This window comes from Mustela lutreola, chromosome 4 (assembly GCF_030435805.1).
Source record: "Mustela lutreola isolate mMusLut2 chromosome 4, mMusLut2.pri, whole genome shotgun sequence".
Taxonomy (NCBI): Eukaryota; Metazoa; Chordata; class Mammalia; order Carnivora; family Mustelidae; genus Mustela; species Mustela lutreola.
This window is the reverse complement of record NC_081293.1, coordinates 74,770,422-75,347,137: the sequence shown is the minus strand read 5'-3', so window position 1 is coordinate 75,347,137 and position 576,716 is coordinate 74,770,422. Positions and strand designations below refer to the sequence as shown.

The window sequence follows — 576,716 nt, the reverse complement described above, 5'->3', positions numbered from 1 at the left end:
AAAAAATGCAGGACCTGAAATGAAAAATTTAGAGTGATTCAAGAGCAGATCTGGGATGGCAGGAGAAAGAATCTGAGAATTTGAGACTGATAAATAAGAATTATCCAATCTGAAGCACACATAAAAGGTACTGAAGAAAAAGTAAGTGTGCATTACAGATTTATAGGGCAACAGCAAAAATACAAACATACATGTAATGGGAGTCCCAAAAGGAGAAGAAAGAGAGAAAACAGCAGAGCAAAAAGTTTGTTAAAATAATGGTTCAAGGGCGCCTGGGTGGCTCAGTGGGTTAAGCCGCTGCCTTCGGCTCAGGTCATGATCTCAGGATCCTGGGATCGAGTCCCGCATCGGGCTCTCTGCTCAGCAGGGAGTCTGCTTCCTCCTCTCTCTCTCTCTCTCTCTCTCTCTCTCTCTGCCTGCCTCTCTGCCTACTTGTGATCTCTGTCTGTGAAATAAATAAATAAAATCTTAAAAAAAAAATAATGGTTCAAAACTTCCCAAATTTGAAAACTACCTTTACAGATCCAAGAAACTTAACAAATCCTATGAAATATAAACACAAAATTACCCACTCCTAGCCACATCATGGTCAAACTCTGGAAAGCCAAAGAAAGAAAATCTGGAAAGCAGCAAGAGAGAAACAGATCATTACCTGAAGATCTGGTGCACTTAATGATTGGCTTCTCATCTGAAAGAATAGAGTCCAAAAAACAGCTGAAGGATACACTCAAAGTGCTGACAGATAAAAATATATATACCAAGAATTATATATCTGCAAAACTTACCTTCAGAAATGAAGAAGAAATAAAATCATCCTCAGATTTAAAGAAGAAAATAAAAATACTGGGAGAACACATCGGTAGTAGACCTGCCTTTGGAGAATACAACAGGAAATCATTTGGGCTGAAAGGAAGTGATACCAGAAGAGAACTCAAATTCACAGAAAGAAATGGAATGCACTAGAAATACGAAATATGTAGGTTAATATAAAAGGCTCTGTAAGTATATTTTATCATTTCTTCTAATGACTTCTTAAAAAGGCATAATCTGTAATTTAAATATCATAATATTATATTACTATATTTGCATATATAGGTACACATTCATATATAGGTAATATTTATAACAATAATAGCACAAAATGGTTAGGAAACGGAGCTATAAAGGATCCAGTTTTCTATATTTTACTGCAATTAATTGACTGTTAGTCTGCCGTCGGAATGTATATTGTAACTCTAGAGCATCCTTAAAGACAATAATTCGAGTAAAATCACAGAAAAATCAACAAGAGAGTTAGAATACCACACTAAAAATACACTTAACCAAAAATAAATGAGGAATAGAACAAAAAAAAGACAGGATATATATAAAAAACAAATAGCAAAATGAGAAAAATATAAATCCAACCATGTACATTAAATATGAATGGCTTAAACATCTTGGCAGACTAGATTTAAAAAGCAGGATCCAACTATATGCTGTCTACTAAGACCACAAATTAGATTCAAAGATATAAATTTATTTACATAAATGATGGAAAAAGATATATTATACAAACAGTAGCCATAAGAAAGATATAGTTATTATAATGATATCACCCAAAATAGGCTTTAAAACAAAAAAATATTGCTGGAGAGAAAGAGGAGTATTTCACAATGACAAAAGGGTCAGTAGACCAGGCAGATACAAAATTATAAGTATATATACACACACCTAACAATAAAGTGCCAGAATACGTGTAGCAAAAGCTGACAGAATTGAAAGGAGGAATAGAACAAATCATGGAAATGAATTGGTTATTTTAAACCAACTAAAAACATACCAATATCTGGATATGACCAGCCATCTCTTTGTTAAAATAATGTTATACTAAACCAGTATAAGTTCTATTTGCAATATATGTAATACATACACACACACACACACACACACACACACAAGTACTGGAATGAACAATATAGATTTCAGTCTCATAAGAATCCTAAAAAAGCATGGACTTGATTAAAGGTTTCTCCTAAGTCTTACAGAGGTAGGAATTTGACTAAAGTCTCATAATAATATTAGAGAAGTATGAATGTTACAAAAGGTTTCTCCTAAATGATTATTACCCATGGTTAGGCATCAACTTTGAAGAACCTATCAAATTCAGCCCACAGCCATGTCAAAGAACTTGTACTTAATTGATGACCCAGGAAATAGCACTCAGAATATGCTTACCAGATTTAAAGGTCCCATATGAAATGACATTTCTTTTTTTTTTTTTAAAGATTTTATTTATTTGACAGAGAGAGAGATCACAAGTAGGCAGAGAGGCAGGCAGAGAGAGAGAGGGAAGCAGGCTCCCCGCTGAGCAGAGAGCCCAATGCGGGGCTCGATCCCAGGACCCTGAGATCATGACCTGAGCCAAAGGCAGCGGCTTAATCCACTGAGCCACCCAGGCACCCCTGAAATGACATTTCTAATGCTCTCAAAGGGTGAATTAAAATTCAAAATATGTTATTAATAGGAAAATAAGCCCACACAAATTAAATGAAGTCCTGGCAAAGCAAGTAGAGTACAAAAAATGCAGTAATGTAAGAATATGCTGGATTAAGACTGACTCGTCATAAATTTAAAAGAAAAAGAGCTTAAATAATGGGTGAACACTTGATGAATGTAAAAAGCTGATACAATGCAAGACTCTGTTTTTTTAAATGCAACATACAAGTTTTTTTTAAAAAAGGAATGTTTTTATTAAGATGGGTTGGTGAATTTTTCATCATAGGTTGTATCCATTTATTTCTATTATACCTTTAAAAAAGGAGAAACAAAAAGAAAATACAGAGAAGAATGGCTGATATGAAAAGATAATGAATGGAAAATAGGTCCTTTGAAAGGGTAGAAAAAAAAGATATCTGGGTTCCTCTTCCCCTAATGGGAAAGAGTAAGAGACGGCAGCATAATTTTCAAGTTCTCGAGTTTTAATATTTGTAGGTTTTTACAAAGCAACTAGGTAAAAATCTAACCAGGGAAACATCAGTCTGAGGCGGGTGGTGTACCGCGTGACCTCCTCTGATTCCATGCATGTATTCAACAGAACTGCATTAGGTATTCAACAGACCTGCATTAGGTGTCCCCGTGACCCTAAAATCCCCCAGCTGTGAGGCAGAGACAGGGGCAGTGCCCATCTCACCAGAAGGTCGTGGGAATTAAGTGGGTGTGGGGGGGGGGTGTATAGAGAGCCTTTAGTCCAGTGCCAGGCATGGATGGTGACTGAGTCAGATGCCACTGATGGCTGCCTCTGAGTCCCCATCATCACTGTCACCCCATCAGCATCACCGTCCTGTTTAGCATCTTCCTCTCCTTCATAACCATCACCATCATCCCCACTGCTCTCTTCGGCCCCATCATTTCTGGCCTCCAGGTTAGGAATTCTGCAAGGTGATAAGCACCTATTTTGTTGCTCTGTGAGTCGGTTTTTTCTGTGAACAAGTCCTGAATGCTACCGTTTAAGGGGCAAATCTAGATGTGGAACAGGTCCAGATTTGTTGTTAGTTTAGGTCACACCGTGTCATTCTCCTCTTCATGCTGTAATAATAGATAGTTAGCCATCATTTAATGACATTGATGCAAAAATGTAATTTGCTGGAATTATTCTCACTGGGGCTACTCTAAGAACTTCAGTTCCATTTATATTATAGCAAATTAATTGCTTGGAAAAAAAAAGTCACACTAGTGTGGCATTCTTACCTTTTGTGGCGAAGGAACACAGCAGAAAGCACTTAGACATATCCCTGTTCAAAAATGATTGAATTCAATTGGAATTCATCTAGCATTGCTACTCGCCTTTGCTGTTTTACCGGGCTTTGCGCTTTGCATGTTTGATGAACGCTGGTCTGCTGGTAAACAAGGAATGGAGATCTGGCCCCTCTTCTCTGCCTCTAAACTCCATTTGTGCAGGTTTAAAAAAAAATGATGGAAAGAATTTGGCCATCTTTTTATTATTGCTAAGTACTTAACATCTGTGGAGAAGAGATTTGTGTTGCAGAAATGTTCTTAGCAATTTAGGGAGATGGCTTCTATTTTTGTCCAGACTTTGGCTTTGAAATGTTATTGCATTGTTGATTTAGGAAGTGGCTTTGACCAGCATTCCTCAAGAGAAAGGAATAGTGTGTTTCCATATGCCACAGATTCATGTTGGTGGGCGTGGAAGCTCGTTTTAGATTCACCATTGTCCTCTTCCTAGCGCGATGCATTCCACTAAGGTTAAGGGTAGTGCCCAGTGAATGATGGAGTCATTCCTCGGCGCGTCTGTGGACCGGGGCCTTCCTGCAAACTGCCTGCCACCCATCAATGACAAGATAAATCAGGTACTCAGAGTATGTGCTTAGAACCTTTCATAGTAATGGCATATAGGCATGACATTCAAACATATGCTTTTCTATCTAGCGGAAATCTTATTTACTAATTGATTGAAAGTAAAAAAAAGAAAAAAAGAAAAAAAGAAAAGCAGTCACAATAACCAAAGCACAAACAAACAAAATTCTTGTTCTTTATCTTAATGACCTACAGAACACCAGTTCTGTGGGATATGAATAAGGGAATAAGGTTAGGACAAAAGGGCATACCATCCTCAAGAGGTTTGGGAGAAACTGATCGAGTAAGTCGGGTAAATTCATGTCTTCAGGGCTCCTCTGAGACTGCATTGTTAACCTCCAGGAGAGGAGTAGGATAAGCCTCTGATCTCATAAAACCCTGCATTTGTACATTACTTGCAACTGGGACTGTCCTAGGAAGACCTTTATGAAGAGTTAGTAGTCCATAGCTGTCCTTTTTTTTTTTTTTAAGATTTATTTATTTACTTATTTGAGAGAGAGAGTGAGGTAGAGGGAGAGAGAACCTCAAGCAGCCCTCATGCTGAGGGAGGAGCCTGAGGTGGGGCTTGGTCCCATGATCCTGAGATCATGACCTGAGTGGAAATCAAGAGTCAGCATCTCGACCAAGGGAGGCACCCAGGCGCTCCTATTCCGAGGCTGTCTTAAACTTTGCACTCTCTTCTTACACAGCATTAGGGCAGCCCCATAGTTCTTCAAACTTAATTTTTCCCTTATTTAAAAATTTTTGAAACCCCTGTAATCATGTTACCATTTTTCTGGTATCATGGGTTACTTTTCATTTAGTTAAAACAAACAAACAAACAAACAAACAAACAAAACTGACCAGTTGATCAAAAAGAGACAAAGTCCCAGCTCCTAGAAGCCAGGGACTGCATTTCTCCTATGATTTCTGAATCATCCCAGAGAACGTGGGAAGGGCCTCAGCAGATTATGTGAGGGATGACTTGGCAATAATTGTGTTGGAAAATACTTCTTGGCAAAGGAAAGTGAGATTAGGAACTGAACGGATCCTGGAATGAATCAGATACAAAAGGTTTTTTTCGTGCCACTCAAAGAAGGTAGAGGGAAAAAGATAGGGCAACTGAGGGTTAAAAAAAAAAAGTCATCGAAAATGTGCTTTAAAAAAACAAACATAAAACTGGTCCTTGAACCCTGTTGGAGATCAGCGTTCTGAGGCCAAGGTCTAACGGGAGCAGAAGGTTGTAGGGAGGAGATAACTTCTCTCCCCGGTAGATCCAGCCTCTCCTTTAGCTAGCACATTATCCGTTCCAGTTTCCTTTTTCTTGAGCTTCATCTCGTTTAAGCAGCTCTGATGAGTGCTGGCCGTCTCTCTTGTTGCCGGGTGTTAATAGAGTGCAGAGCAGGTGAAAATCTCGGGGACATTGGGCATGGTCCGCGAACACGTAAGCGCAGCCTGGAGTTTGGAAAAGCCGCATAGAATGCTGGTGAGCTCTCGTCCCTGTGTGCCCAGCTGGCATCCTCATCCTCTCACGCCACCTCGCGGCCCTTTACATCCTCCTGAAACTCAGCCTTATTTTCCCCACCATCCAGCCCGAGGCCTTCAAGAGAGCGCGTCAAGTACACACAGTGTTTTCAGGGAGGGGAGGGGCGTGGGAGAGAAACTGACAACTCGACACTGTCTAATAACTCTTTACTTCCCACTTCCCTGTTTTTGCAAAACGTCTTAAACAAGGTAACTGATTTCCTGGCCACCTCCGCTGTCCTTCGTCTCCGGCATCTGGCTTTCCCATCTGGACAGCACCCACGCGACTGACGACTGCACCAGCCTGGCTGCCGGGTGCTTAGCGCGTGATGCTTCATTGCATTCTTAGGACAACCCTCAGGTCTTACTCCTACTGCAGTGTAAGCGGTGGGATGTTTAGATGAAGCAGCTTGCTCTGCACAGCAGCCCCTATGGACCGGGCTGGGATTAAGCTACCTCTTTGTTTACCCCAAAGTGCCAGGAAAAATTTTCCAACTTGGAGAGGCATTATTATTATTCATTTAATGCACCTGCTTTTAGCTGGGAGCATCATCACCTTCCGGGGGGGGGGGGGGCGTTTGCAGGTTTGTAACGGTATTCGGGTATCTCAAGGTGAGAGCTGAGAATGCTCCTGGGATCTAGTAGCTAGAAAAAGGAGGAGGACCACGGTGAGAAATGCTGAGGACCACCTCATGGGACAAAAGATTATCCTGCCTCAAATGCCGATAATGCCCGGCTCGGAAACAATGGTAATGGATGAGAATCTAATAATGGATTCGGAAAACCTAAATAACTTCCCCGAATCTAGAGCCATAAATCAAACTGATCTCTGTCTGGCCCTAAAGCTTATGCCCTGTTCACTCTCTTCAACAGAACATTAAAATATTATGTATAATTTGATTTACTCTCTGAATTATCATATTTTATATGTAGCATCTCAAATATAATTTATTTAGAGAATAGTTAACTAATTTCCTGATTGAATGTTCTTTTAATACATTTAACGGAGATAGCATGTATCATAGTATTTGCCAGATTTTCAGAAGGATGCTGAAACTTAATGAAAGAAACCATCAACGCTGTATTAGATTAAGAGAGCTGCGTATTCTGGAACATGCTGCTTCTCCACTGTCGGCCAGGAGGGGAAAGGACTCCTATAGGGAAGGAGAAGGATGCGGGAGGGGGAGGTGAAAGCCAGGTGAAGAGGTTAGGAGAGAAAACCAAAAACAAAAAATCCTTGGATTTTTTATTTCATTCGGCTTATGTCCTGAGCTCTGGGCTGTCACTAGCAACGTTTGCTTCCTCTGGAACTTTGCTTTTAAAAACGTTCATGAACGTTCTAAAGGGCTGCCCAAACTGAAATAAAATTCTCTGCTTTCTCCATATATAAAGGCATCTTTTAATGTGCTCATTTCCAAAATATATGTCATGTATTTTTTGTAGCAGTCTTGGGTTGTGCTGGGCAAAGACCTTGTCATTCTTGGTTAAAAGAGCTTCAGCCTCATCAGATCGCACACAGGGCCATGCACTTGGACATCCTCGTCGTCTGCAGATTTTAGCCATCCTTTCCTAACAGAAAGCCCCCCCCCCCCCACACACACACATGTAGCCACCCAGAAAAATGTCGTAGTTTTAGCCTCCATGCCTACCATGGAGACTCCCATCCTGAATTGGAAAAAAGGAGGAAGAAAAAAAAAAACCACAAAAAAAACCCTGTATCTATTGGTTTCTATAGTTTTTTCCTCCCTCTTTTCACAACTTGAGATATATTTAAATTCCCAGTGTATTCCCAGTGTAAATGACTTTCTGGGCACCAGAGAGAACAGAGAATCTCAAACTTTAGTGGTGAGAATATCTGGGGAGCTTGTAAAAAATGCCGATTTCCAAGCCCTGCACTAGAGACTTGAATTTGGTAGCTCTTGGGGGGTGTAATAGGCTTTGTCGACAAGCTCCTCAGGGGACGGAGTGCGGGGGGCTCATGAACCAAACTTGGATGATGGTTCATTCGGCACTTGGTAGGCCCTTGATAAACAGTTGGTGAATGGATCCGCAGGCTCTCCTGGCACGTCTGTTGGTATCGGGAGGCTGTTACTTTTGACCACATGGGCTTACGATCCTAGAGGGCTCTAGGATTCTAGCCCCTCAGCTTTGTCCCCATTTTCAGTGACTTTGAAGGTTGGCTGCTTTTCACAGTCTCCTGCACAGGCCCTCTCCATTCCCACTGCTTCAGGCCATCTTGTCCCACGGGGTGTTGGCAGGGTCCCCAGGCTCCAGAATCTTCCCTCCAGCTTATCTTTAAAACCACTCCCACGTGCGTCATCCTCATCCCCGTGCTTCTGTGCGTTGAACCTCTCCATGGTTCCTCTTCATGGTTTGGGCGAAGCTACTTTTCCACTTGACCTCTCGCTCCTCTCCTTCCCTTTAATGCTACTGGTTTGCACTCTTGTCCCTAAGTGTGGGTTGTGCATTTCCACCTCTCTGTCTTGGCTCATGCATCTCCCCGGGGGCAGAAAAGGGTTAACTCAGCAGGCCTGTGTCGTTCAGACCCCACACTTGCCAAAGAAATGTGTCTTTAGGACTAGCCCTTGGCCAGCTCCCAGGAGATAACCTCTGAGCCCCTGAAATATTCTTCTTCATAAGAGTGTCTTTGTGTACCGAAGTCCTGGGGTCATGCTGTGTATATGCTGTGTATATGCTGTGTATACGTGTGTGTATGCTGTCACGTTTCTCTTTGTATGCGTGTGGTATATACTGTGCCCAGCAGTCTCGCTTTTCGGAGTTTAGTCTTTAAAAATCACACAAGGGTAAACTGTGTGTTGCGGTCTTGTTTGTTGAGTCGGAAATCGGAAATAACTCAGCTATCCACTGATGACAATATTAATGGAGTAAGAATTCCATAGGAGAAATAGTGATAGAACTCCCAATTACTGAGCCCATTCTGTTTCAGCCCTGTGCTAAGGGTTTTACTTACAGTATTTCACTTTCATTTACAGCAAATCCTCTGTCAGTTAACCCCACTTAGACAAACACTGAGACACCTAGCGGTGAAATGAGGTCACGTGGCCAAGATAGGTATGACTGTACCCGTCAGTTCACAGGAGGGTAGTAAAGAGTGATTATGACAGAGTCATAGAGCCCTGTGTGCTGGCACGGAAGGATGCTTATGGCACATTATTAAGCCTAAAGAGGAAAAATCATGAAATCATTTGCATGTTACCATCTTGTAAGCCATACATATATGTCTATGCATATTGTGTAAAAGCTATGTTCAACATATATATTAAGAGTAATTTTTAGCTGTAAAAATATCTAGTAAATGAAACAAAGCACAAAGAAGTAAGTCATGGTCCATGGCCTGATCCATTATTTCCTTAGAGCAGCATTTCTTTTCTGGGTCCTAAGACCAGATCATACCAGCAGACCTCAGAGACCTTGGTGCTAGCAGGCTTTTTCAAAGAAGAGAAGAAAAAGAAAAGTACTGTTGTTGAACTAAATTTAACAAACACGTGTCGCATCCTCTCCTTGTTCTGGATTTCTGTGATATTGTGATTGTCTAACTCTTACACAAGTTGACCGTCCCTCCCTGGGCAGCCCGCGGGATGGAAGGTGACTGTTGTTCCCCACCTCATGGCAGGAACCTGGGTGCTAGCCACAACTGTTTTCTCATCTCTTCATCCAAAAACAAATCAAGAGTTCCAGTTTATTGTCCCAGTATTTGTACCTTTGAGTACCACCTGAGCCCACATGCCCAGGCAGTGACTATGGAGAGGGGCATAAGAAACCCTGATCGGTTGACCTTGGTCATAAGTTGGACACTGTGGCCAGGGTACTGAGCTCTGTGATGGCCCAGAAGGCATGAATCACCAATATCTGAGTTGGGAAAATTAGTTGCACCTTGGAAAAGAGAGGAGGGAAAAGATGGCAAAATGGAAGATGTCTTTATATGTGGCCTTATTCTCTTCCTGTACTCTGGTTGGAGCTCCTTCCTGTTTCATACAAACATGTGTTACGTGTTCACACCATATATTCCTTCTCATATTATACTTTTTAAGTTAGTATATATTATGACCATTTATTTCCCATTGATACTATTCTTCAGAAACATGAACTTTTAGAGCTGCTTCATGTTCCATTTTATGAATGAAGTAGATCTATTTGTTTTTCAAATTTTATTTTAAAGTCTAGTATAGTTAACGTACAGTGTAGTGTTAGTTCCGAGGGTACAATATAAGGATTCAGTGCTTCCATATGTCAGCTGGGGCCCATCACAAGTGCACTCCTTAATCCCCATATCCTATTTCCCCCATCCCCCACCCACCTCCCCTCTGGTGACCATCAGTGTGTTCTCTGTAGTTAAGAGCCTATTTCTTGGTTTACCTTTCTCTCTCTCTCTCTCTCTCTCTCTTTTTACTTTGCTCATTTGTTTTGTTTCTTAAATTCCACAAAGAAATGAAATTATGTGGTCTTTGTCTTTCTCTGACCGACTTACTTCACCTAGCATTATACCCTCTGGATCCATCCATGTTGTTGCAAATGGCAAGATTTAGCTCTTTTTTATGACTGAGTAATATTCCATTCCATATACCACATCTTCTTTATGTCTTCATCTAGTGATGGACACGGGGATCATTTCCAAAATTTGGCTATTGTAAACAATGTTGCAATAAACTTAAGAGTGCATATACCCTTTTGAATTAGTGATTTTTTATTTTTTAGGTAAATACCCAGTAGTGCAATTACTGGATCATGAGGTAGTTTTTTTTTTTTTTTTAACTTTTTTAAAAAATATTTTATTTATTTGAGAGAGAGAGAGTATGTGTGTGCATAAGCAGGGGCAGGGGCCGAGGGAGAGGGAGAAGCAGACTCCCTGCTGAGCAGTGAGCTCTACTCGGGGTTCCATCCCAGGACCTCAAGATCATGACCTGAGTCAAAGGCAGATGCTTAACTGACTCAGCCGCCTAGGCATCCCTATTTTTAACGTTTTGAGGAGCCTCCATACTGTTTTCCACAGTGGGTGCCCAGTTTACATTCCCACCAACAGTGCACAATGGTTCCCCTTTCTCTACATTCTCGCCAACACTCATGTCTTGGGTTTTTTGTTTCAGCCGTTCTGACAGGGGTGAGGTGCTATCTCATGGTAGTTTTGATTTGCATTTCCCTGATGATCAGTGATGTTGAGCATCCTTTCATGTGTCTTTTGGCCATCTGGATGTTTGGAGAAGTGGCTGTTTATGTATTTTATCATTTTTTAACTGGATTATTTTTGAGAGTGTTGAGTTGTATAAGTTCTTTATATATTTTGGATAATAACCCTTTATCCGATAGGTGATTTGCAAATATCTTCTTCCATTCGGTAGGTTGCCTTTTCATTTCATTGATCATTTCCTTTGCTGTGCAGCTTTTTATTTTGAAGTAATGCCAATAGTTTATTCTTGCTTATTTGAATGAACTATACTCTATGAGTAGAGTATATTCCTCTATTGTTAGGCATTTAGCTTGTCCCTAATTTTGATCTTTTTTCTTTTTTAAGATTTTATTTATTTATTTGACTGAGAGAGATCACAAGTAGGCAGAGAGGCAGGCAGAGAGAGGGAGAGAGAGAGAGAGGAAAGCAGGCTCTCTGCTGAGCAGAGAGCCCGATGTGGGACTCGATCCCAGGATGCTGAGATCATGACCTGAGCCGAAGACAGTGGCTTAACCCACTGAGCCACCCAGGCACCCCCAAATTTTGAACTTATAAAGCTCTGGTTTGGGGCGCCTGGGTGGCTCAATGGGTTAAAGCCTCTGCCTTCGGCTCAGGTCATGATCCCAGGGTCCTGGGATCGAGCCCCGCCTTGGGCTCTCTGCTTAGCAAGGAGACTGCTTCCTCCTCTCTCTCTCTCTCTCTGCCTGCCTGCCTGCCTGCTTGTGATCTCTCTGTCAAATAAATAAATAAAATCTTAAAAAAAAAAACAAAAACAGAACTCTGGTTTATACATTTAGCATCAAGAATTCTTCTTGGTTCTCAACATTCAGCATCACAAAGAACACACATGACACATTCTACTCAAAGTTGTGTAGAAAGGGAACAGAACTTGCTGGAAGGGCAAAAATGGGTACTCCTTGCAGTGGTCCACAGAAGTTCATGTGCAAAGAGATGAAATGCACATCGAGTTAAGCACAGGAACTGTCCTGGTTTAGAAGCTTTATGCCTCCCCAGGGAACCATAACTCTGACAACAGTTTCACTGGGACAAGTTTCAGGGTCCTTATAAAGGACATGTCCAGTTATAAGAGCACATGCTCAGAGAAGCTCAGAGCTATGGTTCCTATCTGTTATTTATAGTTCCCATAGCCTAGATGTCACTCAGCACAGCCCACGGTCAGGTTTACTATAAGTCATGTTGACTAGTTGTCAACATACTTGATGCGCCCTTTCATCAGGTTACCAGGTAAATGAAGGTCAAATTCTCATGCGGAAATAGGGAAAAGCTTTATAAACCCTTTACCCACAAACATCTTAAACATAAATCACTCTCCAGATATATGCTTATCTTCTTTAAAAAACAAAACAAAACAAAACTTAAAAATGGGAATATTGAGTCCAAGAGAATTAACAATTTAAAAATCCCTAATGCATACAGAGAAATTATTGGCCAGAAAGGTAGACCAGATTAAAATGCTGCTGGTGGTACACCTATCAGGGTTGTACCTCCACCTGACTTTCCGGCATCACTTCTTTCACTTTCTACCTGAATGCCACTTTCCCTCTGGCCCCATGAGCCTCTTGACCATTTCACTCATTTCATCTTCTTTCACATCTCTTGCTTAGCCTTGTCCTCTAACTGGAATGTTCTATCATTTCTCTGCCTGGTCCTACCTGATTTCCCTTTAAGGGTATTCTAGAAATGTCATCTCTCAAAATGATCTCCAGACACTGCTTCCCCTCGACTTTTTCCTAAGTAGCATTCTTGACTCACCTCTGTCCTTCCCAAAGCTTTTTGTTCTGAAGGCTACTTTAATGCTTCTCGGGTTATCTTATTGCCTTATTGTTCATACTAGAATATGAACTCCTTATAGTTAGAATCTACATTTGTAATCCTCTAGCTCAGAGCACTTTGAATAGCCTATAATGGTCTTTTAAAAATGTTTGTTGAAGAGCATGGATTAGTTTAACAATCAAGATTTATTGAACAGTTCTTCTAGGGCGGGCACTCTTAAAAGTACTCCATCCCCAGCATCTAGAACTGTCCCTGCACATAACAGATGGCCCGTGAACAAGCAGCACTGGTTGAATGAGTGACTGAATGCAGACAGAGCACTGAATTAAGACAAGTTCCCCATTCTCATGAAGAATGCATTTTAAAGAGGGGAGAGAGAGAATAAACCAACAAATAAGAAAACCAAGAAACAGGATGGAATTAAAAGGAAGATGATGTTATAAAATTCTGGGTGGCTACGCTAGCTTGTAGCCAAGGAGGGTTTTGCTGCCCAAGTGACAAGCTGGGTTATTTATGCCAAGAAGTCGCTGGCCGTGCAAAGATGTGGAGAAGAGGGTCCAGGGGGAAGTAGAGCCTAGGGCTAGGACCTTTGATGGAAAGAGCCTAGCATGCTTCAGGTGATGACAAGAAACACACTGGGGTGTGCCAAAACAGAAAAACAGAGATGATTTTCAAAATATTTAATGGCTGCTCCATTATGAACATGGATGAATCATCACTCATTTCAACCGCTGTCTCCCTCCCCCTCCCGTCATCCCACTTTCCAACTCTGCATGTGTCCTGGATCCAGAGCCCAGAAGGCTTTAGGGACACCCATCTCATCAGTACCATCCTTTTGTTCTCCTCCAACTCTGATCAGGTGAAGGAATACTCCCTATCTGTATTTATTGCATGGAACATCGGGCAGATCATATTTTCAGTGGGTATACTGGAACTCCTCTAAGACTGAGTCTGAGACTATCAGCAGGTTGTTTGCAATAGCTGTAGTGTAGGGCCCTGATTCCCAAACTTTAATGCCCTGGGGAAATCCCCCAATTGTCCTGCTAAAATACCGGTTCTAATAGGGCATGGCCTGAGATTCTGCCTTTCCAGATGATATGGGCACTGCTGGTCCATGGTCCCCACTTTTTGTAGAAGGGACAGAGCTCTGATTCTGAGTCTTGGCCCCCTGTTAAAATCCACAAGGGAACTTTTCAATCTCTTGGCCACCCCCAGGCTGTTGGATCTAAATCTCTAGCATTAGAACTCAGGCAGATCTATTTTTTTAAATCCCCCCCTGGTAATTCTGCTCTTTGGTCCTGGTGTCACCGAGTCCCCTTGGTCACAGGCTAATCCTTTAGTCATCAATGAGGCAGCAGGTGCACTTTCAGAAAACAGACCTCCTAGGAATGAAAACCTTACCCTGTCAAAGTCCAAAGAGAAGTCTAAAGATAATTAAGGTTTCAGGTTTTTAAACTTTGTTTTTAGTAAGAGTGTGTTTGTGTTTCTTCCCTTAAGAACAGGCAGGACTTCGTTCTTGGTCTTCGGCTGTCCTAATTTAAAACCTCTGTTATTGATACTGGCCTCTCTTAAAAGAACTTTTCTTTTTCTGAAACCTTTTAGACAAACTAGGGCTATAAAGTGGATAAAAAAAAAAAAAAAAGAGGGACCTGGACACTGGCTTTTGCTGTATAGCCCAGTGGAATGAATTAATGGAGTCTGAGGTTTGGGGTAAATATGGTCACACACACCAGGTTGGCATTCTCTCCGAACTGATGAAAAAAATTACACCCTTCTGGAGCCCACTGTAATTAACTCTCGGATAGCATTTCCATTATAAATCCCTGTTTTAAGAGGTTTGTTACTCAGCTGTAAAATTTTGCTCTAGTCTACAGCTTGGACATAGACAGTTTCAGCTTGAAAGAAGCTTTAAAAATAAAAGGTTTTTTTTTTTTTCTTTTTCATTGAGCAAGTGAAGTGTGGTTTTTAAAAGGAATGAAATACCCACAATTCTCAGACATTCTTTGCATCTTTCTCTATTTTTTCTCCAAGTGGTCTTGGTTCCCAACAAATGAAGCCTAGTTATTCACATATTTTAAACCAATTGTTTAAACGACCAAATGTTAGAGGGGACTCTTTGAATTAAGGAAATGCATTTTGAGGGTCACGACTCAATAAAAAGGACGGAAAATGTTCTTTCCCGTTTTTCAGATGTGCAGAGCTAGGGTGGAGCAGAACTCTGTTCTTTGAAGATCCTCAAGTCTGTTGTTCATTTTTCAAAGGGGGTTCCACAAGAAGACAGCTGCATTGAACAACAGGAAGCGCATTCCCTATGTGAACGCTTTCACCGACAGTTTCTCCAGGGCTTTCGAAAACGTCTCTCTGTCCTACTGCATGTTAAAATCAACAGTGGTCAATTTCAGGATTAGAAAAAAAATCTTGGTTTCTGTGTCTTGGTGTCCAGGACTTCTTCTGAGGTTAGGGACTGGCACCTTTCTCTGGTTTATGTCGCTCGCCCAATGGCATACTGAGCAGGGCAGTCTTGGATTTCTCACAGGACCTCATCTGTAGCCTCATTGGCCTTCTATATGCTCACAGTGAGTTCCTTTTCCCCACCTCTTTCCTCTCCCTCTGACAAAGGATGCCACAGCCATCGCGTCTACCTCCTGCCCGGCTGTGGTGTAACAGAAACGCAGTTGCACACACCGGGGCCCGGAGTAGCTCTGCCCTAAGACCTGGAGTCTGTACAACCTTAGTAGGGGTCAGTCTTGGTCAGCCCAAGGCCCCACAGGACTTCATGCATCGAGACGGACCTTACATAGTGTGATGGTGGCAAGTTACCCTTTATAAATGTATGCTGTTAGCGTGAAAAGTACTGTTTCCTCTATGGGGTGCTCAGTCAGTTAAGCGTCCAACTCTTTTAAAGACTTTTTTTTTTTTTTTTAATTTGACAGACAGTTTAAAAGTAGACGGAGAAGGAGGCAGAGAGAGGGGAAGCAGGCTCCCTACTGAGCAGAGAGCCCGATGCAGGGCTCGATCCCAGGACCCTGGGATCATAACCCGAGCCGAAGGCAGATGCTTTAACCCACTGAGCCACCCAGGCGCCCTAAGCGTCCAATTCTAGATTTTGGCTCAAGGTGGTGAGATCGTGAGATCGAGAGCCAGGTCAGGCTCTGTGCTGAGCCCGCTTAAGATTCTCTCTCTCTTCCTCTCCCTGTTCCCTCCTCCCCCACCTGCCCCACTTGCAAGCTCACTCTCCCTCTCTCTCAAAAAATAATAAATAATAAATAAAAGTAGCATTTCCTTTGCAAGAGGAGATAATATAAAATCATGGCCCATAAAGATTCCATTCTATTAATTGGAAGAAAGAACAAAGGTAGGCATTGACTTCAAAAGCACACTTTGAGTTCTTTGTCAATGGTGGTAGGGAATTCAAGGTGTTCTGGCTGTTACCCTCAATCTGATTGGCGGTCTCCATTCTAACCGAAACAGTGACACCTCACATTTTTGTCCAGACATCACCTCTAGGGAATGCCGCCTGACCATGGCCCATCCCCACTCTCCTCCCCTACCCCAGACAGTCTGGATCAAGGCTTCCTCCCTCCGGCTTCCTTCTTCTCTGTCCTCCCGCTGTACCCTCCCTTACCTGAAATGTAACTCCTCAGAATGTCTGCTCTGTCTGCTCTCCACCAGCCAGGTTGTGAGCTCTTCGGGGTCAGAGACTATATCTTATTCATTGTCAGAATCCTAGGCCATGGAGCCTTGCCCCAGTACAGGGCTCGATGAATATTTGTCGTATAAATCAGTACTAAAACGAATAAACCAACAATGTGGGAACATAGAGACTTGTGCCTAACCAACTCTTGAAGTCGTTTGCCAGTATCTGATACTACTTTCTGGTTTTATCCATGTTTTGGGGGGAAAAAAAGAGTCTGGTTTGGATTGACGAGGCTCATTCCTAGCAGTGGCAGTAGAAATGAGAGTAGTAACAGCGAACATTTCCAGAGTGTTCAGTCACGAGGCACTCTTCAAAGTGCTTTTTTTTTTTTTTTAAGATTTTATTTATTTATTTGACAGAGATCACAAGTAGGCAGAGAGGCAGGCAGAGAGAGAGGGGGAAGGAGGCTCCCCATGGAGCAGAGAGCCCAAAGTGGGGCTTGATCCCAGGACCCTGAGATCGTGACCTGAGCCAAAGGCAGAGGCCTTAACTCACGGAGCCACCCAGGTGCCCCCAAATGCTTTCTTTACAGAAGCCATTGGCCATAGTTGACGGATGAGGAGACCGAACTATAGCCCCCATCACTACTGCTGGTGGTTTAAACCCAGCGATTTCCACCTGAACCACCTTTAGTCACTGAGGCCTGTGCATGAGATAAGCCCACTCGGCCACCTTCCCTGTGTCGTGGTTGACTCTTTTCGCATCAGCGGAACCGTGGCTCTTCTGCATTTAGCTTGGCAACCACCACACCCCCATGCAAAGTCCGTTTCTCTGATCTTCATTTCCTTGTAACGTGCACATGTTTTCCTTTCAGCCCCTAGCTGTTAGTGTTTTATGACTCGGGGAGCTCGAGGAGGCAGCTGTATTGTTAATGTAAGTCATTACCAAGACGTTTCTGCTCTTTTCCACAACCTCATAATTTGTTAAAAGTTCTGGTTTGGGTTTTCCTCACGTCTTATTGCTGACAGTTTTAGCAGTGTATGCCAGCATTATCGGCTGTCTCCAGGGTACCAACTGAGACAGGAAGGTTTCTGTAATTGTCTGAGATCACTTGCCACTTTATATAGTACAACTTGCTCATGTAGGTACACTCTGCTTCCCAGCGAATCTTCTGGCCCCAGTGGGCTATAAAATCATCTGATGTCGCTATAACTTTAAAGACAACAAAATATTAGCTCGGGGACGCCTGGGTGGCTCAGTGGGTTAAGCTGCTGCCTTCAGCTCAGGTCATGATCTCAGGGTCCTGGGATCGAGTCCCGCATCGGGTTCTCTGCTTGGCAGGGAGTCTGCTTCCTCCTCTCTCTCTCTCTGCCTGCCTCTCTGCCTACTTGTGATCTCTCTCTGTCAAATAAATAAATAAAATCTTAAAAAAAATATTAGCTCGGAATCGTTTGCTTTGGTTAACTCACGTTTTAAGGCTGCCTCTGTATGCTGAGAAGGGGGAAAACGATAAGCCGGGATTCTTTTGTGAAATAAAAAAAAAAAATGGATATTTTTCTCATCCTCACTTCTTTTCCTTGCTGATGATAGCAGTTTTCAGTGCTATTCTTATAAGCTTTCTACTAGTTCTTTCCCATTTGAAGCATGGATATTAAAAAATTTTTTTGCAAACAGTGGATCATGGCCAGTTTCAAAAGCTGCTCTGACCCAGGTTTTGCTTGAGCTGATAGCAGTTTAAAAATGAGCACCAGTCCAAGGCCACACAGTTTGTTGGGGCCCAAACCGAGGCTGGACTCTGGCCCCCAGACACACAATTCAGTGTCTTTTTTCCCCCATTGTTCCACACCCTCACAGTTTATTGGATTGACCTAATGGTCCATACTGTGTCTTTGCAAGAAAAGTTAAAGAAAGAATTCACTTGCTAAAAGCAAATTATTTTGAGAGCTCCAAGTCCTCCTAGATTTAAGTTCCCAAAGAGTAACACACGCACAACCACAAGTGGCTTGCTAGGAGCCTAGCAGAAAAGCGACGGAAAACCCATCTTTCATTTTCTAGCCAAACACTAGCCTGACCTAAAGCTAAGCTAAAACAAAACAAAAGTGCATGTGACATATCTGAGCGCCCTGTGGGAGTTACTATAGACAGAACTGAAGAAGGGATAGTCATCATTCAACTCCCGGCAGGAGGCTTTCTGCAGCCTAGCGCAGAGGGAGGTAAAACTCCTATAAATATCAGCTGATACAGACTGTCTTTAAAGTGAAATTTGAGCAATCACATTTTCAGAGACTGAGAATATTCTGGAAATAGTAATAAAGACCCCGAAACAAGGAAGTAATGGATTCCCAAGCAGGCAGAATAGGTTAAGGACCTATGTCAGACTCAGAAGGAGGTCAGCAGAGGCTGGGAGAAGAGAAATCTAGATCAAGCCAGAACAGAAACAGCTCCCCAAGCCACACTGGGCAACAGCTCTGTGTAGCCCCTCAGGGAGGAAGGGATGGTGGCTGTCATCAAAATTCTACCCCTGGTTATATAATGATTGTGTTAATATAGAATAAAATATGTGTGGTTCTTTTCTCAATGGCATCTCTGTCACCCTTGTTGGATTCCTTTATTATTTCCACGAGGTCCTCAGTTAGGAGGCCCCTCTAGGAATAGAGATACCCACCCACCTGCCGTTTGGAGTCATTTCTGGGGAGGAAAGTGGCTTATCCTTGTCAAAAGGGGCTTCAACCAGCTTCCTTTCTAGCTGGGTCTGCGACATGTTCTCCTGGCCTAGGAGACTTTTCCCAGCCAAGCTTCTCTTTCCTTTGTTGACTCACTCATTCATTTGTTCATTCCTTCAAGAAACATTTATTGAGCACTTACTATGTTGCAGGCACCGTGTTAGCTTCTGGATATAGAGCAACAGCAAAATGAACACAGCCCCCGCCTTATTGTTCGTACAGCTCAGCTCTGCACGGGAAGACAGACAAGAAACAGGTAAGCCGATAAATGTACAATTCCATCTGTAGAAAAGGGTCCTGAATGTGGGGGGAGAAAAGAGGAAAATCATGATGTTCTCCAATGGGGAAGAACAAGAGACATTCCACCGAGGAAGATCATCTAGGAGCCTCTGCCTGGGGAGATGGTAATTAAATCATTTTGGTCTGTATGCACCTTGTCTCGTCAATATATCATAAACACCCCGGAGACAGGGATTTCTGCATTTGGCAAAGTTAACACACACAAATAGGTGCTCATTAAATTCACTGATAAGGTGGCTGCCTCTTTGTCTTCCAGAAAGGGTCGGTCTAACTCTGGGTTTTGACCTCGTCTTCTGCTCATCTATTAGGTCCCCGGGCCTTATGGATGGTGTGTGTCTTTGCGGTTCCCAGCAGGCTAGAGGACGTTGAGGAATGATCTTGGGAAAGGCTACCTTCCACATGCTGGCCTTGGCTGTTGACGCAGGCATCCTGGGAGGGTTTGCGGGATTACCTCCTGTCTGGACAGTTGTCTGTACCTTTAGTGTTGCTCTGTCCACTCTCTTAAAAAAAAAAAAAGGCACCACAGTCAGAGTCATTATTAAAAGGGAAAAATCAAACAGTAGTAACACTCCAGAGACACCAGAAGTATTATGAAAAGGAAGTGTTTAAGTGGAAAATACTGAGCTTTGGAAACAAAACGGCAGGCATCTGAACTTACTTACGTAGGAAGCCCTGGGAAGGGATTCGAGGGACGGTGGGGAGGTCTTTTGCCACTGAGTCAAGTCCCCAGCATTTGCTCTGGGATTTGAAACTTTCCATGGTCTTACATTTCATCAGCTGCTTTGAGTTACGTTTAAAGAAACACATTTTTTAGTGAGAAATTTTTGACAGAGAACGGGCAGCAGATGTAATGCTTTGGAATAATTACTTCCTTTGTTGACAGCTTTTTTTTTTTTTTTCCACAGCACCCACTTGCAATTAAATACAACAGTAATTAAAATCTCTAAATTCACTCAGAATGACTGTCCCATCGGTCACCTCCAGAAAGCCTTCAAATGTCATTGTGAAAAGAATGTCTTCTCAGAGATGCCAGGTGCTAAGACAGAGGGTTTGCATTTTTCTAATTTGTAGTCAGAAATTGATAATATGCAGGAAATGTTTCACTGATTTGAAAATCATTGCCGTGAATTAAAAATCCAAGGCTAGAGACCATAGGATAGCTTAAACTCTCTTAGGAAAAAAAAAAAGGGAGACCGGGTTGTTTTTGTTGTTTTTTGGTTTTGGAAGGCGGGGTGTTTGGGTTTTTTTTGTTTTTGTTTTTGTTTAACATTTTCATATAAATTACAAGCACATCCAAGGATTTAGTGACATACATGTTAGTGACATAGACCATTCCCCCAGTGCAGACATGAAACATTCGGTCTAATTTAGCCATGATCTCGGTGTGTCTTTCTGAGCCTACCCCTAACTGAGACAGAGTATGTTTACATCTGTTGGTAAACCTGTCAGTCGAGTCTCTGCAGATTTTTAAAGTGATTCAAGAAGGGCCTCTCCTCCCCCATCATCTTCATTCCAGTCCTGACAAAGCCGAGCCCTTCCCCAGGGCCTCTGATACATCCCTCTCCTATTCCTGTAACTCTGATGCCCACTTTGCCCGCCCACAGAGCACGGCAGGATTGAGCCTCAGTTTACCTTCTTGTCCTTAGTTCTCCGTCTAGATAGCATGCTGACCCTCCCCGCACCCTCTGCCGTGCTGCTTTCTCCACAGGGAATGCCTTTCTTCTTGGGCATACCCCTCTAATTTCTCTCCACCCTTGAGCCCCAATCTGAGAAGAGCTGCTCCGTGAAATGGGTCCTAAGGTCAGCAAGCGGGGTGCGGGGGGAGCCTCTGTGGGAATCCTAGGGCATACGGAAAGTTCTCCATGCTGACTCAAATCACATTCAGGCCCTCTTTTCTCCTCGGAGCCACAATTGGAAATCTTCTCCTGATATGCCCACCCCCTACAATTAATTCTCACCTTTTTAAAAAATTAATTTATTTATTTTCAGCATAACAGTATTCATTATTTTTGCACCACACCCAGTGCTCCATGCAATCCGTGCCCTCTATAATACCCACCACTTGATACCCCAACCTCCCACCCCCCGCCCCTTCAAAACCCCCAGATTGTTTTTCAGAGTCCATAGTCTCTCAGTGTTCACCTCCCCTTCCAATTTACCCCAACTCCCTTCTCTTGTCTATCTCCCCATGTTCTCCATGCTATTTGTTATGCTCCACAAATAAGTGAAATTGACTCTCTTTGTCAATTGTCAATCTCTCAAGTGATAATTGACTCTCTCTGCTTGACTTATTTCACTCAGCATAATCTCTTTGAGCCCTTCAACAGATGAATGGATAAGGAAAATGTGGTCCATATACACTGTGGAGTATTATGCCTCCATCAGCAAGGATGAATACCCAACTTTTGTAGCAACATGGACAAGACTCAAAGAGATTATGCTGAGTGAAATAATTCTCACCTTTTGTTCTTTTGCTCTTTTGTTTCCAAGGAATGGGACTGAGAATCGAGGGACTGTCCTGGCCAGTTTGGGGGGTACAAGTAGGATGGAAGGAGACTGGCTCCCCAGCACTGTTGGTAGATAATCATTCGCAACTTGAGAACATTCAATGAGCCCTCCTTGCGGGGATAGAAGATCTCCAGCCTCGTGGACATGAGTGTGAAGAGCGAGCTCTCAGTCCTGCTGGTGACCTTCAAATCCTCAAGCTCCAGACATTCCCAGCCATGCTTTGTCCCTGTGGGATTCCCATGAGGTGGGAGAATTAGGAAAAACAGATGAGGGGAAAGGCAGAGTTTCGCGGTTCCACTGCCTACAAAAGGAGGTTCTCTTGTGCTCAGGGTCTAGGGCTGGGTCTTCTGGTTGCGAGAACACACAAGCTAACATACACAGGTCAGTCATTTGAGAATCCATAGGACTGTCACAGAAATCCAAGAACAAGAAGGAAAAGCACACCTGGGTGCCTCCCGAGAACCACAGCCTGGAAACTTCTAGAACCTAGGCCATTATTTCCTGAGACTCACCCACATTACTCAGCACACCTGTTCCTTCCTTCTTGTCCTCCGCTGTCTGTCCTGTTCCCTCATAGTCTTTCCTCCCTCATGATGTTCACCTGCCCTTGGCTTTTTTAAGTCCTCTCTTGCTTCTCACCTGATCCCCTTGCCCTCCTCTCTTGGTCTCACTTGACCTGGGATCTTCATGTCCATTTCCTGACTGGCTGGACCTCTCAGCCCCCATTCTACCTTGCTTAAAGAGCAGTGTGATCTACCTGAAAACCCTGTGCACGGTCCCTGAGCAGCCTAATCAAGGCTCCCACCTGGCCTGTTCTGTGTTAGTGCGAGGGGGCGGTCTTCGTAGCAATCAGACACGTGGTAGGTGTGACCACTCACAAGGAGAAGTTTTTCCTTCTAGCAGGGCAGGGATTAGAGCCCACCAGGAGCCCTCCAGGGTCCAATGCGAAAGATGCTGGAGGGGGTGAGGGTGGAAGAGCTCCCAGTTCTCCCCTCACCACGTCTGTTTGGGGTAGCAAGCACATTGGGAAGCCTCTTCCACAGTTTGATAACCTAGCCTACTGGGCTCCTCACTAGGACCTTAAAATGTTTTAAGCTATTGCCTTACTTTACAGTTAAATATTAAGACAGGATTTAGGATCACACACTCATGGAAAGATGGCTCAACTTCCATGACTGCTGAATTCTTTCTTTAAAAAAAAGGAGAGTCTCCCTCCCATATAACTCATTAGGATCTGCTCTGTGGGAAAGGTCCAGGAAATAATTGTGAACACCTGAGATAATTGGCCACCTTTGCCAACTACCGCTCATAAGAGAAGGATTTGCCCATCGCTGTTGGAACTCCTGAGGCTTAGTCCTAAGGTTTAGGATTAAGGGCAGTTGTCAGATATGAACTAGTGCAGAATCAAAGCCCCTACTCAGAAAAGGGGGAGAAGGCGAGAAGCAACAGTAGAAGGTCCTCGTTACCTCGGCCCCTGCCTCCCTTCCGGGCATGTTGAGCTGATGAGGAGAAAACATGCCATGTCTACACCTGGTTATGTGGTTGGTGAAGAGCCAGAGAGATAGCTTCTATCCTGTTCCCCAGGTGGCTCTGTCTTGTTCCATGGCTGCAACAGGGCCCTGAGGTCCTGGCCTGGAAGCAGCCTGATCAGACTCCTGTTCTCTGTGGGGCGGGCTTCTGCTCTCAGAGGGTAATGAAAACTTGTTGTGACTGGGAAAAAAACACAACAACGACAACTAGAAAATCAGACCGCAGTCTATCCATCTTGCCCTCCTCATGGGGGGGGGGGATGTCTTGTCACTTGTCACTCAGGGTCTTGTTTTCATCCTACTCTGCGGTGACAGTTGGACACAAAACAAGAAGACCAGGGTAACAGATGACCTCTCTCCATTAGGAAATGTATTTATTTAAGTTAAATGGGGAGAAATTCACTTCTGCATGAAGGTCAAAAGGAATTGGATAAAAATACGACATCAACACTTTTTTTTTTAATTGTTCAGTTACCTAGAAAGAGAGGGAACAAAGAGATAGAACCCAAACAAGATAAAGAATGCCTACGTACAGCCAGCAGCTAATATGATATACATGTTGAAAAAAAGGAGTCCCACTAACACCAAAAATAAGATAAATATGTCCTCTTTTACCATGTCTAATGCAATCTGGAATTTCTAGTCAATGAAAAAAGACAACGAAAAGAAAAGCGAGAGGGAGCTTTGGGGAAGGAGCTAAAATTGTGGTCTGTATCTAATATCGCTATTGACCTAAAAAAAAACCAAAGCAATTAATAAAAATTATCAGTCCAAAAAAGAGACTGGAATAGGACAGAAAGATCTAAAATAGACATAAATTTTTTTTTCGTTAAGTACAGCAGGAGTGGTATTGGAATTGGATCAAGGTGATAGACCAAACGCAGATGACTGCCAGATTTTTAGGACAACAGGGATAAACCCACCAAGCACAAGAAACTAGGAGAAAGAAACATACACCAGAGAAAAACTCTATGAAGAGTAAAAGAGAACCCAAGACCCTCCACACAGATTGGAAAAATACGAAGACTGGGAGGGGGACCTTGGCTCCATCAATACGTGATTATATGTGATTAATAGTTCACAAGCAGTGTTAACATTTCCTTGGCCGTTTTGTATATTCCTGTGTAAATGTACATACATATACATGAATATTTATGTATTCTATTATTGAGTTATTGGAGTCACACTCCTACTAAGGTTTAGAGTTTGCAGTCAGGGAAGCTGAGGGGAGACCTTCCAAGGTCACCAGGGATAAGGACTGGGTAATATCCATGGGGTTTGGCAAAGAAAGAGTTAAGCTGGTAGGCTTGTGTGGAACAGCTCTGGAGGACTCGCTGGAGAAGAGTTCTGGCTCCCCACACGGGAGATGAGGGAGAAAAGAGCACGCTGTAGCTAGAGGAGGGGCTGCGTGGCACGAGCGACTTGACTTGTAAGCTGGGAAAGGCTTGACTGTGTTATGTATATGGTGCCCATGCGTGTCAACATCTGGAAGAACGAGGAGAGTCACTAAGAGCTCAGTGGTCGGGGACAAGTCGAGGCAGAGCCAGAAAGTTCTTTGAACGTGCCGAAGTGAATGGGGAAGGAGTCCTGGAAGGAATTGCCTTAGACACCACCAAAATGACTTCAGCAACACGTTCTCCTGCCTTCTTGCTAACAAGAAACAGTGGCACACACAGCACTTAGTAACTTCCACGAGCGATGGCAGGAGATGGCTTCCAGCTCTTGGATCCATCTTAGGATCCCTCCTGCTTAAGCCTGGGGCTTCCTTCCAAACCACAGAAAAGACAACCAGAAGTGGTGGGACCATCCTCAAATCTGAAAACCATCATGGCCCTAGCTGAAACCTCCATTTTCTTCATACCAACTGTGTACACTTAGGATAGCTAAGCTATGGGAATAGATCCAAACACACAATGACTCAACATAATAAATGTTTATTTCTGACTCGCATAACAGTCCAGGGTGTGATTCCGGAGAGTAGGGAGGCCTGTGTTCATGGCAGCACCAGGATCTTCCAGACTTGGTTTCCAAGGTCTCAACTCAGTTGGCAGGTAGGAGGAAAAGCATAAAGCCTAGCACAGGAGAGGTCTCAAAGGCCCTCGCCAGGATGCAGCACAACTCCCTTCTGCACACATGGCATAGACTGGCATAAGGACACATGGCCACACCTAGCAGCAAGAAATAAAGAGAACTGTCATCTAGCTATGTATCCCGGCAGAAGACGTACATTTGGGAAAACAGCTGGTGTTCTCTGCTAAACATCTTTTCTTTGCCCCCCCCCCTTCACTCTGCTGCCAGAGTGGTCCAACATGGAACTTGGGTGACATCTGATGAGTGCATGAGTGGGCGAGAGAATGGCATCTGTAATTCTCCTCAAAGCTCCTCAACTTCTCCCCATCAGCTACAAGGCAAAGACTGTAACTTCCTGTCATTGCCTCAAGGCCCTTCCGGCTCTGCCCCTGATTTCCTTCTTAGCTTCATTTCACACTTTCCCTCTGCTCACACGAGCCTTCGGCCAGACTGCGCCATTTGCCATCGCCCAACTTTGCCATGTTCTCTCATATGCGATGTCTTTACCCACTTCTCATCTCACTTTTCCACCCACAGAACGCCCACGTGTCCCTCAAGCCTCAGTTCAAGAGTCGCTTCCTCTTGGAAGCCCTCACAAATGCCCAACTTCCACGTCCACCCAGGCAGAGGTAGAGGTGGGCTCCCCCTTCAGCCCCTTGGCATCTGGACTGACCTCCAGTCCACTGCTTCCAGGTGATCTCGTGATTCCGTGCTGGGATACGTGTCTCTCCCCCAGAAACAAAGATGGCTCACAGGGAAAGCAGTGGCTGTTCTATCTACTGTCTTCCTGTCAGCAATGGGGCAGCAACCAGTCAGCCATCCTTAGCTTTCTCCATTTCATATTCCACTAGCAGCCAAAAATAAGCATCAGCGTACAGAGAAAATATCAGAGAAGTAAATAAGAAGTTCCCTGCTCCTGTTGGGTAAAGAGCACCACCGGCATCCAATGGGGCTTGCCTCATCTTCCTTCATCATTTGCACTGAAATCACCAAATCCTATCCATTCCACGTTCTTGATGTCGCTGGGTCCCCCTCCTCTCTGTGTGCTCCACCCTGGCAAGTCCTGCCCTTCCCCCTCACTCCCTCCTTCTCCTAACTGACCTCCCTCTCCTCAGGCTCCCCCTTCCACCATATTTGCACCGGTACGGATCCAGGAGGGGACTTCTAGGGGCACTCTCTCCATCCTAGCTGGGGCCAGCTCCTCTCCCTAAGCGCTAGGAGGTCCCAAACTCTTCCCAGCTTCATCCCCTGCACACCTGCCCTCCACCGATGCTCGAACCCCAAATTGCTGTTTATCATTCTTTGACTCTAATAGAAACGTTGAGCCCTCCAAGTCTGGCCCTCTCTTTGGAAGCACCCTTCTGCCCCAGTCCCCACCCTGCCCTTTCCTACCACAGAACTCTTCATTAGGAACTGACGCAGAAAAGATCTTCAGAAGCCATCGCAGCACACAGAGGTCCACACAGAGCTATTGAGCTCTACCCTCAGTTAAGCCATGTAGAGAAAAAGGGGAGCCTTGCCCCTAGAGGTATGGGTGGCTCCCACATGCGGGTGATCCCAGGAAACTTTTCAAGACGGCCAAGAAAGAAGCATCTTGTGGAGACGCCTTGACAGAAACAGGCAGGAAATTCTCCCAGACGGACCCTGACCCCTGGCCTTCTTCACTCAAAATCAACCAGTATTCCATTAAAAAGTTGCAGCCATAGAATAGGGCATTCTTTCCTTGTGATTCACATTACCCAGAAGTCTCTGGTTTCCCGGAATTTGTGTTAAGTAGTAGCTTTCAAAGATGATAATATTTGCCAACAATCCCTGGGGCACCACTTTACATTTTCCTAAAACAAAAAGGGGATTATTTTGTCCGTATTCATCCTTTCTACAGGCTTTGGCCCTATAGTCGCTCTTGCCCCCTCTGGCATTAAGTAGCAATGCTGTCCCATTAAATTATGAGAATCACGCTTTGTCCTGAAACATCGGTTGTCAATTAAGGTTGACAAACAAGCTTCCTGACATTCTCAGGAACATCTTGCCCAGCATGTGGTTACTCATTTCTCACTCCTTTTGTGAAACACTGGTCCCAGACAAGCAGGCAGAAATAAACCCAGGAACGTTTGGGGTCTTTACCAGCTTCCCAGCCCCACCTTCTCGATTCTCCGCGCCTGCATTGCCCTCCCCAGTAATGGGCTTGGACGATCGGGAGAAGAAAAATGAGGCTGTGATCATTGTTGATCGAATAAAATCGAATAATTCTCTGTGGACGGTTTGTTATTTTTCTCCTCTGGCTTTTCCCAGCCTCCCTCGTAATGCAGGAGGGAGGGGTTTGTTAGCTGTCTCCCTCCCGCCTGCGGATCCATGATCCAGATTTTGGCTTCCCTGTAAGGTGCCGTGTGTCAGTTCTGTGAAGGTAGACACAAGTACTCTGTGCCCCTCTGCCTGTTGTGGTTCGTGCTCCACATGTACAGACTGAATTAATTCCTCAAGATCCAGCCCCATTTCTTTCCTAACCAACCCCAGGTTCACTTGTGCCTGATACTATGTACATACGTATATATATATATATGTACTCATACACGCATACAGATATGTTTATCCACATGTGTTCACAGACTTTCTTTGGATAATTCAATATACCAAGCATCCAAAGTAAGTAACCTTATCCCTATTTTATAGATGAGAAAACTGAGCATCAGAGACGTCTCAGTAATCAGGTTACTAGTCTGAGGTAACCTAGTAACCTAGTAACCTCAGTAATCATCTTTTTACTATGCCGCCCTGTCTCTTACCACTCCCAGAGGACGGAAGTCTTCTTCACTTCCCCAAACCAGCAGCAGCATCACATAGTCCTTCCAAGGTTATATTCATTTTAATATCCATATTCCTTTGAGATTATTTCTGTTTCTGTTCTTTACCTCGTGGGATGCTGTGCTTGGGAAAACCTTCTGCCTGCGATGGGCGCCAGCACCCTTGGCAGCCTTTTCCATATAGAACGTTTTGGCTTGGATTTCTCTCAATTCTTACACTTTAGTAAAGCTTCCCAAGCCCCACCGAAGGTTTTGTTGTCTGTACGCACGTCTCCTCTGTCTTCCTGGCTTCCCCTCTCTTAGGACGGACCATCTCTTTACTAATAATATTTCATGTAAGTATCAGCTGGCTAGCTTCCCCCCTTTGCTTTTTTAATTATCCAAGTAATACAACTTCACTGTAGAAAGGATAGAAATTTCATATAAGTAAAAGGAAAATGTTTAATAATTAGAAATATCACCCCCCAGATGGGTCTGAGGGAGGACACGAGTTGTGATGAGCACTGGGTGCGGTAGGTAAGTGATGAACCACTGAATTCTACTCCTGAAACCAGCACTGCACTGTATGTTAACTAACTAGAATTTAAATAAAAATAATTTTAAAAACTGGAATGCCCCCCAAAAAAGAAATCCCACCACCCAGAGAAAATACTTTTCCTACTGCTGTCTCCATCTTGCATTATTTTTACCCAGAAAAATATATTTGTATACATGCATGCAGAATTTTAAAAATAAAATTATATTATGCACATGAGATATTTTTAACTAAAGATTTGTCATTTAGTGTTCCAGGAACTTTAAAAAAAGAAGACTTTTTTTTATAAAGAATAAAATTTGTTACATATTTTTAAGTATTATTTATATTACTCAATTTATCTATAATCACAGATACTTTTGTCTCTCTGATTAGGTAAAAACTCAAAGGAATTATGCTAAGGTTTCTTTCCACTGTTGTTTTGATTCTTCTGTTCACAGATTACAAGTAGAGTTTGTAGTATATATTTTGTTGTCCAGTGCATATAATTTTATTATAGTAATTTTACTGAAGCTTGTGTATGTCAGCAAAAAGACTGCAATCCTTCCTCCCATTGCTGATTTTTACATGAGTATATAACTTTTTATGTTAAAACTGGCATATATGTATTGAGTACCTACTGTGCACAGACCCCTGCCCACCCAAAGCTCATGTTCCCATCACAGGTAGGACTCTGCTCGGCAAAGTGTAAGTAAGTAATTCCGTAAGCCTGAATTCAAGAAAGTCACCGAGCTGTTTCCAGGTGCTGTCAATTTTGTCATGAATTCATGCACGGGTGTATCTGGACCTTTCTTGAGTTCAGAAGCAGCCTTGCTCCCTTTCCTCTCTCCCTGTCAGGACCGCCATTGATCCACGTTGCACCTTTCTTTTTTGCAGGTCCGGGATGTTCCTTCCAGTTCTCTGTTCTCCTTGTCCTTTTCCTCTGTGTTCTCAGAGCGCCTTACACTCGCCTTTCACTGAACTGACCTTATTCTCTGCAGCGGCGACATTGCTCCTTGTTGCTTCCAATGCTGTTGCAGTTTCTGCCACGGTCCTACCATCCCCTTGCATTTCCCTTTCTCTCCCATTTTGTTGTCTTACCATAACATCTTTTAGCTCTTCTGTAAGAATTCATGATTTCTCCCAGTGCCCTGAGAGCATTAAGCGAATGCTCCCTGGGATTTCCCTCTTTCCTGAAATGCTTTCATCCCCTGGTTTCAAAAGCTATGGCGATCCTCTAATTCTCTCTGCAGCAGAATTTTTTAATCTATCTCATTTCTGTCTTGTTCTATTGATGTTTGCTTATTTTTTAAGTCATTCACTTAATTGAAAAATATATTAGTAGAAGATCTCCACATGTCAGGCACCAGAAGGAAAATGGTGAAAGGGGAAAAAAAAAATCCTAGGAGTGGCTTCCAGTCCCATTCCCTGCTGTGAATGAGACTATAAACAAGCAAGAAACCAAATATCCAGTATGAACTGGGGCAAGCTATTAAAGAAAAAGAAGGGAGTCCTTCAAGAGAGAATACCAAAAGGGAGGAGTCTGCCTTTCACTGGGTGATGCGCTAGACCTCCTGGGAAGTGACAGTTAAGATGAGACTTGGAAGATGAAAATGAGCAATCCAGATAAAGAAAGGATAGGTGTGAAATAGGCAGGTATGAAGCACAGCAGGTGCAAATGCCCTGAGGCTGGGAACGCTCTTGCTCTTCTCTGTCCTAATCACTCTACAGAATCTAAAGTGAAAGAGATGGACAAAACCAGGTCACTCCCAGGCTTGGATGTTCTTGGAGATGCTATAAGAAGTTACTAAGATGTTCAAGGAAAGGAGTGCATGGTCTGACTGAGACTTTAGACCTACCGTGGCTGCTCCTGGGAAGCACAAGGTGGAAAACAAGTCTGTTAGGATGCAAAGTCAGTGATCCGAATGAGAAGTCACAGTAGTTCAGATATTGGCAAAAGGATTCAAGATGTATTTTTGGAATTGGAATTTTGGATTAAGTGAACTGGATCAAATGTGGCATAGAGGGTTTCATTAAATAAGAGGAAGAAATTGCTAGGCTTTAGGTTCAAGCAATGGAGTGGATAATGCCACGCTCTCAGCAGAGAAACAGGTTTAAGGGTGAGAATCAGGAGTCGGGTTTGGGACACAATTGTGATGCCATTTGAAAAATAGACAAGCTTGGGACTTTGAAGGGAAATCTTGGATAGAAATATCAATTTGGGAGTCCTCGGGTTACGGAAGGTGTCCCACATCACGTGAATGGATGAGGGCACCATGGGTAAAAGCACAGAAAGAGAGATGAGTAGATCCAGCTGGAGAGCTGACTTGTGTTCTCAAAACCATTCCAAAAGAAGTCTACAGAAGACTGGAAAGAACTGAGGCCAGAGTCTGCCCCCGGGTCCCACTGCACTGGGCTAATTTGTCTTTGTTGGTTGACTTCCATATTTCATTCTCTGTTGTAGGAAGGCAATTCTCCACATCAGTTTGCTGTTGGCTTGGTAACCACTCTTGATACATCCGCTCACATGAAACAGCCCTCCATCCTCTAGAGAAGAAAGTAGACGTTAATACCACTCTGTTTGGGAAAGTCCTTATCTGCCTCCATGTGAAACCCTGAGTTACTGAGAAGATGGATCAGAGAAAATCCCCAATTTGCTTTTCATTACCGTAAGCCATGTGTCATGTTCTTATTTTAGCCACATATCCCATCCTCATTCTCAACTTTGATCACTTTAACTTAGGGGGTGCTGGTAGGGCTTTAGGATTTCCTTCTCTCTCTGTCACTTCCGTCTGCCCCACTGCTCTGTACTTAATAGAAATTCTTTGAATTTTGAAATTCTTTGAAATGTGGTTGGCATCATTCCCTGGTTTCAAAACAAATTAGTTGGGGGTATTTTGTTTTTATTTCTTTAATGTCTCTTGGTCGTTTCCAATTCTGAGAAGAGCTTCAGAAATGTATACATAAGTTACCATCTTTGCCAAAATTTCTGTGGCAGCTGGCATGATTTCTTGATTCCCCTACATGTCCTTAATTCATATCTAAATATTCTCAGAAAACGTGTTAAAAATAGACCTTTTCAAATTCACAACACAACAAGGACTTGTGTTGTAATGTATACTAGATCACACCACCTGGTCCCCTGTTCATTCAATAACATATTGTTAACAAGAGAGTTTAAGATTCTAATGCAAACGAAAAGTGGTATATCCAAACAATGGAATAGTATTCAGCCACAGAAAGGGGTGAGATGTCACATGGATGAAACTTGCAAACGTCACACTAAGTGAAAGAAGCCAGTCACACACACACACACAAAAACGTATTACATGGTTTCGTTAATACGAAATGTCCGCTGTACACATCTATTGAGACCCAGAGTAGATCAGCAGTTACCAGGAGATTTGTGTTGCATTTGCTTGAATTTCAGTGTACCTCTAATACTCTTACATGCTTTTTCCAAGATTCTCCAGCATCTGTGTCACCTACCTCCTGATAACTTTTTGCCTGCACTCCAAAAACACTGGTTCCACTCCTCCTGGAGACCTGAGGCCTCCCTGAGGACTCGACATTTCTGTTTCAGTCTGGACTGGTTTTCCTCTAGGCCTGCTCTGTCGTTCTATTTTTAGGACTTCCTTTTGCTGTTCTCCCTCCCCTTGCCCAGATCCCATGTCTTCCTCTTTCGTGGTTTACTTCCGCATTTTCCCAGGACACGTTCTCCCATACCTTGCCAGGAAAGGTTGCATAGGTGATAAAAATTCGGAATCCCTAAATATCTGAACATCTGTCTATTCTTACCTTTGACTTGATTGATGATTGAGTGAGGTCCGGAGTAGTTCTAAATCGGTGTATTATTCTACAGGTGATTCTTGAACGTGCCTTTGTAACTCAATTAATATGGTAAGTACTAGAAATAGAAATGTGAGTGAGTGAGATATGAGGAAGTCAAAACAAGGGTAGATTCTTCTTTTTTAACTTGATTTTTAAAAAGAGAGAAAAGGGGGATGGGGAATGGGCAAAATGGGTGAAGGGAGGTGGGAGACACAGCTTCTAGTCATGGAATGAGTAAGTCATGGGAATATGAGGCAGAGCGTAGGGAATATAGCCACTGATATTGTAATAGCATTCTGTGGTGACAGATGGTAGTGACACGTGTGGTGAGCATAGCATCAGTATAGAGACGTCAAATCACTATGTTGTGTATTTGAAAGTAACGTCATAGTGTGTCAACTCTACGTCAACAAAAATAGATTTAAAGAAATAAAAAAATTAATACAAAATAAAGAGAGTGCTATGTAAGTAGAATGCAAGATAAAGGTTTTCTTTTTCTCCTTTTACTAAAAAAAAAAAAAAAAAGAGGGGGAAGAAAAGGATATCTAATAGGCTCTAAGAAATGACCCAAAGGAGATTAAAATGTCAAAAATGAGATGAAAAAGAGATAATTCAAGAAGACATGGCCTAGGTCCCAAGAAAGGGAGGACAAGGAGCACAGTAAAAAAGCTGGCCTTACACAAGAGGAAGAGAGTTTTTCCTTTTGCATCACAGGGAAGCAGATTGAAAGAGGGAGAGTGTGGGTTGATGATAGAAGGGCAGGAAGTTGAGAGTCTTTATTTATTTAGGAAAAGGCCGGGGTAGGGCTGAGGGAGAACGGGGGAAGTGGGAGGGACAGAAAGCGCAGGCAGAGAAGGTTTGTGGAGCAGGAGAGAGCCGGACACAGGAGGAGGCCAGGTTTGCCAGGGAGCTCTGGATGAGGAGAAGCCCCTCTGCTCATGGCCCAGCCCTCAGTGGCAGACTCCTGCGGGTCAGGACGGACACACACTTCCCCCTACTCACACTGCGAGGACTCAGATCGCCGGGAGGCCTGGACCGAGGGTGACCCGGAAGCTTCTTCAAAACATGGTGGCCCACGCAGCTCTCCTGCTTCAGACTGAAGAGCCAGAGGCTCTGCGAGGGGGAGGCAGGTCACAGGGCTGGTGAACGGTGACACCAAGAATCAGCCCGGTGGCCTGAGCCGGTCCAAAGCCTGAACCTTAAGCAAAAACGCACACAAATTTCGTATGCTCATTACTTCATTCAGTCAGTGCACGCTGAACAGTCTGCTGCTTGAATTAAGAAGGGGAGAGAAAGTCCCCTGTGTCCCATAGCAGCCGTCCCTTTGGGGCCTGACCCTCGCCTACTGCGGACAAATCATGGGAGGAGAGCTCGTGGGGCCCTAGAATTCCTCAAAGTGCAGACTGAGAACACAACAGAGACCAGACGGAGTCTTCCGGGAGGCCCTCTGGTCAAAACTGGGACCCACGCTCTGTCTGCAAACCTCAGAAAGAACTGTTAAAAGTAAAGTTAGGTTCTTCTTCAAGTTACTATTCTTTGGTTGGAAACTGTTAGCTCGGACAGCACTGTCCACTTTCTAATCTAAGACATATCTGTAATTTTAAGTTCTCTAGGAACCATATATTTTTTTAAAATATAGATGAAATTAATAATATTTTCATATAAACCCATGTATCTAAAACTTATCTTTTTAACCAGTAATTCCTATTAAAAAAAACTACCGATGAGATATTTTACATTCTATTTTTCATACTAAGTCTTCAAAATCTGGTGTGTCACTTACACTTAGAGCACATCTCAGTTTGGACTTGTCCTAGTTCACGTGCTCAATAGCCACAATGTGACTAGTGGCTTTAGTAAAGGGCAGCACAGAGCTAGGACAGCAAATTGTCTTCTCCAAAGTCCCTCTTGGTGATGCTCTGTAAACTGAGAGACCACAACTCCATTCCTTCCAGGGACCTTAACCTCTCATGTTATAGACACGGAACACCAGTCAAGACTTGACATCACTTGCCCAAGGGCGTCCACTGAGTTGGCAGAAACCAGGATGAGCACATTTTCAAATATTCTAACTCCTCATGCTATGATGTTCCCGTAAGGCCATGCTACTTCCTCTCATTAGGTGGCGTTCACAGATTTTATACTGGAAAATACCCTCGGTATTTTCCTTTCTCAAGGCCAATTCTTTTCTCTGTGCCCCTCCCGTGTGCCATTTCCCTACCACAGCATTTTGCTTATGGCGGGTACTCTATAAACGGTGTCTAATCAAATGAACTTGGTTCAGTTTGTACAAGCAGTAGCCATACAAATTATCCTTCAACTATCTCTTCGTAGTTATTCAAATACTGCAGGGTATACGTATGCCACGTGAAGCACTTGTCAGGTGATTGTGCAGGAAAACAAAACTTAAGATGACCTCCCATGAGTTATTCTGTAGGGTTCTGAAGCTACCTGCTATGGGATATCATATAGTCTTTTTCTGGGAATCAGAGTTGGCCAGAATACATCCCCTGGGAGAGTGAAGGCAATCTTTTCTCATTCCTGCATGTCTGAACTCTCTCCCACTTCTAATTTATCACAGATTACGGCTAGTGATTTTGAGACCATTTTCATGTTTCTTCAGCACCCTGGAAATTAATTTGTTAGGACCTTTAGATGAATGTTCTCCTCTTTACTTCTCTCCAATCAAAGATCTTCACCAGTGACCCTCAAAGCGTGGCCGATGGCCCCAGTGGGATATCGAGACCCTTTAAGGAGAATGACGAACGGTATTTGCCGTCAGGGATAAAATTCAAGCTTTTAAGTAAACATTAGTATTTTAAGAAACTTATATCTGCCACTTTGAACTTGACAGCTTCCCAGTATTTAAAGACTTTTCTAATGAGCTCAGGGTGGTGTTAGCAAATGTGATTTTTTTTTTTTTTATGTTTACAGTGAAGTGTGTCAATATTTGGAATACTACACAAATCAGTGAGCCAATATTTTCTAAATAATCCATTCATAATGTTACAGAATTATACATGAGTAAAAGACCATTCAGAGAATAAGATAGGAGTGCCTGGGTCTCTCAGGCAGTTAGGCATCTGCCTTCAGCTCAGGTCATGACCTCAGGGTCCTGGGATCAAGTCCCACATAAAGTCCTGCTTGGGCTCCCTGCTCTGCAGAGAGCCTGCTTCTCCTTCCCTCTCTGCCTACCTCTCCCTTCGCTTGTGCTCACTCATGCTTACTCTGTGTCTCTGTCAAAAAAATAAATAAAATCTTAAAAAAAAAAAAGAAGAAGAAGAACAAGATATACTAACAGGTTCAAATCAAACAAAACGTTCAGTACAAAAGGTTCACTGAGGGGTCCCAATCCCACACTGCAGTGAACTTTTCAAAAAGTACAACTTGAGTTTGATAGTATCAAGAATACCTACAATCATCTAAAAAGGCTCTTAAGAAACTTCTCCCTTTCTAACCAAGTATCTGGTACAGAGGCCATTATTTTCTTCATGTGTTACAACCAAAACAACATCTCACAACTGATGAAATGCAGAAGCATATATAAAAATCCAGCTGTTTTCTATTAAGCCAAGTATTAATAGATATAGAATTTTTTTAAAAGCCACCCTTAATTGCTAAAGTTTTGTTTTGGAAAGCATAATTATCTTCACTAAAAACATTATTTATGTTAACATGTAATAAGTTTGTTGTTATTTTTAATTAGTAAATATTTCTCAGGTAATAATGTCTCAGATTTAATTTCCAATAGGGTAAAATATCTGTAGGTAAAAATAACCTACACACGCAAAGCTTTTCAAGGTCCTCAATAAATTTTAAAAGTCTGAAAGAATCCTGAGACCAAAACATGTGAAAACCACTGCTTACCCAGCTGTCCTACTCATTTCAACTGTGCCCTTTAAAGAAAAAAAATAATAAAGATTCTCATTTGGTTGTTATAGGAAGTAACTATGTAACACAGTAGCTAGTGGTCTAGGCTCAGGAACCAGATAGAGGGGAACTCAAATCCTGGTTCCACTACTTACCAGTTTTTCTGTGCTGACCAGTTATCGAATGTCAGCCTCCCTTGATTCCTCACACATAAGATGGATATAATTGTGCTTCCTATCTTTTTTTATTTTAAGATTTTATTTATTTATTTGACAGACAGAGATCACAAGTAGGCAGAGAGGCAGGCAGAGAGAGAGGGGGAAGCAGGCTCCCTGCTGAGCAGAGTCTGATGTGGGACTTGATCCTAGGACCCTGGAATCATGACCTGAGCTGAAGGCAGAGTTTAACCCACTGAGCCACCCAGGCGCCCCTGTGCTTCCTATCTTACAGGAATTAAATGGTAGCACTTGTTAAACTCTTAAATCCAGAATTATCACTATTACAAGAATTCACACTGCTTTTTAAAAATAATATGGCACTAATGTAACGATGAGAGATATTCGAAAGCCTTGAAATTGTCTTCCTTCATCAGGAAGTTATTTTTCCAAACATAATACCAGTCCCATTTCCTCCAGACTCGCCTTAATGATGTCGTGTAACAGATTTCTAAGTATTAGCAGCATTAAACATTGCAATTTTTTTTTTTTCTGTTATGAGATTGGAAAGCATGTATTGGGCCTATGAGACAGGTCGATTTTCATGTGACATCTTTGTAATCACATCCACAATTGGGAAAAGGCCCTATTACAAATGCTGATTCAAAGAGTTGACATGAGGGGGCCTGGGTGGCTCAGTTGGTTAAGCAACTGTCTTCAACTTGGGTCATGATCCTAGAGTCCTGGGGTCGAATCCCCACATTGGGCTCCCAGATCCATGGGGACTCTGCTTCTCCCTCTGACCTTTTACCCTCTCATGCTCTCGCTCACTGTCTCTCTCTCAAATAAATAAATAAAATCTTTTCAAAAATTAAAAATAAATTAAAAATTTTTTAAAAAAGCAAAGAGTAAACATGAGCAGGCGAGCAAAGCAATTTATCAGGCACTGACTCTGATGATGAGCTTGGCAATTATCTAGTGATGACTCTCTTAGGTTTCGAAATTGCTTTTGCTGCAGGTACACAACTTAATGGACCCAATTAGGGAACATTCTTCGTCAACGCATGCTTGAGCTCAGACATTGTAAGTTGCAGAACATATGTGACATGTTTTTTTTGTTTTTGTTTTTTTTAATTTTTTAATTTATTATAAACATATATTTTTATCCCCAGGGGTACAGGTCTGTGAATCGCCAGGTTTACACACTTCACAGCACTCACCAAAGCACATACCCTCCCCAATGCATATGTGACATGTTTTTACGTATTAAGCCTGAAAAAAAACACTGTCACAGAAAATTTGCATGATCATCACAGTTGGACCTATGATAATGCTAATTCCTTATTCAACGTAATTGACAAACAGCAGGAACTTCTTCATATGTAACTCAAGGAGCCACATGAATGTACTTAGGTTAATATTTTATCAAGGATCCCTGTAGCTAATTACAGTCCGATACAGTTTACTTTTCAAAGCCTCATCCACCTTAAAGAACTTAGGGTCATCATTAAAATTGGACACTTATTAATTTACTTTCAAGTGTGCTGATTCTTTCCCGTCATTTCCATTTTTCTATTGTCCATCTAGTGGTTTTTATTTCTAATTTCGGATATTGTATCTTTGGCCATAAAATTTCCATGTGGTTCTTTTTATAATTTGGTTCTCTGCTGAGAACTTCTATCTTTCTGTTCAAGTGTGTTTATCTTCACCTCATGGAGCATAATTGTAATAGTTGCTTTTATGTCTGATAATTCCAACATCTGGGTTACCTCGTGGCTGGCATCTCTTGATGGACTTTTCCCTTGGAAATGGGTTACATTATCCTGGTTCTTCCTTCTTAAGCAATTTTGGATACTGGGTTGTATCCTTTGGGTACATTTTTCTGAAAAACATTTTATTTACCAGTTTGTTTGTTTAAGCAAGTAACCAACACAGTCAGGCTCAGACCACAAATTCTCTATCACCTTCTGTTAGTGGTGGTTCCCATCTCATTTTTATTTTTTTTTGTAGACTGTGCTATGGTTCTTTAGGTCTGTCTTGAGCACGCCCGCTCCGGACTGAGCTCAGGACTTGGAGAAGTTCGTATACACAATGAGAGGGTCCCCCATCCCAGCTCTCCCCGTTCGGGATTTTCCTCCTTCCCTTAACCCACACTCTCTGGCCAACAGGAGACACTTTTCCTGGTTTCCTCTGGCTAACAGGTGGATTTCTCCTAGAGTTTCAGCCGCCCGTGTCTCCATGGCTGCACAGCCCTCAAGTGGGATGGACCCCTGCCACAAAGCTGTAAGACAAAAGAAAGAAAAAAATAAAAGCAAATCATCCTCATATAGGGTGCTTCTCCGAATCTTAAGCCTCCTTCCCGGTCTGTCTGCTTGTGTTTCCTTCTCAGAGTTCTTAGGTATTTGCTTCTTTGCATTTGGTCCAGTTTTTGACAACCACAGCAGAAATGGCCTCGAGTGGTTCTACTCCACCTTGGTTGGAATCAGAAGTTCCCGCATCTACTTCTCCAAATTTTACCTTCCCCTGCTTTCCACGCCACTCACTGTGCTCTAGCCTTTCTCTTCTTAGAGTTTCCAAAACGGCTAAGTTTGTTCCCTCAACAAGCTGTTGTACTCTCTCTTCCTTCTGCTCAACTCTGTTCCCTGCTCTAAAAGGTCAGCGACCTTTTCTGAGCTCTACAGCACCATCATTCCAAGTGGACATGCTAAGCACGCGGCATACACCTGACAGGCCGCTGGTCGACCAGCTTAATGGAGAACGAATTATTTTAAACCACAGCACATCTCTAAGTTCAACCACAAGTAAGGTACAAGTTTATTCAACAAATTTAAGGCCAAACTGGCCCATCTTGCTCTCGTTCTGGGTCTTGCCGTAAAAACATGTGTCAACCCCTCACCATCGTACCTATTAAGAACCTTGCAAGGATGCGGAGTTCTCTTTCATGGTACGAACACCTGTTAGACATTTCTCTTCTTCATTCATTTTGCAGGACTCAAGGCTTGTAATAAAATGGGCTTTTCTTCTGCCCGCGATAAAGGATATTGGCAGGATTCCATTACTGATTGTTTATGCATTCGTTGTTTGTGTTGTAAACTTGATTATGTGTACGAGGGGGCCTAGTGTCGTAGTGTGGTCAAGAAGCATAGTTCCAGTGGGCTCCAGTTCCATTCCCTCCATCTAGTTGTGAGGCCTGGGCAATTTGAATACTCTTTCAGGTTTTGTGCATAAACTGAAGGGTAGGTAAAGCCCGGCAAGCATCTGCCGCCGCGGGGCTGGCACAGCGTTTCCCTCGCTGCCCTCCAGTACTAAGGGATAGCGGGAGCTCCCCGAGCCCTCTTGTCTTCCCTTTCCTTCTCTTCCCACTTCAACTTCCTGCCTTTCTGATCTGTGTTTTGGTCTCCAGGTAGCTGACTTATCACAGGACTCCTACGAGTTTCAAATCTGTATCTTCAGGTTTTCTGAGGTAGAACTGTGTAGAAACTTCCTTGGGAAAGATTCGAGCAGCCTAAGGTTTTCAAGTACTTGTATAAAAAAAATTCAAAACCAAATACTCAAAATAACTTTCTTTTTAAAGAAAAAAATACTCTCCATAGGAAAGCATTTCTGTTTTTATGTCCATCGGTAGCCAAATGGAACATGATATAGACATTTCCAGTGCCCCAACTTTGGTTAAATGCACAGGCCTGAAAGTAATTCATTAATGCACACATCAAGATGCTACTAACAAATTCATTAATATCCAAGAGTCATTCCTCTATGTCAAAGTCATCCAAGGCTGACATTACTTTCATTACAGTGAACTGTGAGATTTCATGGAGAACTATTTGCCTGAATCAAACTATTTGAAACCCTGAAGTTGGACTCCAGCACTCCAAAATTTAAGGCATCCACCCACCCACCCAACGCACATTTATAAAACTTCCCAGTAGGGCAGTTTAGTGAGAGATGAAAGTAAAAACTGAAAGGCATTTGTCAACATAAGATATCATGTGGACAGCTGTATAGAGTGGGGAGAAAAATCCCGAAGGTGCACGTCAACTGATGCCAGTGAATTACAGGCTAATATAGGAAGCCACACAGGAACATTTTCAGAATTTCGCTGCGGTGAACAGTTGACAATCTGCAACACTAGAGCCTTGTTCCATTCCAAACAAAACCTCTGACTCAAGAACAGATGAGAAACCACATGCAACAAGAGACATAAATTATATTTAAATAAAAGAATGAAAAAAATATATAAACCCTTGTTAAACACTTTGTTTAAAACTACACAGCTTTATTTTATAACCTGGTAATGCTCAAAGATGGCAGCCGACTTCACTCATTCATGTAAAAATATTCTTTAAATGTCAATCAATAAATTTCTAAGTTATGTGTTGCCCTGCCGCCGAATTTTTTTCACCAAAATCCTCAAATAACTACCAAAGAAGAGCTGCATGTTTTGTTAGAAGCCCACCATTATATTAAACATGGTAAATTCCAGAGCTGAAGGTGAACCACGCATGAAATACTGTCTCTTAGAGATGTTGGAAGTCACACAAGCACAGATTTCAAAACAATTGACTGATAAATAAGCAGTAGCTTTCCCTTTTGGGCAGGTGTCAAATCAATTCAGACCAAATTGAACACCTGTTTGGGAACTATAAAAACGGAAAAGCTCATCCTTCTCCAACCTCACAGGATGTGGAAAGGCAATAGTAAAATGAACTATTGCATGGTGTCTCATAGGTTCTGTTTAACCACTTAACACGCAATCCCAAAATGCACGTTTAAAATGGTTTTTGAGGAGACAGATCTACAATATTCAGCTTGTCTATGCTAAATAAACATTAACTATCTTACTTACTCACTTATCACCCTGATGCTAACAGGATCTACACATCATGAGGAATCCGGGGTCTTGGACAGGGCTCTGCACACGATCTGCACCTACAGCACTAAAGTCACTGATCATTGTCTGATGTGACTCAACGCTTTACAAATACGTGTCGCATATACTAAACTTAAAGGCTATGAGTATGCATAGTACAAACTTCACTTCTTAAAGAATACACATGAATATGCAGAAAAAAAAAATGATTGCAGAGTCACAGAAAGTATCCACAATGGCCATGTCTCCACATGGTCGAATTATGAGTATTTTATTATTGTTGTTATGGGAAAGGATTCTCAAAAGAGCTAACTGAAGAACCAAAGGGTATTACCACCAATGAAATTATTCGTCCTTTCCTGTTTTCACATTATCTATTTTTAAAGTCACTGGCCAATAGGAATTTGCCAAGAGTGGATAGCAACATTCTAATACACTTGTAAGAAGGAAGCTCCTTGAAGGATGGAGAAAAGAGCAAGATCATGGTTACAAGAGAATAGACTTGCTCCAAAACCAAAACCAAAAAACGAAACAAAAAAACCGATAAGCAACTTAGTCGTTAGGTTTCCTATGGCTCTACAATTTTACAGAAAAACCGGTCTCTAACATTCCACCTTTAAAAGTTTTAAAATACTGTCCTTATACCCATTTGGACTGATGCTATCCATCTCCATTCAGAAACTTTTCTCTCTGTGCTTGTTAACAGCACGGCCCATCAAAACCTAGACTTCAGTCATCAAGATGCGTGGCTTGTTATCTGGAAGGAATTAAACAAAAGGAGTTGGACATCAGCAACAAATTCCGGAGATTTAAGGGCTTGATGTTTCATCTGCCTCTGGGAGCCTGCAGGTAAACACGGGTGGTTTTTACTTCTCAGTAGAAATGGTGGTGGCATTCACTGAATCCCACGAATGCAAGAGACAGTGTGGACAACACGCAAGAACAATGTTCCTACGTCTCAGACATTACCAAGATCCTCTTATGAAACCCAGTACTTAAAACTCCAGGATGGTAACCCTCATAATACCAAATGGAAGTGCATACACAACCACACACTGCATACTTTTTTAGATGATTATACATTATTCACACTTACTGTTTTTTAAAAGCCACACAACAAAATGTAAACCTGAAAGGACATGAAGTCTCACTGTTCCATACACGGTCTGCTTTACTTCTCCCAACATCCCTACAAGCTACACCGTCACCTACTAGATCTTACTGTGCTCCGACGAAAGGAAGATACGCCTTAGTCTTTAAACTTTGACTAAGATTAGAAATCACAAGATTAATTCAAGCACACGGAGTCTTTCAGACTACTCAGGACTATCAATATTCAAATGGCACAAGTCATGATGAGTAGATGAGGCTTCCTGTATGTTGATGGCAGTATACAAAGGATGGAAAAGTCACCATGTTTAAATCCGAAGTATCAAATCTATGTGGGGAGATTTTCCTTCAGACATCTGGCTAAGTGGGGGGGAAAAGACAATTTTTCAAGACTCTTAAACTTTTTCAGGACTAGAATGTTATTTCATGTGCCTGAAACAACTTACTAAGTGTTGGCTGCGGCCCTAAAAAAAGGCACATCTCTTATTAAACATGAGTAGTTGGGACACTCTACCCTCAAGCTGACAAAGGCCCATGTTTTCATAACCGCAGGCTTTGAAGAACACGGGGCGGAGGGGTGGGTGGTGGTGTTACAGAGAACCACATCTGGCTGCCTTTTATTTTAAACCTCAATTCAAATGATTTAAACAATTCAAACGACCAGTACTCTCATTTAATAAAACACCCAACACAGTGACAAGAATGAGACTTTAATCAGTTTTAAGTGGAGTTTATAACACTAAGAGATAAAGGGTTGTTAACAAACACAGTAACAAACGGACATCTGATTGGTATGAGGCGTTATCCTGCACACGTCATTATGTTTGTGTATCCTCAGTGCATAGCATTTACACACAGAACCACGGCTGCACAGCACGAGAGTATCTGAAGAGGCTGAATCGCAGTAAGGCTGTTTAACAGACTGAAATGTTGAGTATATATATGCTCTAGGAAAACAGACTGAACTGCTGAGCTGACAGGGTGGAAGGCAGCTCTGCCAGACACTGCGGTTAGAGCCCCCACTTCCGTGCACAGCCCCACCCGTTCCGTCTGCATGCATGACACATGAACAGTATGTAAAGGTACACGAGTCACTTTGTGGCGACCACGGCCATCGTTATGAACATATTGCACACATTTTCTAGAACTAAACATGGAACTTGTACCCTACTTTTTTTTTTTTTTAAACTGAAACATTTGATGCTGCCGGTAAACTCTACTTAAGTTTATAACCTGTGCCACAGCAAAGAACGGGGATGCTAGGTATCCAACTGCACTGTAATAATTATGGCAATAAAAAAAAAAAAAGTTTGCGAGGAGCTACAGAGGACTTGGGATGGCACAGGGCCCAACTGTATAAGCTTTCTTAAAAATGATGCCTTCAAGTAACTTCAGACATGTAAGCGGCTGCACATCCAAAAAGTCTAAGTAAGAAAACATTCCAGAAACTCAAAGAGATTACCTACAGAATGCATTTCAGGCTAATTATGAATACTGTCATAAATAAAGTTTTAATTAGGACTCAAAAACCTTTCAGTCATAACAATTCTTGTCAAATTCTATGGGGATGGTAACTGAAATAAAGGAGAGTAGTATGTATTATATATATATATATATATATATATATATATATATATATATATAATGCCATTTTTCCATTTCCAATGACTACATCATAAAATGTAAGCAAGGCTTCTCAAAAACATTGAAATATTCAAAATCAAAACCCTCATTCAGACCTTCACATTCCAAAGGAAAAATAATAACAGTGCAAAAGCCCATTATAATGTCATTATTGATGACCTGGCCCTCCATGTTACATATTGGAACAACACAAGTTATGTTTTAATATACTGTCGCCCAAAACTGTAACAAATAACAGTATTAATAACTATCATCAAAACATGAAGAGTGGATTTTCATTTTAGTCAATTTTCAGATTTTATAAAAGATAAGGTGGCATATAAATTTCAATGCTGAGATCTTAGGAATAGCTGTCTTCTAACTTCACCAATTTAACTTGAGCAGTCGGTCAATTCTCTCTATATATCAATGATTAAATACAAATGTGTAAATCCTAAGAGCTTTGTTAAAAATGTAAAAATTTTATTTGTTGAATGAAACTGATGAGGTATGGAAAACATGTCAACATTATTTACTAAGAATATTTTAGATGAAGTTCTGCCTCATCTATTTAACCATCAAACTCTATAAATGCTGCTCTATCTAGTAGGTCCTATGCAATCTGTATTTTAAATTAACTAGGTCAGACCACAGCTAGTGAACAATTTCAGCACCAATAAGTTATTGAAAATGAGATTTTACACCATTAAGAAATAAATTGGCTGGATATTTAAATGTTTCAAGGTTAAGGTACAATTTGAAAGACAAAAAAACTTCTTTTTAAATAGTATCTTCACATTAGCTTTACAATAGTAGTTGTACTCTGCTTAGAATCATATGCAGTCTGGGCATATCAAATATATGATATTTAAGAAGTGAAATTGAAGCCCTAGTCCTAAGTCTAGCACTATGAAGAAATGATTCAACACTGCACATTTAAAAACAAACAAACAACAACAAAAAAAAAAAAACCAAGAACTATTCTTTCAATAAAAAGTCGATAAAAGCGTTATGTGGGACAATTTTTACTGAAAAAGTAAATGCCTTATTATTTGTGCAGTGTTGAAAATTTACTGCAACTCTAATTTCCTTTTTAACACAAATAATGTTCTTTTAAATATAAACATTATATGTATTCAGTATTCAAGTAAAATTCCCTAACAGTTAATGACATTTAAAAAATGTGCAAAACTGCAAAACTCATTGTAATAGAATGTGTAAGGTCAAAAGGGCGGAACGGCTGACAGCTATTGGATTGAATAAGTGCATCATAAATCTTTAAAGAAAAAAACGCTTACTGTAGAATCTCAAATTGAAATTTCCTGTGCAGCATTACAAAATATTTTATATTCAATGAGAAAAAAGAAGCTTGCAGGCAGCACATGAAGCATCCACAGCAGGTATATGATTGAAAACTAATAAAGTAAGTGTACGTGGTTGACTGATGTAGGGACTAATAGCATCTGACTTTTCACACTGGCCTTGATTACACAGGAGATGGAGCAGTCGTTACAATTCAGAAAATGTATTTTAATAGATCATTGTCGATTTTTATAATGTTTCAAGCCCATTCTTTGTTGATAGCCTCCACATTTATATGGCTAAGTCATTGTTGCCGTGTTTCTTATCTATGACCACATTATTTTTATATCCCTTCATTTGTGGATTCTTAACAAGTTGTGGAAGGTTCATTCCTGTACCCCAATACAGAGTCACTCTCTCTAGCTGCCTTTTCTAGCACCAATATGCTTTAAAAAAAAAATTAAAATGCACAAAACAACAAGCAGTGACAGCGGCCAGTTCCTTAAACATCCAGATTAATAACTGTAGCATGCTAAAGAAAGGTGCGTGAAGTAGCTGGAGATGGTATATGGTCCAGAGTCCAGCTAACAGATATCCCTTTCTGAGCACTCCCTCCATTCCCCTAACCCGAATACATGCATTAGAATGTAGCAAAACCCTGGAGAAACTCCTCTTAGCCAACTGCAAACTTATCTGTTGCCACAAGTGCAAAGGGGTAGGATGTGAACCTGTGTTATCACAACTCTTGAGCCACTTCAGTTGGTGACAGAACACAAAATAAGAAATTCCTACGTATACACATCAGTCTGTCTCCACTTTTTATAAAACTGGAATAAAATGGGAAAGTGCCATCTTTATTTATCCTAATTGAATTTTAAATGTCCTTTTGACACAAAAAGGTATATACATGACACAGCTACACAACCTTTTTTCAACTGGACAACAAGTGTCAAAACCCTGTGGATGTATAGGGTAAAACAAGATTGGTCAGGAAAAGAGAATTGTTCCTATAACTGGTAATCTGACACAATGTCCTATTGCCATTAAAAAAAAGGACCAATTTCAGTTTATTCAAGTTTGTTTTCATGGTGTTTTATCCCTCTTGATTAAAAAAAAAAAATTCAGATTTTTCTAATTTGTGTATGCTGATCTTCATCAAAAGGTTCATTCTCTGGATCAGAGTCAGTGGTGTCAGAATATCTATAATGATCAGGTTCATTGTCACTAACATCTGGTGTTACAGAAGTTGAACTGTTAGCCTCGGGATTCGACGGCTCCTCTACTGTTTTCGTGAAGTACAGTTTCACCTAGAGAAAAAAGACAGAGTTTAAGTGGAAAATCCATAAATCTGACTAATCTTAAATGACTTAGTAGAGATACATATTTTAACAGATTTGTTTTTTAAAAATGCAATGACAAACAGGATCTTGAAAAGGCAGCTATCTTTTAAATGACCGTCTGCTTCAGATTTCCAATGTTTTCTTGTTATACACTGAAAAGATACACTGGGATGTACTAACATAATAAGCATAAGCTGTAAGCATTAACTAAATAATTCTACTGAAAAAAAAAAGCACTGAGACTGAAGTTCGTTGGTCATTTAAAAAGTGTCTTTTCAATAAACTTCAATGTACAAATAGCTGAGATCCAAAAGAATGTTGCACTTACTACCACTCTGAGCCTCAGTGTATTTTCTGACACAAATAACACTAAACAAGTACTACATTATAAAAACACTGACTAGCAGCGATGTTTGGGATCCCGTCAGCCCTGAAGGTTAAGAACATCAGACAGTGATCTGACAGTGGACAAAGGGCCATCACAGCAGTGCTGGAGAGCCGTCCAACAACTCAGCGAGGCAGGGATTTCCGTCTCCCCGGAGAGGAAGCAGAGGCGCAGAAGGCAGTGGATCTGCTCTATCTGCTCTATCTACAACCTACCCCTGATCCACTACCTAAAAGTCATCCTCACTTCTCCTCCTCTTACATCCAACATCCGCTCCATCAGCAAACCCTTTTGGGTCCACCCACACGATGCCATCTCTACCTCCTCTGACAGCTTCTCAGTGTGCCCACTGCTACCACGCTAGTCCCTGCAGCCACCAACTCTCAGCTACATTAAACCACGGTGGCAGCTTCTCACTTCATCTCCCAGCTCTGTCCTTGCCTCCTCTCCAGTCTACATTTTAAAGACAATTCAGATGACATCCTTCCTGTGCTGGAAACACACCAATGTCTTCACAGTCAGACCGATGTGCTTTAGTCAAAATGGCTGCTTGTCTACTGCTCCTCAAACATGGGAGAATCATTCTGTCTCAGGGCTGTTGTATCTGCCCTTCCCTCCCATCCCACATGTTTGTACTGCTCACTCATTCCATGTGGGCCTCTGATAAAAGGTCACCTGCTAGAGAGGTCTTCTCTTAACTACTGGGCTAAAAAACACACCAAGATCGTGCTTTATGCCACCTCTGCTCATTTGTTCATAAACACTTACAGCATTATATCTGTTTACTGATAACTGAAAGAGTTTTAATTTGTAATCACAAATATATATTCTTGTAATATTAAAAAATATTTAATATTAAAACAATAAAACCAGAGGAAGTCACACCATAAAAGCTAATAATTAAGGAAAACGCAGACATAGTCGATGGAAACCTGTGAATTCTCAAAGACCCTTCTAATCACTTAAAAGAAGTCTAAGATTTAAAGGCACTTAATATTGGATTTATTTTCACTTAAAATATGTAGCCTCCCATTTATTTTTAGGATTGCTCACAATATTCTTATACTTATCAACTATGGGTAGGCTTGCTGCATATTATAAAAATGGAATGAGGCAAAATAAGTAAGAAAATATTTTTGAAAGAGAAAGAAGGGTATGGTGAAAGGAAGGAGGAAAATCAGGTAGAAGGAGAAACAGGAAAGGGGAAGGAAAAAAGTGCAAACTACCATTTGGAAATATTGACAAATCAGATTTTTTAACCTGGAAAATTCTTATCAACACACAGGACTAAAAATATGCACACACATCACATATAGATATAAGTAAGGACCCAAATAATTCCACAATATGAGGAAGTAGAGCTTTATAAAGGGAGTAACACAAGAGCTTGACAAGAGGCCTTTCAGACCAACAAGACTAAAGCAAAGGCTACCACACGGAAGGGTAGCCAAATGTGGGAACAGCAGGGGAAAGATGGAAGGTGGGGAGGTCCTCAGGGAGAGAAAAAGAACTGAAAAGACTGGAGGCAGAAGGAGCTTAGCATTTGGAAGAACTGAAGAGAGACCAGATTGGGTGAATCTTGGAGCAGGAGCAGAATGTGGCTAGAGCTCATGTGGGAGGTAAGCCTGGGCTGAATTATGTAGGTCCTTGTAGGTCATATCAAAAAACCACAAGGTCTTTAAAAAGTATAAACACGAGTGATAACAACATATCAATTATAACAATCTATCTATTTCAAGATCACTCTGAGGAGTTGAGAATAAACTGGAAGGGGACAAAAGTAGGAACAGTTAAGAACATTCCATACGAAATACTATGCAGCCATCAAAGGAAATGAAATCGTGCCATTTGCGACAACATGGATGGAACTAGAGCGTATCATGCTTAGCGAACTAAGTCAAGCAGAGAAAGACAACTATCATATCTCATCATATCACAACCTCATATCATATGAGGAAGTGGTGATGCAACATGGGGGCTTAAGTGGGTAGGAAAAGAATCAATGAAACAAGATGGGATTGGGAGGGAGACAAACCATAAGTTGACTCTTAATCTCACAAAACAAACTGAGGGTTGCTGGGGGCAGGGGGGTTGGGAGAAGGGGAGGTGGGGTTATGGACATTGGGGAGGGTATGTGCTTTGGTGAGTGCTGATTCAGACCTGTACCCCTGGGGATAAAAATACATGTTTATAAAAAATAAAAAATAATAAAAAAATAAAGAACATTCCATACGAATCATTCCCAAATGACTGAATTCCCTTTAACTTCTTTCTTCCCTCATTCCTATTTCATGTCCCATAAACTGAATTCCCCTTCCCAACCCCTGCCCCAGATTTCACCAAACAACAACGAAGAAGGGCCGGGGTGGTGGGGGAGGCAGCTTTTTAAAATTTTGTGTGCATCCATGTTAGAAACTCACATTACTGATACCTAAATATTGCTTCTAATTAATACTTAATTTGATTTAAACCTCAGTCACACAAGTCCTTTACCAGCTATATACTACACACAGACACACACACACAGAGTAACCCACTAATTCCTCGAAATGTTTTTAACTTACCTTAAAATTTGGAGAAAAGTATCGGTTGGCCTTGTCTTTGTTTGCTTTGTCAAGATCATTTTTTGTTAGAGTGAGTACTAGATATTCCTTGTCATTATCTGCACGTTCTATACTGCAAATACTATCAATTTCTTGATCACAGAGACTTCCATTTTCTACTTTTTCTGAGGTTTCCTCTGGTCCTGGTATGAAGAATGTGTTTACCCAAAAGTGAAACATTTTGTCCTTTAAAAAAAAAAAAGACATTAAATTTTTTTAAAGAAAATATATCACCTATATTTAATACTCATCCCAAGAAGTCAATAAAATAGGTGACACGTCATTTGGTAGTCTGAATAAAGACAAACGTACAGACTAATATTTGGCAAGCTACTGGTTATCTGTTGCTCTAATTCATGTATGTTTATTCTTTTTTCAAATTTTAGACAGAAATGTAACTCCACAGGTTCTAAGATAACTTACTTTTGTTTTAAAAGCTTAGGTAAAGTATTTCCTTTCTTGTCTAATGTTAGCCTTAAAAAATGTTTGAGTTTGTATATATGTGTGTATTAAATAATCAGAAATGGGTTTTATGGTCTATTTCAACAAGCTATCCATTACAGGGTCACCTGGGTGGTTCAGTCAGTTAAGTGTCTGCCTTCGGCTCAGGTCATGATCCTAGGGTCCTGGGCTCAAGTCCCGCATTAGGCTCCCTGCTCAGTGGGGTCTGGTTCTCCCTCTACAACTCCCGCCCCAAATCCTTCTTTCTCTCCCAAATAAATACATAAAATCTTAAAAAAAAAGTTATCCATTAGAAAATTTACTTTAACAAAAGTTCTTGAAATGTCCGTACAACTTCCCAAAGAAGCAAGGCAGACACATTTCTACTTCAGAAGCAATGAAAACACTAAGTGGCTCCAGTTTCTTACACTACAATGTGTATGCCTGAAAAACCTCAGAATATGAGGGAAGGAAGACAAGTCATTCTGACTTTTTTAGGTTATAAAATGCCTATTTTAAAAAAATTACTTCTTAAAAATAATACAAGGTCCTGTTAATCAAAAAAACATCAATCAGAAGTTCATCACGTCAGCCCTTTCATGACCAACACAGAAAATGTTCTCTCTCTCTTCATGACTGGAATTTGGCTGACATGGCCCATGTGCAGCTTTATGACATCTTATCTGGTGCCTTGAACTGCTATCAAATCTTTTATTCTAATTTACCTATTAGAACTATTATTCTAATAGTTTTGCTATTTTCCCACAAAGATGTAAGACCTTCAAGTATATTTCATTTAACATTCTTTTTATCTTTTAACAGTACCTAGCAATGTCATATGTAAGTCCTTGTTTTAAATATTTTATTTATTTATTCGACAGAGATCATAAGTAGGCAGAGAAGTAGGCAGGGGTGGGGGGGGCGGGGAAGAGCAGGCACCCTGCTGAGCAGAGAGCCTGATGTGGGACTTGATCCCAGGATCCTGAGATCATGACCTGAGCCGAAGGCAGAGGCTTTAACCCTCTGAGGCACCCAGGTGTCCCTCATATGTTAAATCTTTAAAAAAAAATTTTGTTAATTTCAATTATTTTAGCAAAGTCACTAAGTTAGTAACAGTACATATATTTAACTTAGAGTCAGAAAAACACAAGCTAGTAATATTTAAATCTTAAAAAATGTGGATTCTGTATAGGTAATGATTATATTAAATCTATTTTTGTTTAAATCACAGCAACATTTATAATAGGTAAGCAAAATCACATAAAATGCAAATAAATATATGTAAAGTAATCCCAGATTTACTACAAATATTAATCTAATCTTCAAATTTGTATGTATTAAAGTAACATACAGACAACTGAAAATAAGTACTTACACATTCCTAAAGGTATAGGGACAGAGTGATGCAGGTGCCTATTTTTACAAGTAAAATATAAAATTTTACGGGCACCTGGCTGTCACATTTGGTAGAGCTTGTGACTCTTGATCTCAGGGTCATGAGTTCAAGCTCCATATTGGGTGTGAAGCCCACTTTAAATAAATAATTAAAATAAATAAATAAATAAAATTTTGTGTGTGCCAGTCTTACAATGAGCAGAAGGGAAAAGATAATTTTAAACACCTGCTAATGCTTCCTGGACTACAGAAACATTATTTCCCAAAGTTATCAAGATATATTTAACTTTCACTTATACAGAATAGGTAGGAAATGGGTTTCTAGTGAAAAAAAAAAAAAAAAAAACAACAGTTTAACATTTTGTCATTTCCCAGCTATATGGCTTCTGGGTATAGGAAATTGTATTTCTTTAAATAAATCAAGGTAGAGTTTAAAGTTTTAATAATAAATGAAACTTCCTTTTTTTTTTTAAGCTAAATATCAGGAAAACTAAATCAGTTCTATTACTAAGAATGTCTAAAGAATGGCAATACACTATGTGGTATGTTTAATGAGGCAGTAACAACATACAAAGCTAGAATCTTTTATCATTATACCCCAAAATGTTGCACCTTAGGCACACTCATCTCAAATGTTCACACTTCACATCTTAAACCAAGACGGTTTTAAGAATGAGCTCTTGAATTCCCTAACTATGGCTCAGTAAGAAGCAAACCCCACTAACTTTCTGAATCTGTATACTTAATATCACACTTTTTCACTCGTTATTACTTCTTTTGTATACTTACCACTCTAACTAAAATTCGAAATATTCAATAAATTTGAGAAAGCCAAATATAAAATGACATAGTGTCACAAAAAATAAACCAAAATGGGGGGAAAGTGTTTTGTGTCATTACACAAGACCATGGAACAGATCTTATTTATACATATAGAGAATTTTTTTCTTTATAAACCCATGGCCCCTGGCCCCTTGCTAACTTTTTCTTGGTAATTGATCATCCTGTCTAAAAAGATGGTAACTGATTTAATGGGGTATGCAATCTTTAATATTTTTATAAAATTTCTCTGCATAACCCAACTTAAAGAAAATTCATTTCAAATTACAATGACATAAGGACTTTTCCTCTAGTAAGATTTCTTTTTTTTTTTTTACCAATATAATGGCTCATCAGTGCTATAGTAAGCAAACCATGCGTAGATCTAACAGAAAACCAATTATAATTAATTCAATGAATGGTCAGTCACAAAATATTATCCCGTAATCTCTCCTTACAGAATGATTTCTGCCTAACCAAATATTTTAAGCAAAAGATCTGAGGTTACTCTTCAAAGTATGATTTTGGATATTCTTCCCAATAAAAGTAAAGGGCAAACCTTTTTTAGCATCTTGTTCTGCTTGTGGAAGAACTCTACTTTGATGTCACCACACACAGGCAAAGGCTGAGGGAACTCAAAGTACATGAACTTGTCTTCCCGTCGTGTGGGTCCTGAATTGGAGGAATAGATCTTCACCTTTAGCTGGCAGACCACAAACTGAGGATCTGCATGGTTAAATACATGTTAGCATCATTCCACAGGAAATGCCTTCAAATGTCAAACTGTCAAACACCATTTTAATGGTTAATATTAGCAATACACACAGAATAGTAATTCGGCATCTGTAGCCCAGATCTAAAACACATCAATATTTTTTTAAAAAGGTCAGAAAATAGGGCGCCTGGGTGGCTCAGTGGGTTAAGCCGCTGCCTTCGGCTCAGGTCATGATCTCAGGGTCCTGGGATCGAGCCCCGCATCGGGCTCTCTGCTCCGCAGGGAGCCTGCTTCCCTCTCTCTCTCTCTCTGCCTGCCTCTCCATCTACTTGTGATTTCTCTCTGTCAAATACATAAATAAAATCTTTAAAAAAATAAAATAAAAAAAAAAGGTCAGAAAATATAGCCAGTACAAAAGTTTCCCTAATTTTAACCTTCAGCATAAAGTTCTACTTACTGGTTCTAGTTCACAAATACTAAATCCCAACAGTAGACTTCTGGAACTACAATAACAGCAAAACTTTAACATTAAAATGTTAAAAATTTAATATAAATTCGATTTATAATTAAGATGCAAAAATAATCTTCTGGCACATCTATGAACTGCATGAAAAGTAACTTTAAAAACAGATATTTGCTGCAGTATTTTAATGTCTCTACCATGTAATAAAACCCACAAAACACAAATCATTACATGTTCATAAGACGCATGAGAATACAATCTGTAACAAAGTTATAAATTCCATAAACACAAGACTCTATTTATAAAAATATTAACTCTCATTTATTTTACCTATAGCTCACATTTAATTGAGATATAAAGCCATCATCATGAGAAACAGGAAGACAGAGATTGGAAATGTCGGCAAAGAAATACAAGACTCCAGCGGGAACTGTAGCAAAATCCCCCTCCCTCCAAAACACACTCCACTTTCATTAACAAGTATTTTGGCTTTGGTCCCTATCTGTTTTAAAATAAAGGAAAAGATTATATGTTTTAGTGATTAACCTTACGAGTAAGTGGGTCTTGAAGGAAATATGCCAAGACCATCAAGAAATAAAATCATAAGCTAGCAAAAAGTACATGAAAAATTTCATGTGTATTTCATATATATTTATATATAAAATATGCACATATATAAAAACTGGCATAAAATCCTTAACGCTAAAAGCATCATCGTTAGAGATGCAGAAAGAAGTATCACGTTGTTTATCAATGTGACCAACAAGTGAGAAAAAGGCAAAAGGCGTATCCAAGCTAGATGCACGTTCCCATCAGTAAACACGTATGGGCTTATCCGTGTATATCTAGAGCAGCACCAGCACTCACATAATAAACAGAAGGTCTGATAACAGCCTGTTGGGTTTTTCTAATATGAATGTGAGCCATTTATCACAAGAAAAAGGGCACTCCAAAAAGGGAAACATTACCAACAATCTGTCCATAATTTTCACTTCCTTGACTAAAGGTTCAAAGTACAGCAAGCCATTTTACAAGATTATGTGATTCTGAAAATTTCACTAGAAACTCTAGCTTGAAAAAGCAAACAAAAAGCTATGATTCCAAAGCTATGATAAAAATCAGCCAGGATGAAATGCCTTGTAATCTTAAGACTCCACTAGTTCAGAATGTGATAAACCTCTTTTTAGGACTTTAAAAAGTGTATTAACAGTAGAAGCCAGATTTCAATTAAACTACATCTAAAATGTGCATCTTCAGGAATTCTGAAACTGTGTAATCCATTCATAAACTAATTACAAATCAGCGTCACTTAGAATCTACCCCAAAACCTAAGTTTAAAAGTTTTCCTTAAATCACTACAGAAAATCAGTTCATTTACAATACGAATTCCCCATCTTAGATCTTCAAGAGCTAACTTATCAGAAGTCCAACATCAGTGCAGTTCTGCTGACTTCTAAGACACAAGTCAAGTATTTTCTCTTTGATACAACTGACTGTGTTCTAAAGAAATGACAAGTCAATACCTGGTCAACAAAAATCAGGATTAAACTGTTTTGACATATGCCTACTGACAGAAAATCACACTGCTCATCTTTTACTAATGTTTTAACCCTTTCAGATGTGAAGAGTATAGTAACTTTTCCTTTATTTAGGAATATTAGGACAATAATTCAGTAAGAAAACAGCTGCTGACCCCTGACAGCTTTGCAGAAACTACTTCGTTTTCCTCAAGGGTCCCAACCTTTCCCCTGAACCCAAACTCCCAACTCACCAGGTCTCACACTCCTCCCACTCTGTTTCCCTAAGCCTTCCCAACCTCTAGCCCAATACCATATTTACACAGAAGGCTAATTAATTACTATGCCTGCTGCCTGATGCTCCCAAAATACCAGATCTAGCTCTCACCTAAGATTCAAACCCACTTTCAAGAACCCACTGAGGATCTTCATATAAACAGCTGACCTTAACCTGACCAAAACATGTTTAAAAACAAAAAACATTCACGTCTCCCAAGTCTCAGTGAGATTCGTTTTCCCTTCTCCCCTCTTTTGGGAATTATTCATATGGCCAGAATCAAAACTGACAAAATGTTTAAATATAAAAAGGAAAGGAGATTTGACTGCCTTAGCAAAGCACATCTGGCTCACAACAAGTCCCGTAACTGGATTCCTTTCCACCACTGGTTCCCCATCGTGCAATCACCACTTCCTACCCAGCCAGACTTAAAACAGAGCCTAAGCCTCTTGACCTGTCACTGATGCAACAGCACCTATCAAATCCAGTCTAACATCCCCATTTAGGCTCCTCTGACAGCGGGCCACACATGACACCCTCCATGCCTCTGGGTCCAGCTCATGTCCTGCTATTGTACTTCAAGTCACACCTGCAGTACTTCCTTCAGTTTTAATGCCAATATAAAAGGTACACTTTCTCTACCATTCAAGGAAGAGCTGGACTTCCTCTGTGAAACCATATGACAACCCCTAAAACTTTTATTTTTCTGAATACACCATTTATAATTTATACGTATAACCTCCCATTCAATTATGTTTACTTTTAATACAGCTTTATTACATAGTATGAAACCACAGGGCATAAATGGAGAAAATTAGTAAAGATGAAAAGTTTTCAGCAGTCAGTAATTTGAAAGTTTAAATGTAATAGTGGAAAAAGACAAGAACAAAACAAAAATCCATCAGAACGTTGCAGGCAGAGCAGAACTGTCAGGTTTTTGCTAGAGAAGCCAATGAAAAAAATTACACTAGATAGGTGGATTATTGAACTGAATGTTCTCTTTCTCTTATTCTCTCCCTAAAATTAAACCCTCCTTTTGGCCCTTACACCTGATATTTATCCTACAGGAAGAGCAAGAATGTTTTCTTCCTTTTTCCTTCTCCTCTATGAACGTGTTACGTTCCTGTGTCAGTCACCTCTGACAGTCTAATGCCTTGCATTTAGAACTTTTTTTTAATCACAGACTCTATTATTTGTGTTGACGCAGAGTTGACACTCAATGTGCCATTAGTTTCAGGTGTACAACACAGAGATTCCACAGGTTTACACACCATGCTGCGCTCCCCACCAGCGGAACCACCGCCTGTCTCCACGGAGCACTGCTGTGGTGCTTGGCCTTTGCTGTACAGAGATGACGACAGCCATCAGTTAGGGCTCCCATTGTGCTTTGCTAAGGCAATCAAATCAGTGAGCCTATATCAAACTTTATTAATAAATCTGTGGCCTATGATAAAGGTGTCCAGCTCTAAGAACACAGGAAAGATATGAAGGTGGTAATACCTGAGAAAGACAAACACTATCAAGAAATTAATTTCCTCAGTACAGGATAATTTAGAGATAGAAATTTTTTAACTACATAAGTATTTTCAAGAAGCAAAACTTAAAACTAAAAACTAAAACCACTAACAAATTACAAAACCTCACTGAAATATTATTAGAGGTATTCAAAGAAATACTGTAGTAGTTGCTTATCTACAAACTACAGAACTGCTCTCTAAATAAATGAAACATATTTCTTAAACATGAAAACATGACTGATCACTGCCAAGGCAGTTACAGAAAAAAAGCAGCAACAGTCTGATCTTTTACTGGGCTGGATAATACTTCCACCCACACATTCTCTCTTGACTAACTGCTTGGGTCTGGCTATTCAGTATTAAGGCTCCTTTCAGTCTAAGAACTCCAGCCAAGACTAGCAGAGAAGCAGACCAGGATCAGGATCACTGAGGGAGGCTCACAGAGGCTAGGGTAAGAGAAATCAATGGGAGGCAGATATCACCGACATGAACTCTGTTTAGTACATACTTAGAAATTTTCAGATTTCGAAATGTCTTCATTTTATTGACAAGCAAACATAAAGACAAGTAGAGTGTGCCTGAGGTTATACAATCTAGCAATGAGAGAACTAACAAAACTGTCACTGGATCTTGGATTTAATCCCAGGTTGTCTCTAATGCTCCACACACTCTGACTCAACCCTATTCACTCAACATATTTCAGCAGGTCGCCACGTCTTTTAATTTTTTCCTTTCCTTTCTATTGTCCCTGTCACCATTACTACCAATATCTAATCTTCCTAAGATAGGAAGGAACTGGCCCCTGCCCCCACACAGGGAACTAATGAATCCCACTGCTACTCGGATGCTGGATCTCTACTGGGATAGGTTTTTTAGTCATCTGGTTACATTTAAGCTGCATTTGGTAGATGCAGCAAAGAATGTTTCTTTCATAAATACAATTTGGCTTCTAAGACATTAAAACCCATGGCTGCTGGCCTCCTTAGCCCAATAAGCTGAACAACGGAGCTACTTAGTTTGGATACTTCAGAAATATATACTCCTACGTACATTTTAAGTGTGGTAAATTTCTTTCTAGATTTCTATGTAAACGTCTAGATATGTCCAGAAAAATTTTCCAGTACATGGAGGGATGAGAATTTAGAGCACTTACTGCAAGTTCCGCCACTGAACATTGGAATAGTTTCAAACATCATCTTGTGAAACAACAGTGCCACTGGTCTATAATCCAGATGATTCTTTAACAGGTAGCTATAATAATACACATAGCGCCTCTGACTGGGAATAGTTACTCCCTGGTGGACAGGAAAAAAAAAAAAAAAAAGAAAAGAAAAAGAAAAGCCAAATTCAAAAGAAAAATTCCATTACAGTTATTTTACTAAATTGCTACGATAACTGGGTTGTAACTGGGTTGTATCCACTGAAGACCATATATACATTAGATATTTGACCTTAAATGATTAATATTTAAATCTAGTTCTACAAGAGTAAATCAGAGCAACATCAGTACAAAGGAAATATCAGAATAACCTTTTCCCTTAAAATTATCATAATCCCCTCATTTATTCAATGGTCACCACAATGCTCCAACCCATGAACCCAGTAAGATAAGGCCTCAGCAGTTCCAAAATACGTGTCAAAGGCACCTGCAATACAGCTGTGCTCCCGAAACGTAGGAAATTTATGGACTTTTATTGAACACACAACTCCTCAAAAGCTTGGTTACTTATTTTTTAGGCAAAAACATATCAGAATCAGCAGAACACATGAAGGCATAGTGCCTTTAAGAGACAGAAATAACAGCAGAAAAAAATGATGCCCTGAGACCCCCAGTAAGAACAGGAATATGTGGCTGGGATAAATGTATGCAAGAATTCTCTAACAAAGGGACTTAGGAAATGTCCTTGAGCCACATGCATCTCTCTGTAGAAGAAACCATGGATATACATAATGTTTGAGAAAATTTAAGTATTACAAATGCTAATAATATATAATTCATGTTCTATTTTTTAAAAAAGTTATCTAAAGAAAAAAATCTAGTGTGTACACCCATGTAATTCATTAATGCTGCTGAATAAATGAGGGCTGAGGTCTCCTTTCCTAGGATGTATATAACTTCAGGAAAATTCAGGCATTTAACTTAGAAACGGAAGGCAAATAGTAACAGGAAGACGTCTGACAGTTACAAGTGACTTGCAGAAAACTTAGAAGTATATTCAAGAGAAGAAAGAATTTGTAATATTTTCAGGTTATTACTGGCATCTGAATCTCCCCATCTGTTAAACACTCGGGACATAAATGCTTTTCTTCCCTCTAAATAAACTATAAAGTACGTTCATATGAATTTAAAGACAGATACACAGAATGGCAGGTAAACAGGTATTCACTCTAGTATTTTCAGGTTTGTTTAAAAAAATTAGCATGATTTCATTACAATTAAAAAATATATAGAATGTCAAAAAAATGGATAAAAGCCATTTCAAAGAAGGACAAATGACTTAAGATTCTGGCTGCAGTGCAAAGACTAGAATTTAAAAGCTAATGGTCAAAATATCAATTCTGATGTTTCCTCAGGAAAATGAAGACAATTAATACCTACCCTATCTTCACGGGATTCTCATGAGGAGTAAATACTAAGTGTAGTTACACAAAAGCATGCTAAACCTACAAATGTTACACAAATCCTAATTAGCAGTTTTAGAAATCCTATCTACATTTGAAGTATAATTTTGGAAGAACAAGAATTTTGGTTTTCTGTATTAAAGAAACAGTAGTAAAACACTATTACTGTGAAAAGCTCCTATAAAAAACTAATGTTAAAAATCATTATTAATAAAAAGTGTTTAAACTTACAATGGTTTATTGTATTACATTACTTAAATGTTACTTCAGTAAACAACTTATTCATATTTATCAAGATAAGACACAGAATTGCAAAGCAAGGTGGGGAGAATATAGCAGATGGACGATGGCTGGGTAGGAAGGAAGCTTTTTAGAACCATGTGAATTTATGATTTAGTCTAAAAACTAAATAAAATTAAATTCAAAAAATCAAATCAATGGGAGTGTAGAAGAAGACCAAGCTGTCAAGTTATTTGTTGGGATTCAATGCAATGATAGATGATTTCTTCCTCTTTAACTTCTTGGTATAAGTTTGTATGAATAATTAAAATGTTTTCAGAGATTTAATTTTTTTCAAGTAGCAAGTGATTAGCAGCACATGTATAATGCAGCTTTTTATATAGTGAGTTAATAACTCTTACCAAAGGGCAAGGCAAAAGGATAGAGGAAGAACATATGAATCTACTAGATGTCAAACATGGATGAATAATTTGTGTGTTAAATATGAGCTAAACAAAATTACTGACAATTCAAAGAAAAACACTGAAAGGCACAATTTAACTTAATTACTATTAAGTTACTATCAAATTATGCATAATTCAGCTTCTGTAACTTAACTTTGCAATTCCTACCTAGCAGCATGCTCAAATTCAATGCAGTCAGGTTAGCAGAAATAATTGAGTTGTAAGGCTCAAATATGTACTAACCATGGGCATTAGTGTATCCTTCTATCTAGTCACATCTCTCATGGCCACAATGCACACTTACTCAAATTTAATTAATGGTACAATGAACCATATTGTAATGTAGATGTTGAAATAAAATGAATACAACGTCCATAGTAAATTGACAATGCAATTTATAACACCTCAAATATATTAGTTCCTGAATGCATACGCTGAAAACAATGGTTTACGTGCATGTTTTACCTATAGCATTTTGACTATAAAGATAAATCTCTTAGATTCTTTTAAAATCTAAGAAATGAACATTTTAAAGATCTTCAAAAATTTATTTTACATATATGAAAAGAGGGCTGAACTTCGAAGCTCTTAGAGATTAAAAAATAACTATATGTTTTTAATATTTCCATTTTCATTTAAATTAACCAAGAACATTTAAGTTAACTGGTTTGTAACTATATCCCCAAAGTATCCACCCTCAACCACCAACGATTCTTCTTTTCTACTCTAAATGTGAAGAAAATTACTTGTATTCTTGACCTTTTTTTCCCAAAGGTAACTTTTAAACATTCTAATCTCAGCTAAACTTGGCATTCTTCAGGGTTGCCTTTACACCACATTCCTGGCCATCATCACAAAAGACCACCATTGCTTCTTCGATTCCCTGATGTTCACAGACCTAGAGGAGTGCCTGCAAAGATGTGTCGTGTTCGTCCCAAGATCTACTGCCTTTACTCAGTCTCACCTATGACTCTGAATCTCTATCATTCTATACGTCATTCTTCTAAAACACACTTCTTAAACTGAGTGATGATTTCAGCACTCTGTTCAACCCACCTTTCTATCCTGTCCTAGACATCATCCTCAATGAATGTAGCTCCTACTCTACTGGGAACCTTGGGGTCACCCAGTGTGGCACTCTCAGAATTCCCTTGTCCCATCTTAAAATTTTCTCATATTCTCTGATATTTTATAAAACTGACTGCATGTTTCCCTAGGTTCCATTTTGGTAAGTGCTCTATTAATTATTCCCTCTCTGGCATTTGTCTTTGTTTCACCTGTCTCCTCCTAATAAACAGCTCGGGTAACCCTTGTCCTTTTATTCAAAGCCATTCATGGGCTAAAAATGCACACTCTCCCCAAATCTTTTATCTTTCTCAAATTGTCACCCTTCTTCTCTATATAACTCTCAAAGGTAAGCCTCTGCCCCTTACCCCATAGGAAACTGTTTTCATAAGGCTGATTTCTTAATGGTCAGTAGTTCTTAAGTGTCACTAACGGTCATTTCCTACTATTTTCTCAGTCCCATCCTATATCATTTTTCATTGCCATTTTGAAAATTCTCTGCCTCTATCCTAGAACACACTCTTGAAAGTTTTCTCCTAACCTTACTGGGTAAGAGAAAACTACCTAACCTCTTTCCCTAAGAGTAAGCCTACCTTGAAAATCTGATCTGAGCGAGCCCCTCTTTGTCAATCCTCTCTGTCTTAGTAGTTCAATTAACATTAACTCCAAAACCTGTGCCTCTCCATAACTGATTCCCAACTCCCAGTCCAGAACTTCTAATACTTAGCTGGGCATTTCTACCTGGAAATTTCAGAAGCACTTTAAACACAACATATCCAAAAACTGAAGCTTTCCTATTTTTGCAGGACCAACCTCTGTTATTTTTATTAATGATATTTACTATTTTCCCCAGTGCTCAAAGCTCAAAACCTCTTCTAATACCACCACTGCTACTATTTATTGAACTGTTACAATGTTCTTTGTATTTTTCTAAGTACTTTCATTAAGTATAATTTAGTACTCATGAAGTGGGTATTATCAGTAACACCATTTTATAGACGAGGTAAGGTCCCAACTCTTGTAAGTAATGGAACTAAGTTTCACCCTAGTACTCCAGCTCCAGAGTTTACAGCCAATTGCTGATGCTGCCATCTTCTTCCTGCTAGAGTCAAGGAAACAATCTGAGAGGGAGTAGTGATCTACACAGGGCTATAAAAGAGGAATGAGGAAATCCCAGAACTGTAGGCAAAGGCCCAGGCCAACTACCCAGCATCTACACACAGTACACACAGACAGACAGACAGACACACACACAGACATACTGTCCACACAACACGGAAAGCACACCAGTGGTTCAGTTCCTTTAGGATACTCTTAGTAGACTTCTACACATCTATTCAGAGTCAAAATCCAGACTTTGTGACATACCTCTCAAAATACCAGTTCTAGCTTTCTGTGGCCATTCTAGTTCAATCACCTCCTGCAATTCTGTAATAGTCAAATGAATACCAGCCTCTGATTGATCTATTCTTCTATTTTTACACCTACTCTTTAATTAACTTTATGAAAGTGTCAGATGAATCACACTAACAATTTAAAATGCTAAATGGTTTCCCAGTGACTATCCAAATAAGAAAACTTATCACAGATTATATAAATCCATTAACAACATAAAAATACAGCCCAACCTCTTTTCCGCTCTTACCTCACACAACTCCCCTGAATGTGCTTTTATTTTTGGTCAAACCAAAGAACTTAATTTCTCCCATGCTATACTTGCTGCTTTTTAAAGTATGCTATCTTTACCAGATTAAGGACACTGAACTGCAAGCAGTCATCCGGGAAGTTTTAACTATCTTCTAACACCTAGACCAACTCAAGTAACAGAATTATTCAGTATTTCCAGTTTGATAGCACCACCTGAAACAGAATTCAGATTAGGTACATGTTGAGGGCTTCTACACATTTTCATTTTGGGATGGTCTGTTCAAATTTTGGATTTCACCTTGAAGCAATGATGTTCACTGAAAATTGCTTATTTCCCATTGAAATAGTCAAATTCATTAGCGGGGACCTAAATAATTCTTAGTTACCTCCACAGTGTAGTTCTTCACCTTTCTCAAACTTAACGTATAATTTGTGTTTCCCCTTTCTTTTTCCTCAAAAAGAACTTTAAAAGAGATGTATTGCTTTTATTGGCAATTTCATACAATGTTTGAAATGATTAGTTCAAAAGGTTTACTGTTTGCTAATTCACAACTTATATTTTCATCTTTATTAATTCCTCTCTATTAGTTATTATCTTAGTAATCTCTAAAATATATTTGTATTTCCCAAATATAATTGACCCCGAATTATTTAAGTAACTAGTTTTAAATTTCCAAATAGTTGATTTTACTTGATTAAACGTTTTTTAAAAATCTCTAGCTGGAGGTGCCTATGTGGCTCAGTCAGTCAGTTAAAGCACCCAACTCTGGTTTTGACTCAGGTCATATCTCACGGTCATGAGATCCAGCCCTGCGTGGGGCTCCAGGCTCAGTGCAGAGTCTGCTTGAGATTCCTTCTGCTCCTCCCCCTCTTGCACACACTCTCTCTCACACACAAATAAATAAAATCTTTAAAAACAGGGAAAAAAATCAAAATTATACATTTAAGAAAATCTCTCACTGTACTGAATTATAATCAAGGAATGGGGTTTATATATTTCTACCTGGAGATGAGATTTTCTTTGTAGTTGGCCTAATGAATTATCAATCTTGGTTAACTATTGTGTGGATGACAAAAAAAGAAAAAAGATCTTATGGGCCATTTTTTATTATACTATTCAATCCATCTACACATCTTCTTATTTTGTACTTTCTTGATCTTTAAGTATATTAAAGATTCCTATTATTGCTGTTTTGCCATCAGTTTTTTCTTCATTTCTTTCAGCATTTCTTACTGTATTTGATGTTATGTTTGGCATGTAAGAGTTCATACCTGCTAACTCTTCACTGTGGAGTGCACCCTGTGTTAATATAAAATGACATTCCTGATCTAGTTTTACACATTCTGTTGTAAAGCCCTCTGATAATGATATCCTGTCATCTGCTCTTGAAATTTACATTTGCCTGATGTATCTTTAATGAACCGCTTATTTTTCTAACCTGAGCTGTTTTACATCTCTTGTATATAATTAATCTCTTAAAGAACAGAAACTTAGAAGTAGAGATTAAACACATCTTTCAAACCTAGGATATTATCATGGTACTTCCAGGCCAGAATTCCACCTGGATACCACAACACAAGCTACGTAATGTTTTGCTCATATTCTGTGCATCAGTACCTTCAGATCATCTTCTCTAAGATGAAGTCACAATCTAGATTCCTCAGTCAAAAAAGTAATTTTCTACTTCAGTAAACTTTCCACTGGCACTTTTCAACTCAGAAATAATGTCGTGTTTTAAAATAACAGTGTTTTCTGGAAGCTTGAAAAAGTATGTTTCAGAATCCTCACAAGGTCGTCACAGGAAAGTAACTCAACAAAGGAAGGAATATAACTCTTTAGGAATGGTTACTATTGTGATGACGCCATGTGGCAGGAGTTTTGTTATGAAGCTAAGTGCTGGGCATTGTACATATGACCCTAATACCACCACACTTTGTAAGACAAACACTATCACCTCTATTTCAAGGGTGAGAAAACAGTTCTGGGGCACATGATTATCCTGTTCAAAAAACCTGGACCTGAACCTAAATGTGACTCTGAGCCTAGAACTTCATCTTCCGATGTCCTGGGTTTCACTAAGAGCACACAAAGAAGTCGTGACCTGTTTGAGCACTATTTTTCCCAACTATGAAGAGCCTCCACAAAGTTTAGAGTATCACAGAGCTCCAACTCCATGGAACTACTTTTGAGTAACCTATCAACATCAGTGCTGCATGAATCACAGATCTCTGTGAATAGTATGAAGCAGACAAGGGGCACAGGTCTCTCTGCACAGCACCCCTTCCCCTTTGGGAAAGCTATCAGTCCCCCTGCAGTCCGATGGAGATGGGATGGGATCTATTCTTCAGCATCAGATACATGTCCCAAGCCTCTTGCCAGAATGTTCAGTTCAGGGATGGGTACATGCCCTAATCCAGGTAAATCAGAACCTAATCTAGGAATATTCACTCAAACTGTAGCTCTCTTCCTCCTGTAGTTGCTAAAATAGCCAGGATGTAACACCAGAGTCGCCAGGAGTCATACCTTGCTATTATTTGCAAGGAGAATGCCTGAAAAGAAAGCACATACAGAGCAAAGGAGAGAGCTGAGAGAAAGATTACCAACACCTATTAAGCATCTAAGTCCAGGCCAGAGCTTTTAAGGTTATGTAAGTCAATATAAAGGTCTCCTTGGGTTTACACTCTTTGAGTTGGGCTTCTGTGAGTAGATATTGAGAGAATTCTAATATGTTATAATATAGCTACTTCTTTTTTTCTTTTTTAAGTTTCTATTTCTACTTTGGGGATCAAAATAATACAGAAGTATAATTTGGACAGAAGAACACAGTACTGTAGAAAAAATACTAGATTTGAGGTTAGGAGACAGTTTTGAATAACATTACACAGACAGATGAAATGACCTAGGAGAGACTGATCTTTACAGATTTATTTGATCATTTATATTAGAACAGGCCTTAACTAAATCATTGCTAAAATCCTTCAAGGTATAAAAACCTTATAATTTTATGAATGTATAGATTGTATGACAGGCTTAAATACCATGTATTAGAGGAACACAGTTTAGCCCAAAAGAATTAATATGTTAAAAAAATAAGAATATTGTATTAGGAGTTCTTTTTGTTTTGTTTTTACTGAAAATGAGAACAATTAGAGTTTAAGTGAAGGGGAAAACTAGAAAATTTTTTTATGTTATCATATGGAGAAATTTAGTAGCTAGAAAAAAGTAAGCTGACTATACAATCAGGACATGAAAATTCACTCCTCAGAGAAACCAGAAAATTTCCTCTTCATGGGATCACTTAGAATAAAGTTAATACTTATTATTTCTAGAAAGTTTAAGTCTTCATTACAGATAAGCTAATGAACTCATGTACAGAGATCATAATATATATGAATTTTGTCTCTAATAATTGCTTTGAAAGCAAAACAAAAAAAGAAATCAAAAGCTCAAATATTTTTTCCTAAAAATTAATCAAAGAAAATAAAGATTAACGTGTACTTTGCCTGCCACCATTCTAGAAGGGGGAAAGCAACAGAAAGAGAGAGGAGTAGCAGAAATTCTGGATGGGTTTGTTATGTAACTAAAGTTTGCTTCTGAATTCAGAAATTTGGGGACTCTTTCCAAAATACATACTTACCAGTATTAGTAGGATGCTTTAAAACTTATTCATAGCTTACAATAAATGCTGTGAGTTTATTCTCATTCCGATACATAAGTGTTAAGTGCAGACAGTGTGAAGCACAGGACTAGACAGGCACTTGCCCTGGGATTTAACCTGCACCAAGCTCTCCTGGGGGGGCAGGAGAGGGAGTTGCTGAGAGCCTGTTTCACTCATGAAGAAAAAGGACCAAATCTGCAAAGGAATTACTCTTAGGGAAGTGTAATACAAGTTTCTTCTCAATTATTGAATAAAAGAAGGACTCTTGTTTCCATCAAGCAGTTATCCTGCTCTGGGAAATACGTTTCTTTAGAGGAGGTATCAGTTGCACTTTGAATTCTCGGCAACACTCAAAGCCTCAAGCACCATTTGGGCATCACTAACACAACCGCACACTGTAGGGTCAGCAGGCACCCACTGCTTTGCCATTTAATTTGCACCAAGTCCACTGAGGGAAGCTGAGGGAATGACAACACTGCACCAGATTAGTTTGAGGAGAGTCCCTGCCAAGTCCACAAATTCTTCACTAAAACATGCCAACTGGGTCTTCTTTCTCCATAACAAAGAGGGGTGGGGGGGGAGAAAAGGGGGAGGGGGGAGGAAGGAGGGAAGAGAAGAAACCATATCCTCCCATATAAACGTCACCAGAACACAACTTCCTTCTTAATGTTTCCCTACAACTGAAATTAAGGATACAGGCAAAGTCACATTAAAGACAGTTTTAGTAAAATTAATGCTATATAAGCTGAAAAACTGACAAAATATATGTATCTCCCGTAATAATGGTTCACAGTTACAAAAATACGAATCTATACATTCAACCTAAAAGGAAATACTGGCAAGAAGATAAATTTTTAGCAGGTGTTTCAAGAATAAAACTACTCTGGATAATCAGTTATATTTACTATAAGATACTTACTTCCCTGGAAGAATTCCACAGTTGAATGACAACAGCTTTACCATGTTCAGCTTAGCTCATTTCTCATGATGAAACTATACTTATTAAAGGCTAAAAACAGATTATTTCCCTAGCACCCTAACCATTAGTTAAACGTCTGATCTGTCTGAAAATTGTTAGACAATTAAATTTCAAAGATTTAAAGGAAACCTTCAGCATTATATTTATAAGACTAACAACTTCAAGCTGCCTTTATCTGTACTTAGGTCAGGGGCCACCAAATTCCTAGGCATCAGTAAAAAAGGGTATAAACTGAGGAGCCTTGTCAAAATAGGCCCATTTAGGGACAGCTTGTCCCCATAGAGATTAATTCTAAACAGCCACAAAATTCTTTTGCAGTTCCAGGATTCAACAACGTTCAGGGTACTCAAATTTTACTCTAAATGCTATCATTAACTGTTCGAGAATCATCTTAATCAAAGCATTTCACCTTTCTGGGCCTCCGTTTTATCATTTTTAAAGTAAGAAAAATTCCTGCCAAAAAAGGCTCATAATCTTATGCCCATAATCTTTATCTATTTAATCGAACTTTCTAACACTGTTTCAACATAAAATGCAAATGAAACCGTGCAAATGGAACAGAGCTTCATTAACAGCATCTGCTCCTAAATTTCTTTTTGCCTTTTTAAATATATACAGAAGTAAAGGTAGGAGCACATTTAGGATACTGCTTTAGATGACAGCTGTGACTAATTCATCCAAAAATGGTCTGGGTATATTGATTAATCATGAACTAAAGCACGACAGATCTCAATGATTTATTTTGACTCCAAGATGCTAAAAGTGATCAATTTTGGCCAAATTACTTAACTCTGAATCTCGATATAATGTATTAGCTAAGCATAACAATTTTACTGAGGATACCCTTAACTCAATTTTCCTTAACAGAACTCCATTCTGTTAGCCTGTTAACTTCCACCTGGGGGAGATTCAAACCCGTAAGAGAAGAGTGCTGTGTGCCTGAAGCATTTATGCTGATAATGGAGGGATGTTCACATTCTACAGTATACTGTATTTTATTTTTATAAACACTTCTCTTGCTATCTTTTCACTCTGACCCCTATTTCACAACACTATCCCTTGGGCCTTGCCAGTTTACTAAGTCTCTCTTCACCTTTACAGAGCAAGAGAACTGACAATATTTTCAGATGGTAAGGAATACAGTATTTTCCCAATGATAAATTAAAATATGTCTTCATTTTTTCATTAGGAAGACTTCTCCTGGATCTAACTTAAACTGTTTAAGCATCCTTGGGTTTCACTTGTATCCCTGAGTATGGTGTGAAAGACTATCCCAAGTGCTCCTTACATGGCTGGTTCTCATGATTATAAGCATTTAGCCAACTCTCACACAGGGGAGGTATGTGTGTGGGTTTGTGCGGAAGAGGGGAAAAGAGAGCACATGTAAAAGCACAGCTTGGTCAGAAAAAGGTAGACTACTACAATAACCTTTGATTACCCTCTAACTCAAAATCCCGAGTAAAGCACTCTACAAGTCTGCTGGTTATAATGCCAAACAAACAAAAAAGGTATAGTTCAATGTGGTGAAGACAAATACTTTAGAAATGGTCAAACATGTTTGTAGCTTGCAAAAGAAAAGTTAAGACTGTTGCAGTTATCTCTAGCAAACAAATCTGTCCACTCCCAGAAAAACTGACCTCTTTTCCTAAGACTATGAAGCAAGTCATGAGAGGACTGGAAATACCACTTCCCTTCAGTATATGATGACGACTTCTCGGGTTAGCCAGCTACCGGTTTTCATCAAGTACACACACATGGTAACACAATCAAAGAATAATACTTATTTTAGAGTACTCTTTGGAAATTTCGGGGGAACATTAACATTTTCAAAATGCCCCCAAAAAACCTTCCCCTCAAGAAATCTCAATATTTTCTAGGCAGACAGTACACCTTAACACCTGGCAAAAGTTCTGGCTTTGTTGCTTGGGGAAAGACAGCGCTCTGCACATCACTGTGGCACTCACTGCTGTGTTCCTCACTGTGCATGGGGTACAAGATTCTAGCTCCATCCTGGGAGAAATTCTAGCCATTGATGGGGAAGTAGCCTGCTCTAGCAGTGCCAAGCCTCGAACCACAGTCTGTACAAGAGGGCGTTTCATGAAAAATCTACTGCTATGAAAATTGCCAAATTCAGGAGAGCCAAGACATTCAATCAAGGGCTTCTCAAGAGGTTTTGTCAAGAAATGGGAGCAATTATGAAATGCTTTTCTACCCATAAGTTCACTAGTTTCAGAAGGCAAAATTCTACAACCATGATTTTAAATGCAGTCAACTGGATAAAATACAAACTTGTTTGCACAATTTAATTCTTTAACCTTAAAACTAAAAATATGAAGTCATAATCCTTCCCTTCCTAACATAGCGTTATGCCAGAATCTTGCCAAAAATGATCTCATTAACCAAGGCAAAGAAAATGATGCAACATGAATTTTTCTGGAGAATTTTAGAGAATTTTTAATTTTTTGATACAAGCTTACTTTCATCTGACAAAAGAATCTACAGATTTCATTTGCTCTTTCATTCTTTCATGAAATAGCATTTTAAGCACTTGTTTTCACCAAAAACATAGTCAAAATTGATTGGATATAAAAGATGACAAAGAAGTTGTCAAGTCAAAGATAATGGCATAATTTTAATGTATTATTTATGATATAAATACTAGCAGCCCTTTCATAAAACTTCCTATTGGCAAAACCAAAGTTTAATTCTGATTAATCTGTAACCATTGAGATTTCATCATTAACCTCAAAGAGCCACTGCTTTTTCCATTTAAAAAGGGGACACTGGGGCACCTGGGTGGCTCAGTAAGTTAAGCTTCTGCCTCCGGCTCAGGTCATGATCTCAGGGTCCTGGGATCGAGCTCCACATTAGGCTCTCTGCTCAGGAGGAAGCCTGCTTCCTGCTCTCTGCCTACTGTGATCTCTCTGTCAAATAAATAAAATCTTAAAAATAAATGAATAAAAAATAAAAGGGGACATAATTCTTATAAAGACTCCTTTTATTTTCCATATTTAAAAAATCTGTGTAATTAAAAACTATAAGCAAAATTTTATGTTCATGTATACCATGTACATTTTTAGTGAGAGACTATAGCTTTCATCATATTTCTAGAACATATGTCACATAAATCCTTTAAGAGCCATGAGCTTTGGGTGCCTGGGTGGCTCAGCGGGTTAAAGCCTCTGCCTTCGGCCCAGGTCATGATCCCAGGTTCCTGGGATTGAGCCCTGCATCGGGCTCTCTGCTCAGTGCAGAGCCTGCTTCTCTCTCTCTCTATCTCTGCCTGCCTCTCTGCCTACTTGTGTTCTCTGTCAAATAAATAAAATCTTAAAAAAAAAAAAAAAAAGAGCCATGAGCTTAAATCTAGTGTTCTGGCTCCATAATACACAGCTCCTCTACTTTTATTTGAAATTCTTTTGATTTGATTTCTTTCCCACAAATACATACAGTGTCTACTGCTCATCAACCCTGCTTGCTCTAAACTTCTACCACTACTTTAGCTACTGTACTTTGATTCTACCTGTTTCTCTATTGTTTTCTTTCCATTCAGTCTCTTTCCCCTGTGCTGCCCTGGACTTACTCACTTAAGTGTAGAACAATTTACCTTTTATATTTTTAATCAGTAACAGCAACTATTTCCCTCTAGATGATGAAAAAAATGAACCAAAGTAAACATCTCAGGCCTTCCACTCAAGAATTCACTCCACTACTATCATCTCAGGACATACACAACTTCTAAAGAAATGTAAGGCAATCTACTATAATGAATATTTACTAAAATCAAGCACTAACATGAGATTCAGTTTTATAAACTATCACCAATACACAACACTCTAGCATCTCTAGAAGTAATTTTTAAAAATCACAAAGATAAATAAAATAAGAAATGAGGAAGGAGAAAAGGAGGCAGGAATCAATGCAATCACCAGCTAAAATAATAGAAGTGATCATGTTTCTGTTTTGAAGTTGAATTAAAAAGAAATCAGCTTAGGGGTGCCTGGATGGCTCAGTCAGTTAAACGTCCGACTCCTGACCTCAGTTCAGATCTTGATCTCAGGGTCACGAGCTCAAAGCCCACACTAAAAATTAAAGGAAGGCAGGCAGGTAGGCAGGCAGGCAAGCAACTTAAACTGGAAGAGAACCTTCCTGATTGTAAATGTTATTAAAACTAGAATAAATTTCTTAATAAAGTTGTAATGTCTCCATCAAGAGAGTTCTTTATCTAGGTGAGTTTCTCCCTCTATCTGGAGCGGTTTGGGTTTTTCCTTCTCAGAGACAGAGAAATGTACAAAATCTCTCTGTAAAAAACATAAACATATTTTGTCACATTTACCATCCAAAGAAATGAATCTCTTAGAAATTATTATGAAACTTCTCCTGACTTTATGTTCTCCCCTCAAACATATTACATAGATTAAGTTTGTCAGTGATTTCCAACATCGTCTTTATTAGCCTTCTGAATAACAGAAGAACCTTTGACTAATCTTAATTATAACTATATTCGTGAATATTCATATCAAAGAATAATTTTCATGTACTTATAAAGGACCATACTTTAGTAGGAAATGGCATCCAAGTTATTACCCAAAGACATCTTACTCTCAAGCAAGGTTCAGAAATATCAAGCTTACTTTTTTTCAACGTACTGCTTCTTTAAATGCTCTGCCAGGATTTTATAAGACCAAATATGCCATACAGTTAATGCATAAGATTTACTAGCATGATATGAAAATGCCAGCATGAAGAGAAAAATTGAGAGATTCAGTCATTTGCTTATACAACAGTTACCAACTGTAACTGTTACCAACCATCTTTTTAAAAAGCTGTTTTCTAATAAATGCTCAGATCAAGGAAGAAGAAAGAAAAAAACATCAAATATAACTTACCTTTTTGTCTCTGGTCCTTACTTCCCCATAGAAATCTAGGGCCTCTTGTGCCTTTAAAAATTTGCCCCGATGTAATAAATATGCACAAATCATTACACCGGTTCGTCCCTTTCCAGCTTTACAGTGAATTGCTGCAACATGATTGTCATCTTCACTTAGCCATTGGTCAAGATCTTCACAAAAGGGTTTGATAAGTTCTAGCTGTGGTGGATTATGGTCTTCAAAAGGATACTGTGCAACTGTGGTAAAAGGATAACCTCAGAATTAGGGAAAAAAAAGTCTTTCCTGAATTGTTTATTAAAGTAGATTAACTTTAGAAATGTTGCATATAAGCTTAATAGATGTTTAAAAGAAAAAGTGAACTCCAGAGAAAAATAATTTGCTGCCTGATAATTTACCAATATTTGAATAGAAACTAGTGTCTCAATTCTTAAACCTACCCACTAGACAGAGGCTGAGCATTATTTTCCCCACTTTATGAAAGAGGAAACTTTGTAATGGAGAGGTAGCAGAAGGCAACATGTCAGAGAGGGAGGCAAACTCAAAATGAAATGTCATGTAGGCAGGTTTCCTGTCAGGGCTCTCAATGCGTTTTCTGACAAAAGGAGTCATAATATTTATAATATTACATCACCACAAAACATATATTCCAGAGAAGATATAAATTACCAATCAATCAACAATGTAAAGGACTGATTTTTATATTTCATATAATAAAAATGCTAAGCGTGTTATTTAAAGATGGTCTTGCAAATGTTAGTGTTGTATACTACACGTGATTTTAAAGACATTTACAAAAGAAGCTGAAAAAAACTACTTACAAAAACGTATACAGTTGTAGTAAAGTGTATCTAATGAAGCTTCAGGTCTTTTCACATGAGTTATAAAAACCCAAAGTTTCTCTTTGCTTATAGTCAGAGGGGTTTTGTTGTTGTGTTTTTTAAGTTGCTCAGAAACAGGAGTTCAACTATATCACTATTAAATTTTTTCTTACTGGTCCCTGCCTCAGCAGTTCCATTCTACTAAAACCCTTACAAATCCTGACTGACATCTAATGTACATAATTGTCCTCTGTGTCATCTAAATATGTGAGAAGTATGCCTTCTATCTTCAGTCACATCATCACTAATATGGAACCGGATTCAGTGTGTCAGGTGAGTGGTCCTGGGAGACGACAATGACCATTACAGAGAGTCGCTGGGATGCTTTCACCTGGGCCTCAGCATTCCATCTTCATCTCTCCACTGGCACACAAAACAGCCAGGAAACTGTTAAATGTCTATTTAAAGCTAGGTAAACGTTGACTAAAACACGCTTTGCCTAGTAAGCAGTAGCTTAAATTCACGAAAAAGGAAAAATTCTTAGTGGATCTGTACTGGCTTTCACCACTAGCACCTCTGAATTCTCAAACCAGCTGTTTGAACATCCGATCTAGATTGTCAGAAGGGATCCACCGCAAACACAACATGGAGCGCATGGACTCCACCCTCTCTTTCTATCATAGTAGCATCTGCCAAGCTTCTTCACTCTCCAGGTCTCTCATGGCTCAAGGGGTTCCACAAACAATGAGGGAAGGTTTTTATGGGACCTCAGAAAAATTCACTACACATGGAGAAGAACTCATTTAAAGCAGCTCCTGCTCCCACTTGTCAGGCTCCTCTTATCCACATTTGTCATAAGCTTTTGCCCCTTTTAGGCCACGGCTCCACGGAGTTACTCCGTTGTCTGCTTTGCTCTTCCTATAATCCTTTACTATTAGACCAAATGCCTCCAACAGTAGATATAACCCTTTCTTTATTTTAAGGTTTGTCTAGAAACTTTTCCTAATTCTTACAGTCAACTCTGCATTTTAGTATTCCTACCAGTACTGGCAGGTTTATATGGTAACTGTTCCCTAAAACACAAAAGTAAAATTAAATTTTTCCAAATTGTCTAAGACCATCTTTAAGGTAAATATTTACATCACTTAATAATTGAGCTTATTCACTACTGCTATGACAAGAAGATTTGGTCTATTGGTTTTAAGTTATATAACAGAAATACATTACGTGGCAGTTAATACCTACCTCTGCAGTTAAATTTGGCGGTATCATAATGTCTTTCAGCACACCTAAAAGAAAAGTTTAAATGTGATCTAAAGTTATCTTTTGCACTGGCAAAAAAAAAAAAAAAAAGTATAGTAACACACATTTCCTGAACTTTTATACTGTACCAGGCATCATGTTGTTTTGTATTAACTACTTCTTTCAATCCTAACAATTCTATGAAGTAGGTAGTGTCATTATCCCCATTTTACCATTAAGAAAACTGATCTTAGGTGTTATGCACTTAGGGCTTCCATTACTTGCTCACAAAACCTGTGATGCCGCTCAGCTGCACATGTCCCCTGAAACTTCCTGCATGCTAAGGGAGTATATGTTTGACTTCACCAAGTATGTACAAACACCTAATGAGCCACAGTACAGTCTTTACCCCAGAGTTGAGTATACAACGTTTTCTTGAAGTACTATTTAAAAAGATAAATTTTTTAAATAGTAAAATTATAAGGGCAAAGAAAAATTTTTTTAAAAAAAGTGAATGACACTAATCTACTCAAAAACTACACTTACTAAAAAATTGTTAAAAGGCAGACTTTTCTAACAAAGGTAATCTTTGTCAAAAATCTCTCAGTTACGAGTTTTAATTAAAGTCTCAGAGTAATGAAGGAATAAGAAGTAAAATAAATACAGAGTAGTAAAATGTTAACTCTATATTACTTAGAGCATACTAAAATTGGTCTCTTTAATAGTAGTAACATGTTTGTCATCATGCACTGGTTTACTCATGGTTAGTAGGTGTGTTAACAAACATGAAGAAGGCTCTGAAAGGGATCCCACACTTGAATTTGTGGTCAGCAAAATCATGGTAACTACAGCTACTAACCAAATGAGATTTTTAAAAATTATTTAAAATAAAAACTTAGCGTTTTAAAACAAGTCAAGGTCATTGTACAATCCCTTCCTCTCCAATTCTGAAATCCCCAAAGTCTGAAATATCTTAACATTTTCTGTTAAACTTATGACAGGCTCAATTGTGGCAGCATCCGATCTGAGTTTATGACAGTGTGCACTCTTTAACTAATACAGTTAAGAGTAAAGAGTGAAAATGGTAGGAAGACCATTTTGCCCTAGACCCCAGAGGAGTGTTATGTAATATTAGTAAGTTTATGCTTCCATGTTATCTTTCTGCAAAGGGAAAAATTCTGAATGCAGAGACACACTGGCCCTAAGAGTTTCAATATGTGATTGTGGACATGTATTTCACATTTAAGAAATCCTAAAGATATCTGTATGGTTCCTCTACTTTAAAAGGTTTTAAATCCTAATCCACATGAAAGCTGAACTAATTATAAGCAAATCAGAATCCACTATTTTCTAAATGGTCAGACCTGAAATAAATCAACTTTAATACTACTACTTAAAACAAAGCTTTCCCCCCTTTTCACTTATAATATATTGAGTTTTCCTCAAAAAAATCATTTAGTAATGCCATATGCATATTTATGTACCCTTGCTAAATAATTTCATACTCACTCCTATGCAAAACATGACAGGTAAGAGGAAGACTGACCAAGAAAATAGTCACATTTTACACTATCTTTAATACAGATTAAAGAAGAGGTCTGGTAAATAGTTCAGAATATTTTATAAAGACTCATGTAAAGATAGGACTTAAAAGGTGAGGGACAAGGAACAGGCTAGGAAACAAAGCTCAAAGATGCTGGTCTCATGGCAGCATAACAGAAAAATCAACACACAGCTTTAGTCTTCTAAAATTCTCCTGCTTTTTCAGGAGCTCACACATTTGGTTTGACAAGTACTGCTTAAGACTACATCATAAACTGATTCTCAAATATTACTATTGAGAGGCAGAAATGGTGGAAAAATGGAACTAATGAGCTTCTACATGTTTACCACATGTACACAACCTTACAAAGGAGTTTCCATGTTTTTTAATTCATAGTCACACCAATATAATAATAGAAAATATAATCTCCATCTTATATATGAGAAAGCTAAGATTTAGAAGAGCCAGGACTCAAGCCCAGGTCCTCTGGTGACAAAAGTCAAAACTTTTCCCAATACAGCTCCATACTTTTTCCACTTACAATACAAAATAGAGAACAGCTTCAAAAACAAAAGCAAAAACAAATTCTACTCAAAATCAGCCTTCCTACTAGAGCAGTATTTGGCATAAAAGATAGAACCAACAAAAAGTGACCATGAAAACATGAAAAGGTTATGAAAATCTCTACAGGTATCGATGAAGTGGATGAAGAGTATGTGAGAACATATACCGGGGCCTGTAGTAATGGAAGTGATCTGGAGGAGGGGTTGCTAGAATAAGAATGATGACTCTCTTCTTTAATTAAGACCTTCTCCAATAACCGTGCATATGTGCACACACACGTGCATGTGCACATACCCAATTCCTTATAACGTTTGTGTGCTATGTTAGTTGATAAGTCCTTCAACAAACTAAAACTGAAGATACATAAATGGAAAATGGGATTTGACTGAGACAAGTAGTAGGTAAATCTGACCATTTACACTTCCTTAAAATTAAAATTCAGGGTAAAAGATACCTTTTTTAAAATCCTCACCTTATATTGGCTTATATGAGACAAGAGAGATGAAGAAGCATTGCAAGAGTTTCTAATGAAGGGGTTGACAGAAAGTGAAGGAAGAGTAAGACTAACAGGAAAAGCTTCCAGATAAGTGAGACTTCCCAAAGCATTAGCGAAGTATACAGGTCTCTAACTCTCTTCAACATCACTATCTTAAAAAGAAACCTTAACAGATAAAAATTAACAACAGGTAGAGGTTCATCACCAAATGATGGAGAGTTGTGTGTCAAATAGAATACACAATGAAATAGAGTAACCCTCTTAAAAACAAGTATCCAGTGAACAGTTAAGGTCCTCAAAGGCAAGAAGTGTGTTATGCCTCTATCCCCATCATCCTCCCTTCTCCTCTTACCCTCACCAGCCTACAGGTATACAGAGGAACATAGAAACATGAAATACACACACCTGCCCAAAACAAATTCACTAAGCATCATCATACCCAAATTTGATTAATGATATGAAGCTAATTTTGTCCTTTCTTAAGATAATTTATTGAACGCTTGATAATATAGAGACATAAACAGATTCAGTCAATTATTAAAAAGTCCATATTAAGTACTGTTCTTCATCCGCACATCACAATTGCCATAAAAAGTTTAATATACCATTAAATACATGTATGTCTAGTGTCAATATTGTAAGACTTTCAGTGTATATATTTGCAAAGATATACATCACATAGAATTAACATCCCAAAAATAAAAGAAAGAAAAGAGAAACAGCTGCTGCTTGCCAGACTCACTTACCCAGAGCCAGAAATACAAATAGGGGTAATGAGAATAAAAAGTGACATCAGAAATCAAAACATGCTACAACCTGGTAGTTCTAGAAACTTCTGAAGTAAAATTTGGGGAGGTTAAAACAAATGACAACAAAACCAGAAAGGAAGACTGGTGTCAACGGTGGGTGGTCTGCTACCATATGTACCCATGTGACCTTGTTCAACTCACTTAACTTCTCCAGGCCTCAGATTCCCCATGTGTAAAATGAGAAGGTTGGACTAAATGATCTCTTTCAGATACTTTCCAGTTCTGAAAGTCTATGACTCCATCAAATGAACTGGGGAAGGGGAGCTGAAATATATATACCAAAAGCTACACTCAATTAACAAAGAGACGGTTCATTAACTCTGGGATCCTGTGTTTAGAAACACAAAAGTAAAAGGGCAGCCATGTTCCCAGACTAGCTCCCCATGCCACCTATAGCCATAATAATGTTAAGTGAGCCACAGTACTGACAGTGCAAGCCTAGGTCCTAAATTCTGGAAGTAGGAAGCCACTGAATACAGGATTGAAAAGAATTTCCTTCCTTTTCTTTGGATATAATGTTAAACTCGAATAAAATTTTGAAAAAGGCAGAATCTGTTTTTGGTATCTTTCTACCTTCCTTCTGGGACTCTAAATGCCTAATCTTAAGAGTCTAATCCTGCACTGACTCACTTAATAGACTGCAGCTTGACACTTCTTGTTCTGTGCTTTCTTTTCTTTTTTCTTTTTTTTTTTTTTTTAACTCAGCTTCTGAATCTAGTTATTCAAAAGTATAAAGCTTTGTGGTTTTTATTTTCCTCCACTGAAGCATTCTGGCATCTGCAACAAGGCTTGTTGTTACAGGAGGTTAATCAGGACAAGAGGAAGATCTATGCACAGATCATGTGTAAGCCGGGGCCCACCTACACGCCAAGTCTCTGCAGCACCTTTCTTTCACCTTGTTACCTGTCACCCCACACCCTCCATACCCTACCCCCGAATCTGACCATAATGGATTATCTGCCATACTCTAAACCCCACCATGCCAACCACCTTCTTCCATGCCAACCGCCTTCTTCCATGCCAACCTCTGCCCGCAATGCCATATGCCCCACCTGGAGGTCTCCAGGAGAGTCTCAGCGGATTCCTTCACCCCAGCTCAAAAATGCCCTTCTTTATGAAAACTTGCCTAGAGGATACAAGTCCTATTTCCACTGTTCTCCACACAGCTCTGTTGTATACAAGTTACCTCTTCTGCAATACTATGTCTACTTATCACTTTAGACTATAAAAACTACCAAAGACTGAAATGGTATCTTATTCACCTCTGTACCGCCAGCAAGTTTTACAAGGTCTAATATGTGGCAAAATCAGCATAAATGTTTGCTTCTTTGTGAATCTGAGGAAATTAATGAAAACTCACTAGAAGAAACAATAATGGTGTCTACTTTACTCGTAAGTCTTCTGAGGTCTTATTGCTCAATTAAAGATAGATCACTAAATTAAAGATAGAAAAGCAACATCCTATAAGCCAACAAAGCACACAGAATCTCTCATCCTTTCTGGTGACGATTTAAATGCCCACCAAAGGCAGAAAAGAATCTTGCTCTTACATTTGAGAAATAAATTCTACAGAAACTGTGACAATCAGGAAATGTAACTACAGATTAAAATTTTTTCTGCTGCATAATTTACAGACATCACAGAGGAAAAATAAAAACCAAGGAGAAAAATAACACATTTCATATACCATTTTTTAAAAGGTAGAAAATGGATCAGTATTTTGGGAAGGAATAATAGTCTTCAAGGGCAAAAATGACAAAATATTTTCTTCCCATTTTTCTTTTGTTCTTTTTTCCTTTTCACATTCCTACTGACAAAGTCAAAAAGAAAAACAAAAGGTTAAAGATAAGATAAACCAGCTGTACCGAGCGGGCAAGCCTTACATCCCTGCCCCAAACAACAGAAACCACCCAACTCAACAATTTTAGGTAACTTATTTATGTTATATACAGTTGGAGAATACCCGAAATGCTGTTTCAATTGAATGACCTAAAGACCAGAATAAACAGAACCACACCAACTCTGAAGCACACCTCCATGGAAGAGGTTATTAAAGCTTTAACAGAAAAGCTCTGCTGTGAATTACAATTCAAGTCACCACAAGGCTACTGGCTCAAAGATGGGCTAGATGCCAAGTCATTTAAACCAGATCAAGTAAAGTGAATGTGTGCCAACATCGTTTTGACCTCATCACTATGCTTTCTGAATGACCTAACAATGCTCTTAATCAAACGTCATGGACTAATTGTTTTAGGAACACAATTCTGTTAAAATATATCATTAACTCTACCTGATTCTAACAAGGAAATAACTTTCACTTAATAGTTATTTTAGAAGATATTTGTAAGCATACAAATAAAAAACATACTTACAGATTGTATATCTTGTAATGGTTTTTATGCTTTGAATCCAAAAACCTTAAAACAAAACAAACAAACAAAAAGCCACCATTAACAAAAATGAGCTAACATTTGAAATTACATTTATACTATTGATAAAACCTAAAAGATTCCATTTTTCCTAATCTCAAGTACCATTTAAGAAAAATAAACAAACAAATTCCAATAAATATTCCCTTCTTGGGTTTAAATTAATAATCACGTCATTCTTAAATAATTATTACATTACACAGATTTATACAATCTGAAGTAAAGCCAGAGCTTTTCACAGAATAAATATTTTCATCTCTCTTCAGCCTAACATTATGAGGTTGAGTATTAAGTAAGTTATTTAAAAGGCAGCATTAGCACTTAGCTTAAGTTCATCTAGCTCATTTAGATGTGAGAAAAATAGACATATGTAATCAAGTAATCTTAAAAATAACATGAAAATTCAGCCATCATTTTCTTTCAAAGAAACTTTCCATATCTGAAAGATGCAAGTAGTAACTATTAACTCCATACAAAGTTTATTAAGTATTTTCATATATATATTCTCAGTTGATGCTCACAAACATCTGAGAGATAGAACTTACTCACATTTTACAAACAAGGAAAATAGGAGTCAAAAAAATTATAAAACTCGCCCAAAGTCATACAGCTAATAAGCCAAAGAATCAAAACCAAAGACCTCTCCCTCCAAACAATTACAAAACTAAACAAGAGCAAAAAACAAACAAACAAACCTAAACAAGAGCAACAATTACAGCCAATAAAAGCACTTGCCATGTGTTTTTACCACATGTATGTACTTCATGTATACACATTTGTTTACCGTTAGGAGGTAAATAATAGGCGAGAGAGTTTAGAAAAGTATAAGCTGAGGAAACAGCAGGATAAACAGAATAAAAATAAAAACAAATGGAAAACAAATGAGAAGATTTAAAGTCGAGGAGTTTCAACTTATGAGTTCTAGAGAAAAGAACAGAAAACACAAGGAGAAGAAATCCAATATAATAATTCGAGAATAATACCCCAAACTGAAGGACAGGAGTTTCCTAAGTCAAAGGACACAATGAGTATTCAGCAAAAGTGATGAAAATAGACCCAAATACAGCATATATAGCTCAGTGAAATTTCTGAATACTGAAAAGATGAACGTAGGATCCTATAAGCTGCCCAAGAGGAAAGAGGTTTCATAAAAATATCTGGAATCAGAATTACACCACCCTTTTTAATGGCAACACTAGCAGCTAGAAAACAACTTCCAGGAAAAAACCTTCTGACTATATCCAGCCTAGAATACCATACCAAAAGAGACATTAAATCAAGTGTGAATATATAGTAAAGGCATTTTTTAAACAAGAGAAATCTCAAATAATTTTGCTGTCCACATTTTCTCTCTCAGGAAGTTACTAGAAGATGTGTTCCACCAAAACAAGGAGGGATACCAAGAAAGAGGACAATTCCAGGACAATTCTCCAACTCAAGAGAAGGGGAAAAGGGAATCCTCAGAATGATGGTGAAGAAACATCTGAAGTAGACAGGTATAAGGCAAACCTAGGGAACAACTGACCCAACTCACGGTAGATCAGAAGGCTCCTAAAGAAGATAAAATCGATTTAATGTCCAATGGGCTTGAACATGTTAAGAGATTTATATAGTTTAGGGATAAACTGAAGTTAAAAACATAAAGACTAAAGAAGTTGAGAGAGACAGAGAGAATTTTACCTCCAGGGAAAATAAAATGCTCAGGAAAAAACAGTTATAGTACTTAACTGTAAACTGCATTAATCTAGTCATAATCACATAAAACCCAAAATTTATATAACCAAAATTACAAATTTAGCTACTACAAAGAGGGCTGAAAATGTGTGTGGTTGGGTAGAGAGGAAAGAGAGTTCATACATTTGGATGTGAAATATCATGCCACATAATAATTACTCATAACTTTGTCACTAATTGAAATGATATATTTGTATTTGTATGTCATACTAAAACAGTTGCAAATGGCAAAATACTACTTATAATCAACACTTAAGAATTAGGTTATTAGACTATAAATTTTATATAATGTGTTATCTATAATATTCTAGCACATATTTGGTTTCTTAGTATTTCCTGAACTATTATAATCAAAACGAACATAACAATGACTTTCTCCTATACCAGCAAAACCTTCTCTACTGGACTTAGTATGACAAGATGGGTTCCTCTTAATTTCTGCAGAGTCAGGCCCTCATTCCATAAACTACTCAGCAGTTTCCAGACTGGGCTCTTTCCTTGCATGACCATGTTTCATTAAGGGTTCTGGGTCCCTACTATTTTTTTTTAATGGTATGCTTTCATGTTTTCATTCCTTGATACCCACTCCTATCAAGATTATCTTTTATTTAAATGTATTGAGAAAACGTGAATTAAGTACCTGAAATTGTGCTTATTTCCCTGGGATAAAATTATTTATGAATTATTATCCCTGCCATCAAAAGTAATACTAGAGTAACTGTATCAGTGAGAATAAGGTTTAGCTGTGAGAAATAGAAGAAGGTGGAGGGAGGAGGGGCTCATAAACAAATATGCTACTAATTACACTGAATACACTACTCTCCCACATAAATTCCCGGATCAGTAGTGTACAACTGGTTGGGTAGATTTGTTTCATACAGGACTGGACCCAGGACCCTTCCATCATATGCTCAGCCAGCACGATGGGCAGTGCAAGGTCTACGATGGTGCACCATCATATTTGTATAAGCAGACTGGAGAAGGGAAAGAAGGATAGGCCCCTCCTTTAAGAACTCATCATTTCTACTTAAGAACAACAGATCATAAGTTATCACATTATCAAATCTAGCCACAAGGGAAGCTAGAATTACCATCGGCATTCTGGGAAAACATGTACACAGCAAACAAGTGGTATTCTATTAATGAAGGAAAAGTAAAGAGGATCATTGATTTTCTCTACTGTTGTTCTAGTCTCTGGTTGCAATTATCTCTAACCTTTTTTCTTCTGCAAAACAAAAACAAGAACAAATGACTAATATTAATGTAACAGGTATATTTGTAATCCTAATTTAAAATCACTCTAAGAAGGGCTAAGAAGGGGTCCATAAGCTCCACCAGACTGCCAAAAAGGTACATGGCATAAAAAAAGACTAAGAACTCTTGCCAAGGGGCAAAGGGAAACAAAGGAAATTACTACTTTGTGGTTCTGGTGGTGGTTGTTAATAAACCACAGAGAACAATTTCATCCTAATGTTTCAGGTGTACTTTTCTTTAAATATTTAAGGTATGGGTCACTTTTTAGGATTCTTCAGTTTAGCCTACTTCTTCAACTAACCAAGGAAGCAGTGATTCTGCTAAGATGACTTCTACTCAAAAATATGATTATACTACAGAAAAAAGTGGTGCTACACACCCTTCTATTCTTGTCTCTCGTACCCTCTTTATCTTCCCAATTCCTAAACATTTCTCAATTTGTACTTTTGGATTTTCAGTTCAAAGTGAGATAAAATTTACATACAGTGAAAGAGATCATAGGTGTACAACCAACTCAATCAAAATACAGAATATTCCACCATTCCAGAAAATTCCTTATGCCTATTTGCAGTCAAACCCCACTAAGCTCCCAGGCAGCTAATATTACCACAGATTTGTCCTTATTCTTGAACTTCATATAAATATGACCATATAAGATGCAGTCTTTTGTAAATGGCTTCTTTCATTTAATGTAATGTTTTACAGATTTATCCATGTTACATGCATCAATAGTTGATTCCTTTTATTCGTAAAATGATTTCACTGCATGACTACACCATCATCTGTCTAAACATCCTCCTTTGATGGATATTTAGGATGTTTACAGTTTGGGTTTATTATGAATAAGTACATATTCTTGTGCAAGAATTTTGGAGACACATACTTTTATTTCCCTTGAGTAAATAAGTAATAACTAAGAAGTAGAGTTGCTGGGTCATAAGGTAGATAGGGCAGGTGTATGTTTAACTTTATAAGAAACTACTAAACAGTTTTCCAAAAACAGTTATACAATTTTACAATCTTATCTGCATTTTAAGAGTTCCATTTGCTCCACAGTCCCATCAACATTTGGTGCTGTCAATTTTAATCACAGCTTTCCCAACAGGTACAAAGTGGTACCTTACTGTGGTTTTTCAACTTCCTTTTCCTGATGACTAATGATATTAAGCATATTTCCATTTATTTATTAGCTATTTTTATACTTTCTTCTTTGAAAATGTCTGTTCAACTCATTGGCTCATTCCCCAGCCACCACCACCCCCCTCCCGCCCCATTGAATTAACAGGCTTTTTATTATTGATTTATAGATGTTTTATATATTCTGGGTAAAAGTCTTTTATCACATATATGTATTGACATAAATATTTACTCCTTATCTAGGACTTGCCTTTTCCTTTCCTTAATAATGTGTTTTGATAATCAACAATTTAAAATTCCGATAAAAGGCACCTGGGTGGCTCAGTTGGCTAAGTCTCTGCCTTCATCTCATGACATGATATGATCTCCAGGTCCTGGGAGCAAGTCTCATGTTGGGCTCCCTGCTAAGGTCTGCTTTTCTTTCTGCACCCCCATTCCACTTTTCTTTCAGTCTCTCTCTCAAACAATAAATACATAGAATCTTAAAAAAGGAAAATAAAATTCTGATAAAAATCCAATATATCAAATATTTCTTTTGTTTACAACTTTGTATCCTTTCTGAGAACTCTTTCCCTACCCCTAGAGTTCACAAAGATATTCTCTATGCTTTCTTCCAGAAGCTTTATACTTCTACAGCTTTTTCTCAGTTTGCATTTTAATATGGTCAGAAATTTAGAAATTTAGATAAATGCTAAGGATAACTGGGATAACCCAAACAAAAACAAATTATTTGAAGGACAGTGACTATAAAATTCAGAAAACATTGCTATCTGCCGTATCTTTTCCTCCAAGGGTTTTTTGTTTGTTTGTTTTTGTTTTTGAGAGAAAATGAGTAAGCAAGAATGATCTGCAAAATACAATTTTCTCCAAGAAAGCTAAAATGAGCAGTGAAAAAGGTATTTTCGGGGACTAAAAATTCACTTTTAGTACATTTTGGGTCTGGGACTGTTAAGTTTTGAATCCAAATATATAAACCAATATTGTATAAATAAGGAAACACTCATCTTATAGCCCAAATCCAAGGAACATGATTCACATGTGGCTGCCCTGCACACACTTAAGTGGGGCTGAAATACCAAAACAGTCATAGCAGTTATCACAAGTTTTCAGGGAGAGATGGAGGTTTTCACTATTCACTTTTAACACTTCCGCAACTGTTAAAACATAAGCATATACTACTTTCCAATGGGAAAAAAAAAAGTGTCCCACTGTATTTTCAAAAAGAGTATAAATTGACGAAGTTATATATTAATTATTTTATCTCCAGAAAGTCAGTCTGATGAGCTTAGAAATCCAACTGTTTTTGAACAGTATATTTTAGTTTACATGAAATAAATATTTTCATATACTATTTTTGAATTAGAAAAAAAATGGAAACCTGGGTTTTTTTTTTAACATGACAACAGTCCTCCTTGAGAAACAGTTTGGGTTTTTTGGGATATTTTAAATTTTTATTTATTTATTTGACAGCACAAGCAGAAGAGGAGGAGAGGGAAAAGGAGGGCTCTCCTCTGAGCAGGAAGTCCAATGCAGGGCTCAATCCCAGAAGTCAAAGGCAGATGCTTAACTGACTGAGCCACCCATGTGCCCCCAGATATGGTTTTAATGAGATTCATGCAATTCCTGTTTATAAAGATTCATGATTGGGTGCCTGGGTGGCTCAGTGGGTTAAAGCCTTTGCCTTGAGCTCGGGTCATGATCCCAGAATTCTGGGACTGAGCCCCACATAGGGCTCTCTGCTCTGCGGGAACCTTGCTTCCTCCTCTCTCTCTCTCTCTGCCTGCCTCTCTGCCTACTTGTGATCTCTGTCAAATAAATAAATAAAATCTTGAAAAAAAAAAAAAGACTCATGAGGCTTTTTAAAGTGGTATCTTCATTCATACAAAGCCTGTCTCGAGGACATTTTTAAAAAAATTATTAGCAGGGGCACCTGGGTGGCTCAGTGGGTTAATAAGCCTCTGCCTTCAGCCCAGGTCATGATCTCAGGGTCCTGGGCATCAGGCTCTCTGCTCAGTGGGAAGCCTGCTTCCCCCCCTCTCTCTGCCTGCCTCTCTGCCTACTTGTGGTCTCTCTCTCTCTCTCCAATAAAAATAATTAAAATCTTAAAAAAAAATTATTAGCATACACTACCATAAAATTGCAAATCTGATATCAGTGAAAAACAATGATTAACAAAACACAATTTGTCAAAATGCTGGTCACTGACCTTTAAATCCCTCCTAGAGGCACAGCCATAGAAAGCTCAACCTTTAATTTCATCAAGACACTTCCTGTGTTATTTTAGCTGGTGTCTATAACTTATATTCAAAACCAGCTTTTTATTCTCTTTTAAATTTCAAGTATTATTTATCAGAGACACAAGTGCTAAGAATGTCTGCTTCACAAGCTTATATTTTCTTACATTTCACTCAGGAAGTACTGAGAACTTAGTAAATAGCCTGAATGATTCCTTTTAACATGATTTTTTAAAAAAAATCACTTCAGTTCTTCAGTTCTAGAGAAGTAAACAATTTACTAGGGAAATCTTTCATAAAAACTATATATCCCACAAAATAATACTGATTGGGCTAGTAAAATGGAAATAAACACTAAAATGGTAAATAAGCATCAAGCTGCTGGTGGCTTGCTTACCAGTGTGCAATATTAAGGCTATTAAAACAACATCCAGGTTGGAGACTGGGGAAGAATATCATTAATGATTAGCAATGTCTAACATCAGTCGGGAAGAGAGAATAATATTAAAATTTTCACTGCATTTGCTATTTCTGGAAAAAAATCAATACAAATTTATGGGTAAAATTCAATAAAAAGCAAAATTTGAACATTATAAATTATTTTATAGTAGTAAGGTTATTGTAAAAATTTCAGGACTTAAATAAGTTTGTTCTTAAAATCGTTTTATATTGGTTTTCAATACAAAGGAGTCATCTATTGCAAGTTTTCTTACAGTAGCATGTATATACTTTCAACCATTATAGAGTATCTGGTACAGGAATTATCCTCTGACTAGAAGCAAATCTAAAACTGGGCAACCATTTTGGGCACTAAACAAAAGGCAGCACAGGCTTACAATCCTTCAGAAAAAAGGAACATGCCTACCTCACTTTCAGTGTGAAGGCTCTCTTCTGACACAGGGGGGAAACAGAACAAATGCAACAAAGGTCTCACCGAGGTAAAAGGCAGAGATTGAGTTTGGGGGTGCTAAGACAGCTGAAGTTTGTAGAACAAAAAGGCAGAGAAAAGGGATTGAATAGGAGAACCTCAGAAGTCTGTGTGGAAATTCACCTTTGGTCCTTGGCCAAGAGTTGGGCTGCATATGTGCAGGATCTGAAAGCATAATGGAGATGACACCAGAGATAGCACAGCCAGGAGGAGGAGTTCTGGCCCAGCCAGAATGGAGAGACTTCATTGAAGCATACGAGGTATTCAGCTGAGCCCCCAGAAAGGCCACATCTTAGAATTGAGGAACATGCCCTAAGACAAAGGACAAACCTGAAAGAAGCCTGCCTTAACAAAGAAAACCAAGCCTAACCATACCAGAAGAAACGCCTGCCAAAATGAAACTCAACACCCTTAAAGAAAGTAACAATCCAGATTCCCTACAACATTACCTTTCACAACATACAACATATCAATCACGACATTAAACAATTAAAATTTATTAGACATGCAAAGCAGAAAAATAAGACCCATGACCAAGAGAAAAAAGCAGTCAATAGAAACTAATTCCAAGATGAACCAGGTGTTGGAATTAGCAGATATGGACTTCAAACAGCTAATACATACATGAATACAAAGGAAGATAACTACAATAAGTGAAAGAATGAAAACTCTCAACAAAGAAACAGAAACTATAAAAGACAGAAATTCTAGGCCTCAAAAGTTCAGTATCTGGAAAGAAAAGTCTACTCTTAAAAGAAGACTGGAGACTGCAGAAGAAAGCTGTGGCAGACTGCATTTTTCAAGAAGGACTGCATCATCCATCTCACATAGCTCTCCTTTCAACCTAACTTTAACACTTCTTCCATCAACTGGTAAAGTCTATTGTTCCTCCCCCTAAAACTTGGGCACACCTTTGTAACAACCTGAATCAAGAGAATATAGCAGAAGTGGTATTATGTGATTCCTAAGACTAGATAATAAAAATGTCAAGCACTTCCACCTTGGACTCTGGATTTTCACTCTTGGCACGAAGTTAACACTATATGATGAAGCATGAACTAACCCACGTGGAGAGACCACTTGGAAAGGCCAAGTAGAGGGGTGCTGGCCAATAGTCAGGCTGAAGATCCAGATAACAGCCAGTATTTACCAGACATGTGAGTGAAAACACCTGATTTGGCCACAATTTGCCAACTCATTTCTAGTTAGGGAGTCCCAGACTCCAGATATTTTGGAGCTAAAACAAGCCATTCCACCATGCCTATTCTGAATTCCTAACTCACTGAATTTGCACTTGCAGATAAAGTAAGTAAATGCTTTAAAGCTGTAGAGGCAGGTTGATATGCAAAAATATTAGCTGGAACACAAAAATATGAATCTGACAGCAAATTAGTAGTAATTATCTAATCTGAAGAACAGAAACAAGAAATTGAAAAAATGAACAGCTCGTCAGTGACCTGTATAACAATACAAAGTAGTTTATCACCTGTATTACTGGAGTCCCAGAAGGACAGGTGAAAGACAATGGGACTTGAGTGGCTCAATGGGTTAAGCATCCAACTCTTGGTTTCAGCTCAGGTCATGATCTCAGGGTCCTGAGATAAGGCCCCACTTCGGGCTCTGCACTCAATGCAGAGTCTGTCTGAAGATTCTCTCTCCTTCTCCCTTTGCCTCTCCCCCCATGCTCTCTCTCAAATAAATAAATAAATCTTTAAAAAAAGATAAAAAAAACTAGAGAAAATTTGTTGCCATCAGACCTGCCCCTCAGGCTGAAGGGAATAATGGGAATAAATGTAAAAGAACATTTTTTCCTTCCCTTTCTCTGAAACACAAGTGTATAAAGCAAATAAAGTAACACTGTATTCTGGGATGTAATACATAGGTAGACATAAATTCTTCTTTTATAAGGTTCTTACATTTAATGCTCACAATATCAACTCTAAGAGGACTAAAATAAACTAAAAAGTGTGTTTTCTAATCCTTATTGCACAACCTCTAAAATTAATTATATATATATATATATATATATATATATATATATATATATATATATATAGCTATAAAGTCAACAGAATTAAAATGGAATACCTACAATTATTCCATTAATCCCAAAGAGTACAGGAAAAGAGGAATGAAAGAGAATAAGAATGAATGAATGAACAAAGGAGTATTGAACAACTAAACACAAACAGAAAAATGGTAAACAAAACATTTCAATAATTATACTAAATGTAAATGGACTAAATACACCAATTAAGAAAGTCAGTGATTATAAAGCAACTTTAAATTTGATCTTACAGTATTTTTTTATGAAATATAGTCTATGTAGGTTTACATATACTTGCTTTATAAACTGGAGCACTCTACAGGCAAAATAAAACACAATGTTCAATTGTGAGGAATGCAAGATTACATTAAACAAATGCAAAACTCAATCTAGCTGCTCTACACACTTATACCAAATTAATAAACTTGTTCCAATAAAGGTAGGGGGGAGGAATCTGGGTTGCAAGATAAACTTTCTTTATAGGCCTCAGAAATTCTGTTACTACTCTGGTGAAGTTACTATGACAGTCCAGGGTCTGATCCTCTACCTTCCGTGTAAGATGTAATCCTATCAGTATAGTGAATGGTACTTTGGTTCAGAAACAAATTCAAACTCATGTCATATGACTGATACATAAATATCATAAAGACCATAACAGCAATATATTAATTTCCTTGAAAAGTCGAACTGACACAGGAATTATCCACATCTTTATGACAAGTTCAATATATTTCCATAAGGAGACCGACCAAAAATTGAAAGTATAGTGCTACTGAATAAATGTGGAATCAAAGAAAAGAAGCTAGTTAAAGCAACTTCTAACAAAGACATTTTGATGTCTCCATCTTTACAACAGGAATTGTCTTGCCAAAAATATCTGAGGTTCATTGGCTAAAGCCTGACCATGCTTTTTCCATGTTTCAACAGCTAACTGATCAATCCATCCACCGGAAGGGCTTCATGTAGACTAAATCTATTCTAGACAATTAAATTCAAGCTTTATTGGAAAGCCTGAGTCATTCTCTTTCTTGAAAGTGAACTGGTATATCTGCTTGTCAATATACACTGCTAATAAAGTTTATATTATTAGAGCATTTGATCACTTTTAAATGCTTGGAGAATTGATAAAAATTCATCTTACAAATATTTATTGAGTACCTCCTCTGTGACAACTACTACTGTATTTACAGGGTATTACTGACAACCACAATCATAATAACAAATGCTCCTAGAAGTCTGGGAGAAACCCAGAAGCAAATCCTTTTTAAAGATATCCCATTCAGAAAAGACTACTACTCCAAAAATAGGTAAAAAAGAAAAATTCATATCTGAAAAGAAAAAAAATTAACTACTTATTTGCTACATTTTTCTGTAGCTAACTCATTATTTGGCACCCTATTTAGTTCTGCTGCATTCATGTTAAATTAAAATTTGCTCATACGGTGCCTGGGTGGCTCTGCAGGTTAAGCTAAGCCTCTGCCTTCAGACCAGGTCATGATCTCAGGGTCCTGGGATCGAGCCCTGCATCGGGCTCTCTGCTCAGTGGGGACCCTGCTTCCCCCTCTCTCTGACTGCTGCTCTGCCTGCTTGTGATATCTCTCTCTCTCTCTCTCTCTCAAATAAATAAATAAATAAAATCTTTTTTAAAAATTAAAATTTGCTCTTAGAACTCTAATAGACCTGCAGCTGCCATTGCTACTACTAAAACATGAAATTGGGTTGTTGTTTTTCTTTTTAATATGTAAGTCATCTCTGCCTTAATCCCATTAACACAGGCAAGCCCCAAACACTCTTTTCTCCTACTCATTTTTAGGTTGTCAAACTTAAGATCAGTTATACATCCAATACAAGTAAAGTATCCTGTTAACAATGCAATCTTAACACTTGCCTGCACTGTACTGCCTTCTCCTCTATTACTTCAAGTTAAACACAAAAGGAAAACTAAGAGTTTTATATTAAAGTCTGATCAAAGACAAGGATCCCCAGTAGGAAAGAAAATCTATTCTCTCAAAAGAGGAATAGAACTAGAGGAAAAAGAAACAGCAAAGGAAGTGAGCTATCAGTGAAAAAATTCAGAAAGCTATTACTATGAACTAAAAGCTGCCAAGCACTTCTCCAAAGAAGTTGTAACATTTTGCACTTTTACCAACATGGATTAGAGTTCCAATTGCTATATATCCTTGCCAACACATTATTACCCCTTGAAGTTTTAGCTATCCCAGTAAAATTTGAAACAGGGCTTCGTTATCTTTTAATTTCCATTTCTCCAATGATTTATTTTGAATATATTTTAATATATTTACTTATCATTTAAGTATTTTCTTTTGTAAAGTTTCTGTTCAAAAATTTTTTTTGTCTTTTCTTTATGGGGTTGTCCTCTTACGAATTTTTTAAAATCATCTTTATATTGCATTGAGTTTAAGTCCTTTGGATATATGCATTGTGAGTACTTCTTCCAAATTTGCTGTTTTTGTTTTTGTTTTTTAATTTTACTAATGGTGTCTTTCAAACAACAGAAGTTTTTAATGCTGATCAAGTCCAGCTTGTGAATTTTTCTTACCCAGTTAACTTCTTATGTACTAAGAAATCTCTGACTCGGGACGCCTAGGTGGCTCAGTTGGTTAAGCAGCTGCCTTCGGCTCAGGTCATGATCCCAGCGTCCTGGGATCGAGTCCCACATCAGGCTCCTTGCTCGGCGGGGAGCCTGCTTCTCCCTCTGCCTCTGCCTGCCATTCTGTCTGCCTGTGCTCGCTCTCTCCCCTCTCTCTGATAAATAAATAAAATCTTAAAAAAAAAAAAGAAATCTCTGACTAAACCAAAGGTCACAAAGATTTTCTTCTCTGTTTTTATCTATTCGTTTTATACTTTTACATGTTACTTTTATACTTCTATCTACAATATCCATTTGTACGTAATATGAGATTTTTTTGTATTATCAGAAGTAATTGTCTTCATACTGATATTCAGTTGTTCCAACACCATTTGTTAATATGAGTATCCTGTCCCCAGTGAATTCTCTATCATCTTTTCTAACAACCTATGTCTGAGTTTTCCTGTAATCTCTCTTCTGTTCCATTAACCTAAATATATATACCTTTTTTCTTTCAGTAATTATATCATATGACCCAGCAATTCTTTTCATGGACATTTAACCAAAAGACATAAAAATATATGTCCACAAAAGTCTTGGCCATGAATGCTCACAGCAGCTTTGTTCATAATAGACCTAAATTTACAATAACCCAAATGCCAATCACAGGTGAGTGGATAAATAAATTATATCATAACCATATGGTGGAATACTATTCAGCAATAAAAAGAAAAAAGTCATTACTGATATAAGCAACAACCAAGGTAATTATGCAAAGACTAAGAAACCCAACCAAAAAAAGTACATACTCTATAACTGCATTTATATAAAATATTAACACAGTCAAAACTTAACTACAGTGAAGAATTAGAAACTTCCCAGAATCAAGGCGGGGGGACTGACTATAGGGAGACATGAAGAAAACTTTTATGGCACTATAAATGGTCTAAATAGTGAGTGTGGCAATGTTTACATGGATGTATATACATGTCAAAACTCCCTGAACTGTACACTTAAAGTGAATATACTTTACTGCAAATAAATTATACCTCAATAAAGTTGATTTTGAAAGTAAGATGATTATAACTACCGACATGTAAAATGCAACCCACGTCAAAATATCTCAAATGTATTTTGCTTAATACCAGAGATAGAAATACAACAAGTATATCACCTTCAGGAATGAGAACTTTTTAAAATGAAAAGCAAAATGACATTCAGAAAAGCACTGTCCAGGGTGCCTGGGTGGCTCAGTCATTAAGCATCTGCCTTGGGCTCAGGTCATGATCCCAGGGTCCTGGAACTGAGAGCCCTGCATCAAGGCTTCCTGCTCAGCAGCACTGCCCTATATGACTTTCCTCAGTGATGAAAATGTTCTGTATCTATGCTGTCCACCACAGAAGCCACTAACCACATGTAGCTATTGAAAACTAAGGCAAATGAACATTAATGAGTAAATTTATCTTAACTAATTTAAACATAAATAGCTACATGTGGCCAATAGCTAACATATTGGACAGCACAGGTCTAAAACACAGAGATCATTGAAAAAACACAACAGACCACAATACATATGCTTAGGAAGGTAGTGGAAATGGGTACATTCTTGGAATAGAGCATAAAATTAAAAGAGGAAAGTTACAGTAATTACTGGGACTTTACAACTGTCAAAATACCTATTGACAAAGTATTATTTTCTTTTTAATATTTTATTTATTTATTTGACAGACAGAGATCACAAGTAGGCAGAGAGGCAGACAGAGAGAGAGGAGGAAGCAGGCTCCCCGCTGACCAGAGAGCCCAATGCGGGACTCGATCACAAAACCCTGAGATCATGATCTGAGCTGAAGGCAGAGGCCTAACCCACTGAGCCACCCAGGTGCCCATGAAAAAGTATTTTCAACCATACGCAGTTTTCTAACAAATTCCTGGTATGTTTGATTAATTTTATTAGTAGATTAATACAATAAAGAAGAAAACTAAAATTCTGGACGTATTTCTAACCTAGAATGAGGAACAAGTTTCAGTGGAAATGCCAGGAAACAGGGAGAAAGTGTTTATATAATTTTAGAGTTCACGTCAGACAAGGAAGGAAATACTGGCATAGTTAGATATGATACAGATCAGTAAAACAGATTTCAAAAGCTTCATTTAAATAACAGGCTATGAATTCATAACTCAAAATCCAAAAGGAAAGATTACAGAGAGACTAATTTAAAAACTAAAATTCTATATAAACAATCAATAGCGATATTAGTTTAAAAAAGGCAAATGAACAGGAATTATCTTAGAAAACCAATCAATACAGTTGCAGAGAATTCACTCACAATGTTCATATTTAAAAGGTTACAACCGGGGGGGGGGGAAGAATAACCCTAGTGGAAAAAAGGGAAATAATCCTAGATGAATACAAAAGAGCATATATAAAGGAACATAAGAATAGTAAAGACAAAAGAAAAGGCTTGAAATGAGGAAAATGTCTGGATCCAAAAAGAACATTAAATAAGGTAGAACTGCACAGGTTAGGGAGTTGTATGACACTAGAGCCAGAGATAAGCAGAACTCGAAAGAAAGAAAGAAAGAAAGAAAGAAAGAAAGAAAGAAAGAAAGAAAGAAAGAAAGAAAGAAAAAAGAAAAGAAAAGAAAAAGAAAAGGCAAAGCTAGGCTTAGGAGCCACTACATTCCCTTTCACTTCTATTGTCTCTGTCCAAGAGAAGGTTTGCTCTGATTCAATAACTCAAGAGTGGTGGATGCATGACATTTTTCTGGATTAAAATTGTTTCAATTTGCTATTTAAGCAAGGTTATTTCTTAAAGAATATTCTTGAACAAACAACTGTTAACAAAATCTTTGACATTCCATGATTAGACATATTAGTAAAGCATACAGTTAGCAATCAATAATTTGAAAGAGAGATAATCCATCAAGCTCTCTGTAACAGCTTCACCTGAATCTCGCAGTCATAAAATTCAAAAGACCAGCAAGGCAGGGCATTATAAAATTGTCTTAAGAAAGAATACCACTAACTTCCTTAATTTTTGAAGCATTCATAAAAATCATTAAGAAAAAAAAACTTTAAATATGTTGAAGATAGGGTCAGTCAGTATACATGTACAAACCAAAAGGAAAAAAATATGACCAATAAAGATCACAAAGTCGCTTAATCTCACAATTAAAGAAATGCAATAAAAGTCAAATGACCCAACAAATTACAAAAAGTTTAAGTTTGATAATATTGTTTGCCAAGACTGAAGGGGGAAAGATGCTGTCATACATGTTGGTGAGAATAAATTCCACTGTGGAGAAGAGAAAAACTCCACTGCTCCACTGCTAAGGATCTACCTTCAGTAAATACCTGTTAAAGGACACCAAGGTATGTGTGTGAAAATGTTTATTAGAGTGCTGTTTTCAATAGTGACAAACAAGAAATAACCTAATATGGATTGGAGGGACTGTTTATTATGGAATGATCATAAAATGGAATAAAAGCCAATAACAAAATCAGTTCCATCTCCATGTCGAAATGGAAAATTCCTAAGTATGGTAAATGGAAAAAAAAAAAAAAAAAAAAAAGCAAGATGCAGAAGAGTAGGCACTATGTTCTCAACTATTTCTCTTAAAAAGTGGATGTAAGAAGAAAACAGTTTCTTAAAGAATACCTGAAAGTTTTAACTGTAGGTATCTTTGGGAAGAGAGTCTGAGGATAGGACGTGTGAAATAAGAGAAATTTATAGGAGGTATTAGTACTCTTTAGGCTGTTCAGCATCCACAATCATTCTAATTTGGAGAGAATTTCAAGAAGTGAGAAGCAAATATTCCCTTCCTTATCTTCCTCATCATGGGTGCAAGTCTAACACCAATTAGGTCCTCCTACTCTGGACACTGAATCCTAGGTTGTGACAGCAAGGGGCAAAGGAGTCAGATCACTGAAAGAAAGCTCCAGAAGTGCTGAAAGCTTATAAGCACAGTCATCAACATGTAGTCAAGGCAGCATTACCTGGGATAGCAAGTTTTCAAGCAGCCATGTCCTAAGCAGAGACTGCCTTATTGTAACCTATTGACCATGCCTTGCTTCCCTCAAAGCAAGGCATGGTCTTTTGCTTCTGCAAAATTTCTAAGCCTGATTCTCTACCTATGAGCTATCTAATATTTTTCAAATAATTCTTTTCTGCTTAATTAGAGCTACTTTCTGTCATGTGCAACCCAGAACTCTGACTCCGTTCTTTTATTATCCTATAGCTGTTCTGTTTTTTTGGCTTTTGTTTGTTTTTTTGTTTTTTGGGTTTTTTTTTTTTGACTAAGGGCTGGTAAAATACTTTTTATACTCCCTTTAATAATGTGAACTATACAATTTCTTATCTAGCATTTTGCGCAACAGTGAGACTGGCAGGAGGATAAACAATCTATTTAAGAGAAAATATCACAGCATTTTTAAAAAGGGGGGAGGGTAAGTTCTCTCAAAGAGCTTGAATATTACTTAGGAAAACATTCACCATGGCTGCCCCTCCCACTTCCTCCTCTCTCCTCCCAAGGATTTCATGCCCACAATTGGCTCACTGCCTTATAAATTTGATACAATGGAAAAGCGGAAAAAAGCAAGAAAACAGCACTTTCCAAAGGGAAATGGGAAAATTTAACTACAGATAACTTGGAAAGTAGACTAAAAACTTAAGAGCAGAGAGGTAATACCCTCAACATGTGGAATAGAGTACAATCAAAGACACACTATACCTTACTTCAAATAATATCAATATATAATAATCTGAATTCATTAAAGACAGCTGTGAGAATACAGTCTTTAGTTTTTAGAAGTCTTTTCTTTTCCTCAATTCCTATGAACTCCTATGAGCTGCCAAAGTGCATTTTAAAATTATTTTTGTCAAAGGAATACATAAACACGTATTCCAAAAGATATAAAAAAAACTTGTAATAAGAAATTGTTGAGGGAGCCTGCTTCCTCCTCTCTCTCTCTCTGCCTGCCTCTATGCCTACTTGTGATCTCTGTCAAATAAATAAATAAAATCTTTAAAAAAAAAAAAAAAAGAACATATGCTCCAAGAGCCAAGCTGCCTGGATTTGAACTCTAGCTTCACTTACTAAGTCATCTTTTGCAAGTTACCCATCTTCAGTTTCCTGCGTAAAATGGGACTGGTAGGAGGTAACATTTTCTTTTCTTCTCTGCTTAATTTTTATTCAAGCTTTTATTTAAATTCCAGTTAGTTAACATACAGTATAATATTAATTTCAGGTATAGAAATTAACCAGGTGTAGAAATTAACTGCATGTAGTTAACTGTATACTAACTAACTGGAATTTAAATAAAAGTTTGAATTAAAAATTAAACAGAAAAGAAAGTGCTACCTTCATTAAAAAAAAAAGTACTTATCACATAGGGTTGTGATAAGGATTAAATGCATTAACCTATGGAAAACAACTAGAACATAGTGATAGCTGTCTATCAGTTAAACAAATGGGACAGACCTATACCATTAGGGCTTACTGTAACGATTTGGGTATTTTTTTTTTCCAATGACACTCTTTACTGAATAACCTAATCCTTCTAAAGAGCATCAAAGTCTAATAGAAACCTTAACTCTTTGAAATCTTGACTATAGCAATTTGCCTTTTAAGTATTTAACATCAGAACAAATGTAAAATATTCCCAAATTTCCCAAAGGGAACAAAACAAAAGACTGCTTTCCCCTTGTTATCAGTGGCTACATGAAGTAAGCAGAGAGGTAGAAGGAATTTCGGTCGGCCCTCAGAGGGACAGCTACCATTGCTATGGCAGATCTGCAGACACAGACATATGATGTTCAGTACATGACCTTTCACCCCACCTCTAAGCAAACATGCTCAGTTTGTTTTGTTTTAATTCAGGTATAATATACATACAATAAAATACAAGATCTTAAGTGATTCATTGATGAGTTTTGATAATCATATATATCATGTTGGAGATTCTTGATTCAAGTGCTGCAATAATCCCCTCTCAAACATAGAATGCTGACTGCAAGAAAGAAAATAATAAATGATAATTAAGTTCTAAAGCCTGTCCACAGAAGTCAATTTCACCAATAACAGAACTGACACACTAGAAAATGATGCAGCTAGTATATGAGGTAACTCAATTTTTACTGGTTGTTCTTAACATCCAATCCTGACTTAAAACACTAAAAGGATATTCTAAGTTACACCAAATTAACAAAATGCCTTTAGAAAAAAACATGTGAGCTGAGATTTCATATTGACCTTGTCTCAAAATTTTACTTGTACCCAAATTAATGTCATTTGCACTACAATTTTAACTAGAATTTTCAAATAGAGAACAACCAAAAATAGCTCCTTAAACCTTATTTTATGTGTCCCTGAATATAGACAGTCTTATTTTAAGTACAATTATTAAAAATAAAGCACTTCTGAAGTTTCTTTGTAGTACTACTCAACATAATATATAGATATACTTATCCCCAAACAAGTTATAAACTAAAATACCAGTATGCAGTACTAGTATTCAAACCAGTAACACCTTTTTTCTGCCACAATTATTTTAAGAAAAATTACTTCCACAGATCACATATAAGTTATTTTAAAAATTCTAGTTAACTGGAAGCGGTAACATACATGGAACGCAGATGGCAAATAGTAAGTGACATGTAGATTACAGAGGTAGTGATCAAAAAGCAGTAAGAGCAAACCTGAAGTTGCCTACCTCACAAGAGGAACTGACATTGAGCTGAATCGGCAGCAGGAATGAAGGAATAAAGTCAGACTAACAAGAGGAGACAAGAAGAATCAAAAGCTAGTTAGTAAATACCAAGACTGCACCATTTAATTCTATTTTCCAGGAATTTCTGGAGCTTTTCCCCTGCTTTCTGTCAGGGCTATCAACCAACAGATGCTTAAGGATCAGGTGAGGAGAAAAAAAATTCAGCCACTGATTCATAAGCTACATCAGGTCTACATTTTTTTTCCAACAAATTTTAACAAGTTTAAAATTAACAAAGAGTTTCCATGTATGTCACAGTTATATCCATATTCGCATCTTCACTAATCAAATTATGCTTTAAACAACTGCCACTCATAGACTTATACGGGAGTCTCATTTAATGCAAGATTTTTTATTTCTGACTAGGTATTCTTTTTCTCTATTAAATGTGTAAAATGTTTGTATCTGGTTTCTAAATTGAAGATTCATATTGGTAGGAAAGCAGAAAAAGGAGATGCTGATTTTTCCAGTTGATAAAGTGCTAATTGCATTATTTGAAAACAATTTGTCCTAACATATAAAGCATATAAGTATTCCTGTACAGAGCAAATTAATGCTGCCTAAAATCTGATTTTATAAAGTGAAAAGGGTGCGTAAGCACCAAAGCCTAAACTACAGAAATATTAAAAATATTTCTCAAAAAAATACAGAAAACTACAAAAATATTAAAAATATTGCTCCAAAAAAATTTGGGAATTTTAAGAATAAAGCATAGTGGTCAGAAACAGCACAGGACACAGGAACATTTGTTTAAATATTCCCAAGGTGCCAGGCCTGCATTAAAATACTTCATGCATAATGTCATTTGTTTGTTTATTTATTTTTATTATGTTATGTTAGTCACCATACAGTAAACCATTAGTTTTTGATGTAGTGTTCCATGATTCATTGTGCATAGTGTCATTTAATAAATAGAAGACCAAAGTTCCATTCTCAGCTTTGCAACTTAAAAGCCTATGACTGCAGGTAAGTTACTAAGTCTCTGGGCCTCAAATATTTTTGTTTCTTTTTTCTGCAAAATGATGATCCTAACACCTGATGTAATTTCTTTATTGGTTGTTTCAAGGATCAAATGCGGTATCTGGAAATATCTTTAAAACTATAAACTGTAAAGGGCTATTAGAATTGTAATAAGAAGCTGTTATGATTTGAGGTTGCATGGACTAGAAATATCCTGTTATTTAATCTTAGTTTCAATGTCTCATTACAAGGCAACTCAATATGATGTTTTTATAAACAAATTATAAAAGAAAAGAATTCCAATATATTCACTTAAATCCACTTTAACATAAATTTTAGGTTCCTTTTAACACTTCTAAATTAGCTGCCCACAATGGCAAACCAAAAAGGAAAACTGACTGCCAAGTAATTTATGAGCTCTACTGGAGCTTTCTAGTCCTCCAAACAATTAGGACCTCACAACTTCCTCTAAAATTGTTACATTATACCAACTTGCCTTGACTGAAGAGTTTATACACATTTTTGCTTTGAAAAGAAGTTTAGATGTCACTATGTGGAGTTCTTTTTGTTGCTGTTGTAGTTTCGTTTGTTTTAAGCAGGCTCCATGCCCAGCACAGGGCTTGAACTCACAAACCGGAGTTTAAGGGTCCCATGCTCTACCAACTGAGCCAGGCTTAGATCTTACTTTCTGAAGGAAAATACCACATTCTTCAAAGGTAACATCAAGAATTGCTAGTAATTCTTCTACTTAGTAACAATACCATAAATTGGTTCATTTGGCACAAAATCTGCAATCTGTAACAAAGAACTATGAAACTGTTTTACCTTTTATTCCAGAAACCCCACTCTAACAATGTGCACTAAGAAAACAATGTAAACTATGCAAAGATAGTCACAATATACTGTTTTTAAAGGGAAAAAATGGAAATAATCCTAACACAGCACAGTAAGCAATGCCTGATATTTAGCCCAATGAAATGCTACCTATATAGCTTTAAAAATGACAAATACCCACTGACAGATAAAAATTAAGCTGTGAATACCTAAGAAGGTAATTGTGAGCATAAACACATTAACAAAGAGGGAATGATAATTTCCAGTGACAAATACCTGACACAGAATCAACTTCTTCTATTGTTTAAATTGAATATTACAGTTTTAAACAAATACTTTTTAAAGGAACAATCAAGGCCCTCTGAACTTTATTTAAATGTAAGCAAACCAGGACCACAGAAAAATATCTAATCAAGTCACTGATAATGCTAGCAATGCTCTAAAACCCAAAGTACAATTTTTATGTGTATTAGCTAAGGGATTATTCCTCTCAACAAATTTAATCAATTTTTCTTCAGAGCTGTTATGAAATAATGTATCTACAACTGTTCAAACGTACATCTGTGAATCTCTAAAATTTAAGTTGCCCAACTAACTGGTTTTAACGAGCGTAAGAAACAATTACCTCCTTCCTAGCTCTCTGGATGAATACGATAAGGCAGATTTCCTGTTTCAGAACTCTGCTGCTGTTAAAATACACACATGTAAACCCCGCCCCCTCCCTGCCATGGTTCTGCTCCCACTAACAAACATCCAAGATTGACTACCAATGACAAATCAAATAAAATATGGTTATAACTTACAGAACAACTTTCAGAAAGATCATCAGTCCAATATGCATTAGATATACTTGTCAGCATTATATACCTGAACTATAAGCCAAACGCTAACCTAATTTTCTACAGCAAAATCATAATAAAGTATATGAAAAATTAAAAAACTTAAAATTATGACATCAATCCAGCATTATTGTAAAGTACATAAGAGTGTATCTTTTACACTCTAATCTTTATATTCAGTGTTAGGTTTATAGTACTTCTGTAGTTCATTTCATTATAAAAGCCATGCTTTTTATCATTTAATTTACCAGAGATAACTATCTAAAACACTAGATTTGGGCTGCTCTTTAAGGTCACTAACTTTCACAAAAAGAAAGACATTCCAACAGGTAAGACAAAAAAGATGATAAGGGATGTATCAATAGTTTGAGAACAAAGGCCTAATAATATTTAGTGCAAATTTACTCAATACTAGTAAACTACTTTAAAAAAAAAACACAACAGATTCCAACTTTTCCAACTCTATTGATCTTTTAGATGCAGCCATGCACAAATTTCCTAATGTTCGAAACTACTACACATACATAATACGAAGGAAAAAAGCTCAATACAAAACGTATCGCCAGCAAGTGGGTTTTCATTTTCCTTCTAATTAAGCTAAAACTGTAAAACTTCTAAATTTACTTCTATCAAATTTACCTTTCAATAAAACCACTGCTAATTTGAACCATTTTAATGGAAGAAAGCTCCAAACAAGTGTGTGCTAGGCTGCTTCATTTTATATTTGGCTTTAATATAACAGACCCAAATCTCTTTATTTTATATCTAAGCCAGGACATCATCTAGAAATGACTTGCTTTTTTTTTTTTTTTTCCAAGTGGCAAAAAGAGTTTTGCCTAACTGCTGTATTTTAATCCTGGAAGGGTTTATACTAATATAAACTAGAAATACAGGTCTACTTTAAAATATTAAGGCACAGATATTGGCATTTATTACTACATTAATAAGAATCATATTACTGATTTTATGAAAACTGCCTTGGTTCTAATACTGAAAAACATGATTTATATTCTCATTGAGGATATTTTTATCATTATATCAACTTTATAATCACTTGAATAAGTGGATCATCAAAAAAACATCTGAAATTACATACACTAAAATACTAGCCAAAATTCATATTTTAAATTTTAGTAATATGCAGATTTAAATATACTAAAAATTATGAGAGCAAGTCTACATTGCTTGGTTTGAAAAGGCAGTACTTTTACTTTTAGTCAGCTACCCATAAATGCTTGTTCCTAAAGCAAGTATCATTTTAGTATAAATCCAATTATCACAATTGGGGGAAAAAAGCACAATTACTAATCAATTAGCGGTGGAATCTTCATATGCAAAGGAGAATACACAAAAAAACTTCGAAAATTATTAAGCTGAAACATGAAAGATAAAAAGGGAGACAACTCTGTCAACCAAAAAACTGTTTAAAAACATAAAAAGGTCAACATACAGAAAAACAGAAATACCAACAGTTAGATGGGAGGGACAGAAATGAAAACAAGGGAAAGGAGCTCATAACACCTCACACCCTTTAAATACTATTAGGCAAACAAAACAGGTAAAGACTGAATATTTGGATAAAAATCTCACCTACATACATGCTCCCTCACTTAATATAAGAGACAGAATTTACACACATATTATCTGTTTATCCAAAAGGGCACCATTCTATTCATGACCTACCACTCAGACCCGAACAAATTCTATAAAGTGATGCTTGTCAAACAATCTACTTTCATCAGACATGAGTTTTAAATTGGCAAGATGATTCTTACACAAAAAATAGGGGCCCTAAACACAAAGTTAGATCCTATCTACACTGAAATAGTATGCCTGATCATATTAATCATTTGGCATAACAAACTTCTCAGTAAAAATATCAATAAATAAAGTAGATTAAAACTAATCAGACCCTATTAAGCCCAATATGCAATTTTAAAGACATCTATCCAACCTGGCAACACCAGTTCTTGGGGTGGGGGAGGGAGGGTGTGAAAAGGAATTGTGTTACAGAAACAACTTATATATTGTAGCTTGAAAAAGCAAAATTTTAAGTGGGAAAAATCACTTCACAGCAGAAAGACAAGAACTGAGTTGTGCAAGAAAGCAGAGGACCTGAAAAATATTTAAAGCAAATATTTAAGGAATACATATTAAATCAGTTCCCTGATGAAGTTCCATAATAATGAATTTCTATATATCAAGTTTTAGGAAAATTACAGCTTAAAACTATCAAAATCTCATATAACTTAATATCTCAAGATAAAACATGGTGTTCCCACTTAAATATCCAAATAATCTTGTAAAACTAAAATGACTAAAAGCCAGACTTCCATTACATAAGCTTTAGTTCTCAACCAATATCTTCACATTTTATAAGAAAAATATAAACACTGGCATAACCTCTAAGCTTTATTTTTGCAAAAGCTTAAAATTTGGTATTAGTCTTTAAAGACTATAATTAATAGATGATTCCAAAAAAACAGAAATGTCAAAACCACTCATATCACTAGATTATCTTAACTTTTTCCTGTATTTGAGTAAGAGATCGCAAACCTTAGTTCTTGGACACTACACAGTAATCACAATCTGTGTGACCTTTTCAGTATTAAAAAGAATCCAAATAGCCTTAATAACCAGCACGTGAGTGTATTTTACAGTATTATCTATAATCCTAATCATAGTGAACAGAAACTAGATATGCGAAAATGCATCAGACTTTTTGGTGTGCTGATTCTTATTTTCCATAAATTTCCTACAACTAGCCCACGAAAACTAGCCAGATGTCAGACTGCTTCTTCAGTTTTCAAAAAACATAGATGCACACATTTACAAAGTATTTTTATCATTACTTCATTTTCATTAGTACCAAAAAGGTATATAGCATACCTAGATCAAAATTTCCTTATGCTTATTGAAAGAATTTTATCTCATTTAAAAAATGTTACTCTAACAAGTAATTTTGTTTAAAAAAGAGAAGAGTTTGTTTCTTCCTCAATACTTTTGTTCTAAGTACATGAATTAATACATTTGCTCAAGACATCCTTTAGCTAATAAGGTTAAAATTATCTCCCTGTTTTAATACTCTTAAAAATAAACTTAAATAAACTTAAATACTCTTAAAAATAAACTCTGTAATAAATAAACAAATAAATAAAATGGAACAGTAATCGGCAACTAAAAGGAACGAACCATTGATACAATAACTTAGATGAATATTCAAGGTGTTATGTCAAGGGAAAGAAACTAATCCCAAAGTGACATACATACAAATCTATGTAACATTTGAACTGACAGTGGCAGAGCGCACAGGAGTGAAGAGGCTGTGGTTATAAAAGGGCCAACAGTAGAGGTCCTTATGATAATGGAACTATAGAGTATTTTGACTATAGGGCAGATACGCAAAACCTACACAAGTGACAAAGTTGTACTATACTAAATGTATGCAAACAAATGAAGAGAAGAAAAACTGGAGAGATCTTTCTTAGGCCCCCAAATTTTATCAGTGTCAATATCCTGGATATGATATATATATTTTTTCTGGGTATGATATTTATACAACAGTTTTGCAAAATGTTACCATTAGTGAAAACTGGGTGAACTGTTCCCAGGACTTGCATATATCGTTTCTTAAAAGTGCACTGGAATCTGTAGTCACCTCATAAAAAGAAGTATTTCAATTTAAAAAATTAGCAAGATGGTAGTTCACCTAAGAACTTGCTCCAAATAAGAGCATTAAAATAGAAGCTAGAGATGATCATCCCAGGACCCTGGTATCATGATCTGAGCCGAAGGCAGACACTTAATGACTGAGCCACCCGGGCGGGCCCTGAACAGATTTTTGCCAGTATGTATTCATCCTTGGGGTTCTTCCAATTTGCTTTCTTTACTGTAATTATATTTTCTGTTCTCCTTTCTCAGTTTGACACCTTGCCATGTGTTTGCTATTCCCTTATTAATATCCTTCTTAAATACCTGTATCACAGAGATAATTAATTCAATTAGTACACCCTTTGGAAACTCATGACTTAATATTTGGTCACATAATTTACCTACTTTATGACTACTTTGATCAGATGACAATTCTATCACCAACTAGCTTTCTTCCCAATACTTTTCACCCCTTTTTTCTTATAATCGTTTTGCATGCATTTGTGCTGGTTCCTTTTCCATTACTTGGGCTAAAAGGATGAGAGCTATTCAAGGAAGACCACACGGCAAAAGGTTTACTTGAGAGACGGAACAGAGTCATCCCTTAGGCTAGAGGGGTAACTCATTATGAACAAGGTTTCAGCACATGTTGGTCTCAGTTTACAGATCAACCAGGATGTGCCTTCCTTCCTCGTTGGAGTAGCCTCCACAACAGCTTGCTCTCTTGCTCATCACAGAGCCAGCTCACTGGGGCTGGCATTGCAGCAGCTCCAAATTGAGAAAAAACAAGTGTTGGGCTCCTTTCACAGAAACAAGCCCAGAGGCCGAACTGGGCCCATGGAGGCTCCGACTTCCCCAGCATCTGCCTAGGCCAACTGTCTGATGCAATCCAGGAAAGAAAGGTAGTTAAAGCTCTACAGAACAGTTTCATCTGAGAGAGAGGAACAAGACAAAAGAGAACATCCTTTCCCCTTCCACCTTTCTGACCAGCTGCTCTGGCACACAGCGGTTCACACTGAGACTCGGAACATATCCTGCTAGTCTGAGCAATCAGATGTGCTAATTACAAAGCTACAGTCAACGAGGTAATCACCCCCCTGAGCATTCCCCTCCTCCTAACCAGCCTTACCGTCCCCCTTGCTTCCCTCACTTTTGTAGAAGGTCTGCAAATCCCGATCAACCGTTGTCAAGTAAGTTTTTGCATCAAATTCTATGTCAGAGGAGTACCTGCTAAGATGGCATGTAAGATTATTTCTGCACATTTAGTGTCTATGAGGTGGTTTTCCCTCATGTACAGTCTCTCTTGCACCATCATGGAAACAGGGCTACTGAAAAGTGTGGTTTGTGCTTCTACACTTCAGTACGTCTCCTTTGCAGAACGAAACGGTCTCCAAGGGAGCTCAGCTATCTAGTTCATGGCACCGTTGTTCATGGAAGTTTTAGGTGTGGATGTGCTCTGTTCATGAAAAGCGCACTGCCAGACCCTGTGCGCATCAGAAATGCTTTTGTTTTCTACCCACCTGCTAACATACACACGTTCCTTGATCCATCATAAGCTCTGCTGCAGGTACACTTGCACTGATTTGGGATTTCAGATATCCACTAGTGTCATAGAATGAAGCTTGTCTTGCTCACTTCCCTTAGTGCTTCTGGATGATTTGCAGACAAAGGCAGAAAACGCTGACTTTATACATTTTTCTTCAAGAAGTTCATTTTGTCTATGAAAACCATCTTAACTCAGCTACAGGACACCACATTCTCTGTTTCCACCTTATCTCCAGACTGTTCCTTCTCGCTTCTTCACTGAGTCCTCTCATTTTCATGACTTCTAAACATTAGTGTCCCAGGGGACAGCTTTCATTCAGACCTCTCAAATTTGTTCCTTCTTACTTCTGAGGAGAGGTGGTTACCTGATCCCTTAGCTTCAAATACTAATTTTATAAGAACTTTAAATACTACCATAAGTTGATAATTTCCAAGTAAGTATCTCCAACCTGGGGTCTTCCCTATATCACCTCTGCTGATACAACCAAATGCTTATTCCCATGTAAACCTGTGCATTTTATAATCATTTCATTCAAGTTGATATCATCCAAATGCCTTCATGAATGCCTTCCTTTTCTCAAGTATTACATTTCATTATTTCAATTTATAACCTCCTTGCTATTTTGTTGACATACTATGTATATAGTATGTATATGTGTGTACGTATTATGTATATTATGACATATTATGTGTATAGTATGTGTATGTGTGTTTATTTCTTTTCTTTCCCTATCAGAATGTAAGCTCCATGAGGTCAGGAACAAATTCAGTTTGATCATGTGTTTCAGCACCTAAAACTTGAGTGAGGCACAGCAGGTACTCAGTATTTGTTAAATGTGAAAACGAACATATAAGCAAGTACCTGAGAATAAAAACAATTCATACCATGTCACCTAGTGTCCATCTGTTTAATACATACTAACTCACCTGGGTAGCTCTGACTTGGGGACTCTTCCTCTAGCATCCATGGCTGCTCTCCTTGCTCCAACTTCAGGATCACTTCTGGTTTAGGGATGCAACACGCTGTAATTGGGAAATGACATGGGAATTCAGCGAGGCTCATGGGCTTCAGGGCCCTTGAAGAAGACAGAAGACGAAGCTTCAGGGGCCAATTACAACACTTCATTCTTTACAGTGATTCAACAATCCTTCTGCTTAATACTTGAAATCTCAAACTTAAATATCATTAAACTCAACAAAGCTTCTACAGGTGTCAAACCAAGAATGAAAGTGCATACTAGGAGTCTACACGAGAAACAATCCTTACCCACTGAGACAAGGTGGCTATAGTTCTCTAGCATCACCTCCCTGTACAGGGTCCTCTGAGCAGGGTCCAGATGCTGCCACTCCTCCTGGGTAAAGCCCACAGTCACATCCGCAAATGATAAGGATCCCTGAAAAAGCACATTTGTATTCAAATTTAAGTAATCACAATGGGAAGACATGGAAAAGCTGTCGAAGAACTGTTACGGAGTTCACTATTCACAATCAGAAGATGTGTTCTGGCATGCCTACCTTTGTACTTGGTTGGAGGAGAAAGCATGGCAGACATTCCTCAACAGTGTGATAAATTACCGGCATCCCATCATGTGCCTACATGCCATAAAGAACTCTCTTACCTTGAGAATCTGAAAACCAATAAAACCATATCACTGTTCTCAAGGAGCATATAATCTGACAGACACAAGCATGATGCATCCAACTACCATGTAGCATGAAATCCTACTACAGTAAAACAGGTGCAAAGTAGAGTGAGATTACAGAGGGGAGAAAAGTTCTATTCCTGCTATTAGGGCAGGTTTCACTGATAACACAGTATCATTCATGAGCCTGGGCCAAGAGCATAACCATCCACACTTCTAAAATATGGAGTTAAGGGGCACCAGTTGGTTAAGTGTTTGCCTTTGGCTCCGGTCATGATTTCAGGGTCCTGGGATCGAGCCCCATGTCAGGCTCCCTGCTCAGTGGGGAGTCTGCTTTTCGCTCTCCCCCTGTGTGTATGTGTTCTCTCTCTCTGTCAAAGGAATAAAAATCTTTTTAAAATGTAGTTAAAGGAGTCGGTGAACACACAGGAAAGGACTGCTGGGACTATGTTCACATAAAGAGCTACAGTCGTCTTCAGGGAAAATGCTGTTTAATAATTCTGAACATAACTCCTGTAGGACGGGGTGTCCAAAATGTTTGGTTACTGTTCCATGTAAAAAACCTTTTTCTTTCTTTCTTTCTTTTTTTTTTTTTTAGGAAACCCTTTTTTATAAACAGTAAACTTACAATGTCAATTTATATATTAAATTCCATTATTGTTATTTTTCCTAAGTCACTATTATTTTTTCAGATGAATATATTTGGCATGTAACATTGTATAACTCTGATAGGCTTATATACTGTAACGATTGCCAATGTAGCTGTATTTATTGTATTACATAATTACAGCACATTAGTGTGTATATCCATTTCACTGTATACTAGATTTCTTCATTCTTCTCTTTATGGATTACAATAAATCTAGGGAGATACCCAAGTATTTTCTTCCCATAACTGAACTGACTGTCTTATACAGTTCATAGGTTTTATACCACCCATTTATAAAATGACCACTGTGGAAAATACAGCAAGAAGAAACAGAGACATATCATTCCCAGGTTATCAAAACAAACAGCTAATCAATGTTCATGTCATACACTAAAAATTGGTTACTAGGAAAAACAAGACTATTTTCCAGAAATGTATAAGGTATTATTGAGAAAACAAAAAACAAAGAATACCTAAGTAAATGAACACACTATATTCATGGCTTAGACAACTTAATATTACAAAAATAACTCATTTCTCCACAAATTGGCCTATAGATTCAAGACAATCAGAATTAAAATCTTAGCAGATATTTTTGTGGAAACTGATAACTTTACTCTCAGACTTACATAGAAACTTGAATGGCCAAGAATAACCAAAACTACCTTGGAAAACAGAATGGATAAACTCACACTAATTATATAAACAGAATCTAAGATGACGACCTCCAATGGATCCAACAACGTGACATAAACTCCTCTTAAATGGAAGAGACTTAAGTCCCTGTGATTGTGATATATTCTACGGCAAAACAGATTTTGCAAGTATAAATGAGATCCTTTAATCAGTTGACTTTGGTCTAAAAGGAAGATTTACTTGGGTGGGACTGACCTAATCATGTGAGTCTTTTATTAATTTATCTTAAATATTTTATTTATTTATTTGAGAGTGAGAGAGAGAGAGAGAGAGAGCGCATGAGCACACGAGCAGGGTGAGGGGCAAGGAGCCCAACATGGGACTTGATCTCAGGACCCTGGGATTATGACCTGAGCCAAAGGCAGACACTTAACCAACTGAGCCACCCAGGCGTCCCACATGTGAGTCTTTTAAGGAACGTAAGATATCAGAGACCCTTCTTCTGACCTCAAAGAAGAAACAAGCTACTGTGACTCCTACGGCTGTCCAGAAATAAATTCTGCCACATATGTACAGATGGGAACCCAACCAAGCCTTAGATAAGGAGTCCCAAGCAACACCTTGATTGCAGCATTAATGCCTAAGAAACTTAGTTAACCTACTCCTAACTCATTCTCGTCTATACATATGAGCCATATGAGCAGGGAGCCTGATGCTAGGATTGATCACGGACTCCAAGAGCAGGACCTGAGCCGATGGCCAATACTTAACCCACTAAGCCACCCAAGAACTCCTGGAGAGACTTTGTGAAACAATCTCGTATAAATAGGAGTTTTCCAGAGTAGCAGATAGGATAATGAACATTTCAGTCTCCTAGGTGCCCTCAGGAGTATCCTTTTTTTAATGTCCAAAAATGCAGGTAGTTAACGTACAGCGCAGTATTGCATTCTGCAGCACAACTCAGGGACTCATCACTTCTCTCCACCACTCAGAGCTGACCACAACAAGTGCCTTAATTGCCCATCATCCATCGACCCCTCCCCCACACCTTCCCTCCATGACACCCTCAGAGTTCTGTCATGAGCCATCGCCACGGTGACCTGATGACACGCATCCAACGTTCCATTTCAACTGTCACTCTGTGAGCCGAGCCCCTGGCGGTTGGGTGAACAGGACTAACAGTCCCCACGATGGGGAACCTTAACTGCTGTTGTATAGGTATGTGCCTATCGATTTTCTCAATTCTCTTCTCTGGAGCTGGCTGCCTCCCTTTCACAGAGATTGGCTTCTTCTCTTTGGCTTTTCCTTTCCACCCTCTGATTCCCCCTCCCGGTTGGATGCCTGTGTTTTTTCCTTTGTCTGGGTGATTTCATTGGGATTTCGTGGGGAAGCTGCCTTTCTTAAAGCGCTTCGATGTGCAGAAAACCGTACTCTTTCTGAATGCCCATTTCGGACACAGTCCTACAGGGACAACACACAGGTCACACGCCACACTGCTGTCCCTGCATCAAGAGAATCTTGGTGCGACCCAGGCACCACATTTGAGGGGAACGAATTGCCGGTCTCCCCTTCCCGATGGACATGACAAAATCGGAGAGGAAAGGTCAGAGGTCGAAATGTAGCTGTTCTTAGAAGGAGAGACACTGGAGGATAGCGGGGTGGTCTCTTGGGTTGAGGTGCAGGGTTTCCCGGGCTGTCTGCTTGATGCCTGGGAGTGCACGGGAACGGGCTGTGCCACCGGGTGGGTGGACAGAACACACGGCAGCTGCACAGAGGACTGTCTGCTGCTCTCAAAGGTACTGCTGGGCTGGGTTCTCCAGGCCCGGCCTAGGGAGGGAGACAGGAGACTGTCTGCTAAACCTACAGTCTCCAGAGGGGATCAAGAGACCTGAGAGTAGACAGGGGATGCTGGCGAAGAATGAGAGAGCAGGGAGGGACTCACGCCAGCTAGGGTAGCCTCACTTCCATCCAGCCTCCTCAGAGCAGTCCGCACGGCAAGAGCGGGCCACTCAGCATCATCCGTCTCCTTCCTGAAACCAACCCCTCCCAGCCCACATGGCCACCTACATGTCCGTTTGTACCATCGACTGCTCCTCGGGACTGGCGAGCTCAAGGCAAGCGAGTTCTTGGCCAGGTCCTATGCGACTGTTGGGAGTTTGAATCAGCTTGGGAGCCAAGCAGAACCCCAGGAGCCTGGGCGTCAACTGGCCTTCAGGACGGCCTTGGGCGACTGGGCTGACCTTGCAGAGAGGTGAGGGACCGTGGCTCAAGCTACCCGTTCCTGGTCCTTCACTAGGGCCCCACTGGGCAGAAACCACCACTTAGTTGATGTCAGGGCACCAAACACAGAGGTGAGTGAGGACTGAGGCTGGTCTCGTGGCCCTCGCTCTCCCCTACAGAAACCCTGGCATAGAGGGATTTGAGACTGTGAGGGCAGCTCTTGGTTCAGGGCTTCAGGACCTTTTAGCAGGGGCCGTGGGTTGGTGTCAGGGGCTCAGGGATCTCCAGCCACAGGGAAACGACGACTTTCCTGTCCCAGATCCATCCTTCATCAGGGTGGCAACTCTGGACGGTCCCTTCGGCACCCTATATTTCAGGGCCCTCCACTGTCCTCCACTGTGGCTTCACCCACAGCCAGCTGTCTAGCTGAGTCCCTAGGTGGTCCCTTCCTCAACACCTGCCGAGCGGCTGGGAAGCATCCAGTCCTCCCCTAGGTCCCAGGCACTCCCTGGACTCAATCACTTGGGACACCGTGGTGGCACACTAACGTCTAGGCCGGAGGGCAGGGAAACAGAGCACAGAGGGTTCTGGGGAACACTCTCGGGTAGGTGTGGCTGCTCAGTGGATGTGACCGAGGCTATCACGCGTGCTCACAGCGCTCTGTTGCGTGCTTTTCTGTCCTGTCTCTGCTCCATACAAGCCGTTGCCCACGGAACCTGTGGGTGTGGGAGGGGGCGGAATTCAGAGCACAGCACATGGTGACCCGTTCCTAAGTCCCACCTGGAGGGAGGAATGCCTGCTGGGCAGCTGGCGAGTAGGGGCAGGAGACGGATGGACTTGAAGGAATGGACTTCCAATAACCCTATGGGCTCCTGACAACAAGGTGCCGACACTGTTCTCTATTTCTGTGTGTCTCCCAGAAATCTGTGGGGAGTGTCTCCTGGAGGATGTGGAGACGCCCCCACCCACGCCACCCCCTCCACAATGCCACAGCAAGAAGAGAGTCCGGTTCTCCCTCCACAATGAGATCTTCACAATTGAGGACCCCGAGGAAGGTACCTTGGGGACTGACTCATTACGTTGATTAGAGACGCATTCTGTCATTCAGTAGCACAGACATAACCGAAGCTTTTAAAACTGCTGAGACACATTGTCCTCTGATTTCACTGGTAGCCATTTCCCTCTATGCCGTCCGTCCGTCCCCTTTTAAGTCCACAAGTCACGATGAGATCCTCATTCAAACTGGATCCAAGGGGCACAGGAAAAAAGTGTCTACTAGCTGAAGGGATGGATCTTAGATCTTTCTGGAACACACAGGTCCCTATAGGTCTCCTCAGGAAACATGGTTCTTAGATGTGTAGGAAGGAAGAGACTATGTTTTTTGCCAGGAACGCTGAACAGAACAATGGAACAGAATATGACAGGAGGTTTCATGATGTCCCCCCTTCACTTCCGCCCATTAGCCACATCTTACATGGGTGTGCTACGTATCTTCAAAGGAACAGAACGACCTCACCACATTTGGGGAACTCAAGTACCCAGTACATTCCACGTGGTTACCGTTCTACAAATGGGGCCAATGCATTCGGTGATGTCTTCTCATTCTGGAAACAGACAGAAATCTGCCCACTAATGTCTCACACAGTTGGGTTCCCAATAGCCCCAGAGAGGCACTGCCCCCAAATCCATCACGGGAGGAAAGAACACATTCAGTGGCATCCATACACATCATAGAGTGCAATTCAGGCGTAAGAAGAAACTAAGGTTTCCAATATTTTACGAAACAGATGGAACCTGGAAACTTAACACGCATTTTGAAAGCAAGCACACAAGGAAAGAGGTACATTACACGATCCCAGGCTTTGAGGACACTCCAGTAGGGACATTCGTAGACCCAGAAAATGGAAGGGACAGTGGAGGGAGGAAACGGGGAGGGCCGGTCATGTCGTCATGGGTACAGAGGTGCCATGAGATAGGATGGCAACGTTTTCCCCGTAGATGGCAGTGCAGTCTACAAAGCATCATGGATGTCACCAGTGTCACTGAACGGACACGCACTAACAAATATAACCCATCCCCAGTACTTAGATTCCATCACCGAAAAACCCACTACTCCAAGGCACGATAGAGGAGCGATAGGGTCACACAGCAGAGGTGCAGGGGAGACAGCTGAACAGGCCCCATGACCAGCTGAAGAAGTGGCAAGCTGGCTTGGCTTCACAGTGGGCAGGAGGGCTCAGGGGACTGTGCCCTGAAACCCAGGGTGCCTTGAGTGTTTCCCAGACAGACGCTGAGAGTTCCCACTGATGACATCCCCTCCGTTAGAAAGCCAAGGCTCCATTTCGCTTTTCCATCCTGCTCCCCTCCTCTGTGTTTCTGTGTACACCACTGTGTTCTGCGTACACCACTGTGCACTGCGTCCACCACTTTGTCCACCACTGTTGGCCCACTGGCAAGTCAGGCCTTGCTTGGTCACCCTTCACGAGCATTCCCTCTGGCCCCGCATCCACATCCAGCAGACTTAACTCCCCAAGTCATTCCTGAGTAGCGCAGCCAATGTCCTGACAGCTCCTCTCTGTTCTCCTAGACCCTGTGGAGGGCCAGTCCAAGGACCTTCCTAGGAGCTGGACAAAAGAAGGTCCCCCAACTCTCCCTGAGGTAAGCTCGCCTCTCTAATTTCTCAGAGACACAAATGGTGCTTCCTTGATTTCTTCCATCAGTGGAGTTTGATGAACATCTGGCACTTTAACTCCCAGGGGAAGGGGGCAGCAGTCTCCCCTCGTGGAGGAATGCTGGGTCTGACCTCTTAACACACAGTGGACCCAAAAAGGGTGAGGACACAGGACAGCCTCAGTTACAAACTCCATGGGATCAAACACCTTCTTCAGCAGAAAAGGTTTCTCCTTGAAAGAGAACGTTCTGTCTATTGATCAGAATGGATTCGGAGATTGAATGATGCTCCAGCATCATTCAAATGGTCCTCTTGAACTCAGGTGGGAGGACATGGACTCAACCACGGGACCTCATCCAATTAACTGCCTGAAGTCCTCCCCAAACCAAAGAGCTGGCCCAACAAGACAGGATGCTGGGATCCTCACTGTATTTCCTTTTCCCCAATCGCAGGTAGACGCTGGGAGCAAGGACAGCTGTACGTATTTAAGACCATCGGGCTCTGGGACGAAATCTAGAGTACAAAGAAGCCTGCCCCCTGATTCTGGGTTGCAACAAGGAACGGGGGTTGGGGGATACTGACCGAGACTGTCCGGTGAGGCACGGTCACCACGTCAAACAGGGCCTGGAAGAACTCGTACTCGTGCACGTGGGATGAAGGCCCTGTGTGCGTGGGGGTGTGCGTGGGGGTGTGCAGGTGTGTGTATGTGTCCCCATGTGTTATGCTTGGGAACATGATTGTGTGCCTTTCCCAGGAGATCTTTCTCACACTTCCACCACAATCACAGTGTCCCCCTTCCAAAACACTCTCATCACCCTGGCACACTTTACATACTCCTTCCCCTACTCCCCACAGCTGTACCTGGAGGTTGTTTCCCTCTGATTTCCTGGGATGGGCATGGTGCGGAGATGAAGGGTCCAAACCCTTGACCTCCTACTTGGAAAGCCAAGATTGGAGCTCAGGTTCCAATCTGAAAGTTGCTCTGGCCTACCCACCTGTATTAGTCCCTCAGCCAGGGGGACATGATGTACCATGGGTGCTAGCTAGCAAAGGGCCATCAGGATCTGTGCACACAGCCAAATACCTAGATTCTATGATGGTCCCCGAAAGGACCCAACATGACACAGTGGCTTTCATGGACACAGAAGCCAGGGAAAGCTTAGAAGCCCACCTTAAAGATTACAGGCTGGTCCCTGGAGTCAAGTGCACAGAGAAAAGCCACATCCTTGTGCTCAAGCCCACATGGCTGGAAAGCGTGTGGACCCGTGGAGGACAGAACAGGGCAACATCGGTCATAGCCGGTCTCAGTGTGTACACGCGACCGACCAATGGCAGAAAAGCTTCACGGAGGGAACTGACTGTACTTGATAAGATTTCCCTAAGCCTCAGGAAGGTTCAAATTCTCTAAGCACACACTCAAACACCACTGGCCAATAGGAAATCAAGGTCAAAATTGGGTGGAAACTTTGGACCCAAAAATCCCAGAGCAAATCTCCTGCAAAGCAGGCCTACAGCCGATCAGCACACACTCCAACACTCCTCTGTGTAAGCAACTTCCCACTGGTCAGAACACCTGGGAGGGTTCGGACAGCCACTGTCTTCAGGGGAAACACACACACACACACACACACACGGGACAGTTCAAGAACAGTGGAAGGAATCTATCACACTCATCGACGGTGCCGGCTGTTTACGGAAGCTACGATGTCCGTGCTCTCCAGTGTTGCACATGGCATTTTCTGAAGACAAAGGATGAGTGAAGCAAACTACTAGGCTCCTTTCCTGAGGGTTGAATGCAGCCCAGCAAGCAAGGCTGCTTTTTATGCTGTGCAAGATCTTACACAGACGTGATGCATATAGTCGCAGCAGGTGGGGATCTTGGGCCCAGAGCTGATGTCCAAAGCAGCAGCGTGGGACACCTTAGTGGCACGTCAGTCAGGAGAGGTTATGGGACTCGGTCTTCACACAGAAGCCAGGTTAGGCTTCCCATGTCCTGGACTGGCTATTTGGCTTTGATCGGGCTCGCTTTAGCTAGAAAGACAAGAACCCTCTTCGCGGGGCGCCTGGGTGGCTCAGTGGGTTAAGCCGCTGCCTTCGGCTCAGGTGATGATCTCAGGGTCCTGGAATTGAGTCCCGCATCGGGCTCTCTGCTCAGCAAGGAGCCTGCTTCCCCCTCTATCTCTGCCTGCCTCTCCGTCTACTTGTGATTTCTGTCAAATAAATAAATAAAATCTTTAAAAAAAAAAAAAAAAAAAAAAACCCTCTTCGCGTTTCCTCCCTGCTCCTCCCCCGTCCCTTCCCCTCTGCACCAGGACAAGGCCCGACAGCAGTGCAACCCGTACCTCCTACGCGCCCGCACGTGCACTCCCCTCCTGTCCTCATCCATCCAAACTCCCCGCCTACTTCCTGAGCAGCCTCACCAGTGTCCTCATGGTGCCTCTATATCCTCCTAGCTCTCCACGATGACCTGATGGAAGAGCTACTACCCACTTTGAGGGCCGAGGAGGAAACTCTGACTCTCCCTCAGGTAAACTCATTGTTCCTCAAGATTTTGTTTATTTGAAAGACAGAAAGACAGAGAAGGGGAGAGAGAGACAGATAGACAGAGAGTGCACAAGAGCGCAAGCAGGGGGAGTAGCAGAGGGAGAGGAAGAAGCGGGCTCCCCTTTCGAGCAGGGTGCCCAATGTGGGCCTCCATCCCAGGACCCTAGGATCAGGTCCTGAGCTGAAGGCAGAAGCTTCAATGTCTGAGCCACTCAGTCACCTCGCTAAAGTCATTTTGTGCTTCTGAGGGACAGCCAGTGTTTGATTTCTCTTTCCATGAAAGTGTCTGAGCATGGACATGCCAGAGGGGAGAGACCATGTCCTTGGTGCTGAGAGCCTGCCGTGAGTTTATACCATTAACGGACAGCAGATTGAGACGGGCACCACCATTGCTTAGGCAGTGGATGGTCGTGAGCATTTTCCACCAGGTCATTCTGTCTATGGGAAATGGCTTTGGAATGAGTTGCTGACGAAAATGGATGAGGGAATTTTGACATAACATGCCGGAGCCAAGGACAAGGGGGTCATTTTCGGGAGGTCATTTCCTCCTCCTCTGGAAAATAGACTCAATGACCGCATCCCATCTAGCTTGCTTACGACACACACCAAGGGCACAGAGATGTGTGCACACGGTGTGCACAGGGTGCGGGGATCCTCACTGGGTTTCCCTTTCTCCAACTGCAGGAGGCGGCGACTGGATACACCCCATATGCTTATACCCCCATCACTCCCCTTAGGGGGACAGATCTAACTCAACAAGGTAGGGTTTTCTCTCCTCCTTTGGTCTGGAGAGCGTCCCCCCTTCTGAGTTCCTCCCGGGAACAGAGGCTGGGGCGGACTGAACAAACGGAGTGTCCTGCAGAAACCCAGGACCCTGTGCTACAGTCCCTGCAAACCAGTAGGTCATTCGGGCAGTGTGCTTGGTGCGTCGGAGGGTTGGGGCTCGCTTTCGCGTGGGTCGATGCGACGGGACCGGGCATGTGGGTGTGTGGACTGCGTGCGTTTCACCAGAAGACATCTCCCACTAAATGGACTTGAGGGCACGGGTCAAAGTTTCAAAGCCAAACCTCCTTCATCCCCGCTGCACACACCCCGCTAGGACACCACATTCCTCACTGACCACAGCTCCACCTGGAGGGTTGCTCAGGATTCCCTTTCCTCAGACAGGGATGGGGAGAAAAGGGGCCCACATCTGTCCTAGCTCGGGACGTTTCTCAGACAGGGTCAAAACACAAAGGAATCAGAAGCTACTTTAGTCGACCCAAACATCACCACCAGCCTTACAAAAACGCTCCCATCTTGAATGCACATAGAGGGAAGGCTCACTAGAAAATGGCAATGGCCAGGAAAGCTTCATCATTAGCTTGGGGCCCAATCCGACTTCCTGACAATATGCTACATGGCCAGGTTAGAGAGTGCCCTTCTCTCGCCTGGCCTCCGCTCTCTCGTGAACTTGCCGGATCCTGACTGGGGGAGCTGGGTCCTGGGAAACTGGGTCCCGCGGACTCCAAGGACACACCCACAGGCCACAGGAAAGGAAAGACTGGGAAGAATCAGCACTTTGCGGATGGGGACTCTGTTGGAATGGTCAGATGTCAGTACGTAGAAATCCTGGGTCTTTGGTTTTCCTGACCCTGCATGACTCAGGGACAAATAGAAACCTATAGGGTACTTGTGCTTGCATTGCATGCAACCCTGCCACACAGTGTTCTTCTGCAGAAATACAATCTCCTAGAAGAGGCGAGAGGTAGGTGGGAACAGCCAAGAAACGGTCTTGACCATGACCATGACACAGGCGCTGGTTGGAGGAACTTGCCTGTCAGTACGGAATGTGTCTCTTAGTGTTTACCCTTTCTGCTTGATGAGGTCACCCTGATTCCACTCCCTGTAGCTCAAGTTTAGAGTCAATATTTCTCCCTCCATTCCTGCTCCTTGCCCTGACCTCTCTCGATGCAGCAGCAGCTTGCTCAGTCCATACCCACGCCATACACTCCCGGGCACGCCCACCCCAAGCGAAACTCCCTGAGCTCTTCCTGCAGAGCCCCACCAGTGGACTGACCATTCTGTGGATCTCTCCCTAGCTTGGCTGGATGGACAGGCGGGTGAGCGTTCAACAGGAAAGAATGAGGAAGACGCCCCGTTTTACACCAGAGTGGTACGCTGGCCTTTCTTTGGGGGAGACACAAAACTCTTCTGGCTTTTTAAATCAAGGTCACATAAAAAAAATATCAGCATGCACCATTGACAGGGTAGGGAGAAGTTTGAGAGAGAATCTGTTACCAAATGCTACCTAACCCCGAAGGCATTGCAGGGGGGCTGGGACAACCACAGCAGGATCACCTACCATCTGGAGGGCAGGGAGCTTTGGTATGGGTAGCAGCTATTCCTCCTTACCACCTATTTTGTCCAGTGGGACCTGGAACGTGGGACCTCTAGGAAGACTGGGCGCATCTGCGGAGGACTCATTTTGCTCTCGTCACACTTTGTGGCTCAGGGGCCTCTAGCACACTTCCGCATCGGGCTTCCTCCCATCCCCCAGGGAACAAAAGAGCCATGCAAACAGGACAAAGCCTGATTTGATGTTCATACTCTTTTCTTTTCTGAAATCACAGGTGTCCCTGCTGGAAGAGGTTGGCGGTAAGTATTCTGTACTCTAGAGTCACTCACTTGTTTGCAACAACCTGGAAAAGGGCAAAGGTCGGGGCTTCCTCACAGGCTCCACCATGAGAACCACCTTGATTCCAGGTCCGGCGGGACTGAGAAGAAGGGTCGGAGTAACAGAAAGGGATTTTCTGGGGAAAGATCCGTGGCCTCATGGCCCTGTCCCCAGAAACTACTGCGCTGCTCTTAGGTGGTGCAGGTTTGGGGGCAGGCAGTAGGTGTGCCTTGGAGATGGACTATTTCACAGCCAACCTAGGCCCTGTAGCTCCAACAGGAGCCAGAGTTTCTATTCACATCCCTGCTCCTCTCCAGGACCTTTCATCCTCCATCCAGGAAGGGCCCACTGCAGCTCAGTCCATACTGATGAGCTCCCCACTTCCACACACTTGTCCACACGTGCACGCCTAGCAAAGCTCCCCGAGCAATTCCCAAAGAGTCCCATCGGGGTCCCGACACTCTCTGTGTGTATCCACCTAGATCCCCTCGATAGTCTGTTTGATGACCTTGACGTGGACAGCACAGAAGGAGAGGTCCCATTTTTCACCAAGGTGGTAAGTTAGCCTTCCTTCAGGTGAGGTACAGATTCCCTTGTTTCTCTGATACTCGCAATCAGATCCGAACACCTCAGCACGTACAATGTCCTTGGTGGGGAGATTCTTGAGGGAGCGACTCTTAGCCAGGGACACCCCATTTCAAAGACCCTGAAGGAAACAGCAGGCTCGGTTACAGTCCACAGGGTCCTTAGCTTTTTCACGGGTGCTACTAACACCGCCGTGCCACCTAATGGACCCAGGGCATGCGACCTCTAGGTGGATTCCATATCACTGCCCATGACCCTGCCCATCACCAGGAGACCAAAAGAACTGTGCACACAGGACGAGGCAGGACTTGATGTTCATCATGTGTTCTTTTCTGAAATCACAGGTGGCCCTGCTGGAAAGGGAGCATGGTAAGTATGCTGTCCTCTAGAGTCACTCATTGCTTTGGAGCAACCTGGACAATGGGCAAGGTGGGGCCTCCTTGCAGGCTCCATCTTGAGAGCTACCCAGAATCCAGATCCTGTTGCAACGAGACTAAGGGTCATGTTCCGGACCGAGACCCGAGGCCTCGTGACCCTGGCCCTGGAAGCTACCGTGCTGCTCTTAGGTGCTGTAGGATCGGGTGCTGGGCACAAGGTCTGTTTCCATGGGAATCCATGTGCTGTGATTCGCAGGGTTGGTGTGTGTGTGTCAGGTGGATGAATGCTGCGCTCTCGAACGTGTCTGGTCCCCTCAAAATGGCGATTAATGGTGACCGCGTTCTCAGGGATGTTTCCCATCACTGTCACGTCAGGAACGTCCATTCATGGGAAAACTCTACAACACCTACAATTGAAAGAGGTGTTCTTTCCTTGCAAACACACATCAATTCCCCCAGAAAACAAATCCCGTCACTAACTAGGAAGGGCTAGACTGTGCCCCAAAGACACAAGTGTGTCTTTTCCAATCCCTGTTACTGAGTCAGTGTCCATGGTGCTCTCCCGCCAAGCTAGGTCTTGGGCAAGAATGGTCACAGCACCCCCCTCTTGACACTGCACTCACACACACACATCTCTGCATCAGAGGCCCCATGATGCGTCTTCCCAACCTCATCGGAAACACTGAGTGCGGGGACACACTTCCTCCCTTCTGCAGGTGGCTTCCGGGGCAGCCGCGTACAACAGCCCGTACGGGGATGACCCGCACAAAGGGGTAGTGGCCAGGGAACAGATGGGGCCAATTCACTCCGTGTTTCTCCATGGAGATCTACCATTTCCCTGCAGATACTGTGTCTAAGAATGCAACTGGCCTTCTCCCAGGGAAATCCCACACCCACCACTGGTCCTTGCTGGGGATCTTGGAGGTGGGTCCAAAAGGTGTCCTATCCAAGGGGGAATGAGGTGGTCTTCAGGGACTGAGCATCACTGGGGGCACCTGGGCCCCCTCCATGCAGGAACGAAGGGTGCTCTGTGCATCGCAAGGTGGCCAAAGAGAACCTCAAACCTCAACAGGGGTGACAGGACAATCATCACCCATTTCGCTGGCCGTCTGTCCATGCAAGAGGGCCTTGTTAGATTCGGAAGGTTTGGGCCAAGAGACAACTCAAAGGGTGTTCAGTGCCTGGGAATGGAAACAGAGCCAAATCAGGGTTTCAGGGTTCTTTGGCAGACAACAAGACTTTCTCTCATGAGAAACATGTTTTGGAACAGAATCTGATTTTCCAACATCTCTTTTTCTCACTCGCATGCGCGGAATCCACGGGAGTACCTTTCGCTGCTCTCCGAGGACACTCAACGGGCTTTTCCAGGGTAGTTGCACCAGTCTGCATTCCATGAATTGCATACAAAGTCTCTAATTTTCTGCCTCCTTCCAACATGGGTCCTGGGTTTGAATTCCTGGTTTGGGTCCTCGCCACCCTAACTGACAATGCCACAGCTCAGCATCCTTTGGATTCGCATTGCCCTCACGATGCCTTACGTTGAGCATCTTTTCGTACGATGTCTGTCTGACTGGCCGAGTCATTCGTTCCCTTTGCAGCAGGGACTATTCCAGTCTTTTTCTCGATTCTTTCATTTGGTGAAATCCCGGTCTTCTTTTGTTTGGTTGGTTTTCTTTGTTGTTCTTCCTTTTTGTCAGTGAACACACCTTTTCTGAAATAAGGATTGCCAAGGGTGTCTCCAATCTGTGGGCTGCCTTTTCACTCTGTTCACTGTTTCAGAAGAGGATGCTTTTCCTGGGCGGTCCTCTTGGGAAGCATCGTGATGCCAAAATGAGCGCATATCCGGGGGCATTTCTCTTCCGCTCCCAGGTGCCCCTGCCTATTTGTATGCCAGCACCCTCCTGTTGGCTCGGGGAAGTCATCCAAGGTATTGGAAGGTCAGCTTCTAGAGACCCACCACCGACTTCTTCATCTTCAGAAACGTCGTGGTTCGCTGTGTTCCTTTATGGTTCCCTTATCTATTCTAGCAGCTCCTCTGTCCTGAGAGCATCACATTGTATGCTTTAGATCAGTGCTGCACGGAATCCGCTCCCCATTTATTCTAGGAACTGGAGCTTCACCTTCATCTCTTCGGGTCCAAAGACCTCCAGCAGCGCCTGGTGGGTGTGTGTGAGCCCGGGAACGTCTTCCCTTGATCAACATCCCTGTCAGGCCAGCCACTGATGCCCGAGCAATACACGGGAGAGCAGGCCTCCTCTCTCGCTCCTGGTTGGTGTCTAGTGCTGAGTGATCCAGGAAAGAGTCTGTCTAGGATCCATCATAAACAGTCATTTATTATCTCAGCGCAGTACACGGAAATCATCAAGGGAACGAAAATGTCCAGTTGCTCACTCCCACTAGCCACACGTCAAGAGTCCCATAACGACTGGAGTTTCTGATGGTTGCGCTGGGAGGGGACAGCGGTCATGGGCATGCAGAACTGACACTGAGGTGGCTGCTGCAGCGTCCTGGTCTCATTAGAAGGCATGAAACTCCAATCCCTGTCTCCTCCAAGGGCTCCGGCTCCGCCAGCCCCGTGAACCTCTGAGAGCACTGCACAAGGGTCAGGCAGATGCTGCACGGCCCAGAGACATCTCAACACACCTGGGATGAAGGGGTGAGGCGGTTTCTCTCCTAACGGCATTGCTCCTCTTTCAGTTCTTGCAGATCTACTGATAGAGAGCATCGAGGACTACTGCTTCAGTGAGGACGAAATCTCTTCAGGTAGGGAATGGCACCGAGGAGGGGAACACTGGGACAGGGCTCCCGGGAACATGGGGTTGCCCCTGCCACTCCGGAGAATGAAGAAGGTGGGTCAAAAACCAACAAGGAAAGGAATGCTCTGGCACAAGCATGATTTGCTCATGTCACGGTCTCGGGATGAAAAGAACAGACGAGGTGTCCACGGGCCTTTAGGGTAGGCTGGGTTTGTCATCACCACTCGACTCCTTGCACGGCTCCTTGAAGGATCTTTCCCATCAAAGCTGCTCGTGCCTCCCTTGGCCACTGCCACACGTCAAAGCTTGGCCTCTTTGCTCATGGCCTCTCAGGAATGGTGCACAAGAGATTCTGCATCATTCTTGACACGGGCCCAGACCTGGTCATGCTCAGGACTTGGCGGCCCCAACCGCACTCTCCTGGGCAAGAGACACTACGCGACACTCCGTTCTGGTCTGAGCCAGGAGGTGTAAGACAGGTCTAAATTCTCTCCCTCATAACCTCCATTACCAAACCATCCTGGTTCTCTCCACGCTGCTGTACTTCAAGGGGACGCCCAGAGCTGCAGAAGGGAAAGCGTACTTCCCCTGGGTTCACTACACAGGCTCCCGTAAATCGGAGCTTCTGCCAGCCTTCACACCCCAGCCGAGTCTGACCTGTGGACGTGTTCCCAAGGGTGGGATGCCCCCATGCAGCTGCCCTGGAGAACCACTGTCATGGGCCACGGTCCCCCGGGCCTGTGTGAAGGGGCTGCTGGACCTGTTTCACACACTTGCTGCCCCGGGTCCACTCTACCTCTCACTAGCTGGTGTCGAAGCATAGCACAGAGCCTCTTGGAAGCAGGGCCAGGGAGTCATGGTTCTTCTCACAAACCCACCTCGCTGGCCCACAGGCCTGGCCATGCTCCCCACTCCCTAGGCATGCCCAAACAGCAAACATTCCTCAGGCCTGCCCAAGGCCCTACACACACCCCGATCCCGTCCATTCCTGGCAAGCCTCAGCAGGAGCACCGGCAGGAATCCCGTGTTTCAGTAACCACACCGCTGGACGTTTTCCAGGGCTGCCCTGAACAGCTGAGGGCGCCTGCACAATTTCCCATGCTCCTGTCTCCATTCAACCTCTGTAACACTTAGGGAAACAGAGGGCGTTGCGTTCCCTGAAACACGTCCCTGGGAAGGTCATCCCAGTCCCTGGGCAGACATGGGCTGTGGGGACGTGGTGGGCCATCTCTCCCGGCACTTCCCCAGCAATCCCAGACCCATGACAGCTGCTCCCAGCACAGACAGATCGGGGGATTGATTCCGGGGGACCCAGGGTATCTCCTCTCTTTCCTTGGTGGCCCCCTCCTGGACAACAATAGGACTGGTGGAGCTTGGCAGGGGGAAGGACATGGAGCATCTCTAGGGGAGGAGATGGAGGAGGAGGAGGAGGACGACGAAGGAGAGCAGGGAAGGACAGGAACAAGGACAGAGGAAGACAAAGTCCCACAGAGGCAGTCTTAGGGACAGTGACAGCCTCCAGGGGGGAAAGGATCACACAGCCAGGCTTCCGGGTCTTGGAGAGAATCGGAGGTGGGAAGAGCAGGTGGGCAACTGGAGACCCCCACGTACCCTGCGGAGATCAAACGACCAAGGCCAGGGAGGACTCGGAGCTAGGGACGCACCCCACTGAGGGCAGAGCCCAGCATCCCCAGAGCAGTGGGTCGCCAGCTGCACTAACTCCCCTTTGTTCTCTCTCAGGGCCAACCCCAGCACCCTCGCTGCTCCCTAACCCGAAGAAGGATTCCACAGAAGACGATTCCAATGGAAGGAGCCACCCTGCGCCTGTAATTCACTTCCACCTCCATCTCTTGGGCTTCTTCTCTCCTCTGTCCCTAAGTGCCTCCGCCCAGCTCTTCCCCTTTCCCTGCTTTGACGACGCCAACCCTGGAGGCCCTCGTCTCTGGCAGGCACTCGGGCTCTGCATGGAAACTGCTGCATGAAATCCCTGGGAAGCCCTCCTCACCCCTTTTCTACCATCACCCTGACCCCTCACCGCGGACTCTGGGAAGCAGCTCCGGACAGCAGAGCAGGGAGGAGGGCTAGGAATCGGCAGGGCACGGCTCACCTGGCTGGAGGGGCCTCGGGAAGGGAGGCTGGGCCTGGGTGTCCCCACTTGGTTCTCTGATGCCGGGGAGTCTGTGCTCATGCCCACTTCTGCTCTTGCTCTCAGCTCTCAAGAAACTTTCCTTCAGTGGACTTGGCGCAAACGACAAGGGAAGCAGAAGAAGAGGAGGACTCAGGAACAGGGTGAGTCGGGCAGGAAAAGGGGCCGGTGAACATGGACACACCTTTTCTCTCGTTGCCCCGTCCCTGTTGTGGGTACCTCAGCAAACCGCACAAAACCCGGGGTGCTGCCCTAGCCTCTGACCACAAAGAGGAGAGGAGAGGAAGATCCCAGTCCCTGCGGCACTAGGAAGCCCTGAAATCATCCCACGGGGAACCTCCACCTGATCCCTGTAACTCCCTGTGGTGGTTGGGCGCTGTCGTCCAGGAGCTGCTGATCTTGGAGGGAGGGCCCTGGCTGCCTGGAGGGACTGGACCCCAGGCAGCCTAGGCACGGTGACCTTCTGGCAAAGGGCTCCACGCCCCCCATTGAGCCCCTCCCTCTGCACGAACCAAGCCTTGCCCTCCCACCCTGCAAAAGCCAGCAGAGGGCTTGCTCCCGGATGACACTAGTCGCGAAGAGACAGTGGTGGGGTGGCCTCATCTCCCACTTCAGGCACGTGAGAAATGAGCAAACAAGACAGGCCCCCGGGCTCACAGGAGCAGGACAGCTCACACCTCCCAGCGCTGCATCCCTGTGGGCAGGGAGTCGGGGCCAGTCTCCAGCTGAGTCATTTCCGCTAGCCACTCCCATACAATCTAACCAACACCTCCAGTCCCCCAAGCCTCCAAGATGCCTCGTGGGAGGTAGTGGGTCCCCTCATGGCACATTTTGCTTTGTGAGTTTCATACTCTAGAGACTCACCTCGATCCCTCAGTCGGCAGGGGAGACCCACCAGGGAAAGGCCACCCTGCTTGCTCCCACCTCACCCAACACCTGCCCACAGCTCGTAGACTGTGCGAACTCACTTCCCATGGGGGTCGGGAGCACGTCGTCTCTGCCACGCCACCTGCAACACTCATGTGGGCAAAGGCTCCCCCCACAGAGAAGGGCACGTCCAGGGCTCTCAGAGAGGCTGGGGAAGGGACAGCCCAGCAGGAGGAGGACCCCGCCGTCATGGAGGAGGACGCTCAGGGAAGGGCCTGAGGGACCCTGGCAGTGTAGCCTTCATTCAGCCCCAGGGGGCGCACAGGAAATTCCCCTTTCTTCAGGTCACGCATGGGTTCTGCAGGAAAACCTCCACCTCAACACCTCAGAAGACACGTCCTGCAAAACCCCACAGGCCTCTGGTAAGGCCCAGGCCACACGCCACTCGCTATCTCACACCACTCTACCTGTTGTCTCCACAGCTGTGCCACAGGACAGTGTGCCCACCACCCCGAGGCACCAGAGGCTCCCAGGGTGCTCCAACAAAGGGAGCCACGACGGCCCTGGGGCCCCACTTGCTCCGATTTGGGCCCGGAGGAGGATTCGGCATGAACGTACAGGATAACACGCCTGCAGGAACGGCTCTCTTACGCCTGACCTCTGTAGGCCAAAGAGAAGACTTCTGGGCAGCCCACCAGAGGACGGCACTGGAGCCCCGAGGACGAGACGAGAGGACCCTCTGAGTCGGCCACCACACCCATCGCCCGGGCCCTGCCGATGACGGACACTTGGCGCACGAGGCAACCACCTGGGCCCACAACAGTCCGTTGTGTGGGGAGACTGGGCCCACCTGGGACTGGGCAGGACAGCAGCCTTCCCGTCATCTCCCCTGTCTGCTCCAGGGGCTGCTCCTCCTCCCGCTGTCCCCTGCAGTCCCCGACAACCCTGCAGAGCATGACACATGCAGGACGAAACGGCACTGCCAGGGCCCCTTGACCACCCTGGGATCGACTCGAGGGGCAGCAGCCCTACCCCTGCTGGATTCCCCGAGGGTGCCGCACCAGAACCGCCCGCGTCGCTTCGACGCACAGGACCGTGACCAATGCTGGGCTCAACACTGGCAGCAGCCCCACAAAACGGGCCCCGCTCAGCCTGTGTGTTTGGCAGCAGCAAGAGGTTTAGGGAGGAGAGGCTCTCCCCTGCACTCAGCGGCCTCTTCCTTTTACAACTCAGACAGCAGAGGCCTCCCCCAGCTGGGCCTCCGCCACCTGACCAGGAACGACCCACGCGGAGGGACAGCTCTACGCCCCTATTCAGCAGGAAGAAGCTACAGAAGATGAGACCGTCCTCCTTCAACAACCTTAACCACGCAAGGCTCCGCACTGGTCAGGGGCACACGAGGAGGGAGGGGAAGGCTAGCTGAGCGCCAAGCAGGAGCTGGCACGCCACACCGCCCCCCAACCTGTGATACGGGGAACATCCCTCAGGCGCTCTGACTGCCCTCAAGCTGAGGAAAGGAAAAAACAGATTCTCCACAGATGGAGATCAAAACCCGGCAAGACCGGAGTCTCCCTCGGTTTGTAAAAGTCCTCGTGATACTGTAGGAAGAGGCCTGCTTAACAAGAGCCTAGCGACCTGCCAGAGGCCCGGATCTCCGTTTCCTGAAGCCCTGACATCTCCCTCCCCTCCACGACACAGAGGGAGGCTGAGGCCGAAGAAAATGTCCGTAGGACAGAGTTTCTTTTCAAACGTGCAGTCCCTGGGATGGACCTGTGAGAGGAGGAAGGTAACATTCCTCCAGGAAGCTCCACACCATCTTTCAATTCATGCCTTCCTAGCAGGAAAAACCACCTTCCCTTCACAAGAGCAAAGTCAACTGTAGCCTCGGTGTCCTCTGTCCTCCTGCCACGTTCTTGCAAAACCTCCCTTTTGCCTGACCTCCTCCAATGCCATCCCAGAAAGTCAGCCTCCTGTCACGACCCCAGCAAGCAGCCCTTTCTACCCAAGGGTCGTATCCCTGTGCCTTAATAAAAAGCACCTCCTGCCAGCAGAGCCGTCTCAAGACTTCTTTCTTGACCATCGGCCTTGAATGCTAACCTCTTTCCTACATCAGTCCTGTCTCCTGTAGGGCTCCTGTGGAAACAACCCTGCAACACGGGCCCATTTCTGTCAACCCTTCCGACTCCATCCACCTCACCCACTGCACATTCTGTGTCCTCCGAGGACTGGACCCTTCTGTGATTCTTGCACTCAAACCCTCACATGGCCCCTCTCTCGGTCCTCGACGTGGTTGACGTTGCCCTTCTGAAACTCCCCAGCCTCCCATCCTCACTTTCTTTGTCTCGCAGGTTTATCTGGTCCATAGGTTCTCATCACCAACACGCTACAACCGGTTTCTGCTCCTGAGTAGAGGACTCCATTCCTTTCCTTTGTCCTCAAGCTCAAATCTTAACTCTCAGATGTTTGTCTCACAACTTTCAAAATTCTTCTTTCCCCTAATGCCTCTCTACCAGTTTCTCTTCTTCCTTTTTCAAGCCGCCCACCCTCCCTCCCTCCCTTCCTTCCTTCCCTACATGATCTTTTCGTTCTTTGTATTCTTTCCTCCCTCCCCCTCTTTCCTTTTCTCCTTCTGTTCTGTTAGTCCCCACACAGTACTTCAGTACTTTTTCACCTAGTGTTCCGGGACTCATTCTGTGTGTACAAGACCCAGGAGCTCAGGGCAATTCGTTCCCTATTATAAAGGATGAAGGGAGAGCCACACAGGGGCATCTCTAAGGTCTGCTTCTCTGCAAGTCAACGGGGAGCTTCAGGGTCATGAACCCTGGCCTTCCACACCACAGCTGGACACGAGCTACGCTAAGCATTCCCCACAATCCCCTGTTATCCAAGACCCTGAGCATACGGGCTGTCCCACCAGAGACCCGAAGAGTTTCATTTCTCGGCTGAAATGGGCCTCGAGTCAAGCCGCCGCCCGAGTGTCTGGAAAAGTCACTGGCTTCAGCACGACTCACGGGTATATAGTCTTTGAAACGGAAACATCAAAAATTTAATCAGCAGTTGACATGATATGAGGCTACCATGTAGAAAGATCTATCTGAATTCCGGAAAGGAACAAGGCACGCGACTACAAGTGGCTTGCAGGGGTAGATGCAGCGACCCTTCCTGAAGGGAGGGGCTGGAACGCGTTCGTTGAGTCAGGAAGGGAGGAACGAGAGGGAGCGATCCTGCCACAGCCCCTCGTGCTCTGGCCATTAGCACAGGGTTCACACTGCACAGGAACCCGGGCAATGCTGGAGCACAGCACAGAGAGGTCTCACGTGCCTCACCTCACTCCGGGTGTGCTGTGTCCTGGGAAGACAAGCCTTGTATTTGCTGATAATGTGGAAAGGCCTTCAGCCATGTGTCCCTGGTGCCAGGGACATCAAAGTTTGTTCATCCTGGATTGCAGCACACCCATCTCCCCAGTGTGGGAGAGCCCTTAGTCGGGGCACTAACCTCGGGAGACACGAGAGAACTCACCCTTCCGAGGAACGGAGACATGACACACATAGAGGGAACAACCCCAGGGCAGTGCTCACCTCTGTACACAGTAAGACCACCGGAGACGCACCTCGGGGATGGAAAGAAGGTGGGGGACCCTTGTTTCAGAGAGCTCTGCTCTTCTTCATGTCCAGGACCTCACACGGGTTAGAAGCCATGTGCTGGGATGGCCACACAAGAGCTTGCAGCAACAGGCATCCCTTCGAGGCCATGGGCACGTTCCCACAGATAGAAACCGGTTGAATGCCATCTTCAGGGGAAAGCATTTAGGCCAGCCACACCCTTAGCCAGCATCTGAGGATCCACACCGGCGGCAACCCCGACAAATGCGGTCAACGTGGAAGAGCCGTTCGATACAGGTCTCACATTTGGGGACACCAGACAACTCAGAGCAGCGAAATCTGTGTCTGTCATTACTGGGGCCCCGCCTGTACCCAGAGCGCCCACCTTGCTCACCGCCACAGAAATCACACAGTACAAACCCCTGGTCTCCCGTCACTGAGGCAGAGCCTTCAGCCAGAAGTGGGCCCTTTCCCAACACCAGAGAACTCACACAGGGAGAGCCACTGGCGCGGTATCCTGGTGGGAGAAGCTTCAGGTGGGGCTCAGGCCTGAGGCTCCCGCTACCATCTCAGACTGTACTTCATCCCTCACACGGGAGCGAAGGTGCAGGCACCCCTGGGACCCCTGCATCATCACTGTGGCTGAATGCCGAGGACATCCCATATGGGAATCCCATTCCTCACGGAGCCAACCCAGGAAGGACCTGGGAGGATTCGCACACAGGAAAATCCTCCCGGTCTGATGAGCAAAGGAACGGGCTCAGCTATCCCTTCTTCCCTAGCCAGCAATGACACCCTCACACCGAGGAATCACTGATCCCAACGCAACGAGGGGAAATTCTTCCCCGGACACTCCCATCAGAGAATCACTGGGCAACTACCTCCCAAGGAATTCCTCGGGGTGACACTGAGATACAAACTCAGACACTGCAAACACATACAGCAGGGCCCCGTTCTGAGGGATGCGGAATGTGCTATTCCAGTAACCAATAGCCAGAAATCAAGCACATCTGCTCCGATCCAGCAGTACTTGCATAAAGGCCAGTCTCACCGAACAGGCGGGTCTCAGAACACTGCACACTGTACCAAGTAAGAATGGGGGACGTTTCCTTTACGACCTCTCACAACTGACACAGGTACTGTCTCTTGCTAGCAAGTGGGGTCACAGGAAGTAACGCTGCCCGGGATCCATGAGAACATCAAGTCGAGGGTGAGCTCGGAATCTCAGAACACAAGGCGATCAATGGATGTTCACGAAAACATGAACCTAACCATGTAGGTAGATCGCAAGGATGAATGGCCACAAGATTCAACAAACATGTGGTTTGTGATCTACCTCTCACGTCCTTCATTCTACTAATATTGTCCTCACAAAGTGCAAAGGATTTACAAATTAATTACACGCTTAGAAATATCTCTATTTCCTTCACTTATCGGAGAGTGACAGAGCTAGCAGGGAGCAAGAACAGTCGGGGTCGGGCAGCAAGGAAGACGGAGAAGGGTGCCCAATACAGGGCTTGATCCCCCAGGATCCAGGGATCCTGACCTCAGCCAAGGGCAGATGCTTACCCAACTGCAGCACCTGGGGGCTGGCAAATTAATTTCATCTCATACAAAGGTGTTCTTTGGAAGACCTGTGTGGACCAGGGCACAAAAACCTCGACAGTTCAGCATCAGGCAGTGAGGGCTTCCTCCCCGTCTATGAGAACGTGGGAGCCAAGGGCTTTTCTCCACCACCAAGTCAGCTACGTATCTCTGGGCCTGAGAGGGTGTACGACCACTACCGACATGGAAATACTCCCCGATTCGGAAGATTTTAGAACAGGAGGGGTTTCTTACACTCCCTTCCATAAAGACAAAGCCTGTCCAGGAATGCCTGCGAGGTTCCTTCAGTTTAGGGACCAATGTTTGGCTTTGGTTCAGGTTATGATGTCAGGGTTATGGGACTGAGCCCGGAGTCAGGCTATGGAAGGCATGGGGAGCCTGCTGAAGGGTCCCTCTCATCCTCTGCAACTCCCACACCCCCACCAAAAAGAAATAGGAGAGAGAGAGAGAGAACGTGTGCCGAAGTCCACTCAGACATCCATTTGTAAAGATGCCCGGGATTCGTGGCTCTAGATGAATGGCCCAATAAAGCAAGTGTGGGCAGAACGTCGATGGTCGAGAGAATGTTTATTTATTAAGTTTTATTTGATATAAAAGAATTTATTTTTTATTAAGTCAGTCGTGTGTCTTACTAAGTCAGGCTGCAATAACTCGGGACTCTGCTACCAGGGGCAACATGGAGTTCAGAGGTTTTGTGTGGGGCAGGGACTTGCAGAGCCTTCTCCATATGTGCCCAGAAGTAAATTTCCCCCACAGCCAACTCTAGACATTCTGGTTAAGGGTACATCTCCAAGTTAATCAACAAGAAGAGGCTATCATTTCCTCCGGAAGAGAGATGAAGCCGGCAAGAAAGACACCCAGGTCAAGGCCTGAACCTCAACCCAGGAGGGAGATTCAGAACCAAGACAACTTACCACTGCGATGCACGTGCACCAGGGAGATGGCAGCGGTCACACTCCTGGACGTGCTGCACTTCATCTGCACTGAAGAGACAGAGGCCAGACGCTTTGGATGCTGCCCAGGAGGCCACGTTCCCTGAGCCTCGAAGCACACCTGTAAAAATAAGGAGAGCATTCAGTCGAGGTCTCAGGACCCACACATGGGGAGACACAGAGTCACCCATAACGGAAAGCAGGCCCCTCCCTCCCAGCAAGGAGTGCAGGCTCAAAAAGGCCAAAATCACAGGGCCCTGCCATCTGTCAAAGTCTTAGCATGGCTGATGGAAGACCTTCCCCTAATACATGCTTAGAGATTTGGCTGCCAGAACTCAACACAGGAAAAGAAAAAAACCAAAAACCAAAACAAAACAAAACAAAAAATCCAACAACAACAACTACCTTCCCCTTCTCCAACACCCTTCCACTATAGGGTCGTGGCTAAGGCAGACTTCACACTGTGCGCATTTTGCCCTGATAAACGTCAACCCTCCAATAAAGCACAGAGCGTAGAGCTAGGCTTGGGCACCCCAGCGACCTGGCTGGCTGCTGTGGCTGCCTGGGCCTGCCTGCCTCCCTCCCTCCCTGGCTCCAGTCCTTTCCTATGAGCATCTGCCTGGGCCCTGGTACTCTGGCTCTGCCCCAGGTACCCTGGGCTCTGGGTGCAGGCCGTCAGAAGGCAGTTGAAGTGTCGCAGACTCCAGCCGGCTGGCCCTGTGCTCCCCTCAACCCAACCACTGTGGTAACCAACGTGGGCCCAGGTGCCAGATCGAACTGCAGCCCCCACCCTCCTGCTCAAACACAGGTTCGCCTCAGAAGCAAGGCACATCGGCCCCAAATAACCTGCCCCTTAGCCCCCATCCCACGGGCCTGAATATCCCCTCAGAACGGAAGCCCCAGAAGCCAACACAACCACCATTCCAGGCAGCGCATTTCACTCATCCTCACGTCTTGCACAGGTTGTCTGAAGGGTCCAGAAAAACCCGCCTAGGTGCTGCTGTGATGTGAGGAACCCTTCACCTCCCCAGAGTTTGAAAGGTCACCTGACCCATTTTGGAGGGCTGCCCCAGCGACCACGCCCACTCCTCCTGCCAGCCTGGGACTCTGCCTGCAGAAAAAGAACAAGAAAGAACAAGAGTTGGTGATAATGTGAAGAAAAAGGAACCTTGTATACTGATGGTGGGGATGAAAACTGGTGCAGCCATTATGGAAAACAATGGGAGGTACCTCAAAAAATTAAAAATAGGGGCGCCTGGGTCGCTCAGTGGGTTAAGCCGCTGCCTTCGGCTCAGGTCATGATCTCAGGGTCCTGGGATCGAGTCCCGCATCGGGCTCTCTGCTCAGCAGGGAGCCTGCTTCCTTCTCTCTCTCTCTGCCTGCCTCTCAGTGTACTTGTAATTTCTCTCTGTCAAATAAATAAATAAAATCTTTAAAAAAAAAATTAAAAATAGAACTGTCATATGTCATATGTTCATATGTCATATGTTCCAGTAATTCCATTACAGGGTATTTGCTCAAAGAAAAGGAAAACATTTGAAAAGATACGTTTACAGTGCAGCACTATTTACAGTAAGCAAGATATGGAAGAGCCCGTCAATAGATGAATGGATAAAAAAGAAGTGACATATATATAGATATAGATAGATAGATAGATAGACAGACAGACAGATCTCTAATAGAATAGTAATTGGCCAGAGAAAAGAATGAATTCGTAACATTTGCAACAACATGGATAAATCTAGAGGGTATAAAACTAAATGAAATAAGTCAAAGAAAGACAAATATCCTATGATTTCAATCATATGTGAAATTTAAGAAACAAAACAAAGCATAAAAGAGACAAAATAAGAGACTCACGAATATAGAGAACAAACTGGTGATTGCTAGAGAGAAGGTGGGTGGAAAGAGGGCATGAGACAACGAGGGTGTATCACTGAAAAGGAAAAACAAAACTCGATCTGAAGTCATTATTATTGTCTATGTAGAAAATCTCAAGTAACTTATAAAAAGAAAAAAAAACTATTGGAAGTAATGAGGAAATACCAAAACATCATAGGATACAAGATCAATATAAAAAAGTCAACTATTTTCCTATATCTGAATAAAGAATTGAATTCCATATTTTCAAATGAAAAAAATACCATTTACAATACACCCCTAGAAAGGGGTACTCAAGTATAAAATCTGACACAATACATATATACAGGAAGACAAACCTGATGGAAGAAATCAAAGATCTAAATAAATGGAGAGAGAGTTCGTATTCATCGGTAGCAAGAATCAATATGGCAAAAACGTCAATTCTTTCCAACTTAATCTATAAATTCAATGAAATCCAAATAAAACCTCCCAGTTATCTTGCAGATATTGACAAGAAGATTCTGAAGTTTACACAGAAACGCAAAAGATCTAGAATAGCCAACACACTGGACACCTGGGTGGCTCAGGTGGTTGCGCATTTGCCTTCAGCTCAGGTCACGATCCCAGAGTCCTGGGATGAAATCCCAAGTCAGGCTCCTTGCTCAGAGGGGAGCCTGCTTCTCCCTCTGCTCTCTCTGCCTCTGACATCCCCTGTTTGTTCTCTCTCTCTGACAAATAAATAACATCTTTAAAAAAAGTTTAAAAAAAACAGAACAGCCCACACAATGTGGAAGAAAAATGAGAATTCACCTCACCTGGTCTTGAGACTTACTATAAAGCTGCTAGTAACCAAGACAGTGTGTTAGTGCTGAGAGAGACACACAGATCAACAGAACAGATTACAAGGACCAGGAATAGATCTACCAAAATAAAGCCAAACATTTTTTGACAAAGGCACAAAGGGAATAAAAGGAGAAAAGACAATCTTTCAACAAATGGTGCTCAAACAACTGAACACTCATGCAAAAGAAATGAAACTAGACACAGACCTTACACAAGTATTAACTAAAAATGAATCAGAGATCTAAATGTAAAAATGCAAGAATAAAGAATACAGGAGAAAAATCTCTCAGACACTGGATTTGATGATGAGTTTTTAGATACAACAGAAAAAGCGTATTCCATGGGGAAAAACATGCATTGGATATATTAAAAAGAAAGTCTTCTGCTCTGTGAAAGACATTTTTAAGAAAATGAAAGGATAAGGCCCAGACAGGGAGAAAATATTTGGAACACAGGTATCTAATCAAGGCTTTGTGTCCAACATCACAAAACAGCTCTTAAAGCTTCAATAGTAAGAAAACAAATGACCAAATGAAAAATATGCAAAAGATTTGAACAAACACTCCACCAAAGATATAAGGTGATGCTCCACATCACCTCAGTGGGGATATGCAGACAACATGACAGTTATTGGAATGGTTACATCAAAAATAATGACAGTACCAATTTCAGGTCCAGAATCAGAACAACAAGATTCAGATTCATAGTTGGTAGGAACAAAAACTGATACAGCCACTCTGTAAAAATAGTTTGGCAATTTCTTGCAAAGCTAAATATACATACATACATTCATACATAACCAACACAGCAATTTCACACCCTATGTTTTTGAAAACTTATGTTTTAAAACCTACATGCGAATATTTCTAGCACCTTACTTCAAATGGTCCCAAACTGGGAGAATCAAGCATCCATGGGTTAACAACTCTGAAATCACGTATGTAATTCTGAAATCATGTGTGTGTATTCTGGAATTGAACTATCAAATAAATGAAATTCAGATATTAGCTGGATTCTCACTGTTAGTGCAGGAGAATACAGAGAAGCAAGGAGAGAAGGTTAGAATGTTCCATTTGGTAATGATTACAACAGGAGACAACAGTGGGAATACTTAGCTTACTATAGATACAGATGGTTACATACTAAACTATTTATAGACACATGTATATACATGAGAGAGTATATACATATTCCCTTGAGTTAACTGAGAGGGTCTTTGAGCAATGACTTCACAGTCACAACAGGCACACCTAGTCCCCCAATCTTGGTTTCTCATACTATGCTCCAATGAAAAGAACCAGAACTACTGAGGGGGGGGGGGGAGTGGCTAATTCTAGGGCAGGAAAGACAAAAGATGAACCTGGAAAACCTACTGCCACAGAGTAAGGAAGAAATATTCAAACAATAACAGGGTATGTCAATAGACACAGGAACCAACAGAAGGTGCTTTTTAAAAAATTTATTTACTTGTTTTTGAGAAAGTAGGAAAAGGAGAGAAAGCATAAGCAGCAGGGAGAAGCACAGGGAGATAGAATTTCTATTTATTTATTTATTTACTTACTCATTTATTTATTTGACAGACAGAGATCACAAGTAGGCAGAAAGGCAGGCGGGGGGGGGGGGCGGGTGGAAGCAGTTTCCCTGGTGAGCAGAGAGGCCGATGTGGGGCTCGATCCAAGGACCCCGGGATCACGACCTGAGCTGAAGGCAGAAGTTTTAACCCACTGAGCCACCCAGGCACCCCGAGAGAGAAAATTTCAAGCAGGCCCCACACTCAGCAAAGAGCCCAACGTGGGGCTGGATCCCAAGACCCTGAGATCATAACCTGAGCAGAAATCAAGAGTCGGACACTAAACCAACTCAGCCACCCAGGCACTCCTAGAAGATGCTTTTACTAACCAACCTGGAACAACTTGAGCAACAAAAGGAACAAGGTATCATTGTACTATAACCAAAATATAAAATAACTAGCCATGAATTCATGCTGATATAAATGGATTAGTAAATAGGAGAGAACAGAAAAATCTCCTACGCAGAATTCCTGATAATTTATGTGCATAATTATGTAGATACTCCAACAGGAAGGAGGTATAGTGTAAGTGGTATAGTGTAATTGCCCACTTCCTTCCAAGGAGTCCAGTATGAGGACAGAGAAAACAAAGTAATAAGTCATGTCCAGAGCACTAACCCTTGATATGATAAGACCAAATCATATTTTATCTCTGTGGTCTTCCTCCACGAAACCCCAAACCTCAGTCTAATCATGAAAACAACAGCAGACAATTCCCAATTGAGGAACATTCTCCAAAACACCTAACTGTACTCCTCAAAACTGCCCAGGTTATCAAAAACAAGGGAAGTCTGAGAAATTGTCACAGCCAAGGGGAGCCTAAAGAAACGACTAAGTGAAATGGGGCATTCTGAAACAGAATGCCTGCATGGGGAGAAAACACCAGGGTCAACTATCAAAAGACAAATCACATCCCATAAAATAAGAGTTTGCAACCCAGAAAATGGGCAAGCACTAGTATCCCTAATATATAAAGAGCTAGACACTGAAGAAGAAGAAAAACAAAAAAAGCCACAAACCTAAGAGGAAAATGGGCAAAAGATATGAACAGAGGGTTCACAGAAACGTAAATACCTCTTTCAGATACATGATAAAATACTTAACCTCACTCATAGTTAAGAAACTTGCAGATATAAACATCATAAAATACCATGTTTATCTTTCCACTGCCAAAATTCCAGAAGTTGAACCACATGTTTTATGGGAGAAGCTGTGGACAAACAAGCACTCAGGTGGTGTCGATGGGAGTGACACAAAATGATACCATAATCCCGAATGATCGAGTTCTCAATTCTATGCACCCGTTGACCTGGTAGCGCACTCCTAGGAATTTATCGGATAGAAAAAACCTATATGTACAAGGTCATTCATTAGAACATGGTTTGTAATAGCAAAAGGTTTGAAATAATGCATAACTGACAATAACCAGTCAACGAACTATGGAACGTCCATGCTTGAATTACTATGCAGTTATAACAAAGAAACAATCCATGCTCTGTTTAGATACAGATGTCTGGGACAGGCTTTTAAGAAGTGACAAAAAAGCAAAGGAAGAACAGAAAATCACGTATAGACTCATTACTCAACGTGTGGCTCTCTGAGCAGCAGAGTCAGCTTCACCTGGGAGCTTTTTAGAAATGCAAAACCCAGGGCCCCCACCAGATCCACTAAATGAACATCTGCATTTTAACAGGATGCCAGTGGTGTACAGCTGCATCTAAGTTTGGAAAGCCCTAAAGATGATGGATTCCCTTCTAAATTAAAGTAGGGGGCATACAAGAGTATCTTTTAACTGAAAAGGACAAACAAGACAGACAGATATCTACAGCAGGAAGACCATAACTCCAGTTTGTCTGGGACTGTCCCAATATAGCCAGATGTCCCATCATAACTTTATGGAACCTCTTTCATTCTCAGTGGAAGTGTCTCAGTTGAGATGAAAAATGTCATCCTTCCTAGAGGGAACATCACTTAACCTTTTAACCGTGTTATTACTAATTCAAAAGTATTTTATTAAAAAGAGAGAGAGAGAGAAGACCAGTCAGAAAAAAGCACAGACTGAAAAAAAGCAGTGAGCCAAGGATGGTTGAGCAACAAACCCAAGGAGAGGCAACGTCTGGGGCTAAAGGGAAAGACAACTTTGTGAGGAACAGTAAGGGGATGTATCAGAGTTAAGAAAGGAAAGCTAGCAGGCAGGTGTCAGAGACAACAGAGACTGAGGGTTATGCTGCAGGATGGTCAAGTAACACAAAGCCAAAAACCGGATTTGACTACAATTTGGTAGCCTTTTCCAGAGCTGACTCAGGTGAATGTCAAAGAAGCAAGAATGCATTCATGAAGTTGAAATATGAATGAGAAATGCAGAAACCAAAGCCGGAACAGTCGGCTATTCAAGCTAGAGATGTGAACAAGCGGATACAAACCCTTAGGGAGAGTCATCTGGAGGACGCGTGGTCCCTCCATTCCACCAGATCTTCAAAGTCCTATTCCTGGATCAAGCAGGACCATGAGAGAGCTATCTACTCAGACCTCATAGTTTGGTCCCCTGAAAATCATCCGAATACTTCTAGCACAATGCTGTGTCTATCAGAAATTATAGGCAATTTCAGTGTTGTTATTAGAAAAATCAAAGGAAGTTTTACAACTTGCACAACTCTGTGAAATTAAGAGTCCTGCTTCTCACTCTACTAACTGTTCTTTGAATTTGCTTGATATTCTTGATATACTTCCCTTCAAGTAATTCTTGCCTATTTCTATCTTTTCGGTTTTATGTTTAAAATTTCATTTATTCATTTGACAGTCAGAGATCACAAGTAGGCAGAGAGGCAGGCACAGAGAGAGAGGGAAGCAGGCTCCCTGCTGAGCAGAGAGCCCGATGTGGAGCTCGATCCCAGGGCCCTGGGATCATGACCTGAGCCAAAGGAAGGGGATTTAACTCACTGAGCCACCCAGGAGCCCCTCTATTTTTTGGATTTAAAAATATGAATCCTTTCAAATTTTAGAAAACTCATTTTCAAACAAACTGGAAATAAACAAACAAAAAGCTCACCTGGGATGTGTTCATTTTCTGCTCTTAGTGGAGGAGGGAGAGCTGAGGAAGAAGGAAGGAAGAAGGAAGTTAGAAGAGACTTGGCCTGCCTTGCAGTTCTTGGTACCTGCCCACATAGCTCCACATACAAGATACTTACGTGTCCATGTGTGGCTCCGATAGATGTTGAGCTTAGACATGATACTTTTCACTGAGTGAATGTAAACATCTGTTTCTTATTGATTTATTACCAATTTAGGTTCTGTGACAGAGAAAAATGAAAAACACAAGAAGATGAGTTTAACATTTAACAGTAGCCTAAAGGAGGAAACACTATGGTTTTTTCAGAACTGATGTGGGAAAAGTTAAAAATTAAAAATCTCAAGCCACACTGTTCATCTGTTTTCCTGTGAACACTATTAATCCCCTGAGGTCAGAAAATTCAAGATACCTCTGGAAAAAAAAGATGGGAGTGTTTAAGGCAAGATAAAAAATAAATGTTTAATGTTTGTTTCTTACAACTTTCAAAAGGTCTTTTAATGAGAAACTATCTTTGACGTAATTAACGGTGACAAAATGAGCCCTGGCCTGGGAATTTGCAGACCTGACTTTTAACCATGGTTCTGCCACCAACAAACTGCATGATCTTGGTCAGTCACCTTCTCAGGCTCAAGTTTTTTTTTTTTTTCATTTTTCATTTAAGGCCAAAACAGATAATCTTGTGCCTGCACTACCATCTTGTATGTCTATAAGGCCAGGAGAGCAGGAACCTCTGCATCTTTCTAGATGCCATCAACAATGGCAAATGGGGAATGGAAATTGAGGGGAGGAGCGGGTGTTCAGGGAGGGGTGATGACAGAATTTCCTTCGCTATGGCTGCTGAGCCTTTCATCCTGACCATGCCCTCACAGACTCTCCAAAGGGGTGACATTTCCTGTGTAGCCTGTGTGCCCACCCTCTCAGCTCCAGCTCACCTCGCTCTTCTTAAATTTGTCCCAGACCTTCCACCGTCACACAGCCTTCGATGGCTTCATGATACTGTCATGCTTTTACATAACAAATAACAAATGAATACATAATAAATAATAACTGGGGGCCTAGGGAATGTTAGAGCGGGGAAAGGACCTTGGTGGCTAGCTAGTACAGCCTCTCCCCTCCTCCATTGCACAAATGAGTTAACCTAGCAATGAAAGCCCTAGAGAATTGTCAAAGCTCCAGCCTCAGGTTATTACATATACAACAAATACAAGAGCAGCTAACAAAATTTGAGTGCTCAGGGGACGCCTGGGTGGCTCAGTTGGTTAAGCTGCTGCCTTTGGCTCAGGTCATGATCCCAGGGTCCTGGGATCGAGTCCCGCATTGGGCTCCTTATGCAGTATGGACCCTGCTTCTCTCTCTGCCACAGCCTGCCACTCTGCCTGCTTATGTTTTCTCTATCTCTGACAAATAAATAAATAAAATCTTAAAAAAATAATAATAATGTGAGTGCTCAGAATAATCACGTGGACTATCCTCCAGAGCAACTCATTCACATCAGACACCCTGCCTGGTTCTCCTACAACCACGCCCCTCCTAGGAAGCCCGGCGCACTTAAGACGCGCAGGCGCGCGCGCGCGCACACACACACACACACACAGGTCACAACGCCAAGAGTGCATGCACGTTGCAAAAGCACACTCAACCCTACCCGCAGCCCCACCCCCTCCCCGTGTGTCCGGCGCACACGTCACGCATGCAAACTCCCACCCGCCACCGCAGGATGGCGCAGCCAGCTTAGTGCTGCAGCGGGACACCTGAGGGCCTTGGGAACCAGAGAGCCAAGGTTCCCAATCCGGATCCTGGTCCCTCACGTAGAGACGCCCCCGCTTGTTTTCCTTCAACTCTGCAGGCTGATCAGAGGCCAGGGTGCCCGGGGCCTCTGACCCACAACCGGGCACCCCCGCCCCCGCCGGACCTCCGTTCCGCACAGGGCCCTTTAGGCACTCGCCCCCATCCCCCAGGACTCACCCCTAACTCCCTCACTTCGTGAACCCTGAAGCCAGAGAAGGTTTCTCACGAGGGGCTGGAAGCCTGGGAAGAACAAGCCAGGAGGTGGCGGGGATACACATGCGCAGAGGGAGGGAGCAGCGCGGCGGCGGCGAGGAGCTGGAGGCCCTGAACGGAGGAGCTGGGATGAGAAGGCGGGGAAGCACCTGTACAGAGGGAGGAAGCAGCGCGGCGCGGGGCGGCGAGGAACTGGCGGCCCGGAACGGAGCAGCTTGGAGGAGAAGGCGGGGACTCACCTGTGCAGAGGAAGGGAGCGGCGCGGCGGCGGCGAGGAGCTAGAGGCCGGTGAAAGACCAGCCGGGAGGAAAAGGCGCGGATGCACCTCGGCAGAGGGAGGGAGCGGCGCGAGGCGGCGAGGAGCTGGAGGCCAGGAACGGACGAGCTTGGAGGAGAAGGCGGGGACGCACATGCGCAGAAGGAGGAAGCGGCGCGGCGGCCGCGAGGAGCTGGAGGCGGGTGAAAGACCCGCTGAGAGGAGAAGGCGTGGACGCACCTCTGCAGAGGGAGGGAGCGGCGCGCGGCGGCGAGGAGCTGGAGGCCCGAACGGACGAGCGGGGAGTAGAAGGCGAGGACGCACCTGTGCAGAGGGAGGAAGCGGCGCAGCGCGGGGCGACGAGGAGCTGGAGGCCAGGAACGGACAAGCTGGGAGGAGAAGGCGGGGACGCACATGCGCAGAAGGAGGGAGCGGCGCGGCGGCGGCGAGGAGCTGGAGGCGCGTGAAAGATCGGCCGGGAGGAGAAGGCGCGGACGCACCTGTGCAGAGGGAGGGAGCGGCGATGCGCGGGGCGGCGAGGAGCTGGAGGCCGGGAACGGAGGAGCGGGGAGAAGAAGGCGGAGACGCACATGCGCAGAGGGAGGGAGCAGCGGGGCCGCGGCGAGGAGCTGGAGGCCCCGAACGGAGGAGCTGGGAGGAGAAGGCGGGGACGCACCTGTGTTTATGTCAGTACGGGCTCATGGATAATCTAATTCATTCCCTGTGGTCATTACTCAACCCCGCCTTTTTCACCCAACCCTTTGATCTGTTTTATGTTTTACAATGTCAACTGCATTTTATAATATGTATCTCCTGAGTTTGGCTTATTTCACTTAGCAAAATTCATTTAAGACTCATTTGTGTTAAAAAAAAAAAAAAAGATTCATTCATGTTCTTGGTCCTTTTCTCAGATCAGCTCCTTTCTCTCCACTCTTTTCATTTCACCCATGCTATTATTATGTTGCTCAAATTGTCCCAGCTTAGGCATTGAGAGCTATCATAGGTTAGCTTTTAGGTCCTTTTAACAAATCCTTATCATAGTTTCTAAAGGACTTCCTTACTTTTGACACACAAGGTGCTCCAGGCTCCTTGTATTTTCTGTGTGTAAGCCCTGGAATCAGACATTTTTCCAAGGAGCCCTAGTTCCTTCTATTGGAGAAACCAAGATCTGAGCTCTAGGTATGCTGATTGGTATTGGGTGAAACTTTCTAGATGCTGCCTGCCTACATATCTAAGAAATAGATGTATGTGTACCAATCCATGCTAGTCATCTGCCTCACAGTATCCATATTTCTGTATCGATCTATATACATATAAATCTGTATACAGATGTGTTACATACACATGACTACATATTTGAAAATGAATGAGCTAACATTGATATCTTTCCCACCCACCCACCCCTTCCTTATTTTTAACTTCATCCATACACTGAAATACCTGGTTATCATTATCTACGACATGTGTATTCTTTTTGACCTTGTGTACATGGAAAGTAGTTTCAGAATTGCTGAATTTACCAGCAAGAGTGAGAATTTACCAGCCAGAGTGTTTATGTACAGTTCTTTTTGTTTTCAGTCTTAATGTATCCAGTCAAAATGTAGTTTTATGGAATTATTTAGGTCAGCTCCTTTTCCCCCATTTTTAAAATTCAGGCTACGTGATACATACATTTGTAAAAACAGAGTCACTTGTCACAGTCTGCTTTATATCTGTAACCTATTTGATTTTTTTTCTTTATTTAAATTGAGTTACATTCTGTCTTGGTGGTGTACAGCTCTGAGATTCCACAAATGCATCACCCTGTACCGTGCACAACAATCCTATTACTATAAAAATTTGCCTTGGGTGACCTGTTCTTACTCAACCCCTCCTTCCTCCCTTAGCCCCATCCACTAATTTGGTCTCTATCCTATAATTGAATATTTTCAAGAATGTCAAAATAGATTGGGGCGCCTGGGTGGCTCAGTGGTTTAAGCCGCTGCCTTCGGCTCAGGTCATGATCTCAGGGTGCTGGGATCGAGTCCCACATCGGGCTCTCTGCTCAGTGGGGAGCCTGCTTCCCTCTGTCTCTCTGTCTGCCTCTCCATCTACTTGTGATTTCTCTCTGTCAAATAAATAAATAAATAAATAAAATCTTAAAAAAAAAAAGAATGTCAAAATAGATTGATGCAAAATGCACTTTTTAGGTTTGGTTTCTTTCACATAAAAGTCACTTGAGATTTTTCCTATGGTAGGGGCGCCTGGGTGGCTCAGTGGTTTAAAGCCTCTGCATTTGGCTTGGTCATGATCCCAGCATCCTGGGATCAAGCCCCACATCCGGCTTTCTGCTTCGCGGGGAGCCTGCTTCCTCCTCTCTCTCTCTCTCTCTCTCTGCCTGCCTCCCTCTCTGCCTACTTGTGATCTCTGTCAAATAAATAAATAAAATCTTTGAAAGTAAATATAAATAAACATTTTTTAAAAAAAGATTTTTCCTATGGTAGTGTGAGACATTAATTCATTCTTTTTTAAAAATTACTGAATAGTGGGGCGCCTGGGTGGCTCAATGTGTTAAGCAGCTGCCTTCAGCTCAGGTCATGATCTCAGGGCCTGGGATCCAGTACCCTGGTGGGCTTTCTGCTCAGCAGGGGGCCTGCTTCCCTTCCTCTCTCTCTGCCTGCTGTGATCTCTCTGTCAAATAAATAAAATCTTTAAAAATATATAAAAATAAAATAAAATTACTGAATAGTATTCCACTTATAGATGTCCCACAGTTTATTCACCCATTAAAGGATATTTGAGTTTTTACCTGTTCTGGTGATTATTAATAGGTACTAAACGTTTCTGTTGGGCGCCTGGGTGGCTCAGTCAGTTAAGTGTTTACTTTCGGCTCAGGTCATGATCCCAGGGTCCTGGAATGGAGTCCTACATGGAGCCTGCTCCTCCCTCTAACTTTGCCCGGACTTCTGTTTGTCTGGAGCCCTGTTTGCTCTCGCTCACTAACTCTCTCTCAAATAAGTAAATAAACCTTTAAAAAAAGAAAAAAAAAAAACAATTTGTGTTAAGGCTTTTGTGTTGACTTAGTTTTCGATTTACTTAGGTAAATACATAGGAGTAGGATCACTAGGTTGCGTGGTAAGTACATGTTTACATTTATAAGAAATTGTAAAACTGTTTTCCAAAATGTTTGTATTATTTTGCATTCACACCAGTAATGAATAAGAGTGGTTTGTTTGTTTGTTTAGATTATTTGAGAGAGAGAGCGTGTACATCAGCCCGAGTAGTGGGGAGGCAGAGGGAGAAGCAGACTCCCTGTTAACAGGGAGCCTGACATGGGGTTCGATCCCAGGACTCTCAGGTGTTTGACCAATTGAGCCACCCAGGTGTCCCGATGAATGAGAGTTCTTGTTTCTCGAATCCACAGTGGTATTTTGTATTTCTAGTATGTAAGCGAGCCTTTCTACCTAGATTTTACATTTTTGCCTCCTTTGGTCGCTTGGCGTTCAGAAAGCAAAGTGTCTGTGAGACTATTTCTTTGAGGCACTGAAAAAAACCGGTGCTGCATACAGAAGCAACAACCCCCCTGCCACTGTCTCCGAATTGCTGAAGAGAGAACGTTTCCGAAATTCTCCAGTCCCGGGCAAGCAGTTACGGGAATGAAGTCTGGAAGTTTGTGAGCCCGCAGCCCGCGGTTATGGGAGTTAGTAGCCTGCGGCTCTTTCTGCGCATGCACAATACCTCGCAGGTGCTTCCCAATGTTCCGGCTTTCTGTGGGAGACGATCCGGGACCTCCAGGCTTCTGGCGGTCTGCTTGCCGTTCTCGGAGCTCGTGCAGCCGGAGCGGGAGGGTGTGGGAGGCGAGAAGGATGGGGAGATCCGAGGGGGTCGCTGCGTGGCGCCAAGACGCTGTTGTGGGCGACGGTGCCCGGCTGTAGGGAAGAGGCCCGCGGACCCCGCCGGGACCCTTGGCTGTTCTTCCGGAGAGCTGGGTACGAGGAGGCCTCGGTCGGACGGAGGGATCACGAGACGGGAGACTCTTTACTACGGGAAAGGTCGGCTTGGAAGGCAGGGAGGTGGGGATTGGGTGCCCGCCGGAAGTTGCAGACTCTGCGCGGATCTACCCGCGTGGTCTGTGCGGCAGCGGGGGCCCTGGAGTGGGGTGAGGAGGGAGGCAGGGGGAGGGTGCTGGGGAGTGACCGGTGCACATGCGCGGTGGGTGCGCTCGGTGGTACAGCGGCGGGATGGCTTTGATTCGTGTGGGGCTGAACTATCAAAGTATCATCTGAGAATGGCAAACCTGCGTGAGACTTCACGTCTGTAATACTGAAGATATTAATAACATCTCTGTGGTGGGGTTGTTCAGAGGATTAAATAACATAGCTCAGTGCCTCGCAGTAAATATTAGCTGCTGTTGTTAATACAATTATTCTTATCACTCGTTGCATTATGCTTTCAACCTCTCACTTAGATAGATAGAGCTCTCTCTGCCATAACATTATAAAACTGAGGTGGAGAGGAATGTTATATACCCTATGTCACAACACTAGCAGATAAACTAGAAGGCAATTTTACTATTTTATTTTTTAAAGATTTTATTTGAGAGAGGAGAAAGGGGTCATGATCAGGGTGAGGGACAGAGGAAGAAGGAGAATCAGACTCCCTGCGGAGCAGGGACACCCCCCCCCCCCGCCCCCGCCCGCAACCAGAGGACTCAATCCCAGGACCCCAAGATCGTGATCTGAGCTGAAGGCAGTTCTTAGCCGACTGAGCCAGCCATGCGCTCCACTAGAAGACGTTTTTTAAAAAATTCATTCGTGCATTCATTCAAGATTTTATTTGATAGAGTGATACAGCCAGAGAGCACAAGCTGAGGGAGGAGCAGAAGGAGAAGGAGGCTCTCCACCCAGTGGGGAGCCGGATGCAGGGGCTGGATTCCAGGCCTCTGTGATTAGGACTTGAGCAGAACACAGATGCTTAACCCTCTGAGCCACCCAGCCGCCCCAGAAGACAATTTTAGGTGTTTCTCCAAATGTCATGGTCTTTGCATCTTCCCTCTTGGTTATAAAAGCCAGCATGTCATCCTGCAGGGCACTTAGCAGAAATAATTAGGCGTGTGAAGAAATGATCTGAACGATTGAATCATATCTGAACGATTGAATCTTAACCGTGTAGTAGCTCTGTGTATGGGATTTCTAGATGTCTTCAAAGCCTCTAATAGAGACGGTATAATTGTATCCAAGTTAGGTTTGTAACAGTTCTCAGCAGCCTTGATTTAAATTTATGGAAGGTCTGACCTGAGAGTCTATGGAATAACAAATACATTGGCACTGTGAGCCTGGGTGACAATTCCAGGTAAAATGAATTTGCCCCTCAGGTGTCTTTCTCATCTACATTAGACAAGCACATCTTGTGAAGTAAGAAGGAGGAGTCTCTAAGTATATGTTAGTTGGAGAGAACCCTACAACTATTTGACGTTCTTTCTTTTTTCTTTTTCTTTCTCTTTTCTTTTCTTTTTTCTTTTTTTCTTTTTTTAAGTAGGCTCACTGCAGGGCTGAGCTCATGACCCTGAGATCAAGACCTGAGCTGAGATGGAGTCATTTGCTTAACCGACCAAACCACCCAGGCACCTCTTGAGTGAGTTTTGAGCAGAGTGTAGTTCCCAGAGATGAGCAGATACTAGGTTTTCACAGGCGTGTTCAGAACAAGTGAGATTTGAGAATATTACCCTATTCAGAAGCTCCCAGGCTGCCTAATGGAGAGAAGCCTGGACCAGGGCAGCTGGGCTGGAAGGAGTGAAGGATGGTTAGACGACCTGGGAAATAGAACTGCGCTGGAGGCATTTCAGGGATATGCGGGAAAGGGCTTTAAAACTAGATGTGAGTCAGTTTTGTCTCACCAAACCCAGTTCAACCCCTACTCTTTGTTTTGTGCTCCCTCTTCCCAGATTCTGAGCTCTGCTCACACAATGAATCTGGCATTTAAAGATGTGCTGTTGAGTTCTTTACAAGACAGCAGTACAAGGAGAGTTACCTATTTTTCTTCTTGAAGGTTGAGAAGAAATTGGTGCTACCCCAGTCCTGTACTGACCACATCACCACTGGTTTAAAAAAAGATAGCCATTTGAGAAACTGCAATGCTTTAGAAAAACAAAAGGTACACTCACTTGAAAGTGCCTCCATCCTTTTTTTCTTAGCTTTGGTTGCCTTCTCTAACTTGAGTAAACAAGGAAATACAGATGTAACAACTTTTGTTGTACAACCTTTGCTGAAGGTTTCGTGTTCCTTCATTTAGCGTATTATAATTTGCTTAACCAATTTTTCTCATTTTTAAAATTTCTTTGAAACAGAACAGAGGGGTACAGACATTGTTTAAAAATGTCCTAGACAATAGTTCTATTCAAGCTTGAGCTTGAATAGAACTCAAGCTCTTCATAGCCAAATCACAGTCAGACGTAGTTGTGTGGGTGGTTTATCATATGTCCTTTCCTGCCCCTTCTGCAAGGTGAAAAGGATATTCTCCCACAGAGGGGCATTTCACCCAGGTGATGTTTGCAACTTTTTAAGCAGGCCGGTCCGGGAACTGCAAGGCAGTCTGTACCTTTAATGACTTCATTCCTCTTTCTCTATCCCAGCTCTGCCTTCAGAGATTTCTGCATTTTTCCAAGGGAAACCAGCAAAATATGAAGAAGTCCTGTGTGAGTTATTGAAGTCATTTTCTGCTTTGTTTTATAATGTAACTTATGTGGATAATGACTCGTGTTTAAAATAGAAAAGTAGAAATAGATAAAATGAACTGAGGGAACCAGCCTGACACAGTGGTTCTCAGACTTTAGTGTGCATCAGATCAAAACTGGGAAGTGTTTTAAACCATAGAATGGGGCCCGAGAATTTTCGTTTTGAACAAGGTTGCAGGTGATCTTGAGGTCTGTAGACCAGTAGCATCGGATCAGCAGTTCAATAGGGCAAAGTTGGCGTGCGCGCACACACACACATCATATAAAGTTAGATAGTTATCAAACTTGCAAATATTTCGGACTTTTAACCATGACTCCCCCCACACTTCCTCCCCACCCCCTACCCCCACCCCCAAAAAGCATGCATAGAGCATCCCTATTCCTTCCGGAGCCTAAAGACTTTCTGGCATCAAGAGCCGAATAAAAAACTTCTGTTTCTCTTTATATAAATGATGAACAACCTTCATGTGTCAAACCATAAACTAAATGCCTATAATTATTCTTCAGTGGGAGCAAAAGACAGATTACCAAGCAGAACCCAGTTAATGAGGTTTTTTAGGAGAAGGTATTACTAAAGCCCATGTAGAGAGCTTTCCCCTGGTCTTGGTTTGTTTTTGTTATCCCTTTACAAAACCTCGAATTTTTATAGAATAAATTGACCGCACGTCCTTAAAATAACTCCAAAATTGTCAGACCCTGGCAACCACTAATCTACATTCTGTCAGTATGGACTTGGATCTTCTGAGTATAGTCATACAAAATGTATATTTTATTTGTGTGTTTCCTTCACCTAGTGTAATGTTTTTAAACTTCATCATATTGGAGCATGTTACAGACTTCATTGTTTTTCTTTTCTGGCTTTATTAAGGTATATTTGACAAAACTATAAGGTATGTAGTGAACATTGTGATGATTTTGATATTCATATACATTGTGAGAGGATTCCTCCCATCTAATCTAACACATCCATCACCTCACATATTTCTTTCTTTCTTTGTTTTTGGGTTTGGTTTTCTTTTTTTTGGTGAGAGTATTTAAGCTCTGCAGTCAACAGATTTTAATTGTGATATCAGCTGTAGTCACCGTGTTATACATGAGATTCTCAGACCTTCGTTTTATAGCTAAGTGTACCTTTTTACCAAGCCTTCATTTCTTTTTATCATTGAAGAATATTCCACTGTGTAGATGGACCAGAGTTCTGTTCATCCACTTACTGGTTAAGGTACATCTGGCTTGTTTCTGCTTTACCACTGTTGTGAATAATGAGCTCTGAACATTCATCTGCAAATTTTGGTAGAATACATGTCTTTGGTTCTTCTGGGTATTTACTGAGAAGTGAAAATGCTGGATCATGCATTAGTTGTAGTTTTAAATTACCGCAGGACCGCCTGTTTTTCACAATGTGCACAATTTTATATTTCCACCAGCAATGCATGAGAGTTCGTTTCCTCTCTTTATTGACAGCACTTGTCTTATTATAGCCATCATAGTGGATATGAAGTAGCATGTCATTGTTGTTTTGATTTGCTTTTCCTTAATGTCTAATGAGTACCTTTTCGTGTGCTTGTTGGATATTTGTATATCTGCTTCGCAGGCATGTCCATTCAAATCCTTGGCCTGTTTTTTAATTGGATTTATTGAAGAGTATTTTGGGGAATAGATTTTTTATCACATATGTGATTTTCAAATATTTTTTCCTGTTCTGTGAGTTGTCTCTTCATTCTCTTGAAAGTATATCCTTTGATTCACAAAAGGTTTTAATTTGGTAAAGTCTTTTTTATCTCTTTTCCTTTGTTGTGTTTGCCTTTGAGGTCCTATCTAAGAATCTGTTGTCATTCTAAGATCATGAAGATTCACTCCTGTATTTTTCCTAAGAGTGTTATTGTTTCTAGCTCTCACATTTAGGTCTTTGATCTATTTTGAGTTAATTTTTGTATATGATATGAGGAAGGGGTCCATTTTCATTCATTTGCATGTGGATATTCAGTTCCAATACCATTTGTTGAAGAGACTCATTTTTTCTCCCATTGAATGATCTCAGCACTCTTGTTGAGCGTCAGTTGACCATAGGTGTATGGGTTTGTTTCTGGGCTCCCACTTCTGTTCATTTGTGGATATGATAATATCCTTATGTGGATATTATCATGCTTTTCCTTGTGTTTGATACTGTAGCTTTATAGCAAGTTTGAAGTCAGGAATGTAAGTTCTCCAGTTTGTGCTACTGAACAAATTTTCTTGACAAACTTGTCAGGATTGTTTTGGCTGCCTTTTTTTTTTTTTAAGATTTATTTATTTATTTGAGAAAGAGCGAGAGCGAGAGAGAGCACACACAAGCAGGAGGGGCAGGGAAAAGAAGAATTTCTAGCAGATCTCTTGCTGACCCCGACATGGGGCTTGATCTGATGACCCCGAAATCGCGACCTGAGCTGAAATCGAGTGCTGGATGCTTAACCAACTGAGCCACGCAGGTGGCCCTGTGTTTAGAATTTAATATTGTGTTTAAGATCTATCCAAATTGGTTACTTCATTCCTTTTAATATTCTGTTATGACAACATACATTTTATTTGTCTGTTTCTTATGTCATTTCTGTTTATCATTATTATGAATTATTGTGCAGTGACCATCTTTTACTTTTTCTCTCCCTGTAGAAGCGCAAGCATTTCAAGTATTCTGTAGTGTACACACATGATACATATTGTTGGGTCAGAGAGACTAAGCATTTCCAGTGTCACTTTATGCTGCCAAATTGGTCTAAGTGACCATACGACTCCCACCAGCTGTTAAGTGACAGGACAGCTTTCTTTGTTTCCTTGTTCACAGTTGATACCGTTATTTCAAAATTATGGCCAGTCTGGTGAAAGATGAAAACCTTATTGTTTTGATTTGTATTTCTCTGATTTTGGATAGGATTGGGCCTTTCACTTTTCTTCTGTGAAATGTTGATTTACATGTTTTGTATAGTTTTACATACTTTTCCGTTAATTTTGCTCTGTATTTCTTACTGATTGATAAATATCCTTTATGAGTGTTGTATAGTAATCTTTGTTCTATTCATTATAAATATTTTCTCCAGAGTTTGTCTTATTTTTTCATTTTGTGGTATTATTGGTAATATGAAAGTTTTACATGTTGATGTGGTCAGATTTGTGAATCTTTTTTCCACAGTTTTGTTTTGTTTTTTTGGTGGTTTTTTGTTTCATTTTGTTTTGTTTGTTTCAGTTCTCTTATCCTTCAGTGTATTCCCATTGTGGCACATAGTCACATTCCTGTGTCTTAAGCTTAGCAGGTATTTCCTCTCTGAGGTATACCATTAAATTGAGACACAATTTGATTGATTTATTTCATTTGCTCTTTGTTTTTAGGGTTTTGTTTTCATTTTGATTATTGTTTTTGTATAAGCATTAAAAATATTTAAATTTTTCTAAAGATGGATTGTGAATATAAATTTAGCAAAGCATATTCAGAGATCAGTCTGGCTTCTCTCTGTCCCCTTATGGTACTCCTGCCCTTACCCAATGTGGGTAGCCATTTTTTTAAGTTTTTTTTATTTTACTCATTTATTCTTTTTAAATATTTTTATTTATTTATTTGACAGACAGAGATCAAAAGTAGGCAGAGAGGCAGACAGAGGGGGATGGGGGATGCATGCCCCCTGCTGAGTAGAGAGCCTGATGTGGGGCTCCATCTCGTGACCCCGAGATCATGACCTGAGCTGAAGGCCCAGGCTCAACCCACTGAACCACCAGGCGCCCCCAAGTTTTAATTTTAATTCCAGTGAAATCAACATACAACTTCATATTAATTTTAGATATGCAATATAGTGATTCTCATTTTGTTATTTTCAATATAAGAAGGCCCATATGTAGATCTTTGTCATATTGTACTTGATTTTCACTTAAACTTTGTAGGTTTTCTTTTTTTAAAGAGTCTATTTATTTGACAGACAGTGAGAGAGGGAACACAAGTAGGGAGAGTGCAGGAGGGAGAAGCAGGTTTCCTGCAGAGCAGGGAGGGATGCTGGTATGATCCAGGACCACCGACCCAAGCTGAAGGCAGACACTTAATGACTGAGCCATCTAGGCACCCAGATCTTTTTGTTGTTGTTTTTGTGGGTTTTTTTTTTTCTGTTTTTGTTTTTTAAGATTTTATTTATTCATTTGAGACAGAGAATACAGAGAGAGAGAGCCTGAGCTGTTGGGGAGGCACAGGGATAGGAAGAAGCAGGTGTGCTGGCAGCCAGATGCTGACTCTGGCTGGATCCCAAGACCTGAAGGCAGACGCTTAAGCATTTGAGGCACTAAGGTGCCCCTAACTTAAACTTTGCTTTGTCACTTAATAATGTACTATGGAATTCACTCCGTAGTGCCACAAAGAGATATTTCTCAGTTCCTTTTCCAGTTGCTTAGCACTTCATGGTGTGAGTATAACATAACATATTCCACGAGTTCATTAGTAATCAATATCGGGGGTGTTTTTAGTCTTTTGCAAATATAAATAGTGATATAACCTCTTCTTTGATCAGTGTGCCCTTGTGGTTGGTCCCCAGAAGTGGGATTTCTGGGTTAAATGGTAAATTCATGTATAATTTAGTTAACTATTGCCTTATTTCACTTAATGGTCGTTAATCTTTTTTGTATTTTGAACAGGATATGAGGATGCTTTTATGCATATAACAAATTAAGTATGTGTGGTTATTCTTTTGGATTTCTGCCAGTCTGATAGGAGGGAAATAGTTCAGTATACTTTTTTTATATTTTTCTTTTTAAAGGGTAAGCTTGATCTTCTAAGTTTAGTACCATTTGCATTTCTCTTCCTGTGAGTTTTCTCTTCACAGTTCTTGCCCATATTTAGAGGGTTATTGTTTTTTTCGTTTTTAGAAATTCTTTATATAGGAACCCTAACCCTTTCTTTGTCATGTAAGTTGCAGACACTTAATTCTGGGTTGTCGTTTTTCTTTTGATTTTGGTTTTTCTTTTATTTTGTAGAGGACTCTATTGGTTGGTTGTTTATAATTTTATGTGGTCAGGTCTGTCAGTATTTTATTTTATTGCATCTGGATTTTTACAAGTCTGATGCTCTAGTGACTGAACTATGTGAGCTCTGCATCTGAATTTTTAGTCATAGTTAGGGAAGTTTTATTCTTTCTTAAGTTATGGGGGAACTCACCCATGTTTTCTTCTAGTACTTACATAGCTCTTACTTTTTATTATTATTATTATTTTACATTTAAGCTTGACCAGTCCATTTGCAGGACATGGAAAAAGGAGTAACCCAACAAGACCAGGAAGAAAAACTTCCCATCACATACTAATTATTCTTGAAGGCATACCTTGATATTTTGATAGGAGGGTGGAAATTCAGGGAATGGCAACACTTTCTTGAATTTTACCTATCATAATGAAAAAGACCTTTTCAAAAGAAATTCAGAACTAAACCTGATTCTGATTTAGGAAGTAAGCCCTCTGTTGGGTTAAGTCAACTGCTAGAAGGTGTGAGTGGCTCCTTGTGCAGCATCTGGTCAGGAGAGATGGGGATCACAAAAAAGGAGCCTTAGGTATTCCAGCCCAGGTGTGAGGTTGAGGATGGGAGCTTTGTGGTGTGGATGTGGTGTGGGAGGAGATGATTGCTGGGAGGGACTGAGGGGTGGAACTGGATTAGGGGTATAGTGCTTGGATAGACTGAGTTTAACATGGCCATTTGGGGAAAGAAGATAATCATTGAAAGGTAAAATGGGGATACAAATTGGATATACTCACTGTCTTAGAGGAAACAGATTGCACTCTACAGAAAAGGAATCAATAGAGAGTATTCTCAAGGATAAATTACATTATTGGGATTGGGGGATGCCATCAGTAAACATACAGGCATAAAGAAATAAGAAAACAAGAAGGAAGCTGGTGTAGATAAGAGTCTTTTTGTTTGTTTGTTTTTAAAGTAATGTCTACACCCAGCATGGGACTCAAACACATGACCTTGAGATCAGCAATCCCATGCTATACCAAGTGATCCACCCAGGTGTCCCACGTGGAGTCTTAAGATGCCTATAAAACAAATGCAGTATATGGAAATGTTTATTCTGATTTGGACAAACTATAAAAAATACATTTATGAGACAATCACAGAAGTGTGAACATTGCATGGATATTTGATATTATTAAGGAATTCATTATTTGCTTGGTTTTTAGAGGTGTTACTGACATTGGGGTTATGTTCTAAAAAAATTCTTTATGCTTTAGATCTACATCATAAAACATTTCCAGATGAAATGATATGATGTCTGGAAGTTTGCTTTAAAACAATCTGTTGCTCATTATGTTGGGAGTAGAGATGAAATAAAATTGGCCATGGGATTTAAGATGAAATATGGATAGGTTGGCTGAGAGATCTTTGGGGGCTCCACTACTTTCTCAGTTTGGGGGCTTGAAAACTTTTTAAAAAGTCATTTTTAAAAATCTTTCATTCATTTATTTAAGGGAGTTTGAGAGAGAGCATGAGCCTGGGGGAGGGGCAGAGGGAGAAGCTGTGATAAAAACTGTTACACATCCCTGAGGTCCAACACAAAGAGGGAAGCATGGTAACAAAGGCAAAAATGTACTTTGTAGCAGAGCATCATGAGAAGGATTTACGTGTATTAGGACTTGGTGTTTGGTATGAGATACTGACAAACTAGGGTCAAGCCTACCTGAGTTCAAATCCCGCTTCCACTGTTTGCAGGGAGAGGGAGAATATGCACACACAATTTATTCTCTGCATCCTTGATATATTGTCGATTTTGTAGTATTTTTGCGGGAATTGTGATGTCATATATAAAGTGAGAGTTTGCCCTACTTTTTGTTTGTGAACTGCTCTAATACTTATTGCCAACTTTTTTTTTTAAGAGAAAACTTTTTCACAATTTTTACTACAATGCTAAGTAATATGGGCACAAGCGCCATCTATAGGTGAAATAATGTCAATCCTTGGGTTAAGAGGAACTGAAAGCAAATCTTCAAATCTACATTCTAGTGTTAAATTTGGGTAATGCGATAATTCCTACAAAATTTCTTTGTTAAAATAGATGGTGAATGTGAAAATATTTTAAATAGGAGTGAGTGATTTTCTCATAAGAATAAACTGCATGTCTGTGCGCTTTATGGAATTAATTTCATACAACGGTTAGATTTTCGAGCTATAACAACAAAACACTGCAGTGGTTGAGACCATTTTGACATAGCCGTAAGGCATATTTATGTGTTAATGGTATAGCTTTATGGACATGTTCGTAATCTCAAATATCTAATATTATTAGGTCATTTAAATATCAATTTTGACCTAAAAGAATTTTTAGAGCTGCAGTAACCAAGTGTAGGTGCAGATCAGTGCTCTTTAGACAATGCAGACATCTGCGTTTCCATCAAGGCATCTTGTAGCTAAAAACTGGAATGTCCTTAATATCAACTCTAGGCACAAGGTTACTATTCAGATTATAAGAGTACTGAGGTAATTTTGTAAACAGAGGATTCTTTTTTTCTCTATTATTGCAACTGTCTCCTTTGTTTCATGTCTGGAATAGAGTATAAAAGTCAGTGAGCTGAGCCACATTATAAGATATGAGAATCATTTCTAATAAGCAAAACTACTTACCAGATTTAATGGAATGAAAGATCCCAAGATGCAGATGCAATTTAGAATCGTGATTTTCTGATTATAAAGCAGAGCGAAATGGAAGCGAATCAGGGACAACACAACAAAACACAGTCCGTTTAACAGACTTAAAGCAGTGATTTTCAAAGTGTGGATTCCTGATCAGCAATATCACTATCTCCCGGGAACTTTAGGGAATGCAAGCACTGAGACTTGCCTCAGACAGACTGAATCAGGAGCGCTGGGGGTCAATCCTAGCAATATGTGTTGGAACAAGCTTCCCGGTGATTCTGGTGTTTGTTGAAAGCTGACATGAGGAGACTATTCTCCCGGACATGTCTGCACATCTCAGATCAGTTTTTGTTTCGGATTCTTTTCAAGGATGCTTGCATAGCCTTAGAAAACAGAGGTAGTAAAAAAAAAAAAGAAAAAAAAAAAAGAAAACAGAGGTAGTATCTTTGGTAGGATATGGGGCAGGTTTGTTGCGGACCAGTAAAATAAAGACAGGGTCCCTCTCTGGAGCAGGGACTGGATAGGTTGTCTAGCAGCCCCCTTCATAAGATTGGGAGTTCCCTATGCTTGGGGTTCCTCTTTATGTCATAGACCCATTCAATGGCAATGGGCAACATTGACCTGGGTCAGCTTTCACATCTTCCCAGGGCTGGAGACCAAGGGCAAGGTGGAGGTCGTGAGGTCTGCTGTGCTATGAGTAACACAGTCCTTTGTCTCTGACTTGGGAATTTCTTATCTTTTCCCAGCATTGATGACCTTGTGGCAGGCTAACTTGCTACCTTTAAGACCCTCTCCATCCTTGATGGTGTAGAGCTTGTGAACCAGATGCTCAAATAAATGGCATCTCTCTCATTTTGGTCCATTCTCTGCTCTGGTGTCACTTCCCACAGGGGACTCTCTTGGTTGCTCTGTTTAACATAGTACCTTGTGTCCTTCCTACTCCCACACCTGCTATATCTTTATTATCAGTGATTACTATGACCTGATACCATAATATACATCTGTTTATAATTCATTACCAAGTTTTACCATGAAAATGTAAGTTTTATTGTTCCTTATTTTTTGTTCCTTCCCCTAGAACAGTGTTGAGCTCTGTAATTTTTTATTGAACATAAATATTTGTTAAGTGAATACGAATATTACATATTGTATGTAACGTAGGCTTATTGAATGAATATAAATATTTTTCACAAGCAGTACAGGTTTCATAGACCAAGAAGCTTTTAAAAAAATTAACCTAATAGATCCATTTTGGCCTGTTTGATAAATTCAGCCACATTTTGTGATGAGATGCTTCAAAATGAACGTTTGAAACACGGAATCTTAAGGTCACTAGAAAGGGTATATTAATGCTTAGATAATTAAAATTGTTTGGCAGAATATTTATTCAAGGGAAAGTAATTATTTCTGACTGTGTGCCTGTGTCTTTGTGCACATATTCTAAGGAGTATAGGTGTGTATAAATATATGCATTATAAGTACATGTATATTATACAAAGTTTATTATGTAAAAACAGATATACACATATACAATATATAACATGCATTTGTAAATATACTCATATATATTTTTAGACATACATAGAATGTGCATATATTCTTCCGTGTTCCATAAGCTGATCTAATGTGAAGGTAAGGAGATAAGGATTCACAAACAGAGCCACTCAGTTCTCCTTCAGTTCTCCTCTGTACTTAGTGGGGACTGACCTCGCTACAGTGACACAAATCGCACAACACAGTGATGGTAAGCGAGGTGGTCTGGTGCTCTTGAATCTACTGGAATCCACAAATTGTATTCACTTCGATAAAAAGTAGTGGATTGCTGGGGAGACCTTAAATTGAGGAACTTCAAAAAAGTGTTAATGCTTCTCTTAAAAGCTGAGCTCACAGATATGGCAAGATAAGGAGCCTTGGTTTGGAGAGCCAACTGGGTGATATGATAGAGGAGAAGCTGGGAAGAATGAGCAGGCAAACCAAATGAAAGCAGGAAAAAGAAAGAAGTTTCCAAATGTTTTTCAGTCTTGGAAATACACCTTGAAATAATTACATAAGAATGTCTGAATTCAGAGAGAGATAATTCATTAAGAAATGTAAAATGTGAGTAACTATTAAAACAAAATAATCAGATGGAGGCCAGCTGGTTCCTAAGACTGAGTCTAACTTGGCTCCATAATTGTGCAGAAACTTCAGTTTTCTGTTTGTTTATATATTTTTTTAAGATTTTATTTATTTGACAGACAGAGATCACAAGTAGGCAGAGAGGCAGGCAGAGAGAGAGGAGGAAGCAGGTTCCCTGTGGAGAAGACAGCCTGATGGGTGGCTGGGTCTCAGGACTCTGGGATCATGACCTGAGCCAAAGGTAGAGGCTTTAACCCACTGAGCCACCCAGGCGCCCCGAGTTTTCTGTTTTTATTATTATGACTTCATCAGTTTACTTAAAGATTATCAGGTTTTGAAGAAAGGATTTATGCTAACCAAAATCACAGAAAAGACCCGATATGCCAGAATATCAATGCTTTATGTGTACAGAGAACTTACCTGTTATGTAATAGATCCAGCACTTACCGTGGCTGCTCTATGGGCTTCTCACTTAGTAGTGAGTCTGTCTTGCAGGAGCTTTTTTTGTTGCTGCTGTTGTTTGTTTTTTTCAAATTAACATATACTATAATATTTGTTTCAGGGATACAGGTCTGTGAATCATCAGTCTTACACAGTTAACAGCACTCACCATAGCATATGCCCTCCCCAGTGTCCGCCCCCAGCCACCCCATCCCTCCCACCCACCTCCATTCCAGTAACCCTCAGTTTGTTTCCTGAGATTAAGAGTCTCTTATGGATTGTCTCCCTCTCTGGTTTCATCTTGTTTCATTTTTCCCTCCCTTCCCCTATAATCCTCTGTCTTGTTTCTCAAATTCCTCTTATCAGTGAAATCATGTGATAATTGTCTTTCTCTGATTGACCAGTTTCGCTTAGCATAACACCCTCTAGTTCCATCCACATCTTTGTAAATGGCAAGATTTTGGGGTTTTGATGGCTGCACGGTATTCCATTGTATATATATATATATATACACCGTGTCTTCTTTATCCATTCATCTGTTTATGGACATCTGGGCTCTTTCCATAGTTTGGCTATTGTGGACTTTGCTGCTATAAACGTTCAGGTGCCTGTGCCCCTTTGGATCACTACGTTTGTGTCTTTAGGGTAAATATCCAGTAGTGCATTTGCTGAGTCATAGGGTAGCTCTATTTTTAACTTTTTGAGGAGACTCCGTATCATTTTCCAGAGTGGCTGTACCAGCTTGCACCGACAGTGTAGGAGGGTTCCCCTTTCTCTGCTTCCTTATCAACATCTCTCATTTCCTCACTTGTTAATTCTACCCATTCCGACTGGTGCAAGGTGGTATCTCACTGTGATTTTGATTTGCATTTCCCTTTCAGGAGCTTTAAAAAAATATATTATTATTATTTTATGTAGGCCGTGTGCCTAGTGTGGAGCCGAATGCCAGGCTTGGACTCAAACCTGAGATCAAGAGTTGGACACCCAACCAACTGAGCAACCCAGGTGCCCCAGTAGTTGTTCTACATTGAAGGTAAATTACTGTAAGAAGTTTGTCTGGGACATAAGAGCCAAGGAAAATGATCTTAATAGTGCCTTGGAGCTATCAAAATATTAATAAGTAATATTGATTGGGTGGTACCAGGGATCATACCCTAGCTATATTAGAATGTCTGGCATAGAGAGGCTGTGCAATAGATATTTGTTCAATAAATGAATACAGATATCATCACAACTCCATGAATTATGTACTTTCATTATTTCCACTGGAGGAAACTGAGTCTTGGGAAGAGAACACCTTTTCCCATAAAATACATCATTGATCTATACTTGAACTCCAGTCAAGCTGATGTCTTAGTTCATATTTACAATTTTATTACCCTGCTTGAAAATGCATATATCCTTCTCTACCTGGAAAGGGACTAGAATATACTCATATTTATATATATATACTCATATATATCCCTACTTACTGTAGGGACCTTATCACAACATCAGCGTGTTAAGATGCCTTAAATTGTTTTATAGTTCATTTGAGCTTTTGATTTAATATTCTTGATGAGGTTTTGGACTTACTGTTATTATCGGCAGCCTATTTGAAAACTACTTTGTAGGGTGGGTTATTTGAGCGGATAGCTCATCTCATTTGTATTTATGTGTGTCTGTGTGTTGCTTTCAAAAGAAAATTCTAGAATGGCATCTTACTTGTAGCCCTTAAATGCTTTTCCCTTTTGATTTGGGTCTTATGGCTTTTACAGTCTCTGAGTTGGCCATGTTGAAATAGGGCAAAGCAGGTGAGGTTTGTATCTGGAGGTTCAAATCCCTTTCCGTACCTTCAATGTCTTGCTCTCTTGACTATTTCCTGGCTCCACTTATTTCTCATCTTTTAAAAAAATATTTTTTTATTTAATTGAGAGAGAGTGAGAAAGAGTGAGCATGAGCGAGGAGAGGGGCAGAAGGGGAGGGAGAGAATCCCAAGCGGACTCCCGGCTGAGTGCGGAGCCTGACACACGGGGCTTGATCTCACAACCCTGAGATCATGACCCAGAGATCATGACCTGAGCCAAAACTAAGAGTCAGACCCTCAACCGACTGAGCCACCCAGGCTCCACTCTTCTTTCTCATCCTAATGTGTACCCAGCTACTGCTAGTTTACTTCACACTTTCAGAGAAAGATGACATTCAGCTGGCATTTTTCTCTCACCAGATATGTGTGTCAAGCTTAGGAGCTCAGATACCCAGTGTGACCCTGAATGAGGCTTCACAAAATCCTCAGCAGTTCCCTCATTCCTTTCCTCAGATAACTCTATCCCTCAGGTAACTCTAGCAGCATAACAGAGCTGTTTATGTCAGCTTTGTGCGGCAAAAAGAGAAGAATCCTTGGAGTAGGGTATGTGGCTTTCAGCCCTGATGGTGCCTATTGAATGATGTTTATTAAAGGACTCATCCCTGTGAACTCCAGTAGCCTCACTGGGAGAATGTTGGGATTAAAGTGGGTAGTTGCTTAGATCTTTAAATTTTAAAATACCATGATGTATAAAAACAGGAATCACATTATTTCTCGTAAGTTGTCAATGACAACACGCTTATCTGTTTCTTAAAATTGGTCTTCATGCGAGTTATGCACAGAACATAGACACCTACTTGCAACCCCCAAATAGGAAGAATTTTGGAGGGGAATGTGAGGAACAATATGAAGGTGCAAGTTGGGAGGTGTATTGGAGGCATAAGGAAGAGATGATTTGACTAGAAGGAAGGCTACTGGTTAAAGTAGATGGGGAAGAGAGAGTATTGATAAGTAACTCTCGACTTAGAAGGACTTGGTATGCAGGTTGTAGAATTTGAATTTAAGAAATTGAAGAATGGAGAGGATCTTAGGAATCAATTTGGAATATTAAGCAGAGAGACTAGAGAAAGGAAGACCATTTCAGTTGCTACTGCAACAGTTCAAGCATTATGTGTTCATAGATACGCTGGAGAAGGAGATGAAGAGCTAATATTTGTTTAAAAATTGACAGAAAAATGAATATGAACACCTGATATATTTTTATCTTAAAGATTTTATCTATCTATCTATCTGTCTATCTATCTATTTAGAGAGTGTGGAAGGGGGAAGGGGCAGAGGGAGAAGGAGAGAATCTCTGGGAGATTTCTACAAGGAGTGCAGAGCCAGATGCAGAACTCAACATCATGATCCTGAGATCATCACCTGAGCTGAAACCAAGAGTTGGACACTTAACTGACCGAGCCACCCAGGCACTACATGATGCAGTTTAAAAAAAAAAAAAATGCCTAGCTCTCTTCATTGAAACAAAACTCAAAACAATGACCAACCCAGTAACAATGATCACCATCACTAGTACTATATGGTTCCTTCCTAAAAGGAGCAGGACTTCTTGGAAAAATAATTGATTCTAGAGCAGGGAAGGCAAATGCACAAGAGGACAGTTAGGACACAAAGACACTGGAGCCATTCACAGAGGCTCTCACAAGCAATAGAAGGGAATCATTTATTGCCTTGCATTGAAACACATCAAATATGCAAAGGATCACAAATGGATTATGATACTAAAAGAAGGAAAATTAATTTTGGAAATTGAAAGAAGGAAAGAGTCATATATTTTCAGCAGCCAAATAGTACATGAAGAAACTTTTCTCCTGTGGAAATATCCCAGCTAAGAAAACCCTAAACCCTAAACCTAAACCCTAATGAACACCTGAATCCGGATGCTGCAAAGACATGGCTACCGACATCGTCAGTGATGAGCTGTTCTGCGTTATGATTCTCGTTCTAAAGAAACACAATATCATCTATGAAGTAGCTTTTCCAAAAAAGATCTCGATGTGCTCAAGGTTATATATAATTAATAAAAATGGTTCTCGGTAGGGAGGAGGTTCAGTTTTTCCCTTACGGTGATATTTGGCAATATCTGGAGACATTCTTTTTTTTTTTTTTTTAAAGATTTTATTTATTTATTTGACAGAGAGAGATCATAAGTAGGCAGAGAGGCAGGCAGAGAGAGAGAGGAGGAAGCAGGCTCCCCGCTGAGCAGAGAGCCTGATGCGGGACTCGATCCCAGGATCCTGAGATCATGACCTGAGCCGAAGGCAGCGGCTTAACCCACTGAGCCACCCAGGCGCCCCAATATCTGGAGACATTCTTAGTTGTCACTCATTCGGGTGCATACGCCACTGACACCTGGTGGGCGAGGCTAGAGATGCTACTAAATCCTGGGATGCCCAGGATCCTCTGGGCATAATTATCTGGCAAATAGAATGTCCATAGTGCTGCAGTTAGAAATCCTGACTTATGGGAATTGTGAAGTGGAGAGGAACATGTTAAATAATACAACTGGTCTGTAATGAGCAAAATCTCAGTGGTAAGAAATTACAAGCCAAAGACACAGTGTCATTAACAACAATAACCAAAAAATTCAAGAACTAAAAAGAAGGGGGGCAGATGACCTATAGACCTAAAGAGATAAAAGGCAGATCAACCAATACAAGGTGAAGAGCTGGGCAGCCTGGGGTGGCTCAGTCATTAGGCGTCTGCCTTCAGCTCAGGTCATGATCCCAGGGTCCTGGGATCGAGCCCCACATCAGGATCCCTCCTCCGCGGAGAGCCTGCTTCTCCCTCTCCCACTTCCCCTACTTGCGTTCCCTCTCTTTCTCTCTCTCTGTCAAATAAATAAATAAAATCTTTTAAAAATAACCAACAGCAACAAAAACAAGGCAAAGAGCTTATTTGGATTCCGATTTAAACAAACTGTGTAAAACTTTGACACTTGATGACACATTTGGAAATTTGAACCCTGACTGGAAGTTTAATGATATTAAGAATATTTTGGATGTGATAATGGTTTTGTTAGGTTACAAAAAAGTGACTTGATCTTCTAGAAATACAATCTGAAATACTCATGGGTGAAAAAGGTAACATCTTAAATTTGCTTCAAGTCAATATGGGAGCAAGGTAATAGCTAGAGAAATGAGTCCTTGAAGATCAGCTGAGAGGCTGACAGTTTGAATTTAGGAATGAGGAACATGAGCAGAGCTTCTGTTGGAACAAATATATTTACTTGTGGCTTTGGTTTTTTTTTTAATTTTTAAATTTTTTATTTTTTATTAACATATAATGTATTATTAGCCCCAGGGGTACAGGTCTGTGAATTGTCAGGCTTACACACTTCATAGCACTCACCATAGCACGTACCCTCCCCAATGTCCATATCCCCACCACCCTCTCCTTCCCACCCACCCCCAGCAACCCTCAGTTTGTTTTGTGAGATTAAGAGTCACTTATGGTTTGTCTCCCTCCTGATCCAACAACTAAAACCAAAGTTGCCCATGTTTTCTAAATGCAGACTAGAAGAAAGGTAGTTAGCTACAAAAGTGCAGGAGACTATACAAGTAGAATGATTGTTGTTTTCTTTTTTTTTTTAAATTTTTTATTTTTTATAAACATATATTTTTATCCCCAGGGGTGATTGTTGTTTTCTTGAGAAGGATGCCTCCTTAACCTTCTCCACCACCATGAAAATTGGTCCTTACTCCCTGAGATTCTCATGTCAGTTTCTTAAAGCCCGCCGTCAAAGTTCATTGAAATAGACTTTCAAACGATCTTTTTAAAGCAATTTCTTATTGCCACTTTTGAAATAAAGGGGGGTAAAACAAACAAGAAGGCTTCAGGCTTTCTAGCAAAGGTTAAGGGATGTGGCAGTGTAATAAAAATCGTTAACAGATTTTTGTGAATACTCACTATGCTTCACCATGAGATGTGGGTAGTACAAGATAGTCTTGATCTCATTTGTATTTTATAGCATGAAACATGTGACCCAAAAAGCTTAATTTATAAAATATGAGGTCACACTATTACAGGGTTGATGGAATTTCTCAGGGGAGGCTGTGCTTACTGGAGAGTCTAGAAATTTGGAGGAGCCATTCTGGGGGGCGAGTGCACCAACTGGCGGCAGTTGTATCTTCTGACTGAAATTTACCAGTGGCAGAGTTTCTGGATCCTGTGGGTGCCAGAATGGTGGCAGTGACGTAAAAATCTTTTGGCTCGCTGTCCCATGTTCTGTGGTCAAGGTCTAGGGATGGGGGTAGAACAGCAGGAGGGATGAAGGACACACTTTGTACCCCAACTTCCAGAACGATGGCTCCCTATTGCTTGTTGCCTCTTCCCTCTAGGAAGTGAAAGTGAGCTTTCATTCAGCTGATAGCTTAATTTGTCTTTTCATGGGATTAAATATGCAAAACGGCAAGGAATATCAGCAGCGAACAGAGGGAGAAAATGAGCTTCAGCAAGTAGAAAGCAGTGTACTCGATCTCAAGCATACACCAGAGGGTTCAGTATTCAATCCAACAACGGCCTTTTGGCAACACTCATGACTCATGTCTAACAATCTATGTTGAGTTTAGATCATCACTGGAATGGGAAGACTGGAAGAGACATTTCACCTCCCCAGGAATGTGTCCTTTCAAGTGTTTCCAGACCCATCTTAAGTGAAAAACAAAACATATAAAACTTATTTGAGATCAAAAATGACAACTGGATAGATTGTTGATGCTGATTTATTTCTGAAGTGAAAATTACAGAAAGAGTCACTGAATCCCAAACACAGTAGAAAACCATGTGTGAGAGAAGAACTTATTTTGGAACAATAAGTGGTTAAGTCTTTAAATGGGGAAGTACTAGTTATTTTCTCCCATCATAGAAACGATTTCATTGTAAAGTACTTGAGGGGCATCCATGGCCCAGATAAAATCCAAGTGATTGTAAGGAGGGATCTTTCTGTGATAAATGAGGTTGGGGAGTTTGGAAAGCAGAAGGTCAATGTCTCGAGGGTCAGCCAGCAAGTCATTGCCTCCGTTCCACACTGCAATTGGTATGTGCATGTCCATCAAGTTGTAGTAGGGAGGTGTGGGCTAAAACATAAGAGAGAAAGAACCCTAGTGTTTATAAGTAACTGCACTTTAAACCCCAATACTTATTTCTTGGCTAGAGGATATTGCACTGGTTGATGATTTTTTCTGTTGAGGTGTACTGACACATAACATTGTATTAATTTCAGGTGTATAACATAATGCTTTAATAGATGCATATATTATGAAATAATCACCCCCATTAAGTCTAGTTATTGTCCATCACACACATGGTTACAGTTTTTTTTTCTTATAATGAGAACTTTCAAGATCTACTTGAAAGTTTTTTTTTTCTCTCTCTTTTTTTAAAAGATTTTATTTATTTATTTGAAGAGAGAATGAGAGAAAGAGCATGAGGGGGGAGGGTCAAGAGGAAAAACAGACTCCCTGCAGAGCGCGGAACCTGATGGAGGACTCCATCCTGGGACTCCAGGATCAGGATTGGAACCAAAAGCAGTTGCACAACCAACTGACCCACCCAGGTGTTCCTTTAAGGTCTACTTTCTTGGCAACTTCCAAATATACAATACAGCATTGTTCATTGTAGTCACCATGTTGTACATGACATCCTCAAGGCTTTATTGTATAAACTGGAAATGTGTGCCTCTTCACCCATATCACCCACCCTCTACCCCATGCCGCTGGCAGCCACTCATCTGTCCTCTGTATCTGTGTATTCAGCTGTTGGTTTTGTTTTCAGATTCCACATACAGAATGTGACTTTCTCTGTCTGACTTATTTCACTTAGTATAATGCCTTCAAGTTTGATCCATGTTGTTGCACATGGCATGGTTGGGTTATAGAAGTAGATTCTTAGCAGGGATTGCTCAGAGAAAGTCCCCTTCATTCACAGCAAAGTGGTTGCAGTGTTTTAGGTCAGTGATTCTCAAACTTGAAAGGGCCTGTGAAACACCTGGGAATCATGGTAACATGAAGATTCTGATTTGGTACATCTAGGGGAAGAGCCAGGATTCTGCATTCCCGGGTGAATGCTGATACGGTTGGTCCTGGACCATGCATTGAATAGCAAATCTTTAGATCACGTTTCTTACAAATTAAAAATTTAAATTTCTACCCCAAATCAAGAAAGTGGATTTAACTGGATTCTAACTATAATAGTCTACCCAGACACTCTAAAATATGATCTCAAAATGTCTTGAGTCATTTATTTTGGCTTTGTACTGACTTACCAGTATGGTCAGTTAGCAGGTCAGTCAGTTCATTGAAGGGGTTGTTTTGTTGAATACTTGGCTGATTTGACTAAATATTGGATACAATTCTGAGAAAAGCTATCGTCAGTCCCATTTGCTATTTCTAGAAAATCAACATTTACACATAGGTTTTAAAGAGGCTTATAAAGCAGGACAAGGGAATAAGAAAATCATCACCAATTTTACCACTATCCACAGAGAATTTTTTTGGTTTTTTAGATCCTACTCTGCAGAATACTAATCCAATAAATGAAATTTTTCCATATCTCACCTTATATAATAGTCAACTTGTCATAGGAAAATATTTCATCATCTATAATTTTCCATAATATTTTAATACTTTATTTTAGTGGAGAGAAGGGTAAAATGTGGAGAATATTCATAATAATAATTATAAACCTACCTTCTTTTATTCATGCTCCGTTGTTCAAAGAGTTTTCTAGATGTTACCTTCTGGCTCTTAATTTAGTGTCAGGGCTCAGTTAGTTGAAGACCATCTGTGTTGTTCTATGGCTTGGCGGAGGGAGGGTGGGCTTGGGATTTGTTATTTCAGGTCCCCTAATATGAATGCCACTGATTACTGGTAGTACAGCCCAGGAGAAATGTAGATGCAAAGAATGACTGTGTTTTGGGGGTTTGAGGAGGTGATGATTGGAGAAAATGTGTTTTCAATGGTGTTTGATCTGATTGTGCCTCTTTGAAGACATCAAAAATTGTTGCAAAAGGGGGACATCTCTACACATGAGATATTGTCGTGAAGAGATAGAAATCCCTTCTAAACATCGAGTTGTGGAAGCAGATGAAAATCAGTAGGGCTGTTTGGCCAGTACGTGGGTGGAAACTCCGGGGTGGGAGGAGAAGGAAGGGGAGAAGATTATGAAAGCTGCAGAGTAGCTCTCCCATTCAAATGTAGCCAGTGATGGTCTGCAGGTGTACCCTAACCTGAGGGCTTGCAGATGTGTTCTCATTACATATTTGGGTGGGGCAATGAAGAAATTGCTGTCTGAATGCCTATGGGGCCCCAGATGGGATGGACCCAAAGCCTGGTTTCTTCATGCAGCAACAAGGGCAGGGGGTGGCCAGTATGTCTGCCTCTCCAACAAGACCCCTGTCTGCCAAGGAGTATCTACAGCCTTGATCTGCGAGCACGCCATCCTCACATCTTATCTCTGGGAATATGATGGCATCACTTCTCTGGCTGTTGACCCCGGAAGGGCTATTGTTTAAGAAGACCAGAGATTCCAGCTTTTTCTCCTAAATAGTTTAAATTGTCAGCTTGTTGTATCTGTGAACTGCGCTTCTGAAAGGAGAGGGCCGTGTGTGGGCAGCTGATATCCAGGGCAGGGTTGTATAAGGAGGTGCAGGGGGATGAGTTCTAGGAGGTTCTCCCAGGTGGAGGTGCGGTACCCTGAATGCAGCCACTGGAGGTGAGTGCACAGAGAGAGTATGGAGACAGGGTGATGTCTGGCATAATGCATGGATTCCAAGGAAATTACCATCTACTTTCTGATTTCCTTAAGGATGAGTCTGGACACCAACATTCCTTTGGAATACACATGCCTGATGATTATAATTTCACCTTTAAAGTTTTATATCTTTGTCTTTCAAAATGTGAACAATTCCAACTTTAAGAAGCTTACCTGGTGAAAGTGCAGCATGTTCAGAGCTGGGCTTCCCCAGTCAAAAGCTTGGAACTCCCCAGATTTTACAGCCTAATGGAGAGAAATGAATAATACAAGGAAATAAAAGCTCTCCCTGCTATGTGAAAAACAAAATTCAAACCCTTCCAGGTAGTTTACTTTCAATTTAGACAATTTTTGAAAAACATTTTTCTCCTTCCCAAAAGTTAAGACTGTTGTTCATCCAGGACCAGATATTTATGCTAGTTTAAGTGTGGCTTTGCTTGAAATAATTTTTTTCTCACATGCCAAGTCATAAAAAAAAAAAAAATCATTCACTTCTTTGCTACCCAAAGTGATTGTTTTCATAGGATTTTATTTTTATTTTTTTTAGAGAGAGAGAATGCACCCATGCGAGAGGGGTGGGGAGGGGCAGAGGGAGAGGAAGAGAGAGAGAATCTTAAGCAGGTTCCATGTTCAGTGCGGAGCCTGATGCAGGGCTTGAGCTCATGACCCCAAGATCATGATTTGAGCCAAAGACAAGAGTCAGAAGCTTAACCAACTCAGCCACCCAGGAGCCCCTCATAGGATTTCTTTTACATGGACACAATAGCTATTTTCAGCTGGCAGCCACATGCCAGGAAAATTCCCTGCTAGGAGCATTTGACAGAGTATTTCAAGATTGTGCTTTACGAAAGGGCCAGGGGTTCAGGCACACAAAAGAAGTTTTAAGAGCATTTGAGAAATGATGCCTGAGACCAGTGGAGGACATCCTGAACTGAAGTTCCTGCTGGATTATGTGATAGATACACATCCAAGCAACTCTATAAAGCAAAGGCACACACATATGTATATTGGGTTTCTTAAAATAGCTAAGATTTCAATTTTTGTGATCCAGGTCAAGTGCCTAAATTCAGCGTTCACCAAAGGAGCCAAGCAACATAGTTGTATGCTGCTGGAGAGTTAGCAAAGCGTAATTGCATGAGACAGTTGTTTGATTTGTCACCACTCAATGAGGACAGCTCATCATCCCTTTGATCAAAATGGAAATCGGGGCTCAGAGAAGTTTGGAGAAATGTCTAATGACATGCAGCTCATATCAAGGTGGAGCCAGAGATTTTACTCTAGATCTCTAGCTTCTCAGCTTTCGCTTCTCTCTACCCAGTGTCGGAGTACAGTAGATGTAATGTATGCACATATAGCGAGATGTGTATGTGTACTCATATATGATAGTCATATGTATATGTATATATATGACATATATATATACAGATATATAGTCAGAATACACATACAAGATATTTACAATCACTGTGCTATCCTGCTATCCTATCACTGCTCTAATCCACCGTGACCAGACCCCAGACAACAAACTGAAATCATGTCTCAGCTTGTATAGACTGGTTCATAGTGGGTCTTAGTACCACTGTAAAGAGGACCATGGCTAGGGTCAAACAAATTGACCATCATCATAGAAGAACGAAATACCTTTGCACATAATGTTCATGTGGAAGGATGAAATCTCGAATTCCCTTTGCTCCTTGTCTCTATTTCACTACGAATTTTCTCAGAAGGTTCTCACAGATGGAATGCAGTAATCTGTTCTGCCTTTTCTTAGTGTGACAAGGGTAGACGGTTCCATCATACTGCACATACAAAATGGCAGCCATTCCCAGAGCCAAGGAGAGGGACTTGCTTGCAAGACAGAGGGATGAGTCTTCTACTTACCATCCAAAACAGAAATGGAGGAAATTTCCCTTTTTCACATATATTCTAAAATATCCACAGATTCTGACCAACACTAAGAAAGAGGACTGGGTGTCCTTGATTTCCATGACTGCAGGAAGGTATCTGTGATTTCACCATTGTGTCTCCAATAGCTACAAGACTTAGTAGTGTCCTAGTAAATACTGTTTAATAAGTAGATACCTGGAGGTAGAATTATATCTTCTTGTCAATGAACTTGGTTAACCAACAATTCGGAGTAAGGATAATTGTCAAAATATAATAGTATTAGTAGCAAAACATATGCAATTCCTATGAGCCATATGCTTTGAACTATGTTCTCTAAACTTTACACAAATTAGTTCATTTAATCTCCACACTAATACACTTGGTGGACAAGGAAACCAAGACAGATGATTGTAACTCAGCTCCAAAGAAAGGATTGGAGTTTAGGCTCTTCACTGGAATTTATATTCTTAACTCCTTTCGATAACTGTACTTTTTCATATATGTTTTTAAAACCCAAACCCAATTCAAAACAATGGAAATAGCTAGATAAAGAGTATGGACCAAAGCTAACATAAATAGTTGCTCTGAAATAAATTTTATAAAATTTATGGGAGTGACTATCAGCATTAAGAACATTCAGTCAATGCTTAGACATCAGCAGAGAAGCCTGCTAAAATATATGGTTCAGTGCCTTCCCTCACAGAATTTAAGTATTATACCAATTACTTAGGAGGTCAGAAGTGAGTAGAGCTCACTACCTACTATTTTTTCTATATGCTGTTTACTTTAGGGAGCACTTGCATGACCGCAGGGAGCTGGAGGGAACAAAACTGGGAGCAATGATGTGACTTCCCTTGGGCTTATCTACAAAGCACGGACACAATTCTGAAGCTACTCCTAGTTTTTTTGTTTATTTGTTTTTGAGTAGACTCCATACCCAGCATGGAGCCCCACGTGGAGCTTGAACTCACGACCCTCAGATCAAGCCCTGAGCTGAGATCAAGAGTTGGATGCTTAAACAACTGAGCCACCCAGGCCCCCACTCCTCCTAGTTTTTCAAAGTACCATGTCTAAGTCATGGTAGAACAAGTCCTCAAAATATTGCTCAAAATATTCAGAATCAAAATGTCAATGCATACAAACCATGTTCAAGTTCTTAGTATCAAATCCACAAATGATGAATAAGGCATTGCTGCAGAGGAGATCCACCGTCTCCCAGGAGCACACCTCAGTAGCAAGAAACTGATCAAAAAAGTGGTGTGGGTAGAATATTTTGTCACCAAATACAAGCTGAAAAATAAAAGCATTGGGACAGCTTTGTAAACATGAAGTGGCAAAGAAGACTCATTAATTTGTCTAGTTGCAAATTGGCTGGTGAGATTTTCATATTTCTTTATGTTGTTTCAGGAATTTCAAACTCTTTTTCTCATTTAATTCCCACTATAAAGTTGGGGAATGGACAGGGCAGATGACCAACATTGAATATTTATTGTTCCATTGAGAAACATAGTGGCTGCCGAGGAGATGTGTAAGACACGAAGAGTTACAGTCCAGGTGGGCTAATAAGTGCCATGAAATAAAAATCATAAAACAACGTGGCAGGATGTCATAAGTGATGCAACAAAACATCAAAAGATCAGAAGCCGAAATGGTGACCCCATTGTATTTTCAGGAAAACCTTTGGAAAGACAATGAGGCTCGGGAGCTTGATTATTTGCCTTAAATCTTCTTGAGGAAAATATACCTGGGTTATCCCCATATTATATGAGAGGAAACAGGAGGCTAAGAAATAGTTGAGATCTTGTGCTTACCTAGAAGTGACTAAAAAGTTCACAGATTCTATAAAGCTCCCATCTTGATCCGAGCCTCAAACCCCTGACTTAAGGTCTAATGCTTTTTAATTATTATTTTTAAACCAACTATCTACGTTGCCTATCAGAAAACCTGAGCCCAAGTAGGAAAGAAACACCTGCAGTAGCGCAGCCGGTAATGATACTCAAAGTCATCGCACATTTTTCACGTTTTGAGCAAAAGCTTTACATATGTAATTTGACTGTAGATAGAGTCTCTTGGGCTTTCAACACACAAGTTAGTTCAAAGTGAAAAGAAATGAATAGTGCAAAACCATGGAAGGAAATAGCATCATTACGTTTTACAGACTGCAGTAAAAGTGTTCTCCTGAAGGAAGCGCATCGGTGTCTGTATGCGTCAGTTTAGGTAGGTGGGAGAAGTAGGTGATTAAGTGTTGGGAAAACAAGGATCATTAGTTCCCTCCAGTGTGTGCCTACTATACAAGACACTTAATATTTCCTGTTTATTACAACCCACACTCCTGCCCTCTGGGACCCCTTTTAAAGTTCTGAAAGTCAAGGGCATTTGATGAAGGGTCTCAAGGTCCTTGTCTCCACGAGTCTTCCCCTCTTTCTCCTTTTCCCTCTCCTTCCCTTTCTTTTCTACCCTTCCCCTTTCTGGTTTTCTTCCTTTTGTTCTTATTTATCCCTCCCTGAATCGTGGTTTTCATACATACAAAGGAAACGAAATATCTACGATGGGGACCGACACTCCCGGTATCGCTAACCCACGTAAAGCTACCAAGGATGTGGATAGAAAGGGGGATCTCAGTGGCTGTCATGGGGATTCAGCCATTGCTAGGCAGGAACTGAAACATGCTTCCACCCATTTCCATTCTTCGCCAGAAGCATGGTTGTCCGTACCGTGTTTCCCTTCTCTTTCCGTCCCACTGAGACCCACGGACAACTCAACATCTTAGATTCAGTTGAAGAGAATCACATACCTTGAACATGAATGAAGGAAGAAGCATGAGTTTGTTCAGAAGGGTTTTGGTGTATTTCATGGTGGCAACGGGAGCTAAAGCATAGAAGGTTTTTATTTTTTTAGCCAGCTTGGGGTTGGTAGAAAAGGCGATGAAACCTGAAACAGAACGACAAGGAACCAGTAAAGTAGATGTGTGAGTGTGTGTGTGTGTGTGTGTGTGTGTGTGTGTGTGTGTGTGTTTTACAAGTGGGACATTATTTGGATTTACACAGAGTGCTGTTTACTAAGAGAGAGAAACTGACCACCTCTGCTTGTTCAGAGCGACCAAATTTTAGTATATTTGTTTTATTTTTGTAGATTCTCTCTAGGAACCTGAGGCTAGAACTTGTAAAACGTTAAGTTCTTTCATCTGACTTTAGAAAACAGGCCAATTTTAAGATTCATGTGGGGTGAGGAAGAATTACTTATACTGCAAACAGATTTTGATGAGTTCAGATTCATGTCATCACAGTGAGATAATTAATTAGCACTTCATATGAGGAGGGTATGCAAAGGGAAAGATTGAAAAAGTTTTAAATCTGACCAAACAAGATTTGAATCCCAGCTATGGGGTTTATTGGATTTGTTACCTTGGACAGGTCACCTAAGCACTGAAAGCCTCATTTTCCTCATCTGAAATATGGGACTAAAAATGAGTGCTTTAATAGGGTTTTTTAAGGAACCAAGTGAGGTGAATTATAGAAGGTATTTACCAGGACACTAAGCACATTGTAAATGCTGGACAAGAGACCAGCCACAATAATTCAAACATCTATGCTCCATAAATATACTCAGCTCTTGTCTGTAATGAATTGCTGTTTTGAATGGTAGCATATTAGTAGACTGGGATGTGATCAAAGAGTCATTAAGCTAAACTCTATACAATCAAACTACATAGGATAATCTCTCCCCATGGTTAATAATAGCATATTGATTAGACAAAAGAGTTCTGAACAACAACAACAAAAAAAAAGACTTTCAAATGTGAACACTTACCTCATCTACCTCTGCCTAATTCTACTTAAGGAAGAATGGCATTTGCTAAGGGATTCTTTACCTGATTGCCTAATTCTGTAGATTAAAGCCAGTCTATCACCCAGAGAAAGCAAGAATCACACAGGAAGAGATTGCGTGGGTATCTACAGGTCCCAGCACAGGTAGGACAGGTGACTTCTCAGAATACACTTCCTTGGGGCGCCTGGGTGGCTCAGTGGGTTGAGCCGCTGCCTTCGGCTCAGGTCATGATCTCAGGGTCCTGGGATCGAGTGCCGCATTGGGCTCTCTGCTCGGCGGGGAGTCTGCTTCCTCCTCTCTCTCTCTCTCTGCCTGCCTCTCTGCCTACTTGTGATCTCTCTCTGTCAAATAAATAAATAGAATCTTTAAAAAAAAAATACACTTCCTTGCTTAGAATAAACAACACTACTTGTGACACAATCCTAAAAGGGACACTTATCTGACTTCCCAGTACACAGAAGATTAGAAGATGCAAATGCAAAGCAGAAACACCTTCCAGAAATCTATGTGTGTGGTGACAGTGATGACATGTTATCCATTAGTGACAAAGAAGAATGGAATGTTCAAAATTCAAATGACTCCAAAGAGTGGTAGTTTGGAGTCACTTAGTGTCAGTTTTACTCATCTCCATAAATCCTAGGAAATCATTGCATTGCATCTTGAGGAAATAATTTTATAACCCTAGATCAATGAGGAAAAGTTAAACTCTGTTCAGTGTGTGCTATTTAAAAAACAAACAAACAAAAAAAAACCACAGCAGTCTGTCATAAGTTAAGGCAGATTTCCCTCCAAAATGATGCAACTTTTGTATGGTTTCGGAAATCGAAGGAGTGAATTTTGGTAATCTAGAACATCTCCCCTTTTTAAACAAAGGATCCTCAAAGGTTTTTAAGGAGCACCTGGGCTCAGTCGGTTGAGCACCTGACTCTTGGTTTTAGCTCAGATCATGATCTCAGGGTCATGAGATCGAGCCCCTGTGGGACTCCATGCCCAGTGGGACGTCTGCTTGAGATTCTCTCTCTCTCCTTCTCCCTCTGCCCCTGTCCCTGCGTATGCATGTGCATGTTTTCTCTCTTTAAAATAAGTAAATCTTTAAAAAAAAAGAAAAAGAAAAAGGATATTGACTCGATTGTTGACCATGTGGGATACATGCTGTGCTGTACCTGCCCAGATTCCTCCTCATGTCTGAGGCATTTATTTAACCCCAGCAGCAGAGAATTTGTGACTCCTGTCTGATTTTGCTTTTGCTCCAGAGAATCCATGGTTCTCAAAGAATTCTAAAGAATTCCTTCCCCGGGTAGTCTTCATTGAATGGGGGGGTCAACTAGTGGCCAAAAAGGCCCAGCCACCTGGTTCCACTCCAAGAGACTCTCAAGAGCCTTCTCATACAGAATTGACTGAGAGCTTTTTGGAACTGTGTCACGTCCCCGCTGCTCCCTCTGCCCAGTCTTGCCTTCTGCCCTTTACCCTAGCAGTGTTTATTTATAAAACAACCTGAATACTAGTCCTCATCTCCTTGGGGACATGACCTATGACGTTTTTCTCTAAAATTTTATAGGTGAGTTAGCTCAGTTGGTTAAGTATCTTCCTTCTCCTCAGGTCATGATCCCAGGGTCCTGGGATTGAGTCCGGCATCAGACTCCTTGCTCAGCAAGGATTCTGCTTCTCCTTCTCTCTCTCAAATAAATAAACTTTTAAAAATTCTATAGATGAGACCCACGTGTCCACCACCAACTTCACCCACTTCCCTGCATCAATGTTTATATATGGACCTACCGATTACTTAGATTCCCAGCATGGAATCAAGTCATTGGTGAGAACAGAGACTAGCATAAAATACGTCATTATTCCTCCTCTGTGACCCCTCCTTCCCCTTCTGCTTCCACCTTTCCCTTCCCCTTAAAGCTATCTCTCTCACGCTCGGGAGCTCACCCGATTATGCTTTATCTCAACCATTCCTCTGACGTTGCTGTTCGGAAGGTCCCTCCACCTGTCCGGCTGCCAAATCCAAAGGTCCCTTCTTAGACTTCAGTTCCCATGACTCATCAGTAGCCTCTTCCACAGCTGACCACCTTCTCCTTCTTGAAACACTTTCTGCCCTTGACTTCCAGAACATGAGGTACTCCTGGCTCCCCATAGCACTGTCACCATGATGTCCAGCTCCTTCATCTGATTCCTCCTCATCTTCTAGACTAAGAGCAGCCCGGGCTTCGTCCTTGGGCTCCTCCCCTTTCCTGTCTGAACTCACTCTACTGGTTATTGCACCCGGTTTCTCGTACATTTTGTACATTCAGATCTCCAGCAGGTTTCCGGCACCCAATAGCGAGAAAACAGAGCCCCTGTCCCCCTGGACCATATATGTTGTTCTCACAGCCATCCCCCTCGTGGACTGGGCATCTCCATCACTCCAGGTGCTCAGACCACAAATCTCACATCATTCTTGACCCCTTTCTTTCCCTTATGCCCCATATCCAATGTGGAGGCAAGTCCTATAGGTTCCTCTTTCAGAACACATCGAGAACCTAACCATACACCACAGCTACCCACCTGCATCCAGGTCACGATCATGCCTCTCATGGGTCACTCTAAGAATCCCTTAACCAGTTCCTCTACCCCTACCCTTGTTCCTTATCAGCAGCTGGGGTGATTCTGTTAATGGGACTGTGTAACTTCTTTTTTTTTTTTTTTTTGTATTACAAAAAGTTTAGTTCTTTTATTAATGAAATTGGTAATTTCTTCAAGTTTCTGGTGGGGTTGGTGGGGTAATCAACTGAAAGGTTTCTAAAAACTCTGCCCTTTTAATAAATATGAAGGAGAGAGAAAGTGTGTGTGTGTGAGTGTGTGTGTAGGACTTGTGAATTTCAGGTTTACCAAGTTTGTGGAAAGGTTGACAAAATCTGCATAATCCTTGTTGATGAGCTCGACCATGGCTATTTTAAGAAGTTTATACTAGAGTTCCAGATCTCCTCTTATTTCCTCCAGCTGGACACGCTTCCTACAGTCAGACACAAAGTGATCGACGTCGAAATCTTCCGGTTGAGTCCTGATTTAGGACCGAGGATGTGATCTATTCTGGAGAATGTTCCATGTGCACTAGAGAAGAATGTGTATTCTGTTGCTTTGGGATGAAATATTCTGAATATATCTGTGATGTCCATCTGGTCCAGTGTGTCGTTTAAGGCCTTTATTTCCTTGCTGATCTTTTGCTTGGATGACCTGTCCATTTCAGTGAGGGGAGTGTTAAAGTCCCCTACTATTATTGTATTATTGTTGATGTGTTTCTTTGATTTTGTTATTAATTGGTTTATATAGTTGGCTGCTCCCACATTGGGGGCATAGATATTTAAAATTGTTAAATCTTCTTGTTGGACAGACCCTTTGAGTATGATATAGTGTCCTTCCTCATCTCTTATTATAGTCTTTGGCTTAAAATCTAATTGATCTGATATAAGGATTGCCACTCCTGCTTTCTTCTGATGTCCATTAGCTTGGTAAATTCTTTTCCACCCCCTCACTTTAAGTCTGGAGGTGTCTTCAGGCTTAAAATGTGTTTCTTGGAGGCAACATATAGATGGGTTTTGTTTTTTTATCCATTCTGATATCCTGTGTCTTTTGACAGGGGCATTTAGCCCATTCACATTCAGGGTAACTATTGAGAGATATGAATTTAGTGCCATTGTATTGCCTGTAAGGTGACTGTTACTGTATATGGTCTCTGTTCCTTTCTGATCTACCACTTGTAGGCTCTCTCTTTGCTTAGAGGACCCCTTTCAATATTTCCTGTAGAGCTGCTTTGGTATTAGCAAATTCTTTCAGTTGTTGTTTGTCCTGGAAGCTTTTAATCTCTCCTTCTATTTTCAATGATAGCCTAGCTGGATATAGTATTCTTGGCTGCATGTTTTTCTCGTTTAGTGCTCTGAAAATATCATGCCAGCTCTTTCTGGCCTGCCAGGTCTCTGTGGATAAGTCAGCTGCCAATCTAATATTTTTACCATTGTATGTTACAGACTTCTTTTCCCGGGCTGCTTTCAGGATTTTCTCTTTGTCATTGAGACTTGTAAATTTTACTATTAGGTGACGGGGTGTGGGCCTATTCTTATTGATTTTGAGGGGCGTTCTCTGAACCTCCTGAATTTTGATGCTCGTTCCCTTTGCCATATTGGGGAAATTCTCCCCAATAATTCTCTCCAGTATACCTTCTGCTCCCCTCTCACTTTCTTCTTCTTCTGGAATCCCAATTATTCTAATGTTGTTTCGTCTTATGGTGTCACTTATCTCTCGAATTCTCCCCTCGTGGTCCAGTAGCTGTTTGTCCCTCTTTTGCTCAGCTTCTTTATTCTCTGTCATTTGGTCTTCTATATCACTAATTCTTTCTTCTGCCTCATTTATCCTAGCAGTTAGAGCCTCCATTTTTGATTGCACCTCATTAATAGCTTTTTTGATTTCACCTTGGTTAGATTTTAGTTCTTTTATTTCTCCAGAAAGGGCTTTTATATCTCTCGAGAGGGTTTCTCTAATATCTTCCATGCCTTTTTCGAGCCCGGCTAGAACCTTGAGAATTGTCATTCTGAACTCTAGATCTGACATATTACCGATGTCTGTATTGATTAGGTCCCTAGCCTTCGGTACTGCCTCTTGTTCTTTTTTTTGTGTTGAATTTTTACGTCTTGTCATTTTGTCCAGATAAGAGTAAATGAAGGGGCAAGTAAAATACTAAAAGGGTGGCAACAACCCCAGGAAAATATGCTTTAACCAAATTAGAAGAGATCCAAAATCGTGAGTGGGGAGAAAGGGGATAAAAAGAGGTTCAAAAAGGAAGAAAGAAAAAAAAAAAAAAAGAAAAGAAAAGAAAAGAATTTTTAAAACAAGAATACACCTAAGAAAAATGTAAAAAAGAAAAAATATATATATTAGATAAACTAGTATAAAATCGTTAAAAAAGAAAAAGGTAACAGTTAAAAAAAAAATTTTACCCGAAGGCGAGAAAAAAAAATAAAAATGAAAAAGAAAAAATTAAATTAACTGCAAGACTAAAAAAAATCACAGGAAAAAAGCCATGAGTTCCGTGCTTGGCTTTCTCCTCCTCTGGAATTCTGCTGCTCTCCTTGGTATTGAAACCGCACTCCTTGGTAGGTGAACTTGGTCTTGGCTGGATTTCTTGTTGATCTTCTGGGGGAGGGGCCTGTTGTAGTGATTCTCAAGTGTCTTTGCCCCAGGCGGAATTACACCGCCCTTACCCGGGGCTGGGGTGAGTAATCCGCTCGGGTTTGCTTTCAGGAACTTTTGTTCCCTGAGCGCTTTCTGTAGAGTTCCAGAGGACGGGAATACAAATGGCGGCCTCCTGGTCTCCGGCCCGGAGGAGCCAAGAGCCCAGGGCCGCACTCCTCAGTGCGTGCTCAGAGAACCGCGCCCAGTCACTCCCGTCTGCCCGACCTCCGGCCGCGCTCCGAGCTCACCGAGCCTGTGACTGGTTCAAGGTAACACCGAGCTGTGAGCTTACTGTCGGCTCTGTCTCTGTAGCCGGCTTTCCCGTTCCAATACCCGCAAGCTCTGCGACACTCAGACACCCCCGATCCTTCTGTGACCCTGCGGGACCTGAGGCCACGCTGACCCCGCGTGGGCTTCGCCCCGGTTTAGCCTCTGGAGCAATGTCCCTCAGCGGAACAGACTTTTAAAAGTCCTGATTTTGTGCACGGTTGCTCCGCTGCTTGCCGGGAGCCGGCCCCTCCCCCCGGGGTCTATCTTCCCGTCGCTTTGGATTCACTTCTCCGCCGGTCCTACCTTTCAGAAAGTGGTTGTTTTTCTGTTTCCAGAATTGCTGTTCTTCTTCTCTTCGATCTGCCGATGGATTTTCAGGTGTTTGCAATCTTTAGATAAGCTATCTAGCTGATCTCCGGCTAGCTGAAGCAGTCTCAGCTTGCTACTTCTCCGCCATCTTGACTCCTCCCCCGGGACTGTGTAACTTCTAATGCTGTTGAGGGCCTTGAGGTCAGATCCTGGTACTCCCATCTTCAAAACTCTGCTCTGGTTTCCCTTTACTTAGAGTAAAACCTGAAATCCCTATAACATCTCAAAAGCTCTGAACAGTCTGCCCTCCTTAGACTGTGCCCACATCTCGTCCTTGCTTTGTGTCTGATTCAGCTACACAGTGAATCACCTCATCACCATTCCTTGAAAGTCTGCAACCTCAGGCCCTTTGCACTTGCTTTTCCCTCTTTCCAGAGCATCAGTCTTTCAGGCATACACATGACTCACCAGTCCCCAGTCCCCCATCTCCTTCACAGAGTGCTGGGGATATCCTCTATCTGAACTCGCCGTGTCCCCTCTAATGCTCCCTTATAGCCTTTCCTGATTATTTGCTTCCCATAACACTACCATTATTTAACTTACTCTGTATTTTACTTTATAACCCTTGTTACTTTCTCTGCCTCCCCGCTAGAGTATCTGTAGCACAAGGACGGAAATTTTCATCTCCTTTATTTATTGCTATATTCTTAGGACACATTGCAGATGTTCCACTCATGTGGTTGAGTGGATGGGATGTCCAGTCCAGAGGCCAGGAGGTGCAGTGTCTAAGATTATGGGCTTGGGAGTAGGATGGACTGAGCTGGGATCTGAGGTACCCTATTCGTCCTACCTGTGTTACCTTGCACAAGTTATTTCCCCTCCTGTCTTATTTCCCCATATATACAACAGATTTGATCATTGTCCCTATATCATTGGATTGTCGTAGCCATTCCTTTATATGATGGATGGAAAGCAGTTAGCACAATGACCGACATGCCTGCATAACCACTGGGAAGGGGTCTGTACAAACAAAAGCCCCCTGCTTCAGCTGCTTTAACCTACCAATGGTGGTGCCTTGGGAGTGGCCAACGTAGTGGAGCTTATCCTGTCCAGTTTTCTTTAAAATGAAGTCAATCGTGGCTGGGAGGTCATATTTAGCCATCTCATCAAAGCTGTGAGAAAAACAAAGGCATAAATAAAACTGAATACATTTCCTTGCTATAATTTCTAAAAGTCAAGCCTATTTATAGCTAAGCCTCTCTCTGGGAAAATAGAAAACTGGCTTCTCTAAGCATTGCTGCTTATAGACCAGGAGAGAGTGTCAGGTGCTTTTGGGGGGCTGGCTTCTTATCAAGAGCTGACATCATTTCTGAAATGGAGCATTACAACTGCAGCTTAATTCAAACAAGATAGCCTCTGTTGGTGGGGAATCTTGCTATCCCTAAAAATGAATGTCAGATTTAATCATCATTTGTACACAGATTGTACTCAATCTGGGGTCAATTGAGATGAGTCAGAGCGCCCTTTCTTTTACTCCCCAAAGATCAGCCAGAATGGTCTTTGGAAAATGAAAATGGGATTCTGCCACTGCCTTTTTGGAAACTGCTCGGTGACATCTCATTGTGCGCAGGGTGAGCTCTGAAGGCCTCAGCGTGGCCCACGGAGCCCGCCTGACCTCTCTCTCTTTCTCACCCCCCCAGAGACACGAGCTTCCTTGCAGGCCCTAGAACACTCAGAGCACTTTTCTATGCTTTAGCAGCACCACCGAAATCTCTTCTGCTTCCCCCTCCATCAGCACTTTTTAGGAATGGGGCATGAGAGGGCTGGAGAAAGGAAACCTTTGAAAAGCTGGCCATGGTGTCCATAGTAACTCCCTCCCACCCTCTTCACTGTTGATGGTGACTTGGGTTCTTGAAACCCCAACTGAGCTTGGATATCCTCCCAAATCTCGATAGATCTTCCTTTTGGAATCTGCTAAGGCACCAAATTTCCTTGCTTTGGTCATTTCGCTCATTCCATTTGAAAAGGGAATTTGCTCATCACACGTACTGAGATCATGGAGGAAAAGCTACCCTTGGACTCAGAATCCAAGAAGGGATTAGAATAAAAAGACTTGCTTCTTCCCTCCTGAGAGTGTAATGTATTAAAATGGGACTGGATTGGAACAGGCAAACATGAATACTCACGCTTTTTAAACTCGATTTTATTTTTCATTGTCCATTTTTCTTTGTCCCTTTTCTTTACCTGAAAGCCCAGAATTCCACGGAGTCTGGGGAGAAGTATAGGTTTCTCCTGGCCCAGGTGTTCCCCCTGCTGTTTCCCAGCCACACGTCATAGCCGGCGTCTGCCAGAATGAAGGCCGGGCTGTTGTTGGGCAAATTGGAGATCCAGTTTGTGGCTGACGTGAGCAAACCGTGTTGCAGAAATGCAACAGGTCTCTGGCCTGAGGGAGAAAATTGTATCCAAGATTTATATCCTCATTCCTCATTCTCAGATAAACATGGAGACAGGATATAGACTTTCGGACGACTAGAATGAAATAGTTTTGCTTGATTGAGTTGAATATTTGAATATATCATTTTAATTATGGTGGTGGTTTCTCAAGTGACACAACGCATCAGATTGTGCAGTTTAACCTTGGAAGGCTATTGAGAAACTTATATTCTGAGGAAATTCAGTGTGATGTTAATTTAAGTGGCTTGTGAGTGGTAAAGTGATAGGTGATCATGCTTAATTTTATTCTCCTTGTACTTCACAATTTTCCTGCAATGAGAAAAAGATAAAATGTTTGTGTAAGTGAGGAAATGAGCCTCAGATCCCCTCCCTTTCCTCCCCATGGTCACACACATCCTGGCTAACTCTTCCTGATCCTCCAGGACTCAGCTAAGTCATTATTTCTAGAGCAAGTTTTCCTTGATCTCCACCAGCCGAGTTAGGCCTCTGTATCAGAACTTCTGGTTTAATGTCCTCTGCAGAGTTCTAGCATTGCACTTATCACGTATCATTATAACTATCTGTTCATGATTCCACTAACTTCATGGTGATCTCTCTGAAGATGAGAGATAAAGTTTCATCATGGTTTCATTTCTAGAATGAGCAAGACTCACTAAATCCTTAGGGAGAAATGAAAGGAGGAAGGGAAGAAGGAAAGAAACAAGGATGGAATGAAGGGAAGAAAAGAGAAGGGAGAAAAAGGAAGGGAGGGAGGATTATACCTATATTCTCTGAATTTTTCTTCCCATAAGGAATTCTATTGATCCCAAGGATATAACCATTTTCCGTTATGACATCATACTCTTCACTTGGGTAACCCCAGTAGGAGATCATCTGACTCTGATGAAGAAAAACAAAGCTTCTAGTTTCAGTTGAGTTTTTAAAAGCATCTAGTAAGTAGATAAGTTATTCTTGACTGGTCACGTAAAAGCTTCAGCTTGCCATGATTCTAAATCATGGTAGTAGCTCTTGGTTCTATGGGTTCCCTGCCCCACAACTCTGATAACTTACAATATTCATGGTCACTTCAGGGCTTATAGGATGTAATTTTCCAAAGTAAGCATGTGTGGTTCCAAGTGCAGATATCAAACTTGCCACAGTTAATAGCAACCACACTTTGCTCTTGTCTGAAACAGAAGAAACCATGGCAGTGGTTAGCCTATGACGTTCATAATACTTGTATTCTGTGCTAGTTTTACCTTCATGCAAGTTTGATTATATTCTGTTTTGGGCAGTAAACTGGGACATGTGATGGTCAGCATGTGTATTTTAATGCTTCACATGTTTCACTCTCCTTGAAGCCTTTAAGAACATTTCCTACTTGGTTTTCAAGTCATATTGAGCTCAACTTAATTGATCAAAATGTCTTCTAATGTCTGGCATAATATTATGTTCTTATTATGCCTTATGTTTAAGGCTTTTGTCAACTCTTTTTGAGAGCCCCAAGTCATGTGTGTGTGTTGGGGTTGGGTGGCATTGTGTCAACATTTGATTCTTTTAGATTCAATATCAATACAACATGGTTCAAACCCATCATGATGTCTTTAACATTGTTTATGATAGCCACTCCATAAATGCTTATTAATCTGAGGTAATTATATGGACTTAATGGCCACCACCAGTTGTTCAAAATATCTAACAACAAAGAGGAAAACCCATATCATGATATTAAAAGAATTTTAGTGATTTTCTAATTCAACCCCCTCATAGTCTACAGGTAAGAAACAACAACCTACTTCTCAGAGAAGTTAAAGATAATTTCAAGTGGATCACATTACTGCTATTATATATGTGATCAGTCTTTCACATAATGTCCTCTCAAATTTGGTAGGCTTTTATATGCTATTTTATAAAGTGAAAAAACAGGGGCTCCTGGGTGGTGCAGTTGGTTAAGTGTCTGACTTTTGGTTTGGGCGCAGGTCCTGATCTCAGGGTGGTGAGATCAAGCCCCATGTCAGGCTCTATGGGCAGCAGGGAGTCTGCTGGACATTCTCTCTACCTCTAACTCTGCCCCTCCTGCTTTTTGTTTCTCTCTTACTCTTCCTAAAATAAATAAGTCTTTTTACAAAAGTAAAAAAATATTAACTTACATAAGATATCTGTAGCTTCTATGACAAAGGATTACTTTCTTTAATATCTATTAGCTTTTAATAATCAGTGAGAAAAAAGACCAACAAATCAATAAATACTGGTTGAGCACATGAAAAAGCTTTCCTAGAGAGAAAATTGGCCTAAAACCTTACAACTTAAAAACATTTGTAAATATTGTTACATTTATAATCGATGAAATGTAAATTAAAACTATAATGTTTTAATACCTATCAAATCAAGTTTGATAATTCATAGTGATGGCAAAATTGGGTGGGAGACCTAAGTGTTTGTGGGAGTGTAAGTTTTTGCTAGGTCTTTCAAGAAAATTATGAAAATTTAAAATGCATAACTCTTCTATTCCACATTTAGATTTTAATCTCAGCTATAAACACAAATGTGTCTAAAACCATCTATATGTACGAGGATGTTCACTACAGCATTGTATATAACAGGAAAGATTGGGAATGACTTAAGTAAGTGCCTATCAGTAGAGAACATAATCTTATAAATTATCCTGCAAACCATACAACAGAATGTGATACTTCTTGTTTTAAAACAGTGAGATGCAAATCAAAACTGCAATGAAATACCTCACACCTGTTAGCATGGCCATTATCAAAAAGACAAGAAATGACAAGTGTTGACCTGGGTATGGAGAAAAGGGAGACATCGTGCACTGTTGGTGGGAATGTAAATTGGTCCTCAAACAGTATGGAGGTTCTTCAAAAGAATTATAAATAGAACTGTCATATAATTCAACAATTCCACTTCTGAGTATTTATCCAAAGGGGAAAAAACACACTAACTCAAAATATATTGGCACCCCCATGTTCACTGATGTTCACTGCAGAATTATTTATGGTAGTTAAGACATGGAAGCACTGTAAGTGTCCACTGGTGGAAAAATGGATAAAGAAAATGTCACACACACACACACACACACACACACAGGAATACTATTCAGTCGTTAAAAAGAAGGAAATCTTGCCCTTTGTGACAACATGGATAGACCTCAAGGGCATCGTGCTAAGTGAAATAAGTCAGACAGAGAAAGACGAATACTGTATGATCTCATTTAGGTGTGGTATCTCAAACAAACAAACAAAAACCCCAAACAAAACCTAAACAACTGAACTCATGGATACAGAGAACACAGGGGTGTTTACCAGAGGTAGGGAGGTAGAGGGGGAATGAAATGAGAGAGGTGAATTAAATAGTACAAACTTCCAGCTATAAGATAAATAAGTCAGGGGGATATAACGTACAATATGGGGACTATAGTTGATAACAATAATGTATGGTATTTTTTAAAGTTGCTAAGAGTAGATCTTAAAGGCTTTCATCACAAGAACAAATAATTCTGTAACTGTGTGGTGACGGATGTTAACTAGAGTTAGTTTCGTGATCATTTTGCAATATATAGAAATATTGACTCATTAATGGTGTACATTGAAACTGATATAATGTTATATAGCAATTGTGTTTAAATTACAAAATAAGAAGAAGAAATACTATAATACTCCCCAAAGAGAAAAAAGTGAGAAAGTATTTATATGTATTTATATGAAAATTTATCTGAGCTGGTTATAAAAAAAAGGCACAGAATACATTTCATTTGGTTTATCTAATACAGTCTGTGTAGTACCATTTATAAAATTTAAAAGGTCTCATTTGAAAAGTAAAACTAGAACACCAAAATTGTTGGGCATCTTGGTTATGAAGCCATACTACCCAGTGACAAAATCTGCTGGTTATAAAAGGAATGATTTTTTTTTTTTATTCTGAGTTACTGGGGTTACCCAATTTAAAATTTATCAGTCTTGCTTGTCAACATGTGGTAGTTGGGACAGCTGGTCAGCATTTTCTCTAGGAAAATAAGGAATCCTGCTTATACTCAAACTTATTAGAACTAAACTGATGTTCTTTACCATTTTTGCATTTTTATAGAAATTGCAATTTACAAACCTTTTCCAAAGGAGCACTTTCATAGCCCTTTACTTTTCTGATCTTGTGATGGCAATTATCACTTATTTCTCAGCATAGACAGACTATTTGACATTAGACCCAGAACATCTGAAGTCCCTTCTATGTTGTAATCACCAACTACAGATCTTCAGATCTTCAGATATTACACTGGTGAAAAAGCCTCAAGGGAGAAGTAATGTTTGTCCCCAAATATTTGAAGAGACGTCATGTGAAGGACAGTTTCAAATCAATTCATTTGTAGTGCGTCTGAAATAAGTCATTCAATAAATATTCGTTAAGGAGCTACTAAGTGCCGGGGCACCTGGGAAACTCAGTGGGTTAAGCATCTGCCTTCGGCTCAGGTCATGATCTTAGAATCCTGTGGTCAAGACCCGACATTAGGCTCTGTTGCTCAGTGGGGAGTCTGCAACTTCCTTTCCCTCTGCCCCTCCCACCCACTCATGTTCTCTCTCGCAAGTAAAGAAATAAATAATCTTAAAAAAAAAGAAAGAAAGAAACTAGTGAGTACTAGGAGCAGTATTCGGAGGTCACACATGGAAAGATTTTCATTCTGTATAGAGAAGAGCTTTGTAAGATTCGTGTCATTGGACTCAAGTGGGGTTCTTTGGAAAGAGGTGATTTCTCAGTTGCTGATGTTTTAACAAAGGCAGTATAACCATTTGTCATCATACACGTAGAACGCTTAGTATAGTTGGAGAGCCAGACTGAAGGTCTCAAGACCTCAACCTGACCCTCTGGTCTAAGTTTGACCACTTCTTTACTGAGGGTTAGATATAGTAGTGTCTCTTACAAATGTCTTTACATGTCTTTACAAAGATATTTTAGAAAGGGACAAACTCATACATAAAGAACAACCAACAGTGTTTTCACATTCAAACCAGAAAGATCTGATCAAATATGTCTAGGAGCCATAATCTTCACCTTCTATTGCCTCATTAAGTGATTTGGCATTGTAAAGTGAGGACACTTTACCTATGGTTTAACTTATAGGATGTCCCAACAACCCAGTCATAAACATGACCTCAGAGGCATTCAGGGGCAGGTTAAGTGTGCTCAAAATGCCCATGGGCCAGTTGTAGGATGGTATCAGTAACTAACATCTGCAGAGGGTTCACTGTGTCCTGGGTGGGATGTCGCACATGTTGAGTTACCATCTCTGAGATTGTTCCCTTTTTGAGAAAATACAGCCAGTAATGGTGCATGTCCCCAAGTTATTATCCAAACCCACGAAGATAATGAAAGTTCTTAATAACATGGCAGGCATATCATAAACTCTGAATAAATAGCTACTATTACAGTCATCCCATTTGATTCTCATGATAGCCCTATGCAGTAGATAGCATTTCCATCCCCATTTTATGGATAAGTGAGGTGAGGCTAAAAAAGGGGCTTTGCCAACAGGTAGCTTGAAAGAAATTGACCCCATGTTTGAGACTAGGTAGTCTGTCTCCAATGATTATGTTCTCCACTATAATGCCTCTTTAGGATGGCCTAAGGCCAACGTCTATAAGATGCTGCTTGGGACATTGACCAGAGGTTTATATAATTTGGTCTAAAGTTATTTGGAGAGGTGTATAATTTGAAGAAATGCATTAGTAGCCTCTGAATTTTAGCAATGGTATTAATAAAGGTTGATTCAATAGCACTTGGATAAAATTAAATTATTCAATATAGTATATTACTACAGCTAACTCATGATGCTAGAGGACTGATTTTTGCTTCTCAGAAGGAAGAATATGAGAGATAAATGTTCACATTAGGCGTTCACTATAAAAATGCTGAAGTAATAAGCAAATCTGTCATCTAGTAATTAATAAGTTCACATATAAATTAAAAATCCAAGAGAAAAATAAGTAGGATTTTAAAGAATGAGCCTTAACTTAAATAGACACATTTATATAGATGAATATATATACATTATATATATACATTTATATAGATGAATATGCAACAAATATTAAAGCTCTTTAAAAATTCAAGGGTTTATAGGAAAAAAATGAGTTCAATAATTCAAATACAAATTTTGCCCAGCAGAAGTTATACTCACGATCTCCTCAGAAACAAGCTCGTATTTCTCTTGATGTTTAGTATCTTGGTGAACGTTGCATTTCCTTCTTATATACAAAACTTCCAATAATGGCCAGAACTACTCAGCCACTGATTGGATTCCATAAATCTTAATATCTGAACATCACCTAATTATCAGAGGACAAACCTAAAAATCAAATACTGCATTGATTTTCACATAGTATCGAGATCACTCCTTTAATTTCTAACAACCGCAAATATTGGCCAAAGGGGTCATGCCCAAAAGGGATTTAGGAAACATTAAAAATGATTCTTGATAGCTTAAACATATAAAGAATGTTGAACCAAAGGTGTAAGACAAATGATTATGTAGTGTAGCTCAGATAAAGGGACCTAAGATAATAAAAGGTCTCCTCTTGTTCTTTAAAAATATGGCGCATAAACTCTTCTGACTGGATACTTACATAACCTCCTGCAAATGAATGTAATCGGCAAGGATTAGCCTTTTATTATGGTCTTTGATCAGGGTCTCTAACTCAGCAGATAATGATCTAAGTCACAGAAAACCCCAGCTGCTGCCCTTTAAAAACATGTGGGTGGTGCCATTTTCTTATATAAAATCATTACTTGGAGTTTGAACAATGTCACTGTGTTAATAAATGACTTGTGTAGTTAAAAACTTAATATTTAAAAACATAGCTTATCCTTTATAACCACCATGAGCACCCATACCTTATAGTGAGAGAAAAAGAGAATTGTGTTTTGACTTCTTAAGATAATTTGCAAATTTATTTTTAGGAATCATCATTTTTTCAGTAGCACTTATGTTACCTGCAGAAATTGTGAAGAAATAATCATTGCCAGAAGGAACACAACGGTGGGCTATGACAGCAACTTTTCACCAAGTACCATCATAAAACTGAGCAGAAGTGCTTGATTTGAACAAACTAGGAGAAAGGGCATAGCCAGTACCACAAGTATTTGCATATACTTATGTTTCTAATATCTCAGCTTCACTCAGCTCTGGTTGATTGTCATTGACAATAGGAGATTTTTGAAAAGAGAGTCGCACAATCTCCTAGGGTCAATGTGGAATGGGAAGGTGTTGCTCGCTATCCTAATGCGGTCTGAATTTACGTTCCCAGCAGGTGGGAAAGAGCTTGACCACGTTTTTCATGTCATCATGTGTACCCATGCAAAAAGAGAATGCAGGACGTGTTCCCTTGGCCTTTTATTGTAGCTGAAAAGCGTTTGGAGTCAGAGTGTGGTATATCTAAACACTAAGGATCTTGTAAAGAGACCCATAATTCTTGCCATAACAATGTAGCCAATCATCCAATTGTTTCTTTATAAGTACTTTAAATTCTGATTCATTAGGAGTAATTGTCATAGTCCTAGAAACTAGAAAAGAGGAGTTAGGGTCCAGTGTGCAGCATATGCTAAGGGCCATGAGGAAACATATTGCCTTCTGTACTATATCAGCCCCTCTAACCTCCCTCACCCTGCTCACTGTCCTTTTCCCCTTGCAACTGTCCTTCATGTATACACAGGTCTCAGCTCAGTCTGTATTTTCCTGACAGTGCTTATCATTTCTCTGTATTGGGCTTCGTCCTTTTATATGCACTGCAATGGAACCCTATGGTCATCCCCATCATAGGACTTACTGATCAATGGGTTTTGTCAGATCTCTTCCCTGGCACACAACACACACACGTAAACTCCGTAACTGTAAGGGCTTCACCTTGTTCAATCGCTATTCTATCCCCAGTGCCTACCCCTTGTCTGGAACAAAGTACACAATTCATAGGTATCTGATGAAAAAAATCATTAGGGAAAGAAAAAGAATTGCCAAGTCATCTATACACATGCATAAGCATACCAAATACATTTTGTAATATTAAACTACCTGGTGGATATTTTAAAAATCTGATTAATGGAATGTAAATCAAATGAAAACAGGATATCAAAATATACACTAGAAAAATATATGTATTAAATTATTATGATCTCTTATTTTTATACTCATAAGAGATTTTACTAACGATAACAGAAAGCCATTTATAAGCTGCTGAAAGAAAAGTCATAATTTAGGAGTTGTACCAATTGTTCCACAGAAACCACCTTGACCACACAGTCTTTGGGTTAGACGTTATCAGAATCCACTGATGCAATTAATGTGTGTGTCTTTAATTAGGACACATGAAAACATGACTCTGGTGTGGAAAGTGTCTTTGAATGAGACTGTACTGTTGAGAGAAGAGGTCAAGGGCAGGAGGAATGGTTGTACCTATATAACCTTATGTTAGGTGACTCAAGGCAAAACACTTATTCACTGGGCCTTAGTTTGTTTAATAAACTCTATAACAGGAACAACACCCACCCAACTACCTGGTGGGCTTCTCACAGAAATATCCTGATTTTCTTTTGTTGCTTCCTCCAAGATTCGGGGTTCACTCCAAATGTCACCTCCGTGGTCACATCTGAATCTCCCTGTCGAGTCAGTGGTTCCGTCTCCTCATTGTTCTAGGTCCTTATTGGTCCTTGTGCACTGACACTTTCCATATTTTAAATCTAAGCTGTTTTCTGGTCCAGATGGTGTCTGCTGAGAGACATAACAGATAGGTAGTTGAATGAACCCATGAACAGAGATCAAAGGAAATAAAACAAAAGCAAATGGTTTGGGAAACTTAAAGAGCTAGAGAAGTAAATAGAAGATAGTGTTTTCAGTAGTGTCCATAAGACCCCTAAGGTGACACCAGCCTGCGGGTGCTGTCCTATATATAGTGGGGGAATTTCTCATGCTTATTTCTGGACAGAGGGAAGAAGAGTACAGGTCTAGGGCGCCTGGGTGGCTCGGTGGGTTAAGCCGCTGCCTTCGGCTCAGGTCATGATCTCAGGGTCCTGGGATCGAGTCCTGCATCGGGCTCTCTGCTCAGTGGGGAGTCTGCTTCCTCCTCTCTCTCTCTGCCTGCCTCTCTGCCTACTTTTGATCTCTCTCTGTCAAATAAATAAATAAAATCTTAAAAAAAAAAAGAGTACAGGTCTAAATGGATGGCTTTAGGGTCAAACCCACTAAGTCCAACAGTCACCTGTTGTCTCAACGGATTTACATCAGTTTGTAAGGCAAGATAATAGTGCCTACCTCTCAGATGGCTTTTATGAAAAATAAGTAGGTTCTACACTCTCCATTGCATCAAGCGTGGCATAAGTTCTTAGTAAATTATCCTTTAAATTTTTTATAATGAGAAATTTGACCAATTGATGAAGGCCTTATTCCCCAGTTTTTCTTTTGAGTGCTTATTATATGCTTGAAGCTCTCAGAAGCCAGAAAGAAGATCTTACAAAGGGCAAGCCAGGTTCGTGCTCTCTAGAAGCTTTGGTTTGGAGGCACAGGAAGGTGTTAAAGAAATGAATATAAGTCTTGGTGGATTGTACAAAGGGCTTGAGGAAGTCAAGGGCTCTTTGAAATAGAAGAGACACACTATTTAGGAAGTACAGGTTGGGAATGTTCCTCCGAGGACAGAGCCAGGGCCAGGTGACAAGAAGGAGCCAGCCTTATGAAGAGTCCGTGAAAAAGGGCAGGGGTAAGAGCAAGTTCAAAGACCATGAAGTACAAAAGGCCTTGTCACGTTGGAAGGACATCAAAGAGGCTGGTGTGGCAGGGATCTGATGGGCAAGGGTGAGAGACAGGAGCCACCCCTAGGGCTCATTTAATCTGTGATAAGCAATTCTGACTTCATTTGAAGAGTTGAAAGGCTTTGAGCAGCGGAAGGCCTTAACTTGTTATATATGCATTAACAACCAACCTAGAAGCTGTGTTAAAAAAAAAATGGGGGGGGGGGGTAAGAACAAGAGCAGAAGCACCAGTTGGAAACTTCTGCAATGTCCCACTGAGAGATAATACAGGTTTTGATCAGAGTGGTAGTAGAGAAGGTAAGAAGAACTGATTCAAGATATACTCTGTTCTTACAGAATTTGCTAACCCACTTGATTCAGCAGGGATCGGGATGGAGGTAAGAGAGGAAACAAGGGTGATCAAAGGTTCTTGCACTGATGGTCTGGGGGAAAGTCATGATGACTGCATAGACAAGAACTGTAGGGTAGGAACAGATGAGGGGTGAAGGTAGGAAGCCAATGCATTCATTTTTTCATATATTTGAGACATTGATTATAATTATAAGTAGGCAGTTTTCATATGGAGACTGGAGTTCAAGAAGTACTGTATTGGAGACACAAATGTGGCCATGATTAGTATACAGATGGCATCTACAGATGGGGTCACCTAGAAGAGCAGCTCTCAATTTTGGTTACACATGGAATCATCTAGAAAACTTTTAAGTACTGATGGCCAGTCTCCAGTCCCCATCCACTTAATCAGCCCTAGAGTGCTAACCAAACCTTGGCATTCAACAACAATAACAACAAAACCACTTTATGTTAATTCTGATGCATTTCTGAGACCTGAAAACCACCAACCCAGGGAGAAATTGCAGAGAGAGAAGGGAAGATGGTCCCAGACTGAGCTGTAAGGCATGGCAGTGTCTGGAGACCAAAAGGTCCCTAGCAAAGGGAACTCACAAAGAGCTGCCAGGTAGGCCTAGCAACAGATGTGAGCCCCTCAAGAGACTGTTAGGAAAAAGTGTGACTAACTGGCTTCAGGGTCACTAAAGGGTCAGGTATGGTGAGGACAGATACGGTGTTCTTATACTGATTTCTTATTGAACTGTATATACAAATGATAAAGGATACACATATCGGGTCTACGTTTGATTACTTTGTGTACATGTCCATATTCGAGTAACCATGGTCCAGGTGGAGATATGGAACATTTCCAAAATTCCATAAGGATCTCTTAGGCTCCTTGGTTCTTATCTCCCTCTCCTTTGGGAAGTAACTGCTTTCTGACTTGGACAGTATGGATGGGTTCGTTTTGCACATTTTAAAACTCCTTATCAGTGGAATTCTCTAGGCTGTATTCTTTGTATCTTGCTTCTTTTGTCCAACATTATTTCTGTGAGCTGTACCCGTCATTCCTTCCCATACAAGTGACTTGTTCTTTTTCTAATTTTACAGTCTGTGATTGTACGAATTTGCCACAATTCATCCACTCTCCTGCTGAGACGTAGTTCTCAGTACTCACGAATGAAGTTGCTATCCTTGTCTTTTAATGGACATACATTTCTCCTTTACTGGGTCCATTCTTAGGGATGGGATTACTGTGTATTAGGATATGTGCCCTCTAAGTTCATTAGATTTTGACACACAGTTTTCCAAAGAGTTGTGCTAACTTACACCTCCTCCAGCAAGAAATGAGAGTTCCAGTTTTTCTACATACTCTATAACACATAGTTTGGTCATTCCTTTCCCTTTTAAACATTCTGGTAGCTATGAAATGATATTTCATTGTGGTTTTAATTTTCTTTTCCCTGATTAATAATAAAAGACATTTCGTAGACATACTGAACATTTTGATCTTCTTTTGAAGTTTCTGTTTCCATCATTCTGTTGATTTAACTGAACTATCTCTTTTTATTATTGATTTGTGGGAATTGTCCCTATATTTTGGATATTGGTCATTTGTCAGATGCATGTTTGTTTTCTCCTAGTTTCCTAGGGGTTTACTTTCACTGTCTCTGAATGGTATCTTTTTCTGAAAAGAGCATTCATTTACATGAAATCTAATTTTTCTCAATTCTTTTATGGTGTTTCTCTGTAACATGTAAAAAATATTTGCCTGCACCAAGGTCATGGAATTCTGTTTTCCTCTAAAAAATCTTATTGGTTTACCTTTTCACATTTAGGTTTGCAATCCATGTCAATTTGATTTTTATATTTGTAGAGAGGAAGGGTCGATATTAATTTTGTTCCGTGCAATGCCTAATTGGCCTAGCGGCCTTCCCACTCAGTCACAGTGTCCCTTGGATTGTTAATCAAATGTGGGCCTGCCTCAGGGCTGTATTTGATTCCACTGACTACTCACTTTCTAAGAAGTGGCCATAATCTTCCCTCATATTCTGAGGTATTTCCTTTATTTGTTGCCCCAAATTGGGAGAAGTGAGTGAAGCATGTGGTTCAAGACTCCTTCACACTTTCCCAGCTTCTTGGTTGGATCAAATAGTCTAAGAGCTTCCACTCCACTCTGACATTTACACGCAATGCAATAGAACATGAAATTATTCGCTCCAAGACATCTGTCCTCTTGTAGGTATTCCAAATTCTCACACCCCGCAGAGCATGATTTATGGCCTCCTCCCACATTCACTGCCAATGTTCACTGCTCTTAATCCTGGTCTTTCCAGCTCAGAAGGGCTTTCCATGTAGTAACTGAAGACTCACACCCATGTTGTAGCTCAGCATGGAATCTAGCTTTAAAGTAGAGGTGACCGCTCTGCTTTGAGTCAGTTGGCATGTATGAAACCAGTTGGATGAGCCCAGGTTGAGTCCAAAGTGCAAGCTAAATTGTATCACCTTTTGGCTTGAAAATTTGCAATGGCTCCCACCATCTGTTTGAATGGAATTCAAACAGAAAAGAATGTATTTCATCAACAGAATAGGGATTTTTTTTGAGAACTCTCATGTTTCAGGAGTGGAGTGTTCATAAAGTTCCCATTGCCAACTGATCTCTCATTTTCTTGTGATTTTCTATTGTACTTTGGTGAAAATAAGGTTCATTTGGCTCATGTGTCTCTGCTGTTCTGTATTGCTTCTTAATGACTTCAGAAAATGCTCTATTAACTCAACAAGATGAACTCCATTAGAGCACATATTTATATCACTATAGAACATGGCAAAGGGCTTTTCACTCAGCAGGTGCTTAGTATTTTAGATATTAATGAATTAGCTTATTTCCTGCATCATTTCACAAATACAGGAGACAACTTTTGGTGCTTAGGAAATGAGTTTATTTGACTGTCCCCATAAAATTCCAGTTTCTTTATCACTTGGCAGAGATAACATTGTCTTTACAGTTCCTCTTAGAAACCTAGAAACTTTCTCTTAGAAACCTCGTTACTCTGAATACTTGACACTAACATTGTAAGGGACAAATGTTCATGACCTGGGGCCCATGTAAATATGTAGATTTCTAAGGTGAATAGTTGCATGATTTCGATTAAATTCTCAAATTTTCCTTCATTTATAGAAAGGTTAAGAATCTTTGAGACTATGACTTTGGCTCAGGTCATGATCCCAGGGTCCTGGGATCAAGTCCCACATCAGGTTCCTTGCCCAGCAGAGAGCCTGCTTCTCCCTCTGCCTGACACCTCCCTTGCTTGTGCTCACTCACTCTCTCTCTATAACAAATAAATAAATAAGATATTTTTTTAAAAAAGGTATCATTGAGACTAGGGTCATGTCTAACAATCCTTCATACAACAATTAAGAAAATGGTCAATAAGTACATGTCCAATAAGACTGAATGGCAATGAAAAGCAGAATATTTTCAAGGATAGAAGAGTCCATCTACATTAAAAAAAGAAAGAAAAAAAAGATGATGAAAAAGGTTATTTTATGCGTACTATGAATTCAATGTCAGCACTGAAAGAATAGTATTGGAGATAGATGTAGTAATGATTATTTATGTAACTTTTTGTAAAACCAAAATAGTACAGTCCAACTTAGGAAATAACTGTGAAAGAACATGAAAAATAAACAATAGCATTAAGGAAAAACAATTCCATTGTCAATTAAGAAAATTCCAGAACTTTGCATCTAGTAGAGTTTTCTTTATTGGGTCAGTAATTTGGTAAATTTCATAGTTAATATCCTGAAGTGCTTCATGTCTACACTACACGACAACCCAATCCAATTGGTTGTAGAAGGTATAGACGGAAGGTGAATGAGGTTTGGGATCTGACACAGTATGTTGCTGACATCTTTAGTTTCAGACACAGGACTTTCTTCCACCAACAGTGCAGCCCTCAGTCACACAGTACTGTGGAGGAACAAGCTAAATGAACATAAAGAATTTTCATGAATAATCGTACTTGGAAGCAACATTGGGTTTCTGTAAAACCATTTCATTAGAAGAGAAGGTGTATTTTATTTACGTTATTTTTATTATTAGTGAAAGTGAGTTGGTGTTAAAATATATAGCTAATATATATATATATACATATATATATATACACATGTATATATACACACACACACACATACATACATATGCACACACACACACATATAGCTTCTGGAAAAAAGGTCCTTTGTGCATTGGCCAGTGTAAAGTGTAAAGTTCCATATCGGAGCAGGCCCACTATACCTGGCAAGCTTTGGTGCCCTTCTACACACAGGTGGAGGTTAAGGGAGAGACAATATTTTTATTCCTAATCCTTAAAGCAACAGTAAAATAGATGATTAAAAATCAAACCGGATCTGCTTTGTTGGCACTCTCAAAAAAACAAAGAGAGGTGTGTTTTGGAATTTCTAGATAAAGACCACTTTGGGTTGATAGCTATTTTCCTATTCTGGTCAATTGGTCTTGAATTGATCCTTTAGGTCCAGAGATAAGGGTGTTGCTCTACTCTTAGATTCAAGGAGTCCTGCCCTAACCCTGCTGAGACTTGTCCCTGCCCTCTTCCAGTGCTGCCCCCACTTGGGTAAGGGAAGTTTAGAAAGGACCTTAACAAAACAATGGAGGCAAGTGAGGACAGTGGAGGAAGGAAATTGAGGGGGCATTGGCTGAGAGTGAGGTATTGGGATAGTGTTATGGAAAACTACTTTGGTGAGAGAAAACTCTTGGATATGTTGACTAAGAATTTAGAAGCAGAATCTGCCACTCAGTGTCAAATATATGACAAAAGCGTGAGAACAAAGTTGTCTTTGGTTGTGTCATTCAAGGCTTAGAGTAGGTTGAAGAGATTAAAAAAATATTAAGACTCTGTTAGCCTCAGAAGACACGTTGTATATTTTATGTGATTTCACTCATATTAAGATATACAATCTCTAGAGCCAACCTGTGAGACAGTCAGTAGGGATCACCTGTAACTGACACCTCTAATTGAACCAGCTCAGCGACCTTACTGGAGAAGCTAGGAGAAGAGCTTCAGGTTTTATATACAGTTCACCTTCTGGGTGACCCTGAGGGTTCTCTGCAGCTTTCAACAAAAGTCACTGCATTCGCTTACTAGGGCTGCCATGACCAATACCACAGTCTGGGTGTCTTGAACCATAGCAGTAGAAGTCGGAGATCAAGGTATTGGCAATGTTGGTTTCATCTGAGCCCTCTCTCCTTGGCTTGCCGATGACCGCCTTCTCCCTGTGTCTTTATATATTGTTCCCTCTGTACCTGTCTGTGTCCAAACTTCCTCTTCTTACAAGCATACCTGTCGCACTGGATTGGGCCCCTATAAAGCCAGCAGGTGTAGGTTCACTTGCCAGCCAACTACTTTTGAGAAAATTTTCAGGGCAAAGCAAATGAGAGGCCAATCTCCAAACTCAGCTTATAAACTTTATTCTTTTTATGACTTAATGAGTCTTCCTAGGATCAGAAGTGTAGGCTCAGATTTCCAAAATCATGGAAGTCACACAGGATGTTTGGCATTGGAAGGAGTTAGGGTTCAAGAGTCTATAGATCTTGAATTAGTAAGCTAACAACTTGACTGGAAATTTTGTGCCTCAGAGGCAATAAGAAGATTGGAAACTTCAAATATCTAGAGATACATGGGCGGAAATCAAGGATTGTCATATGCACTGGAACATTCAGAGCATTAACTGACAGAATTCTAAAGACTTGGAAAATTTATTTTCTGAAACATTCTGCTGGGAACAATGAAATGCTAAATAAGCAACTTCAAAGCCCACATTTAGTGAGATTATTAGTTCCTTCATTGTCAAACAATCCTAGTTTTATTTCTTGAAAAGACCCAACTATAGATTTTGATATTTAACATAGAAGTCTTTTAGCTATGTTTTCTGACATTTTGTCATCACCAGAAATTGCCCAATATTTTTAAATAGTAAAATAAAACCATTATTCTTTTTAAAATTCAAGAATTACATTTTTTCTTAAGGAAGTATCACAAAGAAATGACACTAAAGGAGTCAAATGGAAAACCGAGAAATTATTGTCCACATAGAATCTCAACTTTCTTTTCTCTAATTACTAAAAAGAATACAACTGCACTAAAATTTAGGTGTCCTTTGGGGACATTATAAAAATACACACTTTGGGTGCCTCAGTGGCTAAGTCAGTTAAGCATCTGCTTTTGGCTCAGGTCATGATCCCAGGGTCCCGCATGGGACTCCCTTTCATTGATAAGTCTGCTTCTCCCTCTGTCCCTGCCCCTGTTCGCGCTTGTGCTCTGTCTCTCTCTCTCTTTCTGAAATAAATAAATAAAATCTTAAAAATAAAAGTCCATACTTACCTCTCATGTAGACCAATGTACTTAAGAATAGGGAAGGCAAGAGTTCTGGCAGAGAGCGAGGTGAGAAACTCAGCGCAGCCGTCGATCCCAGGGCCCTCCAGGCCCTCCGGCCTGAGGCTGGCGGGTGACCTGGGGGGCCCGGGGACAGGTCGCGGGCTCCGACCTGCAGAGACCCAGCGCCCTCACCGCCGCTGCCCATCGGCCAGGCCCAGAGTGAAGCAGCTGCAAGCTTCTCCGCACCCCCCACCCCCACCTTGGCGCCGATGGCGGCGGCCTCTCAGAGGCCAGACCTCGCCTGCTGCCCACTCCCCGGGCGCAACTCTGGGGGGCCTCCGCCAAGCCCCTGCCGGAGCCAGCGGGCTCCCGGCGCCTTTGGACGTCGGGTGTGGCGGAGCGAGAAGAATGGCGGCCACGCGAATGCCGCGGAGGGCCATTGGGGCCACCGAGGGCCTGAGAAGGCGGGTCTGCGTGGACGCAAGCTCGGCAGCCTTTGGGCCTTGGAGCCCCACAAGGCCCGGCCCTGGAATGACCGCTCCGCCCCCACTGGACGAAACTTCACTTTCTATGGAGAACGGTGGACAGAGGCACTAACGGGCGGGGAAGAAATGTCTTTTGAAAATGACTTTGAAATGGAATTGCTAGACCACCTCTAGGAGGGACATCAGGAGCGACTCGCGTCCACCTTTGTTCAGTGGGTAAGAGGACATGAAGTAGACGACCTTGAGGAGGAAGAAAAGAAGGTTCGGTGCCAGACTGGTCATATTTAGAAGACATTTTCATATGACAACCATTGTTTTGTGTGTGCATTTTATCCCTCAACTACTATATATATAGTTGACAATGCTAAGTACATTTTTGAAACATCTAGTCTTTCTAGATGTTCTGAAGTGCCTGATAACATGTTAAAAATAGAGGTAGTAAAAAGACATTCTTGTAAATACCTTTCTGTTAACATTCATATGGAATGCCGTCTAATTTAGGGGGAATGGCCGAACCACCTCTTTCAATAGTACACATTGTGTTTGTGCACTGGTGCAGAGGAGGTGGGAGAAGGAAGTGCAGAGAGCTCTGCCAGTGTGTTCATAGTGAGGGAAGATGAACCATTGTCCTTTATGTTCCTGCATTTTGGTTTACTTAGCTATGTATATAGTGTACATACTGGACAAATGAGTCCTAATTTTCAACATCTAGTCTTTCTAGATGTTAAAGAGGTTGCCAGTGTATGACAAAAATAGAGTTAGTTAGTAAACTAATACATGGTGTACATTTTGTGTTAAAATTCCTAGAAAGATCATCTTCTGAAAATTTGAGCATTATAGCCCACTGGGTTGGTGGAGAAAGGAGAGATGAGAATGGATAGTCTTAGGCTAGAATGTTCACATTTTGAAGACACTTTCAGATTATAACTGTTACATGTGTGCAGTTTATTCAAGACTGCTGTGTATATAGTGGACAAATTATGTCCTTATTTAAAACATCTAGTTTGTCTAGATGTTTAGAAGTGCCCAACGTATGTTAAATGTAGAGGTAGTCAAATACCGCTTTGTAAATATCTTTTTGCTTAAAATTCATAGGAAATAAACCGTCTTGGTGATGGAATTGTTTAACCACCTCTGAGCAGTATTCTATCATGTATCTTTGTTCTGTTGCTTGAAGGAGGTGGAAGGGAAAGAATTGCAAAAGGTAATATGTTAGTGTGTTTGTGCTTGGACATTTTCAGACAAAACCATTTTTTGTATGTTTTGTGCATTTTGTATATAGTGTATATAATGGACAAATGAGTCCTAGTTTTGCAACATCTAGTCTATAGATGTTGAAGAGGTTGCCAATGTATGACAAATTAGTAAAATTAGCACATTCTATACACATTGTGTTGAAATTCAAAGGAAAGCTTTTCTTCTGAAAATGACTTTTGGATATGAATTTGTTCAACCACCTTTAAACATTACACTTGCCTGTACTTGTCTACTGGATTGGTGGTGGAGAGAAGGAAGTGAGGGAGGGAATAGTTTAGTCCAAAATGATGGTCATATTTAGAATATACCTCAGATTGTACCCATTGTTAGGTGTGTGCGGTTTTATTTAACAGTGCTGTTGTGTACTCAGTGGACAAGTACGTGTATGAAATATCTAGTCTTTCTAGATATTTAGAAATGTTTGATGTATGTAAAAGTAGAGTAATGCTTCTTATAAATAGCTTTTAAAAACTGATGGGAAATATTTTGGAAATGGAATTGCTAAACCACCTCTCTGAACAGTATACTTGTTCCTTGGTTTGAGGGAAGTGGGAGGGAAGAAATTGCAAAAGATGCTTTGCTAGTGTGTAGTAGGAAATTTCAGCTTATTCATTGCCCTATATGTTATGTGTATTTAACTTGACTATATATTGTATATATACTGGACAAATAGGTCCTAATTTTATAATATCTAGTCTCTAGATATTAAAGAGGTTGCCAATGTATGACAAAAGTAGAGTTAGTAAACTAACACATTTTGTACACTTTGTGTTAAAATTCATCAAAAGGCTGTCTTCTGAAAAGGACTTGAAGAGATAACAGTCACATCTAAGTGACACGTGCCTATTTGCACTCACCCACTGGGTTGGCGGTAAAGAGGAGTTGTGAGAAATGAAGGGTTCTAGACTGGAATGTTGCCATGCAGAAGACACTTTCAGATATAACCCATTGTTACATGTGTGTAGTTTATTCAACACTACTGTGTATATAGTGGACAAACTCAAGTCCTTATTTGAAACATCTAGCCTTTCTAGATGTTTAGAAGAACACAAAGTACGTTAAAAGTAGAGGTAGTAAAATAACACATTTTGTAGATAATCCTTTTGTTAAAATTCATGTGAAATACTGTCTTTTGAAAATGGAATGATCAAAATGATAAAACCACCTCTTGGAGCAGTACACATTATATGATATTTGTACTGGTTCAGGGAGGAGGGAGAAGAAAGAGCAAAGGGCTTTATACCAGTATGTTTACAATTAGGGAGGATTAACCATTGTCCTGTATGTCTGCATTTTGTTTTATTTAGCTGTGTATATAGTGTATATAAAGGACAAATGAGTCCTAATTTATATCTAGTCTTTCTAGATGTTTAAGAGGTTGCCAGTGTATGACAAAAGTAGTTAGTAAACAAATACATTGTGTACACTTTGTGTTTAAAACCAGGAAAGACTATTCTGAAAACTAGAGGAAGTGAAATTGTTAAAATCCCCTCTAAGCATTACAGATGCTTCTACTTTCCACTCTGTTGATAGAAATGAGAAGAGGAAGGATTCTAAGCCAGAATATTCTTTCAGTGCTACTATGTATGTAGTGGGCAAATTTTAAATAAATCCTTACTTGAAACATCTAGTCGTCTGGATGTTTGAAAGTGAACAACATGTTAGGAGTAGAGTAGCACCACCCTTTATTGTTAATTTACAGGAATGTTTGTATTTTGGGAATGGAGTTGTTAAACTTCATGTCTTGGAGAGTATGCTGACTGTTCACTGGGTTCACTAGGGGATGGGGATGGGGGCAGGGAAGGAAGTGAGGAGCAAAGGCTTCTGTGTTCATGAGTCTTTAAAGTTCTGTATGTGCGTTTTAGTTAATGTTGCTGTGTGTCAAAGGATAAACAAGTCCTAATACCCAAAATATATTAAAAGTAGAGGTAGTAAAATACTCCCTTTATGAATGCCCTTTTGTTACGTTTTAGGAAGGACTGTTCTGGGAGTGTCTGTCAGTCACCTCTTAGAGCTAGATGTAGTCCTATGCTTGGTCATTAAAATGGTGGAGGGAGCAGAGGAGGGGTGAAGGGAAGGGCTTTTTGCTAGTTATCTCCACAAATAGAAGACCATTTTCGGTTATAACCATAGGTCTGGATGTGCATTTTGATGAAGTACCTGTGTTTGTTGTGGACAAGTGTCATTATTTTGTAACATCTAAGCTTTTTGGAGTCCTGAGGTGACAATGTATGATAAAATGTACAGCAAGTGAATCAACCAATTTATAAGTTTTTGTTATCATTGGTAGGAAAGAAGCATCTTGGACATGGAATTGTTACGCTGTCTCAGAAATGTGAGGACTTACTAGGTTGGCCGCAGAGGGGCAGGAGGAAGTATAGAAGGAGAGCTGTATGCGGATGCGTTCATACTTACATTGTATTAACTGTTAATGTGTGTGCGTCTCTTTGGCTGTACTATAGGAATACATTAAGTGATTCAATGGAAACATACCCCGTTGCTAATATTTGAATAGTATAGATTGGATAATGAATTCTTTTAGAAGCATTATACATTGCGTACTCTTACTTATGTCTGTTTTAATTGAACATTAAGGGAATGCAGTATTTTAATGATAACCCTGCCAGTATCTTTAGAGGCCTGTTGCCATTTTTGTCCTCTCTGAAATCTTTGTCGCCGAGAAAGGCGGGATTACACTTTTTCTTTCAGATGGAGTTGGTGTATTGTATTCTTGGTTATCAAAATACTCAGTTTGGGGACTTTGAAATGGTAAATATTCATGGTGTGTAAAAAAGCATGATACTCGGGACGCCTGGGTGGCTCAGTTGGTTGGACGACTGCCTTCGGCTCACGTCATGATCCCGGAGTCCCAGGATCGAGTCCCACATCGGGCTCCCAGCTCATGGGGAGTCTGCTTCGCTCTCTGACCTTCTCCTCGCTCATGCTCTCTCTCACTGTCTCTCTCTCAAGTAAATAAATAAAATCTTTAAAAAAAAAAGCATGATACATAACTACGATCTTAATTACATTAAAATGCTTACTTTTGTAGATACACACATGGGACCTAGAAGTCAAACTGTAAACTGCTTGTGATTATGGATGACTTTGTTCTTTGCTGCTTGTGTTTTTCAGTTTCCTTTTATGCACATGTTAACTTTTAAAAAATAAGTTTTTTAAAACCTAAAAAAAAAAAAAGGCAAAAAAAAAAAAAAAGAAGAGGGAAGGCCAGTCACATCAGATTCAATCATAAAAATAATTACACTCACAGGAATGGAATGCTATTTAAATAAATAAAAATCAAACTAATAAAATGTATTTACTATAAACATTTTATTTTATAAAATATATATTATTAAAAAAATAAAATCAGTGGTCAGCTAAAGCCAAATGGATTACTTTATCAAATCTTACTGTTCAGCAGTCTAATTTTATCTCTGTATCTCTTATACTCCTGGCTCGGTATCCTGGCATACTAATATCTTGAAATCTCTGCGAGATATTATATTTACAAAGCTTTTTAAGTTAATAGTTAATTCTTGGTTTGCTTTATTTGTCTAAAAGTTAAGAACTTAAAAAAATTTATCAGTGTGTCTGACTTCTAGAAATAAGTGTGAATATTTAATAGGCATAGGTGTGAATACTTAATTGCGAAAAAACTGAGTGTTTTCCTTCCAAGATATGGAACAAAGCAAGGATGTCTCCTTTCACCACCTGTATCAGCATCACCACCTGCATAGCACCACCTGTATGTTAGTGCAATATAGAAAGACAAAAAAAAAAAAAAAAAAAAAAAAAGAGGCCTAAGATTGAAAAGGAATCCTCCTTTCAATTTCCACTGTTAAAAATCCCAAAGAATCTACCCCAAAAAGCTATTCGAAATAATGTAAGTTTAATAAGGTTGTAGGATGCAAAAATATCCAATGTATTTTTATATGTTAGCTAAAAAAAATGGAAATATTTTAAAAATACCTTTACATGCTTTGTCTCCCCCTCTGCTTGGTTGTGGGTATTAAGGAGGGAACATATTGCATGGAGCACTGGGTGTGATGCTTAAACAATGAATTTTGGAACACTGAAAAAATAAAATAAAAAAATACACTTAAAATAACACTAGAAAACAGGAAATATTTAATGATAAGTTTTAAAAAAAAATAGGTATGAGATCTATACAAAAAGAAAGAAATGGAAAATACCCAAATCAACGGAGAAATAAATCATATTCAAAAGAAATATTTTGTGTTACTGTACTGGGTGTAATTATCTTTAAATTAATCTATAGAATTCTACACAATCTCAATCAAAGTCTCTGGAGGGTCCTATTGTAGTTCTTGACAAGCTAACTCTAAAATTTATAGGAAAAAGCAAATGAACCAAGAGAAATAATTTTGAAATAGAACAAGTTCAAGACTCACATGACTTGATTTCAAAATATATTTTAAAGTTAAAGTACAGTATTGATATAATGATACACAAGTTGATCAGTAGAAAAGGATGAAGAGTTCAGAACTAATTTCACATCTTTATGAGGAATTGACTTTTCCAAGGTTGCAGAGACACTTCAGAGAAAAAAAGATAGTTGTTTCAACAAATGTCACCAAAATAAAGTTATTCATATATGAAACAGCAAACTTTAATGAATAGGTTACATGATACACAAATATTAGCTCAAAATGGATCATAGATTTAAATGTAGAACACAAACTATAAAAATATTAAAAGAAAATATGGTTAAAAATGTGATTTTGGATTAGACAAAGATTTTTTAAATACAAATATCAAAAGAATGATCCATAAAAGGAGAAATTGATGAATTGACTTCATCAAAACTTAAAACTGCTCTTCAAAAGACACTTAAGAAGAGACAAGTCATAGTCTGGGAAAAAATATTTGCAAATTATGTCTGATTAAGGACTTGAATGGAAAACAAACAGCACCATTTTTTGAAGCGACTGTCCTTTTTTCCACTGGATATTTTTTCCTGCATTGTCGAAGATTAGTTGACCATCGAGTTGTGGGTCCATATCTGGACTCTCTACTCCATTCCATTGGTTTGTGTGTCTGTTTTCATGCCAGGACCATACTATCTTGACGATCACAGCTTTGTAATAGAGCTTCAAGTCAGACATTGTGATGCCACCAGCTTTGGTTTTCATTTCAACATTCCCTTGGCGATTCGAGGTCTTTTCTGGTTCATACAAATTTTAGGTTTGTTTGTTCCAGCTCTGAAAAATGTTGATGGTATTTTGATAGGGATTGCATTGAATGTGCAGATTTCTCTGGGCAGCATGGACATTTTAATGATGTTTTTGCTTCCAGTCCATGAGCATGGAATGTTTTTCCATCTCTTTGTGCCTTTCTCCATTTCTTCCATAAATGTTCGGTAGTTTTGGAGTACAGATCCTTTACCCCTTTGGTTAGGTTTATTCCTAGGTATCTTATGGTTTCTGGGTACAATGATAATGTGGGATCAATTTCCTAATTTCTCTTTCTTTAGTCACATCATTGGTGTATAGAAATGCAACTGATTTCTGTGCATTGATTTTGTATCCTGCCATGTTGCTGAATTGCTGAATGAGTTCTAGAAATTTTGGGGTGGAGTCTTTGGGTTTTCCACATAAAGTATCATGTCATCTGCAAAGAGGTAGAGTGACTTCCTTACCAATTTAGATGCTTTTTATTTCTTTTGTTAACTGATTGCTGAGGCTAGGACTTCTAGTACTGGATTGAACAAAAGCGGTGAGAGTGGACATCCCTGTCATGTTCCTAACCTTAAGGGAAAAGCTCTCAGTTTCTCCATTGAGAATGATATTCACTGTGGGCTTTTCATAGATGGCTTTGATGATATGAAGGTATGTACCCTCTATCCCTATACTTTGAAGAGTTTTAATCAAGAAAGGATGCCATATTTTGTCCAATGCTTTTTCTGTACCTGTTGAGAAGATCATATGGTTCTTGTCTTTTCTTTTATTGATGTGCTGTATCATGTTGATTGATTTGTAAATGTGGAAACACCCTTGCATCCCAGGGATAAATCCCACCTTGTTGTGAATAATCCTTTTAAAGTACTATTGGTTGGTATTTTGGTGAGTATTTTGGCATCCATGTTCATCAGGGATATTGGTCTGTAATTATTTTTGATACGGTTTTTGTTCTCACTCTTCTTTTTTTAGGATTTTATTTATTTATTTAGAGAGCACCTAAGGGGGAGGGGTAAAGGGAGAAGGGAAAGAGAGTCCCAAGCAGACTCTGTGCTGAGCGTGGACCCTGATATCATGACCTGAGATGAAATCAGCAGTTGGACACTTGACAGACTGAGCCTTGCAGGCACCCTGAGATCTCACTCTTAAATGAGAAATCCTCCCTACTCACCCATTTTAAGGGGAAAAGCCACTGTGTGTAGGGGGGAACATGGAGATACTTCTGAGATAGCAGACCTCTGATCTGAAGTTACAGAGCCCAGAAACTGTCTGATCCAAGAATCCCTAAATGCCAGTAGAGAGGAGCACATAGTTTACCAAATCTCCAAAACAACATTTGCATTTCTGATTGCACGAGAAACTGGTGGGTGGACAGAGGAAGACAGAAAAGGCTCATGAGAAATGTGTTAACCAGACCCTGCATAGTTTTTTGAGTCTGGCTTGGAACTCCTGCTTTCCTGAAAACCTGTCTCACAGTGACAAGGTTAGCCAAAGTGTAAAAGGTAATATTTGTCCTTTGGCTTTCTCCCTGTGTCACTCTCACCCCGCTAAGCCCCTTATCATGGGGTACTCCTGCTGACCCTCACTTGTCCTGCCCTCTAATGGAGCGTTTTGCTGAGTGTCAGAGAGAGCAAACACTCCTTCCCTTTCCCTCCACACCCAAGTATATGACCTTGTAGTCTCTGCTATCAGCTGCAGCCCCTACCTAAGAGGTGAAAATGGGAACTCTGAGTTTGTGCATTGGACCATTCTGAACGTTCAAGGTGTTCTCCACTACTAGATCTAATTTACGCTTATGATAAAACTGTCATTCAGACATTTCCTTCAAGTCTTGAGTGTGATGCCACTGCCTCAATGAAACTTTAACCAGAACATCTTTACAAAAATTTTAACACTAGTCTGATACCACCCACTCCTCACTGTATTTTTCCCCATTGCACATATCCCTTTCCAACCCCATCTATGATTTCCCTGTTTCTTTTACTTATGGTCTGTCTCAAACTATTAGAATATAGCATCCCTTAGAACAGACTGTGTTTCCTTAAAGCTGTCACCCTGAAACTAGCAGACCACCTAGCACATAGCGAGTGCTCAGGAAGGAACTGTTGGATGAATTCATTAATTGGGGATAAAAGGAGCTCTTATTGTGAACAGTCTCCCACTTTGCTACCTTTCCTCCATCCAGTCTTTTCTCTCTCTCATCTGGATTATTACATTCTTACCAAGTCATCTTTGTTCAGTTTGGTCTCAGAGACAGACTTTCCTTCCTGTTGCTCAAGAAGAGAAATTTCTAAATTATAACATGAGACCCAATCCATAGTGCTAGAACACACTCTCTGTCTCTCTGTTGTTGGCAGGATAAAGTTCAGCAGAGAGGACTACTCTCCATGATCTTCCTTAACTTCTAGCCTCTTCCCGATTCCCATGCAGTGCTGGGACCTGTTCCTATAGTCTGGAGGAGAACCGAGGGTGTGCTCCCTTCACCAGTTCTGCGTGGAGCCCCTCCAAGGTGGTAGCTTGAAAGCAGTTCTGTCAAGAATTATTTTCACCAGGAAGATCGGCAAACTCTACAAATCAGGGTGTTTTCCCCCCTTGAGAGACAGATACAAAATATCCTCCTGCATACCACAGTTCCCTCTCCCACCAAATAAATACCCAACTCTCACTAGTGCTCTCCAACTTTAGACACATGGGAGAATGGTTTCCTCATCCTGCCACACTCTGATGGGATTCCTCAAGTGAGAAGTTGCAAGTTCTCAGTTGACATTCAACACTTGTATGACTTTTGTGTTCTAGTCCATACACGGGCACAATACAATGAAAACTGAGATAATTTACTATTTGAGTAAAATGGATGTACCAGAAAGAATTGCAAGCTGCTGCAGACTTTTGTGTATAAATATCAAGGAGTGAAATTGTGGGGTTGTATGGTAAGGATATGTTTACTTTTGTGAGAAACTGTCAAAATGTCCTCCAGGCGGCTGTGCATTTCATGTGTCCACTAGCAATGAAGGAGAATTCCTCCTTGTCCATGTTCTCACTAGTATTTGATGCTGACAGAGCTGCAGATTTTGGTTCTTCTCATAGGTGTGCAGTGCTATCTCGTTGTTTTAGATTGTGTTTCCCTGTTGTGGAACATCTTTTCATATGCTTATTTGCCACTTGTATATCACCTTTGGTAAGGTGTCTGTTCAGATCTTTGGCCCGTTTTTAAAATCAGGTTTTAAAACCTGATTTTTCTTATTGTTCAATTTGAAAAGTTCTTTGTAAATTTCGGATAACAGTCCTCTATCAGGTGTGCTTTTACAAGTATTTTCTCCAAGTCTGTTCTTCTCATTTTCTTTCTTTTTTTTTTTTAAAGATTTTATTTATTTATTTGACAGAGATCACAAGTAGGCAGAGAGGCAGGCAGAGAGAGAGAGAGGAGGAAACAGGCTCCCTTCTGAGCAGAGAGCCCGATGCGGGACTTGATCCCAGGACCCTGAGATCATGACCTGAGCCGAAGGCAGCGGCTTAACCCACTGAGCCACCCAGGTACCCCTCTTCTCATTTTCTTGACATGGTCTTTCACAGAGCAGAATTTCTAATTTTATGGGGCTTGAGCTCCATTGTTTCTTTTATGGATCATGTCTTTGGTGTTGTATATAAGCACTCATCTACATATCCAAGGTCATCTACATTCTCAGGTCATCTACATATTCAAGGTCATCTATGCTTCCTCTGTGTTATTTTTTAGGAGTTTTACAGTTTTCCATTTCATATTCAGTTAGGATCTACTTTGATTTAATCTTTGTGTCTAGATTTATTTGTGTGTGTGGACGTGTGTGCCTACACCATCTGTTGAAATGAGTCTTTGCTCCATTGCATTGCCTTTGATCCCTTGTCCAAGATCAGTTGATTATATTTACAGAAGTCTGTTTCTGGGCTCTTTATTTTGTTCCATTGATCTGTTTATCTATTCTTTCACCAATACTACACTGTCTTGATCATTATAGCTTTATAAGTAAGTACAGTGAGTCTTGAGGTTAGGTAATGTTGACCCTCCAACATCGTTCTTCTCCTTCAGTATTGTGTTGGCTTTTCTAGCTCTGTTGCCTCTCCATATAGCACAACTTTAAAATAAGTCTTTCAATATCTGCAAAATATGTTGCTGTGATTTTGACTGGCATTGCATGAAAGCTATAGATCAAGTTGGGAAGAACTGACATTTTGACAACATTGTGTCCTCCTATGCATGAACATGTGATATCTCTGCATTTATTCAGTTTTTTAATTTCATTCATCAGAGTTTTGTAGTCTTTCTAATATAGATCTTTTACTGCTTTTGTGGTATTTATATCTAAGTATTTTATTTTGCAGTGTTATTTAAATGATGTTATGCTTTTAATTTCCAATTCCAGTGGTTAATTACTGGCATATAAGGAATTGATTGGCTTTTGTGTATTAGTATTGTATCCTACAATCTTGCTGTAATTGTTTATTACTTCTAGGTATTTTTTTAATTCTTTCATATTTTCTGCATAGACAATCATGTAATCTGCATACAAAGATAGTTTATTTCTTCCTTCCCAATATGTATACCTTTTATTTTTTTTCTTTGTATTGTCTTGTTGAATTAGCTAGCACAATAATTTACATTTTACACCTGCACCGGTTCCACTCAGCAAGCCATCACTTTTCCCTGAAGATTACTGCCATGTCTTTTTCACTGGTCTCTCAGCTCTCACTCGAGTCTCCTTGAGTCCATTCTAATGAAAGAGCCAGAATGACCCTTTTGAAGACATGTTTAGCCAGACCATGTCCCTCCCAACTATAACCACAGCAATGGCTCCTCATTCCACTCTAAGGAAGACTTACATTCTAACAATGGCTTCTAAGATGCTGCACCACGTGACTTACCTCCTGCTATCACCTTGATGTCCACATTCTATTATCTTCCCCTTGTTCACACTATACCAGACATTCTAGGATACTTCCAGCCTTAGTCCTTTCCAAGACAGTCCTGTGTTATCTCTCTGGGAGGTTCAGGAGTGGAGCATAAGAGAAGAGTAGTTTTATAAGTAAAGATAGGCTAAAGGTCAGCATTATACTAGGAAAATTTAGCATTTTTTTAAATAGGTAATTCTTTTTTTAAAAGATTTTATTTATTTATTTGACAGACAGAGATCACAAGTAGACAGAGAGGCAGGCAGAGAGAGAGAGACAAACAGGAGGAAGCAGACCCCCTGGTGAGCAGAGAGCCTGATTCAGGGCTTGATCCCAGGACCCTGAGATTGTGACCTGATCCAAAGGCTGAGGCTTGACTCACTGAGCCACCCAGGTGCACCAAAATAGGTGATTCTTAAGTAAGTCTTTGGAAGGTGTAAATGAGATGGTTGACATGTATAAATATATCTATTTCAGGTTGATTTAGTGACAACTATACTCACTGAGTGATCATACTTTGCTACAACACATTCCTATTAAACTGAATAACTATTTTCATGGTTAATTAATTTCTAAGTTTTCCCATCCTCCCTTCTTACTGCATTATCAAGAAGATGTGATCTCTTTTCAGGAGATGGTACCTTGCATTACCATCCTGGAAACAAGGACTAAAGCAGAAGAGCAGTTACAGAGGGCAATGCAGTTGAATAGATTTTCATTTAAGTCAATGAAGACACAGCAATGGTATCAGGAAGGTGGGACCTGCAAGTGACACAGGGTCCCACATTAAAAAGAACCCATCCTTGGTTTAATGCATTACCATCACTTTGACCTTGAAAAACAGTAATTTTAGAAGGGGCCCTGGGTATGCTTTTGTACTGGACTCTGTAAGTTATGTAGTCAGTTCTGTGAAGACCTAAGCAAATCATTTGATGGAAGAAAATGACATTGTAAACAAAAAAATTATTGAAGATGCAAAAGGGAGATGATAAATAGAACGATATCCTAGAAGAGAAAGAAAGGGGGAAGGAAAGAATATGGGTACAGGTAATAGAATCAACAGTATCATGGACTATAGTTTTTAAAAAGTAGGGAAGTGTGGAAAGAAAAGATGAAGAAATGAAGTGATCCTATGCTTTAGAGGGAGAAGATACAGAGGTTTCCAGCTCTTAATGTTCTCTCTGTTCTCAGTAAGGCAGCCCAGCACGAAGAGCATGTGCTTAAACAATAGGGATCTTAAATAAATATTTGAATGTGGGAGAAAATAATTATCTATGAGAAAGATAGTGGAGGACTAAATGCATGAGAAAAAGTAAAGCAAATATAAACCAAACCCTATCAGAGTAGAATGTAAACATAAAGTCCTAATGGAGAAAGTTATAACAACAAATGTAGAAGAAGAAAACAGTGTGTGTTTGTCATGCCTCACATGTGTCGATATATCTTCTTAAGACATGAACAAATATTCAATATTCCATAAGATAATAATGTGATTTCCTGGAGTTCCTGGATGGCTCAGTCTGTAGAGCGTGTGATTCTTGATCTTGGGTTTATGAGTTCGAGCCCCATGTTGGGTGTGGAGGTTATTTAAAAATAAGGGAGTTGGGGGAAATTGGAAGGGGAGGTGAACCATGAGAGACTATGGACTCTGAAAAACAGTCTGAGGGTTTTGAAGGGGTGGCAGGGTGGGAGGTCGGGGTACCGGGTGGTGGGTATTATAGAGGGCACGGATTGCATGGAGCACTGGGTGTGGTGCAAAAATAATGAATACTGTTATGCTGAAAATAAAAAATAAATTAAAAAAATAAATAAATATAAAATAAAATGTTTAAAAAAATAGTGTCATTTCCTTAGTTATTATTGACTATACTTTATTCATAGGGAGACTGAATAAGACTGTCATGTTTAAGTTCCCGAAAATTCTTTTGACTACCATTTTATCATAACAAGTGTTAAGGGTTCTTTATCTCTAATATTTCCTGTATCAACCCGCCAATGAATTAGCTACATTCACATTATAATCAGTCATCCCCTAAGAATCACTTAACTGAAATTTTTCCCACAATTATAACTAAGCTCTTTATTTTTCTTTTATTTCTTAACTTCTTGGTTGATGTATAACAAAAACAGCAAAATCTACATACCACAAGGGCATGAATCAATGAGTTATCACAAATGAATGCAACCATGTAGCCACCATCCAGATCAATAAACCCAACCCTACTGACACCCAAGAAATAGGCCCCAAGCCTTGTCCCATTTACTCCCAGCTTTCTTTCCAGAACCTTCTCTTTCTAACTATCTCCACTTCTAACATTACAGATTCTTTTTTTTTTTTTTTTAGATTTTATTTATTTATTTGACAGACAGAGATCTCAAGTAGGCAGAGAGGCAGAGAGAGAGAGAGGGAGAAGCAGGCTCCCTGTTGAGCAGAGAACCCAATGTGGGACTCAGTCCCAGGACCCTGAGATCATGACCTGAGCTGAAGGCAGAGGCTTAATTCACAAAGGCACCCAGGTGCCCTACTGTTTCATTTTTGAAGACTATATTAATTAAACCAGGCATTCTCATGGTCTTACCGAAGATTAGGCTTTTGAGACTCGTATGTGTTCCTGTGTATAGGAATGCTTCGTTCATGTTCATTACCACACAACGTGTTGGATGGATACAACATTTCATTTATACTTTCTGCTGGTGTTGATGGCTATTTGTTGTGTATCCAGTCTTTGCTAGTAAGGATAATGCTGTCATGAACATTCTTTTACATTTTTGGTCCACATCTGCCTTCAGTTTTGTTGGATATATGGAATTACAGTCTGTAGTTATTACCCAACGTCAGCAGTCAATGCCAAGGTTTTGCAAAATAACTTTGTCAATTTATATTCTTGCCAACAGCACATGACATTTCCATTTGTTCCATATCCTTGACCAACACTTGGCTTTCCAGGCTTTTTAATTTCAGTTATTCTCTCATCTTGTTATAGTTTTATTCTGCATCTTTTCAAAGCTTTCAAATATGAAGGCTGTTTTGAAAGGTTTCATGGAATTTGGGATTTTCTCTTTTATGAAAGTCTGTTCAAGTATCTGGTCTCTTTTATTATTGGGTTATCTGTCATTTCCTCTTTGGTTTGCATTGAAAGTCCCCAAGGCCAGTGTTTCACTAGAAGGACTTCCAGGCTACAGATAACTAGTTATGCTCATACAGAGAATGGATCCAGGCTAATATCAGCAAAGGTAAAGGCCCCAGGGTGAAGTTGAGGACAGACCAGGTGCAAGTTTCCAGCTTCCTTTTCCCAGTGGAGTTACATGGGACTCTGTTTCCTTTCCCCAGTAATAATGTCTGAAACTCTGTAAACATGCAGTGTTTGCATGACTGGCTTTGGCCACTCAGACTCCAGCCCCAAGAGAAAAACAGGCATCACTGTTAAGTCACACTCTTTGCACAAACTGCCTGATCCAACCCGTACCACGCGGCCCAGGCCTCAGATCTACAAAAATAGTCTCATCAGGTAGAATTTTCCAAAGGTCAGAGTCTGGCCAGTCCTGAAGACAAGCTTTTCTTGGGACTGTGCAGAGTTTGCGCAACACTGGCCTGCTAAACTAACCCTTGACCGTACAGACTTGTAGAAATTATTCATGTATTGAGGCACCGGGGTGGCTCAGTGGGTTAAAGTCTCTGCCTTCAGCTCAGGTCATGATCCCAGGGCCCTGGGATTGAGCCCCACATTGGGCTCTCTGCTCAGCAGGGAGCCTGCTTTCCTTCCTCTCTCTCTGCCTGCCTCTCTGCCTACTTGTGATCTCTGTCTGTCAAATAAATAAATAAAATCTAAAAAAAAAAAGAAATTATTCATGTATTATACATTGGAGCCCATTTCCCTTGCATGTGTTATAATTTTTATCTCCTACTATGTGACTGGTTTTTTATTATCTTAACTGCTCTGATAAGCCGAAGTTCTTACTTCTATTTCATTGACTAATCCCTGCATTAATTACTGTGGCTTTATAATAAGAGAATTGATTACACTGTTACTCTCCCCAATCCTTGCACATGGTAGATCTATCCATTAACTCATGCATTCCATAATTCATCTTTAAACAGTGAGAAACCTATTAGGAAAGTAGTTTCCTCTGTGTAGAGGTCTCAGACAACTTTTATTATATTTTTTCCAAGATACTTGATATTTTTGATGTTATTGTACATAGCATACTTCTGAAAAATTTACTTTATGTTTATTCTGGTTAGAAAAAATGAGCTAGAGGAAAAAGCATTTTTTAAGAGAAGTTTACTTACAATTAATTTAAGAAGTCAGAAATTAGAAGTACCAGCTCACCAAACTGAAAAAAACAATTCAGTAGGTGTTTAAAAAAAAAAAATAGCAAGATCATCATCAGACTGTTTATAGTAGAAAAATAGCTACTTCTTTCCATAATCATCACATCCCCAGAAATCATATTTTTCAGACATCAGCATTGCAAAAAAATTACTGGGAAAGACATTTTTCATTAGAATATATTTTGTCCTGCATAAATGGTTCTTCACCCAGTGTTGAGTTAGGCAGTCTCCCTCCAGAAAGTAATCAGCTTCTGCATGGAAAATATGCTGGCATTCCTAATTATAGCCCTTGGGGCCATCTGACAAGTGTCCATTTGTAATGATCATGTCAACTGGCTGACCAAAGATAAGAACTCTTCATCTAGTTGCTGCAGAATCAATATTTAGGAAGTTATCCATGCAGCCCTTTACCAATAAGGTGATTTTCTACATTTCTTCCAAAAACAGTGATCGCCAGATGATCAGATCCTTAAGCCAAATATCTTCATCCCAGCATCGAGAGAGACATATTTGGCCACACACACAAATCAGTCCCCCGACCAGAACCAGGCTGGACCGAGAACTGCACATAGTCTGGAACCGAATTAGAATAAGAGGTAGAAAACAAAGAGTGGGAGGAAAAGAGAGAATTCTATGACTACATAAGGTCATAAACATAAATAAACATAAATTAAATTTTTCAGAAGTATGCTATGTACAATAACATCAAAAATATCAAAAGCCTCAAAAGCCAAGTAAAGGCTTGCCTCGAAGTGAGGGGTCAATGGAAGCTTCACTTGGCACGCTGTCAGTTTCAACTCTTGGTAGGCAAGTCTCTCTGGACATAGAAAGATAACTCAGAGAGAAATTATATTGGAAAAGAAAATTAGGGGTTTTCTTTCATAAAGTACAAGGAGAGACTTTAGAAGGCCTGGCTTATCAAATAAGAAATATAGGGAGTATTTGAAAGGAGAAAAACCAAGATTACAAAGGTTGTATTGTTTATATTAGTTCATTCATGTTGGGAAAACAGCAGTGTTTTCGTGTAATTATCATATCCACAAAGATTGTGAAATTTATTCAGACAACAGTACTATACAGGGCAGTAATAAAGATTTTTTTTTTTAATCAAGAGTCAACAATTTATGAGAGAAGCTCCAGGTTACATTTATTTTGAGACCTACACTGAGGTAGGGTGACCCAATTCTTTTTTATCCCAGGGTAAAAAGCCATCCCCCCCCCCCCCGCCTTTTTGGCCACAAATGTACTGTGTACGCTTATTGACAACAGTGTTGGGGCAACGTGTCAGTTCTGCTTCCATATAAATGGTCCATATAAATATAATATTTTTAAGACTGACCTTAAGTCAAAGTAACTTTGCTAAACTCACTGATTAATTCTAATGATTTATATGTAAATCCATTTCAATTTTCTATGTATTCAATCATATTAACTGAGAATAATGAGCTTTGCTTTTCATTTTACTAACCTTCACACCTTTGTTTCCTACTCTTGTGCTGTTGCACTGGCTAGGATCTATACTGCAAAGTTGACATGAGTATGTGATGAGGCGTATTGTTCATCCCAGCTCCAGCAGGAAAGCTTTCGATTCTCCATCAGTCACTATGAGGTTTGATGTAGATTATGTTCTAAATACTCTTTGTCAGATTAAGAAAACTTTATTCTTACTCAAAGAGTTATCATAAGTAGATTTTAAATTTTGTTGAATACTTCTCATTTATTAAAAGGATCATATGGCTCTCTACTTCCCCCTTATACTCTTAACATGGTGATTTTCAGTACTGGTTGTCAATATTCAGGCATTCCTGTTTTTTTTTGTTTTTGTTTTTTAATTTCTTTAAAATAAAATATACACATCTGTGTGTAGAAGAAATAGAAGTACACAGAAATGTGCATAGTGGTTTCAGAGTTGTGCTTGCTCTTTTTTCTTATCTGTCTTCTGTTATTTATTTATTTATATGAACATATAATGTATTATTGGCCCCAGGGGTACAGGTCTGTTAATCGCCAGGTTTACATTTCACAGCACTCACTCCTGTTTTCTTTTCTCTTGAGTAAATACCCAAGAATGGAACTGCTGGGTTACATGTTAAGTATATTTTACTTTTATAAGAAATCACCGGGTTGTTTTGCAATGTATAAGGATTCTAATTATTCCACAATCTTCCCAATACTTAACAATAACCTCTTTTTTATTTTGCCATTCTGGTGACTATGAAATACTTTGTACTCTTTTAATTTGTGGTTCTTTGATGACTCATAATGCTGAAAATCTTTTCAGAGGCTGATTGGTCATTCCTTTTTTTCCCCCACAGCTATATTGAGGTATGATTGACAAAAATTTTATATATTTAAGGTGTAAATTTTGATATTTTGTTATATGTGTATGTTCTACGATGACCACAATCAAGGTACATAACATAACTATCACTTCAGGTCATTATCTTTTGTGCATGTGGTGAGAATGCTTACTATCCACCTCCTTTGTAACTTTCTAGAATACAGTATATTATTATTTATTTTTTTAGAATAACAAGATATTATTAACTATAGTCACCATATATACATCTCTTATATAGGTCTCTTACTCATTTATAGGTCTCTTACTCATCTTTTTTTTGAACTTATCTTTTTTCTTAAAGATTTTATTTATTTATTTGACACACAGAAATCACAAGTAGGCAGAGAGGCAGACAGAGGGAAGCAGGTTCCCCACCAAGCAGAGAGCCTGATGTAGGGCTCGATCCCAGGGCCCTGAGATCATGACCCGAGCCGAAGGCAGAGGATTAACCCACTGAGCCACCTAGGTGCCCCGAACTTACTCATCTTATTTCTGACAGTTTGTATCCTTTAACCAACATCTCCCTATTTCTCCTACGCCCTGGTAGCCACCATTCTACTCCCTGTTACTATGAGTTTGACTTTCTTAGATTCTACACTTAAATGTGATAATACAGCATTTGTCTTTCTCTGACTTATTTCATTTAGCGTAAAGTCCTCCAGGCTCACCTAGGTTTCCACATCTTTGTAAATGGAAGGATTTCCTTCTTTTTTAAGGCTGAATTTTATATGCATATATATAATTAGTGTATATTGATAATGATGATAAACCTGATGCTAGTACATAAACATCTACCTCTATGTACACCTAGATAGATAAATGATCTTCATCCTTGCATCCATCAACAGTCATGGGCTGTTTTCGTATCTCAACCACTGAGAATAATGATACAATGAACATAGGAGTGCAGATATCTCTTTGAGATAGTGACTTTATTTCCTTTGGATATATTACCAGTTGTGAGGTTATTGGATTCTATGGTAACTCTATTTTTAATTTTTCAGAAACCTCCAGAATACTTCCTGTAGTGACCCTAACGATTTACATCAACAATGGATATAAGTTTCTCTTTTCGGTCCATTCTTGCCAATACTTACTATTGTTTGAGTTTTTGATTCTAGCCATCCCCACAGATGTGAGGTGATATCTCATTGTGGTTTTGATTTTTATTTCCATGTTGATTAATGATGTTGAACACATTTCCCTATACCTGTTTTGCTAGTCATTCTTACATCTTCTACAAAGAACCTGTTTAAGTCTTTCACTTAAATTTTCTTAGGCTCCTTTTCTTCTGAGTTTGAGAATGATTTTTATGTATTTCAGATAAATAGATTTTGTCATATTTATTTGTTGTATGTATTTTTTTCCTCCAGTGGTGGTTTGTCTGTCATTCTCTTAAAGTGTCATTTGACAGGTAGATTTTAATTATAATTATCAAAATTTTTTTTATGACTGCTCATGTTCTGTTTCAGCTGGGATATTTTAGCCTACCCCCAAGTTGCAGAGAATTTCTCCTCTGTTTCTTCCAGAAGTTCTAGAGTTTGGGTTTTGGATTGAGGTCTATGTTCATTTCAAATTAAATTTTATGTGTGATGTAATATAGAGGTCAAAGTTCATATCCACCTTGGAAGACAATAATCTTTTACCCACTGAAGACCAACTGACTACCTATATGTTAGTCTATCTCTGAACTCTGAATTGTCCCATGGATCTAGAAGTTTTTTTTTATATTAACTCCACACAGTCTTAATTAAGGAAGCTTTGTGATTTAAATCTTGCAATTTGGTAGTACAAATCCTCCAATATTTAAAAAAATTACTTTGACAATTCTAGATTAATTGTAATTCTACAAAAAGTTTAGAATCAGTATAACCATTTCCAGAAAAAAAGAAAACCCTGTGGAATTTTGATTGCAATTCCTTTGAATACATGGATACATTTGGAAGAGTGGAGATCTTAATAACATTGCCTTTCAACCTGAGCACATTTGTTTATCTGTGTTCGTAAGTATTATAATTGTCTGTAATATTGTAAATGGCATGTTTAAAATATCATTTTGCAATTATTTGACATTAGTATATAAAGACACAACTTATTTTTGTAACCCAACCTATCCTGAAACATTGCAAGATTTTAGCATTATTTCTAGTATTTAGATGATTTGATCTTCCTTCAGAGAAGACTTACTTTTGTTTCTGACGGATGGCTATGGCATCGGTATTCCCAGATCATCTTTGTACATTAAGAATTCTTAAGATTCAAAGGTGGTCTGCAGTTTCTGAAAGGGTGATCAATTTCTAGTTTGACTTTATTCTAAAGGTATAGTACTTTGAGGTTTCAGTCTAAAGCCTGAGGATCAAGGTTTATCAGAGAAACTTCCCTTCGGTAAGCTGAATTACAATTTTTGTTCTCAACTAATTATTTTCAGGATTTTAATTATACACCTGGAGTAAGCAGATGTTGCTGGGATATAAACAGTTAAAATGCCAGGCTTACTTTCCTCGGCTTCTTTTCCTTGACCCCGTAATTTCCCCCCGCATTTTTAATTCTCCTTTTTTTCAAATAAATGTTTTTCACATTGTCCCAGTCCACCATCACCAGATACCCCCAACTTAGTTTTTAAATCTCAGCCTAAGTAATTCTGCATAATTGTCATCTCCCATTTGTCTTATTTGAAGGGTCATTTGAAAACTTTGAAGCAACACTTAACACTATATTCACATTCTTAAATTCTTTAAAAAGACCTCTCTAAATGTGTATCTAGTCTCAGTGCTCTGAGAATTGATACCATAAAAAGGGAAGGACTGACCTGTAGCCTGAACTGTGTCCTTTAAAGTTATGTGTCTTCTCTTAGTTGCATTCCAATAATCTTATATGCATGTATTTTATTTTTTTCTCACTATCTATGCATATTCCATTATTTTTGGTAGAAGACTTTTTAAGGCCCGTAAGCATGTGTGGAACACAGAGTTAGCAACCGCAGAGTGAACTGGACTTGGCTTGGCTTCCAACCTCCATTTTGCCTGGGGCAGGAAACTTAATATTCTAATCCAGGAAATTACAGATTTTTTTTTCTGTCTTTATGGGGTAAATTTACACTCAATTCTAGAACTCTCCCTTTTCATCTTGCTGTCCCCAGGGACTAAGAAAAGCCTGTGAAGTTATGCATTATAGAGGAGTTGGAAGGACTGGGGTCTAAGTCCTTGTATGTGATGTCCCCTGTACCGCCCTCTGATGCCCACTGATCCCAGGGCTCCAGAATCATTGCCTGAGCCAAAGGCAGATGCATAAGGACTGAGCCACCCAGCCGCCCCAACCACTATTGCGACTCTTTGCACACACTTTCTGGAAAGGTCAGCTATACACCCGGGAAGTGAGGTGATGCAAACCCTCTATGGCTTTTATGATCTCCCTACTTCTGAAGCTTGGCCAGAAGTGGGGCAGATGCAGCCCTATCACACTGGTATCCAGGCTCTTTCTTCCCTTTTTTTCTCCCCCGAACTCCTTTACATAGCTCAAAAGTGTTTCTACTCTTCATTCATTCAGAGAAAAATTAGCTTTCATATCTGCAAGCATTCTCCCAAACTCTTTTTATATCATATATGCTCATCTTTGAAGAAAAGAAAGCACCTTTCTCAAAAAAATTATCCCTTTAAAATCATGCTTTTAGTTACTTAAAACACAAAAGACTGCTTCGGGCCGTTGGAATCTGCCATTTCCCCTCATATGACAAATGTCACTGATTTAATGAATGGAAGGCCTGGGGCAATGAAGAAAAACAGGGAAAAATTCCAGATTTTATTTAAATAACAGGAAAAACATACATAGCAAGAAAATAATGATTGGCTTTTAAGAGAAATGAAATGGATCCTTCAACACAGACTACTATAATTCTTTATAGACTGCCTTGGGTAATGTCAATGATTTCACGGTAAACTTGCTGATATACATCTAAACCGAACAAAAAGTCTATATGATTGTAGCAAGAAATAGTTTTATGGTAAATAGGGTTTGTAATTTCAGAAAGTAGATTTTTCACATCTTGAGGATCGGCCAACAAGTCATTGCCCCCGTTCCAAGTCGCTGTCGATACGTTCATGTTCCTCACGTCGATATGGAGAAGTGGACTAAATGTAGAAGGTTTTCGCAGAAAATGATACATAGAAGGTGTTCTTTACTATTCTTTAAATGATTAATTAATACAATTTTAAAGTACGTTGAATCTAAAATAATTACTATGATGGAAGCAAGGAATATTGAAAGAATCGTTATTATGATTTTTACTTGGAAATAGATCAGATACAAATCAAAACTAGACCATTTGCTCTAATTCAGGGTGTTCAAACATGCCGCAGAAGGAATTTCAGTTTTATTTATAAGGCATGAAAGTATTTTAATCAAAATTTTCTGTAGCTGGGGCGCCTGGGTGTCTGAGTTGTTGGGCATCTGCCTTCAGCTCAGGTCATGATCCTGGGGTCCTGGGATGGAGCCCCGCATCAGGCTCCCAGCTCAGCGGAAAGCCTGCTTCTCTCTCTTCCACTCCCCCTGCTTATGTTCCCTCTCTCACTGTGTCTCTCTCTCTAATAAATAAATAAAATCTTTTAAAAAATTTTCTGTAGCTGTATAGCTGTCAATATATTCATCAATAAATGGTAAATATTGGAGGGGGAGCAAGTCTGATTTTATTGATTTTAATCTTTCCAGTTTACTTTGGAGTTTTACACAAGCAAACCACACCAGGCATGAAGTTTAGCTAAGGCAGAAGAGGATAATGGGAAAGAATAATTTTGAAGATGGCAGATTTGGGTTCTAATACCTCAAGATTTCTGTCATGTTCTTCATACAATATTACTATCTTCTCATTAACTTTTGTCTTTTCCTCATAATTACAGGTTTGTCTTATCTTCCCAAATACAATCAAGAGCTTTTAGGGTCAAGAACCATATTATGCCTTTTATTTCTTATTTAACCACAGAGCTATGCATATTATACACACAATATTTTTTCTCCTGAGGGAGGATGAATTACTCTATAGCCTGTCAAACTTCTCCAGGCTTACCTGAGGTATTTGTTGTTAAAATACATAGAAAATCTGGAAAAGCCCCCATTGGATGTGAGACTATGGAGCCAAATCATGGCAGTCTTTGCCTGCTGGTCCTTCTCACTGTTATTATCCTCTTGGGCCCTTCTCTGTAGCCACCTCCTCTGAACTGACCCAGGAGATAGTTTTTAGCTTATGCATAATTATGTACCTGATTAAAATGAACCAAGTTCAGAACAGGACTGCCCCAATCAAAAGCTCTCAAGTGACTAGAATGAAAAACCTGAAAGAAAAAAAAATTTTTAAAGCAAGATTATACTCATCTGTTTCCTACAGTGCAGCTGGTAAAGTGAGGTGTGAGTTTCATATACTGTCCCTCTGTATGGGACCTGTTGGAATATATATGCACAGGGACACGTCTTCACTTCTCCCTTCCTTTGAAAAGGGCAAGAAATGGAATGGGGGAGGTGGTGAGGGACAGGGGCATCTACGGAACGTGATTCTATCAGTTTCATATAAATGCACGTTCCTCCAAGGCCTTTTACCTTGTTAATGGGAGCCTGTGTGCTCATCAGCCCTCCCCGGAAAGCCTCAGCTCCATCCACAGAGGACAAAAGTGAGTGTCTATGGGCACCTACATGGCTCAGTCTGTTACGTGTCCAACTCTTGGCTTCAGCTCAGATCATGTTCTCAGGGTTGTGGGAGTGAGCCCCGCGTTGGGCTCTGCACACAGTAGGGAGTCTGCTTGAAGATTCTCCCTCTCCCTCTTCCTCTGCCCCTCCCTGTGCTCACACTCTCTCTCTAAAATGAATAAATATCTCTTTAAAATATACATAAATATATCTTTTTTAAAAATCTTAAAAGAAAAAAAAGTGTCTAGTGCTAGGTGCACTAGCACTGAAATAACATGTCCCTAAACATCCTTGCTTCAAACAACAGCTCTCAAGAGCATGTTCCAGAAGCCACCCCTTGCTTGCTTCACCTTTCATAACTGTAGCCTCACCACCACCACCTGCTGTGAGCCTCTTAGGTCTAATCTGATCATATCCCTTTCTCCCCCTGATAATGTTTTCATTGCAGGAAGTTTCAGACTCTCAGCTTCCAGATCTTCTCTGGGACTCTAACCCTGACAGGTCTCCGTGCACCCACCATTTTATCTTCTCCTAACTCCTCCCAACTTCTAAAACTCTCTCTGCCATCTGGACTTCCATTGTTAGCGTATATCTTAAAATCCATCTCTGATGGGTTCCTTTACCTTCCTGCTCTCTGGACAACCTGATTTTCTCCCAACAACACTTCTTACCCTGCAGTTCTTTCCTTCCACAAAACCAGCTGAGGTTATTCATGATCTTCGCATTTGTAAAACTTGTCGATTCTGAGGAATTTCCTCACATTACCCATGATGCCATTGCACCCAGCTGTTCATTTCTATCCTAGAGCTTTTCTCCACTTAGCTTCTGGAATACCGTCATTTCTTTTTTTTTTTTTTAATAATTAAAAAAAATTTTATAAACATATAACATATTATTAGCCTCAGGGGTACAGGTCTGTGAATGGCTAGGTTTACACACTTCACAGCACTCACTATATCACATACCCTCCCCAATGTCCGTAACCCCACCATCCTCTCCCTACCCCACTCCCCCCGGCCATGCTCAGTTTGTTTTGGGGCATTAAGAGTCTCTTATGGTTTGTCTAATACCATCATTTCTTGATCTTCATATTTCACTCCCGGCCCCTTTTTGGTTTCTTTGCTGTAGCCATCCAACCGCCACTGCCTGACCTTTGAATCCTTCCATGTCTCAGCCTTCTACCCATGCTCCTCTTCTCCCCATCTGTATTTGCTCTGTGTGTATTCTCATCCAGTTTCTTGGTTTTCAGTAGTGTCCATACTTAAAATGTTTATCCTCTTCTGTAAGTCTCTTCTAAATACTAGACTCCTATACACAACTGCTTATTCAAGTTAAACACTGGGATGCCTCACACTTAACATCTCCAAATGTGAACATCTTCTCTGTCCCTCAAACATGCACTGCCACCAAATGTCCCTATCTCCTTTAATGGCAATTGCATATTTTCCTTGCTTAGGCCAGAAAGTCTGGAATCATCCAAGACTTTTCCCTCTCTCCTTTCACAGAATCCATATTAAATGTCTTCGGCTGCATGTTTACAATACACACGTACACTCAGAACCCAACCCTCTTTAGCACCCTTCCTGGAAACACATCTGTGCAGGCCATCATCAATCTGGATTGTGGTGGTCTCCAAAATTTCTCATTGTTTCCACTTCAATCTACCCAACATGGCACCCAAAGCATTCTTTTTTTTCCCCCAAGTAAACTCTGCCCCTAAAGTGGTGCTTGAACTCATGACCCTAAGATCAAGCATCACATGCTCTGTTGACTGAGCCTTTGAGGTGTCCCCTAAGCATTCCTTTAAAACTATAAGTCATATTGTGTCTGCTCCCTGCTCAAAAACCTGCAGTGGTTGCTCACTTAGCTAGAAAGCCAAAGTCCTCCCAATGGAGTACTTGTTCCTTTCTGGCTCTAGTACATTTCTGCCCCCTTTTCCCTACTTCATTCTTTCTTAATTGCTGAAATCAGCCACAGTGACCTTTTAGCCATCCCTCTCAGAAATGCTCCTAAGTAAAGGGCTTTGCTTTGGTCAATCTTTCTGTCTCGAATGTTCTTCCTCCAGGTTGTTCACATTGCTAACTTTCTTGGCTTCTCTAAATCTTTTCTCAAATGTCACCATCTCATTGAGGTTGGCCTAACTTTTTAACCTCTCTGTTCAAAAACACAACCCACTACCCACTGTGTCTAATCTCTTTATCTTGCTTTTTCCCCTTTATTTTTCCATAGTTTCTACTCCCTTCTAAAGTTTTAATAATTTACTTCTTTGCTATGCTTAATGTTTATTGTCTGTATATCTAACTGCTAGAATGTCAGCTTAAGGAGGACAGGAATATTTACTTTGTTCATTGATGTCTACCCCGAGCATAGAACAGTACAGGGCACATAGTAGGTACTCAGTAAATATTGTTTCAATAGATGAATAGATGCAAAGGTTGCTTAGACTTTCCTGGTCTATTTATCACCAGGAATGAACTAAATCTAAATATAAGTTAAAGATTTTTAATAATTTACCTCAAAACAATCACTTAGTAGATTTAGACATGTTAAATGAGAATGTCCTTCCCAATATCTCAATGATACTTGAATTCATTAGTGTTCATTAAATTTAAACAATACTCTTGATCATCGCCGTTGAACTGTCATAATATTTTTGTTAGTTAAGTCAGAGCATTATTATTAACTCCATTTTTAAAATTAAGGAAACTGACTTCATAAGGAGTAAGTGAGCTTGCTGAGTGTCTCACTAGCAGTAAGTTTCAGAGAAAAGATTCAGTGCCTGATATTTTTATCTCAAGTATACTGTTCCTTCTAAGATTTTATCCTGGCTATCAACTTTAAGATGATATTCACACTGGATTTTTTCTTCATTAATATTCATGCAACATATATTCTTGAGTGTCTGTTGTTTGCCCAGAACTCTTGGCCTTGCACATATAGAAGTGAATAAAACTTGCTCAAGGGCCTTATGAAGTTCACAATTGAACAGACAAGAGAATGAAGTCTAGTGAGAGACTAGGCATTGGGATACCTGTGTTTTAGTCTTAGGTTTTTAAAATTTTATTATTGTTGTTATTATTATTATTATTAGTCTTGGGTGTTTTTGAAGGAATAACTCTGAATCTTTGGGTAAGTCAAATGATAAACATGGCCTCAATGATTCCTAGTCTATTATTCCAAATTAACTTTTTCTCATTTGTAAAACAGAAAATAGGTATATTGCTCTGATTATTGCTTAGGGTTAGAAGATCTAATAGATTATGATATTAACATATTAGAAACCATGAAGAATTACATAAATATGTAATAGTTACATTTTATCCTTCTAAATTTATCATCCTAATGACAATGGCATGATTCTTAGAATGATGGGATAAACCACGAGTAGTATAAATAAAATTGTACTAAAAAGCACTTGAAAAGTTATACCTGACTCCAGTGTAGCATATTTTGAACAGATGTCCCTGCTGGGTTATGTGACAAATACACATCCAGACGACTCTGAGGGGTTAAAAAATTATTTTTATATTTAGGCCACCCAGAGAAAGCATAACTTTATGTATTTGCTACACTAAATAATTTCAATAAAATTTAAAGTAATTTTAAGCAAATAATATAAATAAAATATAAAATTATATTTTAATTAAGTACATAAATGTACTTACTAAATATTTAATTTTACATTAACCTAGAAGCTATTATTGGATTTCCGAGTTATGTAGTTTGTCATCCCATACTGAAAACAATCTAAACTCTTAGGACTCACACACAGACCCTTTGGAGAGCACAAATGACTGAAAAGATAGAAATTATCAGGAGAAATGGAAAAGGAAAATTTAAAAACCCTCAAAAAAGCAAAGTACTAAAGCCAGTTTTTTCTTCAAGTTATTTGTCAATCCCAGGGAATCTGAAGTTTAATTGTGAGAACTAAGCTAGTTGAGGAAAACAAACAAACAAAATGGGCCCACAGCCTGCCAAGGGTGATTAGGAGATTTAAAAAGAAACCCTTTCCATGATGAACCGGGCTCCTGAAATGCTACACAACTCACAGTGAAACAATCAGAAATGCAGCAGCTTTCATGTCAACCTGTCATCAAGGTTTGAATTACCTACAATGTCCCTGGAAACCTTAGTCAGTGAGCAAGACTTACAATGTCAATGTAGTCCTATCAAAATCTCAGCAAGTTCTCTTAAGGATATCAACAAACTGTTTTTCAGATGGAGAAGCGGAAGACCCAGGACAGCCAATACAATATTGTAAGGGAGGAACAAAGTTGGAGGATGGACGTACACAACTTCAAGATGTACTATCAACCTACAGTAATCAAGAAGTGGGGTACTGGTGGAAGAATAGACCATCAGATCCATAGAATGGAAAAAGGGCCCCAAAATAGACCCCTATATAGTCAACAGATCTTTGAAAAAGAGAAAAGGCAATACAATCAAGAAACAATGGTGTCTTCAACAAATGGTCCTGGAACAACTAGACGACATGGAAAAGAAAAAGAAAAAAAAAAGAATTGAGGCACAGACTCACACCCTTCGCAAGAGTTAACTCAAAATAGAACACAGATCTAAATGTCAAACTCAAAACTATGAAACTCCTATAAGATGACCTAGTAGAGAAAATCTAGTTGACTTTGGGTCTAGTGATGGATTTGTAGATAAAACACCAAAGGCACAACCTATGAAAGAAATAACTGAAAAGCTGAACTTCTTCCGTCAAAAACGTCCACTTTGCAAAAGACAAAGAGAATTAGAAGACAGGCCACAGACTGGAAGAAAATATTTGCAAAAGACATATCTATGAAGGTGTTACCCAAAATGTACAAAGAACTCTTCAAACTCAACAATGAGAAAATAACCTGATTTAAAAATGGGCCAAAGACCTTAACAGACAGCTCACCAAATAGATATACAGATAGCAAATGACCATGAAAAGATGCTCTGCATCATATACCATCAGGGAAATGCTATTTAAAAGAACAATGAAATACCACTACACGCCTATGAAAATGACAAAAGTCTGAAATGTGGACAGCGCCAAGTGCTGGTGAGGAAAAAGTCACAGGAACTCTCCTTCACTGCTGGTGGGAATGCACAATAGTACAACCCCTTTGGAAAAAAACAGTTTAGTGGTCTCTTATAAAACAAAAGGTATCCTTGTCACACCATCCAGCAATTGCACTCCTTGGTATTTATCCAAAGGGGGTAAAGACTCGTGTTCACGCAAAATCTGCACATTGATATTGATAACATCTTTATTCATAATTGTCAAAACTTGAACGATAATGTCATTTAGTAGGTGGATAGATACACAGTGATACATCCCGACAATAAAATATTTTTTTAGCACTAAAAATAAATGAGATACCAAGCCAAGAAAAGACATGGAAGAACCTTGAATCTATGCTACTAAATGGACGAAGGCAATCTGAGAGGGCTACAAACGAAGGCAATCTGAGAGGGCTTCCAACTACATGACATTCTGGAAAAGGCAAAACTGTAGCAGGCAGTGAAAAAATCAGTGGTATCAGTGGTTGCCAGGATTTAAGAGGGGAGGGATGAGTAGACAAATCACAGAGGATTTGTAGGGCAGTGAAAATATCCTACATGATACTGTAATGGTAGGTCTATGTCATTATACATTTGTTAGAACTCACACAATGTAGAACACCAGAGTGAACCACACTGTCAACTATGGATATGGGGTACTTATGATGTGTCTATGTAGGTTCATCAATTATAACAAAAAGTACAACCTGGTGGTCCTTGCCACATCCAAGATCATCTAGGTTTTTCCCTATTTGATCTTCTAGGAGTTTGAGAGTCTTACATTTCACATTTAGGTCTATGATCCAAATCTGAGTTAACTTTGTGAAGGGTATTTCATTTTTTTGTATGTAGACATCCAGTTGTCCCAACACTATTTGTTGAAGAGACTATGGTTTTTCTAGTGCACTGCCTTTCTCCTTTGTCAAAGATCTGTTGATGGTATTCATGAGATTCTGTGTCTGCACTCTCTATTCTGCTACACTGATCTTCTTGATTCTTTCATTAATTGCACACTGTCTAGATTACTGTAGTTGAAGACTAAGTCTTAATGTTCAACAGTACCAGTCCTCCAACTTTCTCTTTCCCTTCAATTCTGTGTTGGTTACTCCAGGTTTTGCTTCCCTCCATAAACGTTAGAAGTCATTTGTCAATATCCTAAAATTAGCTTGCAGGGGTTTTGGTTGGGATTGCCTTGAATCCATAGACTAAGTTGGTAAGAATGGACATCTTGACAACTTCTAATAAATTGATTCTTGCTGGGAAATTATTAAATGGTACAGGTGCAGGAACCAACCAGTAGTTTGAATGCCACAACTGCTTCTGCTAAAGCCTGTTTTTTAATTTAATGTGCTTAAAAAGTCTTAGAATGAATGCGTACATCTGTAATAGCATCTATACACAATCAAACTGTATGGCTTTGGGAATAGTAGCTTGAGCCTCTAAACAGTGTCCCACTCCAGGAATTTTGATGAATGCCCAAAGCCAGTAAGGTTATTAGCAGGCACAAATGCCAATTACAAAAGAGTCAATAAGAAAGCAAGGGAGTGTTAGGAACCAAGATATAAGAGCAGGAGTTGTTAAAAAAAATAAGAGATAGGAGATGGGGTGCCTGGGTGGGTCAGTGGGTTAAGCCTCTGTCTTCAGCTCAGGTCATGATCTCAGGGTCCTGGGGTCGAGTCCCTCATCAGGCTCACTGCTCGGCAGGGAGCCTGCTTCCTCCTCTCTTTCTCTCTGCTTGCCTCTCTGCCTACTTGTGATCTCTCTGTCAAATAAATAAATAAAATATTTTTAAAAAATAAGTGATAGGAGAGAACTTAAATACAAGAAACTTCAGGAAACTAACACCCAATAGTAAAGGCCAATTAAAAGACCCAGCACAGCACCTGCTCTCTGTTCTCTACAGAGAGCAAGACAAATCGGAATGCAAACTAATCCCAGCATGCTCACGCTGATTAGTTTCAGAATGTTGATGTAGTCCCCAAACCAGGAAGGCTAAGAATCTATCAGTACATGTGGATAAATCACACAATGACATGCAAGGCATAAAGTACTAAGAGCTGCTTTCTAAAAATGGACAAAGTACATTTCAAATTCAATTTGTTCTCACCATATTTAAGTTCTCCTGGTCATATCCATATATCATAAACAAGATATCACGGCAAATCTTACCAATAATCTTCAGTGGACCCAGCTTGGAACCAACAAATCTTTTGAATGAGGTATTAGGTAGGAAGTCTTTGTTGCCAAGAAAAGCCTGTAAGACAAGTTTACTTTATTCATATTTAGAAGACCAAAATAAATGGTGCAATGAGCTCATTATATTTATAATGAAATGCACTGTCTCACATTAGTTCAAAATATTTAAATGAGAGAGCCTGGGTGGCTCAGTCGAATTAAATAAAACCTTTAAAAGAAATACATTTATTTATTTTTTCAAGATTTTATTTATTCATTTGACAGATAGAGATCACAAGTAGGCAGAGAGGCAGGCAGAGAGAGAGGAAGGGAAGCAGGCTCTCTGCTGAGCAGAGAGCCCAATGTGAGGCTCGATCCCAGGACCCTGGGACCTGAGCCGAAAGCAGAGACTTTAACCCACTGAGCCACCCAGGCACCCTAAAAGAAATACATTCAAATTAAGGACAAAACTTGGAAGCAGGAGATAGAGATAAGCTGACTACTGGATTTTCCTTCAAAATGAGATGTCCAAAGCTATTATAAATAAAATCTTATTCCTTTGTAAATACAAAAGAAAGAATCCAGTGTCGCTGAAACCAAAAAATTAAGTTCATGCAAACATAGTCAAGACCTTTTATTTTGAAAGGACAGAATCATTGTCATTTTGATTTATAAGCTATGTAAAGGAAAGGAATAACATACCTTTAACACTGACCTCCATTTGTATGCCAATTTAATTAAAGGGCTCTTTGAGTATTTGATAGAAAAAACTGGAGCTAAGGCAAAAAGTATTTTGATTCTTTCAGCTATCTGTGGTATTGTGGAAAATGTTATGAAAGCTGAAAGAAAACAAGATAGAAACTAACTATTCTTACACCATTTCTAGCATGTAAGAAATGATATCATGGCAAGTGAGAGTAAATTCAATATGGTATGACCACTTAATTGACTCGTTCATTTCTCAATTCCCTTATCAAACATTTCTCAATCACCCAGTATGAAACATACATATCGATCAAACATCAGACTGATGATTAATATTTAAAACTATGTCTAGACCATAAACAATGATAAATCAACAATAAAAGAGTCTTGTAACATGATAGTTGAGAAATCAGAAACAGTATTGAAGATTTCTATAACTGGCAATGCTGAAAATAGGCTAGTGAGCTTTTTGGATATTTGAATCTTACACTTTAGATGACAGATCCAATACATGTCAAATTGTTTTTATATTTACTTTTAATATATTTTAAAACATCCTTGCCTTATTGTGCAGAAGATACTAGTTTATATTTTATTGTTAGAGTCATTAATATGACAAATAGTTTTCCCTTTTATGACATCTTATCAAGCTACATTCTGGCACATCTTTTTTATTTTTATTTTTTTTTCCAGTTTTACTAATAACTTTATTTAAATAAGACACAGGAACTTCTATACCGAAAAAACACAAAACAAAAGCCACACATTTCCTTGTGTAAAGCCATATTGTATGGTAACTCCAATACTGTTCAGCGCAGTGGCTAGAATTAAACAGTACAACTATATACAAAATTTAAACAATTTCTGACAAATTTCTACAGCTGGATGTAGGATACATTTGAGCTCAACAATTTCTGGGAAGTTTACGTGGCAAAGCAGACGCTTTAACACATTTGGTTCAAAACTTTAATATATGCTAAGAACAAATATACAACACAATTAGTATTTAGTTTCTCATGAGAAAATAAAAGCACATGTCACTATAAATATCGTACATCAGATTTCATCACCAAAAAACCATTCAGTCCATCTTTCAGAAATTGATATTGATACACTATTGCATCATATTTGGACAAAAGCAGAGCGTAAGATCAACACATTATGGTAATGCTAAACCAGATATCAGAAGTTAATGGAGCTCATATTTATCTTACAGAACTAATAATTTTCTCCCTTTAACCATAATCTACAAAATATAGTATTTTCATCAAGGCCTGAGATTATTAGGGTTAAAGGTGTCTGCTGCTGAAGAGATTGTTTTAAAAGGTTCCCCTGTGAAAATGGCAAAAGTAAACTGAGTCCTTTTCCATGACAGTCTCCTACAATATAACACTGACTAATTTTAAAGGAGCCAGAATGCACCTTTAGGAGAGAATATTACTGCAAACTTTGGTAGAAAGAAGATAATTGGGATCATGACAAAATAATACACAGAATACATACACACGCAAACATATACATATATATATATATATATATATATATATATATATAATTTCTTTAAAAAAAATCAATGGTGTTGCTTTCTTCTCTATCACCTCTTCCTTCTTCAACCTCCTTAGAAAATAAAACAAAGAAACCCCAAGGAATGACTGAAGGGAACTGAAACGTTCCTGTGACTGTAAGCACCTTATTCCCCTAATTCTTAAGAAAACAGTGCCATATACTGTAGGTACAGATGAAACAACTCTATGCTTTACTGAACTAAAAGCAATGGAATAAAAATACAAAAACTTCCCTTTGCTTTTGGAGACTCTCTTTGTGCTGCAGAAAACAAAGTCTGAGAGTTGGGCTCTTCCACTGACCAACTGGGATTATCTAGGGCTCTCATCACACAACTTCGTTGAGAATTCGGGTCGAGTCTGCAAGTGCAAGGCGATTTACTTGGGTTTTTGCTTTACTTTGCACATCTGAAATACTAACAGAACCATCCATGATACTGTGAGGAGAGGCTTGAAGAGACAGCTGCAAACTACTGCTTTTCTAAGTCACCAAACAACCAGTTTTCTGGGCTGCACTGCTTCTGAGACCCACACATTCTCTCTCCACATGAATGCAACTCATGCACCTCAACTGCTGGAGGAAAATAAGAACCAAAAAGTGTGACATTTGTAAACCCTCAAGTTAAAGAACTTCCGAGAGAGAAACTGAACATTAATAATGCCTTTAGCTAAAACAGCACTTTGTGACTTTGCTGGCCAATATAAACAAAAAAATCTCACCCATCCCTTGTGAGAGTTCACTTTTTTTTGCAATTAAACCTAGACTTTCTTGTTAAATTCCAACATGCACAATTGGAATGTTTATGTACAGCCTGGTACTGGAGACACTTCATTTGCAACATTGTAACAGTCAGGAACTGAGCAACACCTGAATTTGTTTAAAAAAAAAAAAAAAGCCACATGTACACATGTTGAAACAGTGAATTCAACAGTTGTGTTTTACTTGTAACCGCAGGACAAAAGTGATGTCAGTTACCACAGATTTGCTGGTTCTCCTCATGTTCACCCATGTCCAGGATTATTGTTCTCCTAGGGTTGAATGCACTTCTTATTCGAAGAATGTGGAATGTAATGAGGAAAGGGAAATGCATAAAATAAGGAAAGGCAAAAGAGTGATGTTCCCTCTAGCTTTTTAGCTGTGAAATATTTAATATCCCAATATGATATACATTCCAAGTTACCTGAGTTTAGACTTCAACTGAAGTACCTGAAGCTAGGCCATAGGGTGGGCACTGTGCAACTGTTGTGGCCATTTACTTCTTTATTTTTTTGCATTGTATGCATTATAGAAGTTAGAAACAAACACCTGGATCAATTGTAAACATAATCCTGAAGTACAGTATTTTCCATAGGACAAAGCACAGCAAGACATTTTCTATTTAGACAGGCAACTTTTTGATATAGAGCTTATTTATACTGAAGAATTTGGAACAAAACACAGGACACAGTACTAATCTGTCAAACATACTATGAAATGCATAGTCTCCACTTAAAATGCTGAATGACACACACATTTTGCAAGCAGTCCTGCTTTCCACAAAAACTGCTGAATAGGAGTTCCGTCCCTGCCAAGATCAGTGTTAAGAGATACTTTCTGATGCTGATAAGTATTCTGTTGGTGGTGGTGGTGTTCTGAAAGTTTGTCACTCCATGCAGAAAAGCTGTCTGAGGTCTAGTTCCTAATCCGTGAAGGTAGGGTAGAGGCCAGCTCCCCCTCGGTTTTAGATGATCACATAGTTCTGAGCAGAGATGTGCTCCTCACCCTGCAGGTCCTGCAGGAGCTGCTGCTGCTGGGATGGCTGTTGGACCGAGGCCTCCATGGTGCCCACCGAGATGGTGTCATTGGAAAGAGACATAAAGGAAACCCGGGAGGAGAGCTGCTCCACGGTCAGAGTGGCCAAGGCTGAGCTCTGGCCTGAATTAGGAGAGTTCTTGAGCATCAGGTCGGAGGCAGGTAAGAGAGGGCCTAGAAGTTTTACAGGACAGAAAGCTGATCCGGTGGGGATGAAATTAACCTTGTTTTTGTCAGGACAGGAAAAGAGAGGGGCTGAGATAGGCTGACGAGACCTTTATCACGATCATAGAGTAAATCTTCTGTTGAGCAAGGGCTCCCATCCTGGGACTCGGGGGGGACAAAAGGGGGAGACACAGGGTGAATGGCTGCTACAGCTACTGCTGCGCTCCTACACAGAGGGGGTCTGAGTGTCGATGCTGCGAGTGCTGCTGCTCCGGTAGTGAGCAGGGAGTGGGGCTCTTCGACCGTCCGGGATCTCCAAGGGCTTCGACACTTCCTCCTTCCCATTATTTTCTTTAATGTATACCTTTTCTAATTCAGGACTTATCCCTTCTACATTGCAGGGCACACGTGAAACGGAAGATTTTGGCACTGCTATATTTGACAGCAGCATAGGGACTGATCTTGATCCAGCAGCCTGAGTGTGATTGATTGTTATATGGTTGCCATGAAGAGGTGACTGAGGATCTTTCTCCTTACTGTGCCGACTACTCTGTTTACTACGTTGTAGTTGCTGCCTCAGTTTGGCAATCTCTTTTAGTTGATCAGCACTCCCCCATGATGCAGAACGCTGATGTGACCTTTTTTCTGCTCCCTCTTCTGCCCAACAGCTAGGTGTCTGAGTAGCTTTATCTTTCATGCATGAAGGGTAATGAACATGAGGATCCCGTGGCCACTGTCCTGTGAGATAAGGTCCTGTTATCGTATCCAAAGAAGAGGTTCGCCTTATTGTACTAGAGGTTCGAACTTGCTGAGATTTTGGCCTGTCCACTCTGCACACGGGCGAGCCGGGGCTCCGTCTCTCAGGTGAGTTGCTCCTCCGGTGGTTCTCGGGGCACCGTCTAGGGCGGCCCTTGGCCCGCGGCGCCTGCTCGGTCGGGGCCGCGGCCGGCGGCAGCGTCGGGCTGGGTGGGCTGGGGCCGCGGGCCGCGCCGGCCCCGGGAGATTGCCCAGCGAGGCGGCGGCGGCGGCGGCGGCGGCGGGTGGGCGCGTGGGACTGTGCTGGCTGCCCCGCAGGAGCTGGTAGGGCACGGTGGCGCGGATGGGCTGCAGCAGCCGGCCGGCTCCCGCAGCCGGGGCGCAACCCACGCCGCCGCCGCCCGCGCCGTTCCCGCTGCCGGCGGAGGGGGCGGCGGGCGGGGAGCCCGCGGCGCTGCGCCGCATCCTCTGCGGCGGGGGATGAGGGGTCTGAGAGGAACTGGAGGAGGAGGCAGTGGACATGGTGGCTCCGAGGGCCCGGGACGACGCCGGCCGACACGGAGGCTCAGAGAGGGAGGCCACATCTTTTTTATTTTTATAGCTTTTCTGTTTTCTGAGTTCTAAGAAGGAACACAACCAGAGAATCATATAACATATTAGAAGTCAGTAAATTTTAGCACATAGCCACTTTTTCTTATTTAATAATTTTCCAAGATTCCTGGTTCCAGATAACTGTTACAGCTGGAAAATCCAGAGTACAACTCACACACATGATTAATAAATGTCAGAGAAAATATCTGTGGAAAATTGGATTAGACTGTTCTTCAACATACTCTTTTAAAGCAGGATGTGGCTTATTCCTATAAGAAAATGATCATTTTTCAGCCTAGAAAAGACTCAGTGAATACTGGTTGCTACTATCAAGTAGGCTTTGTAACTTTCCCAGTAGAAAGAGTGGGAGTAAGAAGGTTTACCATATCATGTAAGAGAATTATGTTGGGTTTTAGAGAATTATTTTCTGAAAGTGAAACTATTACACATTAGGTGGAAGCATTGTTGCTGTGAGCTGAAAGAAGTTCTTTTTTAGTCTTTTTAAACATATGAAGGCTTAGGCTCATCTTTGTGCATGTCTAAAGTTTAATCTGTCCTAAATGCGTAAGCATGAATGGCCTTCTCACATCCCCTCCTCATGAGGTCCTTTGCCACACTTCAATAACAATTATAAGTATGAAATTTCTATTTGTGGAACAAGGGGTAGTTATGATCTTATGATCTCACTTTGATCCCAAGATGGATATCCAACTTCTGAACGCTTGGGAACAAAGACAACCTGTTATTACAATGAATTCTTTGTGACTGGAGTAGACAAGGTAGAAGGAGGAAGGGGGTAAGTGTCCAGGGCCCGGCTGTGGGTCTTCTTCTCAGCGCTCTGTTTTGTGTCACTTGTAGCTCTGGGAGCTTGCCCACTTCCTTAGGAGGTGTGTCTGCAAACCCTACAAAAGACATTGCATACTACGAGCCACAATCCTTCTGGCCATACCAATAGTGGTACCCTGGGAATGGCCTATATAAAATATTTCCTCTTGTCCCCTGTGTTTCATGATGAAGTCGATGGAGGCTGGGAGGTCGTATTTTGCCATCTCGTCAAAACTACAAAAGGAAAAGTGAAGTTGAAATCCCCTTGCTTCTAGAATGTGATGCTAACCCTTGAAGATAATGAACAGGTAAGTGAAGGCAAACAATTTTCAACTCTCTTTGGGTATTATCAAGAAGTTATGGGGTGGGGCACCTGGGTGGCTCAGTGGGTTAAAGCCTCTGCCTTCGGCTCAGGTCATGGTCCCAGAGTCCTGGGATCAAGTCCCACATCGGGCTCTCTGCTCAGCAGGGAGCCTGCTTCCCCCTCTCTCTCTGCCTGCTTCTCTGCCTACTTGTGATCTTTGTCTGTCAAATAAATATATCAAATCTTAAAAAAAAGATGTTAAAAAAAATTTATGGGGCCCTTGGGTGGCTCAATTGGTTGAGCATCTGACTCTTGATTTCAGCTCAGGTCGTGGTCTCAGGGTGGTGAGGTCGAGCCCTGTGTCTGGCTCTGCACTCAATGTGGAGTCTGTTTGAGCTTCTCTCTCCTTCTCCTCTGCTCCTCCCCCCACTCATGCATGTGCATGCACTTTCTCTCCAGCTCTCTCTCAAATAAATAAATATTTCTTAAAAAAGAATTTATATGGTGTAATATATCTACTTAATAAAGACTTCCGTGAGAACACAAAGTCAGGGAATAAAGTAGCCCCAAGATAGTCTTATAAAGAGGCTGTTTATTTTGCATACAGGGGGATAAAGGAAATATATAGGTTAAGGAGCAAAACAATAGGAAGGGTGGGGTTAGCCAATAAAGGTTACTACTGACAAACGAGAAACACACTTAAGGTCAAGCAAGCATTCTTTCATTTTCAAGCAAAAATTGACATAAATTGTCATGGTCTGTTACAAGACCTGATTGAGAAAAGACACTTCTGTTCTACTTTATTTCATTCAAACATAAGACAAAATATTTGACACACTTATAAAATAAAATGAAACATTACTTGATGTTATTTGTACCTGAAAGCCCAGAATTCTTTGGAATTTGTCTTCAGGTACTTGTGTTTCCTGGACCAGGTGGTCCCCCTGCTGTTCCCCATCCACACATCATAACCATCTGCCAGAATGAAGCCCAGGCTATTGTTGGGCAGATTGGAGATCCAGCTGCTGGCAGATGTAAACAAACCATGTTGCAAGTAGACAACAAGCCTCTGAGCTAGAAAAAAAAATGCAGAGAATTTCTTCTTAAATGTTGTAGTATCTGTATAGATATCTTATCTGAAATTAAATCCTTTAACATGACAGTTTGTAGTTTTCAAAATATATTTTTAAATTTTATATTGTATAAATATGGTAAATTTTTCATGTTTAATCCCATTGTCATTGTTTAGGAAAGTTTACAAAGTTGCACACTTAGCAAAGTTTACAAAGAATTTTTTTTCAAATGACCAAGTATACCATTAGGTCATGTCTCACTTAAATATATAAACTTTAAAGATTAGAACATTCACATAGCTAATAGTCATGAGAGCACTCATATACATTTTATTTTATTTTATTTTTATTTTAGAGAGAGAGAGAGTGAGAAGGGGGAGGGGCAGAGGGGGAGGGAGAAAGAGAATCTCAAGTAGACTCCACATTGAGCGCAGAGCCCAACATAGACCTTGAGCTCACCACCCGGAGATTATGACCTGAGCCAAAAACAAGAGTCGGACATTTAACTGAGCCACTCACGCTTCCATCATATACATTTTAAATAACATATTACAGTAGATGTCAGCCAGACACTGGTCTTAGCCACCCCAGTGCTGTGCAGTGGGCTTATGAAAGAAGTAGCCATGATGAGAGAGATGTAGGTTAACTTGGGCCCCCCAGCATGGGTGCCTTACCACGGCTACTGCTAGGAAAGTATGTCTAACCTGCCTGCAACAGATATCTCACAGGGTACCATCCCCTCAAGGAGACCAAACCAGCCACTTGGAGACTAGTTGGGGGCATCAGACCTTTTCTCTTCTGGAAAGGTCAACAACCCACTATGACTGGCATTGATATATATTTTGGCTATGATTTGCCTTTCTTTCCACATAGGACCACAGCAGAGTTCCAAGAGTTCATGGAGTGTCTGATCTACAAATATGGAACCCCTCATGACATACCTCAAATAATGGGAATCATTGCAGGTCAAAGAAGGTGCATTCCTCAGTATTATGGCATTGGAAGGCCACTGGTCTGAGAGCATAACCACCATCAAGAGGCTGCCAGCCCAACCAAGCAATGAAATCAGCGCCCAGTAGAGATGCCAGCTGGGAGATGACATCCTGTAACTGTGGGTCCTGTCCTTAAGGACTCATTTAATACCTTAAACAAATGACTGAATATATTGCTCTAATCAGTAGAACACGGAGTCTAAGAAAAAAGGGGTAGGATGAAGAATGGTCTTACTCACTATCATCCAGTAACTCACTTGGGAGTTTGTACTTTTTGTCCTCACAATTTAAGGCTCTTATAGATCCAGAGGCCCTGGTCCCCAGACAGAAGACATGTCCACTAGTTCACACAGTAAACATCCTAATAATAAAGCCATGACTGCTGGGAGGCTATGACTTTGGACTCCTCATGATAGAAGACTAGAGGGCAGCAGTGGCAAAGAAAGGAAAAACTATATTAGCAGGAGTCATTGGCCTTGATCATCATGACGAGGTAGGGCTTCTGATACAGAATGAGGATGGAAAAACATACTTGTTCACGAGATTCAGTGGGACATCTTTTGCTACTCCGTTGCCTTGCTTTCCCTATAAAATGTACAAGTACTGCAACTGCGACCTGTTACAGACACAGTAACCCTTCAGGATAAGGGCCTGGCTTGCCACATCAAGGGACACAGCTGAGAGGGAGGGGAATCTACAGTGGGCAGTACAGGTGGGAATTAACAAGTGACAGCCATGGCATTAGGATCAGTGGCAATGGCAGATGTCACACTTTGTTCCACTCAGCTTCCTCTTATAAGTTTCCCCAGAAATTCTGACCTACCCATACCCTGGAAAACCTGCACCTGGATGAAATAAGCTTAATGTGAAAAACAAAAGGATCTGTGTCATGTAAGAGGTGCACTCTCTGTTATTTTGGTGCTCACCCAGACTTCCTTTCCAAAGTAGGTGGAGCTCCCAGATGTTGTGGGTGTTGCTTTCTAAGTGCTCACTATTGCCCCTCTATCCCCCAGGGTGAATGGCAGTTGCCTTACCTAGGAGATTACACCAATAAAAGTAGCCTTAGGCAATAACTAACTGCTGTGGCAATGCAAAAGGCTAACTCCTTAACTTCAAGGCAGGACAGCTTCCAAGATGCAGTTCCTGGATCCATAAGCTCCCCTGAGATCAGACTCCAGCGGGACTTAGCTGAGACACACCCTTTCTAGCTCCTTTCCTAACCCTCTTGGATTTCCACATGACCTTCTCCTGATGGTAGACCAGCAATAAATCACATGCTTCTGACTCCCTGTCTCTGGCACTGCTTCTAGACAACTCAAAAGCACTTACTGTATTTTGAAATTACCTTTCAATATTTTATTACAGTATTCACAAAATTAGGTCAGACCCTGAAAAATGATTACTATAATTATGTTAAATCTATGTTAACATTTTCTGTCTGGTAGTTCTGACCTTTATAAGAATCCAAAATTACATTGATTGAGGTTGTTTCAAATTAGTATCTTTCCTGAAATATATTTTACTGCTTAAAACTTGAGAGGGCATTTTATAATATGAGAAACATCCTTTTCAAGGAGAAATACCTAAAGAGAAAACTAAAAAAAAAAAAAAGTTGGCTTTTGTTTGAACAATTAGATGAATAAGCAAAAGTAATCTATTGCATATTCTTCTAGTAAGTGACAGATATAGGATTATAACCCTAGCGACAAATTCGAGTGCTTTATCTTTTTCACCACACTTGTGGATAGTGATGTACCTACTGTTGGGATAAAGAACCAGGACCAAACTCATCTCTTTGCTATTATTAGAGGAGACAGGAAGGACATGTTTACCAGTCATTTTCCAAACTTATGTTACCATGTTACCATTTCTAACCCTTCATGAAACAAAGAGATTGGAAAGAACCAACAGAAATTAGTAAAGGGACCCACAAAGCACATTTGGAACAGCTTAGTTTCCATCACACTCTAAAACCATCTTGTGAACAAGAAGCCAGGGGAGAATCGGGCTCTCATCTGGGGGCATGTAGAGACATGGGTGAGAAGTTAATTGTGCACTTCATCTTTAAGTCTTTTCCTTGTCTGACACTCACTGAGGGCCCAGACAGTCACCAAGTTGTTCTGAATTGAATATTACCTGAACTTTTACTGTTTGTCTTCCCATAAGGAATTCTATAAAGGCCAAGGATGTAACCATCTTCAGTTATAATATCATACACTTCATCTGGGTAGCCCCAATAAGAAATAATTTGGCTCTAGATAAAGAAAAAGGAAGGCTTTTAGGATACAATCTCTGGTCAGTTAATGGAACCTGATAATAACCTAAGCTGTTAATGTAATAATGGACCTTGTATAGTCAGTCTCTCAACCTCAGGACTATTTTTTTTTCACTAGTTCACTGATTCATTCAGTAATAGATATTTTAGTACATCTATAAACATCATTCTTATACATTACTTTTTGCCTAACTACTAATCACTCAAACTTTTACCTGCTCAGCCATATAAATTTTAAAATATATGTTTATCCACAAATGTTTGCATGTCTATGATTATATCTGGAATTTGCATGTATGTGTGTGTATACAAAAAAGAATTTATAAGTCTTTATAAGTCTTCCACAAAGGCATTTAAATGTCGGTATATATATTTTCACCCAGGGACAAAGTAAAGGTGAAGGGGAAACTGTGAGCTACAGAACGGTAAATGGGGACTATTCATTGACCCATATCAAAATATATGAATACAGGGATATTTTTTTGACTGCAGCTCTATTAAAATAAAAGCCCGCCCTCCCCAATTAAAGAGTAGCATCCACTGTGTTATTTCAGCAGCTTAGCATTTATTTCCTAGCAACTTACAATGTTCATGTTCACTTCAGGGTTCTGAGCTCTTCGATATAGAAAGGCACCTTGCATAGTCCCAAGAATTAAAATAAGAGAGGTCACTCTGAAAAGATAGGACATTTGGGATCTGCATATAAAAGGAGATGTTAATACTACTAAAATTGCAGCAAGTGATACCATTTGACTGTTTAAATAATTCTGTGAGTTAGGGAATATTACTGTTTTCAGGTCAGAAAACCAAAGCCTGGAAAAATTAAGTAACTTGTCTAAGGACACACAATGTATAGTTGGCAGTCAAGAGTTCAATTCATTCTGGCTTCATTCCCACATCAGTGCTTTTCCAGCTGTCTTCTTTTGCAGCACAAAACCCTCTTTGAGGTCTCCATTATAGAATTGTTTAGCCCAATTCCAAAAACTTTATCATATACTACAAGTTAATTGATACCTGAATTAATGATGTAATGATATTCTTACCAGACTAACACTTGTTTATTTCCTTTAAAGATTTTATTGATTTATTTGAGAAAGTGTGTGTGTGAGTGTGTTGGTGTGTATGTGTGAGAAACAGAGTCAGAGATAGAGCACAGAGAGAGAGGCAGACACCCCACAGAATAGGGAGCCAGATGCAGGACTCTGGGATCATGACCAGACCCAAAGGTAGACAATTAACTGATGGAGCCACCTAGGCGTCCCTAGACTAACACTCGTTCAAAGTATGTTTAACAGTTGTTGAGTTTTGGGGAGGGAAGGGGGATGGCGAGAATCTTAAAACAGTAAGAAAAATAACTTGTTATCTATAATGGAACCCTCATAAGACTATCAGCAAACTTTTTTAGCAGAGACTTTGCAAAATATAGATTGCAAAATATACATATATGCAAAAATATATATTTTATATATATATATATGTATTTAGGATTTTGTTTTATTTACTTGACAGACAGAGATCAGAAGTAGGCAGAGAGGCAGGCAGAGAGAGAGAGGGGGAAGAAGGCTACCCCCTGAGCAGAGGGCCTGATGTGGGGCTCGATCCCAGGACCCTGGGATCATGACCTGAGCCAAAGGCAGATGCTTTAACCCACTGAGCCACCCAGACCCCCTATTCAATATATATTGAATATATATTCAAAGTGCAGAAGGAAGGGAAGAAAGGAGGGAAGGAAAAAAAAAACCAAAAAACAACCTGCCAACCATGAACATTCAACAACCCAACAAAGCTGCCTTTCAAATTGGAAGGGCAGATAGTTTTTCAGACAGGTAAAAGCTGAAGGACTTTATCACCGGTACTAATTGGGCCTTACAGTACACATTAAAGGGACTTCCTCAAGCTGAAATGAAAATAAGTAACGGGAAATCATGTGAAACTATAAAACTGTTCAGGTAAATATATAGTTGAATTCAGAAAACTCTAGTGTTTCATGGTGGTGGTAAATCTTGAGATTTCTTACAAAGCTGGTAAAGAGCAACTGTGAAAGGGAAGGTAGGAAAGGCAAATCTGCTTGACCACAAAGGCTTTTCTAGACGTATTAGTGAAAAGTACTTTCAGCAGTTCAGAAGGTGGAAATTGACTTCCTTAAAATTCTGTCTACCATTTAGAAAATCTTCATTTACTTATACGTATCCTGTTTGAGGACCACTGTCCCAGGACCACTGTCCTATCCAGTACTTCAGTTTCTTTGGCAATATCCCCCATTGTGCCCATCCACATTCCGAAGGTGTCCCCGTTGGAGAGCTACTTCATGAGAAAATGTGTTCCATTTTTAGATGCACCTACTTAAAATTTTTCCTTTAAATTTCTTCTTTGAGAATATCTATATTCTCAATAAATAACATAGATATTTAATATATAATACAAATAATAAATATCTATATTATTCCATAAATATCTTTAAGCCAGAATCTAGTTTCTGATAATTTTCATAAACTGATTTTAGTATGCTGATGTATCCAATTATTTTTCTTTCTTAAGATCTTTTACATGTTTGAAAATGGTTTTCGTGTTTTTGTGACATTTTCTTGAGGCTAGCAACCTAGCAATCTTTATCCCTCTTAACCTATTCAAGCAAGATAATTTCAAGTCCACTTAGCATCCTGGACATTTTTCCTTGAATGGCCCCATTTATCAATGACCCTTTTGAAATCTGGGGCCCAGCACTGAACCTGGTATTCTAAATGTGTTCTGAGCAGTGTAAATAGTGTGGGACTGTCGCCTTCCTTGTTCTGCACACTCTAATCCATTTGTCGTAGCTTAGGTTTATATTTAGCTTTTTGTCTTAACAGCTCTATTATACTGTTAACTCAGAGTGAACTTAAGGCCAAGTATAATTTTTTTTTCTTAAGTAGGCTGCACACGGGGCTTGAACTCACAGCCCTGAGTTCAAGACCTGAGCTAAGATCAAGAAAACATTTAACCATCTGAGGCACCCAGGCACCTAAGCCCAGTAAAATTCTAAGCTCTCTTTCCTTGATTCTGTAAAATTGTTTTCTAGATACAAAGGTAAGACTTCAAATAACCTCCTCCAGTTTTTTTTGTTGTTGTTGTTAAATTTCAGTGACTTCTATTGAAATCTCTTAAATTCCTGATCTTAAAGTAACCCTATGAGGCTATTCACCTTGATTTTATGCCATCAAAAACTGATTTGCCATTAATGATTATCGAAGTTATCAATAACACGGTTAGTGAGAACAGACAGAGCTGTGCCTCACACAAGCAGGCAACCTTTGCTGACTGGCATGATATTTTTATAGTATTACAGTCATATTATACCATACAAAAATACTCTCTGAGAAAGTATTTTCAATACTGAAACTGACCCACTGAATTAACATTTGGCCTATCTTAGTTTAAGCATAATTCTTGAACGGCTTGCATACCTTCTAGGCAAAGAGTTACTGAGCTCTGTGTCTGAGAATTCTGACTTTGATTCTAGTTGCCAGAGATACCGTATTGACTATGACAATGTTTCTGTCCTCTTAAATTCTATTAAGTAAACAACAAATAAGTAGGCAAGAAAGCAAGATAACTTCTAAAAGTGATTAGGTAACATGAAGAAAATGAAACGGGTTGGGGGAATAGAGTCACAGGGTGGTTCTTTTAAGTCAAATAGTTAGAGAAGTCTTCCTTTAGGTGACTTCTAAGCGGGACTTAAATGAACAGAAAGAGCCAGCCTTGCAAAGATCAGGAATAGGAAAGACGAGAAAAGGTCAAGGGGGCTAGGAAGAGTAAATACAGAAGCCTGTCCTAGCTATTTTGCAATCCTACTTTCTTTAGTTGTCTAGTCATTCTCAAATATCCCAGAAAGATGCACTAGTACCCGTAGCCAACCGTGGACCTACAGCCCTACAGTTATAGCTCTGGGCTGATGGAACCCATTCTGGAGATTGGGGATGGGGGTAAGGTGGGTGGTTATACTAGTCCTTAAAGACTAATGAGAAATCACAAGCCATGATAGCCACCTCCATTCAGTGCTCATAACCATCTCCAATTCTACATACTTTTTAAAGAACATATTAGTGATCACACCAGAAAAGGAAAAGAGTGAAGAATTCATGCAAATGAACAATACTAGAAATACAAGTCAAAGAAAGTATGCTCTGTACTCAAGAACTACATAAACAAAGGCTTACCGCTTTCACAGATATGTGGAAAATCTATTGGGGAACATAAAATAATTCCATTTAGCTATAGCACAGGACATACAAAGATTACCAAGGTTAAGATATAAAGATAGGGTGGGGAAATATCACTGAACAGTTTTTATGCCAAGCAGTTGAACTTGGTTCTGTATGAAACTGAGTGCTACTGCAAGTTTTCTGAGAATGGTAGTGACTGACCCAGAAGCTCAGTGGAAAACATAGATTAGGAAAGGGGAGAAAGTCATTATAATAATAATAATGAAATAATATTCATTATAATAATAAAAAGTCATTATAATAATCCAGTTAAGAAGTAATGACTGCTTGGGGGCACCTCTGCAGCTCAGTCTGTTAAGCGCCCCACTCTTGATTTCAGCTCAGGACACAATCTCAGGGTCGTGAAACTGAGCCCGGAGTAAACAAAAACAAAAACAAAAACAAAAACAACAAAAAAAAAAAAAAGAAGAAGAAGAAGAAGAAAGAAAGAAAGAAAGAAAAAGAGAAAGAAAGAAAAAGAAAAAAAGTAAAGCTTGAGTTTTCTGGTGTAGAATTGCATGGGATTGAATATAAGAGACAGAGGAGAAAAGGTCCAAAGGACCGGAGGACCAATAGTTAATAAGAGTGACAAAAGAGAAACGACTGCAGATGACCATGAGGTTTTAGGCCTGATTGTACAAGAAACGAGGAAGCAGGAGCTGTTTGAGAACAGACTCAAAACAATCCAGGAGACCTGCCCTGGTCTCATCCTTGAAATACTACATAAATTTGGGCAAATTCACTTTAACTTAGTGTCTATATTTACATTATGTAAAATGCTGGTGGCAGAGCGCGGTTGAACTAGATTACCTCAAATCTCCTTTCCAGACAGTTCTGAGATCTTTAGCATATGGTTGTGAAATCTCTTTAAAGCAGGGATTAACTTCTTCTGCCTAGAATATCAGCTTTATTTTGTTTATAACAAATAAATTAATAGATTCATATGACTTTTATAAAGCCTTGAAATTAATAGAAAAATGTAGATACATCTGTTTCCTCTCGAATTTCTCTAATACTGCAGTCATACTTGTCTCTGTGTATGTTTGTAAAACTCTGGGATTTTACTAGTTTTGCAGCCAGTTTTTCAACATTATAGAATGACTAATTTTCTGTACATCCTTAAATATATAAAGCCATATTTTCTTAATAGGTTCATTGGTTATAGCCGTCAATGCTTCTTCTTTTTTTTTTTTTCTTTCAAGATTTTATTTATTTATTTGAGAGAGAGCATGCGAGGAGAGAGGTCGTGGAAGAAACAGACTCCCTGCTGAGCAGGGAGCCTGATGCAGGACTCCATTCCCGGACTCCGGGATCGTGACCTGCGTCGAAGGCAGTCGCTTAAACAACTGAGCCACCCAGGTGCCCCTAGACATCAATGTTTCTAATAACATTGAGGTAAACACATTTTTATGTAAATTTTAATGTATAACTATATATTATTCCCCCCAGATAATGTCTAGACCTGGTATGTTTCATTCAAAGAACAGAGTTTTAGGATTTTCGATAAATTATCAAACTCTACTCCGGTTTGCTATTTATATTTTGTCCTGTGCATTTTGCAACACACAAGTTGTAAATAACTATGTATTTAATGTTTTTCTGTTCAGCTCTATCTTTTATTCTTATGTCTTTTTACAGGCTGTAATTCTATATTTCATCTATATTTTCTTTTCTTTTATCAGATATATGTATTGTTGGTCCACCCTTCTTCATAAGGGGGCATAAAGTAAAACTTTTAATTTTTAATTTTTTTCATTATCTGGCTACCACTGTCAACTTTCGTAGCACTTCTCATAGCTATCCAGTTTCTCTAGTTTTGCAGGTAGTAATTTATCCACAATCTAGGGTAACTGAATTCTTTATTTTTTAACAGTTCACAGTTCTCATTGCTTTTTGTTGTTTCACTGAGAATGTCCAGGACAATATTGAAGAGAAACGAACCGGTCATGTGTCCTTGACTTGCTCATCTTTATATACCTCAGAGCACGTGAAATGTGTTCTAAAATATGTACCGAAGAGGCGAGTGAGCTCAAGTTTTCTGGTGAACGGTCACCAATCTGACACGCAGACGTTACGGTCCCCCTTTGACAGATGGAGAAACTGAGGCTCAGGGTTACAGGGCAGCCACAGAGCCGGAGCCAACCTGAAAAGGACAGCACCTGCACTCACGTGCTTCCGGAGGAGGTGAGCAGCGGCCTTCCGGGTCCCTCCCTCCGCCCTGCGGGACTGCGCGGTCACTCCCGCTGCGGCTCCGGCCTGGGGCGGCGCTGTCGCGCTCCATGCTGCATCCCTGCCCCCTCCGCGAGGCTCGGGAGCACCCGGGCGTGGCCCGCCCCGCGGCCCGTTCGCCTCCCGTCTGCCCCCTGGAGGCCGGCGGGCGGCACTGCGCGCGGGCGGGGCGGGGCGGGCCTGGAGCGGGGAATCCGACAGCCGCGTGCGGCCTCACCCCGAGACCCCGGGCCATGGCGCGGGTGCTCATCGTGGGCGCCGGGCTGACGGGAAGCCTGTGCGCAGCGCTGCTCAGGAAGGAGGCGCCCCCTCCAGTGCACCTCACGGTGTGGGAGGAGGCTGGGGACTCAGGTAGGTCGTGGGGTGGTCGAAACCGGGGAAAGGAAGTCGGCGCCTGCTGGTGGCCTACAGCGGGAGGTCTGTGGGACGATCCGGTCACCGCGGCCGCCACCTCCCGGCGGCAGCGTGCGCGGTACATGCCCGGTCACGTGACCGGAGCCTCCAGCTCCCCAGAGACGCCCGAGGGGGGCGGAGTAGGCGGTGACCCCCGCGCCGGGCGGGGAGCGAGGAAGTGGGAGGAGCCCCGCGGGGCGGGGAGGGAGGAGCGGGAGGAGCCCCGCGGGGCGGGGAGGGAGGAGCGGGAGGAGCCCTGCGTAGGAGGAGGGGGGCCACTGGGGGAGTAGGAAGATCCCCGCGCGGGGTCAGGAGCGTGAGGAAGGAGGACACCCGGGATGAGGAGTGGGGGTTTGGGGCGGGAGGCGGGAGGAGCCCCGCACGGGTGAGGGAGGAGGAAGGAGCCTAGGGTAGGAGGAGAGGGGGGATAGGGAGAGAGGGAGCCTCGGTCAGGGTCTAGGGTCCGGAAGAGCAGGAGGAGCCCAGGGCTGGGGAAGTGGGCGTGGCGGGAGGGAGGGGAGCCTTGGTAAGGGTCCAGGAAGAGCGGGAGGAGCCACGGTGGGAGGAGCACAGGTCCGGGGACCAAGAGCGGGAGGAGTCCCGCGCGGGGTCAGGGAGGAGGAGCGGGAGGTGTGCCACCCCGAGGGCAGCCCAGGAGTTCTGGCGGATTGCACAGCTTGGGCCTACCCCCTTGGCCAGTGCGCGGGTTTTTTTGTTTTTGTTGTTGTTTTGGTTTTCATCTCGGCCTGGCCGTGCTTTCCAGGCCATCTGCACATGTCGAGGATCCCAAAGTGCCCTTGGACCAGGACTACCAGGATCTAGTTGACAGACTCCCTTTTTTTTCTCACGAAACCCGTTTGCGGGAGTGAAAACATGCTCCCAGTGATTATTCTGACATGTCATGCGTTTTTTCGTTGGACGTTCTCCACGCACCCATTCCTGTTGTTTAAATGTGTGAATCCAGGGCCCAGGCACAGCGCTGAACACCGCTGTGTCCTCTTTAAAAATACTTCGCAGTGACCAAGTTGTCCTAAGGATGGTAGAGGACAAAGCCCAAAACTAAAACAGAAAAGCACAACAAAGTCCTCTTTTAATACAGCCCTAATCTCTTTGGCCCCCCCGGGGGTGCATAATTGAGGTGTTCATTGCAGAAGGGTCATTCTGATGCACTAAGATGTTTCTTGTGAATGAATCCAAGGGGGAAGAATGACGACAGCCAGGAGCCCTTATAATCCACAGAGTACGGTTGACTTGGGTGCTCAGTACATCACCTGCACGCCTCACTATGCCAAGCAACACCAAAGGTGAGTTAGTTGGCAGAAATCAATCTTCATGCCCATAGGATGTAAAAAGATAGAAATCATTAACAGAGCGACACCTTGCCCCGTGATATAGTGAAGATATTACAATAACGTCATTGATGGCATTAGCCTGAGTTAAGTGGGAAAGCCAGAGTCCCTTCCTCCCAAGGGTGGTCCTGGATACTGGAAGAGAGGCTACATCCAGGGTTCAATTTAAATATGAGTTACTGTGCTGTGTTGGCAAAGAGGACAGCTAGTCCTGGGGGAACTGCATACCTTTCTATGTTCACTGTCTGTAATTTTGAGATATACAAGAAAATAGGCCTTCAGCTAATGTCAGCAAGATTTATAGATTCGCAAAACGTTTCTGTTCTTCACCTGGATGATGGTTTACTGATTTTTTAAGGAAACTCTGTGCCCCACGTGGGACTTGAACTCACCACCTCAAGACCAAGAGTCCCCTGCTCTATTGACTGAGCCATCCAGGTGCCCCTTGAATTGTTTTCTTAACGTAAAACATGCACTGAGTCAATCTTATGAAGATTTCTAGTTATTATGTAGAGTGATACTCTCTAAGAATTCTTGGAAGAGAATACAGTATTTTTAAGCTAACTGATAGTGGTATTTAATTATATCATATATATTGATTTATTTCAGTTTTTATGATGACCTGTTAGCTCTTGGCATTTTGAAGCCTCTGACCTCTCCTATTGAAGGGATGGTGATGAAAGAAGGAGACTGTAACTTTGTGGCACCTCAAGGAGTTTCTTCAATTATTAAGCACTACTTGAAAGAATCAGGTGGGGATAGGAGTTTCTCTGCTTTCTTTTACTATTGGCATTTAAAGATAAAAGTTGTAAACATAATTAAATATTAATACTATAAAGAAAGTTATAAAATAGATGTTCTTCTCTTTACCAATAGCTGATTTTCTTTTATCCCTAATAATAGTTTTCAGTGTATGCATCTAGAAAAAACTTTATGCATCTGTGTATTGATTTACATGGCTGCCTCTATTTATTTATTCATGTGTGTTTATATTTATTCTTTTTAAGTATACCAATGGGATTATTTTTCATAAACCAACACCTTGTTTGGTCTATTTGTAATAAATCAGCCCCCCCCCCCCCCATTATCTATCTGTCTACCTCCTGTTGGTTCTGTTTCTCTGGAAAATCCTAATACATCATCATAAACTAAATCATATCTTAGGTCTATTTTCATAACAACAAATTCAGTATGCTTCATTTTTCTCAATGCCTGTTCAGTGTTATATGATTTCTTTATGAATAAATAAATTCATTGCTTATGTCAGGATTAGCTTTCTGGAAAATATTTAGGTTGTTGGTGGGGTGAGGGGTTGTTTTGGTTTTTGCTAATACCGATATTGCTGCATTGTTTAAGTGTAACACACTTCTTTAGGCCTATCTGTAGGACCAGTTTCTAACAGGACAGTTGCTGTATCAAATGGTATTGTGAATTTTTAATTAAACTAGGTGGTTCCATCTGTTCCTCTTAAAGAATATCTCGTCAGCAGTGAATGAGGAGGTGCCTGGGTGGCTCAGTCAGCATCCGACTCTTGGTTTTGTCTCAGGTCACAATCTCAGGGTGGTGGGATGGAGCCCCACTCTGAGCTCAGTGGGGAATCTGCTTGAGATTCTCTCCCTGTCCCTCTGCCCCTCCCACTCATGTTCTCTCTCTAAAACAAGTAAATAAATCTTTAAAAAAAATTTTAAAAAGCAGTGAATGAAAATTTCTCTCTCTGTGCGTCTTGATATTATGGAGATTTTTAATTTTTGCTAGTGGGGCAGGTTAAAGCTGATGTCTTTTTGTGTTCTGATTTGTATTTCCATAGTTATGACTGAGTTTATGCATCTTCGTGTTTTTAGCGAGCTCTTTCCACCTTCTTTCTGTGAATTTCTTATTTATCTTTGTCCATTTTCTTATGGATTTTTTATGGAGTACCTATTGTCCATTTCTTATAACCTTTGTCCATTTTCTATTAGGATTTTCATTTATTCTTTATGTATTTTATGCATGTTATGAAATGATCTTTTTTTAAAAAGTTGATAAGTGATCTTGGATGATAAACAATTTGGGTTTTTTTAATTTTTTAAAGATTTTATTTTTGTGGGGGAGAGCAAGCGCATGTGCATGAGGCAGCAGGCAGAAGGAGAAACAGATTCCTCGGGTGAGCAGGGCGCCCGACCCAGAACTTGATCCCAGGGCCCCGGGGAACATGACCTGAGCAGATGCTTCACTGACTGAGCCCCCCAGGCACCCAACAATTTGTTTTTTTAATTTTTTTTTTTTTAAGATTTTATTTATTTATTTATTTGACAGAGAGCACAAGCAGGCAGAGAGAGAGAGAGAGAGAGGAAGCAGGCTCCCCGCTGAGCCGAGAGCCCAATGTGGGCCATGACCCACCCAGGCGCCCCAATTTGTTTTTTTTTAACAGAAGTAAGTTTCTTGATGAATCATAAGTAAGTAAGGTGCCCAATTCAAGATCACTGATGAAAGGTGCTGAGACGTTTTCTTCTATAAACTGCTTCTAGAATAATTATTATTATTTTTTTTTCTAGAATAATTATTGTTTTGATTTTCTTCATCAAATTTTACTTGTTGGGAACCCCAAGAATCCCTGATAGCAGGCAAGGGAGGGGTCGGTTAGATTCAATATCATACAACATGGGGACATAGTAGATGTCATTCTGGTTAGACAGCTTCTTATAATATATAATATATAATGTAAAATATATAATATATAATTATATAGTATTATATTATATTAATTATATATTTAATATATTTTATAGATATAATTATATATAAATATCTAATATATTTTATATATGATTGGTTATTAACATATAACTATATATAATATATAATATATTTATATGTATTATATACACAAATATATATAATAGGATATTATTATATATAATAGGATATATTTGTATATATATGATTTATTATAAAGAATTGGCTCGTGATTAGGGAGATTGGCAGGTGTCAAGATCTGCAGGATGAACTGGCAAATCCCACTACAAGGGGTAGAAAAACTCCCAATAACCCCTTCTCCCAGTCTGAAGGCTCTCCGTCAGGAAGATTCTTTCATTTTGGGGAGGGTCAGTCTTGTTTCACACGTGCCAATGACTGGATGAGAGCCATGGGCATTAAGTAGGGAGGGTAATCTGCCTTACTCATTCTACCAATTTAAACGTTAATCTCATCCAAAATCATTGTCAAAGACAGAGCCAGAATAATATTTGACCAAATATCTTGGGGGGGACTCCATGACGCAGTCAAGCTAGTGCATAAAATTAACCCTTACAGAATGTGATAGCATTGGATTTTTGTAGAATGTCACCGTCAGCTTCATCTCTTGCCATCATATAACTTTTTAAAAAATCTCATTTCCATCATGATTTGACCCAATTTGGATGTTCCTATTTACTGAAATCCTCAAGTACTTACCAGCTGTATTATATGTCCTATCCATCCGTCCACGCACGTACACATCCCTTCAGTAAACACTTACTGAGTACTTCCTATATGCCAGATGCTGTGTTAGGTGCTAAGGATACAAAAACCAAAGTCCTTGCCCTCTTACATCTGTTGTTCTTCCTTGAATACACAGTACCTACATCCTTCTCTTGGTAGGTGTTTGGGAGAATATATATTTTATCTTCCAATTTTGCTTTGGAAGCTCTTGGGAAAAAAGGTCATATTTAATTATCTGTGGCTCACCTAGAGTTTAACCTATCCTGTACATGGCTTAGGTCTCAGAACGTACCCTTGTACCAGGATCCAAGGTGCCGCCGGTGCTGCCGGCCTGGGGTCCACAATTAAGAGAACCACAGACATACACCTTGCAGAATACTTTGGGACCCTTGGGATGCATATCCAGGGCATCCGGCTGGGTATGGAGAATTTCTAGGTCCGTGGACTTCAATTCCCTGAAGCACACATGCCTGCTTACCACTGCCCGTAACCGTGCACCGCTCTTTCCCACGGCACCCTAAATAAATAGAACCGAGTGAAGGGGAACGGTTCAGGCCGGCCTGGAGCTGGCGGGTGGGAGTTGAAGGGGCCTCGGGGCAAGCAGGCAGGTTGGAGGCTGTTTACTAGCCCTTGCTCCAGTGTATGAACAGAACGAAGCTAATTGCCTCAAAGAGACGGACCCCTGGGCCTAGTTAGCACCTTGTTCCTTCTAATATATTTGCATTTGATTTAAAAACTGAATGTTCACAGTGTTGCCGTGGGATTCCAGGGACAGTGAAAGCATCTGAGGTCTAGAGACGTGACATCGAGGAAATGAGTGGTTTTGGATGGATAAGACATGCCTGACACAGGCAGATATTCTGAATCAATGTCAGAACGACTGTGGAGGGACCTTCTAGGGGAGGAGGATGGAGTCGCCTCAGGAAGGAAGCTGCAGGGCCAGGCGGACATAAGCCGGATGTTGCGTGGCTGGGATGCTGGGGTGTCCCCTGGAAATGATGAACGAGATCTTCCAACGTGCTTTTGTGTCTTGTTCTTTCTTCATTTCTTGCTTTTCTGTTCCTGAGACTGCATACAAGTAGATTTGTAAAAACAAATCCAAGTTTTCTGGTAATTGAGATGTGAGTAAGTGCTTGGTCTCACGGAGACTTAGCGATCCAGGGATATTTTCTTATCTTTTGGTTTATGGTTCCTGATTCATTCTCTTCAACTGGTACTTAGGAAATTGCAGTATGTGGCGAGTACTCTACTGTGTATGAGATACGGTCTTCACAGACACAGACACAGAGCAGACATGGTTCCTTCCCTGGGGGCTCACAGGTTAATAGGGAAGAAAATATTAGTCAAATAACTACTCAGGTAATTATCAAAATACCTTGGTGATAAAGAAGAAAAATGCGATGAGAGGACATTCTCAACCATATTTCTCTTCATTCTAAATTTTTTTAAAGATTTTATTTATTTGACAGAAATCACAAGTAGGCAGAGAGGCAGGCAGAGAGAGGGGGAGGAAGGCTCCCCGCCGAGCAGAGAGCCCGATGTGGTGCTCGATCCCAGGACCCTGGGATCATGACCTGAGCCAAAGGAAGAGGCTTTAACCCACTGAGCCACCCAGGTGCCCCCTCATTCCAATTCTTAATAAAGGTAAATTGATCCACTAACGAGAGCTTGGATCTCGTTCACAGACACCTTTTTAAGGTTTAAGAGGGAAAGAGAGGAATTCCGACTTAATGGGGAAGTGAGCCCCGAGAAGGGCACCTTCACTGTTCAGTTCCCCTGAATGGATCCAGTCTGTAACTCCTCTCTCTCTGCCTGTTCATACTGGAAACCCTGAGGATGTGAACATGACCTTGCTTTTGGACAGGTGCTGATGTCTGCTTCAGACACCGTGTGACTCAGGTCAACCTGCGGAATGACAAGTGGGAAGTCTCCAAGGAAACAGGTCCCCCCGAGCAGTTTGATATCGTTGTCCTCACGATGCCGGTTCCACGGATTCTGCAGCTCCAAGGCGACATCGCAAACTGTGAGTCCCGGCCTGGCTGTCCACCTCACGGAGTGGGGTTCCTCTCACAAGGCGTGAGCTTAGTGTAACTCTCTCAGCAAACGGCACATTGTGGATTCTATTGATTTGCGTGTTTTAGAAACCGATGCTATGGCCTTGTCTGTGATGTTAGTCAAGGTTAAACTTAAACCCACAGAATTTTTTTTTTTAAAGATTTTATTTATTTACTTGAGAGAGAGACAGTGAGAGAGAGCATGAACGAGGAGAAGGTCAGAGAGAGAAGCAGACTCCCCATGGAGCTGGGAGCCCAATGCGGGACTCGATCCCTGGACTCCAGGATCATGACCTGAGCCGAAGGCAGTCGTCCAACCAACTGAGCCACCCAGGCGTCCCCAGAATTTTTTTTTAACCAGTTAAAACTTGAACATTTTTCTTACCACCCTTGCTTTTAAGAGGTAAATGTTTTTGATGAACCTGCAGTTGTTTGGCCTAAAGGAAGACCAGTCTCTTTGTGTCTATCCTGGAGATAAGAAGGTTTTTATGATACAAGAATTGATCGCATTGGGCACCTGGGTGGCTCAGCTGGTTAAGCATCTGCCTTTGGCTCCGGTCATGATCCCAGGGGCCTGGGATCAAGCCCCTCATTGGGCTTCCTGCCCAGCGGGAAGTCTGCTTCTCCCTCTGCCTGCTGCTCCCCCTGCTCGAGCGCGCTCGAGCGCGTGCTCTCTCTCTCTCAAATAAATACATGAAATCTTAAAATAGAATAAGAAAAAGAAAATGTTTACAAATGATTGACTTGGTATACTTGACGGAGGGTAAGTTTCTTTGGGTTTTATCAGCTCAAATCAGAATTGGACCCCATGCAAATAAGGCTGTGTTTAGTTCATTGTAAAGAAGCCACCCTAGCTATAAAGGGCTAAAACAGAACACCCCACCATAATCCTTTCCACCTGTGGGTTTAAAACAAAGGGATTGGTTATTTGAGAAGGAGGGAGGGAGAGGGAGTGCGAGGGGAGGGGCAGAGGGAGAGGATCTCAAGCTGACTCCCCACTAAAGGGGGAGCCAGAGCAGGGCTCCCTCTCCTGACCCTAAGATCCTGACCTGAGCTGAAATCAAGAGTCCAGTGCTCAAAAGACTGAGCCACCCAGGTGCCCCTAAAACGCAGGGATCAAAAACATGTGGTTTTCCTTTAAATTCTAAATCTCAACGCGGAGCTCAGTATGAGGACTGTTCAGGTCTTCTCTCTGTTTTCCCCCGAGAGCCTTAAATAGTGCTTGTGTGATTGTTACCCGGTTGGGTCCTAGTTCCCCTGTGGAAGACATCCATCTACGAAGCCACGTGCTGCCACCTCGTGGACTCTTTGTGTAGTGCATGTCCCCTCAGAATTTTTAAACCAGAGGGGACTCGGAAGAAGAGTGCAAAACAGAAAACACGGAAAACCGCGACTGTAATTCACGAAACCCCACAGTGTCACAGGGAAATCACCTTAGACCCACAATAACTGAGTAACATGCTCAGAAGTGCTAGTGACAGGCCTCGCCTTCCTACCAACTGTGAGCAGCCCTGAGCCTTTACTTTCTTTGCATTTCCTTCTCACACTGTCCCCCTTTTAAATCATGTCTGCCCTTTTGGATCAATGCAAATACCATCACTCCCGTGAGACACTTCCCTGTTGATTACACATGGTCTGGGTTTTCCCGTATGCACTGCTCTCTCCTTACTTTGCTTTTTACAGAAGACATGGAGCTACTATTTTTTTTTTTGGTCAATTACTTGTTACATTTATTACATTATTTCAGGTGGGAGAACAGGGAATCCTTATGGCTCACGTAGACAACCTCTTAGAATTTGTGGTTTGCCTTTTGGTACTATAACTGTGCTGCTCTCTATGTATTAATATCACAGGGTTATCTTTCGTGATCTTAAGACATTATTATTATGATTATTTCCATTCTTGGTGCTGAAGGAATAAGCATCTGTTTTATTCCTCCACTTGATTATAAGCTCCTTGTGGTCAGATGACCTTGGAGTCCACTGGTTCTGGCTTGGTTCCCCATTTGGGTGCTGGGATAAAAGGGTGAACCTTGAGGGTTTCAGGACCGGAAGGGACCTCGGGGCTCATTGCTTCTGCCACCCTGACTTTAGAGATGGGGAGTTTCAGATGTGATCTGCCTTCTACAAGATCACACGATTTAGTGGGAACCATGCAGGAGAAAGTGTGGCTGAGGAAAAGGAGGCACCTCTTGAATATCATTATGGTCTTGATTTTGTGTTTCCTACACATTTATTTACTTATTTATTTAAAAGGATTTATTTATTTTAGAGAGGGGGGCAGAGGGAGAAGGAGAGAGAGAATCCGCAACAGACTCCCCGCTGAGCAGGGAGCCCAACATGGGGCTCTGTTCCAGGACCCCGAGATCGTGACGTGGGCCGAAAGCAGGAGTCGGACGGTTAACCAATTAATCCACCCAGGCGCCCCCATGTTTCTGACACATTTAATACAACTCTTCATTGAGCTGTCATAAGGCATTGGGTCTGAATCCACATACCAGACTTCCTGCTGGAGTTCTCACCTCCTCCTGCTAGGAACGTAGCAGAGGCAGTGGAGAGATTGTGGGGTGTACAGTGTAGAATAAAGCAGGTGGGAGGTGGTGAGTGACTGTGACATGAAAAGCCTGGAAGGTTCCTCTCCCTGTGCCATGCTGCCTCCCACATGCCTAGATGGAAGGGACACGTGCATTAAAGTCTCCTGATGTATTTGTGTCCTCATTGGTTTGGTACGCTCTCTCACATCCTTAACACCAGGAGGGTAATTTGTTTTCTTGAGACAGGAAGGAATGAACACACGAACCAGGTCAGGTACCGGCATGTCAGGGAGCGCCCCACTCCCCCCTGTAACTCACTCTGGCTCCCACCACATGACTGCACTGTGTTCATCTGAGCAGAATCATGGTCAGATAGCCCCGGGGGGAAAACATGCGAGTCCTCCCCGCCTTGACCCCACAAAACACTGCTAGTTTTAGACCAGAGGCCTCAAGCTGCCGAACATTACTTCAAGAGGCAAATGAATGAAAGCAAAAGGTTCACATGCAGCCCATCGGAAGGGTCACTAGGAGGAAGCTGAGGGGGAGGCAGGGACAGCCGTAGAGTGAGTCTCCTCCCTTCAGGAATCCCAGTCTGCTCCGGGCTCCTGGAATGAACCATACGTTCTTCGTGCATTTCTTCCTAAAGCTCCCTTTGCCTGCCATACTCAGACACGGGCTCTGTCTCCCTCCTTCAGGACCCAGCCCCCCCACCAAAGAGTTCCCTGGGCTTCTCTGACAGCTCTGCTCTTCAGGGGAAGCACCTTGGAGACTTCTCCAGCACCACGTCCTTACACTCATGTAGCTCCTGGCATTGGCTCCTCCGCAGAGGACAGTTCAGGGCACTGACAGAGGGAGCCAGAGCTTGTAACCAACCATGCCACTCACAGTATGGGTGATCTGGGGCAAGCTACTCAGCCTCTCTGAGTTTGCGTACAGAATGAGGACAAATCACATGATTGACACATGGGATCATAGCAAAGACTCCGTGAGATACTCTGAGTACAAACCTTGTCAGGGCATTGGACACATAGTAAGCACATTGCTTTTATTAATACTCTTGGTGACTTTTTAATGTTTGTGACTTCTTTACCACTAGGGAAATGGCCTGGGCATCTATTTAAGGGGTGGAATGCTTGGTGTTGGGCATTAAGGCAGCCAGAAAAACCCCTGTATCAGTAAGGATACTGGAAACACAGCAGGGAACATCACTTTGCTCTTGTGCATAACAGTGGCATATTTGGATCCAGAACACTGTGTGGTCCCTTCACCTTAGAGTCTACAACGCTGAGGTGCAAGGAATGTCTGTTTCTTCGTCGCTCTAAGTTTACAAATTACTCTCTCCACCTACCTGGTAGAAAAGCCTCCCTTGTCCTCATGAGGATATCTTCCTTTCCCTTTGGGGTCACATGGGAATTCCAGGCTTCCATAGTGCCAGGGAACTGGGGGGAGTGGGGGCATGGCTCCCAAGTGCACAAGGTTGCCAGCATTATTGGTGCTCCTCTGCTCTGTCGGCTTGGGCCCAGCTCAGTCCTCGGACATCGCTCAGCATGGCAGGACTCACGGACATCTCAGGGGACAGCCATGCACTGACCCAGAAGCCTTTCCGCGGCCCTGCAGGCCTAGACACATGCTCCTCGTGAATTCTGCTGCAAGTTGCCTCCCAGGCAGAGCACACGAGTGGGAGCCAGGTCTCAACCCTGACAGGAACCCCCCGAAACTCCTCCCTTTTAGACATTTCACGTCCAGCCCCTGCCTTTCCATTTTCAGGGATTCACCCCCTTGACCCACTTCATAATCCTGCAACAGAAAGACACTTTACTTCCTTCTGACTGCATGCGGGGGGGAGGGTGGGGTCGTCCCCACTTTTAGAAACACACCATTGAGCATCTCTTTCCTAAACTGGATGGTGGGGACAAGAGAGTTGGTTTTCCCTGAATTACTCATCTTGGTAAATTCTCAAATTTCTGGTTGCTGTGTGATAGAAAAGCTGGAACGAAGCTGCAGGAGCTCTCAAGAAGGCACACTGTAATGACGGAAGGGTCACGCGTGTACCTGACTAGAGGCTAACAGAAGGAAATAGGGAGAACATGGAGTTGCTCTTAAAATTCTAGAATACAACCACCAAAGGAGCAGCAGCAACTGGAAGCCTTAAAGTCGATAATTTCAGATGAAGGACATGCACTCTAATTCGTCATAGAGAAGTTTGCCCTCTGACAAAATATTATCTGTTTGGGGATGCCTGGGTGGCTCAGTCGGTTAAGCAGCTGCCTTCGGCTCAGGTCATGATCCCAGCGTCCTGGGATCGAGTCCTGCATCGAGCTCCTTGCTTGGCGGGGAGCCTGCTTCTCCCTCTGCCTCTGCCTGCAATTCTGTCTGCCTGTGCTCGCTCTCTCTCCCCCCCTTCAGATAAATAAATAAAATCTTTAAAAAAAATTATCTGTTTGACTGAGTCTAAAGGCAATGCTTACTTTGCTTCTATTTTAAAAATTATAACTTGTTTGCCTAAAATGTAAGAGTTTAAGATTTTCAGTAGACTCACAGGTGGGAGGTTTTTGATGAACTGTTAAAGGTTTTGGAGCACTGCATCAAAAACTAGTGATATATTGTGTGGTGACTAACATCACACAATTAAAAAAAAATTTTGAATATACAAAATAAAAAATTTAAAAAATTGTCGAGTTATTGTAAAAAAAAAATTACAATCTTGGGGGTCCATTTCTAAATTTGTAAAGATGTCCCAGAGAATATCCGCTTTTTTAGTAGTTATCTGTGTGCATCCCTTTTCTCCACATCGGGGCCCTAACAAGCAAGCAGGCAGAACTCCTCATGCTGTCTCACTCTCTCTTCTCCTGTCCAGCTCCTGGCTACACAGTCTGCCTTCAGATACCCTGACTGGTGCACTTCAGGCTTATGGAATTGCTCAGGATCTAGTTTTGATATATCTATTAATATCGCTAACATTTCTGTTCTTTGGATTCACCTTGATGTGTTAAACCAGTTTGATCGACATGGAGGTTTCCAGTTTCATAAAGTGTTGCTCCCAGAATGCTAACCGTGTTGTTAACTGCAAATATGAAACAGAGGTTTTCTCCACTAAATTCCTTTCCTCATGGAAACAGTTAATTTTAACATAGGGTAGAGTTAGGGCCTCTTGATGGTTTTTGTTTTAAGTTTTCTTGGCTAATCTATGTTTTATTTCTCTATGCTTTAGAATCAGGTTTCATTGAAAACTCCAGTTAGGGGCGCCTGGGTGGCTCAGTGGGTTAAGCCGCTGACTTTGGCTCGGGTCATGACCTCAGGGTCCTGGGATCGAGTCCCATATCGGGCTCTCTGTTCAGCAGGGAGCCTGCTTCCCTCTCTCTCTGCCTGCCTCTCTACCTACTTGTGATCTCTCTCTGTCAAATAAATAAATAAAATCTCTTAAAAAAAAAAAAAAAAACTCCAGTTAGCATACTGACTCGAATTACATTGAACGAAAGCATTAATTTAGGGAGAAAGGACACTGTTACAATAGTGCATCTTTCTACCCAAAAGAACACAAAAAAACCCAAAAACAACAACACCAAAAACAAAACCGTTCTCTAGGAATTTTTATGCCCTTTGGTATAATTTGGTTGCTTTTATTTTAAGATCTTATACATTTCTTATTAGTATTATTATGAAATCTCTTATGATGTCTTGGAGATTGTGAAGAATGTCACTTTTGTTTAGGTTTACTTAGGCATTTTCAGAGAAAACCACCTAGTTGTTTTTAAATCCATCATGAGAGGTCTGTTTCTTTTGATAGTGGAGTTAAACCCTTTTCCGTTTCTGGGGGTAAATAGCCTGTTACTTTTATCTTTTCCATTGATGTCTGTTATTTATTTTATTGTAGTTTTTTCCTCTCTTTTTCTTCTTTTCACCAACTTTATCAAGTCTCTCTTTTTCCTTTTCTCATGACATTTATTTATAGCATCGACAGTGCTTTGTCATGAATGCTTATCCTTTTATCGTTTACAAACATGTTTAAACCTATTTCATCTCCCTCCTATTCCTTTCCACTTTATTCCACAAAAAAATTCTGAATGCCTTTGTATTCGATGTTGTTGGGTAACGTAAAAAAATAAAAATAAGGTAAAAAATTAAGTAATCCTTCCCTTCTTCCAGAATATTTTTTATCACTTTATATGAAAAAGCTGATGAGTAATCTGAAAACAAAAGAAACAATCAGAGGTTGAACTAATAATTAATTCCCTGCACTGTCCTCTCTTCCCATTTCCCAGACATAATTGATGTTAGGGGTGCGGTGAGTGCCCTTCCACACCTTGCTCTGGCATAGAGTGCTTTCTAAATGTATTGTTTTGAAATTGGCTCTTTAAATTGACTTTTCTTCAGAGTCATCTGACTCTTGATTTCAGCTCAGGCCGTGATTTTAGGGTCCTGAGACTGAGCCCCACGTTGGGCTCTGCACTCAGCAGGAAGACTGCTTGAGAGTGTCTCTTTCCCTCTTCCTCTGCTGCTCCCGACCTACTTGTGTGCATACTCTCATGCTCTCTCTCTCTCAGAATAAACAAATAAAATCTTTTTAAAAATCTGACATTTCTTCAGATAAATACATCTTATCTATTTCTATTTAATGGCTGCATAATCTTCTATACTTTGGAAGTCCTAGAATTTAGTTTTCATCCCTTGTATATTGACGGACATTCATGTGCTTTCTAGTTTTTTTCTATTTATTCCTGTTTACTGCTATATGGAGTGATAAAGTGCCAACATTGGAATTTTGGGCTCAAGAGATCTGTATGTTTTAACAGATATTGCCATATCACTTTCTAAAAGTTATATACTTTCTAAAAATTTTATAATGATGTGCATTCTTAATGTTTGAGAATATCTGCTTTTCTTAGCAGTGGATATTTTTAAATTTATCTTTTAAAATTTCTGCCACAGTGATAAGTGAAAACAGGTACATTTTTCTTGTTTTAACTTGAATTTCCCTTGACTGAAAATGAAATTGAGCCTCTTTTCATGTGTGTTGCTCATTGGATTCCCTTCATGTGAATATCCAGGTCCTCTCTTTTGCTTACTTTTCTAGTGGGCTCTTTGTCTCTTAGGAGCATTTCATATATAAAAGATATTAATGTTTTTCATATAATATCACAAATATTTTCCAGACTACCATTTATTTGTCTCTTGCTTCTTTTAAAATGTCATTTGCCATAGTAATTTCTTAAGATTTTTATTCAGTTAAGCATGTTTATCTTGCATGGCTGTTGGATTTCCCAACTCGCTTCTCATTTCCCTCACTCCGAAGTCTTGTAAATATCTTTTTTTTAAATTGTCTTGTAAATATCTTAAATAGTATTTTGATACATTTAATTCTCATGCTTTACATTTAAATCTTTATCCGTAATATGTGTTTTATAGAGTATGAGATAGTGATCTGGCTTTGTGGGGTTCCCTCCCCCCCATAGGAATACTGATTTTATCAACATCGTAATATTTATTTTTCCCACTAAATTGAAATTCCTTATTTGCCATATGTTAAGTTCCACATATACTTACATTTGTTTTTGGATATCTGTTTTGTTCTGTTTATTGATTCCTGTGCCAATGCCATTGCTATTTGACTTATAGTCACTTTGTAGTTATAAATTGTTTTTAGGGAGTCTGAGCTGAATGTGTGGGGTGTAAGCATAAGAAAGCTTGACTGTTCTCTGGAATGGCCTTCAGACTCTCTGGTGTGAACTCCAGGTCTTTCCACAGAGTTAGGGCCTGAATGGAGTCTTGGTCACTGGCAACAACTTTCTAGCCATCTTTGGCTTTGGAAGAGTCTAATGTTGGCTTTTAGGGCTCGGTTGTGGTTATTTTAGTCTTGACTCTGAGCTCATTTGCTCCATCCCTAATGCCAAGCAGGCCGGTCTGGTACCAAGGGATGCTGGCAGAGTGGCTTTAGGGTCTGATTTTGAATATCCGCCCACTCTTCTCTTCAGACTGTCCCGTGACTGGCTGCTTGGTGCTGGGAGGGAGTCAGCCTTGGCTTCCCTGGAGTTCATCCTATAGTCTGACCCTTAGGGGATGGGTCTACGTGTAGACAAGGTGGGGTGTGTTTTCTTGGCCCAGAAGGTGGTTTCTGCTTCATACCGAATGTTTCCAGGGCTGTTTCCCTGTGTCTAGAGGCAGTGATGTCTTCCCCAGGCAGCCCCACCTGCCGAGCTTGACCTCAGTCCCTGTGGGGTCTGCCCTTCAGCGTGTACCTGGTTAGAAAACAAGGCCTCTCCTTTTTGGAACTCCCTCTCCAGGAGTGTTTCTGGATTATTCTCTGGGGGGCTTCCAGGATTTGGAGGTCGAGCTTCTCTCTGGGAATACTGGCATTTCCATAAAGCTGAGCTTTGGCATTTCACATCCTATTGGAATTTTCTCTTTATATTGACCGGACAGTGGGGCTCAGAGGAGCAAGGCCAAGTCTTACTGGCGAGTTCTCAGAATTTGCTGAGAGCGGTTGGCTCAGTCCTTTTCTTGGTGATCCCTGGAACTTCAAATGTAGGATCATGAGTGCTTTTTGTCCCAGCTTCACAGAGAGCAGGGGAGAACTGCTGTTGCAGTTTTCACACTTGGAAGGCAGGAGTTTCCTTCCCACACTTTTATGACTAGAGATCCCAATTTCATCATAACCATGCACCTGTTGGGAAAGTTGACTTGTTGGCCTCCTCTGCCCTATGTTAGCCTCCTGTTCATCCTCCCAACTTGCAGCAAAACTGCTTCCTCAGGAGTGTCTTCCTGACCTCCAGGCCATTTCTCTTACCATAAGTAATCCCAGTTTTCTGTGCCTCATATGCTTAGCACCCCCTACAGCTGCACTTAATTAATGGCTCAATCCACTGTGTGATGCGGGTCTTCCCTGGAAGAATGGAAAGGTCAAGAAGACAAAAACTGGTTCCAACTCACCTTGTCCTACTTTCCCAGGATCCCGTCACCTGTGGCTGGCCCTCAGGCTCTGTTTACTGAATGAATGACTGGCACGATCTATAGTAAGTCTTGCAGAACAGGCAGGGGACAGGAAGGGAATGCTTTGGAGAAGAAAAAAGGTCTTAGCAAAAAGCTGGAAGTAGAGGTACTTATCTTATATTTTGGGGACTGAAAATGGACTGGCTTGGTGGGAGAGAAGGCTTTGGGATGGGAAAGTTAGGGAGATAAAGCTGGAAATGTGGTTTTGGGGCAGATTTGGTGAGCCTTGGATGTGGGCATCCATTGAACAGAAGCCCTAGTTCATCAGAAATACAGATTCTACCTTTAATACCTGACTGGGCACATTGAGTTGGTAAATAAATTTACCCAACTGGACTGAGAGGAAGGAAATCCTTGCGGGACTCCGGGGAATATTGTCCAAAAGGCTTTTCATCTGAACAGACTGTCTGTCCTTAAATAGACACTTAGCACTTCAGTAAACCGAACTGGAAAAATACGTAATCTCAGAACCTATCGTGTACTATAGAATAAAAGGATGAATATTGGTTACTACAAACATATTCAATCTCCTTCCCACGACTGCTAGAATCTCCCATTATCTTTGATGGAAAAATGAGAACCAATTCTTTTCTGCTAAAAGAAGTTTAAATTCCTCATTTTCCTTTGACATTTTGGTGAAGAGATTTTGCTTAAAAGTGCAGGAAACAAAGGTCCTCTCTTCATCAGGTAACATGCTTCATTGCTTTTTCTGGCAGACCGTCTCCATAGCAGGGGAGATAATTCAGTTTCAAAACATCTTGGATATTAACTGCTCTGTTGGGCTGCCTGCAAGCTTATGAACTGAGATCTCCATTTTTAGAAAAACCAATTATTACTATTAAATTCCCTTTATTTGTCATGTCTCGATCTTCACCTTTTATATCTCCCTCATCTACTTGTCTTTCTTTATTATTATTTGCATAGTATTGGAGAGTGAGCATTGGTTCTGGTTGATGTCTCCTTCTTTTAGTAGCCAAGAGGCAGCCCAAGCTGATTTTTGCCTTCCTGCAGAAGCCCAGCAGTCAGTGGAAATGTCAGAGTCCTGTACCCATTGTGGGGTCTAGAGCAATTTGGTACCACTCTTTGTGCTGATTGCCTACTCAGGTCCTGGCGGGACAGAGCAAGCATCTCTCCTTCCATACCTGCCGCTCTGGGGACTGACTGCTGGAGTTGGAGAGAAGAGTAAGAGGGCATCTGGAAGGATCTGGAAGGTGAAGAGAACTGGTATCACAAGCAGTTTGTACTTACTGTATCAACCACTTCACCCTCACTGTTCTTCCCTCATTCTTCACAATTGCCTCCTGAGTGTTTTACTCCCATTTTACAGCAGAGGAAAGTGAGACTCTAAGAGGTTATATTAACCTGTCTGAGGTCCCAGAGGTCACAGAGCTGTTGGGTGGCCATCTGGAATCCAGTCTTCTCCAGGCTCTGGTGATGGAGGCCGTGTACCTTTTGACCGCTGTCCCCAGCACCATTGTGTGTCATCTCCCCATGCTTGATATAAATGCATCAGTGATGTTAATATTTGGGCCCTTTGTTCCTGGACACGTGCTGTTGAGAGCTGTGTGATATCTGAAAGGTGCTCACCAGGTTGCTAGTTGAGCTTAAGAAAAGATCGCTTCCTAAATCTGCCTTCCTGACTGGGCACTTCCTTTAGGACTGGGAACTCTCCTTTCCATTCGGGAGTTCTTCGAAAACAGAAAGGCTTTAAAAAGAAAAGCCACAGCTAGATATGCGGTGAGATGAAGGAGCTGAGAGCTATAACTTAGTAATCGCGTCATTATCACCGACTTGGCCACCAAGTGACTTGAATGAGACTCTTTCCCTTCTGGGATGACACAGGCCTTTGGAGGAGACAAGAAACTTGAGAACTGAGATTTTTAGCTTTCTAGCAGAAATCTCTGAAGATTCAGACAAAATGTGCTACACACAAAAAAGAAAGCATTATGGCCATCAACTCCTAATTTGGAAGTAAGGAGCTGTAAACATTAACATTGAAAGAGAGGAAGAGAAAGATGGCGTAGTACCAACCTTCTGCATGGATCCATACTCTCCCGAACCTGTTTTCTTTTTCACAAACGGATCCCATTTAAGAAGTTTCTTATTCGTTGGACCAGATTTACAAGACAGGGCTCTGCGCTGACTGGATGTTTGGATCCTCTCTCATTCTTCCGAAGCATGAGTTCCAGAGTCTGACATTTTCTCATTTTGACATGAATGTTTGCTGCTAGAAAACAGTGAAAGAGATCCTCTAAACGAGCATTTCATGTTTACCAGTGTAGAAGTCTCTTGGTTTGAGGAAACTGTCTGATTGTTGGTTTCTGCTAACACTTCCTCTATGACGTAATAGTCAAGGAAAACCACTCTAACCAAAGCGGAGTTTGCTTTTCATTCCTCTGAGTTGTTAGATTTTTTTTTTTTTTTTTTTTTTTTTTTTGCCTCTTATACTTCTATCTGCCACAGGCCAATGAGATGATATTTTATTTCAAGAAGGAAAATTAAAATCCAGTTTTACTTGTTAAAAAATGAGAGTTGTAGTCTTTTATTTAGATGTTGAAATCAGGGTTATCATTATACAGATATTTGCTTGAACTCTCACTATGTGCTAGAAACTGGGTGCTTCAAATACAGTGGTGAACCAAACAATAAAAGCTGCCAGGAGCTCTTGCTCCAGTGGAAGGAGACAGAATATCTTATAATATTCTATTCCAGGGGAGGAGGAGAAATAAAGAAATATCTAGGAGAGGTAATAGTAAGTGCTGGGGAAAGATAATGAAGCAGGATAGGGAGAACAAAACACAATAAGGAATACTACTGTATGCAGGGTGAAAAGCTTTGTGACAATGGGAGTTTCAAGCAGCCGAGAACTGAAGGTGGTGACAGTGGGAGCCACAGCGGTATCTGGAGGGATATCCAAGCAGAAACGGCTGCGTATGGTAAAGGATGAAGAATGAGCAGTCTCTCAAGGAGGCCCGTGCGGCTGGTGAATAGTCACATGGAGGGTCGGTGGCAGAAGACGAGGGCAGACAGGAAGCAAGGCCTAGCTGTGGAGGGCTTTGTCCTCCGATGAAGATATTGGCTTTTCCTCCACAAGAGCTGGAAGGCATTTCGTGATCTGACTTAGATTAAGGAGGCATTCCTTGTTGTGTGGAAGTAAGACTGTAAGAAGACTGGCCTGACCAGACGGACTGATACTATAAAAATATAGGCCAGAAATGCAGGCGGCTTGGGCTATAGTATGTTGGGGGTGTGTCCCAGAGTGGTGTAATCAATCCACTTGTACAAGAATCTCTAGTTTTTGCATTAGGTCTCCGTGAAACGGGATCTCAAGGTTCCAGAGAGTTAGAAAAATCACACACTGATCGACGGTGCCAAGAAAGTGTTCGAAGAAAGAAAAAGTAGCTATGAGAAATGCTGCCTCCAGTTTCATTTAAGAATTGGCCATTGGATTTAGGAATATGACAGGGCAGGAGTGACGCTCCTCTCTGGGTACTAGGAATGAAAAACAGATTGAAGAAGGCTTGAGAAAAAACAGGAAGAGAATATACTGAGATTGTAGGTTTAGACTGTGTTTGTCAATCTTATTTTAATAATTACCTCCCTAAGGAGCTTTTTTAGACATTTTTTTCCTAATTGTTCTCTCTCCCTGATGAAATTCAGATATCGCTGATAGGCTTTATGTTTGTAATATATTGTATGTATATGTACTTTATGCATAGAAAGAGTAAGAATTTCTCACCCTGCAAGAGTCAGTTTTTGTCCATTGAGGGCAGTATCACCCCTATTGGGAATGGAATGATTTAGAAAATTCTTTAGAGGAGTTTTCCTGTTGTGGGAGGGTGAAGTGGGGTGGGGGGGGGTGAGGAATTGGGCTGGAGGCTAGAGAAGGAGGTTGGGTCATATCTTTATTTTGTATTTTTAAGATGGGATATATTGTAATATATTGTAATATATATATATATATATATATATATATATATATATATATATATATTTTGTGTGAAGATGGGAAGAATCTAGTAGAATGGGGGAAACCTGATGAAGAACGAGGTTGGACAGTTCTGTAACCCAGAGTCTTGAGTAGGAGCTAGCGCATAGGGGCCTTCGCTAACGGCCTGACGGATCTCCTGATAGAGCAGGTGTAGATGCGAAGCTGCAGAATACAGGGGCTGCTGGGATGCGGTCCCTGGGGGTGAGCCTGTGGATGTCCTCCTCTGGTTGTTGTGTTTTCTCAGTGAAACAAGAAGCCAAGTCATCAGCTGAGATGGGGGAGGGGCAGGAGATTCAAAGGTTTAAAGGGAGAGCAGAGGAGTAATAGTGTCTTTGGGGAGTGAACCAAGTAGAACATAGTAGTAGGCTAGCTAAGTAGTGCTAAGAGCCACTCGAAGTCCATGGTTATCAGTTGAAGATGAGACCAGTCAATATGTTTTTCATGTTCTCCCCTAACTGCATTCGAGATTTTAAATATTTGAGACAATGAATACATAAATGAAGTGAGTTAATTTTAACTTTATGCTGCATGCTATGTAAGGTTTTTTGTTTTTTGGTGTTTTTTTGTTTGGTTTTGTTTTTAGTTTAGCACATGTATATTTTTTAAAGATTTTATTTCTTTATTTTTTTTTATTTAGGGAGAGAGTGAGTGTGAGTGGGGGCAGGGCAGTACAGGAAAGGGCAGAGGGAGAGAGAATCTTGACCAGGCTCATGCATAGTGTGGAGCCCTACGTGGGGCTCCATCTCACAGTCCTGAGATCATCACCTGAGCTGAAATCAGAGAGTTGGAGGCTTCACCCACTGAGCCACCCAGGTGTCACATACCACATAGATGTTTTCAATTGCGATATTTTATGCTTGCTTTTGTTAAAAATAAGGACTTCAGATAAGAACACAGAATCGCACACCTTAGTTCAGCTCTTCTGATCCAAGTAACTGAAATGAACGGGGATTTTTAGTGCTTTTTTGTGGTTCATGCTGCTGTTGAATATGGGAAGAGGAGGTAAAAATGATCATTTTGAATCTTTCTCTCTATATTTTTGTTGAAAAGGAAACTAGAAGTGCGTGGTAGTTCATTTGAGGACCTGATTGTCATTCCCTAGAAATATCTCTAATTCTGAACTGTGCCTCTTCATTCATCCGTTAGTTCGTTCCCCACGGATTTCTCTCAGCCTCTCCTTTCTTATCAGGCCCAGAAGGACTGATAAGAAAACTGAATCTAACACGACGCCTACCCGGAGGTACCCTACAGGCATCTCACGTTGCCCTCCCCTAAGAAGGGTCTGCCCTTTGCTTCAGGGTATCTAAAGTTAGGCTCCAGGTAACACGCGTCAGGAGCATGGTTCCTACGCAGCACCACACCGATGTGCACCGATGAAGAGAAGACGCTGTGAAATTTGTAAAATAAGAAATTCAAACACCTTCGTCAAGTCCATCCATTTATATAAAATCTTGCCGGTAGATGCTCTGCTCTTCCAACAGGAAGCAGTGTGCTCACGGAGACTGCATTATCATGCATACAACGGTGTGTTTCACAGAATCTTAGTCAGATGATTAATTCTTCAGGAATTACTAATTTCTTAAAGTTGATACACGTCCCTTGTTCAGGACCGGTTGGTGCCTGGAAGAGCTCGCAGCCTGCAATCCGTCCTTCCGCCCGGGCCACGCGTGGCGCTCCCGGGCTGCAGGACACACCGAGGAACAGCAGGGGGCAGTGTTTAAATGCTGTTCGGAAAGCCGGTGCCCCAGGCCTCCGAGGATTCAGAACACTTCCCCTACCATGATTGCAAATGCATCCCGGGATTATATTTTTCTTTTATATTGCTGTGTGTCATGCTTTGTTTGCCAAACAGAATATAGAAAATGAATAGGCAGTTTTCTGGCACAGTTCTCAGTAGATAAATTGTCAGAACGAGCTCCATTGCTTAAGAAAAGCATAAACACAGTTCAGTCACTGGATGTGGCCGTGGGGACGTCGGCTGTTGCTGTGGGGAATTTGGGTTTGGCCAAAGTGGTATTTTCTTTGAAAATTCTGTGAGATCCCGGTTCTGTTTTCATAGTATTTCTACTCCACCCCCCAAAAGAGCAAGCTCTCAGGTTACTGAGGCTTCACTTGTATACCTTTGGCCGCCCGTACCTGACAGGACTGTGAATTTATTTTACCGTGACTTGTAAGTTATAGGTAGCATTTGAGTGAAAGGAAACTAAGCTGGGGTGCCTGGCTGGCTCATTCTGTGGAGTGAGTGACTCCGAACTCGGGGTCGTCGGTTCGAGCCCCATGTTGGGCATAGAGATTACAAGAGAAAACTAAGCTTTTGATTCACTTTCATGGAGAATCTTTTCCATACAGCATATATAAGAGTGTATTTAAGCCATCCCCCAAATACAGATGTGTGTGTGTGTGTGTTTGTGTGTGTGCACGCGTACGTGTGTGGTTCCTCTCCATTGTCCCTTACGTTTTAGGGTAACGCCACTCTTGGTGATTGGAATCCTTACATGATAATACGCTGGTGGGAAAGCTCTGTGAGCATAGTCGTCATTATGGGGCAGTAGATACATGAAGATATCGTTAGTCCCTAACTGCTGTCTTTCGTGGACATGTTCACTCTCCTCCATCTTTTATATTTACTCCTCATCACAAAGACTTCGCTTTGAGAGACGTGATTCCTTGTTGCCCACATTGCCCATTGCATTCCAGTTGGTTATAATCCTCGTACATCGACTGAGCACTCCGCATGTTGCAGAAACTGTCCCGGACCCCGAGTTCACATAGGCTGCAGAGCCCTAACCCTGGGAATTTCGGCCGGAGTGGGAAGATGGGTCTCTGTTGGACTTTTCTCCCAGTTCTTCTGAAATGTGTCACCTTGTGTGCAGTTGGGTGGAGGGCAATGTTGGGTCGTTTCTTCTGCCCTTCCTTGTCTTGGCTCTGCTGCTTGTCAGCTGGGTGACCTCGGGCGCATGACTCCCCGATTTCTCTTCTGTACAGTTGACAGTTCCTACCATGTTGGGGCATTCATTTGGGAAGAGTAAATGAGATCACGGATGACAGCACCGTGTCCGGCGCTGGCGCAGGGTCAGGTGTCAGGGGAAGCCACTCTGCTGTGGCCTCTTCCCTTGTGTTGGGTACACAGCTGGCACTGACTGCCATGGAGGTTTTGTCCACTTTCATTCCCTCGCTGCTGATCCATTCTTCAAGCACATGGCTCTTGGGAACTTAGAAGCCAAGTGCCTTGAAGGAGGTCCACCTTATGGGCTGGATATTTTACACAGCTTTAATCCTTGAAACCGCCCAGCGTTGTTATTACCCTCACAGTTGAGGGAAGACTCAGGAGGGAAGAGTCACTGTCTACGGCTATGGCACCACCTACTGGAAGAACTGAAGTACTGACCTGAAAGCCTGTCACCTCTTTAGGGCCACACATTGCGTCCAAGCTCCCTTCTCATTCTGAATGCCCTAATTGTTGTTGTTGTTGTTGTTGTTTTGAAAAATGAGTGTGTTATGATCACAAGGCAGTAGAATCTCATTCGGGCACAGGCTCAAACGCTCAAAATCCGGATGCCTGATGATGTCATTAACAAGCTAAGATGTGGAGATCTGCATTTTTATAAATAGGTGTGACTCTTAGTCCACGGACAGACCAGAGTTCCCCAAATAGTTCTCGGTTCTCGCCATCTGTATCAGTAGATTTTTCTGTATCCACTGAAAGTCAAATTATTTTTAAAGGGGGTGGAGGGAATGCTTTTTTTCTTTAGACTTCTGGAAATATTTTAAAATTTTTGATGAAAGTTCATCACTTTGATTTTTTTTTAAGAGTTATTCATTTATTTAAGAGGGAGTGGGAGAGATTGCAGAAGAAAAAGTAGAAGCATATTCCCTGCTGAGCATGGAGCCCGATAAAGGACTCAATCCCAGGGTCCTGGGATCATGACCTTAGCTGAAGGCACACACTTAACTGACTGAGCCACCCAGCAAACCTGTGTTTGCTTTGGTGGAATATTTCTCTGTCTTTACCTTGTGTGTCTTGGTCCCTGGTAGCCTGAGGACATCAGCCATAGAAAGATGGGAAACAATTAAGGAGATGGACAGCTGACCCAGTGGCTCAATTTCTCAGTGTTTGCCCTTTGAGTTCAGTGTAGCAAGGGTCTCTGGCTTGAAAAAGAGGAGCTAGTTGGTGTGTATTTTCTGCAGAGAAACTGAACAAACTATTAAATTAGAATGATTAGAATTCTAGGTAGATTCTCTGTATCAACTTCTAAATGGTTACCTTGGGCAAACGCCAGTCTATCTGGACTTCATGTTCCTCTAGTGTAAAATGAGACCATTGACTTCTAGGTCTCCAAAGATCCTTCCACATCTAAAATTTAGTGTGCAATCTAATCAGAAATGATTCTGCAAAAAGGCAGTTGTGTGCGTGCAACCGCTGCTTAAAAAGGGAGTTCCTTGAAAGTGACTTCATAAGACAAAGATGTCGGAAAGTGTGTTTATAAAATGTTAAGGTGGGTGAGTGAGAGAGAAATATTTCATCCTTGTTTACAAACACCTTGGTTAGCAAGCTTGCACCTTCCTTGAATACATTAGATTTGGGCAGAGGAAAGAACAAGGCTGCTCATTTTCAGACCAAGAGTCACATTAAAAACAACAACAACAAAAAAAAATGGGGCACCCTGGTGGCTCTGTTGATTAAGTGTCCAACTCTTGATTTTGCCCACATCATGATCTCAGGCGTGAGACTGAGCCCCACACTGAGATGTGCACTGGGCATGGAGCCTGTACTCTCTCTCTCTCTCAAAAAAAAAAAAAAAAAAAAAAAACCACATTAAATTCTTCCTTACATCTACTACGCTTAAGTTCCTTGAGTCTTACTCTAGCTCTGCCACCTACCACTGTAATATTTCTGGAATGAGCGGATTATGAATTGAATGATGAGAGCCCCAGTGTACTTGATTACACATTGTGGGATGACGACAAGAAAGTAAGACTTTTTTCAATCTGTACTCTTTTTAGCACATGCCAGCTACGTATGGTATGCCAAAGGAAGAAAAATCAGCAACCAGAAGAAATGGTTAGCCTGTTCCCTCACTGAACTCTCATGAAGGAAAAGCAAATGACTCTGTTTTTGATGGCTAGCTGAATGATTTTTTGAAGTTTTCCAAATATAAACAAGTAATCTTTATTTCTACAGAGCAGTTCTACTTGTATGATAGAAGCACTGAATGGAATATAGCAGGAATTTGGGTAGATCTTTTTCTCCATTTGCCAAAAGGTATGTCTAAAGCAACAATAAAAGATAGCAACAAACAAAAGAAAAGGAAGTTTGGGGATTATGTGGGTGGATGAGTGGATAGGTGGTTAGGTGTGGGTGTGAGTGTGGATATTGTATTGAAAAAGAAATGGAATTAAAGACATAATTATTTGTATATATTCTGAAGTTACTCATGGGTTGAATACTGAGTCCTACAGTAGTAAGTTTCAATATTAGTTGTTTTAAATCTAATAATGTTTTATGCATGGAGAAGTTTAAAAACTGTATTTCAATTTCTGAATGCAGGGGAAAGAAAAGATCAAAGCACTTCCTTTTCTGGATCTCGTCTCCTTAACTGTGACATAAGAGGGTTGGGGTACACGATGTCTAAGGTTCTTTTTTTTTTTTTTTTAATTTATTTGACAGAACACAAGTAGGCAGAGAGGCAGGCAGAGAGAGAGGAGGAAGCAGGCTCCCTGCTGAGCAGAGAGCCCGATGCGGGACTCGATCCCAGGACCCTGAGATCACGACCCGAGCCGAAGGCAGCGGCTTAACCCACTGAGCCACCCAGGCGCCCGATGTCTAAGGTTCTTGATGCAGCAATCATTCACTGATTTTATATATCAGCCTGTCAGTCTGATACCAACACTAGCTTTCCAGCTTGACCCCGAGTGGTATTTCTCCTTTGCTGCTTTTCCCTTGCTCTTTTCGCTTCCTCCTTTTTATCTCTTCAAAACAAAAATATATAATTTTTTAGTTTCCCCTTTCATAGCTTGTCTCATGAAACAAATGTAAAATCAGAAGCAAAAAGATTTTTTTTTAGATATAACAAGGCCTTATCCCTGTGTTTACAGGCACCGGCACTGTTCTTTATTTTGACATACATGAGACCAACTCTTAGAAGCTGGGGTAGTGGAGGCCAGCAGATGTACAAGGAGACCCACATTCTCCATGGCCCCGTGTGTATGCAGCTCTCCCCAGGATTTGTCACACTGGACACAGTCTGTGAGCGTCTGCTGTCAGCACTCCTGGCATCACTCCCCTAAGTGTGAAATGAGACCTCGCCGGGCTGTTGAGGTTGTTCAGGTGCAACAGTTCACTCCTCTTATGAATGGTTCTGAAGGAGCATCTCTGGGTCTTGTTGTTGAAGCTGTTGTCATGTGACCCAGTGGGGGGCGAGCCTTCCTTCCCATGCACAGGGCTTCCTGGAAGGCTCCACGGAGTATGTGTGTTAAATGAACTCCCTTATCATTTGTTGGTATTTGAATGTGTGGATTTTTAAAAAAATACACGTTTCTTCAGCAATAGGTAGGGACATATTTGTAATCATGTAAATATGTGGTATGATTACCTCATGAGGCACCCCTAAATGAATTGTTTAAATGTTCTCTGTGTCTGTCTGAAATTAGTTGATGTGGGGGTCGTTATGGTGACACTGCCTTCTCAGTATTTTGCTCTGGAATATGTCTGTCCCAGCTATCATTCCGCCGGCTCTTAGTGCTGCTCGATGAGGTCGTGGGTCATGGCCCTTCGGAATGTGGAGATGGGCACCCGGAGTCTTGGCCGGTGACTCAATCAAGCAGACGACCCAGCAGGGGAAACTGGTCTGGAAACTAATAAGAACAAACAAAACATGACTGGAAGGTAATGAGAACAATTTTCTCAGCTGTCTCGACCACTGAAATGCAGCTGTACCAAGAAACCCCGGAGATGCTGTGAGGATGCTGGGATCAGGGAACATAGCTGATAAATACACTTTGGCTTTGGAGACATTTCTCAGGATGCTGTGGTTCCCGTTTCCACTATGTGGTCCCTAGTAGCTTGCTCAGAGAGAGTTTTTAAAACTCCTAATGAAATGCACTGCATAAATTATTTGGGGGGAAGAAAACTGAGGTGATACTTAGTGCCCATCAAATGTTTCTATCTTGAGTGGCCCATATTATGTGTCATAGGGTGAAATATGGTCTATGCCCTTAAATGCAGCTCAGTGGAAAGGAGTCCTGGTATGGCCAAGCCAGGTGCTCCGTGAAACAGATGTCTACACCCATGTTCCTTTATCCAGACTCAGGAGCATCCCTCCCTCACCAGCCCCTCTTCTGTGTTCATCAGAACGAGGTAGTGAACCGAAGGGATCTGTTTGAAGAGATCTGGGGACACATTGAGATAAAGGTATTTAAGAAAGGGAACCTCATCGTCGGATTCAGCTTTTCTGTTAAATTTTCACGATCATATTCAGTATTGCAATGCCTAGCTCTCAGGCCACTGCCACAGAGGATGATGATCACTTGAAAATTGGACTAAAATCTCAAGTCAGTGCTGGCAAAACTGGTGTCCTACATAGGCAACTCTCAGAAGATTTCATAGTTTCAACACGAGCATAATTCTAAACCATCATAACTGTTCTCTGATCTGCAACCCTGAGAAAAAGATTTAAGTATATATATACATATATATTTTTTTCAGATTTTATTTATTTATTTGAGAGAGAGAGCACAAGCAGGAAGAACACCAGCAGAGGCAGAGGGAGAAGCAGACTCCCCACTGAGCAGGGAGCCCAATGTGGGACTCCATCCCAGGACCCTAAGATCATGACCTGAGCTGAAGGCAGACACTTAACTGGCTGAGCCACCCAGGTGCCCCAGATCTAAGTGTGTTTATTATTCCCACTTCAAAGATGAGAAAATTGTGCAATGGTGACACAGTTAATGAATGACCCAGTTAGGATGAGTCCAGGGGCTGGGCCTTCCCCATTCCATCACACTTCTCACTATTTATGTGCTTCTCATACCCAACACATGAGCCATGGGTTTGCAGATAGAAGAACCATCCTGGAAGGGCAGGATGCACAGTTGTTCACTTCCTGTGTTTTCATGTTCAGTGTGGAAAGCAGAAGAACGGCCCTGCAAAGATGTCCCTGTCCTGATCCCTGGAACTGGGGAGTATGTTGTGTTACATGGTGAAAAGGACTTTGGAGATGCAGCTAAGGGTCTGAAAACGGGGAGACGATCTCCGTTATCCAGGGACCTGGTGTAATCTCAGAGGTCCTTGTAAGTGAGAGCGGGCGGGGAGAATCAGAGGCAGATGAGCCGTGCTGTGAGAACAAAGCTCAGAAAGATGTTCTTGGTGGCTTTGAAGGTGAAAGGGGCTACAGACCCAGGACCGTGGGCGGCCTTCAGCATGAAATAGATTCGCCCAGCGAGCCTCCAGAGGTGCGAACACAGCCTCATGGGCACCATGTTGTTAGCTCTGGAAAACCTATTTTGGATTTCTGTGAGGCAGTGTATGTGTGGCATTCGAAGCCACTCTGTGTGTCATAATTTGTTACAGCGGCATGAGAAACTACAATTCCCAGGAATTGTTTTCATTAGTAGTAACGTTTTTTCATGAAACTAGCTCATTCTTACCTGAGAATGATCATCGAATTGAACATTATGGTCATTACTGACTGAATATGTAGGAACTGTGAGGAATTTGCCTCTCTTCTCTCTTACAAATGATCCCAATTGACTCCTTTCTCTGACAGTTTGAAAGAATCTTTACATCCTTACAGTTTTGTGAAGTCGAGTACTGATCATCTAACTAGTTTCAAGGAACTTGAGAGCAATTTACTTGGAAATGACCTATGAACTTATTTAGACCTTTTAATGAGATTATTTTTAAATTTTTTGTTTTGTTTTGTTTTACGGTGGAAAGGGTTGCCCCTTCATAGAGGATTACTTGTATCCTGCCTGTTATTGGGAAAGCCAAAATTGCTTTGAAGTTTCAAAATGCTGATGTTTTTGGAAATGTATTTACTTCACCCGCGATAAAATCTATTTTATCTGCAATTAGTTTCACTTCACATGTTGTAACGATGTGTCTGTCTGTAAGTTTTGTAAGACCCCACTAATTATTTGACAAGAAATGTGGCTTCCAAATTCATAAAGTTCCAGGAAGCACACCAGAACTACCAGAAGCAGATGCCAGGACGGGCAGTTGGAGGCACTTTCCCATCTTCTTTCACCTGGAGCTCAGTGAACTTGGACTTGGAGTGTTCTCTTTAGGTTAGTGCCATCACAAATCAATGTGAAAAGAGAAAACAATTTAAAAGTAAATAGAAGGAAGTCTTGGGGTGACTGGGTGGGGTGGCTCAGTAGGTTAAGCCTCTGCCTTCAGCTCAGGTCATGATCTCAGGGTCCTGGAATGGAGCCCTGCATCGGGCTTTCTGCACAGCGGGGAGCCTGCTTCCTCCTCTCTCTCTCTGCCTACTTTGATCTCTGTCAAATAAATAAAGAAAAATTTAAAAAAAAAAAAAAAACAAGGAAGTCTTGAACTAAGGACATAATACCTCTGAAGGTTGTGTCAAGGGGTTGATACCCCGTTTAGGACCATTGCTTCTGAATAGTGAAATGAAAAAGCTGACACTCATTTGTCCCCGGCCTTTTGTCCTCTGTGCACCAGTATGCACAGACCCACACCGCGGATTTGGTCCAGTTAGTGTGTACTGGACATCTGTTGTTGGGACATGACTGTCCCCAACAATTCCTTCCTTGTCTTTTACATACTACAACCTGCCAGCTAACCATTGTCTTGGTGTCTTGGTAAGAAATCAGTTCAGGTTTTGAAAGTTCTTGCTGTCTTTGAAGTAACATTATTGGATTTTCTAACACGTGTTATGCAGAAATTTTACTTAGCCTGCATGATGATTAGTTTATGGCTAGTTAAGAAAGATTTTTAACATTTCTTGCCTTGTTAACTTTTTGTTTGATTATCGACATAATCTGAATTGTGGATTAGATGATAACATTTCTTTTTTTTTTTTTTTTTTTTTTAAAGATTTTTATTTATTTATTTGACAGAGAGAAATCACAAGTAGTCGGAGAAGCAGGCAGAGAGAGAGAGGGAAGCAGGCTCCCTGCTGAGCAGAGAGCCCGATGCGGGACTCGATCCCAGGACCCTGAGATCATGACCTGAGCCGAAGGCAGCGGCTTAACCCACTGAGCCACCCAGGCGCCCCGATGATAACATTTCTATTCATCTCCAGGATGAAGGCAATAATCAACTATTTTTAACCACTATCATTATGAGAAGTTTTTTTCAGTGGGAGTGTTCATTGATGTGTTCATTGTTTCTTATGTGAAAGTCAGAAAACAAACAAACCCGTGTCTCTGCAATAAGCACAAGGGCACAGCCTCATTCTTCTACTAACTGTGCTCAACATAAATCAGTGAACTCTGTCTTTATTTGAACTGTTCAGAGTTTTTAAAGTCACCATTATTTATTTTAGAATTTTCGAATTTTCATTTTTGGTTCCAGTAGGTGAAAAGATCAGCAAAGCATTTTTATTTTCTTTTTACAATAATTTACAATGTTCTGAATAGGTGATAGTTCCAGAAGACTCTTTTGCATTTACCGGTGACTTTACAATAAGGTGAATACAGAAAGTGAATATAGAGTTTTATCCATTACTATGAGTAGGGCATCGGCAGGACGGTTAGAGAATTACGTAGGTTTGGATGTTTGTTTTCATTCTTGATGTGAAAGTAATTGCAGAATTCTCCTATTATTACAATATGTAAATATTGAATATATTCCACATTCTTTATAATTACTTTTCAGTAGCCCTCAACATGCCAGACATGTATTTTTTCCCTCAATAAACCCCCAAATTTAGAACACTTCGTTTCCCATGAACATATATGTAATTTTTAATTTAGTGATTATTTATGGAATTCAAATTCTTAGAATACTCTTACTTAACTTTTATTATTCATTAGTGCTACTGATAAAATGTTTTTATTTAAAATTTCCAGTTAATCCGAGTGCATAATTTGGATATTTTCCCTGAAACGGCAATTCTCACACTATTTTTATTTCGAGATGGATGTAGAGCAAAACATCATGGAAGAAATTGTCAAGAAAACAATACCTTTTGACAGAATGAACTTCTGGGAACTGTCAGCTTGTTCATAATAAGAGCCACATAATGCCGAATTGTGCTGTTCGATTTATATGGACTCTATACTGTTACTTTTTTCCCTTACTAAAGTCTTTCTCAATATTGTTACTTTTTTCCCTTTCCACTAAAGTCTTTCTCAATTTAAGTTTTGGGTCAGTACTCTAGAAAAATGAAGAGAAAAAGTTTGGGATAAGACACAGGGAACTTCTCCTTGGTTTTCTGGATGGAAAATACAGATTATGTTGTGGAATCCCCAGAGAAGCAGGGAAGAGTGGCTTCAGCGAAGCAGCAGGCGTCTCCGGGAAGGCAGTGCTGTGGGCCCGGGGACCTTCTCGATTGAGCTGCTGCTGGAAACTCGTTGAAGCGTTACCTTACCATCATCATCAAACAACGACCAAACGGGATGATCCCGGGGTGCCTGGGTCACAGGACTGCTGTGTTAATTCTGCATTTCCATACTGTACAGCACAAACAGCCTACCATCTTTCCAACTTGAATTTAAAGCAGTCGGACTCCAGACCAAGCAGAACTCGTCTTCTCTCTGAGAGCATCCTTTCCAGAGGGATAGTTCCCACCTCCATCATGAAAGAAGACTGGAAGTCACCAGTCATCCACATCCAAATCAAGGGTGTCCTCAAGGGGTCGTAGATCACTCAGGCACGTGTGCTGTTTGTTTTTTCAGAATCGAGTGGTTCTGGGCATCCCTGCTTCTCAGAGCGCTCATCCCCACCATATGCAACATTTTAAATTGAGGCACAGACCCTGGAAATGATTCTTGAAAGTCAAATCCTTTAGTTTGATGGACAGATAGCCTCATGTATTTCCCGCCTCAAAGTTCCGCAAACTCTTCTCCGTTGTACTGTGCAAATAACAGGGGCACAGGAGGAGAGCACCGAGGAGATGTGTCAAGCCAAGGAGAAGACAGACAGCAGTCCTTCCAGCTGGTAGAAATCAGAGGGAGGGCACCAGAGCGCATTCATCTCACCACAGACCAGTCCAAAAGGACAGAGATATGCAGCTGTTGGCCTTTCTTTATCCCACGGGGTACTTCCAAATGAGGCAAACACACAGAAGGATGTAGAGAAATCCTGTTTCTCTGAATGAAAAAGAGAAAAACGACGGAAGAGCTAACACTTAAATAGTGCTTGCCAGGTCCTCTCTAAATGTTTTAAGTATATTAACTAATTTAATTCTAGCAACAACCCTCACATTATTGTCCGCATTTTCATGAGGAAACTGAAATACAGAGAAGTCAAGTAGCTTGCCCGAGACACAGAGCTTGTAAATGACCTAGCCTGTGCAAGAACTCCCACCCAGCCTGCCTGGCTGCACCCCTCGCTCTACAGCTGTGCCTTGAACTTGTCAGACTTCGCTGGAAACAAGTATTTCAAGGACAGTGTTGTCTGAAGAATCATGACTATTAATATATGTGACTTTATCCATTCTGAAGCAAAAGCCTTCTGGTGTCTCAGACATGTGCCTCTTGGTCATTCAGATTTCAAGTCATCAGTTGGCCACTATTTTAGGAACCAGTTCTCTCGTAGACTAGGTTGTCGGAACCCTGGGGCCAAAGATACCTTCTGTTGTCATTTGAACCCATTCACAATCTTTGCATTTTATTACAATTAATATACAAATATCACCTAAGGTGTGTGAAGTATGTTTATGTGTATTTAGTGCCTTTTAACCAATTGTTTCTGTTAAATAAATATCTTTGTGCATTTTAGGTTTGCTTTTCCAGAGGCATTTCATCGTCTTCTGTGTCTCTCTTAACCAGACGTAATTTCTCTTATTTAAAAAAGATGTACTTATCTATTTTAGAGAGAAAGAGGGTAGGGGGAGTGAGGGGCAGAGGGAGAGGAAAAGAGAATCTCAAGCGGACTTCACGCTGAGTGCAGAGCAGGACACGGGTTCAGTCTTCTGACCCTGGGATCACGGCCTGAGCTGAAACCAAGAGTCAGATGCTTAACTGACTGAGCCACTCAGGAGCCCCCAGACATAATTTCTTGAAAGATAATTTAGATTGTACTGGACAACCACCAGACAACCCATTGGTCCATCTGGATTTAAAATATATACCAAGAAAGTGTGAAGTGGCATTGGAGAAATTTCAGAAGAAGATGGAGAATTTCCAGATAACCAATTTTAGTTTGGATTTTTTTTTTTGTAATATTGAAGTGAATTTCTTTACATGTAGATATTATTATTATTATTATTTAGGATTTTATTATTTTTAAGTAATCTGTACACCCAACATGGGGCTTATACTCCCAACCCCTAGAGCAGAAGTCACATGCTCTTCTGACTGAGCCAGCCAGGCGCTCCTTTCACATGTAGGTTTTAATTTTTCCTGTCTGAAGTGTTCACTTGGCAAGCGAGAAGAGAGAGACCTCAGGCAGGACCCAGGGCAGAAATGACCTAGGGACTGCGGGGGAGGGAGGGAAGAGCAGTAGACGGGGTTGGGGGGTGTCAGGGTTGAGGGGCCACTGGCAGCCACGTGGGTCATCAGATAGCATGAGGGGTTAGGCTGGAAATACTGAGCAAAGGATTGTATCTGAGGTCTGGAGACAAAGGGGAAAAGGGCAGAGAAGTGAGAACGCATAGGGCGGGGTCAGCTGAAAGAAGTCCAGCCGTTTTAAAAACACAGTTCAAGAATATTCTGTGTGATGTCATCTGTGCCACCAACTAGACCTTGCCTTGCTCTGGGGGTAACTGTCTTCATTGTTGTGTTCTAGGAAAGGAACGGTTTTCTGTCACTCAAGAATCTTATGAGGGCCGAGGGCATTTGTATTGTATTTTGTGATTAAAAATGGAGATGCTGCTTATCTTATTTCTTTTAAGCCTTCCAAGGGCTTTCCTGCTCTTGGGTCTCTTTGTAATCAAATCTGCTTCTCCAGCAGTAATGGTAGCATCTATTATCTTGCCTGAGCCACCAGCCACCGGATCTCCTCGCGGCTTCCGCATCGCTTGTGGTTTGTGGACTGTCCTGCAGTGCTGTCTAGTGTTCCTGACAGTAGGTTTTAGGCGTGTAGCTGACTTCTACTGCCTAGGATTTTCCCATCTCTTCTTAACACTTGAATTTGGCAAAGCAATCACTTGATATTTTCCACCCCGTGTTCAAGCCTCCCTGGGAGGTCATTGGTGTCACACCAAGGAAGACTTCCCATTGACAGGAAAAATGTTTGCATTGGAGTTGGGAATGTCACCCCCTCTGGAAGATAGGCATGTTGTCATTTCAGATGAAGGAGTGAAAGCAAATAAGAACATATTTTCCCAAGTGCACTGAGTCCACAACAGAACTGGAAAGGGAGAGATGTACTCCTCGTTCCCAGGCACATCCTTGGGCTTTCTTTTCTTCTCACCAGAGCTCTGGCTCCTGCAGCACAGAATAATCATCCTCAAATCCAACCTCACACTTAAGTTCTCAGACCTGATTCCAAGATGCTGGGTTCAAGGAGTGGGGTGGGCAAGGGGGTCCTGCCTGTAGAGGGGGGTCTGCATTAGTCCAATATGCTAGCTCTCCATTCACTGTAACCTTGAATTTTTATATCACGTGGATCTGTCTTTAATCATGCCTTGTAATTAAGCAGAAACTTAGTGGATAGAGACTTACAGTCACATGACTGGTCCCAAAGCCGGATGCAAAGGTGTCTTTCTCCTCTTTGCTCCTGCACCCCCACCTCTCAGAAAGTCCCATCTTGTCCTTTGGAGTGGGCTGTAGAGGGTTTCATTTAATGCCCTCAGCCCCCCAGTCCTCCTGTCCCCATATCTCCATCCTCACCGGATAGACACTTCAACCCCTGAGGCTTCCTCAACTGTAAAAAACCTTCAAATAAGGGAGCCTGGGTGGCTCAGTCGGTGAAGCACCCAACTCTTGGTTTCCGCTTAGGTCATGATCTCAGGGTTGTGAGATTGAGCCTTGCGTTGGGCTCCATGCTTAGTGGGGAGTCTGCTTGGGATTCTCTCCCTCTCCTTCTGCCGCCCCCCCAACAGTCTCTCCTCTTTCACTCTGTCTCCTAAATAAATAAATAAATAAATAAATAAACTTTTAAAAAGAATCATCCAATAAACATCATCAGCAGGAAGTCCTTGTTAGTTCCCTGCATTGACTCAGAGTGGAACAAAGATATTTCTCCCTGCCTCAGGGGTCAGTGTGACCCCAACCCCGATTTGACCAGAATATACAGCTATAAATTGCAAGGCTAACGAAGGAGCTGTTTTTAGAGTCAGTTGTCTTCTTAAGCTTAAGAAGGTTAGAGCTCGTTTCTTTGACAAACATAATTTTCCTGCCTTGATTCTTGTGCACTGTAGTACAGTGTGTTCTCAAGACTAATTCTTGGAACAGTCTGGAAGGTTCATGTGCTTCTTATTTTGTTGCTACTTGTGGAAGGCCAAAGGGGTTGAATGTGTCAGACATATTGGGTCATTTGCATAACACACTACATATTAATAGAAAAGGCTATGTGGAAATTCAAGGATGTGTTTCATCTTGTTTCAGCATTTAATTTCAGATCATGGCCAAGTATCTGTTTTCATTGAGAAAAGCAAGAATCTGCCAAAAATCAACATGAAGCAAATGAATTACATCATGGTGAAAAAGAGTTAAGACATGTACACAGACACATTGTTCATTTCAGTTGTTATCAGAGTAGCCTTGTTTTCCCAATCCTGGGTTTACACTTATTGCAGTTTAGAGAACTTTTAGTTAGAGAATTCAGTTTATGTATTGCATTCTGAAATTGCTCACATTTCTATAATAGAAATGCTCATGCAGTTTTCACAGTCAGCAGACTTATTGTGGGGATACCTCCCTGATTCTGAACTATACTACAAAGCTACAGTAATTAAAGCAATATGGTATTGGCATAAAACAGACATACAGATCAATGGGATGGAATAGAGAAGCCAGAAGTAAACTCATATATATATGGTCCATTAATTTATGACAAAGGAGCCAAGAATATAAGTGGGGAAAGGATAGTTTTGGAAATAAAAGGTGTTGGGAAAACTGGACAGCCACATGGAAAAGAATGAAACTAGACCACTGTCTTATCCCATGCACAAAAAAATGAATTCAAAAAAGATTAAAGACTTGAATGTGAGACCTGAAACCATAAACCTCCTAGGAGAAAACATAAGTGATAAGCTTCTTGACATAAGTGTTGGTGATGATTTTTTAAAAATCTGACACCTAAAGCAAAAGCAACAAAAGCACACATCAACAGGTGGGACTACATCATATTAAAAAGCTTCTTCACAGCAAAGGAAACCATTCAGAAAATGAAAAAAATACATACCAAATGGGAGAAAATATTTGCAACTCATGTATCTGATAAGGAATTAATGTCCAACATATATAAAGAATGCATACAGCTCAATAGCAACATAAAACAATCCGACTTAAAAATGGGCAGAAGATCCGAATAGATGATTTTCCAGTGAACACATACATGAAAAGCTGCTCAACATCATTAATCACCAGGGAAATGCAAATCAAAACCACAATGAGATATCACCTTACACCTGTCAGAATGACTATTATCAAGAAGACAGGAAATAACAAGTTCAAGAGTGGAGGAAAAGGAACCTTTATGCACTGTTGGTGGCAATGTAAATTTGTGTCATCGAGAACAGTTATGGAGGGTCCTCAAAAAATCAAAAATGGAACTACTACCATATGATCCAACAATTCCACTCATGAGTATTTTCCCAAAGAAAATGAAAACACTAATTCAAAAAAAATTTACATCTCTATATTTATTGCATTGTTATCTACAGTAGCCAAACTATGAAAAGAGCCCAAGTGTCCATGTAGTGATGAATGGCTATAGAAGATGTGGTGTATGTATACAATGGAATATTACTTAGCCACTAAAAAGAACGAGATCTTGCCATTTGTGACAGCATGGCTGAAACTTGAGGTATTATACTAAGTGAGCTAAGTCAGACAGAGAAAAACAAGTACTGTATGATCTCTCTTACATGTGGAATCTTAAAAGAAAAAAAGATGAAAAGCTCATAGATACAGAGGACAGATTGGTGGCTGCCAGAATCAGGGAGGGGGTGGGCATGTGAGAAATATGGGTGAAGGGGATCAAAAGATAAAAAGAAAAAATACAGCTGATGTGAAACAAGCATAGCAATTTTGAATCACAATCAAAATATTGATAGATATGTAGAAAAAAGACAATGTGTGTCCTTGAGATATTTGCTCTGGAAATTTGTACTTACTCTATAATTCTCAAAATATTTTCTTGAAATTTTGGGGAAGATTTTTTAAAGAAAAGTTATTGTCAACTCTCTTAAATAAAACTAGAACAAAGTTTTGTTTTGTTTTGTTTTCGAAACTGCATAAACACAGATTTGGGAATTTGGAGCCACCCTGGAAAAATTCTTCAAATTGCTGTTGTAGTCACTCATTCTTTTAGATACACACCTACTTCTCTAGCCATGGTCTGAAACCATTTTTGACTCTTCTCAGACTATTTTCCATTTTCAAAGGAAAAAGATTTTCCATCCTTGCAGATAGTCAAAAGAATGAGCTGTGTTCTCTAAAAGCAGTTCCAGAAGGGTTAGAATAATAGTAACAACTCTGGTACAACAGGCATCACCTTTGAAACAGTGCAGTTGTCTGGATATGTTAGTGCTTAGGTATTTGTTGAAAAAATATAATAGTTTGGGATGCCTGGGTGGCTCAGTTGATTAAGCCGCTGTCTTTGGCTCAGGTCATGATCCCAGGGTTCTGGGATCGAGTCCCGCATCCGGCTCCTTGCTCAGCAGGGAGCCTGCTTCTCTCTTTGCCTCTGCCTGCCTCTCTGCCTGCTTGTGTGTACTCTCTCTCTCTCTCACTGGCAAATAAATAAAATCTTAAAAATATATATATAATAGTTTATAGTTACATGTGTCATAGCGAGGTAGTGGATACCTTGCTTAGAAATTTTCACTTCCTTGAACCCAAATACAGTTGCTGCTCTCATGGCCACAGTAGCTTATGAAATGCTTGCCTTTGACCTCTGGAGGAATATGTGATCTTGACATTTTCAGGAATCATGATAGCATAACCTAGCATATTTGTGCCACAACTACATCTTTTAGTAGTGAAAACACATTAGTAAAGCAAGACTTCGCAAAATAGGAAAAAAGTACTATGTTTTGAAAACTAGGTGATTACTTAAAGTATTCTTTACCACAATACAAATTTTATGGTTGAAAACATATTAACATCTGGTGGAGGTAGTGTCCAGTCTAACTCATCTTTGTGAGTTTGTGGCTTATGTTATGAAAGTGATAACACTGTATTTTGTTCACGAACGGTGGCTAAAAATCTACTTGTAGGATAAATGCATGTGAGTATTGACAAATTAGATCATGCACATTTGATGCATTGCGGAATAGCTTGATGGAGCATTCGAAAGTAAATACAGGTTTACTTTTGTAAAATCTCTGTTTTGAATGATTTAACTTTTGAACATTTTACACGGACTCTGAAATGAGGAATCTGAAATCAGACTCAAGAAGGCATTGCAAGTTAGATATTTACAGAAATTAACCTACACAACGCATCTGTGCTGAGTAACTTCTGTGGTTCCTGATGATGCGTGAGACGCTGGGAAAACAGGAAGCCTACTTACTCCATGGACTGTGGGCTCCAGAGGGTATGAACTGAACTAGGAGTCTTTGCAGCAACCCTGCGTCCCATAGACGTGTTCTCATTCCAGATCCCCGGGTTCTCTTCTCTCCTTTGAAGTGTGGTGAATTTGGACTCATGGTCTCCCAAGTCCTCTCCGATTAGAATATACACTATGATTTTCTGAATTCTCTTCTGTTCCTAAGTGATAGCGTCCTATCCACCCCGAAGTACTTCGTATTCTCCATATGTACTGTTACATGCGAGTACTCTGGGCAAGCATTTCATGAACTAGTAAAATCTTTTCACTCCCAGGTTGTGTTATTACACAACCAGAAAACATCTGAGCTTTATGTACACAAAGGACAGCGTAGACTCGACTCGCACAGTTACGCAGATAATACAATTAGCTGATCTGAAGGTCTTTTTTTAGTCCCTCAAAAAATTGGAGATACTTTTGCCCGAATTAGCTGGTTAATTTTTCCACTGTCCATCTCACTTAGTCTTCGTAGAAACAATTTCTAAACCCCCTGAAACTGTAGTTTACGTTCACTCTGGTTTAGAGCTTATGTTCTCTGGCGGGTACAGAATGTGTCACTCCATTAAAGAGAGACTCTCAATATTGTTTATGGAAACAGGGAACAAAATGAAGTCATAAATCTGGAAGACACCCTATTTGGCCGCTGCCTTTTGGGGAGAAGTAATTCCAAATAATTTTAAAAAAGGGCCAGTTGACTTTTTTCTTAACCACTGTCCCAGGAAGGAGTTATAATTTCCCTCAGTAACCTAAGTTGGCAGCCACGGGTGTTTTCTTAAGTAGGTTCCTTCTTGGGGAGAACTGGAACAAAGGACATGACAGGATAATGCCTAAAACTAACCCCTAAACCTCTCAAGTTTTCCTGTCATTTTGCTTCTATTTTAAAGGCCTCAACCCATAGTTAAGCCCTCTTAACTGTACAATAGAATTCAGTGCAACTGAGAATGTGCAAAACCTCAGAAAAGAAAAAAAAATCAGATTTCACATGGGGAACAAAGTGTTTTATTATTTCTTTCAAGTTCTACCCCCTTTACACTTTTCTGGATGCATCTCTCAAGGCAGGCATTGCAAGAGATTTTGAGGAGAGATAAATGGTGATCAAACACAAGCATGGCAGAAATGCCTTTTCTGAGGGTTAATGAGGTCACATTGTTTGTCATATTTTTTGAAGTCTTAGAATACTTGTGGATTTTTATTCTGATGACAAAGTGCAGCTGTTTTTAGTCAACTCTTTTAAATAAATTTCTTTCGTAGTGCATCCATTTCAGAATCAGCCAACTGGGCCCCCAGTGAACCTTCCCCTGTGTGAATGCCAGACACTTCCATTATTTGTGGGAGTTAATCTCCAGGTTAATCTCCAAAGATAGATTTTTTTGGAATCACATATAAGTAAATAAAAATCCCCATCTGGATCTCTGCATCTGAGACTTGTTTTGAATTCATATATAAATTCTTTATTTCCACACAATTGTGCTATGTTAACCATCTCTGAACATAAATTACACTTTTCCACTGCTGAAATTCTCAAGTGACTCAATGAGTATTTCATTCTTTTCTCCTCCAGGGTCCCCTGGGGACCCTAGATTTGGAAGGAGTTCACTTATAAAACTGTCATCATTCACACCATCTTTCCCCCTGCCTTTTATTTTTATTTTTACTGAAATATACATATAGAAAAATCCATGTGTATTAAGTACACATCTTGGTCAATTCTGGCAAACTGAACATACACCCATATAACCAGTGTCCCTCCCAAGAAACAAGACACACCAGTGCCCTGAGAAGCCCCCACTCACACTCCTGTCCCATCAATGGTTCTCCCATCCCCCAGTAGCTATCTGCCTAACTTCTAGCAGCATAGACTTTTTCTTGTCTGTTTCTGTGCTTCATTTACATGAAATCAAACAGTACATGTGCTTAAGTGTTTAGCTTATTTCTCTTGCCATTTTTTGTAAGTTATCTTATTGATACATGTAGTTAAAAATGTTTCTTTTTTTTTAAGATTTTATTTATTTATTCATAAGAGACAGGGAAAAAGAGGGAGAAGAAGTCTCCCTAAGGAACAGGGAGCCTGATATGGGGCTTGATCCCAGGACCCCAGGATCATGACCTGAACCGAAAGCAGATGCCAAATCTACTGAGCCATCCAGGCACCCAAAATTGTTTCTTCTTACTGCTGTGTAGTATTACACTGTAGGGATCTAGCACATTTTATCCATTTCCGTTGATGGATATCTGGGCAGTTTTCTTGTTGATGCTTCTACAGATAGTGCTCGCTCCTGTGAACATTTTTCTGGATTTCCCTTGGTGAGCAATTTGTATACATCTCTCTTGTATCTATATACATAGGAGATCATCAACGTATTTTGTTTTCAATTTTTTTTTAAGATTTTTATTTATTTATACAACAGACAGAGATCACAAGTAGGCAGAGAAGCAGGCCGAGAGAGAGGAAGGGAAGCAGTCTCCGTACAGAGCAGAGAGCCCAATGCGGGGCTAGATCCCAGAACCCTGGGATCATGGCCTAAGCTGAAGGCAGAGGCTTTAACCCACTGAGCCAACCAGGCACCCCTTTATGTTTTCAATTTTATTGATGAAACACTTACATCACTGAGAATGTCTGATTCACATAAATCAACCAGAGTGACTCTGTTGAGTTGATATAATTTTTTTCCCCTAAATCATAGAAACTCAGCATTTTAGTTAGCCAGGCTTCCCTCTTGGTTTCAGTCAAGCTCATTTCATTTCCACCCTGTGCACTGTCCGCCTCTTGCCCGGTAGACCTACTCGTGCTCACTGTACTCATGCTTACTCCTCCCTCTTTGCTTGTACTTCTTAGTCATCATACTTCTAGTGATAAGTAACAACAGCAACTGTGTATTGAGCACTAACCGTGTGAAAAAAGTTATATTTTTTACTTTATTTTATTTGACCCTCACATTATTTTCATGTTATGCAAATATTAGTGTCCCAATTGATCAGTAACTTTAAAATTATGATTATTATGATACAAATCTACAAAACAAGGACTGAGAACAATGTAGTTAACCTTCATGGACTCAACCCTCAGATTTAATTTATGTAGAAAGTCTGACATTTTTGCTTCAATTTTTTCCTGTCCCCAAGCTTTAGAATGAGACAACTTGCTCAAGTCATGCTACCATTAAGGGAAAGAGCTGATATTAGAGCCCAGAAGATATAAGACTCTTCATTAGTGTCCCTGTAAACTCTATCCTCCCGTTCATACTTGGTATTATTTCCAGGTCATACCTCCTTCAGATGGCTCTTCCTTGAATGACTCCATCCTGTTTTAGCTTTACTTTTTCCAAGAATACCAGCCGGTGTTTATTCATTTAGCCAACAAATATTTACAAACTTTTTTAGGTACCAGGAATGCTAGTTAGAATCTTTCCATGTCTCTTGTAATTCTTACTACAGCCTGTGGGGGAGCTACTTACTACAGCCTGTGGGGAGTTCAGCTGACCCAAGGGGAAACCACAGTTTAGAGCCTAAATCCCTTTTTAGTGCTCTAGATCTATGAGTCCCCCAAGCCAGCACCCATCTCAAATGCATCTGCTTCTAAAACCAATGCTTTTTTTTTTTTTTTTTAAAGATTTTATTTATTTATTTGACACAGAGACAGATCACAAGTAGGCAGAGAGGAAGGCAGAGAGAGAGGGGGAAGCAGGCTCCCTGCTGAGCAGAGAGCCGATGCAGGTTCCATCCCAGGACCCTGGGATCATGACCTGAGCTGAAGGCAGAGGCTTTAACCCACTGAGCCACCCAGGCACCCTAAAACCAATGCTTTTAATAACCTCTAAAATGTTCCTTGGAGAAGGAATGTTACTTTTTATTTTTTTGGTAATGGTAGTCAGTATGCAATGCCAGCTGGGTGTGAGCCCCTCTCCCCAGTGTGTTCCATCTCCCGTTACACAAGTGACAATGTCCACGTCCAGAGGGGTGTGTGATGGGCACCGGGTCGAGGGCTACTTTGGGAAGCCAGGGCTGGATCCCATCTTCACCACACCCAGTGCAGGGCTGCTTCTCTGTGACATAACGTGCAGGTCTCCAGGCAGGAGGGGGCAAGTATGTGAACAGGTCCATCCAACAAAATCAAACCTCTGGTTAACTCTCTGATAAAAACTTTTTCTTCAAGCCCACATCCAGTGACCTCATCATCCCATGTGAACCTGTTCTCAGTCTTCACCCTCCTTCCTTCAGAGCCTCCTTCTGAGGCACCTCTTCCCCTGGCCACTCGGCACCTCAACTCTCCTTGCTTTCTCTCTAACTGCAATCACACTCTCTCTCCTTCCTAAGTGACTCTTCCCTTTCCTCCTAAAATACAGCCAATACTCAAGGCTTTGCCTTGAACTCTCTTCTTTTTGTGTTCTCTCTCTGTCAGCGATCTCATTTACCCCAGGACTTCCTGTGCAGAAGACCCCAAATCCTTTTATTTTTAGCCCTGATTTCTCCTTTGTGATTTCTTTATTTCCTTTTTATTTTTAATTTTTTTTTATTTTTTATTATGTTATGTTAGATTTAGACCCAGGGCTGGAGCTGCCTGTGGAGTTCAACTCGTGCCAAGCAAATTTTGGCATTTGCTTTCCACCCCACACCTGTTCCTCCCTTTCATCCCACTGGTTGGCTATTCTCTCTGTCGTGACCCCATGCCTCGTTGACCTCTTGCCTGTGCTTTTATAAGGGCTCTTCCTGTTCCTCATTTCTACTTAAACCCAGCCTGGTAACCGAAACCAAAGTTGTTTTCTTAAGGGCACCACGGGTCATTTCAGTCTCCCATCCAAATAAACTTTGAGGTCTCCCTGGTGCCCACCAACTAAAATTGACCCGTCTGTGTCCCCTTTTTATCTAATTTCAACTGATCTTTCAAATCAAATTAATCTATTTTTTTTTCTCCTGACGTGTCTACACTTTCCCTTTTCTGAATCTTTTCCTAATGCTTTTTCTTTCTTTTAAACCAGGGATGATGGACAGTAGGGGATAAGTCCCATCAAAGGGAATCCACTTCAAATGGGGAATGGGACCCACATTTTATACTTGGCAAGAATAAGAGGGTTGATTAGGGACTTTAACTTACAAAATGTAACTGAAAATTATGTTATAAACATAAGTTTATTTTCCTTATAATTAATAAGACTTAGGTTATAAATGAAATTATGTGCTAATTCTTGGAAAGTACAAAGAGCAATTATTGATGACATTTTGGCATGATTTTCTGGCAACTGTAAAATAAAGTGACTCAATCACATTGATTTTGACTTTTGCAACACAAATATAAATGATTTTTTAAAAATTTCAGAAACTTAGTTTTATTTAGAGCACCTTTTAAATTAACTTGATTTTACAAGCACCACGTCAGTCCTTTAATTACTTGGGTTCTCTGTACTAGATCCTCATTTATGAGTGTCTTTGCACGGAATTTGAGTGGTTCTTCCCTGTCTCTTCTTTCATCGAACTGTATGCACCTGTGCAGAGTTTCCAATATCTACATTTGGCACTAGGTTACTGTTGATGTTGTAATCATTAAACAATTTGCAAGACTTCCTTTGATGACCTGACACTTTTCCCTTAGGTCTTCTATGGTGTTTACCATGGTTTGAGTGTTTGAGTATGTATCTGTTCTACCAGGTTTTCAGTTTCTTGCAAGGCAAGAATAGTGCTTTGTTCTTTTCTGTACCTTTGTCAGAATCCATGGAAATGTCTTATACATAGTAAAAATTTAATAAGTATTTGTTGAATTCTGTTTTCTATTGGTTCCCCAGTAGAACCAAGCTTTGCCTTTTGCTAGATCTCATCATTGGACACAATGCCATCTAGTTTATGGAAAAATGGGCCATTTTTTTTCTATAAATGTACTGTACTAATGAGGAGTTCCATTCCAAATCAAGGAGTCAACTTCAGATATACCAATAGTGATATAGCCAATAGTGTTTCATAAAAGAGAGAATAACTAAAATCTTCTATGATAGCAAGTAAAACGTATATTCCAAATCTTGTAAAATATTTATTGGTACCTGATGTGTAATGGTTATTTGTGCTAAAATATATACATAAAATGAAAAGATATAAATTAGGCTATTTAACATAAGTGTAAAAGTTGTCACAAAATCAGTTAAGATTCTAATTGACAATATTCTCTTCTCTGTCCTAAACTTAGAAGGGACTTTGGAAGATGATTTTAATAATCCAATTCTTTCTGGGACCCCTGGGTGGCTCAGTTGGTTAAGGGTCTGCCTTCAGCTCAGGTCATGATCCTAAAGTCCTGGAATTGAGCCCTCATCATTGGACACAATGCCATCTAGTGGGGAGATGTCCCTGCTCAGCAGGGAGCCTGCTTCTCCCTCTTCTACTCCCCCATCCTTGTGCTCTCTCTCTCTCTCTTTCTGCCAAATAAATAAATAAAATCCTTTTCTTAAAAGATTTAAAAATATTTTAATATAATAATTTTTAATAATAAAATATATTTTTATTTAAAAATAACTATATTCTTTTAAAAAAAATTTCACTCAAGGAGCAGAAGTGTGTACCTTTGGCTCAGGTCATGATCTCAAGGTCCTGGGATCAAGTCTCATGTTGAGCTCCCAGGTTCGCAGGGAGTCTGCCTCTCCCTCTGCCCCTAGCACCTGCTTGTGTTCTCTCTCTCTCTCTCACTCTCTCAAATAAATATTTTATAATTAATTAATTAATTAATTAATTAAAAATTTTCAAAAACCTCACTGGAGTATGCCTTAAGCAGATTACTTTAATCCTAAGTAAGTAGAGATTGAGTTTGGGAGAAGCTGACAATTCTGTCAACTTTAGATCTGCCTCATCTTATTTTAAGGGTCATGCAGTACCTCTTTGGGGACAAGATAATAATTTTGTTTCTACCACTAAGAGCTGAGCTAACATTTTCCCCAGTCACCCTTTTCTTACTCAACTTAAAGCCGTTCAGTCGGAGAACAAATAAATACTACATAAGAGCAAAAAGTAGTCATGTCATTCTCCTTGATATTTAGTCACGAGAATACTTCACATACCATTGGAAAGCCATTCAAACTATTACCAGGTCAGTGGAAGGGACATTCTTCTTCTGGGCAGAAGACAATGCCCAGACTTAGCATGTAATGTTATATCAAAATCAATGAATGAATAAAGGTGGCAAAAATCCAAGAGTGGTAGGAAATATGTGGCTGTGATTGAGAAGCATTGTGATCTATGAAGTGGGTTGAGGCGGTGACCACCAACATTGCTAACATCTAACTAGGAAAAAAAAAAAAAAAAAAAGAATTGCCTCCATAACTTGAACAACCTTGCTCTCTCTTACAAAGCTTTTATTCCTAAGTAGCAATGTAGTGTACCTGGCCTAATGTGGGTTTTTTCCAAATGTTCTGATAAATATACTCTGGGGTCAAATTAAAACAGATAATGTAAGCAAAAATGAGCTTTTATACCATTTTTTATACTTCCCTTTCTTTTCAGTACCTGAATCTATCCTTCTGGCTTGGAGTTTCTCTTTGTTGCCCTAGCAATGCCTATTAACTTGCAGGCTCCTTAATAAAGAAGGCTGCCTTGTGATGTATTTCTCGATGCCCCCATGTAATTGTGACAGCTGAAATCAGATGCTGTTCTCTGTTCCTCTCCAGTCGTAACGTGCTATTTCCTAACCTTTAGCTGGGTCAGGTATTAGGACCCATGACTTCAGGACCATTTATCAAGAAACAGATGTTCAGTTCAACTCCTATTAAATAATACTTCATTCAGACTTCTTTGGTCTTAACATGAAGCTTTTTTTTTTAATTTTTTATTTTTTATAAACATATATTTTCCCCCCAGGGGTACAGGTCTGTGAATTGCCAGGTTTACACACTTCCCCAGCAAATTCTAATATGAAACAGTTTATTAGAGAGCAAAGTAACATCCATTTCTGGAATCCGTATGTTATCGTATTAGGCTTCTTGGATGACCCTGCCTTGGTGCCCCGCCGTGGACTCACCCATTCATTTATTTTGTCATCAGCACATTCTTATTAAAAGAAAACTTTCACTACACATGGCATTATATTCATCCAGAATGAACGCCATCATTTGTGAGAAAAAGTATAAATTCTCAGTTATCCAAAGGCTAAAGGATAATTATTATTTACATACCATCACTATGAGAATTATTAAAGGATGTACTTAAATAGGAAGAAAAGCAAGACCAAAGGAAAAAAATAAGACATACAGGAAGCAATAGTGAGCATGGAGTTTCATCAATGGATTTGTACATGTAATTAACTGTCACCTGCAAACAAATAGCTATTTTTTCATATTTTTAAAAACATTAAACCAAGATACTAGACAGCACCAAGGAGATTGTATGTGCATATGTTCAATGGGTGATTAAATTTGTGATTCCAGAAAAAAAATAACTGGATAAAATTATAGCTTCTAAACTGGCAGAGGGGGGCGCCTGGATGGCTCAGTTGGTTAAGTGACTGCCTTCAGCTCAGGTCATGATCCTGGAGTCCAGGGATCAAGTCCTGCACTGGGCTCCCAGCTCCATGGGGGGTCTGCTTCTCCCTCTGACTTTTCCTCGCTCATGCTCTCTCGCTGTCTCTCTCTTAAATAAATAAATAAATAAATAAATAAATGTTTAAACTGGAAGAGGGAAGAACATGGAATTGAGGAAAATGTCCGTTCAATAAAAGTTAAGAAAAGAAAGAAAATGAACAAAGGGAAGAGAAAATACAGAAGAAGATGACAGAAGTAAGCTCAGAGTGTTGGGTAGTCAACCTCATGTCAACACGTCAGTCCCACCAAGAAGGAAGACTCAGTGCAGGTGCTCTGGTATGTGCCAGGTGTGGCTCTGAGTTCTCTATCCAGAGCAGCTCGTGGGCTCTTAACCGACAGCCCATGAAGGGGGGACATTTCTTACTCCCATTCTGTAAATGAGGATACTGAAGTGTAGAGAGAGTGGGTCTCATGCCAGAAGTCACACAGGTTCAAGGTTGGAGCCAGGATTTGATTCAGGTCAAGTGTTCTTGGGCCTAATACTCTCCACCGGCATCACTGTTTAATCGCTAATGTTGCCTGGGAAACACGAGTTGCAGAATTGTATATTCAGTATGATGCCACTTGTTAAAATGCGAAAATCCATAAAACAGTGGTCTATACATACGTATAGACCATACAAATATGGTGTATATATGGTCTATACGTAAGTGTATGTTAAAAGTATTGGGAAAACACATTCATCAGAATTCCAGAACGATGCCAGTTTCAAGATAGTAGTTTTCTTTGGAGAGAGAGAGAGAAATAGTATATGATCTCAGAGGGCTTCAGCTGTATCTGTTATGTATTTGTTTTTAATATATGGTCTGTGGGGTGCCTGCATAGCTCAGTTGGTTCAGCGTCCAACTCTTGATTTCACATCAGGTCATGACCTGAAATGATCTCAGGGTCCCGGGACTGATTCCCGTTTCATTCTCCCTGACCCCACCACCCCTCCCCATGTTCTCCCTTCCTCTCTCTTTCTGTGTCAAATAAATAAATAAATCTTTAAAAAAACAATATATGGTAAGAAGCAAACATGGCAAAAATGTTACACTTTGTTATGGCTGGGTGATGATTCACAAGTGTTTTTGTAATATTTTCTATTCTCTTTGTATGTTTGGAATATTTCACAATTAACATATTTTCTCTTAAAGCAAAGAAACAGTCCTAGGAAGGAGATTCTTCTCTCTTCTATACTCTAGGAAATTAGTCATTGAATCCTGAATTTTAAATTGTTCTTTTTACATATGGCTCATTCTGTAGAATACACTGCTACCCACCATTGTGCATGTACAAAACTATAAAGTGTTGCTGTTTGGGGGAGCAGTACCTAACAGACCTTTCCTTCACTCGAATTTGGAACCAAATTGACAAAGACAAAGAAGTCAGATAAATGCAAATCAGACTATCACCATTTGTTACTTACAAGACATCTTGGAGAATGTGGTGGGGTGTGTGTGGCAAAAGTGGGCTTTTAATACTGAACAGACCTATCCAGCCAAGCAGGTGGCCCTGGAGAATCATGGACCGTTGGAGGGGAGGGCCTGCCCCTGTGAGATTTCCGCCAGTGAGAGGAAAGACCAGACTGGAGTTTTCCTGCATGAGGGAGGAAGCAGCTGAGCTCTCTATACCCAGCTCCTCCCCATGGCCCCTCTGGCCTCAATTCATGACTGTGGAAGACTGAGGCACACAAGAGAGGCTGGAACTTTCTAGAGAAAATTATCCTAGTGGAAATCGGAAGAGTCAGGAAGAAATCTTCTATAATCCTCCCAAGCCCACTCAAACAAGAGTAAATCCGTCTTCTGTGGCTTCCAGATGCTCAGGATACTAGGAGTTTTGAGGACATGAGTCATTAATATCATTAATTTATAGCCTGATTGGCACATCTGGAAACAGCCCGTCCCATCACAGCAGATATTCTTATCAACTAATTAGTTTATGTATGTATTTTCATTCATGAATTCATTTATTATTTCCTTTTCTGAGAGACTCTCTTCCTTCGTGCATGTACAAAACTATAACAGTGTTGCTGTTTGGGGGAGCAGTACCTAACAGACCTTTCCTTCACTCGAATTTGGAACCAAATTGACAAAGACAAAGAAGTCAGATAAATGCAAATCAGACTATCACCATTTGTTACTTACAAGACATCTTGGAGAATGTCTTCCCTTCTGGAGCTCCCTTCTGGAGCTCTTCTCTACGTGAGTTGCTCTGTGATCCCGCCTCAGAGCTGCCATTCGCCATCATTTGGGATATTTCCACCACCTCTGCCCTATGTCATGTCCTACTTCCTGCTTGTTTGCTTCACTCCCTGGGGTAGAAGGCGTCTCTCTGTGGTTTCCTGAGAACAGGTACATGGGAGATTCACTCTTCAAACATGCCTCTCTAGAAGCATCTTTTTCCCACTCTTCCCTACTGCTTTCCATCTTTGGGGCTTTTTTCTACTCTTTTTTTTTTTTTTTAAGATTTTATTTATTTATTTGACAGATATCACAAGTAGGCCGAGAGGCAGGCAGAGGAGGTTGGGGAAGCAGGCTCCCCGCTGAGCAGAGAACCCAATGTGGGGCTCGATCCCAGGACCCTGAGATCATGACCTGAGCCAAAGCCAGAGGCTTAACCCACTGAGCCACCCAGGCGCCCCCTTTTTTCTACTCTTCAAGTCTTCTTCGGTGTTATCCTTCCTTCCTACTGCTGCATGTTTTTGACTGTTTTATTTTTATTGTTGTGTCCTTTCTTATAAAATAAGATACAATAGCTTCTCTTATCCATCTGAGGATAACAAACTTTTTTTTTTCAAGTTTCCTTTACCTTTCCTCTTGGTTCCTGCTTTTGTTTGTTTGCTTTTGGCTTTTGGTGTTCTTCATGGCCGGTGACCCTTGGTCGTCCGTTTCTATTTTAAAGGCACACTGCTGTAACGCCAGTTGAAAGTTTCGTGTGTGTGTGTGTTTGTGTAGTGGGAAGAGGGGACCTGTGGGCTGGCACACTTCACTGAAGGAGGCAAAGTTCTGACCGTTGGCGAGGAGACCACTCAACAGGACTGCAGTTGACCCATATAGCCCCTTTGTAGGAATCAGAAAAGAGGATTCCCTGGAGCACATGAGTTGTTGACCTGTGGATGACTTCACGCTGATTAGTAAAAGGTAGCCCCCTCCCTTGTATGGGGGGTAAAGACTGGATTTCATTCTTTACTCACCCTCTCAGGCAATGTCTGTTGCCTGAGAAACTGTGAGGGCCCAGCTCCTGAATGTTGGTGTGTTTAGGCCTTTTTCCTCAGACGGTCAGTGTTCTGCCTGGGGGCGAGGCTGGCTGGGGTTGGGAGGGTGGGGAGGGTCTAAAGGTCTGGTGCCAGAGTTCCAGGAGCCACGTAGAGGAAGAAAGCCAGGGAGGGGAGAAGGTCTCACCGGTGAATGTGTAGACTTTCCCTTAATCCTCTGTTGCACTGAGGAGAGCGACCAGTACCCAGATAACCAAGCCTGTCTGACTCAGCGTCCCGAGAGTGACCTCACAGTCTTCTGGTCGTGAGGGGCAGGGGAGGAAATGGCGGGAATCCCTGGAACCCAAGGACTCAACCATACTCTTGTTTTCTTCTCCATCCCTCCCTGTTCCTTCTAAGACACAGTTCCTGAATCTTCCTGGAATTTTGCATCTCTGCGGGCTTCCCATGTCTTACCTGCTTCTCAGACTTAGAGTTCAGGCTCTCTCTAATGAGCCTGGGAAACTTCCCTGCGTCCATCTACTGAACGACTTTCGAACTTTTGGTGCTGTGCCTCCCCTACTGTTTTCTCAAATGTTCATTGTCCTTTTGTGTTTATTCTGTTTTTATGTGGGTAATGTCATTTTAGTAGGAAATCGTAAAGAAGTAGAAACAAACATGGACGCTCTGTTCGTTGTGTTTCATTGGAAAGTCCTCACTTCTTTATCATTTGGGGCAAGGTTTCTGGTTTACTAAACTTCTGCATCGACTCATTCTAGCGTGAGTTCTAAATTTGGTAGTGAAGGGTTTGATGCATTTTACTCAATACTGTAGTTGTTGGCGTTGCTCTTACTGTTCGGATTTTTTTTTTTTAAGATTTTGTTTATTCTGTTTCTGATTTTCTTTGGTAGTAGTGAGGTGCTAGGGTCCTTTGCAAGATTGAGAAGATGAAGTAGATTTAATTAAGGGTGAAGGTCCAGCTTTGGTGTGCACATTCATTCACTTGGACCTCCTGTCATCCCACAAAGTTAATGCTGCAGATGAATGGACCCAATCACATCTTTACGGTCCTGCTTGTACCCTGCAGCAGCCCTCTGTCCAAGCAATAGAAAGTAATATCGTTTACCAACCACTTGACCTGAGTGCTGCTTCTTTGTGTGTGGCTATGCTCTTGCAAGATCTTAATTACAAGCCTGAATAGCTAATTTGGTAAGATACAGTGATCTAGAAGATGATGGATTACTTCTTTCACCATAAAATCTATTTGAATACCAGTCAGTCAGTGTTTGCATGTGCTTGTGTGCACGTGTGTGCATGTACATATATACAGTTGTGCATATATGCAGATATGGGCATATGTGTGTGTATGTATAGAATTGCACATCTAAGCTATGATTGCAAACTCAGGGAGTGTTATTTGTAAACATAATTCTTGTTAACAAAAAACCCTAAATAAATTAAAAATAAAAATGAAGCTTGCTAGAAACCTGTTTACAGATGCTCCTCTTCCCTTGGCGCCAAATGCTGTTGTGCTCTGCTGCGGATTCCACCACCTGAACTGTTTCCAGAACTTGGGCGCTCTACGTGCAGTTACCAGGACGACCCCAGGGCATTTGTACATTTGAAGAACATTGATCATCCTGTGAAAGGAGAAGGTTTACAGGTTTCTTTGTGCTCTGTAGAGCGTATTTCATATGAGGATTGAGGATTTTATGTAGAATGAATTAATGATGATATGAAGTCTTTGGTTCAAATATATCTTTCACACACACACACATACACACACACACACACAACAACAACAACAACAAAAATGCAGCATCCTCTTTTGTTACTCAGATGACAGAAAAGTCAACTTTCTCCTTGCCGATATTTTTTTTTTTAAGATTTTATTTATTCATTTGACAGAGAGCACAAGTAGGCAGAGAGGCACGCAGAGAGAGATGGGGGGAAGCAGGCTCACCTCTGAGCAGAGAGCCCAATGCGGGGCCCGTTCCCATGACCCCGAGATCATGACCTGAGCCGAAGGCAAAAGCCTTAACCCACTGAGCCATCCAGGTGCCCATTTCCTTGCCAATATTTCTTACCATTGGGTCATTGGGTTGGGTAAAGAAACTATAGTGTTATCTGCTTTCAGACTAGGGCAAGGGTTTTTAGTACTTGAGGTGTGTTGAAAGGCTAAATAGAGTCAGTATTTGGACAAAAGTATCCAGAGAGCCAATGTTATACAGATAAATTTGAAAATGGTCTACTCTAGGACTATAGAGAAGAACTTTTCTGTGGCGATGGGAATGGTCTGTATCCTGACTGTTGGATCTAGTAGATGCTACCACATATGGCTGTTGAGAACTTCAAATATGTGTAGTGTGATTGAGGAATTGAAATTTTGTTTAATTTTAATGAATTTAAATTTAAATAGCTAGCCTTTTCCTCCCTGGCTGCTTGAAGCTCGCCTGCCACCATCATGAACGACACAGTAGCTATCCAGACTAGGAAGTTCATATCCAGCCAACCACTTCAGTGACCTGAACTGCTCCAATGACCAACAAATGGTCATTGATATTCTCCACCACAGAAAGGCAATAGTACTTAAGACAAAATTTGGGGGGAAACTAGCCAAAATGTACAAAACCACACCAGATGTCATCTTTGTCCTTGGATTCAGAGCCCATTTTGGTGGTTGGAAGACAACTGGCTTTGGCATGATTTAGGAGTCCTTGGATTATGCAAAAAAAAAGTTAACCCAAACATAGACTTGCAAGATATGGGCTGTATGAGAAGAAAAAAGGTCTCAAGGAAACAGCCAAAGGAATGCAATAACAGAATGAAGAAAGTCAGGGGGACTGCAGAAGCCAATGTTGGTGCTGGCACAAGTGACCTATAGGTTGCACAACAGAAGGAGTAAGTATTCTGCAGTGACTTTATCTGTGGTCATAGTGCAGATTTTTCAGAAGAGGGTTGATGAATAAACTAAGAACTTAAAAAAGATAAATCTAAATAGCTAATGGTTAATAGAATGTTCTTCTACAATTGCCTGGGACTATAAATTGCAGAGTACATTTATTTTGAGTAGCAGGTCTAGTTTACAAAAAAGAAAATTGCCAGTAGCTTGACTATGATACAGGTCATTTATTCACACACCGATTCAACAAATACTAAGTACTCGCCAAGTTCTCTTCTATACTTACTGTATTACGCTACCTGTTGAGGTCAGCAACTTTCCCGTTGCTGAATTCATCCTGAAATAAATGAAAACTTTGTAAGGCCACAATATCTACGTGAAGCTGGCCAATTAAGGTTAGAACATGATAGAAAGAAGAGAATGGCCCAGAAAGCCATCAGGAACATTGCCTACAGCCAAGGACAGAGGACAGAAGCCAAGAGACCTGAAGAATTGTTTGTATTTAATCAGTTTGAAGAAATGACGTATGGTTAAAAATTACCAGGAGATCGAGTTCAAGAAGCTAAAACAGAAACAAGGGCCAAAATCAAGTAGAAATCGTTTCAAGATTGGCGGGGTAAAGGGCACATCCCAGGAGACTGTTGTTCAACCAGGATCCAATATTGTTCCAAACTAAGCCAAGTGACCATAAGCCCAGATGAAATCCGTCTAGCAAGCAGATGTAGACTGAGATGTGAGCCCGCCACTCGCTCATTCCCGTACACAGTGTCCTGGCTCAGCAGGAGGAGACGACAGGGTGAATTTGTGATCTGAACAGTGACATTCTGAAACCACTGTGGTCCCGAGCCCCAGCTAGATTCTGCATTTCTCTACAATATCTAACAAGGACTTTTCTTGGCTTCTTTTTTAAATGGAGTCTGTGACCAAAAAGCTGCAATGACTCATGAATCTGAGATTGTAGAATGTAACAAAAGAATCTTTCGTTTTGTTCTTTGTAATTTTCTAAACTCAAAGGGCAGGATGGACTGTAGCCAAATGTTCCCGAGCTTGGAACCTGATATAAAGTGACCCCTGACTTCCAAAGGAGACAAGAATAGAGAGGACAATAATAAAAATGTTACGATCTAGTCATTTTTCTCTAGAGGCTGAAACTTACATGTGAACAATTCCTTTTAGAAAAGTTGTCACTTACTTTCCAAAAGTCTGTAAACATTCAGGTTTGTGGGATGGTAGATGGTCCAGTGTTCTGCACTTAGCTGGGAATATAGACAACTGAATACAATTTTTTTTCTGAACAGCGCAATGGGACATTGGCAGAACAGACCTATAGCTAATCAACAACAATGTTAAAAAAGATCTTTATGATTTAAGGTTCAGAATCCACCCTTTTAAGCTTCTTAAGAAAAAGCATTCTTGTGAGAGTTCCTTCTCACATCTCTTGATGCCTGAATGTATGTGAGGACTTCAGAGCTGTAAAGATAGAACAGGATTTCTGTGTCTCCAAAGTTGTTCCTTCTTCCCTGGACAGCTGTTTCCATCCATAGCGGTACCCTCATGCTAAGGACCGTTCAGAGCGAGAAATCCAACTTCCTGTTACAGTCTACGAGACAGAACCATCCAGCCCCTGCAGGCAGGCAGTAATTGGGTGAAAAACCACTCTGGTGTCCCCTGTCAGGAAGCCTGTCTTCTCTTGTGCTACCTACAGGGAAGCCGACCAGCTGCTTACCACAATGACAGAATGCTTAAAGATGACTCTTGGCTTATCAGCCTTCTCTCTTTGGTTAAATAAACCGTATTTTTTGTCTTTCTCTTTGGGGCCAATTATCCTATTATTTTTTTTTTAATTCCCTTCATCTCTTTGATCAGTCTCCTTAGGATTCCTTCCAAATGCTATAGATGTTTTCAGTTTGCAGACCTAAAATGGAGGCTAATCATTACCCTTCCGAAGGCTGGCCTGGTGCTGAGCCTGATGGAGCGAGATTGACTTCAGTCATCGGTGACATGCTACAAAGACTCTTGCACAGAACTCAGTTTTGAAAATTAAACTGTAGCGTCCTCAGCTCATTTTAGCCCTGTTTTTTAGGGCCACAGGTTTTTGTTTGTTTGTTTGTTTGTTTTTTCTGTTCTGTTTTGTTTTTGGGTTTTTTTTGGCGTCATGGATACTCAACACCAGGCTTGCAAAGTCTTTATTGGCTCAGGAGGAAAAATCATCTCTGTCGAATCTGTATTGTTGTCTCTCTTGGCCAACCTCTACAACACCATTGCCATTTAGCATTTGATTTGGTTCTCCAACTTCTCCATCAAGTTGGTGCAGAGGAAAGTTGTCCCTGTTCAGGCACTCGTTGGTTCCTCCACATATGTTTATTGAACTCCTATTTTTTTTTCAGGCACTGCCTGTCCTCCCATGCACATTTTTAACATATCAATCAATCCTTTGAAATCACTGCTGCAACCTCATTGCAGCCAAGGCAAGAGTGCACTGGCCTTGTTTATGGGGAAATGTAGTTAAGGAAGTATAAAAAAGTCTTCATTAGAACGAGAGACTTTGAAGACCGCATCAGGGTGATGTTCTGGTGTTGGAGCTACCAGGAACCCGAGCCTTCCCAGGCTAGTCTGAGCATTTACCCCTGAGGCAAAAGTGAAGCAGCCCTTACTTAGGAGTTTCTTGGGTAATACCAATTAACAAGACTTCCAAGAGAAGTCACCCTCTCACGTCCACTTACTGGCCAAAATCTGAATCTCCTTTTTTTCACTTTCCATTCTGGTAACTGTGGGTGTTCCTGGGGTTTATTTAGTTCTTGGTGTTCGGTTCTCTCTGTTCTCTCCTTTGGTGATACGATCCTGTGCTACAGTTTTAACTCTTTTTGTCTGTATTTATCTTTGTATCTTCCCTGTCCGAGCCTCAGCTCTATACCATTAACAATCTCAAACACCATTACCTGAAATGTGTTTTATCTCAAATTGAGTACATTTTATTCTTTCCCAAATTATTGCCCAGTCCTGATTGCTGCGTTCCTTTTGCTGATATCCACCTCCTTCACTTAGAACCGCCTTCATTTTTTTTTTTTTTTTATTCTGCCCCTCTATCATTCTGCTCTCTCCTCAGGGTCACCTGCTTTGGGGGGGCCTCCTCTTCATAATCCATATTAAACCATTATGGGCAGACGGGATTTCATCATATCATGCTTCTCAGAAATTTTCAGTGGTTCCCCGACATCTGCGGGATGAAGTCCCAACATTTCAGGACATGCAGACCTGGGAGCAAAATGGGGTCAGAATATTAAACATGATTATTCTAGAGTCTTGCCTCTGTTCACTGCTCCCAACTTCTGAACCATCCAGTTAGTTCCCTGAAAGGCAAAACCTTTGCAGGTCAAGACAGGGAAAAAGTGTACCCTTGGTTAGGGTCTGAACCAGAACAGGCTAATTCAAGAATAAGTTGATTTGGACAGAAAAGATTTTAAGCACATTTCCCAGCAAAGCCTATAGAAGACAATGCATATGTGCAGGAAATAAATAAGGTGCCCTTAATGGGAGAACAAGAGTGATGGAGGAGGGCGTGATGCACTGATCTCTAGAGTGGAAAAAGTAGTGAACACCCCAGGGCTGCCCGGTACATTAGTATAAACGAGGGTCTACATAGCATCTTGGCTTTTGATGACTTGGCTTCCTACAACTCTCTCCAGCTTGTTTTCAGTAGGCTGGTATTCAGGGGGCAGAGTTCCGCTCAGGGATTTAGAACTTCTCCTCTTGGTGGAAGCTTTGCGGCACCTGTTCAGTAAGATATATATTCGCTGTGTGGCTTGGCCCTGCTCAGCGTGTGAGACACAGAGGAAGGCAGGGGAAGGCCGTGCAGAGGCTCCTCGGCTCTTCCACTACCTCAGTAGGCCCTTTGCTGTCTTAGCTAGTCCTCGGAAGCACATTCTTAGTGACATAGACATCGTGATGGTCGCTAGCTGCAGCCTAAACCAGGCCCATTACCCAAATCTACACACGTCTGGGCATGTCTTGTGGGGCAGGTACAACTGACCCAGCCGGCAGACAGTTCATGGGTGAGATGGGTCAGAACTTCTGGAGAGAAAAGCTGTCACGGGGTGGATGGAGTTAGAGTTAGTCCAAGAACACAGCTTTGGTGATTGTTGGGCGTGAACTGAGAAGATCACAGTGCCCATCGCTTGGTTTGTCTACCAGCCTTTCCCACTTGAAAGGCCAGGTGAACCCTATGGAGACGTAGGCAGGAGGGAACTTGAAAGAAAAACAGAGAGCTCTGCCCTACAGTCTTGGAAGTCTGTGGGGCAAGACTGCTGTAGCGCACATGTGATAAAAAAAGAACACTGTGTCCAGGAGCGTGGGATTCCCCGCCAACTGTCCACTTCCCATGCAACGTGCAGTGACTTCTGCATCTCATGACCTGCAGAGAGCCCAGAGCGCCTTGAGCTCTTCAAGGACTCCGGTTCATTGGCCCGAGAGCACTGGGAGGAAGTGGTATCCATCAGAAACGGGCAGTGTTTGGCAGATGCAACAACGTCTAGGAAGTTATGGTGGGAAATCAGGGATCTGTCTGCCAGAGGCTGCCGATAAACACACTTAGACACTATAGAAGTCTTCAGAGCCTGGGTTTCAGACATAGTGGGGATGGGGCCAAGAGCACGCATGAGATAAACCATAGAGGTCGTAAATATTTGTGAAAGGCTTTGCAGGGCATCAGAAACACTGTGTTTTAATAGGTGGGATCGGGACGTAGCACAACATGAATTCTTAAGTGTCTTGGGCTTAGAAGAAGGCTTTGTCTGGTTGTCGGTTGGTTTGTTAAGGAACTCTTGAAATGAATAATGATATTTGAAACTTTAAAGAGCGAGATAAGATGTATTTTAGAAAAAGATATGTATTTTTTTTTTGTTTTGTTTTAATAAGTTTAAAGAAATGGTAACTGGGTCTCTGTAAGCATTGATCTGACGTTTACTGCCTACTAAAGGAGATACATATCTATGAAATCCTTTTTTACGATGCCTGGAACTTAAGTAGATGTTCAGTAAGTATTACTGTGCATGCACTTCTTATCTTTTCCTTTCAACCAGAAAGATGTTTATAATTTAGGAGAGGATAGGGCTAGAGCATTTGCTAGGTTTGGACAAGAACAGAACTTCAAGCCTGAATATGCATCATATTCAACTGTGGAGCTTTTTTAAAAATAGAAATGCCTGGGAGGATCCCAGACCTTCTGATTCAGGATCTCTGGCTAGGGCACCCAGATACTTTTAAAATGTTCCTCAGAGGATTCTGACGAGCAGCCAAGCTTCTGAACTGTCGATTGGAGGCTGGAGAACGTGCTGGTTTTCTGCTTTATAAAAAACAAAGCCAAAGGATTATTTCTTCTTTTCCTGAGGATGCAGTGGTCAGATGGAAAAAGTATGGCGCTGGGGTCTGGTCCTGGACTCGGCTCTGCTAAAGGAGAAAGTCAGTTAATCTCTTTTCTCCCAGTTTCCCAGCAGCTTAATGGAGACTCTGATTCTTGCTGCCCAGAGCAGTGACGCATCTGGGCAAGTAAAGGAAATGAAGGAAATGAAGTAAAGGAAAGGAAAGGAAAGGAAATGAAGGAAATGAAAGCACCTCTCCTTTGGAGGTGATCTGTAGTGGACAATGACCATTACTTCCTCCCGTGTATCCTCTGCCCCTTTCTCTGGGTAAACAGTTATTCTTCAAAACAAGTGCTTTAGCTCCCCCTTTCACAGTCTAATGGGGCAGATGAGCGACAAACCAATTATACCAACAATCATTCAGTTACAATTTTGTCAGTGTCACAGATGTAAATTGCATGGCATGGTGGTCTCTAACGGGATTTTCTGACCTAATCTACACAGTATGTTAGCCTTCTGTTTTAGCTATGATTTTTCTTCATATTGATGTATTGAACTAATTTTTTCTCCAGTGTTAATACAGGAAAGCTTATTGTAGGGAATAGAAATCCCTTATCCACAAGTATAAATGAACAAATGCACACCATGTTTTGCCCTTGGTTATATTTACATATGTATGTTACTTCCTATTATGGGTAAATATGTACACAATGCCAAGCTTTTTGAAAACTTTTTTTTAATGTATTTTAATAAAGAATCTAGATTTTAAATTTTATTTAAGCTGTTGAGTTAAAGTCAAAAAGACTGGTTCTCATTATGGTCTAACTTGGCTGAAGTGACAATGAAGAAAAGTCCGGAGTCAGTTTTATTTGGCAACACTAGAAAGAGAAATCTCTCCTACCATGTTTTTAAAAACAACTTTCAATTAAGTTTCATTTGGGATTAGGGTCTGTCTTAGTTACATACTTCAGAAAAACAAAGTTTATAACAGAACAGTCCTAGTGTCCTAACACCATTAGGCAGAACTGTAATCTGGTCATTGTTTCCCGTTGTGTAAAAGTCAGTGTTCCTTTTCAAATGGCGTGAGAATTGCCTCTCAAAATCTTCTGGCATTGGCAATCAAGCCTTGTTAGGTGGAAAATCTTTATTCAGTTTTTTCACTTTTCGAAAGTAACTTAGGCATTCAGACAACTGTGTCCATAACAAATCTAGAAGACATCCCTTTGCTGAATGGTATAGATGCCCATACTGGAAGATTCTAGATTACTGGTAAAAAATATTTGAAGAAGAAAAGAATGGCTTGTGAAAAATCACAATTTAAATTTGTCAACTTTTATTATGTATGTATATATAAATGTATAAAACAAAAGGTTATTTCACCCAGTTTATATTGTACACACATAAGATAAATATCAAAATGAACCTCTGAGAGAACATCATAAAAATTAGCACATTTAAAGCATTTAAATTCTCAAAGCATTGCTAAAACATTAAACCTTTTAGATATGTTCTCAACTAAATATTATTATCCCCATTTTATAGCCAATGTTATAGGCATCCAAAGGCAATGTCGAATTTCGTTAATAAATGGTGCATCAAATATGTGCATGGCAAAAAAAAATTGATACATTTATTCTTTCCTTATTATTTTTTTTTAAAAGATTTTATTTATTTATTTGACAGAGATTACAGGTAGGCAGAGAGGCAGGCAGAGAGAAAGGGGAAGCAGGCTCCCCACTGAGCAGAGAGTCCGATGTGGGGCTCGATCCCAGGACCCTGAGATCATGACCTGAGCCGAAGGCAGAGGCTTAACCCACTGAGCCACCCAGGTGCCCCTATTCTTTCCTTATTATCTAAAGTCTGTTTGTAATAAAAAGGAGTTCTGTACATAGGGCAATAGATTTATGCACAATGAATTCATAATGATTTCCCAGATGTTCATATTTAACTAGCAACCATTATGAAAGGAGTGAGGCTTTCAAAGGTTATCTTCTTGATTAACAGCTTTCACCGTCCCTGGCTGGGTGATTTTATAGTCTGTCAGGGAAATTAACCATGTAGCCTCCAGATCATAGCCATCATAATAGAGACAGAATATAATTTCACACGTTTCCATCATAACTTCAAGTGAAAACCAGACACTACTTGATTTCAGTTAATGATTTATGTAGTGCCATAGCTATATTGACTTACCCAAAATAAGAAGGGAAATGAACAGTTTGTCAAAGTTGGCATATAGTTTTTAATACAAAATTATGGCCACCATCACAGATGAAACGCATGGCCACAAGAGCACTCGCAAGGACTTCAGGTCCCATGATTAATTTTTCTTTTTCTTGTAATGCCATTGAATATGGCAGTGTATCAGATTTCATTTTCTAAAGAAAGCATCTCTTTGAAACAAACTAACCCAGTGGGAAAGAGGGAACTACTAAATCTGAAAAATATCATTTCACTTTATAGGCAGACTAAAAATTATAGTGATCTTTCAACAGTCCCAACAATGCAGTGTTGCTGGGAATGCGTGTACCTCCTTCAGCTTGAGTGGCTTATTATAATCAGACTAAATTCTCACACCATGTAAATCCATTATAGTTTATGACTTAAATCCATGAGAATTATAATTGAGAGAGCCTTACCCAATCAAAATCAAATTTAATTATATGTTCACATTATAATCTAGAGAACAGAGGTTTTAGTTTAAAATCAGCCTCATCTCTTTGTTCTGAATGGAAAATAAAGAACCTCCCTTTCTTTCTCAATTGGGACATACTTGCCAAGACATACGGCTCTCTACTGTGCCTCTAATGGTCCACATTTAGACAGCCCCCAACCCAGCCATCCTCCTTCTGCATCCTCTAAGCCTCTCCATTGCTTTTCTGGGACTGTGCTTTTCTAGGGTTGCCATACTGGAAATTTCACAGACTGGGTAACTTAAACCACAGAAATTTCCTCTTTCACAGTTCCAGAGACTCCAAATCCAAGGTCAAAGTATTGTTGAGTGCTCCTGAGGACTCTTCCCTTGACTTGCAGACAGCTGCCTCCTCGCCATGTCCTCATGCACTCTTTTTTCCATATGCATACATCCCTGGTATCTCTCTGTAGGTCCATATTTACTCTTCTTAGAAGGACATCAGATTAAGACAGTTGCTTGTGTACAGACAGAGAGGGTTCTCCAAGATACATTATGAAGTGAGAGAAGAAAAATGTCAGTAACTGTGCTTGTATACCACCTTTGTGGATAATATCTCTACAAGGATGCACAAAAAATTGGGAAAAAAATGTAGCCTCTGGTAGGGGAACTTCATCTGGGGGATGGAGTGTAAAGGAGATCTGTTATTTGACATATTTTTGAGTTTTGAATCATGTGCATTTGCTGTCTATTAAAAAACAGAGTTTAAAAACATAATGGAAAGTTATTGGGCCACTTTTGATGTGTTACTTTGCATAATTGTCACCACCATCTTGCAAGGTGGGGAGATCATTGGCACCATTTGCTGGGGGCCGAAAGAGCTTCTGAGAAGCTCAGTGATTGTTCAAGGTCACAAAACGAACACGCGGGAAAGGCAGAGCAGGGCCATAGTTCTGACTGAATCCCAGACCTTTGCCCTGGGCATCTGCTTAGTAGTGATGGATGAGAGCCCTGCATTCCAACCAGAGGAGCAACGTGAGAGGACACAGCCACCGGCAGGGGAAGCGCCCCAGGCGGGAAGGGGAAGCTCTCGCGGGAGACCTGGAAGCAGTGCAGAGCGCTGCCGTGCAAGAATGCGCATGGAGAGCGCGAGGGCCAGGTCACAGAGGAACCCGGTATCCACGATCTTACAGACGCCGGGAGCAGGGCATGATGTTCAAGATTAGTTACTTTGCAGTCCTGTATGCCGAAGGATAGATAAGAGGGAGACCCGACGATTCCTGACACCCGGCATCGTGGGAGACTTTTGCTGACCTTGTTTTCTGAGTGCCAGTGAAGTGATGGAATGGGGGAACGCTTGGTGAACACAGAGCACTTTTCGCTGGAAGTGGTCGTGCCTCCATTTTATATGCACGCATATATATGCGTCTCCCCACTGAGCAGAGAGCCTGATGTGGGGCTCGATCCCAGGACCCAGGATCATGACCTGAGCTGAAGGCAGAGGCTTTAACCCACTGAGCCACCCAGGCACCTCTATTATTTTTTTTTTTTTTTTAAAGAAGGTGGGATTTAGAGAGAAGAGTGTTGACGCCCTTTTGTCAGGAACAAGTCCCCTCTGAATAATTCTTGCTGCAGTAGCTTGGGGAAGTTCTATTTGGGAGGCTTCTGTTACACCTAAGCAAGATTTTTATTTATTTATTTGACAGACATAGATCACAAGTAGGCAGAGAGGCAGGCAGAGAGAGAGGAAAGCAGGTTCCCTGCTGGGCAGAGAGCCCAATATGGGGCTCGATCCCAGGACCCTGGGATCATGACCTGAGCTGAAGGCAGAGGCTTTAACCCACTCAGCCACCCAGGTGCCCCAACAACTCACTCTTTAAAACAAATACAGTGTTTGGCACTATAATATAGTAAGCCTTTAATAAATATCAACTTGCTTACCTTTTATTTTCATCTTTGGTGATATAAATATGTCCTCTTTATTAACAGAGATTTTGCTGGAAGCTAAAAGCTGTTCACTATTGAGTGAAACATTTTAGGGGCAGGAGATGTTTGTCAAAAGCTTGATTCTGAAGCTGTTTGTGATATGAGTCAGTGGAAATTTTAATTGACACTATTAAATAATTCCTTGCTAGTTTATATAATTGAAAAAAATTTAAAAGTGTTCTTTTATCTTTTTCTGTGCTATTTTTTCACCAGTTTATGTCAGGATGGCTAGGACTATCTGCCCAAATGTTTTTGTTTCTATTTTTTTAAAGGGAGTCCTCTCTCGCATTAAACCAGCGGTTACTTGATATCCCAAGTGTGCATTCAATTCTTATACAAGCCCTGCTACTCTGTTGGAAAAAATATAGTCCTCCATGTGAAAGGCTGACATAAATTTGACATACTTTCACGAAATGTGAAATGGTGGAGACTTCCAATCCTAAATTATTCTCTAAATGTTCATTTATATTAAAAGCCTCGGTCGGCACATGTACTCCAAATGTTAATATCCTAGGAGATTACTTACAATGGCCATTTGGACATAGCTGGAAAGGAGGCGATGAAAAATTTATCAGCTTTGGAATGGGGCTTGAGAAGTCATCTTGGCAGAAGTGGCCCTAAATTGTTCCAGGCAGATGGGTATCACTCTTCCTGTTTTCAAAGATGCTTGAGGAAGAAAGATTATATGACCCATTGGTGTCTTGCCATAGTATTGAATGACCAGCTGTGAGGGCCTCCTTCCCTCCAGGTGCTACCATGACAGCCTCCCTCCTAACATTGGGTTCTTAGTCGAGAACAGCTCACCTTTATAATCACTTCTTGCATTTATTTATTTTTAAAGATTTTGTTTATTCATTTACTTGGCACAAGTACACGTGTGCAACACAGAGAGAGAGAGCATGAGCTCCAGTGAGGGAAGGAGCAGAGGGAGAGAGAATCACAAGCTGACTCCAACTTGAGCATGGAGTCTGTTGTGGGCTGTCTCATCACCCTGAGATCATGACCTGAGCTGAGATCAAGAGTTGGACACTTAACTGACTGAGCCTCCCAGGTGCACCACAATTATTTTTGAATTGTCCCTTAATCCTTCATTTTCCTGACCTAAACAGTTCTTAAACATTCGGCTTAACCATTGAGTGACATTTTTAAAGAAACTTTATTTATTGGGGCGCCTGGGTGGCTCAGTGGGTTAAAGTCTCTGCCTTTGGCTCAGGTCATGATCCTAGGGTCCTAGGATCGAGCCCCGCATCGGGCTCTCTGCTCAGCAGGGAGCCTGCTTCCCCTCTCTCTGCCTACCTCTCTGCCTGTTTGTGATCTCTCTCTGTCAAATAAGTAAAATCTTAAAAAAAAAGAGAGAGAGAGAGAGAGAGATTTTATTTATTTATTTGAGAGAGAGAAAGCAAGAGCAGGGGGAGGGATGACAGGAGAAGCAGACTTCCTTGTTCATCGGGGAGCCGAACATGGGGCTCGATCCCAGGACTCTGGGATCATGACCTGAGATGAAGGCACAGGCTTCACCACCAGAGCCACGCAGGTGCCCCTGGGTGACTTTTTAATTTTTTTTTAAAGCAATCAGATGTTTTATAGATTTTATTCGGAGTTTAGAATTGCCCTTTTCCTTCCTTTCCTTCTGCCCATCCTTTCTCCCTTTCTGTCCGCTCTCTCTCTTACTGTCTTCCTGCCATTTATTCTGTCATTCGGTAAACACTTTCCCAATACCAAGCCACACCAGCCGCTCTTCTGGGTATTGGGAATGCAGTGGGGGAACAGGGTCCATGTGGTACCTTGTGCCACGGAGCTCGCAAAGGCAGCTCTGTCCCTCACTTAGGATAGCGGGCAGTCATCGCCTGTGTGCCAGGGTCAGAGGCCAGCCTTCCACAAAATCATCATCAAACAAATAGAGGAGAAAGTGATGAGTCTGTCTAGGTCCTTAGTTGTGTCGCGACATTGATCTTCACGGTTGTGCCTTTGTTCAGTATCACTTCGCTGGGGGGCAGATAAAAACCAAAGGGAAATTCAGTTTAAGAATGCAGGAGAACTCCATGGGGGCAATCTTGGCAATCTTGGAAGAGGTTCAAGAGCCGGCACCCCCCCCCCCCCCAAAAAAAAGTGCCTCACCAAAGGAAGAACAGTCATTTAAAATGATTGCATCCTGGGACCCAGAGGGAAGCATGTCGTGTCTTCCAGAAAGGATTGGGGGAGGGTGACAGTAACTCGTAAATCAGCAGTTATATTTAGGGATTAAGCTGGAAGGGGGAATATTTGACATTATCAGTGCCAGTGTTTCTTTAAATTTCTGCATAGTTTTCTTCTGCATACACAAGGTCTCAGATAGACCTTCCTGGATGGGCTAGAATGCGGGGAAAGCAGTGGAGGGGATTATGGGAAATCGGCCTTCACCTTCACCAAAGGACACAGAGCTCCCCCACCTCCACGGCTACTGTGGCTACCACCGCCACAAGCTTAACCCCAATCGATTCACAAGCTAGTGATGGGACAATGGTGGCAAAGACACATTGTCTCGTGGAATCATCACAACCTACCAATGGGGTAGGCCATTATTACATCCCCGTCTCACAGATGGAGAAGTGAAGGCATGGAAAACATGCGATTTTCATTAGGTTGACAGCTTGTAAGTGGTGCAGTTATGACAACCCAGGTCTGTGTGACCACAGGGGACACCGTCATAACCACAGGCTGCGGTTCCCCTCTGCAGCCCAGTTTCACTCGAGAACCTTCACTCAGGAACCCTCCATTTCAAGCCGATCTTCACTTGGGCTTTGCTGTTTTCCCCCCAGTCTCACGGATACACAGCTGGCGACTGCAGACAGGAAAAGAGATTTACTAATAAAAGGCTTCAAAATAGTGCTTACTTACAGTATAGAGACCATTCAAGATTAAAATCCAGATTTTCAAAGAATGGGGATTCATTTCGCAGCTGCCAACTGCTCTCCATTAACTGATTAACTGCTCTCACTACTGACTGTTTACCCTATTTTAAGGTTGCAGAAATACCCAGTTAAACCTGCAGTTACCAGTCATACAGACATTATATTTACATAGAATCACAGCTCAAAGTCATGCCCATGGACGTAATAAACGGTTCCGTTCTTTTATCGGTGGGTTTAGTTTCTCAGTGGCTGGTAATTTTGAACTTGCAATGTGTGCTGCATTGAAATTAAATATTCATTATGATCTTTTGAAGTTTACATTGGAAAGTACTTCAAAAACGAGCAGTCCATCAAATTATAATGTATCGCTTCTCTTTTAAAAAATCTGATCGTGGTAATCCTTTGTGAATTTTGCTCTTTACAATTCTTTCATCAATGCAGATGTTAGCAACTCACATGGGACGGCTCAAAAAATGCCTCCTCATAAAAGCTGTGGAAGAAAGTCAGTCATAAATCATACCCTTTAAATACGGGGGGAGTGTCTTGCTGTCGATTGTAGAGTTTCTCAAGAACAGATGATCGGGAAATGAAGGGTTTAATACTTCCACGAACAGAGCTCGTTCTTTATTGGTTTGTTTGCTGCTGATTGGACCCCTTCTTTGAAGGATGCCATTTCAGACTTACATTCCGTATTTTTCAATAACCTTGTAAAATTACCAGGAAGAACATCCAAAGAGAATTCTTAGCCTCACTTTCTGTACGAGTGTGTGTGTGTGTGTGTGTGTGTGTGTGAGAGAGAGAGAGAGAGAGGGAGGGTGGGTTGGGAGGCCCTCAGACTATGCATTCATATTTAATTGCATTGCATAGTTCATCTCGTGGCGCTTGGACTTGACTGATGGCTAACAGTAAACATGTATAATTATTCTTTCATGCACTTGGCCATTGGCAAGGGATTTTCATGGCAGTAATTTAACTGCTGAGGTTGCAAGTCGAGATTCCTCAGTTTTATTGGGATGCTGAACCTTGCAAGCTTATGGTTGATAATGTTATTAACGCTCTCCGCATTTCCTCCGTAGTAGAGGGGAAAATTGGAGGTACAGCACTTTTTGACAATAGTCCATGTGTGGGTAGCACACGGGGCCCCGGCAGGCCCCCACAGGTCCCTGCCACCCTAGGGATCTCGGCTGTGCATTTTGTTGCTTTGGGAATACTTCAGTCTTTCACTTGGCAAAAATGCATGCCCAGAATCATTCTGTGTGTTGACTCTTGGCTTTTTTGGCTTTTGTCTTTTGGTTCCTAGACCTCTTTTGGCATTAATTTTGGTTCACCTTCTTAGGAAAATGTTCAGAATTGCAGAAAAGCTGAAAAAAAGAGCTCAATGACTTTTATATACATTAACTATTAGTGTTCTTTCAGATTGAGTTTTCCTATGTCCAGGTAAATAGAGGGAAATTTTAATTTATCTGTTTATGTTTATTTTTCCTGAATCATTTGAAAGTAAGTTGATAAGTTGCAGACATCTTGATAGGTTTTCTTTTTCTTTTTCTTTTCTTTTCTTTTTTTTTTTTTGAAATCAGAATCCACTTAAATCTCATCCATTGCATTTGGTTGTTATATCTCTTTAGCTTTTTTTTTTTTTTTTTAAGATTTTATTTACTTATTTGAGAGACAGAGCACAAACAAGGAGCAGGGGCAGAGGGAGAAGCAGACTCCCCACTAAGCAGCAAGCCTAGTGCAGGGCTCGATTTCAGTACCCTGAGATCATGACCTGAGCTGAAGGCAGGCAAGTAACCTATTGAACCTCAGGTGCCCCATCTCTTTAGCTTCCGTCTAAAGGTTTCTTCCCACAAACCCTCCCAGGCTCTAATTTTTTTGTTATTTGTGAACAAATAGGCCAATAGACAATCTGTTGATCTGAATTTGTCTAATTTTCCCCTCATTAGATTCAGGTGCAACTAGGTGTTCTCAAATTTTAGCATGCTCTTGCATCATCGGGAGGCTTTCTCAACCTAGATTGGCTGCCCTGCCCCAGGGTTCCTGATTCGATAGGTCTATGTTGGTTGGGGGTCCACTCACTCATTTCTAACAAGGTCCCAGGAGATGCTGGTACTGCTGGTCTGAGGACCACACTTTGAAAACCACAGGGTTAAGCATTTTTTACATCACTGATGTACATTTCTTGCAACATAGGGCAAAAGGTGAAGACCAGTTCCACTACTGATGATAAGCTTGATCATTTGCTTAAGGTACCGACTGCTCGATCTCTCCAGTGTAAAAGATCGTTTTTCTCCTTTGTAATTAATAAGTTATCTATGGAATGATGCTTTGTAATTAATAAGTAATCTATAAGGAGAAGACTGTGAATTTCTATTCCTTAGCAACCTGCTTTTAGCACCCAGTGATAATCCTAGCCTGAATCAATTGTCAATTTTCTTTCTTCCTCCTCCTCTCTCCCTGTCCAGACACCCCTACACTCTCCCTCACGTCCTGTCTCTCTCGCTGTCTCTTTCTTTCCCCTCCCTGCACACCTATTACACGTACAATTTCTCTCTCTCGCTCGCTGTCTCCCTGCCCTCTCTCCCCCTCTCCCTCCTTTCTTCCTCCCACCTACCCTGTTTCTGAGTTTCACTTTGGATCAAGATTTTTAAAATTTTGTTATTATTTGGGGATCTTAAAATTTTCCACATTTACCCAGTAACAGCCCCTTCTGGGTCCTTTTGAAACGATGCCATTACTCTCAGGCATTGCCTTGTTTTCTGGCAAAAGATGTTCAGCTCTCACCTTGCATTTTTCCTGCTCTAGGCCCAGAACCTGCCATTTCTTTAAGGAGAACTGACTCCTTTTAGTAGAGAATATCATTTAGAAGCCAGCATCTGCGTGCTGGGGGGTTCTAATTGTACTGGAGTGTCACTCGTGTCAGAGAACAAACCCGAGACTTCATCCCTTCGGAAGTGATGAGATCACACTGATATCTTCAGTTCAAATGCAGCATCAAATGCACCTTCCTCTGGTCCCCACTGGTCTCCACACTCATTTGCAGTGAAAACTCTGATGCTCTAAAATAATTTTTTTCTTAAAACTTTAAAGTATATACATACTCATTTGCTCTAGTGCACACAGAATAGATTCAGAATTGCAACAGCGGTCCTTCAACCAACAATAATGGAACTACTAAGAAAACGAGATTTCCTTATAATTTTATGTCAGAATTTACTACAGGGTCTAGTATTGAGTGTGGTAAATAGTCTGAGTTCTGTGCTTCAAAGGGTCTTAAATTATTTTTTATTTGTGTTTGTTATCAATTTGATAGACAGTTTATTGTAGTTGTTCCTGTTTTTATTCCATTTTAGGGTTTTTTCCCAATTATTTTTATTTCATTTTATGTTTGAATATGTGAAATATTTACTTGGCTGAAGTAAAAAATTACATAAAAATAAAAATTGAGATGTTTTAATCCTATTTGTGTTTATTAGTCTCAGGTTTATTTATTTTTTTTCCTATGTTTCTTTTGACAAGAATAAGTGCATGGACATCCCCCCCCTTTTTTTTAAGATTTTATTTATTTATTTGACAGACAGAGATCACAAATAGGCAGAGAGGCAGGCAGAGAGAGAGAGGAGGAAGCAGGCTCCCCACAGAGCAGAGCGCCCGATGCGGGGCTCAATCCCAGGACCCTTAGATCATGCCCTGAGCTTAAGACAGAGGCTTAACCCACTGAGCCATCCAGTTGCCCCAGAGCACGTGTCTTGATGAGCACAGGATGATGTATGGAGCTGCTGAATTACTATATTGTATGCCGGAAACTAGTACTCTATTGTATGTTAACTATATTGGAATTTAAAATTTAATTTAATATAATTTAATTTTTAAAAATGTGTGAACATATTTTTACAACTACCGCATTGTCGAATGTGGAGACTTCATCTCAAAACACGTATTCTATGATAGCGCTTGTACTATATGAACTCACAAGCATCATCTCACTTAATGCTAACAATCATCCTGTCCCGTGCCACACATCTCTCACATCATAGCTTTATAGTTTTAATGAGCTTCCTGGCTGTAAATCAATTGCTATGACTATACACCTTATATTACATTTTAGTGGATCACCGTACATGTCTATGCTACTTAGTGTCTTAGTTATTGTTTTAATGTTTTGAGGACAATGATTTTTAAAATGTAACCAAAGAAGAGACAATGAGGAGATCATGGGGAGCATGGGGAGAGATGAGTGAGGTGATAGGTAAAAAGGACTAACTCTAAGTTGGTGATTGTTGAAGCTCTGTGAAGGAGAGAAGCTTTGGGGCTCTTCTATAGATTTATAGTGAGGGCCCTTTCACATGTCAAGCAGTATGATAGATACAAAGATGAATGTGATGTTCATACATTATGCTGTATTTTCTAAAGAGACTTGCCAACTGGTAGAGAAGAATGACATGCATAAAGCATTATAACAGGTGTATAAAGACTTAGGCTGAGTCCATGTTATCCTACCAGCTCTCAGTAAGGAGTAAAGATCAGATTTCTTGTTGGGTTGAGCAGAAGATAACAGGAGCTCTGAAAATATAGAGGAATATATCATTGTTTGCTTTTCTAAAGAATCATGTTTCAAGCTGGTCTCGTCAAATGGTGAAAACTGTTTATTTTTTGCATGACATCTCTGATAAGTTCCAGGGTTTTTGGTTATTTTTTTAAAATATTTTACTTATTTATTTGACAGAGATCACAAGTAGGCAGAGAGGCAGTCAGAGAGAAAGGAGGAAGCAGGCTCCCCACTGAGCAGAGAGCCCGATGCGGGACTCGATCCTAGGACACTGGAATCATGACCTGAGCTGAAGGAAGAGGCTTTGACCATTGAGCCACCCAGGTGCCCCAAGGGTTTTCGGTTATTGATTAAAGAGGAACCCACATGCTTTGAATATAAAATATGCAAATGAAAAAGGTAGTGTGGAATTAAATTCATATTGTTGGCATTAAGTGTTTTCTAATAGCCAAGCAGGAGAAAGACTCTCCTAGTTCAGTAGCATCAAAATAATAACTAACTTTTATTAAGCACTTATAAATGAAGGATAGTATTCAATATATATTAGTCCATCATATATTGTCTCTTGAGTTAAGACAATAATCTCATTATATGGTGGCTATTCATTTAGGGTAAGGGAAAGCAATCAAATTTGTCCATTTGCTAGACTGAGTTACATTTTTTTTGCGTATCTCTCACTCGTGAGTAATCTTTTTTTAAAAAGAGTTTATTCGACATTATCACATAAAGGACTAGTATCCAAAATCTATAAAGAAGTTATCAAACTCAACACCCAAAGAACAAATATTCCAATCAAGAAATGGGCAGAAGATATGAACAGATATTTCTGCAAAGAAGACATCCAGATGGCCAACAGGCACATGAGAAAGTGCTCTGCATCATTCGGCATCAGGGAAATACAAATCAAAACCACAATGAGATACCACCTCACACCAGTCAGAATGGCTGAAATTAACAAGTCAGGAAAAGACAGATGCTGGTGAGGATGCAGAGAAAGAGGAACCCTCCTACACTGTTGGTGGGAATGGAAGCTGGTGCAACCACTCTGGAAAACAGCATGGAGGTTCCTCAAAAATTTGAAAATAGAGATACCCTATGACCCAGCAATTGCACTACTGGGTATTTACCCTAAAGATACAATTGTAGTGATCTGAAGGGGCACGTGCACCTGAATGTTTATAGCAGCAATGTCCACAATAGCCAAACTATGGAAAGAACCTAGATGTCCATCAACAGATGAATGGATAAAGAAGAGGTGGTATATATACACAATGGAATACTATTCAGCCATCAAAAGAAATGAAATCTTGCATTTGGGAGGACGTGGATGGAACTAGAGGGTATTATGCTGAGTGAAATAAGTCAATCGGAGAAAGACAACTTTGACATGATTTCCCTGATATGAGGAAGTGGAGAGGCAATGTGGGGGGTTTGGGGGGTAGGAAAAGAATAAATGAAACAAGATGGGATCGGGAGGGAGACAAACCATAAGAAAATCTTAATCTCACAAAACAAACTGAGGGTTGCTGGGGGGAGGAGGGTCGGGAGAGGGTGGTGGGGTTATGGACATTGGGGAGGGTATGTGCTATGAAGTGCATAAACCTGACAATTCACAACTTGTACCCCTGGGGCTAATAATACATTATATGTTAATAAAAAAATTAAAAATTTTAAAAAAGAGTTTATTTATTTGAGAGATAGATAGGGGAGGGGGAGGGGAAGAGGAGGAGGGAAGAGAGAAGCTCAAGCAGACTCCCCACTCAATGCAGAGCCTGACTCCAGGTTTGATTTCACAACCTTGAGATCATGACCTCAGCTGATGTCAAGAGCCGGCCACTTAACTGACTGAGCCACCATCTCTTAAAGGGATGAGTAAGCACAGAGAAAAAGTGTAGCAAGCAAGCCCAACTTTTTGAAGAGGAGGATAATTTAAAATATATCTTTGGAATAAATGGTGTTGATTGAATTGAGCACTCATCTCAATTTCAGAGAAATGTCAATACTAAATAGTGCGATTTGCTTGCCTTAATTTCTCTCTGTGGTTTTGAAGAACTGCTTCTATCCTGAATACAACGAAACAAAGGTAGAAGAATTGAAGTGTATCTAAAAGTCCAGGTGGCCACAGGAGCATTAACGACTCCTCATGTGTCCCTGAACAATAGGTCAGAACTAACTCCGGTGAAGCCTGAAGTCACTCTAGAGTAGAGCATCTAGTTTAGCAAATACAGGTCTCTCGAGCGCAAGTGAGTTCATTCAGCTTTCAAATATGTCTAACATCAGTGCTGGAACAGATTATATAATGGTCTGTATAAATCCCAATGTTGAAAGTGAGGCATGTGGCTCTCCTTACTGTCTGCAGTGACAGTAGACACTGGTGGGGTAGACGACTCCTCTGTTGAAATAATGAAACGATGGCCTCCTGTTCAAACAGCCAGGAGGTAACTTACAGCTAAGGTATTTGAGAATAAGCCCTTGAATTTCATGTCCCATTAGTCAAAAGTTCTATTTGGTGCAACAACAGAAATAGCAGCTTAGAAAATGCTCTTAAAATTGTATTCTAACCAAAGCAGAACTGTGCCCTCTTTAAATCATTACCGGTTCATTGTAAAGGATATTTATGAGTATACATTGTTCACAATTCTCCATGCCTCATCTTGCTAACCAGAGAATCTCTGAAGATGTGCATATCTTATAAATATATGCAGAACGTTCCTGCCTCTCCCTTTTATCTCTTTGACACTTTTCTTTAGACCACAGTGCATTTTTCTTGCTTATCTGCTTATTTGTTATATGTACTTCTTGGATCTCAGTTGGATGATGAACAAGACCTGGGCTTTAGGGATATGAGGGCAAATGTGCTGGGTCAGAGCTGGCAGAAATTGATTGCAGAGCTGGTTGAGGGAGAAGAGCCTGAAAAGCTATTTGAGAAATAACCCAGGCTGTGTCTACTTCTGGGATCCACAGCTACCTGGTTACCGGGGGTGGGGGGGGGGTGGGGGGCAGGTCCAAATAAACCTACGTACAGAGCCACCAAGAAGCCTCCTTGGAGAGGGCAGAAGTAGGGGAGAATGCAACATATGCCCCCCCCCCCCTTCAAGAAAAAAAGCCTGACAAAGAAGTCGCAGTAAGAAATAATTTTTGTTGAGAGCTTGTACCGTGTTAGCTATTATGAACACAGGCCTAAATCCTAGGGAGAGAGAGAACTGTAAGGACATGCCGAAGGGCTATTTACACTACATTTTGGAACTCATGAGAACCAAAAAATTCTGCTTCAAAATCCATCTAAAAGAGTAATAATCAAATAGGAGCTTTTGTTCCCCGGGGATCAAGGCAGTCACCGGCAGAGAAATGCTGTGCCCAACTAAGGGACAAAGGAAATATTGAGCATTGGGGAGCACCACAGATTGGTGAGTATGACTGCTGCCACTATGCCTTGTGAGCAACGATGGAACCTTCTCCACACATGGAGCTTTTACTATCGTCACTCCAGCACATCTCCTAAGACTGAGAACATCATTCTACATAAGCACACCGCCATCACTAAACCTGAGAAAGATCAGTTATTATGTAATTTCACCTAATATTTTGTCTATATCTGGGTTTCCCTAATTGTCTCAAAAAACTACAGCTGGATCTCCCTACCAATCACCACTCCCCTGCCCCCAAGCTGGATCCAAGGCCATTTCATGAATTGTTTTAGTTTGGCTTCTTTCTCTAGGGAGTTTTTCATTGTTAATTTGGAAATAATTTCAGAGTTAGAGTTACAAAGTTACAAGCATAATACAAAGAATTCTTATGTATCTTTCACTTGGATTCCCTAAATGTGAATTCTTGACCTCATTTGTTGTCTGTCTCTCTCTGTCTCTGTCTTAGTCTTTCTCTCTCTGTACGTGTATAAGATGAAATTGTTATTTCTTTCTGAACTGTTTGAGAGTAAGTTGCAGAAGTGATATTTCATATCCTTAAATACTTCAGTACATATTTCCTTAAAACAAGGACACTCTCTTATATAACCATAGTACAATTGTCAAGACCAGGAAATTAGCATGGATACAATATTATCTAATCTACAGACTTTATTCAAATTTTGCCAGTGGATTCAGGGATGCCTTTTATAACAACAGAAAAATATTACTTTTTTATACTCCAATATTCAATCCAGGATCACATGTACATTAAGTTGTTATGTCTTTTTAGTTGTTGGGTTTTTGGTTTTGGGTTTTTTAATCTAGAACAGTTCCTCAGTCTGTCTTTCATGACCTTGGTACTTTTGAAAAGTTGGAAAGTACAGAATAATTGTAATACAAAGTGTCTCCTGATTTCAGTTTGTCTGATGTTTCCTCCTGATTAGATGCAGGTTTTGCCTTTTTGCCTGGATGTGATGTGTGTTTCTCAGAACATTGTGTTACAAGCCATGTGATGCTGCTCTACCCCACCACTGGTTAACTTACCCATCACTTTAACTTGGTCGTGGTAACTGGTGATGATCACTGGGTAAGAGGATGTTTGTCAGATTTCTCTACTGTCAAGTTGCAATTTTTCTCTTGTAATTAATAAGTAATTTGTAGGGAGATACTTGGACTATGTAAATATCTGTTTCTTTAACCCACTGGTTTCAACATCCATGGATGATTCTTGCCTGAATCTTATCCAGATAAATTTTATGCTTTGACCAGGACTTTTTGCTTCTTTCTCTCCTAAATGACCTCAAAAACACTATTTTATAACTCTACTCAGAGTTTCTTCCAAATTCTAGCTCGTTGGCTCCAGATATCTTCCACGGTATGTTCATAGACCAGGTGTTGTTGTGTCTCTTCCTTCTCACACCTTCCCCTTGGACAGGTGCTTGTTCTCTCCCAAACTTTTATTGGCTTAAGCCATCAGTTTGTTATGTAAGACATTTCACATGACATTTCTGCTTTGTCCCAGTTTTTCTCCTGACTGTTCCTGGTTTTAAACAAAAATCTTTTCTCTTTAATGCCCACATCCTGAAACACATCTTCTGTTTCTCAAGTGGGCATTTAACAGCTTCCTTCGTGAAAGACTTTCCCATTGTTAGTCGCCGTTGTTTTATAACCATGGCTTTGAGCTTCCAAATCTTCCACTTTCTTTGTAGTGTCCTTCTTCTTCCTCTGCCGTTTTAGCTTTGGAAGGTCACCTTCATTAAGCCTCTTAGGATCTCTTTCCATGTGGGCTGTGGGAATTTGAAGCCCATTGCCCGGTGGTTGTCATCTTACATCTTCGAACGCTGGAATGCAAAAATGAGCAAATTCTGTACTGTTCTTTCTAGCACTTCTGCTTCCAGGGAACTGACTTGGGTTTATTACCTGTATTACTACTTTTTCCCCTTAGGTTATGTTTCTTCTGTATTTTTACCAATTTCAGCTTGTCTTCCAAAACACTCTGAACTCATTTTTAACAAATAGTTTGTTCATTTTTCCATTTACCACAGATTGCATATGCTTTCCCCATCTGTGTGGCTGCAAGCAGTCAAGTTCATTCTCACGAGTGCCCATTATACAGCTTCCCCTTCATTTTCATTTTGATATGTTTCCCAGAGAAGCAGTACATTCAGTGTGAGATTCTAAACCTTCGGTGTACCTGTTCTTGCCCTCATTCTACCATGTCCTGTGCTCTGGCCATCTCCATAGCTATGTCTGTATTCTTGCAAAAATTCCATATAGTCTCCCTCTTAAGAAATACCAGGTCAATTGGCAGTTCTCAAACTTGAAACCTTCCCCAGCTGCACCCCACAGAGAAGTGTTTTTTTGAATGACAACTACCATTTCTTGAGCTTTAACCATGCCCTTCCATGAAATCAAGTCTTCTTCTTCTTTTTTTTTTTTAAAGATTTTATTTATTTATATGACAGAGAGAGATCACAAGTAGACAGAGAGGCAGGCAGAGAGAGAAAGAGAGAGAAGCAAGCAGGCTCCCTGCCGAGCAGAGAACCCGACGCAGAGAACCCGACGCGGGACTCGATCCCAGGATGCCGAGATCATGACCCGAGCCGAAGGCAGCGGCTTAACCCACTGAGCCACCCAGGCGCCCTGAAATCAAGTCTTCTTTAAAAGAAATGCAGTTTGGGGCACCTGGGTGGCTCAGTGGGTTGAGCCTCTGCCTTCGGCTCAGGTTGTGATCACCAGAGTCCTGGGATCAAGCCCTGCGTTGGGCTCTCTGCTCAGCAGGGAGCCTGCTTCCTTTCCTCTCTCTCTGCCTGCCTCTCTACCTACTTGTGATCTCTGTCTGTCAAATAAATAAATAAAATCTTAAAAAAAATAAAGAAATGCAGTTTGTTGTGTGTTGTATATAGTGAAGGATATAGCACATGATCACAGGTAGCCTGTGAAGTCCTTGAAATTGTGTCCAGACTTTTGTGCATTTTGGGGGAGAGGGTTTATGGTTTCATCAAATTCTCAAAAGCATCTGCCTCTCTTTCTGAAGTTCTGGTCTAAGTTCATCTTCTCTGGTCTAAAAGCCAACCAGACTACCTCTTTTGCATTTTAGCATCTTAAGAAGTAAATCTTCAATACCAGAGTCTTCCTCTTCTATGCCATTCTCCAAGGGGGAACTGGGTTTAGCTTTTCCCAGGTTACTGAAATTCTGAAGAGTTCTCTTGGAGTTTTCCCATCCATTTCTCATCAAGAGAACCCAACTTTGCAATTTGAAAATCCTGTCAATTCCCGAACCCCAGATTAGTTACGGTGTTGGATACCTGCACTCTAGCCTGTAATCACTCTGCTTTACTGGGCAGTTGCTCTCCTGTTTCATAGGCAGATGACTACAAATAGTTTTCCTTCCAGGTGTCCTTCTGGAGTATTTCTCCCTTCCAGAAGCTACATCCATGTTCCCTGCCCTCTTCCTTCTGTCTCCCGTACCTTCTGTGGTCCATATGGAGGACAAAATAGACAGGTGAAAGGTGTTTGCCTCCTTTCCATTTATTGTCTTCTGTGTCCCCCACCACAACTTTGATAACTGCTGCCTCTGTCCTGCCCTAGTTTTCCAAATATGCTTTTCTTCCTTTCAGAATGCCCACTCGAAGCTGACACTTACCAAAATCCTGAATCAAAAGAGAAAATATGCTGGGATACACATCTCTGTACTCTCTCATTTCCACTTCCATTGCTCTTGCTCTTGACTTCCTTTGTCGGTTAGCTCTGCCCTCGCTACACCCAAACCACACTTTCATATGCCTTCCCTTTTCCCTCTTCTACTGTCCCACCTGCTCCTTCCCAGGCATGCTTTCCCCCACCTCCCCCATATTGGCCGTCATATTCCCATCTCTGCATCCTCTTTCTCCCCTCATTTCCCTCCCCCTTCACCCTCTCCAGCAGTCTTCCCCTGATTTCCCTTCTTTGCAGTGTGCTCCACTCACTTAAATGGAGATGATTTGTTTTGACACAATCTCTGTGAGGTACTGAGAGCAAATGTATTCTATGCTCCATCTTATAAAGATAGTAAGTGAAGCTTGAAAAGTTTAACTTATGTGTCTAACACCACACAACCAGTTGCCACAAACCCAGAGTTCTCTTGTCACACTCGTTGTTTTTTTTTTTTTTTGACAGAGAGAGATCACAAGTAGACAGAGAGGCAGGCAGAGAGAGAGAGAGGAGGAAGCAGACTCCCTGCCGAGCAGAGAGCCCGATGTGGGACTCGATCCCAGGACCCTGAGATCATGACCTGAGCCGAAGGCAGCGGCTTAACCCACTGAGCCACCCAGGCGCCCTGTCACACTCGTTTTATCTAGTGATAAGACAAAGAAATAGGTAATACTTGAATGTTGCTTATTACTCTCTAGAATGTAGAATATAAGTGACTTTATCTAGTATCTTGGTTTCCTGAGATTTCTGCATCATTTTTAATAAAAAAGAATAAAAAATTAACCCTGGCCTAGAGAAAGATTCACTACTGATTTGGGGAGTTACTGTTGTCCCAAATTATGTACTTGGCACAGCAGTGGGACCGTGGCCTGGGCTACGTTCTCTGCTCCCAGATCTGATGCTCTGCTCTTTTCTTTTCTTTTCTTTCTTCCTTCCTTCCTTCCTTCCTTCCTTTCTTCCTTTTTCTTTCTTTCTCTCTCTCTCTCTTTCTTTCTTTCTTTCTTCAACATTTTACTTATTTATTTGAGAGAGAGCAAGCCCAAGTGGGATTAGGGACAGAGGGAGAGGAATATTCCCCGTGAGCAGAGAGCCCGACGTGGGGCTTGATCCTAGGACCCTGAGATCATGGCCTGAGCTGAAGGCAGACGCTTAACCAACTGAGCCACCCAGGCACCCCACTGATGCCCTTCTGACATAGCTTCACCATCACTAGGAATATTATCTTTTGAAAATACTCCCTCTACCAGGCTAGCCTTTCAATATGGCACCACTCACCTTCAGAAAGACCTCATGCTTAATTTCCCAATGCTCTTGGGTCACCTTAGAAACAACAGAAGGACTGCTTTTGAAAAGTAAGCAGAGCTTCTCATAAATCCTTTAACAAAATGAAAAAGTGATAATAAATATTGTTCCATTAAATCGTAGAGTCTCCTGTTAATTTTATTCGCTCCTCTTTAAGCTCTGTAGTTATCCTTGTGTTCTGTACTGGCTCAAAGCAGAACCTGTTCACAGCATGAGTGAGAAAGTGTTTTGCTGAATGGAGAGATGAACGAATATTCCATTTGTATGCTGATGATCAAGAAAGTGAAAGTCAGAAAACTTTGTTTCATACTTTCACTTTTTTGCAAACAAATAGTAGTCAATCACGATGCCACACAACTTCCTGTCATGGAACTTTCTCCACTTTGACCCTGACCCTGACCCAACTCCTGCTTTCTGCATTCCTCTCAAAAATCTGTCACTGTCCCTGCGTGTATTTTAACAGAATCCATGTGTGCCATCTTCTTCCCCTTTACCTGATTTTGTGTGTGTGAGCCCTGTGCACATCAGGCATGTGCATCTATGTTGTACTATCATGACGAAGGATAATCTATCTTCTTTTAGGTTAATTTCAGAGCCAGAGGTCAAGACATTGTCATCTGAATGGCTTCCAGTGTTTTCCATCTTGCTTATGCTCTACTAATCTTAGAATTGTTTGGGAATGTTTTTTTTTTTTTTTTGTTTTTTTTTTTAGATTTTATTTATTTATTTGACAGAGAGAGATCACAGTAGACAGAGAGGCAGGCAGAGAGAGAGAGAGAGGGAAGCAGGCTCCCTGCTGAGCACGGAGCCCGATGCGGGACTCGATCCCAGGGCCCTGAGATCATGACCTGAGCTGAAGGCAGCGGCTTAACCCACTGAGCCACCCAGGTGTCCCTGGGAATGTTTTTATAACCCAGTCATCCACAGTGGTAAAAAAAAAAAAAAAAAATGGACAAATAGAGATTTGAGAAGTAACTTCACATCCCACATCCCATCGAAGGGAACGATCAGGAGAGTTAAGATTTGTGCCTTCAATTTATTGCTTGAAAAAAGAGGGTAAAAATAAAAAAGGTCAGGGAAGGAGAGAGAGAAAAAGGAAGGGAAAGTCTTTTCCCACAATATGAACAGATCTAAATTCATAGTCGTAGCCCCACAATAATGGAAGACTGTGGTCTTGAGCTGGCTTATAAAGTGATAAGGACTAGTAGAGCACTCACTGTCTCAAAAATAATGTACAGGGGGAAACCTGGGAAACTTACAAATTAAAAAATGAACCAGGGGAAGACACTCTGCTGAGCATTACACAAAATCACAGACCGCCTGATATCATTGTAGTTGCTCATTAACTGATGACTGATACTCAGGTGTCATGCTTCCCTCTGTTCCAATATAGCTTCTGGTAACATCCAAAGATACTCTGCAGGAGGTGGGGGAAAACCAGATTATTATCTGCTCAAGCCTCTATTAAATATCCACTTATATAAATAAATATCCTTTATTATCTACTTTGCCAGAATATCAGAATATACATTGTTGACGAAAACAATTATAGTATATGTAACTCCTATTAAGTATCTGTTTATTGTGTTTTCTGACGCTACGTCAGGTTATTGTAATGGTTCATTTGACGCTGGCTTGTAAGTCAACACACGCCAAAGCCAGAGGTGACTCATGCTGGTGAGACAGTGAAAAATAAGCATTGATTGAATTTCTTGTACAACAGGAAAAGTTGACTAGTGCAAAAGGTCAGTTATTGGAGGTAGGCCTCATCTGCAAATGTTCTGGGTTATAAAATATGTTAAATGGTTTCAGATCTTACTCCCTTTCAGTCTTACACAGGAGTTTGTCCTGTGTGGAGGGAGGACTGCCATACATGTAGGGAGGGAACAGAGGCTATCCTGTCTCTAAGTTTGGTCTTCTGTCTCCCTACTTTTCATTAGTTAATTTACTTGTTTGACAGTGAGAGAGAGAGAGATCACAAGTATGCAGAGAAGCAGGCAGAGAGAGAGGGGGAAGCAGACTCCCTGCTGAGCAGAGAGCCTGATGTGGGGCTCGATCCCAGGACCCTGAGATCATGACCTAAGCTGAAGGCAGGGGCTCAACCCACTGAGCCACTCAGGGCCCCCTGAGTCCCTACTTTTAGAAACCATCTACAGGTCACCTTTTTGTAAATATTCAGGGATGAAGAGATTGAAAACAGGGGAGAAAATTGCACACACACAAAACTGAGCAGGAAAATCATGTTGGGAAAATATAAAAAGCCCACAAAAGCAGGTGAATAATTTACATTTTACTGTTATAAATACATTAGCAGCTTGTATGCCATTTCCCATAGCTGCCACAATACCCACCTCTTGGATTTTTCCTGATGTTTCTTATGGGGACTGAATGTTACTTCAAACATTACCTTCTGAAATGCAGCGGGCACCTGTTCCGCGAGGGTACCCTAAGAGAAGTTCTGCAGGCTAAGGGGTGGTGGGGAGGGGGGCTGTGGAGTTCCCGGTAAAGGAGGTTCTCACACAATCTCTTTTCCTCTTGACACACGTGATGCATCGTCGTATATGGAAAGTTCTGCTGTCAAGCCAGTTATTTAACTTTGCTTATCCTAGTTTTTCTCAAACATACTTCTGAGGTACTTTTTAACCAAACTTTTATGTTACTTATTTTGTTTTACTTTACTTTATTTTTATCTTATTTTACTCTCACACCATTTACCAGCTCTGAGAATTGGCAGTCTCACTTCAGAAAACACTGGGCCGCCCTTCACCTTCATGGACCTTCGTCAACTCCTGTCACATCAGCCCTAGCGCCTCAAGTTCGGCAGCGCTATTAGGGGTAATTATAATTAATGCTCCTTCTCCTTTTGCATATGCTGCACACACAGGGCTGTGGATGGAGAACTCTCAGCACTGTTCAGTGAGGAGGAGGAAATCTTCATAAATGGCAGCTTAATATGATAGTTTAATACATTAAATCCCGTTTTGAAATAGGGGCCAGAGTACTAAATGGGCTGTCTGGGAATTATACGTTAGTTCGTTGGTTAGCTCATGTATACTCAAGAGACAATGGAAGCTGATAGAGGAGAGTTGGTTTCAATCCATTTTGGGGTCTACAACACAGGAAAATATTTACTAGGGTTTGGAATGCCCCAGGGGTTTGGTTGTTTTTTCCTCCTGTTTTAGGCTTTACTATGTTACAACTCCTACGTAGTTTGTATGCTGTGGCTTAATTGCATAGCTGTAGTCTTTTCAAGAAATCTTATAGGAAAAACAAAATTTTAAATTTTGAATAAAATCCCAGTTTTAGTTAAGAAGAGGTTTATATTTTGATGCTTTATTGTACAACCTTAGAATTCTGAGAATTTGAATGGTTCATCAAAATAAATCCAGTTTAGGGGCACCTGGGTGACTCAGTGGGTTAAAGTCTCTGCCTTCAGCTCAGGTCATGATCCCAGAGTCCTGGGATCGAGCCCCGTATCGGGCTCTCTGCTCGGTGGGTAGCCTGCTTACCTTCCTCTCTCTCTGCCTGCCTCTCTTCCTACTTGTGATCTCTGTCAGATAAATAAATAAAAATTTTTTAAAAATCCAGTTTTAAAAATGAGTATGTCATATTTTTCAAATGGGTTGTGACTGTGACTTGCAGTTTGTAAATTTACTTTTAAGAGAGCTAGAACATGTTACTCTTGCAAAAACTGTGTTTACATTTGCTGAGAATAAACAGGATTCTTGACCTTAAAAAACAGACAACGTTCTATATCATCTGATCTTGTTGAGTAATTTATTGCCAGAGTCATGCCTAACGTTCATCTTGTGTGCACACGGTTCTTTTACATAAAGATTGTAGGTGCTCCCATTCACGAGGTTAAAAAGTTCATAGGTAAGAGTGAAGAAAAACTTTTGGTTTAAAATGGCACAGTAAGGGATTAACCATAATTAAAGTAACTGCTTACTATGTGTGCTTCTTTTAAAATAATCTCCGACTACTTGATATTTAATAAACTTGGAGATTAAATATTAGAGAATTACCTCAAGGCATTGCAAAATAATTTCACTAATTCAGTTTCTAAAAGGTAAATGTTTTGCTGCAGCTTACTCCCAAATCAGCTTAAACCAGGTCCTTTTGATGGCTAAGTGAACAAATTGAAATTAGCATTCTGCCACATAGTTTTCTCCCCATAAAATCCAACCAAAAATCCATATAGAAGGTTTATTTTCCAAAGAGTTTTAAGAGACTTTTAATGTCATTCTAATCAATTTTCCAAGACAGGGGGTCCCTTTAGCTGAGCAATGGGCTGCTGTCTCACGTTGCCGCCCATCTAGCTGCTCAATATGGAAAATCAGTATTTCAGAAAAGAGTTTGTAGTTTGATCAAGGCCAGACTTTCGAATTTCCCTTCTTGTCTCATAAGAAATGACAGCGTGAATACTCTGATTCCATATTCTGAATTGCTCCCGGGGAGAAACAGCTTGAGAATACCAATGAATGGTCTTCAAAATCTCGGCTGATGAACCGAGTCTTCCACATCCACAGACATGGCCGCGAGGTTGACTTTGCTGCCGTGAGCGTCTCCCGAGACAGGCCTGATGCACCGGTGTGGCCCCCCGCTGCAAGGGGTTATCTGTTCTTGGAGAAAATGGGGAGCTCGAATTGACGAGGTCTTGCTATTCAGTTTCAATCTGAAAAACCTTGGGAACCATACACTCCACATTCATTTTGGCCTTCGGCTTGTTTACACAAAGGGAACAGATTCAAAGGACTCATGTCCTAGAATTCCTACCGGCCTCGTCGTGCAGAGCTGTGGGTTTGATGTTCTTGTTCTCAATGTATCGCAGGGTCTGAGTACCCGGGTACCATGGTGATTAAGTGCCGTTGAAATGCACAGGTCATCAGTCAGTGTGCGGGAGGATTGCTTTCTCCCTTTCCTTTTGCCAACAGACAAAAGCAGTCTTCCTAGAAGCAATGAGCATAAGAGGACACTTAACATTTACGTTATGAGGACAGCAGTGATAAAGGCAAAGATGCCTTTTAATTACTAACTTCACCTGGGCAGGGACTATCTCCAGGGAAAGAAAACCCGAGTTGGCCTCTCCCCATATAGAACACACGCCTCTTCCCCCCACCCCATTTTTTAAATAGGAAGATATTGAAAAGGCCAATCATTTGCCTCTCAAGCTGACTTCAGGTCCAGAATGGAATTGGGACCAAGACCCAGAATTCTTGGATTTCCAAGCAAGACCACTGTGTGGAGGGGGTCGTCTCATAGATCCCCGTCCTCGCTTGAATCACTCAAGTGTCCTGAAGAGGAAGCACGTGGTGGTTGAAAAGAGGCCATGCTGGCTAAACTAACGAATAATGCTTTCTTAAGTCTTTGAAATATTCAGATGCACACGTTTCATTTTAAATATTGGCAGCTTTGCCATTCACAACTATGACCCAAATTCCTCCCTCAAATATTTTAATTGAAGCCAAATTACTTTGCTTTCTGTTTTTACATAAGAATGTAGCACCCTCATTGCTGTGACAAGAATCATGGAAAATTTGGCTTCTGGCACTTTTGCTTTCTTAGCCTTCAACCTCTGTTTCCTCACATTTATGTCCTTGTTCAACCCATGTTCTCATACTTTATATTTTATTTTCTTTGATTCATTTATTGGCCTTTTCCTTACAGTTATCTCTTAGACATTTTTAACAGGTAACATTTCGCTGTTTTTTTTTTTCCTTAAATTTATTGAGGTATATTTGACATACAATATATATATTTAATAGTATTTAATATATATTTAAAGTATTTAGTATGGGGTGCCTGGGTGGCTCAGTTGATTAAGCGTCTGACTCTTGATTGTGGCTCAGGTCATGATCTCAGGGTCCTGGGATCGAGGCCCACATTGGGCTCCATGCTCAGTAGGGAGTCTGCTTGAGGTTCTCTCCCTCTCCCCCTACCCCTGCATGCTTTCTCTCTCTCTCAACAAATACATCTTTAGAAAAAATAACTGTACAATCTGATAAGATTTATGTATTGTACACTCATAAAACCACTTACAATAATAAGGGCATCCACAATCCTCCACATTTTCTCATGGTTCTTTGCAGTCCACCCCATCACTCCTTCCACCCTTGCATCCCTAGGCGACCACTGATCTGCTTTCTGTCTCTGTAGAGACTCTTGACTTACCTAGAATTTTATATAAATGGAATCATGCAGGCTGTACCCTTTTTTCACTTCTTTCTCTCAGTCTAATTAGTTTGAAAGCTATCCTTGCTATAGTAGGTGTCAAGAGTTCATTTCTTTGTATTAATCATTAGTATTTGTATATGGATATATCACAGTGGGTTTATCCATTTATCTGTTGATGGATAATGAATTGTTTCCAGTTTGGGCTATAACAAATGGCCATTACCATTCCTGTGCAAGTCTTTATATTTCCTGTTCTCTTAGTTAAATACCTGGGAATTGAAATGGCTGAATCATAGGTGAATTGTAGGTTTAATTTCTTAAGAAATAGTCTAATTCTTTTCCAAATGTTTATGCCATTTTATATTCCCATCAGTGGCATACAAGAGTTCCAGTTCCTCCACTGTCTTGCCTACACATTGTATAGTCTTTTCATTTTAGTCGTCCTAGTCAGTGTGTAGAAGTATATTATTGTGACTTTAATTTACATTTAATTTAATTTTCATGTGTCATTGTCTAGTGACAGATGATATAGAACACTATTTAAATATCTTTTTATACATTTTTTGTACATTTTTTATTCATTTGCTTTTTAAATTTTTGAGTCTTGAGAATTCTTTATTTAAGTATTCTAGATTCAAGTTCTTCATTAAATATATGCTTTGCAAATATTTTGTCTCAGTTTTGGCTTTTTTTTTTTCCCTTAACAGTATCTATTGAAGAATAGAGGCTTTTAATTTGAAGGAGGAGAATTTGCGAATTTATTTTTTGTGATTATATCTTTGGTATCACAAAGATTTTCTTCAAACTTCACTGCAAAGAAATGTTATGGACCTTAGGTTTCACCTTATGCCTATGACCCATTTTGAGTTAATTCTTATATATAGTATGTAGTATGGAAAAAGGTCATATTATACATATGGATATTCATACAGTTGTTATTCCAGAACAACTTAATGAAGAGACTGTTTTTTTCTCCACTGATTTGCCTTTGCACCTTTGTCAAAAAAACAATCACCTGTGTATGTGTGGGTTGATTTCCGGACCCCCTGTTCTCTTCCGTTAACCTAATTGTCTTACACCCATGCTACACTGTCTTCACTTCTGTCACTTTATCATAAATCTAGAAATCAGGTAGTGTCATTCCTCCAATTTTGTTCTTCCTTTTGAAGTTGCTTCATTAACTCTCGTTTCTTTGCATTTCCAGGTGAAATTTAGAATCAGTTTTTTCAATTGCTTCAAAATTTGCTGGGATTTTGATGGGGATTTTCTTGAATCTATAATATCAAGTTGGGGGAAATTGACATCTTGAATGAATCGAGTCTTTTGACCCAAGAACAGGCATAAAATACTAAGAAATGCTCAGGTATGAATCTGACTGTGTGTGAGTTATATACCCTGAAACCACAAAAATTGCTGAGAGAAATTAAATGTCTATATGCATAGAGAGATATGCTTCAACCGATCATTTAGAAATTTTGCTATGCTTTACTTGCCTTGTAAGGTTTTTTTCCCCCCTTCTTCTCTGTGTTGCAGTCCCAACTTTGTAGAAATTAAGATATAATAACTTTAAAGGTGTGCTATTTGACTCTACCTTCAGTCACTAATGAAAAAGTGATTGATGGAAAGTTTAGAAAAGTAGTGTTTACATTAAATTATTCATGGAATCATTAGGTGCTCTATGTATTCTCCAGGCACTTTGTTCTTTCTCTTCTTCCGTTTTTCTGTCTACCTTCTGGCACTTCTAGTTCTCATTAGTGTCTTTTGGGGTAGATGGGGTAGAGAGGAGAAATGGGACTGAACTCAAAATCTTTCATCATTGCTATTAAAAGCCCTTACGGAAAAAGAGATTGAATGTTGTGTTTAGGGATTTCACTTATGTTTTTGTTCCCATTCCATGTCCTGCATTTTCATAGATGAATGACAACTGGCAATAGTAAGAAAGTACAAATAAGTGCTTTTAGCTATCCAAGGCTACCTCCTAAATTTGTTAATGTGCCTTATCAGTGAATACTCAGAACATATGTGAAGTGAATTTCTCAAGAGGGAAGCCTATCTTTTTGAAGAAGATTTTTCATAATAAAAATTTAGAATTGGTCATTGGTTAAATTACCTGGTAGAGTTGGTTTGGTAGCTGTTGCAATTAAAACAAGCTATTACTGAGAGCCCTCATAAACTTCTGTGTTATTCCTACTTCAAATGAATAATTCTTAATGAATAATTCTTATGGAAACTTCCTTTTGGTTCTCATCTTGTCAAAGACTTGGTATAAATTATATATATTATAGATGTTACCAACACAGGGCTTTTAAGAACTGTGAGGTCTGGGAGTGCCTGGGTGGCTCAGTGGATTAAGCCTCTGCCTTTGGCTCAGGTCATGATCTCAGGGTCCCGGGATTGAGCCCTGCATTGGGCTCCCCGCTCAGCGGGGAGCCTGCTTCCCCCTCTATCTCTGCCTGCTGCTCTGCCTACTTGTGACCTCTCTCTCTGTGTCAAATAAGAGATAGTCAAACCTATATTACTCTGCATAAAATAAAGAAAGAAAATAATACATATTATGATGCAATATCCCTAATTATCTTCATTATAGTTACTTGGTTGTTCATTTGCAAATAGGTAATCAGCAAATGACACTCAGTTATTACCCCCAATTTGTAAGGTGTTCATGCAGTTTTCCTTCATTTAGAGTATAACTGCTTACACAGTAGGTAGCATGAGGTTATCAATTCTCTGAGGGAAATTGTTGTGAACAAAGAGAAACAAACAAAGATGGGAACCCAGAAATTGTCAAGAAAAATTGTATTTGGTCTTTGAGAGGTAAAACTATAAAAAACACAACTATAATAAGAGAAGAAATAGTTCAAGAGTACCAAGATAATCATTTTTCAATATGTGTGGGTATTGAATCATCATGTTATACACCTATGTACACAATTATATGTCAATTACATCTCAATAAAACTGGGCAGGAGGGGGGAGAGTACTAAGAAAGACTAAATTTAAAAAAAAAGGCTAAATTTATTCAGTAAATTCAATAAATTTATTAAATAAGCAAGTTCTGTGACATGCATCATATGACTTTTAGGGAACCTGCAAATGTCATCAAGGAATCAGTAGCCATCAGCTTGAAAAATCAGAGGTAACAAATAATTGTCCACATGATATTTAGGAAATGTATCTATCTTTAAGAAAAAGAAAATTAAAAAGTGAACTTCTCTGCCAACAGTTTCTGCAAGCCTACTATGAGTTAAACCTTAGAATGCAGAGATGAAAAGTCAAGATCCTGATTTCAAGGACTTCCAGCTGTGACCAAATAAGAAGCTTGGTTAATCTTCCTCCCAAAAAAAGTGATTATAAAGCTGGGAAAAAAAAAAAAAAAGAAAAACTTAAGCGTTGTAGAATCAACCAAAGGCATGCAATAATCTGAGAAGCTTTATGCTTGGAAAACCATTTACTGTTGGATCTATTCATCAGAGGATGGAGACTACTAGCTCAAGATGTTTGAGTGGAATAACCTCAATCCAGTCATTGGCTGACCACTGAACTGTGCAGTTGCAAGGGTGACCCCTAGGAATCCAGGTTTAAAAATGAAAACAAGGGGGCGCCTGGGTGGCTCAGTGGGTTAAGCCACTGCATTCGGCTCGGGTCATGATCTCAGGGTCCTGGGATCGAGCCCCGCATCGGGCTCTCTGCTCAGCAGGGAGCCTGCTTCCTCCTCTCTCTCTGCCTACTTATGATCTCTCTCTGTCAAATAAATAAATAAAATATTTAAAAAAAAAAGAATCATTTAAAAAAAATGAAAACAAGAATTAAAAGAAAACCATGGAAATAACTAGCTATACTCCGTGGGGAGACACATTTCATTTGTGTTAGCCCAGTCAATTCGCCAAACAAACAAAACAAACAACAATACAAATCAAAAACCACCACTGTTGAGGGGGGGAATCAGAATCCAGAGTTGCTGCAATATATTATCTAAAATGTTCAGTTTACCACAAAAAGTTAAGGCAACTGGAAAGTGTGACTAAGAAAGAAAGCGGTCAATAGAAATTATCTGAGTCTCCCCAAATGTTGGATTTAGTAGATCAATACTTCAAAGCAGCTAAATGAAATTATTTTTAAAGAATCAAAGGAAATTATGACATTCTGAATCAACAAATAATAAATCTCAGTAAGTGGATAGAAATTATTTTTTTTTATTTTTTTTTTAAAGATTTTATTTATTTATTTGAGAGAGAGACAGGGAGAGAGAGCATGAGTGAGGAGAAGGGCAGAGAGAGAAGCAGACTCCCCGTGGAGCTGGGAGCCCGATGCGGGACTCGATCCCGGGACTCCGAGATCATGACCTAAGCCGAAGGCAGTTGTCCAACCAACTGAGCCACCCAGGCGTCCCGATAGAAATTATTTTTTAAAGAGAATCATATGGAGATTGGGAAGTTAAAAATGCAGGACCTGATCACTGTGGAGTATTATGCCTCCATCAGAAATGATGAATACCCAATTTTTGTAGCAACATGGATGGGACTGGAAGAGATTATGCTGAGTAAAATAAGTCAAGCAGAGAGAGTCAATTATCATATGATTTCACTTATTTGTGGAGCATAACAAATAGCATGGAGGACAAGGGGAGTTAGAGAGGAGAAGGGAGTTGGGGGAAATTGGAAGGAGAGGTGAACCATGAGAGACTATGGACTCTGAAAACCAATCCGAGGATTTTGAAGGGGCAGGGGGTGGGAGGTTGGGGGAACCAGGTGGTGGGTATTAGAGAGGGCACGGATTGCATAGAGCACTGGGTGTGGTGCAAAAACAATGAATACTGTTACGCTGAAAATAAATTAAAATAAATAAGAAAAAAAATGCAGGACCTGAAATGAAAAATTTAGAGTGATTCAAGAGCAGATCTGGGATGGCAGGAGAAAGAATCTGAGAATTTGAGACTGATCAATAGGAATTATCCAATCTGAAGCACACATAAAAGGTACTGAAGAAAAAGTAAGTGTGCATTAGAGATTTATAGGGCAACAACAAAAATACCAACATACATGTAATGGGAGTCCCAAAAGGAGAAGAAAGAGAGAAAACAGCAGAGCAAAAAGTTTGTTGAAATAATGGTTCAAAACTTCCCAAATTTGAAAACTACCTTTACAGATCCAAGAAACTTAACAAATCCTATGAAAAATAAACACAAAATTATCCACGCCTAGCCACATCATGGTCAAACTCTGGAAAGCCAAAGAAAGAAAATCTGGAAAGCAGCAAGAGAGAAACAGATCATTACCTGAAGATCTGGTGCACTTAATGATTGACTTCTCATCTGAAAGAACAGAGTCCAGAAAACAGCTGAAGGATACACTCAAAGTGCTGACAGAAAAAAATATATATACCAAGAATTATATATCTGCAAAACTTACCTTCAGAAATGAAGAAGAAATAAAATCATCCTCAGATTTAAAGAAGAAAATAAAAATACTGGGAGAACACATCGGTAGTAGACCTGCCTTTGGAGAATACAACAGGAAATCATTTGGGCTGAAAGGAAGTGATACCAGAAGAGAACTCAAATTCACAGAAAGAAATGGAATGCACTAGAAATACGAAATGTGTAGGTTAATATAAAAGGCTCTGTAAGTATATTTTATCATTTCTTCTAATGACTTCTTAAAAAGGCATAATCTGTAATTTAAATATCATAATATTATGTTACTATATTTGCATATATAGGTACACATTCATATATAGGTAATATTTATAACAGTAATAGCACAAAATGGTTAGGAAACGGAGCTATAAAGGATCCAGTTTCCTATATTTTACTGCAATTAATTGACTGTTAGTCTGCCGTCAGAATGTATATTGTAACTCTAGAGCATCCATAAAGACAATAATTCGAGTAAAATCACAGAAAAATCAACAAGAGAGTTAGAATACCACACTAAAAATACACTTAACCAAAAATAAATGAGGAATAGAACAAAAAAAAAAGACAGGATATATATAAAAAACAAATAGCAAAATGAAAAAAATATAAATCCAACCATGTACATTAAATATGAATGGTTTAAACATCTTGGCAGACTAGATTTAAAAAGCAGGATCCAACTATATGCTGTCTACTAAGACCACAAATTAGATTCAAAGATATAAATTTATTTACATAAATGATGGAAAAAGATATATTATACAAACAGTAGCCATAAGAAAGATATAGTTATTATAATGATATCACACAAAATAGGCTTTAAAACAAAAAAATATTGCTGGAGAGAAAGAGGAGTATTTCACAATGACAAAAGGGTCAGTAGACCAGGCAGATACAAAATTATAAGTATATATACACACACCTAACAATAAAGTGCCAGAATACGTGTAGCAAAAGCTGACAGAATTGAAAGGAGGAATAGAACAAATCATGGAAATGAATTGGTTATTTTAAACCAACTAAAAACATACCAATATCTGGATATGACCAGCCATCTCTTTGTTAAAATAATGTTATACTAGACCAGTATAAGTTCTGTTTGCAATATATGTAATACACACACACACACACACAAAAGTACTGGAATGAACAATATAGATTTCAGTCTCATAAGAATCCTAAAAAATCATGAACTTGATTAAAGGTTTCTCCTAAGTCTTACAGAGGTAGGAATTTGACTAAAGTCTCATAATAATATTAGAGAAGTATGAATGTTACAAAAGGTTTCTCCTAAATGATTATTACCCATGGTTAGGCATCAACTTTGAAGAACCTATCAAATTCAGCCCACAGCCATGTCAAAGAACTTGTACTTAATTGATGACCCAGGAAATAGCACTCAGAATATGCTTACCAGATTTAAAGGTCCCATATGAAATGACATTTCTAATGCGCTCAAAGGGTGAATTAAAATTCAAAATATGTTATTAATAGGAAAATAAGCCCACACAAATCAAATGAAGTCCTGGCAAAGCAAGTAGAGTACAAAAAATGCAGTAATGTAAGAATATGCTGGATTAAACTGACTCCTCATAAATTTAAAGGAAAAAGAGCTTAAATAATGGGTGAACACTTGATGAATGTAAAAAGCTGATACAATGCAAGACTCTGTTTTTTAAAATGCAACATACAAGTTTTAAAAAGGAATGTTTTTATTAAGATGGGTTGGTGAATTTTTCTTCATAGGTTGTATCCACTTATTTCTATTTTACCTTTAAAAAAGGAGAAACGAAAAGAAAATACAGAGAAGAATGGCTGATATGAAAAGATAATGAATGGAAAATAGGTCCTTTGAAAGGGTAGAAAAAAAAGATATCTGGGTTCCTCTTCCCCTAATGGGAAAGAGTAAGAGACGGCAGCATAATTTTCAAGTTCTCGAGTTTTAATATTTGTAGGTTTTTACAAAGCAACTAGGTAAAAATCTAACCAGGGAAACATCAGTCTGAGGTGGGTGGTGTACCACGTGACCTCCTCTGATTCCATGCATGTATTCAACAGATCTGCATTAGGTATTCAACAGATCTGCATTAGGTGTCCCCGTGACCCTAAAATCCCCCAGCTGTGAGGCAGAGACAGGGGCAGTGCCCACCTCACCAGAAGGTCGTGGGAATTAAGTGGGTGGGGGGGGGGGTGTATAGAGAGCCTTTAGTCCAGTGCCAGGCATGGATGGTGACTGAGTCAGATGCCACTGATGGCTGCCTCTGAGTCCCCATCACCATGTCACCCCATCAGCATCACCGTCCTGTTTAGCATCTTCCTCTCCTTCATAACCATCACCATCATCCCCACTGCTCTCTACGGCCCCGTCATTTCTGGCCTCCAGGTTAGGAATTCTGCAAGGTGATAAGCACCTATTTTGTTGCTCTGTGAGTTGGTTTTTTCTGTGAACAAGTCCTGAATGCTACCATTTAAGGGGCAAATCTAGATGTGGAACAGGTCCAGATTTGTTGTTAGTTTAGGTCACACCGTGTCATTCTCCTCTTCATGCTGTAATAATAGATAGTTAGCCATCATTTAATGACATTGATGCAAAAATGTAATTTGCTGGAATTATTCTCACTGGGGCTACTCCAAGAACTTGAGTTCCATTTATATTATAGCAAATTAATTGCTTGGAAAAAAAAGTCACACTAGTGTGGCATTCTTACCTTTTGTGGTGAAGGAACACAGCAGAAAGCACTTAGACATATCCCTGTTCAAAAATGATTGAATTCAATTGGAATTCAGCTAGCATTGCTACTCGCCTTTGCTGTTTTACCGGGCTTTGCGCTTTGCATGTTTGATGAACGCTGGTCTGCTGGTAAACAAGGAATGGAGATCTGGCCCCTCTTCTCTGCCTCTAAACTCCATTTGTGCAGGTTTAAAAAAAAATGATGGAAAGAATTTGGCCATCTTTTTATTATTGCTAAATACTTAACATCTGTGGAGAAGAGATTTGTGTTGCAGAAATGTTCTTAGCAATTTAGGGAGATGTCTTCTATTTTTGTCCAGACTTTGGCTTTGAAATGTTATTGGATTGTTGATTTAGGAAGTGGCTTTGACCAGCATTCCTCAAGAGAAAGGAATAGTGTGTTTCCATATGCCACAGATTCATGTTGGTGGGCGTGGAAGCTCGTTTTAGATTCACCATTGTCCTCTTCCTAGCGCGATGCATTCCACTAAGGTTAAGGGTAGTGCCCAGTGAATGATGGAGTCATTCCTCGGCGCGTCTGTGGACCGGGGCCTTCCTGCAAACTGCCTGCTACCCATCAATGACAAGATAAATCAGGTACTCAGAGTATGTGCTTAGAACCTTTCATAGTAATGGCATATAGGCATGACATTCAAACATATGCTTTTCTATCTAGCGGAAATTACTTACTAATTGATTGAAAGTAAAAAAAAAGAAAGAAAGAAAAGCAGTCACAATAACCAAAGCACAAACAAACAAAATTCTTGTTCTTTATCTTAATGACCTACAGAACACCAGTTCTGTGGGATATGAATAAGGGAATACGGTTAGGACAAAAGGGCATACCATCCTTCAAGAGGTTTGGGAGGAACTGATCGAGTAAGTCGGGTAAATTCATGTCTTCAGGGCTCCTCTGAGACTGCATTGTTAACCTCCAGGAGAGGGGTAGGATAAGCCTCTGATCTCATAAAACCCTGCATTTGTACATTACCTGCAACGGGGACTGTCCTAGGAAGACCTTTATGAAGAGTTAGTAGCCCATAGCTGTCCCTTTTTTTTTTTTTAAGATTTATTTATTTACTTATTTGAGAGAGAGAGTGAGGTAGAGGGAGAGAGAACCTCAAGCAGCCCTCGTGCTGAGGGAGGAGTCTGAGGTGGGGCTTGGTCCCATGATCCTGAGATCATGACCTGAGTGGAAATCAAGAGTCAGCATCTCGACCGAGGGAGGCACCAGGCACTCCTATTCCGAGGCTGTCTTAAACTTTACACTCTCTTCTTACATAGCATTAGGGCAGCCCCATAGTTCTTCAAACTTAATTTTTCCCTTACTTAAAAATTTTTGAAACCCCTGTAATCATGTTACCATTTTTCTGGTATCATGGGTTACTTTTCATTTAGTTAAAAAAAAAAATCAAAAACAAAAAACTGACCAGTTGATCAAAAAGAGACAAAATCCCAGCTCCTAGAAGCCAGGGACTACATTTCTCCTATGATTTCTGAATCATCCCAGAGAACGTGGGAAGGGCCTCGGCAGATTATGTGAGGGATGACTTGGCAATAATTGTGTTGGAAAATACTTCTTGGCAAAGGAAAGTGAAATTAGGAACTGAACGGATCCTGAAATGAATCAGATACAAAAGGTTTTTTTCGTGCCACTCAAAGAAGGTAGAGGGAAAAAGATAGGGCAACTGAGGGTTAAAAAAAAAAAGTCATTGAAAATGTGCTTTAAAAAAACAAACATAAAACTGGTCCTTGAACCCTGTTGGATATCAGCGTTCTGAGGCCAAGGTCTAACGGGAGCAGAAGGTTGTAGGGAGGAGATAACTTCTCTCCCCGGTAGATCCAGCCTCTCCTTTAGCTAGCACATTATCCGTTCCAGTTTCCTTTTTCTTGAGCTTCATCTCGTTTAAGCAGCTCTGATGAGTGCTGGCCGTCTCTCTTGTTGTCGGGTGTTAATAGAGTGCAGAGCAGGTGAAAATCTCGGGGACATTGGACATGGTCCGCGAACACGTAAGCGCAGCCTGGAGTTTGGAAAAGCCGCATAGAATGCTGGTGAGCTCTCGTCCCTGTGTGCCCAGCTGGCATCCTCATCCTCTCACGCCACCTCGCGGCCCTTTACATCCTCCTGAAACTCAGCCTTATTTTCCCCACCATCCAGCCCGAGGCCTTCAAGAGAGCGCGTCAAGTACACACAGTGTTTTCAGGGAGGGGAGGGGCGTGGGAGAGAAACTGACAACTCGACACTGTCTAGTAACTTTTTACTTCCCACCTCCCTGTTTTTGCAAAACGTCTTAAACAAGGTAACTGATTTCCTGGCCACCTCCGCTGTCCTTCGTCTCCGGCATCTGGCTTTCCCATCTGGACAGCACCCACCGCGACTGACTTGACTGCACCAGCCTGGCTGCCCGGTGCTTAGCGCGTGATGCTTCATTGCATTCTTAGGACAACCCTCAGGTCTTACTCCTACTGCAGTGTTATCGGTGGGATGTTTAGATGAAGCAGCTTGCTCTGCACAGCAGCCCCTATGGACCGGGCTGGGATTAAGCTACCTCGTTGTTTACCCCAAAGTGCCAGGAAAATTTTTCCAACTTGGAGAGGCATTATTATTATTCATTTAATGCACCTGCTTTTAGCTGGGAGCATCACCACCTTCCCGGGGGGGCGTTTGCAGGTTTGTAACGGTATTCGGGTATCTCAAGGTGAGAGCTGAGAATGCTCCTGGGATCTAGTAGCTAGAAAAAGGAGGAGGACCACGGTGAGAAATGCTGAGGACCACCTCATGGGACAAAAGATTATCCTGCCTCAAATGCCGATAATGCCCGGCTCGGAAACAATGGTAATGGATGAGAATCTAATAATGGATTCGGAAAACCTAAATAACTTCCCCGAATCTAGAGCCATAAATCAAACTGATCTCTGTCTGGCCCTAAAGCTTATGCCCTGTTCACTCTCTTCAACAGAACATTAAAATATTATGTATAATTTGATTTACTCTCTGAATTATCATATTTTATATGTAGCATCTCAAATATAATTTATTTAGAGAATAGTTAACTAATTTCCTGATTGAATGTTCTTTTAATACATTTAACGGAGATAGCATGTATCATAGTATTTGCCAGATTTTCAGAAGGATGCTGAAACTTAATGAAAGAAACCATCAACGCTGTATTAGATTAAGAGAGCTGCGTATTCTGGAACATGCTGCTTCTCCACTGTCGGCCAGGAGGGGAAAGGACTCCTATAGGGAAGGAGAAGGATGCGGGAGGGGGAGGCGAAAGCCAGGTGAAGAGGTTAGGAGAGAAAACCAAAAACAAAAAATCCTTGGATTTTTTATTTCATTCGGCTTATGTCCTGAGCTCTGGGCTGTCACTAGCAACGTTTGCTTCCTCTGGAACTTTGCTTTTAAAAACGTTCATGAACGTTCTAAAGGGCTGCCCAAACTTAAATAAAATTCTCTGCTTTCTCCATATATAAAGGCATCTTTTAATGTGCTCATTTCCAAAATATATGTCATGTATTTTTTGTAGCAGTCTTGGGTTGTGCTGGGCAAAGACCTTGTCATTCTTGGTTAAAAGAGCTTCGGCCTCATCAGATCGCACACAGGGCCATGCACTTGGACATCCTCGTCGTCTGCAGATTTTAGCCATCCTTTCCTAACAGAAAGCCCCCCCCCCCCCACACACACACATGTAGCCACCCAGAAAAATGTCGTAGTTTTAGCCTCCATGCCTACCATGGAGACTCCCATCCTGAATTGGAAAAAAGGAGGAAGAAAAAAAAAACACAAAAAAAACCCTGTATCTATTGGTTTCTATAGTTTTTTCCTCCCTCTTTTCACAACTTGAGATATATTTAAATTCCCAGTGTATTCCCAGTGTAAATGACTTTCTGGGCACCAGAGAGAACAGAGAATCTCAAACTTTAGTGGTGAGAATATCTGGGGAGCTTGTAAAAAATGCCGATTTCCAAGCCCTGCACTAGAGACTTGAATTTGGTAGCTCTTGGGGGGTGTAATAGGCTTTGTCGACAAGCTCCTCAGGGGACAGAGTGCGGGGGGCTCATGAACCAAACTTGGATGATGGTTCATTCGGCACTTGGTAGGCCCTTGATAAACAGTTGGTGAATGGATCCGCAGGCTCTCCTGGCACGTCTGTTGGTATCGGGAGGCTGTTACTTTTGACCACATGGGCTTACGATCCTAGAGGGCTCTAGGATTCTAGCCCCTCAGCTTTGTCCCCGTTTTCAGTGACTTTGAAGGTTGGCTGCTTTTCACAGTCTCCTGCACAGGCCCTCTCCATTCCCACTGCTTCAGGCCATCTTGTCCCACGGGGTGTTGGCAGGGTCCCCAGGCTCCAGAATCTTCCCTCCAGCTTATCTTTAAAACCACTCCCACGTGCGTCATCCTCATCCCCGTGCTTCTGTGCGTTGAACCTCTCCATGGTTCCTCTTCATGGTTTGGGCGAAGCTACTTTTCCACTTGACCTCTCGCTCCTCTCCTTCCCTTTAATGCTACTGGTTTGCACTCTTGTCCCTAAGTGTGGGTTGTGCATTTCCACCTCTCTGTCTTGGCTCATGCATCTCCCCGGGGGCAGAAAAGGGTTAACTCAGCAGGCCTGTGTCGTTCAGACCCCACACTTGCCAAAGAAATGTGTCTTTAGGACTAGCCCTTGGCCAGCTCCCAGGAGATAACCTCTGAGCCCCTGAAATATTCTTCTTCATAAGAGTGTCTTTGTGTACCGAAGTCCTGGGGTCATGCTGTGTATATGCTGTGTATATGCTGTGTATACGTGTGTGTATGCTGTCACGTTTCTCTTTGTATGCGTGTGGTATATACTGTGCCCAGCAGTCTCGCTTTTCGGAGTTTAGTCTTTAAAAATCACACAAGGGTAAACTGTGTGTTGCGGTCTTGTTTGTTGAGTCAGAAATCGGAAATAACTCAGCTATCCACTGATGACAATATTAATGGAGTAAGAATTCCATAGGAGAAATAGTGATAGAACTCCCAATTACTGAGCCCATTCTGTTTCAGCACTGTGCTAAGGGTTTTACTTACAGTATTTCACTTTCATTTACAGCAAATCCTCTGTCAGTTAACCCCACTTAGACAAACACTGAGACACCTAGCGGTGAAATGAGGTCACGTGGCCAAGATAGGTATGACTGTACCCGTCAGTTCACAGGAGGGTAGTAAAGAGTGATTATGACAGAGTCATAGAGCCCTGTGTGCTGGCACGGAAGGATGCTTATGGCACATTATTAAGCCTAAAGAGGAAAAATCATGAAATCATTTGCATGTTACCATCTTGTAAGCCATACATATATGTCTATGCATATTGTGTAAAAGCTATGTTCAACATATATATTAAGAGTAATTTTTAGCTGTAAAAATATCTAGTAAATGAAACAAAGCACAAAGAAGTAAGTCATGGTCCATGGCCTGATCCATTATTTCCTTAGAGCAGCATTTCTTTTCTGGGTCCTAAGACCAGATCATACCAGCAGACCTCAGAGACCTTGGTGCTAGCAGGCTTTTTCAAAGAAGAGAAGAAAAAGAAAAGTACTGTTGTTGAACTAAATTTAACAAACACGTGTCGCATCCTCTCCTTGTTCTGGATTTCTGTGATATTGTGATTGTCTAACTCTTACACAAGTTGACCGTCCCTCCCTGGGCAGCCCGCGGGATGGAAGGTGACTGTTGTTCCCCACCTCATGGCAGGAACCTGGGCGCTAGCCACAACTGTTTTCTCATCTCTTCATCCAAAAACAAATCAAGAGTTCCAGTTTATTGTCCCAGTATTTGTACCTTTGAGTACCACCTGAGCCCACATGCCTAGGCAGTGACTATGGAGAGGGGCATAAGAAACCCTGATCGGTTGACCTTGGTCATAAGTTGGACACTGTGGCCAGGGTACTGAGCTCTGTGATGGCCCAGATGGCATGAATCACCAATATCTGAGTTGGGAAAATTAGTTGCACCTTGGAAAAGAGAGGAGGGAAAAGATGGCAAAATGGAAGATGTCTTTATATGTGGCCTTATTCTCTTCCTGTACTCTGGTTGGAGCTCCTTCCTGTTTCATACAAACATGTGTTACGTGTTCACACCATATATTCCTTCTCATATTATACTTTTTAAGTTAGTATATATTATGACCATTTATTTCCCATTGATACTATTCTTCAGAAACATGAACTTTTAGAGCTGCTTCATGTTCCATTTTATGAATGAAGTAGATCTATTTGTTTTTCAAATTTTATTTTAAAGTCTAGTATAGTTAACGTACAGTGTAGTGTTAGTTCCGAGGGTACAATATAAGGATTCAGTGCTTCCATATGTCAGCTGGGGACCATCACAAGTGCACTCCTTAATCCCCATATCCTATTTCCCCCATCCCCCACCCACCTCCCCTCTGGTGACCATCAGTGTGTTCTCTGTAGTTAAGAGCCTATTTCTTGGTTTACCTTTCTCTCTCTCTCTCTCTCTTTTTACTTTGCTCATTTGTTTTGTTTCTTAAATTCCACAAAGAAATGAAATTATGTGGTCTTTGTCTTTCTCTGACCGACTTACTTCACCTAGCATTATACCCTCTGGATCCATCCATGTTGTTGCAAATGGCAAGATTTAGCTCTTTTTTATGACTGAGTAATATTCCATTCCATATACCACATCTTCTTTATGTCTTCATCTAGTGATGGACACGGGGATCATTTCCAAAATTTGGCTATTGTAAACAATGTTGCAATAAACTTAAGAGTGCATATACCCTTTTGAATTAGTGATTTTGTATTTTTTAGGTAAATACCCAGTAGTGCAATTACTGGATCATGAGGTAGTTTTTTTTTTTTTAACTTTTTTAAAAAATATTTTATTTATTTGAGAGAGAGAGAGTATGTGTGTGCATAAGCAGGGGCAGGGGCCGAGGGAGAGGGAGAAGCAGACTCCCTGCTGAGCAGTGAGCTCTACTCGGGGTTCCATCCCAGGACCTCAAGATCATGACCTGAGTCAAAGGCAGACGCTTAACTGACTCAGCCGCCTAGGCATCCCTATTTTTAACGTTTTGAGGAGGCTCCATACTGTTTTCCACAGTGGGTGCCCAGTTTACATTCCCACCAACAGTGCACAATGGTTCCCCTTTCTCTACATTCTCGCCAACACTCATGTCTTGGGTTTTTTGTTTCAGCCGTTCTGACAGGGGTGAGGTGCTATCTCATGGTAGTTTTGATTTGCATTTCCCTGATGATCAGTGATGTTGAGCATCCTTTCATGTGTCTTTTGGCCATCTGGATGTTTGGAGAAGTGGCTGTTTATGTATTTTATCAATTTTTAACTGGATTATTTTTGAGAGTGTTGAGTTGTATAAGTTCTTTATATATTTTGGATAATAACCCTTTATCCGATAGGTGATTTGCAAATATCTTCTTCCATTCGGTAGGTTGCCTTTTCATTTCATTGATCATTTCCTTTGCTGTGCAGCTTTTTATTTTGAAGTAATGCCAATAGTTTATTCTTGCTTATTTGAATGAACTATACTCTATGAGTAGAGTATATTCCTCTATTGTTAGGCATTTAGCTTGTCCCTAATTTTGATCTTTTTTTTTTTAAGATTTTATTTATTTATTTGACTGAGAGAGATCACAAGTAGGCAGAGAGGCAGGCAGAGAGAGGGAGAGAGAGAGAGAGAGAGAGAGAGAGGAAACCAGGCTCTCTGCTGAGCAGAGAGCCCGATGTGGGACTCGATCCCAGGACGCTGAGATCATGACCTGAGCCGAAGACAGTGGCTTAACCCACTGAGCCACCCAGGCACCCCCTAATTTTGAACTTATAAAGCTCTGGTTTGGGGCGCCTGGGTGGCTCAATGGGTTAAAGCCTCTGCCTTCGGCTCAGGTCATGATCCCAGGGTCCTGGGATCGAGCCCCGCATCGGGCTCTCTGCTTAGCAAGGAGACTGCTTCCTCCTCTCTCTCTCTCTCTGCCTGCCTGCCTGCCTGCTTGTGATCTCTCTGTCAAATAAATAAATAAAATCTTAAAAAAAAAAACAAAAACAGAACTCTGGTTTATACATTTAGCATCAAGAATTCTTCTTGGTTCTCAACATTCAGCATCACAAAGAACACACATGACACATTCTACTCAAAGTTGTGTAGAAAGGGAACAGAACTTGCTGGAAGGGCAAAAATGGGTACTCCTTGCAGTGGTCCACAGAAGTTCATGTGCAAAGAGATGAAATGCACATCGAGTTAAGCACAGGAACTGTCCTGGTTTAGAAGCTTTATGCCTCCCCAGGGAACCATAACTCTGACAACAGTTTCACTGGGACAAGTTTCAGGGTCCTTATAAAGGACATGTCCAGTTTAAGAGCACATGCTCAGAGAAGCTCAGAGCTATGGTTCCTATCTGTTATTTATAGTTCCCATAGCCTAGATGTCACTCAGCACAGCCCACGGTCAGGTTTACTATAAGTCATGTTGACTAGTTGTCAACATACTTGATGCGCCCTTTCATCAGGTTACCAGGTAAATGAAGGTCAAATTCTCATGCGGAAATAGGGAAAAGCTTTATAAACCCTTTACCCACAAACATTTTAAACATAAATCACTGTCCAGATATATGCTTATCTTCTTTAAAAAAACAAAACAAAACAAAACAAAACTTAAAAATGGGAATATTGAGTCCAAGAGAATTAACGATTTAAAAATCCCTAATGAATACAGAGAAGTTATTGGCCAGAAAGGTAGACCGGATTAAAATGCTGCTGGTGGTACACCTATCAGGGTTGTACCTCCACCTGACTTTCCGGCATCACTTCTTTCACTTTCTACCTGAATGCCACTTTCCCTCTGGCCCCATGAGCCTCTTGACCATTTCACTCATTTCATCTTCTTTCACATCTCTTGCTTAGCCTTGTCCTCTAACTGGAATGTTCTATCATTTCTCTGCCTGGTCCTACCTGATTTCCCCTTAAGGGTATTCTAGAAATGTCATCTCTCAAAATGATCTCCAGACACTGCTTCCCCTCGACTTTTTCCTAAGTAGCATTCTTGACTCACCTCTGTCCTTCCCAAAGCTTTTTGTTCTGAAGGCTACTTTAATGCTTCTCGGGTTATCTTATTGTCTTATTGTTCATACTAGAATATGAACTCCTTATATTTAGAATCTACATTTGTAATCCTCTAGCTCAGAGCACTTTTAATAGCCTATAATGGTCTTTTAAAAATGTTTGTTGAAGAGCATGGATTAGTTTAACAATCAAGATTTATTGAACAGTCTTCTAGGGTGGGCACTCTTAAAAGTACTCCATCCCCGGCATCTAGAACTGTCCCTGCACATGACAGATGGCCCATGAACAAGCAGCACTGGTTGAATGAGTGACTGAATGCAGACAGAGCACTGAATTAAGACAAGTTCCCCATTCTCATGAAGAATGCATTTTAAAGAGGGGAGAGAGAGAATAAACCAACAAATAAGAAAACCAAGAAACAGGATGGAATAAGTGCTATGGAGGGAATTAAAAGGAAGATGATGTTATAAAATTCTGGGTGGCTACGCTAGCTTGTAGCCAAGGAGGGTTTTGCTGCCCAAGTGACAAGCTGGGTTATTTATGCCAAGAAGTCGCTGGCCGTGCAAAGATGTGGAGAAGAGCGTCCAGGGGGAAGTAGAGCCTAGGGCTAGGACCTTTGATGGAAAGAGCCTGGCATGCTTCAGGTGATGACAAGAAACACACTGGGGTGTGCCAAAACAGAAAAACAGAGATTTTCAAAATATTTAATGGCTGCTCCATTATGAACATGGGTGAATCATCACTCATTTCAACCGCTGTCTCCCTCCCCCTCCCGTCGTCCCACTTTCCAACTCTGCATGTGTCCCGGATCCAGAGCCCAGAAAGCTTTAGGGACACCCATCTCATCAGTACCATCCTTTTGTTCTCCAACTCTGATCGGGTGAAGGAATACTCCCTATCTGTATTTATTGCATGGAACGTCGGGCAGATCATATTTCCGGTGGGTATACTGGAACTCCTCTAAGACTGAGTCTGAGACTATCAGCAGGTTGTTTGCAATAGCTGTAGTGTAGGGCCCTGATTCCCAAACTTTAATGCCCTGGGGAAATCCCCCAATTGTCCTGCTAAAATACCGGTTCTAATAGGGCATGGCCTGAGATTCTGCCTTTCCAGATGATACGGGCACTGCTGGTCCATGGTCCCCACTTTTTGTAGAAGGGACAGAGCTCTGATTCTGAGTCTTGGCCCCCTGTTAAAATCCACAAGGGAACTTTTCAATCTCTTGGCCACCCCCAGGCTGTTGGATCTAAATCTCTAGCGTTAGAACTCAGGCAGATCTATTTTTTTAAATCCCCCCTGGTAATTCTGCTCTTTGGTCCTGGTGTCACCCAGTCCCCTTGGTCACAGGCTAACTCCTGTAGTCATCAATGAGGCAGCAGGTGCACTTTCAGAAAACAGACCTCCTAGGAATGAAAACCTTACCCTGTCAAAGTCCAAAGAGAAGTCTAAAGATAATTAAGGTTTCAGGTTTTTAAACTTTGTTTTTAATAAGAGCATGTTTGTGTTTCTTCCCTTAAGAACAGGGAAGACTTCGTTCTTGGTCTTCGGCTGTCCTAATTTAAAACCTCTGTTATTGATACTGGCCTCTCTTAAAAGAACTTTTCTTTTTCTGAAACCTTTTAGACAAACTAGGGCTATAAAGTGGGGGGGGGGGGAGGAGGGACCTGGACACTGGCTTTTGCTGTATAGCCCAGTGGAATGAATTAATGGAGTCTGAGGTTTGGGGTAAATATGGTCACACCAGGTTGGCGTTCTCTCCGAACTGATGAAAAAAATTACACCCTTCTGGAGCCCATTGTAATTAACTCTCGGATAGCATTTCCATTATAAATCCCTGTTTTAAGAGGTTTGTTACTCAGCTGTAAAATTTTGCTCTAGGCTACAGCTTGGACATAGACAATTTCAGCTTGAAAGAAGCTTTAAAAATAAAAGGTTTTTTTTCTTTTTCATTGAGCAAGTGAAGTGTGGTTTTTAAAAGGAATGAAATACCCACAATTCTCAGACATTCTTTGCATCTTTCTCTATTTTTTCTCCAAGTGGTCTTGATTCCCAACAAATGAAGCCTAGTTATTCACATATTTTAAACCAATCGTTTAAACTACCAAATGTTTGAGGGACTCTTTGAATTAAGGAAATGCATTTTGAGGGTCACGACTCAATAAAAAGGATGGAAAATGTTCTTTCCCGTTTTTCAGATGTGCAGAGCTAGGGTGGAGCAGAACTCTGTTCTTTGAAGATCCTCAAGTCTGTTGTTCATTTTTCAAAGGGGAGTTCCACAAGAAGACAGCTGCATTGAACAACAGGAAGGGCATTCCCTATGTGAACGCTTTCACCAACAGTTTCTCCAGGGCTTTCTAAAACGTCTCTCTCTCCTACTACATGTTAAAATCAACAGTGGTCAATTTCAGGATTAGAAAAAAATCTTGATTTCTGTGTCTTGGTGTCCAGGACTTCTTCTGAGGTTGCTCTCTCCCTGAATTCGGAAGGGACTGGCACCTTTCTCTGGCTTATATCGCTCCCCCAATGGCGTACTGAGCAGGGCAGTCTTTGATTTCTCACACGACCTCACCTGTAGCCTCATTGGCCTTCTATCTGCTCACAATGAGTTCCTTTCCCCACCTCTTTCCTCTCCCTCTGACAAAGGATGCCACAGCCATCGCGTCTACCTCCTGCCCGGCTGTGGTGTAACAGAAACCCAGTTGCACATACCGGGGCCCGGAGTGGCTCTGCCCTAGGATCCTGAGTCTGCACAACCTTACTAGGGGTCAGCCTTGGTCGGCCCAAGGCCCCACAGGACTTCATGCATCCAGACGGACCTTACATAGTGTGATGGTGGCAAGTTACCCTTTATAAATGTATGATGTTAGCGTGAAAAGTACTATTTCCTCTATGGGGTGCTCAGTCAGTTAAGCGCCCAACTCTTTTAAAGACTTTTTTTTTTTTAATTTGACAGACAGAGTTTAAAAGTAGGCGGAGAAGCAGGCTCCCTACTGAGCAGAGAGCCCGATGCAGGGCTCGACCCCAGGACGCTGGGATCATGACCCGAGCCAAAGGCAGAGGCTTTAACCCACTGAGCCACCCAGGCGCCCTAAGCGTCCAATTCTTGATTTCGGCTCAAGGTGGTGAGATCATGAGATCGAGAGCCAGGTCAGGCTCTGTGCTGAGCCCGCTTAAGATTCTCTCTCTCTCCCTCTCCCTGTTCCCTCCTCCCCCACCTGCCCCACTTGCAAGCTCACTTTCTCTATCTCTCTCTCAAAAAATAATAAATAATAAATAAAAGTAGCATTTCCTTTGCAAGAGGAGATAATATAAAATCATGGCCCATAAAGATTCCATTCTATTAAATGGAAGAAAGAACAAAGGTAGGCATTGACTTCAAAAGCACACTTTGAGTTCTTTGTCAATGGTGGTAGGGAATTCAAGGTGTTCTGGCTGTTACCCTCAATCTGATTGGCCGTCTCCATTCTAACTGAAACAGTGACACCTCACATTTTTGTCCAGACATCACCTCTAGGGAATGCCGCCTGACCGTTGCCCACCCCCACTCTCCTCCCTTACCCCAGACAGTCTGGATCAAGGCTTCCTCCCTCCGGCTTCCTTCTTCTCTGTCCTCCTGCTGTACCCTCCCTTACCTGAAATGTAACTCCTCAGAATGTCTGCTCTGTCTGCTCTCCACCAGCCAGGTTGTGAGCTCTTCAGGGTCAGAGACTATATCTTATTCATTGTCAGAATCCTAGGCCATGGAGCCTTGCCCCAGTACAGGGCTTGATGAATATTTGTTGTATAAATCAGTAATAAAATGAATAAACCAACAATGTAGGAACATAGAGACTTGTGCCTAACCAACTCTTGAAGTCGTTTGCCAGTATCCGATACTACTTTCTGGTTTTATCCATGTTTTGGGGGGAAAAAAAGAGACTGGTTTTGTTTGACGAGGCTCATTCCTAGAAGTGGCAGTAGAAATGAGAGTAGTAACAGCGAACATTTCCAGAGTGTTCAGTCACGAGGCACTCTTCAAAGTGCTTTTTTTTTTTTAAAGATTTTATTTATTTATTTGACAGAGATCACAAGTAGGCAGAGAGGCAGGCAGAGAGAGGGGGGGAAGGAGGCTCCCCATGGAGCAGAGAGCCCAAAGTGGGGCTTGATCCCAGGACCCTGAGATCGTGACCTGAGCCAAAGGCAGAGGCCTTAACTCACTGAGCCACCCAGGTGCCCCCAAAATGCTTTCTTTACAGAAGCCATTGGCCATAGTTGACGGATGAGGAGACCGAGCTATAGGCCCCATCACTACTGCTGGTGGTTTAAACCCAGCGATTTCCACCTGAACCACCTTTAGTCACTGAGGCCTGTGCATGAGATAAGCCCACTCAGCCGCCTCCCCTGTGTCATGGTTGACTCTTTTCGCATCAGCGGAACCGTGGCTCTTCTGCATTTAGCTTGGCAACCACCACACCCCCATGCAAAGTCCGTTTCTCTGATCTTCATTTCCTTGTAACGTGCACATGCTTTCCTTTCAGCCCCTAGCTGTTAGTGTTTTATGACTCGGGGAGCTCGAGGAGGCAGCTGTATTGTTAATGTAAGTCATTACCAAGACGTTTCTGCTCTTTTCCACAACCTCATAATTTGTTAAAAGTTCTGGTTTGGGTTTTCCTCACGTCTTATTGCTGACAGTTTTAGCAGTGTATGCCAGCATTATCGGCTGTCTCCAGGGTACCAACTGAGACAGGAAGGTTTCTGTAATTGTCTGAGATCACTTGCCACTTTATATAGTACAACTTGCTCATGTAGGTACACTCTGCTTCCCAGCGAATCTTCTGGCCCCAGTGGGCTATAAAATCATCTGATGCCGCTATAACTTTAAAGACAACAAAATATTAGCTCGGAATCGTTTGCTTTGTTTAACTCACGTTTTAAGGCTGCCTCTGTATGCTGAGAAGGGGGAAAGCGATAAGCCGGGATTCTTTTGTGAAATGAAAAAAAAAATGGATATTTTTCTCATCCTCACTTCTTTTCCTTGCTGATGATAGCAGTTTTCAGTGCTATTCTTATAAGCTTTCTACTAGTTCTTTCCCATTTGAAGCATGGATATTAAAAAATTTTTTTGCAAACAGTGGATCATGGCCAGTTTCAAAAGCTGCTCTGACCCAGGTTTTGCTTGAGCTGATAGCAGTTTAAAAATGAGCACCAGTCCAAGGCCACACAGTTCGTTGGGGTCCAAACCGAGGCTGGACTCTGGCCCCCAGACACACGATTCAGTGTTTTTTTCCCCCCATTGTTCCACACCCTCACAGTTTATTGGATTGACATAATGGTCCATACTGTGTCTTTGCAAGAGAAGTTAAAGAAAGAATTCACTTGCTAAAAGCCAATTATTTTGAGAGCTCCAAGTCCTCCTAGATTTAAGTTCCCAAAGAGTAATACACGCACAACCACAAGTGGCTTGCTAGGAGCCTAGCAGAAAAGCGACGTAAAACCCATCTTTCATTTTCTAGCCAAACACTAGCCTGACCTAAAGCTAAGCTAAAACAAAACAAAAGTGCATGTGACATATCTGAGTGCCCTGTGGGAGTTACTATAGACAGAACTGAAGAAGGGATAGTCATCATTCAACTCCCTTAGTTCTTTTTCAGGGAGTTAATGTTTCAGTATTGTGTACAATCTAGTCTAAATTTCAAAAGAATTTTCAGTCTGTATTAGTTTGCTAGGGCTACCGTATCAAATAACCATCACTTGAACAACCAACTTTGACGTCTCACGGTTCTGGGGGCTGAACGTGCAAGATCAAGGTGTCAGCAGGGTTTGTTCCTTCAGAGAGTTGAGAGGAAGTGTCTGTTCCAGCCTCTTCCCTGGTGTCTTGGTCCATTCAGGCTGCTATAACAAAGTACTACCAACTGGGTGCCTTATAAACAATAGCGATCTTTTTCTCACAGTTCCGGAGGCTGGGAAGTCCAAACATCAAGGCATCCATAGTTTCCACCTGGTGGGAGCCTGCTTCCTGGTTCACAGATGTTGGCTGTCTTCTCATGTGGCAGAAGGATCAAGAGATCTCTTTGGAGGGGCCTTTTATGAGGGCATTAATCCCATTCATGGGGGTTTTGCTTCCTCACCTTGGGTGTTAGGATTTCAACATGAATTCAGGGGATACATAAACGTTTAGTTTACAATGCCTAGTTCATGGTGGTTTGCTGATCATCTTGGGTGTTCCTTGCCTGATGGAAGCATCATTCCAGTTTCTGCCCTTGACGTCACATGACATTCTCCCTATGTGGATGTCTGTGTCACAGTTTCCCTCTCTTGTAAGGGGACATGAGTCATATTGGATTAGGGGCTCACTCTATTTCATTATGACCTCATCTTAAATAGTTCTATCTGCCTTGACCATATTTCCACATAAGGTCACTTTGTGAGGTTACTGGAGCTTAGGACTTCAACATATGAATTCAACCCATAACACTGTCTCTTCCCAAAAGGTTAGTTCTTTGATTAGCTGTACCAAATAGGAAAACCCCAAATATAGACAATATGGTTTCCCATCTATCAGGAAAAGAAAATGTAAGTGGCAAGTATTTACTTTAATTTAATCATTTAATACCATTAAACCCATTGTATACTTTTAAATAAACTCCCTATAATTCAAGACCACACTACCTGGAGATTAAGAATGTGATGAACAGTTTCATCACCTTGAGATACTGCTTGATTTTTACAGGCTTTCCTCTTGTCTTTTTTTTTTTTTTTTCCTAGCAGAACAAATATTTTCATTTACTCTGGATGAATTCTTGATAAGTTCTTGATCCTCAGCTTCCAACTCCAATTTATTTAAAAGGTTATTTAGAAGACAGCATCCTCAAATCCTTCCTATGGAGGTTACTGTTCCTTTTCTTATGCTCCCACAATATCAAGTACACGCCTCCCTGACAGTACTTTGCATTCATTAAAATATTCTTTGTTTGTTTTTATGCCTGACTCTTCCATTAGACTGTCCATAACTTGAAGACAGGGGTTGTCTGTCTTATTTATAAAACAGTGCATGCTTATTTCCCCAATAATGCTTGGGATACTGTAAACATCCAATAAAAGGTCATTAAGGATGGGATCAACATAGAAGAGTTTGTAGAGCTGGGATGCTTGAGTGGCTCAGTCAGATAAGTGTCTGCCTTGGGCTCAGGTCATAATTCAGGGTCCTGGGATCGAGGCCCACATCCAGCTCCCTGCTCGGTAGGGAGCCTGCTTCTCTCTCTCCCTCTTCCTGCTGCTCCCCCTGCTTGTGCTCACTCTCTCTCTCTGTCAAATAAATAAATAAAATCTTAAAAAAAAAAAAGAAGAAGAAGAAGATTTTGTAGAGGCATACTATTTTAGACCTAGAGGAAGTCCCATGTCAGATTTTATCTAATACAGTCTATATACCCAATGTCTGTCAGTGGTTTGTCAACATACACAAATAATTAACCCAAATCAGTATTCATCAAGCAGATATTTTTTAAGGTAATAGAAAAGCCAATGGTTTTTACAGGACAATCATTATTTGAAATTCTCAGAAGTATAAAACATGGTCTTTTGAAACCCTGTGATTTTTTAAAAAGTCCAAGCATTATAATTAGAAAGTATTTCAGACTGTTTTAGATTTTAAAGCTTTTGGAAAGTCTTTATCATGACAACTTAATTTCAAGTCATAAATAATATTTACTTGAGTATATCCCATCTGCTACTGTGTAGATAACCTTGGCAATTACTTTATCTTTCTTTGGCTTTATAAAATATCAAACCACTAGTCAAGGTCACCTTAAACTCCAGAATTCCTTATTCAAATATATATCCTACAACTATGTATTGTACATAGTTGCTGTATTCCTAGCTGTATTCCTAGCCTCTGACAAGATACTAGGATCTTGACTAAAGGGTACAAAAGTGTATGAGACCCGTTGCCTCTGTGGGACCACAATCTGGACACAGTCCCAGACACAGAAGAATGTGACTGGGACACAGAGTAGGTAAGTTCTATGAAAGGCACAGAGACAGTCCAAGATGGCTTCCCAAGGACTAGGAATATTGGACCTGTGCTTTGATCTGTGATTATTGAATGGTTACCTAAGTACAAGAGAAGCTGACTTTCATGGAGAAAGCCTGTTTTCTTTATATTTATTTTTTATAGATTTTATTTATTTATTTGAGCAGGGAGGGGCTGTGAAAGAGGGAGAGAGAGAATCTCGAGCAGATGCCCCAATGAGCACAGAGCCAGTCACGGGCTCGATCTCACAACCCTGAGATCCTGACCTGAGCCGAAATCAGGAGTCCGCACCCCACTGCTTACTTTAAATTTTGTGGGTTCTTTAAAGCGATGGTCAGACCATCTATTTCCACCTGGGTTTGACTCTGAATTGACAGTCGAAATGGCTCTGATTTCGAAGGTGGCATATACCTAACCGAAAGCCCCCGAGGGCCTGATCCCACTCTTCAACGTGAGCACCAGCACCCCTTCCTGCCCACCTGAGCTCTGGAGAGATCCTGAACCTGGAGGATAGAGCCTGAGCTTAGAAGTTCAGGATCGAGGAGGACTTCGGACTGCTGCCATGAGTCAGACACTGAGGGCGGCTGGCCACGGTGGAGCAGCATTTTCAGAAGCTCCCCAAGGAGGGTTGGATGGGAGAGCATGGTCAGAGCAAGGGCCTTTGCACCATGGGCACCATTTCTTCCCTGCCATTATTAAGTCTTTCCACCCCTCCACAGACCCAGGAGTCACGAGAGCTTCGATTTCCACCCACCTCCATTTCCTTCACTCAGGTCCAAAATAGACAGGCCTCTCCCCTAAGACGAGAGGAAAGCAGCCCACGTTCTTTTGCTACAGAGTGGGAGCAAAGTCAGCTTTCCTCTCCTGCATCAGCTGCAATGCAGCGGAAACAATCCAGGATCCCTGGTCTCAGCGGGGGTGGGGTGGGGGGGTGAGGGGAGGAGCGGACAAGATGCCACACGGGGGTGAACCTACAAACGGCAGAGGGAAAGAGGGATGTAGAGGGGAACCTCTGTGCCTGTGCATTCACTCAAGTGGTATGTGGGACCAGCAGCTACGAGCCAGGCACTGTGCTTAGCACCAGGTAGAGAGCAGAAGCCAAGTAGGAACAGTCCTTTTTCGTGGGGGCTGCCTGCTGTGGGAAAGATAGACAATAGTAAGATTAATTGCATATTGGGGTAGGGGCCCTGATGACGGTAAGCAGAATGTGATGCCAAGTCAGGGGTTTGATGTATCTTCAGATGTGTAACCTGGGAGGGCTTCCTGGAGGCAGTGACATTTAAGCTAAGACATGAAGTATGAGGAGCAGCTCTGCAGAAAGACAGTCAGAAGGAACCGCAGGTGAACAGATAACACAAACCTTCTCATTCATGCCCTACAACAACTGCTCAAGGTGCTGGCCCTACTCTTCATTGAACCAGCACCAGAACACGGGTGTGAAAGTGTCCTTTCATTGCTGTGTCGGGGTACAGGTGCCTGGCACTGAACAGCGGCTGATCTGAGAGTTTCAGTCGTGCTGGAAAGGAGTCAAGGGCACATGGCAGTCCCGGTCCACAATAAATGTTATTTGTCCGCCTCCCAGCAGTGGAAACACAGAGAAGAGCAGACCTGGTCTTCAGCTATCACTGAAAACCTTGATTTTTCTTAACAGTGTCTTGGGCTGTGTGGACTCTAACCAGAACTGACGGGCAGGATCCCGGGGTATGTGGGGTCTCCTTCCTGAGACACTACACGAGACCCTTCTGCCACAATACGGTACCGAACAGACAGAGCAAAGTGCTCCAGATAGGCTGAAGAGGAATGAATTGCCTCTCTCCCTTGATCCTGACGTTCCCAATAAAAGGGGGTGGATGTGGTCTTGTGGTTCTGTCTCTTAAATTGAATACCAGATTTACTCACTGATGGACTTAATCATGGTTGACATCAGAACATGCTTCCATCAAAGGACAGAACTGCTGGAAAACAGAAAAGCTATAAAATGCATCTTTTTAAATAGCCAAATTAAAAAAAAAAAAAAAAAAGGAAAAGGGGAGAAAAAGCCCTTATCCATGGTGGATCTTTTTGTAAACGGTCCTTCCTCTTTCTTCTCCCAGCCCCCTTCCTGGCCGTACCCCCGCCGGATCCCTTTTCCTCTTTACACCCACCATCCAACCAAAAAAAAAAAAAAAAGAAAGAAAGAAAGAAAGAAAGAAAGAAAGAAGGTGTCACACCATATGTTTCTATTGAACAGTGACTTTCTGGTTTATGAAGAAATATTGGAAGCATCAAGTTGAAGTTCACAGATCTAAGGGCCCGGGCTACGATGTAGTCCTCCCTCCCTGTCCGTTTTCTCTCCTCCCTCTTCCCTTTCTTCTCCTTCTCTCCCTACCCCCTCCCACGCTCCTGCCTGCCTTCCTCACTGGAGAATTCTTTTATGGCTTGTTTTTGTAAGTCATGTTCTCCTGTTCCCTGGGGAAATGTGCCCTTTGGCTTCTAGCCAGAGGCTCCTATCTAAAATATCAAGCAGGGCAAAACTAGAACGTTTGCTCTTTTCAAAGCTGGGTTGAGGAGTGTTATTACGGTTTTTTTCCCCTCTGTTTTAATCCGTAGACAAATATGTACGATTCTTCCTTTGAACCTTTGTGTGCAGTATTCTATAGGGAAAGAGAATGGACATATTAGGCAATGTCCCACTTTCCAGGGGGCTTATAGCTCATGGAACTCAAAACATCTATATAGAAAAAAGAAAATCGGCCAACCAGCTAGTGTGTCCCTACCATAAAACAGTTGTCCCGCAAGAGTCTGTCAGTGTTTGGCAGAGAATGGAGAAGTATTCTGGCTCATGTTGCTTGAGGACGACAGGGGGCTCTCTGGAGGGGCTGGGCCCAGGGGTCTAGTGGGAAGTGTTGGGGCTACAAGGCTGGAGAATAAGCAAAGAAAGGGAAGGTCTTACCTGAAGAGGAAAGAACGAGGCACAAGGATCATTGCTTCACAACAGATTCCCGGTTGGAATTTACCCAATAGAATGGACGAAAAGAGCTAACTGTCTCCTATGGCACGTGGCAGATTTGCTGTCACACAAGGGCCATGTCTCTGTGGCATGGAGGTGGCCAGACTCCTAGGTTGGAGCACGAGGGCGACACCGTGGCTGGGGGACAGAGCTTGAAATGTGCTTGGTTAATGGGCCAGGCCCGAAGACGAGACTAGCCCAGAGGGCCACAGGCTACCTCCAATTCATCTGTTAATGGATGTCCTGGGAGCTCTAGAGAGGCATCTGGAGAGACACCCAAGAGGCTGAAGGGTGCACACCCTGATCCTTGTGTGTGGCCTCCCCCACACTGCCTGCCGCCTCCGAGGTCAAACCTAGCTTCACGACTTTAGCCACTGGTCAGGAGGCTTTGTGGATGAAAACATCTAGATCCTGAAGACTGACAGGATGAACAGGAACTCATTCTAGTCTCATGCAATGGTGTGGGTCTGAGTTAAAACATCAACCCTCTGCTAGAACTTGCGAGCTGTCCCCAGGAGAAACCCGGTAGACCCCACATCCTTTGTCTGGTACAAAGGATGTCTCCCGCCAGAGACAATGCCCTGCATTGGTTTGAGTGTCCCTGCAGTCATTCGGCAGTCAATCTGCTAGGTTTCCCGGGGATGTGGGGCTGGGGCCGCAGGTGCTGGCTTGGTCATGCGGCCCAGGGGGCAAACTGTTGCATTAATGATTTGCATCCTTGTCGGGGACATTCTTCTCAGCCCCCTGCTGATGTTTTCCTCACTGAGGGGGACCGGTGTTTCAGATAATGAGCTAACACTGAGTATGATGATTTCCGTACACTTTATGACCACCTTGAGCCACTTAAGTCCCCAAACTCTTTATACAACTGTTGTGTTTTAGGTGGGGTGGGTGCCACCACTGTGCCGTGAGATATCCAGCACGCTAGTCGGGCAAGAGCATCACTGGGGAGGGCTGCCTCGTGTCACATTCCTCATGCCACCTCTGTGCCATCACAGCGCGGTTCCCCAGGCAGGCAAGAAAAAACCCCTGAGGCTTCCCGGGGGCTTCAAAGACTTTAGCTCCCGCTGGGATTTTTCCTAAAACTTGTGCTTTTTTTTTTTTTTTCACTGTGGGTGGAGAGGGAGGCAGCCTTTATTTTGCGTGCTTTTTATCAAACCACCTAGAAGGCTTTTGCTATATAAATCCTACAAGGATGACTCAGTAGGATCTTTCTAAAAGCCACTGGTATTGTGCAAGAAGATGGTGGAGAAAACACTGGAAATCTTAAGAGCTTCTATGGTGAGGTGCACTGGCCAACCCCGAGGCCACCCCCCTCTTCCCAACAAATTTGATCCTATACAGAGAACAAAATTGTCAGGCTACCTTGACTTCTTTGTAACTAGTCAGGCATCTCCAATGGAAGAATGACGAGGGCTCTGCTAGGGGGCTCTGAGGCTTTGGGTTCCAGGACAGCCCCCCACTAGGCTTGGCTCGAGGCCCAGTCCCCACTGCATCCGGGGTGTCTTGGTGCCCGTACTGTGTGGATGCCATCCTTTGAGTTGAGCAGGGCACGGCCCTGCCTATAGCGTGGCTGATAGAGGGCCTGGCTCCTTCACAGGGATGCTAGTCTCAGCTCTTTTGTTAAATAGCTCCTTGGTGTTGGGCAAGTCGTAGAACCTTAGTTGTACCTTGTCTGTAAATATTCCCCAAGGTCCCTTGTCCTTCTCAGCCAATCTCACAGGCATTTTTGTATCTTCTATCTCTCCGTATTATTTGAGAATGTTTGAATATGGATTTCATAGCCATTACCAAGATAGTAGTACATTGGATTTTTGTTTTGTTTTGTTTTGAGAGAAAGAGAGAGAGTGTGATCAGTGGGGCAGGGCGGGTGGGGTGCAGAGAGTCTCAGGCTGACTCCCCATTGAGCACGGAGCCCAGCATGGGGCTTGAACCCACTACCCTGAGATCATGACCTGAACCGAAATCAAGAGTCAGATGCTTAACCAACTACCCAAGATAGCAGTCCACTTTAAGAAAAAAAAACAAAACAAAACATATATACACATATGCATACACATGTATGTGTATATATATATATATAACTCATCAAGGATAGCGTAATAACAAAAACAAATGGGAAGTATACTTCAGGAAAGCTGTAAGAACTTTAATTCTGCTAAAGCTTTGGGGGTTTATTCAGCCCTCTTGGAAACACATTTTGGAGTAACTTGAGATTTAGGGCCTAGCAGGGGGAGAAATTGCCGTGGCAATAACCATTCCTAATTGACTTAGTTGAAACAGGAAATCAGAGAGTCCCCTGGCAGTAAAGAAAACATGATTCCCTTTCCAAATTTTAAGAATTCTGATTAGGACTTGTTTTATCGAAGAATGTTCTTGCTGACTTCTTGTCCAGCCTCTTCTATCCCGTAAGCCCTTCAGTTAAAAACTGTATCATGTTCGCTGGGTCTAAGGCCCTTTGGGAGCCTTTTTAATGGAGGTAGATTAGTATTCACTTTAAAACAAAAAAGACTAAATGATGAATGTGCGTGCATTGGGATAAAGTGATTTGGGGAGGTTTTTTTTGTTTCGGTGTCTGGAAAATAACCGAGTCATTCGGAGAGATTTCTAACTGAAATGTAAATACCACGTTCACGGACCCTTCCTAGTGTTCTCCCTGGTGAAAAGAGAGAAAGGGACAGATTAAAATGAATTCTAAGGTTTTCAAGGTGGGATTAATTATAGGAATAATTTCCCTCCCTGCATAGATTTTAAATGACTTGAATGTGTTGCCCTAGAAGGTTTAGAACTTTTCTTACTACAGAACTTTCTTTTCTAGAAAACAATGGAGTTTTCCCCATCTGTTTGGTATCCCTCCAACCTCACTAACCCGCCATCACTAACTTCCACACCCGTGGCACTTGTGTCAGCGTGGCCGCCTCTGTCTCTGTGGTACCCTGTCGCGTCGCGACCCGCTCTTAGGATGCCTCTGAATTTTTCTGTGTTTCTCTAGCAACTAGTCTGCGAACTCTTTGTGGACAGAAGCCATGTTACTTATTTTTATGTTTTTATTTTTTCAGTCTTTTTTCTCAATTCCTAAAATAGTGCCTGACAGAGAACAGTTCTTCCTAAGTATTGGGTGCGTTGAATTAAAAAGAGTATTTACCTAGATCAGATTGTTCCGCTGCAGGAAACATGTCCGGACTTGATCGGCTGAGGCTCAGGGAGATAGACACAGGTTATCTTTGCTCCTAGCTCGGGTGTTCTCCGTCAACCCCAGGGGCACCCACACATTCGTCCGCATATGTGGGAACAAGTTCTACCTCTTTCTTCTTCAGTCACAGGGGAAAGAAATTTGGTAAATCCACTCATATTGAGCCATAATTGACTCTAGTATGTTGCCCTCGAGGACTTAGCCACCTCTGTTTATTTGAGCTCTGAACAATTGCTGGTTAGGCTTTATAGCTTTCACTAAGAGTTGACCTTGTGGGAGATTTGAAGGTTGTAATTGTATATCCGACCTCTCTAAATTCTAACCATTGAAAATAGATACAGAGAGCCATGTGGATATGAAAGCATATCCCCAACAGTCTCCTAAAGAACACAGGCCCTGCTGAAGGCAGAGCAGAGGAGAGGGCACTAAAGGTGATGCTTCTTCGTACTTACTTCTCGAGCGTCCGTGGAGCAACCACGTAGAGGAAAAGTTGGATCTATAGAACTGACTTGGAATGTATTTCCTCCCACCATACCACCAAAATGTCCCAGTGGCTTCCCAATGATCAAATCCCATAGTCATTTCTTGGTCTTAACTGATTTATAATTATTTGGTTCTATTGAATATACCTTTCTTGAATTTTTCTATGCCTCAGGCTTCCAGGATGTGACCCTTCTTTGATTTTCTCTTCCTTCCCCAACCATTCTTTCATGGGTTCATCTTTCTCAGTCCATCCCTGAAGAGTTGACATTTCTGCAGGTTCTTTGATAAGCCGTCTTCTCTTCTTACTCTGTGCATTGTCCATTTGCAATCGCATCCATTTCCGTAGCTTCGACTCTTGTCAGTATTCCAGGAATTCTGTGAAATCTATGTCATCATTCCCGACCACCACCCATATTCAATATGTTGTTCTTCTTTTATTTTTTAAAATATTTTATTTATGTATTTGACAGGTCACAAGTAGGCAGAGAGGCAGGCAGAGAGAGAGGAGGAAACAGGCTCCCCTCCGAGCAGAGATCCCAATGCAGGGCTCAATCCCAGGACTCTGAGATCATGACCCGAGCCGAAGGCAGAGGCTTAACCCACTGAGCCACCCAAATGCCCCTCTTCTTCTTTTTTTAATTCCACAAGTATTTATTGACAAAATACTGTAGGAGTAATGGGGGGATACAGAGACAAGAGACCCCCGCCTTTAAGAAATAAACTAGTAGCAGAGACAGTTGAGTACACAGAGTGAAGTGATGACATCCAAGAGAATTTTCGGGTAAAAAAGACAAACAGATCAAACTAGGAGATTTACAGACAGAATGCAGAAGGGAAGGATGCCTTGAAGGATACTTCAGTGCCCATTAACAGTGAACATTGTTGCTCATTCAAGAGTCCCTCCCCTCCTATTCTTCTCCTTCTCCTGGCGGCCGGATGGTCTGAGTTCCAAGGAGGGAACTGGTCTGTGTGCCTCCTCTTTCCTCACTGACCGCTGTCATTTTTCTTTGCCGTGCTCAGCTGTATGTTGGCTTCCTCTGATAGTCGTGGTCCTCCTGGGACTTCTAGTCTCATACCCCTTTCAGTACTTCTGGATCTGCCACGAAAGGACTCTGCAATCTCTGAGCTGCTCTTCCTCAGGCTGAGGTTTGCAGAATTTTGCAAGCCTGACTGACCTCAGGTCCATCTACAAAGACATCTGAAGGGTGGGAATTTTCTGAAAGGCACAGGTTTTCTCGGCTTTACCCTGAGATCCTTTTGTAAAACCCACCTCTCCAACTTAATCTCCTCCTCCTCTTTCTTCTTTTTCTCCTTCTTTATTATTATTATTATTATTATTATTATTATTAATTTCTGCCATTCGATTCCTCTGGGTGGGGAATGGAGAGACTGTGGTATCCAGCACCGATGTCATCCTTTTCTCTTTTGCCTTTCTCTCTCTGAGCCCCACCCTTTGTCCCCAAAAGGGTGCTGTTTTCCCCTCTTTGTCTTTTTACATCAAGTCCTATAGCTTTCCCTGCTCGGAGATTCTTGATATAGTGTCCACATTTTAAGTCTTCCAGACTCTACTGCAATTTACAAACATATTTTTCCTCTCAAAAAGCCCAGCTCTTGTAAATCAAAGCTCTCTGGCTTCCAAAACTGTTGACTCTGCCATGAATTTCAAGGACTTGTTTTGAAACTCAAGAATTGGAATTTTTGTTCTTGATGCTGCTTTTGTGTCCTACACTCCTTGAAGCAAAAAGCTTCAGCCTTCTTCAAAGAGTTTAGTGTCAGAAAGGCTAACACATTTTTTTAAAAATTCAGCAAAAGAAAAATACATTGGATTTTATAATGCGATTTTGGTTACTGGTCACCATACCCACTTTCCGTATTTACTTAGACGTTCTTCCATTTTGTAATTGTCTTCTAATTTCTTAACTCTGGTATGAAAATGTAGGATTATTTAGGGCAGAGCATAAGTCAGAGATGTCTCTTGTCTTCCTCAGAGCACCTGGATTCTTTTCTCATTCATTCATTCATTAGGCAAACATTTTTGAACACCAAGAGCTGTTGACAAAAAGATGAATAACAACAGTGTTTGCCCTTCATGAGTTCATGAGTTGATAAGAATTACTATTAAGTAATAAAAGGAAAGTAGAAAGTAAACCAAGATAACTCAAGAAGAAAAGAATATAAACAGAATGAGGGAGAAAACAAAACAAAATGGGTTCTTAGAGATGGTACACTTGTGCTGACTTTTGGGTGTTCAATGAGTTAAACATTAAGGAAACTTTTATTCCATCCATAGGGACCCGGATGTATGAATAAATGGAAGCACATTTGCAAATCCAACTATTTAATTGTGTCTAGGAAAGGTAAAGTGTCTTTGGTGGTCTGAGGGGAAGGCCGTGGAGAGATGGGATTAGTATTCCCTAAACAGATCAGGAAAGACCTTTCGTGCTCATTAGACGTTTGAACTTAACTATGAAAACGACGAAGAATTATACAAGGATTTAAGGATTTTAAGGAAATTCTTAGAAAGGATTTTTGAAAGGTCACTCTGGCCAGTGTGGAAAATGCAGAGAATGAATTGCATTTTTAGGGGACTCTCCCATTAGAAGGGATGAAGGTGAGAAAATTATTGCCAAGTTCAGATGAGTGGTAAGAACCTGATACAGACAATGAAATCTGGAGGAGAAGATACAGAGGTTGGAAAGAGACCTAATCTTCAGGCCTTGGATGTGGGAGTGGAGGAGAGGGAGGTGAACACGGAAGTTTCTAAAGTTGCTAAGTGATTGTGAACAGTAGTTTCAGGCTCCTGGTAAGGAACGGCACATGGAGAGCAAATACTGAGGTGAGATTTGGCCTTGTTCAATGTGACATGTCCACAGGATACAAAGGAGAGTGGTCCATTGGCGAGCTCCCCAAGAGGATCTGTGGCCCACATGGGTGCTGGAGCTAGAAGTGTCACGTGTGATTGCTTAAAGGCGTGAGTGTGGGCAAGATGAGCAATCAGGAGGAATGTGGAAGCATGGAGAAACAAAAGGGAAGAAAATCCTGTGGAACCTGGTTCAGACCAAGGAAGAGGCAGCCTCAGAGGCCAGCAAGAAGGAACTCTTGGGAGGAGCGGCAGAGAGCCAAGGGAGGGGGGACACAAAATCCAGGAGAGAGAAGAGAGAGCCCGTGGGCACCAGAGCCCCTTATGACATGGCTCCTGTGAACGGAAGCCAGATGGGGAGGTCAGAATTCTGCGGCTTCAGGAAAGAATAGGTAGTGAGTTCTGTCTTTTCAAGATTAATATGAATCAAAAGTGGGAGTGGGGAATCAATGGGGGATTTTTTCTCCTTTCATTTTAAACCTGATTCCCAGCATGAAAACCCAGTGTTAGGCGAATGGTTCAGTCCACTCATGACATGAATATAAGGGAAACCCGCTTTAGTAACACGTACAGATAGACACTCTTCCTCAGTGAAGAAGGTTTTGATATAATATATACAAAATATACTTAGGAGAGTCATGTTCTGCAGCAGTAAACTATTTGCTTTTTCTGTAACCCCGCCCCAAAACTGAACAACAGCATGTATTTTCCTGCATAGAAGAGAATCAACCCCTTCTCAGCTTTAAAGGTTTTATTTATTTATTTGCGAGAATGAGAGAGAGAGAGAGCATGAGAGGAGAGAGGGTCAGAGGGAGAAGCAGACTCCCCGGTGAGCAGGGAGCCTGATGCGGGATCCTGGGCCTCCTGGATCATGACCTGAGCTGAAGGCAATCACTTAACCAACTGAGCCACTTGGGCACCCCCCTTCTCCGTTTTATATCCTATGATTGAGAACACACGAGGATCCCTGTCTGGGCTGAAGGGCTTCAGAACGATTTCCGAACTCCAAAAGAATTGTTCCCAGCCTCTTGTCTTATCATGCGTGCTTGTCATTCCTGTTGTACAGAAACTTTTGGGAGGGTGTCACCGTAGGGTCTAGTAACCCCGCCGGCTCTGCCCTGAGGAGCTATTCTTGCACCCATGAAGCTTCAAGTAAAGGAAAGCATCATAGCTGGGGGCTGTCGTCCTCAGGAGCCCCACTGAGACCTGTCAAGTTTCCCTACTTCCCTTCTGTGTTCATTAGTCACAGAATAAACAGTAACAGTTGAGAGCAGCCATTGCCTTCCAACCCATCTTAGCTGTTTGATTATATTTCACATGCTTCAAGAATGATTTCTTCCCCCCAGGAGACGTACCCCTGGATTACTTTGCATATCATGGAAAGGCAGCCCTCACTGCTGTGCTGGTCAAGCAGGCAGGGACTAAAGAGAGCATAACCATGTTTACAGACACAGACTCAATTCCAAACATCCTAAATCATGAAGCACCTAGATTTGGCATTCACGTGCTGAGTGTTGAGGATACGCCGGGAGACTGGGAAGACCCAGAGGTAATTTGGCTTTCAGGATCAAGGTTTTTTTTTTTAATCTGGAGAAAAATGCCCGCTTCCCAGCATTGTAATGCCTCCCCCTCTTTCCATAATCTCTGTGGTCAGCATAGCACAGTTTCTAAGAATCCACACCAACTTGTCTGTAAGTAGGTGGGAAGGAAGAGCTCTCCTTATGTGCTGCATAGATAGGAACTGGGAAGAATCGAAAGGGAAAATTAAAGTGAATTTTCTGATAAAGAAATTATTCTGTCTTGGTGTTTATTAATGGCCATGAGTTCCCAAAGTTCATTACCAAGACGAAGAAGAGTCTTTCCCTGATCTGTCAATACTTAAGTCATCAGGATAGAACTCATTTGATCCAATGGAAAGATAACAGCGAAATATATATATTTATATATATATATTTATATATATAAACACACTGTATATAAACATACACACACTTATTTATAAAAAAGAAACAGATTTTCTTTCTCTTAACTCAAAATTCAAAAGAAATTGCTCTTAACTCAAAAATATTTGTGCTCATGGAGACTTTGAAGAATTGTCGTTCTGAGATCATGCGCACAGATGACTCCCTACCAAGTGTCCATCCCTCCTTTTTCTTTTTAAACAGAACTGGTATTTATTTGGCTTTCCACCCTTTCCCCAAGCAGCCCTGTAGACTCAGGGGAAGCTAACTGCATCCCCAGTTGCAGACTCAGTCTTGGATTTCTAAACTAGGTAGGATCCAGCCCTCCTGTAGTGTCCATAATGGGGCTAGTTAGTTGGTCACGAGTGACTTAGTTTCAGACCACAGGGAACTATTTTTATTGCATGGTTGCCAGAGGGATTTTCTTTCTCATGCCCGACATGAATAGGGAAGGGTGTGGTCTCATTGCTAGCAGGAGATACCTAATGAAGAGGAGAGACACCAGCCCTAGGAAAGAGTCAACACCAAAGATTTACAGAGGAGAGGGATAAAAAGAATTTAGCCCAAGGGGACATGCTATGGCTAGTGAATTACCCAAACTCGAAATCTTTCCTGCTTGTTGACCTCCTATTGTGTGAGAGAATTGATTTCCTTATTATCTGAGTCAAAGTGAATGGGGCTTTTCTTTCTTTGCATCTGAAAGCATCTTGAATTGATACATTATGATTACATTTTATATTCGTGTCTGGGCAGACTCTGCAAGTCATTGTCTTTGTCTGCCTTAGTGCTTGGATTGGAGAAGTACCAGCCACAGATGATATCTTCTACCAGTTGAACGCCACACCTGCAATCTCGGCCATTAATGGCTGCTTTAAGCTGGAGCACGGTGTACCCATGGGTGTGCTTGGCAGGATGCCAAAGGGAACTGACAGCTTCAACCCTGAGTCCCCATAACCATTTGTGGGAAGGCATGTGTTGCTAGGGTATACACATCAGTATGACTCAGCCAACATATATCACATATAAAATGTTAGGAGCTATAAAGAAATGAAATTGAGGATGAACAAGACACAATACTTGCCATCAGGGGATATATACTCCAGGAGGGGTACAGACGCACACACATGTCCACAGTCAGCCATCTTGCAAGCGGCTCACGAACAAATCCCTGATGTCAGAGTAACTAGAGAGCTTTAACTGCAGACAGGGTCACTTCTTCCAGTGAGACTTGGAGAAACTGTCAGGAAATGACATCTTCTCAGGATCTGGGCAGGCTGTACAGAAAAGACAGTCCAGAGAGTCGGAATATCTTCTTGAAAGGAACAGTAAGACGAGATGTTGATGTGGAGTGTTGTACTAGAATACAGTGGGGGGTCTGGGTCTGAGTTACACCTCTGTTGCTTTGGGTCCATTCCTTCCCACTCCTTTAGACGTTGGTTTCTTGATCTGTAAATTGAGAGTTTGGCTGGGTCATCAATAGGGGATCTTCCAACTCTGACGAGTCATGATTCTGCAAGTGCTTCAAGAGACGCCAGTGCTGTATACGACCTCTTCATTTTCTTTTCTTTTCTTTTTTTTTAACCACAGATCTTTGGCCCAAAGTTGACCCTGATCGTATACTTCTGTATTCCTTTCTAGTGTGTGTGTGTTTGGTGTTTGAGTAGGTCCTAGAAACTGTCCTAATTCACAAAAATCTTTTCACCAGTGAACAAGCTTGCTGGCAAGACATCTCTGATGGTTTCAGAGATGAAAATTGCTCTGAGGAAAAGAGAAAGACTCTTGTTATATTTTCTATGGTCCAATGGAGTCACTTGGAATTGCTGGAGCTTACAGTACTAGCACTAAGAGGAAGACGGCATTAAATGGCAGCAGCGACACCTGGAGCTTATGATTCCATGTTCTTACTAAATGTCCCCTAGCAGGCCTCTGAGATTTAAAGCAGCCATGGTAACAATAACTGCCTGTTCTCTTCTGACTGAGGAGAGTTTGGAGTGTGGTGTCATTCTATTAAGGTTAAAGTGGTTTTTGATATGTGAGAAAGGAGAAATAAAATAACATGTAGCAGGGAGAAGGCTACTGTGTTTCACTTAAGACAGATTGAATTGACTTGTATAGATCAGGACAAGTTCACTTCCAAGTTTTGGTGCAGAGAATAGGTGATCTCAGCCAGTCCTGGTGGTGGTTCTTGGCAAGATACAGAAATCAATTCTGGTTCACTTAAGCAAAAGGAATTTCCTGGGAGAACATGGATGTGTATTTAGAGGGCAGCTGAGAAAATTACGAAGAGCCTGGAGGACTGGGTTTGGGAAGGTGCAGAAACCAGGGGTCTCCCAGTGAGCCACAGAGGAGGGGGAGGGGTGGCCCAAGTGGACCTCTCGTCAGCACACCTGCAGTTAATACTATTGGGTGTGGTCCTTAATATTCTTGCTTTGGCAGTTTAAGACTAAAGATAAGGGGTGAAACATATTTTTTTGCCAAAATTCAGATCACCAGCCCATTCTCTTGATGTTCCCGGAGAAAGAAGAAAAAGGATCTGTAGGGGGTTCTGTAGGGGGAAGCATACTCTCTCGCCAAGATTACCTCGAACACATCAGTAATAAGCAGGTTTCCAAAAAAGTGGCATTAGGATGGGGAAGAGATGCTAGGCAGGCAAAAAAATGGCAAACGATGCCTAGGTTATGATACCTACAGTTCTGCAGGTGACCTCAGTTTGTACTCAACTTAACTTAAATATGGAGGGAGCTTACTAGCTTATATTACAAGAAGTCCAGAGTTGGGGCAGTCTTTAAGACTGATTCAATCAGCCGCTCTTGAAAGTTACCAAGTCACAAGCGTTTCCAGTGCCCGCCCCCTCCCCCCATTATCTTCAGTGGATTGATGTTGGCCTCTGGCTGGATCATGCTAGATGGATGCAGCATTTCCAGGCATCGCATCCAGATATGGCAAATCTGGAAAGGGAATAAGACATTCTTTTCCTGAGTTTCGTTCTTAGAGTGAAGAAACCGTTTCCAGAAGCTCCCCAGTGGACTTCCCTTATATCCCACTGAATCGATTTGAACCTCAGTAGCATCCATGAACCCAGGAAATGGGATATCTTTGATTTGCTTAGGCTCAATAAAATCCTTCTCCCAGTCCCTGAAAATGGAGATAAAGTCAGCCTTGCATGAGTCATGAGTCACAATGCGGATTGACCGGGTATTTGAATGCAATCAAAGTTTTATTAGAAAGCAGGGTGTGTGTTTGGGGGAGGAGGGCACCTGGGTGACTCAGTCAATTAAGCACCTGACTCTCGATTTCAGCTCAGGTCACGATCTCACGGTCGTTGGATGGAGCCCTGCGTGAGGCTCCGTGCTCTGTACAGAGACTACTTGTCACTCTCCATCTCCCCCTACTCTCTTTTTCTCTCTCTCTCAAATAAACACATATAAATTTTTTTAAAAAGTAGGGCATGGGAATGAGAGTTGAGAAGCCTTCAGCAGTGTCCAACTTAGTCCATTACGCTGGGATCTAGAAATTTTCTGTAGCAAATTGGCCCATTGGGTAAACTTTGAATTGGATTTCTCCCTAAACTCTAGATACAATCATTGCAGTAATTCTTACCATCATATGGTACATGCACCATGTACATCATACAGATCCTGCATCTATTGGAGAAGTTTGTAACTGTGCTGGGTGGGAACATTAAGCAAAATCCCAACACACAGAGCCTTTCACAGACAGGGACAGAGCTGAAGACCATCAATGACTTCCTCTTTGAGAGCCAGATCAACAACATCAACCTGTTCAAGGTGTGGTGCTACTGTGAGAGCAGCATGATCAGCAGAAAGCTCTTTGGCTTCATGGAAAGGTACGGCACAGTTCTTGCACCCTCCAGGGAGCAGCCCATACTGGCTGGGTTCCAGCACTTCCTGCAGACCCTGCAGCCCACAGTGGCCGAGACTTCTGTGACCCCTGTGGAGGAGGGCAGGGCCAGGCTGCCACGGCCAGCTTCCCCGCTGATGCACATCGAATCCTTCCTACCAACCCTCACCACTGCCAACGAGTGATTTTAAAATGAATGATCTCAAACTATACATTTGGGTAATTTAGCCCCACGAGATGATGGGCCTCATAAATTTTCGGCACAAAATTCAGCCCCATCCATATGGCGTTTTAGGGACAATCTTTTATGGCTATCCTTTCTGCATCAAATGTTAATGAAAGGTTGGTGTAATGGGAGGATGGGAGAGGCAAATGGACAGGAAGATGACCGCCTGCCCTCTGTCTTCAGGCAGACGGATGCATCTTTACACCGCTCGCAGATTGAAAGCCAACAGTCTATCTGCTTCCCAAGAAGGTACCCTTGTTACAAAAACTAGAACTAAAATGCCTTAGTTTTATAGCTGAAATTTTCTCAGGCAGGGCCTAATGTGCAATTTTCACTCTTGTTCGTGAAGTTGTTTTGTGCTGTAAATTATGCATTAGCCTCCAAACTGCTGTAAGCATCACCTCTTTTATTTTGTGTGCCTCATCAATAAATTATGCCATTTCAATAATATGCAAATTTCTATCAACATTTTGGGTCTTGAAATTACAAACCTCAAGCTTGTATAAATAATATATGGAAATGTAGATGGTATCTGCAAACCGATTTTATTATTGGGCACTTACCGGTAATGAAGTATAATACTTCGTTGGATGAGTTCTTTATAAAATGTCTAGAAATGGGTCCCTAGCTCTCCTGCATCTCCCTCTTAAAAGTAAAGACATTTACTTGGCTATAGGGGCAATTGATAAAATTTTGAGGGACAAAGACCAATTTGAAGCCCAAAAAAGAGTTTTAAAGAAGCAACTCTCTTAAGAGGCACTTAGGGGTTGGTCTGCATTAGAACTTTCTGGATGCATGTGATGGTCTGTAGCCTGGCAATATTTCTCACAAGCAAACTGAAAATTACTTTGCTGCCAATATTCATATTAAGTGTCAGAAACTTTGATTGATTAAGAAATTATAACTGAGTGGTTTCGTAACCTTGATGGAAATAAAATACAAAACCTTCCTACATCTGTGGATTTGTTCTAGGACAGGAAGCCTGGAATTCTTGTTCTAATTTAGAACCAACCTGGGAGACCCATCTGGCCCAAGGTTGTCTCGGATCCATAAGAGCCACAGGGATGTTTTGGTGGGCAGGGCTCCGGAAGCTGTAGGCTGAGTCCAATGCTGGCCTCCTATGTGGCATCAGATGTATGTTGGCCACCCCCTCCCCCCCAGCCCCTGATATCACAGTTTCATTCCACTTGCATAGGGGCTTATCATGCCAGATTTAGGCGGGGCCCACACCACCAGCCCAGAAGCTTCCCCTACCCAAGTCTCAAGTAAGGAATTTCTCTTCACCTTCCCATGCCTCTTTCCTTCTTGTACTCACACCTTGCTTCCTACAGTCCCTCCCCTCTGGTGAGGGTCATTGCCCTGCTCCAGAATCCTGGCATCCCGTGTCCTGGCTCCTCCCCGCATCTGTCTTGATCTCAGCCTCAATCCCACAGGCTCATCAGGGTTAGGTCTAGGACCTTGCTGACAGATCAAAAAGGGAGACCTCATTCTCGTGATAATATAATAACAGTCATAACATTAGTAACTAGGAATTGGGCAGTGTGGCTTTAATGATAATAATAATAAAAAAATAACGTTATTGTAACTTTATTATACAATACCCACTGGACTAAGCAATCTTACATGCTTTCTCTTCTTTAATCCTTTAACAACACCAAAGGGGGGCCCTATTATTATCCCAATATTACAGCCCCTTGATATTCTTTTCCTTTTGAATTGCAGCTGTGTCCCTTTTGCTTTCTAACCCTCTGGAGACACTTCTTATGCCACCTAGATTTTAAATTCCGGATTCTTGCATCGTTTGGTTTTCATAACCATCTCCTCTTGATTTTATGGAGCTGCTGTCCTCCAGATTCCCTTCTAGGTTGTTATTTGTATGTAAATATCGAAGTATTCTATTAGTTCTACGACTTCTGTTTCTTTGTGGGCTTTTGGGGGATTTTTTTTTTTTAACTTTTATTCATATTTTTCATGTGGGTTTTGGTTTACTCCAAATATTTGGTTGTTTCATTTTTGTCTGTTCATTTTTGGTTTCACAACTTTGGGTGCTGTGCTGTGGGGTAGGAGAAGGTTCAGGATCTAGTTACAGGTGCTCATGAATGAAGGGGCAAGGAAAGACATATGCTCATTGTGGTGTGCTGGAAACTTGCCTTCTGGTGACACCCCTCCTCCCTGTTTCAGCCAATGGGGAGTTGAGGTAAGGGAGTAAGAGGGCAGCTGATCAGAATCTCATTTGCCAATGAGTCACACAGACATGCCCCTGCGACTCGTATCTGTTTGCACTAGCATAGAGCATACTTTTAACCACGCTATCCTCCACAGGGAGCTCTCCTGCTTGTGTTTGGAGGCATGCTTTTCTCCAATCTTAGTCTCCACCAGATTTTTAATTTTCAGGAATGCTTTGTAATCTCTGGCCCTTATATAGCACAAATCCTTATTTCTGTATACTGTGTGGTTTTATAACTATTTTTTAAAAATGTGTTCTGTCATTTCATGAGATTTTGCTGGGAGGGTATAGGTATTCCTAGATTCAGTCTACCATTTTGATCTGCTTTTTGCTTCCATTTCACAGGTGAAATGACTATAGTTAGCTTCAAGAATGTGACCAGTGGGGGGCATCTGGGTGGTTCAGTGGGTTAAAGCCTCTGCCTTGGGCTCAGGTCATGATCCCAGGGTACTGGGATCAAGTCCTGCATCAGACTATCTGCTCAGCAGGGAGCCTGCTTCCCGCCCCTCCGCCTGCCTCTCTGCCTTGTGATCTCTGTCTGTCAAATAAATTTAAAAAACCAAAAAAAAAAAAAAAAAAAAGAACGTGACCAACGATCTGAGATCCCAGTTACTCTAAACAAATCCTCTGATGCCACAGCTTGTATTCCCAACCAGTATCTCTTCTGATTTTCATTATAGGCTTTCCAGTTTACAGAAAAATGGCTCATTTGAGCCACACAATACAGTCTATAAGGGATTATGACTATTGTCTACAGTTTATCAATAAGGAAACAGACCCGGAAATGTTAAGTGAGTCACCCAGGAACTCACAGCTAATAATGGCGTAGTAGTAGCAATTATACATGTGCAGCAAATAATGCTTGGCACAGTAAGAACTCAGATACAGAGAAAAATGTCATGTTTTAACCCCAAGACCTCATAGAATACAACCTAAAGTAGAATCCAAGTTTCCTAATTCACATCTCATCTAATGAGCACCTTTGTATTAAGCCTCGTTAACTTGATTTCCTTGTCTCTGTTCTTATCCCTTTTTCAGAATCACCTTGTTAAATATATGTGCACTTTTTTTTCTCTCTCTCTCTCACACACACACGCACACACACACACACACACACACACACTTGCTCGCCCTTACTCTATTGGGAGATTCCAAATGGCAAGACCTGGCTTATCTTTGATATGACTATATCCAATAACACATTGATGTTTCCTGCAAGTAAACATCAGAGAATTAGCCCTTTGGTTAGCAAAAGATTTCCAATATGACCTCAATGTTCCAAAAGTTATGCATCTCTGTTTTAAGGTAGCTGTGCAATGTGCTTGGAAATAAGAGAGAGAACTAGCTCAATCAAAGAGAATACATTGACAAATCAGAAGCTTACTGAATAATCTAATCAACTAGGGAGTCTAGAAGACCAGAATGATTTTTAATAGTGTCAGTAGACACTTCAAATAACACCAAGCTTTTGTTAAGCAACCACAGTGCACTGAAGAGTTCCGAGAGACTCATTGTTAACTGGAGAAAAGCTAACAAGCCTGTAATAAAACAATTAGAAGTGCATTACAAATACTAATTTCATTTCAGTACGATTACCTAGGTCCTTGTACTCTGGGTGGGAGAACATAAAAGCAGAAAGCATTAGATATCAACACTGAGTGGCATGGCTGAAGTGAAATTTCATCACTTCTGCTGAATAAGGGTATTTGATTGAAGTCCTCACTTACCCCCTTCATTAGTGACTTGTTAATAACACTATTAATAACAGTAGCCACCATTTGTGACTATCTGCGCTCCAAGAATGGAATTCTGTCCCATTCCTTACTGCCTAATTTCTGCTTCTTTGCTAATGAAACACAAGGAAATAATAGGAATGGTCATTTACATTTACATTCACTACTGCTTAATTAATCATAGGTAATTGTCTATAAAGTTGTCACTTTTTATCTTCATCAAAATCCTGTAAAATAAATATTATGATATTTGGATAATATCTGAATTATGATATTTAGATATTAGATAGATATTATGATATTTAGATATTGAGATAAGGAAACATATTCTGAGAGATTAAGTGATTTATCCTGGATAGCACATCTCCCTGAGCACAGATCGGGGAGATTCCAGTTAACTGTCGCTGACACTAATATCACAGACCTCTTGGAATTCCTTTGTTTTGCCCCCAACTAAACTCATCACACCCACCTATGTGTTCAGCAAAAAATCACAGAAATAGGTAATATTGAATCTAATGCTTCCTCTTATTTTACTGAAATAATAATTTCCTCCATGTGACCACTAGATTAACATGAGCTTTTAGTCAATTATTTTAAGTGATAGTTATTAGTGTTTTGCCTGGGTAAACACAATTTCTGATATTAAAAACTTATCAAGAAATTCAGCATGGCACTACTAAGAACTCTACATTATTTAAAAATAAGAATATTCAGCTGGCTCCAAAATCTCACTTCAGCTCTGTAGTAGCAATGATTGAATTTGATTTAAAAGCACCAAAATGTATTCTGGCATTTTTAGCTCCATTTAAAATATTATGAATTGTGAACATTCATTTCAGCTTGATCTTTTCAGCCCATTCATTTTAGTGCCTCTCCAAAAATTGAAGATGAGATACATAATCATGTACTCCTTGCAGGGGGTCAGATTTATATCCTCCTTGGTATTTGATTTGAAAACTTTGACTTTAAAAAGTGCTTTATAGCCAATAAAAATAACAAAACCAAGAATTATAGTTCAAAAGCCAGCAAAGGAGATAAAATAGGAATCATTAAAATAGTCACTGAATCCAAAAGAAGACAGGGGGGAAAAAAAGAGATGTAACAAAGAACAGAAGGGGAAAATAGAAATCAAATAGCAAGTGATACACCTAAACCCAACCACATTAATAATGACATTAAATGTAAATGGTCTAATTAAAAAGCAGAGATTATTAGATTGAATTTAAAAGATCAAGATGCAACTATATGCTGCCAAAAGAAGCACATTTTAAATATAAAGACATAAATATATTAAAAGTAGAAAGTATGAAAAATACCTCTCGCGCTAACACTAATCAAAAGCTGGTATAACTGATACAGCTGATGTGACTATATTATCATTAGACAAAATGGATTTTAGAGCAAAAAATATTAACAGGGAAAGGAAGGTCATTTCATAATAATAAAGGGGCCAATTCAAGAAGATGAAGGAATCCTAAATGCATATATACCTAATGAATTCAAAATATGTGAAAACAAAACAAACAAAAAACCTGATTGAGCTGCAAGGAGGAATGGGCAAATCCACAGTAACTGTCAGAGGCATCAATTTTCCTTTGTCAATAATTTATAGAAAGGAGACACACACAAAAAGAAAAAAAGAAAAGGAAACCCAAACACAAAATCATGAATGATGTAGTACAATTGAATGTCAGTTATCAATCACATTTATCTAATTGACTTACAGAACATTCCAGCCAACAACAACAGAATACACATGGAAGACTTACTGAGAAAGACCATGTCCTGGGACATAAAAGCAATCTCAGTAAATTTAGACAGATTCAAGTAATACCAGGTATGTTCTCTGACTACATACAGTGAAATTTTATTAGAAATCAATAACAGAAATATCTCTGGAAAAGTTCCACATATTTGGAAACTACATAACACCTCCGAATAGCCTATGGGTCAAGGGAAAAATCAAAAGGGAAATTATAAAGTATTTTGAACTGAATGAATATGAAAATGCGATGTATCCGAATTTTGAGCATACCACTAGAACAGTGCTTAGGAGGAAATTTATAGCACTAAAGGCCTCTATTGGTAAAGAAGAATGGTCTCATATCAGCTTCAACCTTAAAAAAAACAAAGAGCAAATGAAGCCAAACTTAGCAGAAGAAAGGAAATAATAAAGATCAAAGTGGAAATTAATGAACTAGGAAAAAGAAACAATAGAGAAATTAATATGACCAAACGATGGTTCTTTGAGAAGATCAAATAAAAATCTCTTGCCAGACTGATGATGAAAATAAGAGAAAAGACACATATTGTCAATATCAGTAATGGGAGAGGTAACATCATTATAAATCCTATAGATATGAAAGGATAATAAAGGAATATTATGAGCAACTTATGCCTGTGAATGTGACAACTTAGATGAATGGACACATTTCACAAACTACCAAAGACACAAACTACCAAAGCCCACTCAAGTAGAAAAAGAAAAGCTGAGTAGCCTTAGACACACAAAAGAAATTGAATTTATAGTTAAAAACTTTCTCAAAAAGAAAACTCGAGGGCCAGGAAGTTTCATTGAGGAAATTCTACCAAAAATTTAAGAAATAAGTAACATCAATCCCATATAATTCTTCCAGAAAATTGAGGTAGGAGGAATACTTCCCAACCCATCCCATGAGACCAGCATTATTAACCTTATACCAAAAACATACAAAGACATTACAAGAAAGGAAAACCACAGACCAATATCCCTATGAACAGGAAGACAAAATTTCTGAACTAAATTATAGCAAATGGTAACAACTATGTATAAAAAGGATCATGACCATGGGTGCCTGGGTAGCTTAGTTGTTAAGCATCTGCCTTCCTTTCAAGTCGTGATCCCAGAGTCCTGGGATCGAGTCCCATGTTAGGCTCCCTGCTCCATGGGAAGCCTGCTTCTCCCTTTCCCACTCCCCCTGCATGTGTTGCCTCTCTTGCTGTCTCTCTCTCTGTGTCAAATAAATAAATAAAATATTTTTTAAAAATTTTAAAAAAAGATCATGACCAATTGAGAATTATCTCACAAATGCAAGCTTAATTTAATTTTAAAAAATCCTCATAATTAACCATATAAAGAAACTTTTTAAGAAAAATTCTATGATCATTTCAACAGATGCAGAAAAAGCTTTTAACGAAAAGCAATATTGATTATTTATAAAATCTCTAGCCAACCAGAAAAAGAAGAGAACTTCCTCAATCTGATAATGGCATCTTTGAAAAACCTGTAGCTAGTACCATGTCTCGTAATAAAAGATCAAATGCTTTACTACTAAAATCGGGAATAAGACAAGACTGACTGCTGTCATTACTTTTATCCAACATTATACTGGAGATTTAGCCACTACAGTCACACAAGGAAGAGAAATATGATGTATCTAGAATGGAAGGAAAGGTGTAAAACTGCATTTACTCACAGACAACCTAAGTGTCTATATAGAAAATCCAGTGAAATCCAAAAACAACAGCAGAACTGATAAGTGAATTTTGCAAAATTGCAAAGTATAAGAGCAATATGCAAAATTTAATTGTATTTCTATGCACTAACAATGAACAATCAGAAATTTTAAAAAATTTAAATTATACATGTACAATAGCGTTGAAAAAAACTTCATGCTTAGGGATATATCTGACAAAGGATATGCAGGACCCATACTCTAAAATCTGTACAAGCATCCCTGAATAACCTAAAGAAGACCTAAATAAATAGATATATCTTTTTCACAGATTGAAGACTCAGTATTTTCCCCACATTGATCTGCAGATTCAATTCAGCCCCAGTCAAATTCCCTACAGGCTTTTTTTGTGGAAATTGACATTCTAAAATTCATATGTAAATTCCAAGAACCTGGAAGAGTGAAAACAACTTGAAAAAAAAGAACAAAGTTGGAGAGCTAGCATTACCTGATATCAGGAATATTATAAAGTTGCCATAATCAGAACAGTGTGACATTAGCAGGAAGGTAGACAAGTAGGTTAACAGAACCTAATAGAAATAGTACCACCCAGGTATAGACGATTGATTTTTGACAATGATGCAAAAGCAGTCCAGTGAAGAAAAGAAATAGTATCTTTTCATTAAGTTGTGCCAGATCAATTTGCATAGCTCTACGCTTAAAAGCAAAGACAGAGCACGCCAATCTATCTGTAACTCACAACATAGGGAAATTAACTCAAAGCAGATCATAGACCCTACATATAAAAACTAACAGTAAAAAGTATCTAAAAGACAACATAGGAAAAATCTCCATGGCTTGGGATTAGGCAAAGATTTCTTAAAGAAAACACCAAAACCATGATCCGTTTATGACCTTGAGTTCAGCAGATGCGTCCAGCCACTCTTCACCTTCCCAGATCAGCTCAGACTCCACGTCTGTTCCACATTCCTGTTTAGAAAACTGCACCCTAGAATAACGTTGCTAGGCAATCAATTAGATGAATGGACACATTCTCTCTAGGCAATCCTCTCTTTTTTCTGCTTTTTAACCTTTTAAATGCAGCAGGAATGACCCCACTTTGTATAGCACTGTTCAAGTTACACATGGATTTTCTACATATCATCTCAATTAATTATAGAGCAACTTTATAAGGTGATTATGTTCTGTTTTATGTCCATGTTACATGTGATTAACTGAGGCCTGGAGATCTGCTGGCCCCCTGCTCAAAGTTACCCTCTTAGAAAGTGGTATGGCCCAGCTCTTACACAGGTTCCCTGATCTTTGAGTCTGGTTGTTTTTCTACCATCTTACTTTGCCTTTCTATATAGAATGGTCATTTGGACCCTGATCTTGAAAAAGAAGCGATTTCTTGGTAGATGAGAAGATTAATGACAGTATTCACTCTCTCAAGACCCCAGGATATTACTTGGCAAAGTAGATATTTATCCTTTTTCCTTCAGACCTATTATGGCTGCCATCCATGTTTATAAGCGGATGGCTGAAGGGAAAAGGTACATGACCAACCACCCCTTCTGTTCTGAATAGAAATCAATTGGCCTTAGTCTTTGGTGACATTTTGCCACACCGTACTCAGGTTGCTGTAAATTAATGTAATTCCCAAAGTGACTACCAGATGCCCATGGTGTAACCTCGTCACCCAGTAGGATCTGACCCGCTGTTCGCCTGATGTCGCCTCAGTAGATGACTCACTTCAGGGAGCCTCCCTTTGAATTCAGTGCTCTTGGCATTTGCCCCAGTTCTGTAATAGCCACATGCCCCAGGGGTAAAGTAATGGGCAATCTGGCTGTCCCCTTTATTTCTCTTTCGCATTTGTTTACACATTTGTGACTGTCCTCTGAGAACGGCACAAAGTAGAAAGGATAATATCCTCCCGCCATCCTCTCTGAGGGTCAAAACCACATGAACGCTCTTATCAGTCTCAGTCAGATTATTCCTCAATTGTGTTCTGGACCCCGTTAAGCTGTTTTGAAAGCTGAAGGAGAGTGTCGTTAACGGAATCAAATTTAGACCAGCATGCTTATTGCGAAAGACAACGTTTGAGAAAAGTAGATGAATAGAAGCGAGCCCCTCACGCAGCAGCCGGCCATTTAACACTTGGCAGGAGGGTGCATTTTATGACGCTATCCAGAGAAATGCAGAACTGTATTTCCTTGTCCGTCGGAGTCTTATCCTTTCCTAGGAAAACACATGCAGTGTCCTCCCTGCTTGGTGTCTCAGAAACAGACGAGGGGCAAGAGATCTGGAAGATGATGCCTGGAAGTGGAATATTTTACTTCATGCTCTACCGACTCTAATGACAGCTTCTGTCCTTTCTGATTTGCATTATTTCTACCGAAAGCCTCCGTTGTTATCATTCAGGGTGTTTTGATGCTTGTGACAATTCTAGGAGGAATGAAGAGTTAGTTTCTCTTTTCTCCTAGCAGCGGCCACTTGGTGAAGAAAAAAGAGAAAAAAAAAAAGGCATTGATGGGGGGGGTGCAAGGCGCCAGCTCTTGCTTTGTCCTCAGCCAGCCTCCTGCTCCCTCATCACTGCCACTTGTCAATTATTTGGCCTGGGGGCAGCTTACCTATGCTTAAGTTCAATAATTTCATGTGTAAAATGAGGGCACAATCCATGGGTTCCTGTGAGAACCAGGTGGGTCACTGTAAAGCATGTGAAAAGATGGGGCTGTAGAAGACATCCAATAAGCATCATTTTTATCTCTCCCCTTAAAGAGTTTAAGAATACAGATCTCTGTTCTAACCCTTTGTTGATATGCATGCCTTTACTTCGATCAAACTCTAAGTACATTCTTCTTTGGCATTCTGAAATTTAACAGAAATCATAAAATCTCCAGCCCTTGTCTGGAGATGATTATGGCTCTCTGTTCTTTCTTTTTTAAGATTTTATTTAATTATTTATTTGATAGAGAAAGAAAGATCACAATTAGGCAGAGAGGCAGGCAGGGGAGGGGTGGGGCAGGGTGGGGGGCGGGAAGCAGGCTCCCTGCTAAGCAGAAAGCCCAACGCAGACTTGATCTCAGGACCCTGAGATCATGACCTGAGCCGAAGGCAGACGCTTAACCAGCTAAGCCACCCAGGCACCCTAGCTCTCTGTTCTTACAACTTGAAATGAGATGCGGTTTGCAGTTCCCTTTCTGGATAGTCTAATTTAGAATGTGTCAGGCCGGTAAATAACTCATGTGTGAAAGAGTAGTTAACAAGGAGAATATTACGTATTGGATATTGGAAAGAGAGCTACGGTTTTCCACATAGGCATGGATTCTCCCATGTCCTTCCCAAAGAGTTCTGGTTCCCAAATGCCCTTACAAGCCAGCCACCCCATCAAAGAAATACAGCTTTATCCCCTCAGTGCACAGCCGAGCTTCTGGTGCTCTCGCAGACGAATAGAAGAAAGGCAAACCCAGAGAATCCACAAGGCCAATAAGCTGGAGGTTATCGTGCACACACAGTGTGACGGCGAACATGTGTACAACTCGCCTGTGTTCCAGTCCTCGCTGACTGCGTCGATTGCGGTAAAATTGAACAGATCTCTCTGTGCTTGACAGGAGTCTCTTTGTTTTCTTGTCTTTTCTTTTTAATGTAAAACTGTGATTCTAAGGGTACCGTTGCCGAGTGCCCGGCTCATATACAGACGTTCAGTCCATTTTTTAAAAAGATTTTTATCTATTTATTTGACAGACAGAGATCACAAGTAGGCAGAGAGACAGGCAGAGAGAGAGGAGGAAGCAGACTCCCCGTCAAGCAGAAAGCCCAATGTGGGGCTCGATCCCAGGACCCTGAGATTATGACCTGAGCCGAAGGCAGAGGCTTAATCCACTGAGCCCCCCAGGTGCCCCTCGATCCATTTTTAAATGCTACTTTTGTCAGTTCTCTAAAAGAAGCCATTCGTGTTTACGTCCCATTCCAACCACTGCGACGTTAGGAAATGAAAACCAAAAAATGTAACAACAAAACAAAACCAGATTAATGTAGGCTTTTCACATCAATTTGCTCCCTCTGTTCTAACTTTTCTTAGAGTTAACTGATCTTTATTGGATCTCTTTGTGAAGCACTCCTTTTCCCCGAAGCCGTGGGATCTCTGTCGGCATGAGAAGGCTGTGTGTGCCAAGCGGATTAAGACTGTGGGGCGCCTGGGTGGCTCAGTGGGTTAAGCCTCTGCCTTTGGCTCAAGTCATGATCTCAGGGCCCTAGGATGGAGTCCCACATCCGACTGTCTGCTCAGCAGGAATCCTGCTTCCCCTACCTCTCTCTCTGCCTGCCTCTCTGCCTACGTGCGATCTCTCTCTCTCTGTCAAATAAATAAATAACATCTTTTAAAAAAAAAAAAAAACCGTGGCTGAGTTTGAATCTCCCATTCTCAACTCTTACTGACTCTGGTGCCTTGGGCAAATTTACTCAACCACTAGGAAGCTATAAAAAGGGGGAAAACCATAGTGCTTGTCTCCTGGAGCTCTGTGATAACTTAGTTAATACCTGTAGGTACCCCGAGCAGGGCTGGGCCAGGAATACGTGATCTGGGAGCTCCAGCTATGAGCGAATGGGAGCGATCAGGAGTCACAAAAGGCATATCTTGTTTTCTCTTCCTCTTTCTCTCTTGCTGTGTATTCGGGAGGCCTGACTTTCTCTCGTGAGGGCTGTTTTCCCTTGACCTCCTCTTTGCCTTTCTTCTCAGAGTTGAAAGAATGAGGGCAAAGTGTTATCAACACACAACCCGCAACCCCCAGATTTGTCGCTGAAGTTGTCCTGTGTTGCAGTATTGAAGACAGGAGTGACGAAGAGTCCCTTCCTGACTTCCACACTGGCCTTCCTCATCCTTCCCAGGAGCCCGGTTCATTGAAACGGGGTGTTAGTGGACTACCAAAGGTGCTCCAATGTTTTCCTTAAAGATTTATTTATTTCCTTGAGAGTGAAAGAGAGAGAGAGCCGGGGAGGGGCAGAGGGAGCGTCTCAAGCAGACTCCCCACCAAGCACAGAGCCCAGCATGGGGCTCAGTCTCACCACCTCAAGATCACGACCTGAACCAAAACCAAGAGTCAGACACTTAACCAACGGAGCCACCCAGGCACCCGGAAAGTGGCTGCAGTGTTGACATGGCTGACTCCCATCCTTTGTTGGAATTCACATGTATTACTCCATATTTCCCATTAGACTGTCATCTTCTTGAGGGCAGAGAACCCCATCCTAACTTCTTGGAGCCACAGCCCCTTGTCCCTCCATCGCCAGTGGAGGGACACCTGACCGAGTCACATTCAAAGTATAGTACTCGAACCCTCTGTTTGGCAACAGGGGAAACTTCCGAGTTAGTTTTGGGATGATCCTGGAACTTTTCAGTCTTCAGGGCTATCTCACATGGCCTATTTTTGGTCTTCCTCCCTTCCTAGCTTCATCATGCCCGCCATGATTCGCTGTCCCCCCTCAGGTGTAACATGTATTTTTCAGTCTCTGTGTTTTACTGTCACACTTGGAATGCCTTTCCCACCGTCTCCACTTAGCCGAGCCTCAGCTCATACCTCCCACAAAGGTCTCCTTCTCCACTCCAAGCATTTCTCCTTTCTCTGGCCTCCTGTGTCAGCTCTTGTCTCAACCAATCAGCTTGTCCCTTCAGTACCGTTGTGTGGTTTTCGTTATCGTTTTACAAGACAAACCCTTTACCAGATTGTGTGGTTTTGTTATCATTTTATAAGACAAACCCTTTACCGGATTTCCAGTTCCTGGGAGCGGTGGGCATATCTTACACGTCTACACCCCTGCATCGCCGCGCATACTCGGTGTGCTCACAGCTCTATAGTTGTTGCTGGGATCATTGGTCTAAACCGCCTCCAACAGGCTGCAATGAAAATACAAGTGCGTGTCGCACGATGACACATTAATTTGTGGGTCAACAGGAGGATCGGATGTGTGAAATGCATCGGGACGGAAATCTAAGTTGCAGGTGGGATTGGAGCTTCACGGGTCCCTTCTTACTCTGGTGCTTTTTGTTTGGTTTGCCGCGACTTTTTATTTTTGTCCAGCTTGGGCTCGGGGGCGAGGGCACTCCACTTGTAAGTGCCGTCGCATGCCCCAACCAATAAAAACCCTCCTGCAGGATTGTTTATTTTACAAAGAAATGTTTCAAAACAAAACATGAGACAACTGATGCCTCGTTGCCATCTGTTCTGAAGAACTGCGGGGAAGGCGTCAACGGGGGTGAAGTGTTAGAGGCACAGTTCCCTCCTCCTCTTCAAACCTTTCAGGAACATGGTGCTAATGGCTGTGGTGTGGATACCACCCAGATTTACAGCGCGCGGCAATGTATTTGAGCATTTTTTTTTTAATTAAGATTTTATTTATTTATTTATTTAACAGACTTCACAAGTAGGCAGAGAGGCAGGCATGAGAGAAAGGGGGGAAGCAGGCTCCCCGCTGAGCAGAGAGCCTGCTGCGGGGCTCGATCCCAGGACCCTGAGACCATGACCCGAGCCAAAGGCAGAGGCTTTTACCCACTGAGCCACCCAGGCGCCCCTGTATTTGAGCATCTTGATCACGACAGTATACAGAGCGACCAGATCCAAAGCCACATAGAGATGGGTCAGTGCGTAGGAGGCTGGAAGGTCCTGGAAATTCTTGCTACCAAGTTTAAATCCCAGCAAGTGCGTGATTATGCTGAGTGAAATCAGTCAAGCAGAGAGAGTCAATTATCATATGATTTCACTTATTTGTGGAGCATAACAAATATCACGGAGGAAAAGGGGTGTTAGAGAGGAGAAGGGAGTTGGGGTAAATTGGAAGGGGAGGTGAACCATGAGAGACTATGGACTCTGAAAAACAATCTGAGGGCTTTGAAGTGGCGGGGGTGTGGGAGGTTGGGGTACCAGGTGGTGGGTATTATAGAGGGCATGGATTGCATGGAGCACTGGGTGTGGTGAAAAAATAATGAATACTGTTTTTCTGAAAATAAAACTGAAAAAATTAAAAAAAAAAAAGTGCAGGGGAAGGGAAACGCATTTCCAACCATCACTCCAAATCTCAGAGCAGCCACGATGGCAGAAGTCTTTGTGCCCAGGACCAGGGCTGTCTCTGATGCTGTTCACGAGCACCAGGTCCGGTGCATTTCCCCTACTCTGCCTTCATGCGTTCACATTTGTATCTCTATTGCGTGACTGTCAGCACCTGGTAATGCACCAGCTCGCGTACAGTTCGATCAGCAGCCTCCTTCACGGTTAACATCTGCCTTCGATTGTGTATCTGTTTGTTTTAGGCTGTGACAGAACCCTTGCCGATTGGTGTGGGCTGCCTCAAGTCACGAGAGGCAGGGAGCTGGGGCCTCTCGTTAGGCGTGGGTTCATGCTTTGCTCGCCGCCCACCTCTAAGACCCTTGCCATCCATGAGCATCCACAAAACCGTTGTCATGCCCCCTCTCCCCGTCTTCTTTCCCCTCACAGTCAAGCTCCCATTTTCCCACTCCCTGATCAGTCGTGTCCCCCATTCCAGTGACAGACGGTCAGTTTTTCTCTGCGTAAGCTGGTCAGCCTTCAGGAGCACCAGCGTCAATGTCTGTGCTCCAGTGGGTGGTCCCGGCGTTCGTCCCTCCAGCATCTTCTGCAGGCTGACCGATGTGCTGGGCACCATTGCATGCATAGGGTAAAGAAGACCAAGTTCCAGCGCTCGCAGACCTTCCACTGCAGGGGAGGGAGTCAGGTTGTGTGTGTTTGGGTGGTGGTGGTGGGGTTTACAAACAGACAAGTTCACGCATACCAGGTGGCCATAGAGCTAGGAAGGAATGTACAATAGGGTAAAGGAGAATGCTGGGTGGTGAGGAGGAGATGGGGTATCATATGACAGAGAAGAACACTGAGGCACAGGAGGGACAAGTAATTGGCCCAAGGTGACACACTTACGTGGTGCCTGGCCAAGCCAGGTGAGAAACCAGGCCACCTGACTCAACAGCCCATGCTCTACCATGGTGCCCAGCTGGACTCTTGATCCTAAAACATCCTAAAACAGATATCTGAACGTATTCACCAGGGGAGGTCCACAGGGCTGCAGACAGCACTGCACAAAGTCCCACAGTATAAGAACCCAAGGAATCAACGAGAATGTGCCAAGCCAATACCCAATCCTATTGACTGAAAACAGATGGACCCACAAGCAGGGTTTAACAGACAAATACGAGATTGCCAGGACGGTTCCCTCAGTAGACTGCAAGCCCTGACATAAAATTCTCCATTTGAAATCATTGCTTCTGATGTAAATCTACCACAGTTAGAAGCAGGGCCGGCTTCGGGAGGCTTAAACCCATAAGCTCAGCATCACATGCCTTGTTCCATAAAGCAGCTCAGTCGCCATTCCTAGATATGGCCAATGCTAAGTAATGAACCTTAACAAAGTCAGCCTTTGTCCATGCTGGCGAGATGTGTTTCTAAAGAAGTGTTAAGGGCACGGGTTCCACCATGGCGTCTATTAATAATAGTCCTGGGAGCAGAAAAATAGAGCGTGCCCTCACAGGGTAAGGGAGACGCTGACAGGCTGTGCGTCAGCGTGTGTGTAGGGCAAACACAAACCCAGGGCAGGCGAACCAGTCTGTCTTTTTTACAATGCAAGGCCTTTAGCAGCGCTATTAGGGAAAATAGGAATTATCTTCATGTAAAATGGCCTGGAAGCATGAAGACAAAAGCGTGTCTTACCTTAAAACAGCATCAGTAAAAAAAAAAAAAAAAAAAAAGCATCAGTATTCGCTGATTTTGGATTCATCACCAGCCCCCCTGGCACTTTGGAAAGTGTTCCCTTTATAAAAAGCAACTAATTGGAAAACTGGCAATAACTATATGAAAGCAAAAAAGAGAAGGAAAGTGATTACTTCCACTGTCTTTTTTTTTTAAATTTTATCTTTTATGGGATTTCTATGCCACTTACAAGGAAAGCTGAATCATGGCTTAGGAGCATGGCTATTACAGAGCAGCAATACGTTCTAGGGTTTACTCACAATTAGGAAACAGGAGACCCCGATGAAGTTTAATCAGTTAATCCTCAGAATTTCTGGGCATCTGGAAGAAAGCATGAGGAAGCCACTCATGTTGCATTCGAGGCAATCTGGGCCATCATAAAATTCCATTTCCGGTTCCTGGAAAGAAACGCTGAAAAGACCAACTGTATGTTCAGTGATTCGCTACATGTCATGGATGGGCTCTGAGGCAGCAACTGTCTGAGGTAAAATTATATCCCAACTGGAAACCATGAAATACGAGGCTGTGGGACCTTGTGGAAGGAGCAGTAAAGAAGACATGGATGTGTGGGGCTTGAGAGGTCTTCCTCAAGGAGCAGGAGTGGAAGATAGAGCACGTTCTAGGCGAAAGAGTGGCCAGCAGCAAAGGTCGGAGAAAACATGGCAGAGACACCACACGGCCACACTGGCTGGAGCAGGACAAAGGCAGGAGCAATAGGTTCTGACGGAATCCGATGGAGCCTTGAATGCCACACTCAGAAATCGGAATTTCCATCGCTTGGCAATAGGACAGTAATTAGAGGGTCTCAGTCTTGTGTGGAATGGGGCAAAGGCCTACATGTGCCGTGAGACACAGGTGGAAAAGAGGGTGTTTTGAGATGGGAGACGGGATTAGGAAGCCATGTCACAGCTCCACCTGTGTGGCAGTGCCACAGGGAACATGGCGGCAATAATGGGCCCATGCAAGCAACTTTCTGAAGACATGGGGATGTCTGGAGAGTGACTGCTTGAGAGACAAGAATGACTTCTTTTTGGAGTTTGAGGAACCAGAGATATGTTGGGTCCTTGATTGTTAATGTTTTCTCCTTTGATTAAAGGTATTTTTTTTTCTTCTAGAGGTGAACAAAGAGCAGCTTCTTTTCGTTCCAAGTGAATAAGACAGAGAAAGGACAGAGCCCACAGAATCATAAGATAGAGGTGAAATGTCATCAGCAGAATCAACAATGCTCCTGCCCACCTGAAGCCAGTGAGGGATTGAAAGGGAAATCCTTAGAGAAGCGGTTTGGTCACGTCTCCAGGTGGTTGCTGTGCTGGAGAGGGGGGTGGGCTTATGCCTTCAGCCCCTGGTTCCCAAGAGACCAGCACCTTCCTCATCCAGGGAGATAGGAGGAGCCCATGGTTCATGCTGTTACCGGATGCTGCAGGGACAGCCTGGACCACACGCTGGGCCTGGCCTCAGCCTACACAGCAGGCTCCTCTCTCTTTTGGGGTTGCTGGTAGAGACCTGATGTGATTAAGAGTAACCTGGCATTCAGGAGGTGTTCTGCTCCGACACAAGCCCCTCCCCACTCCGTAGCAAACCAGAGCCAAACCTAAGCACACCCTTATATTTCAAACCAGCATTAGCGCCTAAGCGCTAACTGCTAGTGGTGGAGATGAAATAGGTCCCCCTACCAAAAAAAAAAAAAGTCTACAAGCTAATCCTGGAATCTGGGAATGTTACCTTATTTGGAAAAAGAGGGTTACAGCTGTAAGTTAAGGATGCTGAGGTGAAGAGGTGATCCAGGTGAGCCCTGAGTCCATAAATGTCTTTATGGGAGAAACATAGGGGAAGAGGGTGTGGTGACAGAGGCAGAGTTGGGTGAGGTGACCACAAGCCCAGAAAACCAGCAATCACCAGAAGCCAGAAGAGCCAGAGAACTCTCTCCCCTAGAGCCTTGGTGGAGCGTGCCGCCGGACCCACACCTCCATTTTGGACCTCTGGGCCTCTGGCATGATGAGAGAATGCATTTCTGTTGTTTCAAGCCACTGAGTTTGTGGTGATTTGTTTTTCCAGCAGACCAAGAAACTAAGATTGCGATTTTAAAAATCGGTTCACCTCAGCCAGCTTTAGAGTTCATGGTCTATAAGGCTTAACGATTTAGAGGACTCGGTAGTGACCCACAAGACAGGTGTGGGCTAGGCATACTATTAGATATGATAATAATCATACTGGTTTATGAAAGAAGTGCCTACTGTATACTAGGCACTCCATCAGGTTCTAACTGAGACATTACCTCACTTAATTCTCTCCAAAAACCAGTGAGATCGGTTTAACCCATCATTTTATGAATGATGAAAGAGTTAACCAAATGACACTAAAACCACACATCTAGCTAGGGCCGAGGTTGGACCTTCGGGCTCAGTCTAATGTCCTTCCTATTATGTGACCCACGTGCAGGAACAGGAGCTCAAGGAAAACACTTCTCAAAATTAGAAAGGAGAGCAATTAACTTAAATGGATTTTTTTTCCAAAAGGCATCTGAATGTTTGAATAGTATTTTTTTTCCTGCTTGCCCCCCCCCCCCATTGCTACCTCTTTAGAAAAGAATAAGAAGCAACAGGAATTGAGCCTGGAAAATAAAGACAATGACTTGGAGGAAAAGAAAAAGTGGGGCCAGCCTGGTTTTGCTCTGCTCCCCTCCCCTCCAGCCCTCCAGGGAGAGGGTAGAGAAAGTTCTGGATGGACAGGAGTCTCAGATCCTGACAGAGTGAGTGTGCCCCACCCCCACACAGAGCCATTGCCCCTCAATTCTGGTGGTGGCCACATGAATGACCTCAGGCAGAATTCTTGCATTCTGTTCCCTAGTGGCTGGCCTCGGTCTGGCGTGCGTGTGAGGGCTGCTGAAGCCCCATTTTGATCTACATTTACCCTTCAGTAGCCCTTAGCAAACACTCTGAGAAACATTCAGAACTACAGGGAGCCCTAAGGAATCTGGGGGCTCTCTAACCCCAGTGCTCTTCCGCCAGCCCAGCCAATGGAGCATTTAAGCAACTCTACTGAAGTTGGGGTTTAGCCATCAGGGGTGGTACAGCAGGACAGAAGATGCTAGCCTCTCAGAGTAAAGTCACTTAAGAAACTTCTTTTCAGGGGGGTACCCCTAATATGCTTAAGGACACAGTCCTTTCTAGGAAGGCTGCTTCAAGGGGTCTGAGAGATTATTTGCCTCAATCCGTCAGTCCTAAAGTTCTTCAGAACATCTGCAAAGCCTTTAGCCCAGTCACGTAAATGCAATGTGTACTTTGTGCTTCAGTGTGTACACACCTACCCCAGGAGTCCTCGGCAAGAGTGCTACATGGAGATGTCACCAACTTAACCTCCTGGCCATTTTCTCTCCTTGCACAGTTCTGTGAGAATCTTGCTAATGGAGCCAGATGAGAAACAGTGTCTGTCTGATCTTTATCTTAAATGAGAACCTTTTTAGCCACTCATTCAGGAGATGCCTTAAATCAGATTTTGTAAGCCTTTGGTGGAAACTCTACCATTTTAAATGGAGGAAGTTGAGGACACAATGCCATGTTTTCAGGAACGGCAGAACGAAATCAGTGTGCACAGGGATAGCACCCTATGGTGGATGACACAAGACATGCTTTCTCCAGCTCTCCAAAATAACCCGCTAACGTACTCTGTTTTGGTCCCATGCTGTGTTATAGCAAGCAGAACCCAGTTTTAGGGTTGGACTCTGTTCCTGAACATGCCACACACCAGCTGACTGACCTGGGGAAAGTCATTTTATCTCTGACTCTTTATTTCCTCCACTGTAAAACAGGATTAATTATCCTTACTTCCCAGGGTTGTTGCAAGAAGCAAAGGAGATAACGTGTGAGGCATCTCGCACGTCGAGGTGGACAATAAAAAATTTCTTTTGAATCATTAGCGTCACCAAGGCAAAACCGTGGCTGCTGATTTCTGCACCTTCAACAAGGAGTTAAAAACAAAACAAAACGACAAAAAAAGACCAAATTTTTAGTTGCCCTGAATCTACTGGAAGATTACTGAACCTTAGCTTCAGTTTATGTGGATCTTTTTGTGGATCTTCTTATGTATCTTAAAAATCCATGGATATTCATTTCCAATCACTAACTCCGAAGGGAATGTGGGTAATTACACAATACGTGAAAGTACAGTGAGGCAAGGATGTCAGCGCGTCACAGAAAACTGTATTCCTATCTGCACCTTAACAAGAAAGTATAATCTATAAAATCATGTGGGCAACAAAAAAGCCAAAAATCCTGAAAGATTCCAGAGACCATAACCAGTTGAGGTCCTGCACTTGAAATTTCATGAAGTGAAAATGAAGATCTTTTTTCTTTTTTTTTTTTTTTTTTTTGAGAGAGAGAGAGAAAGCAGAGGGAGGGCAGATGGAGAGGGAGAGAGAAAATCCCAAGCATGTTCCACACCCAGCCTGGGGCCCAGCGCAGAGCTTGATCTCGTAACCCTGTGATCCCAAGTGGAGTTGAAATCAAGAATTGAACGCTCAACCAATTGAGCCACTCAGTGCCCCGAAAATGAAGAACATTCTTAACGCATTTTCTTTGTCTCCCTTTTCCAGGGTAGAAAGTGATGTTATGGCTGAGTCCTGGGCATTGTCGCAATAACATAGATATTTAAATATGCAACTCCTACTTTGAGATCTGGCCTCCAAGTGGTCTCAAGAAACAAGAGTCCCCTTTTATTCAGCACTGTTGGCACTTTGACCTTTTTGGAAAACATGTATTATCTCCCACACCATAGTGTGTTTGCCTGTCAAATTAATATAGTTGACTATTTACAGCTGTTCTATGTAAAGCTTTACTGATAATAATGGTCCCATAAATGTGGATTCTTGTCATTGATAAAAGAACTACTTCATTATTCACAGGCTTTTAAGTCCAAATTCCAAATTGAATATGGTGCTTTATACTGAGATTTGCTATAGGAAACACATAAGAAGAAATGTCGGTTTGAAAGGTTGGGGAAATATCTTCTCAAACCACATTGTACAAATCCAAGCTTTCGGCTACCAAACAGCAACTACATTCTTTAGACCCTGCTGTTCAAAAGCCTTTGGAAATCTTGAAACATATAAGATCTTGATTCAAAGAGTACAACTTCCCCCAGAAGAATTCAGCAGAAAATAAAAATAACCTAACAGAGCTCCCACTCCTCTCTCCAGACATAATGTCTAGGAAGGCCAGATTCTCATCCTATGCAATTCTGTGAGAATTCCCACAGGGAAATCCACGAAAGAATTCACAAACCTCCCTCGCGGAAATTCTCATGGAGCTATGTAGGATGAGAGTCTGGTTTATAAACAATAAACATAAAATTCTTTAAGATATGATCTTTGCCCTCAATGAAGCCCCAGATGTTAACTGGGGAAAGATAATCTTGGGGCCCCAGTATACTGTCTCCTGGGTTCTAGAAAATTTGGTGGGTTATTCAGCAATTCTATTACCATAAAGGGACATGTGGGTATTTATAAAATTGCCCCCATTCTTTTTTTTTTTAATCCAATTTTCAGTCAGGACACATAAGACAAATCAAATTTTAGGCAGAAGGGTAACATATTTGCATATGTTGTGGTTTTTTATTGCAAAATGACATAGCTTTGTTGTAAAACATTTGAAAAATAGAAATGCATATAAAGGGGGAAAAAAAAGCCCTGGGGAAAAAAAAAATCTAACAGACTTTGCCAATTAATATCATTCTCATATTTCTCTTCGCAGAGCTAAGAGGAAAAATGAGGTCAGGTTATCGGGTGGCGATTGAATAATTTTGAAACCTTCACCTACTTAGAATTCGCTGTAGCATTTTCTCTAAGGAAAAGAGAGTGGGAGTTTTTAATGTGCATCAACTCATAAGGTAGAGTTGCTATGATGTAAATACAGAAATAGGAATCAGGGTCAGGGTCACACCAGGGCACAGACAGGCTTTGTCATGCTAACCGTGTGGTCAGAGCACTGAAGGTCTAATGAGAGCAAGGCAGGAGGAGCCTCACAGGTCAGACCCACAGAAGAACTCAGAAGTCAGGTCAGTCACAGAGAGAAGACCTGGAGGACCAGAACTGCTGCCCTGAAGCCTTAATGATGTGTCCTCTTCTACTCATCCTTGACTTTCAGATTAACCAGTTCATCTGCATTCTGGTCGGAGAACAGGAACAAATTGTCTTTACAGAATGTAGTGGCTGACACTGACTACTTGCTATATACCAGGCGCTCTTCTAAGGGTCGTGGTGCACATTTCATTGAATCCTAATGAGACTCAGCAACCAACGAGACAGGAACGTTATTATCCCCATTTTAGAGAGAGCAAAACTGAGGCTTAGAAATATCAAGTCAAGGGGCGCCTGGGTGGCTCAGTGGGTTAAAGCCTCTGCCTTCAGCTCAGGTCGTGATCTCAGGGTCCTGGGATCAAGCCCCGTATCAGGCTCTCTGCTCAGCAGGGAGCCTGCTTCTTCCTCTCTCTCTCTCTGCCTGCTTCTCTGCCTACTTGTGATCTCTGTCTGTCAAATAGATAAATAAAATCTTTAAAAAAAAAAAAAAAGAAAGAAACATCAAGCCATTGGCTCAATCATATAACTAATAAATGTGTCTGAAGTCAACTTTTGTTCTTTGAGTGTTTCTCTAGGCACTCAGACCAGTGTCATTACAGTCACCTTACTGATAGAGGGGGTGGGGAAGAAAGCCATTCAAAAAAAGCACAGATCAACTCCACTTCATAAATGGCATGGCATTGTTAAAATTTTGATTATTAAATCATCAATCCTGCCAGTCAAAGCAAAATTAGTAATCTTTTGTTTGAATGTGAACAAAACTTCAATGCACTATTGAATTCCAGTTCTTTCAAATGCTATACACCTTTCCCAAGCTTCGGAATGAGTTTGTGCTATTTCCATCATGGGTTCTTTATCTGGGGAGAAGTAGGAGCCGACGTCATTAACAGGCAAAAAGAAATAAATATTTTCCATCACACAAAACCATCTCTTATAGGTTCATTGGCCCATATGCTCATGAACTTTCCCCCTGACCCTCTAGTGTCTGTGTTCAAGTGAGACCTTTTTACCATGCCCAGAGCATGGCCTGCTTGACAAACACACACTTTACAGCATCTGTGTGCTCTCCATCTGGGTACATCTGTGTGCTTCCATTGGGGGCAGCATTGGAAACCAGGGAGGAGGGCGTCAGGGTGGCGCAGTCAGTTAAGTGTCTGACTCTTGGGTTCGGCTCAGGTCATGGTCTCAGGATGGTGAGATTGAGCCCCACATCAGGCTCCATGCTCGGTGTGGAGTCAGCTTGGGTTTTCTCTCTTCCTCTCCCTCTCACCCCTCCCCCCACTTCATTTTCTCCACCTCCTCCCCATGTCTCTCTAAAATAAATAAATAGATTTTGAAGGAGGAAAAAAAAAGAAAACTAGAAAGGATTTTTAATACTTCTACAGTCTCCGTTCTACTTGTCTCCAGAGTTGTAGCCACCCACAGCCTGATTTCTCAAAAGTAGTCTTCCCTGCCCAAAATCCAACTTCAGTGTCCTCATTGCAGTGGATCTGAGAGGCACAGAAGCAATCTCCTGAGCTAATTTCCATCAATTTCAAGGGCAAGTTTGGTTAACTAATGAGCAGGTTGACTGGAGGGGTCATTTCTGAGCAAGATAGCCTTCTCACACTTACAACCCCTAACCCCCACCCCATATGCCATTAGAGTAAAGTTAACAAGGTCCACAAGGTTGCCAGTGGATGCATTGGGCTCAATACATCAAAAGAGCCTTTTTGCTTTGGTGATTTTATCATACAAGCAGTAAACAAAATAGGCACATATACTTTAGGATTTTACACTAAGAAGACATCATTGTCAAAGCCACGCCTCTGAAATCAACAGCAGTCTTAATCACCAGCATGGATGGGATAAGTGGTGTATACACGAACACATGTGGATACCGCCTTGAGATCCCCTGCTGTAAGCAGTTGCAGAGCAAACAAAGGAAATGAGAACTATTCCCTGAACCAGTCTTTGAAGAATAACCTCATCCTTCCCAGCTTTCCTTCCAAAATCATGTGATTTGAATTTCCCAATCTCTTAATGTCCCGTCAGCTCTAAGACTTTCTGACCATCCTTTTTCTTATGCTCGCAAAAGGCTAGCTTTCATGGCTCTGCTGCAGGGGTAATGATGCAATCTCACAAGACATACTCAGGTTGATGGAAAACCAAATTAGGAGCCTTCTCTGTATTCCTCTGGGTGGATTCAGACGACTTGCTTCTTGGTAACCAGGTGCCAAGAACAAACTAACAAAACAAACACACCAAGCTCCTTACAGTTTCCTTAAAGTGGAAGGCATGTGGGGCACCTGGATGGCTCAGTCAGTTGAGCCCCTGACTCTTGATTTCCACTCTGGTCATGATCTCCGGGTCTTGAAGTCAAGCCCTGCATCAGGCTCCATCCTCAGCCCTGAGTCTTCTTGAGATTTTCTCTCTCTCTCCCTTTCCACCTGCCCCTCCCTCCTCTCTAAAATAAATAAACAATAAAGTGGAAGGCATGGATATAGAGAACCAGCCTAAATAAGCAAATGACTTATGTAATTTGTACTAATTTCTTCAGATAGAAAGTTTTTTTGCATATCTTTAACATTGGTACAGATGTGACGTGGAGACTGTTTTCTTTTGGTTCAAAATATAAAACGAGAGGACCGAAATAAAGTCAGGATTCTCAGTGGCTTACCTATTAAATGCAAACAATGCGTGGAAGATACTGACATGAGGAAATTTTATCTGCACCTGCAAGAGAAACAGAAAACAAAATGGGTCAGATCCACTCAGATAAATTGTCTGAAACATATCCAAACATGAGAATTGGCGACAAAGAGTCTGATTTTCCCACCAAGAAAACCACTGATACACAGAAAGGGAGACATCTGAAAAAGGAAGGAAGAGGCCCTTCAACCTAAATGGAAAACGTGATTCACCCCCACACCTGTTTTACCTTAGTGATGCTTAATTAATAGTTTGGGCCAAGCTGCAAATAGAGTGGTGAGCATTTGGTTGGCTACTAGAAGGAAGGTCATAAGTATGAAGCAAGGATGGTGTAAGATCAAGTCAGTGTAAGACCAAGTAGATGAGAAATTCTTACAAGGAGACTCATCTCTCTAAGGCAGGGGAACACACTGCCACTCACTGCTGTTTTCCCACTCCCAAAAGCAGTGCTTGACTGCTATTCGTCAAATGAATGAATGAATGTCATGTCATGTTGGGAATGGAGTTCCAGTTTGCTCATGGGAAGAATGCTAGAAACTACAGGACAGCAAAAGCTATTAACAGAAGTGGAACATAAGATCTAGATTGGTGAAGGGGCTGGTGCAGAAACAAAGATCAAGAAGAAGACATTTACAGAAGGATGTGGGATTTGAGTGGGATTTGAGGGGGGAACCAGATCTTTATCTTCAACTTCTGCCTTCGTGTATTATCATGTGACCTCAGGAAGATAATTTGACTTCATATTTTCCTCTTAATGATAGGAGCTCACAGTTTCTCCCAACTTTAAGGGGAATAAGAGATTCCTAAAACACAGTAGTGAGTAAATATTTCTCTTTTGGGGCTGGGATGTCCATCAACAGATCTGTGCCCCAAAACATAGATGTTAAATATTTCTAATCTTCTCTTCAGAATCAGAGCTAAAGATGAACATTTATTCATTCAACAAATATTTAGAGAATGCCCACTATCTGACAGATTCTATTCTAAGTATGGCTTACGTGTTCTCTATCCATGTTGAATAGTTCAGTAGTTTGAGGCAAATTCTACACAGAGTAATTGAGAAACCACAGAATGTTTAGAATCCCTTCCTTTTCATCATTGCTGAGTGTCTTGAAAGAGTGGCTGGGATAAGTGTGTAACCCCCTCGGCCCTTCCCGGGTTCTCTTCCCCATGCCATCTGATCTCAAGCCTTGTCTAAGGTCATCTGTGATTGTCCAGATCTTTGCACACTGTTCAGGTCTTTCTTTTTTTCAACTCAGCTTTTGATATTGATGATCATTCCCTCTTGCTTAAAACATCTGCCTTGCCTGGTTTTCCTATCAATGTTGTAGTATGTTCTAAATATTTATAAAGTGGGCTTGGAACACAGAAGTGTGAGTACAGATCTCCCCTTTGTCATCTTAGGAACCTGAACAAATTATTTAAACCCAGGGTAGTTCCTGCATCTGTAAAAGGAGGGGCTTGTAGCTTCATTCATTGCCTTCCTTATGTTGTTGTGAGGACTTCATGAAGGTTAAAACATGGCGCCAGGCACGAGATCAACCTTTGTGTTCTCTTTGGATTTCCCTTTGCTCTACCCGCCCTGCTCCTTATCTCATTTCAGGTCCTCCTCATCTCCTCTCCGAGTTACATCAGTGGCCTCCTCACCAGTCCCCTTCAGTCACTCCTAGCTCCATTCTGTTCCTCACCAGTGGATTTTCTCAAATGCAAATCTGATCTTATCACATCCTACTTAAAATTCATCAGCAGAACCCAGTGACCTGTAGGATAAGCAAAGTCCAGATTCCTAAGCGTGATGGGACCCAAGCTCATCTCTGCAGCCTCATTAACAGCCGCAAGAGTCTCCCACATCCTTCACTTTGGCCATCCTGAGCTACCTATAGTTCCCAGAGTGTTCTGTGTGCCCACACACCTTCCTACCTTTGCATGAGACTCTTGCTCTACTTTGAGAGCCTTTGCCCCCTCTCCTGGCTGGATTGATTCTGTGTGTTCTTCAAGATCCAGCTTACCATTCTATCTTCTTAAATTCTTCTGAAAGCAAACAGAGTTGACTCTACCTGTACAGTGCTTCAGTATTATCTAATGCACACATCATGTTTTCACCATTAATCTGGCTTATCTGTCTTCCCAATTAGGTGTGTGCTCTATGAGGGACTGTATCTCTGTCCTGTTCTTTTCATAGGGCCTGGCAGCTGGTATGCTCAATACATGTTTGTTGACCTAATTACATAAACAATGAATTAGTGTTTTTGGCAGGGATGGAGTGAAAACAACAACAACAACAAAAACCAGCACGGAGTTCAAACCAGTGTGAACATGAGAGGGAGTCCACCAGGGGCCAGTGGACAGATGTGTGGAATCAATGATGAAGGCACAAAATTAGGGTCTGCATAACAGCAAACGTGTATAACACGGCCCAGCGAGGAAACGGACTCAACATTTTCGAAAGCAAGGGAATGTATACGAGTATGTGCATTCTAGAACATGGGACGGTGATCAAATGCTCACATGTAAACTATTTGGAGCAAACAGAATAAGGCCACAGGGATTCCTGCAGGGTTGACCAGCAGGATGTGTGGTAACCAGCTCCTACAGAACTCATTGACTTAGGTGAGAAATAGCAGAGGGAATTGCAGGAAATCTTGGGTCTTGGAATCATGAGAAGTTAGCCAACTTGGAGGAAGGAAGCTGAGTTCAGCCACATGAGCGCTCCAATAGAATAATGATGTTGGAATCTTGTGGATCTCTGAGTGTTGGCATGTCTTTCACTTCGAGTCTAAAGATTCCCTTAAGCCACCTCAATACATTACAAAGAGCTAGTGATACTGTGTTGTTAAATATCTCAAACTGATAAATTTTAGCTCTGACCACTGAGCTTATGTCCTAGACCTCATCATATTTTTGTGAGGCCTAGTTTAGCTTGTGACTTCCCGGAAGCAAAGGTTATAATTTAACCTCAGTCCTCAGAACACCTTTCTTGTTTGAACTTAGTAGAAAAATGTCAAGAAAGGACAACAGGTGACTGTAAATTTAACCCTTTGGAGCTTTTAGACTGATATGGTCCAAATTCAAGTTTTCTTTTCTGAAGTTGCAATGGAATAAAAAAAGAAATGAGATATAAGAAATAGAATAATTATAGAGTAAAATAATTAACTGTAATATTAAATCATGAGCAAAATTTCAAGTTCTCTAGTTTAATTTTTTTGAATAAAATTATTAATGTTTTTACTAACTTATTGAAAGATCTTTGTGATCTCACTTCTAAGTGGAATCTTGAAAAACCAAACTCAAAGATACAGAGACCAGATCGGTGATTGTCAGAGTCAGGGTTAAGGGTTGGGTGAAATAGATAAAGGTCATCAAAAGACCTTCCAATTATAACAGAATTATAATTATAACAGAAATGGTGACTACAGTTAACAATACTGTGTCGTATATTTGAAAGTTGCTCAGAGAATCTTAAAAGTTTTCATCACAAGAAAAAATTCACAGCTATGCCAGGTGATGGATGTTAACTAAATTTGTTATGGTGATCATTTCACAATATTCAACACTGTAAATATCAACATGGTATATACACAGTATATCAGTCATTAGATTATACACGTAACACTAATACAATGTTATACATCACTTACATCACAATAAAACTGAAAAAAAATACATTTTAGGAGAGGCTTTGGATTTTTACTCCTTTATCAAACTTGGCAGAGAAAGTTTCCTGTATTCTCCACTGTTTTATGAATATCGCCATCATATGGACCCAAAGTTGGCAAACCACGGCCATGGGCCAAATCTGGCTTAACCCCTGCTTTTATAAATCAAGTTTTATTGGAATACAGGCACACTTACTCACTTATGTATTGTCTGTGACTGCTGTTGTGCTATAATGTAACAAAATCTATATGACACACAAAACCCTGTTTTAGAAGAATGATGCTGGCCTTTGACATGACAATGCTTATTAGGTCAAATCAATAAAGCCTGTTCTTCAAAGTATAGAACCCAGAACTACTGAGCCCACAGACTCCAGGGCAGTGTATCTTGAAAAGTGAAAAAGAAAAAGATCTGGAAAAGCTAACAGCTATCAAAATGAATTTCAGCCCCACCAGCACTGTTTTCATACACCTCCGTGTAGAATTTCTTGACTACCACCAACTGTGTTTAGAAGCTTAACATAAGGGACATCTTACATTCATAGTGAGTTATTTGGCTCTGTTACTTAATCCTTTGAAAACCATGAGTGACATTCATTTTAAGATATAGGAGTGATGGTCTGCAATCTAGAACTGATTTCTTATAAGGAAGTGGAGAAGATGAGATGTAAAATCGCTCTGTACGTCAGGGGCCCTGATGACTCATAAAATCTTTCTGGGCTCTATTTAAATCATTTGAAACTGAAATTAATGATTCATATATGCGATGGCTGTCGCAGAAGCAAGAAAGGAGTCGTGATTCATCTAATGTTGGTGCATGGGCTTTGTTCTTACGGCACAGGGTGGAGAAGTGCATCTCTAATGGCTTGAGATGTGTGCTTTCACACGTGTTCTTCTTCCTGATTTTTGGATACCAGATGGAAATAAGGCTAATTAAACTACCTTCCCAATCACATTACTGTGAAAAAGTTCACCGGTATTACCTGAAAATGAGAAGTCATTCCTGATCTCTCTGATGGACAAGATGGCCTCGGTGCACCAAATGGACATTGTGTATAGATCTTTATTTGTTCTTACCCACACCAGAAGTGTGAAAAAAAAATGGACACAGCAGATAGTTTCCTGAACAGTTGAACTGTTTGATATAAAGTAACTTTTTAATAATTTGGATTATATTTTCCTACTAATTTAAATTGTATTCCAGAAATGGGTCTTCAAATAAGGTTTCTTTTCTCAATATAATAGCTTTAAAAAACCACTCATACCCACAATTAAAACAAACCACGCTTTTCATGGAGAAACATAATTTATTAATAAGCCAACTCAAATCCTGTCAGATTCCAGGAGACTTACGAAAAATAAGCAGTAAGCAAAAAAAGTATTTCAAAATTTACAAAAAGTTATGTAAAAAGGATCATTGGAAAAAGGATCATTCATTGGCTAACATGAGGAAAGGGAGAAGTCTCATCTCCCTGCGCTATCCTCACAGATTACACAAGAAGAAAAAAGAAAAGGAGAAGAAAAGCCCTGCCATCTAATTCAACGACTCTTCTCCCCATAAAACCACTGTGATTATCTTTTTAAGATATATTCTGGCCACTATCTAGACATCCTTAGCTGAGGTATTAAACACACTTAGCAGGTGCATCTCTGGTTATGTGTCCGGTCTCTTTAAGAACTTGCCTTCTTCACTTTTCATCCTTAGAGGGCTGGGATGGAAACGGGGAATGGAAGTAAGGCAAGGGACACAAAAATCCAGCCAATCAGTAGAGAGGCGAGCAAAGCCCAAGTTCATCCTAATGATTTTCTGAGATGGAAGCATTTTTATGCTCCCTGTTAACCCATGTTGCCAGGCACATCACCAGTGTCACCCATGCACAGAAACGGATTTCCACATAGTACAGAGTTAATGCTAATACTGAAACCCAAGGGCTCTCATAATGGCTTTCAGAGCAGGGACCTGGCTGTCCTCCTTAGCCCCAATCATTATGATCCCATCCCTTAGGTCTGCAGCTGTAGAATGACAGTGGTAGGCAGCACGAGGGCTGGGAATATGCCATTCTGTTTGCATTTTGCTCCTGGCACTTAGTAAATATTTGTTGACCTACTAAAGGATGTAGCGTTGGCCTTGCTTCATTTATTTGCACTGACTCCTGCTGCTTTCCCTCCATTTTCCTCTTATGATGATTGCTCCTGTTGCCTTCACTGATGGTCACGCTGCTCTCCTCCTCTGGACTGGTATTAATTCTCGCCTAACACATCAGTTATATATAGCGTGGTCATCTCTCTTTTTCTCACTCTCAACCGTAAAGGGACCCAAGACACAGTAGCCACGGGAGAGGAGAATCACAGACCAGACCAAACCAGCAACCGGAACTGTAAGCCATCCCTTCCATGCTGTGTTTCTTCATGGGGAGAGGGACTAGGGTAGTGGAGAGATTGTGTCCTTCCATTGTAGTGGGCAGGCACCTTCCACGTGCACTTAGAACTTAATAAGAACTTTCTGATGTGGACAATGATGATAGTTCAAGGGAGCAGGAAATTGAAAGAATCAGAGGAGGAAATGAGGCCTGATCTATGTCTGCCAGATTTGTATCTGCAGTCCACAGCAAAGCAATTATTTCTTACCCATGTCTTTGAGATTTGAACATAAGTCACTAGATATGCATCTTTTAGTTATCCACACCATTTCAAGGAGAGGCTACACTAGAATCGTCCCAAGATTGTCATCTTCCCTGTGTTCAGAGATCCTCAGTGAAGGAACATTTCCAATTTCCCGGGTACCAGGGAGTTTTCTCTAAGCCTAACAAAAATTCTTTCTTCTGTAGTGCAAACCCCAACTCTACCCAGCTCATGAACACAGCACCGTATCTTCATCCAGATAATATTTCTTTGCCTATTTGAAGGTGGTTATTACAGCTTTCCTGCACTCCAGCACTCTTTCCCCTGAGCCAACTGATTCTGGTTCCCTTAGCTTTGCCTGTTTTGTGACCCTTTCTGCACACTTCTGTCTGTCCTTTGGATAATCCTCAAGTATCCTGCACTTCACTAGAATTACCTAAGAATAAGCGAGATGCACTCTGAGCAAAGGCGAGTTGAGTCTCTGCACTGTTGCGTGGCTTTTTGGCTGTGGTTACTCATGCATCTTGCATTGTCAACCTTGAATTGTCTCCTGTAGTACCTTCTTACTACTTCCCGGTAAGTACGGGATCCACTAGCATCTTCTGATCTTTCCTGTATACCTGAGTCATGTTTCCCCTTTTTCTAACTCAAACCAGAGGTTTCCTCCTCTGGGTAAATTACTCTTTTATTTTGAATGACTTGGCCCATGACATAAGGGTTTAGAAGTAGTTCTAAACTCCTACCTTTCTATTTTTTTTTTTTTTTTTTGGAAAATCCTTTACTATTTTCTCACAGAATACAATGTCCCCCAAAATGCCACATATAAGAGATAGTAGAGGCCTGAAAGGTAGAGAAGGGAAGTCCAACTCCTAAGGATGACACCCGGACTTATAGGAATTAAACAGTTTGTCCCAGAGCTCAGAGAGTGCTAGGAGCAGAAGCACGGTTGAAGGCAACATCATCAGAGTCCCCCTTCCATGCTCTTCTCTAACACACGGAAGCCTTACAGCCATCCCTTATGTTTCACTGCCCAACGAGAAAGGTATGGAGATTACAAATCGGAAAGAATTACATAGAAAACTGTTTTATTGTAAATAATACCATCTTTCCAATGACTAGTCTGTACATTATAAATTAGACTTTCATGATATAGTATCATGGCAAATTTTATGTATTCAGTTGGCCCGATTCCCGCCCCAAATCTGCGAAACCCTTCAGTAGATCAAAATAGGTTCCCCATCATTGAATTGGATACAAATATGTACAAAAATGTGTGTAAGGAGAGAGCACAGAACAGTGAATCCAGGTTCAGTAATTGTCAGTGTGTGGTCAAGCTTATTTTAGCTCTAGTCCCGATCTCCCCCATACTTATTTCATGGAAATCTCAGGTCGTCTTCCTATTATCTCATCTAGTCCAGTATGGACTTCTAAAAGATGAGGGTGTTCTTGCAAAAGCATAACCATAGTAGCTGTCAAACCCACAAATATTAAACAAGAATTTTCTAAATGTCGAGTATGCAGTCCCTTGATTGCTTAATATCATCAAATAGCTACCAGTGTCCATATTTCCCCAGTGAGTGATTCTTTCTTCTGCCTGCTCACATCTTCTTTGAGCCCCTCTAGTGAAATTTTCACCTCTGTTATTTTCCTTCTCAACTCCAAAATTTCCACTTGGTTCTGTTTTATAATTTCTATCTCTCAATTGGTCTTCTTTGTTTGGTGAGAAATCGTTCTGTTTCTTTTTTAGAGAAAGAGAGAGTGCTAGAGAACACAAGTAGCGGTAAGGGGCAGAGAACAAGAAGGGAGAGAGAAAGTCTCCAGCGGACTCCCCGCTGAGTGAGGAGCCTGACTCAGGGCTCTATCTCACAACTCTGAGATCATGACCTCACCTGAAATTGAGAGTCGGATGCTTAACCGACTGAGCCCCCAGGCTCCCCTCCTTTATTTCTTAAGATATAATTTTCTTTAGTTCTTTGAATACAAGTAAAATAGCTCATTTAAATCTTTCTCTAGGGGCACCTGGGTGGCTCAGTCATTTAATTGTCTGACTCTTGGTTTTAGCTCACGTCATGATCTCAGGGTCCTGAGATTAAGCCCCATTTCGGGCTCTATGCTCAGCATGAGTCTGCTTGAGATTCTTTCTCTCCCTCTCCCCCTGCTTGTGCTCTCTCTAAATAAAGGAATAAAATCTTTAAAAATAAATAAATAAAACAATAAATCTTCGTCTAATAATTACAATGTCTGGATTTTGTAAAGGGCACCTAACTGCTTCCATCCTATGTGTGGGCCGCAATTTTTGTTTCTTTGCATGTCTAATTTTTTGTTGAAAACCTGCATTTTAAATACTACAGCATGGCAATTCTTGAAGTCATATTCTCCCATCTCACAATGGTTTGGGGTCATTGCTGTCATTGTTGTTGGTTGGTTTGATTTTTCTGAACGAATTCTTTATGGTCTGATTCCTTTGTCATGGGTGGCTCCTGGAGTCTTTGGCTGGCCAGTGTTTGTCTCAGGACTGAACAAAGATTTCCTTAAATGCCCGGGGCCAATAAGCCCCTCAGTGACTGCCAAGGGACCCTGTATGGGTTTGGGGCCCATCGTCAGCACCCTAACAGGGACTTTGCAAGTCTGCCTTCGCTTTTACCTTCTGGTTGTGCTGAGCCTCGAGGTGCGGCAGGAGTGAGAGTAGATGTTCTTTTCAAGTCTTTCCTGGACATGTATAAGCTCACATCCTTGTACATGCACTTGGCCTTCTAGATTCCCATTAATAAGCCTTTGCTTTTCAACTACCCCCATGGACATATCTTTGCGTAGCTTTTCATTTTAAGCTTCTGGTAAGCCTGTTATTTGCCTGTTATCTACTGCCTCTTGTAACTGTAATGTGAAACAATGGCCCCTGACTTTTTTCCTACAGACAATTGAAAATTGTTTCTAATAAGAGAGAAGCTGTTTACAATGCTTGGATGAGCTCTGAGTCAAGTCACATATAGATGGTGTTCTGAGCAGCATATCCCTGGAAACCACCAGAGAGGTCAAATAAGGTAGTTCCCCAGGAATGAGGCATGGAAGGAGCTCTCCCTACCTTTCTCTGCCGCTCTTTTGGCTTCCAGGCTGCTGGTTTTTAAGATGATTGCAGGTTGATGGTTTTCCAGGTTATTGCAGAGCTGGGGAGGAGAGTGATGGGAATGGAGCAAGGTAAAAATCAAACAAGTATCACTGTTTTTACTGATATTCAGCCATTTTTCTGGACTAAGAGTTCCCCTGATTGCTGTAAGTCTGTGGTTAATTTCAAGAGTTCTGCAAAGTACATGTTGACAATCTTTGCCAGGGTTTTCATTGCTTTTATGGAGGACAAGCTTCTTAGAGTTCCTTACGCTGGTGTTTTTCACTATCACCCCAATGTCATCTTTTAATGACAAATAATTTTAATGATATGCTTTGCTATCCTAAAATGAAATCCAAAGGTAATATAACTTACCGATACACATGGCTTCAAAACTATCCATATAATTACCTAACTACAATATAAAGAAGCAAAGAATATATTAGTAATAATTGAAAATGCCTGGGTACAACTATGCGAGAAGACACAATGGAAGACTCAGACATTTACACCTATTTGTAGAATCTTTCTGAGTCGGGCCGTCCACATCAGAATGGGGCTTACACGGGTGCTCTTGGAGTACTCAAATACCGTGTGTGGCCACAGTTTTACAAAAATGCTGAGCCGTTCTCGGTCAAGTTCCAAACAAAACAAAATTTAATCGTCTCTCGATTTACATGGGATTTGCACTTGTGAAAAATTAAAACCTTACAAAAATATTACTGTTTTTATATAAAACTGAACTTGGTCCTGAGGTTAGAGAATTACCTATGGGTTTTTTTTTTTTTTTAATCTACATGAATGCTTGGTGGGAAAATCTAGCGTGATGCCTAACCGCTCCTTGTATCCAAGGCTGCAGCGTGCTGCATGTCAGAAATAGCCCCATAATTATTTAGACACTTTGAGACACCCTCCACACAGAAAGTGGTCCCCAAACACCCCCTAGGGGGCAGTACCACTCCTTTCAGACCTTCTGCGTTAGCTGAGCCTGTAGTTGCTTTTGGTTTTGTTTTAATCAGAGGTATGCCAAGTATCAGAGAAGGGCCCCCAGTAAGAAAAGCAACACACTTGATGAAATGTAAGTGTGTTGCACACACAACTCACTATTACTCTGCCCCTCACCCTGTTTTCCAGGATATATATTTGAATAGAAAATAATCACTAAATGATTTGCAGATTCGATGGATTAGCTGTTCAAACAATTTGGTGGGTTTTTTTTTCCCTTTTCAATTTTTATTTTGAATGGTAGTTTTATTTAGGGCATTCAGATGAACAAATAGAGAATCTGATTGACATGGAATAACACTGCTTCTCTATGTGTTAAACCGTAAGTCCTCAGAGAAGGGCTTTGTTTCTAAATGCCATGGACATCTTTCTGTAGTTGGCTGGTCCAGTGATCTAAATTCCTTGAGTAGGATCCCTGTGTTATGTAATCCAGATTGCGTCCTAGCGACCATCCCTTTATCCCCTTGTGGAGATTAAGCGAGAGCTGCTTTATGAAGGAGTCACTAAATTTTATGGTCACCACTGTTTCAAGTGGCAAACGCTGTGACCCTGGGCATTCTGACGGACTCATTGTGGTTGTGTCGACTGTTAAGGAATCTAAGGACAATGGTCCCAGGGCTAGTTCTTAGTCAACTGCAACAAAATTCTACTTTCCTCTTGAGTTCATGACTATTTATGAATACTCCTGCAAATCCTTTCAGAGCTATAACCTTCTTTTGACCTTCTGAATATAATACCTAATTAGTCAGCTTGCATGGAACCTGGTGATTTGAAATGCGGCGGCTCCTGGCCTTCATTCTAATGGATATGGAATTCCGTGCATTTTTATGATGGCCCTTCCTCTGCAGCTCCTGCAAGCTTCACCTGGGAACTGGCCAGCAAGCAGGTGTCCCAGGCACGTAATTCTTGCGGACCCCTCCACCCCCGCTCCAAGAACAAGAGATCGCTTCTTAGAGTTTATGTTATGCTCTTATTTCAAGTTGCTCCTTCTATTTCTGTAACGGAGAGTGATGCATTCTCCCTAGATAAGGCTTGTTTTAAAAGTGGCCACATTTGATGCCACCAGAGGGCACCATGGTAAACTTCGTTTCCGATGGTACTCAGAACAGGTCAGCTAAGAGCCCCCAAACTGGAATACCGGAGTGGACGTAATTAAAGCAGGGAGGCCTTGATCAAGATATCGATGCCATCCTGATTTGATAAAGTCTCTACAGAGTGGCGTCCTTGGCTGAGGTGTGTTCATCATCAACAGGCACGACTTTGGCAAATCGAAAATAGGCACAGGTCTTATTATGACCAGTGTGCAAGCTCCCCAGACTGTAAAGAGAGCAACGCGGTTTTCTTGGCCCTCTGGGAGTGGGGACCTCTACTTTTCTGGCTCTAAAAAAGAATGACTGCCTTTCAGTACGTGCCTCCTGGGAAACCTACCAAAATCAGGACTTCCTGTGTGCTACACGGTAGCTATCTGGTACAGCTCTGATTTAGGATGTAGTTCAATCACTTACTACCGAGAGACCTTGAGAGTGAATTTATACCATCCCCCGAGTCCCACTCCAAACAAGATTCTAGTCCCTTCTCCAGAAATCATGCTGTTGAGATCCCACAAAACTGCCCTCACGATGACAGCTGCATCATTGCCTCCAACGGCAACAGGAATTAACCAATGCCACGGCACAAACAGGACACAGAGTGTCCCAGCGCCCAGGTGAAATGCCCTGCCAGCTATGGTAAGGCCCTGGTAGGCACACACTACCTCCCACCCTCCCACAGACCACTGTTGGGGGCTCTCGGGATGCAGAGATGAGGGGGAAAAAAAATGTGCTCTTTGCCTTCGTGGAGCCTGATGACGACCAGGAGATTAGACCCATAAAAAGAGGATAGACAAGGAACCAGTTATAAATGTATGCAATTCCAGAGTGACAATCAGAGGAAGCCAAGCAGCAGGTGCTGTTAAGTGAGAACCCAGGGAAGGTGCTCCTTGTCCCGGGAAGCAGGAGAAAGAGGGGCCCTTGAGGATGGCAGGACTGAGAGGGGCAGCGCAGCAGTCTTTTGGGCTGGGGAGATGGCCGTGTTTTCTCCACTAAAACAAGGACTCCGTGCCTAGGGTGGGCAATTCCAGGCAGAGCGTCACAAAGTAAACAGGGGACGGATCCCAGGAAGGCTTTTCAGTGTTATTCTCAGCAGAGGATCTTTGAAGCTGGGAGCTGGCAGGGTGCGGGGAAGGGATTGGAAGGGATGGGGAGGGGCAGGAGGTGGAGAGGATCGGGAGCTGCTGGGAAGGGGAGACATCCTCCTGGGGGCTGTGGCCCGGGAGGTGGTAGTTCAAATGGACAGGAGGAGCCTGGTTCGAGGGACGATTTGGAGATGGCATCTTTGTGATTGCTGGGGAAGGAGGCGTGGGGAGAAAGTCGAGACAAAGATGACTTTCCGATTCCCAGCTTGCGCCGCGAGGTGGAGAGTGATGGAGTGCGCTCGGCCTCAGGAAGGACTGGCTTTCAAGGGAAGGTGGGGGAGAATGACTAGGGAACGGCGTCCCCGTGACCAGCGCGAGAAGCCCCTGCTACACCCCGTGACATATGTTCAGAGCTGCCCTCGAGCTCCCACGAACGCGGGGCACTGCCACTCTGTCCCCTTCCAAATAAATACCCACAGAGCTCTTCCCTACATCTGTGTTGTCAAGGTCTGCGGCGGCCAAGGGCAGAGAGCCCTTCACCCCCTTTGCATCTCCTGTAAACTACAGACCAATGTGGCTTCTGATTCTCTTTTCTGCCATCAGAGCAGTTGCAGCCCGACCATGAAGGCAACTTCACCTGCCACCCATCTCCACCGCCCCTGTCCCCTCCCGTGGCATTCGAATTGTTGCATTTATGGCCAGAAAACCTCGGCTGCTTTTCTTGGTGCCTGAGTGACCTGGAGCGCGCGATGTAACTTCTGGGAGCCCTACGGGTCTTGGGAAAGACAATGTCAGTGATTGCACGTAAAAGCACTTGGTGAGCTGGACCCGGTTCCATCTAGAGGCAAGGTTACTCTTTTTCTCCTTTAAATCACAGTCATCACTGCCGTTACAAATAATCTGCCATTTATTTTGCCCTGTTCTCTCCCCTTTTTTTCTTGCCTGCTTCTTCTGTCTCCTGTCCCTTCTGCCACATAAATTTGCTTTCCTGAAAAAGGCTGGTTATTTGGAGACATCATCACCAGCCAATCAGAGCGCAGCATTCCTCCTGGCCGGTAAGCCAATCAGATGTAACCTCCAGGTCTCCTTTCTGTGTTGCTAAGGCTTCACGTCTACTTCTAAAAGCTGACTTGCTTGCTTTCTGCTGGTCCTCATCCTCTCTCTCCCTTCACAATCCCCCCCCCCCCCCCCCCCCCCCCCCCGGCTCCCACAACCTCTCTCCCCGCTTTGCCTCCCTCTCCATCCCTCTCCTTCCTCCCCCTTCAGTTTTTGGAGCAATTCCAAATACTTAAGCCTTCCGGAAGTTTGGGTTAGGGATAAGCAAGGTCTGACTGTATTTTTTCCCCCTTGAGAAATAGAGAACAACTATTCCATGTTCAATATTGGAACAAGTGTTTTAGCAGCTTAATGTCCCTTGGCTACATAACATTTAGTTTTGTTTACCGGAGGTTTTGTTTTGTTTTGTATTTTGGTGTACAAATCAACTTTAATTCAGACAGACCAGAGCATAAGCTGGCATTAAATTTGGGAATGAAACGTCCTATCACTTAAACCTCATTGGGCTTCACCTTTCATTCAAAATATATGAAAGCTCTTCCAGCTCTTAACTGATGACAGAAGATAATAAATACGTAGTGGCCATTATGCTCCCTTTTCTTGAGCTTTCAGTGCTGGGATCACTGGTGAAAACCACCAGGGATAGCAGCGATTTGGGAACTCATACCTAATCACCACGTGGGTGTCCTCTCCTCACTTCCTGCTTCTTTGGAAGCAAATTAACATGGGAATAATAGTTAGAAGCCCTCCCCCACCGCCACCACCCCCACCTCCCTCAGGACCCTGGGGTCCATCTTTAAAGGCTGTGTATGTAGCTGAGGACCCCAAGAAGATTCCCTTAACACAGAACAGCTCTGCCTTCCAAAACCCTAAAGACATTTGATAAGGAAAAATAACTAACAATTGATGTCTTTCTCATAACCTTTGCTACCTTCTTAAAAACTGAAACAGTACAAGAATTTGCAGCTTAAAATGACCAGAAAAGTGGCAGAAAGCCAGCCTTCCGGTCAGAGACAGCTTAGAAAAGCTTAATGATTAACGAATGGGTCACTGCCTTCAGGCTCTGACCTTTAGAACTAACCAATTTTAGCCTTTCGGTTAGGTTCCTTCAAATCCTTATGCATCAAAGGAAAACTACTCCCCCCATGGCTCAGTAGCACCCATCCAAAAGGCATACTGAGCAGCCCACGTTGTTTGGTGAGTAGCTTTTCTGAGAACATGGAGTGGGTCCTAAACAAGGTATTAACTACTGTGAAATCATTTTTTTTTTTTTTTTTTGTTAAGAGTTTAGGGAGGGCCTTAAGCGCTACTGCATATCCTGCAGGTGAAATGTACGAAATTCGGTTAACATGGTAACGGCTCTAAAAATACCTAGGCTACAGTTTAACCACAGAGTTTCCTCCTTAACGTAAAACAACCACGGTCACGAGCTGTTCGAAAGTGCAGCAAAAGCGATCCCTGTCGGACTCCGTGCAAACAGGCTATTAAATCAAGCCTGCCAGTGACAGTCCGCAGCCACTGGGCAGCCAAGGAATAATTAAAGTTTTGCAGGCCAGAGCGGCAAAGCACACATCAGCTAAGAGGAATGCAAAGTTAAGCCTTTTTTTTTTCTTTTTGCCTCCTCCAAACCTGTTTCTCCCCTCCACCCCGACCACCAGGTGGACCAAGCAGGGCGTGGCAGGGGAGCAGAGACACAGAGTCATCACACAGTAACCGCAGGGCCCCACCCAGAGGAAAGCCTGGGGCAGAGGGACCCAGGGGGACATTGGGCTTCTGTCACTGTGGGCCTGGCAGCCTCTGTCCCCAGATCCCTTGGAGGGGGCCTGGGCTGGTAATTGCTCACCTCTGATCTCTGGATCTAGGCCCACCCTTTGCTTGGCAGAGATGGAGAAGGTGGGAGTCAGGCTGGCTAGCCCCTGTTGCCTTTGCAGTTAGAGAATTACATTAGGCACTTTGGAATTCTGAGCCTTGTTGGCTGTACAGGGTAAGATATCTCTTACTAAATTTTGTCGTGTCTAGGGAGTCCGATTTAGGAAACAAGACTACTGGACAGTGGGTTGCATCTGAGTTTTAGATGAACAGTTAATCACTCATTTTGTATAAATTATGCCCCCATGCAATACTGGTGACATGCTAAAATGAAAAATTCATCCTTCTGAAATTTGAATTTCACTGGAAGCACTGTATTTTAGCCAGCAACTCTAGTAAGGCACTTTCCGGTTTTGCTTTCTCAGAGTCTCCCTGTTCTCCACTACCCAATCAGTAAGCTGAGTTTTATGTTTGGATGTTTGTTTGTTTGTTTTTAACCTTGGTTCATTTTATGGTTGTTTAGTGTAGCTGTACTTTGTTTTTTTAATCTGTGGATCAGTGTACAAGGGCTACGGCCCAGGGAAAATGAGCTAGCATTTACTGAACTCACTCTTTTTTTTTTTTTTTTTAAATATTTTTTATTTATTTGACAGAGAGAGAGAGAGAGAGAGAGAGATCACAAGTAGGCAGAGAGAGAGGAGGAAGCAGGCTCCCTGCTGAGCAGAAAGCCGGATGCGGGGCTCAATCCCAGGACCCTGGGATCATGACGTGAGCCAAAGAAGACAGAGGCTTTAACCCACTGAGCCATCCAGGTGCCCCTACTGAACTCACTCTTAAGCCAGCCTTATATTAGGTACTTTTGATACATTTAAAAAAATCATTATGTTTCTTTGTGGTGGACTATTTATAATCTGCATTTTCAAAGGAAGATACTGAGGATCAGAGAGGTTAAGTGACTTGGCCAAGGTCATACAGCAGACAAGTAGCAAAGCTGGGAATAAGCTGGGTGAGTATGAATCCAGCAGCCTTTCTTAACTACTTCAGTGGCTCTGCATGGGTCAGATTTAAATGTAGTGCTTAATTTTTGCATGCCTCTAATTTATTGGGCTCTTTTTCAGAGAAAGCCTCAACCAAATAGCACAGATTCAGTAATAGGTGAAAAGCTCCAATTGTCCGCTGAATTGCAAACTATCAATCCTTTCTAAATAGCAAACTATTTTGTTGATCTCTTTCCTATGATTGACCTCCAGCCCAGGTCACGACTGCTCCCCTGAATCTTTTCCACGTATCAGTTAATTTAATGCTTAAATAAACCTTATGCATGATCCAGGTGGTACTAGAGTTATAATCCCCATTTTATAGATGAAGTAACAGGTTTAGAGGTTAAGTACCTTTCCCAAGGTCACACAGCCTAGGCTTTGCAGCCTGGAAGACCAGATTTAAAATTGTGGTTCATGGGACAACTCAGTGGTTCAGTTAGTTAAGTGTCTGACTCTTGATGTGGACTCGGGTCGTGATCGCAGGGTCTTCATAGGACTCCCTACTCAGTCCAGAGTCTGCCTGTCTCCCTTTCCTTCTCCCTCTCCCTGCTTCTTGCATGCATCCTTAGGAAAGGTCCTGAATTTCAAGCTCTCCACACCAGGAACTGGAAACAATGGTGCCTCTCCCACAAAGAAAAAGCTCTGCACATAGTAAGCATGCAGCAAACATGTGCTTTTGAAATGATTTTGAGAAGTGTCTCTACTCAGCACCTGTGACAATAAGAGCCACGAGAGAATATTCTAGGTCAAGGATTGACGACATTTTTCTGCAAAGAGCCAAAATTGTGAATAAGGTAGGCTTTGCAGGCCAAGAGGCAAAATCAAGGATATTGCGGAGACAGTTACATAACGAGAGAGAACAAATTTCCACAATTTTTGTGGGCGACATTGAAAATGTAAGCCTAATAATGACGGAGTAGAGTTTTCTGTAACGTAAGTCTACTAATAGGTGAATGGAAGTTTTCGATTGTGAAGGAGGGATCGCATGTCACTTCACTGGGGCTCAAAGTTCGTGCTTCCGGTCAGCAGCACATGTCCAGCTGATTCCTAAGGAGGCGTCACATATTTCATCTTTGAAAATGCCTTTTCATACTGAGAGGCACTGCCACATACCGGTGTCCATCCACGAGCCTATGACTGTAATTGAACACATTCATTCCGAGGGAGGCACTTAAAGAATTCTTCTCAATTCCTGCCTTGGTATTTGCTTTTTTTAGCACGTCATGAAATAAATTAATTACCACTGGAGGGTGGGTGGAAGCTCTTCAATGGCACCGTTATGTGGATTTTGAAATGCGGAAATTTGCACTTGCATTAGGGTCCAAAAAACACCCCTGGAGCTCCAAAGATATACCCGGTACACGTTTGCATGGAAATGGAGGATTTGCTTCTCCTTCTCACTTGTAACAGCACAGGAAATGGATAAAGCAGCTTGACATTTCACGTGATTCAAACATTAGTTGTCATTGAAATGACTTTTCAGCAGTGTAAGTTTCACACTTCTGTGCTATTTTGCCTTGTAATTTGAGGTCCTATTCATTAAGAAACTATCAATTCGGCAACAAAAGCTCATTTCCAAAACCTTACAGTAGTTCAGGGTACCTCATGTCATTCACAAAAATTTCAACCTTGGCCCTCAAAAAAAAAAAAAAAAATCACCATCAGGTTTTAGCCATCAGTCTGCAATGTGATAGAGAAATAAGATATTCAGATTCTAGTGTGACAAGAACTGATGATACTTAAGTCCACAAAAGTAAACGAAGAAAACAAAGCTCACCATGAACACTGTTTCAACTGCACGTGATAGATTTGAATATTTTCCACAAAGCACCTGCTGGTGAATAATAAATACAGTGAGTATCCATAGGCTTCAAATGCTTTTATAAATTTTAGCTAAATCTTTTTTTTTTTTCTCTGCTTAAAAAGAAATACTTTTACTGCCATGAACTGGAACACATCTTAGAAGATTCCCCTTCAGATGGAACTCAATTCGGGACCTCTCAGTTTCTTTGAAGATATTCCTGCCTCTTGTTTTACAACACACTCTGCTTGGAGAGGCCAATTCCTTAGTAACTGCAAAGGCAGAACTGAGTTGTCCAATAATCACAACTGAGCAGTATCAGCGACGATGGTTCATGCATCGAGAGCCAAGGAAAACCACTCGAGAGCCTTTGCCTTCTTGGTCTGTTGACTAACGGTGTTGCTTCTGACACTGTGACCTCTTCAAGCAGCCATTCTCCCTGAAAAGCCAATAGTCTCAAATAGGCTTATTTTCCCAGGACATTTTCTTTGACCACTACAGCCAAACCAGATTTAATTTACTCCCCACCGACAAACCAGCTCTCCTTGCTTGGAGAATGAGTGAACCACCTAGAAACTCACTTTCATTGAAGCCTCATTTTGCAGTTTTGGTCTTCGTTTAAAAATAAATCACAACGCTATGTTGAGATAGTCTTCTTATTTTATTTTTATGACTGTTGCTTCCCTGTGAGCTGTGCTGAGTGTTTAGGCCCACTGATTCCTATGAAGACAGTATTTCTTGAGCTATGGTGTCATCCCATAATAAATGCAGGGCTTGGCCAACTAATCTGATAACAGAGTCATACACACCCCACCATCCATGCCGTGGGAAGTCTGCTTTTCTCTTCTTGTTCTGACATGATGAGGATGCAGCACTACTTAAAAAAGAATGTTAAAAGATGTCTCAGGGCAGCATGGCACATGAACCACAGTGCAATTATAACTGCATCAGTGGGTTCGCGGTGCCCCTTCTCCCCTGCACAGGACCTGGGTCAGAGAGCCTATAGTCTATCCTTCAACTACCCTGCTTTGCTCAGGCAGTAGGAAGGCAACACAGAGACCAGTAAAGAACACATGAACATGGCTGGTTCCAGTGAACCTTTATGTATGGATACTATGCTTGAATGTCATTTTCCTGTGGCACCGGGTACGGTTCTTCCTTTGATGTTTTGGAATCATTTAAAAATTTAAAACCCATTGTCAGGTGGAGGGCCATAGAACAACGGGCAGGAATCAGATAAACTATGGGATGTAGTTAACCAAACCCTATTCTCAGTAACTAAATATTAAAGCCCATATATATATATAATATTAAAATGAATATATAACTAATATGTAAAATGTTTGATGAAGGTTTTTCTAAAATAGGTGAACACGTGATCTACATTGTAAAACAGGCTCTGGTAGATGGACGTTAACCTTTGTTTTAACACAGAGAGATAGTGTAGAGTAAATATTAAGAACAAGGGCTTTGAAATTATTCGTGTGAGGCCAAGTCTTGCTCCGCCATTTGCTACTTGGTTGGGCGACAATGTATTTAAATTTGTTTCTTCATCCTTATCAGTGGGGTGAGTAATTAGAATTCTTACTGAGGTCATGAATAAGACAAGGAGACTAGTATCATCACTGCTACTTAGCGTAGGAGAGATCTGCCTATTCAAAATGTGGTCTGCGTCATCCAGCAGCTTGGTGGACTCAGAGTTAGCCCTCGAACAAGATCCTTAGGTAATCTGCAGGCACGTTAAAGTCTGAGATGGGTTGTTATAAGGAGATGCGAGTAACGCAAGCGTGCAAAGAAAAGAAAATTGAAGTTATACATTTCAGAAAGGAAAGGGTTGATCATATGTAGGGATGGAAAGGTACTGGAAGAAAATAGAAGCTTCTTCTTTTTTTTTTTTTTTTAATTTTATAACCTTCAATTGGGAAAGCTTTTCTTTCAAAGAGACACAAAATACCAAAATTTGAAAAGAATTGAAGAATTTGACTACCTGAGGTTCAAACTGCTCCATCACCTAACAAGCAACTGGTCGACTATATTTACAATATGTGTGACAAGTGTAGGATTATATGTAGAATAAATGAGCAAAACGAAACATCTCTCTCTCTCTCAGATCCAAATGGGAAAGTTTATGAATAGGCAACGTGCAGAAGAAATTCAAAGGGTTGGTAAACATATGAAAAGATGATTGACCTCTCTGGTTGTTACTGTTTTCTGTTGCAGTATGACAAGTCACCCCCAAATTTAGTGACAAAACAACCATTATATCACATCAAGAAAACTGCAGTTTAAAAATTTGGACACAGGGGCACCTGGGTGACTCAGTGGGTTAAGCGTTTGCCTTTGGCTCAGGTCATGATCTCAGGGTCCTGGGATTGAGCCCCACATTGGGCTCTCTCCTCAGCGGGGAGCCTGTTTTCCCACCCCCAGCCCAGGCCGCTGCCTCTATGCCTACTTGTTGTTATCTCTGTCTGTCAAATAAATAAAATCTTAAAAAAAAAAGTTGGGGGGCGTGCCTAGGTGGCTCAGTTGGTTAAATAACTGCCTTCAGCTCAGGTCATGATCCTGGAGTCTTGGGATCGAGCCCTGCATCGGGCTCCCTGGTCAGCAGGGAGTCTGCTTCTCCTTCTGACCCTTTTCCCTCTCATGTTCTCTCTCTCACTCCTTCTCTCTCAAGTAAATAAATAAAATCTCTAAAAATAAAAAATAAAATAAAATAAAAATTTGGACATGTTACAATGGGGACAACTTACCTCTGCTCCACAATGTCTAGAGTTTCAGCTGGAAAGACTCAAGAGCTGGGGTATAGTAGCTTCTTTACTCACATGTCTGTGGGGTGATGCTGGTGGAAGCTGGAGCAGGCGACTGGAAACCTATGCATCCCCTTGGGTGGCTGGGATTCTTCCTAACATGGCGGCTGGGTTCCAAGATTGACTGTCCAGGAGAACCAAGCATAAATCGTTTCCTTTTTTTATTGACTTCGCTCAAAAGTCACATAGTGTCAGTTCTGCCTTAGGTCCAAACCCTCTCAGATTCAAAAGAAGGGGACAGAGCCCTTACCTCTTGATAGAAAGGATATAAGAAGAGAGTGGCGGGTGAGGGGTATTGTTACAGCTAAGTGGGAAAAATCTACCTGCCACACTGGTTGTCAAGAAAGTGCAGGTCAAATACCTTGAGACCATTTATCCCAGGTCAGACTGAAAGTTCTTCCAATGTCATTCATTCTCTGGAAGAAAGAGCAGCAGAGGAGTTAAAAAGGAAGATGAGAAAAACAAAGACATTGGACTACATTTTATCACACTGTTTTTCCCTAGTGCAAAAAAAAACAAAACAGGGGCAACCGGGTGGCTCAGTCAGTTAAGAGTCTGCCTTTGGCTCGGGTCATGATCCTGGGGTCCTGGGATCGAGCCCCCTCATGTGCTCCCTGCTTCTCCCTCTCGTCCCCACTCATACTCTCTCTTGCTATCTGTGTGTCTCTCTCTCAGATAAATAAATAAAATCTTTTTTAAAAATTTAAAAACAAATATAAAAAAGCAAAACTTTGGCCTGGAAAGAGTTTCTTTTTCCTCAAAATGCTATTAGAAACTGACCATTTTATTAGAATGTGAAAAAATTATTTATTGTGAAAAATTATTCTGCTTAAGTAGCAATATATTTTCACATTTAAATAAACAAAAACCAAAAAATTCCCTTTCTTTAATTTATCTCGCTCTTGAACATTAAAGCAGGCACTGTACCGAACATAAAATTTCATTTCTTCCCCCTGTAGTAGTTACTATTTAGTTGTCTTCTACTGGGGGTTGAATGAGTAAGTTTAGAAGAAATAAAAAATTTGTTTCTCTGTGTGTGTGTGTGTGTGTGTGTGTGTGTGTATGTGTGTATGTGTGTGTGAGAGTGTATGAGAGAGAGAGATGTGGAGAATACATCTTATGTTGTATTTGAGCTTTTTAAAGAATATATATATTTTTAAAGATTTTATTTATTTATTTGACAGAGAGAGATCACAAGTAGGCAGAGAGGCAGGCAGAGATAGAGGGGGAAGCAGGCTCCTTGCTGAGCAGAGAGCCCGATGCGGGACTCAATTCCAGGACCCTGAGATCATCACCTGAGCCAAAGGCAGAGGCTTAACCCACTGAGCCACCCAGGCGCCCCATTAAAGAATATTTTTTGAATTATATTCAAGAAAGTAAGAAGCTCAAGTATAGCTAATTTTGTCTGATTTTAATGAGCCATACAGATATTATTTTGTTCCAAGAGAATTTTCTGGTATAAAAGAATTCATTAAGTTTAATAAATGATTTATAATTAATGGGTTGGTATCTCTGGCAAAGTGGAAGGTGTTAATATTGTTTTTTTATGTGCTAAGCGCATTAGCCTGTAGGGTAGCATTTTTACCAAGACTATTAAAACAGAGAAAAATTTTTCCAACAAGAGCACAAGTTTTGGGGCACCTGGATGGTCTGTAGGTAAGGCCTCTGCCTTAGGCTCAGGTCCTGATCTCAGGATCCCAGGATCTACAGAACCCTGCCTTGGGCTCCCTGCTCAGTGGGGAAGCTGCTTCTCCCTCTCCTTCTGCCCTTCCCCCTGCTCCTGCTCTCTCTCTTGCTCATACTCTCTCAAATAAATAAATAAAATCCTGAAAGAAAGAAAGAAAGAAAGAAAGAAAGAAAGAAAGAAAGAAAGAAAGAAAGAAAGAAAGAAAAAAAGTTTTATGTTCTTCACCAAAGCCATCTGGGTTCTTTTCCTATTACTAATGTAAATGTATGATTTTCTGTTTGTTTATTCTACCTGTGATATTTACCAATGTTAATTGTGGGGTTAACTGACTCCAAGTCTGCAGCAGAAGATTCTGCATTTCACACCACTGAATTGCTATACGCACTGTTATGCAAATGCAGAAACCCACCCCATCTGGGTATCTGCCACCACAGGGATAGAGGCCTAGACTCAGGGACTGACAAGGAACAGTAAAGACTACATGCTCTTCCCAGCCCTGCTGGAGTAATAGATGGAGCTGCTCTCCCGGCAACGTCATCTTTTTGACACTTGCAGGAGAATAATAGATTATTCTTTTGCGATTGCTAATAAAATACAAACACCGAGTTAGCAAATTAAAAAGTTAAATTTCTCAGAATGACATTGACTCATCTATATTGCATCTGAGAAATAAATATTTTATCCGCTGCATCATTCAATTCAATTTCTCACTATGCATTCTTTGAGATAGAGGGGAATTAATTTTTTTATGGGCTGCCTATTCTGATTTTCTCGTTTTGTACCACATCCCTGAATCTTGAGGCAAGGGGACAAACCAGCACAGTGACCTTGGTGCTGAGGGAGAAACTCGAGCCTAAATGCGTTCCCACTCCCGCAGCTCTCAGGTGACCGCTCTGCTGGTAATCCGTTGTTTCAAATTAGGAATGGATCTTCCCACAGAACCAGCAATCTCATCTGCGATCTCAGTCTTGCCCACAAAAACTCACTTATCGTGAGTGAAATAGACATACTTCCTTTTGCCCAAATAAAATAGAGAACATTGTTAAAGGGCTAGTGGACCCCGGTTATTGAGGAAATGCCAGACGAGGAAGTCAATGGGTTCTTCCGTGAGATCCCAAAGGGGACGTCAGGACCCTCTCACAAGAAGGGTCCTTTCTTCCTTCGGATTTCAATACCGACTGTGTGGCTTTGCTTATTCCTACATCACTTACTAGTAAAGCCACTTTCAGTTTATTAGGGGGCAAGGATTTAGTCCATCCTGCTACGCTGATAGGGGCCCATGTCTCGTTCCTATGTAGAAAGAAAGGGAGAAGGGAGAGAAGGCAATGGGTGAGCTCACGAGGGATCTTCCTGTGATGGGACAGCAGGGCAGTTTAGTGAGAAGGTGGGCACGTGGCAAGGAGATGACTGGGCCTCTCAGCGGAGGAAAGCAGGTGGCCAGGGGAAGCCCTTGGGATGCATCTGAGCCAGACAGCCTGTCTGCTGCCAAAGCTGGAAACGGGGGCAGTGTGGGTGCAGTGCGAGCTTGGGAAGAGGATCTACAGTTGAATTCTCATGCACTTGGGATCCCCAAGACCTATCGGGAAACCAGAGATGTCTGGAAAGATCTCAGAGGGTGATCCGGTCATTTTACTCTAAATTTCGATGTCATGCATGAGACTAGCTCCATTTCAGTGTCCCTAAGCAGACACCGGTGTGGAGAAAGGTCTGCTCTTTGGAATTTGCTCTTTAAATACCGTGGTGACAAGCTTCTGTTTGTCATCCTGTGGTGGTGATCACACCCTAGCAGGTGGACACGTTTACCTGCAAGGTAGGAGGAACAGGTGTGTGAGGTAGGAGTATTAGGGCAGGAGAGCCAAGGAGGAATTGATGTTTCGATTCTACTACAAATGACAGAACCATGGATCATGACAAGGAAGGAGGACAGTTACTGTGTTTCAGGGTATCGAGGTACTTTGGTTAATGGCATTAGTGTTCAATTAGATACTAACTCCAACCAATAACAGAGGCCTGGTAAAAACAGATATCGGAAAGGAAAGGAAAATTTTTGGTAGAGTAAACTTTCTTTTTTTTAAGATTTTATTTATTTGAGAGAGAGGATGAGAGAGAGCATGAGCCGTGGGTAGGGGCTAAGGGAGAGGGAGAAGCAGGCTCCCCACTGAGCAGAGAGCCCGACATAGGGACCCTGAGATCATGACCTGAGCTGAAGGCAGATGCTTCACCGACTGAGCCACCCAAGTGCCCCTAGCATAGACTTTGTGATAAAATGGTATTTAACTAAAGTTACATCATAGATCAGAAGCAAATACCTTGAGGCTATAAAAACATGTCCTCCTAGAGATGAGACAGGAAAAATTCTTTGTATTCTTCCTTTCTGGCTCCCACTTGTGAACCTCCTGATTTAAGAGTTCTACCTTCCTATACCAATTAAGTCTGTCTTATTCGTCCCTTTCCTTGGGATGGCAACCGAAGTAATCATTGTTAATTTTTTTTTTAATTAGTCCCTACTCTGTGCTGGGTATTTCATATACCTGTAATTTTCATAATAGGTCCAGTACAAAATTTTCAGTCCAATCCTCGTGACCACCCTATAAGTGAAGTCACACCCTTTACTACTGAACAGAAAGGGAAAGTAAAGCTCAGTGAGGAGAAATGCGTATGTCACATTATATCGAGATACACTTATTTCCACACATCAAGTTTTTTGCCAAGGCTCAGATATGCGAACCTGCGGCTCAGAATGACCTCTTGTCCAATCACTGATGTTAAGCATTCGCGGTGACGTGCAAGTTAGAGGAGAAATAGGGAGAAACAACAGAAACCCGGTGGCAAACACATTCAGCTTAGCAGCATGCATAAAATGGAAACAAAACAGAGAAAACAAAGCAAAAAGGGCAATATTTTACTAAAGTACAGAGCAGTGTATGGGTGTAAGAAATTTTAAAAGTATTGCAAGGAAAAGGTAAATGGATATGAAGATCAAAAGTAATCATGTTTTCATCAGATGGCAGCTTGCGTTGGTAATGGGAATGTACTGATTAAAAAAAAAAATTTTATTATTTTATTTGACAGAGAGAGAACACAAGCAGGGGGAGCCTCAGGGTGAGAGGGAGAAGCAGGCTTCCTTCCGGACAAGCAGAGAGCTGGATGTGGGACTCGATCCTATAACCCTGGGATCATGACCTGAGCCCCTGGGATCATGACCTGAGCCTGAGGCAGATGCTTAACAGACTGAGCCACCCAGGTGCCCCGGGAGTGTGCTGATTTTAAGGCAAGGAGAATGTCATGAGCTCCCACTAAATGAAGGCTGGTGCCACTTACACATTTATTCCCCCATGTCCAGTTTATTTGCTTTGGCTTTAGCGAAGCATTGTGGGGAGTCATTATTATGTAAACAGAAAAGAAGCCAGTGGATTTGCCAAGTACAAGACAAACATATTTCGCAGTGTCCTAGAGCTTACACCACCAGATTCTGACATTTTGCCTCAATACCCCAGATTCCAGGCCCTTGGAACATTGCTTTCTGATTTCTAAAAGCGATACAAGTTCTGAGCTGGAGTATTAATTCTCCAAGTCATTGCCTCGGTGTTAAGTCACTCTGGCCATAAATATAAAAAATAGGTAGCTAATAAAAATACGAGGTGACGTGTAATACAGTTTTTATTATCATGAATTTTAGAATGACCGTATTGCTCATGGATGGCACGGACGTAAAGCCATAAATGGATAGTCTGGGAAGAGTGGTTGTAAAAATATGCCTGATATTCTGTGATATTTTTCATGTTCTCTCTCATCGGAAACTCAGCGCCTTTCCTACAAGAAGAATGACGGTATAGTAGTATAAAAGCTGAGAACACGTGGAGATAAGGGTAGGCTTTCCAGCCTTATTCTTGTGGTTTTTAGACTTACTGCATACGTTGCGCAAAGACAACACGAAAGCCAGCTACCTTTCTGTTTTGAAATCCCAAAAGAAGCCTCCCGAGGATGAAACAATTACTAATCAGGGTAAAATTATCTTCGGTCTCAGCCCACGTCCTGTCCCCAGACTCTACAACGTTGTTAAGAGGTGTTTCACAGTGACTGGCATAGGGGTGGGCACACAGTAGGCCTATAGTAAACCACACCAGAGGGAAACGACCCCTCATTCTTTCAGAAAACAGCTCCAGCGCAGGAGGGAGAAATGTTTATTTTTCTAATCCCACTGTTAGAACTCGTTGCTATAGAAACAATGGACTCTTATTTTGGTTTCACAGGCCCTCCATCCAGATAAAGGGAAGGGTGGGCTTCGAGTTTGGAAAGCAGCAGAGCCGGTGCGCTTGTGGGAAAGGCAGAGGCTTCATGGAAAGCCAACTACAGGCCTGTCTAGACAGCGGAATAGTCTCTTTGAAAGGCCACAGGGATGGGGCTTGCAGAAAGGCAGGAGAAGCAGAGAGCAGGCAAAAAACGTTGTCTCTTTTCCCGGACAGATCATCTTTCTATGATTTCAGAGATGGGGAGGGCGCAGGGAGCGGAAATCTGCCCAGGATTGTCTGTTTAATCGCGGGCGCCTGAGAACTTGCTCCTAAAAACCTTTTTGTTTGTTGTTATCCTTACTGGAAACAAACTAACATCAAGTCAGGATCAATTAAGTATGATTAGACTCTAGAAATTTCTGGTATCTTTATGTTCTTTTCTTCCCTCTTCGATTCCACTTAATGCCTTGATTGTTAGGGTCCCCCAAAGCTGGGGAAACATGAAGACAAACTTCTCTTAGATATGAACCTAATTGTCCTAACATGCTTGTGCTTTTGAATGCATTTTGAGGAGTCCAAAAATTAGCTCTGCCTAACTAGATGAAGTGTGCCCACTGAAGTTTGCATTTGTGTAATGATTAGCAGTCTCCTGAGCACATGGGTGTAAAACCAGCTCCATCCTAAATTTTTGTCCAAATATTTCTATCAGGGGTGCCCAGGTGGCTCAGTCGGGTAAGTGTCTGTCTTCAGCTCAGCTCATGATCCAGAGTCTGGGGATCGAGCCCCCCATCAGGCTGCCTACTCAGCGGGCGAGGGGGAGTCTGCTTCTCTCTCTGCGCCTCCCCCTGCTCGTGCTCTCTCGCGCTCTCTCTCTCTTTCTCAAATAAATGATTAAAATCTTAAAAAAAGAAACAACATTCTTAAAAATTTTTTTTCTGCCAAATGGCAAAAGGACAATACAGAGAAACCTATCTCTTTGGTACCTCTTGCTTTTATACAATTGTGAGATAGGATTAGGACTTAAAAACTCTGACGCAGGCAGGTGGACTACAGGAAGGACCCCCCGGAGTGTGGGCTTTCATTCCTCTCAAAAGATAAATGTGGGGCTCCTGGGTGGCTCAGTGGGTTAAGCCTCTGCCTTCAGTTCAGGCCATGATCTCGGGGTCCTGGGATGGAGCCCCGCATCAGGTTCTCTGCTCAGCAGGGAGCCTGCTTCCTCCTTTCTCTCTGCCTGCCTCTCTGCTTACTTGTGATCTCTCTCTCTGTCAAATAAATAAATAAAATCTTAAAAAAAAAAAGAGATAAATGTTGCTGGAGGAGAGGAGGGTGGAAGGGATGGGGTGTCAGGGCAATGGACACTGGGGAGGCTATGTGCTGTGGTGAGTGCTGTGACATGTGTAAGGCTGGTGATTCACAGACCTGTACCCCTGAAGCAAATAATACATTATATGTGTATAAAAAGAGATAAATCTTTAAACATTCAGCACCCTGAATTTGCTAGCTAAATAATTTCCCAATTTATGTTTATTAAAAAAAATTTTTTTTTGGTCTGAAATGCTTTTGGCATCTTTACAACTTACTTTTCACAGAAAAATTTTGGTTTGTGACCCTCCACTCTGATGGGCGAAGCATATGGACTATATTTTACTAGCCAGAGAGCTGTCTTAATTAACTTAGTAATATCTTGAGATGCTTGAACTATTAAGATGTTACCTCTAAAGGCTTTTAATTTTTTTTTAAATTTTTTTTAAAGATTTTATTTATTTATTTGAGAGAGAGAAAGTGAGAGAGAGCATGAGCGAGGAGAAGGTCAGAGGGAGAAGCAGACTCCCCGTGGAGCTGGGAGCCTGATGTGGGACTTGATCCCAGGACTCCGGGATCATGACCTGAGCCGAAGGCAGTTGTCCAACCAACTGAGCCACCCAGGCATCCCTCTAAAGGCTTTTTAAAAACGATTTTCTAAAGTCTAATATACACATAGGCACCTCTTGAGGCTTTTCAAGTCTAGAATGATGGTGTGGGGTTTTTCCAGTACAATGATTACGTGGCTGGCACTTTGCTGAGCACTTACTATCACCTAATTTAATTTTCTTAACAATCCTTTCAAGCAGGCAGCATTATTATTCTCCCTTCACCAGGCAACAGGAGCTTGGAGGGATTAGCTCACTTGACCAAGGTCACATGGATAAATGTCAGAACCAGAATTCAAATCCCAATTTTTCTGATTCCAGAGGTGCTCTCCCAATAAGAGGAATATTTCCCCAGGGAAATCCCGCATTGTTATACACCTGCTGAAGTCTGTCACCAATAAACCCGAGATTTATTACTTGCCAAAACTATTTTTGAAACTGGGCTTCCAGGCTTCATGGCTTCTCCACCTGTAGAGTCCAAGGGAACATTCAGTTTATTTCAGGTGGTGTGAAACGAGAGGCAAGTCGGGGTTGCTCTTCATCAAAAGGCAGGACTCGTGAATGGTGAAAGTTCAAACTCTGTCTTGGGCTACTAGAAGAACCATTTACAGAAAACGGGTCTTTCGGCCCTGTTTCTATAGCCACTTTGAATAAAGAGGAACAGCTTCTCTGGCAAAAATGCTATTGGCTTCAGGTACCCACAGGACTAGCCAGCCTAATGTTAGGAGTTGAGCTGGCACATAAAATTTACCTTTCTTGGAATTCAACATAAAAGATAAGAAAAGCAAAATGGAAATGCTGAATTACTGTATTGTACACCTTGAATTAAAATGAAAACTTAAGGGCGCCTGGGTGGCTCAGTTGGTTAAGTGACTGTGTTTGGCTTAGGTCATGAGCTCGGGGTCCTGAGATCAAGTTCCACACTGGGCTCCCTGCTCAGCAGAAAGTCTGCTTCTCCCTCTCCCTGCCACACCCCCACTTGCGCTGCCTCTCTCTCTCTGTGTCAAATAAATAAATAAAATCTTTTTAAAAAATTAAATTAAAAAAAGCAATAATAAATAAACCAGGAGCAGCTAGTGTCCTCCATGCAGCCCTTAAATACTCAGAATACAATTCTGATTTCTTGATTTCAACTGTCCCTGAGCTGAAATTCTTTATATTGAGTGGCAAATCAGGAAATTAGCAATCCTCCATAATTGGCTATAAACCCCAAAACTTCTAGGGGGTTAAGGCTTTGAACACCAGCCATCAAATTGAGCAGGATTTTAGCATGAACTACAATATTGATAATGAATTGATAATGAACGCCAAGGGAGAGCTAAAAGATGTCTGTTCTGCTATTAACATTGAAATATTTGTTGTCATGCCCAAAAGTCAGCATTAGTTTACGAGAAAGAGAGTGGAAAGCAGTCCTTTGTTTGCCTATGAAAACACAGACCTTCTTGACCACAAGATATTCTCACTCAATATACTCCTGAGCCCAAGGATTTGGCTTTAAGAGGTGGATGTCTACCATCCACAAGAAGAGAATGTAGTATGCTTTGCTTTTAGAGTGCTTTGCTAGAAGAAACTAGAAGAAAGCATGCTTTAATAGTGTTTCAGTCATGGTCCCAGCAAGAAATATGAAGTGAAAAGGTTTTTGCTGAAGGAGTTTAAGGAAAGGGCATTTAGAACGGTGTTTAAGGGTAAGGCCACCAGCAAAGAATATTGTGGCATCTCAGGACAGTGGCAACAGGGAGCCATTGCTACTCCGAAGCTGGAAGAAAACATGGCGTCTGATGCCCCAGGAGGGATGGAACCACAGAAGGAGAGCTGCCTGAAAGGAACGTTAGCCGCAGAGGAGCTCAGCCTCTGCCAGCACCTGGCAGGGCAGGAAGGAGAGAAGCAATCAATGGTACAACCTGTCTCCTTCCCCCCTGTAGTCCGCCTCCTGCCTATACCTCTTATTGGCCACAGCCTTCCAGAAACCAGAGCTCAAGGGAATTCAGCAGTAACCCTGGGCCCATAGCAGAGCAGAGAAGGGCAGGGGTGGGTGTGGGGAAGCAGGAATAACCAGTGCGAACCTGGTTCTGGTCTCTCCATGTTTAAACATGCAAGTGAGCGAGCGAGCGAGAGAAAACAACTGACAGATTATCTACATACATATGATTAGATCATGGTATATGATACTAAGAAAGTAAACAGCACTGAGGCAAACTTTTATAATGTACAGTAAATGGAGAACCTCTGTAATATCTCACCCATTAGTAAGAATCCACTTATTAGCATGAAGAATCTAGTAGACCAGTTAGCAAAACAACATGAATCAATTATTTGCAAAAGAGAAAATACATAGATGAAGACTGTTTAGTCTCATCAGTATGTCAGAAATACATGTTAAAACCAAAATAAGATCTGGTTTTCCTGTTGAATTATGAAGAAAATAGATCATACCTAACAGGGGCAAGGACACGGGGAAATGGGTCTTTCATACTCTGCGAGCCAAAGTATGAGCTGGTACAGTCTTTCTGAAAATCAGTGTAAGAGTAATTCCACGTCCAATATTCCGTCTTAAGGAAATGATCAAAAACACAGATAAAGATCAATGCACAAAGATACACATGACGGCTTTAATTATAATAGACCAAAAAAAAAAAAAAAAAGAGGAAACAAATATCCAACCTTAGTAGAAGTGTTAAGTCAATTACATGAAGTCCATTCCATCACATTTTGTGGGGGCTTTAAAAATCATGTTTACGATGACATTTTTTGTCCTAAGGTAAGCAAAAATGCAGTATTGCAAAATAGTATGTATACTCTCAGCACGACCATGTTTAAAGAAAAAAGCCAGGAAAATATTGAAGAAAAAAATAACCAACATGTTAATAATAGTTGCTTTTTCTCCAGACAGGGAGGATTATGGTGATTATTTCCCCTTTCACCTATTTATGCCTTGTGTACTATCCAAATATTCTAAGATAAGGATGACGAGCCTTCATTTAATAATTTATTGAATATATCAGTCATCGTTGGGAGGGCCTGGACACACAAAGTTACTGAGGCATGGCCCTTGCCTGAATTTGCTTACAATCTAGTGAGTTTTTAAAAATAATTATTTGTTTGAGGCCCCTGGGGGGTTCCGTCAGTTAAGCATCTGCCTTTGGCTCTGGCCATGATCCCAGGGTCCTGGGTTCGAGCCCCGCTTCCGACTCCCTGCTCTGTGGGGAGACTGCTTCTCCCTCTCTCACTCACCTGCTTGTGTTCCCTCCCTCGTTGTCTCTCTCTCTCTCTGTCAAATAAATAAATACAATCTTTTTAAAAAATTTTATTTATGAATGAGAGAGAACAAGGAAAGGAGCAGAGGGAGAAGGACAAGTAGACTCTGTCAAATGCAGAACCCAATGCGAGGCTTTATCTTAAGACTCTGGTATATCTAAGCTGAAACTAAAAGTCAGACACTTAACTGACTGAGCCACACAGGCGCCCCTCTAGTGATTTATTTATACATCGTAACTTCAAAAATTAGAGCATAAGAAAGCTGTTGTTTGTTTAGCTAGAGGAGGTGAGAAGTAGGGTCCCTTCTATTCCCCATTTGATCTCTTTTCCTCACACCACCTTTGCCAGCCCACAGGGATCACGGCTGCTTTATCTTCCAAATATGTCTAAAACCCTATGCATGGTAAACGCATAAAGCTTTCAGAAAGAGTAAATAAATAAAATACTACAGATGGGGAAAATGGTAAATTGTATTAAAATTAAAACTCTGGGGACGCCTGGGTGGCTCAGTCAGTTGGGCCACTGCCTTTGGCTTGGGTCATGGTCCTGGGGTCCTGGGATCGAGTCCTGCATCAGGCTCCTCGGTGGGGAGCCTGCTTCTCTCTCCGCCTCTGCCTGCTTGTGCACTCTTTCTCTCTGACAAATAAATAAATAAATAAAATATTTAAAAAATTAAATTAAATTAAAACTCTGTTCATCAAATCACACGATTAAGACAGTAAAAATTCAGGCCATGGAGAAGAAAGCCTATAACTCACATACAAGACTCCTGTCCAGAATATGTAAAGAACTCCTATATAGCAGTAAGAAAACGGCAGCCAACCCAAGAACAATGAGCAAAGATTTGAACAGGTGATTGCAAAGGATATCCAAATAAACAAGGCAGGTTTTCCAAACATGAGTCATTAGCAATGCAAATAAATGCAAATAAATGCACAGTGTGATGTCATTACACCCCCAAATTAAGAAGGCAGATAGGTAGTAGCAACTAGGGAGGAAGGCAGGGAGCCACTGAACTTCTGTCCATGGTGGGGGCAGGGGGGTGGTGAGGGCGGGTAGTGCAGATGGGCACAATCGCTTCAGAAAACATCTGGCAGGATCTGGGAAAGCTGAGTGGAAAGGAACCCCGTGTTTAGGAGTCCCAGCACTAGGTACTGACCCGAGAGAAACACATACTATGTTCCTCACGTGACGCTTGTCGTTGCCGAATAGTGCAAGCAGTCCCCATGGCCATCCACAGCAGAGGGGGTCAAGAAAGGGCAGCAGAACTATCCCGGCAGTGGGGAATGAACTACAGCTACATCCGAACAGTATCTGTAAATATCACAAACTTAGTATTGAGGGACTCCTTTCTGGGGGTCTCATAATGTTCTGTTTCTTCATCTAGCTGGGGGTTATACTGGTCTGTTTGTAGGAACATTCATCAAGGCGTACTTTTCTGCATGAAAATTAAAAATTGCATGATACGTATTGACAAATGTATATGTGTATATGTGGCATATACGTATATACATATACACATGTATAAAATAGATAAGGTAAATGCACTTATACACACCCAGATAGACACACACACACACACATACATACACACACACGTATATCCCATCCAAGATGGAACGGCTTCTGACCCGCCTCTCTGTTATCTCCATTCTAATGTGACTCCAATAGCTGTCCCCACTTCCTCTCTTGGAGTCTTTATCTGTAGCCAGAATGATAGTCTCTGAAACAGAGGCTGGGTCCTTACCTGTCTTTGGCTCATACCCAGCAGTAACTACCCGTGTCAATCAGAATAAAATCCTCTAAGGAGACATAGATCCCTGACAGCCTGACCACCCAGACCTGTCACGTTTCTCCATTTATCCTGCTTCATTTTTCTTTATAGTTCTTCTCACCAGCTGACATGCCACTGACTTGCTTCTCAGATTATAACTGGCCTCTTCCCCACTAGAATGTGAGCTATATGAGAGCACAGACTTCAACTTCTGATATCTAGAACAGTGCCTGGCATAAAGTCGGTGATGAATGAATGAATGAATGAATGAATGAATACCAAAAAAATAGAGGAAATAGGGACGGACGCCTGGGTAGCTCAGTTGGTTAAGCATCTGCCTTCAGCTCAGGTCATGATGTCAGGGTCCTGGGATCAAATCCAGTGTTGGGATCCCTGCTCAATGGGGAGTCTGATTCTCCCTCTGCTTCTCCCCTCCCCACCCCCGGCTCATTCTCATTCTCTCTCTCTTTCTCAAATCAATAAATAAAATCTTAAAAAAAAAAAAATATATATATATATATATATATATATATACACACATATATATATGAAATAGGCAGAATATGTATGTTTAGCTTTCTTTTATAGGCTAAGAAACAAGAGAATGGGGGCACCTGGGTGGCTCAGTGGGTTAAGCCTCTGCCTTTGGCTCAGGTCATGATCCCGGGGTCCTGGGATCGAGCCCCGCATCGCATCGGGCTCTCTGCTCAGCAGGGAGCCTGCTTTCTCCTGTCTCTCTATCTGCTTCTCTGCCTCCTTGTGATCTCTATCTGTCAAATAAATAAATAAAATCTTTTAAAAAAAAAAAGAAATGAAACAAGAAAATGCAAAGACTTGATGTTATTCAAGAGTACAGCTCAGGCCTTTCTCTCTCTCTCTCCCTGTTCTCTGTCTCCCCATGTATCCACACATCACACATCCATGCAGTATAATTAGATAACGCTGCTGGTTCAGAATTTAATGATGGTGAATCCAGGTAAAGACTGATTATACTGAAATTTGACATTTTTATCTAAGCCTTGTTTGGGGGATATATGGCCCTTTCGAATACGTAACAGTAGAAAGCCTATCATTGTTCCTGCCAAAAACCTGTATTTGGGATCTAATGATGCTCCCCTCAGCATTCTGCAGAAGAATATTTTTCAAACAAAATGACACCATTTTGTTAGGCTCCACAACAATTGTAAAACTTTCCAGGCCCTGACAATGAACTATTTCATAAGTGCGCATGTCCAGAAACAGAGGTTTTTCCTGTCAGAAGTCCTACCCCCCTGTCCTGGGAGTGAACCGTGGGGGTCCCGGAGCAGGCAAGGGTGTTTACAGTTAATTTCTGGGCCTGGCTAGAGACTGACCAGTTACCTCTTCACAGGGCCCTCAGTGGGGTATGCCACTTGGCAAGCTTGTCTAAAATCTGGTGAAATGAGCCCATCTTGGTTGTCAACCTGGTTGGCCCTTCAATTGGGGTTAGAGAGAAGAGCGAGAGAAAGAGAGAGAGAGAGAGAGATTTAGGCCCTTTCAGTGACCAGGCAGCTGAGGACACGGTTTTGTTGCTTGGTTTTTAATTGAAAAAAAGAGAAAGAGCCATAAGCCTGCAAGTACACAGTGCGTACTCAACTGCCATAAAGAATCTCACCCTTCCCCTCCTCCTTCTCGGAAAGCAATGAGCGTAACATCAAGCCGTAACTGTAGCAGCAAATTAAATAATAAAATGAACCCCAAGAGACGCGGAGTATAACAAGGCCAGTGTCAGATCATTTGCTCATCAAGTAGTTCAGGCTTTTAATAAGGCAAACAGTGATGGTTAGAGGGCACGATGATGCCGTTACTTCTAAGTGAGTACAAAATAATCGTTCATGTCAGAGGACAAAGAAATGCCAAAGTTCATTTTTTAAAAAATTTATTTATTTAATGATGTTTCGTTCACCAACACATAGGACATCGTAAGTTTTTGTGTAGTGTTCAACGATTCGTTAGTTGCGTAGAACACATTTTGGGAGCTCAGATTACAGCTCAGGAGGGGAGAGCGCGGAATAAAGAGGATATATATGTGACTCCAGTGCGGGAATTCTGGTTTCATTGGCCACACCACTTGGAAGCTGTGTGACTCAGGGTCAGTTCATTAACCTCTCTGAATATCGGCTTCCTAGGGATGGAAAATAAGGTTGGTAAATACACCTTATTTGCAAGGCTTTTGTGAAGATCCTGTGAGGTCCTAGTTCCAAAAATATTCTGGAACCAAGAATATGCTATAGTAATGTTTAGGTTTATTAGCGTGCTTAAATAATTCATTGAATAACCTTCTTACCTTCTCCCTACCTCTTCAAGCCACTTCCCTAAGGTTTAGCTAAAATACTGCCCATCCCTTAGGTCTGCCTATCCCTCCTGTTATAGATTAGGACAGTTTTCTATATTTACACAAAAAATTTGTATATGTTTCATATACAAATATATGTATATGTTTGTATATGTTTCATATACTGAATCAGCCTAAGTCTTCAGAATAGAATTGTGGCCTTCTGTGAAACCCAGATTCTTAAAGCTGTGCATATATGAACAAGCAATTCCATGACAAGTAGGAAGACAGATGGAGACTGAGAAGGGAGGGAAATCACCTCCTTCCCCATCCCAGTTGGAACAAATATTTTCTTCTCTATAATAGAAAAAGTGGCTATTTGGTGAACATGTGTCCTATGCCAACCACTGTGCTACCCATTATTTGATGGGATCCTCAAGACATACTGTTACTGCTGCCTATAGACAAGAAGACTATAGACTACTTTAGAACAAGTAATTTTTAAAAAGATTTTATTTATTTATTTGACAGACAGATCACATGTAGGCAGAGAGGCAGGCAGAGAGAGAGAGAGGAGGAAGCAGGCTCCCTGCTGAACAGAGAGCCCCATGCGGGGCTCGATCCCAGGACCCTGGGATCATGGCCTGAGCTGAAGGCAGAGGCTTTAACCCACTGAGCCACCCAGGTGCCCCTAGAACAAGTAATTTGACCAGTGTCACATAGTGGAATCAGAATTGGAACCCAGACCTGCCTAATTCCTTTCCTGGTCTTTTTCCATTTGGGGATTGATGATTTACCTCTTGATTTTTAACTAACTTTGCGTGTCTGTGTTTGCCTTTCTGTTCATTCCCTTATCCTTTTATTTTTGGGGATGCGTGTAACAGAGTAGGGTAGAGGCTTATGATAGAGATGTCTACGGTGTGGTCACCGTGCTTAAGGAATTGTTATAATCCACTGCGAGAAAGATGACCGACAAACAAATCCCTATATGACATGGAAGAATTTAAGAGGTCATCATGGATGGTGCATTAGCCTCCCGGCGTGGAAGTTGCGAGAAATGCTTGACTTTATTCAACTGTTGTTAGAACAGACTGAAATGCCTTTATCAAGTGTGTGGCAAGGACTCGGACACCTAGTAAGTGCCCAGAATCTGGGCTGTATAATGACGCCAGACAGTCCCAGGGTACTAACTGGGATCCAAAGCTGGAAAAGCAACTTGGTGCCAGAGTTGGAGAGCCTCGAATGCCATTCTAAAGAGTTTGGACCTTCAGCTTGGTTAAAAACAATTGTGCCAAGGTCAGTAATCATTGCCAAAAGAAATTAGAGCTGATGCTCTTTGGCGCTACCTTTAAAAACCCATCGCGAGTGAGACAGAGTTAAGGGGCCCTGTTGGAACTGGTTTAGAGGACTTTTATATTCGATGCACTCAAAGGAAAGATGATATTTTCAAGTTTAATGCCCTGTACTGTTTCTTCCACAGTAATTAGTGAATGCCAAAGGCGGCAACTGGAGTCTGTGAGCTACTCCTCTCGCTACGCTCTGGGCCTCTTTTATGAAGCTGGCACGAAGATTGATGTCCCTTGGGCTGGGCAGTACATCACCAGTAATCCTTGCATACGCTTCATCTCCATTGATAATAAGAAACGCAATATAGGTCAGTACCCCCATTATTTCCCTTAAATACAGTAACAATGGTGGGTGTAGATCATGAAAAATGCTGTTTAATTGAGTGTTGCCATTCTGAACAGAGCAAGCATTTAACTCCAAGCCACAGGGGATAAAATTTAATGTCACATTTGGCCAATAATAAAATACACAGTGAAACCAGCAAAGTTTTTCAGAAAAATCATTCACCACATGGTTTGTATTACCAAGTCCGTGAACATAGTGTCAGAAGTTTTAAGATTTTAAAGTGGCCCTACTTCTGTTGCTTTAATGTGGGTCCATCTATATGCAGAAGTATCTCTCCTCCTTTGTGGCTTGGTGGAGTTTGTTTTCTGTTTGTTTGGCCTTGTTTATGTTTTTGTTTTGTTTTGTTTTTAATTTGCTAAGTGCTGCTCTTTCCACTTCCCAGGCTAGAAATAAAAAGTGAATTTTACTATGTTATGAAAATCCTTCACTTCACTATAATGTTATTTATTTAATTTTCCTCCGGAAGACTGCATAAAATTACTGTGTGTACAATAGGATGAAAATAACAGCTAAAACGTTTCATAAACTCTTCCCTAGAATGGGCTAAAATCTACACTTCGCCCTTCTAGCTGAAGGTCATTATTAAAATTAGATTCAAATTGCAAAAATAAACATAACGCTCATCTCAGGAATAAAGGAGAAAGTATCTCCTCCTTCACAGGATGAGAGCGAGCCCTAAGATAACTGCCTTTTCAAGAATACGCCGTGATGATTGGAAACAATGACTTCCTTTGCAGGGGCTCGTCATTTCAATTCGTTGTTGTGTTATACGGTGCAGTGATGGTTTCACCAAGCCGTTAGTTAGAAGTCTTGCTTGATAAAATCACCAACTAACGTCTCCTGGCCTGCCAGAACTTTAGAGTGATAGAACCGGCTTGGGGTATGGTTTTTGTATCAGAGCACATGATCTTAGAAAAATATTTCTTTTATAACTTAAAACTCCCCCAGGGCTAGACTGTTTATGTTAACATGATCTCACATATATGTACAATCAGCAGTTCACGAAATCTCCTGTAACAGCAACGGATTAACCATTTTTAACTCTAAAACCGCTTTGTTCTGAGAAAAAAATAGCCCTTGACCTGCTTGTGTTATAGGTCATGAATTCGACATTATCCTTCGTGTATGGCTTCGTAAGATATGAAATATTTGTTAGGGAATATTCAGTAATACGCAACAAAAACCAATTTAAACTCGTTTAGACAACATGAGGTCATTTGTTACATTATGTGCTATGGACTGAACTGTATCCCTCCAAAATTCATGTGTTGAAGCCCTCATCTCCAGTGGGATTACATTTGGGAAATAGGGCTTTGAGGATGTAATGAAGGTTAAATGAGGTCATAAGGGTGGGATCCTGATCCGGGGTGATTGGCGGCCTTACAGAATGAGGATGAGAGTTCTGTCTCCTTGCGCACATACCAAGGGTAGGTGGTATGAGCACGGTGAGAAGGTGGGGGAGAGCAGGCTCTGTGCAACCAGGAAGGGAGGCTTTACCAGAAACCCAACTGCCGGGCGCCTTCATCTTGAATTTCCCAGACTCTTGGAGGGAAGAGAGATACATTTCTATTGTTGAAACCATGCGGTCTATGGCATTCTGTTATGCCAGTCCAAGCTTACCGAAACGTGATCTAAGAGGAAGACGTCGGACAGGAGACAGCAGGAAGGATCGGTTCAAGACCTGAGCCATAGCTTCAAGGATCTAGAATTCTCCTTCTCTGCTCTCTTCACTCTTCCTCAGAGGGTTGATGGCAAGATGCACTAACTGTTGGAATCGCGTCCAAACCCACCAACGTGCTCAGGGAAAAGAGGGACCATTCTATTTCTGTCTCTTTCTAAGAATCAAGGAATTCTTTCGCAAGCCCTCTCCACTGACTTTACCTTGTATGTCATAGGTCAGAATTAGGTTACCTGACCAGTCTGAAACCCATCATCATTCACTGGCCGGAGGGGCTGGGACTGCCGCGATGAACCAGACGGATCAAGATTCATTCCTGGAACTGCTGTTAGGATCATCTTCCTTAGGTCATGTGAGGGGTAGATACCTGAATAAAGTAGGGTTTTGTGTGGAGGAGAGAAGGGTGTAGCAGATGCTAGGTCGGTGGTACATAGCGCCCATCATTTTCAAGTAACGTCATGTGGTGGACGGGAGGTAAAGTTCTAACATCGACACATAAAGAGAAGAACCGTGTAGATTCAAAGTTATCTTTGAAAATCCCCTAAATCTAGGTGACATTTTGGAGAGTAAAATACCTTTCACTAAATTCAGGATAGCCATGGTTCCAACATCCCATAGATTCCGGTTCCTTTGGGTGAGACCAGATGAAATAGTTGGCTTCCATTTGTAGGACAGACTGATAATTTCTACCGTGAGAGGCGCATGGAAAACAATAGCAGTCATATGTCCTAACAGATTAAATCGCCGTGCGGATGGAGGGGGACAGTGAGTGATGCCCCCTGAGTACACCCCGGTCACGGTGTGTTAAAGAGCTGTGCAGATTTCAGAGAGCACACACGAGCATATTCATAAATCCTCCCATGATGGGCAGCATCTGAAATAAGAGAAATAAAATTTTTTTTTGGTATTAACAACCACAGAGGTCTTTAGACCTCTTTAGACCTCTTCCTGCTTCAGCGGGAAGGCTGGGGGGATTGGAAACCACGCTTTCGCTCCAGCCGGGCCTCTTCAGACGGCCAAGAAATGTCTGCCTTTCTTCGCCAGTTTTATGGAAAATTAATCTTGGATTATGCGAGTTTTAAATTGTGGGAGGCCTCCAGTAATGGCATCCCCTAACATAAAATCTAACTGCCTTGCCTTTCAATTAGTTTTTTTTTTTTTTTTCCTCCCTATCTGGGGCCAGGGTGCTAAGAGTGTCTAGCGGACTTGACACGAGATAAATGTCCACATAGCATAACTCTGCTGTGTTTTATTGGTGCTATATTTAGATAGACCAGTAAGAGTTGTGTCTTCATGTTACTAACACTACCCCGCACCCACCCTGCGATCGAATCTAGAAAGAACTGGAGCGTGCGATCGAATCTAGAAAGAACACTGTACGCATACGTGCTCCCCTAATGACTGGGAGAATCTTTGTGCTGTGGAGGTAAGGCGGCAACAAGATAAAAAGTGGCAGGGTTGAGTCCACAAAACACAGTCTGTTGTTAGGTCTTGAAAAGAGCCAGAGGATGAAGGATTTGTGGCCCAGACAGGACAAAGGTCAAGGAGTAGTCATTTGTCAGATGTCAGGGATAGGCAGTACACACAGAAAGCCACAGACAGAAGCCAGGTCTCCTTAGGCAGAAAGGCTAAATTCCAAGACATGTTAGGCCCGGGTTCAGGTACCAATAGTGAGGGGCAGGAACCACTGTCCTTTGGTTTGTGTTTCCCAGAAAGCGCTCAATGGAACACCAGTTCCTTGATAAGCTCTTTGAGAAGGGGTTCTGTCTTCACATCAGTTTGCAAAATGCTCCCAGCTTTACCTAGAATTTAAAGAGTTTCCAGTAATAATTGACCTATTAAAAGACATTTCTATTAAAAAAAAAAAAAAGCCACCTTCTCATTTCATTTAATCTAGAATTTCCCAAAGGTATTTGACCAGGGGTATTTTATCTGAGCACCATACTTACTAATATCTGACAGAAATTATGCCCCCTTGGGAAACCCTGATGTGGTATCACCGTGTGTGCCTCAGACCTGGAAGGGAATTGCAGGCCAGGGAAGAGGAGTCGAAGCCTGGTCGGGAAGCCATCGATAGAAAAATACTGATTTTTTTTTAGAAATGGAAGAAGTTTGAAGCCAGCCTGGAACCCCCAAGTGTTGCCTCATTAGAACAAATCATCCTGCTGTCCCACAAGAAATTCCAAGGGATTTAAGAGCTCTGTGTTAGGAACTAGGATCAAAGAACAAATATTAGAATAAAAGACATTTTAAGTGCTCTTATCACTTGGGAAATTACAAAGATTTTAAGAGTTCTGTGCCAGGAACCAAGGGGAGAGATAGATAGATAGATGATAGATAGATATTATTTCATATTTCCCAACACGATCTCAGAGAGCCCTCTTAAGATCTTATATTTGGAATTAGCCTGGCCAAGAGTAACTTCTTAGATTCAACTCAGTTCTATCATTTAATAGCTGTGTGATTTTGGACAAGGTACTTAAACTATCTGTTTGTTTTCTGGTCAATATGATGAGGAAAACAATACCAACCCCAAAGATTTGGGGATGAAATGGCTTGAACATGGAAAGAGCTCCATACAGCACTTAGCAAGTTATAAGACAGTATCTCTGGCACCTGTTATTATGACTAAGACTACCACTCTTGCACGTGGATATTATATTTTCCAAAGCAAAGGGCATAGATAAGAAGGCCTCCCTTTGGCGAAGCATCCCTCTGATACCAGTGCAGATAGGAGGATCTGTGGCCTTAATAAGTAAGATATCTGTTACCCTGAAAATGGTTGGTCACAGTTTTAGCCTCCTTCCATGATCACCATCTGGAGGAGTGTTAATGAGAGTCAAATAGCCAATAGACAGCAACCCAAGGGGATTAACACAATCCGCAATTCTAGAAATGTGGATGGCCAAGGACTATGATTACATGGCTTTCTATAACTCATCAAAGGAATCAGTTCAGTTCATCCCCAAAGGAAACAAACACAGGAAGAAAACTTCTTCATCACATGGAATGTACACCTGCCAAGACTGTATGTTTAGGGACCCTCGAGTACCGACACGAGTATAACGTGTGTTGTCTCCAACAGCTGTTTTACAAGAGATGCAGAAATGTTCTTCACAGAGCTGTTTCTTCCATCAATTCTTTGTAAAACAAAAACAAAAACAAAACAAAACAAAAAACCAGGAGCATGCTATGAAGTCCTGTAAATAATTCGGATGAGCCTGGGATCTCGAATCCAGTCATCTTGGGTTGGCTTAAGGGAGTCGTGATCCTTCCAGTTAAGCAGAGAACCATGCAGTTGACGCCATGAAGTGGTCTGCTTGAGGATGCAAATAAGTGTGGAATTATTTGCTCTTAAACTTGCAAAAAATGTAATCAAGAAAGGTAGCACTTTTAAAAAATATATATATTTATTTATTTGAAAGAGAGAGTGTGCATGCCAGCGTAGGGGGGAGAGGGAGAGGGAGAAAGAGAACCTTCAGGTGGACCCCCCCACTCATCGAGGAGCCTGACCCGGGACTTGATCTCATGAGTCACGAGATCATGACCAGAGCCAAAATTAAGAGTCAGTCGCTCACCCAAATGAGCCACCCAGGCCCCCCAACAGAGGTAGTACTTCATAAGTAGAATAAAAAAAGAAGGGGGAGAAGAAGGATAGGGGACTGTAGTGGGGGTGGGGGTTGGTAAGGAAAGGGAAAAAAGGGCTGAAATCCTCAAAAATGGTTGGGTTTTCTGTTCAGGCTTTTGTTTCAAAATGCCAATTCCAGAAGCAGGGCTTGCAGGTAAAATAGCAATCATTGTCTTAAAATAACCAGAAATAACCAGTTACAAGATGCGTGCTATGCTGTCTGTTGTACAACAGACGTAGTCATTTGTGACTCAATTAGGGAGTCACTGCTGTCCAGGTCAACCTGTTAAGACGATTTACTTAACCGCCAATACTAATTACAAATATCCACCTCATTATTACGGTGATGCCACAGAATGTCACATGATCATCGTATCAAAATCTTAGGGTGATCCCCCAGGAAGGAAAAACTACACGTGGGGCACTTGGGTGGTACAATGGGTTAAACCTCTGCCTTCCGCCCAGGTCATGATCTCGGGGTCCTGGGATCAAGCCCTGCATTGGGCTCTCTGGTCGGCGGGGAGCCTGTTTCCCCCTCTCTTTCTTTTTTTTTTTTTTTTTTTTTTTTTTTTTTTTTAAAGATTTTATTTATTTATTTGACAGAGAGAGATCACAAGTAGGCAGAGAGGCAGGCAGAGAGAGAGAGAGGAGGAAGCAGGCTCCCTGCTGAGCAGAGAGCCCGATGCGGGACTTGATCCCGGGACCCTGAGATCATGACCTGAGCCGAAGGCAGCGGCTTAACCCACTGAGCCACCCAGGTGCCCCTCCCCCTCTCTTTCTGCCTGCCTCTCTGCTTACTTGTGATCTCTCTCTCTGTCAAATAAAAAAATAAAATCTTAAAGATTTTATTTTATTTTATCTCCCTGCCAAGCAGAGAGCCCGATGCGGGGCTCAATCCCAGAACACTGAGATCATGACCCAGGCCGAAGGCAGAGGCTTAACCTACTGAGCCACCCAGGCACCCCAATAAATAAAATTAAAAAAGGAAAAACTACATGTGTGCTTCTACGTGTGTATACACATACACATAAAACTAAATGTCTTTTGTTGTTACTTAAGTCAATAGGGAAAAATCATAAAAGACACTGATCTCATCACATAATATTTGCCAATTCTCAAAACAAAAAGGATTTTCTTCAGAGAGTGAAATTACCGAACCCATCTTGTAAGGAGAACACTTGCATACACAAAGTAAAAACAAACAGCAGATCCCTTTCAGCCTCTGGTTTCCCTATCAAGCTCTCCTCAAGGGGAACGATTTACATCCAACTTAGCACGTGCCCTCCCACTTGCCAAGCAAATTAACTCATAGGAAAATCAATGCCAGAGATGGAGGGAAACTGGAAAAGCAGCAAAATATAGAACATCAAAAGCAAACTTTAAAAAATATCCTGTGGAGAGTATTACTGGGAAAAATATTTTATGGAGGTTTCTTGCAGAATACTGAACTCACACATATTTGATTTGTATGTTTCCATTCCCAATTTCTTGAGCAATTACTTATAAATGTATATTGACTGCCTCTGTGTGCCAGGCACTGTGCTAAGGGCTAGGGGCTCTTATTCCCCACCCTCCCAAAGTGAAGGTCCGTGGTCCGCTCTAATGAGGACTTCTGAAGGCAGGAGAGACAGAGACTCTGTTGGGATTGGTGACTTGGAGTCAAGAAGAGTCTTCCTAAGTTTAAATGGATGGACGCAAGACAGAGACCATTAACTCCCATCTGTAATCAGAGAGTCGTGTTACCTTGTGACAACATCATAAGCTTCTACAAGAACACTTAAGACCTTTGGTTAACGTGAAGCCATACTCTTCTTTCTTTAGGGGAAGAAAGGAGAGGTGGGAGCCATCCAACGTTTAAATCCATGAATAAATCAGAAACTTTAGCCCAGCCTATTATTTAACTTTCTCCTGGAACTGCTAAAAGGTTCCATACAAGTAAGTCATGAAATGTCCAGGAGCCAGTGAGCAGAAGGGTAAAGAAAGTCTGGAGCCCATAGCTTCCTGGCATTTCCGTAACTGCAAACAATGACAAATCATAAATTTACGGAGCAGCCACACTAAGAAGTGAGTCTCAAACATCGACTATCCTCAGTCCCCCTTTTTTTTTTCAACCTTCTACCTCCATGGTCTGCCTGCCTTGCCCTTTGCCTTTTCATCTGGGCTGTTGGCCTAAAGTTGTGGCTGTCTCGCGGAGACTCACCAAAGACCCTCACGTTGGGCAAGATGGGGTCTCAAACACAAGAACCAGATGTGATGATGACTGAATGTGGTTTTACCCACGATTTATGGGGTGGGAGGCAGGAATAAGAATCCTGCCATGGTGTACGGATCTGAAATTGACACGTCTTAGACGGAAGCAACTGAGAAACTAACAGAGGCTGCCATTACTGCTGCGGGTTTCAAAAAGAAAAGCAGAGGAGAGCCCTGCATTGCCTGCGTAAGGAGGTGAGGAAGAAGGCCAGTGTACAGCAGAGGGGGAAAGATCTGCAGAGGCGCGCAGACGGGACTTGCCATGGTCTTTCTGTCCTCTCTGCTAACAAAGGTCATGGAACTAAGTGGGTAGCTATTGTCTGATGGAAAAACTGCTATATTAAATGTAATGACACCTAATTTTGGCTATTTGTGATTCCAATCCTTTTAAGGGATGGTTCTTTTGTCTGCTGAGCACCCAAAAGAGAGGAGATGCCAATTGGGAGTGGAAACAGGGAGGGCTAAATTGCTTTGCCTAATTGAGGAGAAAATTTCAGATGTCCTGAGACAACGGGGAGGGCGAGGAGCAGAGAAGGGAAGAGGAGAAAGCCAGCTGGATGATGGAAATCCTCTGGCTTGACCTGAGGGATCACGGCGTGGATTTGTAACGTCTTTGCTGGATGATTTACTCTGTGACAGCTCCCACAGCTCCCTACAACCCAACACAGCTCTGAATTGAGCAACGGCTTAAAATCCATGCTGGCTTTTTATTGGGGACTTGTTGTTGAGTAAAGTCAACATAGTCCAGGCGCTTTGGGGAAAAAGCTTGAAATTTTAGCTTGAAATTAGATAGGAACTGTGAGATTTCTTCAGGTTAGTTTCCGAGCCAGCCCTTGGAGGGTGGCAAGCCCACATTTTGCATCGAGAACCGTATTTGGAATCAAGACAGAATTTCTCATCCTCTGGACTTCGAACAAAGCCAAGTCCAACTTGCTGCTTTTGTTATACCTGTGACCAGGTCAGCCCACCGAGGGGAAGGGGAATTGGTAAAAGGCTGTCTCTGTGAGACTGAACTGTTTTGAAGGATCCTGAGGTTAATCCTTACTATGGTCTGAAATGAGGCTGTCAACACCGTGCATTGGAAGCCGAGGCTCGGGATGATATACTCTGCTCTGCTTCCCAAACCAGTGCATGGTTTGCATCACCCCGGAGGCATCTCAGAACCTCTGCAAGTTGAGAATAGTCTTGGAAAGCCATGGGGCACGCCGACAGCTCGTGAGCCTCGGGTCCTGGGAGGCCGTGTAGACGCCGAGCTGGGAGAGCGCTCGACAGGTCTTAATTCTGGCCCATTTTTATCTGGGCCTGTGATGTCATCCACCCAGAGATGTGGGACCTTGCCTTTGCCTAGAGATCCCTCAGAAGAGATTTCACCATTTTCCTGCCTGTCAAGAATTCCACCCAAGGTCAATCTAAACGCCTCGGGGGCTGAAGAATTGTTATGCCCAGTTTGCAGAACCTGTGTGTTTTCTCCAGAATTAGAGCTTCTCCCCCGTAGCAGGGTATAGGCCACAATCCGTCACGCACGCTGTTCATCAGCCAGTCCCTCCTGTCTGAATCCTGAAAATAAGACATAGACACTAACATCGTGGCGTAGCGGGAGCGTGGACCTGGAGCTTGGTAACTTGCCGAGCCCGTCGTCCTCAGTGTAGCTCTGAGATGCCTTTTCCTGGTCCTGAGAGCTAATGTTTCACTGACACTGAGAATTAAGCCCTCAGCCCTGGTCACCCTCTTAGCAGGCAAGGGAAAGTAATAGCTAGTCAGCCGATAGTTGACCCCCTAAGACCATCTAGGGATCTGTTAGCACTGCACTTTGGATCATGTGAAATGAATGAGCTAGCTTTGTAATTTCTGAATCTGGAAGCCTTTGAAAAACACATATGAGTTCTTGGCAATCAGAATGATCTGAAGCCTCCTTGGGAGGCTCTCTGGACCACACCTCGAACACTAGGACTAGGTGACTGGACCGTATCAGAGGGATTGCCAGTAAGACCTGGAGCCCTCTCCCCAGAGAGCTACAAGCATTTTAAGCAACAGATTTACCATGGTCTCTAGAGAATGTACATCTGTTTTGAATGATGCCCTGTGACACAGACCTTGATTTCCAAGGTTACGCTTCAAAGGATCCCACTGTTCTCTTTGTGAAAGATACTTCTTTTTCATACTCGCATGGAGAACAACTGGGCTCCAGCTGAAATATTGAACTTAGAAAATATGCCATAAGCTTCTGCAAATGTGTCATTTCCCTGCCACAGTTTAGCAATTATGTCTCTGTTTTGTATCCTGATGGCATTCAGTGAAATGCTGTCTTGCATCGGAACCTCGCCATAAATGATGAGTTCGTATGTACCCAAGCTCTCGGGGAGTGATGAATTCTTTATTGTATAATTCATGACTTGGTTTTTATTCTCATGGTTGGTCAAAAACAACCGGTACCAGCCAGCGTGATGCAGTGGTCTTTGCACTCATGGAGATCTAGCTCCGAATTAGAAGTCAACACTTGTGGTTAGTTTGAGTCATTTGTGTGGCTTTAATCTTTGTGGATTAAAAATGGTAGAATCGAAGCCTTTCCACGTGATTCAACCTTAGAGCTCTGACCATGAGCAAGTTTCGTAATCTGAGTTTTGCTTATCTGCACCATAGGTATAAGGTTAATAATGCCTCCCAGGAGTGTTTCAGGGGCTGAGTGCAATGGTATGTCTGAAAATCCTAGTACCAAGCCTGGCACAAAGTAGAGCAGTAAATGCTATTTTTACAGTTGCTGTCACAGCTAAATGATTTTACGGTCTATCGGTCTATCCATTACATAAACTTCTTTGATTCTGAGAAAGAGATGAGACGGAAATGGCCAACAGTACAAGTTTAATGAAGTTATATTTTCTTTCGTTAAAAATAATAACACACGTCATTAGGGCCAGTAAACAATCTCTCTTTACCTGAAGAAGGTGTTAAGCTGGGAGAACATTAAGTCAGAAGCACTCTTCCATCTTTTTATGGACTCTCAAATGATTTTTTGCATACAAATTATTCACAAAAAATATTTGCACTCTAGCATATCCTAGAAGAGTAAGACACCGAAGTTAGCTGTCGGCAGATCAAAGGGCTAAGAAGAACATAAGAGCGGGTTTTCGAGTCAGACTGCAGGGTCCTACCCCAGGAAATCGCCGCATTGTGTTTCATAAATGCTTTCTATCAGTTAGCATTTTTAACTCTGTCCAGAAGCACCAAGCCATCACGGTGCCCAGATGTGACATGATTCAGTTAATTTTGCCTAAAAAGCCCTTTGGTTTATTACTAGTGACTTTCTTGCTATTGAGTGAGCGGAGAAGGCTTTGATATGCCCTCTAAAGACCATATGTGGGCCCTGCCAGTTTTAATGACCATTGCCCCTACAGACTTCATATATGTGCTCATTTAGATAACGAGAAGAATCCGTGTACAGGACAGGTCATTGAATTCCCTGCCTAATATGAATGAATATTAAACATTGGGATCTGAAAAGAATATTTTGAAATTCCATTAATATTTATAACCGATCTATGGGACTAAGGGAATTCTTCAGTATAAAATATTCCAAATTCATGTTTGTAAGAATGAAGCATCCTTGAATTTAAAATAGAGTTTTCCTCACTGAAATAGATTTCTATTATACGTATGCCTGGTGAAATCTTTGTTGGTGATGTTATATATCCTTACATTATTTTATAGGGATGGGAAGGGCATTTTAGAACCTTGAGCTCAACTGAACCTAATTCACTTTTTTTTATCAAAAATAAAAAGTCTGTTTCCTTTTCCACTGTCTGTATTCATAACAATGGCTTCTCAAGAGGAGCTAACAATATCATAAAGATTATAGTCCCTTTGATATAAGAACTTTTTCCAAACCCTAGATTTGATCTCTCTCTCTCTCTCTTTTTTTTGTCAAAATATAACAGAAAGAATAATTCCACTGGTCTTATTAGTAAAGGAGATAAGAGTGTCCACAGTAAACCAATAAATTTCCTCTGTGGAAAGGGCCAGAAATATTCTGACACAATCATAAATAAAATCTTCCCCATCCGATTAACGTCGGTTATTCAAATGCAACATTTCATAATGTCAGGACTGAAACTTCCCTTTAATGCACCAGATGAACCCAAGCAAAGCTTTAGGTCAAATCCTGGGGCCCAGAGATTTATTTCATCTACTTGCGGAACCCTTTTGAACAAGTTGGAAATCTTTTTTTTTTTTTTTTTAAAGATTTTATTTATTTATTTGACAGAGAGAGATTACAAGTAGGCAGAGAGGCAGGCAGAGAGAGAGAGGAGGAAGCAGGCTCCCTGCTGAGCAGAGAGCCCAATGTGGGACTCGATTCCAGTACCCTGAGATCATGACCTGAGCCGAAAGCAGCGGCTTAACCCACTGAGCCACCCAGGCGTCCCACAAGTTGGAAATCTGAAGCTGACCCCGGCTTCCCAACTACATGATGAAGTGATATTCTTAGAGGCAGACCAGTCTGCTGGTTAGGGGGGAAACCTTGCCCAATTTGGGGAAAGGGTCCAGTCATGATGCCACTTCACACACCAAATTCCATAGAGGGCACGAGGATGAGTAGGCTGAAATAACAATACGTGGTAGGGGAGAGCTGCTCATTGATGGTGAGTAGTGGCCTTGGGCGGGTGCTGCGGGGGGCAGGGGTTGTCATTAAAGGAAAATGGGGCTTTCAGACCGCAGAAGAACTCCAGCGAGGGCCTGGACATCCGAGGGATGGTTAGGACAAATCCCCTGATCTAGGGACCTGCATAGGCCCAATTAATGGACTATCAAAATCTTTCTGTGTTTCCTTTTGGCCATGCCCATAAAAGCTGCAACAGGCTGCAGATCTCCTTGTGTCTCAGGATAAATAGATAGTTTTGTTTTTGTTTTTGTTTTTGTTTTTTTAAAATTTGGTAGGTCTCAGCCAAAGAAAAAGCTCCTTCCAAGCAGATCCTGAAATGAATGCTGTCCCACTAAACACGGCTCCTTTCTTGAAATGGGCAGAATCTATGGAATTTATGGCATTTTTTTTTTACAGAATTAATACAAGGAACATAGAGGAAAGATTATTCCAGCCCTAGACAGGAAATAGAATTCAGAATATGCTTGTTAGCCTAGCATTACTCCCTTAAAAAAAAAAAAAAAAAAGCTATATATGTTATAATCAAACTTAATATGTGCAACACTGGCTCTTGATTGCCTGCCTTCAAAATTCAGAACTTGTCCCTTCTCAAATCCTCTGTGTTTCAGAAAACAGAGCCACCCTTCTCCTAGCTCCTCAGTCAAAAATCAGGAATCGTCCTTAGTTTCTTTGGCTTCTCTACCCCGGTATCTGATCTATGACCAAATCCTACTGATCTTGCTTCCAAAACAGACATCGAACTCCATTCTCATCATCGCCATCACAGCCAAGACACCAGCTTATTTTATAACTGGTCTCTCTGTGTTGCCCCTTTCTAGTTCATTCTTCACAGAGCCAGCACGGTCCTCTTAAAACACACGTCTGTTCACAACACTCCCTTTCCAAGTCAGAGCCCTCTACTGCTTTCCCTGTGCACACAGGATTCAATCCCAAATCCTTATCATGACCTGCAAGGTCCTGAGTGATTTAGGACAGGGGTCACAGACTTTTTCTGTCAAGGCCAAAGAGTGACTAGTTTGGAATTTGTGAACTATACAGTCTCTGCTACAGCTACTCAGCTCTGCTAGTGTAGTGAAAGCTACAGATGTTATAAAAAGGTTTGGACACAGCTATGTTCCAATAAAACTTTATTTTCCAACACAAGTGACCGGCCCAAGGACCGTAGCTGGCCAACCCCTGACCCAACACTTGCTAATTTCCACTCCAGACCATTGTGCACTCTATTCTCTCTGTGCATGTAAATGTGTAAATGTCACTCCTACATTTCATTCGGCTTTCCAATTGTCTTTTTATAGCTCCCTGTATTTTAATTGTCAGTCACTGTACATTGCATTGGTTTAAAGTCTGTTTCTCCTTCAAGTTGGGAGGTCCGTGAATGCAAAAACTGGATTTGCTTTGCTCATCTTTCTATCTCCGGCGCCTGGCACACTGCTTAACACAGCATCACTTCTCAATTAAAGGTTTTGTACATTAAGAATGAATTAATGAGATCTAATCAAAACATGAAAAACAGCAAAAGACAAAAATCTGGGTTCAAAAGACAAAAATCTGAAGTATGAGATGCTTTAAATCCGTTCATTTCCAAGGTATTTTATTTTAAAAGTTCCTCACTCAAAATAGGCAATAGGTGGGAGTTGGGGTAATTAACAGGCGTTTCTCCAGATCTTAAAGCTACAGAGGCAGTGTGTTTGACACATTGTAGCTTACACATGCAGGTCAGGCAGCTCTCCTTCATCTTGTAGTTCTGCTGTCTGGAGCATGAGCCCCCACGGTCAGTGTGGAGGACAGAAGGAAGTGGAAGGAGGCTCGTGGCTTTTCACAGCCGTGGACTGGATGTGACACATTTCACCGGCATATTGCCAATGATGTATTTTACTGACTTAAAAAAGCTTTTTGTACATGTTAATTTACCTAGTTTATGATAAGATCTCATTTTGGTGGTAATTATTAGTGTCTTACTCACCTGTCTCCCCCAGACACTTTTCTACAAAGACTTTTAATGGTTAGTAGAGGAAAATGCTCATTTTGTAATAATTTCGTGTTATGATCATGACTTTTCTATATACTTTATAAGTTTGGGTCATTTTAAAGTAATTCTTTGGCATATTTCTTTTTAATATATATATATATTTAGAGGTTTATTTATTTATTTGAGAGAGAGAGAGAGTGTGTGTGTGAGTAGCGCTAGGGAGGGGCAGAGGCAGAGAGATAGAATCCTCAAGCAGACTCCCCACTGAGCACAGAGCTCGACCGGGGCTCGATCCCAGGACCCTGAGATCATGACCTGAGCCAAGGTCAGATGCTAAACGTACTGAGAAACCCATGCGCCCCATTAAAATGTATCCTGACATGATAATAAGTTAGAATTCCTTGAAAGTAAAAATTTCAACAGTGTTTTTAATTTGATATTCTCTTTTCCCCTTGTTTTAGTTTTGCAAAATTTTGGAGGCTATGTATTTTGAAGTCTACGTAATGTTGGTGGAGCTGAACTATCTGTGGCTCTATGACACGTGGTCTCATCTGACCAGTAATCCTAGTTGGGTCTTTGGCCATCCTTGAGTGACACTGACAGGAATATAAAAATGTACCTTGTTTTAAAGGGACAATACTAAACATATGTGCTCCCTCAAAGAAGGCAGAAACAATTCTGTAATTTAAAATCAGCCTCCTGAGGTTTAGCCTCCTTATTTCCATAGCTTGCCTGAAGGAACGCCTCTGGAGAGACCGGTCTCCGGCTCAAAACCAGATCTGCTTTTCCGACACGGAAATAAATGCAGGCATGTGAGGAAGGATGGCGAGCGCCGGACTCAAACAGGGGTCGTCGGCCAAGTGGCAAACTTCCCTCATACAGAACCTCCCGAGGACCCTGTAACAGGGATTCTGTGGACCTGCAAGGATCTGTCTCTGCCGTGGAATCTGGAAGTCTTGCCTCCTTGGTTTGCCACACTGGGAAGCTTTAAGAAATTGCTTCCTCTGAAAGGGTCAGAATTATTTGAAAGATCATCAGAATTTCCAAGTCAGTAGTAACTGTGATTGGGAAAGTCAAAGTCCCAAGTCCTGAGAAGGAGGAGTAGGGGAAACATTACCTCAGACCCTCCTGAGGCAGAAATACGTATGAGTTTTGAGTTCCGATGTACACAACGTGTATCAGGGTTTGAGGATACCATGGGTCTCCCCTGTCCCTCTTGCTGTGTGAGCGCATGCACACACAGCAGCTTGGGTATGTGCTGATTAGGTCTTAAATTACAAAGAAGAACATATACTTTTCCCGCATCACAACTCATTTCTATTAAAAAAAAAAAAAATGCAAAGAGGAGTTTTCTATAGCCTGAATTTAGAACAACTGGGTCAGGAGTTTGAAAAGGACAAAGAAATAAAATGAGAACCAGAATGATGTTTGTTCGACCTTTGAAGACTCCATCCCCATAATCTTTATTAAGCTGCGCTAAGTGCTTTCCAGGCTTTATCACATCTCATCTTTACGACGACGACTCTATGAGGTAAACACTTCCCCCCACTTTATGGATGAGGAAGCTACAGCTCTAAGCTCTAAGTAGAACCACGACTTCACCCTGAACTTCCTTTGTCTCTAAATCTCCCTTTTTGGATAAAAGCATCTCTGTCCTGTAGATCCTAATGATAGCTCCCCACGGAGACTTCTTTGGTTCCACCACCCACCCTTCCGCATACCGAGATTCAGCCGTACCTGGAAACGAGGCCCTTCTTTTGTATATTCTTCCCCAACCTATACTTTCTGTCATATTGAAAATAACTGGCTTTTCAAATTCATTTCCTACAGATGAGATTGTAACACCAAACATGTTATTCCTCCACACCCAGCCTCTGGGGCCCTCCTCCACTCCTGTGTAAGTCAGCTCTTTCCACTGACGGCCTTATCTCCTAGAAAGCCTTGTTGACTTTGAAGATTTGCCTCAAACTTGTGTTCTCCCATCTCCTCTCCTCTCTCAGGACTTGGGGATGCCTCCTTAATACTTAGTGGTCCAGCCCAGCCCCTGTTCCCACCCCCGACTACATCTTGCTTCCAGCAGGGTATGGTGGAATATGGTGGACCATATAGGCAATGTATTGTTTATTTTTCAAGCAGCTTGGATTACCGGCGAATGTTGTCATTTACTTTCTCAGCCGGCTGGAGAAGGCAGAACACACTCTTCTGTGAACAATTTTCCATTGTTTACTGGGAGGTTATTTCCTGAATTTGTATACATTTCCTTATACTGGAGCTCTGGGGAAACATCTTCTAAAATTGGAAGTATGAACTTGAGGGAAATTCTCATTTTATGTTCATTTCATCGTGTGGGGTTTTACACACTTGTTTATACTTAACTAAATGCCTATCAGTATGGTCCTCTTATATGGGATTGTTTAGAGGATGTCTGTGTGTCTTGCTAAACAGAAGACATCCAAACATATGTAGCCTGGGCTAACAAGGATCACAAACATACATATGCGTTGGTTCTTAACATTTCCCTTCTGCCCTTTATTTAAATAAAGGCAAATGCATGCCTCCATACATACATATGCTGCAAAAGACACTCACGGCAAATACGCTGCCGCTTTGTCTCGGAGAGCTGACCCCATCCTGTTTGCCCTCCCGCTCCATGCCTCCTGGGTGTGGACGGACAGACAACGTAACTGTTCCTCCAACCATCTGATCATTCAGGTAGTCCAACAAATGTGGATTGCCCACCCTGAGCCCGATCCCAAGGGAGGGTCCGTAAGTTCAAGTAGCTCTCAGTCCAGAGGGAAGACAAGCTAGGAAATAAACAATTAAATACAGTCCCGTTAATACTCTGATTCCTCCCATGACGCATCATTCTCTGAGATTGAGGCTTCCCGTCAGCGAGGTGGGAGGCACGAGCCACGGCTCCGAGGAAATTCAGGAGCCCGAGCCCTCAGAGATGGAGCGAGTCGGCCTCTATGGGTGGGTTTTCCAAATGAACCACGAGGCGCGTTTCCTGCACACCAGCTTCTGAATTCACCATTTGACAGGGTCTTCATCTGTGCAGGGACCCTGAGCTTGGCACCGCGTTTACCAGAAGGGCAAGACAAAGGCACGTCAGTGGAAAAGAATATACAAATTGGGTTTATATGCAAAAATGCCACATTCACGTGTAATTCACTAATGGTAAGCCAGATACATTGCACCCTGGCCGATTAGCACAACTGACTCGGTGTTGGTAAGAGTATGGAGACGCGAGACCTCTCCGATGCTACTGGGGAGAGTGTCCCTTTTGGAGGACGCTTTGGCTGTATCTGAAATAATTTTAAATGTGCTTACTCTTTGACTCAGCAGTCCTATTTCTAGCAGTTTATCCTAGAGATGGTCTCACGTAAGTGCACCAAAGGTACATGAATAAATGTGCTCATTAGGGCCTTTCATTGCTTGTCACAGAAACTGGAAAAAAGGAAAAGGAATATCCAGCTGAGGATGACCGGTAACAAACCGGGGTAATTCCATACTATTAAATTAAGCAGACCCCCATGAACTGGTAAAAAGCCATACAGATAGGTCAAATGAATAAAAGCAAGTTCAAGAACCATAGGCATAGTAAGAACGTATTTCCATTTTGAAGAGGAGAAGTAGATACGCAGTCTCATGTGTAGAAAATTCTGGAAGGATACATGGGAAACTGTTGACAGCCATTACCTTGGGGAGTGAGACTGCCAGGGCTAAGTTAGAAGCAATACATTTACTTATTTTTCTCTTTATACCCTTTCACCGTGTTTGAGTAACCTTTTTGTTTTTTATGTTTTCTGAATTTAAATAAAAGTTTTAAACCACCAAAAAGAATTTCCTGCTATTTTTCCTTTAAAGGATCAGATTGGGAGTAACCCTATTAGGGACTCTAAGAAGTCTTATTTAATTTTATTTAAAACAGGCACTTCAAAAATATTTGACCAAAGAATTTCATTGTTTTTGCTTTTCCTAATAACTATGAATATGTCGCATGAGTCATCCCGTGGCAACACTGACCTGAGGAATCACAGGGACAGTATGACCGGCCTTCAGTCACATAGCTGGGTGGTGAGAGACAAATTTCTGAGTCAAGATCCAAAGTTCAATTGATGTCCTTCAGAAACAGTGTGTTGTCAGGATGGAGCAGGTGATCTGATTCATCTATACTAAATAAAACTGAACTGGTTCCTTAGGTGGGGACATAGCACCAGAATTTTCTGTAAATCTTAGATGATAGATGATAGTTTCCTAGGAAGAGTGAGGTAACTACCTTCAGTAGGAATGAGGGGAAAAAATCCACAATTATACTTGAATTACATTTTCTGCCATTTATGTATTCCAGATAAAGCTGTTCATTCAGACCTCTTCAGTGCTTTTCCTTGGGTATTTAAAGCAATCGCTATTACCCATTATTCCGGTCTCCCCTTCCAGGGAAAGAGGAAGGAAGAAAATAAAACAACTCTCTTTCTTCAAAGGTGATAGCATAAAAATGAAATAAGTAGAGGGAGAACTGTGAGTAAACTCGTTTTTCCCCCTTGCCTGGCCCATTGTCATTTCAGCCATCTCTCATTCCAGAACCTTCCTCTTCAGTTAAAACCAGAAAACCATGTCAGATGAATAGAAATACTCCGTACACATTCACAGCTGTGGTTACAGTTGGAGGTAATGAAGGTGCCCACGAGCCGGGCTCCCAGGTAGGAGGTGATGAAATGGCCTGTGACATGGGTAGGTGCTCAGAAGAATCTGGGTCTCTGTCGTCTGCCCATAAGAAACAGACCGGGCTTATTAAAGAGCGAATGAAACCTGCAGGGGGTCCCTTGGGATAGTGAGGCCCCTGGGGACCTCAAGGAGCTGGAATTCTGGCAGCTGAGTGCTCTGTTCCTGTTTGGGTTGGCTTTGCTGGGAAGGTGGAGAAGGGGAGAAGACCTCAGAAGGGCACATTTTCCCATCTCAGCCCCCTTCCCCTCCCCGCCCCTCAGCATCCTTCCTTTTCCCTGCTGATCTTTCCTCCTCAGGGTGAGCTGGGGCTGGATTGATTTGTGGGACTTGGGGATGTGCTCGTTTTACTGTCCATGACATTTGCTGCTGGGCTTGGCGCTGTAGGAAAAGGCTAACTTGTAATCAGAGCGTTTATGGCTCCGGGGCAAGGGTTGTCGAGCCACTGCCGCTTGGAGCGGGGAGAAGGACACTTGCCACCAGTTTCTACTGCCAGGAGGGTGCAGGGAAGAGAGCCGCACACGGCCACCTGCGTGCCTTGTCTAGTCCGCTGTCCATCATGTTCATCCATCCTTCTGCTGAATTTCACCACCGGGCCACACCTGTTAGCAGGTTCACCAGCGGGTCAGACGGTGGGTCAATCCTGGAAGCCCCCCATGCACGTCCTTCCCGCAGCACTGAACACGACACTAGACGCCCACTCGCGCGCTCTTTGCATCAGGAACTAAAGACAGGTTTTCACGGTTGCCTCACTGCCCTGGGCCGGCAGCTACGGTATGTGCCACTCCTTCCTTCCCTGAGGGAGGTGGGACCTAGGACTGACCTGACCCTTCTGTCCATCATGATCCCACCTCTCTCCCTTGATCAATCCTGCCCAAAAGGGAAGTTTGCCAGGTAGAAGAGGTCTCTAAGATCTTGCATGTGAGTAAAGGTGTCCCGGGGAGCTTCAGCTTGCCACCTAACGGAAGAATGTCCATTCTTCCTGTGGTTACATAGGTAAGAAAGCAGAAACTGTCCCAAATTTGGATCAGAAGTGATAGAGGAATATTCTAAGTTATTTTTTCTGCATATCTGATTTTTTAGCACGATATAGAAAATGCGTCTTTCTCCATTGTTTTAAGTTTGTTATCCACTATTTTGGATATCCTAAATCTATTTTAGGATATGTTTCCAGAGATATCTATTTTGATTCACTGACTATCCTTACCCATCAGTATTGGACATTTTTAATTGCTGTGGCTTTAGAGCATATTTAAATATATGGCAAAACAAGTCTTGACTCATTGATTTCTCAAAAAGAAAAAAAAAGGAAATATTCTCATTGCTTTATTTTTCCCTTTAGGGTCATTTTTATTCAAATTCCAAAAAACTCTTGTGTAATTAATTAATACTTTTTTCTTACTAATTCTTGTGGATATATAGGGAAATCAATTTAACATCAAAATCTTTAAATTTGGGGCACCTGGGTGGCTCAATGGGTTAAAGCCTCTGCCTTCGGCTCAGGTCACGGTCCCAGGGTCCTTGGATCGAGCCCCACATCGGGCTCTCCGCTCAGTGGAGAGCCTGCTTCCTCCTCTCTCTCTGCTTGCCTCTCTGCTTACTTGTGATTTCTGTTTGTCAAATAAATAAATAAATCTTTTAAAAAAATCTTTAAATTTATTTGAAGGCTTTCATGTTGGGTCACTGTTGTTTTCAATTATATGAATTTTCTTTCTTTCTAGTATTACAAATTTTATTTCTATTTTTTATCTTAATGCACTGACCAGAGCAGTGTTATTTACCACCAGTCTTTCTAAGCATCCTTGGTTTATGCTGATTTTACTCTGATAAATATCTGTATCATTTCATTGTAAAGTATGATATAAATCATCAGCTTAAGAAAGATATTCTATCAGGTTTTGAGAAAGTAACTTTTCTCATGTATCTTTTCCCCAATAAATTGATATTAAATGTTAGTGAATGACTTATATATACATATTGAGATTATCATGTTTTTCTTAATTATGCCTCCTAATAGGAAAAAATGTGCCTGTTAATATTAACAGAGAAATAACTTGCAGTATTGTGTATATATTTATATGTATAAATATGATGTGTATGTCTATAATAAACATTATGCTATCTTGATAATTTCAAACAAACCACAAGTAAAGCAACCAGATCTTGGAACCATTTTTAAAAAATTAATGTATTGACTGTGTTTTCAATTTCTTTTATATATTCTGGTTTATACTGATTTTCTTTATGTTGAGATAACTTTGATAACTTCTGTCTTCCAAGAAAAATCACTCTGTTTCTTCAAAATTTAAAAGTTTCTCAGCACTGGGGACACCTGAGTGGTTTAGTGGGTTATGTGTCCAACTCTTCTTCTTCTTCTTCTTTTTTTTTAAATAAACCTCAGGGTATTTTTTTTAAAGATTTTATTTATTTACTTGATAGAGAGAGAGAGCACAAGCAGCGGGAGCAACAGGCTGAGGGAGAGGGAGAAGCAGGCTCCCCGCTGAGCAGGGAGCCCAATGTGGGGCTTGATCTCAGGACCGGATTGGCTGAGATCAGGACCTGAGCCAAAGGCAGATGCTCAACCGTCTGAGCCACCCAGGTGCCCCTAAACATCTGATTCTTGATTTTAGCCCAGGTCATGACCTCAGGTCCGTGAGATAGAGCCCGGGTCAGGCTCTGCACCTGCTTGAGATGTTCTTTCTCTCTGTTTCTCTGCCCCTCCCCCTGCTGGTGCTCCCTGTCGCTCCCTATTTCTCTAAAAATAAAAATAAACAACTTCTCTGTATCTGATATATCCTATCTGGCAGAAGAAGGCAATGGAGATGCTTGCCTGTCCTTGAGGGGAGTGGAAAAAACAAGAAAAGAAATGAAATGTCTCCCCTGAGATGCCAGACCACATAACCACCGTCAGGCAGATTTGATGCAAGAATTCATTCTGCCAGTATATTCCAAAAATCTAGTTAAAGCAGTCAGGGGCAGTATTGCCCCCAAGGCATCTGTCAGAAGCTAAAGTAAATCTCCAAAGGAACACTCTTTAAGCTGAGGCCTCAGGGAATTTCTCAGATGCAGTTGCTAGGAACTTTAGGCTCACAGTAGGAAAAAAAAAAAAAAAAAAAAAGAAATCACAAAATGCACAAGGAAGACACCATCATGAGCCTGCAGTGATAGCCACCCCTCACAACGGAAAGGGGACTCAGACTCATAAAGACCACAGATTGGGGAATAACCAAACACACAGTATAACACATTGACCCCGTTGAGAGAAATAAAAGAGAAAGAAACAATCCAGATGGATCATGTAGATCTGAAAAACACAACTTTTACAGATGAAGAATCATTTAACATTTAAGTTAAATAGTTACTTATTTAATATTTAATTATTTAAATAATTTAATATTTAAATTTGAAATTCAAGGGAATATCATAAAAAACATAGATGAAGGGAGAAGAGTAAACCGAGAGGTAAATCAGAGGAAATCACATAGAATCTAGCATGGAGAGTTAGAAATGGAAAATATTAAAAAGAAACCCAAGACACATGAAGACAGAGTCAGAGCGTCTGCTCTATTTCTAATCCAAGTCCCACGAAGATAGAATAGAAAGAACAGGGAGAATTGTTTCCAAAATTCATGACAAAACTGAGTCTCCAGATTGAGAAAACTCAAGGAAGTCAAAGAACGGAAGCAAAAAGAGACATCTCAAGATAGCCAAGTCAAACTGCAGAACCCCAAAGGCAAAGAGAAAACAATAGAAACATCCAGATATAAAAGGAAAATTACCTTCAGAGGATCTGCTGTCCAATGGAGTTGACTTCTTAACAGCATCAGTACAAGCTAACCTATATGAACAGTATCTTTAAAGTGCTGAGAGCAAATATTTTCAATGTATTATATTACATGCCAAGGAAAACTATCTTTCACAAATGTCAGTGAAATAAAGACATTTTTAGAAAATCAAAAGCCTTCAACAGAATCTCATTAAGGAATTTCAACATGAGATACTTTGGGAAAAGGAAAATAACCCTAGAGACAAGCTGTGAGATCCATGAAGGAAGCTGTGGATAGATAAATACAAACACTGAATTTATTTTTAAAAAAGCTGAATTCGTGAATCCTGGACAAAAACAAACAAACAGACAAAAAACTTGATAAAACATAAAATCAGAATTTAAGTAGTCAAAAGTTCTTATATGAATCTGGAGAAGGATAAACATATTAACTTTTGACTTTAATTTGGATGCTGAAGTCTGAGGGTAATCCCTAAAAACAGAAACCAAGTATATAATGTCCAAACTAGAAAAGAGGAAAAATGAAATAAGGGGTAAAAGTGGTTTAAACAAAAAGAAGGCAATTTTTAAAAAAAATTTTAAAAAGAAACAAATGTTGGAAGAGTGGAACAAATAAAAAATAGAAAATAAACTTCAAGGCATTTCTAAATGTAAAGATGTTCACAGTGTATTGTTCAAAGGCATCAGGAAATAGCCGGAAACTGGTAACAGCTTCAGTATGAACCAAACATTGTCAGGATTAAAAGGAAAAACTGGGAATTTTACCATATTCAGGACAGATGTTTAATATATCTCTTTCAGTAATTGATCAGGCAGACAATTCATAAGAACTTAGTTGATTAGAACCACACAGTTGATAAGATTGTCCCAGCGGACTTAACTAAAATTTAATTCAATGACTAAAAAGCACTCAAGCACACAGGCAACACTTAGGAAAACTGACGATGTTTGAAGCCATTCCAGAGATCTTAAAGTATCATCCAGATCACATTCTTTGACTCAACACAATTGAGTCAAGATTTGTTTTAAAAATGGTTTTATTGGGGCATCTGGGTGGCTCAGTGGGTTAAGCGTCCGACTCTTGATTTCAGCTCAGGTCACGGTCTCAGGGTCGTGGGGTCGAGCGTCAGGCTCTGCGCTGTGTGTGGAGCCTGGTTGAGGCGCTCTCTCTCTCTGCTCCTGCCCCTCTCCGCCCCTCACGCTTTTGCTCTCTAAAGAGATAAAGTCTTTAAACAAATGTATTTTGTTATAAGGAGCATTGGGTCTTTCAGTGTGTTTAACCTATTAGTGGTTCTTTTTATGATTGATCTGACCGTGGCTCTGAGGCACTAATGTCCTTATTTTAAGATAAATTTCAGTTTTTGTTTGGGGGACAGAGGACAGCTTTGCAAGTATCTCCCTGGAGGGCCTTCTTGAGGTTGGTGTTCCATCAGCTGTAGACAGAAATTCTGCCCCACTGCTAACCCTGGGGCTCATGCTGTTGTTATCAACTCTTAGCTCTTTGACCCCATTCAAAACTGTAGACTAATTGCTATCATAACAAATAAAACAAAATAACAAGTGTTGACGAGGATGCAGAGAAATTGGACGCTTTGTACCTTGCTGGTGGGAATGAGGAAATGGGGCCGCTGCTGTGGGAAATCGATACGGTGGTTCCTCAGACATTTAAACATAGCATTACCATATGGTCCAGCCATCCCACACCTGGGCACACACCCAAAAGAAGGGAAAGCAGGGCCTCAAATACATATGGGTGCCCCGTGTTCGTATCAGCCTCATTCAAAATAGCCAGAAGGCGGAAGAACGCATAAATGGATGGACAGATGACTGAGTACGCAAAACGTGGTCCATCCGTACCCTGGAATATTATTCGGTCTTAAAGAGGAAGGGGGTTCAGACACCTGCTGCAACACAGGTGAGCCTTACAGACATCATGCTAGATGAAATAAACCCATCCTGAAAGGATGTCATATTATTCCGTGTCTATGAGGCACGTCAAGTAGTGGGAATCCGAGAGAGGAACAGAATGGTGGTTGACAGGGGCTGGGGGAACGGGGATGGAGGGGCTCCGTGTTTCCTGGGTGTAGACTTGACGCGGAGAGATTAAAAAGCTCTGGGTACCCACATCCATGATGGTTGTTGGGCGATGTGGGTTAAGTGTACCTAATGCGAGACTACTGCATACTTAAAACAGGTTAAAGTGGTGAATTTTAGATTATGTCTATTTTACCACAATAAACAAATATATAAAAACAGCTGTGTCTATATCCAGGAATAGTCTGCCACGGTTCCTGGGGTGTTGATACGATCATCAGTCTTCAAGCTTTGAGAGAAGCCAACATGGTTTCCCCTTCTGAAGCGACTCCTGCTATGGCATAGAGCCGAAACAAGAGTATGATCTGGGGGTCTGTAGCATTTGGGTAGCACTTCTTGTCTGAAGAAAGGTTTTATGTGTTCTCATCCATTTAAACCTTGTGACAGCCTTATAAGGTACGTAGTAATGTTCCCTTTCAATTGATGTGCGAAGGTGAGGCCCGAGAGATTAAGTTGTCCGGGACCACTGGGCCGTTGGGGTGCTCAGGTTCAAGTACTTACCTTCCCACTAAAGCCCCTGATCTCCCAGTGGACAGAAACAGTTGTACAGAAACAGTTGTCCCCTTAACGTGAACTTAACATTTCGTATGCCAAAAGTGAAGTGCTGTGCTTATTAAACTGAATAGAGAGAAGGAGAGAAAAGGTAACATTATTACCACCTTCCCAGTGACCCAAGAATACGGACTATAATGACTCGACGCTCTGAACCCTACTCACTTATTCGTGGCTCTTCCCCGTGCTCTCTTTCTAAACCCGAGTCACGTTTAAACTCCGGTTGGCTGTTTGTATTTTGGGGCTCTAGCTTCTAAAGATGCCCTTTCATTTGGGGAGGGCATGGAGAGAGGGGGCAGAGGGAGCGTTCCCTTCAAACTCATTGTTTCAGGTTGCATCGATTCAATTTTTAATCTAAATTCTGGAAAATTTTCGTCTGATTCCAATAAAAACAAGAGCCAGGTTTTCTCTCATTGTCATGCAAGAACAGTTTCATTTTGGGTCTTAAATTTCCTTTTTTACTGTTTTTCTTAGAGTGGATGGCTGATGTAAATGGGAGAAACCTGGCAAGACACCATCACGGCCCTCAGTCATTTTACAAGTCTCTCCCACTCCCAACCCTCCCCCCAGCCCCCATCAAAATGTCTGGGTCAGTGCAACCTTCAGATTCCCAGCACGCGGCTAGCATTCACTTTCCTTGGAAGCCTGCCATCCATAAGCCAGCTCTGAACCCCGACTCTCGTGCTTCCGAAGGTTGACCCAGTAGCTTTCTCTGTCTTTGGGAAGATTTGGTCCCTAATAGAAGGGGGATGGGGCTGACACCCCCTTGCTGGGAGGAAGCCTCCCTGAATCTATTACTTGGGAACCAAAATAACACTCCCTGGGGGGAGATGGGTGACCAGATTTTTTTTTTTAAAGATTTTATTTTGAAGTAATTACTACACCCAACATGGGGCTTGAATTCAAGGCCCCTAGGCCAAGAGTTGGACGCTGTGTGGACTGAGCCTGTCCTGTGCCCCATGGGTGACAAGGTTGAAGGGCTTGAACTCCTGGGTCCTCCCCTGTGCGAGGTACCACTAACATCTAGCCTCGCGGGTTTAACGCGGAATGTTCAGAGGTGGTCCCTCGTGTCCTCCTCCACGTTGTTCCAGCCCCTGTGGGGACAGGCTCCTTACACCGTATTTACCGCACGGATTCCAAAGTCCGCTCTCCCACCTCGTGCATATAAAAATATTTGGAAGCCCTCGCTTGACTTTAAAATGCTCACAGGATTTTGGGACTCCCCCTTCCCCTGCGTTCTGTAAAATTCACAATCCAGGATTCTCTGGGCAGAGAGCAGTGGAAAAAATGAAGCACTTAAAAAAAAAAAAAAAGGCACTATCATTCGGGCAAGAGCACGGGACCTTTTCTTTTGTCTATATCAGGAGTATTGCTTCTGTTCTCGTGGCTCCCATTGATGAAGCCCCTGCTCGGTGCCAGAAATTGTGCCGAGCTCTCCCCGGCCGTTCATCCCTTAATCCTCACCACAGAACTGTGGGATCGGTACAAAGATTCTGATTTTACAGAAAATGAAACAAAACAAAAACTCTGAAATGGAAAGAAGGTAAGCGGGCCTGTAGCAAGTCAGTGGCTTAATGTTGTGCCACGGAGTACTTTTAGTGTGTAAAATTGTTCAAACACACTTGGCACACCTAGATTGTTGTCTTACCCTCGACGGTCCAAAATGAGAATTTTCAGAATCAGGCTTGCCAGCCCCTGTCAGACCTTACACACTTCAATATTCTCTTCTTTCAGCGAGGGGTGGGGGAGAACCAACTGTCTTATTATGTCATGCATTTTATGTTTTTAAAGACTTATTTATTTATTTGAAAGAGAGAGAGAGATCACAAGTGGGGGGTGGGTAGAGGGAGAAGCACAAGGAGCCTGATACGGGGCTCGATCCCAGGACCCTGGGATCATGACCTGAGCCGAAGGCAGACACTTCACCGGCGGAACCACCCAAGTGCCCCAATTTCATGCATTTTTAGATCTATGATTGCCTCCCCTCAACTTTCTCTTCTACATGATTTAAAATCATAATAACAGGCAGACTCTTAATGTCCCTGTCAAGACTGTGTTTTGTAATGCCTCAGCCACTTTGCTCTCATCTAAAACTTCATTCGATTTTCTGTATTCCACCAAAGAGTGAAAGAGACGAAGGTGACGTGCATTATTTGAATTCGTGGAAATGCTGCAAAACAAACACGTAAACTCCATGGCAAACAAAAACGGAAAGTAGTTCGTGGGATGAATGAGGATGGTTTTACTCTTAGTGCTGCTTCAAAGATAAAGAATATTCGGAAGTCAAGCCCATTTTTAGAGAGAAGCTTGATTTTTTTTTTTTTGAACACGGTAATGATATTTTATTCTGTCACTTATATAATTTCAACAAACTATTTTGCAATTCATTTAACAGACAACGAAGAAGCGTTTACTGAACATCTACGTTGTTCTCCGAATTCAAGGAGAGTATAAGCGATACCTGAGAAACAGCTCCTGCCCTAGAGAACTTATAATTTAGTGGAGGAGAGATGGTGATTTTACCTGAGGCAGAAATGACTAGATGTTCCTTTTCCCCTTCCTTCTGGTTCTTTAGTAGGATCTGAAAATTTGTTCTCTAATATACATCGTGACTCTGTCCTCCTCTTCAGAGAAGCTTGATTTTGAATTTCAGAGATAGTCTAATTTGGTGGTCAGGGATTAGAATCGGTTTCCCCCTGTTTGTGGTCTATTTATGTACTATTTACGGTCTGCTTATTGTGATTCGTTCTTAACCCTGGTTTGAAAGGCTGACAGACATTTCCCTCTGACCTGCTTCAAGGCGTGTCTTTGTGTTCCTCTTACACTAGAGTCGTCCGAAGTCGGGCCTTCCCTTGTGGTTCACACCACTGTCCCCTTTGGAGTCACCCACTTGGAGCATGGCACCGAGGACGTGCAGGGGCTCATCTTCCAGCAGCTGGAAGGCGTCTTGCCAGGGCTGCCTCGGCCAGTTGCGACTCAATGCCAGAAGTGGAGACATTCGCAGGTAAGAGAACATGCGTGCGAGGACACAATCATCTTCATCAGTACTCCCTTTTTGTCCTCTCTGTCATTCCGTAGTCCAAGAATGGAACCGTGGGATCCCTGGAGCCATTACTTGTTTGCCCCATGTGTAACCGTAAACTTAACTTCTATGGGTCTTATTAGCCCAGTTATTTCTCAATGAGAGCTGCATACAGTTTTCCCCCGAGGTCATGTTCAAAATCCAGCATCGCAAGACTCACACACCCTGAAAAGCTGGGGTTTCGTATGCAGGCAAGGCAAGTTGTAGATCAAAATGCAGCTGTTTCTCTGGGGTTTTTCTAAGTCAGGACTGTGGTTACATAGAAACCACTTTAACCTCCCAAATTTTCTACAAGAGGTCACATTAACCTTGTAAGTGTATTTTGCTACCACAATTTTCATTTTTATTAAGTTCCCACTTTGGTTTTGACTGCCGCCAGCCAAGCTCCTTGGGGGGACCAAGATGAATACCTGTGTAGTTCAGCTGCTCAAGTTGTTTTTCTGGGTTAGATAAACCTGCTGATCCCTCCACCAGCTCAGATCCAAGCTCTTCACACTAAGTAAATGTTGACTTTTCCGGAAATCTCTGCGTATACCAACAGAAGTTTGTGAGTATTTGTAGAAAAAGTCTTTTGATCTGTAAACTCAATTGTAAAGCCGTTTGGGGGACAGTGGAGCGCAAGGCAGAGGAGAAAAGCAGCAGTGATTTTTCTCCCCCTAAGAGCTCTGAGCCCGTTGGTTAGCTGATTGATCAGGGCTGTTGGGCACCCAACTTGGGAAACCTTTAGGAAAAAGGGTGTTGTGAGAAATTGCAGCAGATTCTGTATATTTTACATGTAGGGCTTTCCAAAATCAGAGGAATTGGTAAATTACTTTCTAAAACACTACGGCGTGCCTGTGTGTTTACCTGTGTCTTCTCAAGTTCAATTATACAGGGAACTTTTGGGGAAAATATTTACTTAAATATATCATGGTCACTTTAGAAGATTTTACTCTTTCCTTTTAAAAGCATTGAAAACCATCTCGATAACAAATGTCTTTAAGTGCTAGTAACTCAATTGTAGGTCAGCTTGAAAAAGAAGACAGGGACATCATCCTGTTGCTATAATTTGAAGGTGGATGTATTACACAGCAAGTCCTTTTGCAATTTATAAATATTCTTGTGACTTCCACAAAATAATGAGCTGAAAAGATGGGTTAAAATCAATTTATCTCTTCAAACATCATGTGTTAATAGAAATAGATAGGCCCTAACCACAAAATGACCCATCCGAAGTTGTGCAATATCACAAAATTTAATAAAAAATATCGGAACACAAACCACATCCAAACCCTAGCCATGATTTTTATTACAATTTGGATGTTCTGTCTTGAAATGAGCCCAGTGCATTTATAATTCTGTTGTCACAAAATCTGCATTGGCTGCAAAGTCTAAAAGGGAGTAAGTTGTTTCATTGGAACTTAGAAGTTTGCATTTTCTGATATTCCTACCCTGCCCATAGTACATTGCGCATCATTCTACAGAGCGTAACGTTATTCTTTATGGCAGAGATCTTGCCTACATGGTGAAATAGAAGAAGGTGATGCTAGATAGATAATAGATAGGTCGGTAGATAGGTAGGTAGGTGATAGGTAGATGGACAGTAGGTAGGTAAGTAGATAGATGATAGAGGATAGATAGACAGATGATCTCTATCACCTTAAAGAAAGGAATAAGGAATGACAGGTCCAAAGACGTAATAGGATTTAACTACTTTTCAGTTATTAATCCCAAGAGAACATCTCGCCAGTGCTTTTCAAAGCCCCATTGTAACCTTTGAAATTTGACATAAATGTGTGCCCCCCTCTTCCCTTGCTGTCCCAGAACACATGCATAGTCTATCTTCAACAAGCACACAGATGCACGTGCATGAGTATGGTCTCCTACATGTGTAGACTGAAGGGGAAGATTGTGTAGGAACAGGAACAGAAAAGAAAGAGGAACAACCCTTTGGTTTTGAACTTCCATTCACCTCTGAGCAGAGGTGCAGTCCCCATACTGGGAAAATCCCATCCGTGTCTTCTTCCAGTCTGGATCCTACCCTGTGTTCCTTTTCTTTTCCTCCTCCCCCTCTCCTGTTCCACCCCAAAAGGCTCTAATTCTTCACACTCCCACCCCTGTCATCCCCCTCCCCCTGCCCCTCTTTCTGATGAACAAATAATAGAGCTCTTCAAACCCTTATTTTATGACATCCTCAAGAGACCACAGAACTGGCGACCCCCGCCCCAGGCAGCAGTAGGTGGCGTGGATTCCCCATCCTTTGTCTCCATTCATTTTATTTTTTCTCTTTTTTTCTCTTCTTTTGCGATCTCTGCACTGTGCAGGGTAGGGGAGAGGAGGGAGAGAGAGAGAGGGAGCATGGGTGCCCATAGTTGCAGACCAGGAGCTGGGCCCTTCAAACACGGGATCTCATTTAACATTGAAGGTAGCCTGACAAGGTTGCCAGTTTTAACCCAGTCTAGCGATGAGAAAACTGAGCCCTCAAAGCCATGAAATAAATTCCAGAAGGTCCCTTGGCTCAGAGGGACAGAGCCAGTCTTCCCACCCGCTGAGTCCTTCATTCTCCCTTGGGCCCGCCACATCATCTTCGCAGGTCCTGGGGATTAGAATGAAAGTTACAGAACCACAGTGACGGGAGGGAGGAAAGAGGTCTGTAGTTTACTCATTTAGCTACTCATTGACTCAATAAGCATTTAACGAATGCCGGTGGCATGCCTGGGACTCGGCTCCCCCAACCCCAGAGACTATGACTGATTGGCTGACGGCCTTCTCCTGAGACCCTGAGCTGAATTTTTGGTCTTGAGTAAGATAATGGTGTGTTCTTGTGGGCGCTGCTCTGCCAGGAGGAATGAGGCAAATGAAGGAGGAAGGCGTGTGTGAAAGACTTGGGAGCTGCTCTGTGCCTCCTGTTTGGTTTGCCTAAAACACTTGAGTAGGTGGTTTGAACAAACTTAGCCAAGCAATGGCAGGTTTTCATGGTTCTCAGTCCTCCCATGGGTGCTCTTTGCCCTCCAGAATTTAGATGTCCATCCAGTTAGCAGAATGGGATGTCTAAGCCATGATGCGTTGCATGAAGGCTTCTGTGACTGGCGTGATGGGCTAATGCTTTCAGTAAGAGAGTCATCACTGGAGATGTCTTTCCATCTACCTCAACGCCACAGGTGATCAGTCCAACGACCCTAATACTCACTGATATTTGCTGTGCTTTGCCCCCTGATTTCCGGGCTTCTCGTGATGCCTTGTTCCAACTACTGTGAATGACGAGCTTGTGAGTTGAACTCTGATTTCCCTTCACCTTTCTTGAGTCCCCCAAAATGCCAGTGGTTCTTTCCCCTGCTTTATTTAGCACGTTCATGGAGTACTTTCTTTAAAAACGAACCAACCAACAAAAAAACCTCTCACCACTGAATGTTATTTTCAGATACCAAGGAAATCAGGAGAGGAATTTACGGGGAGGGAAGGAATACGTTGGTGTCTCGGGCAAAATAAATGGATCTGGACTAACTTCTGAAGCTTTTGTAGTACGATTAGAAATCAGGTTTCTTCTGTGGTTACTTTTTTTTTTTTTTTTTTAACTTGGTCTTTTGCCCTGAGAGGGTATCTTCTCTCTCCCTAGTGGCTGTCTGTTCATATTTTGTAAGAAGAGTCACAATCTCTTTAAGGATCTGATAAAAGCTGGGGAGCCCCCGGTGGCGCAGTTAAGCCTCGGACCCGTGATTTCCGCTCAGGTCGTGATCTCTGGGTCGTGAGATGGAGCCTCCAGTCGGCCTCCACACTCAGCCAGGAGTCGGCTCCACAGTCTCTCTGCCCCTCCCCCACCCCCACGCGCACGCTTGCTCTCTTTCAAATAAATAAATTTTTAAAAAAAGGAATCTGATAAAAGTTATGAGCATGAAGGTTCTCATCACTTCAAAGTATACATGTATCCGTGACCACAGAAATTTCATACAATTATGAGGATTTATAATCAACCTAAAGTCCTCCCCTGAGTCCTCCTTCTACAGTACTTGCTATAAAGGTTATTCTACTATATCCTGCATAAATCAGGAACTACTCATGGCCCGGTCTTGTGTTGCAGTCAGGGAAACACAATTCCACAACCAAAAGAAATTTAAAATACAGGCATATCATATTTTATTGCACTTGGCTTTATTGCATGTCATAGATGCTGTGTTTTTTTTTTTTTTTTTTTACAAATTTAAGATTTCTGGCAACCCTGGGTCAAGCAAATCTACCAGCATCATTTTTTTCCTCCAACAGAATGTGCTCACTTCCTGTCTCCGTGTCACCTTCTGATAATTCTCACAATATTTCAAACTTTTTCCTTATTATGATATTTATGATGGTGACCTGTGCTCAGTGATTATGTCTCACTGAAAGCTCAGACGATGGCGAGCGTTTTGTAACAATAATATATTTCTAAATCGAGGTATGTACATTTTTGAAGACATAGTGCTCCTGCACACTTAATTGACTACAGTATAGTGAAAACATAACTTTTATATGCACGGGAAACCAGAAGAATTTCATTTGACTGGCTTTATTACAATCCTCGCTGTGGTGGTCTGGAACCGAACCCTAGGTATCTCCAAGGTGGGCCTGTAACTCCAATCTTTACAAGCACGTTTTTTGAAACTTTAAAGAATAGCCAACATTTGTCATCCTCGCCAGCACTTCTGGAAGTCTCTCTTCTCATTCTCTGTGTCTCCCGCTTCTGGAAGCTTCCCCACACCTTCCCTGTTCAGCTTCACCTCTTAATTCCCCGCCACAGTCTCTCTGACCAGCAGCCCTGTTTACATTCTTCACTCTTGACTCGATCCTCTTTCTTTTTTTTTTTTTTTTCCTCTTAAACAAGTAACTCTTTGCCCTTTTTAGTGCAATTCCCCATTCTGGCTTCCTCATTACCTCAGGTGGCATAGTCCTCACCAGGAATAGAAAGAATAAAAGAGAAAAGAAGAAATGTACAACAGCGCACAACCAGAATTTTCCTTAGTTGTTTGGGTTCTGTGGGGGGACAGGTATGCACCCAGAAGAGCCCGAGATCCCCCAGTACTTACACTCTTGCCCCGTGAGATTGATCTTCGGGGTGTCGTGTTGTTTAAGTCATCCCTGGAAGGTCAAATGGCAGTTCATATTTTCATTTTTTTTTCTTTCTTATATGTATTTTTTCCATTATATTGCCCTTGATATCTTGTGTTGTGTGGGTTGGAAATAGAAGGCAGTGACTGATTGTATGAAAATGCCAAAACTATAAACCCCAAGGATTGTCCTCTTGAAAGCGGTCAGTCACCTTATAAACTACACTCTTATTCCAACACGATGGAGCCCGTCTTTCAGAGCCTGGCGTGCATTCTTTGTCCTGTCATTGGTTGGATCAGGTCTTTCGAATTTGAGCTTGAATTTGATGTTTTAGGAACAAAGCCATTTGGACTTAAATCTTTTGAATAAAATGGATGGTCAGTTTTGACATTTTTCTTAAATGTGACAGATTCAAGCATATGGCCTCCCGGGATAAGTACTCTAAAAAAAAAAATAAATAAATAACCATTGTATTTATCAGTTCAAGTACGTTCCCTGTGTTTCTTGCTAGTTCATGTACATGGTAAAATCATACTGCCACTGGTCCTGTGATTTTTCTCCCATATTTGTGCTTTATAATTTCTGGATTTTTAATGATTTGATTATGTGTGATCTTGGACTCTGGCGTCAGACAGATTTTAGTTCAAAGCCCAGCTCATGGTGGGACTCTGAGCAGGGTAGACGGTGCTCCCAGCTCCAGGGCCCATCTGTAACCAGTAATGACTGAACCTGCCTCCCAGGGTCGTGGTTGGAATAAAATGGGGCAACACGGTGGAAAGCATTTACCACAGTCGCCAGGACGAAGCAAGTTCTCAGGATGTATTACTAAATGGGTAATGAGAGGAAGAAGAGAGGACATGGGGTCATTTCCTTGGTGCTTAGCTCGAGTGTCCCCATTAATTGCTTTCTTTTCTTGACTACCTCTCTCTCTCTCTCTCTCTCTTTCTTTTAAGATTTTATTTATTTATTTGACACACAGAGAGAGGGAGCACAAGCAGGAGGAGGGAAAGTGGGAGAGACAGAAGCAGACTCCCCGCTGAGCAGGGAGCCCAATGTAGGACTCAATCCCAGTACCCTGAGGTCATGACCTGAGCTGAAGACAGATGCTTAATGACTGAGCCACCCAGGTGCCCCTTGACTACCTCTCTTCATGGCCACTTGCTCTCTCTCCTCTGTGTTCTCTTCTTCACTTATGCCAATAGCCTTGGACAAGGTATGTTTCTGAAGGACTGATTCAGTGCCAGGTGCTATGACCCTTAGTCACACCATTGGGACTGTTGAATAACAGAGCAAGGTGAGACCAAAGAGGTGTATTTCTGTGGATGCAAGGAACTCTTGTCAGTTTTTTTTTTTTTAAGCTTATACATTTTTCAGCTTCTTGCTGTTTATTCCCTGATGTGCACATTCTTTAGTGTTAGTGTTTGGTACTTAAACACATTTCTGCCATTTGTGCCATGAATCAACATTTCCTGGCATGACACTATGGCCATAAAAGCGCTCTTGCCTATGGGTCATGAGTTTCTGGTAAAGTATGGTGGGACAAAGAGGCCCTTTGGGATCGGTGCACTCTGGCATGACCCAGTCCCTCAAGAGCAAGGCACATAACAGGTGTCAGCCTGAACCATTCCATTGTGTCATCTCCTACCTCTTTGTCACCAGCTCGTTACTGACGATTACTTCAGTTTATTATGAGGTGGCCGCACGTGTGTGAGGTCATTGGCTGAGATGTTCTGATCATGGAATTAGGGAGGTACAGTCACAGTTTAATGGAAGTTTCTATGAGCCACTATTTCCTCTTTTCAGAAAATTCCGTATTATGCAAACTGTTAAATGTTTCAACACATGGGCATTTAATTAAATCCTTTTTTCTTAAGTACTACTGAGACCGACCTTGCCGTTTATTCCGTATCATGGTTTTTCAGAAGAACTGATTATTTTGAGCGGCATTCATTGATGGAAAACTTTTTAAGGCAGGCTGTGTCATTTCTCCTGGACAAATGCTCTATCTGTTCATCTGTCGTCCGTGTTATTACTTCAAACTTGGTGACAGGTGTTACTGTATGGGTGTGGACACTCCAAGAGAAGTAGGCCCTCTTCCAGAACTGTTCCATAAAGGGTAAGTCTACTAGATCTATTGAGGGTCGACATCAGTATTATGCTATAAAACTAACAAGAAAGTTCAGCTGCCAAAAATCTATCTATGTCCACATTAGAAATTAATAATATATATGCAAGTTTCCATTTCACATGCCTATATTGAGCTCTTACCCTATGCCAGACATTATGTGGGATTTGACAGGCTCAAAGACAGCTCCCTTCCTACAAGGAGCTGGCTGTATAATCAACAAAGCTGACTGAAGAGCAGATAATCATGAGATAGTGTGGTTTGCTGTAAAAAAGTATGTATAATACACTCTGTGAACAGAATTTTTTTAAGGGTTTTATTTGTTTATTTATTTACTTGAGATAGAGAGAGAGACAGAGAGAGATCATGAGCAGGGGAGAAGGACAGAGGGAGAAGCAAACTTCCCAGTGAGCAGGGATCCCAATGAAGGACTCAATCTCAGGATCCTGGGATCATGACCTGAGCCGAAGGCAGACGCTTAATCAACTGAGCCACCCAGGTGCCTGAACAGACAGTGTGAGGAGAGTGGTAACACATCACTTCCTAAGAGAAGATGCCGCTAGAAATAAATCCTAAAAAATGAAGCCAGACAAGCAAAGGGAATGATGTTGGAATGATGTTCCAAGAGCAGGTGTACTTTCCCAGAGGTGGGAGAGTGCAAGGTGCATTCTTTCTTTTCACCTTCATCTTTGCACCTTGGTCTAAAGCACCTGTATAAACATGATAGCCCACATGATCATTTTATTATACTATGTGTGTGTATATATATTCATTATATAGTCTCTCTATATAGCCATTCTCTCTCAAAAATGCCATTTATTTTTTATTTATTTTAAAAAAATATATTTATTTATTTTAGAGAGAGAGAGCATGTGCAGTGCCAGTTGGGGAAGGAGGAGAGGGAGAGGGAGAGAATCTTAAGCAGACTCCTGGCTGTGTGCAGAGCCCAACACAGGGCTCAGTCTCATGACCTGGAGATCATGATCTGAGCCAAAATCAAGAGTCAGACGCTCAACCGACTGAGCCACCTAGGCGCCCTACAAAAAATGCCATTTACTAATCCCCTAGTCTGTGTAGCTCACTGGGCTTTGTACTTAACTCCCCTTCAGCCTGCAAGCACCCTGTGGAGTGTCCACTCCTTCCCCATTGCACAGATGTGGAAGTTGGGAAGTAAAGGCTTAGTACTTTCTGTGAGGTTCTTCCCCCAAGAGGTGGCAAAACCGGAATTCAGCCACAGGTCTGTTGAAAAGCCAGTGCTTTCAAACACCTCACTCTACTGCCAGTAATTGTTTGAATTCTGGCTTTCCCCCAATTATGACACATTCTTCTATCATCGTTCTTTTGCTGCTGTCAGCTAGAAATAACAGTTAACATTTATGCTCTGATTTTAGAAAGCACTTTTCTACTTCTTTTCATTTGCTCCTCACAACAATTCTGACAGATCAGGAAGTAAACATGACTATCTTTGCTTCAAATGAAGAAACTGGGATTAATGTTACAGGTTTTGTCTAATATGACACAACTAGTAAGTAACAAAATGGAAATTGAAATGTTTCATTTTAGATTCAAAAGTCCACATTTCACATTCTATGCAAAAATTAACTAAATGTGGATCATAGACCATAAAACCTTAGAACTATACAATTTCTATGTGAAAACAGGAGAAGATTTTATGATCTTGGGTTTGGCAAACATTTCTTAGATAAGACACAAAAAGCACAAACAGTAAGAAAATAAATAGATAAACTGGGCTTGATCAAAATTAAAAACAATGTCTTTGAAAGACACTGTTAAGAAAATGAAAGGTTAAGACACAGAATTGGAGAAACCATTTGTAAAAACATATATCTGATGAGACTAGCATCCAGACTATATAAAGACCTGTCACAAATTTGGAAATAAGAAAACAAATGGCCCAATTATTTAAAAATGGACAAAAAATTTGGAAGAACAATGTACTAGAGGAGAGGTATGAACTTAACCATGAAGATGTAAGAGATCTACAATGAAAACTATAAAACATTGCTGAAAGAAATTAAAGAAGACTTAAATACAGGAAAATATACTGTATGCTCATAGATTGGGAGACTTAATTATTGTTTCTTAAGTAAAGTCTGTGCCCAATGTGGGGCTTGAACTCATGACCCTGAAATAGAGTCCTGTTCTCTACTAACTGAGCCAGCCATGTCCCCTGGGAGACTTAATTTTAAAATAGCAGTATCACCCAAGTGACAGACTTATTGTAATCACTATTAAATTCCCAATGGCCTTTGCAGAAATGCTGAAATTTATATAGAGTTGCAAGGGACCCCAAATAGCCAAATCAATCTCAAAAAAAGAACAAAGCTGGAGGACTCACACTTCCTGATTTCCAAACTTACTACAAAGCTACCCTACTCCAAATAATGTGGTAATGGCATAAGAATAGACATACAGATTAATGGACTAGAACCAAGATAAACCCACACTTATTGCTAATTGATTTCAAATAAGGTTCCCAAAAACATTCAGTGGGAAACAAGGGTCTTCAACACAAAGTGCTGGGACAACTGGACATCCACACACAAAAGAATGAAGTTGAAACCTTAAGTCACACCCCATGTAAAAATTTACCCCAAATGGATTAAGAACCTAACTCTGCAAGCAAAATCATAAAATCTTAGAAGAAAACATAAGGGAGAATCTTCACAACCTTGTATTTAACAGTGGTTTCTTAGATATTACACCGAAAGCATAAATAACAAAAGAAAAAAACACTAATTCGGACTTCATCAAAATTCACAACTTGGGTACATCAAAGGATTATCAAGAAAGTAAAAAGACAGCCCATAGGATAGGAGAAGATATTTGAGAATCACTTATCTAATAAGAGTCTACAATCCAGAATATGTAAAGAACTCTTACAACTCAACAGCAAAAAATCGAACAGTATAATTTTAAAATGGGTCAAGGACTTGAATAGACATTTCTCCAAAGAAGAGATATGAATGGTCAAGAAACATAGGAAAAGATGCCCAGTGTCCTTAGTCATTAGGGAAATGCAGATGAAAACCACAATGAGAGAACATCTTATAACCACTAAGATGAATGTAATTTAAAAAAAGAAAGAAAGAAAGAAAGAAAGAAAGAAAGAAAGAAAGAAAGAAAGAAAAGGAAAAGAACAAATGCTGGTAAGCATGTGGAGAAATTAGGATGTTCCTACCTTGCTGGTGGGCATATAAAATGGTTTGGACATTGTGGAAAACAGTTTGGCAGTTCCTCAATAAGTTATACAGAGAATTGCAAGATAACCAAAATATCCCCCTCCTATATAACCGAAAGAGTTTAAAATGTTCAAACAAAACTGCGTCCACAAATGTTCATAGGAGCCCTATTCACAATAACTAAAGGTGGAGATAGGTCAAATGTCCATCATGGACATGAATGAATAAACAAAATATTGTATATCCATAAGATGGATTATCATTGAAGCATAAAAAATATCAATTATGCCTCAATTAAAAAATCAGTCATTCAGATGTTGGCAAGGATGCAGAGATAGGGGAACCCTCCTACACTTTTGGTGGGAATGCAAGCTGGTGCAACCACTCTGGAAAACAGCATAGAGGTTCCTCAAATAGTTGAAAATAGAGCTACCCTACGACCCAGCAATTGCACTACCGGGTATTTACCCTAAAGATACAAATGTAGTGATCCGAAGGGGCACTTGCACCCCAATGTTTACAGCAGCAATGTCCACAATAGTCAAACTATGGAAAGATCCTAGATGTCCATTCACAGATGAACGGATAAAGAAGATGTGGTATATATAAATATATACAATGGAATACTATGCAGCCATCAAAAGAAATGAAATCTTGCCATTTGCAACAACATGGATGGAACTAGAGGGTACTATGCTTAGTGAAATAAGTCAATTGGAGAAAGACAACTATCATATGATCTCCCTGATATGAGGAAATGAGATGCAATGTGGGGGGTTTGGTAGGTAGGAAAAGAATAAATGAAACAAGATGGGATCGGGAGGGAGACAAACTATAAGAGACTCTTAATCTTACAAAACAAACTGAGGGTTACTGGGGGGAGGGAGGTATGGAGAGGGTGGTTGGGTTATGGACATTGGGGAGGGTATGTGCTATGGTGAGAGCTGTGAAGTACATAACCCTAATGATTCACAGACCGTACCCCTGGGGCAAATAATACATTATACATTAATAAAAAAATTAAAAATTAAAAAAAAACCAGTCATTAAGGGGGCACCTGGGTAGTCAATTAAGCGTTGACTCTTGGTTTCAACTCAGGTGATGATCTCGGGGTCCTGGGATTGAGCCCCACATTGGGTCTGCCCCTCCCCCTGCTCTCTCGCTCTCTAAAATAAATAAATAAAATCTTAAAAAAAAAAAAAAACAACAGTCTTTAGGTGGGAAATATGTCTTCAACATATTTCTAATCAAAGGACCCAGGGGAAATTATGTAGAAATACACGTATTAAACATTTGAAGGACAAAAAAAGAAAAGGCAATGATGTATTGATAAATGCTACAATGTGGATAAACCTTGAAGACACTGTCCTCGGGGCACCTGGGTGGCTCAGCAGGTTAAGCTTCTGCCTTCAGTTCTGGTCATGATCTCAGGGTCCTGAGATTGAGCCCCACACTGGGCTCTCTGCTCAGCAGGGAGCCTGCTTCCCCCTTCTCTCTTTCTGCCTGCCTCTCTGCCTACTTGTGATCCCTCTCTGTGTCAAATAAATAAATTAAGAAAAAAAAAGAATAAAGAAAACATTGTCCTGAGTGAAAGAAATCAGACACAAAGGCTACATGGTGAATGATTCCACTTACATGAAATCGCTTGGATAGGCCAATCCATAGAGACAGAAACCTGGTAAGTGTTTGCCAGGGGCTACTACTAATGTCTTGTGTATTTTAACACACACACATACACACACACACACAAAGAGATTAGGTGGCAAGTAAGCACACACAAAAATGCTGACCATCATTGGTCATTAAGGAAATGTAAAGTAAAACTGAAATGAGATTCTATGAGCAACCTACTGGAATGGCTCAGCTCCAAAACTCTGAAGGTACCAAGTGCTGGTGAGGATGTAAATGGAATCCTCCCCTCTCGCTGTGGGAATGCAGAATGGCAGCAACCCCTTTGGAAAACACTTTCACAGTTTCCTACAAAATGAAATACACACTTGCCATCTGACCCAAGGACCCCACTCTTAGGGATTTACAGGAGAGAAATGAAGACATACATCCATATAAAAACTTATTTGCAAGGGTTAACAGCAACTTTATCAAAAATTGCCCCAAACCCGGAAATAGCCCAAATATTCGTCGCCTGGTACGTGGGCAAAAGGTTTTAGCTCCATACATGAAAAGCTAGTCTGTAATAAAATGAAACATTCTGCTACTATCTGCAATACATGAGTGAATCTCAGAAGCTTTATCCGAATGAAAGCAGCCATACACAAAGGCTATCTATCGTATCAGTCTACCTGTATAGCTTCCTGAAACAGGCAAAACTGTAGGGACAGAAAATTGATCAATGGTCACCAGGGGCCGTGACTTGGAGAAAGAGATGAACTACAAAGGGGCAGAAGGGAAATTTTAAGGGGGAAACAGAAATGTTCTCTATATCATTGTTGTGGTAGTTGATATGACTGTGTACATTGTTAAAATTTATAGAACAGTACACATAAAGGGTGAATTTCACCATATATAATGTATACCTCAATTAAGTTGACTTTTCAAACCACTCATTTTTTTGTCTTCCATTATTGTTTCTCTGAGGAGCACAAGCATTGACTCTTTTAATCTCACAGCAGTGGAAGTGGAAGGGAGGTAGTTTCTGGAGCTGAATATCAAAATGGCGGCACTCTTTCCACCAAAATCTCACAGCACAAACAAAAAGCCCATAGGTTCATTCAGCACAAGTGAGGACCAGAAAGAAATAAGGGTCACGCTTCTGGGTCATCAAGAAAAGGAAGGGAAACAGAGTCTGGGGAGGATGAAGAAGGAATCGAACGGTGGGGAACTGGGCTGCTGTTAAATGGGGGAGAAGTAGTGATTAAGCCCCCTTGAGTAGGTTGGATGACTTTAGCATCATGACTAGACTCACAGATCAAAAGCATTTTTGTCCTCTGTATCCTAGGATCCCGAGTAACTGGATTCTTTGAGAGGCTGTGGCACAACATTTATATTTAAATGAAATGAAAAGGATCCCAGTCTTTAGATCACCTTTTGCCTAAAAATGCTGCCTCCCCCCACCACCAGCACCCTCCACAGGCTCGCCGACTGCACATATTTGAAGAGTTAATGCATCAATATACTAACCCTGGCTGAAAGGCAGGACAGTCTCCCATTAAATTAAAAACTTTAAAGGGGACTGTAATACAACCATTGTTTTGTCTGTTATTACTGCAAGAGCACTAGAGAAAACAGTATCTCATTCTTGATTGTGTGCTTGTGAACAACTCTTCGTCGAAATAGACAGCTCCAGTGTTTTCAGGACTCTGAAGGGTAGAATAGATCTGAACAGATTCAATGTAGACCTCAGGAATTGAATATACAATTTCGGTGAAGTACGTCCTTTGCCATTCAAGCCCCACTAAAGCTGCTACATGGCTCATATAATTGATTTGCGGCTCCTTCTCCCTGCATCTACCCCTTGGTTTATTAAAATAGAATAGACAAATAGCAATAAAGAGAAAAGCTCCACTGAGAATTGACCAAACCACATCACTTTCTTCACACCTAGGGTATTCCGACCAATAGTAATTTTACAGCGGCATTGCACAGTCCCAGACCCAGAGCCCTGTGGCCAGGAACCTGCCACACGAGCAGACCTTTCCCTGAAGCACAACAAAGCAATGGTTTCGTGAAATCATTAAGTATCATCGAACACCGGAGAGACGCCTCGGACAGAGGCAGGAGGACATGATGAACCTAACGCCTAAAAACCCATTAGCAATGCACCGGTCTCCGCAGGAGAGCACACAGTTGTTGATATGCTCCTGATGAACACGAAGGACTAAGGCATAGACCGATACAGACGGAAAGCCTCCAACACCAGGGGCCACAAGAAGTGCGATTTTTTTAAAATATTTTATTTATTTATTTGATAGGGAGAGAGATCACAAATAGGCAGAGAGACAGGCAGAGAGAGAGGGAGAAGCAGGCTCTCCACTGCGCAGAGAGCCCGATGTGGGGCTCAATCCCAGGACCCTAGGATCATGACCTGAGCCGATGGCAGAGGCTTAACCCACTGAGCCACCCAGGCGCCCTGAAGTGCGACTTTTTTGTAAAGAAAATATACCTAAAAACAGACTAAGTGGAATCATCAGCCCCCCCCCCCCATTTATCATTATTATCCCAGTTCTCAGTGTCGCTTCTTCTCAGTAATACACAACGCATGGTTAAGAAATAACCGGTATCATCACGTGTCTTAATCATGCAAGTATATTCCATATGTGTAGGACCTTGGGTGGTGCCACAACATCTGAGCACAGAGAGTTGACTGTTCAATGAGAATATTTTTAAAAGTTACAGACAGAACTTGGCTAAGTCAGCCGGAAGACTTGGTTTCTTTCCTCCCTGACACCTAGAGCTTTCTCGAATGCTTTCTCTGGGTCCCAGGAAAGGAAGGTATTTAAAGGAATATTTAGACTTTATGTCTGTGCGGGCTCACTGCCGCTTTGACAAGAACCGGAAGCATCGTGGGCTGTGTCTAACGAAAATTAAAGAAACTAAAAACTAAAGAAAATTATTATCATAGAGGGGGGAAAAATGTACCTCCACGTTTAAAGGCCATTTGAACACAGAATTTAAAACTTTGAAAAGTTTGAATTAGTTTTTGGTGGCCTCATGTGCACACATCCTTTCAGCAAATACTCAATCAACACCAGCCACGTAACATGGAGAAGGAGATGCAGGGAAGATGAAAATGAAAAAAAAAAAAAAAATTCCTCAACAAAACAACCCTCGTCGCTCACTGTTTCTGAGAACTTACAAGGCCTTTAAATAACAAATATTTCTTACCAAATTGCAATTTGGTGAGTTAAGTGTAGAGGATGCAGCAACATTTTACGGCATTTTCATTAGCGCCCAAAGGGACTTTTAAAGAAATAAAAGAAAGAGAGAGAAACATTACATTTTTCGTTTGGCCCATAGAATTTTTTCTTAAGGAAGAATCTGCTAAGGGGTTGATAATATTTTTCACCACTGACCCATGAGTGAGGTCTCATCCTTTCAGAGTGCCTGGGCTCGATCCCTGTCTATAAAGATGTAAACAGACATTTCCACTAACATACGCACAAGCCGTGGTCTCTCCTTCGTTTGTTTACATTTCTGCCTGGTTTTGTAAACAGGCATGTGATACATGCTTCAACCCAGGGCCTTGGGAACATGGTAGGAATGGGGAAATGTATACACAGAATCAACACAGGCCACATTTTCTCTCCAGCCTCATACAGTGTGAAGGTTGGTATTTATTCCGCATTTGATGAAGCCTTTTCCCCCAACCCCAATTTTTCTCTAAAGCCTTAAGTTTACTACCTGAGTACTTAGCCACAGGTGAGCGGATGAAGGATGAATTATCCCAGTTTCCAGTCCTAGCTAGATGAAGATGTGGCTAGACGAGGATTGCACAAGTTTCTGGGAAATGAGTTGTACACAAGATTTTATTCCATTTTTAAAAGTTACTCATCCACTCACTGAGTCCAAACCAAGGTTATGTGGTATTACCTGAGATTACTGGTGGTTTCTCCAAGCTGACCTCGGCTCCCCCGGCCCCCCACCCCCTTTACAGAAAACATTCCTTGGGCTGAGCATCTCTGTTCTCGGAGTCCCATCAAGTGCCTCGACCCACAGCTGTGGTTCCAAGCATTGTTATTTCATGGACCAGCAAAATCCCTCTGAATGTTTTGGGAACCACTATAATATTGCCATCTTTGCATTCTGCCATTAAGAATTTAAACAGCAAAAAAAAAAAAAAAAAAAAAAAAGAAAGAAAGAAAGAAAGAGAAAAAAGAAAGAAATAGTAAAGATATGACCTCATAACCAATTTATAAATAGAATACATTTCACTCCATGAAAAAGCTCATAATTCTTATTTTTTCTCTTCTTGCCATCGATTGACTTTTGGGAACCACTACCTTTGAGCTTTGCATCAGGGCCATAAAAGAATGAGTTAACCAAATATTCAATTTCTGCTGTTTATGTACCATGGCATGGGTTCAAGTTCATCCTGGCAGCAGAGTAGAGGAAGTGAGGAAATGTAAGAGTCAAGCCCATGCCATCTCAGTCCTCTGCGTGGTGCATACTACCAGTGTGGGCCATACCTCCGAAGGGCAGTTACTCAGGGTTTGCCCCAGTCCTTAGTGTGCGACTAGGAGTCAGTAAGCTCTCCCTGCACGCCAGGAACAATCGGAGGCAAGAGCTACCCTCCAACCCTGGAATTCTTAGAATCACTTTAAAACTTTCAATGTGATTATCAAAAGCACAAGGGAGGGCTCAGACATCTCCGTTTGTGCAGATGCAGGCATACTCAAGTCCAATTAACGTGACCCTCAGGAGTGTAAGGCAACGTAAGAAAGCCAAAAAATTACTCAGTCTTTTATAGCACCTTGTTGGTTTTTTTTTTTAATATGAATTATTTCAAATGCAGTTGAGAACTAGGAAATCAGTGTCCTTGGGAATAGTATTGGACATGTGTATGTTCTCAAGCAATCTGGGTGAATTTCCTCACCAGCCAAGAGGAAGCCTTAGCAAATAGGGAGGTCTGAAGAAAAAAAGCCTGAAAGCCTCCAGAGGTGCCTTCCTCTAGGGCAAACTGTGTTTGTCCCGGAGGCCTTAGCAACTGCTGGGTTTTCCACCATTGTAAGGGCTTCAGCAAAGCTGTTGCTGCTGATGAAGAGATCATAAAGACCTTCCCCCCTCAGTGAAACGAGGAAGAAGGCTGCATCCTGGATATTTTAAATAATTCAAAATTAGATCAAAGTGGTGTCTTTCAGGGGTGCCTGGGTGGCTTAGTCGGTTGGGTGGCTGCCTTCGGCTCAGGTCATGATCTCAGGGTCCTGGGATGGAGCCCTGCATCGGGCTCCCTGATCAGCAGGAAACCTGTATCTACCTCTCCTTTCTCTCTCTCTCTCAAAATAAAATCTTAAAAAAAAAAAAAAAAAAAAAAAAAAAAAAAGTCTTTTAGGAGCAACTGCTGCCCAGGACCTATATCTTAGAGGAGGAAGCCTGAGCCCCAGACTTCAGGATACAGAGATGTCCCTAGATGCAGAGACTGGGAGAACATCCACTGTGCTGGTCATTTCACTGTGATATGTACTGTTTGTGTTAGCACTCCAGTCCGAGCTTGGTAGATTTTAAACCGTCTGTTCCAACCCTACTTTTCCCATGAGCCCTGATAGTTACGATGCGCAGTTTTGCAGTACTGTGGGAGGAACCAAAGCACCTGTTTTATTTTCACACAGCAGTCAAAGTCCCAGTGTGATCCACAGAGGGACAGGGATGTGGAAGGACGTTAGGAATTCAGAGCTGGGGATGGTTATTAGGTTATTAGAAGAAACGAGAAGCAGGCGTCTGGCATCATCTAGAGGAAATCGCTCCTGATGGGCTCCTAATTCTTAGCTCTGAAACATATCTGGTCTGGACAAAGGCAATGCTTCAGATTATCCTGGCTTCATGAGAAAAGAGAAAAAAACAAACAGTGAAGAACATTTAATTCGCTTATTTGTAATTACGTGGTTGCTCTGCCTGCTTCGAAGCCAGAATAGCTTTATAAGATTCCTCTCAAGTGCCAACTCTAGCTGATCTGCCTGAAGCCATTGGGTAAGAAGGATGCTGTGGCCACATCTAGGCTCGGTGGGGAAGAATGCCACCATCGATCAGTGATGCCTGTCAGGACACGAGCCACAGGGGTCACAAGGAAGAAGGCTGCATCCTGGATATTTTAAATAATTCAAAATTAGATCAAAGTGGTGTCTTTCAGGGGTGCCTGGGTGGCTTAGTCGGTTGGGTGGCTGAAAGCCTCCAGAGGTGCCTTCCTCTAGGGCAAACTGTATTTGTCACGGAGGCCTTAGCAACTGCTGGGTTTTCCACCGATTGCAGAAAGTGAGGAGATGAATGGGCTGGGAAGACAACCCCACAGGGTCCTGGAGTACGTACGTTTACACTTTGAAAAGGAACACATCGATCCTCGGATAGCCAGTCTGTCTCTGTCGGTTCCCCTGAGGCTGGTCCTTTGGGTAAACTGAGAATGTGGAGGGTTTAAACTAGCAGCGCTGAAGATAGTCGCATTGGGACCCCGAGACCCTGTGACCAGAAAAGGCCCCACTTCAAGGATCCTGCTGCTCATTACCTTTGGACTTGTAATGCATTTACTCAGCCTAAGTACTTGCCATGCTTCTCCCCTTCCCCCATTTTAAAAAAAAAATTAGTTGCAGGGGTAGAATTTAGTGATTCATCAGTTGCATACAACACCCAGGACTCATTCCATTAAGTGCTTTTTTTAATGCCCATCACCCGACCCCCTTACCCCATTTTATGTTTCAGTATTTCATTGCTTGTGAGATGCCATGGTGTTGGTATACACCAGGACACTGTCAGGAGGTTGTTTTCACGCATGTGAACTTGACTGTTTGGGGTGGTTTAACAGTGGGACCACCAGGGCAAACCCTTGATATTTTAATTAACAAATTATTAGAGGACCATTCGAGAAGAGGGTATGAGTCCTGGTTGCTGTCTGGAAAATTTTCTTTCCCACCAAAGAGAAAGTACATGACCAGAACTTGCAAGACAGGTATCAGTGGCTCAGAGAAAAAGCCAGAAAGTACAATTCAGGGGAGCACTCATGTAAGAAATACTCTAGGAGGCACAGAGGACAGACTATGACATAGGGAAAAGCATGGATGTGGACAAGTCTGAGTTAGAGTGGAGAAGTCATGCTCTATGTGTGAAGACCTTTTTGGAAAGGCTTAACCATATCCCTCTTGTATGTCCTTTCGAGTTTTGCAGAAGAGCTACTTGTAGATAAGTACAAGAGCTTCCTGTCATGCTGCCGCCATTTTTCTTCCTCATTGGTGCCCAAATTATTGGTGCCTCTTCAGGCTGACTGTGCCTTAGATTCAGTGAAATGCGGCATGATTTACATCCGTGACAAGTGAGGAAATGCAGTAGTAAGGGGCTAATTGTTGAAATATTGTCCATATCTTCTTAATGGGTTGGTTGCACATCTAGGACTACAATGGGTGACAGTTCTGTTCTTGCCACACCACATGGATGTCACTTAATGTCATATTTCAGAAAGGCTGGTTTTGAGGAACCCAATCATGGGCTGTGGACAGCCAACTAGAATGGATCAACCCAAAGTAGAGCCATGTTTGAGGCCACACAGCAAGATTGTTCTGTTTGGGTAGATGCCTGACAGTCTGAGCTGTCAGCTTAGGTATGGAAGGAAGAATGCACGTCGCCAAGTGTGTCACTGGATTATTTCTTGCTAATTATCACCTTCAACTTCGTTGATAATCCCCACTTTTAAGTCGCCATTAGCCTTCTGGTCTGCTCCTCTCTCTTGTCATCTTTAATTTCATTCTTACACCAAAGGGACTTCTTGGGTGTGTTTTTACCGCTAATAATCACAATACAAAGAAATCGTTAGGTTAAACGGTGGGAGGGGGGAATGAGATGCTTGTCCAAATCACCCATTACACAGGTGCGTCTAAATTCCTACTTTGGATAGTTCACAGTCCGAGGTGAGGGGACAGCCCTGTATGTGTCACTATTGAGAACATTCTAATCACAGTCTCTTCCGTTTGAGCTTCTGCCCCCTTAGTGGGAGTCTCTGAACAACACTTCCCATGTAGATGGTTCCCTGTGAAGACTTTCATTTGATCAGTGGTGTGTACAATATTGTCTTTTCTTGTTTAACTCCATAAACATCCACTGCACACGTCATAGAGGCTAGACGCTGCCATCCCCAGCCTTCGACACAAGGATTGGTGCAGCCCAGCCCCTGGGCTGTCTAGGAAGGGAGACAAATCTGGACATAATGACAGTGCAAAATAACATGGAACGTCATAAAATAACATGTTGTAAAGGCCCTTAACCCAGTGGAGCAAGAAGACCTCAGCGCAGGTGACTTCTGGGCTCTTCTAGAAGAGCAACCATTTCCTCAGCAGTGAAGAGGGGGAGTGGTACAACATCACCCCGCAGGACGGCTGGTGCAAAGTCACAGACACAGGACAAAGAAGGGTGTGTGTGAAGTAGCTCAGTGTGAATGTAGACAGGATATGTGGCAAAGGTGAGCAAAAAGATGAGACAGCAGGCTTGTGTAAGACTTGGTCATGGAGGTCGTCCACAGGGAGGGAAGAGGTTTCATTCTGCGGGTGAGGAGAAGACACAAAACACATCGACGCCGGATGAAACGCTTGGAAAGAAAACTGCTTTTTCTGCTTCGATGTGTATGTCCAGTACGCAGAGAGAAACATTGCCTTAGCGACCCCAGAGCATCAGTGTCGGTGGCGAGAGGTTTTTCTGATCAGCCTTGGTGCACATGTGGGCCGTGGGCCGAGGCATCTGGATTTCCGAAGGGGGTCTCAGCTCTGACAGCTCTCCCGACACAGTCATTGCGGTCTGGTCCCTCCCTGCAGCGGGAGGCAGAGCCAAAGGCTGCGTTACTGTGAGAGACTGTGGCTTTGGCCTTCGTGGGCTCCCCCCACTGCCTCGCTCTCTCCTTCCCTTGGGGGAAGGAGCTTGCCAACACACACTTCGTGTTTCAAAGTTTCCTCCTTGGGTCGTTGCAGAAGAGGCGATTCTACTTGAAAGCAATGAGATTGATTTCCTCCCCAAACTGTAGGCTGCCCAATCAGCGGCCGGGTCGTTCAGCCACGTGACCTAGCATCTGACATTTACCACTCATGGAATAGAATTACACCGCACTGCTACACTGTGCGCTCCCCCTGGGCAGGGCTTTCTCCCTTTGGCTCCCTCCTGCTTAATATCGGTTAATGTGCAGTAGTGCTGGTTATCTGGACAGGGATGTCAACTGGAATGTATCAAAGCTTTACCACAAATGGAGATTTATGTGTGTGTGTGTGTGTGTATGTAAATTATACATAGACACACACATATGTATGTATATAGGAATACTATGAATGAGTTATCCCATTTATGTGATTTTCTTGATGCATTAAGCTGAGACCATCAAACGTTTTTGCTTTATTTTAAAAATTATACATATATGTGCATGTGCATTACTTTGTATGACACCTATGTGCATACATGTATCAGTGTATGTATGAATGAGTTACCCTGTTTATATGAATTTTTCAGATGTGTAAAACTATCAGTGACTATCAAACATTTTTGTTTGTTTTATTTAAATCAAGTCTTCATGGAAATGTTTCTGAATGTGTCGCAAGGGTGAGTTCTGGAGTCCACTTGCTCTGTTCGAATCTGTTTCTTCACGTCATCAATCTCTGTCCTCAGGCAGGTGATAATCTCTGAGTCTCAGAGTTCTCCTCTATAAAATGAGAACAGTAGTAACTGACAGTGAGGCCGTGTTTATTAAATGGGCACACGTGTAATGCACTGGCATGTGGCACACTTTCAAGAAATGCTAACAAGGAATACTTTATGCATATTAGAACTTGTTCTTGAATATTGGGGCCATCATCAGGATCGCTGGTGATTGTGGGAAAACAAAGCCAACACCCTCATGGTCTAATAGGAGTGAGAACATTATTTGCACTTCTATTCAGTGGCCCCAGACTGCCAAGCTTCCGACCAGTCTTATCTGGTTTCTGAATGTTTAAATGGCATCCCTTGTTTTCAGATTATCAGCTATTGCACTCTGAAATCATCAATATGTTTGAGTACCTAACGGTCTTCTTCTTCGCATAGTGTTTCACTGGCAAATCAAATAATCCAACCTGTTTAAATTCTATCCAAAGTAGGAATTTAGACGCACCTGTGTGGCTGACTTAGTTAAGCATCTGACTCTTGATTTCAGCTCAGGTCATGATCTCAGGGTCATGAGGTCGAGCCCTGTATCCAGGTCCACACTGAGCACGGAGCCTGCTTGTCCCTCTCCCTCCCCCTCTGCTCCTCCCCTTGTTCGCACAAGTGCCCTCTCGGTCTCTTTCTCTCAGATAAATAAGTAAATAAAATCTTTACAAAATTAAAATAAAACAAAGTAGGAATTTGAAGGCTCTGACGGAAAACTGAAGTCTATGTTTCAGTATCTATACTCTGTGTTGTCTGTTTTAGCCACTTAAAGGTCTTTTCAGCCGATTTCAAGATTATTAGCTATGGAAAGACAAATGCTTCATGAGCTCACTTCTATGCAGAATCTAAACTAGTCAGACTCATAGATGCAGAGGGTAGAACAGTGAAGGCCAGGAGCCGGTGGGAGGGGGGAATGAGATGCTTGTCCAAATCACCCATTACACAGGGTGAGTCCATTCTGGGGATCTAATATGCAGCAACATGACTTACTTACCAATACTGTACTGTGTACCTGAAATTCACTAAGACAGTAGATCCTAAAGTGATTCACCAGAAAGAAGGAAGGATAAATGGTAACTATGTGAGCTGAAGGATATATTAGCTTGATTCTGGATGACTTTACAATGTATACATAAGTATATCAAAACATCAAGTTGTACACATTAAATATATACAATTTTTATTTGTCAATTTTACTTCAATAAAGCTGGGGAAAAATCAAATTGCAATTGAACATAATAAAATGAGGGCATAATTCACTTCAAGTGAAGTGACTCATCCCCTCCCCTTTGAAAGCTTCTCTATCCAGAGAGACTCCTGGTGTCACAGGTATTCCCATAGCGCGTTCTTACTCACCCTATCTTAGCCCTTAGATGCTGTCCGATGCCGGCATTCTGGGCTGAACTGGAAACTCCCTAAGGACACCGTCCTTTCTTTTTGGTTTCCCTTGTCTGGCATGTTGCAGAGACTCTATCATTAGTAAATGATTTCATGAATATCATTTCCCCCTTATTAAAAAAAAACTGTACTTCCAACTAATTAAGCCTCTCATGACCTACTAATTTTCCGGTTCAACAGACTTCTGATAAGTTTGTCAACTAAGTGAAAATGTCAACGTTTGAGAAGGTCAGCATGAATCCTTGGGTGAGGGGAGGGGCTTAGGGGGTCTCAGTTTTGTGAGACACGGTGATTTCCCCAGGTGGGTGCTAACATCACAGCACAAGAGGGCAGAGAATATCAACCATAATCCTTTTGTGTTGTTGTTGTTTTTTAACCTCTTCAGGTTACAAACGCTGCTGCCAACTTCCATGGCCAGTTGACTCTTCATCTCAAACCTTTCCTTGTGTGTGGAGGGGACGCATTCACCCAGTCCAACTTCGATGGCTGCGTCACTTCTGCCCGGTGTGTTTTAGAAGCTTTAAAGAACCACGTTTAGTACCTGTATCTTTGTTCTCTACATGAGCTTCGGGTTTTTGTCTTCTCAAGTTTCTGTTATCGATCATTTTGGTTTCTATTTTGTTGAGAGAAATTACTGGAAAATGTCTCATATGGAGTATTAAATTGATTTTATGATTTTGACAGTTACAACCCACGCTAGAATGAAAATTCCTTGTACCGTGCACCTTTCACAGTGTTTCTGAATTGCCATGACTCCCCCTTGTTAGAGAAAAACAGTGGTTAAGAATAACAAATGACCCTTGCAAAGAAGCAGGTCCAATCAAAATAATAGTTCATGTTCCAAAACCTTTATTCTTTTGAAAAATTTCCATTCTAGATAAAGAATAATTATCATCCAATCCTCGTTTTTAATCTTCAAGTTGGTCCTTGATTCAGTGTTTTTGCCAATTGCTGAACTATAAGATTTTCCCAAACTGTGGCTAACAGAGAGTAATTTCTGTCTTCTCTGGTTATTAAATGATCCTGAATCATAGGTCATAGATGTCGTCGTTTCTGGGACTGTGGTTTGGAGGACAATTCGCTGATAAAGAAATCCCTCTTCACGTTTTCCCATAATAACCAGATCCAAGTAGACTCTCCAAGTCGTGTCATAGTTTTTCACCTTAAAAAAAAAAAAATATTCAGCCCTAACATGAAAGGTAAAAATTAAATAGAAGCTGAGAGAATATAGATCGATCTTTACCTCTTGCTCTGCTGGCTGGCTGGTGCCACTGCCTTCCTATGGTCCCCGGGATGTGCTGTGGCATTTAGACTGGGTTGAGTTTAATGAATTTAATACAACAAGAAAATTTACTGAACTGGAAAACAGATGCACTTAAAATAGTTCAATATTTGCCAACTTAGTGGTTCAGTGTATCACACACATGGTTCAGTGACCCACCTGTTTCCCGTCACTCGCTGGCTGGACAGAAATTGATTCCCATCTTCTACACCAGCTACCTGTCACTAAAGGAACGGGGAACTGCATTTGATTTCTGGGTTGATAAGATGACCGATATTGAGATTTCTTTCATCATTTTGGCCCATATTTGATTAAAATTTGTCTTCCTGTGGGTTTTACCCTCGAAGCATGACAGAAAAGACATTCAGATGTGTTAACTATCTTGTGTTTAACTGATGCCATCCTGGAGCCTTGGATTAAAAGCCTCCTGAAGCCTTAAGAACAATTGTTACATTCGTCCCACAAGCCCACATCCTCCAAAGGAAAGAGCAAGAAAGGACCTATGAAGGCAGAGGCAGTTACTTAGGGAAAAGATTCGTCTAAGTCATTACTGATGACTTTTAATATATACTCCCTCTAATGCCCTGATAATTCCGCATCTGTTTTGAGAAAACCATGGCACTTATAGGAAAAGGCTCAAGCCTGCTTCATATGTAGATGATCGTTGCTTTGCTATTCTGAGTTGTTTTAAAAACTCATTTTACATGTAGATCCGTCTCTGAGAGGAAGAGGCCAATTTCCTGCTGCTCAAATAAGGAAATAAAACGTATCCACTGCTTGTGTTCTTTATTTTCCTTCACCTCTTTCCTTTCAGAAATTGAAATGGGTAGAAAAATATCTTGTGCTGGAAGCCATCCCGGGAGGCCATGAAATTCAGATGGCCAGGGGGCCCTGGAAGACCCCGGGGCAATCCCCGGGGAAGTCGGGGTCGGCAGCATGTGGAGCCGTTGTCAGCCCACAGGACCACACAGCACTGTGGCATTTCCAAACAAGAACTTTTATTAAATCAAGCCAGCCAAGGAAAGCTGCTCTGTTTTGAAAGGAGCATATTTAAGTGAGAAACGGCTGGAGCAGTGGGGTGATTTAACACTTGTTAGCTGATAAATATAGCCTTCACCAGAATAAAACTTTATGATGCCGTGTTGAAAAGCTTAATTACTAAACCATCTATGCAGATCTTTCTTGCTCTGGCAGCCAGGGTGACAAATTATAGCAGCGGAATAGTATTTTTCACCTCTGGCATTTCTGAAGGGGAGAAGTATGTCTAGAAACATCGCGAAAGCAGTAATAATCCCAGACCAGATATTACCGAGGGGAAAAAAAAGACGTTTCCTTGAGTCACCAAGCCTTCTGTGCAAAATGCCATCATCCCCACCCCCCGCCTACCCACTACCTTGTTAAGTAAAAAGAACAAGGTCAATTTTACATTTATCTGGTATTTTATACTCATCCAAGTACATATACATATATACATATATATGTACTTTATATATAAGATGTATGCCAGAAGAGGAGCCCACGCCTCCAAAACCCATTTCTATTTATGGGGCACCACACTGCTGCCCGATTAACATGGTCACCAAAGCTGAACCAAAATACTAGTTGGCGATCTGGTCCTCACCACGTGGCTTCATTTCAGAGAGCTAACACCAACCCTGATGTGATAGGTACCAGCGTCTGATATGGAATAAAGTCTTCACAAGTCCTGGCTAAATGATGGATCTTCCTGTGATTTTCATTTGCTGGCTTATTTCCTTCCTCGAGGGTCGCTTGCTCTGACAAACAGCGGCATTCCGGAGATGCGGAGCTCCAGCGCAGGCGCAGTTGGCCGAGCGTGCAGACCGCCGCGCACCTGTCCTTCCCTCTGTGGACCTGTCAGGCTCGTTGTTTGTGGTGTCCTTCTCTTGCCCTCTGACCTGTCTTTCTCCCCTTCTGCTTTTTCTCCTGCTTTTTCCTTTGGGCTCAGTCTTCCATTCTCAAAAACCAGGGATCCAAGTGGACTCACTTTGTGATTCATAGTATTTGTGATTCCCTGTTTTAATATATCTTTTTCTTTTTCACCCCTTAAAATTTAAAGCTGTCAATCGGGTTTGTTATTTGAGGTGACTGGACCATCGTCATTTTGATTTTCAGAAGTAATGCGAGAATTTAAAACTGGCTAGAGCGTTGGGGGAATCTCGGTGCTAATAACCTAAAAAATATACATAAAACATGGTACCAGGCTCTGTGGCTGACATAATGGAGCATCATCGGCAATGTCCAGTTGGGAGCAGACAAGTCCCATGGAGTGGGAGGCAGGGTAAGCTCCGTGTTTGTGTCATCAAAGGTGGTAGATAATATGCTCTAGAAGCTGGGGAATCTGAAGAGAAAGAATTAGGTGTTCTTGGGAGGGTGTCCCTGAACAGATGCAGAGATGTGTCAGTTTAACTCATCCAAGGCATCATCTGGGCTGACCCGGCTGACTCCACGGCTTTTGGTGGAGAAGGCTCAGGAGAAGGTAGAATGTGATCTCTGGGAAGAAGAAGACGCCCCAGCAAACCTCACACCAGGTTGGGGCAGGACTGAGCTGCCATAGTCCAGGCAGGAATGTGTTTGTGTTCCCGCGGGTACCATCTGGCCAGGTAAGACAGGGAAGGTGAGAATGTGGTAGATTCTTCGTTTTCTTCTCCACGGAGGGTGATTATAATCCACTTAAGACCTTCGAGGGAGAAAGAGTCTTTAAGAGAGTGTTGATTTAAAACACATGTAGAATCACAGAATCTGGGAATGTCTGAGCTTAGAAGGGCTTGGAGATCATTTAGACCAGTTCATAGCCATCTTGGATTTTCAGTCTTCATGAGAAGCTGTAGAAAGGTATGGCTCTTCTAATAACAACGAAAATGCACAGAGACACATAGAATTCGCACACCATTGTAGAGCCTGCTGGCCCCCTGCCTATTTTTGTAAATAAAATTTTATTGACACACAGCCTTGCCCATTCATTTGTATTGTCTGTGGCCATTTTTGCATTACAACGGTAGAGATGCGTGGTTGCAACAGAGACCAGAGGGCCTGCAAAGCTTATCTGGTCCTTTAAGAAAAAAATTGCTGACTCCTGTCCTAGAGAGTTACAGGCCTCTGCAATCTATTTTTGGACACTCAGAGGTCTGTGAACCCCAGATTAAGAAACTCTAAATCTCAACCCTATCACTTTATGTAAATACAGGCTTATCTTAGATCCACACATCTGGCCCATTGTTCCTTGATCCTATGCCTTATTGTAAATCCTTTAAGGCCAGCGGTGTAGCTTTGCAGTTAAGAGCGAGTCCTCTGGAGTTCAACAGATCTGTGTTTTAATCCAGGCATTGCTCTTCATTGTGTGACCTTGAGGCTGTTAAAAAACCCCTCAGTCTGCTTCATCGTCTGAGAAGTGAGTTCAAGCATTATATCTCATACCTCCCATACGATTGCAGGGAAGCAGGAATGTGCCCACAACTATAGCAGAGTGCTGGGCACACAGTAAATGCTTAATAAATGCTTAATAGCAATGATGAATGGGAGTAGAAGGAAGAGGAACAGATCCTCCTGGTGCCTCCAGACTCTTGTTAAGACCAGGTTCCTCTGCATTTACACAGAACACTTGGGAGAGTTGATAGTTAGGCTAGCATGTGTGTTGATCGCAGATACGATGAAACACAGAAGATTAAAAACTCTAGGTTTCTGCAAACCTTCATGTAACAGAATGGTAGTGTTCACCTGAGACTAACCATGGACCACTTTCTCTTGTCCTGCTCCAGGTGGTAAGCAGATACCTGTCGCTTGGGAGGTGAGGTGGTTTGTTCAGATGAGGTCCTTGAAAAGAAACCGGGATAGGTCATTACCAGGAGTAGGGCAGGTGGAAAATACAAGAGTGTTCTCTGCACTGAGCACTGTCTTCTCTTTTGCAAGCGCGTGGGCAAAAAGTTGCATGCTTGGACAGGCTCCTTGAGATTATTTACTCCGAAAGACTGTAGAAACTGGGAGTGAGTTATTTTCACATTCTTAACATGTTTGGCTAAGTATGCAGATTCATTTCCTGTCCCTAGCCTTCGTTTAAAAATGAAACCTAACTCCTGGTAAGTTCCATGACATGGTGGTGGGTTCTGTGACCTCTCAAATCCACCACCTACTAGATGTTGATCTTGGACCAGTTTCTTCATCTCTAAGCCTCAGTGTGTTCATCTGTAAAATGGAGATATTAATTTTACCTACCTTAGGGTTATTCTGAGAGCTATAGGATATCCATATAAAGGCTTTAAACCTAGAGTGTGCTCAATAAATTTTAGCTGGTCCTATTACTATTATCATACTGAACTATGACTTATGAAAATAATCCTCTTTCCAGAGGCTTGGGTGGCCCAGTCAGTCAAGCATCTGCCTTCAGTTCAGGTTATGATCCCAGGGTCCTGGGACCAAGTCCAACATTGGGCTCTCTGCTCAGTGGCAAGTCTGCTTCTCCCTCTGCCTCTGTGGTCTCTCTCACTTTCACTCACTCTCAAATAAATAAATAAAAATCTTAAAAAAAAAAAAAAGAAAGAGAAAATAATCTTCTCTCATTACTACTACTGCATTGGTGGTTAATCTAAATTAACCTAACCCTCAGTTAGATGGGGTGCCTGGGAGGCTCAGTCGGTTAGACCCCAGCTAGGAAACTGGGTCAATGTTTGTCAAATTCTCCAGGGACTGTCTTCAGGTGCCACCGTAAGTCTGGGCGCAGAGTCATTTGTGATCAGAAATTCTTGTTGACTCTTGAGTGAATGAATGAAAAAATGCTCTTGCAGCTTATTGCCGTGCTCATTAACATACCCGGCACCCCATGTCCCGTGAGCAGATCGAATCTTCCCCGTCTTGTGATACCAGTCCCATGTGTACTTCCTCACTCGTCATCGACTTGCCACCCAAACTGCAAGACCCACAAAAGCAGGGCCTGACATATAGGAAGTACACAGCAAAAATCTGTTGATCCAGCGAATAAATGAAATCAACTAATTAACATTTCTTATTCTAGTTTTAGTAAGTACCAAAGGGAAATGTTGCTGATACAGAATGATCCCACAGAACAAAAATGCACCAGCCTTATCCACAATAGAGGAGATAATCACAACAGTACCTTCTCTGCACTCCCCCTCCTTCTTTCCTCTTCAGAGGTGAGAGGCTACCTCAGAAAGTTCCTCCTCCATGCTGCCTGCTAGTTTTTGGCAAGTCCTGATTTGGAGGGTGGGAAGATGTGGGAGCGCTGCTCTGCCATTGGAAACTGCCTAATAAACACTTGGGCTTCACTTCTCATCATTTTGCCGACTATTTAAAGGTTTCTGCCTACGAAGCCAAAAATTCAAGCAAAGTAATATGCCAGACTACAGGAGCCTGCTGTGACTGTTTTGTGCTCTTCTACCTGAAAAGCTGAAGATATATATATATATATATATATATATATATATATACATAGATATATATGATTTTATTAGAACTATAGATAATTGGATTACCTGGAGAGGGAGGTTATGTGAATTCCAATTTAAATCATTATGAACCAGAAATTCCTTTTCTGCACCAAATTCTGCATTGCTGCCTTTTCAGAATGCTTGTTTCATTTTTTCTTTTCTTTTCTTTTTTTTTTTTTTTTAGTGCCTATACATAGCATGTTGTGGCGTATGGTATACATAGCATATTGAAGTTGAATAAATCTTGCAAAGCTTTGGAATTGGGGTTTCACTATAATATAGCAAGCTCCATGGGGCAGAGATTTTTGTCTTTCTCCTTCACTATGGAATCCCCAGTATCCAGGATTTTGCTTGGCACATACTGAATACTAATTCGAGAACATTCAGACCACCAGCCCTTAGAAAGCCAGATTATGCACCTAAAACATGTAGCAAGAGAAATGGGAAACAGTTACTAAATTCTGACAAGTTACAAAAAATGAGAATGAAAAAACCTTGAGTCTTATGGCTGTGTAAGCAAGTTCTATAAAGACAGGGATCCTGTCTAAATTATCTAAAGTGCTAGATCCAAAATCTAAGCACACAACAGGTCATAGAGTAGAACTTAAATAAATTTTTGTTGAATAATTCAATGGTTAAAAGAAGGAACCATCTAAGTGACAATGAATACTACATTCTAAAAAAGCCAGGTGAAGCTTCTAGAAAGACAGCATGCACCAGGGTCCATTTCTTTGTAGTTGGTGTGTTTGTGTGAGCACACTGTGTGCCAGAGTGGGGGAGGCGATGTTTTCCCCATGCAAACAGCACAGCTCGCATGGCTGCGAATTCTGCTCAATGGTTTATGTCCTACCAACAACAGGCAATGAAGGCTTATTGGCTTACATTTTCATTTTCTTGGTCTTCTTTTATTAGAATTGATTTAAAGCTGACAAGAGTTAGACCTAGTATAGCACTCACTTCTATCAGACAGTCACAACCTCAAACTCAAACACTGTTTTAACCATTACAATAGGCCGTGTTTATTTACCCTTTGGAAAACAGACTATTTGCTGCAAACCAGAAGGTTGTCAGAAAACAAAATTTCAGTGGTGCCAAGACCAGGGTGGAGAAAAAAAATCAGCAAGGGTCACTCATTTGAGAAGAGTAAGTTCTAAGAAAGATCTAAGAGAATGTGCTTATAATTAGGAAATCCATTCGTTCGATAATCTGTGTTAATAGTTGAAATAATAAAAACAAAAAATAATAAAATAAGTAATAATAATAAATAAATAAATAAAATGAAAAAATAATACAAAATAAAAAAAATCCGTGTTCATAGTTGCAAAAACAAAAATAAAGATTATTTCAATAAATGCTGAAAATTATGTCATAAAATGAACATGGATTGGGCGCCTGGGTGGCTCAGTGGGTTAAGCCACTGCCTTCAGCTCAGGTCATGATCTCAGGGTCCTGGGATCAAGTCCCGCATCGGGCTCTCTGCTTGGCGGGGAGCCTGCTTCCTCCTCTCTCTCTCTCTCTGCCTGCCTCTCTGCCTACTTGTGATCTCTCTCTGTCAAATAAATAAATAAAATCTTTAAAAAAAAAAAAAAGAACATGGATTACTGGTAAAGGCTTATGGTAAATTCAGAAAAGGGGGCCCCCTTAGAGGGATAGGTTATTCTAAAACCATAACAAACATCGCATTAAGAACAAATCACTGCCTGGTGGTGGGTATTGTGGAGGGACGTATTGCATGGAGCACTGGGTGTGGTGCGAAAACAATGAAATCCGAAACACTGAAAAGAAAAAAGTTTTTTTAAATGCAAAAAAAAAAGGTATACATCTCATAGAATAAAAAGAACAAATCGCTGGAACCATCCACATTAAATTGGGAAGAAGTCCCCACGTCAATGTTTTGAAATTTCTAAGGAATGCCTTAAGACATGGAACGTTATTTTAAACAATGTGAACATGGGGAAAGAGAGACAAAATGAGGGGTGGTGGTGGCTCAGTGTGTTAAGCTTCTGACTCTTGGTTTTGCCTCAGGTCTTGATCTCAGGGTCCTGAGATGGAGCCCCACTTTGGGCTCAGTGCCCAGCATAGAGTCTGCTTGTCCCTCTCCTTCTGCCCCTCCCCCTGTTTGCATACTTTCTCTCTGTCTCATAAATAAATAAAATCTTTGAAAAAAAAGACAAAATAGTTACGATTGCCATTAATATGATTACACTCCTAGAACACTCAGGTGAGCTAATTTCTGGAATTAATGAGAAGTAGCTCGAAAGGCTGAATTACAAATATTCAAAGACCAATAGTTTTCCTAGATGGTATAATATTCAATGTAAATATATCTTTATATATTTTTATTAACAAAAAACATAGAATACAAAGGAATATATCTAAGAAGATACATCCAGAATTTATACAAGGAAATGTTTTTGAAATTTTGCTGAATGATATTTTTTAAACATTTGAATAAGGAGGAAGATATACCATGTCCATAAAGGGGAATCGTAAATATTATTAGTTTTTTCATTTTCCTCTAATTAATTTGTGAATTAAACATAATCACAATGGACATTGTTAACACAAAAATAAACTCTAAAGTTCATCAAGAAATTAACAGGTAAAAATAGCCAATATTTTATGAGCAAGAAGGTCAGAAACATGGGACCTATCAGCTATTACGACATATTATAAAATTAGATAAATAAAGAAGTTTACCATTCATTCTAGAATTAACACAAATCAATGAAAATAATGGCTGTAAAAGCCCTCAGTGTGATAAAAGGCGCATTCAAAAGCAAGGAGAAAGAACAGATTATTGAACAAACGATTTAGGAAATATGGGTAGCTCTTCGGTAGGTAGGCAGGGAGGGAGGGAGCGAAAAAAGAAATCAGATAGGATTCTATCCTATACCACGCATTATGAGAATTTCCAGATGGATTAAACGGGTAAATATAAACAATACGTACTCCCCCTTAAAAAAATAGAGGAAAATGTAGATAAATATTTAAACCTCTCAGAAAGAAAAAGCTAAGTTTACAGATCGATTATTAAAACACGACTTTACAATGATTTATAGTAAAAGTGTATTATCTGCTCAATGGGGAGCTTCCTTCTCCCTCTCCCTCTGCCCCTCTCTCCTACTCATGCTCTCTCTCTCTGTCTCAAAGGAATAAATAAAAAGTCTTTGAAAAAAAAAGTTTAAAATTTTGACATTTTATTTTTTTTTAAGCATTATAAATTATACAGCTAAAAGTCCTATCTGTTCCCTCTTAGTCTCTCCCTTCCCTCACAAGGAGACTACTCCCATATTTTAAAATTTTTATTAATTTATTTTTTGTTACTTATATGGTTTTTAAAATTGTTTATTACTCCCATATATTTATACTTCGACTTTATGTTTTCATAAAAATATGATCGTGTTCTCTTAGCTTTTTAATTACAGTATATTGTTTATGTTATTTAGAACTTCCCCTGTTCTGTATTTAATATTTTTCCATGTTAATATGCTTAGATCTAGTTCATCCATATTAATTAATGCACACTCTTCCATTTAATGAATCTATGACTTTATTTGTCCATTTCCCCACTGATGGACATTGAGTTGTTTTAAATTTTTACTATTGCAACCACTGTAATAAATATGTTTGCACGTGTCTCTTTTGTGCTTACCTAAATGTTTTTACAAGGCATTATGTTAACACGTATTAAAACTGAGTTGTGAGTTCAAGGGAATATGCTGCATTTTTTCTGTCCTCTCCCTGTTTTAAATAATCAATAATTTGAAAATTAATAAAAGAGAAATATTATGCAGAGTACCTTAAAGCCAGTTCATTGAAGGGTTCTCATGAGTAAAGAAAGTGGGTCCATGTTGGGACGGGGATGAGACTGGAAAACCTACTTAGTGGCAGACCCTTAAGGAGGTGGCCAGACCATCTGTAGAGCCAGAACCCAACCACTCGGTCTACACAGTTTCCCAGGAAGCAAGAGCCCCTGGGTGTAGACAGATTGCTGTCAGGTCATTGTGGTGGTGTTGGGTTAGAGACCATTCCTCTAATTTCCTAGCACCGAGGGCTGGTGTGATTCTAGAAAGTGCGGAGAGCAGTGTCTGCTAACCCCCTCCCACCCCCACCAAATGACAGATGGACTTTCCCCTCCAGCTGCTGGAAATCAGGGCAAGCTGTCATATTTTATTTGATTGAAAAAGCAAATAACCACCATGAAATACCACCTGACATCCACTAGATGGCTACTAGCAACAAACAAACAAACAAACAAACAAAGGCAAAACATACCAGAACGTAACACATACTGGCGAGGATGCGGAGAAATTGGAACTCTCGTGCACCGCCGGTGGGAGCGTCGGTAGTATGGGACAGCCACGGTGGGACATGGCATAGTGGGTCCTCAAAAGCTGAAACGTAGAATTACCACACGGCCCAGCAATCCTTCTTCTGGGCATATACCCTGAAGGAGAGAAAGTGGGGACTGAAATAAGTGTGTGTACACCCAAGTTCATGGTTACCTGATTCACAAGAGCCAAAAGGCAGAAGAACCTTCCTTCCATGATGGATGAAGGCATAAACACACCCTGTCTGCATACCATGGAAAATCATGGCGCCTCAGCAAGAAAGGAAATGCTGACCCAAGTTACCTCCGGATGAAAACGTGAAGACTTTATACTGAGTGAAAGAAGCCAATCAGAAGTACGTCGGCTATCGCTTAGAAGAGGTATCTAGAGGAGTCCAGTTCACAGATACAGAGAGACAGTGGTTGCTGGGCGCTGGCGGGGAGGAAGGAACGGGGGGGGGGGGGGGGCTAGGGTTTAGCATACGCAGAGCTATACTGAGGGAGGATGAAAAATCACAGAAGGTCAGTGCTGTGATGGTTATAGGACATCATCAGTGTACTTAATGCCACAGAAGTGTACACTTAAACATGGTAACTTGTATGTTGTGCATATTTTATCATGATTTTTTTAAAAAGGAAAGAAGAAGAAATTTGTTAGTTCTTGCAAAAGGGGGAGAAGGCCATTTACAAATGTATGAGAGTGAGGCCCCCTGTCTCACTATATTTCTTTCCTACTTAACATCCAATTTAACAGAAACGGCCAAAAAAGAGGAACAAAATACCCACACAAAGCAGTATATATAAACATGTTTTGCCTAAGTAATCAGAATATATACACATGGGTATGGATGTGTGTATACATGCGTACGTGAGTGTAAATATATACTTTATAGACGGGTATGTATAAATAGTGCACACTTACCTATATATACAATCTCGTTCTGCTTCATGAGTAAACAAAAGCATGCGGGTTAAAGACCATGGTGAAATGCAAAATGGCATCTTTTAAAAAATTACTAAATTCTAAAAAGCGATCAAAAGGGACAGGAGTTAAAATGTTCACAGCCTCTTTGCGTCGTAAGCTGACAGTGTGTATCCAATGTGGTTTCTTAAGCATGTTTTTTGACTCAATCATCACACTTCTAAGAATCCGGCTCAAAGGAATCATCAAGGATGCAGACAATGACTTATTTGCAATATGTGCATTTCCGGTATTAGTTTTTATAGCGGAAAAACTGGAAACAACCTAAGTCAACACAAACATATGTTTGAATAAATTCCAACAGATCAAAACAGAGACGTGAAATGTAGTCACTTGAAAAGTTTGCCTATCTGGAATAATTCTTATGATGTATAGTTAAGAGAAGAAACCCAAAATACATAACATTCAGACCAACATATTATGATCTCGATTCTCTTAAAACACACCGTGTGTAGAATGTGCCTTTACGTGTAGACATGTACAAAGACCAAAGGAACTATGCTGAAATCTTAACAAGGTGTTCGTGGCGGTGGGATTTTTAGTGATTTTTTTATACTTTTGCTGTTTATTCTCTATTTTATATTTTTTCCATGGCTTTACATGATGAACCAGCCAGGCAGCCAGTTGACCTTGCTATAAGGTGCTTCGAAGGGCAGAACCAGGACCAGGAGCAGCGGGAGAGCAAGTGATGGGAGGAGTATCAGGAAAGCACTTGCAACAAGCAGAAATTCCCAGCATGGAGCAGGTGTCTAGGGGCTTCTGTCTACCACCCCAGGAACTGCCCCTGCAGAGGCTGGGTGACTACCAGCTGGGACCATGAGAACTGTGCTTGCCAGCCCTGGCTGACAGGGGCCATTTAGGGGAGGGGGAGGTGGTAGAACTCACATTCCTGGGCACAGACCTCCATCTACGTGAACTGAAGCTCTGGGCCTGAGGTCTGGACATTTGCATTTGATTTGAATTTCCCCAGCATCTTCAGAGGCAGCAGGCAGATAATTTCGGCCCTTGGGAATCTCCGGATTAGAAGATTTAAGCTTGCTTCCATAAGGGATCTCAAGACAAATGCTGAAACTAGAGACCATCTGATTATTTGCATTATAAAATCGGAGACAGTAATACAGATCCAAGGGGAAGTGTGCTGGATGGGGCTGGGAGAGAGGACAGAGTCACTCGGAGATTAGCCTTGCCCACTGTTTAGTTAGCTGGCAGTGAGCCTCTGGTCTGGGGGCCTCATGCTGTAACTTGCAGGAGGGAATGTTTGCATTCTTAGAAAATACACACAGAATATTTGTTTTTTACTAACATCTAATGTATTATTTGCTTCAGGGGTACAGGTCTATGTTCAGCAGTCTTACACAATTCATAGAACTCCCCATAGCACATGCCCTCCCCAGCGTCCATCCCCAGCCACCCTATCCCTCCCACCCCCACCCCTCCTGCAGCCCTCAGTTTGTTTCCTGAGATGAAGAGTCTTCCATGATTTGTCTCCCTCTCTGGTTTCATCTTGCTTTATTTTTCCCTCCCTTCCCCCCTGATCCTCTGTCTTGTTTCTCAAATTCCTCCCATCAGTGAGATCATACGATCATTGTCTTTCTCTAATGGACTTATTTCGCTTAGCCTAATAGCCTCCAGTTCCATCCATGTCTTTGCAAATGGCAAGATTTCGTTTCTTGAGCAGTAAAGGGTCATTTTGTCTACAATGAACACTTAGATGTCAAAAGAAAAAAAAAATGTTAGTTAAGGCTGATAGATAGGAGATAGACATATAGATAAATAGATGATAGATTATTGATAGACAGATGATAGATCATTGATAGATGATAGACAGGTAAACGGATGGATGGAAAGGAGATCGAGAATATGCAAAAGGGACTAAACTAGAAATCTAGGTGAAAGATAAATAAATGGGGGTCTTTGTTTCTATAAGCTTGGAACTATATTCAAGTAAAATGTGACCTCACCAAAAAAAAAAAAAAAGAATTAAAAACATGCCAAACACAGCAGTAATCTCTGGGGTACGAGTCTAAATCACCAGGCCTGTTTTTCTATTGGTTCCTTTATAACAACATCAACCAAAGGGGCCTCCATTCAAAACACGTGGGGGTAGATCAGGGATCAAAATTTCCTGCCCTCAGCATGGTCCAATTCGAGTGAGGCGAGCATAAAATGCAGCTCTGGGGCCCTGAGGCTGAACTAGAATTCTCCGGAGAGGGGCCCCGGGACCTAGATCGCATAAGTTTCCTGGGTGCTGCTTTATGTACCAATACCGTGTTGCTTTTCAAAATATGGGCTGTGACTCAAACATGGTTTGTAATCTCAATTTAGCAAGCCAAGAAGTCTTTTTTTGTTTTTTTGGTGGTGTTGTTGTTTTTTGTTTTTTGTTTTTTTTTATAAATACCAGAAAGAAAAGATCGAGAATGCTGACACACAGTGAAGAGTGGCCATAATTTCGTAATACATTGGCTTCGGTGCCCGGGGTCACTATGCGAGCTGGGTTTCATCTAGAAAAACAGAGCCATGAAATACGGCCTGTGAAATACACCCCTGCTCTCTTGTCCTGTTTAGCCCAACGGTTCTGCCCACGTCCAGACTTGGAGGGATGGGGTGGCCGGGCAGTTCGACTGCCATGAGAAGGGACAAGCTGTTCTGGGGACTTGCCTTACTGGGTGCCTCCCTGTCCTTATGCACTCGCCCTTCTGGCGGTGCCCAGAGCTGTCCTCTCCCACAGATGGCAGCAGCGGCAGCACGTGGCCCATTCTTTCCTCAGATAGACAGGGTACTGCCCGGCACACCATCTCTGTCCGCACTCGGTGGCAGAGGGGGGCACGTCTCACAGAAGAGGCACGGATGTCTCTGTTTGAGGGAACAAGAACAGAGGCAACCCATTTTCAGGGCCAAAGTGCCAGGTATTTGATTCAGGCCCCTCGCATCAGATCGAAATCCCATGCAAGCCCTGCTTTTCTGCCCCAGATGGGAGAGGACAGGTGTCTGAAATCAGCATGGAACAGGACAGGGCGCACTCCAGGACACATGACAGGATCTGAGAAAATCCTCCCGGTGCTCTGGGGACCCGAGAGGCTGCTGAGCTTTCCAGAGCAGGGATGTCCCTGTGGCTGGCTTGTGAGCCACCCAGAAGTTCTGCTGACGCTGAGAAGAGAAATCCAGAACCCAGGTGGCATCAGTGGCCAGGCTGGGGAGTCTCGAACTGTCCAGAGGACAGAGATGCGCCCTGCAGGCCTGAGAAAGGCTCTCCTCTCCCTCTCACAGTGAAAGAAGTGTCTCCCAAGGAACTGAGAATGAAATTACTCAAACGAAAAACTGCCAACTTCACCAAGACACTTCCTCTCTTGAGCCGGGCCTGGGAAACGTCGCCGGTGAAGCCCCAGAAATGAAGTTGCTCGCCAGAGGAGGACAGAATGAGACACTCTCAGATTTACTCAGTGACACTTTACGGCGCTAGAAGCCAACCCTTCACCTCAAACCAAAGCCCTGAAATGCTTGATTCACTGCCGTTGTGGTAGAAAGGCCTTCTATCAAAGGCAGGCTCCAATACCACAAGCCAGAGATAAATAACAGAGGAAATCATGGAGACCATGACCTCTTGGTGACCTCTTCAAGCTAAATCTTTGCCAGACCTCAGACTATCAAACAGGCTTCCAGCCTGCCCAGAGCAGCTCGTGTATGAACAGCTTGGAAGCCCCCTCAGCATGCAGAAACCTGGCTTTCTAGAAGTTTGAGGAGAGACACTCCAAAGGCACTTCTCGCTTTAGTCCCCACAAACAAGGAGTTGCTATTTAGGTAAAGAAACCCTCTGGGAAATGAACTCATTCCTGTGGGCTCCTGGGGTTATTTGGAAAGGGGTTTGCCTGGGAGTTGGGATGGCACCTACCTTCTGTCCAGTGGTGAGACATTAATTAGTATTTGAAAACTGTGGTCACTCACTCACTAGCAGAAAATGACCTGACAGGACGTCCCAAGGACTTCCTCATCCTGTAGAATATAAGACAGATGGTTGGGGGAACATGGACCAGGTCAATGCCTGGGTTCCACTCTCAAGATAGTGTCACAGCTCACAAAGGAGACTCGTGCTCCCCCACATCCAACTTCCTCAGAACCCCTGAGGCACAAGACAGCAAAAGAGGCTGAAGGAAACCAGTGTCTGACAAGCGAGGCTTGACCTCTAAATTGTCCTTGGGGTGTCTGACCTGAAGACAGGCAAAGCCAGCTAAGACCGTAGAGCAAAGGTGTGGAGACAAGCCAGAAGACAAGATCTGACCCTCAGTTGGATAGAAAGGAGATAAGGCGATCCTGACAACCGGTGGCGGCGGGGGGGTGGGGGGGGACGGAGGTCAGACATGTCTAATTGGCATCTCTTAGTGGAAAACTCACCGACGAGTACAAAGGCCAATTGATAGAGATTGTGTATGTAGAAACAGACGTCACTGTCCTTTGGACTCGTCTCTCCTCTTGTCAAAGATGTCATCTCCGTCCCAGAATCTAAAAATGGCCTCAGAGTTTGGAAGGGCTTCTGTCCTCAGCTGGCTTAGGGGCCTCTTCTCAGTCCTTCACCAGAAATAGGAAGGATTCTAATGAGGATTTCAATGTCTGCCTTAGTCATAGGACCTTACTCAATTTCTGTTGGCGTGTAAATAAGTTAACCAGTTACAGGAGAAGCAGCTCTTTAGGGAGAAACCAGCCTCCCTTGGGTTCCTCCCAGGGCCCCTCACGGCGCAGTTTAAATCGAGAATTCTCGGGTCCTCCCAGCCTGGTTCTGGAAATGTGTGACCTGTGCGAACGTTGCACAGACATTTGTGCCTTCCGTCATTGGTCCATCATGGGGCAGTCGTCCACATAGTGCATCCGACCCAGCAAACCCTGAGGCCCCTGTTTCGGCACACACACCCTCCAGGAGCGAGCTAGGCCAGGCCCTGGTTTGATGGTGAGTGAGAACGACAACCCAGACCTGGCCAATGTCACCATGGCTTTGGTTTTCTGCCACAGCATCCAATAAGCAGTGAAAAAAAAATGGAAAATGGAGGAAGGGAAAAAAAAAAAAAAACCAACAACAACGAATAAAACGCTTTCATGCACAGAACCTTAGTCCCGTACCCTAATCCTAGGTACGTATACAGAATCCCATCTTGGGGGTCCCGATGTGAATACTCTTTTATTCAGAGAACTGTCAATTCATACCCATCCCTTGTGAAGGCCAAACTAGGATCTTGTGCATGAAACATTTTATTCAATCTCACAGTTACCAAGTATTTTTTCCAAGGGGCCCAACAAGACTGAGGTATTTGATTTACCCGGAGTTGGCATTATATTGCTTTCTCTCCAAAGAGGCTATGCCTTCCTGAATTTCACTAAATTTCACTAATCACAGACTCCAACGACTCTTTGAGTCTAGTGGACATCTGTCAGTTACCTCCCTGACATCCACCGTCTCTCCTTCCAAAGACTTCGCTCGGGTGCCCTTGCTTTTCCAATCCTGAATCTGCGTCGTCCAGTATGGGCCATGTGCTCCTAGACTGGAACGAAGAGGGGCTTCCCCTGGGCGTGGCCGCTCACGTGGCCGAGTTAGGGGTTGAATACCCATGAAATGAACGAATTCTATCAGATTGAGGCTCAGGGCCTTGCAGGAGTTTCCCAGCGGACTTCAGCTTGAGAAGATTGGCCCCCTGGGGCTGCCATGTAGGACAAGCGTAGAGCTGGCTGGACCCCCGCGGGAAGGGGGAGAATGAAGCCAGCACAGCGGAAGGTGGAGCCAGGACGAGGAGATCAGTTCTGACCCGGAGCCTGCATTTGCACTCTGAATCCTGCCCTGGCCTTTTAAATTATGTGAATCTATAAATTCTTGCTTGGCTTATGCCAGCCCAACTCGGTTTATTTAAGTCACTTGTAACAGAACGAGTTCCAATTTATGCAATGATAGTGGAGCTCTTCCTGGAAAGAAAATGTTTGCTGCTTCTGATTTCTATAGGTTGAGGCTACTAACAACACTGTAGTAATAGCACTAGTGGTAGAAGTAGTAAATCCTATTCATCAAAGACTTTTTCCCCCAGCACTATACCTATAGCTTTACACACATCAATTCATTGATAGTTTTTTTTTTTTTTAGATTTTTAAATTTATTTATTTTAGAGAGAGCAAGTGAGTCTGCATAAACAGGGGAGGGGCAGAGGGAGAGAGAATCTGAAGCAGACTCCCTGCTGAGAGTAGAGCTGGACCTGGGGCTCGATCCCATGACGGCGAGATCACCACCTGAGCCAACACTTAACCAACCAAGTCACCCAGGCGCCCCTCATTGGTGCTGTTCTCTCCATTTTACAGAGAAGAAAATGGAAGTGACTAAAGTCACAATAGCTTTCGAGTGTCCGAGACAGAATTTAAACCCCAGTGTGCCTTGTCCCATAGCCACGACTGGCCATTAGTTGGTAGGCGCCATGAGAGCACGAGGGACAAAAGTGACATATTGTCGTCCTTGTCCTTCAGGAACTTTTATTCCAGTGAGAGAGAGAGAGAGAACATGTAGGAACCATGGAGTCAACCCTCTCCCCACCCCAGGACCCACTATGACTTTATCTGCTTAGTGGCAATTGCTTTTTTTCCTCAACCAGACATGGTACCCCATTCCTGAACCAGTGGAGGGCATTTGGAAATACAAGGAATATTTTCCAGTTGTCACAATGACTAGTTGGAGGGGCGCACCTGGAATTTAGTGGATACGGGCCAGGGACATTAGATGGCCGGGAAGGTGCAGGACAGTCCTGCCCGACAAAGGATGGTCCCATCAGGTGCCAAACAAAAGTCTACCATGAGAGACCCTCAAGGCTAAAGTTAGCTATTGAAATAATCCACCCAGAACTGGTGGCAGATATGCAAAGCAATATCATTAGTGTTGCTTTACTAGAAAAATGAAAATAAAATTCCAAAGTCTATGAAAAGCACTTAATAGGGGTACCTGGGTGGCTTAGTTCAGAGTCTTGGGATCAAGCCCCGCATAGGGCTCTCTGCTCAGCAGGGAGTCTGCTTCCTCCTCTCTCTCTCTGCCTACTTCTCTGCATACTTGTGATCTCTGTCTGTCAAATAAATAAATAAAATCTTTTTAAAAAAAATTAAAAAAAAAAAAGAAAAGAAAAGCACTTAATGAAACATGGTGCTATCCCCAGAGCATCCCACTGCTACCCATTCATGGTATGAGAAATCTTACACCAGGAGTTTCTCCCTATGGTTATAAGCCCCTAGAATTTCATTTCCTTCCCAAGGTATTTAAGATCCAAGTTTCTCTTGGAGCCCCTGGGTGGCTCAGTCGGTTGAGCAACTGCCTTCAGCTCAGGTCATGACCCCAGGGTCCTGGGATCAAGCCCCGTGTGGGGCTCCCTACTCAGTGGATAGTCCACTTCTCCCTCTCCCTTAGCCCCTCCCCCTTCTTGTGCTCTCGCTCTCTCTAAAATAAACAAATAAAAATATTTTAAGAACTTAAAAACAAAAATCTAAGTTTCTCTGAGAACGCCCAGCCTGTGTCCAGCTCTTATCTTTTCCAAGTGGGACCTTGAGCCCCTTGCAAGGATACTGGACCATGTCTACCCTTCCCAGTCTCCATATCCAGATTCTCTACTTCCCTTCTCTTCCCCCCGTCCTCTCATGCCCCCCTTTCCATCACTGGTCATCTTTTTCAAAAGGTACTCAAACCCCAAATGTGAAGGTCTGGCCATATTGGGCACATTCCTTCAGTTTGTGGGTTCCCTTCCCAGTAAGGTTTAGAGTGGATATTACCAGTGTTTCCTCCAGGAACCCAACCACTTCACCCAACATAGCATTGCTTCTATGGGGCTTCTTGGGTTTGCAGCCACATATCCTCAAATATCAGCCTAACCGCCAGGGTCTTCGCTCTGAGATTTGTAAGTCATTAAAAATAGAATTTGTGGTGCATCAGTGTGGTGTTCCGGAAAGCAGACACTGAGATGAGATTAGATGCAGAAGGGAAATGCCTGTGAATGATAAAGTGCGGGGAGCAGATGTAGGCATGGAGAGCCGGTCCAACATCTGTGAAAGGAGAGGAGAATGGGACAGGAAGAGCCAGAGAGCACAACCTTGAGATGATGTCAGGCTGGCTGAGCGCTGGGGCAAAGATCACCCGTGGGAGGAAGAAATGGCTTGGGCAGAAGTGGTCCAGCTCTCGGGGCCCCGGTCTGCTCTGCTCAGCACCTGGCCACTAGCCAGCTACCTTCCCCAAGCAGCTTCTAGTGGCCACACATGGTGTTGTATTTTTAAAGTGGAAGTCATTTGTCATACAGTGTGTGTGTGTGTGTGTGTGTGTGTGTGTGTGTGTGTGTTTGTGTTTGTGTTTAAAAGAAAGAAGATTGCCTTGGAAATTAGGGTCTGAAATGTGACATGATAAAATCATAAAACCAGAATCTAATCTTTCTGTCTGGGAGACCAAGCCTCAGTCCCAGCTTTGGGGCTCTTGGCCTGGCTGACCATTTTTTAAAGGAATGGACCTGGAAATGCCAAGAGTGCAAAGTATTCTGGGATGGCTGGGCACCCAACATGCTGCATTAATCGTAGACGGAGAAAAGTCCTCTGTTTTGGCCCCAAATCAGGGGAGTTATTTTGGGAGCAGCCCTCCTCGATGACCCAGACATTACCATCTGAGGTCCAGAGCCCTGAAGAACACAAGCTTGGAGAGAGCTTTTCTATGCCCTGAGGTTCTTTCTTCCTAGGGCTTTCTGCACAGATCTGCTACAGATCCAGTGTTCACCTTCTCATGGGTTCTTGTGGAGAAGCAGGTCATTGTCATCGGGAGGGGGGGGGAGCTGTCCTGGGAGGGGACTCTGCCTGCCTCTCCGGGGGTCTTCCTGACTCACAATCAACAAGCATCCAGAGTTTGCCTACCCAGACCAAATTTTACCAGCCCGTCCTCTGCCAGGAGCCATAGCCATAGCCATAGCCATGACCACCGTGTCTACCATCTTCATGATGTTTGCTAGGTGAAAGTCTCTACCACAAGCTGCCAGATGCTGGGGAGAGGACAGAAAAGCGATTCAAAGGAAAGTGATGCACCATGCTAGTCCAACAGGGAGGGCTGACAAATCCTACTCCGATCACCAGTGATTACACCCAGACCCTCCACACACTCCACAGGAAATGATAAGCCAGTTATAATGACTGATACTTACTGTGCTGCTCTACATGATCTCATCTTCAAAGAGGAACAGCCCTATCTAGAAGGCACTTTCATAATCCTCCTTGGAAAAATGAGGACACCCAGTTCTCAGGTGATAAAGTAATTTGCTTAAACGTACCCAGGCAGCAACCACTGTTCTGACCTCCAAGCGGGTGTCCTACCCACACCTTCCTGTTGCCCAATCTCTGTGATCAAGACAGATCCAGTTTTGGGGGGCCAGAAGCTTATATATTGGGAGGGGCGGCCCTCATTAAAATGAAAATAAATCTAGAAGGGGTCCTCACAAGTGAGGAAGCCTGAAGGTTAAGTTTCGTTAAGTTAGCTAGTTAAGGTTAAGTTAGCTCATCACTAAATCCATTTCTGACTGTGACACTATTATTGCCAACAGTATTGATAGGAAGAAGAATAACCCTTCTTCAAATCCAAATATAGAAAAACCAGGCTTTTATGATTTTCGAATTGTCTTTGATGAATAACATTGTTCTGGACACTCAGAGAACCCCCCCTTCCCACCTCCACATGATTTTTCTGCCTCTGACTCATCCCACTGCCCGCTCCAACTCCAATTCTCTTTGTGTCATCTCTGCATCTCTGCTGGTGCTTCTCACTACCAACTTCTTGATAATTATTATATCGATAGGTAACAATCCTACGTGTGCCCGGCACTGCTCTGAGCTTTGCTCTCATTGCCTCATAAAAAAACTTGTACTGTTGCCCCTTCTCAGCTGGGCCCTGGGAGATTAAACAGTTTGTCTCTGGAATGTGCAGTCTTAACCACCACACCACAGGGCTTCGAGCAGCCCGGGTAAATCAAACTTTAACATGAGGAAACCTCATGTAGTCCAGAATAAAGTATAATAATTACAATGCCTTTTTAAAAAGATTTTATTTATTTATTTATTTATTTATTTATTTATTTATTTGAAAGAGAGCAAGAGAGAGAGAGAGAGCCCAAGCAGGGGCAGGGGCAAAGGGAGAGAGAGAATTTCAAACACACTCCCGGCTGAGTGCGGAGGTCGATGCGGGGCTCGATCCCATGACCTCGAGATCATGACCTGAACCGAAATCAAGAGTTGCACTTCACAGACTGAGTCCCCCCCACCAGGGATGACCCCACAATATCAGCTAGCCTGATAAAACATCAAGTATCAAGGCTAGACCTTCTGCAAGTCACAGATTCAATACGTAGCTCAGAATCCCTTCTTGGCACCTGTGAATAGTGTAAGAGCAAAAACGTATTTAAAGTCAAATCATCAATTCTGAGACATCAAATCATCAATTCTGAGACGTAAAAGACCTGGACAATGTGTGATTTGAAGATAGAAAATACGTTTTTCTCCCTGGACTGCAAATTTTGAAGCCGAAAGGATAAGCTGGAGAATGCCTCGATTCAAATACTCTGCATAAGTATTATGCTTTTGTAGTTATTATCGAATTGTGGGTGCCAGGAAAGGTATTTGAGGAAACAGTGCAGGGGGTTGGGGTGTGTGTGTGTGTGTATGTGTGTGTGTGTGTGTGTGTGTGTGTGTGTGTGTATTAAATGAGCTGGTCAAACTAGCTTGGCAATCTTTTTCCTCAGGCTGAGGCATCCTGGAGAGTGTGTCTCTGAGTCAATTCAATGAAACATTGAATTCAATGTTTGAAAGAATTTCAAAATTTACCTGGTTCAACCCTTCATTTACCCATGACAGTAGTGGCACCCTCATACCAAAGGTCACAGACCTAACGAGCTTCATTCATTTAACAAACTAATCGAGCACAGATGGATAGGGAACTTTCTACCGCACCATGCTGTTCTGTGGCTAAGATAGGCCATGTGCACAGCATCAGGAATCCTTCCATAAGAAAACAAATCCCGTCTATGACATTGACGGGGAAGGTTTTCATTAGTCTGGGCTCTGCCTACCTATCCACCATCATCTCCCACAGATCATCAGTATGGACCCAAGGTCTTTGTATTTCCCAGAAAATACTCACTATGCACTCTTGTCTTAGCTCGTGCTGCTCTAACTGAAACCCATAACCCAGTGTCTTCTAAACAAACAAAACAACATTGATTTCTCACAGTTCCTGAGGCTGGCAGTCTGGGTGTTCGCATGGTTGGGGTATGGTGAGACCCTCTTTTAGGTTGCAAACTGCCTGCTCCTTGTTGTATCTTCACATCCTGGAAAAAGGAGGAGCTAGCTCTCTGGGCTCTTCTTATCAGGGCACTAATCCCACTCATGAGGGCTCCCTCCACCTCCATGACCCCATTACCCTGCAAAGACCCCCACCTTCAAACATCATCCCACTCGGGATTTGATGTCAACATACGAATGTTGGGCTAGAGAAAGAAACACTCAGTCCATAGCAACTCTCAGGGCTCCGAGCCTTTATCCAAGCTCTCATATCCATCTGGATTGCTTCCTTCCTGTCCTCCAGCAGGTGAGCTCCTACATTTGTCACGACCCAGAAGCATGACCTTCACAGGGAAGCTTCCGGTGAAGACCCCTCTTCATCCAGGAAGAATTGGTGTGATCCGTCTTCTCTTTGCTCAGCGCACAGCTGCTGAGTCTTGGGCACTTACCCTGTTGTGTTTCAGTTCATGGTTTAACAATATTCCTTCCATCAACTCTGAGTTGCCGAACGCCGGAGAACCGATGCTGCTTGTTTTTATGAGCATCTAATGCCTAGCCTCTAAGATTATGGGAAACAAGGGTAACAGTAAAAATGAACATCTAATGCCTCCAATCATCCTGAAGGGAAAGTGTGGCAGGAGTAGACATAAATTACCAGTGTTCACCAAGATTTCTTGCTCTTCGGGGTGGCTACATGTCTTGCTTTGAATAATGACATTTAAGCAGAAGCAATCTCTACCACCTGCGTGTGTAATCATCTAAGCGGTCTTGGGCAGGCAAGGTCATAAGGGGGTGAAGGCTCAGCCACCCTCGGCTGCCACGTGTTAGACATAGAGGATGGGCGAGAGAGAAATCTCTGTTGTTTTAAGTCACTGGTATCTTATGTTTGCTACAGCAGCATAGAGAGGCAAGTTCTCTTCTAACTCCTTCCCACATCCTCTGACCTCTCCATTTTCTAATCCTACCTCAGCTGTTGGAGTTTGCTTCAGCAGCAGCCCAGTAAGGTTATGACCCATTAAGTATTTGTCTTTTCCCAAAAGCAGTAAGAGTGTGTTATCGGTGTGTTCGTTTTGCGATAAGCTTTTTTAAAGCCATGAAAAGAGCTCTTTTTGACTTTCTGCGAAGCGAATGTAGTATCTTTCCCCCAATGTGCAACTGGTGTTTTTGGCTGTGGTGGTTCCCTTTTTTATATGTTTTATTCATTTTCTATTGAATCTTATTTATTTTTATTTGATATAACATTGTACAACATGCTGGCTTGACACATTTATATATTGCAATATGATTACCCTTGCAGTGTTAGCTAACATCTCTAGCATATCACAATTGTCAGTTTTTTGCTTGGTAGCCATAATTAAGATTCAGTCTCTTAGCGAGGTGGATATCTATAATATAGTACTGTTGTCTACAATTGCTACATCATGCATTAGATCTTCAGGTCTTATGTACCTGCTAGTTGCAAGTTTATACCCTCAAATAACATTTTCCTTATTCTCCGTTCCCCGACCCCAGCCCCTGGTAACCACCCTTCTACTCTGTTTTTATGCATTTTAGATTTCATATAATTGATATCATACAGTATTTGTCTTTCTTTGTCTGACTTATCTCACTTAGCACCATGTCCTTAAGGCCTTAAAGAAATTTTTACTTGAAAAAGAAAAAACAAAGTCAACTCTCTTTTCCATCGGTATCAATGAGTTGGTAAAGCAGTGAAACTGGGTCCGATGAAGGGAATAGAAATGTAAGGCTTGGGCACTTGGGTGGCTCAGTCAATTAAACGTCTGCCTTCAACTCAGGTCATGACCTCAGGGTCCTGGGATTGAGCCTCGTTTTGGGCTCCCTGCACAGTGGGGAGTCTGCTTCTCTCTCTGGCCCTCCCCCCGCTTGCTTTTCCTCTCTCTCTGTCTCTGTCTCTCTCAAAAATAAATTAATTAGTTAATTAGAAATTTTTAAAAAGAAAAGAAATTTAAGGCTACAGAAAGCACTGTTGTTTGTCTAATTCAGCCCAAGGACCCTTCTGTGGAGATGTGAAACGTACAGTGTTCTCCAGAAGTCAGGTTAGTAGGAGCTAGTGTTTAAGAGCACGGTTTCAAAGCCAAATGAGTTTCAATCCAAACTCTGCCTTGTTCTATGACTGTGGCCACATCATTTAACTTCTTGGCATCTTAGTTTTATCATCTGCAAAATGGGAAAATAATAGCTACCTTTATATGGTCGTTATATGAATTACAACCTTCCATGAGTTTTTGTTGTTAAAGTCCTTGGCACAGTTGCATTTGGCGAAGAGAAATTTTAAACTTCTGGCTCATGTCAGGACCCTGGGATCATCCTATTTCTTTATCATTTGTGGAACTACCCATTTTTCTGGCTTTGATTAAAATTAAAATTAATGTCCTATAAATATTGAGGTGATGGCTTCTGCCAAGTGGGAAATGGGGATTATTGTCCTCCCTCCACGAGACGTGGGAATCTTTGGAAACTCCTTTTTCCTTGTCCTGGTTACTTCACTTTATGGACCGGTCCTAAGGTGAGACCCACAGATGGGATTCCCAGCCCGTTGTTCTCAGCCAACTCCTTGGTACTTTTCCAAATCAGTCCTTTCATAGATGGTGATTAAAATCCTTTGGTATGCTCCACCCCATACTTCATTGCTAAGTAGGAAGAAACCATTATGTGAGGGTATTGTTGACTGTTACCTTTGTATTTAGAATTGAACCAAATGTATTTGTATGTAGAATGAACCCAAACTAGAGGATGGTTGTCCAGGAGACCGTGGGGCATCCAGAATGTTCTTTAGCTTGAGGGATATGAGCTCACTAGTAGTCAAACACTAGAGACTCCACTTTCTTTCCTCACTTCCTCCTAATCCCTGGGCCAAGGATCCCTAGGTCCCTGGTGAGAAAACGCGCCTGTATTTTCAGACATCCAGACATTGTAAGCCCCAAATACTCCTAAGGTAAGAGTTACAGCTATGGAATTTCATTCAATGGTTTCTATCATGACCTAAGGGCCAGATCTTGGGCCTGGGATTTGTTCCTAACTATCACCTTAATTCACTTGGCAGCTTTGAGTAAGTCATTTCCCCATTACCTCAGTTTGTTCATCGGTACAAAGAATAAAATTTATTTGTGATCATTAAATTAATAATTACCCTTCATTTAGAGATCGCCCAGTGAAGTGAGTGGCCATGATTCCCATACATACTAGAGTTACACAGTGAATATTGATCATATTATATATTTCTCACTATAGCCCTAGGAGGAAGGCATTACATTCTCTGCCGACAGCCAAGGACACTGAGGCTCAGAGAAATTAACTAATTTTCCCACAGGCATCAGAATAAGTGAGTTTTGGAGTGAGGGTTCAAATTGGACTTTAAAGACTATGCTTTCCTAAAGTCAAATTAGATTTTGTTAAATAGAATCCTCAGTGCATAGTCCTAAACATTTATCTTCAGTGTCCAAAGTCTTCTGAAAATGTGTGCACAAAAGACTCTCTTCCAGGAATTACCATTAATATCACAGTCAGTCAACAAGATTTATAAACTACCATTTATGTCTTACCTAGAATAAAGGCAGTAACATTTTGCATTCCAGACTTCCTTTCAACTTCTCAAAGTGCTACCTGTATCTATTGATGCATTTTATTCTCTCAGAAATACTATGATTTCTCAGACACGAGGTGAAAGAATTTGTCTATCAATTACAGTTTCCTGACTGACCCTTCAACCATTGAAATTTCTCTTGGGAGGAGGACTGTGTTTATGCACAAGCAATTCAATTACGTTATTGAATTTTTTCAGGTAAAAGAATAATAAGTGTTTGCTGTAACAAACTAAATGTTCTAGATTTCTGTCTTTGAGGTTAATCACTTGCCCCTTTCCAATCCTTCTGAGGTTTTCCATGGCCATGGATTAGTAAATAACCTTCCATCCAGACTATGGGAATCCATACATTGGATTTCTATGTACAATCCATGGCTGAGTCATGTAGTAAAAGGTACTTCCTCCAGGAATTCAGGAAGTATGAGCTTTACAAATTTCGACACTGGAACCCATCGGCATTTCTCCCACAGGCCCTAGAGTCTAGTCCTGCCTTTCTTATTCATCCTATGTCTGAATTCTCCAAGAGAGAGGCTTCCCAACCTGACCATCTACAAAGTAGGCTCCCAGGATTAATTGGCATTGGCTGAACCTGCTCTGCTTCCGGTTTGTCACCCACTTGAGAGAGCATCTGTTGAACAGAGTACATGAGAATTATAAGCCAAACCCACTCTGTCACCCCAGCCAATTGTCCATCAATTTCCACCAATGATGCTTTATGGTCGGTAGGGATGACTTTAGAAGAACCTGAAACTGGGAGTGAAATTCTTGGGCACATAGTACTCCCTGATACCAATAGAGCCCATCTTCTGTTCCTCTCTTTCTGCTATTCCCCTGACAGCATGAGGGTGTCTCTTGGGCTTCGTCCTAAAGTTATTTTACAATCATTTAACTTAAATTCACATCGCCTCAGTTTCGACATCATAATGTGATCTGCACTGATTTGAGGCTGCCATCAGGATGAGTTCATAACTATGACAGAACCTCTGTTGAATAAAGAAAGAACCGATTTTGAATGTGGGGAATGATGTAGGATGGAAAGATCATGGAAGGACACCAGGAACAATACAAGCTCAGTAGGGAAATTTTAGACATCAAACATTTTTTTTTTTTTTAAACACAAAATACCAAAGGTCACTAGTCTCCCACATCAAATGCACAGACAATTTTTTTAAAACAAATCCGTTTCAGTCTGGGTCTTGAAACACATCTAAAATATGTGATTTTGTTAAGAAGTTTCTAGGATAATTTTAAATTTGTTGTTTTTAAGAAAGGAAGGCGGAATTGTTTTGGAGGGAGGGGAAGGAGAATGGCACCATTTCGTCTCTGTCCCTCATTTGGTGCCTGAATGTCAACCTCTCCGAGTAACTGATCTCAGAGTACAGAATTCCAAAATCATTCTCCTTGGCAGGCTTAAGGTGCCACCAGAGGGGGGGCAAAGTGGGATCCAAAATGTGGCTTTGGGACACTTTTTAGAGGGTTGACGGTCCCCCTTTGTACTCAACGAAGGCTGCCTGGGGCACCCATAATTCGCCCAACATGCACCATCTGCATTTATCTTGGCAGCGGTTCAAGGAGAGGCTGAGGTCTGGCCCAAGGTGGGTGGCATCAGCACGCCAGTGTTCCTTCCCCCATCTCAACCCCTCTGAAGAAGGCGATGGAGACGGAAGGTTCGCAGGCTGAGTTCCCGCCGACCTTAACTGGAAATAACTTGCTCTCTTTCACATCTGCAGCTGTGTCCTCCTCAGGGAGTTGTCCAACTCAATGTGATTTTAAACATCTGTCAGCTAAATCAGGGCTCCAAATTTAGCCCTCGGGAACATGATGTGGATTTGCGATGCTCGCTGGAGAACACTGGGTCCATAAACCCGGCTCACAGGAGACAGCCGGGTGGTACTCTGGTTGGCAGTTTTCATCTATGACACATTTAATTTGCCTGCACATTTATGAACATGATGTAAAGGGAAAGAGTGACCGCTTCCCTGAAAACGGCTTTCCGGATCACCACAAGATCAATACCGGAATGGAAAGTCTTTACACTGGGAACGTGGACTGTTTTCCTATCCGATCACTTGCCTGGAATTAAAAAATATTCCCAAGGGAGTCGTTTTGTCTGAATTTCCTGAAACTCTCTTCTCTACCCTGAGCTGCCTCTCTGGCCCAGCTACAGCTTGGCTCCACGGTGCCCATCCTGAAGGGAGATGGGTTTTGCATGTAGTTGTGCTTCGTAGCCGCCATCTTCAAAGACGTCTAGCACGTGGAAAGTCATCCTTTTCCTCCACCGGACTGAAGTTTCTGAAGCCTGGTGCTGTTGTTTGGAGAACCATGAGGCAAGGCCTTTGCTCAAAGACTCTTTTTTGGCTGAGGGCTACACCCCCTGAATGATTGCCTGGGAATCTTTAGTGCTTATGGGTTGTTGCTGTTTTTTTTTTTTTTTTTTTAACCCATCCGATCTGTTGCTGAGATGGTGGTGCCCCTGAGGGGGAATTGAGCCTTGCAATTCAGTGTGCGTTCCCAACAGATGATTTACCACAGTAGACTAAAGCTTGTGAGTTCGCTTTTCTTAGGTTGGCACCAGATCTCAGCTTCCAGAGTCCAGTTCCGCAGATGGAGTTAGTTACCCCTTCCTCTGCGCGCCCCAGACAGCTGGTGTGTCTCTCATCTGGTACCGACATGTGGTATCGTTAGGGAGTAGCCTCAGATGCCACTGAGCTCTCTCAAGGAGCAGAGATGGCGTTTGATTTGTCCTGCATGCCCGAGATTAGGACAGGCTGTAGACGAAGACCAACTGATGTTTTATATACGGGCCAGCACTGGTTTGCAGAGCTTCTGGAGATACTGCCTAGAAACGAGGAAAGATGGTCCAGGCATGGGTGGGTGGCAAGAGGAAAGCCCTCAAAAAGATGCCCTTTTTGAGGAGGATCCGTGAGGGGAACTGGCTTCACACTCGCTTCCCTTGCTGTTGGAGAGAGGGTGGTCCCCTCAAGGAGCTGCCAGGCCCAGGCGTGGGGGCCGGGGGCTAGGACCCGAAGAGGTGCCCCATCAACATGGGGTTATTTGAAGGGGCTGAGCAGCTGGTGGCTTTCACTTCATCATGTCTTCTTTCTGCCCCCTTGAAATTAGACTGGTTGAAGTTTACTCCTGAAAGGCCTGAATTCTTCCCTCTACTTGTCCATTCCTGGGACGACCCGCTCACCCACATAAGGTAATCAATAGTTAAGACCAAAGACTGTAGCATCAGACAGATTGGGGTTCAAATCCCAGTGCCAAAGTCATTGAGGTGGATTATCCTAGGAAAAGTACCCGACATCTCTGAGCTAATCCATTAGGTAACCAAAGGGATTGAATGAGTCAGTGTGAGTGAAGTCTCCCACAGATGTTCAGCGGGGCCTCACTATTGCCGTCATGACTGTGAGTAGTTTGGACTCTTGCTTGAGAGTGATAAGAATGAGCCCAGCCTGGCTTAACTGAAAGATCCAGGTGTGAGTCTCGGAAACCAGGGCCTCAGGGAGGCACCGTCGTCTCTGCCCTTCTCAGCTCCTGAACGAACAAGTCATGGGTTCAGCTACCCAAAAAGAGCCCAAGACAAGGAAAGACTCAGGTGGACTCACCTTGACTCTGGGGCTAGTCCTGCTCATTCAGCTGGGACAGGGGCTAGGCACAGGTGGAGGCAAGGTCACAGCCAAGCAAAGGCCCCCTGCCCGGGGCCCACTTCACTGGCGGGGAGGCAGAAAGAGAGGGAGGACTGTCGGCTCTGTGTGTTGGGAGTGGGGGATCGTCGTGAGACCAGCAGATGCTGCAAAAGTTACCCTCAGATGCTTAGGAGGATGAAAATGGGACGTTTAGTAATGTGTGAAATGTACTTCTATGTGGAAAAAAAAAACACCCCAATATCCTATATAGGTTGTAATCGTAACGATAGTCTTTTCTAAAGGTAAAGATTTATAGGGAGCATAAAGAAATGGTTTTTATGTTATGGTGATGATTTTTTAGTGCCCTTTGATTTAATAACAAAGTTTTGTTTCATGTGGAAAGCTCCTGCAAGGATTAATAACACTTGCATCTTTCCCACCTAACACCTTAGCAAGGATTAGCTGACGACTGGCTGAGAGCCAGGCCCCAGGGGACAGATCCAGGCGTGGAAGAGAGGAGGCAAGGAGCAGCAAAGGGCCAAGCGCACTGGAGGCAAGCTTCCTGTTCTTCTGGGTATGGATACTAAGGCTCCCTCTTCCTGGAAAGGCAGAAACCTGGCTTCGAATTCTGAAGCCTCCGTCATGTTTTTATGGAATGCCAGTGAATTCCAGGCCAGAGAAAGGGCAGTGAGCTCTCCGATAACTCCTTTGGTAATAAGAGAGCATCAGAGACATTAAGAAAGGGGGCCACATGGTTTTCAGGACAAGGATCGTGCTAGTTTCCAAAGGCCCTCCGGAATCCCCTAGAAACAGGTCTATCGACACAGGTACTGCTGTGCCCAGCACAGCCGAGCCCATCAGGATCTCTGTCCCCGGCTCCCAGCTCTGCCTGCCGTGAGGACAATCTGGGGAAAGTCTTCCCATGGGGCCTTTGGCGCCCCACTTCCTCCAGTCTGAATGTCAGTGTGCTGCTGTTTCTAACGCTCCCTTCAGGGCTAGGGCAGGACAGATGGTCACTGTCATGTTCAAGCCAAACCCTGATGAAGCAGCTTGGAGAGCTTTCTGGGTTAGCCCCTACCCCAGGGATGGCCCTGCGCCCCCAGCCTGTCCGGTGCCCAGGGCTCCAAAGCACAGCGGGGACCTCATCCATGGCCTGATCGGCAGAGAAGAAGCACTTTTTTTGAGATGGTTCAGGTTGGCCCCCCCAAGACGTGGCCCAAATATTTCCTTCCAGGCTGCTTTTCTCTTCCCCCAGGTTGTATAAGGCCAAAGCTCCAGAAAAATTCAGGGCAGCCTGAGGGTTTTGGGTGAGCCTTCCCCCAGGCGTGAGAAGACCCTGAGTTCTCATGCTAGAAACCCTTCCTTTCTGCTCCCACCATGACTCTGGTCTGAACCGAAGACCGTCATGCCGCGAACCTGGGTGATCTGAGCAGCATTTTCTCATAGGCACGGACCTCTGTGTAGGTGTAGACCTACAGAGTACACAAAAGCAGTGCATTAGCCAAGCACCGACTAGGTGCCCAGGCTAGGGGCTAAGTACCAAATGGTGAGTCAGACTCAGTCTTGCCTTAAGATGTCTGCAGTCCAGATGGGGGGGATAGATGCCTTGAGAAACAATGGCAGTGCAGGGGGATGAATGCTCACAAGGGTAAATGTTCCCAGGGTGCAGGACGCGGTTGACAGGCAGTCACCAACCTCGTAAAGGGCCCAAGATGGTGTCTTCCAGCAAAGACCAGACGGGGAGGAGAGGACATGGGCAGGTGAAGCCGCCAGATCCATCTTTTCTCCCAGCAGGTCTGGGCGTCTCCATGGAAGGCTGGGCGGTACGGGGAGCTGGATGCGGAGAAGTGAAAACAAAGGCTTTCCTCCCAGGAATCTTTCCAAAATCTGACTTTCAGATCGGGAGCGTAGAGGGGGTCTGAGCAGGGGACTCCGATCCATCAGAAGAACGCGTCAGACACGAGGGGCCTACTGTGTGCTGCGAGGAGGGGCCGAGAAAGAGAGAAGGTCCAGTAGGACAGAGCGAGGAGAGAGAGCAGAGCTGGAACAGGGTCTGGGGAGGGGGCTGAGAGGAAGAGGAAAATTATGGCAGCCAGAGGCGACCCACAGCGCTGACCAGGGGATGCCTCCCTGCAGGTGGTCATCTGGCCACTGGTCACTCTCGACTTCCTCTCTGCTGACATGGGTGGGGATGGCGGGCTTGGAAGAAGACGTTCAGTGCAGCTAAATAAAGCGTTTCCCGCCCGTTGTCGCCAGCAGGCTTCAAAGTTGGGGTGAAAAGCTCTGCGGGATGGCAGAGAGTTGCAAGACAGAGAGAGGGTCCTTGGCTCATGCAAGAGATCAGACAAAGCTTCCCTGAAAGAGAGAGTGAAGGGATCTTCGAAAAGGGCGTCCAGACATTTCAGTGCCAATAGCATCTGCCCTAAGCACACCGAGGTAAGTCACAAAGTCACAAGAAGATGTCACATCCCAAATGTGCTACTCCAGCTTCACAACGGCCATGCGCACGGGCATGTGTGTGCAGGCTGAGACTGCTGACGGATTTTCAGATTTCTGTCCGTTCCCCGCTGATGCAAAAATAGAGGACAGAGATGTCCCTCAGGTAGTTGCATAACCAGCCAATGTGTTCTCCACAATGTGGAACCCCTTGTTTCTAGAATTTTAGAGCGGGGCCGGAGGAATGGAAGGAGAATCTGTCTCCTATGATGTGGAGCGTGTGCTGGGCAGACGCACCAGGAGAGGCCAAGTAAAGTGACTGTTTCAAATGTCTCATGTTGCACGTAAGTTAACTGGGGGACACAGAGAGGTCGGAGGAGTTGTGCAAAGGCTCACAGCTGTCTTCTCATTCTTTCATGGGTGATTCTTGAGTGCCTACCATACACCATGCATTGCGTGGAGGACACCGGCAAAGCCAAACTCAGGAAGGCAGGTGTTTGGACTTCTGGCCCAGTGCCGTCCTTTTCTATTCTTTTAGGTAGGGAAGTGAGAGGCATCAACCTGCCCATCGTCTTTAGAGGGGCTGGAGGAGTGACCTAAGCAGAGTGATAACAATCTGCTTCTTTTCCTTGACTATGCAAGGGTTTAATCAACTGCAAAATAGGGAGGAAATAGTTTGTCCTCAAAAGAAAAAGCTCTGAGGGCCCCTGAGTGGCTCAGTAGGTTAAAGCCTCTGCCTTCTGCTTGGGTCGTGATCCTGGGGTCTGGGGATCGAGCCCCGCATTGGGCTCTCTGCTCTGCTCTGCAGAGAGCCTGCTTCCCTTCCTCTCTTTCTGCCTGCCTCTCTGCCTACTTGTGATCTCTGTCTGTCAAACAAATAAATAAACTCTTTAAGAAGAAAAAAAAAAACAAAGAGAAAGCTCTGGTGAATGTTAGGGTTACAGGTTTTAAAGCAATCAAGGCTGGCAGAATGAAGCCAATTGAACAAGTTCACGGGTAGTATACTCTATTATTCTATTAGAATTTTGCCTCTTTTGTTAGATTCGTTAGAGTCTAACTAGTTAACAAGCTTATATGCCTCTCTCATAAATCACATTTTTAGGATGATGATCTTGGGTTATTAAAGTTCAGGTTAATGAAGCTATCTGAGGATTATTCCCAAGGAACTCTAAATCAGAACACAAATGAATGGTCCTAGATGAATCCTGTCTTTGTTATGTTTGTCTTGGCTTGCAGAACGCTGGCCCACACAAGAGTTTTAAAAGTTTTGTTTTTAAGACTTTATCTATTTGACAGAGAGAGAAAGAGAGAGCACAAGCTGGGGGAGCTGCAGAGGGAGAAGGAGAAGCAGGGAGCCCCATGCAACACTCGATCCCAGGACCCTGGGATCATGACCTGAGCCAAAGGCAGACGCTTAACCCACTGAACCACCCAGGTCAACCAAGTGAATTACTTCACAACACTTAAAAACTCAGGAGATTACATAAAAATCAAGATTCTACTTAGCATAATATTTTCTAGGTCCCAGGTGAAATAAATCAGAGAAAGACAAATACCATATTATTTATTTCCCTTATATGTGGAATGGAAAAAACAAATGGATAAACAAAGAAACAAACAACAAAACAAAACCAAAAACAGACTCATAAATACAGAGAACAAACTCATGGTCGTGAGAGAGGAGGGGCTCAGGGGGACAGGCAACACAGGTGAAGGGGACTAGATGTACAAACTTCAGGTTATTAAATAGGTAAGTCACAAGGATCAAAAGCACAGCATGGTGGGGAGGCGCCTGGGTAGCTCAATGGGTTAAAGCCTCTACCTTTGGCTCAGGTCATGATTCCAGGGTCCTGGGATCGAGCCCCTCATCGGGCTCTCTGCTCCGTAGGGAGCCTGCTTCCCTCTCTCTCTCTCTGCCTGCCTCTCTGCCTACTTGTGATCTCTGTCTGTCAAATAAATAAACAAAATCTTTAAAAAAAAAAAAAAACAGCATGAGGAATATAGTCAATAACATGTAATAATTTTGCATGGTGACAGTAACTACACTTAAAGTGGTATGCATCTCATAATATATATTATTGTTGAATCATTGTGTTCTATACTAGAAACTAATATAATATATAGTGTATATTATATATTACATAATATATTAATATATTGTGTATATATTATATTATGTATTAGTATAATATAATAATATAACAACTAATATAATATTGCATGTCAACTATACTTCAGTTAAAAGTTTTTTAAGACTCCCGTGTGTGCGTAAAAAATTAAATTAAATTCCTATACTTTCCTCCTTTAAAAAAAAAAAATGAAGATTTTAGCTTCTCCTATAAAATCAGAAGTTCTCGAAACCCTGCGTCACAGTCTCCCTCACAGGCAGCATGAACTGGCTGGATACAGGGTGGCCTTTCCAGACAGGGCGAACACTCACCACCAGCCCACCTCATCCTTGCTACCCTCGGTTTCCACCTGCTTCTCTTATTTACATGTGAAGCCTTGGAGGCATTTGAGTTCACGGCCTTTGCTCCTTGTCGGGGATCAAAATCTTTGCAAAGCTGGGGATACTGCCAAGCGATTTTCTCCAGGGGTTGAGTCCAGCAGGTTTCTGCTGATCCGTGAGGTTCAAGTAAAACGTGTTCATTCACGGAGTATATGTCATTGCCCACAATGCTCCAGGTGTGTGCTAGCAAGGGAAGACACTGAGTTACATCAGTCTGGGCCCCTCTAGGAACCCACAGTCCCAGTGAGGGCCAGAAACATGTAAGTGATTAGAATGGCTTATCCAAATGTTATGGTGAATCATGGTAGCACGAAGGTGGGAGCCACCAATTCCAAAGAGAGGAATTTCAGGAATTTTAATAGAGCAAATAATTACTGAGCTGCATGTTCAGGGCCCAGCTAGGGAAACAGAAGACATTCTAAGTCAAGAGAACAGAGCAGTTTTATGCTGTAAATTGGTAACCTAGATATGGTGGTTTTAAAACATGACCCCGAACTTCTTTGACATCTTCTCATTGAGGACTGTGGTCTGTGCCCTCAACTTCTCCACACCCCTTGAATCTGGGTAGATGGGTAACTCCTTCAGCTAATCAGAGAAGGGGGAAAGTGATGGTGGACTGGTGAACAAGTCAGGACATAAAAGGCGACTTCCATTTGTCGCTGGACAGAACACTGGCCTTGAAGCCTGAGCCCCTGTAGACTTGGACTGACCACTCCCAGGCTGTCATGCTGTCAGGAAGTCCCGCCCCCTGGGGAGCCCTGTGTGGGTGCTCTGGCCGGCAGTCCTAGCCTTTGAGTCATCCCAGCCCCGGCACCAGACATGTGCGTCAATAACCTTCTGACCATTCCAGCCCCCAGGTGTCACATTCCCCCCAGTGTTGGTCTTCCCTGCTGAGGCCCAGACAGAGGGGACAAGAGATAAACCATCTTGGCTGTGCCTTTCCAAACTCCTAACCCTAGAGTGGCTGTTTTAAGCCCCTGAATTTAGGGATAATTTGTGACATAGAAACAAGAGCAAGAACTGTGAGTTATGGAATTGCTAAGAAGCCAAACAAGACAGGAAACAAGCCACAGATTAGCGGCGGCAGGGAGCAAGCACAGTGCTACCTTCTCTAGGCCAGAGGGACAAAGAGAATAGTTGGTATTAATGAAGCTCGGGGTTCAGGGTTGCCTGGCAGAAGTTAGAACCGAGGCAGGCCCTCCAGAAAGAAGAAACACAGCTGGGGACCGAAGATACTGTCCAAGGAACAAGGGATATAATATGTTTCTTCTTCTGCCCTAACATCTTCTGCTACTGCCTCCTATTGGCCTAACCCAGCCAGAAGTCTCGAAAACACAACCTGCCAGGGTTAGTCCCTCCCAGTACAGATCAGAGCAGAGAAAGACAAAAAATGGAAGAGGGGAACAGGCCCAGGACTAGCACACTAGGTGCTGAAGACTGAGTAGAAGGTCACAAGACACATCCAGAAGGATGACATTTCAGACAGAAGGAACAGCAGAGGTATGAAGGGGCACGCTCCTGCTCGGGAAACTTCTAGTAGCTTCCCACAGCTGAAGCATTACCTGTATTTGGGATGGAACTGAATCCCTAGAAATGCTTCTCTGCATCGTACGGACAAGTGAACGGAAGCTCAGTGCTGTGGACGGAATGTTTGTGTCCTCCACCCCACCCTACCGTGTGCTGAGACCCAATCCCCAGTACGATGGCATTTGGAGGTGGGGCTTTGGAGAGACAACTAGGTCATAAATGTGGAACCCCCATAAATGCATTCATTGCCCTTATAAAAGAGACCCTGGAGAGTTCCTCTGCCCCTCCTGCCACATGAAAACAGTGAAAAGGTGGCCATTGACGACACAGGAAGCGGGTCCTCACCAGACACTGGATCTGCCAGCACCTTGATATTGGACTTTCTGGTCTTCTGAACTGTGAGAAATACATTTCTGTTGTTTAGAAGCCCCCAGACCATGGTGCTCTGTTATGGCCCCCTGAATGGACTAAGCGTAGTAGATATTTGTCATCTGGGGAGTCCTGTGGGCCCCAGTATCTTCTTTCTTAGGAGAACCCTCGCTGTCTGTGTCTTGGCGGCATGTAGAGCCCTGCTAGCCACCGTAAAAGCCAAATGGGCCCCACCTCTGTCTGAGCTGCAGAAGCCCAGCTGGACGTTTCTGCCCAGAATTTGCATGGAGGGACACAAAGATAGAGAGTTCAATAATGATTCACAGAGGCAGCAGTGGCACTGGGGAGTCTGGAAGCACTGGAACTGAGGGCCCTTGGCAGCCTCTGAACCCTGCCATGACTCTCTTGCCTGCTTCCCACAAACTTAGTGGCTCAAAACAACAAAAATGTATTATCTTACAGTTCTGAAGGTCAGAAATCCAAAATGGGTCCCACAGGACTGCCATTAACATGCCGTTAAGACTGGATTCCTTTCTTGAGGCTCTGGCAGAGTCCATTGTCTTGCCTTTTGCTGCTGCTGGAGGTTCCTGCATCCCATGGCTTGCAGCCCCTTCCTTCTGCAGACCCAGCAACAGCAGGCTGAGCCTTCGTCCATCAGTCACCTGGAGAATAACTCTTCTGCCTCCCTCTTCCACATTTAAAAGAGCCTGGGATTATATTGGGCCCATCTAGGTAATCAAGATAATGTTCTTCTTTTAAGGGTAGCTGAGTAGCAAACTTAATTCCTCCTTGTCATGGAGCCTAGCATATCCTCAGAATCTGGGATTAGGACATGGTCACCTTGAGAGGCTAAAGATTCTACCTACCACATATACTTATTTTGATGGTTAATTTTAATGGGTCAGTCTGACTGGGCTAGAGGATGCCCCGACTGCTGGCATTATTTCTGGGTGTGTCCATGAAGACGGTTCAGGAAGAGGTTAATCTCTGAATCAGTCCACTAACTAAAGATCAGCCTCACTAATACAGGGGGGCATCATCCAATCCGTTGAAGGCCTGACTGAACAAAAAAGTGGATGAAGGGCAAATTTTCTCCCTCTGCTTGAACTGAGACATCTGTCTCTGGCCCTCAGATGCCAGTGCCTGTAGTTGTCAGACTTTCAGACTCAGACTGGGCTTGACACCCCCCGCCCTTCCTTAATTCTCAGGACTTTGGACTCGAACTGAATTATACCACTGGCTTTCTGGATTCCCTGGCTTACAGATGATAGATGGTGGGACTTTCTGGGGTTCTCCATAACCATGTGGTTCCCCATAACCATAATTATGTCCTATCATAAATGTATATATTTATATTCCTATTGGTTCTGTTTCCCGAATACTCTTGATATTCTTATTATACACCAAGCCTTAACATACTTCACTTTATAATTTTTCCTGTAATGCTTCTTGGGCCATGCGAAGGGCTTTAATGTCCACAGCCGTAGGTATTAATGAAAAGTTCTTGTGCGTATCATTGTGCATATATTACCCTGTGTGGCTGCGGGGGTGGGGAAGGAGGCCAGTTGAGACTAGGATTCAGGTGTTCCCCTGTCCCTGCCCACAAACCATCGTAATCTCATCCCGATTCGCAGTAACACGGTACCAATGACGATTATTTGGGTTGACTGTCTATCATGTCTGCCTAATTACCATAGAGTGAAAAAAAGTTAGTCACAACACATGTCCGATTAGCTCGTGTGAGCTTTATTTGATTACAGCAGTCACCTCGTTCTGTATGCTAACCTTCATGGCTAGTTACACGTGTAAAACGGTTGTCTGCTTATGACTTAACAGCCTTAGAGGGAACAACAGATCTCAGAAGCATGGTTAAGTTATCCAGGGCCTGGATTTCCTGCCGCGAGGAATGGTTAAAGCCGTGATTGCTATTTTAGGGGGTTCGTCTATATTCTTACTCTTGGCTCCCCACATCCTAACCATGCGAGGGGGCGGGAGGAGAGGGGACGGAAGAGGAAGAAAAAAAAACGGGATTTCTATAAATGTGATAAATCTGTTATATTACCTACATCACACACTGGACATGTTTAGAAAAAAAAAAAAAAAAGCATCCTCAATTCAGAGCAATTGCCGCAAATCGTATATCCCTGATTATATGGCAGTATTCCTAGCAGGAAAGCCCCACAGAGTGCAGGGTGGATTTTTAGTATGTCCTGTGCTTTTCTGTATGGTGCAGCACATCATCAAACAACACTCCACAGGCTCCAAGCTGGCACATTGGAGGGCTTTGAAGAGAAATAATGAGCTGAGAGGTTCATGACATGCTATTAAAAAGTTTGTGATTGGATTTGGAAAATCAGATGGGTCTCCAAGGCAAGGGACCATTTCTGAGCTGTTGTACTTAGAATATTTTTGAACCCCAGAGCAGATATTTATGGGAAGGAAGAGTTGTTTTTGTCTCAAGTCCAGGTTCTGACTGCTCTGCGGCAGGGAAGTCACTTGCGCTGCGGACCAAAGTCCTGGAATAGCCATGATGTCACCTCGTTGTCCTGACCAGCCACCACTGCACGGAGGCAGACCGCTAGCCCTGTGATGTTTCTGCTTGATTCTCCCGTATATGGGTTGCAATTCCAGCCAAAACAAAGTCAGCAGGGGAGTTTACAGCCACTGAATCGCTCAAGGTGGTGCAGGCTCAGTGGGATATGGAGGAGATGGGGTCAGAATGCATGCATTATGAACAAAAGGACAAGAGAAAGAAAAGGCATCAGGAGAGGGATCTGGGGCCGCCTGGGGTGTGCTTTCCAAATCAAGCCCTCTGGTCTTCCAATCCGTGCTTTGATGCTCTCTGTGTTTCCACCTTTGAGATTTTCAGTGCTTTTCTGGCCTGGGTGATGGAAGAAAGCACCTTCTTCTGGGTGGGGAACCATGGAATCCCTCTCGCTGAATTAGAAAGGAGAAATTTTAGGAGATGAGCTCATGAAAGAGAATAGTATTTGAAAAGGGGAAAAAAATTACGCACACACAGTGACACATAACTAGGCCAACACTGGATGAATCTGTGGTTAAGCCATTTTTCCCATTGCAGATGAAACTTTAACGCTTTGAGTCCCAGAGCCCTCCAGCACACACAGCACGAGCACAGCGCTCCGCAGCCACCACCACCCGCAAAGCCTGGCGCCACCGGAGGCTGAAGCCGGAAGGTCTCGAGACCCTGGGTCAGTGCCCAACTCCCACACCCACACTGTGCGATCACCGGACTCTTCACTTGCCATCCTTCCCTTCCCCCCACCAGCGACATCGTCCTGTAAACCCTCAACCCTCGTTCCCGAATCCTCTTTCAAATGGAGCGAACAAGAGGGCAAAGCGATCACACCGTGAAAGGTTATTTATGATCATTAGGGAAGGGGGGGGATGGGCAACACTTTATGCTAATCAAGAGTAATAACCATTGTTCGTTCAGCTTTCTTCCCAGAAGTCACATGGATGACGGTCCATGTTCAAGCCTGCTCCAGCCGAACTCCAAGATGGGCAAGCGCTTTTTTCATATGGGCTGGGCTGTGCTTGTTGTTGTTGTTGGTTTTTTTTTTCCTTTTCTCTTCCACTGTGGGAAAATGAACTTATTTTCAGTCACCCCTGACATCTGACCACTCCACTGATCACGAGGACACTGTGGTAAACCACAGCTCGACTTGAAATTATCTCTTTTAGACACGGTTCCTGTACTCTGGATGGCAGGGACCCTGGTTGCCCAGCGTCCGCTCTTCTCTCCGGGAGTCCCGTTTTCGCTTTTGGCCCTTTACTCGAAGCGACTGGTCTTGCCCTGATGTCTTTCAGTTGGGCTTGTCCTCAAAATAAGCTGGATGCAAAAAAAATGACACTAGTTTCCCCCCCACCCGCCTAAGCCCTTAAATTGGCCCATTTACATATCATCCTTCTTTCTAAAAGGGGAGTGTGGGGGGGAGGGGTGGGAAAGCTCGCAAACTTCAAAGATCCTGGAAAAGAAACAAAAAAACAAAACGCTCCTTCTCCCGCTTCCTATCAGGATGGTCCAGCAGGGGTTATACATATTCCTTCTGTTTGAATCATCTTGGTTTTTGTAGCTGTTTTACACCTCCAGCATCCTGCCATCTGCTTACTCTAAAGAAATGCAGCAAAGCCTTCCAAAAACAAAGGCTGGAAGGGAATGATTTTGAACAAACCCAGGGGATGGACTTCTCTGGGCCCTTCCGGGTACTGCCGGGCTCCTGGAGGGCAGGCAGCATGGGGAGGGCCTGAGGCGTGGGCCGTGGGCACTGACCCCGCAGTAGCCCCCGTGGCACCCCATTGTGCCAGTAGGCTGATGAGGGAGAACCGCATGTGCAGGTCTGGCTGCCTTCCTGGCAGAGGAAGGAGGAGAAGGAGGGGGCAGTTGTGTCCTCCTCGGAGCTGGTATGTGTCACTGGAACATAGGTCAGAGTTTTCTGGACAACTCGAGGCAGACTGGAAGCGTGCAGACCCTGGCCCAGGCCCAGCTCCCCTCCCTCTCTTCCTGCCCCAAACAAGTCCACCCAGGCCCAAAGAACATGGAGAGGCCATCAGGACTGACAAGGGCAGTCTTTCCGTTTTGCTCACAAATGCTGGGGAAATGTAGAGTGAGTGGAGGCTCTGTCAGTCCTGGGGTGGGGCCAAGGCACAGGCCAGAGCTCAGCCGAGGAGGCCAAAGGCAGCTGCAGGCTCTCCAAGCTTCCCCTCGGGACTCCTCCTCACCCCCGATTTAGATAGCAGAGTGAATGGGCAATGCTCGGGGAGCTGAGGGTGATGACAAAACCAAATGACTTTACGTTCCTGAGCAGTTCAGGTGGAGGCAGAGAAAGTGCAGAAAAGGTTTCCTTCCCAATGGCAGGATGAGACCATTACTTTAAAGGGAATTTGGCAAATGCTTGCTGCTGAACATGTAGTCTTGGTTACTCTCCTTCCCCCGCCGCCCCACAGTTAGCAGAGGGGTGAAGATACCACAAGAACTGAATATGTCTTTTGAGTAGAAACATCGATGGCCTGATTTGGGGAAGAAGTATTGCCAGTTAGTGTTGAGCAGGCAGAAAGGAGAAACAGGGCTGAATGCTGTGACACCTCAGGGTGCTGCAAAGCTAGTCACAAAAGAACATCAGGGGGCCAATTGTCCCAACTGGCCAGTGTGAGCCTGCTCCAAGCAGAACTCAAAACTGCCAGATCCCAGATCTGATTCGTTGTCCTTGGATTAAAACACGGAAATTGAATGCATTGGCAAAGGGTATTGATTGCTCCAGGCCCAAAAGTTTGGAAAGCAAATGGAACCTCCCCCACACCTGGAAAGTGAGATTTCCTTTAATTAGGCTAACACTGGATGCCCAGATCATAAGGTTGTCAATGAGAAATGATCGTCTGCATGGTTACAAGGCATGCAGTGAGTCTCACAATATTCTGAGCCCTGGGCAAGGCATTTTGCCACCAACTCCATGATTTAGCCTCATGAGAATCTGGGGGGGTCACGTGTCATTATTTCACTGGTTGAAATGCTGGCTAGTGTGTGAAGCGGTAGAGCTGGGTTCTTATAAGTTCCTAGAGGAGAAAAGCTATGCGCTCAAATGGAGGTTTCTTTGAATTCCCTACTCATACAATGTCACCTAAATGAGAAGATAGTGGGGTTGCTTGTGAAATATTATCACCCCTTTTCATTAAATAGCACATTTAGAAATAAACTCTCAATGAGAAGTCATTAGATAGCCTGACTCAAATCTGGTCTAGTATTTGAAGTGCATTGAAATGGCCAGACATAAAGTAGTTTGGAACTTATAAGAGGAAAATATTGGCCTTAAAAAATTGGAAGGTTAGGGGCGCCTAGGTGGCTCAGTGGGTTAAGCCGCTCAAGTCATGATCTCAGGGTCCTGCGATCGAGTCCCACATCGGGCTCTCTGCTCGGCAGGAAGCCTGCTTCCTCCTCTCTCTCTCTCTCTGCCTGCCTCTCTGCCTACTTGTGATCTCTGTCTGTCAAATAAATAAATAAAATCTTTAAAAAAAAAAAATTCGAAGGTTAAAGATGTGAGTGGATAGGTGAGCCAATGCTAAGTGCATGTTGACATGCACTCCATCTCAGTTGGAGTGGTTGGATACTGACCTCTCTTAAAGTAGAGGAGAAAGACGTAGTATAACCTTGTCTGTCCCTTTTAGGCCTCTTGTTTGAAAAAGGAGTGACCTGGGGTAAGAGAAACAAGCTAAAAGTACCAGTAATGAAGAGGAAGACTAGATTGCTCCTACCCTCAAGGAGTTCAGGGTCCAGAAGTGGAGACAAAAAGATAAGACTGCATACAAGGCACAAAAGCAGAGCAAAGGAGGAAAGCCTGAGTTGGAATTTAAAAACTTTGACCAAATGAGTAATTCGGGAGGGCAGGGAGAGGAAGAAGAGAAAAGTCTGCGCAAAAGCACAGAGCATGAAATGAGCTGACATTTGGGGGCCCCAAAGGAATCTGACTTTGCTGGAGGGGACAGCAGAAGGGCTCAGTGTGGAGAGGGGAGCTGGCGAAGTAGCTGGGATGCCAGAGCCTGGGTGTGGGTTGGCCAGTCACGGATGGGTCCTCAACGTGGATCTGAGTTCCCTACAAATGACTCGTGTGCTGGTGTCAAGAGTGAGCGGTTGGTCATCTGATCAACCAAATGAAAAGCTGGTTGTTTCAAAAAAGTAACTAAATAGACAAACTCCTGGCATGATTGATTTTTTTTTTTTAAGAGGCAGAAACAAACAGTACTAGATATGAAAAGAGACATTGAAATGGGAAGAGTAAATATTTAAAAAATCATGAGATAATCACATGAACAACTTTAGGTCAATATATTTGAAACTTTAGATATACTGTACAATTTTTAGAAAGCATAAATTATGGAAATTACCTCATGAAGAAATTGACACTGAATAAACCTATAACCAATAAGGGGGAAAAAATTAACTCACCGGTCAAAAATATACCACAGGCAGTCCTAGCTCCAGAAGATTTTGCAAACAATTTTTTTCCAGAAATTCAAGAGAGAAATAACAAGCCCTAATAAGCAACCATTCTAAGGTATAGGAAAGGAGGGAAAACTCCCCAACATATATTTTTAAAGATTTTTAAGTTTATTTTAAAGAGGGAGAGAGAGTGAGCATGAGCAGGAGGAGCAGAGTGGGAGGGAGAGAGAACCCCAAGCAGACTCTGTGCTGAGCGTGGAACCCCACATGGGGCTCGATCCCACCACACCAAGATCACGACCTGAGCTGAAACCAACAGTCAGGTGCCCAACCACCTGCACCACCCAGGCGTTCCCCTCAACATATTTTATAAAACCGTTATAATCCTGATGTCAAAGCAGACGAGGGCAGAATATGACTCAATCTCACATATAAACAGAGATCCAAAAATACTAAATAAATATAAAAAAGAAATCCAAAGCGAGCGTGTGTGTAAAGAGTATATAAAATATATTTTATTTGGCAGGCAAGGATTGTTTAACATAAAAAAATCAACCATATAACTCATGTCATTGATGTATCACAGGAGATAATGGAAAACATTCAGTAAAATCCAACACCTAATTTGAAAAAAAAAAAAATCTTTGCCAATGGGTTTGAATCATAACTCCATGACATCTTAGTTACTGCGTTTTAATCCCAGCACAAACAATCTGAGCTCTGCTCAAGAAAGGACGAGAACGGATGAGGAAAGGAAAGAGGACACAGGCAGAGAGAACCATCAGAAGGTCATTTAGAGGCAGATCCAGGTAAGAGGTACAGATGTGGAAGGTTGGAGAAGAGCCCACGGCCGAGCCAGGCGGGAGGGTGGACTTCTGCACTGAGCAGGACCGAAGATCGACAGAACCTCATGATTGACTGCAGGTGGGAAGACGGTTGTCAAGAGGAGCTTCTCTAGCTTACTGACGAGGTGGCTGTGTGGATGGTGATTCAGTTAATCAGAACAGGAAATACAATCTGAAGGCTTGTCTGAAATTAGCAAGGCTCTCTTGCCTGAGGGGAAAGTAACTGTTTAAAAGAACCAAGTGCCAGCAGCCTGAAAACGAGCTTTGGCCATCCCTGGATTTCAATTAAATATCAGGAGAGGCAGAGAGAGAACATGCAAAAGAAACATTATCTGCTTTTAAAGGCCAGGCCCGGCAGAGTCTCCACTTGATAAATGTTTACTGCACTGAGCCAAAGCTACCAGCGGCTTATAGAGTGTATGGGGAATACACTGTTGTTGCTTTCCAATACCTGGATCACAGCCGGCAAGAGAAAATAAAGTTTATCTTGGAAGTATATAGTAAATCTAGGGTTAAGAGGTACCTAATAATGGTATTATTAGCGATGAAAAAATATTCAAAACAGAGCAAAGAGGAAAAGATATTTTTATTTTCTTTCATCGTACTCTATTGTACATTTGGTTATGTTTTTATAAATAGTTATGACATTTTTTGGATTAAAAGTTCAACTTTGGGGGCGCCTGGGTGGCTCCGTTGGTTAAGTATCCATCTTTTGATTTCAGCTCAGGTCATGATCTCAGGGTTGTGAGATCAAGACCCGTGTTGGGCTCCAAGCTCGGCTGGGAGCCTGCTTGGGAGTCTCTCTCTCCCTCTCGCTCTGCCTCTCCCCCTACTCACTCTCTCTGTCTGTCTTTCTCTCTCTAATAAGATAAATAAATATTTTTTTTTAAGTACTTCAGTTTTTTGCTAAACCTTTGATCACCAAAGGTTTAGGTTTTTATAGAAAATGACAAAATATAGTATCTTGGTCCTCAACCATTCCTCTGTCCCCAGTGTGCAGTATCCACATGGGGGCAGTGACCACAACTGCCTTTTTCTTCCCCCTTTGTTTCTCTAATATGGCCTCACAACTCTATAATATCTATGTATGTCCACTCATTACACTGTGATCCAAATATGTATAAAAATCTGTAGAAATAAACCAAGCCAAGTCACCCTTTAACTATGTGTGTGCCAAGTGTCAGGAAAGGTATCATGCAAACATTTCTGCCCAGCCTGGGAAAAAAACAGACGAGAGCATAGAATATGGAAGGCCTTAAAACATAGTAATATCCCACTGAAGGCAGCATCAGGCAGCTCTTTAAATGTAACCCAGAGGTTACATTAGAAGCAAGACCAGTCCTCCCACAAGACGGTTGAGAATGACGATGATTTCATTTGGCTTTAAGCAAATTCATTCAGGCATGAGTTGGGTGGACAGTGCTGCAAACCGAGTGGCCCACCTAGAGCTTGGTAATTGTTTGCTAACTGCCTGGTGCTTACAGTTCAACCTTCGGGACTCCAAATTACAGATGGCATTATGCAGGGACCCAACCCAGATCAGAGCGAGAATGTACTAGAACCCTTTGCCGGGAGCAGTCTCCTGCTGATCTGATGCAAGTGGCAAGATCCACAGCAGGACAAAGGAACTTTTGAAAAGGACTTGAAAAGAGCTCCCTTGCTCTGCGGTTAACCCATCAAAGGCATCTTCCTGTAACCCGGAGGACAGCAGGCCTCGACATGTGCTGGCCATTTGGAAAACAGATTCATATGGAGTAGATCAAACATTTCAGGAGAGCCCCTTGCCTTGAAAATATGGGCCTTATGAAAATCATTAAGCAATTCATTGATATTTATTTGCTTACACTGTGCTTCAGCAGAACAAGCTGGAAGATGAGGATGAGAACCATTGACCCAGTTTCAGAGGCCCTAGTTCAAGAAAGCAGGATTCCCTTACATGCCTGATTTTAAAGAGCCTTTTAAGAAGACAGCCTACCGCACAGTTGGCATGGAAAGACAGCCTTGGCTCCCTTCAACTGTGTAGTAGGTTAACAACCACCTCAAGCTTCTTAGAAACCTAGAAATCCCCAGGCAGTTAGAGGAATTCCACAGGGCTAAGAAAACCCTTGCAATCTTGAGGTTTTAAGTGGGAAAAGATTTCCAAACATCATCCTTACTCACTGCGTGCACTTTGTGTCGGCCGCTCCTAGCCTCAGCAAACATGGCGGCTCCATGGCACGTCCCAACATCTGTCCTTCCTTGGTGAGCCAACCCCTTCGTTCTGGCTTGGGTCCAGCAGACGTGGAAATGCACAAGGAGCAAGTCCGTATTTTCCCTTTGGGAATTACCGGGTTATTCTGCATGAGTTCCTTCTAAACCAAAGCCATTCCACTGTCTGATGCTGGGAACTTTGCTTCTTTAAAGTTGAAGGAAATGGCCCTTCAAGATTCATCAGCTTCCCAGCCTCAACTTCCCTTTTACTCAGATGCCAAGTTCCCATGAGTGTGGAAAGGCTCAGCGGGATGCCATCATTCTTACGCTTTGGGCTTCCAAATGATCTCTCCTATGGGGGTTGTCAAATACAGAACCTCTGAGGCTCTGGGAAGAGAGGGGGAGGTTGGCTCTAGGGAGTGAGGCTCAGCTTCTCCCAGAACATTACAGAGGTTGGAATTCTGTCCTCAAATATTCAACACATATGATTTGAAAGTCATTAAGTTCCAAAATTAAAAAACAAATGTAAAAGATCCAGCATTGGTCCTTGCACAAAGCAGATACTCAAGGAATGCTTGTTGATGGATAAATTTGTTAGCTGATAAATATGAGAAATACAGTCTGTTTTGTACCACATGGCAGCTGAAACTGCTAGGAAGACATTTGTCCCTGGTGTGTCCCTACACGAGTTATAGAAAATGAGTCACCTCAAACCTACCTGTGTTTGAAAACCAACTTTCTTCACAAAGTCCTCGCTGCGCTCCTGTCATGTTCGAAAGAAACAAAGTCATGTGGTTTTGGATTTCCAACTAACTTCTTGGGATCTCCCCAAAGTCATGGACCCCAAAGAGAAAAACTCCGTCTTATAATTTGTTTACTTAAATCTGGAGGGTAACTGCCTCAGGATCCAATATGCATTCCTGAGCAAAGCACATTCTCACGTACTTCATAACTGTTTGTTGACTGATTGATTTGTTCGTTGATGTATATTAGAAATACGGTCTAGTTGGTACCATATGACAGTTAAAACTCCAGTACACAAAAAGTGTCATTCTCTGCTCCTTTTTCATAGTCTGGACTTCGAAGAAATGTCATCGAAGATCTTTTCTGTGGTCTCAAGTTAACCTTGGACGTCGATATTTAAGGGGGAATAATGTTTTTTTTTTTTATGCAGGAAGGTAAAATAGCAAGTATATAAATATTGTCACCACAAATATGTTAACAGTGCAGTGACATTTTCTCTTGGTTGACAGAGTCAAGGGTTCATTTCTAAGAAGACTATGACCACCATTTCTTTCCTTTTCTTTTTTTTTTTTAAAGATTTTATTGTATTCACTTGAGACAGAGAGAGAGAGCACAAGCAGGGGGAGAGGCAGAGGGAGAGAGAGAGAAGCAGACTCCCTGGAGAGGGAAAGTGAAATATGGAGAGTAAGTATTGCTCCTAGGATGTTGGGCGAGCCCTCACTCGTGCTCCCGTCACTCGGACTGGCCTCAGCATGGGGCCATCCTGGGAGAAGGCAGCCAGTACCTATAACCAAGTACCTTGTTATATTCAGGAGATTACTTTTAAGGGGATTGTTTCTTTTTGTTCATAGTTTAAAAACACACACACACACACACACACACACAACTTGTTCGATCCCTTGAAGATGAGCTAAAATGAGAGCTCAGCCGCTGAGGCCTGTGTGACAGTGTTTCCCTGGGACCGCTTTTTCTAAATCAGGAAACGCTTACTTGGGCCTGTTCAGAGCTCTACCTCTTCCTCCTTTCTAGAGGCTTCCTTGACAGGGAATGTGGGTTCCACACCAAGGAAGTGCCAGTGGTTTTCAGGGACTGCCACAGCCCACCACCGCTTTCTGAAAGGAGCCGTGGCCTTTTCTTCTTCACAAGTTTATAACAAAATGCAGCCGTTTTCCAGCAATCTCTAATTAAGTAAATTGACAGAATACAGGTGCTCAACAGCAATCATCACATCAATACTCTACTTGAAGATCAAAAATACCTAAAAAGATGGATCAGAAGCCACCAAAAACAGTCTGTGTGACTTCTGGACTGAGGAACTGTGTGATACTTCCACAAGAGCCCACTGTGATAACAAGAGTTCAAAACAGCGCCAGGACTCACAAACCCACCACCCATGTTACGGGGAAATTCACTGCAACAGGATTCCACTCGGGCAAGACTTTGACAGCATAAAGGAGGAGCAAAAGCAGGAATTGGTTATACATGAGTCTTATTGGTTATTTTTACTGAATCTACACATAGACAAAAACTGTATGTCCAAAAAAAGGGGTTTCGCCTGGGTGGCTTAGTCAGGTAAGCATCTACCTTTGGCTCAGATCATGATCTCAGGGTCCTGGGATCGAGCCCCATGTCGGGCTCCCTGCTCAGTGGGGATTCTGCTTCTCCCTCCAACTCTCCCCTCTCCTCACTCGTGTTCTCTCTCCTCTCTCTCTAATAAATAAATAAAACCTTAAAAAAAAAAAAAAAGCTCAGAGAGAAGAAACGAGTAGATGAATTACGTTATAACAGTGCAGAAGAAGGCCTGAATGTAGGTGGGTGGGTGGACGAGGGGGGCTTGTATGTTCTGACTTGACCATATTCTGAATCTGGTGATCGAGATGACGCTGTTGCCCAGGAATAGTACTCACTCAGAGTAGGAAACTATTTGTCAATCACCTACAGCGATGGCTGACATGTGGGCATGGCGTTGCGGTCTGGCTGTCCATGCCAGGCGCCCTTATCAGCTGATACCATGGATACCACACTAGTCAAGCCTACCTCAGGGTGAGCAAGCATGAGAGTGAAATTGCTCGTGCTGGTCTGCCTTGAGTCCTACCCCTGGTATGACCATGCACACCAGGAGTGATTCATTCTGGATCTATGTTAGGAATGGAAGCATTCCCACGTGAAACCCAACAAAACACTCAGCGGCCGTTATGTCCTCCCCTCCAAGCCCCACCTGAGGGCATCTCATCGACCCGACAAATCCCTTCTCAAATCTCTTCTCAACCCCTCGGTCATGGTTCTCTGGACTCTTCTCCCAGTAAATGTTTTCAGTCTCTCTTGAACATCTTAAAAGCTCTGGCTTTTCCCCTTCTGAGGCTACTTATCCTGCTTTGCATGTTACAGCTGCTGTCTCTTGGCCTTATCCCCTATTTAAGTCCCTTGAAAGCAGAGATCAGTCTTATCTCCACATTTCTTACAGGCCGAGTGCAGGGCGTCTGGCTTAGAAGCTCAATGAAAACGCGTTGAGTTGCCCTGAATCCAGACCCACCCTGGCTCCTGGGCCCTCCACCAGCCTCAGAGTCCAGAACACAGTGGGTCCTTGGACTCCCCACTGGGCACACCCACAAACATATACTAAACACCTGGAAACACGGGAATACTAAGCTGGTTGGCAAATCCTCTCCCTCCCAGGGTGTCTTCTCTTTGGAAGAGGCTGCTCTAACAGCTGGCTTGTTGCTGGTTAGATGGGGCTCTCCCTGAAAGGGCCCATCCCTGCAGAGAATGGCCAAGTTCACTGTGCCAGGAACCAAGAAAAGAGAAGGGTCCAAGTAGGAGAGTCTCAATGCCAAGAATGTGCTCTCCGATTCAGAGCGGAGAGGAAAGCCGGGAGCTCTGCGGTGGCGGGAGGCTTCCTCCCTCCCCTGCCCTCTTTCCCTTCTGCTGCACCTGATCCTCCATGGACAGGGGTCTTGGGGAGGGGCCCTCCCGTCCAGGGGTCCAGGGAGGCCGACGCTGCTCCCGTTTGAAATGCCAAGGCAGTGACCCTGGCCACTCTTTATTAAATACGAATGGCACTGTGCAGTTTCCAGAAACTTCAGTGGAAAGCTGATTCTCCCCAAACCCTCAGGACATCTCCCAGTTCCTGAAAGGATTATTATCATTATTAGGACCTACAAAGCCTGCATCATTTTTAAAAAGTCTCCTTAAAGGAGAACTGTAGAGTAAGCAGAGGCATGCAGCTTTCTAAAACGTGTCCCTACATTCTATTTCCTTCACAAGAATGACATACCCTGTTGGACTCTGGTTGAGCACGAGGCAGAAGAGATCAGGCTTCTCCTCCAAGCCCAGGCAGGGTTGCCAGATTCAGCAAATAAAAAATTTGAATTTCAGATAAGCAATGAATACTGTTTTTGTATGAGTACATCCCAAATATTGCATGGGACATACTTATACTAAAACATTCGTTGTTGATCTCAAATTCAAGTTGAACGGATTATCCTGTATTTTATCAGGCAACCCTTGAGCCCAGGGAGAGTCAGGACAGTGAAGAGATTTTTACCAACAAAAGCCTCTTTTTAAAGCCCCAGCTGAATGGCTTTGGACATTTCAAATTCAGGCCCTGCATTTTCCCTGGAGTGTGAGCTCAATGTCACCGACAAACAATTGGGAGAATGAGTGTTCAGTGAATATTCCGCCCCTTCCTTGCCCTTAGCAGCCTGTGGCAAAGTGCTCCCCCTCAGCCAGCTGGGGAGGAAAAAAGCTTTCTCTTTTAAGATGGCTCTCCCCTCCCCTTCTACAGATTGGATTGTTTCTTGGGTTTGCTGGAGAGCTGCTGGGGCTAATTGCTTGCAGACCATGGTCCAACCAGGCCTGCCAACTGTGGAGGTGGCGTGTTGGGGCTGGGAGGTGAAGAGGAAGGGGTCTGGAGTCAGGCAGACCTGGTTGGCAATTCTGCTTCTGGCGTTTCCTGCCTGTGCCACATTGGCCAAGTTGCTTACCCTCTCTGGGCCCCAGTTTCCCCACTGATGAAATGAGGGTGCGTATGGGGAGTTGAAGTAGGAGAGACCTAAGACGGGAGCACATAGGGCACTCATCACAGTGCCCGAGTCCTTGTTACTATCGTTGCTAGTCTTTGCTATGTCATACCTGGCAGGTGTCACCTGGAATTGAGTCTCCTCGAGCCCAGACCTTGGAAATGTGGAGCACAGACACCAGAAGGTCGTCAAGCCCTGTATACCAGGAGGTGTGACTTGGGGGGAAAGATGGCTCCATTGAGGTCCCTGTGGCCCCACTTCCTTCAGTCCTGCAGCACCTGTCAAGTCAGGGATCACATCACCACGGGGATGAGCATTCAGTTGCCACAAACATGTGCTGAGAGTCTGAACTCTACTTTAAGAAATGGGAGAAGGAGGGCGCCTGGGTGGCTCAGTCGTTAAGCGTCTGCCTTCTGCTCAGGTCATGGTCCCAGGGGACTGGGATTGAGCCCTCCATCGGGCTCCCTGTTCGTTGGGAAGCCTGCTTCTCCCTCTCCCACTCCCCCTGCTTTCGTTCCCTCTCTCTCTGTCAAATAAATAAATAAAATCTTTAAAAAAGAAAAAAATAATAAATGGGAGAAAGAGAAAGAGTGAGAGAGTGGGGAGGGGGGTGGGAGACAGGAAGTGGGAGAGGGAGCTCACAGATTTCTTACGAGGAATCAATGAAATAATCTCAATAAGTATTAGAACAATGCAGGCAAATATAACAACTTAATCAATGTTAGCTATTGTTATTATTACTTGGGATGCCTCAAAGAACGGGCCAGATTTTCATAAAGAGAGAAAGGAATTTGTAACACAGAAGAAAAAATATTTGAAGTTACAATGAAGGCAACTTTAAATGTGTGAATGATGAAAGAACCTCGTTTTCCAGGCAGTGTTGCTGTGGAAGACTTTTGAACAGGGATTGTGATGTTTCTAGTAGATGTATGCTGTGAAAAGCTTGTGCTCACCAAGATGTGTAAGGTAGACACAACAGAAAGACTGAGGTAAGCAGCTCAGAAAGAAAGCAAATGGGCAGTAACATGACAATGGGCTTGGGGAGGGAGCAGTAGATGTGGGAAGGAAGGGGAGAGAGAAGGAGACGCTGCAGAGATCAAATATACAGGACCGTGGCTGCCTGGGTGGCTCAGTCGGTTAAGCGTCCTACTCTTGATTTCAGCTCAGGTCATGATCTCAGGGTCATGAGATCAAGGCCTGCATTGGGCTCTGTGAGCAACACAAAGTCTATTTGGGATTCTCTCTGTCTCTCCCTCTCCATCTGCCCTTCTCCCTGCTCATCCTTTCTCTCTATCAAAGAAAAAAAAGAAAAGAAAAGAAAAGAAAATACAGGCCTGGCTACTTATTGGATATCACTGGTCAGAAAAAAGAAAGAGCCAAAGTCGCAGGGTTAAAAAAGTGTTGGCTGTTTCCCCTTGCAGACCCTCATTTTTTGTTTGTTTTGTTTTGCTTTCCTACCCCACATTCCCCATCAGCCCCCCTTCCAACATTTTGTTCAAATATTCACCTTCTTCTAAGTGACTCCTGTTTCAGAGAAGACGCACCTACTATCGGCCCCAGGGGGTGGGGGATTGTTCAGGACACTCAGGTGGCTCCATTTTCTGGCCAGGAAGCAGACTGGGCGTGAGCCTATGGCAAAACTCTTGGCAAAAAGAAGCAAATGAGTGGAAACAACCCAAATAGGGAATGGATAAACAGAATTTGGTATATCCATACAATGGAACATAATGTGACAATAAAAAGAGAATGAAATGCTGATTCATGGAACAACATTCTACTAAGTGAGAGAACTCACACACAGAAGACCACTTATTGTATGACTCCATTTAAATGAGATGTTCAGAATTGGCAGATCCATATAAAGACAGAAAGTAGGTTAGTAGTTGTCAGAGCCTGGGGGAGAGGGGCATAGGAAGTAATTATTAATGGATACAGGATTTCTTCAAGGGCAATATAAATCTTCTAAAATTGATTGTGGCAATGGCTGCCAATGCTGTGACTATAAAAACCATTGAATTGTACATTTTAGGTTGATTTTTTGATCCCATTATATCTCAGTAAAGGTGTTATTAATTTTTTCCTTAGAGAACCAAAAGGAAAACTTCTAGGGAGATTTCTGGAAAATGTTTTATCACTCTTAAAAAGAAGCTCAGAGAAGAGTTGGCTTCTCTTTCTGGAGGCTGGCATATGTGCGTGTATTCCCAGGAGCTGCTGTGGATGTCTACTACCCACCATGACAGGAGCCAACACAAGTCCGGACAGACCCGCAGGGCAGGCTAGAGCCCAGAGGAGCACCTACCTAGACTTCTCATTACTTAGAATAATAAGTTTCCTTATATTTTAGGCTAGTTGAGTTGTTCTGTCACTTGTAGCCATAGCATAACATAACGTTCTAACTGATACGGTTCCACTCACAGAAATTTTTGGGTCAGGGGAAAGGTTGTTTTGGGAGAAACTATGCATTTACATTAACTTTTTTTAAGGTTTTACTTATTTATTTGACAAACAGCTCACAAGTAGGCAGAGAGGCAGGCAGAGAGAGAAGAGAAAGCAGGCTCCCTGCTGAGCAGAGAACCTGATGTGGGGCTTGATCCCAGGACCCGAGGATCATGACCTGAGCCAAAGGCAGAGGTTTTAACCCACTGAGCCACCCAGGTGCCCCTGCATTTTCATTACTTTAGAAGTGTAAGTGTAAGGCAGGTGAAAATTTGAAGTGTAGCCCAAGCTCAAAAGAAAGGGATGGATAGATGGATGGATGGATGAACAGATGGAGAGATGGGTAGGTGGATGGATGGGTGGGTGGATGGATGCATGGACAGACGGACGGTCTGGGGAGTTACTTAGAGCAGGAGGCTGAAGCCCAAGGGAGTGCAAAGACAGAGTGCAGACTCTGGAATTCCTACACGGAATGGAAGGGAGAGCAAGAGAAATGAGTGAAGGATTCTGCAAACAAAGGGGGTTGAAAAAGACATGGGGAAACTGGAAAATGCTGTAAATGCTGTCATGTAAGCCATAAGGGGGATTCAGGAAGAAAGAGATTGACGTTTGGGTCAAATTCTGTAGAAACCAAGGAAGAAGTAACCCAAAAAATACGTTCAGATATACAACTAAGGGGCCAGTATGAGAAAAGGTTGTTTCTGAACTTGAGTGGAGTGATGGGGACACAGGCCAGATTTCAGAAGATACGGGCCAGGGGGCCGTGAGTGAACACTGAGGAAGTTATGACACCGGGCACGCACCTCCTTACAGAAGTCTGGTCTCCACGGAAACCATCACTGAATTCACCAGTACCTGATTCTGCTCTCCTTCCCAGCATGTGGAAAATGGTTTCTCAGTGCACCTGCTCTTCTGTGGGCAGGAAGAAGCAACACATTCTTGTGAGGCCACCCAGAGGGAGAGGCTGTTTGCCATCATAACCTAGCCTTCTTGTTTACAGAGAGACAACAGGAAGACAAGTAGAAAAGAGAACAGCAAAGTCGAGGAAGGGATGTATTCTGGGCTTTGATTTTTCATTTTTTTAAAAGATTTTATTTATTTATTTGACAGACAAGAGATCACAAGTAGGCAGAGAGGCAGTCAGAGAGAGGGGGAAGCAGGCTCCCCGCTGAGCAGAGAGCCCGATGTGGGGCTCGATCCCAGGACCCGGCGATCATGACCTGAGCAGAAAGCAGAAGCTTTAACCCACTGAGCCACCCAGGTGCCCCTGATTTTTCATTTGAAAAAAAAAAACAAAACTTTCTATTTATTTATTTGAGAGTGAGAGAGAGGGCACAAGTGTCGGGCGAGGAGCAGAAGGAGAGGGAGAGGCAGACTCCACACTGAGCAGGGAGCCCGACCCTGGGATGGTGATCTGAGCCCAAGGCAGACACTTAACCAACTAAGCCACCCAGACACCCCCTGATTTTTCATATTTTCAGTACAGGTGAGACCCAAGCATGTTAGGAAGATGAAAAGAGTCTATTGGAAGGGAGGACCTGAAGAAGCAAAGCCGCGTCCTCTAGAAAGCAGGGAAATACGGCTACACACAAGCCCAGCCGCAGGTCTGTGCCCTTGTTCTTCCAGGAAGGAAGTACAAATCCAGGCCCGAGATGAGAACCCGGCTAGCTGGGTTGGAGAGGGAAGCCGAGGGAGTCTCTGCACATCACCTCTGAGACAGGGGCATGGAGGTTGGAGTTTGGACCCCCGGGCCCCTGAAGGATGACTGGCAAGGATAGTCAAGGAATGCGTTTCATTCTTGTGCTTAAATTTCTACAGGCAGGTCTTACACAGAATCATCATTATTTAAAAAGTAACTGAAGTCCAGAAAGGGTTAAAACTGTTTTGTTCTAAGTTCTTGCCTGGGCCCCACCTCCATTGTTTGCCAGAGTCCTTTACCCATGGACAGGCCAGTGCTGGTCCCCCCCAAAACCGCACATGCTGTGCTCTCCCTGCGAGTGCACTTGTGATGAACTTTGAGCCACACATCTGCTGCGGAGAAGGAACTCGTATTCCCAAATGGCTGACATTCGCTGAGGATCCTGGGTTCATCTCTACCCTAGCGTGTTTTTATTAGATTGGCTGCCGGAGAATCAGAGGGATAAATTTAGCGGCTGTGTCTAGACCTCATTACAATGCATGCCCAACTAGTGTTCTTTTCATCAGCTTGGTGTTATTCTGGCTTTGATTCTGCGAAGTGAATATTTGGATTGAAACCGGTGTCCATCCTCATTTACCCTCCAAGCCATTGTTGGATCTGGGCTAAGGACGGTATTTTCGCGATGTCACTACTCCAAGCCTCTCTCTTTGATTTAAAGCAGGGGTTGGCAAACATCGTGTATAAAGGCCCAGAAAGTAGATATTTTAGGCTATGTGGGACTAACAGTCTCGGTTGCAACTACTCAGCACTGTCATTGCCACATGAAAGCAGTCAGAGAAGATGCTTACATGAATAAGCCTGGTTGTGTTCCAATAAAACTTTATTTACAAAGAAAGTGGGTCGAACTTAGCCCGTGGGCTATACTTTGCCCACCCTGGTTGAAAGTATGGATTGGCAAGAAGACAGCAGGTGAATGGACAGATAAAAACCAGTATCTTTTTTGTGTGTTGGTCTCCAAAGGGGGGGGGGGGGGAAGTAACTAGAACATTTTGTTGGACATTTTATTTCTTCTCTCACCAAAAAAAAAAAAAAAAAAAAAAAAAAAAAAAAAAAAAAAAAATGTTGAGGGAAGCAGTAGAATTTAATTCAGGGAAGAGGGGGTTAAGTGGCTAAAAATTGTAGGGTGAATGTGTCACTTATCCGCAAACACAGCCTCTTCTTCAGAGACTGCTTTACCCGGACATTGAGCTGATTATAAGAGATGTAAAGTAAAAACAAATTTGCTGACCTTCATTTCAGAGATCAAAGGTTAAATTCATACCCCGTAGGATGGTTCTGTTAAATCACTCCCAAGCTGCCTGGTGACATATTTTCAGAAAATATTTCTCTCCAGCTTTATCAAGTGTTCTTTGTGTTCTGGAAACACGATTTGAAGTCCCAGCTGGAGCCAGGATGTCATGCATCTTAACTGAAATTCTCCAGCTACATTAAATAATACGGTTATTCTTTAATAATAACCATATTATTGGCATATGGTTAGTTGGGATAGACATTTGCTGCCAGGGGTTAATACCTCTGAGTCTAGATATACATCAAAGATTGAAATTATCATTTTACACTGAATAACCAAGGATGATATACAACATGAAGAGATAAAGAGCAAAAATTGTCCTCTAGGATGTCCTGGAAATGGGGCTGAATAACCCGTCTTAGCTTGGAATGTTCATCAAGGACTGTTCCTGATATCTTCACCTCAGAACAGAACCCCAACAGTTTAAAAATTAGGGAAACTGTGTGCACAAGTTGTTAAAAACAAAGCAAACTTCCTGTCTCTTTAATTGTAAACTCACACAAAACCTTTCAACAGCAGTGGCTCACAAAATTCGTTTTGTGACAAAGTTCTGTCAGTCCAGAGTGAAGTGAAGAATCAGGACACTGGCTTGAGTGTTTTATAGAGTTTCATGCATTTCGCTTAAAGGGCCTTCCTCCAGGCTATTCCCATGTTAATTAATCAAATTTAATTAACTTTAATTAAATAATTATTTACTTAGTAAAATAATGTCAACAGCCCCATGTTGGTCCCCTGTTGTTTTAAGCCCCAATTGCTATGGACTGAGTTGGGTCCCCTCTAAGCATTTGTGTGATGGTTCTTAGAGATATTAGGTCTTTGTCTTTTTCTTTTTTAAGATTTTTTTAAAAATCTATTTAGAGACAGAGGGTGTGTGCCAGAAGAGGGGCATAGTAAGATAAAGAGAGAGAGAGAAAATCCTCAAGCAGACTCCACACTGAACATGGAGTTCAACATGGGTTTCAATCTCATGACTCTGAGATCACGACATAAATTAGAATTTAGAACTGGCCACTTAATGGAGTGAGCCACCCAAATGTTCCCAGATATTAAGTCTTTGGGAGGCAACTGGAGTTAAATGGGTTCTTGGCAGGTGGGACCTCATGATGGCATCCATGGCTTTATACGAAGAGGAGGAATGAGAAAGCACAAAGCAAGAAGGTGGCATCGGTAAGCCAAGAAGAATGCCCTTATCGGGAACCAGACCAGCCAGGATCTTGATCTTGGATTTCCCAGGATGGCAAGAAATTAATGTGTGTTGTCTCAACCTCCCAGCCCATGCTACTTTTTTATGGCAACCCAAGCTGACTAATATAACAATTCTATTATTTAATGAGTAGGGGAGTGAGAAGATAGAGGGTGTTACTGAAACTGAAATTTCTAGCACTTGCTGGCTCAATAGAGAGTAACAAACCTGGATTTTCTTCGCCACAGAATTCAGAAGGTAGGTCATCACTGGCTGACCTCTAAAAATCTAGAATGTATGAATTAAGCTGAGTAACCGTTTGTCTTTTGGGAGCGTGTGTGTCCACTCAGGAAGACGTCGCCTCCTTGATGTAGTGGGAGGCGGTTATCAGGATATGTGCTTTGTTGGGAGAAAACACTAAGAACTGATTTTTCCTAATGGGGGAGAGGTGAAATTTAAACCCAAGTGTCTTTACTGATGGCGGCCCACGTCCATACCACACACTTCCTACTGTCTGGTGAGGCAAGTCAGTGACAATTGAGCAATTGAAGTTTCCAGTAAGACACCCATCAGGTGACTTTGGATAGGTTCTTTCTCCTCTCCAAGGTTTCTTAATCTATGAATGGGAATAATAGCATGTCCAGTCTCATGAGGGTGCTTGGGGGAATAATAATAATGTATGTAACAAACTAACTTAGTTGTGAGCTTAAAGTAAGCGCTCAATAAACATTTCATGCTATTATTTGGATTGTATGTTAAAAAGAGACAAAAAAAATTTATGATTTTCTTCATGAAATTCCTTTTCCAAATTTTGAAGCTAAAATAGGAAATAAAATTGCCTAGATCTTTATCAGTTAAAGCCAGTCAAATGGTTGGAAGCTTTCCATCTGAGACTTTGCTCCTGGGTGTGTGTGGACTTTGCTCCTGTGTGTGTGTGTGTGTGTGTGTGTGTGTGTGTGTGTGTCTAATCACAAAGGATGGTTAAAAAAAAAAAAAAGTTAAATTATTCTATTGAGAGGCAGAGAGATATCAGGAGGAATCTCGATCTCCAAATTATCTCCTGCTTTTAAGTCACCACCAGTGAGATGATAAGGATGAGGAAATCCGGCAAAGAAAGATAATCACACCCTAGATTTGGGCCCCCATGCCCCGACCAATGAGGCTCAGAACCGTGTACCAAGGGTGTGCTTGCCTGGGACAGGGAGACCTAAAAGGCCCACTTCTCCTCCAGTGTCTCCCCAGGAGGAGGTGGCCCCATGTCAACAGTTTGAGCCACACAGATCACCAAGGGAGAGAAACGACACAGGCCACAGCCCAGAGGGCGGGGTGGCCTGGGCAGAAGTCAGGCCTTTCTCTTCTTTACTGATCTCTTCTTTACTGATCACGTGAAGTCTCCACCTGGCTCACAACTTGGCAAAATTCTTCCTTCTCGGGACTGAGCGAGAGGTGAGTTCAGGTAAGGGAGAATCTTAAGTTTCCTTTAAAGTATATATTTTTTGCTTTGGGTGGGGGTGTGGGTGGTTAGGCAGCACGGACTGGTGTGAAAACTGCAGGAAGCAAACACTTTCTCCCTGTCCCACCCCAAAATGGACATTGATACATATGTAAAATGTTGTGTGTAATTTGGGGGAGTAATCAGATCTCCTGGAGCCCATCTATGAACCCCAATTAAGAATCCTTGCCTTGGGGCACCTGGGTGGCTCAGTGAGTTAAGCCTCTGCCTTCGGCTCAGGTCATGATCTCAGGCTCCTGGGATCAAGCCCCACATCGGGATCTCTGCTCAGCAGAGAGCCTGCTTTCCCTCCTCTCTCTGTCTGCCTACTGTGATCTCTCTCTCTCTGTCAAATAAATAAATAAAATCTTTAAAAAAAAAAAAAAAGAAAGAAAGAAAAGAAAAGAAAAGGAATCCTTGCCTTACTGTCATTTTAAACAAATATTTAACAAGGACTGAGTGCCAGGCCCCATGTTAGGCACTTTTTATGTGTGTGTCCTTGGGTCTGAAAACATTTCTTCTTTGCAGATACTATTGTCCCATTTCGCAGTTAGGAAACCAAAGCTAAGAAACATTAATCGATGTGCCCCGTTCTAGGTTCTGATAGCAGCTCTGGCAAGGACTGCTTGTGTGAACTTGGGTCAGATCACCTGTTACAACTCTCATTCTTAGTTTCTACTCTGTTAGCTTGGGTTCCAATGGTATTCATTGCTGACTGTGGCGGCTAAATTCCTAGGTATTGACCCAAATGGTTGTGCGGCTTCAGTGAGCTCTGGCAGTAAAAATTTTGTGCCGATTCTGGAACACGTTAAGCACACAGTAAATCATCATGTTAAACATTAAAATAAAGAACATTTTCCTGGCCGTCGGAATGAGCCGCTGACCTGTGTGTTCGTTAGAGAAAGCTGGACCATGCCAATCAAAACTTCTTTGGATATAAGGAGCAAACATCAACTCAAAGCAGCTTGGAGTAGGAGGGATTTTTAGTCAATAATTTATCTAACAAACGGTGTGCCTACATGGAGGCCAAGACATGGGGGCTTCTGGTGACTCAGAACTTCTCATCGCAAGTCATGGTGACTTGGTACAGCTTTGCAAAATGGGTTTCCTGCATGTCCTGGTCTCCAGGAGGAATGAGGGTTGAATTGATAACGGTCCCTTGCAATTGCATCCCCAGCCTGGAAAAGAAAACTGAAAGTCCTGTCTGCTTAGAAGGCACATATCTCTGTATTCTTTTGTAAAAGGGCAACTTGCAAACTCCTGGTTTCACATTGTGTCCAAGTCTTTTGGGAAACACGCCCAACAGTGGTTTGTGCCTGGTTCATACTTGTTTTATTTTGTTTGGCAGCAACATGAAGATCGTGTTTCGAATAAAAGCCCAGTTCTGTCCCTTAATATGTTTCATTAGGCATTATATGCTGTTCCTGTCCTCCTCTCTTTCCACGATCACGCCTGGGCACGCATTGCAGACTCCTTTGGTGGGACTAGTTTTGCTCATTTCTACATTTATGGTTTCTTGTAGCCACAAAATAAAGCTGACATTTGACGTGGGTTGAAGAATTTGAGGAAGATTGACACACTGTTTATGTTAAATTGATAAAATTGCTTTTTTCTTGATGCCATTGAGAAAAAAAAAAAACACACTGGGAAACCCACAGCTGAAATACATTCCTGGAGAGAACAGGAAGCAGGGCCTGGAGTCAGAGCCCAGGCACTGTCCTTCCTGAGCTGTGTGTCCTTGGGCAAGTTGCATAACTGGGCCTCAACCTCCCCTCAGTAATCATACAGGGGTAAGACTGCCTTGAGCTTGAGCTCACAAGTGTGTTTTGAGGACCCGATGAGATCAAGGTGCCGTGTCCCCACAGAAGCGTTTTCTGGATTTGTGAATAGGCTTTAACAAATGGACGACTCTAATTATAAATGCTAAAACTTAGGAAGCGCAAAAAACGGAGACGAGTTTCCTCCCTTGTCACATGATTCCCCTCAGCCATTTCTGGTGGCCTCAGAGGCAGATGGCCTCCAGACCCTTTGTTCTGACTCTGCCCCCTTCGGTTCCCCACCATCCCGTGGACAGAGTCGGTCCTATTCATCTTCCCGACGGTTCTTGGGTCTGTCTTCAAAGGCAAATGCTCACTTCTGGTGGTCATTGAAAAATGAAATTCATTCCCATATGTTAGCGCCCTATGCGTCCGGCACTATGCTAGGCTGTGATTTTACTAGAACGAAAACAAAGTGATAATAGGCGGTTTTGTAAGTACTTGGGTCCATGATCTCACCTAATTGCTGGACGAACCCCTAACCTATAGACTGTTGTTATTTTCCTGTTTAAGGAATGAAGAACTGAGGCAGAAAGTGGCCAAGTAGCTCATCAGAGCTCAAACAATCTATGAGTGGTGGAATCAGGCTGGGAATCCAAAAGGGAACTAGCACCCACCCCACCCTGATTCCCAGCAGGCTTCGAATCTGCTAAGGAGGGTCCTATTTCAAATCCCACTCACAGTAACAGAATGGCACGTCCCAGCCTAGTGCTGTGAGTCAGAGGGATTCAGGTGTGGGCTTGCCAGTTTCTGCTTATTTTCACGAGGAACGAGGGCTTGAGAGAGAAGCCGAAATCTTAGGCATAGAGCCTTGCTGACCAGACCACCCTTGTCACCCTTCACGTGGGCCTACCCACCCACGACTGTAGACATGTTCCTACCATAGATTGTAACAGCCACGTCGTCCTGGGTGATCAGTGAACTGAAGGAGAAGAATGAGAAAGAAAGAAAAAACCTCAGTTGAGCGGTCAGATGCTCAGTGCTTGATAATACCAACAAACTGCACCATCCGGCTTCCTATCCAGCACGATTCGCTCCAGGCAACTCATGAGAGCCGAGGCGCCGGAGGTCATCTAGCAAGTAGATTTTCATTCCCTTGCCAACTCCAATCTATGGAGGGCCGCCGCTGGAGTATTGGGTTTAGAAGGATCCCGAGCCGTCAGAGATCAAAGGAAAGAGTACCACAATTGATTAGTGATGTCTGCTATGGGCCCAGGAGCAGAGAGCGATGGCAGGCATGCAACATGTGTTAACCGACCAAATCTAATTCAACGTGTTTGTGTTACAGAAGAGGAAATGGAACTCTGAAGTGAAAGGCTGAATGCCTCAAACTCACTGATCTGGTTAGTGGCAGGATCCCCTGGCTTCCTGGGCTTTTCTGTAGCACCTCAACTCCTATCAGAGTGTTAATTGGTGACCACAGGACCAACAGCAAAAAAACCAGCAAGGAAATTACATTATGATTAGTACAATATTGGTGGTAAGCATATTTCTTCTAATTCCCTGAAAGCTGATGACCCACAAAATGTAAGTCCAGTCATTGCAATATCTGATTATTCCATCTCCCTGACACAGTCACTGGATTAGCCAATAACCACCCCATCCCAGGCAAGTAGCAATTTATTCCAAGCTAGAGGAAAAAAGACAGGTGAAGGTCTTCCTTCTTTTCCTGAAGGGCCAGTGACACACGTTTGTTCACAATGTGATACTGTCTTCCAGTCTGACCCGGGCTTGTCAGTTGAGCCTGATGAAAGAAAATGCATCAGAAGGAAGGAATGATGTCTCCCTGAATAGCCAGCTTGGCCCACAGATCGGTGGCCAGATTGCATCAACCCTAAGCAGTCCCAACATCTGAGCTAATCAAGATGGGAGTTCTAAGTGACAAGTGAGAACACACAGGTACGGAAGGAGAAAAGAGGGCCCACCAAGTGGGGGGTCTTCATTTGCCAAGGTGTGGTGGTAAAAAGCAGAACAGCTCTTGGTGGGGAGGGCGGAGTCTGGGGACAAGCAAGGGGACCAGCCCAGGACAGTCCAATGGACCTCCGGTTCAGCTCAACTCCTCCCCTTTCTAGCTGTGGGATCCCACCTGCTGTGCAACCTCCCTGGGCTTCAGAGATCTCATGCCCCCTATATCCATCAGGATGGTATAATTACACCCAACAGCTGCGCACAGTGCCTGGAATCAGGTAGGTGTGGGGCACATGGTCAAGTCAAGTAATTAATGAACACACAGCCTTGTTTTATTGTGTCAGGGACACGGTACCACCAGGAATGAGAGCCTCCGAGTTCCTAGCTCGATTTCCAACCAGCACGCATCCATGTATCCCCTGCCTCGCACCTAGCAAGCCTTAGAGAAACATTTGTGGACGGCATGAATGAGTGAATGAGAAACTCCAAGAACAATTCTACAGGCAGCGTTGGGCCCCTGTTTTCTTATCTATCTAAGGAAGATGTACATCTCCGATCCCTTTCACGAGAATGTTCTCTTGGCCTCTGCCTTTCTCACAGATGCTCAAGGCCACCATGAGCAGGGCCGTGCCCTGCCCGTGACCCTGAAGCCCCAGGGAAGTATAGAGCAGGCAGTGCTTCTTCTCTTTCAAGGCTGTCAACCCCCTCAGCTGTGATTCAGGGGCCACCAAGTGGGGGGGGGGGGCACATGCTCCTGGATGTCCCAGCCACCCTAGACCCTCTAATCTGCAGCCTGTAGGCGGGGCACCAGCTTCTTCAGCAGGAAGGAAATGGGCATATGGGTTTGCTGAGCCATTGGGAAGGGGGGCCACTTGGCTCAGGGACAGCTGTGGTTTCCCAGGTTCCTGTCCTGTAGCAGAGTTTCCCCTCAAAGGGTGGGCTCAGACCCCAGAAGGGGGCAAAGGCACTCAGGAGTGGGGAGACAACAACATTCACAAGATGAGAGTTCAAAAGAAAAGAGCACAAGCTGGAAGTCATTGATGTGTCTTTAATGCTTCAAATATGCCTGCTTTTGTTTATTTTTTTTAATCTCGACAATTCACAGACCATGAATGGTGAATCAGATTTCTGCCCCCTCCCCTGTCCCTTTGGTCCTACAGCCAGAAGAGGAGCTTTTACTCGGCTTTTTAAAGATAAAACTTCAGAAGGCCCCAGCTCTGTGCCCAGGAGGTAGGGGAGGTAGCCTGGTGCCTCAGGGAGGGATGTGGCAAAGGCTGGCTCATCAGCCCTCCCCTCACATGAGGTCAGAGCTGGGAAGTCGAATAAGGTAGGAAGTGGGCAGGCTAAGCTTGCTGGGAGCTGATAAAAGCAAGGAGCCATGAGACCTCCAAGAAGTTGAGGTGTGGGTTTGCTCTTTACCTTGTACCAATAAGAAAGCACTATAGATCTGTAAGCCGAGAATGGATAGCGGGAATGTTCTTTTTTTTTTTTTTTTTTTATATTTTATTTATTTATTTGACAGAGACCACAAGTAGGCAGAGAGGCAGGCAGAGAGAGAGAGAGAGAGAGAGAGAGAGGGAAGCAGGGTCCCTGCTGAGCAGAGAGCCTGATGCAGGGCTCAATCCCAGGACCCTGAGATCATGACCCGAGCTGAAGGCAGAGGCTTTAACCCACTGAGCCACCTAGGCACCCCAGCGGGAATGTTCTTTCTTTCTTTTTTTTTTTTAAGTATATATTTTAAAGATTTTATTTATTTATTTGACAGAGAGAGATCACAAGTAGACAGAGAGGCAGGCAGAGAGAGAGAGAGAGGGAAGCAGGCTCCCTGCTGAGCAGAGAGCCCGATGCTGGCCTCGATCCCAGGACCCTGAGATCATGACCTGAGCCGAAGGCAGCGGCTTAACCCACTGAGCCACCCAGGCGCCCATGGGAATGTTCTGATGGTACATACTTCTAGTACCTTCTCCTGAGGTGGATTAGAACAAGACAGGTCAGGGGCAGGCACCCTGACCTACCAGCCAATCAAGTTCAGATCCGGAAATAGCCAAAATGGGGGTAGTTTATCGTTTTTCTAACCTCTATTTTACTCAAATAACAAGAATGTGTTTAGTCATTTCTGACACCCTTTGGTTTACCTGTTCACTTACTCAATAAATAATTGTAAACATCTGTTATGTGTTGACCCTTCCGAGAGATACGAGAGGAAGAAATTGATGGTCTCACCAACTTAAGCATATAAAAATGTGCTAAAAAGAAAGAGAAAGCAGGATGCAGTTGATGTCCCACGGAGCAGGGGAGATTCTGCACGACCCAAGCAATCTGTCTAAGGGCAATCCCTGAGAGCTGGGGCCATCTGAATAGGGCAGGTGACAGGCGGGTTGGCTGGTGCAGATGCAATATTCAGGCCCAGGGAAGGGAGAGGCGAAGACTTGAAGAAAGGCACAAGCAAAATGTTTGAAGGCTAGCCGGGACAGGGGACTTGGGCTTGTCTGAGAGGAAGGCATTCCAGGACTCTCCTGGAAAGAAAGGGACGTCCTTGTCCACTTGTGAGACAGAGGGCATCGTTCTAAGACTGTGAATCAGGCAGCAATATTCGAAGTGGGTCGGGAAGTTGAGAGTCAAAGAGGGACAGGTTAGCAGAGGCCTCCTCTAGCAAGCCAGAGGCAGAGAGATGGGACAGTGGGTTCCCACTGGCCCTTTCAAGTGTTCCAGGGTCCAGCCAGCTGTGCAAGCAATGCAGAGAGTGAATAGACCCCCGTGCTCCAAATCTTCGCTGGTGCCAGGAAATGGATCCTTTGGGTGCTTAAGAGGAGCCCAGAGAACAGGAAAAAACCTCAGGAAAGCGTGCTTCCCATCTGCAGCCTGCATCCCCGGCAGCCTGCCCACCATTGTGGAAAGGACGGGTGGTTAATGATTGGCAGATCGTCCAAGGCCTGGGCTTTGATTACTCATTTTTCTTGGAAATGTCTGAGGTTCCATGATCCCTCTCTAATCCCATATGCCATACTGAGCTTATATCTTTGACAGGCACGGGCCTGGCTGCTTTGGCCAAAATCCACTTGAAGAGAGAGGTGCTACCCCCAGTCCACGTTGAAGGTCACCCATTCCCGCCGGGTGGCATCAGTTAGCCCCCAAAGCCCAGCCCTCTGGCACTAATCGCAGCGCAGGAAAGCAAAACATAGGGTGTCTTATTGTTTCTCTTTCTTGTTTTGTTCTTTTTTTTTTTAATTTGAAATCAGTAAGAATTTTTCTCTACCATCAAACTGAATTAAGTTTCTGAGTTTAGAAAAGTCCTAAGAATTTTCATTTTGCTACAAGTTATAAGAATTTTCTACGAAGTGTCTCCACAACATGGGTTTCCCCTCGGGGCCAAGGTCGTCTGTTTTATTTTTCTGGATGGCCTATAATTTATTCTATTATCCTGGACCCAGGATTCCCTGCTCTGAACTGAAGGTTTCTTGGCTTTCTCTACCAAAAAACACTCCTGCAGTAAGGATCGCTTTTCGGCTACTGGAACACAGGATGTTTCTTTGGGTTTTGTTATATTTCTTTTTTATTAAGCAGGTTGAAACATAAATCACAAATCTTTCTAATATTTTTACCCAACTGATGAAAAAGTGATTTCAGTAAAGTGTAGGAACGCGAGTCCTTCCAGAAGACCTCTAATTCACTCAGTGCCACCCACGTCACTCCTGTTCCTGACTGTCCTTAGCGCTGCTGCAATTTGTCATTTCATCCTCATTTGCTAGTCATGATGATGGTGGGTGTGACCTCTCAATGTCACACATTGAGAACGCAGCCCAGCGGGGGCACAGCACAGTGCTGGCCTTTCAAGTGTTCCACAAAGCTTACTTAATAACCACCCCAAATGGATGTCTGAGAATCAGTCTGGTTTTCCTCAGGACTGATCTTGCTCTCTCCCATCCATCTCCCTAATTAGGAACCACTCTCATCTCTGTTACAGGATCCCCCAAGCCTACTGGACCCCCAGTGTGCCCAGAACACTCTTCTGTCCCCTTAACCCGCCCTCGGAAGCGGCCCACATGCCACACCTTCTCTGCCTGCTTTGTCACCTCATTGGATACCTGGGAGCACAGCATTCGGAGGTGGATTTATTTCCAGATGGAGAAATTGAGTTCTAGGAGACGTGTGGTGGACATTCGGGTTTGTTTGCTTGCTGGTCTCTTCTTATGATCCTTCTTCTCCCTGACTTTCTTTCGGAAAACCACCTTTCTATACATTTCCAGCATTTCCATGGAGGGGTTCATCCCACTCCTTGCTCCAGAGGACAGCAAATGATCTAGGCCTGGCCAGTTCTCTTTCCCTCTTTCAGTTATGGATTCAGGAGGTGCACGTGTGACTCAAACTGAAGTATCATTTTCGGGATTTGTGCTAGAAGTCTAAAGAAAGAGATACTGTTTTTCTCCTGGACTTGAAAGCTGATAGATTGTAAGTATGAAGCGTCTGGTGGCCATTCTGTTGCTGGAAGAAGAGAACCTTCTGGAGTATGAAGCCAAGAAAGAACAGCAGAGATGAAAAGTGGAAAGACATGGATGTCTGATGACTTCATTTAACCCTACAACCTAGCTGTGCCTGAAGCTTTTCAATGATCTTAGCCAACAGATTCCCTGTCTTGCTCAAGCTGGTTTGAGCGAGGCTACAGCCTTTCCTGCTGATACCTTGGAACTTTGAGCCTGTTCTTAATGGAGAGCCTCCTGTTCTTCTCGAGATGCTAAGGTCCAGGAATGGATTGATTCCTGCTTCTTTTTCCAGTGATTAAGACATGGCATAGATTTTATTGGACTGTACTCACCCTTCCTCTTGTAATGATGTGAGACAATAAAACACCAACATGATGAGATGAAGTGAGAGCAAGGACGTAGGTGTTGTTATGCAGCCATTGGCTACTAGTGACCTTATGACAGTATTTTAGAAGAAGGATCATCTACTTCCAGACTGTGGTTGACCACAAGTAAATGAAGCCTGGGATGAAGGGGGGGGGGCGTGTCTACTGTAGGTTTGTTGGGGGATGAAGATAATATTAGCCATGAAGCTGGATCACCTGAGTGGCTCAGTTGGTTAAGCGGTCAATTTTTGATTTAAGCTCAGATCATGATCTCAGGTCATGAGATGGAGCCCCACATTGGGCTCTATGGTGGGCATAGAACCTGCTTAAGATTCTCTCTTTCCCTCTGCCTCTCCCCCTTTCTAAAAATAAATAAATAAGCCATCAGGCTTTCAAAATGAAAAAAAAAAAAAAAAAAGACATGACATAGAAGAAATATAGCTTTTATCAATAGTGCTATCATTTCCAGCCCATCTTCTTCAATATCCTCAAGTTCTTCTTTCCCAAATATGACAAGGGAAGGAGCAAGTAGCAGCATTTACCAATGACTTACTTGTGCAAGGACTGATAGGGAACGAAGGTCCCAATTGTAGAGGAGCAGCAACGTGGGACCTCACTGTTGCACAAAACTGTACCTGGTCCCCAAAGGTTGACGGTGACACATTACACACCAGCCAAGTGAGGACCGCCCCAGAACAGGTCAGTGATAAGTCTAAGTACTTCCTCTAGTCAGTACACATAGTAAGCACTCAATAATTGGGCGCCATCTTTAATACACTTCTTAGTAATAGTAATTGTAAAACTAATAATCACAGAGGCAGTAGGAGTTCGCTGACTTCTCTTTAAATTTCATATGTGGAATTCAGGCCTATCAAGTAGCACTAAGAATAATAACCACAGATAGGCTTTGGTGTCCTCTTTGTCTGGCATGTGAGGTTTAGGGGAATGAGGAGATGGAAGAAGGACATTCTGGTGAATTTTTTTGAGGGTAATACAAAGTATTTTTTTTTTAAAGATTTTTTTTTTAAAATTTATTTGACAGACAGAGATCACAAGTAGGCAGAGAGGCAGGCAGAGAGAGAGGAGGAAGCAGGCTCCCTGCTGAGCAGAGAGCCTGACGCGGGGCTCGATCCCAGGACCCTGGGATCATGACCTGAGCCGAAGGCAGAGGCTTTAACCCACTGAGCCACCCAGGCGCCCCACAAAGTATTTTATATAGTAAATTTGTACTAAGCCAAATATCTCAGAAAGTCACAGGATTTCATACACTAATCTCTGCTTCCTTTCAATTCCATCTCATTTCAGATAATGCTAACAGATCTCTTCTAACAGTTGAATTACATAAACTTTATAAAAGTGACCACTTCCCATTTGTTTATTCAGCCTCTACAAATGGCATCCAAAGTGACGTATTAACTTTTTAAAGGAAGAAATTTGAAAATGTACTTTAGAATGCCCCATTTTAAAATATAGCACAAAAGGGAAAGAAAACTGAAGACAAAAACCGGAGGGAAAAGGTCACAATAACCACAACACAGAAACTGAAGTCATGTCAAGCAATGTCATATAACATACACATGTGTAATGATTATGGTTCCTGCAGACCCCACGACTGAGCATGGAATGGTTTTACAGTGTGAGCTCTTCTTCAAACCCAACCCTGGATCCTCGGGCAGGCAACAAGGAAAGAGAAAGGGAGTCCTGGTTCCCACCTGACTTAGGAGCTGAGGTGGGTATCTCTTCTTTCTGTTGTGTTTAGGGTTCTCTGTCTGGACTCTAGTCCAATCTCCTCCCCTCAGGGATGTCCTATGCTCATCAGCCTACCCCTACTGAGAGTGACTGGTTCAGGGTGGTATGGGTCAACAAGAGTCAGGTTCAGGATTCTATTGAACATCTAGGGCAGAGAAACCCACCTTTCCCCATGGCGTCTGGAAAAGAAGTTGTGCTCGCTATTGCTGGGAAGGCCTACCACTCCTGCTCATGAAATATAAGACTGATGTCAATGCTCACAGACAGCAGAGCCAAGAAATGGGGAGAAACTGAGTCCCAAAAATCCCTCTCAGAACCCTGAATCTTGCTGTGCCTGAACATGTCCCCTAAATGTTCCAGTTTATGTGTTCCAGTTATATAAGCCAAGGTGCATTTTTGTGTGCAAGCCAGTTAAGACTAGGATTTTGTTACTGGCAAATTAACATGAGCCAGTGATATAGAGAGTCAGTGTCAAAAGCAAACAAAAAAAATCAAATATCTAAGTTTAAATGAGGCTTATGCAAATTGGGAAAATTTTTACGATCACAGCTGAGATTAAGACCCAGGACCACAGTCAAACTTCTGATCCATAGATTCAAAATTCATCTTGAGATAAAATAATTACATAAAACATCTGATGTCGGCTGGACGGCCATATCTGCTCAGCTGGAGAATTTCAAGAGAGAAACTCAGGGAAGTATCAGAATCTAAGATGGAGTCTTTGGACAGAAAATGGATCAGGGCTGGGAAGTCTCTCCAGGAAATGAACGGAGGATTCAGACATTTTCCAACATCTGCCCTGGTCAAGAAAAGTGGTAGGGTAGCTTGTAAGTGCTGAGCTGGGATGCTTGCAAGAACTGCATTATTTAGGGCTTCTGTGACTTCAAATGAGAGGCTCTCCCAAACTTGGGAAGGTGCCTCTGGGGCCAGAAATAAAGGGGTGTGACCCTTGCAATGCACAAGCAGAAAGAACTCAGACAAATGAGGAATTGTAGTTTTATGAAATGGGGACTGTATAAAGCAGATGCATTAGGAATTTGGAACCAGCTTCAGACAGTACATTGTTTGTTCAATTCCTGGTAGAGATCCTGCCCCCCAAATTATTTTTAATCGTATATGGCAACTTCTTTGCCAAAAACAGAGCTTTGATGCAACAGTACAGTGAAAATCACTTAAAGCAAGTGAAGTTCAGAAGAATCTGGGAACTCAGAAGCTTCCCTCCCAAACCACAGTGAGTCTAGTGCCCATTCTTGGGAGGGCGGAGGGCAGGGAAATGGCAGGCTCAGAGCTGGGACAGTGACAGGGGCAAAAGCCAAGAGTTTTCTTGACATGAAGAACTTTGCATTAGGACTCCCACATTCTTCAGGGAGTAGCTAGTGCTCTTTGATTCTCTTTCAACTGGGTAAACATCAGCAACTATTTAAAAAAACAGGACGGGATTAACTCAGCCCAGTACACATTCAAATACTAAGGTCTGAGTACCGTGGGCAGGACATTAGCCAACCACAGGAAGGCTAGTGCTCCACCTGGGAAGCCAAAGGAGTCTTTCCACACCTTAGCCCCCTCCTGTGCTGTGACTCATTTGGGTACCACGTGTTAAGTGGTGCTTAGAGCACAAAAACATTTCCAGTATATTCAGTCCTCATTTACTGTGGCCAACAGGAGAGGGGGCCTGCCTCTGTGCTGAGAAACTCAGTTTCCAAGAAAAAATGGAGAATTTGGTCAAAGGCAAAGAATCAGTTCTAGAATGGTGCCTGGGACATAGCAGACACCTAGTAAGGATGTGTTAAGTGAACGAAGAATAGCGTAGCCAACGAATGAATGAATGGACGGATGGGTGGGTGGATGGACGGATGGGTGCAGGAATCACTAGACTGACCCACTAAATGAGCTCTTCAAAATGAGACCTGCATGAGAACAACCTGCAAATGCTTGGAAGCAAAGCAAGGTCACAGGTGGTCAGCAGGACAGATTGTGATGGTTCATCTAAGTTGCATGAGATAAGGTTGGAATTACTAAGGAGGAGGGAATAGAAAGATGTACCACCGACATGGTTTCTGTTCCCAATGCTTGCCATCCCCTGGAGAAAAGAAATACATGATGGAAACAAGGACTGACTTTGTAAATTAGGTCTCTCCACGAAATAAGGGGCATGGGGGGAAATCGAGTATGTATATGGATTCTGGGGGCTGAAGGTCAGAGAAGGCTTCGTGTAGAGAGAGCTTTGGTGTGGGTAGGATTTGTATCCATGGAGAGGAGCAAGGGTGACCTGGCAGGGGAGTATATGACATGGATGCCCTCAGGTGATGTATTCGGAACCAACCTGACCCCATATATCTCTAGTTTGCTCACAGTTCTTGTACTCTCCGTGTTCCTACTTCATCTCGTTTCTGAATTACAGCCTCCTGTTGGGCTTCCAGTCTGTTTATCCTGCTGTCTTCTGATCTACCATCCTCAAGGAAGCAAGAATGATCTTTTTAAAAGCTCAGTTTTAACAGTCTCCCTGCGCCCCCCACACACACACCCTCTCCAGCCTCCTAAAACCTACAGTGGTTCCTCACTGACCTTAGAACAAAGTCTAATTCACCAGACTTTCAAGTCCAACAGGAGCTGGTCCCTGCTTTCTGACTTTGGTCCTTGCCTTCCCAGCTCCAGGCCGACCCACTCTGCCTTCTAGCTATGCCACACTGACTTCAGCTCCTGAGTGTGCTATGCTGTCTCCCCTTTGGGCTTTGCACATGGCATTCCACCCACCAAGAACACCTTTCCCTGTCTTTCACCTGGGTAACTCCGATTCACAGTCAGGTTTTAACACAGACATCACTTCCTCTGCAGAGTGTCTCTTAGCCTCAGAGTCTAGGTCACACATCCTGCCTACATTCTCTCCCAATGAACCTCTCAAACTGAGCATCTCATAGCATCAGTGAACGTCACACAAACTGGGAAGGGTTTGAGGAGTAGGTGGGCTTTGAATGACAGGCCCAGGATTCTGAAGTCTACCTTGAAAGCACTTGCCTATTAACAAATTTTGAACACAAAGTGTGACAAAACAAGAGATGATGGAATTGATACTCAACAGAAAAAATAGATACAACTGGCTTTATAGAAAAGGAAGGTTGAAAAATGAAACAAATCAAAAAATTTTATTTCACAGAAAAGGTTTTGAAGAAGGAGGCATGAAATCAAGTGTATGGTCTGGAAATGCTTCTTACAGAATAGACTACCAGGCAGGGACTTTTTAGATTGGGTTCAAGCCAAAGCTGGTCCTCAGAACCAAACCCAGGCCATCCTCCCTTAGTGCCACATTGTAAACCCTAGTATATGCCTCCCCTAGACACTACAGGTAGAGAAAGGGCCTTGCAATGTCTCAAGGACAGTTTGTAAATCACCCTACACACCCAAGGGACATGCTGTTTCTTCAAGTGGGGGCCGAGAATGATAAAGAGTCATGGTTGAGTAGAGCTCAAGTCCACTGGAAGTGGAATGTCAGCCCACACACAAGGTGATCTTCTGTCCACCTCAACTGCAAGGCTGAACGGGTCCTTCTTCACAAGCTATTAAGAAGAAGAGAAAGGAAAATGACACCATTATTCTATTACCATGTGTGTGGTGAGTGCATGTAGGTAGTGGAGGGACAAAAGTCCCACCAGTCTGCACACACAGGAAAGGTCAAAACAGCCCAACCAGCTACCATGAGTCATCTAAGAATACATTGGCCTGTGTGGTTCCTGAGCCTCATTCTGCATTCAGAGTCAAATATTGTTTGGATTATAATATTAAACTAGGACTAACACAACCCACACTGTCAAGATTATTAAAAGAGTGGAAAATTGCAAAACTGAACATTTTTCTTAGTCTTCAGAGCCTGAGGGTCATAATTTGTAGGGATCACTGTGCTGGCTTAGATACTGATTATTTACGAAGTGCTGACAGCTTCTTCAGCTCTGTATAAGCTGGAAGAGAAGTCCCAGCCTCTCCTAAAGGAGTGGTGATATAAGTTAGACAGGCAGAGAATCCAATGTCACATAGACGAGGTGTGGCTGCAAAGTAGTAACAGAGAATTTTTAAACAAACCAACACAAACCAGAGCTTACTGTGCAAGAGAACTTTTACGCACATATGTCACCTTGGTGCATGGTACAATGAGTTCCAAGATTGGTCCTTTGCTCCAACATTTTTGGAAGTCATCCTCAGACATGGAGACGTAGTGTGGTGTAGGGAAGGAGGAATAAACTTTGAATTCTGACCATTACCAGCTGCAAAATCACAGATGAATTTCTTAATCCATTAACTCCCCAGATTCTTTCTTTCATGCAATGGAGATAAGATACCATAGCACAGTTCCCTGAGAACCAGTGAGGTAATGCTGAAGATACTAGTCTTGGAGACCTCACCACCAGAGGCAGCCATTACCTGTTAAGTTCAGTATCAGATCTACAAGATAAAATCGGTGGTGTCTGGTTAATTATAGCATGTTTGTTTATTTGTTTGCTTGTTTTTTAGCGGGGGAAAGGAGCAGAAGGAGAGGGAGAGAGAGAATCTGAAGCAAGCTTCATGCCCACCACAGAGCCCAGGGCAGGGCTCAATCTCAAGACCATGGGATCAAGACCTTAGCCAAAACTAAGAGTCGGGCACTTAACCAACTGAGCCCCTACCACACACATGCAATCATGGTGTTTTTTGATCAGCAGTAGAACTACTAAGCTTGATTACTCCTTCAGTCACCCAGCTCAGCTCCTGTATTACCTTCCTAGGGCTGCCAGACCATGTATCACACACTGAGTAGTTTAAACAATAGAATTGTTTTCTCTTATAGTTATGGGGGGCTCTAGGGAAGGCTCTTTCCTTGCTTCTTCCTAGCTCTGGTAGTCCCTAGCAATGCTTGTCATTCCTTAGTTTGTATACACAGCACTCTGGTCTCTGCCTTCATCATCACGTGTCATTCTCCCTGTATGCCTCTGTCTGTGTCTCTTCCTTCACTCCTTCTTATAAGGATACCAGTTATATTGGATGTAGGGAGCACCTAAGCCGGCATGACTTCATCTCAGTATGTCTGCAAAGATTCCTTCTGCATTAGGCCATATTCTCAGGCTCCAGAGGGATGTGAATTTTGGGGGTTCACTATTCAACCTAGAGCAGTCCCCCAAATCAAAATACAAAAAACAAAGTAATCTGATATAGGCTTTAGAAAAGGTACCAAAAGAGGGTGCCTGAGTGGCTCAGTCTGTTGAGAGTCCAACTCTTGTTTTCAGCTCAGGTCACAATCTCAAGGTCATGGGATTGAGCCCCGTCAGGCTCCATGCTGAGTGTGGAGTCAGCTTGAGATTCTCTATCCCTCTGCCCCTCCTGCTCATGCTCTCCCTTCACTCTCTCTCAATCTCTCTTTCTCTTTCTCTCTCTCTCTTTCTAAAATAAATAAATCTCGGGGCGCCTGGGTGGCTCAGTGGGTTAAGCCACTGCCTTCGGCTCAGGTCATGATCTCAGGGTCCTGGGATCAAGTCCCGCATCGGGCTCTCTGCTCAGCAGGAGCCTGCTTCCTCCTCTCTCTTTCTGCCTGCCTCTCTGCCTACTTGTGATCTCTCTCTGTAAAGTAAATAAATAAAATCTTTAAAAAAAAAAAAAAAAAAATAAAATAAAATAAATAAATCTTAATGGAAAAAAAAGATAACAAAAGAGGAGTTCTAGATACATTACAGACAGTGGCATCTGGCAGCTTTGTGGGAAAACATGGCTTGGCCACAACTGTAATTAATTTGAAGTCATCATCTCTGATTTTGTGTGTGCATCCTTAGGATTTTAAAACTTTCTTAAAGTTTGTCCACCCTTTTGTCCACCCATAAATGTAGAATGGAGAGTGTGATTGTGCACACTTATGCTGGCAACGTGACACTCCTCTCAAGACACTAACGGTGACTCCCTCAAAAAGGAAGCATCGTCACAATAATAATGAAAGTGGCATTCTTTCTCTAAATTTGATCTGGCCAAAAGTAGATTCAAGCTGAGTTACTCCCTTCCCATCCCCAGTCTCCAAGCTCTGTAGAGTCATACAGTTTGCATTTGTAGAAATAGCATAAATTTCTATAGAGAAGCAGCACTTAGCTTCTTTTGAAGCTTTCACTTTCAACAGAAAGTTGAAGATGTTCTCCAGCCTCAAGTGAAGCTCTTCCATTGAAGAAAGCAGATTCTGGAGGAAGACAAGTTCTGGAAGACTGAGATGACTATGGAGCTTTGACTTTCAAAGTGGTGTGGCGTTTCCCAGTAGCCAACACAGCCTGGTCAGCTCTTAAAAGCAAAAATTAAGGACTTAGGGACTTGAAGGCAAAGATGCCTGAAGATAACAGGGGCTTGAGACTCTTCTACAAAAGAAAACCAACAGCAAATTAGCACCAGAGTAAATAGAGAGTGATCCCTTGAGGAAGAGCCATAGAATTCCCCTGTAGATCCACAGGAGGGTTGGAGAGTTTTCAAAAACTTGATATGCTGCTAACCTATGGTGTAGACAGAGCTCTGAGCTTCAAAGGGCTGGGCTGTGTCAAGGTGAGCAGACACAATGACCCCATGCTAGGGTCTCCACATCTGTTGTTTATGGCCATGCCTCCATGCCATAATCAGAAGGCATAGATCTCAAAAGAAGGAAAGTCCTAATCTGCCCCTGGGTAGTAGGAAGTGTTCTAATTATTACCTACATCAGCACAGGGATTCCTGGCCTCCCCCTGCCAAAACCTAGAGAGTCCAAGGAGACTTTGTCAGAGACCCTGGGGAAGCAGATAGGGATTCTCAAAGCAGCCACAGGGGACTGGGGACAGAATCAGGCCAGCCAAGTCCCAGCTTGTAGAAAATGTTCAACCAAGGACAGGCTGATTGTCAGGTGGGGGAATGCCCTGCTCAACTTTTGAGCCTTGTGATTTTAGATCACATAGAAGATTATAGAAGCTTTATCAACTTTTCTCTTTCAATAAAGCATTCTTTTGGTTCATGCTAGCCAGGGTCATTGCTGGACGTTGAAGTGTTGAAATCAGCCTCCTGAGCAGGCAAGGTAACATTTGTGGGAGCCCAGAGAAGTGTGTCACACTCATGAAGTTTTTGAGTCCCTTCTGTCATGCGATCTTTGGTCTCAGGCTCACTCTAGAGAAATCTAAGGGGAACTTCATGTGGGAAGCAAAGGCAACGTTTAAAGACTGAAGTGCCTGCAAGAGGCATGGCAAGGCTGAGGAGTCTTAATTCAGGGCCTGTGAAGGCCCAGCAGGCAGCTTCATTCAAGAGGAGAAGCCAAGCTAGTTTAAGAGAGTGTGGTGCCCACAGAGGGACGCCATGTTGAATGTGAGCAGGACTCCCAGCTGTGTCCTACAGGATACAGGCCCATAGCCATGAAATTTGGGGGAGAAATGTAACATCCAAAAATTTCAGATGGAATCTACTCATTTTTAACAGTTGTGTTGCAATATAATTGACATACAATAAATTGTGCCTATTTAAAATGTACAACTTAGTAAGCACATTCACTTGGGAATCAGAACCATACTGGAGATGGTGAACATATCCAGCACTCCTGAGAGTTATTTTGTGAGCCTTTATAATCAGTCCTTCTCACCCTCATCCCCATTCCCGGACAAGCACAGATCCACTTTCTGCTTCCACAGGTTCGTTTGCATTCTCTAGAATTTTATATAATTGGAATCATAGAGTATGTACTTTTTGGGGTCTTTTTTTTTTTTTGCATTCAGCATAATTATCTGAGACTCATTCATGATGTGTGTATTAGTAGTTCATTCCTTCTTTAAACGGCTGAGTAGTATTCTGTTATATGTGTATGCCTCAATTTGTTTATTCACTCATCAGTTAACAAACGTTTCATTTCGGTTGCTTCTAGCTTGGCAGGGGGGGCTAGAATAAAGTAAGTCTTTGGACATGTGCTTTTGTTTCTCTTGCATAAACACCTAGGAGCAGAACAGCTGGGTCCAGCAATAGCTACATATTGAAGAAACTAGCAAACTCTCCAGAATGGCTATACCACCTGACATTCCCCGCCCCCCTCGCTTTCCCTCCATCCCCCCTCCCCAACTGCCCCAGCAAAGTGTGAGAGCTCCTTTGCTCTGCATGCCTGCTAACACTTGGTATGATGAGTCTTTTTCATTTTAGTCATTTTCATAGATCTGCAGTGATGTCTCACTCTGGTTTTTATCATGCATTCCCCTAACAACTAATTCAGTTAGGCATCTTTCTGTGTATTTATTTGCTGTCCATACATCTTCGGTGAAGTGTCTATTTACATTTTCTGCCTCTTTTTATGGGGTTATTTATTTATTTACTTTTTAAATTGTTGAGTGTTGAGGTTTCCTTATTAATCTGAATATACAGCCTTTATCGGATATGTGATTTTCAAGTACTTCTCCCACTCTGTGTCTGGTCTTTCATTGCTCTAAGAGTGCCTCTCAAAAACATACGTTTTTAATTTTGCAAAAGTGCAGCTTTTCTATTTCTTTTTTTCCTTTCATGGATCATAATCTTGGTGTTTTGTTTAAGGACGTTGTGTCTAACGCAAGATCATAAAGATGTTCTCCTGGATTTTCTTGCCTCCCTACTTTCAGAAGCTGGAGATAATTTTAAATGCTAGTTCTGTGTAGGTCAAGCAAGACATATTTAGGGATCCTTGTAGCCCGGGAGTCACCTGTTTATAGCAGTGTTTATAGCACACTTTTACTTGCAGCGTGACCCTCGTATCCCTAATTTGGTATCACGTAAGGCAAATAAGGCTCTGGCTTAACACTTCCACAGTGTAGTGTCTTTCACAAGAAACTGTGATAAGTGTTGTTCAGAGTCATCTTTTCCTTACACGGAAGATCAATTTTTTTTTTTTTAAGACATATTAGGATGACTCAGTGTTTTTATTGAGTACTAAGGAAAAGGAGAAATGATGGCTTAGCTCTCCTGAGCTTGAACTTGCTTGGATGAACTTGCTTGGATAACTCTCTGATGAGAGTTAACTTTCACTAGTCCGTTGAACTGGCAGCCTACCACCTCGGCCAACTACTCCTGAGTTTCAGCGAATGAAAAAATAGTGGACAGAGTGGGGTGAAGAGGATGGGTAGAGGGAAACCCGACTTCTCTGTTTAAATATCGCTTTCAGGTAAGTAGGGTTGGTACCAGCTGGGGACTTTTACTCTTTGGCGGCATCTCAGAACTCAAAAATATGATTTTAAAAGCACTGGACTAATTAAATATCCTTCCTTTAACACTGACTCTCCAGCATAGGATTTTTAATACAGTGGGAGAGATAAAACTCTGGCCCTGGGCAGATGTTAAAAACATTTTTTGTAGTCAACAGAGAAACCGTTTTCTTAGCCCCTCTGGCACTGTTCTGAAAATCCACACATGACACAAGAAATTAACTGTCTCACGTCCAAACACTGTCCACAAGGACAGTATTTAAAAATGTAATCGGACCCCAGTAAAATGCAGGGTGCAGTTCAGAGTATGAGTTGTGTGCCAAGAGTGGAGACGCTTGAGAACGTTACCGGGCAGACGAGCAGTCCGCAAGCGAGGGACGGCGGAAGTTTAACAGAGACTTTTACTGGGGAAAGCTTTCCTGGACCCTCTGCCACCACTACAGTAGCTCAAGAGGCACAAAGACAGCTCCGTAAACCCATGTAGCTGCTATGATGGTGGAGAAGCTGGTTCAGATCAAGGAGCACAGACTTACGCTGAAGACTGTGCTGCTCTGTTGATGATCTTGTCCAAGGTTCAGAAGTGCGGATGGACTCCCGTGAAATACATTTTCAGAATAGTGGAAGTTTTCCATGACCCTTGGAGAATCCTGCTTCTGAACCACCTTCATCTCCTCTTCCAGGGCATATGTAATAATCTCAGAGCAGCATTGACCCTTCTTCTGAAACCAATCCATACCATTGTGTTTATTTTACAAAAAATAAAATTCAAAGGACCAGCAAGACGTTAGATGCCCCAAGACTTGAAGTGAGTCAACAGCGATGGTGTGAAGACCCAGGAACTGCAGTCAAGTACTGACAACAACCCCTTGGTGTTTCTGCATCGAGCACTAGTCTTTGATCAGTTCATCATAGCCCAACACGGGCTGGCTTGAAATCTAGATGAATATGAACCAAGGAACAACTAGCCTAGTGAACTCCATTAGAGTAGAACTTGAAATAACTATCAGGGGATTATCTTAAAGTTTCCTCGATGGCCCTCACAGAAAGAATCATCAAAACATAGGACCTGGGGACTTTTTTTCTCCTCTAAAATGTGTAGAGGGATGAGGTTTCCTTAGGAAAAATTTGAATCCATTTTATTTAGTAGAAAATGCATTGTCTACCATAGGAAAAGGCAGCCATTCCATTTTAATTACTTTCTATCAGCCCCTGGTGACTTGGTCTACTAAGGAAAACACTAGCCTTGGGTATTACAGATGGGGCTTGGAAGAGCGGCCCTGCCACTTGCTGTCTGTGTGGTCCTGAGCCAGGGCTCTGATCTCTCTGAAATGCAGCATCGTCCTACACAGTGGGGCTGCTGACAAGGAGCCCAGAGGGTAGCCAAGAAGATTTACCTGCACTTCGAGACCTAAGCGTGGTACCCGGGCATCGTGGCCGGCCCACCTCTGTTCTCAGTCGACACTGCAGGCTCTATCATAGCCTTCCCCACGGAGTTCCATAATTGCTTCTTTTATCTCCTGACTCTGCCCCGTATCTTGTCGGGGCAAGGACCATGTCTTGCTTGCTCACTTTTGCATCATTCAACGGACACACCTCATACAGAGGAAGCATTCAATTAAGTGTTCTTGGAAAGAAAGCAAGGAGGAAGGAAAGGCAAAATCAGTTGGCTAGAAGAGTGATTAATTGATGAAAAGCACAGACTTGGGAGTCAAACTGGATTTCAAATCCAAACTCTGTGACTCACTGGCTGCACGACTTTGGGCAAGTTCTTCGACTTTCTTCAATAGGGAAAAGATAATAATCTGCTTCAGAGAGCTGTGGTAAGGGGTATGAGATGATTTCACAAAGGGTTTAGCAGAACACTCAGCACATGATAGGTGCTCGCTGTACATTTTTCTATATCATATCATAGTATCATATAGCTTAATAGGACTGATCATAAATTTGATTGACACTTTGCAAGTGTTCGGGTGATAACCGAACCTTGGTCCTTGCAGAAAGAACTGGCATGGAAATTCTGTAGGGATTCCCTTCTGCCATCACTAGGAATAAGTTGTAAATAATCAGCTCCGTCCTGGACCTGAATGCAGAAGTGGCTGGGTGGCCACTGCCGTCCGCAAGCCTGACCCTGCTGGAGTGTGGAATTTTAACCAGACATTTCCATAGCACGGGGCTAAGGTTCTAGGAGGCAAACCATATTCTGCCCTCCAGGCACTGGCAACTCCTGTATCATGATAATGAAAGGGAGAAAGTCAAGTGCTCGCACCAAAGTGGGGACAGAGGAGGGTCTGGCCCCAAGGGAGTGAGGAAGGGAACCTGCTGATGAGGAGGAGGGGCTGTGGGTGCAACCTGTGGTCTGGTCATTCAGTGGCTGACAGAAGCTTTGTCTCATTTTCAGGGAGAGCACCTTCAGGGCCCCCTTACGGAACGCTGGGAAGCGTTCAGTGGTGCTTACGGCAGGCTAGACAGCACACCCAGGAAGGGCTTGGTATTTGTCAGCCATTACTGTAGGGCTAGTTACTTTTTTTTTTTTTAAGATTTTATTTATTTATTTGAGAGTGGGTCAACATGAGTGGGAGACAGTGGCAGATGGAGAGGAAGGAGCCGACTTCCTGATGAGCAGGGAGCCCGATGTGGGGCTCGATTCCAATACCTGGAGATCATGACCTGAGCCGAAGGCAGGCGCTTAACCAATTGAGCCACCCAGGCTTCCCTGTGAGTGTTACTCTTCTTCAGCTCATACTGTTCTAACTGGATAGCAGTAGTATTATTATAGGTATTAATAAATAGTGTAGTAACAAGGATAGCATTTCAAACTGGTATATTATACATATTTCTGTGTTGCTGGAGGTAATATGATAACATTAATCAGGATAAACCTAAGACTATAATAATACTATTTGTAACACAGTCAGTGCTTCATGGAGAATTTGGCATTTGAGCTAAATCTTGAAGAGTAGATAGCGTTTAAACAGCACTGGGCTGTTTGGTGTCTAAGGAATGAAAATAGACGTTTTTAACCTGATGCTTTTCCCAGCTTCTGATCGGTTCTCAGTTTTACCTCCTCCGGTGGATAAGACCACCTGCAGAAGGCTCTGTGACCGAAGGGTTAATGAGGACGAAGCCTGGAACCAAAAGCTGTCAGGGCAGAAGGAGACAAAGGAATCCGCGTTCAGCACAAATTCCCCAGGTCCCCACTTTCCCCATACTTGGCCTGACTTACCCACCCTGACAACCCCCCAAGAGAACCAGGGCCACGCTGATCAGAGCACTCAATACACTGTAAATATTCACGGCACAATTACTGTATTATTAGTATTTGTGTTGAAAACAAATTCCCCTTTGGGACTCCAGCTCGAATCAATCGAATCTCTTGGCACCTGGACCCTTTAATGTTTCAGTTCCTCCATCTTCAAAGATTCACATCAGAGTCTTTCCTGAGCCTGAGGACTGAGTGTTCTTGCACCTGGGAATTTCCCTTGTGGCCAGAAAACCTGAAAGTGGTGGGGGAGGGGAGGATGCTTCATGCATAAAAGAAATGCTAAAGGGAAGAAGATAAGCCAGCGTGGAGGGCGGGTGGGTCTTGAAGTCTAAAAACCACACGTGAAGATTTCAATTAGCTCAGTTCCATCCTCTTCCTCCCATTCCCACTAGAAGCTTATAAACCCGTGTGTGAGAGTGTATGTGTGTGTGTGTGTGTGTGTGTGCGCATGTGTGTACACAGGCCTGTGTGTGCATGCAGGCGTTAGGAAGGAGGCAATAAATCAAAGCTGAAATTTGCATTGACTTCCCAGAAAATGTTTCATGAAATTTGTTTGTAAAACAAATCTAAGGCAACCATTCTCAGACTTCAACGAGAGCAAGAACCACCTGGAGAGCTGCTGAAAATTTCTCTTTCCACCCCCACGGAGCCTGATTCGGTAGGTCCAGAATGGAGCTCTGGAGCCTTTATTTTTAACAAGCGTCCTATGTAATTCTGATGCAAATGGCCCTTGAACCGCTCTGTAAAGTGCTGGTCTGAGGCTGATGTTTTTCTCTCTTTCCATTTTTCTCCATCCTCATATTCTTTGGGGGATGACTTTTAACTACTCTCCCCAGTTTTCTCACTAAGCCTAAAATTCCCATCATTTGCACAGGGAAATGTTCCCCTCTCGCCCCCCACCCCCCCACACACACACTCCATTTTTGGAAACTATTTACTCTCTGAAAGCTAATGTGACTTTTTAAGGAGTAGGGCGGGGTCTTTGTGGTAGAGAATACTTGGTCCTGGACCTCACCTGGACACCACAGAACGTCAGAGAGGTTTCCCCACCAGGAACTTTTAAAGCTGAGGGAAGGCAGTGGAGCCGGGTCTTTTCTTCCCTTTTAAGTGGAGAGTGATGCGGTCAACTTCTGCGTGGACCACACCGGTGCGGAAACAGCGGTGCGTGTCCGTAGGTAGTAGCTGGAAAGTCGGTTCTCTTTTACTGTGTAACAGACTACCCCGAACCTGGGGGCTTAAGGCAACCACTTTTTTGCTCGCCATTTTTGTGGGTGAAGAAATGGGGAAGAGCTCAGCGGGATGACTCATCTCGAACTCCAGCTGGGGCTGAGGCTCCATTTCCAGGATTCTGGGATGGGCTCTTCCCTCAGCTGTCTGGGTGTCTGCCTCCCTCCCTTCCTCCCTCTTCCTCTCTCCACCCCCTCTCTCTGTCTCCACACTTGGCACCTCACCCTCCAGGGCCCCCCACATGGCTCCTGTTTCTCACAGCATGGCAGCTTCAGGGCTGTCGGACTCCCCATGGGGATCCTCAGCTGCGTTTTGATGGGCCAAGGGAGAAGCTGCTAGAACTCTTAAGGGCGAGGCCCAGAGCTGGCCCAACATCACTTTCCCTGGATCCTATTGGTCAAACATCACAAGCCAACCCAGATGTGGGTGGAGACCTAGAGCCCACCGCTCCATGGGGGGAATGCTGGGAAACTTCCAGCCGTCTTTAACCTACTACAGCCCACATTTAAATAGAAAATAAAAATTGATTTCCAGCATCATTAAAGCTACCCGACACCAATGATTCAAAAGAAAAAAGAAATCTTTTTTCACAAAACTCTAAAGACTTAGCCTTCCTGAAAGGAGAAGACCGTGGCGGATATCCAATGATTGTCCTACGGACTTTTCAAACCCAGACAAGGAGCTGTTGGCTAAGGAAGGTCCCTTTTATGGTGACCATGTAGATGATAGCTGTTATAAACAAAAAGACCCATTTTCATGTAATTAACATTTATCTTTGAAAATGTGTAGTCCTCCGCTGTTGTAGAAGAACGGCAGGGGACACGCTAAGAAGTATCCAGTAACTTTAGCTACAAAGCATGGTTGCTGGGGGCCACTTCTTAGGGCCAGGGGTTAACCTCGATGGCGCTCTGCTTATGGTACTCAGTGTGACTCAGTGTGACACACACCCGTGTGGCCTATGAACAAATGGACCTTTTGTTCCTCTGGGTGCAGCAGATTCTTCGCCACAAGTAATCTAGTGCAACAAACGCTCCCTTAGTTCCTTCTCCGTCTTGAGAGTGTGTGAGCTACTGAGAGACAAGCAAGCAGTGCTCAACAGGAATCAAATCCTAGAAATGCTCTCTTAAAGCCTAGCTGCGGGAAAGAAGCGGAAAGGCACCACTCATCCTACAGCTAGGAAATAGGAACAGATGAATGAACTTGGGCCATCGATATAAACACCGTGGCAATAAGGCAGCAGCATGGTGGAGCAGAGGGGCACGTGGGTGCCAGAGTCCCCTGGTCTGGGTTTGGAGCCATGCTCCAGCAATGGCTTTGTAGCCACAATGACTCGGACCAAGAGATGAGCTCAGAGGCACCTCTTCTTCTTCTAAGGGAAGGAAAAGGCCACAGTAGAAACATCTACCTCCTAGACCTGCTCATCAGGAGCTCAATGAGTTGACTCTTGCAAGGTGCTCAGCATGCAGTAGGCACTTAATATATGCTCGTGTTGTTCTTATTCCTATTATTACTCCACCATGGACTCACGCACCCTCACACTGTTCTGCAGGAGTTCACAGAAAATGTAGTGTTTGGGGTTGTTTTGTTTTGCTTTGCTTTGTTTGGTTTGGTTTCTAAGTAGAATCCATGCCCAGTGTGGAACTCAACATGGGACTTGAACTCACAACGCTGAGCCACCCGAGCGCCCCAGAAAATACAGCTTTTTAATTATTTATTTACTGATCTAAAATTCCTGAGGAGTTCTCCCACTGCACTGGGCAGTTGGGGAGGGATTTTTGAATTTGTTAGTTAATGGTACCTCACCTTCTCTGGTTGGAATACTGGGGCAGTGGGGGGATGGCTCAATCACCTTGATGGCGTCTAGAGTGCCTCCCCTTGCAGTGCCTCGCACCAAAAAGGGTGTCATTATAAATGGATAGTGAGGGCCTGTGACCCACAGCCCTGCTTCGGTCCTGGCTGTCTCAGCAGTGAGGTCCCCAGACTGCTACACTGCACGCCGCAACCCAGCCGTCACTTCCAGCTCTCTGCATCTCCTGCCCTTCCTGGTACCTCTGGGTCCCGTTGTCAGGGCCATCTGCAATTTCTGGGTTTCCTGCTCACCGTGTGCATGTCCTAGGGCATCAGGAGCCCCCCTCAATTCACCTACCCATGATCTCCTCCCTGTTAAGCCACAGCATCACTGTCATCGAAGCTTGGAGTCAGATGCTGGGTGTCGCCAGGACAGCGGTCCCTATGGGGAGCAGGCACAATTTGGCCCCCGGGACACACTGGATAATAGTTCTGGTAATAATAGATAGTTCTGGTTGTTACCATTGGAAAAACACTATCGGCTTCTGATAGGTAGAGACCTGAGATACTGCTAGCCATCCCACAATGCATTGGACAGACCCCTGTGACAAAATAACGCAGTCCAAAATGTCCACTGTGCTGAGGCTGAGAAAAATCTGTCACCGAGGCTCAGAGAACCCCGCTCCACGTTGGGGAAAGCAGGCCACTGGATACAAGAGTCTCTGTCACCATCAGCCTTCTAGATGTTTCTACCACACAG

At 42.0% G+C, this 576,716-nt stretch overlaps 5 protein-coding genes, 5 long non-coding RNA genes and 1 pseudogene across 27 annotated transcripts; 5 read left to right on the top strand and 6 right to left on the bottom strand.

Moving 5' to 3' along the window:
• Window positions 1-4,859: 4,859 nt before the first annotated feature.
• LOC131828985 (uncharacterized) lies at window positions 4,860-32,872 on the top strand. 3 transcript variants are annotated; one of them, XR_009352644.1, is made up of 4 exons: window positions 4,860-5,821; window positions 19,351-19,454; window positions 31,385-31,589; window positions 32,783-32,872. It is a non-coding gene; the product is annotated as an uncharacterized LOC131828985 (long non-coding RNA). The 3 variants fall into 3 exon arrangements; XR_009352645.1 differs by lacking the exons at window positions 31,385-31,589; window positions 32,783-32,872 and adding an exon at window positions 20,404-20,457 and having other exon boundaries at window positions 4,865-5,821; XR_009352643.1 differs by lacking the exon at window positions 32,783-32,872 and having other exon boundaries at window positions 4,868-5,821; window positions 31,385-31,593.
• Window positions 25,454-27,280, bottom strand: LOC131828991 (uncharacterized). The gene is made up of 3 exons (XR_009352652.1): window positions 26,998-27,280; window positions 26,279-26,452; window positions 25,454-25,703 (listed from the first exon to the last, which is right to left on the bottom strand). It is a non-coding gene; the product is annotated as an uncharacterized LOC131828991 (long non-coding RNA).
• On the bottom strand, window positions 30,482-38,699 carry LOC131828990 (uncharacterized). The gene is made up of 3 exons (XR_009352651.1): window positions 38,546-38,699; window positions 32,719-33,949; window positions 30,482-31,467 (listed from the first exon to the last, which is right to left on the bottom strand). It is a non-coding gene; the product is annotated as an uncharacterized LOC131828990 (long non-coding RNA).
• A 7,815-nt stretch (window positions 38,700-46,514) lies between these two features.
• Window positions 46,515-143,242, bottom strand: LOC131828977 (phosphatidylinositol 3,4,5-trisphosphate 3-phosphatase and dual-specificity protein phosphatase PTEN-like). 8 transcript variants are annotated; one of them, XM_059170273.1, is made up of 11 exons: window positions 142,937-143,026; window positions 140,474-140,575; window positions 140,335-140,376; window positions 134,053-134,120; window positions 132,992-133,128; window positions 74,761-74,804; window positions 72,695-72,933; window positions 58,307-58,448; window positions 53,224-53,390; window positions 49,971-50,195; window positions 46,515-46,988 (listed from the first exon to the last, which is right to left on the bottom strand). In XM_059170273.1, exons 2-11 carry the CDS (start codon window positions 140,511-140,513, stop codon window positions 46,803-46,805), a joined length of 1,290 nt encoding a protein of 429 aa, XP_059026256.1. In that variant the 5' UTR covers window positions 140,514-140,575; window positions 142,937-143,026; the 3' UTR covers window positions 46,515-46,802. The 8 variants fall into 8 exon arrangements, with proteins under 8 accessions (XP_059026256.1, XP_059026257.1, XP_059026255.1 ...); XM_059170274.1 differs by lacking the exon at window positions 142,937-143,026 and adding an exon at window positions 142,321-142,340; XM_059170272.1 differs by lacking the exon at window positions 142,937-143,026 and adding an exon at window positions 141,288-141,359.
• Window positions 111,159-120,999, top strand: LOC131828981 (uncharacterized). 2 transcript variants are annotated; one of them, XR_009352642.1, is made up of 8 exons: window positions 111,159-111,266; window positions 113,189-113,323; window positions 114,856-114,926; window positions 115,392-115,416; window positions 117,393-117,466; window positions 118,168-119,638; window positions 120,096-120,120; window positions 120,622-120,999. XR_009352642.1 is itself a non-coding variant. In XM_059170293.1 (6 exons), the coding sequence occupies exons 1-6, from the start codon at window positions 111,239-111,241 to the stop codon at window positions 118,519-118,521; spliced, it is 687 nt and encodes a 228-aa protein (XP_059026276.1). In that variant the 5' UTR covers window positions 111,159-111,238; the 3' UTR covers window positions 118,522-120,023. The 2 variants fall into 2 exon arrangements, 1 of the variants encoding a protein (XP_059026276.1); XM_059170293.1 differs by lacking the exons at window positions 120,096-120,120; window positions 120,622-120,999 and having other exon boundaries at window positions 118,168-120,023.
• Window positions 143,243-166,071: 22,829 nt separating the features above from the next.
• Window positions 166,072-184,258, bottom strand: LOC131828984 (gastric triacylglycerol lipase-like). The gene is made up of 9 exons (XM_059170298.1): window positions 184,124-184,258; window positions 183,835-183,952; window positions 182,864-183,062; window positions 181,682-181,791; window positions 173,799-173,935; window positions 172,148-172,294; window positions 170,023-170,094; window positions 169,292-169,363; window positions 166,072-166,443 (listed from the first exon to the last, which is right to left on the bottom strand). The coding sequence occupies exons 1-9, from the start codon at window positions 184,256-184,258 to the stop codon at window positions 166,210-166,212; spliced, it is 1,224 nt and encodes a 407-aa protein (XP_059026281.1). The 3' UTR covers window positions 166,072-166,209.
• Window positions 184,259-232,220: 47,962 nt separating this feature from the next.
• LOC131828976 (glucocorticoid-induced transcript 1 protein-like) lies at window positions 232,221-237,644 on the bottom strand (annotated as a pseudogene).
• Window positions 235,967-491,962, top strand: RNLS (renalase, FAD dependent amine oxidase). Of its 6 annotated transcripts, XM_059170286.1 has the most exons (10): window positions 235,967-236,106; window positions 237,607-237,722; window positions 248,391-248,483; window positions 250,120-250,225; window positions 250,880-251,022; window positions 255,594-255,752; window positions 438,174-438,347; window positions 457,149-457,267; window positions 466,551-466,726; window positions 490,290-491,962. In XM_059170286.1, the coding sequence occupies exons 4-10, from the start codon at window positions 250,128-250,130 to the stop codon at window positions 490,324-490,326; spliced, it is 906 nt and encodes a 301-aa protein (XP_059026269.1). In that variant the 5' UTR covers window positions 235,967-236,106; window positions 237,607-237,722; window positions 248,391-248,483; window positions 250,120-250,127; the 3' UTR covers window positions 490,327-491,962. The 6 variants fall into 6 exon arrangements, with proteins under 6 accessions (XP_059026269.1, XP_059026268.1, XP_059026266.1 ...); XM_059170285.1 differs by lacking the exons at window positions 235,967-236,106; window positions 237,607-237,722 and adding an exon at window positions 247,678-247,694; XM_059170281.1 differs by lacking the exons at window positions 235,967-236,106; window positions 237,607-237,722; window positions 248,391-248,483 and adding an exon at window positions 248,659-248,879.
• On the bottom strand, window positions 238,267-248,542 carry LOC131828982 (lipase member J-like). 2 transcript variants are annotated; one of them, XM_059170295.1, is made up of 4 exons: window positions 248,469-248,542; window positions 242,643-242,754; window positions 241,920-242,037; window positions 238,267-238,792 (listed from the first exon to the last, which is right to left on the bottom strand). In XM_059170295.1, exons 2-4 carry the CDS (start codon window positions 242,745-242,747, stop codon window positions 238,587-238,589), a joined length of 429 nt encoding a protein of 142 aa, XP_059026278.1. In that variant the 5' UTR covers window positions 242,748-242,754; window positions 248,469-248,542; the 3' UTR covers window positions 238,267-238,586. The 2 variants fall into 2 exon arrangements, with proteins under 2 accessions (XP_059026278.1, XP_059026277.1); XM_059170294.1 differs by lacking the exon at window positions 248,469-248,542 and having other exon boundaries at window positions 242,643-243,379.
• LOC131828988 (uncharacterized) lies at window positions 414,261-419,383 on the top strand. The gene is made up of 2 exons (XR_009352650.1): window positions 414,261-415,282; window positions 418,861-419,383. It is a non-coding gene; the product is annotated as an uncharacterized LOC131828988 (long non-coding RNA).
• A 57,931-nt stretch (window positions 491,963-549,893) lies between the features above and the next one.
• On the top strand, window positions 549,894-568,429 carry LOC131828975 (uncharacterized). 2 transcript variants are annotated; one of them, XR_009352641.1, is made up of 6 exons: window positions 549,894-550,146; window positions 553,729-553,908; window positions 554,082-554,195; window positions 557,882-558,889; window positions 560,069-560,492; window positions 566,359-568,429. It is a non-coding gene; the product is annotated as an uncharacterized LOC131828975 (long non-coding RNA). The 2 variants fall into 2 exon arrangements; XR_009352640.1 differs by having other exon boundaries at window positions 549,894-550,156.
• Window positions 568,430-576,716: the final 8,287 nt, after the last annotated feature.

Coding starts and splice junctions, on each gene's coding strand:
- LOC131828977 (XM_059170271.1), bottom strand. CDS start 143,204: ATGTGCGTCTCCGCCTTCTTCTCCCCGCTCCTCCGTTCCCGGCCTCCA. Junction 140,377..142,936: donor CGCTTCCTCCCTCTGCACAG/GTGCGTCCTCGC, acceptor CTTCTTCCTCAG/CTCTCCCTCCTCCACTAAGA. Junction 72,934..74,760: donor CGCCAAATTTAACTGCAGAG/GTAGGTATTAAC, acceptor CTTTTACCACAG/TTGCACAGTATCCTTTTGAA.
- LOC131828981 (XM_059170293.1), top strand. CDS start 111,239: ATGGGGAACCTTAACTGCTGTTGTATAG. Junction 111,267..113,188: donor CCTTAACTGCTGTTGTATAG/GTATGTGCCTAT, acceptor TGTGTCTCCCAG/AAATCTGTGGGGAGTGTCTC. Junction 115,417..117,392: donor CGCTGGGAGCAAGGACAGCT/GTACGTATTTAA, acceptor ATATCCTCCTAG/CTCTCCACGATGACCTGATG.
- LOC131828984 (XM_059170298.1), bottom strand. CDS start 184,258: ATGGTTTCTTCTGTTTCAGACAAGAGCAAAGTGTGGTTGCTATTAACT. Junction 170,095..172,147: donor ATACTAAGAACTTGAACATG/GTTTGTATGCAT, acceptor TTTGCTTTATAG/AGTTGCTTGGATGTGTATCT. Junction 169,364..170,022: donor ATGTCCTCCACTGGTCTCAG/GCATCATTTCTC, acceptor TCTCTCCATTAG/GCTGTAAAATCTGGGGAGTT.
- LOC131828982 (XM_059170294.1), bottom strand. CDS start 242,807: ATGGTATCACTTGCTGCAATTTTAGTAGTATTAACATCTCCTTTTATA. Junction 242,038..242,642: donor CTGAAGTGAACATGAACATT/GTAAGTTGCTAG, acceptor TTCTTTATCTAG/AGCCAAATTATTTCTTATTG. Junction 238,793..241,919: donor GACAAACAGTAAAAGTTCAG/GTAATATTCAAT, acceptor TTTTTTTTCTAG/CTCAGAGGCTTGTTGTCTAC.
- RNLS (XM_059170281.1), top strand. CDS start 248,762: ATGGCGCGGGTGCTCATCGTGGGCGCCGGGCTGACGGGAAGCCTGTGC. Junction 255,753..438,173: donor CCAAGGCGACATCGCAAACT/GTGAGTCCCGGC, acceptor TTTCTTCCACAG/TAATTAGTGAATGCCAAAGG. Junction 457,268..466,550: donor CCCACGAGCCGGGCTCCCAG/GTAGGAGGTGAT, acceptor CTCTTACACTAG/AGTCGTCCGAAGTCGGGCCT.